At 38.5% G+C, this 576716-nt stretch overlaps 1 protein-coding gene, 1 non-coding gene and 2 pseudogenes across 3 annotated transcripts; 1 reads left to right on the top strand and 3 right to left on the bottom strand.

Annotated features, from left to right (window-relative positions):
- Positions 1-213949: 213949 nt before the first annotated feature.
- On the bottom strand, positions 213950-484767 carry SUCLG2 (succinate-CoA ligase GDP-forming subunit beta). 2 transcript variants are annotated; one of them, XM_053666541.1, is made up of 11 exons: positions 484618-484767; positions 431122-431263; positions 357757-357856; positions 356847-356937; positions 351481-351633; positions 349479-349568; positions 337486-337582; positions 328560-328721; positions 326181-326323; positions 240003-240123; positions 213950-214369 (listed from the first exon to the last, which is right to left on the bottom strand). In XM_053666541.1, exons 1-11 carry the CDS (start codon positions 484699-484701, stop codon positions 214356-214358), a joined length of 1197 nt encoding a protein of 398 aa, XP_053522516.1. In that variant the 5' UTR covers positions 484702-484767; the 3' UTR covers positions 213950-214355. The 2 variants fall into 2 exon arrangements, with proteins under 2 accessions (XP_053522516.1, XP_037001149.2); XM_037145254.2 differs by lacking the exon at positions 213950-214369 and adding an exon at positions 220786-221834.
- On the bottom strand, positions 437465-438196 carry LOC119049268 (proteasome subunit alpha type-2-like; annotated as a pseudogene).
- Positions 484768-496883: 12116 nt separating the features above from the next.
- Positions 496884-496990, bottom strand: LOC119049283 (U6 spliceosomal RNA). Its single transcript, XR_005082491.2, has one exon. It is a non-coding gene; the product is annotated as a U6 spliceosomal RNA (small nuclear RNA).
- Positions 496991-555017: 58027 nt separating this feature from the next.
- Positions 555018-555818, top strand: LOC119049271 (60S ribosomal protein L7a-like; annotated as a pseudogene).
- The last annotated feature ends 20898 nt before the right edge of the window (positions 555819-576716 follow it).

The raw sequence follows: 576716 nt of genomic DNA, 5'->3' as shown, positions 1-576716 counted from the left end.
ATAAACCCAAGGGAAGGAAGAGATGGTCTCTTTACCCACCTTGCAGATATACCAGCTGATGGGTTTGCAGGACCTTCTGGCCCTAAAAAGCACATGGCTAATGGCAGGGCCAGTGCCACATGCCAATTCCAAGGAAGGAGACTAAGGCCTAATAGTGGCTGGGAGAAAAGCTGAACTACTTGGATGACCACTTGTACAAAAACGAGAAATAGCACTGCTATAAAAAAAATGAACTTAAACAAGATTTTTTCCTCCCTGGGTCTCTTACATGTAACATTATTACTGTTTTGCTGTTAAATCCAGGTTTTTATCTTTCAATAATAACTTGATGAATATGAAATGCATTGTAAATAGAATATAAAACACTCATTACTGCCTAATCAACATAAATTAATATTAATGCAGAAATGCATCTATTCATTTACTGACAAGCTTCATGATCAAATGGCTTGGAAAATGAAGCTCTCACTATTTAAATATACCAAAGCAGAAAATCTCACCAGAAACTTGGTTACTTCTTTGTTTGGCAGTATAGTTTCTTGGCTGGTTAAGTACCAAATTATCATTGAAGATTATTGAGTAAAGACTGATTTTACCTAAAGTGGTCTAAAATTTCAGCAACTTAAGAACACAAAAATATTGACATTTTGGTACATCAGAATAGGAGTAATGGCCTCAGTAAAGAGCAGCATAACCTTCAATAGATAACATTTTATTGATATTGTTGAGTAACATGTTATTTAAATAATACTTTATTTAAGGTAGATACACTTTGCCTTCTTGCACAACCAAAATAAGGGCAGCAACAAATTTAAATACAAAAATAACCAGAACTGTTAGAAAATTGAACTGTATGGAAGTCCAACAACCAAAGAGTTAAAGAAGAAACTTTCTTTTTTTTTTTTTAAATATAAAATATATTTATTAAGTATATCCAAGGAATCCAAAATGTTAAAGATTTAATAATCAGAAGAAACTTTCATTGAGACCAGAAGGAGGGGTAGAGATGAGCAGCCAGGGTGGAAAAGACTTCCAGCAAGGTGGAGGCTGGCGGACTGGGTGAGGCGGCAGCAGGCAGAGCCAGCAGTCGTAAATTTACATGCCAATAAACTGGGAGGAACCACTGGGAAGGGAAATGGACTGCACAACCCAGGGTTCCAGCATAGGGATATAAATCCTCAAAACCTCTGATGAAAAAACCTGTGAGGGTTAGGTGGCAGGAGAAACTCCCAGCCTCACAGGAGAGTTTGTTGGAGAGACCCACAGTGTCCTAAAATGTACACAAGCCCACCTACCAGGAATCAGCACCAGAAGGGCCCAATTTGCTTGTGGGTAGTGGGGGAAGTGACTGAAAAGGGGGTGAAAGCTGAACAAGCTGCATTGTTCCTTTTCAGACCCCTCCCCCACATACAGCACCACAACACAGTGCTGTGGGTTACCCTACCCTAGCAAATACCTAAGATTTTGCTTCTTACTACATAAAAGGCTTGCCAAGACAAAAAAAAAAAGATGGCCCAAATGAAAGGACAGATCAAAGCTCCAGAAAAAATATAATGAAGGGATGAAGAGATAGTCAACCTATCAGATGCAGAGTTCAAAACACTGGTAATCAGGTTGCTTGCAGAAATGGTTGAGTATGGTCACAAAATAGAGGAAAAAGTGCAGTTCTATGAAAAGTGAAATAAAGGAACATGTACAGGGAACCGACAGTGAAGGGAAGGAAACCAGCACTCAAATCAACGGTTTGGACCAGAAAGAAGAAATAAACATTCAACCAGGACAGACTAAAGAAACAAGAATTCAAAAAAATGAAAAGTGGTTTAGGAACCTCCAGGACAACTTTAAAGGTTTCAACATCCAAATCATAGAGGTGCCAGAAAGAGAAGAGTAAGAGTAAGAAATTTAACACTTGTTTGAAAACATAATGAAGGAGAACTTCCCCAATCTGCTAAAAGAAATAGACTTTCAGGAAGTTCAGGGAGCTCAGAGAGACCCAAAGAAGTTGGACCCAAGGAAGTACACACCAAGGCACATCATTATTAAGCTACCCAATATTAAAGATAAAGAGAATCTTAAAAGCAGCAAGGGAAGAGGTAACAGTTACCTCCAAAAGAGTTTCCTTAAGACTATCAACTGACTTCTCAAAAGAAACCTTGCAGGCCAGAAGGGGCTGGAACAAAGTATTGAAAGTCATGAAAGGCAAAGACCTACATCCAAGATTATTCTATCCAACAAAGCTATCATTAGAATGGAAGGGCAGATAAAGTGCTTCCCAGATAAGGTCAAGTTAAAGGAGTTCATCATCATTAAGTCCTTATTGGATGAACTGTTAAAAGGACTTATCTAAGAAGAAGATAAAAAATATGATAGAAAAATGACAACAAACTTACAACTATCAACAACCAAACCCCCCAAAAAAACTAAAACAAAAACAAATTATGCAAATAAGTGGAACAGGAACAGATTCACAGAAATAGAGATCACATGGAGGATAATCAGTGGACGAGGGAGAGGGGAGAATGGGGAAAACGGCTCAGGGAATAAGAAGTATAAATGGTAGGTAGGAAATAGAGGTAAAGAATAGTATATGAAATATAGAAGTCAAAGAACTTACATGTATGGCCCATGGACATGAACTAAGAGTGGGAGGAATACTGGTGGGAGGGGGGATACAGAGTGGAGGGGAATAAAGGGGAGAAAAATAGAATAACTGGAACAGCATAATCAATAAAATATATTAAAATAAATAAATAAAACTTTATTTGGATTAATTCCAGGTTTCCTTTCATTATGAAACCCCAGGACATTTATTATAATGGCCCAAAAGTATGCCTAAGTATTTATTTACAAGAGTATTAATTATAGCAATATTTATGTGATGAAAATAGGAAAAAAAATTAAGATGTAAAATTGAACTTTTAAAATATATTTTTCTATGTAATGAAATTTTATGCCATCATTCAAAAAGATGTCAAGGAATACTTAGGGAAGTGGTAAAATGAAAACAACATATATTAAATTAATATGTGGTCATATGATTGAAATCTTTATACATATATGTATGTATATAATTCCACATTATATATTTATTCAGATAGATAGATAGATAGATATAGGTATCAATGTGTGTGCACAATATCAAAATTTTACCCCAAATGTCATCTGTGGATAATAGTATCATCATTAATTTGTGTCTTTATTTTTATTTTCTTCAGTTTCCATATTACTTTTTTTAATTTTTAAAATATTTTAAATTTAAACATGGTATACAAACATATTTTTGTTAGTTTCAGATGTACAAAATAGTGATTCAATATTTTTATACCTTACAATGTGATCTATTCACTAATTCTAGTATTCTTCTGTCACTGTGCAAATTTATCACAATATTATTGACTATATTCCCTTTTCATTAATCCCTTTCCCCCTTTCCTTCTGGTAACCATTCCTTTGGTTTCTGTTTCTATGAGTATATTTTTATCTTTTTTTTTTAGAATCTATACATTAGCAAAATTATACAGTATTTGTTGTTTCCTTTCTGACTTATCTCATGTAGCATAATACCCTTCAGGTTCCTAAGTGTGCATAGATAGATGAATGGATCAAGAAGTTGTGGGATATATATATATATATATATATATATATATATATATATATATATATATATAATGGAATATTAAACATCAATGAAAAAGAATAAAATTTTGCCATTTTTAACAACATGGATTGATCTAGAGGCCAGTTTCCATTTTTTTTGCAACAAATAGCATGACCCTAAAGTCTTCGCGAACTTCTAATTCATGATCCACTAAAATAAATTATACTACTAATAAAGTCTTACTTTGATATGTTTTAAAACAGTAACAGAGAGTAAATCTCAATAATTCTAAAATAATTATTTATAAAAGTAGGAACAAAAAGCTATTTTAAAACTACCAGTAGTTTTCTCCTATTGGTAGTATGTTGCTCATTTATAGACAGAAAGAGAAAGATCAGCCCTTCAGTGGGACTGTTGACTATGTAAAGGTAAAACTTCACTGGAATGGCCAGCAGTGGAATTAAGATTAGGAGGATTTAAACTGTCCTGTATGACATTTCACAAGTTTATCTTTATTCTGTGTTGAATTGTCCCTCTGAGATTTTGTGTCATTGGGAAGTGAGCACAGAACACAGAGAAGAGAAGATGAGGAAGAGAATTTTGTTTATTTTTTTTTACTGAATTGGGCCAGATTTGCCAGGATAAGTTATCTCATAGCTTTGAGGACACCAAGATTTCATGTTTTCAGATAACAATCAAAGGCATTGTTGGTGGAAGAGATGATCAGAAACTTCCCTGTAAATCCTGGCATTCCCTTTTTCAGAGCATCCAATCTACTTCAATACGTAAGTCACATAATAACTAAAATGAGGATATGGTCCTTGTCAAGGAGTATTAATGAACAGAGTTTTTAGAGGCCTGATGTTATAGAAATAGCCTGGACAATTAAGACCAACAAAAATACAGGTTTCTCTCTCCTTCCTCACCATCTGACATTATCTCCTATATCAGTTAGGAATGTATTTAGCTGCAAGTAGTAAATAGAAAACCCAACTAAGAGTGGCTTAAGCAGTGTAGACATGTATTATTTCATGGAACAACAGGGAAGCTGTGTCACTGGGTTTGCTATTCAATGATGTCCCCAAAGACCAAGTCTATTCCTTTCTTTCCATTTTGTCATCCACAATATGCTGGGTTTTTTTTCCCTTGAGATTTGTGCCTTATGATTACAAGGTGGTTGCCAGATACTGCCATTAAATTTGCACTCAAAGATAGACTTAAAGGACACTTATACTTGTTTCTTTTAGTAAGAAATAAAAAACCTTCTTAGAATTTCCTTACCACCAGCAACTTTCTATTGTGTGTCAACCTGGTTGAAAGAATGGCAAAGAAAGTTAGTATTTTATTTTTTCCAATCCCTTTAGGGAGATAGGTCACAGAGAGTGGCCTTAACATTGCCTCTCAGTCTTCTTCTTATGGCTCTCACATTTACATGACAATCTTTCTACTTCAGTTTGCTCCTTCAGTTGCTCTCCACAATGATTACAGAACGTTGCCATTTTTCCATTTTGTCTGATAGGTCCAGGCATATACACACACAAAATTTGGTAACTTGGAATCTTCAAACACAATGATGTACTCATGTTTTTGTAAAGCAGAAAGAACAAAGGGAAGACAGAACCCCTGAACTAGATAACAGCAAGAGCATTTCTTTCTGCCGTAGTGATGGAAAGATGGTAGTATGAGCCCTGCTTGATTTCTCATCTTTACCTGCTTATATTATTTACCTCAGGACACTGAGAAGGTACAGCTGCTAGAGAGAGGGTTATGGTGCTGGAAAAAATGAACACTCAAGTTTGTTCATTAGTGTCCAATTAAGAGCCTGTTTGGACTTATTTTTCCTAATTGTTTCCCCCATAAAATTTTAATGAACAGATTATTAAATATTTGTTTATGTACCATATGAATATCTGTACTTTATACATAAAATGGAAGATTTATTTATAATACCCCCTCCAACTATAAGCCAATTTTTCTCACCTGAAAATAATATTGTTCCAATGGAGAAATGCATGTCTATACCATAAACACTTTGCAGGGAGAGGGGAATGGGGGGAATTGGGGAAATATCTATACTGACACTTGGAGGATGAAAAGATTTATATGCACTGGTAGAGGAAAAGCAATACTTGCTGTGGCAATGCAGGGAGGACCCTGGAAGAGACTGTTAGATGTGTATAAGCTGATGGCACAGGTCAGATGGCCACAAAGTGAAACAATCCTCAAAGATGTGATAACTCTTAGGTAGTACACTCAGGGAGCTCAATGCTGGGATCAGGAGTATAAACAATAAAATGAAGAAGCCAGTAAAATATAACCAGAGATGCTGAAATTAAGAACAAACTGACAGTAACCAGAGGGGATGTGGGAGAAGATAATGGTGGGGAAAAATGGAAGGATTGTCAAGGAACATGTATAAAGGACACATAGACAAAGCCAAAGGTGGGTAGACTCAAGAGTGGGACGTGGGGATGGCTGGGGTTGGGGGGAAGTGGTGCGGGAAAATGGAGACAACTGTACTTGAAAATCAATAAAAAAACAATTAAAAAAGAATATAAATGGGGAATTCACTAAAAAGAAGTAAAATCTTCAAGCAATGGAGGTTTGGGTTGATAATTTCCCATTTGACCGGTCTGCTCACATTTATTTGTTACTTGTCAAAGCAACTGCTTCCAAGTTGGAAATAGAGAGACTCTACCTTCATGATCTTTACTAGTTTACACAAGAATCCTTCTAAGTTCCCATGGGACAAGAAACTTGCATGGATACACTGTGTCTGGGTAACTATCTGAGCAGCACTCGAAGACCTAAGAGCATTATAAAATATGACTGAGTCAGGAGAAAACTGCAGGAGTTATTGAAGGATAACCTCTCCCCTGAGCTTCTCCCATAAGGAAATCACCTAGAGGCTTATGCATGAAGAAAGTTGCTTTAAATTTTCTTTTCTTCCAAAAGAATCACAATTAATTTTGTTGACACAAATACAGAAGGGATTAAAAAGGAATGGCACCATGTTGGTGGAGCCCATTCTTGCCAAATACACTGGAGAAATCTACACAGACTGTTCAACCATGTGAAACAATGGTTCTAATGCTTCCAAGGTCAGTAGGACCTTTGTTAATAATAAGCTAAAGAGCTATTGCATGAATACAAATACACGAGTGCCACATTATGTATTCAATTTAACCAACATTTCAAACAAAATTATGATAAAAATGAATGTGAAACTCACAAAGATATCTTTCATTTTCTCTTTCTAGTATTTTCTCATCCCTTTAAAATAACTCCTACTTTGAGAAATACACACACACACACACACACACATACACACACAATAAGAGAATTTCAAAAGATATGCATATCTTTTAAAATAAGAATTGCAAAAGATATGCAATAAAAGTGAAACCTGTTTTGGGATGGGTCAATCAACACATGAAAACTAGATAAATTTCTTTGTGTTAGATCAATAAATAAAAAAAAAGAAAACCCAGGCAGTTTTTCCCCTCTGAATTTATTATTTTGCTCTTATAAAAAAAAAGAGATTATCCTACTGCAGCACTTTTCAACCTTTTTCATCCCCATAGTACATATAAAGTAGTCACTAAAATTCTGCAGCACACCAAAGCATATTATATTTTTTGCCAGTCTGACAAAAAATAGGTATAATTTTGATGCATTCATACCAGGCAGCTATTGTTGTGTTCACTGTTCTCATTTCTTAAATTTGACAATCTAAGGGAAAAGAGGTCAGTGTCCCTGACTAAATAGTCAAGTAGCACATGTTTTAAAAATTCTTGCAGCACACCAGTATGCCTGCCATGGCACACTGGTTGAAAATAGCTGTCTTATGGGCCTGATTTATCCTTTTTTTCTTCAGTCTGAGAAAAAAATCTGTGCAAGGACTGTGCCATTGAAAGTTCAGAGGCACCTAACTCTTCTCCAAATAGAGAAAATAATTCATTACATGAGATGCAGTATATTTTTATCCCATGATCAGAATGCAAGACTTATAAATAAGGGAACAAGTTATAATTTCTTAAACTTAAAATAGGATTTCCAAAATTCAATTTGGTGTTCTGGAAAGGATCCCAGATAAAGGATATTAGTGCAAAAACTGGAAACTCAAGTCAAATCTATAGTTTAGTTAAGAACAATATTATTGACGTTAGTGTCCTGGTTCTGATAAAAGTACTTTGGTTAGGTAAGATGTCACCATTTTACAGGAAACTAGATGAAAGTTTTTGTACTATCCTCACAACTTTTACTGTAAATCTAAAGTTATTCTAAAAAGGAATTATTTTTAAAAAGATTTTTCTCTTAGAGAATGTTCTTAGCACTTCTTTGGAGAGAACCATGTTATCTGGTCACTCTAACACATTAGGAATAATTTTGCTTTTTTTGTGGGTGGAGTAATTTAATAAATGTTTATTTTATTCAGTTCTACAAATAATATAGCAAAGTTGCTCCAGACTTAGAACTGGAAATTCTGGGCTTGGAATTGTTATGAGCTGTGAGATCCTGTCCAAGTCAATTCAACCCCTCAGTAACTCTCCCTCCCTCCTTAGACCCTCTCAGTGCTAACGTGCTTCCTCATCTTTGCAGCTTCAGTACCACTTCTTGGGGGGATTTGGGTCATAAAGGGCTTTAGAGTCAAATAATTTAAATTTCAAGTTCCCCCACTAACCAGGCCAATTACTTTGGGACAAAGTGGTTAACATTTTTGAGTTGTTTCCTCATCTGTAAAATGAATGTCAAAATGATTAAATGAGATGACATATGCAGAACACCCCCAACAGTGTCTGGCCCAAGCCAGAGATCTGCATATCTCCTCCATTGGACAGTGACTCACTTTATTATCCTAACAGCCTTATGAGGTAGGTATCATCATTATCATCATCATCATCCTATTTTAAAGGTGAGGAAATTGGGGCATAGAGAAGTTACTTGCCAAGCTCATAAAGCTGTTAAGTGGAAGGCACTGGGGGTTATGCCCACACAGTCACCTCCAGGGTGTGTAACATTAAAACATGAAGCTGTCATAGAACATGTTCTACTAAACAGACACTTAGGAACAGATACTATGCTGGCCTTCTTCACTGTGGTACTCCTGAGCTTGCTCAGTACACAGTAGGTGCTCGAATATATGTTCTGGACCAGATGAATGCACAGAAGTCCCACTAAAGACAATTGAATATCTGGCAACCCATCTCCCAGCATCCCCAGCATTGCAGTGGAAGGGAATTGATATTCACCAAGGGTCTTCTACATCCCAGGGAAGGGGTTCACCACTTGGGGTGCTCTATTAAAAACCAGGTGTATTTGTTGCAAAGGAGTTTTATTTGCTGGCAGCAAGTGAAGGAGACAGGGGAATCATATCAAAAGCTCTGCCTTCCTGGAAGAGAAGGCTTAGTCATTGCTTATATATAATATTTAGTCAATTACATGTTGAGTTCTTCTTTGCAGTGGCTACATTTATCTGGCTGAGTTCCTGTCAGCTTATCCTGTTTACAGTTGTATCTGCAAAATACTGTGCTACATTTTAATGTTTAGCAAGAAATAACATTTAGAACTGCTCAGACCTTGAAATGCTTACCCTAACAAAACCATCCTATAAACTATATGTGAATATTTTCTTGTCCTCCCTGGATAAATCAGAATACACAGAGAGAGTACTAAACTTCCCAAAGTCATGTAGCTAATCAGATGTACAGCCAGGATCAGAATCCCAGGATTCCTGCTCTCAAAGTACAGGCCTTTCCTGGAATGTGTTTGTCTTAGAAGTGGCTTTCTTTAACTTGATGCGGGGCTCTGCTTAGATACCATATCAGACAGAATTCTTGGACCTCCCCACATGCACTATACCCCATTCACTTGTTAATCCTTTCACAATGCTTTATTCTTCACTGTATTCATCATCATTTGACATCATTACATTTGTTTACCTTCTGTCCTACTACCTTATTGGTAAGTTCTCAAAGGGTAGAGAATCCCCTCTGGGTCACAGTATGCCAAGGTCTAGAACAGTACCTGATACAAAGGAGGTAATTTTTTGAAATTGCTGAGTGTAGATCCAAGATTACAGCAGAACTGGTGGAAGCTACCCTCATCCTCTACCAGGATTAAACTGAAATTAAAACTATATTATAAAACAATCATCTTAAATAACTAAATGAAGACTAGCTGAAGAGGTCTTATAGTGAAGAATTTATAGAGGAAGCCACATTAAGACTGCTCTAAACAGGTGGCTGAGGGCCAATTGAAGGCAGCATATTACATTAGCCAGCACCAGAGTTGCTACAAGAGGCCCAGAATCAACACATCCAGTGACCAGCTTCAGAGAAGCATCAGAGCAGGACAATAAGCTTCACAAGCAGCATATCTAAAGGAAGATCTTGGCAGTAACCAAAACCTGATGAGGCAAATTCCTCTTAGTGTGGCCAGCACCTGCACAGCAGTTCATTATGACATGGTTAAGGATGAGCCTCATAATTAGCCAGCTTGAGGGTTGATCCCATGTATAAACAGGCCAAAAGCAATCAAGACTCAATTACAATGGGAGGGCCCGCATTACCCACACAAGGGACATTCCTGGAGTACCCGGTTTAGGTAGTAATGGAGACTCTAGCATCTGACCCCACAGGACACCTGTTATACATGGTCACCCCATGAAGACTGGAAGTCATAGCAGATCTAATATACAGAAACAAACACAAAGAGGCAGCCAAAATGTGGAGACAATAAAACAGTCTCCATATGAAAGAACAGAAGAATACTCTAGAAAAGGAGATAAATGCAATGGAGGCAAGTAATTTATGAGATATTGAGTTTAAAGAAATGGTTATAAGGATGCTCAACAGCATAAAAAAGAACACGGAAAACAAAAAAGGACCAGTCAGAAAGGAAGAATACAATATCTGAAATGAAGAATACACTGAAAGAAATAGACAGCAGGTTAGACAAAGCAGAGGACTGATTCAATTATTTAAAAGACGTTAGAAAAAAACACCCAATAAGACAGCAGAAGAAAAAATAATTTTTAAAAATTAGGACAGATTTACAGGGCATTTGGGCCAACATGAAACATAACAGCATTCACATCATGGGGATACCAGATAGAGAGGAGAGAGAGCAAGAGATGGAGAATATATTTGAAAAAATAATTAACCAAAAACTTCTCTAACCTGGTGAAGAAAAAAGATGACAAGTCAAGGAAGTACAAAATGTCCCAAATAAGATGGATCCCAAAAGGCCCATGCCAAGCATGTCATAATTAAAATGGCAAAGGTTAAAGACAAAGAGAAAATCTTAAAAGTCACAAGAGAAAGACAATTATTTATCTACAAGGGAACTCCCATTAGACTGTCAGCTGATTTGTCAACAGAAACATTGCAGGCCAGAAGGGATTGGCATAAAATATTCATACTGAATAAAAGCAAGGAACTACAACCAAGATTATTTACCCAGGGAAGTTAACATTTAAAATTTAAAAAGAAATAGCCCTGGCTCGTGTAGCTCAGTGGATTGAGCGCGGGCCTGCGAACCAGACAATTGCAGTTCGATTTCCAGTCAGGGCACAAGCCTAGGTCGCAGGCCAGTTCCCAGCCAGGGACGCACTAGAGGCAACCATACATTGATGTTTCTCTCCCTCTCTCCTTCCCCTCTAAAGATAAATAAATAAACTTAAAAAATTTTTAAAAGAAATAAAGAGCTTTCCAGACAAATAAAAATTAAACGAGCTTTACCACCAAACCAGTATTATAAGAAATGTTAAAAGGCTGGCTTTAAGAACAAGAATAAAAAAAACCAAACAAACAAACAGAAGGACATAGTTAAAGGAATAAAATGGCAAGAAATACATATCTATCAATAATCACTTTAAATGTAAATGGCCTACATGCTCCAGTCAAATGACATAAGGTAGCTGAATGGATAAGAAAACAAGACTCATATATATACTGCCTGCAAAAGATCCATTTCAGAATGAAAGATGAGCACAGACTGAAAGAAAAGAGGGAAAATTGATTTCATGCAAATGGAAATGAAAAAAGCTGGAACAGTTATATCTGACAAAATAGATTTTAAAGCAAAGACTATATAGTAAGAGACAAAGGGAGCAATCCACAAGAGGGTCTAACCCTTGCAAAATTTATGCACCCATATTGGAGCACCTAAATGTGTAAAGCAAATTGTGATGGATGCGAAGGGAGAGATTAATGGTAATGCAATTATATATTAGGGGATTTTAACCTATCAATGACATCAATGGATAGATATTCCAGATGGAAATCAACAATGAAATGGCAGCCTTTAATGGCATACTAGATCAGATGGATTTTTTAAAAGATTTTATTTATCTATATTTAGAGAGGGGGTAAGAGAGGGAGAGAGAAAGAGAAACATCACTGTGAGAAAGAACCATCGATTGGTTACTTTTCATGTGTGCAGCAATCTGGGACTGAACCTGCAACTCAGGCATATGCCTTGGCCAGGAATCAAACCAACAACACTTTGGTCTGTGGGATGTTGCCCAACCAACTGAGCCACACTGGTCAGGGTGAGATCAGATAGATTTAGTTTATACCTTCAGAGCATTTTACCCTAAAGCAACATAATATACCTTCTTTTCCAGTGCAACAAAACTTTTTAGAATAGACTATACGTTAGATACAAAAAAAGTTTCAATAAATTTAGAAAGTATAAAATCATATCAACCATCTTCTCTGAACATAATGGCATAAAACTAGAAATTAATCACAATAAAAAAACTGAAAAACACACAGAGACATGCAGGCTAAATAACATGTTACTACACAGTGAGTGAGTTAACAATGAGATCAAGGAGGAAATCAAAAGATACCTTGAAACAAATGAAAATGAGACCACAACAATGCAAAATCTGTGGGACACAGCAAAAGCAGTCCTAAAAGGGACATTAAAATCATTACAAGCCTACATAAAGAAGCAAGAAAAAAACTCAAATAAAAAATATAATTTTACACTTAAAGAAACTTGAAAAAGAATAACAAAGCGCAAGTGAGTAGGATAAAGGAAATAATAAATCTCAGAGAAGATAAACAAAATAGTCTAAAAATCAATACAAAAGATCAATGAAATCAAAACTGGTTTTTCGAAAAGGTTAACAAGATTGACAAACCTTTAACTAGTCTCATCAAGAGAAAAGGAGAAGCAAATGAATAAAATCAGAAATGAAAGAAGAGGAGTAATACAAAATATTGTAAGAAAATATTACAAACACTATATGTCAACAAATTGAACAATCTGAACAAAACGGATTAATTCCTAAAAAACATACAACCTTCCAATACCGAATCAGGAAAAATAAAAAAACCCTGAATAGATAGATTACAACTAGTGAAATTGATGCAGTAATAAAAAAAAAGTCCCAACAAACAAAAAGTCCTGGACCAGAAGAACTAATACCTTCTCAAACTCTTTCAGAAAATTCAAGGAGAAAGAAAACTCCCAAGCTCCTTTCACGAGGTCAGCATTATCCTAATTCCAAAATCAGATAAAGATATTACAAAGAAAAAAAATTATACACCAATATCCCTAACAAACATAGATGTTAAATCCTCAACTAAATATTAGCAAACTGGATCCTGTAATACATTAAAAATATCTTACACCATGATCAAGTGGGATTTAATCTGGGATGCAAGGTTGGTGCAATATCCTCAAATCAATAAATGTAATAAACCTCAAAAACAAACTGAAAGATAAAAACCACATGACCATATCAATAGATGCAGAAAAAAGCATTTGATAAAATCCAGCACCCATATATGACAAAAAAACTCAGCAAGATGGGGACAGAGGGAAATATCTCAACATAATAAAGGTTTTATATGACAAACACAGTGACATCATACACAATGGGCAAAAACTAGAGGCATTTCTCTGAAGTATGATAACAAGACAGGGATGTCTGCTTCCACTACTCTTATTCAACATAGTACTGAAAGTCCTAACTGTAACAAACAGACGAGAAGAAATAAAAGGCATCCAAATTGGAAAGGAAGATGTAAAACTGTCTTACTTGCAGGTGAGATTATACTGTAGAGAACCATAAAGATGAGAACCACCAAAAACTCTGAGAACTTATAAATAAATTCAGTAAAGCAGCAGGATACAAAATAAATATCTAGAAATGAGTTCTTTTTTATACACCAACTATGAATTACTGTAAGAGAAGCTAAGAAAAACAATTACAAGTTCTTCAAAAAGAATAAAATACCTAAGAATAAATTTAACTAAGTATGTAAAAGACCTGTACTTGGAAAATTATAAGACACTGAAGAAAGAAATAAAAGAGGACACAAATAAGTGGAAGCATATACAGTGTTCATGGATAGAAGGAATTAACATCATTAAAATATCCATACTACCCAAAACAATCTATAGATTCAATGTAATTACTATCAAAATACCAATAGCATATTTCACATTACTAGAACAAGTATTCCGAAAATTTGTGTGGAATCACTATAGGCCCCAAATTGCAACAGAGATCCTGAAAAATAAGAACAAAATTAAAGGAATCATGATACCTGATATCAAACTACATTACAAAGCCATGTAATAATCTAAACAGCATGGTACTATCATAAAAACAGACATATAGCTCAATGGAACAGAATAGAGACTAGAGAGCTCAAAAAGTATAATCAATCAGTATTTGACAAAGGAAGCAAAAACATACAATGTAGTAAAAATAGTTTATTCAATAAATGATATTTGGAATAATCAAGATATGTGCAAAATAATGAAACTAGACCACCTTCTTACAAAATACACAAAAATAAACTCAAAATAAATGAAAGATTTATGTGTTAGACTTAAAGCATAAATAACCTAGAAGAAAACATAGGCAGTAAAATCTCAGACATTTCTTCTTTTTTGTAATATATTTTTTAAAATTTCTGTTCATTTACAGTTGTTCCAGCTTTTTCCCCATTGCTCACCCCTATTCTGTCCCCCCCATAAACTCACAGTCAATCCCCCTGCCCATTGTCCATGTCTGTGAGTTCTCCATTCATGTTCCTTCGTTTGCCCCTTCCCCTTATTTTCTCCATTATTCCCCTCTCCCCACCCACTGGTCACTATCAATTTGTTCTTTATTTCTAAGTCTCTGGTTCTATTTTGCTCATTTGTTTGTTTTGTTGATTAGGTTCCACTTATAGGTGAGATCATATGGTATTTGTCTTTCATTGCCTGGTTTATTCCACTTAGCTTAATGTTCGCAGGTTCCATCCATGCAGTCTTGAAGGGCAGAAATATTTTCACCAATACATCCCTAAGAACAGGGGATATAAAGAAAGGAAAGAAAAAATAAATGGCACTACATCAAACTAAAAAGCTTCTGCATGACTAAAGAAAACAACAAAATAGAAAGGGAAACAAATGCTTGGGAAAATATATTTGCCAATGATACCTCAGAGTAGGGTTTGATCTCCAAAACATATAAAGAACTCACACAACTCAACACTAGGAAGACAAACAATCCAATTTAAAAAAATGGGCAAAAGACCTGAACAGACTCTTTTCCCAGAAGCACATACCAAGGGCCCATAGACACATGAAAATATACTCAACATCACTAGCCATCAGAGAGATGCAAGTTAAAATCACAATGAGGTAACACTTCCCACCAGCCATAATGGCTATCATTAATAAATCAACAAACAACAAGTGGTGGTGAGGTCGTAGAGAAAAGGGAACCCTAGGACACTGTTGGTAGCAATGCAGACTGGTATAGCCACTGTGGAGAACAGTATGGAATTTTCTAAAAAAACTAAAGATGGATCTGCCATTTGACCCAGTGATCCCACTGCTGGGACTATCCCTGAGAATCTTGAATCAACAATTCAAAAGAATCTATGCACCCCAATGTTCACAGCAGCATTATTTACAATAACCAAGTGCTGGAAATTGCCTAAGTGCCCATTAGTAAATGAGTGAATCAGAAAACTGTGGTACATTTATAAGGTCGAATACTCTGCAGCAGAAAGAAAGAAGGGAGCAAGACATTTATTGTACCAATATTTTTTGATATAAACAAGAGAAAAAATAAATAAACAGAACTAGTCAAACTAAGAAGATTTTACACAGCAAAGGAAATCATCAACAAAATGAAAACACAACCCATTGAATAGAACATATTTGCCACTACCTCTGAGAAGGAGTTAATATCCAAATTTTATAAGGAACTTATAAAATTCAACACCAAAAAATCCCCAACTCAACACTAAAAACAAAACAAAATAAAATAATCCATTTAAGAAATGAGCTTAGGACCTGAATAGGTAAGTTTCCAAAGAGGACACATGAATGGCAAAAGATATGAAAAAATGCTGAATGTCACTAATCATCAAAGAAATGCAAACTAAAACCACAATGAAATATGAATCACTTCACACCTGTCATAATGGTTATCAATTCCACTTCTGGGAATTTATTCAAAGAAACTTGAAACACTAATTCAAAAGAGTATATGCATCCCTATGTTAATTGCAGTATTATTTACAATTACCAAGCTATGGAAGCAGCCCAAGTGTCCATCAGTAGATGTGTGGATAACAAAGGTGTGTTACATTTACATACTGGAGTACTACTCACCTGTAAAAAAAAAAAAAGGAAACTTACCTTTTTCAACAGCATGGAAGGACCTGGAAAGCATATTCTGTCAGTCAGAGAAAGACAAGTACCATATGATTTCACTCATGAGTGGAATCTAAGGAACAAAATAAACTAAGTAAAATAGTGACAGATTCATCGAGAACAGGCTGAAAGATTTTGGTGGGGTTTAGGAAGGAGAAACTGAGCAAAATATAGAAAAAACTCATGGACAAAACAAGAGTGTTGTTATTTCAAGGGATGGGGGAGAATATAGGGGTGATAAATGGTGATGGAGAGCTGACTTGGGGTGCTGAACACACAATACTTAGTACAGATGATGTGGTGTAGAATGTGCACCTGAAATCTATATGATTTCATTAACTAGTGCCTCCCCAATAAATTTACTAAAAAGGGGGAAATTGCAGAATAATGAATAGACATGTAAGGATTCTAGTAATAGTTTGTTATTATTCTTATTATGGTTAGTAGTATCTCCTTTTATAAGTTAGGCAAATTATTTGGAACAAAGATTTATATTATAAGATAAAACTGATGGAAAATTGAAAAAAATTGAAGCACAAATTCTAAATGGTACCATTAATGACTAGGAGACCCCACACGTGGGCTAAGGATGCACAGAACAGTAGACACCACGGAATTACCAAGCAGAGCCCCACTTTTCATTCTTCCTAAATACTTGTAAGCTCATAAATAGTACCTTGCCACTGATCATAAATTGTCTTAACTTACCTCTTGGTTTTCCATCAGGAAACAATTGGTCTTTGTTTATTTTTTATCACTTTATTTACATGTCAGATATCAAAGTGCCATTTCTTCACCACTAACCAGGGCAGGAGCTGCATTCCACCAGCTCCAGGGACTTTGAAGATGATAGGAAGGCACCTTGGCTTATAAATTATGAGTGAGCACAAGCACTTTGATGACCCAGATAACACGCTAAATTCAGCACAGTTGAGAACTCCATGGGGAGTCTGGAAGCCTAAAGTTATTATTTGAAAGCTATCTTTAAATACAGTCCACACTAGGGACAAATATGTGGAAAAGGCAGCCAGGGGTCATGGCCAAGGCCATGAAAAGGATCAGCTCCTTTGTTGGAACCCCCTTCTGAATGATAGGAGAGAAGCTAGTTCCCCGGAGGTCTCACCTTTCATCTAGTTTCAGAAGTTTCTAGTTCCAGCATGTCCAATGCAGGTGGCATAAGGAAGCCAGAGGCTTGTTGTCTAATGGCAGAGCTAATGGGCCTTGCAAACAGGTTATTTCTATAACACAACTGCAGTGTCATTTTATCCTGTTTCAGGATTCCAATGCCACCCAGGCACAGAGGCCTGCTGTCCTGAAAACACACAGCAGTACTGTTACAGAACAAGCAGGGGCCAAGGTTTGTTATGTCTGCTGCCCTCTTGGAAAGACATCTCTCAATGCCAGAAATTTGTGAAAAGGAAAGAAAATGTTTATTTAATGCTATATAGACTTAAAGTAGTGACCTCACATCTTCATGAAAATATCAAAGTCCTTTAGGATATCCACAGATGCACACAACGCTTCCTTCTCTCCCTGCCCTAATTCAGGGTACCTAACTCAGGAAACGAAGCAAAAGTCCAGGATCCAGGCTCCTGCCACCATCTGCGGTGTCACTGTCCAGGCAGGATATCTAATTAATCCAAAGCCATGTGGCACCTTCTCATGGTCTACTGCCAAGAGTTTTTTGTACCCATTTTCCAGGCAAAGTGTCTCCTGCTTCCCAGGCTACATGGCCAAAGGGAATGCCCCAAAGCCCCATGGTCCTCTTCTACCAAAGCTGCAGGGGTCTTCACTCTGGTCAAATTATGTGGATCTCTTTTTTTGACCAAGCCAAGAGGGGGTCTCCACTCTGGCAAAGCCACGTGGCACTCTCTTTTTTCTTCTTACATGGCTGTGGGGGTCCTCACTCTGGCTTAGCCTCATGGTTCTCTCCCAATGGCTACCATGTCTAGGTTTAAATACCCATGCCAATCTTCCTCTGTACCCCCATTTCTGACTCCTCCCACAATCAGTTACACCTGCCAGCATTCCTACATTATTCCAAGTTTACTGGGCTGCCATTGTGAGTCGGGGCAGGTATGGTCCCATGTCATGGAGACAATCTTCTCCAAGCTCCCACACAGGTGCTAAAAATTGGGGAACATGCCCCCAAGTTACATCTTGTGGGGGGGTTACTTCCATCCCCCTGGCTCCAAGCCTGGCCACAACTATTTAACATATCCAAGTGACCTGCCAAAAGCTATAGATATGTTAAAATGACCATGCCATGGATTAGATGCAAGGCTGTGGCTATACAAAACATCCCTGCATGTTCCTGTTCCATGTGTCCCTTCCCCCAACTCACAACTGTGGAGGAAGGGGTGAGGACATCTTATAAGTCTCTCCAATATTTCCTAGATACCTTGAGTTCTGAACCCCATTCCAAATCCCTTTTTGGGGCCCCCCTCTTGGCTGTACCCTGTATCAGTAGGCCTTCTCACATCAACATCTCTGAGGTCTTTCCACAGTTATGGTATAAAGCACTGAGTCTACCTCTCTGGCAGAATCAAGTAAGGATGTTCCTAGAGGCACATGCCTTAGGGCCATTACAATCCCTCCCACCTGAGCTGATAATCACTCCACTCACCTGTGGTCCCAACTCTAGAAGTTCAGTAGACTCAGCTGGAGAGCTCTTGGAAGCTTTAGATTCCCATGTGCCACTTTAGACCAACTGGTAAGCAGGTTGGGGGCAGTGGTATGGTGGGAGTCAGAGAATTAGAATCCATATTTTAAATACTTCCAAATGATTTTAATAGGACAACAAATGTTGGTCAAAACAAATTTCCTAAACTTTTTTTCCCCTCAACCAATCTAGGAACAAAATGTCTACAGAATTTTAGACGAACAGAATGTCTTCATATACAAACTTCCAATTATATGATGAATAAGCGCTGGAGATCTAATGTACAGCACAGTGATTATAGTTAATATTTTAACTATATTTTAATATAGTTAAGACTTCAAAGTTGCTAAGAGTTTAGATCTCAAATGATCACACCACAAAAAAGATATAGTTATTATGTGATGTAATGTCATTTTCCAATAAGTGTATCAAATTAACATGTTAATGTCAAATATATTTTCATAAAGCTAAAAAATAATTTTAAATAAGCAGAAAAACTAAACACATGAGAAAGTTTTCAATTCAAAGTGGAAATTGATACCTTGAAAAAACAATGATGACAGTAATCGGTTGGTAGATAGTCTCCATAAAGTATTTGCATAAGAAGCAACAAAACAGAGATAGCCAACCTATCAGATGCAGAGTTTGAAACATTGGTGATCAAATAATTCATCGAGTATGGCAGAAACATAAAGGAAGAAATGGAGGTCACACTAAGTGAAATAAAGAAAAATGTACAGAAAATCAACAGTGAAGGGAAGGAAGCCAGGATTAAAATCAATGATTTGGAACATAAGGAAGAAATAAACATTTGACCACAACAGAAAGAAGAAACAAGAATTTGGAAGATGGTGGTGAAATAGGTGGGAGCAGAGTCCACTTCCCCCTCTCTGTGCACAGGTGGGACACCTAGCTGTTCTTCTGAGGAACAGAGTGAACAGCCAATGGTACTTCAACATATACGAAGATTGGAGGCCAAAATTGTAGATGATATTGAAAAATCAGATGGTAAGGAGATTTCTTTGGGACAATAAGGTCCCCAGGACCAGCACAGGGACCAGTGCAGGGACTAGGGTGGCTGCAGCCCAGGCCTGGCGCCCTCCAAATCTGCTGTGAGATTCTTGGGAGAGAGCCAGGTCAATGGCTCCCTTCCCTGCCAAATAAGGTTCGAGCAGCACCAGGAGGGACCTGGGTGCTTGAAGTCACAGCAGGGGAATAAGGATGAAGTAGCAAACACACAGGGTTGGTGTACACCCACTGAGACTGTGGACACAGGCTAGAAAGAGTTGGGCCATGAAGGGCCCTGACCTGGACAGTGCCTGATCTGATTGGAGAGTTGGGCTGTGTGAGAGACTAGGTGCTTGCTTGGAGCAGCAGGCTTGAGCAAGAGGAATTTTTCAAACAGAAAAAAGAAAAAAGAGGCACTTAGCAGTTGTTTGGGGAATTCACCCCTGCAGCCACTCCAGCCTCCCCCGCTTATGCCCCAGCAGCCTCTGCTGTGGGCCACCTCTGCTGTCAGGACCATGACTGCACCCCTAACTAACCCCAGCCTTAGCGGGGGAGGGTGCCCAGCTGTACCTCCGACTCCAGAGGTGTGCCGCCAACTCAACCGCCCCCTTCTGGCAGGGGTTGCTGCCTCCGCAGCTGCACACTCAAACCCAAAACCTCGGGGACAGTGTACACCCAAACCTGCGGCCCAGCCCCAGCCCTACTCCAGCGGCAGAGGCCCAAATCCACACCTGCACCCCAAGGTTGGAGCGCGCCTGACCCTACTGCCCAAGCGAAGGCTGTGCACTCACACCTGAAGCCTTGGGGACAGTGCACAACTGAACTTTCTGCCCACGGGCTGCCCATCCTGCCCCAGCAGAGGAGGCTGAGCGCTCATGCCCACAGCCCCTGGGAACAGTGCCCACCTGACCCCAGTGCCCAGAGGCACATCATGCCCAACCCCACCAACTTCCCCCCTCAGCTTGCTGCAGCTAAGAAGACCAGCAGAACTGGTTTGGCTTGTTTAAAGGAGCAGGAGGCTTCCTTTCCCCTCCCTTGCTTTTTTATTTATTTTCTTCTTTCATTTTGAAAAATTCCTTCTTCTTTTCTTTGTTTCTTTGCTTTTTCCTTCCTTCCTTCCTTCCTTCCTTCCTTCCTTCCTTCCTTCCTTCCTCCCTCCCTCCCTCCCTCTCTCCTTCCCTCCCTCCCTCCCTTCCTTTCTTCCTTCCTACCTTTTCTTTTTTAATACCTTCTTCCTTCTTTTTATTTATTTTATTTTTAATTCCTTCTTCCTTTCTTTCCTTCGTTCCTTTTTTAATCCCTTCTTCCATTTCTTCTTTTAAAAAATTCTTTCACCCTTCCTTCCTTTCTTTTTCTTTTTTTTTTATTCCCAACAAGTGAGACAATAAAACCTGAAGCTGTGAAAGGATCAGAGTCAGACCCAAAGAGGGGTTATCCCAACAACTGAGACAGTGAGACAAATTTCACTTTCCTACTCCGAGAACTTGCAAGTTATTGTATATTTGTATTATTATTTTTCATTATTCTTACATTTTTTTATTTTATTAGAGTATTTTTATTTCTCTTATTTCTGTTTGGTATTCTTCACTTGGCTTGTTAAATTGCATTGGTTAACTGGTTTCCCTTGTTCTCTCTTTCATAGTGTATATTTTTTAAAGATTTTACTTATTTATCTTTAGAGGGGAAAGGGAGAGAAATATCAATGTATGGTTGCCTCTCGTGTGTCCCCTGCTGGGAACTGGCCTGCAACCCAGGCATGTGCCCTGACTGGGAATCAAACCATGATTCTTTAGTTTGCAGGTCTGTGCTCAATCTACTGAGCTACACCAGCCAGGGCTCATAGTGTATTTTTAATTTTCCATCTTTCACTTCACTTGCGTTCCAGCATAACACTACTCTAAGTCCTGCACTTCCTATTCTTGTTATTCAGATCACATAGATTCTGTCATATGATTGTTGCTCCATTACTATTGTAAATAATTGCTGTTCCATATAGTTGTAAATACTAACAGCACCCCTCTCAGACTTCATATCATGTCACTGTTTCTGGAACTTCAATACTGCTGTGGTCAACTCTATTCTCTCACACACTACACCTACTTTTTCATCTTTTACTCTCACTTTACCTCATAATCTGAACTCCCACAACCTCACTGCTTTCTAGATCCAACTCACAGTTCTCCCCACCTCAACAAGAGTCTTATCTCTTTTCCACCCTTTCTAAAAAGTGGATAATTCGGTGAAATATCACAGTTAACACTATACATAACCAAATGATTCCCTATCTCTTCTCCATGGGTTGGTACTTTAAATACTATAGAATACATTCCTGCTGTATTAAACCATTTTGCCTCCTTCTCCAACTGAACACAAACAAACAATAGGAAGACAAAGAAACAATCCCCAAATGAAAGGAAAGGAGGCAGCCTCAGAAAGAATGCTAAATGACTGTGGCTGGTGTAGCTCAGTGGATTGAACATGGGCCTATGAATCAAAGGGTTGTTGGTTCCATTCCCAGTCAGGGCACGTGCCTGGGTTGTGGGCCAGGTCCCTAATTGGGGATACACGAAGGAGAACCATACAATGATGTTTCTCTTCCTTTCTTTCTCCTTCCCTTCTCCTCTCTCTAAAAATAAATAAAGTCTTTAAAAAAAAGGAATGCTAAATGAAATAGGAAAAAAATAGGAAGTAAACTAGAAGGAAGTCCTGATAAGACAAGCAGCTGACCTCTTAATGGAAACGCTCTATGCTAGAAGGGAGTGGTAAGAAATATGACAAGTGATGAAAGCCAGAGGCCTGAAATCAAGACTAGTTTATCCAGCAAAGCTATCAATTAAAATAGGTCAAATAAGAAGCTTCTCATTATAGAAGCGTCAAAGACTTAGTACCCATCAGTAAATGAGTGAATAAAAAAACTATGGCACATTTACACAATGGAATGTTATGCAGCAAAGAGAAAGAAGAAGCTCCTACCCTTTCCAACAGTATGGATGGAACTGGAGAACATTATGCTACGTGAAATGAGCCAGGCAGTGAGGCACAAGTACCATATGATCTCACCTTTAATTGGAACATAATCAATAAAAGAAAAAAGCAAGCAAAATATAACAAAAGACATAGAAATTAAGAACAATTTGACAGTAACCAGAGGGGAGATGGGAGGGGAAAATGAGGGGAAGTGTTTTCAGGAACTACTATGAGGGACACATGAACAAAACCATGGGTGAAGATGGAAGCAAGGCGGGGAGGTGGGTTTGGCTGTGGGGGGGTGGTTGGGGGAAAATGAAGACAACTGTAATTGAACAACAATAAAATAATTATTTTTTAAAAAGAAGCAAGAGTTAAAAATAAAGAAGGATAGTATAAGAAGACTGTGGGACATCCTTCAGACTGTGGGACATCTGAATCCCATGGATACCAGAAGGATAATAGGAGGACCAAGAAATTGAAAACTTACTAAAAAAATAATGCAAGAAAACTTCCCTAATTTTCAAAAGGAAATTGACATACAAGTCCAGGAAACACAGAGAGTCCCAAACAATTAAACCCAAAGAGGGTACACCAAGACACATCATTTAAATTTAAATGCAAAAGTTAAAGATTAAGAAAGAATCTTAAAAGCAGCAAGGGAAAAGCAGAGTTATGTACAAAGGAGTATCCACAAGTCTACCAGCTGATTTCTCAAAAGAAACCTTGCAGGCAAGAAGGGGCTGGAAAGAAGTATTCCAAGTCTTGAAAGGGAATGGCCTACATCCAAGATTACTCTACCCAGCAAAGCTATTGTTTGTAATAGATGGGCAGATAAAGTGCCTCCCAGATAAGGTCAAGTTAAAGGAGTTTATCATCGCCAAGAACTTATTACATGAAACATTAAAGGGACTTATCTAAGAAAAGGAAGATCAAAAATACAAACAGTAAAATGACAACAAACTCATAACTGTCAACAACTGAACCTAAAAAACAAACAAACAAACAAACAAACTAAGCAAACAACTGGAGGAGGAACAGAATCATGAAATGGAGATCACTTGGAGGGTTATCAGTGTGGAAGAGGTGGGGGAAGAATGAGGGAAAAGTTACAAGGATTGAGAAGCATAAATGCCAGGTACAAAATAGACAGGGAGAAGTTAAGTATGGTATAAGAAATAAAGATGCCAAACAACTTAACATGTATGACCCATGGATATGAACTAAGGCAGGGGAGGATGCTGGTGGCAGAGGGGGGTGCAGAGTGGAGGGGAATAAAGGGAAGAAAAAATGGGACAATTGTAATAGCATAATACAATATTCTATAATAGTTTTGCTATAACTTAAAATATTAAAAAATAGAAAAAAGGCAAAAAATTACAACTACTAACAACTGAATCTAAAAAAACCCCAAAACACCTATCTAAGTAAACATCTAGAACAGGAACAGAATCATAGGAATGGGGATCATTTGGAGGGTTATCAGCTGGGAAGGGGAAGTAGAAAGATGGGGGGAAAGATGCAAGTATTAAAAAACATAATTTGTAGCTACCAAATAGACAGGGGGATGTTAAGAATGGTATAGTAAATGGTGAAGTGAAAGAACTTATGTGCATGACCCATGGGCATGAACTGATGGAGGTGGGACTGCTGCGATGAAGTAGGTTAAAAAACGGGAGTCAAAGAGGGCAAAATTGGGACAACTGTAACAGCATAATCAATAAAAAAAATATACTTAAGAAAAAATATAAAATAAGTGTTATAATACAAGGCAATTTTGAGGTCTATTAAAATTTTTGTGTTGAGGTTTAGAAGTATCACACTTTCTTTTTTTTTTATTTAGTTACTTTTCAAGTACATTTTTTTTCTCTTCCCCCCCCCCGCCCGGTCTCCCCCCTCCCTCCCATTCCCCCCCCCAGTCCTCATCTCTGTGTCTTTCATACTTGTTCCTCAAAATCCCTCCCCCTTTTTCCCCTTAAGTTCCCTTCCCTCTCCCCTCTGGTCGCTGCCCACTTGTTCTCTATTTCAGCGTCTTTGTTTTTATTCTGTTTGCTTGTTTGTTTTATTCTTTAGCTTCCTGTCAAAGGTGAGATCATATGGTATTTGTCCTTCAATGCCTGGCCTATTTCACTCAGCATAATGCTTTCCAGTTCCATCCATGTTGTTTCAAAAGGTAGTAGCTCCTTCTTTCTCTCTGCTGCATAAAATTCCATGGTGTATATGTACCACAATTTTTGGATCCATTCATTTACTGATGGGCACCTAGGTTGCTTCCAACCCTTGGCTATTGTAAATTGTGCTGCTATGAACATTGTGGTGCATAGGTTCTTTGAAATTGATGTTTTAGGATTCTTGGGGTATAATTCAGCAAATGGTGTTGGGAGAACTGGACAGCTACGTGCAAAAAAATGAAACTTGAGCACCAACTTACACCATACACCAAAATAAATTCAAGGTGGATAAAAGACTTAAATATAAGCCATGACACCATTAAAGTCCTAGAGGAGAACATTGGCAAGAAAATCTCAGATATTCCACGTATCACACTTTCTAATGTCTATGTTAACACCATAGATAACATTTTAAAAGGAATACATTTTCTTTTTTTAAAGTATACTTTTTTGATTATGCCATTACAGTTTTCCCAATTTCCCCCTTTATCTTCCCTCCAACCTGCATCCCCCAATCCTCCAGCATCCCCTCCCTTAGTTCATGTCCATGGTTTGTACATATAAGTTCTTTGAATCCTGTTTCCTATACTATTCTTCACCTCTCCCTGTCTATTTTATGCCTACCAATTATGCTTCTTATTCTCTGTACCTTCCCCCCTATTATTCCCCTCTCCCTCCCCACTGAAAACTCTTCATGTGATGTCCATTTCTCTGATTCTGTTCCCATTCTAGTTGTTTGTTTAGTATTTGTTTTCATTGTTGTTTTTTATGATTTCAGTTGTTGATAGTTTGTTGTCATTTTATTGTTCATAGTTTTTTATCTTTTTCTTAGCTAAGTCCCTTTAATATTTCATATAATAAGGGCTTGGTGATAATGAACCCCTTTAACTTGACCTTATCTGAGAAGCACTTTATCAGCCTTTTCATTCTAAATGATAGCTTTGCTGGATGGAGTAATCTTGGGTGTAGGTGTTTGCCTTTCATGACTTCAAATACTTATTTTTAGCCCCTTATTTTATGCAAGGTTTCTTATGAGAAATCAGCTGACAGCCTATGAGCACTCCTTTGGAGATAATGCTCTCCTTTTCTCTTACTGCTTTTAAGATTCTCTTTATCCTTAATCTTGGGTAGCTTAATTATGATGTGCCTTGGTATGCTCCCATTTGGGTCCAACTTCTTTGGGACTCTCTGGGCTTCCTGGACTTCCTGAAAGTCTATTTCCTTTGCCAGATTGGGGAAGTCTTTTTTTTTTTTCATTATTTGTTCAAATAAGTTTTCAATTTCTTGCTGTTGTTCTTTGCCTTCTGGCGCCCCTATAATTCAGATATTGGAATGTTTAAAGTTGTCCCAGAGGTTCCTAAGTCTTTCTTCATTTTTTTGAATTCTTGTTTCTTCTTTCTGTTCCAGCTAGATGTTTATTTCTTCCTTTTGTTCCAAATCATTTACTGGAGTCCTGGTTTCCTTCCTGTCACTGTTGGTTCACTGAATATTTTGCTTTATTTCAGTTTGGGTAGTCATTTGTTCTTTCATTTTTAGACCAAGCTCAATCAGTTCTGTGAGCATCTTGATTACCAATGTTTTGAATTCCACAGCAGGTAGGTTGGCTATCTCCTCATTACTTAGCTCATTCTCTGGAGTTCGGGTATATTTCTGTCTCAGGGCACCTGTTAATTTATAAGGGGGTGGGGCCTTAGGTATTCACCTGGGCAGGGCAACTGTCTTTGCTACTTTGTGGTGCTTCCTGTGGCAGAGGGGTCAGAGAGGGAACAATGAAATTCAATTGCTGGGCCTAACCCCACTTTTCAGCAAACTCTCATGTGACACTGGGAGATCTTCCCACTGTGGCAACCCCTGTCATAGTCCACAGTCAGCTCTTATTGTCAGTTTCCTGTTCAGCCAGCCCTGTCTTGTGGTCTACCACCTTGCCCCCGGTTCTCTCCATCTCTGCCCGTCTCCCTCGTACCAGTCTGGTTGACTTGGTTCTTTAATACCTTCCTTGTCAGGGTTCCATGTGGCTTTATTTTCTGACACTTCTGGTTGTTTATTGTTTTTAGATTGGTTATTATCCTCCTTTTGGCTGTGTGAGGAAGTGAGGGGTTTCTACCGATACCTCAATCTTGGTCTGAGCTTCAAAGGGATACAATTTCAAATAATTGCTCTAACTTCCATACATTGAAAATTCACTTTTGAATATGTTTTAACTTCTGACATAAACCTTTGTATATTCTTTATGCATATTTTCCAAGTGTCTAACTAAATTCAAATAATGCTGTCTTTCATCTTGGTGTTTTAAAATACTTCATATCCTTGGATTTCAAAGCTTGATCCGTGAATCAAAAGGTTTGTTATCATCTGGGAGTTTTTTTAGAAATATAGAATTTCAGGCACCACCGTGCCCTACTGAATCCCAATTTGCTTTTTAAGGACATGTCTAGATTATTGGTACCCTCATTAAAATTTGAGAAACACTACTCTACAATATGAGCTCTGAAGATGAAATGACTTGTTCAACCTTTGCACCTTTTTTTTTTGCCTGGAGGATCAGAATATTTCATAATTAGAACCAAGGCTATTGCAAAATTTATTATAGTCTTTGCTTTGTGTTTAGGTAAATGCAAGGACAACCAGGCAGGGTCATGAATTTGGAAAGTGTATGTAGTTTAGCTTTTCTCAATGTATTTGTAACTTAGAGACAGTGTCCTAGATAGGGGAATGGATGATCTAAAGAAATTCAATGTCCTTTAAATAAACCACAAAGTCACTAAATAGGTGAAGGTACAAATAAAAAACTCTTCTGAATTTTTTGTGAAATTGCTTAAAGCTAACCTAAATATGACAGTTCAATATTAAAACAATAGGCAAATCCTGAGTTTCAAGGGTAAGAATGAAGGTGATTGCCAGAAGTTACTTTTCTTTAGCCTAAGATTAGTCAAATGCTTTAAAAAAAAGGTCTTGTGCTTTTTTAGTAGTTGTAGAGAAATATTCAAATGAAGATGAACAAACATCTCTATAATTCATAAGGACATAATATTGACTTTCCTGTTTCCTTTACCTCCAGGCACTGATTTCAAAGAATAATTCAATTGTATTTATGACTCATAAAAACACAACATTAAAAATGCTTTGTGGATATAAAAACACTTCTTCCCAGGGGCTCAAACTGCATTGTAGACATTATCTCATTAATTGCTCCCTTAAATCTTTCTCATTGATTTCTATATTTTTGAACCCACAAGTTCATTTTTTTTGCATATGAAGGAACGAGTCCACTTCAGTTAGAATTTGAGATCTTAAGCATTTTTAAAACTGTGATTCTATATTTCACCTGACAAAGGGTTACTGCAATGACTTCAAAAAACAAAGCCCTCTAACAATAGAATATATTTATTTGTGTATGAACTAGCCAAAAGTTCTGAGGATGTCTTGGGCAGATTATATCAAGAAAGTAAATATTTGACTAATGTACCTTGGCTGTAACAGCCAGGAAAGATCTGTCAGAAGCTTACAGATGTGCAAATATCTCATTTTGAAAGGAAAACAAAATGTCAGTATGCATTATTAAATAAGCTAACTGAAAAAAATAATTCACTGATCATTAGAGACCAGTAGGGGTTCACCAAACACAAGGTCATTCCAAATCAGCTACATTCCTGATTCTGACAGAATTACTAGTTTTGTAGAAGAAGGCAATGCATACATGCTATAAAATTCAACTAATCCTGACAACTATTCTTCATGAGCACTCCCTATGTGCCAGGAAAAATGGAGGGGGAGCAGTTTATAAACATCTCATTTAGTCTTTTGAAACCTATGAGGAAGTATTATTACTAACAATTTGTGTATGAGGAAAATAGTCCACAGCCACAGGCTGTTTCCAAAAGTATTGTTTCTGTGCATCATATTGTACTATTTTGGACAAACCCAATTAGCTTGTAAAATTATATGGCCAATTGTTTTCCACCTGAGCGATGTAACACTTTATTCACAATTTCTGTTATAGTATTTCTGTTTGAAAGAAAAGATATTCAAACAGAGTAAGATGATAAGAGTAAGCAATAGCCACCATGACATGCCAGCTGACACACATTAGGATGGCTCTTACCAAAAAATCAGAAAACAACAAGTGTTAGAGGGGATGTGGAGAAATCGAACCCTTATGTACCTCTGGTGGGAATGGAAAATGGTGTATCTGCTGTGGAAAACAATACAATGGTTCCTCAGAAAATTTAAATATAGAACTACTATATGATCCAGTAATGCCATTTCTGTGTACATATCTAAAAGAATTGGAAGCAGTGCCTCAAAGAATCTGCACAGTTAAAAATGAGCAAGGCAGTTTTTTTAAGTTTATATTATGCATGATTTTTGGCATAATAAAAAAGAGCAAAGAGCAAAAGAATGAAAATTAATAGCTAGAAAAATTTAAAAAATAGTTATTGTTGGTCTCTATCAAGGTTAATATAACATAATGGAGGGATATAAAGACAAATGGTAATAGTGCTATCACTTACCAGCTGTGACTTATATGATGTCATCTTTTGATGTTACTGAGGTACAATCTTCTCATCTGTAGAAGAAATGAGTAATATCTATCTTTGCCCCTCTCCTAGGCTGTCATTAAATACAAACTAGATGTGATTTGTAAACTTGTAAATCCCGTTTGAGTATGTTTCATCCAATTCCACTGGTTTTACTCCAGTCTGTGTGCTTCTGTCTCCTATTCCTGATTCCAGCTCACATGGTTCCCTTGGATCCATGCATTCAACCGCCTCTACTTAAAAGACTCAGGGCCCTCAAAGTTGAAATGTTCCGAATTGAATTCTTTATTCTCCCCTCAGCCCTTTTCTGTTTTATGGCATCATCCCCTAATAAGCTCCTTCCCTTCAAATGCTTTTTACATCTACCAAAGTCAAAGTCCTGTCCATTTCCTTGCTCACCTTTACACCTATAATTTATTGGAGTCTCAGGTGCATTCAGGGTGGTATGGCTAGAGAGCACTAAGCTAAGTGAAATAAGCCAGGCAGTGAAAGACAAATACCATATGATCTCACTTATAAGTGGAACCAAATCAACAAAACAAACAAGCAAGCAAAGTATAACCAAAGACATTGAAATAAAGAACAAACTGACAGTAACAGGAGGCAAGTGGGAAGTGGATAATGGGGAAAAGGAGGGGAAGCGTTGTCAAAGAACATGTATAAAGGACCCATGGACAAAGCCAAAGTGGGGAAGAATTGATGGTGGGAGGATGGGTGGGGCAGAGGAAAGTGGTGGCAGGAAAATGGAAACAACTGTACTTGAGCAACAATAAAAACATTTAAAAAAATAAGTAGTTAATATCTTTATAATAGAAAAACAAAAAAACCCACAAAAATTTCTATGAGTCAAAAAAGACCCCAATCACTTCTATTTGTGCTGTGGGGCTAATTTTGTACCCCACCATATCCAGGAAGTCTTCCTTGATACCTACAAACCCACATCAGATAAGCCTACACTGTGATTTCACATATTTATTACACTACCAATTCACCTATCACAATGGGAATTACCTGTTTATCAGAATCTCTCATTAACCTGAAAGCCTAGGGGAAAGATACAAACTCTGTCCATTTCACCATTCTGTCATATAAGCCTTCTGTTGCCCTACAATGTAGCAGGTGTTGCAGTGTGAATTGTGAACAAAAGAGGCATGTTCCCTGCTCTCATGAAGACTCCCATCTAGATGGGAGGCAGAGAAAAATAAGTGAAACAAAATTTTGGAAATAGGTAAATGTTAGGGTGATAATGATCAGGATCTGGTTTAGACAGTACTGAGGGGAGGAGACCTACTTTAGACAGACAATCATCAAAAACCTTTCCGTAAAGTGTCATTTAAGCCAGAACCTGGTCATTGAGAAGGAATCGCCTATGCCTTGGGTGGGGAGGAATGTCCACATAGAAGTCTATAAAGACCTGCAATCATAAAAGGATGTTAGGGCTTTGGAGAATTAAAAACAGAAACAAACAAACAAACAAACAAAAAACCTAGTGTGAATACTATGCAGGAAAAGGAGATAGTGGGTTAGATGAAGGAGGACAGAAAGGAATGGGTCATGCTATTTACCTTATACTTGAACTGCAGGACAATAGAGATCTCTGAAATGTTTTAAATAAGGACAGAATACACATGACCCAATTTAATTCTTTAAAAAAAGAGTATGGTGACCAACTCTGAAAACCATCAGCCAAGGGAATATATGCAGGCATTTATCTTCTTTCCCTGTATGGATTACATTTCAGAGTAACCAAATAGCCCTACTTGATGAAAAAAGTTTTTTACAGAAAATTTTTAGGTATTAAATTTAGATAAAATGGTAGAATTATAAAAACACCACTTTACAACTACCAAATGAAATAACTCATCAGATTACAGTTATCAATGGACAGAATCACTAATATGAAAGGTTTTGTGGGACCTTAATTATTCAGGGAAATAAGGCATGTAGTATGAAGTATGTAAAGACTATAAAAGAAGTGTTTTTGCCAAAAAAAATGAGTTAGAAATTATTCAAACTTTTAGACTTAACATTAAACCAAATTGTTTCTAAGACAAGTCAACAGTATGGAAAAATAAAAGGAGAGAGTATGCAATAGTTATGTACCTAAGAAATACAATAACACAGGGTAATTTGCAGACCTTTCATGTCTCTTGATTCACACAAACAAGCCAAGAGTAACATTTCCTATACGAGTGGGAAAATTTCAAAATGGACCAGGTGTGAGATGATACTACAGAATTATTGTTAATTATGCAGGAAGTATAATAGCATTATGCTTATGTAAAAGCCCATATTTTTATAAATGCATAATAAAATAGATATACAATAATATAAAATGAGTTCTGTATTAAAATACTCTAAAGATCGAGTTGGGGGTAGAAGGGCAGGTACACAAAGCAAGCATATTCAAATCTTGGTAGTTTTGGAATTTAAAAAGATCAATCCAATGTGAGGAGAGGTTTAGAAGGGTTCGAGTCTAAGTAGAAAAACCACTCCTCTGGTGCACAAGAAAAAATGATGGTAACTTGGATTGAGGGGAGCAGCATGTACTTGGTCCTTAGTAAAGATTGTGTGAAATGAAGCAATGATAATGGTATACGTTTTACACATGTACACATTTTTAAACAATTGTAATAACATGGAATGTGTTCTTTTTGAAAATCACATTAACTTCAAAACAAAATTTGTTAGGAAGAGAGCTTCCAGGCTTGGGAAACCTAAAACTGTTGAGGTCATACTCTGCCTGAAGAAATCTTTTCCTATCAGACTGGAATTTGGACATTATGGGTATTTGGAATTCCTGATAAAAATTGTTGTTGCTCAGAGTCCTCAGTTGGAAATGACTACAGTGATTGTTTTCTCAAATTAGTAAACCTGAGGAAAGTCAGCCATGTAAATTAATGGCCCTGCTCTCACATTATTTACCTGCTAAGGTGTTCTCCCTGGGATATATAAGAATGAGGCTATTTCAGTGTAAGGACATGTGTATGTATCTAAGTCTCGCACAAAACTTCAATGCTATTTTCTTAAAATTTCATTACTCGACCTGATCAAAATGTAATACTCTGGGTTTGTTCTTTGTCCACTTTATTCAGTGGAGAGTTCAGCTAAGTACCCTTAGCTTCGTGTAGCCAGATCTTTGTTTAGTGGTAAGCACATCTAGTGGTTTCAAACAAACCCAAGCTGGCTAGACTGAAAGTTAAGAAAGGTGTGACCTCTCCTTCCTGGAGAGACTCTGACTTGTGTCAAACTCATTTCATGAAAGCAAACTCGGCCACTCTCCCAGAGATCAGGCTTCAGATTTTTACTTTATTGAATTGTTGATTCTCGGAAAGGTCTCCCTCTTTGCATATTGCTCTATTTTTACTTATTTATTTTTATTATTTTTTATTGCTGTGCAACTACACCAGTTACAGACCAAGTGGTAGAATACAAAAGATACCATTTTCAACCCCCAAATGAAATAACTGATTCAGATAACAATCATGCTTGGACAAAACTACTAGATGAAAGGTACTAGATGAAAGGTACTAGATGAAGCTGCTAGCCAACTAAGGGATGTTATTATTAAGGGTCAGGTTGCAGAATGCCTGTGAGGGAGAGTGGCCCAAGCCTGGAGAGAAATGGGGCCACAAGCAACATGAGGCAACTGTCTCGGGTACAGAGTGGTCCCAGGGAGTGGGGGCTGAGTGATCATCTGAGTCTCCAGAACTTGGAGAGAAAAGACAAATATTTGCATACTAATATTCACTAGGAATACTATCACCTGGCAATTCTACCCCTTAGGAATTTATTCTAATTGCATAAAGGTAGAAAGAGCCCCCAAATACCAACCATAGGAGATTTGCTTAAAAATGACATTAGACATGTACAATGGATCACTTTGCAACTACTAAAAAAGAAAATAAAGGACTATATTTACTGATTTTTAATTATGTCCATTGTATATTTAAGTGAAAAAGCATGTTAACCAGTAGTGTGCATGGTAAAGTATTTTTATACAAAATGGAATATTTTTATGTGGCACTTTTTGAAAGAATTTTTCTGCAAGGTAATAGGTGTTTATCAGGGGATATTGTTTATTGCGTTTCATATTCTCCTTTGCTTATTTGACTTTCTATTTTTCTAAAGCACATTCCTTATATACACTAGAAGAGGTGCACAATTACCTATTGTGGAAAATCTACACATTTAAAGAAGAAAGTGCATTGGAAGAGACAACAGAAAATCTATGGGGAAATAAAGAAAAAAGTGGGTTTGGAGGTCAACTCTTTTTTCTGAGATAATGAGTATACATAACAAAGTTTCCCAAACTGGTTCCATGGGATGGTCAGAAATGTTTTGGGAGGGAGTGGGGAGGAGATAATGGGAGCAGAGGAGATTAGTCTGTACTAAAATATTAGAAAAAACTGAGGACTATAAATTTAAATATAGATTTTTTCACTGCAGAATTTCTTAGAACCCTAATTATATTAAAGTTTAGAGTTGTAGAAAGTTTCAAGAGAAATAAATATTTTTTGACCATTGAACCCTTTGCTTTTTTGGGGGGGTTGTTTCTTTAATAACTCATTGAAACATAGTTTGGGGAACCCAACACCATGGAGGCTGGGGCAGAGGTCATGAGGTGAGCTCTATTTGGTGTTACCTAGTCGTGTGAAGCAAATTTCCTTTAGTTTTAGCTTCGTCATTTGTAAAATGAGGGCAGTACAGCCTAGTTTAAGATATGAGTAGGAGGCAAATAACTTCATTTGTGTAAGGCCTCTCAGTTTCTGAAGCAACTTGTTTGCATATGGCATTTAGAAAACATTGCAATGAAATATTTCTAAATGTGCCTTGGAAGCCTCTGTCACTGCTCAACATCTTTCCAGTAGCATGAAAGTAGTTGTGTACACACATACAGCCATGAGTGTGGCTGTGTTTGACACAGGCTGTATTTTGTTGACAAAAAGAGTCAGTGCCTGTAGTTTGCCAATCCAGGTAGTTCACTGAGGAAAGACACTAAGACCTTGTTTTTTGACATGGAGTTTCTGGATCTGTGTACCCTTCATGTTTCCATAGACAGAGGTTTCTTAACCAAGTTTCCTTCATTAATTGTGAAATGAATGTATTTTTCTTCTGCCACCACCTTCAAAAGCAAATAACAAGGTGGGGACTGCAACAGTGATGAAAGACAAGGGACATGTACAGTCATTTATACTTAACGAAACCAAGTTATGGTTGTTTTTCTGCCTAAAATTAGAAATGTTTGATAATTCATACTAGTAATCTGGAGGACAGCTTTAAGTACATTTACTTTTAACATCATTACTTATCATTTGTAAAGGGACAGATAGATAAAAATTGTTGTCTCAATTAATTAAAAGAAATAAGCTCCTAGAAGAAAAGAAATGTACAGAGTTTTGGAGATGCTCTTTAGTCTGTGTTATCATGTACCAATATTTTAAATGTTAGATTGAATTAATTAAATATTAGCTGTTTTGTGAAATTAGTCAAAAATATTGAATCATTTTTTAGTATCAACATACCTAAGATTTTATACTTATAAAACCTTAAGTTCAGATTCACAGCTTTTAAAAATGTATCTTCAGATCGGAGTCCCATGTCTACACCACTGCTCTTTCTAGCTCACACTTGACTTTTATGTTTGTGTGATAATAGCCAGTTCATTGAGGCACTTGGTTGAAATTTCAGATTTTGGCTGTGACAAAAGAAACAACCATTTCACATCCAACAATGTGGACATTTAAAACATATCTGACAAAAAATTGAGCTGTAGTGCTAATTCCATTATATTAACATGAATAAAATTGCTCAAATAATTTAATTTTAAGGAGTTCGACATTCATTTGGCTGTTGTATAAAGCCTGACTACCCACTCTTCTGGTCAAGGCCCTCCACAAGCAGGTGGTAGTCTTTCAAAATGTTACCCACCTCCTTCTAGGCACCTCTGTGATGCACCCATCACTGTTTCCAGACATGCCACACTGTCTCACCTTTTTGCCTTCTTCCTCTCCTTTGTGGAACTCTGAGAGCCTTTCAATTCTACCTCAAATTCTTCCCATAAGAAATCTTCATAGATGACCCCAGCCCAAAGTGATAGTTTCATCTTATGAATTCCTGAAGCATTTACTCTTGCCATGAGTCATTTCTCACATAACAGATATCACCCTTGGGTTGTTTTAAAGTATATTTTACTGATTATGCTATTACAGTTGTCCAATATTTTCTCTCCTTTATTCCCCTCAGCCCTTCACACCCACTCCCATCAGTATTCCTCCCACTCTTAGTTCATGTCCATGGGTCATATATGTAAGTACTTTGGCTTCTCCATTTCCTATACTATTCTTAACCTCCCCCTATTTTGTACCTACCATTTATGCTTCTTATTCCCTGTATATTTCCCCTCATTCTTCTCCTGAGCCCTGCACCCTGATAACTCTCCATGTAAGCTCCATTTCTGCAATTCTGTTCCTCTTCCAGTTGTTTGCTTAGTTTGTTTTGTTTCTTTTTAAAGGTTCAGTTGTTGATAGTTGTGATTTTATTGTCATTTTACTGCTCATAATTTTGTCCATCTTTTTCTTAGATAAGTCCCTTTAACATTTCATATGATAAGGGCTTGGTGATGATGAGCTCCTTTACCTTGGCCTTATCTGGGAAGCACTTTATCTGTCCTTTCATTCTAAATGATAGCTCTGCTGGATAAAGTAATCTTGGATGTAGGTCCTTGCCTTTCATGACTTTGAATACTTCTTTCCAGCCCCCTCTTGCCTATAAGATTTCTTTTGAGAAATAACCAGAATTGCCAGAAAATCATACTGTATGGAAGTACAACAACAGAGGAGTTACAAAAACATTCAATCAGACTGGCAGGAGGGGCAGAGATGGGAATCCAGGGTGGAGAAGACGCTCGGCAAGGTGGTGGCTGGAGGACAGGCCAGGCGAGATAGTGGCTGGCTGATGAGTTAGTCCCACATTTGCATGTGAGACAAACCAAGCAGACCAGGGTTCCGGCATGGGAAAAGAAAGCCTTGAAACCTCTTGTAAAACCTTATAAGGGTTGTGGTGGTGGGAGAAACTTCGAGCCTCACAGGCAAGTTTGTTGGACAGATCCACAGGGTCCTGGAGCATATAAAAAACTACCCACCTAGATAACAGCTCCAGAAGGACCCAATTTGCTTGTGGATAAAAGGAGAAGTGACTGAAAATGGGGTGAGAGCTGAGCAAGTGGCAGTGCTCCCTCTCTGACCCCATCCCACATACAGTGCCACAATGCAGTGAACTGGGTTGCCTCACCCTGGCAAATACCTAAGGCTTCCCTGCTTACTATGTAAAAGGCTAACCAAGACAAGAAAAATGACCCAAATAAAAGAAAAGATCAAATCTCTCGAAAAAATACAACTAAGCAATGGTGAGATAGCCAATCTATCCTATGTACAGTTCAAAACACTAGTAATCAGAATGCTCACAGAAATGGTTGAGTATGGTCACAAAACAGAGGAAAAAGAAAAGGGTATAAAAATGAAATAAAAGAAAATGTACATGGAACCAACAGTAACAGGAAGGGAACTGGGACTCAAACCAATGGTTTGGAGCAGAAAGAAGAAATAAACAGTCAACCAGAACAGAGTGAAGAAACAAAAATTCAAAAAATGAGGAGAGGCTTAGGAACCTCAGCGACAACTTTAAATGTTCCAATATCTGAATCATAGGGGTATTAGAAGGAGAAGAGGAAGAGCAACAAATTGATAACTTATTTGAAAAAATAATGGAGAACTTCCCCAATCTGGCAAAAGAAATAGTCTTCCAGGAAGCTCAGAGAGTCCCAAAGAAGTTGGACTCAAGGAATCACACACCAAAGCATATCATCATTAAGTTACCCAAGAAGAAAGGTAAGGAGAAAATCTTAAAAGCAGCAGGGGAAAAGTAGACAGTTACCTCTAATGGAGTTCCCATAAGACTATGAGGTGACTTCTCAAAAGAAGCCTTGCAGGAAAGAAGGTGCTGGGAAGAAGTATTCAAGCCATGAAAGGCAAGGACCTATATCCAAGATTACTCTATCCAGCAGAGCTATCATTGAGAATGGAAGGGCAGATTCCAGATAAGGTCAAGTTAAAGGAGTTCATTATCATTAAGCCTTTGTTATATGAAATGTTAAAGGGACTTATCTAAGAAAAAGATGAACAAAACTATGAGCAGTAAAATGACAACAAAGTCAAGACTATCGACAACTGAACCTAAAAAAAAAATTAAAACAATCTAAGCAAACAACTGGAAGAGGAAAAGAATCACAGAAATGGAGAACACATCCAGGGTAATCAGTAGGGAAGAGGATGGGGGGAATGGGGCAAAAGGTACAGGAAATCAGTGGCATAAATGGTACATAGAAAATAGACAGGGAGAGATAAAGAATAATATAGGAAATATAGAAGTCAAAGAACTTATATGGATGACCCATGGACATGAACTAAGGGTGAGGGAATGCAGGTGGGAGGCAATGTGCAGGACATAGGGGCATAAAGGGGGGAAATTGGACAATTGTAATAACATATCCAATAAAATATTGATGTGGACACCAGCCTGCAGGGTCTGCAGCATTATGAATGAGACAAGATATATCCACATGGACTACCGAGTCCTGTGGGAAAAAAGGGATGGCATGGTTTCTCTCAAGGGGAGAAAAAGCCATGGCCTCCACCATAGCAGGCCTTTATTTTGATTTTTTTGGCATGTTACATGATGGTCCTCATTTACTATGCACCGGTTCACTTTAGGAGGTTACCTTTTACATAAAACAAAAGAGCTGATGTTGCTAATCACATCATAGAAGAGGATATTTGCAAATGAAAAGGGAAAAGTGGTTGAACTGGTTATACTCCATACTGGGGAGTTTTAGCGTGGATTTTAGGAAGTTACAGTAAGCACTTTCTGTCTCAACTCAGGGTGAGGGAGTTTTAGCAAAAGCGAGTCTCAAAGCTGCCTAGGTACAATGCAGGCCTGATTCCCCATGGGAGAACCTATCCATGGGCATGGGTCCTGTGCCTCCCACCTTGCTTTCCACTGATAAAGCAGGTCAGACCAGGCCAGACAGTTACAATGGCAGAGTCCGGACTTGAGATTCAAAAGTCCATGTGTAAAGCTACAGAGTTTTTGGCCTTTACAATGTGACCTTGATCTTGGAGAGTTTTGGGCATGATTTAAAAAATTCACTGACCAGAAGTAAAGAAAATCATTTATTTGAGAAAATAGGCATTTTAGAAGATTTAACATATAACATTTGGTATATAAAGTGATATTTTCAAATCCTCATGACTATCAAGTATGAAGTAGCAAAAAAAGCACTCATCTTGCTGGTAGAAAAGTTGATTTCTATTTTTTCCTTTCTTCTATCCACAGGTTAACATTGAAAAAGGTTTTATGTGTAATGAAATTGTTTTTTATGTTCTTAAGCTTCTCTGGCCCTCAGTTTCACAAAATGAGAAATTAGACCAAATTATTTTGATCTCATGTTCCTTTCAGCTCAAAACTGATTTGCATGAATGTATGTAGGTCCTAAATGTATAGAAAAATATGTGCATGTATTTATTTTATTTTATTTATTTATCTTTAGAGGGGAAGGGAAGGAGAGAGGCAGAGAAATATCAATGTATGGTTGCCTCTTGTGTGTCCCCTCCTGGGAACTGGCCTGCAACCCAGGCATGTGCAACCCTGCAACCCTGACTGGGAATCGAACAGCGATACTCTGGTTTGCAGGCCCGTGCTCAATCTATTGAGCTACACCAGCCAGGGCTATGTGCATGTATTGAGTCAACATGAGGACATATTCTATACCAAGTTTTGTGTCAGCTCCTAGGGAGGGCATGCTGATCTAGGCAGACTCATTTGTGGCACCTATGTAGAACTTCCACTTATATTTAGTGACATCCTATGATTTAATCTTGCCAGAAAACTACACTTTGAAGGTTAAGAGAGAATTACAGTTTCTGCTCAGGTAGGCAAATCTATATTTAAGTACTAACATATACTCCAATAAAAATGTTTGAATTGGGTGATTTTTTTTTTAAGTACAGAGAACAAAGGACTTCACTTTGGCCCTTGGAGGCTCACCTTAACAGTTTATTTGATCAGAATTTTCCCCGAGGGACTTTGTCAACTTCCCAGAAGGTCTTTCTTGGCCCATACCTGCCTCCATGCCCACGGAACACAGACAGACTGTCAGGAGCTCAGCTTTGGAGAGCATGTTTCAACTATTAAATTATTAATTGTCTCTGTGCAAGCCTTACCTTCCCCACTCACTGCATTATTCTCAGTGTTTTAACTTTGTTCTCTTTATGTTCTTTGGGGGAAAGGACATTAAATGGAGAAATACTATATGTACCGTAGCAGAACTCACCAATTGTCTAGAAATTTGACAACTTCTATTTGTTTCTGGGCCACCTGCATTTCAGTTAGTTTAAGAAAGATAAAATTGTTAGGAAAAATTGACTTTCTGTCTTGAGGGACTCAAGCATATATTTTTCACCCCAGCTTGCACAATGTGTATTTTTTCTACCAGATGTTATAATTTTGACTACTGTTTTTTAAAAAAACAATGACATATGTTTTGTGTATTTATCATATAGCTTCTGAAAGCAAAACAGGTGTCTACAATTTCAGGTAATCTTAACTATCTTATCCATCAATTGCAAACATTACATTTGAATTCATGTTGTGATTACTTGCTTTTATTTTACATATGCATTTGTGCAGCACAAGAGAATGTTCTAGCAAGGTATAAAGCTGAACAAGTGTGGTATTTTATAGTCACATGAAACATCTAAAGCATAAATTAGACCATGATGTGATTGTGTGGTTCTCTCAAAGGCTTCAGCAAACAGCAAAATCAGTAAATGGCAACTTATTTTAGTATAGGATGCAACTTCTTGTTTTTCAATTCTGTAATCCATTTTGATGAGGAGTTAGAAATAAAAACATGCTAAAAAATTCTTTCATCAATGGTAAAATTAAAAGAAAAGCTAGGAACTGAATTGATTTCTCTTGGTTAAAAATAACTCCTTTTGGGGAAAAACATTCTATATTGCAATGTTCTGTTTACAAATGCAGTTTTCTCCCCAAAATTCATTCAGGTGACAATTTGTGGACTACTTATGAGGGAGAAAATAAAGACAGCACACTGTATTGTTGTTTAGTGTAAATAATTGGTCACAGTAGACTTTGCCTTCTTCACTTTAGCCATTCCACACCACTGCTCATCACTGCTCCTTGATAACGACTTTACTTATCCTAATTATCCAGATGGGTGCTTACCTAGTCCAGTTGATTTTTATTCATAGATTAGGACTTTTTTTCAGTTTTTATTATATTTATTGGAGTGATATTTGTTAAAAAAATCATACCTCTTGGAAATGTACAACTCTTCAAAAAATTATAATGATTGGTCTTACAGACAAGATCCAGGCGTAGGTGGAAACACTGTGCCTCCTCGCACAAACAAAATTAAGGGCAACAACAATTTAGAAACAAAAACACAAACAGAACAGACAGAAAACTGAACTCTAGAGAAGTCCGACAATCATTCATCCAGACCAGTAAGAGGGGCGGAGTCGGCAGCTGGTGGAGAGAAGTTGTGGCAGGAAAAAGCTGTGGCTAGCAGACCTGGGCATGTAGGCAGCATGGAGCTAGCAGACTCCAGGTGTGGGGAGAAAACAAGCAGACCCAGTGAGGCACACAAGGTGGCTGGCTGACCATAGTCACACATTCACATGCAGATAAACCAGGCAAAAATGGGCAGTGAGACAGACTGCACAACCCAGGGCCCCAGTGCCAGAAAATAAAGTTTAAAAGCATCCATTAAAAACACTTGTGGGGGCGGAGGTGCTGGGAGAGACTCCCAGCCTCACAGGAGAGTTCGTTGGGGAGACCCACAGGGACCTAGAATGCACACAAGCCCACCCACCCAGGAACCAGCACCAGAAGAGCACAATTTGCTTGTGGGAAGTGGCAAAAGGGACTAAAATACAAGAGAGAGCAGAGCAACTGCCATTGTTCCCAGCCCCCATCCCCACATACAGCGTCACAACCTAGTGATGTGGGTTGCCCCGCCCTGATGAACACCTAAGACTCTGCCTTTCATATGTAACAAGTGTGACCAGACCAAAACACTGTGGCTCTAATAGAAGAGCAAGTCGAAGCCCCAGAGCCAATAATTTTAAGTGACCAAGAGATAGCCAACTTATCAGATGCACAATTCAAAACACTGGTGATCAGTATGCTCACGGAACTGGTTGATTTTGGTCGCAAATTAGATGAAAAAATAAAGGCTACACTAAGTGAAATGAAGGAAAATGCACAGGAAACCAATAGTGATGGAAAGAAAACTGGGACTCAAATCAATGGAGTAGACCAGAAGGAAGAAAGAAACAACCAAAAAGAAAAGAATGAAGAAACAAGAATTCTAAAAAATGAGGAAAGGCTTAGGAATCTCCAGGACATCTTTAAATGTTTCAACATTCGAATTATAGGGGTACCAGGAGGGGAAGAATAACAACAACAAGTGGAAAATTTATTTGAACAAATAATAAAGGAGAACTTCCCCAGTCCGGCAAAGGAAATAGACTTTCAGGAAATCCAGGAAGCTCAAAGAGTCCCAAAGCAGGTGGACCCAAGAAGGAACACACCAAGGCACATCATAATTACATTAGCCAAGATGAAAATGAAGGAGAGAATCCTAGAAGCAGCAAGAGATAAGGAGACAGTCACCTACAAAAGAGTTCCCATCAGACTGTCAGCTGATTTCTCAAAAGAGACCTTGCAGGCAAGAAGGGGCTGGAAAGAAGTATTCCAAGTCATGAAATCCAAAGACCTACATTGAAGATTGCTCTATCCAGCAAAGCTTTCATTTAGAATAGAAGGGCAGATAAAGTGCTTCTCAGATAATGTCAAGTTCAAGGAGTTCATCATCACCAAGCCCTTATTATAGGAAATGTTAAAGGGACTTATCTAAGAAAAAGATGATAAAAAATATGAACAGTAAAAAGACAGCAAACTCACAGTTATTAAAAACCACACCTAAAACAAAAGCAAACCAAGCAAACAACAAGAACAGAAACAGAACCACAGAAATGAAGATCACATGGAGGGTTAGCAACAGGGGAGTGGGAGGAGGAGGAGGGGGGGAAGGTACACAGAATAAGTAGCATAGATGGTAAGTAGAAAATAGACAGGGGGGAAGGCAAGAATACTGTGAGAAATGTAGGCACTAAAGAACTTATGACACATGGACATGAACCAAATGGGGGGAATGTGGGTGGGAGGGGCTGTGCAGGGTGAGGGGAAATGAAGGGGAGAAATGGAACAACTGTAATAGCATAATTAATAAAATATATTTAAAAATAAGCTGAACAGTCACTTCTCCTGCCAGTCTAGCTGTCAGGATCATCCAGTCTAGGAGGTCTCATGCAGGAAGGCTGTTCTTAGAGTGGTGTAGTCAGAGTGACTGTGGCTTCTCAGCTGCTCAGCAACAGTTGTGGGAAGCTCTAGCTACTGGTGTTTAAGCTAAAGCCTAGTCAGTATGTGAAGAGAACTAACTTACAGGGACAGGAACATATTGCTATAAAAGTCACTCTTTCTAGAATGCTGGCCATGTTCAAGGCACTGTAGTTAAAAATTTTAAAAGCATTATCCCCCTTAAGCTTAAAAAAACTCTCAAAACATGAAGTAAAAACCATTATTATCTCCTGTTTACAAATGGGGAAGTTGATGCTTAGGGGAGTTAAATAATTTCCCAAAGGTCACACAACTAGGAGGTGGCAGAACTAAAACTTGAATCTATGCCCTGATAGTTGCCCTTGAAGACTTTCCTTTTTAGCCATGATTATAGATTAGACCCAGAAAATAATAATGATGCCCTTCATTCTGGCAACACTTGACTGCTCACTTGGTGCCTCAACCTTTTGTTGTTGTCAAAGCCATAAATGACCTTGTGAGGTGGGGAAGGCATTATGGTCACCCTCTGACAAATCAAGGGACTTCTACTTGACAGTATGGCATAGACTTAAAGAGGTTTAGCGAAAGAATTGTTTGGGTTCAAATCACAGTTATTTTACTTCCTGGCTATGTGACAGTAAAAAAATTGCTTAACATCTTTTGAGTTTCAGTACCCATACTAACAAAATGAAAATACTACAGTGCCTACTTCATAGAGTAGTTGGTAGGATTAAATGTGAAAATGTATGCTAAAACTAAAATTACTCAGTACATATTGACTACTTAATAAATGTTAGATATTAGTAGTATTTCTCCCCTACCCCCAAATAGTTAGCTAATAGGAACTTTAGAGTCAAATTAATGATTTCAATTTAATTTAATTCAATTTGGTCCACTCCAATTTCTTTCAGCTACTGATTATTGGGTATCCAGCAGGTGATTGTGCTCTCGGTATGTGTATCTTGATTCCTAGTCCTATGCATTTCTCATTACAGTCAAAATTATTCATTACTGAAACCTGCAATCTTGTGTTGAGTTGAGTAGCTCAGGGTATTAACATCTTACATATTCCTGGGATGCATTTATTGTCCTCCAATACACTTCTTTCTTCTGCTGTTTCTTTCTGCTTTGTCTTCCTCTTGAATGACTGAGACTTCCCATCTTTTCTCCTTTCTTTATCTTTGGAATCTGTGACTGAGGAGCTCAAAGGAAAATGCTTCACCCTACACATAGCCCTAAATACAAAAAAAAGTGATCCTGGTAATTTTCATTTCAAGGGGGCAGCTTTCTGAAAGCTTCAAGATGAAAAAACCTGCAAGACAGCCATCCATGTGGGAATGACATTGGGTAGCAACTAACAAGTGAGTCAGAGCCAGCTGGGTTGTGTCCCACCAATGCGAGTGACAAAACACAACTTTTAAAAATTATTGCCAAGATATACAGTATGGATTTACAGTAGCTTCCTTCTGGCTAAAAGGCTTGCATTTGGGTGCTCAAATTCATGCAAGTTTATTTAAGATGCATAATTTGTAAAGGCTACATAGCACCTCCCCTGTGTAACTATTCACTCCCCACCTGCTCAGGAGGATGAGAAGGATTGACTACATTGCACACAAGCATCATTCTTGAAATCCATCATCATCACACTTTCTGGCCTGGGCAGGGCTGCTCCTACTCACTTCTTCATTTTCTTTACTCCTTATTTTTTCCTGTGAGATATCTGTAGAAGTATGTAAGCCTGTCAGGTCAAGTCCTTACCTCCCTACACATAGTTTCAGAGTCTAAGAATAACGAGAGTATCTGAATAACAAGTTTCAGATACTCTGATAACAAGAGTATCTGCAAATCAATTTTCATCCACCACCGTTATGCCAGGAAGCAGGAATGAGCTTCCTCTGACTCTTCATTTATTGCATAAAAAAGGGGGAAGAAGATTTAAAAGGTAGTACACCCATTCAGTGCTGCTTCTAAGTACTTTGATTTGAGTTGACACAAGCAAGAAAACCATCTCCTTAGTTGCCATGAGGCTGCCCCAGATTATGTCATTCCAGTGCCTGATGATGACATAATAGTCAATATGGAGGTGATTTATGGCACTCCTGACAGTACTGATGAGAAGAAGCTATACAAATAGCTGTTTTTTGGGGGCACACTTGATTTTTTTCAGTAGGAAAATATCAGTCCCTTTAAAACAATCCATCAAACTAATCTAGAAAAAAAACATAAATTCAGGCTCTGAAAAACTCTGTATTCTGGTTCAGCCAATAGCTGTTACAATGAGCAGGTGCACAGGCTGTGGTAGTTTTCCACCTGACCATTGTATTTCAACTTAGATATAGGCCCTATCCTTGTTTCCTGGTTACACATGTAAAAGTAAAAGGTGACAATAAAGAGGTAACATTAGGTATTGTCTATGGTCAATGTTCAGTGTCCATCTATATTATTTCTCACAGTAAGTCTTAACGGTAGACTTTCTGACTTTCCCCATTTCTCTCCATGTCTTCACCTGTATGAAAATCTAAATTATATTTTCAGCAGTAACAGAAATAACACTACCAATTAAAATACTAACAATGGTCACCTTTTGTTAAGTGTTTACTAGGCACTAGACCCTGCATTTTCTCATTTCTCATTTTATTTCTTTAACCCTGACAACCCTGATGTGGGTTTCACTATCACTATCTTCATTTTTCAGGTAAGGACATTAGGAATTGAGGACGTTGAAAGACTACAGAGCTAGTAAGTTTCAGAATTTGAATGCAGGTCTGAGAGAGCCCACCTACAGAAACAAGGCTTCATTTGCAGAGAATCGATCTGAGAAAAATCTTTACCAAAGTGTTGACAGCAGGACCCATAGCAGAGGAGACACCACATCAAACACAGACTTCAGTTACTGAAAAAGATGAAACCTACGGAATTTGTTACAGCCTCATGACTACTTGTTTTACTTAATTACATCCACTAAAATCTGAATTCCAGAAGAGTGGCTCAGCAATTTTAATGCTCTTGTGGTCATCACTTGAGTGAATGGCAGGTTGACCTTTGCCAAAAGGCAGGGTTAACACCTGTGATAGGCTTCAATCTTAAAGGGATATATAATTTGTGCTGATTTTGCCTCTTTAAAGGAATTTTATCAGCCCAAGTACAGTAAAATGAAATAATCCCTGTTTTTCAGAGCCATGCAGGGCATTTTCCTCTGGCTGAATTGAACTGCTTTCCTTTACACATAGTTGCTCCTTACTGACCACTCGCAAAATGCCAGCCACTATATTGAGAAACACTGGACACATTATCTGATTTAATCCTCCAAACAGCTCTTCACAGATTCCCCTACAATGACCACCTTTGCCTGTCTTTTGGGCTTCTCACCTTTTTTTCTAAGATTTTTTAAAGTTTACAGAGGAAACTGAAGCCATGACATTATTGTGTGAGCTGAGTACATGGACTCTTCATTGCTGTCAGTATCCTGGGTCAGTTGTGGCTCTTGAAAGGAGTTCACTGAGCAATTCAATAGGAAGAAATGCTTTCAGCCAGTCTTATCTTGCAACTGGCACCCCAGCCGACTGTTGTTTCATCTGAATTAAATTACTTGGGAAACACTTGACAAATGAATTTAGTCAATCCTGTTGGGGAGCTCCCTAGTCTCAACCTCTTCTGATACAGCTGACCCATTTTCAGAATGCCTTGAGAACTTTGGGGTCATGGCCTCTAATTTAGACCTTACTTCAGTTGGTAAAACCTTCTCATTCTCTTACCTTCAGTTTTCTCGTCTGTGAAATGGGATTTTTAGAGTCACTATACAGACACTTTTGAGAGATTATTATGTGTCAGATATTGTTCTGAGTACTTGACATTTATTATCTCATTAAAATGTCACAACAATGTGTTTTATAAGTGAAGGGACAAAGGCATGGGAATTAGGTAAGTTATAAGTTTATGGCTAGTGTGTGATAGTGTTGGAATTCAAACCTACTGGGCTGATCTCAAAGCTCATCCTCATGTCAATTACCCCTGGGGTTTTCACTTGAGTGTGATGAGAATCACCAGCATGGCTGACATCCCTGTGACAGGACACTGACCATCCCAGAGTCTGCACCCACAGTCAGGGTGCAAATGTTATGATGACAATGGAGTTAGGAGTTTGCAACTAAGGTCAACAGTTTCTCAGAATCACAAAAATAAACATGGATTCAATTCAAAAGGCAGACAGGCTAGTATTTAAAGTTGTAGTTTGCCTAATACACAAAAATAGTCCTAAATGAGTTATTCTCTTACTATATTTTACCAGTAAACTTGAGCTGAAATATATATTCATGAATTTTTTGGCCTGGAATATTTCACACCTAAGCAGCAGCAAATTTGTCCTATGCCTAGTGGCCACATATTCAAAGCAGACTTATTTTTGCTTCAAGGAGGAAATAAGATTTTTGACACTGTTTCACCACTAATAACTGGGATATTAATCTAATTCATTGGGCCATCCTTTTCACTGAAATAGAGATAGTGAAATGTGTGAGGTAGAAAGACTCTGGAACACATAATTCTAACCAGTTCGTGGAATTCCACCTGTGTTTTTGTTGCCTTCTTGTTTATCTTAATGAGAAATGATATATGGAGAGAATATTAATCATGATAATAACATCAATAGCTACAATTTATTGCACCCGTATCACCCCTGTCAATATACCAAACAGTTCAACAGTTACTATTTTTCAATTAATGTTTCCACTTTATAGATGTGAGCTGTAGCTAGAAAGTGGTAGAGCTGGCATTCAAACCAGCTCTGCTTGCAATAAAAAATAATACATACTGAAAGTTTAACTCCCAAACTCATCCAAAGTGGACCAGTATTCCAGCCTTTTCTACATAGGCACTGTACATTAATCATGAAATGGTTTCATTAATCATGAAATGGATAACACTTTTGTGTTCTTCCCCAGGCAAAAACACATTGGAAACCATTTTGTTTCTTCCAGTTCAATGAGTTTAAATAACCTTTGTTAGGGGAGTGACCATTGCCTTGGTATTAGTACATAGGGGCGTTTTGCATTGCATAGTATATGCACAAATTTACTGTTTTGGAACTAGGTGGCTTTTTTCAAATGTCCATATAGGTGATTCCCAAATGTGGAGAACAATTTTTTTAATAAGAAAAAGATTTCATATCATTCTCTGTTTACAGACTTGCATAACTTCCACCATTTGGGGGAGCCCTAAGCCTCAGCCTTCTTCTTTGAGTTTCCTAGAAGCACACACTTCACTACATGGTTGTTCACTGCCCTCTCTCCTGCTAATTGCATCGGATCACATTTGACTCAGGTGGGATAGTCAGGGTTTTCTTCTGAAATTCTGAATTGTTCTAAGGCAGAAGAAAAAGTAGGAACTCAAAGATTGTCAGGTAATCTACTGACATCTACTGCTCATCTACTCATACAAAGTGGTGTGAAAAACCAGTCCACAGAAAAAGAAGTAGATGTGCAAATAAAGTAAAACTAAGAGAACTTGAAACCCCAGAGGAAGAGCAAGATGACTGTCCACTTCTACATACTGAATTCTTACTCTGCCCCAAGGTGCATTCCCAGCCTGGAGAGATACCTCAGTGTCCTTAAAATAAAGTCCTCATTCTCCTTTAAAAAACTTAATCTAGCTTAAGTAGGTTTGTGTCACTTAAACTAAATGATCCTTGACTTGGAACAACCTTAACAAATGTATGGACAGTTAACTTTGAATTAGAGCAAGCGGAATTGCCTAACATTTGCTTGAAGGGGAAAAGGTTTCTTTGCTTTTTCTTCTATTGAAGTATGTACAGTTGGAATCTTTTGCTGTTTAACATAAAGAATAAAACAAAGTTTCTGGGTTTGGGATCCCCATAACTAGACCCTGAGATAAGGTTCTGAGTGGAAGCAATTAAAAAGTGGTTCTAGAAAGTAGTGGAGGAGGAAGTGAGAGAGAAAAGTAAGGAAGGCAATAAAATGTATATTATCCAATTGTTACCCTGTGGGGAACCGAAACTTGCTCCTTCTGGGGATCTCTGGGAGTCAGTATAGATCACATGGCTCAGAGCCACCCAAGTGAGGGCATGGAGCTGAGAATCATCCCTGACTCCCTCCAGAAACTCATTGAGGGCTCCTGGAAGGGAGGGTGCCTTTACAGTCTGAAGTGATGACCAGAAAAATCCCTCCATGGAATAAATAATGACACAAGCCTGGGAAAACCTGGAAGTAGTCAGTTTTGTGGTGGCAAAAGCATGTGGACATGGGAGTTGCTCACAGCTGCTGGCTTATAGAACAATTACATAGATAAGAAAGGCTTTGAAATATGTGCTCAATAAGAATTTTGTTCTAGTCAACTTACTAGATGTGAGTGATTGAGGATGGCTAAAATTTGCTAGTTTTTAGAATTTTGTTCCTCTCTCATTCTTCATTCTCCAATAGTGTTTTTTTTTTTTTCATTAACAAGTGGGCTTGGGTCCCCCGGCCCATTTAAATGGGCCCAGATAAAGACATTTTGACCCACAGCTAGAGGTAGAGGATGTAATTCTGAGTATTCTTAGAATTTACCTTCTCTTCCAGGCCTCACAACTAGAGGAAAGGGGAACAGTTGAAGAATCACCCCCTCACAGGGTGATGGAATGTTTCAGTGGGGCCACACACCAGCCTGCCCACCTTGCTTGTTTTGTACACATGCTGAGTAGTCAATGGTGTAAGAGCCTTTCAGTAGATGCTCAAGGAATGGCAGATCTTTCTTTCCTAACTGCTCCCTTGAGGAAATATTGGAAACACTGAAAACAATCTTGAGACTTGTAGGTTAAACAGGAGAGAGAAGTGGGCATACTGGACTCCACAAATATCCCTGAGAGAGGGAGGCAGGATCACATGGGTATATGCTGTGCTGAGCAGTGGTCAAAATTCATAAGGGCCATCATGGGATCCACCCAGAGGTACTGATGCTACCTCTCTGCTGATTGGCTTACTCTTTGCTTTTCTCTGCTGCTCAATGTCCCTAGCTCCCATTAAACTCTAGTGAAAGACCCACATCTTCAGATACTCTAGACTCAGTGCCCTAACTTCTTGTCCCCATGTTTCTTTTCATACATGTGCCCACCAGCATCTGACCTGGATGCTGCTGTCTATTTAGACTGTCCTATGTGTATGCAATTTACTAGTTAATAATTAGTTTGGGGTGGCGTGGAGGCAAACACTGGTAGAAAAGAATAAAACATTATTTTTTACCCACATTTCTCATTGTATGTGGTTCAATATTCTGCAATATTAGCATGATGGGCAGGCTGCCTGCATTTGCATCTCAGCTTTGCCTGTAATGCTTATAAATGTTTGTTATATAACCTCTCTGGATCCCAGGATTAATGTTTAGTAAATATTTGCTGAATGAATGAAAAATGAATAATAGAGTGAATATCTCCTACATGTTGAGAGTTCAGGGAGTAGTAGGCCTATTTATACCATTTGTGGGGCCTGAGACAGGATAACAAATGAAGATCCCCAGTGATGGCCATCATTATCACGACAGTGAACACTTGTAGCCCACATGATGTGCCAGGTAACCATCTAAGCACTTCATATATAGCAACTCATTAAATCCTTACACAACCTTCTTTGCTCTAAGATATAGATTATCCCCATTTTACAGAAGAAGCAACTGAAGCATATTGAGTAATTTGACACAGATAACACAGAGAATGGCTGAGCCAGGATTTAACCAGGCAGCAGGCTCTAACATCTGCATGCTTAAACACTATGCAGTGCTGCTTTCTTCACAACAGGTAAGAGGGAAGGATGTGCACATTTAAAAGTTTGGGTACCTTGAAGTTGTACCTTTCATGTCACACCAGCTCTAAAATACAGTCCTAGGGCCAGAAGTGACACTTCATTATTAACTTTGTTATGAACACCTCTCTGTGTACAAATCCTTGGAGTTAAGGTGCTGCTTTGCATCTTTTTCTATCCCTCCCAACAATTTCCTCAACCTTGAAGCAAACCTAAGCTGGCAAAAAAATGAAATCAGCAGTTTGGAATGATAGCATGAGTTTTTTTTTAAAATCCTCAACCAAGAATATTTGTACTGATTTTAGAGAGAGAAGTGAGGGAGGCGGGTGACAGAGAGAGAGAGACAACTATGTGAGAGAAAACCATTCATCACTTGCCTCCCGTATGTGCCCTAACCAGGGATCAAACCCAAAACCTAGGCATGTGCCCTGAGCAGAGATCAAACCAGCAAACTTTTTGGTATATGGCTGATGCTCCAACCAACTGAGCCACCTGCCAGGGCTGAGAAGATTAATTTTTAACCATTTCTGTCACTAACTGTTAGAGCTACAAAGCCTGGGGAAATGTTGGTTGCTCACAGGCTCCTTGTATGATGCAGAGCTGTGAAATTAGTCCAGGCTGAACCAATTTCTCTCTGCCTGTCTCTCTTCCTCTTTTTATCTATCTCCCTACCCTTTCTGTTGTGAGGAGCCATTCAATATATCTTACTGCTTGACCTTGAATGAAACTGATCTGTTTTCATAATTCTGAGCTATCTTAGTCAGGAGCCAGTGAGAAAACAGAAACTTCACTGGCTAATTGAACAGGAAAATTCTAATATAAAGACTTATAAATTAGGGGAAGGTGCTTAACTACAAAATAAGTTGAGGGGCAGGTAGTAAAAGAGATTGCAATGGGCTAAGAAGCAACAGAGTGGAAGAGCAGCTTCTGCCTCTAGACTGAGGATGAGTGGGCAGTGAGGACAAGTACCCAGGTCTTCCCCCAGGACAAGACTCAGACCTCTTTGAAGAGGGTCCAGCTAGCATAGAGAGAGTTCATTGAAGGCCAAGGAACTTGCAAGAGGTTACCTTGTGTAGAAGTGGCCTGCCATTGTCAGGTTTCAGTGGACAGTGGTGAGAGCCTGTCCTGATGGCCCCACTGGAGCTGGTCCATACATATCACTCAGTTTTTACACTAAATAATAAATATCAGGAGACTGAAGCCACAAAGAGAAGTGTATTCCTGCCTCTAGAGCCTTGAAAGATTGCTCCTTTAAGTGTTCTGACAAACGCTAACATCTTGACAGTGGGGAAAGGAAACTGTCTGCAGAGTCCAGCACCAGCATCACAAAGCAGTGCAAAGAGGGGGGATTTGGAGTTGAGAGACAATAAATTGATAACTAGCACATGGGCATACATAGAGCACTCAGACCATGGACATTAGCACTAGCATATCATTATACACAATCTTCTGAGGGTGTCTATATCTATTTCAGTCTCTTTAGAAGTAATGAAGGAGCTCAACAGTTAGATAGAGTGTGCAAAAATTTATTCTTCTGGCACCATTATTTTTAAACCTTATAACTTTTGCATGTGTGTCAGTATAACTGTTGTTCTTTAGAGTTTCCCTGTCAATTCCATGAAACAAAGACTCTTTCATTCATTATTATATCCCTACTGTTTAGTACAGTGCTCTGCATACAGGAGATACTCCATTAATATTTATTTAATGAATGAATGAGTAAATGAATGCTTGGCTTATTCTGTGGCTCAGCCTGTGCTATACCCTTGAGTAGTTCAAGAAGGTTTCATGTACCCCAATTTGAAAATAAATGGATGGATGAGATTTTGGCTGACCCTGTTTAGATCCAGGAACTTGAGGCATTAGGGTACAGGACCTACTGAGTCATCAGAACAGCCACTCAACTTTCCTTAGTCAGACTACAACACCACCAGCCTGGACTGGCAAAGTGCTTCCTGCAGTATGTCTCAACTCCTGGATATTCTTTCCTCAACTCCCCTCATAGCTGTTTTTTTCCCCTCACCTTTCAGGTTGGAGCTGAAACATAATTGCTCCAGAAAGCTTCCCCTGACCATCGTATGAAAGTGGCCTCCCCTCCCACCACCACACTATTCTTTATCAAAGTGATTCTCAAACTTTGCTGCCCATTGGAGTTGCCTGAAGGCCTTTCAAAAATCCCAGTTACAATAAAATCCCAAGACAATGTGGCACTGGGCATAAGCATACATGTATTGAGACAAAGAAAGAAATGAGAGTCCAGAAATAAACTGTCAATTATATGATCAATTGATTTTAGGCCAAAGTGGAAAGAAATGTCAATGGGAAAGGTTTTTTTTTTCAATAAATGGTGCTGGGATAATTGGATATCCACATGTAAAAATGAATTTAGACTCTTACTATAAAACATACACAAAAAAATAGATAAAATGGATCAAAATTTAAATCCAAGAGCTAAAATGACAGGACTTTGAGAGAAAACATAGAAGACAATTTTTGCGATCTTAAGTTAGAATTTTTAGATATGATACCAAAAACATAATCTATAAAAGAAAAAAATGATGAATTGGATTTCATCAAAATTAAAAGCTTCTGTGTTTCAAAAGAGATTATTAAGAAAATAAAAAGATAAGCTACAGACTTGGAGAAAATATTTCAGAAGTATATGTCTGATAAAGGACCTGACATTCAGAATACATGAAGAAGTCTTGCAACTCAGTAAGGAGACAAGCAACCCAGTTATAAATAGGCAGAAGGTAGAAAGAGGCATTTCACCAAATACAATATATAAATAGCTAAAAGACACATGAAAAGGTGCTCAACATCATTAGGCACCAGGGAAATGCAAATAAAAACCACATTGAGATATCACTTTCTACCTATAAGGATGACTAAAAACACAGAGATGGTAAACTGTTGGTGGGGATATGAAGCAACTATAATCTGGCTCATGGAAATGTACAATGTACAGCCACTTTGATAAAACCGTTTGACATATTCTTCTATAAAACAGTTTGCAAAGCTAAACACAGAGTTATCATCTGACTGGCAAATATACTCTTAGGTATCCCAAAAGAAATGAAAATATATGTCCATGTAAAAACATGTATGTAAATATGTAAGGAAAAACTATTTATCAAAAACAGAGACAATTTTGATGTCAGTCACTGGTAAATGGATAGAAAAATGTATTAGTATAGCTATATAACAGAACCGATTAAGCAATAAGAGGGAATAGCACAGTGATACATGTCCATTTCAGTGATAAATGGATGAATCTCAAAAACATTATGCTAAGTGAAGAAGACCAGGCACAAAAGATCATATATTGTTTGATTTCATTTACACAAAATGGCCAGCACAGGGAAATCTATAGAGACAGGAAGTAGAAAGTGGCTGCCTGGGGGCTGAGGGTGGAAACAAGGATGGATGGCAGATTAATGCAGTGGATGTTTCTGGAATAATAGAAAATATGTTAAAACTGGATTGTGGCAATGTATTGTGGCAAAACTGTAAATATACTAAAAAACCATTAACCGTATGCTTAAATTGTAGAATAAAATAAATGGGTTTTATGATATATAAATTACACGTCAATAAAGCTCTTTAAAAAATTCCCAACGCCCATCTTGGTCAAATTAGATAAAAACTGGTGGAGTAAGATTAGGCATTAGTAATAGTTAAACTTTCTGGAGGAGCTGCCACACACAGACAGGGCTGAGAACCAGAGGTCCATCACCATGCTCCTCCAAGTGTAGTCCTGGGGGTTGGGGGCATGATATCACTTGCGAGCTGGATAGAAATGTGGAATCTCAGGCCTCTGATCTTCTGTGTCAGATTCTGCACTGAAATAAGATTCCCACATGAGGCAGATGCCCATTCAGGTCTGGGAATCGCTGCTCTAGTGCATTCCCTTTATTATTACTTTATTTGTTTTGTGAATTTCTTTACTTATTTTGTGTTGACAAGGAGAAAATTCTGAGATGTCTTGAATGCAATTACACCATGCTAGAGGGTGGAAGGAAGGGACAAGGAGGGTGAATCAGTCAACAACTGCCTGGCAAAATCAACAGAAGATTACTCATATTCCTGAGTGTATGTTAGAACTTTAACTTTCCAGTGGTTATTTCTCCAGTTATCTAGAAAGAATAGCCAGGTGCCACCACCTCCCAGGAATCTGTGTCTTGCTTATGCATAAAACTTTCCTGGCCCACAACCAATCCAAAGGAGAAAATATTTTCCCTTACAGACTCTGCACCTGTTCCACAACTAGGCCCACCTCACCTCCCACAGTCCTGCAGCTGTAGCCAGTATATCAATAATTATTTCAAAACAACTTACATCTTTCTGCCCCTTGTTTAGTGTGTAAGAAAAGCCCATCAGCTGCAGGACAGAGGACATGCTGCCTCTCTACTTGGTGCTGCTGCTGGTGGTTCAAACTGTACCCCAAATGACCTGGGCCTTTTCTGGAGACTGTGTGGCTCAATCAACTCTTTCTTTCAGAAACACTATGAAAAATTTTTAATGACCACTGGCTCTCTCCAGAATAGTTGGCACAAAAGCAAAGAGAATAGAGCAAAGAAGCAGTGTGAATAGAGCTTTAATTGAGTTTCAAGAAGGCAACATCACTGTCGGCCTTGCTCACAGCCTCCTCTCCACACCAAGCAGAATCCCTGCCACGTAGCTGGTACTATATTATCCATTTGTGGAATGAATAAATAATCACCACACTCTACTCACCTGTGTTTTCTATAGGACTACTAATATTTTCAAGACCTCGATGAAAGGTGCCCTTCACTAGCTCTCTAGGAAGAGTCAGTTTCTCCTGTTCTGTGACACTGTTGGTCCTCTGTTCATGCATCAGGGCAGTAGTGGGCACCTAATGGGTCAGTGCAGTTGTGCCAACAAAAGGTTCAGAGCTTTTCTGCACAAAAACAATACATGGAAAGTATTCTCTTACTGTATTGTACTATTATTAGAGTGGAATAACATTACTATGTGTCTACCTTATGGGGACACACTGGTGAACAAAGTCTGTATGGCACACCCTCTAAGAACTTAAACACTTTACTGAGGAAGAGATCTTAACCAAGATCTAAGACGCTGGCCATTTTTGCATGTCAAAAAGTGGCAATCTTTTCCTTCCTAAAGTTCATCCTCATAGCTTTTCTATAATTTTCTTTGTTTTTTTGTATGCTTTCCAGTGAATATCAATGCTTCCTGATAAAGCAAGCCCTGAATGCAGGCCCCCAACACACAGTCTCATGATCTAATTTGCACACCCTTCCTCCTGCATGGATGCTAACTTCTCAGTCTGGATTCTCCCAGTGTGAACACTGAGAGAGAGATTCTAGTGTCTAAAATTTGAAGGGAGCTACCAGGAAACACCAAAAGGGGAGCAAATATGACAAGAAAGGAATGAAGCATGTGATATAATGTCTGATCCAGTCATATTCGACTGTGAACAACTGGAGCTCACCTACCTAGGAAACTAGGGAAAACTACAGAACACATTTCAGGAAATAGTCCCAACTAAGGACAAAGAAGCTGACATATTTTTCATTGGCTTCTCATTTGTTACCGACTGAAGGCTGCTTTTGAACTGTTCACTCCCAGCATTTCACATTTTCCAAGAGTGTTCCCTTAGGGGGAAAAAAAAGCTAAGAATCAACGGTGCTTACAATAATAAGCAGCCTTCTATGGGTAGGGTAATGCCAAGGAAGTATTCTTTGAAAACTCCCCAGAATATTGGGAGGAAATGATAGATTCTTTACCCTGAGACCTAGGATGATGGACAGTGGGCAATCCTAATTTCTAGTTAGTGGCTTCTTGGAGGACTGAGGTATTCTAGTTAAAAAAGGTTCTGGTGAGTCACAGAGAAACTTTACGTCAGGGAGGCCTAGTCAGTAACTGGCAGCATGGAGAAAAACCTCACTGAGTTCAATGGAAATGATATTTCACTTACCTTTTCACCCACTCTGATGGACACCTATATGCCCTCTGAGGGAACATCCAGTGACCATTGGCCCTGACCCTTGTTCTTAGGCTAATGTTCTAAGTTTCTAAATATGGTTCCAAACCTTACCTGGGTGTGTGCTTATGAATGTGTAGTGTTTGGGGGACAGAGAGGTCAAAGAGGCACTTTGTGGTCCCCTTGGGAGTTTAGGACCCAGCCCACTGAGAGGCCATTACTAAGTAGAGCTGAAAGAAGTCAGCCAAGCTGTCCTCTTGTTTCAATGTGGCAATCTCTCCAGCTTAAGGCTTTGATGGCAAATCAAATATTATATTACATTATTGTACAATTTCAGCCAGAAATTTGGGTGGTATATTTTCCAAAAGTCCAAAAACGTTGTCCTGTTGGCCATCTGCCTTTGTTGCCTAATATATTGGACAATGACCAAAACATGTGTGGCCCAAGGAAACAATCCTGTCACTAGCTTATAGCACCTGAGAGACACTGTGAATACAAACCACTCAACACAGAAGAACCAACCCTGGGACTGAAGGCACATGGCTTCCAGCTTCTCTGGTGTTTATTCAGCACTTGCTAGGTGATTGTGGATCAGATTCCCTCCCCCATAACCCCCACCCCCCGCCAAAAAAACTTGCTTCTCTCCCATTCCTCACTGAGAAATACAATAATCTGGCCTTTTCTGATGTGGTTATGCAGAATTTGGAAGATATCAAAGGAAATGAATGCAATATTCTAAAGCCAATTTAATCTGATCAGGTGTGTTGTCAACAATTGGACCTTGAGTGTGAATCAGAAGGTTTGTTTTTGATTCTCACTGACTCTCCAGCTCTCCTGTGACGTTGTCTAAATTTTAGGGGACCCCATATAAGGATAATTTTTTGAAGGGAGCAAAGCAGAAGGGGCACAGCAAAAGCCAAAAGTCTGCTGCTCTCTCAGGAGCCAGCCTGGAATAGCTAAAATACATGAGCCCCAACCTCCGCACCCATTAGCCTGTGTGCTGCAAAACAATTGGCATTTAGCACAACCATGGCAACCTTTAAATTCAAACAAGCCTCTGCTCCCAGCTTCCTGCACACTTGCTTAGTTCCAGCTCTTCTCGATACTGATGTCAATTGGTGACACAACTCCTTTCCACGAGTTCCCTTATCCTCACTTCCTGGAAAATTGGTCTGTGTGCAGCTGGCGGGAAACCTATGTCAGTGAAATAGGAAGTGTGAAGGATGGTGTGAAAGCGAAGTTTTAGCTAGTCACCCTGCAGATGTGACATAGAATTCTGAGGACACAGTGCCATCCAGAACTATGTAGGCCAGGGGACTTGGTGATCCAGCAGAGCTCCTTGTGATGGTATTCCCTGGGTTGAAAGGAAGTGCTTGTGGGCTGCAAGAAACTAGACTAATGCTGTTTTTACTCTGATAAGTAAGGTATGTTAGGATTAAAAGTCTGGTCCATCCTCTCTCTTTCTTTCTTTTTCTCTTTCTTTTTCTCTTTCTTTCTTTCTTTCTTTCTTTCTTTCTTTCTTTCTTTCTTTCTTTCTTTCTTTCTTTCTTTCTTTCTTTCTTTCTTTCTTTCTTTCTTTCTTTCTTTCTTTCTTTCTTTCTTTCTTTCTTTCTTTCTTTCTTTCTTTCTTTCTTTCTTTCTTTCTTTCTTTCTTTCTTTCTTTCTTTCCTTTCTTCCTTCCTTCCTTTCTTTCTTTCTTTCCTTTCTTTCTTTCTTTCTTTCTTTCTTTCTTTCTTTCTTTCTTTCTTTCTTTCTTTCTTTCTTTCTTTCTTTCTTTCTTTCTTTCTCTCTCTCTCTCTCTCTCTCTTTCCTTCCTTCCTTCCTTCCTTCCTTCCTTCCTTCCTTCCTTCCTTCCTTCCTTCCTTTCTTTCTTTCTTTCTTTCTTTCTTTCTTTCTTTCTTTCTTTCTTTCTTTCTTTCTTCTTTCTTTTTGGTTTGGATGATTTTTATTTCTTTTCTTTTTTTTTAATTGTTGTTAAAGTATAGTTTTCTGCCTTTTCCCCCAACTGCAGCCCAAAACCTCAGCCCTTCCCATCTCCCTCCACTGTTTCCACCCCCCTTTATTATTGTCCATGTGTCCTTTATAATTGTTCCTGCAAACCCTTCACCCTTTTCCCCTGAAATTCCCTCCCCTCTCCCCTATGGTCACTGTCAGCCTAGTCTCCATTTCAGTGTCTTTGGTTATATTTTGCTTGCTTGTTTGTTTTGTTGATTAGGTACCTGTTAAAGGTGAGATCCTATAACAGCAAGTGTTAAAGAGGTTGTGGAGAAAAGGGAACCCTAGTGCACTGTTGGTGGGAATGCAGACTGGTGCAACCACTATGGAAAACAGTACCGAATTTCTTCAAAAAACTAAAAATGGAAATGGATTTTCACCCATCTCTTTTCTTGTTGTAGGAACCACTTCTACACGTACAAGAGGTAGTTGGTCACCGTCTCAGCTTCAGCCAAGGGCAGCAAGCTCAGGTGCCTCCAAGGGTCAAGGAAGGTCTAACCAATGAGTGAAATGGCGCTTTGCCACAGGGACAAGTGGGGTGTGAGGAAACCAGGAAACACATGCCTTACCAGAGGAGAGTTTCTAATCTCGTAGTTGTTGAGAGGCAGAACAGAGAGAAGGGGTGGGGAACAAGCAGTCCTTTTGAATACAATTTTTTAATACTCCAAACTTTAAGAACACACTGAGTGGGCAAACAATATCCATCCATTTGCAAGTGGTGGTCCATCGGCCACCAGCTTACAGCCCAGACTTAAGTAAATAACAGGGAGAATTCCTGACAAACTGATCCCTTGCACATAATAGCTGCTTTCGTGGATTCATCTCAGGAAATATCTTGCACTATTGGTCCCACTCATTTTTTTTACTCATTCGACAAATTTTATTAAGCACTTATTATGCCCTAGGCATAGTGTTCTCAACTAAGGGTTACAAGGGCTTTTCAGGGGTAATGCAGGGAATAAGACAAGCATTCTTATGGGGAGTTCATTTTACCTATTGGAGGATAATTCCCAAAGTCTTCTCTTTCTAGCTCAAGCAGCTTCATTTTTCCAATTCTTCCTAAAATATCAGGGTTTATCTTCATTTTCAGTTTGTTAATAACCTTCTTATATGACCAAAACAACTGTAAAGTACTAGTTATGGAACCTCATTCTGGATGTGTTACAATTCATGAATTTTGTTAAGCAATTTGCTGAAAATATGTGAATGCATTGCTGTTCAGTATACCAATCGCCCTTTTATGGTTTATCTGGGTTTTGGTGTGGGCATATATCTTCATTTCTAAGAATGCTGAGACATACAGTGCTCCGTGGACATTTTTGCATCCAGCAACTACAATCTGTTTTCATATTCATCATAACATAATGGAACATGGACATGCATCACTAAGAGCATTTGCTTTCTGTGCTTGTATTTCCAAAGGTCACAGATTTCATGCTGAAGTGCTACATAATATAAGTACTTCCAGGAGCATGTGAGGAAAATAATATTGATTGCCAGTGACTCTAATTGGCTTTATGACAATAGCCAGGGCAGTGGCTGGGAAAAGACAGCCACTGAACAGCTGTCAAATACACACAACCTGGCAGAAAGGCGCTGAATGACAGAGCCCTTCCTGCATAGAATGGACATTGAAGAGGCCCACACAGGCCCAGTAACCAGAACAATTTCCTTCTGTGTGATGATGTCCAAATCTGCTTAACTTAAAATCATTTCCATGGAGCCTATAAAACACACCACATTTGAGCTCTGGCTGGCAATAAGCTTCACTTGGAGGAGCAAAACACCAAACCTGCTAAGTCATTAGTGGAGTGTTTAGGACTGTACACAGTGATTAGGCTACAATTAAATTATTTATCCAGCATTTGGTAGGTGTATATTTTTGTAATTAGAGATAATTTGAGGAGGACCAAATGGAAATCAACAACCTCAATTTTCCAAGAATAATACGTTTTAGCAATCATACATGCATCCTCAAATGATTGTCCTATTTCTCTCCTACCTGAACATTCAACAGAAATTGGGAATATGCACTGTATCTTGATAGGTATATATTGATTATCTATTAGATTAAAAAGCATTGTCCCGTAAGAATTGTGGATGTTGGTAGTCAGTCATTGCCACTCAAGGATTGTGTGGCTAAAAGAAAACTAGGTTGAGAATTGGGAGATCAGTGTCTGAATTCTGAATCCTACTGCTTAATATTGACCAAGTAATTCACCATCAAAGTGATTTTCAGGAGTATTCAAATGCATATATAGGAGTGACTGAAAAAATATGAAGCACTATGCAAAAGTATTGAGCTACTGTCATTACGGTGGCTGCATTTCCCAGAAACAACCCCATTCTAAAATTTTTAATATGTAGTTACAACCGTCTCCCATCCTGTTCTTTCTGTTTGTTTGTGTTTGTTTTTCTACCAGAACTGTAAGATCAGTTGTCAAAGCCACTTTTACTTCTGCATCAACATTGTTTTCTCCCTCAGGTTGCCCACTACAGATAAATGGGCTAGGGGAGCCCATGGAGAAATTTTATTTGACTTGGCAATGTTTCATTGGTTTTTGTTTATTAAAGTACCTTGCTTCATAACATTTTATATATGGGGCTATTCAGATTGGTATTTTCATTTGGTATTTTGATATGAAAATTTAGATTTCCTACTTCTACTGAAAAGTGAGAAAAGCTGGCAATTTTGGCTTGGATTCCTGCAGCTGCAAAGGCTGCCCAGAGCTGTGCTCATTCCCTTGCCTGTGGCCACCTGGCCTGCCCCTCACTTCTGTCTTCTGTTCAAACTCTATAGGCATAAAAATGTCACCTCCTGCTCTTCTCTTTTTTTGTCTCAGAGACAAATGGCTCTCTAAAATACCAAAATGGATGGAAGCAAGAAAAATAAAGAGAGGCAAAGAGACTGGATAAGCAAGTTACTGGACATAATAAATAGAACAGAGTTATCAAACATCTCCAATAAGAAGCCAAAAAGTGGTCAGAAGTATGAACTAATGCAATATCAAATCATGGCTCCAGCCCTTACTGGTTTAGGAGAGTTACTTAAGCTCTCTGGGGCCTCAGTTTTTTCTCTGGAATAGGGGAATAATAATGGATCATTTTCTCTGGAATAGGGGATAATAGGGGATCATTGTTTTAGAGTTTTCTTGGATAAAATCATTTATTTAGCACTCATTATGTACCAGCACCTATTTTAGGCACTGGCAAGGTAACAATAATCCAAAAATGTCTGTAACCATGTGGTTCATATCAGATGAGTGAGTCCATGTTGACCACCTAGAACAATGTCTGGCACATAGTAAATACTCAATATGTGTTAGCCATTATTATCATTATTGACAATATGCTGTCTACTCAAAAGTAATTACTTAAATGAGGAATAGCTAATCTGTTCAAATTCGAATTACTGCCTGATAGTAGCTGCCAGAAATAGTGTGTTATGAAAGTCTGAGGCCTTGTGCAGGCTCAGCACAAAGGAGTGCAGTGATGGATTATTGATGTTTGGCATGGGCTTGATTTACATAAATGGACATTTATCTGGAGGTTTTCCATCTGTAAATTTAAGTTCTGTAAGTTTCTGCCTCTCTTGTAAATATCGACAGTCTTTCTAAGACACCTTGTTCCAATGCCAAATCATCATCTCCAAGTTATTTTCTTCTCAGCATGCAGCTCAGAGGAACAAGGTCATATTCTGCTGTTGTGGATGCAATGAGAACATGCAAAGCTTGGAGGGCTACTCACCCGGTATTAGGATAAGTCTGTTCCAATGACCAGCTGTAAAGATGAACCGCTCAGAACTACAATCTTACCTCAGGTAACTGAAATAACTGTCCAATGAGAACACATTTCAATAAAATATTTAAAGGAAAAAAATACAAGACAAACATCCAAACAAATCACATCACAAAACCCAGGAGTTAGCCACTAGCAGGCCTGGTGGCTGAAACTCTTTGTGGCAGTCCTGTACCCTCACTTACATCTCAGGTTTGATTCTCCCAAATGCCTGTTCGCACATGACTCCAGGCTATACAAAGGTGGAAAGTCATTGCAAATTTCTTCCTTCACAGGCAAATCCAAATATTCATGTTTTATAAACTCTGCAGGGGTGAAAATGAAATAAAAGCTTCCTTAACAATATTAAATGTAAACCTGCCATGCTCCTTTGAAGCTTGTACCTACTGCCTCAGCCCAGGGCTTTTCAATGTCTTCTGTCAGAACCACACATGACAGCCAAGTTCACAGGCTGCTGATAGAAGAGGCCACTAGGTAACGAAAGATAGGAATCAGGTCTGGGCCTCCAGGTTAAGGTAAGTAGCCAAGGCAACATCCCATTATCAAGCAGACACATGCAATAATATTGTGGTGAGGCACCTCTGCACAGTGGCTCAAACGTGATCCTCTGGGTCCCTCCAACCATGGATGCTAGGTGTTTGGAAATAGTCCTCTCCATGGTGCTCATTCATATTCCATTATAGTTCCAGAAGATCCTTACTGTTCCCATCCAAGTAAAACAAAACCTGTCTATACCAAGGTAGGCAGACTTTCTGAAAAATGTGACGGCAAAGTGGGTGGCCTCTTGTGTCCTCCTGTTCCCTTCATGGCACTCTGGGCTTTCTTTTCAGAGAACATTCATGGTATGTAATTTACTATTTATTTGTTTTTTTTTTATTGTTGTTCAAGTACAGTTGTCTCCATTTTTGCCCTACCACACCCACCCCACTCCACCCATCTCCACCTCCCACCCTCAAACCTAACCCCTTTTAAGCTTTGTTCATGTGTCCTTTATACATGTTCCTTGATGGCCCTTCCCCTATTATTCCTCTCCCCCCTTCTCTCAGGTAACTGTCAGTTTTTTCTTAATTTCAATGTCTCTGGTAGTATTTTGCTTGCTTGTTTGTTTTGTTGCTAAGTTTCCACTTATAGGTGAGATCATATGGTATTTCTCTCTCACTGCCTGGCTTATTTCACTTAGTATAATGCTCTCCAGTTCCATCCATGCTGTTGCAGAGGGTAGCTACTTGTTTCCAATTGATCTGTCCAAGCAGTCTATATGCATTTTGAGAACACAGACTGGATTAATATTTTTACTATTCTGTCTCCATATGTTAGTACATGGCTCAGTAAAGTTCTCTTCACAGGGCCATATAGTAACTATATATTTTTGGCTTTGTGGACGAGAAGGTCTCCTTTAGGACTGCTTGATTCTGCCATTGTAGCTTGAATCAGCCATAGCCAATATGTAGACAAATAAGCATAGCCATGTTCCATTAAAACTTTATTTACAAAAACTGGTATTTGGCTTATGCACTATAGTTTGCCATCCTCTAATATAACAGGGGACCCATGAGAGGCAACCATACATTGATATTTCTCTCCCTCTCTCCTCCCCTTCCCCTCTAAAGATAAATAAATAAAATTTTTAAAAAATAAAAAAAGTTTTATTCTAGAAAAACTTGTTTAAGGAAAACAGATCAAAACTATGAACCATAAAATGGCAATAAATATGTAATTGAATCTAAAAAACAAACTAGCAGATGAAAAGAACAGAGACAGAATCATGGATACAGAGAATGATTTGATGGTTGGGTGAAGAGGTGAGGGGAATTAAGAAGTACAAATAAATAGTTACACAACAGCCACGGGGATGTAAATTACAGCATAGGAAATTGTGTAGCTGAAGAACCTATATGCATGACCCATGAATATAAACAATGGTGTAGGGATTGCCTGAGGCAGTGGAGGCTGCTGGGTGGAGGTGAGAAAGGGAGACAAATTGGGACAACTATAATAGTATAATCAATAGAATATAATTGTAAAAAAATGAAATAAATAAAGGCCAAAGGGAGAAAGCATGCTGTCACTGCCTGCTAGATTTGAGCTTCCTTAATGACAGATAATGAAAAAGATTTTTCTCAACTGATTCTGAGTTTATACCTTGAGAATTAATATATTACCTATTGGCAAACTCAAGCTAAAATATGGCTGTTTCATTTGCTAATTTGATGAAATTACCTTTAAAGTGAAAGAAAGCTGATTTTTAAAACTTCTGAGTCTCCAGTTTTCCATCCCTAAAATAATCATGTCTATCCCACTGTTCTGTTGTGAGGGTCATATTAGATAATGTATATAAAATGCTTAGAGTAGTGCCTGGCATTAATCGATGTCCATGATGAGCACCCAGAGAATGTCAGCTAATATTCTGAAAAATGACCATCATGGTAAGAAGCTCTGAATGTCTTCATTTGGCCCTTGCCTATTCTCCACCTTCTCTGCTCCTGCCCTGAGGTCAGCCATCATGGGGCACGTCACTGGGCTTCCTTGGCTTCTCTGACTTCCAGTTTGAGAACTGGAGGCATGAAGTATTAATTTCCCTCTTTCTCCAAGCAGCATCCCTCAACAAAACAGAGAAAAAAACATTCCTTTTCGCACAGCTGCCTTGTTTGCAAACCCCTTGCTCTCTCAGGTGCATGTGTGGTAACTTCTCCCTCCTAATAATGACCATGGGTTCTGGAATATTCCTGTGGTCTTCCTGACACTGGGCCTACACCTTTGTCTTCTGTTTCCAGGGCACTGACTAATGCAGCAAACGTACATTAGGAAAGTGAATTCAAATATGAATGAGGCAGATACATTTCTAGAAACAGTAAATTGTGCTTTCTTTTGACTCACCTATGGGAGTTGGAATAACAAGGAATGTTTTTCTGTAGGCTCAGCACAAAAAGGTTACAAGGCTCTGTTTACTGGATCTTGGTTTTCTTGCTTCAGGAGTTGATTAAACCTGAGCTTGTGTTTCATGGATGAAAACAGCAGTTACTGACTAACCTAGAGATATAAGCCTTGTTGAACACAGGTATCTTGGGAAGCAGGTTGGTGATGGGAACTGTCTGGCTGACACACAGGAGTACTGTGGGGTTTGGAGAGAGCCCAGGGGCTCTCCTCCACTCTGAGGCAGTAGTTGTGGTATTGAAGGCCTGAAACATCAGACCTGTGGGGTTTGTAATAAAAACAAAGACACTGAAATAGAGAACAAGTGGGCAGCGACCAGAGGGGAGAGGGAAGGGAACTTAAGGGGAAAAAGGGGGAGGGATTTTGAGGAACAAGTATGAAAGACACAGAGATGAGGACTGGGGGGGGGGGAATGGGAGGGAGGGGGGAGACCGGGAGGGGGGGGGGGGTGGGATGGGAGAAATAGATAAAAAAAAATGTACTTGAAAAGTAACTAAATAAAATTTAATATTAAAAAAATAAATAAATAAAATGTTTTAGGTAGATCACCTTAAAAAAAAATCTCAGCAAAGAACTCCAACTCCAAGCCCTTTGCAGAAGTATCCCAGCTACCTCTTCTAATGCACATGTGAACTTGTACCATGAATCCTATAGGAGTGACTGCAATGTGCTCACATTTCGAGGCCTTAGAGCCTCCCTAGAATCTTAAGGGAGAGTAGAGCTGGCTCCTAAACCATAACTGGATATGCATAGACTACACTTCAGTGATTCTGATTTTGTGTGACTTGAGTTGGGACCTCAAACTGCATCTTTAGCATCAACCCCAGGGACACTGATGAATAGTTAAGTGAGCACAGGTGGTAATGCTAATTATCCCCGTTTTGCAAAGGAGAAAAATGGACCCTATGATAACCTAACCATTATCAGCTCAGAGTGTTGGAGTCAATACTGGTTGATCATAAAAGCTAAACAAATCACCATTTCTTTTTATTTCTTATTTGCATTTTCAGAGAAAGGTGAAGGCAGGGAAAAGGAGAGGGAGAAAAACATCAGTGTGCAAGGAAACATCAATTAGTTGCCTCTCACATGTCCCCAACTGGGGACCCAGAATGCAACCCAACATGTGCCCTAGCAGGGAATCAAATCAGTGACATTTTGGTTCACATGCTGGTACTCAATCCACTGAGCCATACCAGCCAGGGCCAGATTGCCATTTTTTGTGTGTGTGCAGGGCAGATTTATACTCATTTTAGTAGCACAGTTCTTGTTTTGTTCTGGAGAACTCTGCTCAAATCCAAATGTTTGCAAAACTCCAAGAAGGGAACAGTCTTCTACTTCTTCTTTCCCAATCAAGTAAGCTGGTATACTGTCACTAGCAAAAACCTTTCCCCTGATACTTATGAGGTCAGACTTGTTCGGGGTACTTAATCTATGAAGGTGCTGAGCAAAACCAGAAAATGTTGCTTATCTTGTGATTAGGTACCAAAGCTTAGAAAATCAAGTACAACAATCAACTTGGCTGCTCACAAAGTCAGCAAAAAAAAGTTTATACAATTAATCTTCATCATGGCAGTTTAATCACAACATTAGTGTCAGATGTACCAGGAAAGTAAATGCAAATTGTAGGTGCAAGTCAGTTTAACATATGCATCTATAGCATTTCCAGTTGCCTCTACTTATGCACTAATCATTGTTTGAGGCTTATAAATAAATAGTTACTGGTCTTCACAAAGACAGAAGTGAAAAAAACAACAACAAGATGAAAAAAACGAGGAAAAAGCAGCAGTATCACAACACCATTGGCATTATAAGTCACAGAAGTCCCAAAGTGAATGTTCAGTATTCCACAAGATAGCTTAAGCCCAGCTAAGTGGCTCATTTTTTCTTTTACCTCTTTCTCTTGCTGACAATCTCCTGGCTGTCAAACTCTGTCATTGTCAGAAAGGAGGATATTGGAGAGGACTCCAGATGAAGAATGAGGCCAGACTTGCTTCCATTCCAAATTGTACTGGGAATGGATTCACTTTCTCCTGGGAAATGTGAAGTATCCTAGCAATTTCCTTTCTGATGCTTTGGAGAAAGCAGAGACATTTTAAAGGATCTAGAAATGCAAAGATCTTGGAGTCAGGTAAAATGTTTCAGAAAATTGTATTTAGGGGGGTGTCTTCTGATGAACCCTGCCCAAAAGTTCACTTTTAACTTTACTTTGTCTTTTTGGCAGCTCTCAGATAGACAGAGGTAACAAGCTTTCTAGACTTTGCCAAATGTTCATCTTCATTATGGCAATTATTTCCTTTGAAACTTTAACAAAAATCGCAGGTCTTAATGGGCTTCAGTTTTACCATCTTTCCTTTTCAATTATTCCTTTTGTCTCCAATCAGGACGTATTTTTCACTTTTCTTATAACGCATACTTTTGAGTTTAATTATTGTACTAACAGTCTCTTTAAGTAAAATGTCTGGTTGTGGGAACTCATTATTGAGTGCTAATAACAAAACTTTAATTTTGTAATTCTTATTGTTGAAAATCTTTCTCTAAAATGTTTAACTTCCTTCCCCCTTCCTGTCACTCTCATTTCTAGAGACCAAAGAAACCTGATAAGTATCATCACACAAATATCCAAATTTACACAAAAAGAAATTAATGTAAGCAATCATGTCTGCAAAGAGGTGTGATTATATCAGGTTTCAGATACATGCAATTATGATTATCATTTTGGCACTAAGTTTAGCTCTGAGCTTCCTGGCAGGCAAAGCAAAATAAAAAATAGATCACATTTTTCTAATTAAAAGAAGCAAAATAGTTCAAAAGAAAGATAAATATTTTGAGGGCACAGGAGACACTAAAATCTAGTAATAGTGATCTTAAGGAAAAGTTTATGTGATGTATTCGTCAGGTTGGATCAATCTGGTGTCATATCATTGAACCACTGTGATTTGGGCAGAATAAAATCTGTTTCCATTTCTTCCCATCCACCCTTCCACACAAGTATTTTACTGGATTTCATTAACTTTAATCAGAGATTAAACCTATGTTGAGCTTATCTTGGATTTTAAAGGTCATTGATGGCAAATCAGTGGCTCATAGCTCTATTTTTATCTTATTTCCATCTTTTTAAAAAAAGGTTTTAAAAAGGTTTAAGCTATTTAATTGTAGGAGAGAGAAAGGGAGGAAGAAAGGGAGGGAGAGAAACATCAACTGGTTGTTTCTTGTATGCACCCAACCAGGGGCCTGGAATGCAACCTGGACATGTGCCGTGACCAGAAATAGAACTGGCAACCATGGTCCAAGGGATGATAGCTAACTCACTGTGCCACACCAGTCAGGGTGCCATCTTTTTTCTTTACAAATATTTTGGCTAGTTTGACATAGCAGTCTTCACATCATTCCGCCCCCCGCCCCAATGCTTCAAAGATCACTTAGGTGTTCCAAAATCAGTCAGAAACCCAAAGATGAGTCAAGAATGACAGTACCATACCAGTTTAAGAAGCTACAAGACTAATGCACCAAATTAAATTTTCTAGGAAACTTCAAGTCCCAAATCTTGATTTATTTGAATTTTAGATTCTGCGTCACTGAAGGAGATAATAAATTAAACTAGAATAAGGACCAGTCGATTTTTTTCAACTAAAAGCCAGATCTCAAATATTCAGTTTCATTGCCTTCAAAACTATCAAACTATCATAGAAAATAAGTATTTCAGCATCTAGACTTTTCTCTTGTGCACAAGAAAAACATAATGGTCCTTTGTTAGATTATTTGTTCTGAGTTTTAGTTTATAACCTGGTAGAATATATTTATATCTCATATAAGTGCTCTTCATTCTTCTGCAATACTAGCTCAGTAACTTAGTAACTTAGAATATCCCTGTCTTACTTGCTTTTCTTACATCTCATCTAACCTACTGCAATCTCTTTAATTTCTAAATTCTTTCTTTAAATGTTGGAGTTTAAGTTTGATGCATTGTGAAACGCAGACCTTCTCAGCTATTAGAAGTGTACAAATTTCACATTTGAATTTTAAATCATAGAAAAAACAAATACATTCATGGCAAAAGCACAAAATCTGATGCCTGAAGTTCATATTTGATTCCTGGCTCCTCAATTTTCTATGCACTAATCAAACAAACTCACATTTCAATAACTGTTTTCTTGCAGTATTTTGTAGGTTCCACAGGGGTGTCTAACTCATTTTCACTGGGGGCCACATCAGCCTCATGGTTGCCTTCAGAGGTCTGAATGTAATTTTAGGACTGTATAAATGTAACTACTCCTTAACAGTTAAGTGAGAGCTCAGCACTGTTGCCAGACAGAAACAAGGTGCAGGGCCAGGTAAAACCAGGTGGAGGGCCATATTAGGCCCATGGGCCATGTGTTTGCTACCTGTGTAGGAGATCAGTGGCATCTGTAACTTAACATTTGTGCCTCACCCAATATAGGAACACCTAAATATGTAAAGCAAATCTTCATGAACATAAAGGGAAGAAAAGATTAAAATACAGTTATAGTTGGGGATTTTAGCACCTCACTGACTTCAATGGATAGATCTTCCAGACAGAAAATCAACAAGAAGACAGCAGCCTTAAATGACACAGTAGATCAACTGGAATTAATTGATATCTTCAGAGCATTTCAGCCCAAAGCAACAGAATGTGCCTACTTTTCAAGAGCACATGAAATGTTTTCTAGGATAGACCACATGTTAGGACACAAAACAAGTCTCAGTAACTTTAAGAAGATTGAAATCATATCAAGCATCTTCTCTGACCACAATGCTGTGAAACTAGAAATCAACAATAAGAAGAACCTGAGAACATACAAAAAATGGAAGCTAAATAACATGTTATTAAACAATGAATGGGTTAACAATGAGATCAAGGAAGAAACCAACATATATCTTGAAACAAATGAAAATGAGGACACAACCATCCAAAATCTGTAGGACACTGGGAAAGCAATCCTAAGAGGGGAATTCATAGCATTACAGGGCTAACTCAAACAAACAAATAGACTAGCAAACAAAAAACTCAAATATATAATCTAACTTTACACTTAAAGTAATTTGAAAAAGAAAAACACAAAGTTTAAAGTGAATAGAAGGAAGAAAATAACAAAGATTAGAACAGAAATAAATTAAATAGAGTCTTAAAAAATGGTACAAAAGATCAATGAATCCAGGAGCAGGTTCTTTGAAAAGATAAATAAGATTGACAAACCTTTAACCAGACTTATCAAGGAAAAGAGAGAAAGGACGCAAATAAATAAAATGAGAAGTAAAAGAGGAGAAATAATAACCGACACCAAAGAAATACAAAGGATTGTAATAAAACATTACGATCAATTATTTGCCAACAAACTGGACAACCTGGATAAAATAGATACATTCATAGAAACATACAATCTTCCAAAACTAAATCAGAAAGAACCAGAAAATCTGAATAGATAGATTACAACTAATGAAATTGAAGCAGTGATTAAAAAAAAAAACAAAAACCTCCCAACGGCCAAAAGCCCTGGACCAGATGGCTTCACAGGTCAATTTTAACAAACAGTATGAGAAGAACTAATACCTCTCCTCAAAAATTTAAAAAAAAAACTCAAGAGGGAAGGATCTCAACCTCATTTTATGAGGCCAGCATTATCTTAATTCCACAACCATGTAAAGACATTACAAAGATAGAAAATTTCAGGCCAAAATGAAAATCCTTAACAAAATTTTAGCAAACCAAATACATCAGTGCATCAAAAAGATCATACACCATGATCAAGTGGAATTTATTTTAGGAATGCAAGGTGAGTACAATATTTGCAAATCAGTAAATATGGTTCACCACATAAAAAAATGAAGAATTAAAACAACATGATCACTTAAATATATGCAGAAAAACCTTTGGGTAATATACTAAACACCCATTTATGATAAAAACTCTCAGTAAGGTGGGAATGGAAGAAACCTACCTAAACATAATAAAGGCCATATATGACAAGCACACTGCCAGCATCATACTCAATGGGCAAAAGTTACAAATAGTCCCCTTAAGACTGGGAATAAGACAGGGATGTCTGATTTTACTTCTCTTATTCAACATAGTACTGGAAGTCGTAGCCACAGCAATCAGATGAGAAGAAAAAAAAAGGCATCCAAATTGAAAAGGAAGGACTAAAACTGTCTTTATTTGCAGATGACATAATACTGTACATAGAAAAACCCAAAGATTCCACCAAGAAACTACTAGAACTAATAAGTGATTTCAGCAAAGTGGCAAGATACAAAATTAATATCCAGAAATCAGTTATCTTTTTATATGCTAGTAACAAACTAACAGAAAGGGAAATTAAGAAAACAATCCCATTTGCAATTGTCTAAAAAAGAATAAAATACCTAGGAATAAATCTACCCAGTGATATAAAAGACCTGTACTCAGAAAATTATAAGACTAAAGAAAGAAGTTGAAGAAGATACAAATAAGTGGAAATACATACTGTGTTCATGGATAGGAAAAATTAACATTATTAAAATTTATATACTACAAAAGCAATCTAGAGATTAAGCTCAATTCCTAACAATATTATAATGACGTATTTCACAAAACTAGAACAAATATTTCAATAATTTATATGGAACCACAAAAGACCCTGAATAGCAACAGAAATCCTGAGGAAGAAGTACAAAGTTGAAAGAATCATGCTACCTGTTATCAAATTATACTATAAGGCCACAGTAATCAAAGCAGCATGGTACTGACATAAAAACAGACACATAGATCAATGGAACTGAATAGAGAGCCCAGAAATAAACCCACAGCTTTGTAGTCAATTATTGTTTGACAGAGGTAGCAGGCACATAAAATAGGCTAGAGATAGGTTGTTCAATAAGTGGTGTTGGGAAAATTGGACAGATACATGAAGAAAATTGAAACTAGACCACATTCTTATACCACATACAAGAAGAAATTCAAAATGAATCAAAGATTTACATCTTTGTAAAGATGTAGACCCAAGACCATAAAAATGATAGAAGAAAACATAGGCAGCAAAGCCCTGGACATTACAGAAATTTGTTATCAGATATAACTCCCCAGGAAAGGGAAATGAGAAAAAATAAACAAACTGGACTACATCAAACTAAAAATTTTTGCAAAGCAAATCATCAACAAAATAAAAAGACAACCCACGGAATGGGAGAACATATTCTCTGATACATGTAATAAGAGGTTAATGCCCAAAATTTATAAAGAACTTACAAAACTCAACACCAAAAAAATAAATAAACCAATTTAAAAATGGGCAAAGGGACCCAAATAGACACTTCTCCAAAGAGTATGATATACAGAGAGCCATTAGACATATGAAAAGATGCTTAATGTCACTAATTATCAGAGAAATGTAAATTAAAACCACAATTAGATACCATCTCACACCTGCCAGAATGGCTATCATCAATAAATTACCAAACAAGTGTTGGTGAGGAGGTAGAGAAAGGGAAATTTTTTTTGCACTGTTAATGGGAATACAGACTGGTACAGCCACTGTGGAAAGCAGTATGGAGATACATCGAAAAGTCAAAATTGGATCTGCCTTTTGACCTAGCAATCCCACTTCTGGGAATATATCTGAAGGAATCCAAACCACTAACTCTAAAGAATATAAGCACACCTATATTCATTGTGACATTATTTACAATTGCTAAGATATGGAAGCAACCTAAGAGTCCATCAATAGATGTGTGGCTAAAACAATTATGTGACATTTACACAGTGGAATTCTACTTGACTGTAAAAAAAAAAATCACCCTTTGCAACAGTGTGAATGGACATGCAGAACATTATTCTAAGTGAAATATGCCAGTCAGAGAAAGACAAATAGCATTTTATTTCCCTGATATGTGGAATCTAATGAACAAACTGAACTAACAAGCACAACAGAGATAGACTCATAGATGGACAGTAGATGACATCTTGGGGCAGGGAGGTTAGGAGGTAGAGGGATCGAGCAAAAAGGAAAGAGGACTCATGGACATGGAAAACAGTGTGGTGATTGCTGGGGGACGGGGGCATAAGGGGATTAAATATTAAAGGAAAATGCAATAAAGATTAAATTAAAAAGCAAAAAACCTTCCTTAATGGCATGGAGATTACTCAAGCAAAATACCTTGAGAGAAGTCAAGAGTTGTAGAAGTATGATGAGCCAATATTTTCCTGAACTTATTAATGAATCTGTTGGGCACATTACTTTACAGATTGAAATAAAACTGATTCCAGTTGAAACAAAATCTTCAATCTTGCTAGAAGAATTACAGAAGCAGCATGGCAAGGAAGTAAAAGAACTGGTTCAGAATGGACACTTTTGATTAACTCTGGTATCAGCTGGGTCCTCTGGGAAGTAAATGTTTACACTGAATTAGGATTACAGAACACTTGGGGGAAAGTAACATATGTGAAAGAAAAAGGGAGGAAGCCAAATTGGGCAGAGAAGATCTTCAGACCTTACATAGATCTGGCAGCCCGACGGGACTCCGCTGAGCATAGCCAGCCCTTTAGAGAAGTTTTCCTCAGGAGGACCCAGGGGTGTCCAACTTTTTGGCATCTCTGGTTCACAATGAAGAAGAGTTGTCTTGGGCCACACATTAAATACACAAACGCTAGTAAGAACAAAAATATCTCATAATGTTTTAAATAAATTTACGATTTTGTGTTGGGCCTCATGCATAGCCATCCTGGGCCCCATGTGGCCCGCGGGCCATGGGTTGGACACCCCTGCCCCTTGTAGCACTGTGCTGCTCAGTCATTGTCTGGGGCTACCCTGAAAAGAATGTGACCTTGGGTCAAATTCTAGGGTCCATTGAAGGAGGTAACAGCTGTAGGCAATCAGCTAGCTATACATCTTACAGCTGAACAAGGAGTCCTTTCTTGAAGGGGGATCTCAATTACACATCTACTGTGACTCTCACCATTCATTCCATCTCTTCCTCATTGTGGAATAGATACACTATTTAAGTTAATATAGAAGAGCCTCCAATCATGTTCTTTGAACATGGGACTTCTCATTGATGCAAGCTGCTATAAAAATGAGCAAAGAAGCATACCAGATCAAAAGCTCATTAAACATGGCCTCAAAAGGCACTAGTGATCTCTCCGAGTTACAAGTAGAATCTTTTAGAATTGAATCTATTTGTAAATAGAGGGGCTTTCTAGACATAGCCTATGGATTCAGACAACATATTAACTTATTACCAATCCATAATAATTTAAGGTAAATTAACCAAAAGATAACTGTCACCTTGGAGAAACAAGGTCAGAAAATGGAGTACATGACAGGTAAGTTACATTTATGCATAAAAGAGCTTCAAGGCAAAAACCGACAAACACAATTATAAGAAATTTGATCACATATCTATTAGATACTAGTAAATTGAGCAGACAAAATTGTTAAAATACATACAAGATTTGAGCATTAAAAGTTAATATTCATTAATTAAAAGTTTAATTTATGTTAATGTCTTTTATTAGACACTAGCCTTGTAGAAACAGCTTCAAAAGCAAAGATCAAGAGAAAAAAAACTGTAGAAAATCTGAATTATTCACCTTTTCCTTTTCTATGTGGTTTCCATTAATAATATCTATGCTGTCCTCACAGGCTTCCTGCAGCCATAGCATACACATGTCTTATTCCCCACACAACAAACACTGCCATCATCTCCATGCTGGATAAATGTGCATTCACACCAGTGTTCTCTGTCCTTGGGCAGATGTAACCACACCTGCATTACTGCTGTTGGGTCCCTTGGCCAGTGGCACAGTGAACTAGATTTATGGATACAAGTCTTGGTCTGTATGGACTTCGCACCTGCAAGTCTAATTACAAAGGAGTGTTCCAAAGGTCTTTGGGATGTAGCTATACACAATTTTCCTGAAGCTTCAAATTCTGAAGGTCCAATCCAGGTTAACTGAGCTTGTAAGTGAACTTAGCAGACAGCCCAGCTCCCACCTGTTCACTGGCTTGATTTTCTACTCATTAGAGCTTGTGGGGTCTCTCTTTTTAGGGGCCTGGGGATTGACTTATATTTTTTAATCACACATTACTACATTTTATGAAATAAAGTTCATGTTCTAGGAGTATTTCAGTGTAGGCATTTTCAAAGGTCTCATGATTTTTGGTGAGTCTGATTTCTTGTTAAAGTTTAATATAATGAATCTATGTAGAACCCTAACTCCCACATAAAGCATATGAGTTTTTTAACATTCATGAATCATTTATAAAAATAAACCAACTTTAGCTCGCAAGTCACAAAAACAAAAATAAAGAAAACCACAAAGAATTAGAGTTAGAATTTGTGTTCCACAGACTGCATTCTCTTAACAATTAAAAATAGATATCAATGACAAATATTTAACTCAAAAATTCCCCCATACATTAATAAGAATATCAGTTAGCATCCCAACGAGAAGCAGACAGTTCATTCAATTTAGGATAATCCAAAGAGGACTTAATGAAGGGAATATTTAGGAAAACCACAAGTAATAGCACAGTACTCCAGGGTTAATAAGAGAGGAATAGTTACCTTTTTAGGTCTGAAGATAAAAGATGCTGCAGAAAATAATCAGAGCTTAGAAGAAAAAATCATGTGAGGGGGCAGCCTTGAGAAGAGAAGTGACCTAAGATTGAGGGATAAGCCATCCTGAGGCCCCAAGAGGCAGCAACATTGACTCTTTTCCTAGTATATTTTATAGCTGCTTCAAATGAGCCACAGCACCCCATAGATGACACCAATTACTTAAGGCTAGAAAGCAGTGTGTCTCCTTATTGTCTTCTCAGGAGATCCAAACAGACAATGTGGAGGTGACCTGAAGTATTTTACTTGTTTCTTTTCAGTAGAATAAAAAATCCCCTTTGGTAGAAGGCATCTGGTGGGGCAGATAAGCACAGTCCAAGAGGATGGTGCCTATTCAAGTTGGCAGCTACAGTCTGTTGGGCAGCTGCTTTGGGGGCAAGCAATTGGCTTCAGGGTTTAGGGGAAATGCTTGGCTTTGGATTGTTTTCCACTATGATTTGGACAGTCCAAACTGTGATCTGAAAACTTTCCATTTTTACCCTGGAAAAATCTCCTCCAGAACTTTCCTATGGTATCAGTAAACTCAAGCTACACCATCAAACTACCACCTCCATTTCAAATATTTGGATACTTCCAGATTTGATTGAGTTCTGACTTTTAGGGCAGTCATTCATTATATAGGCCACTAAGATGCTTAAATTTACCTTCCACAGGGAACATAAAACTTGCTTTAAGATCAAAATAAACTTTTGTAATAGTCTTCTCCAAACATTCTTACACCACTGCCTCCACTCCTTGCCATCATCAGTTATACTTGGCAACTGCAGAGGTAGCCCCCATAATTCCCAGAGTATGGTAGCTTAGAACTTCGGTACTAATTCCTTTTGCATTAGTGTTTAGTAGCATAAATTCTTGACTCCTGACACCAAGAAATAATTTATTCTTGTAGCACTATACTTACATGCTTTGAGTTTAATTACCTTGTAATTTACAAGTCATGTTATTACCATGAAGTTACATGATTTTGAAAATTTATTTACAGCCTATAAAAATGACTTTGGAAAAAAAATGTTGCTAAATTGGTTCCTTATAAAAACTCTTCTGCTATTGGAAAAAATTTTAAAAATCTTACTGGAAAATGTGGGTTGCTCAAATGCCTACTCTCTTAAAAGTCAAGAATCAGAAGCTTGAGTTAAAGATGTGAGGGCACTTAAAGAGCAGTTGGGAGGTCTTTGAATGATCACATGGGCAGGCAGTATTCAGAAATAGGACCATTAAGGTAAAGGGATTAAATTAAAAATGGTTATATCTGAACCAGGAGTTTAGTCAAAGTGTGAAATATTGGTCATATTTAAGATACAAGAGTCAGAGATTTATAAATAATTAACAAGTTTTGTTAATAGAAATTCACAAAAATCTGAGATGACCTGAATATTGTACTTGGTAGACACTATTCTATCCTGTCTTCAATATATTTATATAGCCTAAGGGAATAAAGTGAGAAGTGGGGTGCTGTTGGTCTGTAGGAGGAGTCAAGACATTTCTAAACTGATTTCTACCTCTCTAGGACCCATAGCAAGAAACTTGGCTTCCCAAGAAGGGAAAGTTGCTAAAACTTAAAAATATTGATAGAACAACTTTTAGAGGGGATAAAAGTTATGTCATATATGGGCATGGTCTTCTCTTCTATTTCTTCCTGATCTCCCAAGAGATGGAAAGAGCTTAGGGCTGTTCTTACAGGGCCTAGCATTTCTCTGTCTCTCCTTAGATACCTTCTTTCCTTTATGTTAGGTAGATTTGGAAGGGAACCTAAGCCAGCTTGCTCGAGCTCCATTGCCCATTGTTGGTGGAAATTGGACATCTCATTTCATCACAATGAATCAGAGTCCTGTGTTTGAGCTTTTGGCACAGGTCAGATAAGTAGTAAAGCCATCCTCACAACCTGCTTTAACCGAGGCTTATCAGGCCTAATTATCTTTAAAGAAAGATATCTTCAATTTAGTCAAGAAAACTCATTAGAGAGGCGTAGGTAGATACACTGAGCTTCCTTACACAACAAAAAGGACAACAACAAATTTAAAAACCAGAACTGACAGAAAATTGAACTGTATAGAAGTCTGACAAGCAATAAGTTAAAGAAGAAACACTCATCCAGATGGATAGGAGGGGTGGAGATGGGCAGCCAGGACCAAGAGAAAGCATGGCAAGGCAGCACCTGGCAGACCCAGTGATGCAGCCAGCAGAACAAGAAGCCCCACATTTGCATGTGGATAAACCAGAAGGAACAATGGGGGAGCAAGACAAACCACACAATCCAGGATTCCAGCACAGGGAAATAGAGCCTCAAACCTATAACTGAAAAAACCTGCGGGTATTGTAGCTGTGAAAGAAATTCTGGACCTCACAGGAAAGTTTGTTGGAGACCCATAAGGTCCTAGAACATACACAAAACCACCCACCCAGGAATGAGCACCAGAAGGACTCAATTTGCTTGTGAGTAGTGAAGGAAGTGACTGAAAGTCCCCTGAGAGCTGAGTAGGCAGCATTATTCCCTCTCAGACCTCTCCCCCACATACAGTGCCACAACAGCACTGTGGGTTGCCCCACTTTGGTGAATGAATAACTAAGGTTCTGTCCCTTACTGCATAACAGATGCACTGAGACAAAAAAAAAATGGCCCAAGTGAAAGAACAGAACAAAGCTCCAGAAAAAATTATAACTAAGTGATGAAGAGATAGCCAACCTATCAGACACACAGTATGAAACACTGGTAATCAGGATGCTACAGTAGTGGTTGAGTATTGTCACAAAATAGAGGAAAAACTGAAGGCTATGAAATGCATAAAGGAAGATGCACAGGGAACCAGCAGTGATGTCAAGGAAACTGAGACTCAAATCCATGGTTTGGAACAGAAAGAAGGAATAAACATACAACAATGACAGAATGAAGAAACAAGAATTCAAAAAAATGAGGAGAGGTTTAGGAACCTATGGGAAACTTTAAATGTCCCAACATCTGAATCATAGGGGTGCCATAGGAAAAAGAGAAAGACCAAGAAATTGAAAACTTATTGGAACAAATAATGAAGAAGAACTTCCCCAATCTGGCAAAGGAGATAGACTTCCAGTAAGTCCAGAAAGCTCAGAGAGTACCAGAGAAGTTGGACCCAGGAATGCACACACCAAAGCACATAGTAATTGCATTACTCAAGATTAAAGACAAGGGGAGAATCTTAAAAAGAGCAAGGGAAGAGGTAACAGTTACCTACAAATGTGTTCCCATAATACTGTCAGCTGATTTCTCAAAAGAAAACTTGGAAGTGAGAAAGGGACTGAAAAGAAGTAATCCAAGTCATGAAAAGCAAGTACCTATATGCAAGATTACTGTATCCAGCTAAGGTATCATTTAGAGTGAAAGGGCAGATAAAGTGCTTCCCAGATAAGGTCAAGTTACAGGAATTCATCATCACCAAGCCCTTACTATATGAAATGTTAAAGGGACTTAGCTAAGAAAAAGAAGATAAAAATATGAATAGTAAAATGACAGTAAATTTATAACTGTCAACAACTGAACCTAAAAAAAAAAAACAAAAACAAAAGCTAAGCAAACAACTAGAACAAGAACAGATTCAGAGAAATGGAGATCATATGGAGGGTTATCAGCAGGGAAGTGGGGAGAATGGGAGAAAAGGTACAGGGAATAAGAAGCATAAATGGTCTACAAAACAGACAGAGGGATGTTAAGAATAGTATGGGAAATGGAGAAGCCAAAGGACTTATATGTATGACCCATGGATATAAACTAAAGATGGGGAATGCTTGTGTGAGGGGCAGTTTAGGGCAGAGGGAAATGAAGGGGTGGGGAATGGGACAACTGTAATAGCATAATCAATAAAATATTTTAAAACTTTTTTTTAAATTAAAAAAGCAATCTCACTAGAACTCTTTCTTGGTGTTGAGGTTCAACCACAGTGATAGCTAGTCACCCCAATCACTGATTGCTGTTCCTAAGTATCTATCTGCTGTCATGAGGACCTCCTGGGGAAAATAGGGAGCTGGCCCAAGGCAGAATTTGAATGTTCCTATGGCCCTTGGCCAGGGGAATAACATGTAGTATATTAAACACAACTTGACACCCAACAGCCATTAATTAAGGGTCCCGTGTACAGGTGGATGGTGAATTCCTTTGAAAATGTGGCTTTTTCTTCTGGATCTGTACTTACTCTCTCTCTCAGGACTTTCCCCCTTTCCTTGGCCTTTAAATACTGGCCTTTTCCTTCTTGCTACTTATTTCCCCAGCATTATTCACCACTTCTCTTTCAACTACCTATTGGCTACTCTATCTTATTTCCTCTTTATCACCCCTTGACTTCCAGCCTCTACAGCAATGATAACCCATGTTTTTTACCATCTGAACAATATCAATGAATATTGAAATAGAACATTTTATAGCCATCTGAGAGCAAAGAAAAAGAATGTGCTAATCTATTGATAAAATGAGCTCATTATCAACCAATAATTGATTATTCAACTGATATTGATCATTCCCAGACTAAAATGCCTAAAAGGGGCTTCCAAATTATAAACTTTGGCATTTTCAAATATTAAATTACCTTTAAAGAGGGAAAATTTTACTTTTAAATGGCATTGTATACTAAAAAAGTCCCTAAATGTTTACAAACTGACGTTATAAACTTAAGTATTGCCAAATAATAATTTAAAATAAATAAATCTTACACATATTGTTCTATTTACTCCTTTTCATTCCAGGAACTGCAAGCAAATCTGTACATATACTAAAAGCTGGAATCAAGAGGGCCTGGCATATTTAGCAGCTTGATGTTTTATTAAAATTAAACCAGCTTGTTTTGGTTTGGTAACTAAAGCTACAAATTCTATAATTTTGCTCTTCACTGTGGGCAAAAAAGCTTTCATGTGAATTTAGCCTGTAAGCAGCGGTTACCTAATCCTTATTAACCTTCAAGCTAGAGTTTATTTGGAGGAGGGAGGGGATAAGTTTTATACATGGCTGCATATAGATTTTACAATTGCTGCACTTCTGAAAATAAATCTTTTAAAAGTTAGATTTGTTCTGCTAAAGGAAAATTTAAATTCATTGAATCTATTTTGAAGTAATTATTACTAAGAACCTCAGATGTAGTTGCCAAAAATAAATCTAAATTTATAATGATAGAAATTATCATGGGACTGTGTCCCTCAAGGACTAAGGAGGAAGCAACCCTGCAGCAATAAACTACCCTGATAGTGAATGAGCTATGGTTTCTTCAAGTTCAGCTCCTTTTAAAGGAGATATACATGTAATCACTACATGACTATATGAGTTTGGTTAATTTATATAGGGTACTATGGGAGTACGAAGAACAAGCAAGTAATTTTGCCTAGTTGGGCTGAATGGCAGATATGAGATGATGCTCATGGTCAGTGAAAGACTTCACAGAGGAGGAGATGTTTAGGCTGAATCTTGGGATATGGATCAAATATTGTCAAGTGAAGAGCAGGGAAAAGAAACATGTGCCACATAGATCAAATGAAAGGATTGGAAACAGTCTGTACAAAATGTTTGAGTACTCTATTAGACAAATGTAGAAACATTCCCTGTTCATGGCCTGTTTTATAGAGTCTGTCACATCCACAGCTTCTGAAAGGAGATTCTATGTACCTGCAGTCTGCCCGTGCCAACTGGATCAAAGATGATACCTTATCCAATACATTGGTTGTTAAGTTACCAATCAGATGGCCCTTAGGAAATCTGAACTAGTAGATCAGAGGTACATAAACTGAAAAGTTGAAACAAGGACAGCCATGTTGAGCCATGTATGGTGACTGCATTAGGTCTTGTGCAACAAGAAGCAGAGGAAACTGGTCCAGAGATAAACAAGAACTGAAGAGACTCACAGAAAAAAAATGGTGAAAGAACACATGTTTTGTTTCCTGTCTTTAGTTAATATCGCAGGTAAACTATGATTCTTGGAATAACCCAGCCTAGGGTCTGTTTTTACAATATGAAGGACCATAAAGGAGGATGACAAAGGGGGTCAATTACCTACACTGCCCACAGAGTTGTTTTATATATAGAGGAAGTTTGCCTAATCTTGTATTGTAGCAACAAGTACCAACAAACTGAGAGCTTTTAGTAAGAAGTGTTCATTTGTCACTCATGATGCCTTTCACTGTGGAGTTTTGCACCAAGACTCCTTTGTCTGGGAGAGGCTGACAGTTGCAGCCTCCATACTGAATACCATCAGACACTGTGCAAAGAAAGAGTCCTGCCAGGTCTTGCACCAACAATTAAGTGCTCCAGTCTGGAAGGGATCCATGCTACAACCATACAAAACACATGGGCCAGAACTGATATCCATACCCACCCACCACAAGGAGAGAAACAATCTCACCATATACTCCAGTGGTGGAGAACCAGAAATATTTGACCAACAGCACTAAAGACTGAAACAAATGCTTGAAAATTATTGTATCCACACCTGCACTACTTTGAATAAGGTTCCATTCCTTAGAATGGCAATCATTAAATAAAGAGAAACTGCAGGAGAGGTGCTATGAATTTAGGTTGGAGTCGTATTAGGAAGAGTTTCCTATGTCATGTTTACAATGTTTTTTGTTGTTATTGTTGTTGTTCAATAGTAAGTTGTAATAAAGTTTAGTTAATATGAAAAGGGACCACTATAGGTTTTAACTAAGAAGTTACATGATTGGATCAAGATATTAGAAATGCCACTCTAGTTATCACATGGAAATATAGATCAAAAGATTTATTAGATGAATAATGAGCCAAAATGGAAGCTGGTTAGGAAGCTGTTGCAGTAGATAAGGTACAAGTACGTATGAATTTGACAAGAAGCCCTGTTCTTGAATATGAGCCAAACAGACTTAAAAAAAAAGATAGGCATAAGGAGTAGGGTTTATAGGAGTTGATGCAAAGGAAAGTGGGAGGCACTTGGGAGTAAGGAAGCCTGACAAATGTTTGCAGCTTGGCTAACTGAGTGTGAAGACTAGTCATTTAGATAGGAGGGTGAGGAGAAATAGTTTACAGTCTCTGTATGTCATTCATGGTTTCTGGAGAGTCTGAGACTCACATTTGACCTAATAACCTGACTATAGTCCTCTCTCCTTGAGTTTTACTTTCTGGATCAGTAGTGAGTAAACTTCAGATCTACAATTCGATTCAAATCGTGATCCTCCAGCAGTGTTTCTTATGTGTCTTGATTTCCTAAGAGCCAGGTGGATATCTTTTCTAGATTTCCATACTGCAAACCACCATTTTGAAATAAACTGAGGCACAGAATAGAGTTTATCCTCAATTTATTTCTTCAATTCATACTGATCACTAGGCCCTCAGTTACCTGTCATGAAATCGAGCTTGCAAAACTGGAAGTTTACTTTTCTGTAGATTAAGTCAAATTTTCTCTGTGTAATAAATTAGAGATGGAGTTTAATGTGCAATAGTAGCTAACTAAACAAGTTAATGCATGTAATGTAAGGCATATTGTTTTAAAAACCAATTGGATTGGATACAGTTCTTTTGGGATATGCTAATGATGCAGATTATGCATTGAAAATTAAAGGCATAAGTCATGGGATGCAACAGGTATCATATGTTTGCGCAGGAATAGACAAAAATGCATTCATGTAACATTATTGTGTCACTTTTCATAGTGCACCAATCTATGGATACTAATGAGGGTCAAAACAATGAACAGATCATGTAATGTTGTTGAATGTACATACTAAAATGTATATCTCTAATCCATGTATTTTATATATATATATTTTTCTGTTTCCAGACCTTTAGCCTCCTGTTTGTAATCTATTATTGTGATGTTACTCACATGTCATTTCTTTTTAATGTCTGTATTGATGATCAGTTGCCCAGTTCCTCTCAGAGCCACTCGGACATTTTCTCTGTTTTGCTCTGTGTCACAGGAAGTAGAATGCTGAAAACTACAATTCTGCCCTGGCTGGTGTAGCTCAGTGGATTAAGCACAGGCCAGTGAACCAAATGGTTGAGGTTCAATTCCCAGTCAGGGCACATGCCTGGGTTGCAGGCCAGGTCCCTAGCAAAGGGCCTATGAGAGGCAACCACACATTAATGTTTTTCTCCCTCCCTTTCTCCTTCCCTTCCCCCTTTCTAAAAAAATTAATAATTAAAAAACTACAATTCCCAGGCTTCTTTGTTAATGTGAGGAAATGTTGAAAGACTGGAGGGCAGCCAAGGAAATGAAGCAGCCAGAATATTTCTCTGCTCCTTGTCTGCTCAGGAGGCATCTTGTCAGTGGCTGCATTTCTTATATGTTCCCAGTTCCTGCTGGGTGCACATTCCCTCTGTGCCCCTCACTCTCTTACCTGAAAGTTTCAACTTTCATCTGACAGTCCCAGACACAGTCCCCTAGGCCAGTACCCTCTCTAAGGTCCCACTCCCTAGGGCATTCCTGACTCCTGGATTCTGATAACACCATCTCCTTTTCTGGTCCTTCCAATTATACCAATTCTAACCTTAGAAGCACCTTCTTGTATTTGTTAAACTGGGTTTGCTCACCTTTTCCTGTTTACTTTCAGCTCTTCTAACGCATCTGTAACTAGATCCTTAGATATTTTTTCAGCTTTATTATTGAGGTATATTTTATAAATAAAATGCTAGTATATTTCAATCATAACATATATAAATAAATTTTAATATATTTAAAGTGTATAGCATGATCAGCAGAAAGGATTTCCACAATAAAGTTTATTAATACCAGATCTCCATACTAAACTCCTTCTGTTGAATGCTGACAAGGATCTATGTACATATAGTTCAGGAAGATGGACTATAGCAAGTGATATCTCTTCCATGGGATAGCTAGACTTTTGAGGCTATGTCAGTGACACAGCCATGATTCTGAAGCTAGACTGTGATGGCCAGGAGAGTCTGCTTTTAGCAGGACCTTTGCTGAATGGGCATTTCAGAAGCCCCATGAAACAAGGCTTAGATGGTTCCTTTTTCTCCTTCTGCCCTAGCACCTCCACCAACTTTTTATATTTTCAAAATGCAATTCTCAAACAATATGGAAAACTCATTAACAAACTATTACCCTCATCCTTGCAATAAAATATAACTTAGGAGAAAACTTGGCTGCTTCTCTGAGAATAAAATAGAAAAAAAAAGAAAGACATTAATAGATCAACAAATTATTGAGAGATAAATCAGTGTATAAATAGCATCCTTTACAAACAATCTCTTGATGACTTTTGTAGGACTGAAAAATGAGCTTATCTGACCTCAGTTAAGTTGCCTGGCTCTGAATATATTTGATATATATATATATATTTTTTTAGACATGAGAGTAACTCATTTAACAAGAATCAAAGGGCTTAGAAAACCTGGGCAACATGAAAGCAGAATATGACAGAGGTAATGGAGCCTGAAAGTTAACCTCACAGGCCTATGAGTCTAATGAGGCCTGGGTTTTCAGCCCAGCTCATCTGCCTACTAGCTGTGTGACTTTGGGCAAACTATTTAAATGTCTGTTCCTTAATTTTCCTAACTGTAAAGTGGAGATAATAGCCCTACCTTTTCAGATAGTTGTGAAGAATTAAATGAGTAAATTTTGTAAAGTATGATCAAAGTACTGTGTCTGGTTCTTAGCAAGAGCTAAGAAAGAAAAGAGTGAAAGAAACCTGAAGACTTAGTGTATGGCTTTAAACAACTGGAATGAATAAGAATCATTGAGGGAGTTTATTCCACAGTAGAATGTTGGACCCCAACTGTGAAATTCTGATTCAAAAGGTCTGAGGGTTAATGTTAAAAGTTAACGTTAAAAATCTGAATTTTTAATAGATTCATACTCAGGAGATTTGAATGTCTACAGACCAAATATCTCACTGTGAGAAACACTATCATTTTCTTTATTCTCTGCCTATTTGCAAAATTGTCTTTGGTTCTTTTATTTCCTTTACATTAGTATTTATTTGAATTTCAAAGCTTTTTCCTTAATCCATTATCTTAATATAACAGAAAGGAAATCAGACAGAATGGACACAACTGGTAGTTAAGATCTTAATGACCATGTAGCTTTGGACAAATCACTTCATTGCTTGAAAACTTACTTTCCTTATCTAAACCTACACACTTCTCAGGGCTGCTAAAAATACTGATGGTGGAAAAGGATGTGAAGCATTGTTTAATCTAGAAGTTACTACACCAATGTAAGTTGTTTCATTATATGGAGCCTAGTTGATTACAATCTCAATGTACTGATGTATAAACATAGATGGCTTTCATTTTTCCCTGCTATGCACCATGCATCATCAAAGCTCACCTTTCTCACTACTGAGCGAGCTGTTTTAATAGCTCTCATCTCAATTCATGACTTTTCAGTCATTTTTGGTTATTTAAGCAGCCACATTTAGGTGAATACTTAGTCTTTCCCATCTTCAATCTCATATTCTAGTCAGCTCAAAGTGTTTTTCTTCCTCCACGCCCCCCCCCCAGCCAAGGGGTTTGGAATGGAAAGGGTATGTACTCCCACACTTGCATCCCATCCCAAACTCCACCCTTGTGGCTCTGCCTCAGAACAGGGAAGTGGAAAACTAGTATTTCCTTATATCCTTGTATCATGGTACCTTGTTGCACTGGCTGCTTTTGTTATTAGGGAAAACTTGAGTTAAGGGACTCCCTCTCCTTTATTCTTGCCTTGCTTGCAAGAGAAGAGTTCAGGTGAGAGACAACATGTATAATGGAAATTAGATAACAAGTTTAGTAAAATACACTTGAGCACTAAACTATAGTCAGTCACCCAGCTAGTCTGAATTCCACATGTATAGAGGAAATAAAGCTGTTAATAAGTTTATTAGTAAGTTTGTTCTATACATTTGAGCCTGAAGCTCAAGTGGGCACTCAGGTAACCTGTGTGCACTTACTACTGGGGTTCAGGGGTTGTATACTTTAGCCAGCTTCTAGGTACCCCTTCTCCTTCCTTCTCTAGACCTTGGGCTTAATATACAGTTTCAAAGGATTTTTTTTTTAGCTAGTAGAAATATTGTACACAGAATTTCAAGGGTTTCCCTCCTTTTGTGCTATCATAGTTTTGCTTATGATATTCCAAACACCTGGCAATCTTATTGTACCAGGCTCAGGACTGCTGACTCAACAAATGAGATATGTCTCCCTTTTGTTTCTAGCCTCCTGCTTTAAGTTCTTAATTAGATTGCTCCAAGCTGGGGCCCTACTTTATTTCCCCTCTGGCTGCTCATTCATGGCTGCTACCTAATACTTTCTTTGTGCTTGGTAATAACCCTTTCCTAATGTGAATTACTCAGGTGACCTTGATTAGATTGGTCTTTTTCTGTGTTAAGAAAGCTGGTAGCTCATGGTCTGAAGGGTCGTTGTATGCTTGTACATGCCTCAAAGGGCCAACTAGGTGAAGGCCTCAATCCAACTAGCTTCCATGGTTTTTATTATTCTTCACAGGATTAGCCCACATTCTCCTGGCGGTGCCATTGAGCAGGCCCTGTCTCTTTGAAACAAGCCCATTTGCCCCATACCTATGTGGTCTCTAGCATATCTGAGTCCCCCATTTTCACTTTTCTCCACCTTTGTGTGGGCATAGACTGGCTTTATCTTAGGGGCATACCACCACTCACTGCAGTAATGTCTTTAATTGCACATCAGGAGCACTAGCGTAAGCAGAGATTCTGACTGCTTGGGAGAAAACCACGTGGTGAATATGATATATCTCTTTCCTTCTTGCCAAACTTATAAGCCTTCAAAAGTAATTTTCTCACTACCACCCACCCCCCATACTTCAGCTTTAGGTAGAAAAACCAAATGAGTCCTAACCTACTCTCATTCCTCCAAAAGGTGAGAAGTGACAGTCAAGTGCAGTTCTACTAAATCAGCCTTTTCTCAGCAAATTCTGTAACAGATAACTGTCATTTGCCTGAATATGAGAGTACAGGGTATACTTTGACCTCAGATAGAGGTTATGACCAATTCCTCAAAAAGATCCACTCAATACCACACAGTACATGCTTAATGATAGTTATCAGTAGCAGCCAGAATGTTAGGTGAACACGATAACCACTGTACCATGAAAACAAGGCCAGTAGTGGTCTAATAACTATGTATGGGGCCAAGAGGGTACATGTATATTGGAGAGCCACTCTGTAAAGTACATGATTGTCTAACTGCTATGCTATACATCTGAAACTAATACAAAATAATATTGAATGTAACCTGGAATTAAAAATTTTTTAAATTATTTAAAAATAATAGCCAGAATGTTTCAGGATCCTCTACTCATGGTGCTCGGCAGTCATTAGGGTTATTCACTAATATATTTCATCTCTCCCATTGTGTACATGGTAGGAGTTTAATTCTTTGTCCTTTTCAAGTTTGATATGGTCATGTGGCTTGATATGGCTCATGAAATTGTGTCAGTTCTGAGAAGAAAACTTTAGGACTCAGTGGTCCATTCCACATTCCTGCTTCTCTTGCCATAGCAACTAACAATGGGCCCAATGGTTAGGTCTCCATCAGCCTGAATCACTGACTGAGGATAACCCTTCATGAGGACATAAAGTGTGATGTGTGGGTTTTGAACCTCTGAGAGTTTTGAATTGGCATTGCAGCATAATCTAGCCAAGGATGACTAATCCAAGGGAGTGGGTAAAAATCAAAACACATAAATAGAAATTCCCAAAGATAACTCAGCTAGTTTGGTATAATGAATGCACAGTGAATAAGCAGGGTGTCACAGATCTGCCTCATTTTAGAAAATCTGAGAATAACTGAGAACAGGGAACGCATCACATTTGGCTGCAAAGAATAGGGAACAACCCCAATGACTACTTTTATTAGCAGTGGTCAAACTTCTCACTTATTTGTAAGACTGTACCATATGGTCTCCTACTGTGAATGCTCTAGTGATCAAGGAGTGAGTGCTGGTGGTGGGGGTGTGCAGCCCCTGGGAACTTGGTATCAGTGTACTTGAACATGAATATAAAAATGATTAAATTCTTCACTGAAGGTTTGGTGTTTTGTTTTGTTTGCTTTACCTGGCAACATTTGGCAAGATTGTCAATAGGATATTTCCAAACTTTAATAACTTAGAAAGATCCTGTTAAAAAGCAATAAGGCATAAGTGTGGGGGCAACTTCTCTCGAAAGTCCCCCTGAGTGCCATGGACATGAGTGCATATAACAGAGATATGCTGTGATCTGTTTGGGGATGAGAAGTGGGCTGTGGCCAGTTTCTCAGGGGAGACAAAGGCCAGTAGCGGCCAGTTTCTCCAAGGAGAAAAAGGCCCCAAGCCCCCTGCCCCATAGCCTTTTATTGGATTGTAATACACAGGAATATAGGGCAGCAAGGATCAAACAGTAGATAACATTTCAAAGAAATCTGAGGGCTCCAGAGTCTGTCAGCAACAGAGTTTTAGGGTTTCCTGCTCGAACCCTTAACATATGAATGAAAGCACTCTTAGCAGAGCAGATTTCACAGGTTTATCAGGAAGTCTTTGTGATGCCAGATTCCCACCCCCCCCCCACGCCCGCCCCCGACAGAGGCAAGGAGCTGCACCTCTCCCCATCAGGTATTCAGGCTTAAGGGGATTAGATCCAGGAAGCACTTCTCCCAGAGAACATGGGAACTTGGGCTATGTCAAAGCAGGGGGAGGGGAGGGGGCAAGAGTCCATTGCTCCCTCTTTGTTGCAGCCTCCTAAGTCCTTCCATGAAGACCTCCCAAGTGATCGAGTCTGGCTTAGGTTGCCCCCTGCTGTGAGGGGTCTTACCAGTCATTGACTTCTGACCAAGCTTTGGGGGCAGGGAGAGGAAACTGAGGCAGCATTTGCTATCAGAGACAAGCTTTGTTTCCTGAGGCTGGCACTCCAAAGGTCATCCCTCGCTCTTAGCCACAAGGGGTTGAGATACAATTTCTAAAACCAGGCAGAGTGGTCTACAATGCATAAGAGAATGAAAATATATCCATAGATGAAAAAAATATTTGTAAAACACATATCTATTAAAGACTTGTATATCCATACACAAAGAACCTATAAAAGTCAACAATAAGAAAACAACTAAATCAATTTTAAAGGTAGGCAAAAAATCTGAACAGATACCTCATCAAAGAAGATATTTAGATGGCAAAATGGCCTATGAAAAATGTTCAGCAACATACATCATTAAGGAATTGCAAAGAAAAACAACATGGAGACAGCTCTTTACACCTAAGAGAATGGTTAAAGTTTAAAAAAAAACCTGACAATACCAAATGCTAACCAGTTTGTGTAGTAATTGGAAGTCTCATCCATTGCTGGTGGAAATGCAAAATAGTGCAGCCACTCTGGAATATAGTTTGGCAGTTTCTTGTAAAGTTACACATAGTCCTGTCATGTGATCCAGCAATCACACTCCAAGGTGTTACTTGGAGTGTTTTAGGATAAAATGGTTAACTATTAGCAGTTGTGATTGAATAAAAGAATTGTGTATGTTATGAGAAAAATATTTTGGAATCAGGTAATTTAGCTCTGCCATTTTGCAGACTGTGGACCTTGGATCAATTAATTAATTATGCTGGGTTTATATTTTAAACCTACCTTTAAGTTGGAAATAATACCATAATATTTAGAGAATTTTATAAAAATTGAATGACAGAATATATGAAAAGTCCTACACATTGTGACTGGCTCGAAAGAAATTCTGAGATGACGGTCATGAGAGTGAAGGAAGAAAAAAAATGAGAAGGAAGAAATAACAACTTCAAAGATATAAAGAGGTCCAGAATACTACAGGTCTTCCTATTCAATTACTTTCATTACTATCACCAGCAACATAAGACTCCGGGTTTGAGTAAAACCCTATCAGTTGGGGAAAATAATAGAAAAAGTACCATTTTAAAAAGTAATTTCAAATTGTATGTGAAATTTAACTGCAATTATATCGAAACTGTTTTTTTGGAGTAAATGGTGGTGGGGGAGTGAATCTATCTAATTGTGCTTTAAATAAAAAACAATGTCTGAATGTTCTCCTAAATAAACATTAAGTTTGGAGGGAAAGTTGATATTTCGCCTCAGTTTCCACCTTTAGTTTCACTTTAAAGACCTAAGAAGAGTTAAAAATCTAGTTTGAACGCATCAGAACTTGGACATACTTTTAAAAAAAATTCTACTTGATTCTTTTATAACTTTCTGATGCAAAGTACATTCCATGGAGAAGTTGAGGAGCAGGTGGCATGCCCCAGTTTCCACAGAGAGGGCTGAAAAGTTTTAATTGCCATAAATGAAGAGTCTTGTGCCCTGGATTTGCTGGAGAACCTCTATTTTAAGCAACTCCTCTTATTATTCTGTTTCAGGGACTCTATTTTTTAAAGTCCTGGTTTTTTGCCTGGATGCCAAACTATAGGAAGTCATATGATTTAGGGATGTATCAGGTCTAGTATTTAAAATGCTAGGGAAAACTTTGAAACACATTACCTCATTTAATTGAGGATAAAACTGAGGCTCTAAGAAGGTAAATAATTTGTTCCCAGCTTTTGGCCAGTACCTCATAAGCCAACATTGTATCAATATCTGTGTGACTTCACAGATCCTACTTTTAACCCCAAATTTATTTGCTGTGTTCTTCAACCCCTGTGTTCTGAATACACATGTGATTCAGTTTTTGGTATGAATCTCATTCAAAAATACAATTCAGCCCTGGCCAGTGTGGCTCAGTTGGTTGGCTGTTGTCTTGCAAACTGAAGTTTTGTTCCCAGTCAGGGCACATGCCTGGTTGCTGGTTTGGTCCTCAGTCAGAGCATGTGCAAGAGGCAACCAGAGTTTCTCTCCCACATCAATGTTTTTCTCCCTTTCTTTCTCCCTCCCTTCCTTTGTCTCTGGAATTAACAAAAGAAAAAAAATTACAATTCAGTGGGTAAAATTAATTTGAAAAGAATCCCATTTTTCCCCAAATCTATTAAGAATATTAAAGAACAGCAAATACACAGTTCAAACCCATGAAATCCTCATTTCTCTACTACCCTCATAGCATGCCTCTCCTGTAATGACCCTCAAACTACACTCCTAAATCCTTCATTCCAAGCCAAGTGCTTTCTTCTCACTCTAGTTAAGCCAATTAGTCACTAAGGCAGGCCTGACTCCTTTACCTTATCCCTCCTTCTCTCCATTTCACTCTCCATGCTAATCCACCCTGCTAACTTCATTCTTCTAACTCTGTATCTCCAAAGCCCAAAGAACCTGCTTTATGAAGCCAGAGCTTCCTTAAGGAAACTATCTTCTTTATTTTAAGAAAAAGTGTGGAGGAAAGAATCATTGAAGTTTCTCAAATTGTAAGTGCTAGTATTTATCTTTCTTCACACTTGTGAGATCTACTAATTCAGGGCCTGAATTTCTCTCATTACTGAATCTCTCGTGTACAATTTGTGGTTACTGTTCAGATTACATTCTAGGGACAAGTTTACTTTCTAACATTATATATTTGGGCTTTTGTGATAAGGCTTTGTACCTTCAGAAATTTATGAAACCACTTTCAGTCAAGGTGGAGGCACAGGTAGATACACTCTGACTCCTCACATAACCAAAAGTAGGAGGACAATAAATTTTTAAAAAATAACCAGAACTGCCAGAAAATTGAACTGTATGGAAGTCTGACAGTCAGGGAATCAAAGCAGAAATATTTACCCAAATTGGTAGGAGGGGCAGAGACAGGCAGCCAGAGGAGAGAGGACTTGCACCAAAGCAATAGCTGGAGGATTGGGGCAGGTGAGGCTGTGGATGGCAGACTGGTTGGTCCCACATTTGCTTGTGGATAAACCTAGAGGAACAACTAGGGAGCAAGATAAACCATGAAACCCAGAGTTCCAGAGAAGGGAAATAAAGCCTCAAAACCTCAGACTGTAAAAACCTGTCAGGGTTGAGGCAGTGAAAGAAATGCCCAGTCTCACAGGAGACTTCATTGGAGAGACCCACAAGGTCCTAGAACATACACAAACCACCCACCAAGAATCAGCACCAGAAGGGCCCAATTTACTTGTGGGTAGTGGGGGAAGGAACTGAAAGCCAGCCCAGAGCCAAGCAAGTGGCATTGTTCCTGCTCAGACCCCTCCCCCACATGCAGCATCGCAATGCAGCAAAATGGGTTGCCCCACCTTGGTGAACACATAAGACTCTGCCATTTACCACCTACAGGTGCACCTAACAGGTGCACAGAGACAAAAAATATGGCCCAAATGAAAGAACAAAGTTTCAAAAATAGAACTAAGCAACGAAGAGGGAACCAACCTCTCTCTTCAAAGAAAGAACACAGTTCAAAACACTGGTAATCAGGATGCTCATAGAAATGGTTCACAGGATGCTCACAAAATAAAGGAAGAAGTGAAGGCTATGAAAAGTGAAATAAAGGAAAATGTACAGGGAACCAACAGTGAAGGGAAGGAAACCAGGAGTCAGATCAATCAACAATCTGAAGCAGAAGGAAGAAATAAACATCTAACCAGGACAGAATGAAGAAACAAGAATCCAGAAAAATGAGGAGAGGCTTAGGAACCTGCAGGACAACTTTAAACTTTCCAAAATCTAAATCATAGGGGTGCAAGAAGCTGAAGAGGAAGAGCAAGAAATTGAAAACTCATTTGAAAACATAATGAAGGAGAACTTCCCTAACCTGGCAAAGGAAATGGACCTCCAGGAAGTCCAGGAAGCTCAGAGAGTCCCCAAACAAGTTGGACCCAAGGAAGCACACAGCAAGGCACATCATAATTACATTACCCAAGCTTAACCATAAGAAGAGACTCTTAAAAGCAGCAAGAGAAAAGGAAGTAATTATCTACAAAAGAGTTTCTATAAGACTCAGCTGATTTCTCAAAAGAAACCTGCAGGCAAGAAGGGGCTGGAGAGAAATATCCAAAGACATGAAATGCAAGGACATACAGCCAAGATTACTTTATCCAGCAATGCTATAGAAAGGAAAGGTAGATTAGATAAGGTCAAGTTAAAGGAGTTCATTATCACCAAGCCCTTATTATATAAAATGTTAAAGGGGTGTATCTGAGAAAAATGAAGAACAAAACTATGAACAGTAAAATGACAATATATTCACAACCATAAACAACTGAGCCTAAAAACAAAAATAAAAACAAACTAAGCAAACAAGTAGAACAGGGACAGAATCACCCAAACTGTGATCACATGGAGGATTTTAAGTGGGAATGTGGAGGGGAGAGAATGGTGGAAAAGGTACAGGGAATAAAAAGCAAAATTGGTAGGTACAAAATAGACAGGAGGAGGTTAAGAATAGTATAGGAAATGGAGATGCCAAAGAACTTATGTGTATGACTCATGGGGATGAACTAAAGGTAGAGGAAATGCTGGTGGGAGGGGTTGTGCAGGGTGGAGGAGAATAAAGGGGAGAAAAAATGGGACAACTGTAATAGCACGATCAATAAAATATATTTTAGAAAAAGAAATTTAGGAACTCCGCATTTCCAACACTTATACCTGGGGCACTGTTACATTTTTATCAGCCATTATGACAGATTATATTTTCCAAAAAATGGCTGCAATAAAATAGATTCCATATGCATACCCTTTTCACAATGTGATTCCATCAGGAGGTAGAGTTGTCCTCTCCCCTAGATCCCAAGTAGACTTTTGTAATGACCTCAACCAATAGAACACAGTGGAAGTGACAAGGCTAGAACAGAAAATGCATTGCAATTTCCACCTTTCTCTTAGGTCTCTCCCACTGGGTAAACCAGCAGCCATGCATTGTGAATGCTCATGCACCCTATAGCGAGGATCTGCAGGCTCCGACCAATAAGCACCATCTCATTAGGCAAATAAAAATCATTTGGGAAGTGGATTCTTCAGCCCATGTTTGGACTCCAGATGACTATAGCTCCAGCCAACATAAGATTGCCACTGCATGAGAAACTCAAGTGAAACTGGGATAAATAATATGGTAATATTGCTAATTAGGTCAATAAATCTGGAGTTTATTTTGTTTAGGAGTAAATGAATAAAGCAACCATTAATGCTTAATCTTACATTTGCCCCAGCATTAAGTCAATCTAGGCTAATTTTAATGTAGAATTCAGGGAAGGAAGACTTTCAAAAAGGTATGACCAGAATGGGGGAGGGGAGCAAGAAGAGAATTGAAATCATTCTCATTAGAGCCTTGAATGAACTCTGCATATTCAGGGATCATAATATCTGCAGTCTGTGACTTCCCTCCTATGTGCAAAGAAAAATCCACCCACCAACTGTGGGCAAACAGGGGATTATAGTAGGTTGCTGTTAAAGAATTCTGGAAATCCAGCAATAACCCCATGGTGACTTCAAGATCAAGGAGGTGTTGGTGTTGTATCGAGGGACATAGGCCAACCTACAGCCATCAAGCAAGTGATGTAGTATCTCTAAAAAAGGGATGCAACATGCTGTCAAGAAGGTTCAGACAGGTAATGGGAAAATGTATCATTTTCCAAATAAGCAATTTTATTAGGAGGATGGATAGAAAAGGGTATTCTGTATTTGTGGAAACAATTTCTGCTTTCCCTATTTTCCTCCTTTCTCCTGGGAACCCACTTGGTTCTTTCTTTGGCTCGTGTTCCCATTCTGCATGGCCCAGAATGTCTCATCAAACAGAGGAAAGAGAGCCTGCCAGGAATTCATTTTCTGAGATACTAACCTTCCTGTGAAACTGGGTAATTACCTCTTTTGACCAGAAGCAGCAAACAGCTATTTAGGGGAAACTCATTTTGCAATATGTTTCTGAACCAGTTTGTCCCCTTTTCTCAGCAAGAATAAAATTTAAATTTCTTCAAGCCATGAGGGCTATTATAAGAATAAATATGGCAGTAAGCAAGACATCTTAATAGATATCACTTTGGTTCTTGACACACAAAACAAAAAACCCCATATTCATTAATTTTTCTAAATCAAACCTTTCTCCATGCCCTATCACCACATTGGTGGAAAATTTTAATCCTTTTGGAGAAATGTATGAAAATAATGCTGGAATCTATGGAAGTCTAGTAAGCTTGGGAAAGGGCCTCTGATGCTCACAGACCATGTGGGTAAGAGCTAGGATGTTCATTGACTAAATTCCTATAATTCATTCAGAGCTGCTCAAGGAGCCACTCCCTTTAGGAATTCAGCTCCCATGGCCACAGCATGGAGGGCTCTCGAGATATGCACATGTACTCTCACATGCTCAGGCATGTGCACATGCTTAGGTCTGCCTGTCATAGGTGCTGTGTGAGATGGGATACTCTTTCCCCTATCATCTCAAAGAAAAGCTGCCCAGAGCTTGCTCATCAACCCTGCCCTCTACCCTTGGAAACCTATCCGTTTAACAGTGGCGTTCCAAGGTCGACGCGGAGTATACTCAGTCCCACAACAGGTAATAAGAAGGTGTCTTTTCTATAAATAAAAATGTAAAAACTATAATAATATCTTCAAGTTTGCTTTCTTTAAAAATTATCAACCAGCAAGTAATTTAAATATATTCATCTCTGCCTAGGGGCAAAAAGTCCCTTCTTAGCCTTTGATGCCACTGCCTTTTGAACAATCAAACATTAATTCCCTATGAGCCTAAGCTTTGAAACAGGCTTTCTTAACCCTCTCCTACCACAATAGAAATTTCAGTCTTTTTGATCATAAAGAGTCTGTTAATCTAGTGTCTTGGGGGGAAAAAAAAAAACAACATAAGTATAATACTCCTGGTCTCATGGAATGACAATCTAGTGGTCTGGTTAATCTGCATTGTTGTTGTTACAAAGAGCTTTCACAGTGGGCTGCCCACTTTTGGCCCTACCAAAGGTTGGGTAATGTTACAATCTGCCCTAGTTTTGATGTATGTGGAAGGAATTTCATTTAAGTGGGATGTGGCATGGCAGATATTGTGAGATTTAATCTACATAGTGGAGTGTTACTTTGTTGGGTGCCTTTCAGGGTGGGTGGGTCAGGGAAAAGTGATGGGACCTTCTGGAGTAGCATGAGCTCTCTGAGCTGCCTTCACCTGTGGTCCAGACATAGTTAATTAGACCATGCTAGGTCAGCATCCAGGGCCAAATACCTGCTGCTGCCTTAGAGGAAAACTCTTATGCCCCTTAATTTCCCTACCTGGAAAGGAGGATTAACACCCTCAAGATATGTCCTCGAGAAGATGTCTGAAGACATAATACAAAGGAATAAATGACTTCAGTAATAGAGGTTACTTATCCATTTCATAGCTTAAGGCACATAGCTTATTTCATAACTATTATTAGCTTAAGGTATCATTTAGTAGGAAGGAAAGAATAAATTTAAAGCAGTGCTACTCGGGGTGTGGCCCAGGAGTCAGCATCAGCAGCAGTAACCGGGAACTTGTAAGCAACAACATTTGTTGTTTTGACTAAATGAGATTTTGGAGCTGTTTATTACTGTAGCATATCTAGACTATCCTGACCGATGTAACTACAATTCAACATGAGGCAGAGACCAAAAATAGTACTTCAAGAAAACATGTAGCTCTAGATATTTGCATGAGAAGAAAAAAATGACATTTAATGATCTAAGCAGCTAATTAAAAGAAATCACTGCACAGACTAAGGGAACTTTTCCTTTTACTCAAGGAAAGTAAAAAGGAAATTTGTTTAATTGAAATAAAACACAGACCTTTAACTAAAGATAGCCCATTAAGTCAAAGCCACTTTTTTGAAAAGACTAGTGTAAAGTCAACAAATGTCAAACGAGGCTGATCAAGACTCAGAGAAGGCACAGATCTGAAGTGTCATTTGGAATTAAAAGAAGCTGTATTGATCAGGATAGCTAAAAAACAAGGCTCTCTGAAAAACAACTTGAATCTCAGTGGCCTGAAAATATTCTCATCAGAGTCCAGTGCAGGTCAGTTGGCTCTACTTAGTGGCTCTCCTCTGAATGGTAATTCTGATTGCAGAGTTGTTCTCACTGACATGCAGTAGGAGCAGGCAACCACCACCAGATGCAGCCAGGACCAGGATGCATTTGAACTGCCCATCTGCACTTCTAGAATTCTAGCCAAATAGTTTTCTGGGCTTGCTCTCCCTATTTCATTGATCTGCAAGTAACATGAACCTCCCTTTCATGTGCTTGAACTATTTGGACTACATGTTTTGAAAACGATGGAGTTGGAGGGTTGTATTAGAGAATAAAAGTCTCAGAATAACTTACAATGTTACCATTTTATTGGTCTTAAAAACAACCAAAATGAAATATATGTTGGTTAGAAATGTAAAGAAATGTAGTAATACTGTTTTGTAAAAAGCAGAGGAACAATAAACATGAAATTTAGAATAGTGGTTAGCTCTGGGGTTATCTACAGATGAACTCAATTGTATCAGTACTGTCCAAGTTCTTGAGTTGGATGTTGTATTCTCGATATTCATTTTGTTAGTGTATTTTACATCTCATTGAGTTACCTATTCTTTTGTATGTATTAAATACTCCCTCTTATTACCCTCAGGTTGTACTTGAATTTTTAGATCTTAGCTTCTCAGTTCCTCAGCTTTTTCACCTACGAAATGGGGATTATGAGACTAGCTTCTACTTTTCTTATTAGTACAGGATAAAAGTAAATGTATATTTTAAGATCTTAGTGCATAGGTTTCTATCCATTCCAATTGTTTTGGCTTCTCCAAAAAGAGGCAGGCTTAAGAGAGTTCAGAAAGGGAAAAAGAAATTGAGAGATGTGTTCTTGTTTCAAGTAGTTGTATGGTTAATCATCTCATAATCCTCATATGGAATAGGCTTTTCATCCTCCAATTCCACATAGTGGAGGTGAGAGACCCCAGACTTGGTCAATGTGAAAAGTCATTAAATAAGATTCTTGTATTTACATGGGAAGGAAGCTGTGGAATAAGAGAAAGGCAAGAAAGGGGGAAGGGAGAGTTTTGAGAACTGGATTAGAAGGGCTCTAAGTCCAAGAAGCTTTAATGAGCTGCAGGGGTTTGTGAACACCTGAAGCACATTTCACTTTCTAATTCTACTCACCCACCGAAGAACTGGTGATGCTTTTAAGTAAAAAAATGGGTCATATGTAGCAATGACCTGAACTCATTAACTTGTGTCCAAAGACCTGTCTCTTCACTCCCTAAAATATACTTCAGGAGTCGCAGAGAAAGAAGTAATTTTTTAATTATAAATTCAGAAAACCAGAGAACAACCCCACTGCATATTTTCCAGCTAATTCTAGCACACAGAGGTAATGAGCAATAATTGTTTTATTAAGGTAGAGCAGTTAAGTTAATATTTATTCATCTGAAACAGCCTAAGAAATGTAAATGATAAAACAAAAGACATTGCAAATTGGAGAAATAAGCAGCCAGTCCGGCTGAGTGGAGCTTTTCAAAGAATCCACAAAATGTACCCAAATGCTCTGGAGGGAAATTAAAGATAAAAAAGAAGTTATTATATTCAACAAAGGTGCTGTACCCAGACTCACCTCTCCTAGACTTTGAGGGGAAGCAGTCAGTGATAATAATTAAGAAAAACTGTACTTGTTTTCTAATAAATATTTCATGATATGACATCTGCTTCCAAGAGGAGCCATAACACGCATCAGCCACTGCATACTTAGCAGTTGTGGAATGCCAAAAACTGGCCTAATAATGCTGAGATCACACAAATTTAGAACCTAAGGCACTGGGACCTGACAGGCCATGTCAAGGGCTATGAATCTGATTTATGCAGGGAACTACAGGACTTATCTGTGTCAGCTTGTTATGCACCAGGCAGCCTGCCAGGGCTGACTCACTGGGCACCATCACCAAGAGTTCTAAAAGACACTTTGTGGCAAGAATGGCACCTGAGGAGCTTTCAGAAATAAATGGACCATGGCCCAAAAGGCCCAAATCTCCCCTTTTCCTATTCAGAGAGACCTTAAGTTTCAGATACTACAAGTACTACTTCCCGTGTCAACATTTTTTATTATAGGCAATTTTTAATCTCTGTGAGGTATGGCTTCCTTATTCATCAATTCCAAAATGAATTAAGCACCTTCTAAGAGTCATGTACTGGACACTGGGGTAACAGTCTTGACCAAAATAGACATGTTTGCCCTGGTGGAGTTCTCATTCTAGAGGGATTGATGGACTATAAACAAAGGAAATATGTAATATTTTAGGCAATGACACATGCTGAGAAAGAGCAATAAAGGAAGGGGTTTCACATTATGAATTGGGGTGTTTCAGGGCTAATAGTGTAGAAAAAGGAGCCAGGAGAATGTTGGAGACATGCCTGAAGGAAGTGAGGGAAGGAGCCATGTGGGTATGTGAGAGCAGAGAGTTCTAGGCAAAGAGAGCAGCAAGCACAAGGTTCTGAGGAGAAGATGCAGGGGTGCTGAAGAATCAGCCAGGCTGCAAGAAGGCTGGAGTCAAGGAGGACCAGGTTGCTAAGAGATGAGGTCAGAAGGCCATGGGCAGGCAGCAGATCATGTCAGTGCTCGTTGGTGTCAGAGAACTTGGGTTTTCCTCTGATGAGATGGGCAGCCATAAGAGTGTGTAGAGCAGAGACACATAATTTACCTTCTTTTTTCAATAGCATTTCCCTGGCTGTTGTATTGAGAACAGACCATCACAGGGAAAGCTCAGAAGCAGGGAGACTAGTCAAAGGCTTCAGCAATAATTCATGTGGGAGATGATGGTAGCTTGAACTAAGGAGTAGCAGTAGATCCCAGAAGTGAGGGGCCCAAACATAGAGCTGAAAGATTTTTTTTTCATGGATTGAATGTGGGAGGTCAGAATGAGAGGATTCAAGGATGACTCCAAGGCGCTTGGTCTCAGCAATTGAAAGAAGGAAGTTAACACTGAGAATGTGTAACTGAAAAAGGAGCTTGGCTTAGGTCATGTTCAGATTCCTGTTTAATATTGAGTGAGCAGTTGGGCATTTGAGTATGAAGTTCCTTGGAGTGGTCTGGGCTTGATAGATTAAGTTGGAAGTCTTTGAAACTAGATGATGTTGAAAGCCTTGAGGCCAGATGGCACTCAGGGAGTAAGTATAAATAGAAAAAGGGTGGAAAACGACCAAGGACTGACTCTCAGGGCATTTCTAATGTTTCTGTAAAATGGCAAATGATTGTATCTACAAAATGGACATCATAATATTGTACCCCCTTGAGTTGTGAGGTTTCATGAGTTAATACATACAGAAAAACAAGCACACACGCCCTAACAGGCACTGTCGATATTAAGTAAATTTAAACAAAACCAAATTATTCTGTTGGAGGCTATAATAGTTCTCATATCTAGAAGCAGAAAACAAGGTTCAAGGGCTTTAAGAGCTTCTTGCCTAGTCTTATATAGCTAAGTTTGGAGAACTCATTGTTTGAAGATGACATTAGAAAATGAAGATGGAGTGATGCAGTTATGAGCCAAGGAATGTGAGCAGCCTCTAGATACTAGGAAGGGCAAGGAAATACATCATTCCCTACAACCCTGAGAAGGAATTGAGCCCCTGCTAACGCCCTGATTTTAGGACTACTGACATCCAGAACTATAAGATAATAAATGTGCATTGTTTTTTTTTTAAAAAGATGACATTAGAACTTGATTGGTTTGACTCCAAATCAGTATTTTACCTGTATTTGCTACATGTTTCTTCCTAATGAACAAGTCGCATGCCTGGCTTCAAGGAACTTACCCTTTAATAATGGGAGAGATGAGATAAGAGCATACAAATTAAAAAGACTTAAGTGACAATGCAAAATGAGGGCAATTTCTAGAATCTGTGTCCTGGGAGCCTTTGTTGTGGGAATGCTTGGTCTCCTCCTCATGTCAAGTCAGGGCCATCTGGCCTAGTAGTCAGAGTTACCTCCTTGGTAAGGACCTCTGGATTGATTATTCATGGAGAGAGACTTAATGAAGAAAAGTCCCCTTCCCCAGCCCTTAAGCCAGCAGGAGTTCCCACCCTGATATCATTTACAACATATAGTAACCTTTGTGAACAAAATTTCTTGGTGCTCTGGACACAAGGAGGAGGATTCCTACAGGCAAATCTATTCCTTTTTCTCTGGAGAGAGTCTGGGTTTTAGAGAACAAAAGGGATTTAAAAATATATCATGATTAAATGATTTTCAAAGTCTTAAATCTTCCTCAGTTGGAACTAAAACCACACAGCAACATCAATTTGGGGTCTGTTCCCGTATTTCACATGTAATTATATATCCACATCAAGCTTTCCATTTTCCTTGTTACCTTCTGTCTACTACATGGTAGAGGTTGTAGGGCATGTATTTATTATCAATATTCTTATTTATTTAAAGTATATTTTATTGATTATGCTATTACAGTTATCCCAAATTTTCTCTCTCTTTATCCCCTCCACCCTGCAACCCGCCATCTTCCAGCAGCCCCCTTGTCCCCTCAGGTCATGTCCATGGATTGTACATATACATTATTTGGCATCTCCATTCCCTATATTATTCTTTTTTTGGCAGTGATTATGGAGAAATCAAAAACCTATAAGTAGATTTATTTTTTAATTATTTTACTGTTGTTCAAGTACAGTTGTCTGCATTTACCCTCCACAACTTCCCCCGACCCCAGCCATTCCCACCTCCTTCCCCTGATTCCACTGCCCCCTCTTGGTTTTATCCATGTGTTCTTAATAGATGTTTCTGAAAACCCTTCCTCCTTTGCCCACAATTATCCCCTCTCACCTCCCCTCTGGTTACTGTCAGTTTGTCCTTAATTTCAGTGTCTCTGGTTATATTTTGCTTGCATGTTTCTCTTGTTGGTTAGGTTTCACTTGAAGGTAAGATCATATGGTATTTGTCTTTCACCACCCGGCTTATTTCACTTAGTCGAATGCTCTACATTTCCACCCATGCTCTCTCATAGGGTAGGAGCTTTTGCTTTCTTTCTGCTGTGTAGTATTCTATTGGATAAATGTACCATAGTTTCTTGATCTATTCATTTATATTTGCCCTACACTATTCTTAACATTCCCCTGTCTATATTATGCCGACCAATTATGCTTCTTATTCCCTGTACCTTTTCCCCCATTCTCCCCATCTTGTTCCCCATTAAAAACCCTCCATGTGATCTCCGTTTCTGTGATTCTGTTCCTGTTCTAGTTGTTTGCTTAGTTTTAGTTTTTGGTTTTTTTTGGTTCAGTTGTAGATGGTTGTGAGTTTCTTGTCATTTTACTATTTATAGTTTATATTTTTCTATTTCTTAGATAAGTCCCTTTAACATTTCATATGATAAGGGCTTGGTGATGATGGATTCCTTTAACTTTACTTCATCTGGGAAGCACTTTATCTGCCCTTTCATTCTAAATGATACCTTTGCTGGATAGAGTAATCTTGGATGTAGGTTATTGCCTTTCATGACTTTAAATACTTCTTTCCAGCCCCTTCTTGCCTGTAAGGTTTCTTTTGAAAAAATCAGCTGATAGACTTATGGGAACTCCTTTGTAGGTAATTCTCACCTTTCTTCTTGCTGCTTTTAAGAGTCTCTCCTTATCATTAATCTTGGGTGACTTATTTATGATGTGCCTTGGAGTGTTTCTTCTTGGATCCAACTTCTTTGGGACACTCTGGGCTTCCTGGACTTCTTGGAAATCTATTTCTTTTGCCAGATTGTGGAAGTTCTCCTTCATTATTTGTTTAAATACATTTTCAATTTCTTGCTCTTCCTCTTCACCTTCTGGCACGCCTATGATTCAGATATTCAAAGTTTAAAGTTGTTCTGCAGGTTCCTAAGACTCTCCTCATTTTTTTGAATTTTTGTTTCTTCATTCTGTTCTTGTTGGATGTATATGTCTTCCTTTTGTTCCAAATTATTGTTTTGAGTCCTGGTTTCCTTCCCTTTACTGTTGGCTCCATGTATATTTTTCTTATTTTACTTTGTATAGCTTTCATTTCTTCCTTCATTTTGTGAACAAACTCAATCATTTCTGTGAGCATCCTGATTACGAGTGTTTTGAACTCTGCATCTGATAGGTTGTCTATCTCTTTGTTGCTTAGTTCTTTTTTTGGAGTTTTGATCTGTTTTTTCATTTGGGCCATATTTTTTTTTTGTCTCAGCATACCTGTTATGTTGTATGGGGTGGAACCTTAGGTGTTTGCTAGGGCAGGGCAATCCACTTCACTGTGATGTGGTGCTGTATGTGGGGGAGTGGTCCAAGAGGGAACAATGCCACTTGCTGGGCTCTTGGCTCACTTTATGTCACTTCTCTTGCTTCCCACAAGCAGATTGTGCCCTTTCAGGCACTGATTCCCATGTGGGTGAGTTTGTGTATATTCTTGGACCCCGCATGCCTCTCCAAAGGACTCTCTTGTGAGACTGGGAGTTTCTCCTATTTCACAACCCTCACAGCATTTTATAGTCAGAGGTTTTGAGTCTTCAGTTCCTATGCTGAAACTCTTGGTTTCTCAGTCTGTCTCAGTCCCCTTCCCCACCCCGGCTTATCTGCACATGAATGCAGGCGTGTCCAGTCTACCAGCCCCCACCTTGTCTTCATAATTTGCTGCCTTGCTGTGCATTCCATCCACCCAGTTGCCCGTCTCTGTTCCTCTTACCAGTCTGGATGAATGTTCCTTTATCTCCTTAGTTGTTGGAGTTCCATGCCATTCTATTTTCTGGCACTTCTGGTTGTTTTTGTTTTTAAATTAGTTGTTATCCTTCTTTTGGTTGTGCAAGGAAGTGAAAAATTTTTGCCTATGCCTCCATCTTGGCCTTAACCAGTATTCTCATTTTATGAAAAAGAAAACTGAAGTTCAAGAAAGTTCTCTGACTTTCTTATGGTCACATAGCTAAGAAGTGATGGAGCAAGGATTTAGATCCATGCTTTCTAATCACAGTTCACCAGAACTTACCACAGTGACTTGCAGTTGTCTATGATTCTGTGTTTCACTATTGTTGCAGAGTAAGGTACAGTTGTCCCCCCTTACCTGCAGAGGATATGTTCCAAGAATCCCCAGTGGATGACTGAACCTGTGGATAGTACCAAACCTTGTAAATGCAATGTTTTTTTCTATAAGTACATACCTTTAGTAAAATTTAATTGATAGATCAGGCATAGTAAGAGGTTAACAATAATTACTGATAATAAAATATAAAAATTATACTATACTTAATAAAAACTATGTAAATATGATTTCTCTGCCTCTCTCAAAATATGCAATGCTGGACTCACCTTTTCACTTAAAGCAAGCACTTTTGGACTTTTCTTTGGCATACCAAAACTGCCAACATTAACACTCTTGAGCTTTGGGGACATTTTAAGTAAAATAAGGGTTCTTGAACACAAGCTCTCATATAGTGACAGTGGATCTGATAACTGAGATAGCTACTAAAGTGAGCACTGGGCAGGTAGCATATAATGATGTGGAAAGGGATTTCTTCAGTTTCCAGGCAGAACAGAGCAGGATGGTACAAGATTTCAAAGTTTAACACTTATGAATTGTTTATTTTTTGGAATTTTCCATTTAATAATTTCAGCATACATTGACCAAATCAAGTATTTTATTCACATTTGCCACGTGTTTTCTTGTTAACGAATGAGTCACATGCCTGTCTTCAAGGAAATCACACTTTAATAGTGGGAGAGATGAGATAAGAGCATACAAGTTAAAAAGATTTAAGTGACAATCCAAAATGGAGGCAATTTCTAGAACCTGTGTCCTGGGGTGCCTGGATACAGCTGGTAACTGAAACCACGGAAAGTGAAACCACCCACATAAGGGGGCACACTGTAATAACAAAGCAGGGGTTTGAACAAAATCTTCTAATTCCTCTTTCCTAATATATATTCTATTGGCATCAAATTTCTCATAGTTAAGATAACTTCGAAGAAGAGCCTTGTCCTGACTGAAGTGGCTCAGTTGGTTGGGTGTCATTCTGCAAAGGGAAAGGTCACTCGTTTGATTCCCAGTCAGTGCACATGGCTGGATTGTGGGTTTGGTCCAAAGACAACTCCCCCTATTTCTCCATCCCTTCCCTGCTCTCTAAAAATAAATAAATAAAGTCTTTTTTTAAAAAGAAGAGACTTAAGTGATTAAGCATTATTAAGTAAAATAATGCTCCTGGGATGGGATTTAAGAGGGATTCACATAATCCTGAAATTTCTCTACAGTAAAAAATCTGATAAATTTGAAATTCTAGTATTTTTAAAAGGTTGGTTTGTAGTGGCTATAAACATTCCCCAACACCCAGAAACACTTATCAACATGACCCTATAGTATCTTTATCATAAGGATGAGTTAGTTTGTGAACTTTTTTTTCCACCAAATTATATCAGTTCTCAATTGGACATTATTAAATACCAATTAGATGCCTACACATGTAGTTCCTACATGTGTAATCCACCCCAAATGAAAGCTCTCAAATGTCAGCAGTTACCCATGTGCTATTTAAAACCCCAAATCCACACTGGTCCCACATTTCGTGACTGCTTCCCTCACTCTCCACGTAAACGCTCATTGTTTTCTAAATGTCCTTATGCCAACCTAAAGTATTTCTCCATTCACAGCAGCCCACTCAGAAGTTTTTACTTCAATTTCTCTTTTTAAACATCTGAAAAGTGAATGCATGTCACAGAATTTGGCAATCAGCATCTGGTTTTATATAAAGCCTACCTGATTTATTTTCCTGCTCCTGCACATAAGCACTGCTGTATAAAAACCTAGGCAAGATTACTTAGCCTGTCTCACGCACAGTTTGTTTTATGATGGAAAAACCTGCCTAGACACTGTGGAACTTGATTTTGGGGGGAGTGGGGAGTAAAAATTAATGAAGATTTGTAGCATGGGATCAACTCTGCTTTCTCTGTGTTTCCATATAGATTGAGGACAGGAAGGAAGAGCAACCTCCTCTCAACTAGTTGTTTCCTAGAACACTCTACCACTGTACAAACAGGCTAGACAGTGGCTCTGAACAGAGAAAGCTGGAGCTTTACAAAGACACAACTGAGCTATTCACTTTATGCTAACTAACCTCTGAGTCTTGGACTGTCCACTGAATGAGGCAAAGAAATAACATGGCACTGAAAATGCTGTTCCACTTGATGGTGAGTTGCTTTCCTCCTCATTTGCAGTGTAATAAGGAGAAGCATTAAAGTGACCTCTTCAGGTCCTTTTGCCTGTAGAAAAGTGATTTAGAGGATCAAGGAAGACTAGTTTTCCCTTAGCCTGTCCAATTCCCACCACCCTAGCAAGTTGAGTAATCCTGACACCCAGTGCCAACACCACTGCTATTGCTTGGCACTGTTCCTACTCTCCCCTAACCTTTATCCTGCCACTTCTCTTTCGTCCCTAAGTTCTGAGCAATCAGCAATTAAACATTATCTAGCTATTAAAACTTGAATTTATACTGGAAGAAGATTATTTATGGAATAAGAAAAACTTCAATAGACCATTAATGAAAATAGGTTTCAAAATAATAAGTAATGCATGATTTTAATTTTATAATGGAACACAAAGAATATCTAGTAGAATATGAAAACATGAACAGTATTTTTATGTTTCTCTTCTACTTTAACTAACTCTTCCTCAATTTTATGAAAGCAGCATATGTTACTTAAAATTTTCTCATTGTCAGGACATAAATATAACAGGCTTAATTGCCTACTTATTTCATATGGTAGTACATGTTAAAATAATATAAAAAGAAAGAGGATTTCATTTTCAGAGAACTTATAGGCTTGTTAGCTGGCCAGAAGACAAACAAAATGGAGATAACCAAATACTATAAAACAGACTTTTATTTTTAAATAAACTTTTTTAAATCTTAGAATGCTTTTAGATTTATAGAAAAACTGAGCAGATAGTACAGAGATTTCCCATATACTCCACATCCATTTCCCCTATTGACATCTTATGTTAATATGCCACATTAGTCATAATTGGTGAACTAATACTGATACATTACTATTACATAATCTCATACTTTATTTAGATTTCCATAGCTTTTACCTAGTGTTCTTTTCTGTTCTGGAATCCCATCTAAAGAACTACATTACCTTTACCTGTCATGTCTCCTTGGCTCCTCTGGATTGTTACAGTTTTTCAGATTTCCCTTGTTTTTGATGACTTTGACAGTTTCAGAAAGTACTGGTGAGGTATTTTATAGGATGTCCCTCATTTAGGATGTCTGATTTTTCCCTCGTGATTAACTTAGAGTTATATTTTTTTGGGGGAGGAGGAAGACCACAAAGGTAAAGGGCCACTTGCATCATATCATGCCAAGAGTATATATGATTAACAAGAACTATTATTGTTAGTGTTGATCTTGATCACTTGGTTGAGTATTGTTTGTCAGACTTCTTCATTGTGAAGTCATTACTTTCCTCCTATCCATATTCTTTGGAAGGCAGCCACTGTGTGCTTTCACTGTGTCCCACACTTAAGGAATGGGGAGTTATGCTTCACCTCCCAGGGAGCAAGGTTTATACATAAGTTATTTGAACTTATGCATGGGGCATTTCTTTCATTTTTATTTTCTCTCCATTTGTTTATGTAATCATTTATGCATACCCATATAGACTTATGGATATTTATTTTATGCTATTTTTAAATATATTTTATTGATTATGCCATTACAGTTGTTCTATTTCCCCTCCTTCATTCCCTTCCACCCTGCACACCCCCCTTTACCTCCCCCCCTTTAGTTTATGACCACATGTCTCAAGTTCTTTAGATTCTTTATTTCCCATACTATTCTTGCCCTCCCCCCTCTTGGTTATAATCCAATCCTATTCTATTTATTTTCTTGCTCAAATGTTCTCGGCTTTGGCCTTTGGTAGCTCTGTGAGTGTCCTTTGCCATATTCTCATCATTGTGGGATTGTGTTCCTGTGTGTGTTTTGTGTGCACTCCTTTATATTCTGGTACTACAAGATGCTCCAGGCTCATCTTGTATATTTCCTATCCCAGTTCTAAAATCAGCCATTTTTCTAAGGATTGCTTTTTTTCTTTGGATCCTTGGTTCTATATCTGAGCTCCAGGTGTGCTCACTGCCACTGAAGAATAATTACTTCTAGGTCATTTCAGGTGACAGAGCAAGGAATATATGTGAATGTAATAATCTATGTATATACATATTTCTATAAATATTTCTACATGCAATCATCTGCATGTATACTAAGCCAAACGTGAATTCATACAGCTATCTCTGAGTCTGATCAATTATTTATTGCATGAATCAGTCTAGTTTACTTTTCTGGCTTATTTGTCTTCCCTCACAAATAGTAAAAAACCAATAAAATAAAAATATCAGGGACTAGGTCCAAGGCATCAACATATTTTGAAACTCTCAACTCTGTCCTCATGACCCTTCCAGTGATTCTCATATGCTGCTAGAGTTGAGACCCACTGTCCTGGTCAGACTACACTAGACCTTATTCTGAAATCCTCAGTGCCTAGGACCTGATACACAGTAGGTGCTCAAAAAGTACTTGTTGCCTATATGAAGCTCAGTTTTAGGTATGAGGTGGTGTGGATATGCTGTGAGTGTGGAAAGGAAGGAAAGTGTAAATTTGAGGGTTAAGGGCAGAAGATGCTGCCTGAAAAAAGGGACAATGCAAAGAAGCTGGATAATAGAGGGGGATTGAAGCAACTGTCCTCATACACATGATCTAGATCTCTGCAAAGACCTCTGCTCAACATTTTTCTATGTACACGGAGGCAAGAGAAGAGAAATAAGACCAAACTCTTAGCAAGTATGCTTAGCTATAAGGAATAATTTCTTCTCTGTGAAGATGTAAAAATAGAGAGAAGTCTGTGAAACACTAATCTCTGTGAGTCTATTAAAAACTCCTGTAGATATTGCTACTGAATTAGGTCAGCTATGAAATGCAGTTTGAAATAAAAGTTAGAACTGTTAATAAAATGTTTTTTGGTCTTTCTTCTCCCAGGAAATAATTGATTCCTCGCCAAATTAAGACCCCACCCCATGCCAGCAGTGGGACATAAACTGTGGGTTGCATTTGTAGGTAAGATGGGTAGGTTACACCAAACCTCCTGCCAAGCTTCAGTCCTTTCTCTTTAACTCATCCTACAATGTGTCTGTGAGCCCAACAGTCACATATTCCTCTCCCATGAGATCTGAAGATTCTCCCTTCTGCAGAGTCTGCAGAGACAGACCCACTCAAACATCTGGACACTACTGACCTTAGCAGCTTCTGAGTCACTCCTTCCCTCACCCCTCAATCCATGTTGACCTTTTCTCACTTCTTTTTTAAAAAATATTTTTATTTATTTTTAGGCAGAGGGGAAGGGAGGGAGAAAGACGGGAGAAAAACATCAACATGTGGTTGCCTACTGGGGACCTGGCCCGCCACCAAGGCATGCGCCCTGATTGGGAATCAATTGATGATCCTTTGGTTCACAGGCCAGCACTCAATCCATTAAGCCACACCAGTCAGGGCTTTTCCCACTTCTTCAAACATCTCATGCTCTTGTTCACCATGAGGCTTTTGCACAAGTTGCTTCCTGCTCCTCTTTGATCTGGTTAGTGTACTTATATCCTTTTTTCCTCAGGTCCAGCATTACTTTTTCAGAGAGGGATGCCCTTTCTAAATGCAACATACCATAACTGACCCAGTTATTTACTGCTGCATAACAAACCACCCCAAAATTTAGTTGCTTAAAACAACTACCATTATTTTGCTCATGAATCTGCAATTTGGGCAAGTGTTGCTGGATGAAAACTGCTCACCTCTGTTCAACAAGGCATCAGTTTTGGATGGCAGGCGGTACTGTTATCACTGCATGGGACTTACCATGGTGACCTGTGACTGAGTTTTAAAAGCAATAGACAGGAAGTGGATGTTGTAGATCTTAAGTCTAAAAGACTGGGAACAAGGGCAGCACCACTTCTGCCATATGCTATTGGACAATAATCATAGACTCAAGGAGAGGAGAAATATGTTCCCTTCCCCCTCAGTAGGAGGAATGTCAAAGAATTTTGAGGTCTTACCTTAAAAAATTCCATGAGTTTTGTCTAAGTTTCTTTCCCATTGTCCTATGAGTATTGAGACAAAGCCTGGCACAGAAGAGTCTCCTGATTAAATGAAGAAATTCATTATTTGTGCTATTTGTCTGTGAATTAGTGAGCTTGTGTTTGGTTACAGTGATTCCTAAGCTCTGTGATTATCTGAACTTTGCCTACAAGCCAATTTGTTGTGCCAAACCAATTTTTAGGTAGCTCACACAGGAAGAAGACAATTCATTCAAGCCCACTCCTTCATTCCTGACTCACTTTCTTATAATTGTGAAATAAGACAGCAAACAAGTCACTCTAACAATTAGCAAGAGTGGCAATTATAGACGCTTGCTTGAAAAGTGTACTTTAAATTAGTTACACATGACTAAGGAAAATTATACCCACCTACCATTGACATTCAACACCACCCACAGCAGAACTCACAGCCACTGATCTAAAAACACTGCAGAAATCACCCCACCCCCTGCAAAAAGCTTGCTTGGAAAGAATCAACTCAGTTATGAATCCTGAATGAAGCCTCATTTGTTCATTCATTCATTCATTCATTCATTCTTCCCAACCCAGCTTTCTCCTCTATTCACGGGCTTGATTATAAACAGAAAACCCTTACTGAGCACTTAATAGAATAAGGAGCTATTTCAAATGTTTTCTATGTGTTAATTTGTTTAATCCTCACAGCAGCCATGAGTTCATTCCTATTTTAATCATTCCTTTTGTGGAAGATAGACAGCAAATTAGCCCCCATTATACCATTCTTGGTATTCATGCCTCTGTGTGATCCCTTGCCCTCAAGTGTTGGTGGGATCTGTGACTTTTTGTGACTTGCTTGTAACCAGTGTCACCTGGCAGAGGAGATGGGGCATGTGTGGTTGTGCTGTGGTGCAATCTCTGTGGAATCTCTCCCTCCCCCCATTCCTGGCTTTGAAGAAGTGAGCCATGAGTCCTGCAGACACAGGAAATGAATTCTGCCCACAGCCTGGGTGAGATTTGGGAGTTGGGTGTCCCCAGGCCCCAGAAGAGAATCCCATAGGATGAGCAACACAGCCTCACAGAGGACCAGCTGAGCAGTGCCTGGACTCCTGACCCATGGGGACTGGAAGATAACGAGTGTGTTTGTCAAAGCTGTAGAGCCTTTAGTTCTCTGTTATGCAGCACACTCATTTTATAGGTGAGGACAGTGGGGATATTAAACTTGTTGCCTGGGAACTCTCTAAGCTTTAAATTTGTCTTTCCACTGTTTTCCAAAGTAGTAACAAAAGCTGCCATTTTGGGGCACTTACAACAAGCCAGTAATTGTACCAGATGCTTCACATGTGACATTTCCTTCATTTCTCACAAAATGCCTGCACATAGGTGCTACTATCATCTTATTTTATAGTGAAGTAAACTGAGGTCACAGAGGCTAACTTTCCCAAACTCACATCTATTTTTATGGTGGAAGCAAGATAAGAACCAGGCCACTTGACTTTGAGCTCCTATTTACTTTTAAATCTATATGGCACAGCTTCCAGGCACAAGGCTCTGTAATGGATGGTTTGACCTGGTCACATGGGAAGGTCCAGGACTCTGACCTAGGCAGGGATCCCAAAGCTCATAGGAAACATGGCCTCTCAATTTCAGGGTACACAGCGAATGAAAACCTTAATAAAGAAGCTGCAGAGAACAAATCCACTTCAGGAATGCATAATTCTGAGGGCTCTTCAGAGACTGAAACTGGGAAGAACTTGGAGATAGCATTCCCATCAGGGACATGTTACATGGGTAGTTGCTGGAGCCAAGTGAGAGGGGCACATGAGACCTTTTGTAACCTCAGCTGCCTCCCCAACCCAGCAGGCTCAGCCCTATGAGTGTAAGTTTTGAACAATTCAGCAGGTAAATTGGACCTGCCCATAGAAACTCAATGGGCTGGGAGCACCCTGTCAATCACGAAGTGATGAAATAGACATGTAACACTGGAGCTCATCATAGCGCACTCAGACTTGCTAGGGTAGAAACTGCCATCAACTTATGGCCTGACCATTTAAAAAAACAGTGCAGGAAAGCTAAGGGAAGAGGGTCAGGTAGAAATGGTGTCTAGGGGCTGCGTATCTCATTTTAGTGTGACCTAGATTCTGTTTGTCCTCACAATATAACAAGCTCTGTGCCCAAAGATGAATGAGACATAGTCCCTGCTCTCAAGAAACTCATATTTGAGAACAAGAATTTATGGAAGTCAGAAAAACAATCAAAACATGGGAAAGCTGATGTAAGCTGGGCTAGTGATACACACAGTGCAGCAGAAACATTAACACAGAAAGACTGATTCCCAAAAGAAAGATTGGAGAATACTTTGTGGAAGGGGGCATTGGGCATGATCCTGGAAAAATGGTTAAGCCCCAAATAAATAGAAGTAAGAGAAAAGTTTGTCAGAGGAAGCATTATGTTCAGGGATATAGAGGTGATAGATACAAATATTATGCATAGAACAGCAAGACATAAATGAGGCTAGAGTGTGAGGGGCCAGGAAAGCTAGGTATTGCATCATAAAGGGAGAAAAAGTCCTGGGCCTTATTTTCTAGGATTTTGAATGTCAAAAGGAAGATAAAATAACATAAAATAAATACATCTGAAAATTATTCTGTAGAGCCCTGGCTGGTGTAGCTCAGTGGATTGAGCACGGGCCTGTGAACCAAAGATCGCAGTTTGATTCCCAATTAGGGCACATGACTGGGTTGCAGGCCAGTTCCCAGCAGGAGACACATGAGAGGCAACCATACATTGATATTTCTCTCCTTCTCTCCTTCCCTTCCCCTGTAAAGATAAATAAATAAAATATTTAAAAAATAAAATTATTCTATGGAATAGGGAGTTCTAAAATTTTTTGAAAAGGCAAGTATTTAAATTTGCCTGTCATTTAAAGAAACATTATCTCTCCCTCTTAATAGAGTACTAGGTAAAGGGCATTGTTTCTTAGAGTCTTCTAAGAAACTGATCCCATGCAATTTTCTATAAAGAGTCCTATGGTAAATAAATATTAGCAGTGGAGACATTTGTCTTGAAGATCTGAAGCTCTTGTTAGGACATCAGGACCTCTGAGAGGTCCAGCTGTGAGAAAAGCTATTCAATTGGCTCACCCAGTGTTTTCCCAAATACTTCATTACTGATTTTTTCTTTGAATAAACACATATTAATATTTCTTACAACAATAAGATGCAGGATATGCATAGTCTGTTACCTCAATTTTTACATAAAGAAGAGCTTTCTTTAGGGGTTGGGATGTGCAAGTCTTTATTAGTCCTTACAAGAGGTTTGAGAGGACCATTTCTTTTCTACATTTAATGAGTTAGTGTGGCTAAAAAGGGTGAACTGAAGATGATTCTACCAAGTGGGCTATCATCTAAGAAAATACTTTATTGAGTCCGTTTTTTTCTGCTTCAAGAAACAGAAAACTTTCAGTGTTCACCGTTGCCTCAATGCTCTGAGGCCCCCAAATGGACTTGTGTGGATACAGGTATCAGAGCATTCCACATTAATTAAGTGTCCATTAACAGGCCCAGGAGTGGTGATGCAGGCACATAAATGGGGCAAGAACAGATCTGTAAAAGCACAGACTCCATATACATCAGACCAACACTGCCAGGGGCTTCCTTGAGACCAGGAGCATGATTCAGCTGTAACATAATTCATGGCTGTTGCTTCTCTCTTCTTTTATATAAATATTTTGTGCCTCATGGAAGGATTCTTTACCACCTATGCCAGGAAACAGACCCAAAGATACAGCACAGAAAAGGAGTATAATTTGGCTATAAAAGTGTTGTAATGAGTGATTTTATATAACTGAAATGCTGCTTCCCTTACTACAGCTTCACACTCATTTTACAGCCAGTTAACATTTTTCTGAAGTTTTGTGTTGTATTCCACTCTGCCACCCCTGCAATCTTTTCTGCCTGTTTTTCTGCCAGAGCCACAAGATTAAAGCTGCTAGGTGGTCTGTGAAATCATTTTTTTTTTGCCTGGCAAATGATCTAGGGGCAACCTTAACCTCCTACCTGCTCTCCTATGTAGCAGAAGAAGCCTAGCATAACAAAACAATGTAAATATTCTTTGGATCTGTGTTATCTACAGGCATCTAGGATGAACTAAGTGAAAATATATTTTACCAACATTTTTTTGCCTTGTTCCAATGGGGCTGGGGTAGCTATTCCTATTAAGCAGGCCCTCATATTGAGATGCTCGGAGAGATGTTTAGCTCTCCAACAGGAATAATGTGGCTGCCCAGAGGAGAAGGATATGGTGAGAAAGTGCCCCAGAAGAAGAAGATAAACTGAAGAGAGTTAATGGTGTACAGTGGTTAGGCTTTGAATGTGATGAGGATTTATGGTTTCAATTAGTGCTGGAGAGCAATTTTAGAAAGTTATTAGCAGGCGACTGGTGGTCTCAAAGATGGCTCATTGGTGTATTAGTTCCAGATTAGCTGGGTCTTTAGTTGTTTACAAATACACACGGTGGATTGCACTGAATGTGTAGAAGTGACTGCAATGTTACATATTTGGAGCTCTTTAGCAGAGATGAAGGCTGGTGCTTTAGTTTCTTAGTACTCCTGTGTGAGCAAAGAAAAACTCAATTTTGCAACATTTCCTTCCATTAAGAAAAAAGTTGAGTTTCCCCACCTGTTCTAAATTTTTTTTTATGGAAAGTTTTTTTAAATTTAATTTATTTATCTTTAGAAAGGAAGGGAAGGGAAGGACAGAAGGAGAGAAATATCAATGTATGGTTGCTTCTGGTGCATCCCCTGCTGGGAACTGGCCTGCAACCCAGGCATGTACCCTGATGGGGAATCGAACCATCGTTTGGTTCGCAGGCCCATGCTCAATCCACTGAGCTACACCAGCCAGGTTCTGTTCTAAATTCTGATACACTATTTGAAATGATTCACTTCCCCTTTCAACACATTTCCTCATATTTAAATGCCTCAAATACTCTATAGTGCAGCCTCAAAAATAAATTAATTTTTAAAATCTCCCCACTGGAATGCTTTGCACTGAAAGCTATAAATCTGCATGTCAGAGTGTGTATATTTCTTTTAAAGCGTTGGGGGCAACATTCAGATGGTGCAAAAATTCTCAAACAAATTAAATGCTGGTTGTGGCATCTGCAAACACAACAAAAAATGCTCAGTCCCAGGTCAGTGAAAGTTAGACCTGGTTCCCCTTACATTGAATGCCAGAGAAACCATTCAATCACCTTGAGCCAGCATCCCTTGACGTCAACATCCCATCAAGCCCTGACTTCCCACACAGGATCACATTAGGATTCCTCATGAGAAGACAAGCCCCTGGTCCAGGGATGACGCCCTCACTAGAAGAGAAGAACAGCTATTTCTCACAACCCCATTCTGTAAGATTATTGAGGGTATGGTTCTTCAATCCCCAATTTAAATAGGTAAGAAATACCTGTTTCCTAATTTTCCCTATTTATTTATATCTTAACTAAGGATATTTTCTTATTTGAAAAACATTCATTTTAAGTAAAAATATGTACCTCCTTAAATCAGATTAAGGTACTTAAACCTTTATTCAAGGCTACTGTGTGCCCCGAAATCTGGAAGACTTATCCAATAGAAAACTGAGGAAGGGCCTGCTGACAATGACCTGTCCCACTGCACTGTGGACCTGAACCACTGAGCATTTCTCTACTTCTCTGCACTCATTCCTTTCTTATTGCCCTGTCCTTGTTTTGGGCCTCCTGTGCATAAATAAATTTAATAAATTTAGGTATTTACACAAGGTAATAGAAGCAGAGATTCCCAAGGTTTCATTTTCAGTCTTGCAAGAATCCAAAAGCAAAGAGCAGGAGGGTCTGATTCTTTGGAATGAAGGAGAAGATAAGTGAATCCAAACATGCTAATATTGTTAAAAATTTTATCCTGCCTTCAGTCTCTTGCAGGTCCAAGGAGGCAAGAGAGTCTGTTTTTCACCTTTTTCTTCCTACCCAGAACCAAGTGTCCTCTTCTTAATTTTGATCATTTTAGGCCTTGTCCAGGGAGGCAAGATTATTCTCTGAGCACATGAGACTAGAATCTGAGCACTGGAAGATGTGGACATGGTTTTGATGGTGGATGTGCAGACAGCCATGGTGCTGGCTATAGCTTTAAGAGATTCTGGCATGTACATGGACCAGGCAGAACTGACACCCATCAAGTGAGTTCTGGCTGCAGAAATAATATAGCTGTACTGGTAAATACTAGCTGAGTATCATCTCTGGAATTAAGTAGTGGCTAATTTGATTAAACTAATTAGAACAGAGTTTTATCAACAAACCAGGTAAAGTACTAAAAAAAATACTCCCCCACCTAAGTCAGAGATATCTTAACATTATAAAAAAATAAAAATTATAAACAATATAAAATAACATAAATTGTACATGTGTTTGCATATTTATGTATACACTTATACATGTTTATGCTCATTAATACAAACACATTTACATATATGTATACATGCATGTATACACACATATATCCATCCAAATAATAGGTTGACGGTGAAAATTTAGGTTCCCAATTTAGAGATTTGTCAACCACAAGAAAAGAGAGCTGGGTGATTCACCTATTCTCATCAGTCACAGCTGCAAAGCTATTATTCTGGGAGCATGAATTCTCTAGCACCTGTATAGCCTTTTCCATGAATGTAGCAGCTGAATGGGCTGCCTGCTATGGCCAGAAAAAGAGCCATTAGGCAAGGAGACCTATTGGCTTGCCACTGGAAGACACTGAGTCTACTAGCAGGGAAGTGGTGAGCACCCCAGGGCTATGGACAGACCAACATTGATAGCTACTCCAGACTAATGTCTGTCAAGCTTCACATTTAATGGGTGGAAGAAGACCCTTCCTTTCTAGTAATTCCAATTATTCTGAGAAAAATTCTGGAACATAACTCTTATAGCCTCTGGTGGGTTTCAGTGGAATGCTGTGGTGGGTCAAGGCTGGGCTGCATGACACCAGACAAATAACATGTTGAAATAAGAAAAACAGGGGAGGACAAATTCTCTTAGAAACTCAGGCATAAGGTATCAGGAGGAGGGAAGAATGGGTGCAAGGCAGAAAAATAACTCCAAATAAAGGGGATTCCTGATGTTATAAATATTGCAATACAAATACAGTCTTGTCATTGCCATCAGCCATGAGTGTGAAGTCACCAAGAACGCATCCCTCTGCCTGAGTCTCTAAAATGCCAATAGCAAGGGTTATAATGATATTTTTTGCACTGGGTTTTGAATGTAATGATTGGAGACCTAGGAAAAGAGAAATTCAGGTACAAGTGTCCTGGAAATAAACCACAGATGCAAACAGCCTCCTTGTTCTTTCATACCACAGAAGGGCAGAGGGATCATAGGAAATATTTGAGTTAGTCAATGGAAAGTTTAGGATTGTCTGTATTTATGATAAGATGATCTATTCTATATTTTGTGATACAAAGTCAAAAACATTTACAGACTTGATCTTCCTAGGAAAATAAAAATAAAAAGACAGCCCTAGAACCAATGACTGTTGGCATTGTAAAACATCTTAACCAACATAATAATTTGTCATTTCTAAGTTTGATCAGTCACAGAATGGATTATTTCATTTAAAATTCTTTTTAAGAATTCTATAATTGTAAACTTTTAAAATGTAAAATATATGCTTGTATACTAAAAATGTTATATTCTTATTACTATAAGAAGGAATCACCCTTTCTAAAAGCTCTGATTAAAAGTACTGACCCTCAGAAGATGGACACAAATGCCAACTTTTGAGTCTAGTGAAATGGCCAGGGGCCAAGTATTTCTTTGTAAGTAGAGACTTCTACTTTCCAGGACACTTAGAAAAATTTCAGTCAAGTCAGATACCTCAGTATGATATGCCAAGGTTTGCTTTGACATATTCCCTCCTGGTTTTGCTTTATGTCCAGGGCAGGGGGTGATAAAAATGTTGTTTAGCCTGAAAAGATATGTATTTGTCCTCACTGCCTTGATCACTGCTTGAGAAATGATACTGCCTGATGCAGACAGCATCACTAATCTATGAGATCTTGTGTTGTTGTGTGGTACATGTAGAGAAATACACCTCATATGTGGATGCTAACAATTTTCCATGAGTACACTGAATGTGAGGCTACTGTAGCATGTGGGATCTTTGAAGAAGCTAAACAAAGCTGAAATCTACTTTATGTCTTCTGAATTATAATATGCAGGAAACAACAGGCTATCTACCCGTAAAAATTGGCTTTGAAAACCAAGCTATTAATCTCAAGGCAAATACTTGGTTATTTTAATAATCAATGCCTTAAAAGATGGTTAAAAAGCGAATTATCAATAGTTTTAAATATAGTTGTTATATTTAATTCAACTTTAAATGAAATATTAATGTTTAAATGTAGACAAGTGAGGATACAAATGTTATTTTTTATGCTTTGTGTGTTTTTAAAGTTAATCTTTAATGTAATTTTTCCATTACCATTTAGTCCCTTATACCTCCCTGCCCCCAGCAATCACCACACTGTTGTCCATGTCCATGAGTCCTTTTGCCTTTCCGCTCAAATCCTTTACCCTCTAACTCCCTCCACCCACCCTTAGCTGTCATCCTGCTCTCCATCTATCATCAGTCTGTCCCCATCTTACTTGTTAGTTCAGCTTGTTCATTAGATTTCACATGGGAGTGAAATTATATGGTATTTGCCTTTCTCTGACTGGTTTATTTAACTTAGCATAATGTTCTCTAAGTCCATTTATGTCATCACAAAGCATACTTTTTCTTTTTTATGGCCAAGTAGTATTTCATTGTGTAAATGTCCCATAGTTGTTTTATCCACTCATCTACTGATGGACACTTGGACTGCTTCTATATCTTGGCATTTGTAAATAATGCTGCAATGAACATAGGGGTTCTTATGTTCTTTCAAATTAGTGTTTTGGGTTTTTTAAAATAAATTCCCATTAATAGGTCACTGGGTCAAAGGCAGATTCATTTTTAATTTTTTTTAAAATATTTTCTTTATTTATTTTTCGAGAGAGGGGAAGGGAAGGAGAAAGAGTGGGAGAGAAATATCAATGTGTGGTTTTCAGTCTAATTTTTGAGATATTTCCATAATGCCTTCCACAATGGCTGTATCAGTCTGTAGTCCCACCAACAGTGCAAAAAAAATTCCCCTTTCTCCACACCCTTGCCAGCACTTGTTTATTTATTGATGATAGCCATTCTGACAGGTGTGAGATGATATTTCATTGTTGTTTTAATTTGCATTTCTCGATGATTAGTGATGTTGAGTATCTTTTCATATGTCTATAGGACATCTGTATGTCCTCTTTGCAGAAGTGTCTATTCAGGTCATTTGCCCATTTTTTAATTGGGTCGTTTGGTTTGTTTGTTTGTTTTGGTGTTGAGTTTTGTCAGTTCTTTATAAATTTTGGATATTAACCCCTTATCATATGTACTGATGAATATGTATTGACAAGATTCTGTGGGTTGTCTTTCTATCTCTTTGATGATTTCCTTTGCTGTGCAAAAACTTTTTAGTTTGATGTAGACCCATTAGTTTATTTTGTCTTTAGATGCAACACAATTTCTATGAAGATTCCAATGATATATTTCACAAAACTAGAACAAATATTTCAAAAATTTATATGTAAGCACAAAAGGCCCCACACAGCAACAGTAATGCTGTGAAAGAAGTATAAATTTGGGGGAATCATGTTACCTAATAGCAAACTATCCCATAAAACCATAGTAATCAAAACAGCATGGTACTGGAATTAAAACACATACAAAGATCAATGGAACAGAATAAAGAGCCCAGAGGTAAACCCACACCTTTACAGTCAATTAATATTCAACAGAGGAAGCAAGCACATACAATGTGCTAAAAATAGTTTATTCAATAAATGGTGTTGGGAAAATTGAACAAATACATGCAGAAGAATGAAACTAGGCCACTTTCTTATGCCACACATAAGAATAAATTCAAAATGGATCAGAGACTTAAGTATTAGGCCCCAAACCATAAAAATTGTAGAAGAAAACATGGGCAGCAAAATCTTAGACATTGCTTGTAGCAATTTTTTATCAGATATATCACCCCAGGCAAGGGAAGCAAATGTTTTAATAATAGATTATTTCAGTAATGAACTCAAAAGATGGTTAATAATAAATTTGCATCAATTGGTGAAATAATCAAGGTCAAGGGAAGTATCAGAATGGTAGATACAGAGGATGTTCAGGGAACATGAGGAAAGAGTAATATGGGAAGAAAATGGTCAACATCGCATTTACATCCCTTAGTTTTGTGTCAAAGTTTCATTTAATTTTCATTATGATTAAGGTGTCCCAAAACATCTAAAAAGAAGTTAACAGAACAAATTTCTCAGTGACCTTTTAGTGAAATAACTTTTGGGTAAAAAAAATGTTTAAAGTAGAATAGATATTGAATACCAACACCAGAATGAATAATCTAAGTAGAGAGTCACAAAGTCTAGGTTCTAGATTCAGTTCTGACACTATATGAGGTCTGTTCAGAAGGTATCCAGCCATGTACTATGAAAAATAGAGACATTTATTGAAGAAGATACAAGATAACAAAAAATATTGTACAAAGGACAATGACACCTCGACCCCTTAAAGTAGGCACCTTGGGACCTTACACAGTTCTCCCAATCACCATCAGCTGCCTCATTTTATTTTTCTGAATCTCAACTAGGCCTGAAATCTCTTCCCTTTTAAAGGTCATTTTAGTTTTAGGAAATGTCAGAAGACTCAGGACACTAAATATGTGTTGTAGTGGGGCTGAGTCACCTGGGTAATTTTATGTTTTGCCAAAAAAACTCTGCACACGACATGATATATGAGCAGGCATATTGTTACGGTGAAGCTGTCAATCACCAGTTGCTCACAGCTGCAGCCTTCTGAATCATCTGAATAGTTTCCACAGAGGAATGTTCACACTTAACATAAAATTTGATGTAGATTTGTTACTTTACTCACTTAGTCATTTTGAATGTGATGGCCACAGAGTACACATGCTGACTCAATGACGTCCACTGACCCGTGGTTTAGTACAGTGAAGTCACCGTTGTTCATGCATGTGAATTCCAGTCCACTCTCCTTGGCTGCCAGGTTACACTGATGTCAAACAAACTGTTCTCATTATATTAACAATGGTTGGACTTTTTCCAGACAGACCTTGAGGTCCATCTGGTCTAATATGTAGTTTAAGCTCAGTGTTTATTTATTTTCTGTCTGGGCGATATACCCATTGTCGAAAGTAGGGTGTCGGTCTTCTACTATTATTGTATTGCTGTCTATTTTCCCCCTCAGATTTGTTAATATTTGCTTTCTATATTTAGATGCTCCCATATTGGTTGTTGCATAGATATAACTGTTATATCCTCTTAATAAATTGACCCCTTTATATAATCATATATTGACCTTCTTTAACTCTGGTTACAGTTTTTTGTTTAAAGTTTATTCTGTCTAATACAAGTATAGGTCCCCTGATCTTTTTGGTCCTCATTTGCATGGGATATCTATTTCCACTTATTCCCTTTGAGACTATGTGTGTCTTTAAAGCTGAAGTGAGTCTCTTACATAGTTAGGTCTTGGGTTATGTGTGTGTGCATATGTATATATCAGTTTGAACACTCTGTGTTTTTGATTGGAGAATTTAATCCATTTACATTTAAAGTAGCTATTCATAAATATGGACAAATCATTACTATTTATTAATTTATTTCTGAATATTTTATAGTTTCTTTGTTTTTTCTTCTCCTCTTGCTCTCTCTTGTTTGTGATTTTATGTTCTGCAATGGTATATTTTACCAATGGTATCTTTTCTCTTTATCTTTTGTGTATGTACTGTGGATTTTTGCCCTGTGGTTACCATAAGACTAACATAAAATATTATGTTAACTTTAACTTTGTTAAAGTTTAGCAATTATGTTAAGTTTAACATTTTAACTTTGCATGCAAAAGCTATAGATTTTTACACTCTCCCCCACCACCAATTTTATGGTTTTAATGTCAAAATTCACACCTTTTTGCCTTTATTCTTTAACAAATTATTATAGTTTTGGTTATTTAAAACTTCTGTCTTTTAACCTTTTTTGCTAGAATTATAACTGATTTACTCACTTTATTGTAATATCAGAGTATTCTGAATTTAACTATATATTGATCTTCATCAATGAGTTTTTTGGGGGAGGAAACTCCAGAAAAAAATGCCTGCATATATCTTTTTTCATGGGTCACTTTGCCACCTGTAGCTGCTTAAGAATATGAGGAAGTAAGTAATTTTAACTGGGAACATAGCACTGTAGCCTGCAAAAATGAGAATGTTGTTAGTAATAATAAAGGGGAGGATGGGTATTAGACAGGCAAAGAGCAATGTCTGCCATACTGTGAAAATGCTACTCTTATAGTTCAAATGGTTCAATATAGTTGATCAGCTCATGGACACATTTTATGGTTCATTGTTTTCCCTATTCTATTTTAAGGGTAGATGATGAGAGAGTGGATATTTTATGCAGATTTTCTATGGCTGCCTTAATCTGTTTCATGTTTTGTTTCCCGCATTAAACCATTACAGTATTTTAGCAGTAAAGGCTTTCCCAGCACATCATATCAGAAGATGATGTGGCCAGCCCACCCTCGGGTAGTTCTATATTAAGATTTCTGTCTGAAAATAAACCGTCAGTAAGCCATCTATATTCTCATTTCTCTGGGACTTTTAGATGATTTCTAGATATCTTAGATGTTTGAAATGGAAAAGAACAAAGTTAACTGAACTAAACTTGTCACCATCAGATATATTATCTACAAAGAGACTGTGGGACTATTGGAAAATGTACTGCTGACCATGTTAATATGTCATGAGAGTTTTATGCAGCCCTTCTCCTCTGATGCATAAAACTCTGACTCCTAAGCATAATATTCAGTGATCTCTGTAAATTGGCCTCTTCTTACTTCATCACCAGCTAGTCCTCAGCCTTGTTATTTAGCCTCAAGTAGCATGAAATTACCTGCCCTTCCTGGTAAGAATCATGTTTTTCAGTACTCTGACTTTGTTTTTGCTATGACTTCTTTCAGGAGTGTCCCTCCCCCACTTTAGAGTCAATATCTTTGATTTTGAATTTGATTCCACCAGTGTGTGTCCTTTGGCAAATTACTAAGCCTCAGTTTCTTTAGTGCAAAGTTGGTATTTATTTGTGGTGTTATATTGAGAATTAAATGATATAATTCATGCAAAGTGCTCAATACAGTGCTAGGCATTCAGTTTACAGTAGCTACTCCTGCTACTGTTATTATTGTTATTGTGCTTATTATTATTTATTGCTCTACTTTTAGAATCAGAGGTGAATTTACCAGGAAGTCAGTGAAGCTTAAATTTCAGGGCCTTATTTGCCTTGGGCCCTTCCAATGCCCTGTATCTAATTCTATATTCAGGATTTTACATTGCTGTCTTAAAGGATACACATCCAAATTCTTCACCCCATTGTATAAACTCCAGGCTCTGCAGAATTTAGACACCTTCCACCCTGGTCAGGGCCTGGTATAAAAATTTGATATTTGGGACACAGTAAATATTTACCAATGGCATTAAACTACCCAGGGCCATAACCTCTTCATCAGCTTTTCAACCAGCCTGAAGTGAAATATGCTTATCATTTTTTGTCTGTTTTTTTAAACCCTTTAGCTTTAAACTCCCAATTGCTGTCTGTCTTCTTTTTTGTGGGATTCTCTAGAAGGCAGTTCACCTATTGTTCAAAATTAATAGCATCCCTCTCCTTTTGTTCTCTTATTCCAGTTGAGGACTCACAATTGTTATAGGAGAATTCAGGAATAAAGTGTGCTATCACTGATTATTTATTGTAGAGAATTCTTATGTAACTGCAACAGCAAAGCCCTGTTTCCATGGGGACTGTCTGGGTTTTGGAAATAGCCTAAACTTCAAGCTATTATGGTATTTGCTATACTGTTATCTGACTTGTAAAACTCCTCCCTCCAAAACTTCAGCTGAATCTAACCTTTTACTCTATGTTTACACTAATAAATACTTTGTATGTTTCTGTGACTGGCTTCCAGCCTTCCAGTGTCAATGCTGACATGACAAGAAGAAAAGAACTGGGCAGGTCAACAAGGAAAAAACTCATGAGATTGGAGTAATTCTGAAGCCCGAAACAGCATTGGAAACTGCATGAGGCATTGGAATTCCAACCACAGAAAAGTCCAGTGATAATGTCTAATAAAAATGGAAAGATAATAATAGAAAAAGAATTGCAAGAAAATTGAACTCTGGGGCTAGCAAGACTCAAATAAAAGTGGAAATAATGATACAAATATCAAACTTTTCTCACTGTACAACTGATTGTTCAAGGAGGATAGTTTATAGTTTTTCTTCCCTCTTTGTCTGATTGCATTCATCCTCCAGAGTAGAAATCACACAGGTCTTCATTGAGAAACCACAGGCAACATCTCTGCCTTCAGCAATTTCCAGCTGTGACTGCTATTTTATCAGTGCTTATTCTGATTAGAATAGAGGCTGGGGAGGGAACAGCAACATTTTATCATTTTGATTTAAGAAAAAGTAGAGGATAAAGGTAAAAAGCAGTGTTTCACCATGGAAGAAGTTATTGTTTGCTTGTTTCTGAGGTTCAATTTTTTGGTCTGTAAAATGACATTAATAATATTCACCTTTGAGACTTTTGAGGGTGCAAATGAGGCAAGATATAGGGGAGACTTATTTTTATGGTACTTTCTATTCAGAAACTCTTTTTCATGGGCTCTGTATTTTTAATTAAACAGAGGATATGCCAGTGACTTCCACTTTGATGTTTTCACCTGAGACATTTGTCTCAGCTCTGGACTCAAATAGTACACATAGCTAGCACATCTCCATTTGGCTTTCTCCAAGGCACCCTAAATGCACACAAATATGCTGACCTCATCCTCTTGCCCTTAAAATCTGATCCTTTTCTAATATTCTGCATTATGAATAGCATCACCATTTACTCAAATGTCAATTTTCCAGTCTTTAGTGACTTTATTCCTCTTTGTACAGATATAAAACATTCTGCATTTAGTCTTAGGTTTCCTTATATCTATGAGGAGAGGGATATAAAAGAAAATCAGTTATTAGTTTTATGGAACACAGGTTCTTTAATATGTCTGAACCAGTGTAGCATATGGAGTTAACCAGTAAATACTGTTCCCTGAGTTGCTAACCTGTGGGGTTGGAATCAGTGCGGAGGCAAAGCATCTTGTGAGAGGAGACAAGGTATGTGAACTAGACATGCTTTTGTTTATTTCAGTTTTCCTAAAAAGGCAAAGGAAAATTTGACAAACTTTAGAGGAAGAAAAATTAGGAAAGAAAGCAGAATCAAAATGCTGTTTTCTTCCTTCAAACACACATTCCATTTATCAAAGGAAATAATATGACAAATATGCTTGGTGTTGCCTCTTAATTTTTACTCAACATGTAAAACTCAACATTACTCAAATAACATTATGCAGGCTGTTGAATATGAAACTAGTTTGAGAGAATGTTTAGCTATATTTACAATTTGATTTTATTGCTTGTATGAATATATTTCAATGTTCACAAATGCTAATGATCTCTCAATTAGTAGGATTTCTGTTGCAATTTTAATGCATGAAGTTTTTAAAAAGGGGTTGTATAAAATCACACAATTTAAGGCTTAATGGGATATTTGAGATTATCTAGTGCATCACCTTCATTTTTAAAAGAAACTGAGACCTAGTAAGAGTATGCCTTGCCCAGTTATTTAGACTTGTATATACTACAATAACAGAATACAAATTCTCCAATATGAATTACATGTTTGAATGCAAAAAAAAGTCTTAATGAATTTAAAAGATTGAAATCATATCAAGCATCTTTCCAACTACAATGGTGTGAAACTAGAAATTAACTACAAGAAGAAAACTGGAAAACTCAGGACTATGTGGAGATTAAATAACATGCTCCTGAACAACCAGTGGGTCAAAGAAGAAGTAAAAAATATTTTAAGATGAATGAAAATGGAAACACCAAACAAAAACTATGGGATGCAGCAAAAGCAGTTCTAAGAGAAAAGTTTATTATGATGAGTGCCTACATTAAGAAAAAAGAACATTTTTAAATAAACAGCCTTACTTATAACTCAAAGAACTAGAAACAAGAAAAAAGCTAGGCCCAAAGTCAGTAGAAGGAAAGAAAGAAACATCAGAGCTTAAATGAATGAAATAGAGACTGAAAAGACAACAAAAAGATTAATAGGCCCTGGCTGGCATAGCTCGGTGGATTGCGTGCCAGCCTGTGAACCAAAGGGTCACTGGTTCAATTCCTAGTCAGGGCACATGCCTGGGTTGCAGGCCAGGTCTCCAGTGGGGGCCATGTGAGAGGCGACCACACATTGATATTTCTCTCTCTTTCTCCCTCCCTTCCCCTCTCTTAAAATAAATAAATAAAATCTTTTAAAAGATTGATAAAACAATGAGGTGATTTTTTGGAAGGTGAACAAAACTAATAAATTTTTAGTTGAACTAAGAAAAAGTGAAAACTCAAATAAAATCACAAATTAAAGAGGAGAATTACAACTAATTTCACAGAAATATATAGATCTTAGGAACCTATTTTCCAATAAGCAATTACATACCAACAAATTAGAGAAACTAGAAGTGAGTAATCTTTAGAAATGTACAACCAACCAAAATTGAACAATAAGGGAATAAAAAATCTATACAGACTAATTAGTAGTAAGGGTATTGAATTAGTAATCAAAACCTCCCAACAAATAAAAATCCAGGACCAGATGGCTTCACTGATAAATTTTACTAAAATACAATAAAAATTAAGACCTATTCTCCAAGTCTTCCAAAATATAGAAGGAACACTTCCAAAACAGTTTTAAGAGGTTAGCATTATCCTGATACCAAAATCAGACAAGAATACTACAAGAAAAGAAGATTACAGGCCAATGTTCCTAATGAACATGGATGTAAAAATCCTCAACAAAATATTTGCCATCTGAATTTAACAATGTATTAAAAGGATCATCCACAATGATCAAGTGGGACTTATTTCAGGGATGCAAGGATGTTCAACATCTGCCAATCAATCGAGATACAGTACACTAACAAATTAAAAGATAAAATTCATCTGATCATCTAAATAGATGCAGAAAAATCATTTGACAAAATTCAACATCTATTTATGATAAAAATTCAACAAAGTGGCTATAAAGAGAATGTACCTAGACATAATAATGGCTGTATATAAAAAGCCCACAGCTAACATCATACTCAATGGTGAAAAGCTGAAGTTCTTTTCACAAGAAAAAAGTACCTATGTGTGGTGATGGATGTTAATTAGACTTACTACAGTGATTATTTTGCAATATAGGCATACATTGAATCATTATGTTGTACATTTGAAATAAATATATTATATTTTAATTATATATTAATTGGAAAAGAATTATATGAACAAACACTTTCTGCAAGAGTATTTGAAAGCATATATTCTTCAGACTTTTACCAGCATTGGATAATATCAAAACTTAAATTTATACTAATCTGATAGGTTAAAAAAAGTAATGTTATGTTGAGTTAGGTTCTTTGATTATGAGCAAAGTTGAATATATTGTCATATGCTTGTTAGCCATTTGCACAGGGATTAGCTGGGTTTTATAATGTCCCTTGTAAGGACCATGGAATTGCTGGTAATATTAAGATACAACTCAGTGAAGGGCTCTTTTAATGGTGCCAAATGATTATGAACTAGTTTGTAGTTTATCAGTTTTATTTGATCCAAGACTACTGAAAGTGCCAGCATGTGTCTTAGAGTATATGCCCTAAGTATAAGATACCTCAGCAAGCATTTCATAAGCACAGTGACTAGAAACTTGGGGATTTTTTTTCAGTGATGAGATCTTTTTTCTATGGTGGATTCTAGAATAGTGGTAGGATAATTTATATACTAGGGTTGATATTCTTTGAGAATTAACATGATAAACTTCTTATAGTTTTTATACTTTTTAATAAATTTTCACTCATTCTCCAGTTTAATAATATTTTTGAAGAGAGGTAACTGGTCATATATATTATCTATGGTTTAGAAGTTACCATTTAATAATATTTGCCAAAATAACAGCATTAGCAAAACAAAAGAAAACAAGAACAATATATCATTAAATAAATATGAGAAGGCAATCTGAATGAAGTATTGGGTTGGAGAGCAATCAGGTTAACAGCCTAAACAGGATAAGATCAGCTAATTGAGGGGCCCCTCCACCCAGTATGTAAAGGGTCTGTTCATCCTGCTCTCTCCTCACTCACTAAGCCACAAGCTCACGAGTCTTCTGAGAATACGGCCCAACTCTCTCCTTAGGAACTGCCTTAGGAACTCTGCCTTAGGAACTTTGCATTTGCCGTTGCTTCTCCTAGGGTCCTCAGCAAGCTTGGTTTCTCACCTTGATTCAAGTTTTTTTCTTCAAGGTTATGTCCTCTGAGATGATTACCCTCATGCCTAACACAGGTGGTCAGTTATCTTTAATAACAGGACTCTGTTGGTTTCCTTCCTGGTACTTATCAAAATTTAATTGTGATTTTTTTAAGTAAAATTAGATTGAAGATGGTGGCCGAGTAGGTGGAAGTTGAGTTCATTTGTTGTTGCCTCCAACTCAGAATCTTGTCTGATTTTCAGACAGATAACCTGAGCAATAAATGGATTCTCAACTGATATGAAGTTTTGAAGCCAAGGAGTACATAAGATCCTTCACAATAGGTGGTAAGGAGATTTTATACGTTGAAAGGAAAATACCCGATGTGTGGTGGCTCCCTCCCCTCCAAGGGCCGGAGGCCCCAGTTCTGTGTAAGGAACCATCAGACCTTATCCAGGAATGACTTGGGAAGATATATGGAGTCAGGGAGATCCAGGCTACATACACGCAGTGAGCAACACATCCACAGCTGCAGTGCCAAACACCAACTGGGAGAGTGCTGGAAAGAGAGAAAGGGACTCTATTTCCCAAGATGACCAAGGGCCACACCTGGGTCAGGTGGAGGCAAGCTGCTGCCAGCTATCACTATGAGACACTTTTGGCTTTTTGGAGAGGTGGTATGTGTGGAGAACTAGGCAGTGGCTTGGTACTGCAGTGGGAATGCCACACAAAGACTTTTTAAAAAAGGGAGCTGAAGCATGCTGGGCAAGGACCCCATGCACAGCTGCCCTGCCAGAAAAGGGACAAGATTGAAAATGAATTTGTTCCCACTGAATACAGCTGGTCAGGGAGACCAGAAAATTGCACAGCAAAGGGATTTCTGGGCCCCAGCTCAGCACAGCTAGCAAGGTGAGGCTTACATAAAATTGAGAGTTAGGTACTGTGTCTACTGTGAGGGCAGTGGGCTGGAAATTAGAGGGACAAGAGTCAAGCACCTGTGATTATTTATAGCCAAACAGAATTCCACTGCCTGGCAGACCTCAAACCCCTGGGAATGGAAGGATATACACAGCCCCCACTTCCTGCATGATTGCAAGCAATACATCCAACAGGGAAGCTCTGCAGAATAGTCAGGACAGGCTCAGAAACCCCCTGCAGGGTGCATATCTACAGGAGAAAGACAGAAAGATAAATACCAAGAAGGCTCATCTTGAACTTCTCTCTGGGTGAAAAAAATACACTAGTTCCTAAGGCCTTATTCCACTGAGGCCAGTAAAGCAGGGAAATCAGAATTTGTGCAGAAAAGGGTAATCAAGGCCCTATCCAGGCTTGGTTCCCACATAGAGCTACCATCAGCACCAAGCAGGAAAGAGCTAAATGTCTTACACAGGTTGGTCCTTCCCTTGAAATGTATAGGTAGTTCATCAGAAACTATACATTATTGGAAATAAGCTGGGACAGACCAAGACAGGTGGTGCAGGGACAGGGGAACACACCCACAATATTTCCAGGAGACTGAACAGCTCTTTCCAGGGAATCCCAAATTTCCCACCCTTCCACTTGCCACAGAAGCCTCCATTAGAGGCAGGCAAAAGTGGTACATATGGTTCTCCCAGAAGATGGATTACCCACCCCTGGACCTTAAGCTGATAAAAATCCAGAGGCAGATCCAGAAGAAGAATATAGAAGGCAAACAAACACTGCTCAGACAAATTCTACTTTATTCTTCTTCAGTAATTGTGATATATTTTCTCTCATATAGACTTTTAACATTTTTCTTTTTCTTCCATTGTATTCCAACTAATTCATTATTTTTGTCTTTTCAATTCATTTTATTTATATTTTTGTATATATTTTTAAAATTATCTATATTTCAGATCTCACATTGTACCCTTCATTGTCTTACTCCATTTTGCCTTCTTCCTGCCCTTTCTTATTTTAGTTTTAAATTTTATTTTCCCTCTTTCCATGCCTTGCTCCTATTCCTTACTCTTACCATTTCTCCTCCCTCTACACTCCCCAAATCATTTTTCTTTCCTTTAGTCAGTTCACATTCTACTTCCCTTTCTTATAATATTTTTATTTTCTTCTCACCTTTATTACTCATTGCTTGTTTGGCATGGACATTGCAGTTATTGCTTTTTCTTAATTTTTTCTCTTTGTTCACTATTTTTAAATTTCAAATCTCACATATTACTCTCCCCCATCTTACTCCGTTTTGTCTTCCTCATGCCTTTTCTTATTTGAGTGTGGAATTTTATTTTTCCCTTCTCTAGCCTGGATTCTATTCTTTACTCTTATTCTTTCTCCTCCCTCTATCCTCTTAATATCATTTTTCTTTACTGTAGACATCTCATATCCTCTTTTCTCTTTCTTATAATATTCTTATTCTCTTTCCACCTTCATTAATCTTTACTCATCTGCCATTTTTATTGACCCTGTTGTGGTTTTTCTTCAATTTTTTCCTATTGGTTCACTACTTAAAAAATTATTTCAAACCTCATATTATACTCTTCCCTTTTCTTACTCCATTTTTCCATCTACCTTCCCCTTTTTACTTTCATGTTAAAGTGTACTTTCTCTCTTTCTTCACCCTGCTTCTGTCCCCTGTTGTTATCACTTCTCCTCCTTCTTTCCTCTCAAAATCATTTTTTTACTTTAGTAATCTCATATTATTTTTCCCTGACTTTTACTCTTCTTAATCCCTTCCCACCTATATTAATCTTTGCTCATCTGCTGTTGATATTGCTGATGTGTTAAAGGGTATTTTTGCTGGCATGGGTTTGGCTTTGTGGATAGTATTGACTTGTTCTGTCAGCACTGGTACAACATAATATAAGATGTGGTAGGGGTTGTGACTCTCAATCAGCTAGTGGAAGGAGAGAACCCACCAACGAATGAGCCATCAATAATCAAAGCCCAAGGAGAACAAGAGAGAGAGCCCACATAAACTGAATGCAGGCCGTCCCTACGGCATCCAACTCAGGAGATCAAAGAGACTGCACCACTTAGTCCCACAGAACTCCTACCACAGAAGGCCATCCCACAAGGACAGGGAATCAAAGCAGACCAATCTGAGATGCAGAAACAAACAAAAAGAGTCACCTAAAATGTAACAACCCCCAATTGAAAGGAATGTAGGAATCCCCAGAAAAAGAGCTAAATGAGATAGAGGGAAGTGATCTATCAGACATAGAGTTCAAAATAATTGTTATAAAAATGCTCAAGGAGCTTGGTGATAACTACAAGAAACTTTATGGGAGCTACAAGGAACTTACTGGAAACTACAATAGCATGAAAAAGGACATGGAAACTATAAATAAGAACCTGGAGGAAATGAAGAATACAATATTTGGAGTGAAAAATACACTGGAAGGAATTAACAGCAGGCTAGATGAAGAAGAAGACCAAATCAGTGATCTGAAAGACAACATAGAAAAAAAAACAAACAAACACCCAGTCAGGGTGAAACAAAAAAAGACTCAAAAATTAAGATAGTTTAAGAGATCCGCAAGAAAACATGAAACATAACAACATTCACATACTAGGGATAACAGAAAGAGAAGAAAAGGAGCAAGGGATACAAATAAAACTGGGTGAAGGAAAATGTCATGCATTCCTTTTAAGGAAGCATAGAGGGTCCCAATAAAGATCTAGCAAGAGAGGTTCACTCCAAGACACATTGTAGTTAAAATGACAAAATTTAAAGACAAAGAGAGAATCTTATAGGCAGCAAGGGAGAAACAACTAGTAATATACAAGGGAGATCCAGTAAGGTTGGCAGCTGATTTTTCAACAGAAACACTACAAGCCAGAAGGGATAAGCACAAATATTCCAAATAATGAAAAACAAGGACCTGAAACCAAGACTACTCTATCCAGCAGAGCTCTCATTAAAAATGGAAGACAAAATAAAAAGCTTCCCAGACCACAGAAGGCTAAAGGCATATATTTTCATCAAACCAACACTACTAGAGATGCTAAAGGGACTTCTTGAAGAAGAAGGAATAAAGAGGGGGTGGGGAACACACGTCAAAGGGAAAAATGGCAATGAATAAGTATCTATCAATAATAACCGTAAATGTAAGTAGAGTAAATGTACCAATCAAAAGGCATAGGGTAGCTGGGATAAGAAAACAGGATCCTCATATATGTTGTCTTAAAGAGACCAATCTTAGAACAAAAGATCTGCACAGACTGAAAGTGGAAGTATGGAAAAAATATTCTAAGCAAATAGACATAAAAATCAGGTGTAGCAATATTTACATCAAACAAAACAGACTTTTTGTAAAACAAAGGCCTTAAAAAGAAACAAAGGAGATCACTACATAATACTTAAGGGAGTTGTCCAACAAAAGGATGTAACACATGTAAACATATAAGCATCCACCATGACAGCACTTAAGTACATAAGGAAAATCTTGAAGGACTTAAGAAGGAGATTGACTGTAATACAGTAATTACAAGAGATTCTAATACACCACTGTCAATGACAGATCGATCTTCCAAATGAAGAATCAACAAGGACATAGTGGCATTGAACAACACTCTAGATCAAATTGACTTACTTGAAGTTTGCAGAACTTTTGACCCAAAGATGCAAAGTATACATTCTTTTCAAATGCTCATGGAATTTTCAGAAATTGGACCACATGGTAAGAAACAAAACAAGCCTTAGAAAATTGATATCATATCAGGCATCTTCTCAGATCACAATAATTTGAAACTAGAAACCAACCTAAAGAAAAAAAAAACAAATTCAAATACCCTGAGGCTGAATAACATTTTATTAAATAATGAATGGTTTAATAATGACATCAAAAAAATTAAAAAGTGTCTGGAAACAAATGAAAATGAATTCACAACAACCCAAAACTTAAGGGACACAGCAAAGGTAGTCCCAAGAGGGAATTTCATAGCAATACAGGCCTAACTAAAGTATATAGAAAAATCTCAGATAAACAGTCTAACCCTACATCTAGAAGAACTAGAGTAACAACAACAATCAAAGCCCAGAGTGCATAGAAGGAAGGAAATAATCAAGTTCAGGGTAGAATTAAATAACATAGAGTCTAAAAATGTATCCAAAGAATAATGAATCCAGGAGCTGGTTCTTTGAAAATATAAACAAAATTGACAGACCTTTAACCACACTCAACAGGAAAAAATAAGACCCAAATAAATGAAATTAGAAATGAAAGAGAAGTAGTAACTGACACCATAAAAAATTAAAGATTGTAGGAAATTATTAGAATAAATATATGCTAAGAAACTGAAAAATCTATGCGAAATGGAAAAATTTCTGGAAACAGATAATCTCCCAAAACCAAATAAAAAAGAAGCAGAAAACCTGAACAGACTGAAAAAAACTAGTGAAACTGAAACAAATTCCAGGCACACAAAATCCTTGTACCAGATGAATTCACAGACAAATTTTACCAAACATTCAAAGAATAACAGCAATCTTTCACAAACAATTCCAAGAAGTTCAAGAAGAGGGAAGATTCCCAAGCTTTTTTACAAGGAGGGTATTATTCTAATTACAAAACCAGGTAAAGACACAACAAGGAAAGAAAACTACAGGCCAATATCTCTGATGAATATCGGTGATAAAATCCTGGACAAAATATTGGCAATCTGATCCAGCATTACATTGAATAGATCATACACCACAATCAATTGTGATTTACCTCAGGACTGCAAGAATGGTGTAACATTCACAAATCAATAATTGTAATACATCACATAAACAAAAGCAAAGACAAAAATCACATGATCATATCAATAGATGCTAGAAAAGCATTTGATAAAATCTAGCCCTCATTTATAATAAAAACACTCAGCAGAGTGGGAATAGAGGGAGCATACCTCAACATAATAAAGCTCACATACAAGAAACATACAGCCAACATCATACTCTATGGTCAAAAACTAAAAGCTTTCCCTTTAAGATCAGGAACAACATGAGGGTGTCTGCTTTCACCACTCTTATTCCACATAGTACTGGAAGTTCTTTTTTTTTAAACTTCGAAACTTATTTTACTTATTTCAACTTTTTGTTAGTGTTGTTCAAGTACAGTTGTCTCCATTTTCCCTTCTCCCCAGCCATTTTCACCTCCCACCCAGATCCTATACCCTTTGGCCTTCTCCATGTGTCCTTTATCCATGTTCCTGAAAACTCTCCCTGCCTTCCCCCCATTATCCCTTATCCCCTCCTCTGTGGTTACCACAATGGTCAAACAAGAAGAAGAAATAAAAGGCATCTAAATTGGAAAGGAAGAAGTAAAACTGACATTGTTCTCTGATGACATGATAGTGTACATAGAAAACCCTATAGTCTCCACAAAAAACTATTTGACCTACTAAGTGAATTCAACAAAGTAGCGAGAAACAAAGTCAATATTCAGAAACTGATGGCATTGTTGCACATCGACAGGAAATTATCATAAAGAGAAACTAAGAAAAACCCATTTATTATAGCAGCAAGAAAAATAAAGTACCTAGGAATAAATTTAACCAAGGATGTGAGACCTGTACTGAGAAAACTATAGAACACTTAAGAAAGAAACTGAAGAAGATACAAATAAATGGAAGCATATACTATGTTCATGGATTGGAAGAACTAACATCATTAAAATGCTCATACTACCCAAAGCAATTTATAGATTCAACACAATTCCTATTAAAATACCAGAGGCATTTTTCACAGATCTAGAATAAATATTCCAAAAATTTATACAAACCCAAAAAAAAAAAGATCCTGAATAGCCTCAGCAATCCTGTGAAGAAGAACAAAATAAGAGAAATGACAATACCTGATATCAAACTATATTACAAGGCCACTGTGTTGAAGACAGTCTGGTACTAGCATAAGAACAGACATATAAATCAATAAAACAGAATAGAGTTCAGAAATGAACCCATGTGTCTATGGTCAATTAATATCTGATAGAGGAGGAATGAGCTACAATGGACTAAAAACATTCTCTTCAATAAATGGTGTTGAGAGAACTGGAAGAGTATATGCAAAAATAAATGAAACTAGACCACAAACTTACACCATATACCTACCAGCATAAACTCAAAATGGATAAAAGACTTCAATATATGTAGTAATGCCATAAAAGTCCTAGAGGAAAACATAGGCAGTAAAATTTTAGATGAGTCATATAGCAATAATTTTGCTTATATATCTCCAAGGGGCAAGGGAAATAAAGGAAAAAATAAACAAATGGTACTACATCAAATTAAAATTTTCTGCATGGCTCAAGAAACCATCATCAAAATAAAAAGGGAATCCACTATATGGGAGAAAATATTTGTCAGTGACACATCAGACAAGGGTTTAACCTTCAAAATATATGAAGAACTCATATAACGACAGCAGGAGGACAAACAACCAAATTAAAAAATTGGCAAAGAAGGTGAATAGACACTTCTCCAAGGAGGACATACAAAGGGCCCATATACACATAAAGAAGTCTCAACATCATTAGCCATCATATAGTAGCAAATTAAAACCATGGTGAGATATCACCTCACACTCATCCAAATGTCTATCATTAATAAATCAACAAACAACAAGTGTTGGCAAGGAAGTGAAGAAAGGGGAACTGTTTTTGCACTGTTGGTGGCAACACAAACTGGTGCAGCCATAGTGGAAAACAGTATGGGATTTCCTCAAAACATTAAATGGAACTGCCTCATGATCCAGTGATTCCACTGCTGGGAATATACCTTAAGAAGGCTGAAATACTGGAGGAAGAAGTTGGTGGTGTGGTAGGAGGGAGAAGATTCTACTTCCCTCTACACATGGGAGAAAAACCTAGCCAATCTATGGAGAAACAGAGCAAACAGCCAACTGTATCCCAGCATATATGAAAATAGGAGGTCAAAAATGATAGTGGACATTGAAAAACCAGATAGTAAGAATGCTTCAGGACAATAAGGGCCCAGGGATCAGTGCAGGGACCAGGGAGGCTGAAGCTCGAGGACCAGTGCCAGGTGGTTCTGCCAGAGGGCTCTTGGGAGAGAGCTGGGTCAACCACTCCCTCCCCTGCCAAGCAAGGTTTTGAGCAGCACCAAGAGAGACCTAGTTGCTTGAAGTCCCAGAGATGGGAATAAGGAATAAGTGGCAAACACAGGCACTATGAGCACCCACGTGCCCAAACCCATGCAACCAGAGGTTACCTGGCCATGCCAGTGCCCACAACCCAGGGAGAGTATGCTTTGTGGAAGACCCAGAGCCTGCGCCCATAAACCTGGGGGGAGCACACACTTCACAGGATCCCTGAGTCCACAACTGTGAAAACAGGGAGAGTGCATGCTTAGGAAGGTCTGGATCCCACACTAAGGCCTTGCAGAGAAGCACCAGGCTAGCTCTGGGGAGAATATCCAGCTAGCACTGGGGAGGGTATGCGGAGGAGGCTGATTGAGTGCTGAATAGGAAGGGAGAAAAGTGATACCAATTACCCTTCACCCTGCTGCAGTCAGCAAGACAAAAACAAACAAAACAAAACAAAAAACCCAACAGTTTGGCCAGTGTCAAAGCAACAAGAGGTTTATTGTTTGTTCAATTTTTTAAGTAATTTTTTATATCTCTCAATTCCTTTTGCTTCTCTTTCCTTACTTCTTGTTTTATTCCTTCCTCCTTTCTTTCCAATTTTATCTCTTCTTCCTTCCTTCTTCTTTTTTTTATTTATTTTTTCTCTCTTTTTTTTCAAATATCCACAAGTGAGACAAAAAAAACCTGGACCTGTGAAAAGACAAGAGCTGGACCCAAAAAGGGGACATCCAAAGAGCAGAGACAGTGAGACAGATCTCACTTTGCTATTACAGAGAACCTGCAAGTTATTGCATATTTGTATTATTATTTTTAAATTATTCTTACAAGCATTTTTGTATTCCTCTTCTTTCTTTTTAGTCTTTTTTGCTTGGCTGATTAAATTGTATCATTTGACAGGTTTCCCCTGTTCTCTCTTTCATAGTGTATTGCTAATTTACTGTCCTTCACTTCACTTGTGTTCCTTTAGCACACTACTCAAGGTCCCATAGTCCCTATTCTTGTTATCCAGATCACATAGATTCTGTCATATGATTTTTGCTCCATTATTATTGTAAATAATAGCTGTTACATACAACTGTAAATACCACACAACACCCCTGCCAGATCTTAGCTCACTTCATGGTTTCCTGAACTTTATCACTGTAGTGGTTAACTCTATTCTCTCACACACTATTTACTATCCTTTACTCTCACCTTACCTTAGAATCTGATGTCCCACAATCTCACTGCTTTCTAGATCCAACTCACAATCCTTCCCTCCCCAACAAGAGCCTTATCTTTTTTCCATCCTTTCTAAGAAGTGGCTAGTTGGGAGGAAAATCATGGTTAATACTATACATAGCCAAAGGATCTCCTATCTCTTCTCTACTGGCTGCTACTGTAAATAGCATAGAATACTCTCTTGCTGTTTTAAATCATTTTGCCTTAACAACCCCCCACAACTGATCACAAAAAAGAGTAGGTGGAAGCTCTTAGAAGCAGGATACATGAAGGAGACTGCACTACTGAATCTCACAGGTATTCTACGACAGAATTTCACACCATAAACCCAGGGAGCCAGAACAAATCAGTTTAAGAAGCTGAGGCTAATAAGAAGAGAATAGCGAACAATGGGAAGACAAAAAACAATCCCCAAATGAAAGGAAAGGAGGAAGATTCAGAAAGAATGCTAAATGAAATAAAGGCAACTCAAATATGAGATATTGAGCTCAAAGTAATGGTTATCAGGAAGGTCAATGACCTCGCAATAAATTACCAAAAACTACAGGGAAATTATAACAAACTCACTGTAAACTACATCAACATGAAAAAGGAAATAGAGACTATCAACAAGGGCCAATAGAAAATGAAGAATACAATATTGAACTGAAGAACACAGTAGAAAAAATTGAAAGCAAGATCAGTGAAGCAGAAGATCAGACCAGTGAGTTGGAGGACAGAATAGAAAAAAACACCTAGAAAGAGCAAGAAAAGGAAGAGGCTCAGAAAGAATGAAGAAGGATTAAGAGAAATATGCAAGACAATATGAAACATAATAATATCCGTATAATAGGAATACCTGAAGGAGAAGAAGAAGAGCAAGGGATAGAAAACCTGTTTGAAAAAGTAATGATGGAAAACTTCCATAATTTGATGAAAGAAAAAGCCACACAAATCCAGGAAACACAGAGAGTCCCAATCAAGAGGAACCCAAAGAGGCCCACTTCAAGGCACATCATCATTAAAATGGCAAAATTCCCAGATAAAGAGAGAATCTTAAAGGCAGCCAGGCAGAAGCAGGAAGTAACATAAAAGAGGGACCCAATAAACTTAGCAGCTGACTTCTCAATGGAAACATTCTAAGCCAGAAGACAATGGCAAGAAATATTCCAAGTAATGAGAATCAGAGGCCTGCAACCAAGGCTACTTCACCCAGCAAGGTTTTCAATCAAAATAGAAGCCCAAATAAACAGCTTCTAAGACCAAAGAAGTCTAAAAGAATACACCTCCACTAAACCAGCTCTTCAAGAAATAATAAAGGGCTGCTTTAAGGAAAGGAAGGAAAAGAGAGAGAGAGGAACACAGGTATGAAAATGTCAATGAATAAGTACCTATCAATAATAACCTTAAATGTAAATGAATTAAATGCTCCAATTAAAACACACAGAATAGCTGAATGGATAAGAAAGCATAACCCACACATATGCTGCCTACAAGAGACCCATCCCAGGACAAAAGATCTACACAGACTGAAAGTGAAGGGCTGGAAACAAATTTCCCAAGCAAACAAACAGGAAAAAAAGCTGGGGTAGCAATACTCATATCAGACAATATAGACTTCAAAAAAAGGGCCATAAAGAGAGACCCAGAAGGTCACTTCATTATACTCAAGGGAAGAATCCACCAAGAAGACATTAACATCATAAATATATATGCACTAAACATAGGGGCACCCAAATATATCAAGAAAATCTTAGAGGACTTCAAGAAAGATATTGACAGCAACACAATTATAGTAGGGGATTTTAATACCCCACTGTCAAAAATACACAGAATTTCCAAACAAAATATCAACAAAGATATTGTAGCATTGAACAATGCCCTAGATGAAATTGACTTATCTGACATATATAAATCCCTTCATCCCAAAGGAGCTAAACACACATTCTTTTCAAATGCACATGGAACATTTTAAAAGATAGAGCACATGATCAGACACAAATCAAGCCTCAACAAATTCAAGAAAATTGAAATTATCCCAAGCATTTTCTCGAATCAGAAGAGACTGAAACTAGAAACCAACCTCAAGGAAAACAACTCAAAACACTCAAAATCATGGAGATTGAATAGCATGCTATTAAACAATGAATGGGTCAAGAATGAAATTAAGGAAGAAATCAAAGTTTCTGTAAACAAATGAAAATGAACTCACTACAACTCAAAATTTATGGGACACACGGAAGACAGTTCTGAGAGGGAAGTTTGTAGTGATACAGCTGGAAGCAACCTAGGTGTCCATCAATAAATGAATGGATCGAAAAACTATGGTACATTTACACAGTGGAATTCTATGCAGCAGAAAGAAGGAGCTCCTACCCTTTGTGACAGCATGGATGGAACTAGAGAGCATTATGCTAAGTGAAATAAGCCCAGAGGTGAAAGCAAATACCATATGATCTCACCTTTAACAGAAACCTAAACAATGAAATAAACAAACAAGCAAAATATAACCAAAGACACTGAAATAGAGAACAGGCTGACAGTACCCAGAGGGGAGAAGGGAGGGAATTTCAGGGAAAAAGGGAAAGGGTTTACAGGAATAAGTATAAAGGACATATGGACAAAAACTAGGGGTGGAAATGGAAGGGAGGTGGGAAGGGATAGGTGGGTTGGATGGGATGGTAGTAAAAGACAGAAAACTGTACTTGAACAATTAAAATGCAATTTAAAAAAGGAGAATGATGAAATACCAAATCAAAGGAAGTTATGCACCCCTATGTTCATAGCAGCACTATTTACAATAGCCAAGTGTTGGAAACAGCCCAACTGTCCATCAATAGACAAGGAGATTTAAAAAAACTGTGGTACATTTACACAGTGGAATATATGCATCAGAAAGAAGAAAGAAATTCTTACTTTTGCAATAGTCTGGATGGAACTGGAGACTGTTATGCTAAGTGAAATAAGCCAGTTGGTGAAATACAAATACCGTATGATCTCACTTACATGTGGAATCCAATGAACAAAATAAACTAATGAGAAAAATATAAATAGAGACATAGAAACATGGAAGAGACTGACAACTGCAGGAGGGGAATTGGAGGGAGAGTGGAATGATGAAAGAAAGGGGAAGGTATCAGTCAAAGAACACATATGAATCATTCATGGCCAAGGACCATGGAGAGGTTATTGACTATGGGAGAGAGTGGTCGGCTGGGTGGAGAGGGGCGAAGGGAGAAAATTGGCACAACTGTAATAGAATAAAATAGAATAAACATTTAAAAAATAAATAGGAGAAAGTAATTTTAATGTAAAATAATTACTTTGCTTATTTATTTATTTTATAATTTCACCCCCTTGAATATAAATTCCATGACAAATAGGATCTTGGCTATCCAGTTTTCACTGAACTTGCAAAATATTCTTGCATTGTATTTGGTCTATAAAAACATCCTCAGATATTCTGGGAATTGAGTGATGAAAATATAATACCCTGGGCACCAGTGCAATGGATTACAAAGTCATAATATTATATGACTTCAAAGTCATAATATTATATTGCTTCTATAATATTACTGAACAGAGCAAATTGGCATTAATTCATATCTCCCTAAAAAACAATTGTAATTATAACTACTATGGAGACTACATTTCAGGTTAAAATGATACTTTTTAACTGTCAGTTGTCAGAGGGGTGGGGGTTCAGGCTTTGAGTGAAAAAGGTAAAGGTATTAAGCAAAAGAAAAAAAAACAATTCATAGACATAGATAACAATAAAGGGATTACCAAAAAGGGGGAAGATAGAAGAGGGCAAAGGAGGAATAAATGGTGGTTGAAGGATACCTGACCTGGGGTGGTGAACACACAATACAGTGTACAGATGATATAGAATTGTACACCTGGAGTTTATATAATTTTATTAACCAATGTCACTCCAATAAATTCAATGAAAAATGTTTTTAAAAATATACTTGCAAGCAAGAAAAATAGAACCAAAGACATGGAAATAACGAACAAACTGACAGTGACCAGAATAGAGGGGGAGGGAGAAAATGGAGAAAAGAAGTGGAAGGGTCAAGTCAAGAAACATGTATAAAGGACCCATGGACAAAGATAATGGGGGAGGAGGGCTGAATATGCGAGGTGGAGGCTGGGTAGGGCAGGGGAGAGTAATGGGGGGAAAATGGGGACAATTGTAATTGAACAACAATAAAGAAGTATACTTACTATCAATTTAGCTTGTATTTTACCAGCGGTATAATTAGACTCACAGTATGAAAAGCTACAACAGTTTACACAGGTACTGGATTACTTAGCTAATCATTACCATGTGTCTATGAAAATGAACTAGAAGCTAGAGCATATTTTTGACTCACTTTCGTACCTAATTATATTTATACAAAAAGGCAACTCATCATATTATCCAAGAGAAGTGGATAATATATGCCAATTAACAGTATTTGCTAAAAGAATAGCATCAGCAAAATAAAATAAAACAAGAAATATGATTTCATTAAATAAAGTATATATGTAATAATATATTTATTTACATCCAAATGCATTTATTTATTTATTTATTTATTTTGGGGGGGTAATAAAATGGATAGCTTTTAATTTTTATTTTTCAATTATAGTTTACATTCAATATAATTTTATATTAGGTTCAGGTGTACAGCATTGTGGTTAGACAATCGTAGAGTTTACAAAGTGTTCCCCCTGTTATTTCCAGTACCCATCTGGCACCATACGTAGTCATCACAATAATATTGATTGTATTTGCTGTGCCATACTTTACATCCCTGTGACTGTTTTCGACTATTGAAATTAGGTGATTTCTATCATTTTGTGCTAATTTTTATTTTCTACAGTAGATGTATACTGTTTAATTAAAACAAAATGGCTGTGTTTATACTGCTGGACAACAGCCCAAATATAAGAGATGGGTCTCACTGGCAGGGCAAGCATTGCTGAGACCAGCTCTGAAAAGTAAGCCTCTTCGCACAAGAGCCAGCTCTGAGCTGAAAGGCCTGCCTGAGCAGGGGCCTGGCAACAGTGTTCTTTAGACCTGGACCCTGAACAGGTTGCAAAATGGAAGAGGAACCCCCAGAAAATGAGCTGTCCTTTCGGAGGCAGATGCTGGCCAGAAATCAGGCCCTTGACACTGAGGGCAGACATCTCAGGCTCTGGACAATGACCCCTTCCTATTCTCTTTGTGTTTGTGTCTTTGACCTTCTTTCCCCCAAGCACCCACTGGGACCAGCAGGATGACAGCATGGGAATCAGGGTGAGAGAGACTAACCCCCCTCCCCCCACCCTGAAGGAAGGTGAATCTAGTTCCAAGGACAGAGACTGGACTTCCAGTTGGCTCCTCCAGAAGCTCTTCTTCTAGGACCAACCTCCAAGGGTCTGGGTTTGCTTCAATGAGAGACAGGTTTCCTATGCAAAGTTGATGCTGCCTTCTCCTACCTTAGGATATGGGGTCTCTAGAGAGGACCAACAAGCATTTTCTCAGTATTTTATGGAGTAACCTGCTGAATGACCTTGGGTAGGCCCTTCAACCTTCTCCACCCTGAGCTCTTTCAGCCATAATAGAGAGGAAAGTTACCTGGGGATCTTGTGGTCAATAAATGAAGATTCTGGGGTAAATAATAGGTTCATCAAAGAAAGATATGGAAATGATTTAGGATACATGATGTCATCTAGAGTATTTGATTCAGAATTTGGAGAATTGGATTTTCCCAAAGCTTTTCTGACAAAAAGTTAAAGAAAGATGAAAGGTTAGAGAGTGAAATTCCAGATGTCAGCTTTCAGACCCAACTGTATCTCCAATCTCATTCTAGGCTCTCCCATCTCAGGCCCTTACACCCAAGGCCAGAGCCAATCCTCCCCTGGGGATCTCCTAGACTATAGACTTGAGGCCCTTGTTCCCTAAATGAGGAGAGTTGGAGGCAGGAGAGGATTTTTGGAGAAACAGCCAAGTGTTCTTTGACTTATAGGAGGGCTTGAGTCCTAAGAGGACATCTGGAGGTCTGCTGTCTGTCTGCTGAAGGCTCCACTAGACTCTGTCTCCTCCACCTCTGGAAATCTAACAATAAGAGAAATTAATATGGCTCCCTTCTGCACCCTTTGTCCCCAACTCAGTTTCCTTCCTGTGCTCTCTGGAGGAGGATGAGGGCTGGGGAAAAATGGATCGAGGCTAGGGAGGCTGGGCCACCACATCTGTATCCTTTTTTTTTTTTTTTGGTATATTTGATTGATTATACTATTGTGGTTCGATTTTTCTTCCCTTTATCCTCCTTCAACCTGTAGCTCTCTTCCTTTCAGCATTCCCAACCTCCTCCCACTTAGTTCATGCTTGTGGGTCATACATGTTAATTTCTTTGGCTTCTCTATATTGCATAGTATTTTTAACCTCCCCTGTCTATTTGGTACCTACCATTAATACTTCTTATTCCCTGTACCACTTTATCTGCCCTTCCATTCTAAATGATAGCCTTGCTGGATAGAGTAATCTTGGAAGAAGGTCCTTGCCTTTCATGACTGGAAATACTTCTTTCTAGTCCTTTCTTGCCTGTAAAGTTTCTTCTGAGAAATTAGTTGATAGTCTTATAGGAACTCTCTTGTAGGTGTAACTGTCTCCTTTTCTCTTGCTGCTTTTAAGATTCTCTCCTTATCATTAATCTTGGGTAACTTAATTATAATGTGCTTGAGTGTGTGCTTTCTTAACTCCAACTTGTTTGGGACTTTCTGAGCTTCCTGGACTTCCTAGAAGTCTATTTCCTTTGCCAGATTGGGGAATTTCTCTTTTATTATTTGTTCAAATAAGTTTTCAATTTCTTGCTCTTCCTCTTCTCCATATGGCACCCCTGTGATTCAGATATTGGAACGTTTAAGGTTGTCCCAGAAGTTCCTAAGCCTTTACTTGATTTTTTGATTCTTGTTTCTTCATTCTGTTCTGGTTAAACGTTTATTTCTTCTTTAGTTCCAAATCATTGATTTAGTTCCAGTTACCTTCCCTTCACTCTTGGTTCCCTGTATATTTTTCTTTATTCTTCTTTGTATAATCTTTACTTTTTCTTTTTTTTTTTTTGCATCTGTACTCAATCATTTCTGTGAACATCCTGATTACCATTGTCTTGAACTCTGCATCTGACAGGTTGTCTATCTCTTCATGGCTTACTTCTTTTTCTGGAGTTTTGATCTGTTCTTTCATTTGGGCCATATTTCTCTGTCTTGGTGCACCTGTTATGTTCTCCATGGTGGGGCTGCCCAGTTCCCTGCATTGCAGCACTATATGTGAGGGAAGAGTTAGAGAGGAAACAATGCCATTTGCTCAGCTCTGGACCAAGTTTCAGTCACTTACCCCACCACCCACAAGTAAATTACACCCCTGTGATTCTGATTCCTGTATTGGTGGGCTTGTGTACCTTCTAGGGCACTGTGGATACCTCCAAAGTACTGTCTGTGAGACTAGGTATTTCTCCCACTGCCACAACATCCAGAGGTTTTGAGGCTTTACTTCCCCCTTCTGGAGTCCTGGGTTGCACTATTTTATTTGCTCCCTAGTTGTTCCTCCTGGTTTATCCACATGTGAATATGGGAATGCCTGGTCTGCCAGGTACCAACTCGCCCACCCAATCCACTAGCCACCACCCTTTTGGCATCCTCTCTTCTTTGGCTGCGTGTCTCCATTACTCCTACAAGTCTGGATGTTTATTCTTTAACTCCTTGGTTGTTGGACTTCCATACAGTTTAGTTTTCTGGTAGTTTTGGTTGTTTTTTATTTTAAAATTGGTTGTCATCCTTCTTTTGGATGTGCAAGAAATCAAAGCATTCCTCCATCTTGGCTAGAAGTCCAAATATATTTATTTTACCAAAATTAATGTGATACATGTAGATTACTTATATTTATATAAAATATCTACATACATACAAAGAATAACTTACCTGATTCATTAAGTGCAAAAAGCCCACAGTAGCAATGGCTTATGTATAAATAGACATCACTTTTCATTAATGACACAGTCACCATATTACAACTATTCTTGTTTATTTGCCATGTCACAGGAATTTTTCAGGCTTAAATTGAAGGACTTTTTTATAATTAATAAGGAAAGGAAGTCTGTCACTTTTAAGGAAGAATTCAAATTGGAATAATAATCTCTACTTATGTGTTTCATTTCTTAACATCCTCACACTTGATAAAATAAACTACACCTCTCCTGTAAGGTTGAGAAGGTTCTTGCTCTTTAGAAAATGTCAAGAAATACTCTTTCCTGAAAAGTAAGCTCACTGTCTGGAAATTATTCCATCACGACTTCCTTGCTTTGTGCCTTCATTTGGAGGAATAAGCATGACAGGCCATTTGCATTTGCATAATTGCCCTGTTGCAATTTCTAACATCAGAGCTGGAGAGAAGAGACGAAGATGGTTATTGTCTAGGTAATATATTTCTTTTTAGGGCAAGTCTTTAGAATTCAAACAAAGGCTTCCAACAAGTTAGGCTTTAAGATAATTGCATAACACAATAATAGTCAGATACAACTTATATACCTTTCCCAAAATACCTCTACTAGAATGGATTATATATACAGCCTCACCCTTGTTGGAACAGAGAAAAGCTGAGGATACAGGAAGTGCGCATCCTTAAGAACCTGTTAGATATATTTTGGGTTTGGTCATACACCCTGGAAACATTAGGCTAACAAAATAGGAAATAGAAGAGATCTTAAAAAATCACTCATGGAATGACAGCCAGCAGAATTTGATTAATTCTACTGCCTAAGGCTAGTAGAATTGCCTATTACCACCAATTCTTCAGGATTACCTGGGCAAAGGGCACTTGATGACCAAATTTTTCATAAGCTAACCTTAGAACCTCATTATCTGCCTGTAACCCTTTCCTGTAAAAGGCTTGAGGAGAAAAGCTTCCCAGTACCTCATATTTTCCACAGTGACTGCTGTGATGTTAGTAAAAGAAGAAGCATAAGTGCCTACTTTCACATATTGGAGCACAGGTAAGAAGAAAACTTCTAACAGACAACAGGGAGGCTATGTGCTGCTGCTCTCAGAACCAGATACACTTTCCCAAATAGTCTCAACTACTCTTCAAAACTGCCTTTTCTATTCAAAGCCACTCTATTTATTTTATTGGGGAATAATGTCTTGTGTGTACAGTATTGGGCACTTGTTGGAAAATCATTCCAGTTGTGAAATAACACCCATGATGTGGTTCAAAAGTCAACCTAGAAATTTTACAGTACTACAAATAATTGAAGGTCTTCCTTGTTTTGACACCCTACTTCCCAGATCTCCTAACATGTGGCATTCCATTATATTCTGACAGGTGTGCTGACTCTTATTGATAGTAATTTAATCCTCAGTACAAATATAAGTGCAATATTTGATGAGAGAAATAGACAAGATCAATTCCCCAACATTCTTTCCAATGTACTGTCTTTGTCCTGTCCCTGTCACCACTTTAAACAAGTCTTTAGACTGTAGAGAGTCTTTGTGTTTCTCAATAAAAAGTAAAGTTAGAGAGCCTAACTTTAAATTATTGTTGCATTTCTGATAAAAAGCTGCCACATCATTTAAGTTTCAACAATTCTACAGGTTCCCACATATGAGTACATCATATTATTATTTTAACAAATAGTTTTTGAAGGAAAGTCATTTTTCTTCATGTCTACATTTCATGTTTGTATTTTCTTTCTTTTTACTGACATACCTGACAGCTTCTACAAGGCTTTGAAAAGTCATTTCATTTCAAAGGTAGGCATCACATTTCAACAGTTGATAAACCAAAGACCATGCAGAACAAGGACATCAGGCTGTCACAGAGGCAATGAGTGACAACTCTTGTTTGCCATTATGCTGGAGGAAAGAATATCACTGATTCCTCTTGTTCAGCCACTTACTTGTCAGTAAACATTAGTTTTTAGAAAATCAGTTTTGTTGGGTTTTCTCATCAATGAAGTATTTTCCCCATATCAGTAGATAATTACCTCATATATTTGGGAAAATGGAGCTCATTTTCACGATAGAGGCGGTACTTAGATGCAGATTAAGTCCAATTAGATTCACCATCTATGCTGTGAAGAAAACAATATCAAGCAACTTTTAATCTTGTGTGAAACAAAAAGATTAAACCAAGATTAGAGCATCAGCATTAGGATGAACTGCCGTGACGAGTCCTGTGATAGCAGTGCACTCTCAGAGCTGCTTCCAATGATATGTACACAAGGAATAGATTTTCCCTGATAATGCATGTAATTAGAGCACAGAACCAAATGTTCTGTTCAAATTCATGACTTGCTCGACTAATAAAGGAAGAAAAGATAAGTCCCTTGCTACTTATTTGCATGAAAATATTTCAATATAGGCTATACTTTAAAGAAATTTGTTTTTAATCTAGGTGACTAGATGACATTTAACCCTGAGCTGTATTTTGAGTTGACCTGTGAGAATTTATGCAGAATTAAGACTGTGATGCTTACAACCCAGACAGGCATTACTTTTTTTGTTGTTAATTCCTGATGATCTCATACAGTCAAGAAAAGCAGAAAATTTTTCTTTTTAAAAGGCCGCTATAGGAGAATTTGCTTTTATGAAACATAATCAGCAAGAGTTGATAAGAATCTTAGCAGGAATATATATATTTTTTAATTTAGACATTCAAGAAGTTAGATACATTGGTTCAGCAGTGATGATTCTCCACTGAGCTATATAAAGTGTATCTACCTTGTATATTGTACAAATATATTTAAGAGGCCTCTTTGTATCATCAGCTCTTCAGGGTGAATTGTGGATGACTCAGTGGGTACTTGAAAGAAAGTTTTGCATCAACTCTTGTGCTTATTTTTTCATGATAAATGTTAGTGTCGCATCCACTGGATATATGCAAGAAATTGCTCTTAAGAGTAGGTCTTTTCCTCATTTTTAAAAACAACTGGTATCAACATTTCTGTATAATGTATCATATAACTGCAGAAATCTATACCTATGGTGCAATAAAAAATAGCTAAGCATGAGACAAAAGGCAAATGTCTCATGTTGTATGGTTAACATTACTTGAAATACCAATGAGTAAGAATAACTGTTATGCACCCAGTACAGATATAAAATTTGGATGCATGCAAGTTTGTCCCATGTTACTAAAAGGCACCAAGATGCACTCAAGCACTCAAGCCAAACTGAGGAGTCACTTCTGCTTCCTCCCTTTACCTTTCCTACCAATTGCAAACCACCAACAACTTCTGTTAATTTTCCTTTCCAACACACTTGTATATCATGAAGTTGACAAACCTTTATAGCTCCATCCTGGCTCAGACTATCATCTCTGGATGCATGGTCTCCTTAAAAGGTCTTTTTTTTAATTAAAATATTTTATTTATTTATTTTTAGAGAGAGGGGAAGGGGATGAGAAAGAGTGGCAGAGAAACATCAATGTGTGGTTGCCTCTCATGTGTCCCCTAATAGGGAACTGGCCTGCAACCCAGGCATGTGCCCTGACTGGGAACTGAACCAGTGACTGTTTGCTTCACAGGCCCATGCTCAATCCACTGAGCCACACCAGCCAGGGCTAAAAAGGTCTTTAAAAAAAAAGATGCCCCTGTATCCTTGGCCTCCACTAATCCATTTTCCATAGAATTGTTGGGATAATAGTATCATATGGATCTAATTTAAAATCTTCCAGTGCTTCCCCTTGCATTTAGAATAAATTCAAAGAATCAAGCCCAGGGCCTCTGGAATCTAGCCTCTGATTTTCTGTCTAACCTCCTTTCCCAAGGATCCAAGACTATCGCCACACCCTTGAGCCATCCTCAAGAACTTCCCTATTTCAAGGCCTACTGTTCTTTCTGCCTGGGTCACTCTTCATCTTCCTTGTTTCTTTATATCAACTAAAATAGCATCTCTTTGGATTGATCTTTCTCTTGCTACATCTGGAGTAATTCTTGTCCTATTCAGCAATTTCTATTGCACTTATCAAAATTTGAAATAACTTTGTCTGTTAACCTTAAATATTGTCCATTTGCTCATGAAAAGGTCAGTGTCATGAAGGCAGGAGCAATGCCTGTCTTGGTTACTCTCATAACTACAGTGACTTCTCCATCAGTAATTGTTGTATGAATATATGAACTTATTGCAACTCTGCTTTTATAGATAGAGGTTGAAAAATGCAGAGATACAGATAAGTTCCAGAGGAAAAACTGTCCTTGGATTATTGATTTCATGTTTAGGGAGCACAGGTTTTCTCTCCTCTCCACCCTAACCTAAATGTTTAATTATGTCTAATTTTCACAACGGAAGAGTAAAAGGAATAGATATTCTCACACATTGCAATCATAAAACTCACTCAAAGTGTGTGTGTGTATATATACATATACATATACATATACATATACATATATATATGTGTGTAGATAGATAGATAGATAGATAGATAGATAGATAGATAGATAGATAGATACATAGATAGATTCCATTTGTGAGTAGGTGAGCTAGGTTTTTCTCTGGGAGTAAGCTAACCCCCTTTTGGAAGCTATGCTATCTCTCTTGGGACAGTTTGAAACAGGAAGATACTAGAGTTCTCCCCTGCAAATGCTCCCCTGAGTGTCACATTTGTTGCTAAAGAACATGCAGACTGATTACAACCAGTGAGTATTCACTGTACAAAATGAGTATAACAAGCTTATAAAAAGTGACAAGAGTTTTTGACTGACATGTGTCACAAGTCAAGCTACAATGGGAATGCTGAAGTATTCTGTAACAAAACATAAGCAAAAATGAATTTGTGAACAAAGGTATATTTTAATCATTCAAAATATTTTATAAGTCCTATTTTAACTTGAAGTACTATTTTATTATTATTGATTACTCAAAAAATTGAAAAGCAAGTAAAAATAATTGATAATCTACCACTATACTTATTAAACAGCATTTTTATCAATGGTAAACTTTTTATTACATGTAATTTGAAATTCAAATACTTATAAACATGGACATTTTGAGGGGTATAATGGAAATATTTCAGGTAAATTTTAAGTACAAAATAGCTGATTGTAAATATTTATGCCTGAAAACCATGGTTAGGAGTATAGTCTTTTATAACTAGAGATAATTTAATGGCAATTTTTATAAACATGGCTAAAATATAAGTGAATGGAATGATTTTTCCTGTGAACCAGAGACAAGTTCTATCAAATATAATTTATCCAGTCAAATATATCAGTTTATTCAGTTGTGGTAAAAGCACTGGGAAGATTCTGACCTCTGATTTTAACTTTTTACGCAGAATTTATTGCTACTTAAAATGTTCAAGAAAATTTAAAAGGTCAAAGACAAGAGCTTTACTCTAAGATTCTACCTGCTTGGTCTCTGTTGGTTCCTGCATTGCTAAAGGTTCCATTTTATTTTGGTTAATTATATCATTCTTCTAGTTAGGTAGTGGTGATTTCCTCTGACTTCTGGAATCTTTCATAAGTGGACATCAGCCCACAAACAATGGAAAAATACCAGAAATTATCGTGAAGGGGTTGAATGGGCAGAAAGGATCATTCCAAAGGAAAATATTGCCTGGCCCACATTGAAGAGATGATGTCCACCACTCAGATGTGGTGTGGCATAGTTGGGCACAGAGGCATGGTAGGTCCTCTGTGGGCCTCCCACTGGTGTTTCCCTGGCTTTGACATGCAGGTACACATGTGCATGCATGTGAATCTGTGAGTTTGTGAGTCCACACATGCATGTGCACATATTTTACCACAAGCAATATAACAGAGTAACAGCAATACTGGAAAATTCTAGACTTTTAGAGTGAATCAGAAAAGCATATCACCAAGATTATGTTTCTGGAATCAGAAAGATGCTTATAGCTTTGATTTCATCAGCTTGTCTCTCCAAAGGAGGATTTGAAAGTCATCTCATGTCTGCAGCCCAAGCAGAACAGATTTCAAAAGAACTAAGGGAAATACAGAAAGCTTTAGGACCATACTATCAGAAGGAGAATGCCTTGTGGAGGGGTCACAAAGGCACATTCATTTAAATATTAAGGGGAATACCCGTACTTAAAACTTACTCCTCACCTGAAACCATAGTTCTTCTGGTGAAGTAATAAGATCTGTTATGAGAAACTGGCTGCCTTAGCACATCTCTGGGTGGGACAAGAATTCCAGACACTTAACAGAAAACATTAAAACTCCTGGCCAAAGATTTCCAGTAGCTGCTAAGAAAAGAGGAGAAAGCGAAATATTAGAGCCTCACTGTAACTAGATATAAAGACATACATGCACATTAACATGTATACTCATACCTATATGTCCATACACACAAACATGTGTGTATGTAAACAGACACCTATAGGAATGCACACACACAGATGCTGCACAGATTCACAACATAATATGGATACCTACCAGGATGCACACACTTAAGCACACATGGAGCACATGCTCATTCACATGTTTACTTTGGGCTAAACTGGGTCATCCAGTTTAGTCCTTTTCACTCAATCATTTTGTTATGTCTGTAAGTGTTGAGAGCTGTCCTGCCTGGTTTCAGAGACTGTAACCTTATTAACTGACAAAGAGGTCCCATGGCTAAAACTGAGTGAAAAGGCCTAGGGGCCATGAGCCACTAATGAGACAGAACATTTTCTCCTGGCAGGAGCACAGCCCCTGCCTCCCTTATATCCTCCTGCTTGGCCCTGAAGGATGACTGGTTAGCCAATAACAGGTAAGACTTCTCAAGAGAAGGGCAACCTAAGACAGGCACAGATGCACAGGGCCATTAGGGAAGGATTTAGGGGTCTACAGAAAAGGGGTAGAAAGACCTTCACCTCTGGATTTTGTCATAGCCTGAGTCTTTAGTCTTTGTGTAAAAGTCTCCTAATCACTTGGCTGCTTTGCTCTCCCTGATTGACTTAGCCTGAAAACAATGCCAGAGGCAGCAGTGGCCTTGTAACTGGAAACAAGTAACAGAGACAAAAGAAGTGTCCTTGAAGCTTAGGAAAAAGAGAGCAAGCATATGTACCTTGAGGGAAGAAGAGGAAAAGTGTAGACATCAGAGAGAGAGAGAGAGAGAGAGAGAGAGAGAGAGAAAATTCTCTTCAGTTTTAAAGCATATTTCCTTTGGATATAAAATATAGGATTATTGATTTGACATTTCTTTAAACACTTAAAAAATATGTGCCACTTCCTTCTGGCTTTATTTCTGATGAGAAATTTGCTTTCATTTGAATTTGCACTTCTATAGTTAATGCATTTTTTCTGACTGCCTTCATGATTTTTCTTTGTCTTTAGTTTTAGAAAGTTTGATTATGATGTATTTTGGTTGGATATCTTTGGTTTTTCTGTTTTGAATTCACTCAGCTTCTTGAATTTATAGGTATATATCTTTTATCATATTTAGAAAGTTTTCAGCTACTTTCTTTGAATACTATCCCACCCCCATTCCCTTTCACTTCTTATCTTGATCTCCAAAGACATGAATGTTAGATTTTTTAAATATATTTTACTGATTTTGCTAATACAGTTGTCCCATTCCCCCCTTCACTCCCCTCCACCCTGCACAGCCCCTCCCACCCACATTCCCCACTTCAGTTTATGTCCATGTGTCATAAGTTCTTTGGCTTCTACATTTCCCATACTATTTTTACCGCCCCCCGTCTATTTTCTACCTACCATCTATGCTACTTATTCTCTGTACCTTTTCCCCCTCTCTCCTCCTCCTACTCCCCTGTTGCTAATCCTCCATGTGATCTCCATTTCTGTGGTTCTGTTCCTGTTCTAATTGTTTGCTTAGTTTGTTTTTGTTTTTGTTTTAGATGTGGTTGTTAATAATTGTGACTTTGATGTCATTTTACTGTACATGCTTTTTATCTTCTTTTTCTTAGATAAGTCCCTTCAACATTTCATATAAGGGATTGGTGATGAGGAACTCTTTGAACTTGACCTTATCTCAGAAGCACTTCATCTGCCCTTCCATTTTAAATGAAAGCTTTGCTGGATAGAGCAATCTTGGATGTAGGTCCTTGCCTTTCATGACTTGGACTACTTCTTTCCAGCCCCTTCTTGCCTATAAGGTTTCTTTTGAGAAGTCAGCTGACAGTCTGATGGGAACTCCTTTGTAGTTAACCCTCTCCTGTTGTCTTGTTGCTTTTAAGATTCTCTCCTTATCTTTAATCTTGGGTAACTTAATTATGATGTGCTTTGGTATGTTCCTTCTTGGGTCCAACTTCTTTGAGACCCTCTGAGCTTCCTGGACTTCCTGGAAACCTATTTTCTTTGCCAGAATAAGGAAGTTCTCCTTTATTATTAGTTCCAATAACTTTTCCACTTGTTGCTCTTCATCTTCTTCTTCTGATACCCCTATAATTCAGATGTTGGAATGTTTAAAGATGTCCTGGAGGTTTCTAAGTCTCTCCTCATTTTTCAGAATTCTTGTTTCTTCATTCTTTTCTGATTGGATGTTTCTTCTTCCTTCTGGTCCATCCCATTGATTTGAGTTCCAATTCCTTCCCATAATTATTGGTTCCCTGTACATTTTCCTTTATTTCACTTATCATAGCCTTCATTTTTTCATCTAATTTGCAACCAAATTCAACCAATTTTGTGAGCATCCTCATTACCAATGTTTTGACCTGTGCATCTGACAGGTTGGCTATCTCTCATTGCTTAGTTGTATTTTTTTCTGGAGCTTTCATCTGTTATATCATTTGGGCCATTTTTGTCCTGACATGCCTAGATTTTTTTTATGGTTCCTTATCCCTGAGATTATATATATCTATATCTATCTGTATCTATATATCTAGCTATATCTATCTTCCTATATCTATACCTATATCTATCTATCTATCTATCTATCTATCATCTATCTATCTATCTAATTTCCTCTGTGTTGGTCAAAGTGGATATTTCTATTACTCTATTTTTAAGTTCACTCATTTCTTCCTCTGCCCTTTCTTGTGTTCTTGAGTCTATTCATTCAGTTTTTTAAAAGATTTTATTTATTTTTGGAGTGAGGAGAAAAAGGATAGAAATATCATTGTGTGGTTGCTGCTCACACACCCTAAACAGGGTACCCAGCCCACAGCCCCAGCATGTTCCCTGACTTGGAATCAAACCGATGACCCTTTAGTCCACAGGCCAGCACTGGACCCACTGAGCCACACCAGTCAGGGCTTCATTCAGTTTTTAATTTTTGTTGCAGAATTTCTATTTTGTTATTTTTATATCCTTTACTTATTTACTAAGACTGCTATTTTTCACATATGTCAAATGATTTCATAAAAGCTCAATTAAGCACTTTTATGATGACAGCTTTAAATTTTCTGCCAGCAAATTTTCATATCTTGGTGATCTTGGTGTTGGTATCTATTGTCTTTTCTCATTGAAGTTAGAATCCTCCTGGTTCCTGGTATGATAACTGAGTTTTTATCAAAACTTGACATTTTGAATATCATGCTATAAGATCTGCATGTTATTTAAATCTCTGTTTTGGCAGGCTTCCTCTGGCTGCTTGACAAGAGGAGGGAGTGCCACCTCATTACTTTCAGGTGGGGGTAGAAGTTCACTCTCTTAACAGTCAGTATTGAGGGGCTTCTCACACTCAAAAGGAAAGGGAGAGGCATCTTTTTATCACCACATGAGGGTGAGCATGAAGTTTTTTCTGTAGTATGTTGTTAACATGGAGAAGCATTTTCTGAAAGTATTTTTGTTTTGTACGGCTTCCACTTTCCTTCTCCTTCAGCTAAAGAGAACAGGCTTCTGAGGGGGCAGGTTTCACTTTGTTTCATACATTGCCATATCTGTGTTTCTTGCTTCTTTTTTAAAAAAGATTTTATTTGTTTATTTTTAGAGAAAGTGGGAGGGAAGGAGAAAGACAGGGAGAAAAACATCAAAGTGTGGTTGCCTCTTGCCTGCCTTCTACTGGGAACATGGCCTGCATCCCAGGCCTGTGCCTTGACTGGTTATCGAACTGGCTCCCCTTTGGTTTGTGGGCCTGTGCTCAATCCACTGAGCTATACCACCCAGGGCTGTTGCTTACTTCTTTATCTCCAAATCTGGGATATGTGAAGCCAAAAATAAAACTCTGGGAACCCATCACCATGTTATGCTTGGTTTATTAGGTCCCTTGCTTGTTTTCCTACTTTTATTCATCTTTCAGAAACTTGTTATATTTTTTACCTATACTGTCCAACATTTTTAGCTGTACTTATTAGAAAAAAATAGAGGAAAATACAGCTATTTCATCTTTCTGGGAACAAAAATTCTCATTTGGAGAAAATTTAAAAACCCATTGTTGAAATCCACCCTGACCAGATTTGAGTGGGATATGTGATGTTTTTCTATGATCTTATAAGAGTGTCCACTTTCCTTGCCCTAAATTTCTCTCCAGTCTCTGGTGAAAGTCATTTCACTATGATTTCTTATTAAGAGATGGTGATTCTCTTGGTAGAAATCCAAACCCAGTCTTTACCTTGTGATTTTTTTGCCAAAAATTAGGAGCCCGTTACAAATTTTAAAGAGCCTTTTTTTTTGTTCTCAAATTCCTTCAAGCTTTTGCTTATCGATCAGTTAAGCTTAGTCTTAAATATTTTATGTCTGGTCTGAAATTCAATGAATCTCAGAGTGGCAAAGCCATGCTAATATTTTACAAATTCTATATTGCTAACATGACTATAGTTAATGATATTAAATATAACATATTTATGTAAATATCCAATAATAAGCACAAGTCTATGATTGATGACTTGTATATCAATAGGTTCCAACAGAAAACATCATACTCAAATTTTAAGATAATTAGAGGAGGGTTATTTTACAGAAAGTGTTTTACCAAAAAAAAAGCCTATAGAAAACTATTTCCAACAATAACATTGGGAGAATAAAGTGTTAGGCCTGCAAGGATGGAAAGAGCAGTTACTATTGCCTGGAAGGAGAGTCATGAACAGAAGCCTACTGTCAGAGCAGTTAGAGAAAATGCAGGCCAAGAGAGCATCAGAGACAGGGTCAGGGGAGAGAATAAATATCCAGACCTCTTTTTTTTCTTGTGATGCCACATACCTCTTCCCTTGAAAAATATCACATGTGACATGCCACATGGCTTTCCCAGTGGAGGAGCTTGGAAGACATGTGATATCAATAGCATTTGACATCCGTAGTTTAGATATGTGTTTTTATTTGAATCAATGGCAGAATGAGGAAATTTAATACACAACTTTTAAAAGTATAAATTAAAAAAAGCATGAGATCTCTACATATCTCTTCAGAAAACTGAATTGGAGTGGTGAGGACATTCTCATTCCCAACAGAATATTTGCTGGATTGGGCGAATAATTTGAACCAATACCTTTTCACGAGTGTATTAAAAAATCTATGCCACATTGCTGAAACTATACTATATATCATTCACATAGTTTCCATGGTAGCCCATTTTTTTCCATGTAATTGTTTCTCAATTCCCTTCCCATTTATTATCTTCAGCACTTTCTACATGGTATTTTTAGTAACTGTGCACTAAGCAGTCATCATAGAAAAAGTGGCTAAAATAACTCATGAGGCCACTGAAACAGAAACATTTTCTGCTGGTGTGATTTGTCTTCAAGCAAAGTTTTTGTCCATGAAAACATAATTTGCCTTTATGAAGACAACACTATTCATTTTAATTAATGCATTCTCTGTTAGGTAATTATTAAAAATACCAGATGAGCCAGTGTTTACAAATTCGTGTTTTTAGTGGAGGCTTTTGACTACTCCATACATCTTGTCTTCTGCCTACTTGTTCTTTTAAAATATCCTGATTTATTATGATTAAGTGAAAGTTAGGTTGGGCCATTAATTGATTGCAAATAAATTTGACTAAAACCTGCCTCCTAAAAATAACATTAGGAAAAAAAATTTGTATTGACATACTAAACAGTGACCCTCTGATATGAAATTCTACCACCTTTAAAGCTGATTATACCAAGAATTAAAACAGACAATCTTGTGTTGAATTCAGCCTACATAGTGGACTTTTTTGGACTACATAGTATTTAACAAACAAATTGGAATTAGCCACCAATATTTGGAAATAGAAAGATTTTATATTATATCAAGATTGTTCTTGATTTTAGTTAAACCTGCAAAATTTTGGCAATAGTGGTCTCATATAACCTCTTAGCAACACTGAACCTGTGATCTATAGAGAATCTTTACAGCTGCTCCATTAAGCAGGTGCTGTCTAGTTTGTACTTTCCCATCCAGTACCATTTATTTGTTCATTCAGATAGTCATTAATATACTCATTCAATAATTATTTCCTAAGTACCTACCCTGTGCCAGAAGACATTGTGCTAGATTCTGCCCTCCTAGAATGTATAGTCTAAGACTCTAAGGGAAAATAGAAAACAGTTCTATACATTTGCAATTTTATAAGAGTGCTATGATAAAAGATGTTGATAGAGGGTGCTATGAGAGCATTTGCAAGGGGGATCCTGAAGTATTGTGGGAGTAGGGGAGGGTCAGAAAGTTTTTCAGGAAGAAGTAGTTCTCAGAGCTAAGATGTGAAGGACCAGGAAAAGTTAACTGGGCCAGTATGTTCTAGAAGGAGGGACGTGTGTGTGTGTGTGTGTGTGTGGTGTGGGGGTGGTTAAGGGAGGAAGAATTGTCCAAGGCCCTGAAAGATGTAGAGAGACAGTGGCTGACACAGAATGAGGCTGAGGCAGATGTATTCAGGATCAGATCAGAAATCTTGTGAATCATTTTCAATGATTGGCCTTTGTTTTTAAGAGCAGTGGGTAGTCATTCAGGACTTTTTCAACAAGTAGCAAGAAAAAATTGTGTTTTTTATTAAATTATGTTTAATTGTTATTCTAGTGTAGTTTTTCCATTCTTCCCCCTTTGCCCTCCTCTACCCATCTCATCTCTCACTCCCACAGTCAATTCCCATACTGTTGTCCTTGTCCATGGGTCATTTATACAAAGAAAGGAAGGGATTAGACAAAGAATTGTGTTTTAAAAATAACATTCTAATTACTGGGTAGAGAGGTTTGTGTGGGAGCAATATGTACTAGAACTTACTGTATAGAAATAGGCTTCAAAATTGACGTGGATGTTAAACTGTTGAATGACACTGGAAAGGCACAAAGATATAAAAGGAGATGTTGGATTTCCTGCCCAGATCTACTCCACCCTGCTAAACACTCTGGAGGCTGACATAGGGACCCTCCACAGGCTCCTGGACCTGCTGCATTCTGATGGTTGTGCTCAGCGGATGTGTGCCACCAGCAGAAGATTAGAGGGTGGCAGAAGAGTGCCATCAGGGAATTTATTTACTGAGCTCCTCCCTGCTCTATTGTTAGTGGTTGCATTTCTGTTCCAAAGGGCAAGAGTTTTGTCAAACACAGTCTACAATTTCCTTAACTTCCTCCTATCCTTGCCTTCAAGTTTAGAGGCAGGACAGCCTTTCACTGTTGCCCAAACAAGGGTTTCATCATTCATTGTTAGTTTTCCTACCACTGCCCATATATGTCTAAAGAGTCCCTTCATTAAATTATTCTTAGTTACCCCCATTTGAGCCTGCCATTTTTTTCTTGCCAAGATCCCTAGCCTTAACCCAAATTAGGATCATTAACTGGAAACAAATCCAGCTAGGTGCTTTTTACAATTCCTAATCCTAAAAAGTTTTTACTTAAAAATGAAAAGACCAAATAAATAATAAAAATCACAATGACAAATCAAAAAGAAAAGCATTGAAGAGGCATCATTCTATATGCCATTCCTTCTGTACTGAGGTCAACAAAGCATCAGGAACAGATAAGCACAAAGAGGAGTGGATGAGAAGGGGATTGTAGCCGATGTTGTTTTGTTGTGGATGGATGCTGTGGAGGGCTACATAAATAGCTGCTTCATTTCTCTTTCTCAGTTGCTGGGAGTGTTGGTGGCTCATGGGCCTTAGCTGAGTGGCACTCAGGAACATGCCTTTACTCAAATAGAGCCTACATACAATGACTCGTTGATGGGGGCAGAGAATGGCCATGTAAATCAACTCTGAATGAGTATCCTAGCTGCAGATTGAGGTTCTGCTTTCACTGAAACATCCTCTCTCTGCCCAACCCTGTCCCCACTCCTCACAAGTTGATCCCAGGGTCACAGTGTTGCCCCCTAATAAAATTCCTACACACTAGTCTCCATTTCAGAGTGTGCTTCTTGAAGAACCTGATTTAAGATAGGTATTATGAAGCATTTTTCTGATATAAATATAAAAACCTCAAATGGTCAGAACTTCAAGGTGAGGTGCAAAAATACAAAAATACTTTTGTAAAAGTACACTCAGTGTTGATACTTTTAATATAAATTTCTATGTTTGGAACTAGAGGTAGTCAACTTATCTTTTTATGGAGAGTATTGACACATGAATCCTGTGTTAAAAATACCATGCATGTGGTAATAGAAAATACCATTATTTTAAGGCTGACTAAGGTGAATTACTGTAGGAGACCATTCTGTGAGGCCTGGGCCCAGCCCCTAGTGGCAAACATTTACTGCAAAGTAACTCCCTAAAATCCATGCTAAACCTTCCAAGGATGACTTCTGCCCTTTTCATTTGCAAATATCCTTCTTCTGTGATGTGATTAGTGGCATTGGCTCCTTTGTTTTTCGTAAAGAGTAACCACTGAAAACAACCTGTGCTTAGTAAATGAGGACCATCATGTAGTGTGCAGAGAAACCCAATAGAGTCTGGTCATGGCAAGGGCCTGAGCTTTTGGTCCCCTTGAGAGAAAAAGCTATTTTGTCCCTTTTCCTCCACTGGACTTTGTAGCTCATGTGAATGTCTCATTTTATCCATAAAGACAGGGACACTGCAGGCCAGTGTCTGCATCAAATGACCTTTTGAGAAATACGCCCATGGAGATAAATCTACCCAAAAGGGCAGACAAAGCTACCTGATATAATATGTATTTCCCCAAGGACACGTTAGTTTAGCCTTTGTTTCTTAAGCTTTTATTGATATCAGGCCCTGAGTTAAGTATTCCATGTGACTTATCTTGTGTAATCTTCAAAAAATTGAAGTAGATCTTATCATAGTCCCCACAATGCAGTAGAAGTGTACCTGCCAAACATAAGACAAGGTGGGGTCAAGACATTGAACCTCCCCAAATTCCAGCTTCCTCAGCTGAAGCTGGGCGTGAGAAATATGAGCAGAAGTATGGTAGGGACTAAATGAGAGCAATAGGCTTTTAGAATCACTTTCCAATGTAAGTTATCCTGCAAATATTACAAATGATCATCAATGGTCTGTTAATGTGGGTGTCAATAATGAGTGTGCGTGTATTTGAGGGAGAGAATTGGGATTCAACAGACCAGCAAATTAGCAACTTCATTTTACCCATGAGCAACGGGGATAGACAAACTAAATTTCTATTTCAGATTATTCATTCAACACAAACAAGATGATCATTTGCCAGTAGGAAGAAAAAAGTGGGGTATGATATCAAAAAAAAAGACAGAATCGAAAGACATTTTAAAATATGAAGCATGTTTTTTTGGCACCTCCTTCTCCTTTCTAAAGGCAGTATTGATAATTATTATCCTTATTATGCAAGGTCAAACACAATCATTTCTAGACTCTACCAAGTTACCTGGTTCCTCTGTTTCCTGCCCATCACATGTATGTTCACTTAACAATACTCTGCCCACCCTCTAAAAAGGTTATCTGATCAAAGGGCTTATAACTAATGCCAGTCCACTTCGGAGTGATAAAACACCTGTCGCAAAGTCAAGTGCAGTTTCTCAACTGCATGTCACAGTGATTGGTGGGATTCATGTCAGTTTTATAAGAAATAAAATGTTTCATTTCTATCATCTGGAGTGCTGGCTCACTGGGAAACATTTGTAACTAAAGTCATTGTTCACATGCAGGCTAAGGAAGAAGAATGTAACTTCAAATGGGAAATAAGCTGAAAACCTACCCACATAAATTTAACTTAACATTACTAACTTGGATGTATAGACCATTGTTCACAGGCCTGGGTGAGAAAGAGTAGTGTCTCAGAGCCTGAATTATAGGAGAGGGAATATTGGTTTAGGGGGCAGACTTCAAATGTAAATGTAACAGAGGAATTGGCCCTTCTCATGAGAGAAGGAGTGATAACATCTCAAGAATGATGTTTCAGGAAACTCGATGTATGCTTAAAAACTTGCATAGTGAGCTCCATAGTTTTGTCTATACTTAGACAAAAAAAAAAAAAAAAGGAATAAGCTTCTAGTGTCCTGGAAGAAACCAAATCCTGATTCATTCATTCTTTCATTTAAAACTCAATCTTTAAGCATAGGCTGACTATACAAAAAATAGAATAAGGCATAATTTTTTGTCTTCACAGACTTGGGAATCATGATATTAAGTGAAGTGGGTTCCCTTTCACTTCTCAGGACAATAGATGTTTCTTCACTTTTGGTTATATATTTCTTGTGACAGTTACAATGGTGAATAAAAAGAATTTAGGAAGGAGGGAGGAAGAAGGGAAAGAAGAGAAAGAAGAAAAGACTAAAGCAAGAAAATCAAAGGCAATTTTATGGCCACTGCTTCAGTGAAGCCAGATCTTGATCCAGAATGGAGCCCCAAAGTGATCAGACCAGTGGCTTTCTCAGCTTTTTCTTTCATCTCCCCCTCCCTTTAATAAGTGACCACAGGAACACCCTTCTCAAACATTGTATTTGGGGAGAAACTGGCTTAAGACAAGTACAATTCAGACAAAGTTCAGCTGAGTCTCAGTTCATATTCATGGATCTGGCTAATTTAAACACATACATAGGTTAACAGGTAACTGACCCAAATAGCTGTATATATGAAATCAAAGCCAGCCTCCCCTGAAATAGTTATAATTTTGTTTTATTTCATTATTCAGCATAGAGCAGTGGTCCATGTTATGAGCTGGCAAATAAGCAGGTGAAAATGTTCAACACCATAAATTATTAAGGAAATTCGAATTAAAACCCCAGTGAGATATCATTATGCCTCTATTATAATGACAAAAATTTAAAAACATTCTGACAATACCAAGTGTTGGTAAGAAAGCAAAGCAATTGAAATCCTCCTATGTTGCTGATGGGAATACAAAACAGTACAGCTGCTTTGGAAAGCAGCCTGGAGTTTCTTGTAAAGTTAAACATATATTTACCATGCAATCTAACAATTCACTCAACCCAAATATTCTTCAGTTGGTGAATGGATAAAAAATTGTAGTACATACAGTACCAAAAATACCATTTAGCAATAAAAAAGAATGAAATAGTACTCTTAACAACATAGATGACTATGAAATGAATTACACGAACTGAAATGAGTCAGACTCAAAAGGCTACATACTGGATGATTCGATTTATATGATGTTATTAGAAAGGCAAGCAATAGAGATAGAAAACATATTACTGTTTTTTTTTTGTGGTTGAAGTTGGGGAGAAGGGTTGATAACAAAGGAGGACGGGGAACTTATAGATGCTCTCACCATTCTATATCTTTATTATAGTGGTGGCTACAGCACTATATTGGCTTATTAAAAGCCACTGAGATTTACAATAAAAAATGACTCAGTTTTATTCTATGTAAAATATACTTCAATACAACAAACTTAAATTTAAAAAGTTAGGTAGCAACCATCAAAAATATTCCTGAGGATTTTGTCTATTTTTAATTGTATCTGAGCTCTAAAGATAGAGTTAATTCTTTTTAGACAAACATGATATAGAAGTTTACTTTCTTCTAGAATGATTAATATAGAGTTCACTGTTAATCACAGCCAAAAAGCACATCCAATGGAGAGCAATATATACCGCTCTTATTGAATGGAAAAAAAAGAATTGAATATGTGGATAAATTATATGAAGACCTCAAGTTGAGAGGGGTAATATGAATATAAATATAAAAGTGTGTGTCTGCTTGTGTATACTGACAACACCATTCCCTTATGAGTTTGCTCTTTAAAACCAGCAATATTTTCTTTTATTGTTTGAACTGCTACAATCATTCTCACATTTTCTCCCTTTTCCCACTCCACCCAGCCCCACCCCTTCCCCTCCTTCAGTCAAACCCCACATCCTTGTTCATGTCCAGGGGTCATTCATAAATGTTGTTTGGTTAATCCCTAAATAGTGATTCTAAAATTCTCTCATTATTGAGTTGCCAAAGGCAAGATAGTATGCCTAGATCTTATTCCAGAGAGAACAGAATGAATGTGATTAATAAAACTATCAAGAAAACAAGCAAATGTATTTAATAAGACTCAATATATAAATTAAAAGAAGCCTTTAACCACATAGCCATATTCTGTTCCAGTTAAACTAAACACATTTCCTAAACTAACTGAGTAGAAAATTAAACTATATTACAAATATATGGAAACTGGAACACACATTTCAGTAATAGGTTGTAGGAATCCGCAGTTGTGGGAATAATCACTCACATATGAAGAGTGATATAAAATAGCATTTCTAGAAGAAAAAGTAACTCTTTATATTTGTAAAACATTATATTATATATGGGTTCTATCCTTTTAAATGTATTGAGGTTTGTTATGTGGCTTAATGTATGGTCTATATTGGAGGTAAGTACTTTTTTGCTTCTGGCTTCTTTCATTAGCATAGCACTTTGGTTGGGATTCATCCATGCTTTTTCATTCAGCAGTAGTTCCCATTTTAATGCTGAAAAATACCCATTGAATAGGTATGCTACGATTGGTTTCTCCATTATCTAGCTGATGGATAGTTGGTTTGTACCCAGTTACTAAATATTATAAACAAATCTGATCCGAGCATCTGCATATAAGACTTTATGTAAAACTATTTTTTGTTTCTCTTGGGAAAATACCCAAAGAGGGATTCCTAGATCATAAAATAAGTGTATATTTAACTTTATGAAATACTGCCAAACTTTTTTTTCAAGGTGTCTGTTATTTGCATTCCCACTGGTAAATATATGAGATTTCGGTCACTAAACATTCTTGCCAACACTTGATGTTGTTAGTCATTTTAATTTGACCATTTGAGTGGATGTCATAGTATCTGACTGATTTTAATTTGAACTTCCCAAATGAATAATGATGTCAATTACCATTTCATGTACTTACTTGCCTTAAGTGTACCTTCTTCTTTGGTTAAGTGTTAAAATTGTTTTAACTGTTAAATTCTATTTTATATTCTTATTAATACAATGTAAGAGGGTTTTTTTTTTTGCATTCTAGATAAAATTATTCTACAGCATGATCGTGGTGGTTACATTACTGGATATATTTATCAAAACTTATTTGTCATTTAAAATGGAAGACTCCTGCCTTGACTGGTATAGCTCAGTGGACTGAGTGTGGGCCTGCGAACCACATGATAGCAGTTTGATTCCTAGTCAGGGCACATGCCTGGGTTGCAGGCCAGTTCCAGGCAGGGGACACATGAGAGGCAACCATACATTGATATTTCTCTCCCTCTCTCCTTCCCTTCTCCTCTAAAGATAAATAAATTAAATTAAAAAATAAAAAATAAAATGTAAGATTCCTTAATGTATGTAAATAAAACTACAATGCTGACTTTAAAAAGGAAATACTTAGAAATTACCAAGTGATTTAATAATTTGCTAGATCATAATTCTTCTAGAAAAAATGTCAATGCCAAGTGATGGTACAAACATTTTAATAGACTTGGTAAACACTAACTATTTTATCTGTTTCCTTGAGAAAGCAGATTTTATATATCGTTGCAAAGTATTCCTCCATTAGGTTGACTATTTGACATGGACACATTTGGTCAGAAATTGCCCCCAAAATACAAATCTATTTTTTGGATAAAGTCTCCTAGATTTTTAGTAGAATATATAAAGTGTAAATTATATCCATATACAAGGAGTTTTCTCCCACAGTTTAGTTCCTCAGGAACAAAAATTTTCCTTGTATTCACGTTTTTATGTTCTCTCATTAAATAGTGCTTTCTCAAAGGCTTTGTTTTGAATCTGACAAAATTAGTTCTTTAAAGAGAGAGAGAGAGAAGGAGATTTAACACAGATTAGTATTTCTCAGTTTTTCCTGGAGAAATAATCTCACCATGGCAAGACTGGATATCATTGTAAACAAGCCTTTTTAAAAAGCAATCCAGAAAGTGATTACATTATGGGAGATGGGGAACATAAACTTTCAGGAAAAACAGTGACCCTCATTTATTTGTATGCTCTAGCAAAATTAATACACCAAAGCAGAATGGACTTGAATTTTAATAATCTGACATTAGGCCTCCATGTGCAGTGATCATAATTGTTACTGTCATTAGGCAAATGCACAATGGCACTCACTGAGTCTAACTTACTGCTTCTTGTTCTGCCTCAGGAGAGAGACCCAATGGGCCCATAGGTACGTGGACCGAATCATAGGCTGCATCCAGCTCTGTGCCTCTGACTTGGAACCAAGACATCTGCTCATCAGAACTGTTGCCAGTTTCACTGTTAGTGAATCTATACTTCTCACCAGGGACACTCTGAAAAGTAAAAACATATCATTTATTTTCCAGAGAATGAACAAGAATATAGCACTATTTTAAAGGTGGTGATTTCACACACCAAAGAAGAGTGATTTTACCTGCTAAAGGCTGAATAACAGCCTGGTTGTAAAGCCAGATCTAAGGCTGCATTTCACATCTTAGATCCACCACTTAAAATCATTCACCTTTTTGTGCCTCAGTTTCTTCTTCTGTAGAACCTATCTAACCAATTGCTGCATGAGTTGAATGAGTTAGTAAATGTAAAGTGCTTAAAATAGTAGCAGACACCACAGAGGTGTCATTTATTACTTGAGGTGCACTAGGCAATATGTAGGACTATTCCATGATATGACCACTGTCTGTGAGTATACTGGAGCCAGGCCAGAACAAAGGTCACTTTCTGTACCCCACTCCAGATGGTCTGATTGTAACTGATGTTCATTCAGACATAAATTAGCACCCCTCCCTTGCCTCCTGGTATGTACTGGCTTTGAGAATAGGTTTTTTTCCTGACCTAGTCAAGCATGTAATTTCCCTTACCTGGTAGCATTCACATAGCAACACCCCACCTGGCCTTCCTATACTGTATAAATCTTTGGTACCTGCCAATTGACACTGGGATTCATTTCATATGTCATATGGAAGCTTACCTTCCTACACTTTATAATTACCAGACTGGAGTGACTAGCCTCTTTCTTTGCTATTTTCTTGCCCTCAGCTTACAGAGGTAAATTTTTAATTTAGAAGCTTTTGTCCAGGTCTGTGTGTATGAACAGGCAGGTGTCACACCCATTTTGCAGATGAGGTAACTGAGTCTTTGAAAGAGGAAATGAGTCACACAATCAGTCAGTGGCTGAGCCAGGACTAAATTCTCCAACTTCTTATTCCAGTGTTCTATCTACCTTTTCTATCACATATTCTTAAATTCAGCACAAGGAAAAATAGGCTTGTCTCATTCACCTGTAAGAAAAGCAATAATTAAGGACCCATTCACTTTCTGACTGTGACACTCTGGAAACTGTATGGAATTGCTTTGGCTATCAGAATGGAATTGCTTTGGCTATCAGAACAAGTTTTCAGAGAGCACCAGCAGTAACCATAGAGGATCAAACATTCAATTTAGTGAGGTAAAACCAAAATAAAAAAAAAAATAAGACACCATAGAAGAGGAAATATCAAAATGTATCAAACATAGTAAGCATGCTTATTATTTTGTAAAATTTTGGCTTAATTACATATGGTTCAATACCCATATACACATGTGTAGACTGTATAATATTATTTTTGACAATCATTCCTCCTTCCCCTTGCCAACATATCTCTTTGCTGAAGAATTTTTCTCCCTTCCCTGTAACCAGTGGACCTGCAGGGCCCAGGAGAGGGGATTCATTCGATGTTGGGATGGGTCAAGGGATTTACCAGTCAAAGGAATATAAGCATGTTGGGCATGCCAAGAATGTGCAGTAGCTTTCAGAGCAGTTATTCAGTTTGGCTCAGGATTTGATTCCTTACATCTTCAGAGAGCATATCTCAGGACCTGGCTACTCCTTTAGCTGAGTCCTAGAATGGCAATCTATTGGAACAGACTTGCAGAGTCACAGATTCCCAGGAGCCTGGAAGAGCACTGCAGCACAAAGCAGGACCTGCAGACACATAGCCTGCAAGTCATTGTTTGTTACCATAGCAAAACCTGGCCAAAGATGACTAAAAAAAGATGCATATGTGTATTGGGTTGATATGATAAAATGTATTTCTCACTGAGAGCTGGGGTAAAAAAATTTAAATGACATAGAATAATCATTTGGGAACTTGATTCTTTAAAATATTACTTTAGAAAATAAAAAGCTTCTGCGTGGCTAAAGAAAACAGTATTAAATTAGCAAGACAACCAACTGTATGGGAAAACATATTTGCCAATGATACCTCAGACAAAGGTTTAATCTCCAAAATATACAAAGAACTTACGCGACTCTAATCTAAGATACCCAACCCAATTAAAAAATGGGAAAAGGACTTGAACAGACACTTCTCCAAGGAGGACATACAGAACATCCAGAGTCACATGAAGAGATGCCCAATATCGTTAGCTATCAGAGAGATGCAAATTAAAACCACAATGAGATATCACTTTACACCGGTCAGGATGGCTATCATAAACAAAGCAACAAACAACAAATGTTGGAGAGGGTGTGGGGAAAAGGGGTCCTTAGTCCACTGTTGGTGGGATTGCAGACTGGTACAACCATTATGGAAAACAGTATGGAATTTTCTCAGAAAAATAAAAATCGACCTGCCTTTTGACCCAGCAATTCCACTACTAGGATTATATCCTAAGAATCCTAAAACATCAATATGAAAGAACCTATGCACCACAATGTTCATAGCAGCACAATTTACAATAGCCAAGAGTTGGAAGCAACCTAGGTGCCCATCAGTAAATGAATGGATCAAAAAAATTGTGGTACATATACACAATGGAATTCTATGCAGCAGAGAGAAAGAAGGAGCTACTACCTTTTGCAACAACATGGATGGAACTGGAAAGCATTATGCTGAGTGAAATAGGCCAGGTGCTGAAAGACAAATACCATATGATCTCACCTTTAACAGGAAGCTAAACAACAAAACAAACAAGCAAGCAGAAAAGAAAAAACAAAGACGCTGAAATAGAGAACAAGGGGACAGTGACCAGAGGGGAGAGGGAAGGGAAGTTAAGGGGAAAAAGGGAGAGGGATTTGGAGGAACAAATAGGAAGGACACAGGGATGAGAACTAAGGGGGGTGGAAATGGGAGGGAGGTGGGGAGCAAGGGGCAGGGGAGGCTGGGATGGGAGAAATAGACAAAAAAACTGTACTTGAAAAATAACTAATTAAAATTAATTTAAAAAAATAATATATTACTTTAGGAGTTCCTGCCAAGATGGAGGTGTAGGTAGAAACACTTCACTTCCTTGAACAACAAAAAGAAGTATAATGACCAATTTAAAAACAAACAACCAGAATTTCCAGAAAATCAAATTGCATGGAACTCCAACAACCAAAGAGTTAAACATTCATCCAGACCAGTAGTAGGAGCAGAGATGGGTGGCTGAGAAGGAAGGAGGTGAGGGGTGCAAGGTGGGGCTGGCTGACTGGGAAACTAAAGATTCAAAAACTCCAGCTATAAAATACTATGGGGGTTGTGAAGGCAGAAGAAACTCCCAGTCTCACAGATTTCATTGGGAAGTGGGGCTAAAATGGAGCCAGCCAGATGCATTGTTCCCTCTCTGACCCCTCCCCTGCAGGCAGAACAACAACATACTGACCTGGGTTGCCCAGCCCTGGCTAATACCTAAAGCTCTGCCCCTTGCAAGAACAGGTATGCCAAGACAAAGATATATGGTCCAAATGAAAGAACAGATCAAAACTCCAGAAAAAGAGCGAAGTGAGGAGGAGATAAACAACCTGTCTGATGCACAGTTCAAAACACTGGTAATCAGGATGCCCACAGAATGGACTGAAATTAGTCACAAAATGAAGGAAGAAATGAAGGCTATACAAAGTGAAATAAACAAAAAAATACAGGGAACCAACAGTGAAGCAAAGGAAACCAGGATTCAAAACAATTATTTGGAAGAAAAGAAAGAAATAAACATCCAACCAGAACAGAATGAAGAAACAAGAATTCAAAAAAATGAGGAGAAGCTTAGGAACCTTTGGAACAACTTTAAACATTCCAATATCTGAATCATAGAGGTGCCAGAAAGAGAAGGGAAGAGCAAGAAATTGAAAACTTATTTGAACAAATAATGAAGGAGAACTTTTCCAATCTGAAAAAGAAAATAGACTTTTAGGAAGTCCAGGGAACTCAGAGAGTCCCAAACAAGTTGGAGCTAAGGAAGCACACAGCAAGGCACATCATAATTAAATCACCCAAGATTAAAGATAAGGAGAGAATCTTAAAAGCAGCAACAGAAAAGGAGATAGTTACCTACAAAGGAGTTCCCATAAGACCATCAGCTGATTTCTCAAAGGAAACTTTGCAGGCAAGAAGGGGCTGGAAAGAAGTATTTGAAGTAATGAAAGACAAGGACCTACATTGAAGATTACTCTATCCAGCAAAGCTTTTTTTTAGAATGGAAGGGCAGATTATTTTATGAAATGTTAAAGAGTTATCTAAGAAATAGAAGATCAAAAGCTGTGAACAGTAACATGACAACAAACTTATAACTATAAACAACTGAACCTAAAAAACAAAAACAAGAAGTAAACAAACAACTAGAGCAGGAACAGAATCACAGAAATGAAAACACATGGAGGTTTATCATTGGAGAGGAGGGAGAGAATTTCCAAGGAAAGTTACAGGGAATGAAGCATAATTGATAGGCATAAAATAGTGGGAGCTTAAGAATGGTGTAGAAAATAAAGAAGCCGAAGAACTTGTATGTATAACCCATGGACATGAATTAAAATGGGGGAGAATGTTAAAGGGTGGAGGGTTGCAGGGTGGAGAGGATATAAAGGGGAGAAAAAAATTGAGACAACTGTAATAGCATAATCAATAAAATATACATAAAAACAAAAATATTAGTTTAGCTCACTTGACACATTATGTGTTTGGATCTCTCATTTATTTATGCTTCAATTTAATTTTTATCCTTTTTTTTCATTAAACAGAGTTGTTTCACCCCTTAAGATTTAGACCACTGTTTCTCAAACTATGGCATTTATAGAACAACTAATGAATTTTTGGGCATGCACAGCACCACATCAGTAAACTAAATATGTAATAATGCAGCAGCATTTACTATTTAGTGTTAACAAACTCACATCAATGAGAGAGATAGTGTTGCAATACACTAATAATATACACTAATATCATAGGCTAAGTAAAGTATAGATAGCCACTTGCATAAGAAGTAAAATTAGCTGTAGGACAAGTGCCTCACCCACTCAGTTTGTATTATACCTTTTATTTTTATAAAACCATATCCATGCCAAATATAGACCCAGGTTATGTGGAAATTTCTCATTGAAGATAGGTAGGTCAGCTCACATATGATAGTGAAGATAACAACCATATCACATATCACACTCAAATGCTGGAAGACTGAATATTTCACTTGAAGGATCACAGTAAATGGAATCCTAATCCACTCTGGCTGTCTTCAGCTCTAGAAAAGAGTTTTCTTTTCACTGTTGAAGATTTTGGATGGATTTTTAAGCATGTCCAATAGTATGTCAATGATTTCCTTCACAGATAAGTTAGAGGTAAGGGGGAGAAACACATCAAGCATTTGAAAAGAATTAAATTAGCAAAGACTGAGGTGTTTGCACCATAATTTGTTATTTTTAAGAAATCCTAATGCTTTATCTTTAATAAGTAAAAATAACATTTCCTTGAGGTGATGAGTGTGTGTATTCAAGATTCTGAACAAGTCACTGAAATCTGCCACTAGGTAAACTGTCTGAAACCATAGAAATAGTCTTTACTGACATTATCAGTGTCTTGAATAAATGTGTCTGTTAAATCTCATTTCTCATTTTAAAGTTCATCTAAGCAACATTTTCCTCAACAGCAGTGTGGAAAAGTCACTTTGAAATTGCACAGTGCTCTGTAAAGAGTTAAAATCAAATACCTTGATTAATAGTACTAGTATACATATTTCACTTTTTTTCTCAATATTAAATCAAGATCTGGAGACATAGTATTCACTACCAGTTGTTATTGGTAAAGAGGCAGTGTTGGATTGGTGATCAGGCACAACCCTGTAATTCAAGGTCCTTCCCTGATTCATGCACAGTTGGTGCTCTTACTGTGTTGATTACAACATGCAGTTCCCATTCCAACCCCTAGCTTTCAAATGACCATCAACCAAACAAACGATCTCTTCTGCAGAAGGAAGGTTCATTGGTAAAAAGAACAGAAAAATCATTACGCACCTCTTTCTCTTAGGTGTACTATGCATACGCTGAGAGACCTTAGTGTGTTATCCAATTGTAATGTAAGCACCTAACAAAGCACACAATAGTGCTTTATATTCCCAAGTATATTTCTCTTGCATTAAATGATGGTCATCAGTTTCATTCAGTAAAGGAATTGTGCTGGAAGTTCTCTTAACTCTCTCTGCAAGAATGTGTCACTAACTCTGCTGCTGTTGGCCATGAAGATGCATCTCTGTATGAAGTCTCTGTAGTGGTTGGTCTTCCCTTCTTTGTCCTTATCTATACAATGCATCAAATTCTGTACTTGACATTTTATTCTGCATTTTTTCTGAGAAAACACAAAGTGTACCAGCATGCTGTTTGAAAACAATAAAAAATATAAAATATGTCATCATTATTAAAAATCTGATAATTCAGTGAGCATTAGGCTATCTACTGATCCAATAAAACCCAGTTTGCAGTTGTTCATCACTGTACTTCTTAGACATACCTTGTTGTTTTGGCTGCCTCAGTAACCTCCTCATACATATGGGTTTGCTTGTTTTAGCAAACACAGATTCAGAATCTGTATTCAGTCCTTAGGCTTACAACTTCATTTTAAGCTGAAGAAAATAATAAAGAGTAAATAATTTTACTTTTATCATCACTACTTTTAAGCTGGAACTATTTGCAGCCATTTATTTATTTTAGTGAATTGATGGAATAATGCAACAAAATAACAGCAAAAATGCACACATAATAAATATAAAAAATGGAACCAATGCCATACATTATTTTAGCTGAAATAGAATAAAACTTACTTGGAAAAAAGCATGAAAATGCTTTTATGAGGCCACTAAATTGAACTTCACCACTGGTTGATCCCTGAATATTGGAGTTGTGACTAGTATTCTCCATTTTCCTATTCAACCTACTTTAGAAAGTCACCCAAGACATCTTCACACAATACTAATATTCACACCTCTATGATATCATTTTGTTCACTTGAAAAACTGATAAATATTAAGAGATAAATTTTCCTCTGTTAAAAAGGTCAGGTTTTGCTTTTCTTGTTAATGGTTTATATATTCTACATATTTTAATCAGTATTTTAAGCTACTGATGGATATTATGAACATTCTAATTTTTATGATCTTTAAGAGGTAATTTTTTTTAAATGAAATAAATTTAAAGTTCTACTTTTGCATGTTCCATGCCTTAGGAATCCAGGTGTACTTGTTTTTAGAGGGAAAAAGAAAAGAAACAGGCAATGTTGACAATAATCTTCTACAAAGATAAAATGCCTGTGGCAAGTAGTCATTGTACCAGCTACAATATTTCTAATGTTGATCAGTTGGTTTAATCTTTCTCAATGTTTAATAGAATGATGACTAGACCATATGGCAATGCATACTGAAATTAAAAATCTGCCATCAAATATTTTCAGCCTGAAATACTGTTGTGTGAGATATTTTAATCTGCCTCTGAAATTTGACACATTGGCATTTTTGGTATTTATATAGTTACCTGACTCAGTCAGTAATGTGTAATTTAAAATATTTATTATCATTAAAATCCCATAGGTAATAGTTAAAGTATAAACTTTGATGGCAGATTGAATTGGGTTAAAATCCTGGGTTTCTACATATAGTGTAATCTTGATCAAGTAACTAAATTTCTCTAAATCTCAATTCAGCTGTGTAAGTATAAGAACATTAACCAGTGAGCCTGTCATTTTATTTCCAACCTTTAATATATTACCTAGAATATGGTAGACATCTAATAAATACTCAAAAACTGAAATGACAAATTTTGTAATGAGGATACTCAAGTACTTTAATATCATGGATTAGATGCAAGAATGATAAAATGTGATTAAGCATGTAAATGTTAAGCACAGATCTGGAAAGTAAACATTAATAATCAGTTATAATGAGGGTGACCATATCATTCATCATACAGATATGGATGCTTCTGAGAGTGATAAGGCTGCTATTATTACCTACACAGGATGAAAAATATAATGTAGGACCATCTCTATCAAATAGATATATAAAATCATTGAGCTCTTGCTGTTATTATCAGGCCATACAGGAAATTCCTTAATTATAGGTCTTCTTTGAAAACACTTGTAATGAATAAAAAAAGAAGCACACAATGTCTAACCCAACAAATTCCCCCTGTCTACTTGCTAGAGACATTAGAGAGAAGAAACAGTTGAAATAACTTTTTCCGGATTCATATCTTCACATTTGTTTAAGGTTTTGTTAATTGACTATATATCTAATTAGATTAGACATCTCTTTCAAGATTCTTTATAACATCTCTCATGGTGATTGTTTTATTCCTTCATCTTTCATATACAGATTTCTAGCCCTGTCTTCTCTAAGTGGGAAACCTCACTTTCTAATTTAATAACAATTTACCTGTCAACCTTGACATTTCAGCTAACATTTTATCTTCTTTGGGATCTCTCTGTAATATCTTATTGCTAGTCTGCATAGGCTATTTTCTCATAGGCTCTCTAGGCTTCCTATGTGTTAACAGGGACCAAAAGACATGTGCAACAGAGAGGCAGTATAAGTCGGATTCACTGCTAGATGTCAGGGATAGAATAGCTGGGGAAAAAGTTGCATACCACTATAGAGTGCTAAAGCTTTCAGCATCTGTCAAGCACACAGCAAGAGCTACATAAATAAACATTGAACTAATATCCCTGACATCATACTAAACCAAGGGCCTCAAAGTATCATGATGAAAACTCCAAGTCCAGAACCTAGAGTCAGCAACTAAAAGGAGGAGAAAGAGGTAGGGATGATAAAACAAGAAAACAAATACTAGAATTAAAATGCTAGTGTTTTTTGTTGTTGTTGGCATAATTCACTCTTAAAAAATTAATTTTATAGAAGAATCTAACAACAACTTTAAAATATATGTTCAGTATTCCATCGTGTAAATGCACCATAGTTTTTTGATCCATTCATTAACTGATGGGCACTTAGGTTGCTTCCAGTACTTTGCTATTGTAAGTTGTGCTTCTATGAACATTAGGGTGCATAAGTTCTTTCTAATTAGTGTTTTAGGGTCCATGGGGTATAATTCCAGCAGTAGAATTGCTGCATCAAAAGGCAGGTCCATTTTTAGTTTTCTGAGGAAATTCCATACTGTTTTTCCCAGTGGCTGCATCAGTCTGCATTCCTACCCACTGTGTACTAGGGTTCCCTTTTCTCCACATCCGCTCCAACATTTGTTTGTTGATTTGTACTATACTTGAAAAACAATAAAAAATGTTGGAAAAAGAAAACAATACAATAATTAATAAATAATAATACAAGAATAAACTCTTTAGCAAACTCACAACTGTAAAAAAATAAAAGAAAATATAGGTATAAAAAGGCAATTTGTATCAGAAGATGGAGATGAGATAGCTGGGAGTGGAGTTCACTTCCCCATGCACGTAGGTGAAACACCTAGCTGATCTTCTGAGGAACAGAGTGAACAGCCAATAATATCCCAGGATATATGAAGATTAGAGACCAAAAATTGTAGAGGACATTGAAAAATCTGACAGTAAGTAGAGTGCTTCAGGACAATAAGGTCCCTGGGACCAGCACGGGGACCAGGGTGGCTGCAGCTCCAGGCCTGGCATTCCCTTTGGTCTCCGCAGAATTCTTGAGGGATAGCTGGGTCAATGGCTCTCTCCTCTGCCAAACAAGGTTTGAGCAGCACCAGGAAGAACACGGAAGCTTGAAGTCGCAGGAGGGCAATAAGGACAAAGTGATAAACATACAGGGGCTGTGTGTACCCACTGAGACTATGGATGCCAGCTGGGTACAGTTGGGCCAAGATGGACCCTGACCTGGAAAGTCCTTTGTCTGGTTGGAGAGCTGGGCTGTGTGAGAGGCCAGATGCTTGCTTAGAGTGGCAGGCTTGAGCAGGAGGAATTTTTCAAAAAAGAAAGAGAAAAATGAGGCACTCAGCAGCTGTTTGGGGAATTCTCCTGTAGAAGCCACTCTGGTCTCCTGCACCCCTACTCCTGCCCAGCCACACAATGCTCCCAAGGTGCTGCATAAGGCCCTGAGCTCACATCCAAAGCCATGGGAAGGGTGCACACCCAAACCTGTGGGACTGATGGCTACTTGTCTCACCAAACCTGCAGGCCTGGGATGGAGTGCACCTGATCCCGCTGCCCAGAGGCACCTCACATTCAACCCTTGCACCCCACTGTGCCTCAGGGGAACCAGCAGAGGAGGCAAGTACCTGCATCCACAATGGCATCCACGGCAGCAACCCTGCCCTGCAGGGTCCACTGGCTTTCTAAGAAGAAGTTGGAGACGACCTGGAGGAGGATAATTGAAGGGCTCAGGGAGTCAGCAATACCCAGAAAGACTTAACTCAGTGTGGGTACTGAACTATCCTAAAGGGACTCTGAGAATCCCTAGCATCTAGGACAACAAAGAGCAAGAAGGTGGTGTGTTAACTGCCTGTAATTGGTGCACCTCAAGGACAGTGCAACTGTTTGACTGAAGGCATAGGCTGGGGGCAGAAAGACACTGGGGGCCCAGCAGCGAACTGGAGAACTGGGCTAGAGGCTAGGCAACTTTGAAGAGTGAAGAGTGTCCTCAGAAAGGAAGAAAAGTGAAACCAATTCCCCCTTAGCCTGCTGCAGCCAGAAAGATGAGCAGAACTGGCTGGACTGGTTTGAAGGCAGCATTTTTTTTCTTTTAAGTAATTTTGTTTTCTTCTAACTTCTTCCTTTCTTTCCCTTGTTATTCCTTCTTACTTTCTTCTTCTTTCATTAATTCTCACGAGCAAGACAATAAAACCTGGAGTTGTGAAAAGACTAGAGTTGGATCCATAGAGGGCTCATCCCAACAGCTGAAACAGTGAGACACATTTCACTTTGCTACTCCAGAGAACTTGCAAGTTATTGTATATCTGTATTATTATTTTTCATTATTCTTACATCTTTTAGTTTATTAGAATTGATCTATTTCTATTCTTTCTGTTTAGTATTTTCACTTGGCTACTTAAATTGAATCGTTTGACTGGTTTCCCTTGTTCTCTCTTTCATAGTGTATTTTTAATTTTCCATCTTTCACTTCACTTGTGTTCCATTAGCACACTACTCTAGGTCCTATACTTCCTTTTCTTGTTATCCAGATCGCATAGATTCTGTCATATGAGTGTTGCTTCATTACTACTATAAATAATAGCTGTTCCATATAATTGTAAATACTACACAACACCCCTCCTAGATCTGAGCCCACTTCGCAGTTTCCTGAACTTAATTACTGTTGTGGTTAACTCTATTCTCTCACACAGTACATCTATTTTCTAACATTTACTCTCATTTTACCTCAAACCTGAATTCCCAAAATCTCACTGCTTTCTAGATCCAGCTCATAATCCTCCCCTCCCCAACAAGAGTCTTATCTTCTTTCCACACTTTCTAAAAAGTGGCTAATTGGGTGGAATATCATGGTTAACATTTTACATAGCCAAAGGATCTCCTATCTCTTCCCTATGGGTTGGTACTTTAAATACCATAAAATACACTCCTGCTGTCTTAAACCATTTTGCCTTTACCTCCAACTGATCACAAAAAAAGACTAAGTGGGAGCTGTGAACACTAGGATACCTGCTGGAAAAGGAAACCCACCAACAAAGGAACCACCAACAGATAATAACAGAAGAAGGTGAAGAAGGGAGTGGAAGCCACACTAACTCAACCCAGGTCAATCTGGAAATACAACTATGGTGTAGAAATTACTCATAACAAACAACTGAACAAAAATGAGAGAAACTTTGTACACAAGAAAGAACCAGCTCCAACACAACCTGCCCTCATGAGCACAACAAAATACAAAAGGTAGTAGACAGAGTGACCCTCAGTTAACCAGCTGGTGAAAAGGACCCACCGAAGACACACCCGTCAACAATCAAAACCCAAAGACAAACACAGAGCCAATGTAAATGACAGCCCAAGACCAGTGAGCTTGGGAAATCAAGGAGACTTTACCACTGAATGTCACAGATATTCTATCACAGAAGTTTACACCATAAACCCAGGGAGACAGAAAAGATTAATTTAAGAAGCTGAGGATAACAAGAAGAGTCTCACAAACAATGGGAAGATAAAGAAACAATCACCAAATGAAAGGGAAGGAGGAAGCCTCAGAAAGAATGCTAAAGGAAACACAATGATCAGATACTGAGTTCAAAACAATTGTTACCAGGAAGCTCAATGAGTCCACAACAAATTACCAGAAACTCAGTGCAAACTATATCAACATGAAAAAAGAAGTAGAAACTATCATCAAGGACCAAGAGGAAATGAAGAGTACAATTTCTGAACTGAAGAAAACAGTAGAAGGAATGAAAAGCAGGTTGAAAAAAAAAAACATCCAGAATGAACAAGAAAAGGAAAAGAGGCTCAGAAAGAATGAAGAGGGTTAAGGGAAATGTGGGATAATATGAAACATAATAATATCTGTATAATAGGGATACCAGAAGAAGAGCAAGGGATAGAAAACCTGTTTGAAAAAGTAATGGTGGAAAACTTTCCTAATTTGATGAGAGAAAAAAATTACACATATCTAGCAGAACTGTCTGGGCTGGTTCAGAGAGAGTCCAATCAAGAGCAACCCAAAGGGGTTCACTTTAGGACATTTCATCATTAAAATGGCAAAATTTAAAGACAAAGAGAGAATCTTAAAGGCGGCAAGGGAGAAATAGGATGTAACATACAAGGGAGCCCCAGTAATGCTAGCAGTTGACTTCTCAACAGAAATATTATAAGCCAGAAGGGAATAGCAAGAAATATTTCAAGTATTGAAAAGCAAAGGCCTGCAATGGAGACTACTCTATTCAGCAAGGCTCTCAAGTAAACTAAAATGCCATGTAAGGAGATTCCCAGACAAAAGAAGCCTCAAAGAATACATCTCCACCAAACCAGCACTGCAAGATATGCTAAATGGAGTGCTTTAAGAAGAAAAACAGTGACAGAGAAAGAGACAAAGGTACTGAGGGAATAAAATGGCAATGAATAAGTACCTATCAATAATAACCTTAAATGTAAATGGATCAAATGCTTCAATCAAAAGACACAGAGTAGCTGAATGGATAAGAAAGCATGACCCACACATAAAGCATGACCCACACATACACTGCCTAAAAGAGACATACCTTAGACAAAAGACCTACACAGACTGAAAGTGAAGGTCTGGAAACAAACATTCCATGTAAACAGACAAAAAAATGCCATGGTAGCAATACTTATATCTGATAAAATAGACTTCAAAACAAAAACCATAAAGAGAGACCCAGAAGGGCACTTCATAATACTCAAAGGAAGAATCCATCAAGAAGACAGAAACATTGTAAATAGATATGCATCCAACATAGGAGGACCCAAATACATAAGAAAAATTCGGAGGACTTCAAGAAGGATATAGACAGCAACACACTTATACTAGAGGACTTTGACACTGTACTGTCTAAAATAAATAGATCTTCCAAAAATATGAACAAGGATATTATAGCATTAAACAGTGCCTTAGATCAAATGGACTTAACTGATTATAAATATATATAAATAACACATTACAGCCAAAAATCCCCCAAAAGCAAAACACACATTCTTTTTAAGTGCACATGAAACATTTTCAAAGATAGACCACCTGATAGAACCCAAAACAAGCCTCAACAAAATCAACAAAATTGAAATCATATCAGGAATTTTCTCTGACCACAAGAAATGGAAACTAGAAATCAACCTCAAGGAAAAAAAATGACAGACTCAAATTCATGAAGATTGAATAGCATGCTATTAAACAATGAATAGGTCAAGAGTGAAATTAGGGAAGAAATCAAACAGTTTCTGAAAAAAAATGAAAATGAACTCACAACAACCCAAATCTTATGGGACACAGCTAAAGGCAGTTCTGAAAGGGAAGCTCATAGCGATACAAGCCTACCTAAAAAACACAAACATTTCAGACAAACAACCTAAACCTATGCCTACAAGAACTGGAGGAACAACAACAAAGACAACCCAGAGCAAGTAAAAGAAAGGAAGGAAGTAATCAAGATCAGAACAGAATTAAATGACATGGAGATTAAAAGCACAGTTCTAAGGATCAATAAATCCAGGATCTGGTTGTTTGAAAAAAAAAAAAACAAAATCGACAAAGCCTTTAAGTAGACTCATCAAGAAAAAAGAGAGGGCCCAAATAAACACAATCAGAAACAAAAAAGGAGAAATCACAATTGATACCACAGGCATACAAAGTATTGTAAGAAATTACTATGAAGAACTATATGCCAAGAAATTTGAAAACCTAGATGAAATGGACAAGTTTCTAGAAAAATATAAAGTTCTAAAACTGAATGAAGAAGAAAGTTTGAACAGACTGGTAACAGCTGATGAAATTGAAGCAGTAATAAAAAATCTTGCAACACGTAAGACTCCTGGACTGGATAGTTTCACAGGAGAATTTTACAAAACATTTAAGGAAGAGCTAACCCCTATCCTTCACAGATTATTAAAAAAAAATTCAAGAACTTTGAAGACTCTCAAACTCTTTTCATGAAGCCAGCATCATACTAATCCCAAAACCAGATAAAGACACAACAAAGAAAGAAAATTACAGGCAAATATTGCTGATGAACAAAGACTCTAAAATCCTCAGCGAAATATTGGGTAACCACACCTAGCAACATATTAAAAACACCATACAGTATGATCAAGTAGGATTCAACCCAGGGATACAAGGATGGTACTATATTCACAAATCAATAAACATAATACATCACATAAACAAAAGGAAAGACAAAAATCACATGACCATATCAATAGATGCAGAAAAAGCATTTGATAAGGTATAGCACCCATTTTGATTAAAAAACAGACTCAGCAAAGTGGGACTAGAGGGAGCATTCCTCAACATAATAAAGGCCTTATATGAGAGACATACAGACAACATCATATTCAATGGGCAAAAACTAAAATCTTTCCCAGTTAGATCAGGAACAAGACAAGGATGTCCTCTTTCACCACTTCTATTCAATACAGTATTGGAAGTCCTACCACAGCTATCAGAGAAGAAGAAATAAAAGGCATTTGAAGTGGAAAGGAGGAAGTAAATCTGTCATTGTTTGCAGATGACGTGATAGTGTAAATAGAAAACCCTACAGACTCCACCAAAAAACCGCTTGATCTAATAAGTGAATTTGGCAAAACAGCAGGATACAAAGTGAGTATTCAGAAATCAAAGGCATTTTTGTACACCAACAATGAAATGTCAGAAACAGAAATCAGGAAAAAAAAATCCCATTTGCTATAGCAACAAGAAAAATGAAATACCTTGGAAGAAATCCAACTAAGGAGGTAAAACACCTATACACAGAAAACTACACAGCACTGCAGAAGGAAATTAAGGAAGAGACAAATAATGGAAGCATATACCATGCTCATGATTGGAATAATTAACATCATCAAAATGTTTATATTACCCAAAGCAGTTTATAGATTCAACACAACGCCTATTAAAATGTCAATAACATATTTCACATATATAACAAGCACTTCAAAACTTTACATGGAACCACAAATGACCTGTGGCAATTTTGAAAAAGAAGAACAAAGTAGGTGGGATCACTGTACCTGACATCAAACTATATTATAAGACCATGGTAATCCAAATGGTTGGTACTGGAATAAGAACAGATTCATAGATCAGTGGAACAGAATAAAGAGCCTAGAAATAAACCCAAGTCTCTATGGTCAATTAATATTCAACAAATGAAGCAGAAGCATAAAATGGAGTAAAAATAGCCTCTTCAGAAAATAGTGTTGGGAGAGCTTCACAGCTACATGCAAAAAAAAAAAAAAAAAAGAAACCCTACCACCAACTTATACCATACACAAAAATAATCTCAAGATGTATAAAATACAAATATAAGTTGTTATACTATTAAAGTACTAGAGAAGAAGCCAGGCAGGAAAATCTCAGGTATTCCACGCAGAAATATTTTCATTGATATGTCCCTAGAACAAGGGACATAAAAGAAAGCATAAACAAATCGGACTTTATCAAAATAAAAAGATTGTGGATGGCTAAAGAAAACATTAGCGAAATTTAAAGGGAATCGATGGTATGGGAAAACATATTTGCCACTGATACCTCAGACAAGGGTTTGATCTCCAAAATATATAAAGAACTCACATGTCTCTGCACCAGGAAGACAAACAATCCAATTAAAAAATGGGCAAAGGACCTGAAAAGACACTTCTCCAAGGAGAACATACAGAGAGCCTAAAGACATATGAAAAGATGCTCAGCATCAGTAGCCATCAGGCAGATACAAATTAAAACCATAATGAGATACCACTTCACACTGTTCAGAATGGCCATCATATACAAATTGACAAACAATTAAGTGCTGATGGGGTTGTGGAGAAAAGGGAACCCTAGTGCACTGTTGGTGGGAATGCAGACTGGGGCAGTCACTATCAAGAACAGTATGGAATTTCCTCAAGAAACTAAAAATGGAATTGCCTTTCAACCCAGCATCTCTACTGCTGGGATTATACCCTAAGAATCCTGAAAGACTAATTCAAAAGAACCTATACACCCCAATGTTCATAGCAGCACAATTTACAATAGCCAAGTGATGAAAGCAGCCTAGGTGCCCATTGGTAAATGTGTGGATCAATAAAGTATAGTATATTTACACAACAAAATACTACAAAGAAGAAATAAAGAAGTCCCTACACTTTTCGACAACATGGATAGAACTGAAAAGTATTATGAAAGTACTTAGCACTTAGCACTTTAATCCAAATGGTGAAAGACAAATACCATATAATCTTACCTGTAAGTGGAACCTAATTAACAAAACAATCTGGCAAGCTAAATACAGCCAGAGACCTTGAAATGAACAATAAACTGATGGTAACCAGAGGGGAGGGGAGAGGGAAATAATGTGGGAAAGAAGGGAAAGGGACATAAATGAACATGAATGAGGGACCCATGGATGGAGCCAAGGGGGGGTGGGATTGAGGTGGGAGGTGGGCAGGGGTAGAATGTGGGACAGTGGTGGTGGGAAAATGAAGACAACTGTATTTGAACATCACTAAAAAAAGGAGGGAAAAGCCAAGGTATTTATTAGCAAAATCCTTTAGATAATTGTTAGACTAGATGAAAAATTTTATATCATGATTTAGTATAATAGTTGCATTTTGAAAAAAAAATATGTTTAGAATAGTTAAAGAAAAAATAAAGGAATAAAGAGCCATTGAAATAATAGATTATGTTACACAGACTAGGAGAGAAAAGAAACAATGATAACTAAAGAAACTGATGAAATATATCAGTAAATTTAAGAGGCAGTTTGGTTAATTAAATTGTGATAAGGTGGAGGATAGAAGTAATAAAAACTTTACATTTGTTTAAAATATTTATACTTTAATAAGTATGTAGAAAAAAAGGTTGCTAGTAAAACTAAAGAATGTACTTCTGTATGGGTTTTTTCTACCACTGTATAACAAATTATCACAAAGTTAGCTGCTTAAAATAAATACATTCAGTATTTCAGAGCTTTTGTGGGTCAGCATTCTGGGCACTGGTTAGGTGGGTCTTCTCTGCTCAGTGTCACAGGTCTGAAGTCAGTGTTTGCTAAGCTGTATCCTCATCTGGAGCTTGAGAGGGAAAGATGGAGCTTCCAAGCTCCCTCAGGTTGCTGGCAGAATTCATGTTCTGGAAGCTGAAAGACTGATATCTTGGTGTTCTCACAGTCTACTGGCTCAGGACTGGTCTCAGCTCCTGAGGGCATTCTCTGGTCCTTGCATAAGGCCCCCTTCATGATCAATTTACACAGTGACTATGTGGCTTTGCAAGGCCAGTAGAAGAATCTTTGTGACTGGTTTTGACATCTGGACACCAATTTAAATTCCTCATGTGATTAGATAAGGCCCAACCAGGATAACTTCCCTCTTGATTAGCTTAATGTTAGTTGATTAGACACCTTAATTACGCCTGAAGAATTTCTTCACCTTTGTCATCTGTGTAACTTAATGGCTGGCATGCTGTTACATCATGTTCCCCAGTCCTTCCCACACTCCAGCGGAGAAGATTATAAGGTGGATAGACCAGCAGATGGGCATCTTAACCTAGATTTTGAAAAATGTATGGCAAGCTAATAGAGATCTCAAAAATATACTCAAGAAAAATGTATGGGTGATTCATACCTTGTTATGGTAACCCTGGCAAGCTAATAGAGGTCTCAAAAATATACTCAAGAAAACTGTTGGAGTGTTAACCTAGAAATAAAAGGCCAAAGTGAAAGGCTACAAACATTTATTTGAGATCCAAGAAATTGCTATTCTAGAAGCACTGATTCAGGCCGAAACTCAAATAGTGCTCCAATTAGGAGACCAAGGGAAGGGGTATTTATGAAAAAGGGAAGGGGAACATTAACATGAATAGAAGAATGGAATTTCTCTAGGTACAGAGAAGCTAACATGGTCACGGTATTTCTAAAATATGATTTTAATTTTTAGTCCAGTACTCATAATGTCAACTTTTCTTATCTTTGCAAATAGTTGTTTTAGATACAAGACTGCTTTGGGCCCAGTCCAAAGGTTATTTTGCCCAGTTTTAACATACCCTGGGTTTGAGAAATAAGACCCGCAAGCAGTTCCTTTGGGATGGCAGCTCTGTCCCCACTTTAAAGTGACTCTGTTTATATTATTTTTATCGGGGCATCTTAGAATTATGCTTAACATGTTATGCTCTCTGACCCTGAACAACTCATACTGTTCCCAAATACAACATTTATTCACCCACCCATGGTTCCTCCACTTCTCACTCTATCATAGCATCAGCTCACAGTCCACAAATAAAAAAAAAATAAAAAGAAATATAGTAAATTTTATCAACCGAGGGAGAAATTAAAAATAAAAATATAAGTGATAAATGAAAGATACAAATAGAATTGTAGAAAGAAATAAACCAATTACCACAACAAATATAAATAATTGAAATTCATTTAAAAATATATAAAATTTCCAAATATGTAAAAAATACAAAATCCAGCTATATGTTTCTTATAATAAACAAACTTAAAAAAAAAGAAGAGGAAGAAGAAGAAGATTGCTGCAGAGTAGCTGGAAGCTCTGTCTGCTTGCTCCCAGCCCCAGACTGGTGTTACACTTAAACCAGAGCAATCAGCTAAAAAAATCCAGCTGAGTGTGAGTGAGAGCATATATGATTGAGCATGTATGTGGACAAGTGTGCAGGTGTGTGTGAGAATGTGGCCTGGGCTCTCCTGGTGGAGCAGTTGCCACTCCCACCACTGCCTAGCCTGGGCACTTCTGGCTATGCAGATTTGAGGTGGGAGCCATTTTGAGGAATTTAAAATATTATCCCCTGTCAAAAGCCTCCAGAGTGCCCACACCTGGCACCCAGACTTGTCTCTGTGCCATCTACCTCAGGCAAGGCTGCGCACCCCTCTGCTGCCAGGACCCAGGATCCAGAGACTGTGGTACTTAACTGCAGATGGAACTGTTGCCTCCCCAACCCAGGACACCATAGGAACTGAAAACGTGAAAAGGTCTGACTGAGGAGGCTGCAGATTGGCCCAGGAGCAGGAAGTGATGGGGCAGAGAGAAGCAGCAGGGGCAGGGGTGGATACAGAGGCTGCTGGGAGTGCAGCTGTGGAAACCCGAGGCAGAAACTCAATGGAGGGAGCAGTATGAGCACCCTGACACCATCCTGTGTTCTAATATTGCTTCCTTCCTTTCCCCACTTCATCAGGATGATATGAGAGTTGAAAGAAGACAGTGCATGCAGGATATAATTTATGGATTTGGAACAGAGTGAAAGGGGTGTTGGTATAGAGAGAAGCATGGGTAGGCTAGGTGGCCTCCTGTGCGTGCCCTGACTGGAGATTCGACCCACACCTAGAAGCCTTCTCAGGGCAGAGGAGGTCATGGAAGGGGCTGAGCCCCTCAGTCATCCAGACCCAGGAAAATTTCTCACCAATAAGAGGCCTTTCTGCATTTGGGGAAGACAAAATTGTTGGAGACAAACACACCATCTTTGGGTTTGTTTTTTTTTCCCTGTCCCTTAAGGGAGCAAAGCACAAGTTTGGTGTTTGTGGCCCCAGTGAAGGGAGGGTAGGGCAGCCCAGCCTGGAGTCATGTGAGGAGAGTCTGGAGTGGGAGGAAATGGGGAGACACTTGGGGAAGTGGCCGTGGGAATATTGGGACCCAGATACACCAGAGCTCCACAGCAGCCATCTTTCTTGAGAAGAGCTAGCTCCTCCCAGGGGAAAATCAATGATCTAACCCTGTGGGATATCGCTCCATCTATCCTCTGGAAAATCCCTTCACCACAACCTCTGAAAACCTGTTTGCTCCTCTCAGTATATTTTATTTTGGTCTTATTTCAGTTTTGCTATGTCTTGGTTTTGTGTTTTATTTGTTTATTTTTTTCCTGTCTTCTCTCTCATCTTGCATCTTATCCCTTGCTGAGGAAACAACAATATAAATATACTTAGGTTTTATCAGAATCTGGTTGTAGGTTGCAGCCAACCCATACACTATCCTGGAAAATAGACTGGTGCTCCCCTGTCATGGACACACCTTTCTGGCATCTGGCAGACTCAAAATCTGGGCTCAGATCTGAACCCTAATTCCTGACTGGCCTGCCAACTATTAGGGAGATAATCCTGGACAGACTCAGACTAGTGGCTTGGAGGAGAGGGAAAGAACCCACCACCTTCCTTGAAGTCTGAAAGGTACCTGCCATGGGAGATCCAGGAGTCACAGCCCATTGTTTCTTCCAGAAACCCTCTCAGGAATAGTCTGGTCTCCAACTAGTCTAAGATTGGCAGCAGGCCAGCAGGCAAAGTCTGGCAAAGGCAAATCCTGTGTAAATTTGGAACAAATGCTGACACACCCCTGGACCCAGTGCTAATAAAAGCCAGCTTTGCAAAGCAGCTTAGCCCAACCTGGGAGCAGCCAAGCCTGGAGGAATCTACCACAAACAGTAGATCACCTGGAACTTAAAAAAAAGGCAGCTGAGGGCCAGACATGGACAGCACCTGATATTGGCTTACACCAGACTCAGACATCAAAGTGGTATCCAAAGGGAGAAACCAGCAGGCAAGATCTAAACTGTGCTAAGACAAATCCACTTGGTTCTCTTTTCAATATTTTAGCTATTTTTCTTTTCATAGCTTTTAAAATTATTTTTTATCTATTTTTCTTTTATTTTTGGTGCTCTAAATTTTCTTTCATATCTCTTACTCTATTCTTATTTTTGAGTTCTCCACTGTTCCCTTCTTCTCTCCATTTATGATGTTTGTTACCTTTACTGATTCTTTTTCCCAGTTTTTCTCTTTCAATTCATTATGAGTAGTAGTTCTCCTACCCTTTGTTCTCTCACAATCACTTTTCTTTCCTTTGGTCTTTCCATATTCTGTTCCCTTTTCCCCTTTCTCGACTATTCCATTTATCATTTAACTTCTATTATTCTTTGCTCCCTCGTTGTTGATATTACTGTGGTGGGCAGGGGTTTTGCTTATCTTGGTGTTGTTTTGTGTTGTTTGGCTGGCTTTGTTCTGCCAGCACCTATACAACATCATAAAACACACGGTGGGGATTGAAGTTCTTAGCCAGCCAGAGGGAGGGGAGTTCCAATCAATGACTGAGCCAGTAATAACCAAGGCTCAAAAGAAGAAGAGACTCTACATAACCCAAACAGAGCTCATTCCTAGAGCATCCAGATCAGGAGATAAAAGAGTCTGTACTGCTGTGTCCCACAGGACTCCTAACACACAAGGCCACTCCGCAAAAAGAGACAAAGCAAATCAATCTAATACATAGAAACAAACACAAAGAGACAACTAAAATGGGAAGATAAAGAAGCAATCCCCAAACAAAAGGAAAGAAGGAATATCTAGAAAAAGCATAAAGCAAGACTGAAGCAAGTGACTTATTAGACAAAGAGTTCAAGACAATGGTTATAAGAAAGTTTAAGGAAGGAACTTAGCAAGAACTACAAAGAAATTAGTGGGATCTACCTCAGCATAAAAAAGGATATAGAAAACTTGAACAAGAACCAGTTGGAAATTAAGAATGCAATAACTGAAATGAAGAACACACTAAAAGGAATTAAGAGCATGCTGGACAAAGCAGAGGATCAATCAGTGACTTGGAAGACAAGGTAAAAAAAAAAAACACACACAGTCATCTTCCAGCAAAGATGGTGGTGTAGGTAGGTATACTCTGCCTCTATGCACAACTAAAAGAAGGGCAACACCAAATTTAAAAATAAAAAATAACCAGAACAGCCAGAAAATCAAACTGTAGGGAAGTCTGATAATCAAGGAGTTAAAGAAGAAGCATTCATCAGACTAGTAGGAAGGTCAGACAAGCAGCTGACATGGGAGGACACATGGCAAGCCAATAGCTGGAGGACCAGGTGGGCAAGATGGTGGCTGGTGGACCAGGGCAGGACAGACAGCAGCTGGTGGTCTGGGTGGTCCCAACTTGTGGGTGGATAAACTGGGAGGAACAACTGGGAAGCAAGATAGACCATGCAACCCAGGATTCCACCATAGGAAAAGAAAGCCTCAAAACCTATGGCTGTAAACACTTTTGGGGGTTGTGGCAGCGGAATAAACGCTCAGACTCACAAGAGAGTTTGTTGGAAAGACCCACAGGTTTCTAGAACATACACAAACCCACTCACCTGGGAGTCAGTTCCAGAAGAGCCCAATATACTTGTGGGTATTGAGGAAAGTGACTGAGCCAGCCAAGAGCTGAGCAAGTAGCATTGTACTCTTTCTGACCCATCCCCCACATAATCGCCATAATGCAGGGAAGCAGATGACCAACCTGGCATATACCTAAAACTCCACACATGACAACATAACACGTATGCTGTAACAAAATAATATGGCCCCAAAGAAAGAAGAGATCAAAACTCCAAAGATAGAACTAAGCAATGAAGAGATAGGCAAAAAATCAGATGCAGAGTTCAAAACACTGGTCATTAGGATGCCTACAGAAATGGCTGATTATGGCCACAAAATAGAGGAAAAAGTGAATGCCATGCAAAGTAAAATAAAGAAAAATATACATGGAATCAACACTGAAGGAAAGGAAGCTGGGACTCAAATCAATGATTTGGAGCAGAAGGAATAAATAAACATTCAACCAGAACAGAATGAAGAAACAAGAACTCAAGAAAAAGAAATGAGGAGAGGCTTAGGAACCTCCAGGGCAACTTTAAACATTCCACCATCTGAATCATAGGAGTGCCAGAAGGAGAAGAGGAACATCAAGAAATTGAAAATGTATTTGAACAATTAATGAAGAAGAACTTCCCCAATCAGGTGAAGGAAATTGACTTCCAGGAACTTCAGAGAAACCCAAACAAGTTGGTACTGAGGAAGTACACACCAAGGCACATCATAATTATATTACCTAAGATTAAAGATAAGGGGAGAATCTCAAAAGCAGCAAGAGAAAAGGAGACAGTTACCTACAAAGTAATTCTCATAAAACTATCAGCTAATTTCTCAAAAGAAACCTTGCAGCCAAGAAAGGACTGGAAAGATGTATTTGAAGTCATGAAAGGCAAGGACCTACATCCAAGATTACTCTATCCAGCAAAGCTATCATTTAGAATGGAAGGGAAGATAAAATGCTTCCCAAATAAGGTCAAGTAAAAGGAGTTTGTAATCACCAAGCCCTTATTATATGAAACGTTACAGGGACTTATGTAAGAAAATGAAGATCAAATATATAAACAATAAAATGACAACAAACTCACAACTATCAAAAACTGAACCTAAAACAAAAACCAAAAACAAACTAAGCAAACAACTAGAATAGGGAAAGAATCTCAGAAATTGAGATTACATGGGAAATTATCAGCAGGAAAGAAGAGGGGGGAGAATAGGAAAAAAATTACAGGGAATAAGAAGCATAAATGGTAGGTACAAAATAGACAAGGGGGTGTTAAAAAACAGTATATAAAATGTAGAAGCCAAAGAACTTATAGGTGTGACTCCAGCTAAGGAGGGGAATGCTGATGGGGGGGGGCATGAAGGGTTGAGGGGAATAAAGGGGAGAAAAAAATGGGACAATTGTAATGGCATAATCAATAAAATATACTTATAAATACACATTTAGAACAAAATAAAAAAAGAAAAAAATGAAGATAGTCTAAGGAGCTTTGGGAAAACATGAAACATAATATTTGCATCATAGGTGTTGCATCTGCTGTCACGAGAAACAGAGGTTCGGAGACTTTCAGAATTTTCAAGATGTTACTTTATTGGCCAAGTTTTACCTGTGCAAGGGCGAGCTCTCTGAGTGTCCCAGGACACTATGCTCAGGAGAGCTACAGATGAGAGCCGCGCCCCCGCACTTACAGCTATGTCCTTATATAGGGGTATGCAAGCAAGCTTTGAACAGAAGCAGATGTGTCTGTTAGCTATTGGCTAGCTCTAAACAGCTGATTGCCATTGGCTTATTAGGGAAATTGGTGGTTAGCCCTTTTAGGAAGTAAAAATTTCCCTGCTCCTGGTCAGCCTAACTTTAGTTCCTGGTCAGCCTAACTTTATCCGGGGCTCCTTCAGGATTGTCCCTTTTCAACATCTGTTTTGGACCTCAACATTCCCCCATTTCTTTTGGTCGTGGATCAAACCCTTGATTTCTCGTCTATGGGTAGGATTGTATAAGGTTGGGACAAAACCACTAACTTTAATAAATGCAAGGAGTTTCTTAAGAAGTAAGGATTTCTAATAACTTACTCCTATTCTCTCCCTCAAATCCTTCTATCTTCTGAAGTTTCTTCCTAATGTCTGAAGCTGCCTGAGTCACAAAGGCGATGTTAACAAGTCTCCTATTCCCCCCCCCCTTCAGGGTCTAAAGCGGTATATATCCTATAGGCCTCCATTAGCCTCTCCAGGAAAGCCGCTGGGGATTCTTCCCTCCCCTGAATGACCTCACTAACTTTACTAAAATTAGTTGGCTTCCTCGCTGCTGCCTTCAGCCCCCTAAGTAGAGCCCGGCGATACTGGAGTAGCACATCCCTTCCCCCTGCAGTGTTGGGGTCCCAGGCTGGGGGTTGTGAGGGAAGGATGTCTTCCATTTCTCTTCTCCCTGTGGCTGTGTCTCTCTCCTCCCCCATTATGGCTTTTGCTGCCTCTTGATTAATTCTCTCCCTTTCTTCTGATGTGAAAAGGGTCTGCAAAATCTGTTGACAATCATCCCAGGTGGGTTGATGGGGCCAAAAGATGGTCTCAAGGAGGGATATTAAACCCTGGGGTTTTTCAGAGAAGGGTGGATTCTGATGTTTCCAATTATAAAGATCACTAGTAGAAAAAGGAACATATATCAACCGGGGTGGTACCCGGGGTGGCGCATCAGGCCCTGGTTGCACTTCCCGGAGGGGAAAAATGGTGGCACCTTCCTGTGGAGGTAAAATGGCGGCCGTTCCCGCCAGCGCCACTCCTCCTCCTCCAACGTATTGTGCTCCCCCTCGTGTGTGCCGGGGACTGTTGGGCCCACTACTGTCCTGCCTCGTCCAGTCTGGCTTCTCCCTGCAATGATATGGCGGAGGTGCATTAACTGGGTCTAAGGGGTCGTCGGGCTGCCCGGGCAGGACTGGGTAAAGTCGAGGTCTGGCCTACGGCTGTTTTGTGGCTGGATCTTGACAAGGCCCTTGGTTCCCTCTTCACTGGCCATTTTCTGCAGCCAGGCAGATGGCTCTCCTCCCCCTCTGATTTCCCTGTATACATTGTCTAATATAACCTGGGCACTCCATGGTGATATCTACCCAGACATCAATATATACAAACTGATCAGGGTGGGGGACTCGGTAGACGGTGGCTCAAACAGCGAAGAGGACGGGCGAGTCAAAAGTGCCCTCGGTCGGCCAACCGACATCAAAGGTCGGCCATTCAAGTTCGCTCAGGGTCCGGAGGAACTCGGGGTCTGGCGGTGGCCCACCGTATCCCCTCGCTCGTCTCTGAAAGTCCGAGAAGTTGTTCAGCAAGCAATCTAGCGGAGAGCCAGGCACAGATTCTCGCTTTTGTGCACGCCCAAAAACCTCAGGGAGCTCGGAAATGAGAATGGTAACAACAAGGGTAGACACAAAGGCAAACAACAACACATACAATACACAGTCTCTCGACATAAAGCCTAACTCTGGTTCGCGGCGCAGTGCAGAGGGAAACAAAACCTGATGTGACCGGTCACACTTTCTCAGAACTGAACTGAAACCAGATCTCGAGGGCGGTGTCCCGACCCAGGGATTCCTGGGTGGACTACCGGCGCCTCCACCTACCACCTCAGGCTGCCTTGCTCCGGAGCTCAGAAACCGAAAGAGGATCCTCGCATTTACTTACTCAGCTCGAGCAGTCCTACTCATCTCCAACCAGAAACTCCCCGAGGGAAATCTTGCTGGGGCCTCCAAAATGTTGCATCCGCCCTCACGAGAAACAGAGGTTCAGAGACTTTCAGAATTTTCAAGATGTTACTTTATTGGCCAAGTTTTACCTGCGCAGGGGCGAGCTCTCTGAATGTCCGAGGACACTATGCTCAGGAGAGCTGCAGATGAGAGCCACGCCCCGGGGCTTACAGCTATGTCCTTATATAGGGGTATGCAAGCAAGCTTTGAACAGAAGCAGATGTGGCTGTTAGCTATTGGCTAGCTTTAGACAGCTGATTGCCATTGACTTATTAGGGAAATTCGAAAGGCTCTTTGTGTAGTTGGCGGTTAGCCCTTTTAGGAAGTAAAAATTTCTCTGCTCCTGGTCAGCCTAACTTTATCAGGGGCTTGTTCGGGATTGTCCCTTTTCAACATCTGTTTTGGACCTCAACAATAGGGATACCAGAAAGAGAAGAAAAGAAGCAAGTGATAGCCCTGGCTGGTGTAGCTCAGTGGATTGAGCTTGGGCCTGAGAAGCACACGATCTCGGTTTGATTCCCCGTCAGGGCACATGCCTGGGTTGCAGGCCAGTTCCCAGCAGGGGACTCACAAGAGGCAACCATACATTGATATTTCTCTCCTTCTCTCCTTCCCTTCCTCTCTAAAAAGTAAATAAATAAAATATTAAAAAAAGAAGCAAGTGATAGAAAACCTGCTTAAAAATAATGATGGAATACTTCCCTAATTTGGTTAGCGAAAAAAATCACACAAGTCCAAGAAGCACAAAGGGTTCTAATCAAGATGAACCCAAAGAGACCCACTTAGAGACACTTACAATCAAATGGCAACATTTAAAGACAAAGAGAGAATTATAAAGACAAAAAGGGAGAAACTGCTAGAAATATACAATGGTGCTCTGACAAGGTTTTCAGGTTATTTCTCAATAGAAACACTACAAGCCAGAAAGATTGGCACAAATATTCTAAGTGATGAAAAACAAGGATATACAACCAAAACTACTCTATTCAACAAGGCTTTCATTTGAAATGAAGGCAAAATAAAGAGCTTCCCAGGGAAAAGAAGGCTAAAAGTTTACATCTTCACCAAGCCAATACTGCTAGAAATGCTAAAGGAGTTGCTTGAAGAAGAAAAAATATAGAGGAACACAGATCAAAAAGGAAATATGGCAATGAACAATTACCTATCAATAGTAACATTAAATGTAAGTGGAATGAATGCTCAATTGAAAAGCATAGGATGGCTGAGTGGATAAGAAAACAGGATCCCCATATATTCTGTCTACAAGAAACCCACCTCAGAACAAAAGATCTACACATACTGCAAGTGAAGGAATAAAAAATATATTCCATATAAATGGACATAAAAAAAGCTGTGGTGGCAATATTTATCTCGGAAAAAAATAGACTTCAGAACAAAGTCCATAAAAAGAGACAAAGAAGGTTATGTCATAAGATTTAAGGGAACAGTCCAGCAAAAGGACAGAACTCTTATAAACATATATGCACACAATATAGGTACATTTAAATATATGAAGAAAATATTAGAACATTTTAAGAAAGAGATAGACAGAAATATAGTCATTGTAGGGGATTTTAACACCCCACTGTTGACAATGGATACATGTTCCAAACAAAAATATCAACAAAAATATTGCAGAATTGAATGACACTCTAGATTAAATGAACTTAATTGATATTTATAGAACATTTCACCCCAAAGAAGCAAAATACACATTCTTCTCAAATGCACATAGATCATTCCAAAGGTAGACCACATGGTAGGACACCAAAAAATCCTTAACAAATTCAAGAAAACTGAAATCATATCAAAACCTTCTTGGATCACAACAGTTTGAAATTAGAAACCAATGTCAAGATAAAAACTCAAAAACATTCAAACAGATGGAGTTTGAATAACAGGTTATTAAATAATAAATGATTTAACAATGAGATCAGAGAAGAAATCAAAAAGCATCTGGAAACAAATAAAAATGAATACACAACACCCTAAAACCCAGAGGGCACAACAAAGACAGACCTGAGGGGGAAGTTCATAGCAATACAGGCCTCCCTAAAATATATATATAGGAAAATCTCAAATAAACAACCTAATCCTGCACTGAAAAGAACCAGAGGAACAGCAACAAACAAAGCTGAAAGCAGGCAGAGGAAGGAAATAATCAAGATCAGAGCAGAATTAAATGACATAGAGACAAAAAATATTTCAAAAGATTAATAAATCCAGGAGCTGTTTTTTTTAAAGATAAACTAAATTGACAAACCATTAACCAGACCCATCAAGAAAAAAAAAAAAGAGAGAGGACCAAAATAAACAAAATCAGAAATGAAGGAGAAGAACTAACAACAGATACCACAAAAATACGAAGGATTTAATTTGTATCTCTCTGATAGCTAGTGATGTTGGCCATCTTTTCATATGTCTCTGGGCCACAATGAGATACCACTTCACACGGGTGAGAATGGCCATCATAAACAAAGCAACAAACAAGTGTAGGACACTACATGGACAAAAGGGAACCCTAGTGCACTGTTGGTGGGAGTGCAGACTGGTGCAGCCACTGGGGAAAACAGTATGGAATTTCCTCAGAAACCTAAAATTGGAACTGCCTTTTGATGTGGCCATTCCACTGCTGGAATTATACCCTAAGGACCCTAAAACACTAATTCAAAAGAACCTATGTACCCCAATGTTCATAGCAGCACAATTTACAATAGCCAAGTGCTGGAAGCAACCTACGTGCCCATCAGTAAATGAATGAATCAAAAAACTAAGGTATATTTCCACAATAGAATACTATGCAGCAAAAAGGAGATCTTACCATTTGTGACAGTATGAGTGGAAATGGAGAGCCTTATGCTAAGTGAAATAAGCCAGGCAGTGAAGGAAAAATACCATATGATCTCACCTTTAACTGAAACCTAACAAAACAAACAAGCAAGCAAGGTATAACCAGAGACATTGAAATTAAGAACAATCTAACAGTAACCAGAGGGGAGGTGGGAGGAGATAATGGGGGAAGGTGGGGAATAGTTTTCAGGAATAACATTAAAGGACACATGGAAAAAACGAAGGAGGGGCAGAATCAAGGGAGGGAGATAGGGATGGCTGCAGTGAGGGGAAGTGGTGGGGCTAAATGCAGACAACTGTATTTGAACAACAATAAAATAATTTTAAAAAATACAAAGGAGTGTTAGAAATTACTATGAATAACAAAGGAGTTATTCTTTCCTGACTATGAGTATGTCAGGAAATTGGGCAACCTGGGCGTCATGGATAAATTTCTAGCAATATATGAGCTCCCAAAACTAAATCAGGAAGAAGGAGAACACCTGAATAGACTGATAACTAGTAGTGAAATGGAAGTATCAGTTAAAAAAAAAAACTACTGATGCATGAAAGCCCTGAACCAGATGGTTTAACAGGCAAATTTTACCAAATATTAAAGAACTAACACTGATTCTTCACAAAACATTTTAAAATATTCAAGAAGAGGTAAGACTCACAAAACTCTTTTTATGAGGTCAGTATTATCCAAATCCCCAAACTAGGTAAAGAGACAACAAAGAAAGAAAATTATAGGCCAATATTGCTGATGAACATAGATACTAAAATACTCAACATACACAATGGAATTCTATGCAGCAGAAAGAAAGTAGGAGCTCCTACCCTTTGCAACAGCATGGATGGAACTGGAAAGTATTATGCTGAGTGAAATAAGCCAGGTGTTGAAAGACAAATACCATATAATCTCACCTTTAAAAGGAAGCTAAACAACAAAACAAACAAGCAAGCAAAATAAAAACAAAGACACTGAAATAGAGAACAAGGGGACAGTGACCAGAGGGGAGAGGGGAGGGAATTTCAGGAGAAAAAGGGGAAGGATTTGCAGGAACTAGGAAATGGGAGGGAGGTGGGGAGCACTGGGGGGGTGGGCTGGGATGGGAGTAAAAAACAGAAAACTGTACCTGAACAATAATTAAATAAATTTAAAAAATAAATAAAATACTCAACAGAAATACTAGCAAACCTGATCCAACAATATATTAAGAAAATCATACAGCATGATCAAGTGGGATTTATTCCAAGGATGCAAGGATGGTATAATATTCACAAGTCAATAAATGTTATACCTCACATTAACCAAAATGAAAGACAAAAATCACATGGTCATATCAATACATGTAGAAAAAACATTTGATAAAATCCAGCACCCATTTATGATAAAAAACATATTGCAAAATGGGAATAGATGGAGCATAACTCAACATCATAAAAGCCATATACAAAAAACCTACTGACAACATTACACACAATGGGCAAAAACTAAAAGCATTTCCCGTAACATCAAGAACAAGACAAAGCTGTCTGCTTTCACCACTCTTATTCATTATAATGCTGGAGGTCTTAGCCACAGCAATCAGACAAGAAAAAGAAATAAAAAGCATCCAAATTGGATAAGAGGAAGTAGAAATATAATTATTTGCAGGAAACATGATAGTGTACATAGGAAACCCTATAGTCTCCACCAAAATACTACTCGACCTCCTAAGTAAATCCAGCAAAGTGATGGGATATGATGTCAATATTTTGAAATCCATGGCATTTTTGTACACCAACAATGAACTGTGAGAAAGAAATTTTTCAAAAATTTCATTTGATGTAGCAACAAAAAGAAAAATAATGTACCTAGGATATATTTAACTAAGGAAGTAAAACACCTGTACTCAGAAAACTATAGAACACTGAAGAAAGAACTTGAGTAAGATACAAATAAATGGAAGGATATACTGTGTTCATGGATTGGAAGACTCAATATCATTAAAATGTCCATACTACCTAAAGCAATCTATAAATTTAGTGTAATTCTTATCAAAAACTAATGGCATATTTTACAAATACAGAACAAAAATTTATATGGCACCAAAAATGCCCCAAATAGCCACAACAATCTTGGGAAAGAAGAAAAAACCTGGATGCATCACAATACATGATATCAAACTATACTACAAGTCCACTGTAATCAAAATGTCTAGTACTGTCATAAACGCAGACACAGATTGAGAGAACAGAATAAGAAGTTCAGAAATAAATCCATGTCTCTATGGTCAGTTAATATTTAACAAAGGGGGAATGAACATAAAATTAAGTAAAAATAGCCTCTTCAATAAATGGTGTTGGGAGAACTGGACTGATACATGCAAAAAATGAAATTAGACCACCAACTTATATCATATACCAGAAGAAGGTCAAGATGGATAAAAGACTTAAATTTAAGTTGTGATACTATAAAAGTTCTGAAGAAAACATAAGCAGTAAAATTGCAGATATCCTACAAGGCAATATTTTTATGACATATCTCTTAAAGCAAGAGAAATAAACAAATGGAATGCCATCAAATTAAAATACTTTTGTATAGGTAAAGAAAACATCAACAAAATGAAAAGGAAACTGACTGTATGGGAGAACATATTTGCCAATGATACATTGGGCAAGGGTTTAATCACACAAAAATATAAAGAACTCACATGATGCAGCATCAGGAAGACAGACAATCCAATAAAAAAAAGGCAGAGGACCTGAATAGACATTTCTCCAAGAAGATCATAGAGATGACCCATAGACATATGTAAAAAGGTTGAACAAAACTAGTCATTAGAAAGATACAAATTAAAATCACAATGAGATAGTATTCCACACATGTCAGAATGGCTAACATCAATAAATCAACAAACAACAAGTGTTGGCTAGAAAGTGGATCTCTTTTGCACTGTTGGTGGGAAGGCAGACTGGGGCAGCCACTGTGGAAAACAGTATGGAATTTCCTCAGAAAACTAAAAATAGAATTGCCTTGTGACCCAGTGATTCCACTGCTGGGAATATACCCTAAGAATCCTGAAACACTAATTCAAAAGAACCTATTCAACCTGATGTTCATAGTAGTGCTATTTACAATAACCAAGTATTGGAAACAGTCTAAGAGCCCATCAGTAGATGAGTGGATTAAAAAACTGTGACCAAACTACACAATGGGATATTGTGTGGCAGAAAGAATGAAGAAAGAATTCACATCATTTTCAATAGCATTATGGAACTGGAGACTATTATGCTAAGTGAAATAAGCCAGTTAGTGAAAGACAAATACCATAAGATCTCCCTTATAAGAGGAATTCAATGAACAAACTGAAGTAATTAGCAAAACAGAACCAGAGACATGGAAAGAGGCAACAGACTGAAAGCTGACAGAGGAAAGAAGGTGGGGGAGGGAAATGGTAAAAGAAGGGGAAGGAGGTAGACCTAGAACACATATGAATTACCCATGGATCTGGACAACAGTGTGGGGAAGTACTCTGGGATCAGTGGGAGGGGTGGTTGAAGGAGGGAAATTGGGACAACTATAATAGAATAAACAAGAATAAGAAAACATGGAAAGTAAGGAAATTAAAATATGCTAGTAAAATGATAATTCCCCCATATCTGCAGTTATAATATAACACTAGACAAAATAGAACTTAAGTCCCAAATATTACTGAGGATAAAAAAAGAGTACTAACAATAATGACACAAGAAATAACTTCCCCAGAGATAAAATAATCACTAATTGATACACATCTAACAACATTGCTTAAACTGTATAAAGACAAATTGAAATGGGATCTTTTATTGAGATATAATTGATACATAACATTATGTAAGTTCCAGGTATAAAACACAATGATTCAGTGTTTGCATACATTGCAAAATTATCATGACAATAAATTTAGTTACCATCCATCCCCAAGAAAACTTACATTTTTTTTTACTGGTGATGAGATCTTTTAGGATTCACTCTCTTGGCAATTTTAAGGTAGGCACGATTGTATTATTGATTACAGTTACCATGCTGCACATTTCATCCCCATGACTTATTATTTTATAATTGGAAGTTTGTATCTCTAGACCTCCTTCACTAGTTTTGCCCACCGCCAAACACCATCCCTCCTAGTAAGCACTGTTCTGTCCTATCTAAATCCCCTCCCTTCTAGGGATCACTGTTCTGTTCTATGAGTTTTGTTTTGTTTTTTAGATCCCACATATAATTTAAATCATACCATACTTGTCTTTCTCTGTCTGACTTATTTCACTTAGCATAATTCCCTTAAGGTTGGTCTGTGTCATAAATGGTAAGATGTCTTTTTTTAATGGTTAAATGGGATTCTTGTGTGTGTACAGTGTGTGCATAAGTGTCTATCACATCTTTACCTGTTCATTTATGAATGGTTAATTTGGCTGTCTTCCTATCTTAGCTATTGTAAATAATGTGGCAATGAACTTAGGGATGTATATATCCTTTTGAATTAGTATTTCAATATTCATTAAATAAATACTTAGTAGTGAAATTGCTGGATCATATGCTGGTTGTATTTTTTTAAATATTTTATTTATTTATCTTTAGAGGGGAAGGGAAGGATAGAGGGAGAGAAACATCAATGTATGGTTGCCTTTTGTGCGTCCCCTGCTGGGAACTGGCCTGCAGGGAACCGGTTTGCAACCCAGGCATATGCCCTGACTGGGAATCGAACTGCGATTGTCTGGCTCGCAGGCCCGCGCTCAATCCACTGAGCTACACCAGCCAGGGCTGCTGGTTGTATTTTTAATTTTTAAGGAATCTCAGTAGTGACTGTACCAGTTTACCTTTCCACCACCAGTACATGAGGGTCCTCTTTTATCCACATCCTCACTAACAACATTTCTTTGGTTTTTGGTAATACTTATTCTAGCAGGTATGAGGTAGTATCTCATTTTGGTGGTGATTTGCATTTTCCTGATGATTAGTGATATTGAGCATCTTTTCATGTATCTACTCACCATCTGTATGTCTTCTTTGGAAAAATGTCTATTCAGGTCCTCTGTCTATTTTTTAATCGGATTGTTTATTTGTTACTGCTATTGAGTTAGATGACTTCTTTATATATTATGGAAATATATGATTTGCAAATATTTTCTTCCATTGAGTAATTTGCCTATTCATTTTCTTGATTGTTTCTTTTGCTGTGCAGCTTTTTAGTTAAATGTAGTCCCATTTATTTATTTTTCTTTTGTTTGCTTTTGGAATGACACCCAAAAAATTCATCATCAATGATGATGTTAAAGATCTTATCACCAATGTTTTTCATCTACAAGTTTTATGCTTTCAGGTATCACATTTAAGTCTTTAATTTGTTATGAGTTAAATTTGGGGTATTGCATAAGAGAGTGATCTAGTTCATTCTTTTGTTTGTGTCTGTCCAGTTTTTCCAGCACCATTTATTGAGAAGATTGTCTTTTCCCCAGTGCATATTCTTGGATCCTTTGTTGTAAATAAATTGACTATACATGCATGAGTTTACTTCTGGGACTGTTTTTCTGTTCTGTTGTTCTATGTGTCTGTTTTTATACCAATACATAGTGTTTTGATTACTATACCTTTGAAATATAGTTTAATATCAGAGATCGTTATGCTTCTGGCTTTGTTTTTCTTTCTCAAGATTGCTGTGGGTATAGTTGTCCTGATTTTCCACTTTGCCCCCTTCTACCCAGCACCTGCCACTCTCTCAGGCAATCTCCCCACCATTTTTATGTCCATGGGCCTTCCGTATTAGTTCTTTGGATACTCTATTTCCTATACTGTAATTTATACCCCCATGGCTGTTGTGTAACTACCTGTTTGTGCTTCTTAATCCCCTAACCTCTTCATTCATTCCCCCATAACCTCCTGTCTGGCAAACATCAAAACATTCTCCATATCCATGATTCTGTCTCTGTTCTTTTTGTTTGCTTAGTTTGTTTTTTAAATTCAGTTGTTGATTGGTATTTATTGCCATTTTAATGTTTCTAGTTTTGATCTTCTTTTTCTTATATAAGCCCCTCTAACATTTCATGTAATAATGGTTTGGTAATAATAAGCTCTTTTAGTTTTTTTCTTGCCTGGGAAGCTCTTTATCTGCCCTTTTATTGTAAACAATAGCTTTGCTCAATAGAGCAATTTTGGTTATAGGTCCCTGCTTTTAATGATTTTGAATATTTCTTGCCAATCCCTACTAGCCCGCAAAGTTTCTTTTGAGAAATCAGTCTAATGGGAACTCCCTCATAGATAGGTAATTGCTTTTCTCTTGCTGCTTTTAAGATTCTCTCTTTATCTTTAACCTTTGGCAATTTACTTATGATGTGTCTTGGAGTGGGCCTCTTTGCATCCATCTTGTTTGTGGCTCTCTGTGCTTCCTAGACTTCTGTGTCTATTTCTTCCACCAAATTAGGGAAGTTTTCTTTCATTATTTTTTTTCAAAAAGATTTCCAATTTCTTAATCTTTTTCTTCTTCTGGCACCCCTGTGGTGCAAATATTAGACCTCTTGCAGTTGTCCCAGAGGCTGCTTACACTATCCTCATTTATGTGGATTCTTTTTTTCTTGTTCTGATTGGTTGTTTTTGCTTCCTCATGTTCCAAATCATTGATTTGATTCTTGGCATCATCAACTCTACTTTTTTTCCCTGTAAATTATTATTTCAATTAGTGTACCCTTCATTTCTGATTGGATGTATTTTATGCTGTTGAGGTCCTCACTAAGGTCCTTGAGCATCCTTATAACCAGTGTTTTGAACTCTGCATCTGATAGATTACTTATCTCTATTTCGTTTAGTTCTTTTTCTGGAGTTTTTATCTGTTCTTTCATTTGGGTGATGCTTCTTTGTCTTTTCATTTTGGCAGCCTCTCTGTGTTTGTTTCTATGTATTAGGTAGAGCCATTATGTTTTGATAGTGTGGCCTAATGTAGTAGGTGTCCTATAGGGTCCAGTGGTACAATCTTACCTATCACCCAAGCTGGGTACTTGAGATGTTCTCTTTGTGTGTGCTGAGTACATCCTCTCCTTGTAGTTGAACCTTGATTTTTGTTGGCAGGTCAATGGGGTTACCCAGGATAGCTACAAGGACTGGCTATGACCACTGACCACCAACCTTCACCCTCCATGGAGGATTCACTATTCAGTGGCAGGGTGGTAGTACTCCAACATGGTCTGTAACTGTCCACTGGATGTGCAGGCCTTGGACTTTTCTGGGTGGTGCAGGCCTATGTCAGCCCCCACTTATGTTCTGCCTGGGACCACCCTGCATGAGCTATGGAACAATCTACAGATGACTGTCACTTGTGCTGGGCTTGGAGGTTCCCAGAAAAGCCAAGCTGTGAACCTAGGTTGGCTTCTGCTTGTGCCAGGTTTGGGATCACTTAACAAGAGGTATTGGAGTTGGGAGCTTACTGAGGCCAGCTGTTGCTTGTTTCAGAGAATTTAGGAAGTTGTGAAGCATAAGCTAAAGCCAGCCATTAATACAGCAAAGTCAGTTAACAACTTGGGTGAGCCCATAAGTTAGGTGGGGCACAGCCTTCATGGATCTCCATGTCAGGACAAACAGTGTTAGACAGATTGATGGAGTCTTAGATATAGCATCCACCTGCCAGCTTTGTGGCTTTTGGGGTGGAGGGTTCAGAAAAGGGAAAATGGCCTCTTCCCACCCTTCTGTCTCAGAGAAAGCTGTCCTCTAGCTTTCTTTCTGATGCCGGATAACTTCGGTTCCTCCCTGTATGCCACTGGTGCCTTTCAAGCAACTACTCTGGTGTTGGAACTCAGGGAGTGAGTTCCTTTAACAGGAACTGCTTGAGACTCCAGAATTTTCTTCCACTGATTCAACTCTTGCTAGCTTTTTCAGCCAGAAGTTATGGGGACTTAGCTTCCTGCACTAAAACCCTGGTATGGGGAGCCTGGTGTGAGGCTGGGACTCCTCACTCCTGAAATAGTCCTCCTGACTTTTTAACCACCAAACGTGAATGTGGGACCAACCTGTTCCAAGTATCCACCCCTTTTACCAGTCTGAGTGTTGTTTCTTTAATTCCATAGTTGTCTGACTTCCTTCAGCTCTATTTATGACATTTATGATTGATGGTTGTTCTATAGTTTAGTTGTAATTTTGATATAGTTGTACAAGGAAGTGAGTCATGTTCACCTACACTCCCATCTTGACCAGAAGTCCCATTTACTTGTCTTCTTTGGTTTCTTTCATTGATATATTATAATTTTCAGTGTACAGGCCTCTCACCTCTGTGGTTAAATTTATTCCTAGGTATTTTATTCTTTTTGATGCAATTATACATGGGGTATTCTCTTAATTTCTTTTTTTGATAGTTTGTTATTAGCGTGTAAAAATGCAACAGATTTTTGCGTATTGATTTTGTACTTGGCAACTATACTTAAATCATTTATTCATTCTAGCAGGTTTCTGGTGGAGTCTTTAGGGTTATCTATGTATAAAATCATGTCATCCACAAATAGTAATAGTTTTATTTTTTCCTTTTCCATTTGGATACATTTTATTTCTTTTTCTTGCCTAATTGCTCTGGCTAGAACTTCCAATATCATGATGGATAAAAGTAGCAAGAGTGGACCTTCTTGTCTTGAAACTAGAAAATTTTACACAACTTTATTAAAATTGGACAAACCAAGCTAACAAAAACTTAACAAGAATAGAGAAAATTTGAAAATAGAATTATGTTGGATTTAATAGCAATATATTGGATTGTGTGCCGATACATTCTTTTCATATACAAATATACCATTTATAGCAATTAACTGTATCATTTAAACATGTCAACAGACTTCAAAGTTTTTTTGTTATACAAAGCATCCTCAGAGTAATACAATTACATTAAAAATCAAGAATTACATGATAGCTAAAATGAGTGCATATTTAAAATCTCACACATTTTTTCTTGTATAATTCAAGAATCAAATGGGAAATTAGTGAAATAACTATAGATTATTTTTAAAAATCCAGTGAAAAGGCAATATAGAAAACTAATGGAATGTAGATTTAAAAATGTAAATAAATTTAAACACAGCTTTAATATCAAGAAAGACTAAATATAAAGTATTTAAACTTAAAATATAAAAATATATTTTAGAAAAAAAACAAAACAGAAAGAAAAGTAGTAAACATTAGCAAGAAATAAGATAGAAAACAAAATACAATGAGAAGAATGAACAAAACCCAGAATTGGTTCTCTGAAAACAGATAAATCTCTAGTAAGACTAATGCACAATAAGAGATGCCATAAATAAATAATAATATGAATGAATGAGACAGATATTAAAAATTTATTAATCAGGAAGTTAAGGTAATTCCATTTCCTTACTAGTGATGGAGGTAGGAGTAGACATATGATAATTCTTGTAAAAAGAACAAAACAAAAGAAAGATTTTGTTTTAAACTCTTGTAGGAGTTTTTTCTTTCATTCTAAGGACATGTCACAGACAAGGAACTTACTTTCCTTTCTGTTTTTGGATGTTGTTGTCTGAAGCAGTGATGCTTGGTTTTGTGGCAACCAAATTGGATCATGAGGACAAAGCCAAGGGAATCAGAGAAGCTCACATGAATATTGCGGAACTTCTGAACTAATCAACCTTGAAACTATCCTACCTTCAGATTATATGAGATGTTATGTGAGATAATAGATGCTTTATTGTTTAATTAGCTCATATACGAGTATTCTATGAATTGGAGCCAGAAGCATCCTAATGGATGCAGCATTTGGTAAGCAGTTTCTTAATTTCATTTTAAAATAGGGATTCAGTACGAAATCAATAGCTTTTCTTTCCAAATGGAGTGGAATAATCTGAATAGATTTATAGAAAATGAACTTCTAGGAGCCAAGAATAGACAGTTATTACAGGATGACAGCTGAACTCGCTGCCTTCTTCTCATCAAAGTACTGAATGGACAATAATCAAGATTCATAAGTAATGTTACAAAATGTCCAAAGAGAGAGGACCAATGACACATTCCCTACCTAATTAAGAAGCTGAGCAAGCTTGGCCAATCTGATCATGAGCCAAATCAATGATAAACCAGCATAAATCACAGACTGGAGCAAAATAATTGCTATTATTTTAAACCACTGAGTTTTGAGATAGTTTGTTATACAGCATCCTTGTGCAGTTGACTGAGCACTCTCCAACAGTTTCCCCTTGATCTCTACTCCAGCAATATTAGACATCTCTTTAAGAGAACGCACCATGTACCCAGAACACAGTATCCTCATACAGGCAATCACCACCCCCATCCCTTACCTTAGTTACTTCCTGTGTTGAGTATAATTACCTAGCAGTTTGAAGCTCAAATGTATCTTACTTCTTTTCCATGACTCTTCAAATACCTAAATGGAAGTACATTTCTCCCACAAATTTTCTACCTAGACACAATCTTGAAATATTCATGGGGATTGAACAGGTATATTATTGCTCTTCAATTTTTTAGTCACATTAGCAAATAGCTGAACTTAAATGTCAAAACAAATAATTCTCACAATATTCATACATTTGTGAAAGTATTTTTAATGAAAGTGTCCCAGAAAAATTAATCTTCAACAGAAAAACATGCCAGTGGTATACTTACTTGAATTTTGTTGGGTGACATGTTCTTGGAGACCAGTTACATTCCCATCCACATTTTCTGTTCCTTGCTTTAACTACGCACACAAATTCCTTCTTTTTCACAAGGGCTCTTGAAATTCGAGCCATATATTCTTATAGTGATTTTTCTTGATATATATTTAGACATACAAGATTATAGAATTGAAAATGCCATTACTCCTACTCATTGATGGAACAAGGTATTACTGGTTATTCTTTCACTGGAAGAGTATGGTATGAGAACCACATTTTTTCTGCCTCTCCCTCATTGGTTAGTAAAACAACATAATAGTCTCTTGAAATTGGTGACAAGTAGATAAAGACAGCATGAAACAGGTGAATTTTATTATCTCTACATAGAAATAGAAACAACACATAGGACTTTCTGATAAAACAGAGATTAGAGTGACTGCAATATAGCCTAGACTGTTAAGTCAGGACTCTAGGGTCCAGTTATTCAGTCTTAGACTTCTGAGATACTGAGAAAAAAAATCACTCAACAACCTCTTGGTACTTCTCTGGGCTGTACCTATAAAAGGTAATTATACTTTTCTGTTACAGAGTGCTGTATCATCGATTGTGATAGTAACTATCTTGAAGGAGTGGGTGACAGCTTAGTTAATGCATGGAGCATAAATCACGTTGAGCTTCTCACAGGAAAGGAAAACCTACATTAAATACAATGTCTAGTGGTACAGAAAGGAGAATGGAAACCGTGGATCATGAACACTGCTCAAACAAATGTCTTATAGGTGAAATAACACTGTAGCCTGTAGTTGAAAAAGAAAAATGATGCAGCTGAGGGTTGGGTTAATTTTTAAGGCTGGCTGAGAAGAGACGAGAGATTTCTGCCACAAACTTGAAATGAGCAATCGTGTGGGCCCAGGCAAGTTTAGCATAGCATATCAGGTCCAAAATAGACTGACCCCTGCCCACTTCCATCACCAGATTGACTATATTAATGGCTCAATTCTTCATAAATTCCTGTATCCATGCCTTTGGCCATGGAATTTTAAGCAACTCCCATCAAATACTAGAGTATACTTAATAGTACCTTGATTCTGAATTGGGTCATGTGACTTGCTTTGGCCAGTTGTGATGCGAACAGATGTCTAAAAAGTGCTTGCATGCTTTTGGTATTCCTCCTGCTAGTCCATAATTTTGAGGAGAATATGCACTGGCTAGAATGCTGAAGGATGAGACATGTGGATCAGAGCCATGTTGCTCATGTGTTAAAGCCAAAGTCAACCCAAATCAGTCATCAGCCAGCTGGTTGGCAGACATATAAATGAAACAAATCAATGAGAGCCAAGCCTAAATCAGACTCAGGAGCAAAATAAGTACCATTGTTTTAAACCACTGAGTTTTGAGATAGTTTGTTACACAGCATTCTTGTGTAATTCATTGAACACACTCTCCAACAGCTTCCTCTTGATCTCTACTCCAGCAACATTACACATTTCTGTAAGAGAATGTGCCATGTACCCAGCACACAGAATCCTCACACATACAATTCCCCCTAGTCCTTTACCTTAGTCTGTTCTTCAGTTGAGTATATTTATTTAAAGGTTCACAGACTGAATGTATCTTCCTTAGGCAAGCTTTTACTTCCATCCCTGGGCAAGTCAAATTTCTTTACCATATATTCATGTGACTTGATATCAGAGCACTTTTTAATGCCATCTCTGCTAGTAAGTATATTCCAATTTTTAAAATGTTTATTGCAGTTCAAGTACAGTCGTCTCCATTTCTCCCCACCAATCCTCCACATGCATCTATCCCCACCTCCCACCCTCAATATTAGCCCCTTGGGCTTTGTCCATGTGTCCTTTATACATGGTCCTTGATGACCCTTCCCCTTCTTTGTTCCCTTATTCTCTCCCCAGTCCCCTCTGAGTACTGTCAGTTTGTTCTTAACTTGATGTCTCTGGTTATATTTTGCTTGTTTGTTTTCTTGGTTAGGTTACACTTCTAGGTGAGATCATATGTATTTATCTTTAACCAACTGGCTTGTATCACTTAGCATAATGCTCTCCAGTTTCATCCATGCTGTTGTAAAAGTAGGAGTACCTTCTGATGCTCAGTATTCCATTATGTAAATGTATAGTTTTTTGATCCATTCATTTACTGATGGTCATGTAAGTTGATTCTAGCACTTGCTGTTGTAAATTGTGCTGCTACAAACATTGGGATGCACAAGCTCATTTTTGATTGGTGTTTCAGGGTTCTTAGTGTATAATCCCAGCAGTGGAATTGCCACAACAAAAGGCAGTTCCAACTTTAGGTTTCTGAGGAAATTCCATACTGTTTTCCACAGTGGCCGCACCAGTCTGTATTCCCACTAACACTACACTAGGGTTCCCTCTTCTCCACATCCTCTCCAACATGTGTGTGTTCTTTGTTGATTTGTTCATAATGGCCATTCTCACTGGTGTGAAGTGGTATCTCTTTGTGGTTTTAATTTGCAACTCTCTGGTAGCTAGTGATACTGAGCATCTTTTCATATGTCTCTGGGCCCTCTGTATGTCCTCCTTGGATAAGTGTCTGTTCAAGTCCTTTTCCCATTTTTTAATTGGCTTGCTTATCTTCTTAGAGTGGAGTCATGTAAGTTCTTTGTGTATTTTGGAGATTAAACCCTTGTCTTAGGTACCATTGGAAAATATGTTTTCCCATACAGTTGGTTCTCTTTTTATTTTAATACTGTTTTCTTTAGCCGAGCAGAAGCTTTTTATTTTGATGAGATCCCATTTGTTTATTCTTTCCTTTATGTCCCTTGCTCTAGGGGACATATCAGTAAAAATGTTGCCATGTGAAATATCTGAGAATTTCCTGCCCATGAGCTTCCATAGGACTTTAATGATGTCATGCCTTATATTTAAGTCTTTCATCCACCTTGAATTTATTTTTGTGTATTGTGTAAGTTGATGCTCGAGTTTCATTTTTTTGCATGTAGCTGTCCAGCTCTCCCAACACCACATGTTGAAGAGGCTATTTTTACTCCATTTTATGCTTCTGCCCTTTTGTCAAATATTAATTGACCATACAGACTTGGGTTTATTCCTGGACCCTCTATTCTATTCCACTGGTCTATGTGTCTGTTCTTATGCAAGTACCAGGCTGTTTTGATTACAGTGGCCTTGTATTACAGTTTGCTATCAGGTATCATGAGCCCTCCTACTTTGTTCTTCTTTCTCAAAATTGCTGCAGTTTTTTGGGGTCATTTACAGTTCTGTGTAAATTTTTGAAGTGTAAATTTGTTCTATATCTGTGAAATATATCATTGGTACTTTAATAGGGACTGTGTGGAATCCATAAATTGTTTTGGGTAGTATAGACATTTTGAGGAGGTTAACTTTTACAATACATGAACATGGTACATGATCCCATTTGTTTGTGTCTTCCTTAATTTCTTTCTTCAGTATTGTGCAGTTTTCTGAGAACAGGTATTTTACCTCCTTGGTTTGGTTTATTCCTAAGTACATTGTTTTTCTTGTGGCTATATCAAATGAAATTTTTTTCTGATTTTTGTTTCTGATATTTCATTGTTGGCGTACAAAAATGCCATTGATTCCTGAATATTGACTTTGTATCCAGCTGTTTTGCCAAATTCACTTATAAGGTTGAGTAGTTTTTTCACAGTGTCTGTAAAATTTTCTATGTACACTATCATGTCATCTGCAAACAATGACAGTATTGCCATTCTATGCATTGCCATTCATTTCAATTAGGGGAGTGTCTCTCTAAGCAGGATGGTTGTTGCAGTATGGGTTAGGTCTCAGCACCAAGATCCTGGTGGCCAGCCTCTCAGTTCCCTCCACCAATCTTCCATCCCCAGTGTCTCCTCAAGTGTCTCTAGTCCACTCTGCCCTCCCTTTGCCAAGGATCTGTATCTGTGGCTGTCTCCTTTAATTATTAATCTAGTCATTCTGCACTCAGCAATCAGGCTTAATTACCACAAAGCCAGGACAGAGTTTTCCTTTGGGATAGGGCTGTTGTTTCCCCTCAGGTTGCTGCTGCTCAGAGGGGAGTGGTTTGCCTGAGCACAATGGCTGCCACCCTTTGGGGGATGAGTCAGCACTGGGTTCCCTGCAGCTACTCTCTCCACTCTGTCCCCAAAACCTTCTGTCCCCAGTGTTTCCTCAGGCATCTGCGGCCCATTTTGCTCCTGCCTTTGTCAGAACCCTGGGTGACAGCAAATGAATTTTTTTGTGTTACCCTTTAAATGGCTCTTTGCATCTCCAGCCATCCGTCTCTGGTAGAGAACAACCCTGCCACTTTTCGCTCCTGGTTATCTGTATACTTTTTGGGCTCTGGTGCTCTAGGCTAGGGATCCTAGATTAGGATTTAGATCCCATTCTTCTCAGGGGGAGCCAAACTGCTGCTTAATGGTTCCTCTGGTACTGCAACCTGTGGGTCCCTGGACAGCCCTCTTGAGTCTCCACTCTACTCCTTACCAGTTGGGTTGTGTCAAAGCTGGTTCCACTGTCTATCTGAGGTTATAAGGCTTCTCTCTTGCTATTTTTCAGTTGTTTGTTCTGGGCAATTTCTCCACAATTTAGTTGTAATTTCAGATTCGTTCTGGTAGGACGTTAGTGTGGCTTCCACTAACTCTGCCCTCTTGCCAACCCTATACTCTAATTTTTGTGATATTGGTTTTAAGTCTGTCTCCTATACTAGATTGCAAAGTCTAAGAGTTTAAAAGATACAACTGTTTTTTTTGTTCCCCATTACGCTCTATGCAGTGGACAATACCTAATACAGTGACTAGTACCAATTTTTATTGGATAAAAAAATTTCAGCCAATGAATCTATCCTCTACCTTCTGTGGGTGATGACAGTTAACAACTTACATCTGTGTCCTTCTCCAGAGGATTGCTCTTGAATGATAGGAGCTGCCTTATCCAGAGGTACCCAAGAGGTTACCAAAGACACCCTGTTTCCCAGGGGAAGCCCATAACCCATGCAGGCATTGAAGAGCCCTGCCTGCTCTCTCTGGATGAGACAGCTTCCACCATGTGATTAATGCTCTAAAGCTCCATGGAGTCAGACTTAGGCTAGACTTATCCCAAAATCACATCTTTGTCTAGTCCCTTTCCTTGCACTATGACATTCCTCTCAGACCCCTTAGGCTTCTCTTGAGAATATGACTACAGTACCCACATGAATAAGGATTATTTTGTCAGGTTCTGCTTCTAACTAAACCCCACCAAAGACATGAGTTCAACTTGAGCAATTCTTGCTCAACCAAGAAGTAAATCTAAGATAGAACCCTGAAATGTTATATATTTGGATAAATCTTCATGTAGAGGAAAATAAGAGCTTGCTTTTCTCAAAGGATCTGGAATTTCACAGGTGTCTAATAATTCCAGGGTTGATTAGATCCTCCATGGTCATTAACACTAACTCCTTCAAATGTAAGGTTTTTGTGAGTGAATAAAATGTAGGAACATATAGCAAAATTTATTCCTTTCTGGAAATGTATGTGTCTGTCAGTGTACCATTATTCAATAATACATTTCTAAATACAGCTGTGCAGGTAGAGGGCATGTTTGATATATGACTACTAGGATTTTCATTTCACTTCTAATTGTGGGTTTTAGGTTTCAGAAAATAATTAAAGAAGAGATGATGATGACTGCAGAAAGGCCCAGAATATGATGTTATAAGAAAAATAATACAAAGTTGCACATATGACCTTAAATAGCAAAACAAATCTCTCCATCCACTTCTCCATCTAGGTATTGAAAAATAAATGAGAGCAAGCATACCAAGTTATGAGCAGTAGCAGTGAACTTATTCAAGATTTTAATTCTTTTTAAAGATGTTTAACTTTAACACATAAATAAAAGCATGACTGTATTTTTTAATGTTAAAATGAGTAATTTAGCAAAAACAAATAATAGAAAACAATGGTAATTTTCTTCCCCTAAACAAACTCAGTTCAAAATTTTTAAGAAGGGGGTCTTCCACTTCTGGAAAGATGAAGTAGATATATTTTCCTCTCAATAAGTACAACTCAAGATATTCTTGCATATGATGAATGAAACAAATATATGATAATTCTGAAAGATGAAGTAGAGATGATCCCCAAGTGACTTCAGGAAACTAGGAACAACAAGGTGGCAAGTTTCCTGGTTTTTTTTTTTTTTGGCCCCATATATTTCAGACTTGGAGCTGGAGATGCTGGCCACCTAGAAATGTCAATGGGCACAGACAAGAAAAGCCATCACAAAAGCCTGTTCTTTCTAGTCACAGAATAAGAAAAAGAGCAGCCATTAGGCTGACATAAAACATTTAATCCATCACTCCTCTGCTGCAGCAAACATCCCAGAAATAACCTATACCCCACCTGACACAAGCCAGCCAAGAGTGAGTGGGAACCTTAAGTTCCACCTTCCCCAGGCTGTAAGGAGGTATCTCAACCCTCCTGTGTCTCAGCCCAAGGAAAACTCAGAGTTGAGCAGAGAAATGTTTAAGGCACTCAAGTTTTCAGTATGTAAGATATGACATTTTGTGGCCTTGCCAGTTGTAAGAAATATTTACATCAACAGGTCAGCATCTTATTTCTAATCTAACACATGTGACTGAGCACTTACTAAGGACTTGGGAATTTAAATTGAAATCCTACTAAGTATACAAACAATCAGCATATTTAACATAATTTAAAAGTAACTTTTATTTTTTAATTTTGTTTTTATCTTTAATTTAAAGTCATTTTTATCTTTATTGGGTTTTGATCAAAAGTATTTGTATCATCAATGACTTACAAAATTTTGAATTTTTTCTTCCAACTCATTAAACTATGAGGAAGCAGAGTTGAGATTCTGTGAAAAATCCTCCAACATGACTTTTTCTTGAAAGAATCATTGCCAATTCAAGAAAGCCTTCCCAGGATTTTTCAAGCATTTTGTCACTTTTCTGGTGATTTTAGTTTCTGGATTCCATGATTCCTTCATGTCTAGCTTCTGATCATCTTGGAGGTGTTCTGGGATCTGGGATATCCATTCGACAAGCTCTTACCATTTGTTGGTCATGGCTTATCTAGGTGCTCACCAAAGGTAGTTGACTGGATGATCTCAAGGATAATTATTTTAAACTTTAATTTATTAGGTTTATGTCATTAGAATTACATAAGCTCCTGAAAACAGCTTGTCATCAAATTGAAAACACTGAAAAACAAAATGGAATCTATTAAATTTGTACAGTTTGAATGAAACAAATTTCACTAAGTTTAAAATGGATAAAAACATGGATCAAAAGCCACTTAAAAGAGATTTGTTGAATTGGGTAAATTTGTAAATAGAATAAGATCTATCAGTTTAAAAAGTAGACTTTAAAATTTATAACTTAACTACATATTAACTAATAAAGCAATTTAAATCTCTGAGAAATCTTCCCAAATGGTATGATTTTTGTCTCTGGGACCATCTGGCCAGGTTTTTCTAGTGTTTCACATTGCATCTCTTCCCCAAGTCTTATGCAGTTCCACTGAGCAGTTCTAAGCATCTAGATTGTCTGATCCTCGAATAGAGGATCTGTCTCTATTTAATCTGTTCTCTCCCAGCAGTTGCCATGTTGCTGGAGCAGAGAAACATGTTTGAGTTAAACCTAATTAACTATATTTTTCAAGCTCCATTTAAAAAGGTGGTATGGTGGGACAGTGATCATGAAGAGGTTCGTGTTCATGGTACAATGTCAAATGCTAGAATTTTAAATATCATATTTCAAAACCTGAAAAAAAATCAGAGGACCCGAATCTCATCAGTCATATCTGCAACTTGAGTGGTGACCACTTTGAACAGCATTTGGTCCTGCCCAGCACTCTCTTGTAGTTTGGAAAGAACTGTTGCCTGTCTGGAACATGCTGTTTCATATCTGCAGGAGCACATTTCCCCTATGTTTCTGAGTGGCAGGCTTGTCCTTATACTATGCTTCTTCCTAAATGGCAAGTTTGACCCCCACTAAATGCTTCAACATTGATCCACAGTTTGACATTTTTTTCCTGGAACTCACTGTGGTATAATTTCAAATATAATTTTAGATATCACACTTTAATGGTTTAGGGGAGTCCAAATAACATGAAACACATCACTAATATATCACAACTCATACTGTAGAAAAAATGATTTCTATGTACTGAACAAAACTCAGGGGATATATCTATAAAATATATACTAGTTGAAAATCACTAATTATTTCAATTTCAGACCTAACACTAAAATTAGTACTTTGCAACAATACAATGTAAATTGAATGAGGAAATTTTAAAATGTTTAAATAGATAATTTTAAAAACAAACTTTTACTTGGGTCTGTATCAACTGTGTTTTCTTTTCTTTTACAATTTAACATTCTTCCAAAAATAGAATATTATTTGTAAGAACTTACATATGGTTACAGTCTTATAGTTTTCATTGCAAATTAACTCAAGACCCTTAATGAGGACCTGTATAAATGAATTTTTATCTTTTTTAGTTGAATCACTACTAAGCAAAGTGTTCTTCGGTTTCACGGGATGTTACTAAATTCTCTTCTACTGCTATAATACTGTTTCCAGCCTTCAATTTCCTACCTCTTGCCTTTTGTCTTGTGGGTGGTTCCGTATACTGGGGAAGGCAATGAATTATCAGGAAGGTGCCTGGAATTTGGTCCCTAGAAAATGGCCCCTACCTCATGAATTGTGCAAGGCTGGAAAGGCACATTTCCACTGTAGTCAATTAGTCCAACTGCACAGAGTGAGCTTTAAGCTTTAAAATTTTGCTTCCCAAGTTATGGGGTATACTAAATAGATAATACAGTTCAAGAACACATCTTGGTAAATGTGTGCCTCCAGCATTGTTTTACATTACTCTTGACTAAAAGCAGCACAACTATATTGAATTTGGGTCCTTACAGGTTTAAGACAAAGAGCAATGGCTTTGGATTTAGGAGATAAGTTTCAATCCTGTCCAGCCATATACCAGTTGTGTGTTCTTGGTCATACTTTTACCTTCCCTGAGATAGTGTTCTCATCTGTACAACAGGAAGTATAGATTCAGAGCTGTTAATAGGATTAATGAAGGCAAGTAGGTGATGTTCCTGGCTCACAGTAAGAAGTGACTCAATGTGAGCTCCTCTGAAGAAAGGAATGCAGCCTGAGACTCACCCAATTTCAACCACAAAGTTGTGCTGTCAGATATGATAAGTACCAGCAACATGCAGCCAGTAAGTAACTGACATTAGACAGACTAAAATTCTGTTCTCCATGCTCAATAGTCACATGTGGCTAGTGGCCACATATTGGATATACTATTGCCGTCATCACAGGAAATTCTACTGCACACTGATACAGTAGACATGAGTTACCCGAGAACTGGAAGTACAGAAGTCTAAACTTTAAAACTATGTTACTTTAGCAGAGCATCTTTATCTCACTGTATTACTACTTCCTCAATGGTTAAATGCCTTTGCAGCAATGTTATAGGGACTAGGTACACTAAAATCACTTTTTTGTTTGCTTTATCATCTTCCCAGGACCCCAGGATTAAATTGTGCACAGTGCAGTCCCTAGCAAAGACCACTTTAAGGGCAACTCAAGAGGTAACAGTGCTTTGGGAATTCAATATTCATAGCCACAATCTGATACTATTCCAACACACCTGTAAGTAGTTAACAAAAACTGCATGCTAAAAAGCATGCCAAGCTATCTGCAGGTAATTCCTGTGGTTCTCATTGGCAAATGGTCTTTTGTAGACTAGTAAGTTCTTACACGGTTTAAAATGAAAAGATTAAAGATCATACTTCCTATTTATTCTTTTGTTTCACTTTAATGCTTAAATCTGTTTTTTGCTTGTTTGGAGACAATAATCTGTTACAGTCATTTGAGAGGGAATATCGAATTTTATAATTTATCATAGAAAGTATTTGGCAAACCTTTACTGTAAAGGACCAAAAAATAAATATTTTAGGGCCACAGGTCTTTATCATAACTACTTAACTCCACTGTTGTAGCATGAAAGCAACCATAGACAATATGTAAAGAAACATGCATGACTCTTTGCCAGTAAAACCATTTACTATAAGAGTCCCTCTGGCCTTAGTGTGCCAACTTCAGATGTAGGGTACATCAGAACATATCCTTCCTCATTCTTTCCCACAAAGTTTTTCACCACTTTGTATGTTTAATTTATTTTAATTTTTGAACATATATTGCATCCTTCAAATGGCCACTGACTTTTAAATGTTTAACTTATAAATATCCATAAAATATAATATTTCTTCTCATTTTTATTAAGTCCTTAAAATCCAATAAAATTCTTTGGAATAACCTATTTCCCCCCTCCAATAGCAAATTGAGAGAAAGGGGCATAGCATATAAATTATAAAAATAACTAATTAAAATGATTCATGGATCTAGTCATTTAAATTTTCCTTGGCTATTTTACTAATTCATGAATTGAATTACAACTTAAATAGAAAACCAGAATTGAGCTAAGTGCTTCAATGCGATTATTCTGTATGTGGACACTACTGTTCAAGACAAATAAATTAAGGTCAAGTATTCCAATGGGTCAAGCAGCATCGACACAAAACACCTGATGATGTGTATGCATAGTACAAGTAGACTCCAGAGAACTCGAGAGGAAATGATAAAACAGAATCACGAAATTTTAGAATTGGAGGTGTCCATATGGAAAAATTTGTTCAAGCTCATTGCCTTATGGTTGATGAGTGTGGTTGTCATCTCTTATTTTTCCATCACAGAATGCATTGTTTCTTTTTATTAGATTTCTAATTCTCTTTAGGGAACTACTCCCTCCCCGCCTTAAGCTCAGCTTTGATAGTTTGGATGATAGTTTGGATGAGGCTGGTTTCATCCTCAGGTCAACAAGTGGGTAATTAACCCACTTTGGACCCATCAAAGAGAGCCCTGTGAACTTATTACAGCCCTAAAAGAACCAGTTCAGAGAGGTTCCTGACCCAAAATTGGACATTTTAATTCTGGGATGTTTCTTAAGAATTACTAGGAGAAAAGAGCTTCCTTCCTTTACTTTCTCTTTCCTCCCTCCCACTCTCACTGTTTCTTTCTTTATTCTCTTTCTTGCTTCTCCTCTTCCTCCACTTCCTCTCCACTTTTAGAGATGTTAAGCTTGACAAAATGGTATGGCAGCCATTCTGCCACCTTGTGGAAATGGTCTGTCTGAGAATGAAACCAACACAGAAGAGCTGGTTTGAGATGCAGTTCCAAGTTTTGATGGCTTTGAGTCTCTGCATACAGCCTTAACTATAATCAGAAACATGTTTCTATAACCATAAGAGCAAAACAGTTCTCCCCCTTTTTTTCTTAAGCTCGAGTTGGGTTTTTGTCATTACAAGAGAGTCTAGATAAACGCAATAGGTTAATCAACTCACTAAGAGAACCTTGTTAAATGGGAGGGTCAGGACTTTCACATTCTCTAAATGTTATGCTGCTTCTAGGAGACTGACATGGAGACTAGCAGATCTGTTCAAATCTTGCATGTAAAGTAGATCAGGTAGAATGTGTGGACTAGTCTATAAGTTTCATGGACACAAAGTACCAAGTTTAGATAGTAACCTCATTTCACAGATATTCTTGCTTAGGACGGACCAAGTTTAAGAAAATATTGATCAGCTATAAAGGAAACAATTTTTCATATTTACATATAGCACAGATGAGACAGAGAACTGGAGGGGATGCTGGAAGATCAGCAATGTAGGACACCCTGGAGTAGGTAATACACAGAGAACTTCTGTTCCATGACCAACACCACAGCCTCCAATCCCACCGGGCCCTCAGTCAGTACAGCTGGCCTGCACACAGGTACCAGTATTCATTCTACAAATCTTTATGGAACCTATACTTGGGACAGATTTGAGCAATAAAAACTCAGATACTTGGAGCTTCCAAGAAAAAAAAAATCCTGACAACCACTTATTTGGAAAAATAAAAGGGAGTTGGTTATTTGCTTATTAATCCTCTTATAAAATGATTACATAATTTAATTCCCTTATCCTGCCCCTCCAAACTGGATTAATTAGAAACATCAACATATACATTATGTGAATGTAGGCCTTCACAGAAAGTAAAACATTCAAGTATGCTGACTTTTGCCTAATTGACTATATATATATGTATATATTAGTCAAGAATATATATATATATGTATATATGTATATATATATATATATATTCTTTTACCATACAAGTAGTCATAAAAATATCAAAAATCAAAACATACTGTTGGGAACTTCCCTGCCTGGTTTCAGGAGCTATAGCTTATCTCCCTGGCAGGAGTGCTGCTTCTGCTCCTTTTTCCGTAATTGGGCTCCCGTGCTTGGTCGGTTAGCCAATGATGGGTAAAATTCCTCAAGGGAGGATTGACCGAAGACAGGCACGATCACATGGAGGCCCCAGGGAAGGACTTGGGGGCTATAAGAAAGGGGGTGGACTCTTGCCCCTAAGCTTTGATGAAGCCTGACTCCCCTGAGTCCGTGAGAAGTCTCTGAAAATTTCTTAGCTATTTTCCTCCTCTGCCTGAGTTAAGCCCAAAATAATGACAGAGGGTGGTGCAGCCCTGTGCTGGGAATGGTAGGCTCCTGGAGATTGGCCTGAGAAAGGATATGTAAAATCCTGTGAAGCCTGCTTTGCTAAGAATGCTCTTAGTTAAATGATAAAGGGCTAGGCAGAAAATGAGTTTGTTTTCCCAAAGTTTTGCAGTCTTTTACCTGATAGACCCTAACTTAGAAGAAGCCCTAATAGTTCTTTATATGCTATCTACTGTTTACTGCCTGACAATGATTAATAAGTTGTACCTGAACTCCTGCAGGAAAAAAAAATAATAAAAGGCTGTCTAGGCAAGGGTCAGGGTGCTCTCCCCTTGAGAGAGTGGCCAGGCCAGTCTGAGGGGCTCCCCCTTTGAGGGAGTAGTAGTGCCATCCCTTTTCCTCCACAGGACTTGGTAGCCTGTGTGAATTTGTCTTGATTTTCCAGCCATAATGCCGTGGGCACTGTAGGCCAGTGCACGCATCACACACCAAGAAAGATATTGTTGATATTTTTCATTCACTGCAAAACAATTAAAAAGAACATAAGGCTGATCTACTAGTGTTTTTTATTTGCAGGGCAAATACGGAGCTATAATATGACTTTTCAACTTTTGTCCAATGTAAAATTTATGAGAACTGGTAAGAAATAAACGAAAAAGTTTGATCTGCTACACATTTGTATGTTGATAGGAAAACTGTTAATGCTGGCACTGAACCTCATTGAATGGGAGTTTATGTCTGTTGATTTAACATTATGCAGATTGAAATTACATTTTAACCTATTAGACAACTGTAATGCTTACCTGGGCTTCTGGTTTGTATATAATTTTTATTCTTCCATTGAATAATCTCCTAACAGAAATGATTACTAATAAAGCTGAGTGGAACTGGAATAATCCTGGGGCTATATAATTAATATACGAGTATAACCCCAAATTTTCTCATTTTGGAGCTATGCCTGAGACACAAAGACTAGTGTCTTAATAAAAGAAAACAATGTTTAAGGAGTAATATTGACTAAAATGAGAAATACACAGACCTTAAAACTTACAAAACAGGATTTTATTTAAATTTGTATGCAAATAAAAATTTACCAAAATATCATCATAAATCTAATTACCCTCCTCCCCACAAATGGACATTATGAAAAAAGCCATATTCTCTTAATTACACTTCTCCAGCTGATAGAGTCTGCAGGGGCTCAGAAGGACAGGGGGAGATGAAATACTGACACTCACAAAGTAATTTCATCTTGGAATGTCTTAATTAAAGAGATTTCCATAAGAATCAGCTCTCTTCAGTTTTCATATTAAAATAAAATCATCTACTTGAAAATCCAAATGAGGCTTCTGGCCTTATTTTTCATGTGAGGTAAGGAGTATATTCAATATTAAGGCAAGTGGTAGAATCCAGGTATGGAATGTCATGTGGAAGTGTGGACTTCCCGTTGTAAAATATACTTTGGAATATCCATGGATTTTTCAAACATGTGCTAAAATCAGAAACTTGGAAAAAGTGTGACGGTGTATAACACCTATTTGTTTGCATGTCTTAACTGCACCTTTCCAATACCTAATCTGCTAAATGTAGTCTTGTCTGAGGTTTTGATGGCCTGAGATCTTTTTATTAAAAAGGAGTAAATGTTCACTAAAATTGCTGTCAATGAATATAGGCCTGTTGGCCACAGACTGCTCTCCAAAGTCAGCAACACAATGCCTACTGAGCAGGTTCAGGGTGACAGAAAAGTAGAAAAACACAGGGCACTGATTTAATAGATGGTAAGTAAAATCAAATTTTTCAGGCTGTCTAGATTTTTGAGTCAAGATGACACAGATTTAAGATTTTTCATACAATAATTCTTGCTCCTTCCCATCCCATATTTTTCCCCAATGTGATAACCATTTCCTTCACAGTGAAGAGAGAGCCATCCATTTTTATGGCAAAACGGACTTCTTCCTCCAAGGGACAATACATCACTTCTTAGTCACACTGGCCACAGCCTTCTTGGCTGCATCCTCCAGGTCGACAGCTGAAGTAATGGGGAGCCCACTGTTATTGAGTATGTTCTGGGCCTCATGGACGTTGGTTCCTAGAAGAGGGGTGATGGACAGTCATTGGTGTGAAACTGCAGGTGATGCCCTAAGAAGTTTCATAAAAACTGAAATCATGGGATGCCTGGGTCTCACTAATATAATTCATTTACAACTCAGCTTCAGCTTTTTATGATGCATATATGGCTATTTAAATAAATCCAGATGACAAATTTATTTTTTCCTTTTGTTTTTTAGAGAGAAGACAAGGGAGGTTGGGAGGTTGCTTCTAGCACATACCCTGAGTGGGGACTGAACCTGCAACCTAGGCATATTCCCTGACCAGGAATTGAACCCGAGACCTTTTGGTTTGCAGAACAATGCCCAACCAAATGAACCATACTAGCCAGGGCTATTTTCCCTCTCTTTACATTTAAATGTGTGGCATTATAAAGATATTGCCTATATTTTCTCTGGCATTTAAAACATGAAAATAATGAGGTGCTTATAAGACTGTGGAAAAAAGAAAGATTAACAAAACTTGTTAACAAATTTTAAAAAGGAAAATCTTCTGAAATGGATTTATCCCTTGACTGAATCATCTGAATATGGAAAGTAAAGAAAAAGCTTTTTGTAAAAAGTGAGCGAGAGAATGGTAAATCAGGGTGTTGGGTTGTATGAGGCTATTCATTCTGTGCTTTTTCACCAGCAAAGCAATGAAATGTACCTTCTAATCAATGTCCTGACAAGAAATACTATGTAATGAGATTTATATCAAGCAGTGGTCCAACTAGAAAAGAAGATGAAAGATATGACTTCTGAGAGAGTAAGGGACATTTTTTACTGATTAAAGCTGAAGTTACTGAAAATCCACAGTCAAGTAGATGTGATGTAGTTTTGGTCCATTCAAGAAGTCATGTCCTGATGTCTTAATATAAAGGGTCTGAGTCATGGCCTGACCTGAGATCGAGGTTCAGACAATCTGCCCACCTATGGCCATGAATCCACTGCTTTGGAGACTATGACAGTCCTCAACATGCCCATTCCTGCTTCTTCCTCATTCTATATAAAAAAGGGCAGAGGCCCTAAAAAGGAGCATTGCAGTCTCTGATGGCATCTCTTAGCCATTCCTGGTGGATCTGGAGGATTTGCTGGTCAAGCTATTCCACTCAAAGGCTTGCTTCTGGGAATGACGACTTAACAGGCGAAATGTTTTTCTGTTCTTTCAGTGACCAAGCCCCTAAAATATGTAATAAAATTTGAGAGTCTAATAAAATATCACCATTTCCTGTACTTTTACCTAGTTAGTAACACACAGCCTGTTTATAAGCAAAGACTTTGAAATCTAGACCTTGGAGGACATAAGAATGCAAGAATAAAGGAGGCACAAGGTCAGCATGTTTCATACAAAAGGTAAAGGTGAGTTAAAAAGGTGCGGTGGAGTGAAAGGGTGACGTTGTGTTGATTCTGCAGGGGTCCTGAGTCCACCAAAGCAGTGGTGAAGGGGACACTTAGCACTGGGTTTTGGCTCAATGCTCACTCGCTACTGCTTGACACAGGAATCTGATGAAAGTGGTCTCTGCAAAGCAATAACTCAAAAGGCAGGAAAGTTGTTACTGAAATGTCCAGCCTCTCATCCTGGACATTTAGTTGTGCATTAGTTTGTAGTTTTGAGTAAATCATTTCACTGCTTTGAGCCTCAACTTCTTTATCTCCAGGTATAACATTATGACCATCTTCCTTATAACAACTATTCGTGAAACACTTACATATGCCCTATATAATGCTAAGTGACTTACATTCAGTCTTTCCAATGACTCTGAAAAGGGCCTACTGCCCCTGTTACAAGATGATATTACTGAGGCACAGAAAGGTTAAAGAACCTTTCTGTGGTCATACAGGTTATAGTGTTACCAGAGATAGGGATCGTACTCTAATTACATAATCCTAATTGTTCTAAAGATATTCCTGTCTGTTCTCTTGTAAAGAGAAGGTGAGAATGATGATAGTAGCATAGGCTGTGGTGAGAAGCAAAGGAAATAACACATGTGAATGCATTTTGTAAATGGAAAAGTATCTGTGGCAGACCAGGCCAGCTTCCACCATGGGGAGCTGTGGCTGGGAGGTAGCTGCCCAAGCAGTGTGCAGTACCCAGGCCCCCTTGCATCCAGATGGGGTCATATGACTGGATTCTGGCCACTGAAGTACAAAGAGAAAGAAAACACATATCCATAAAAATCTCCAATGGGACCCTGGACACTGGTTTCTCTGATTGCTGTCTGGAACATTGCCAGCCTAGATAACCTGGAAGGCACCTTTTTGAAGATGGCAATGACTCCTTCAACAGGGATAACTGATTAGGGCAGAGTACCCCACTCACTTACTTTCGTGGACCTCATAATAAATGAGAAAAAATGTTCTATTAATTCTCTGACATTTCAGCATTTCCCTTTTGTTACAGGAGCTAGCATTTACTTGAACCATATATTACTTTGTAAATGTGGTAGGTAGCTACCAAAACAATCAATCCCCACCTTCCTAGTGTTCACACCCCTGTGTAATCCTCTCCATACAACAATGGGCTGGATCCAGCTAATTGCTTCTTATGAATGAGAATGTAACTGTAGTGATGGAATGCCACTTTTGAGACTAAGTTACAAAACCCCATGATTCCGTCTTGTTCCCTCTGACTCCTATATTGTTTGACTGCTCTGTTGACTTCCTTATAGGAAACCCAGGAGGCAAGGAACTGAGGCCAGCCTCTGGCCAACAGCCAGTGAGGAATGGTGGCCTCTGTCCCACAGCAACATGAGTGCACCTGGAAGCAACCCTTACCCAGCTAAGCCTTGATGTGATTTTAGTCCTGGGAAGGATCCTGAGCTTCAGGACCCAGCCAAACCTCACCTGATTCCCCACCACAGAAACTGAGCTCATCAATGTTCCCAAGTGTTAAGCTGCTAAATTTGGGGACAATTCAGGGCAACTTGTTACTGAACTAATGCATATGTAAAGATCTATTCTTTCATTAATACAATGTCAGTGTGGGCCAGAGGACCAGACAATGGCAGGTGTTGGAACCAGGCCAGGGAATACCTACATTATTAATCCGGAGGCAAAGCCGGCACAGAGTAATGACACAGAGTGAAGCAAAAGCCTCAACTGGCCCAGAAGGTGAATAAAATGTAAATATGTAAACTTTAAAAAGATTTTATTTATTTAGTTTTAGAGATAGGGAAGGGAAGGAGAGAGGGAAACATCAATGTAGGGTTGCCTCCCACCTGCCCTTTGCTGGGAACCTTGTCCGCAACCCAGACATGTGCCCTGACTGGGAATCAAACCTGCATCCCTTTGGTTCACAGCCCATGCTCAATCCACTGAGCTATACCAGCCAAGGCATAAATATGTAAATTTTTATCTCCTTCAAAACAGGCATGGTCTAGAATTCTTTCCCCAAGGGTTCTCCAATCTGCCACGGAAGAAATCTAACCTAAAATACAAAAGGGTCTTCTCTCCTTTCCCTTCTTCAGAGCACCCTCCAATCTCAACACGTGGATTCCAAGACCTCAATGCTCACCCCAAGAGGCAGACTCACCTGCCTGATTCTCCAGGCAGCCTGCATTCTTGTCCCTAACTCTTCCTCTCCTTGGTGTGAGTCCTGATGTGAGCATGGGTCTTACTCAGGCCTGTCAAGCCGTCTGTGTAATTCGGCATGCACTGCCACTGGTTTAAATAATTTCTGGAACTAATACTTGACACACTTGTTTTGAATCTTGAATAACTCCTTACGATTTTGTATACATGTGTCATAATAATAATGTTGGCAATAATAAAAAAATCTCTGCATGTTTGTTGTTTACAACGTCCTCCCACATGACTTTATTTGACCTATACAATGATCCTATGAGTTAGGTGTTTACAAATCCATTCCTTTTTCAGCCAAGAGCACTGAGGTTTAGTGACTGGCAGGATTCAGTCTTAAAATTCTATGCTCTCCTCACTCTATTTTCATTTCCTGGGGACTCCTGTTTAAATGCCTGTTTGGCATTTAAAATTGGCAGCACTATTCCACGCATGAGATCACCTGAATTTCAATGATGCTACAAATTACTTAAGAGCAAAAATCGGGCACAATTAGAATGTCTGCTCTTTCCAACATCCCATCTGGCTAAACCTACTCTAGCCACTGTCCCTGCTGGAGGAGGGACCACAGTGTTCCCTGAGGCAGAATTGATTGTTCCCCAAACGCTGATTGCAGCTGATCTAAGGATGGTTCAAATACAGATGATGGTCATCGTCAGATTGTCCAAATAGATTTGTTCATGGACATGGGTAGTATCCATGACGAGCATAGTAGCATGAAAAGGACTTAGGAGTCACAAGCAGACAAGAGAACAGCACACCACTTATGCAGAGGGCTGTGGAGTCAGGTGAACAGATGAGGGCTGCCCTGGTGCTCCTGAGGTCTGCCTCCAACCCAATCCTTCTCTTGCATGGGGCCAGTGTCACCATGGTTCCACTCCATTCTGAGAGCTGTTTATTCATCTTCACCAGAGTTCACCTCTACATGAAGACTTTTTTGTTTCCAAAATAAATGCTCTTCCTTGCAACTTATCTAAATTAGCTTAACTAAATCTGTTAATTAAGATTCTCTCCAGCACCCAACTTAGCATCGGGTATTTCCAAGGAGAGAAAAGCAACTGGTTTAGAAATCTGTGACCCTGCAGACAGGCTGAGCCTTTGGCCTTCTACCTGGACGGTCTGTTGCCCTCTCTCTGCCTGGCTGACACTCAATGGTTCGTGAGGTACCTCTGTAAATGGCATTTCTTTGGGGAGGCTTTCTTTTCATCACTTTCCAAATCCCAAAATAGAGTAGAATATTGTAAAATGAGCTTCCAGAGTACCTTGTACTTACTGACTTCTCTCATCCACACTAAACATAAGCTTCACAAAAGGCTGACATTTTGTCAGGCCTGCTCATCAGGGCAGCTCCTGGTTGATGGAGTGAACCACCACAGATGGGCTGATGCGTGCAAAGCGAGATGGTGGAGGGGAGGGCTAGGTGGGTACTTTTCTAATCACTTTGCTGGCTCGGCATCCTCAAATAACCCTTTGTGTTAGGTTTGTGATGGAAACTTCAAATGGCCTGATGAAAAACAAGGAGGGATTGTTCTTGAGCTTTCCCAGGGCTCTCTAGGGGCTTTTGGAGGGGCCTCAGCAGCTGGCTGTGCGCAGTGTCCTTTGGTGAGGGTTCCCAGCTGCCACCAGGCCTCTGCCCAGCAGCTCCTCATGCTCCTGGTTCAGAGCCAGCTGGCAGGGCTAGGGTCAGAGGGCACACAGGGCCCTCCCTTCTCTGGCTACCCCTGCAGGACCATATCAAATATCTAATTGCTTCATAATTTCAGGATCCGTTAAAGTGAATTTTAATTATATTTGCAGTTACAGTTTAATTACAGCCTTAATTATTAAGTATATACTAAGCACACTCAGAACTACGCTATTTGAAAGGAATGTTCATATTGAAACAGAAAGCTCAGGCACAGGCTAGGAGGGGAAACAGAGCATATACAGGGGACCTGGTCAGACGAAGATCTCCCACATGAGGCAGGAGTGGTGGTGTCAGAGACAGAGGACAGAGAGAGACAGAGACCCCTAGAGAGAGAGAGAACTAGATGGAGGCAGAGGGTGAGACTGGTGATAGAGTCAAAGAGAGACTGAGACACGAGCTACACACACAGGACAGATGGACAGAAGATGAGACATACAGAGGAAGAGAGAGACATAAACAAAAAAGAGATAAGAGACAGAAGGAATAGTAGAGGAAGACTAGAGATTTAGGCAGACAAGAGAATGGAGGCAGAGGGAGGAGTAGAAGAAAAAGAAGAGAGGATGAGTGAGGGGCACAGAGCGAGAGAGAGACCCCTAAGAACCCTGAGAAGAGAGGGTCATGAGGAATAACCCAGAGAAGGACAGGCACATGAAAAGAAAGAGATGGGGCAGACAAAGAGTCAACTAGAAAGGTGAGGAAAACTGTGAGCTTTGTCAAGTGTGGTCCACAGCAGCCCTGCCCCTGCCAGTATCTCCCTCAGAGAAACGCTTGGACTCACCACCTGACCAGACAAACAATCTGTTCAGCTGGCCAAACTTCAGGGACTTTACATCAGCGAGTTGAAAACTACTCAGTTGAGTGGTAATCTACCCCACTGCATGCCCAAAACATAGCAATGCACAAAGAATCAAAGGGGAATGATTTTAAAATGAAGTCTTGCTCCGCTAGTACAGAACATCATAGAAAATAGTAATAATAATTATTAAAGTCTTAAAAATTCTCCTACTCTTCTTTCTGTTTGACCACTAACTTCCTGCCACTGGGTGGAGCAAGAGAGCTGTAAACAGAGCTGCAAGGTGAATTTATGGAGTTCATTCATTACTCTTGCGAGGGAGAGAAGATAATGGTAGTAGGAACAAATTACAGGGTTTGGTTCAAAAGGTGCACCCCACCAGGGCTTCTTATCACAGGCAGTGAGTAGAATCTGTCTTTTTAAAACTATTATTATTAATATGAAATCCGTTTTTTTTTAAAGGAGAACAATAGGTAGCACTTATTGAGTGTAGACTAGAGATACAAGAAATGTTTGTTGGATACATGAGTTAAGGGCTTCACAAATATCATATTACTTTAATCTTTGTGGCAATCCTAAAATGATGTCATTTTTTTCTCCATTTTACAGATGAGGCAGCTGAGGCAATGGGAGGCTTAGGAATTTCCCCGATGTCCCCCACAAGTCAAAGGCTGAGCCAGGACTAGCATCTGGGCTTGTGTGACTGCAAATGCACGGGACAACCATGCAGCCTGGACTCTCGGTGCAGACAGGAATCCTAGGGAGCCTCTAAGCTAAGTCTCTTCTGTTTTTACTGGAGGGAACTGAGGCCCAGAGATGTGACACAATTTGCTCAGGTCAAACAACCAGTAACCATGACAACAAGCCTGACTCTAACTCTGTGTTCCAAGTCAGGACCAGAAAACAGTGGCCTGGAGGTAAAATTGAGGGAGGATACCTTTCTACACCACCTGCAAGCTTATAATAGTTTTTACGCTTTAAAATAGTTGGAAAAAATCAGGTCAATGTTTTGTGATACGTGACAATTATGTGAAATTCAAATTTCTGTCCATCAGTAAAGTTCTGGTGGAACAGCTAAACAAGGCTGTTTCTGAGCTTCAGTGGCAGAGCTGGGTGGTTGTTAAAGGTGCCATGGCTCATGGGTCCTAAAATCTCTGACCCATTCTCAAAGCAAGTGATACTTTTGTTTGTTTTACTGAGAGAGGGGAGGTGGTGGAAGCACACCAAATTCTATAAACCAAATTCTATAAAGCAGCAGATTCCTCCTAAAATGCTCACTGTCCTTGTGCCCTTGCTCCTCCTCTGTATTGTCCTTTCAAGTGACAGTCAGATAAGAAGGGGTCCAGTTTCCGGTGACCTGTGAATTTGGACAACTGAGCACATCTGTTTTGTCTTCTTATGGTATCATCAGAAGTGGAATAATGATTGAGGATTAGAGGTAAAGCCCCTGCTGAGTTGGCAGCCCTCTATCCGCCCACACTCAAGTTATGTATAAGAGCTCAGAAAATGACAGCTAACACATGTTAATCATGTTCTAGGTGATTTGAAAGCACATTTGATCTTTACAATAACCCTATGAAGCTCACATATTTTTATTCCCATTTCACAGATGAGAGAGCTGAGATTTCAAACCTGGCTCTGTATAGACTAGCTGAGCAACCCAGGCAACTTACTGCAGTTGGGTGAGTATTTTATCAAAATGCTTATCCCTCACATTGTATAAAATTAAAGATGACAAAAGATACTCTGGGGAGCTGTACCCTCTGCACACTATTCCTTGATGACTTCTCCCATGGTAAGAAGAAACCACTGCCCCGGGTGTGAACGTGACAGTTATTCCAATGATAACAAAAAAAGTCACCATCTCCAGTGGGAGGAAGCTGATAGCCAGGTGCTTGGCTATGTTTCAAAGAATGGTGTGTATGTGCTTATGGTCACACAAGTGGGGTTTAGGACCACGTCTAACATGGATCCACTGAGGGTTTATGCTTTTACCATGTTGACTCTGAAAGCAGCAAAGGTACAGGTGCCTTAATGTTAAACAAGAAGAAAACAAGAACAGTTTACAATTCTGCACCTGCAAGGGACAGGAATGATCTTTTAAAGAAGTAACTGTTCTAAACACCGAAACATTGGCATGTGGACTTCACCTCCCTACATCCACCTCAGTCCACGTACATTTTAATTTATGGGTGATTTCAAGAATTCTCATTTGTTTGAAATGGTGGCTTTGAACCCCACTGCTGCCTAGCAAGTGGCATCACTGTACATGCTTCTGTACTTATATGGAGGAATGACTGAGTGGACCTCACTGCTGACAGTTTCTGTGAGAAGTTAGCTTCTGAGTGCTTAGTTTGCTTGCCAAATTCTTTCTTGACTCTCATGGAGTACTCCAGAGATGAGGGTGGAGGGAGGTTCAGACATAGCTACCACAGAGGAGCTTCCAGAATTCCCAGTCCTGCTGCTACCTCTTTTCTCCACCAGGCTGCAAGTGATGTCCCACTGCCTGCCATTGCGGAAAAGACCTACTACTGTGGCACAACTACACCCATTCCTTTCATATCCTCTATGCTACTTTTTGCACGACGATGGAAATTATGGGGGGAAAACCCATGAAGCCTAAAACCTGGCCATTTACAGAAAAAGTTTAGACCTTTGCTCTGTAAGATCCAAACTGCTGGCCTCGTGGTTGCAGGGCATGACAGAGGCTAAGAATCCTGCTTCATCTGGTGCCTTCCCAGCTTGCAGCCACACTTCCTACTTCTGGTATAGTGGCCCTTGTATTTCTAGGGGAGAATATTCCAAATATGCTCTTTGAATCAACAGTGGAAAATATTGCCTCCAGTGCCCCCTCTCTCCTTTCCCACAACTGTGGTGGACAGTAATGACCACTGAGCTGGAATCTGGCCTCAGAATCTTCATCAGCACTGTAGGTGGCATTGCCAATAACCTGAAAGTGGCATGAGATGAAAGTTATGTGTCCTCCCTGTCTAATATGCTCACGGAGTCTTAGGAAGCTGTGCTTCTGGACAGCCCCAAGGTGGTATTCTCGGGGAGTCATTTTAACAGGACACATCTGCCACCTGTAAAATAGTACAGATGGAACCTATCTGGGGGTCAATTCTCTGACAGCTATGTGCTCTTGCTTTTTGATGGTTGATCAAATTTAACATTCAATTTTTACATGCAAAAACTGAGGCATGGAAGCAATAAACTGACTGGTAACTCAGAAAACACCCAGTGGTGTTGTGATGATAAAAGGTGGGACTAAGATGTGGATCCCCACACCTGCCAGCTCTCAAACTCCTACTTATTCAAGTGCTCGTGCACAGCTTCTGCTCAGGGAAACAACGTTAGACTCTAGTTTTTGCAGGGATGACCACTACCTAGACCAGGGCGGGCACCTGACACAAAGGCAGCCCATGCTGCAGGCAGACTGATGACCTGCACTGTGCATTAGAGAGGGCATTTCCTTCCATGCAATGGGCCAGTCCTCAGCACAGCACTCCTGGTCTCTATCACTGCTCTGGATGGTGGCTGCTCAGTTCTGAAAGAACTGAGTACATGCAGCCAACCCCTTCCTTTGCCCTCTAATTAAAGTAGGCCGCTCACAGTGAGCCCAGGCAGTCTTTTACCCTTTATGCTTCTGCCCTGGAGGTGGGAGGTGCCTGTGACTGGGTGTGTCAAGCTGCTTGATTTCAGAGTAAGGAGCTCATATACACAATAAGGTGCACTCTGCAACCTCTTTATCAGTAATGAAGGTGATATTTCAGTCTCCTGAGTCCTTTGTCTTATTTCTCAGCAGGATTTTAACCCAGATGGAGAAGAATCTCTTTGGTCTACTCAGTCCAACAACATGCCTGGTTGGATGGGCTATGGACAACAGGAATGATGGTTTATTAGCTAAGCTTAGCAGACTGATGCTCTGTGGGATTGGGACTTCTAGGAAACACACAGGGGCCAGGCTGGCCTCAACAAGAGGCTGAAGGAAGAGGCACCAGGAAAGAACAAGAGGGTATGAGATTCAGAGTAGGGGGCTTCCCAGGTGCAATCCCATTAAAGCCTGACACTAGACTGCCTTTATACAGTATTAAGGTGGTTGGAGAACCTGGAGTCATGACATTCAAAAAAGAAAAAGAAAAAAAAGCTGCATCCTGCAAAGGCCACCTTCCTTAAGGGAAGTGTGTGTCTTGCCACCTCAGTGTGGCTTTTCCACCCTGTGCCAGAGGCTTCCCTTGTGTAAAACAGAGGGGATCGAACATGGTATAAATTTCAGTGACTCACATGAACTATCTAGGGGAAAAAATGAGAGCTCAGAGTGACAAATATAAGAGATTATTTGTCTGGAGAGATAAACATATCTGAGGATGGTTTAACTAATCTAACTAATAATTTAAGTTAGGTTGTGTGAGGCTTGGTCTAATGTTTAAGTGTGGCAAAGTTTAGGCATTCAGGAGTTTTTAATTGGCTTAGACAATGAGAGGATTTAAGACTTGATGACAGAACAAGAAATGTGTCCAAAATCTCATTTGGTTTTGATGACAACCAAAGGCACAATGACTGCTCTTCTCTCCTGGTCCCACACTTCAGTACAACGGAAACTTGCAAAATGGGCACAGCTGCATGGACAGCTGAGTGAAGTGCATGGACAGAACTGAGAGCTCTGTGGCTATGTCTTTACACCCTAACAGACCAAAGCATCATGTGGCAATGTTACTGTGTCCATGTTAAGAAGGACACTAGATTTGCACTCCTCTGGCTGTGGCTCCACTTTGTCAGAATTTCAGAAGGCAGGGATAAGGAAGTGTCCATGGAGAAGAGATACAAGAAACAAGAGTAAAAGAAACAGAATACAAAGTTTCTGCCTTAGAGACATTCACAATCTCAACAACACTGGAGAGAGATTAGGGAACATTAGAGAGATTGATTAGGATAATAAAGAAGGGGAACAGAGGGGGCTCTTATTTCTAATGGTATTTAGTAAAAGAGAATCAAAATGTCCCTCACCTGGTAGGTTTGTTGGTTAGAGCATCATCCTGATATGCTAAGTTTGTGAGTTTGATCCCTGGTCAGGGCACATATAAGAATCAACCAGTGAATGTATAAATAAGTGGAACAACAAATCTCTCTCTCTCTCTCTCTCTCATATCAAAAAAGAAAAAAACTTTTAAGTAATCAAAATGTTTATATTTCTGAAACAAACCTTTTGGTATTGGGTAGAAAAATCGAACTGAAAATATTTGACTAAGAGAAACAGGATCCAATCTCCAAATCATCTAGGCTCATTATTATTTCTTCATGAACTTACCCTGGAATCATAATAAGCACCTGAGAGAAAAGCAATTTCTTCCTCAGGCATATCTGAGGCATAGAAGTTTGCTACAAATTTAAGTAGGACAATAACAAGGAAAAGTGAATTCTAAAAAAGAAACATTCTTTGAAGAAAAAGATCTGTGATCTACAGTAGAATTGTAAGACTACCCACAAAACCCAAAGCTTTAGCTAAAACACACTCGCATATTAATACACTCAGCGTTGATAACTGTCTGTATATTTTTCAAGAATATCATGGATTGGCCTGAATTAACCATCTAGGTAATTTCTGTGTTAAGTAGGTATACACTTTAAAAAGGAAAAAACCCCAGATTATATGTTCTTTATTCATAACAGAAATAACTGTTGACAAAAGCTAATAAGCTCCCACCCCTCCCCCCAAATGTGGTTGTTTAATTTATTCAGGAGTATTTTAAATAAAAATAATGTGAGGACTCTAAGATGGCAGCGAGATAGGGAGGAGTGGGTTCCACTTCCCCCTGTGCCTGGGTGAAACACCTGGCCAATCAACTCAGGAACAAAGTGAGCAGCCAAAGTACCCTGGCATATATGAAGATAGAAGACCAAAAATTGTAGCAGATATTGAAAAATCAGACAGTAAGGAGACTGATTCAGGACAATAAGGTCCCTGGGACCAGCTTGGGGACCAGGGCAGCTGCAGCTCCAGACCTGGCACCTGCTGGGTCTGCCGCAGGGTTCTTGGGAGAGAGCCAGGTCAATGGCTCCCTCTCATGCCAAATGAGGTTTGAGCAGCACTGGGAGAGACCTGGTTGCTTGAAGTCACAGAGAAAGGAATAAGGACTAAGTGGCAAAAACACAGGGGCTGTGAGCACTCATGGAGTCTGTGGACACCAGCTGGTGAGAGTTGGGCCGCGACGGGCCCTGACCTGAATAGTCCCCTATCTACTTGGAGAGCTGGGCTGTGTGAGAGGACAGGCCCTTGTATGGAGCAGCAGGCTTGAGCAAGAGGAATTCCTCTAAAAGAAAAAGTGAAAAAAGAGACACTCGGCAGCTGTTTGGTGCATTCTGCTGCAGCAGCTCCAGCTTCCTCCCCAGCCAGACACACGGCACTCCCATGGTGGTGCAGAAAGCCCCTAGTCCACACCTGAAGCCCAGGGAGAGTGTGCACCTGAACCTGCTGGACAGGAGGCTGCTGGGGAATTGGGCTGGAGGCTGGCCTGGGATCTGGAAGGAATAAAAGCAAAATCAATCCCCCCTCAGCCTGCTGCAGCCAGGAAGACCAACAAAACTGGCTTGGCCAGTTTGAAGCCAGCAGGAGGCTTTTTTTAAAGTATTTTTATTTCTGTTTCTATTTTTTTCTTTTATCTCCTTCCTCTCTTTTCTTCTTTCTTGTTTTAGTCCTTCTTCCTTTCTGTCCCTTTTTATCTCTTCTTCCTTCTTTCTTCTTTTTTTTAATTCCCACAAGTGGGACAATAAAACCTGGAACTGTAAAAGGACCGGAGTTGGACCCAAAGAGGGGTCATCCCAACAACTGAGACAGTGAGACCGATTTCACTTTGCTACTCTAGAGAACTTGCAAGTTATTGCATATTTTTATTATTATTTCTCTCACTATTCTTACATCTTTCATTTCGTTAGTATTTTTGTATTTTTCCTCTTTCTGTTTAGTTTAATGCAGCAAGTCTCAGTGGGGCTGCAGGTGGGGGTGGCATCTCCTTGGCTCATCCTCTGTATCTGCAAGTCTCTGCCTTCACATCTGATATTACCACTTCGTCTCACCACTAAGGATGGCTATGCCCTAATGTAATACTCTCCCCTTCTCTCTAGTTCCCACTTTTGACTCTCCCAAGTCCATCTGCTGAGCCATCACCCTCCTGGCTATTCAATGTAAAACCCTTTCTCTCTCTGCACATCTATATGACAGTCCTGCCTGGGTTTTAGATTCTAACGTCATGGACTCTGACTACTAACCTGAAGTTCCCACTCTGTTCTTTTAGGCATGGAATGTTGCTGCAGAGTCATTTCTCTCTCCAGGATAGCCACCGATCTACCAGGTCCTGACTTTCGGCCTGTCATGTTAGGATCCCGGCACCAACTCCTGTGTATGGAACAGATCTGATGTCTTCTGATCATCTGCTAAATTTTCTTCTTCTTTCCACGACTCAAATCTTAGTTATTTCCACATTTGACTTGGAAGGTCTCCTTTCATAATTTTTTTTGCTAAGTCATATACCTAAATGTACTTTAATTATAGTAGTCAATACTGAGGGAGCTTAAAAAAGGGGGAATGCTAATGAAAGTGGGCTGAGCTACCGCAGGTACCCAGCTTGAGAGACACACACACCTCACAGTAGTCTGCATTCCCTTAGCATGTAGAGCACTTGCTTGGTTTTTATTTAGTTCCCTTTATAGGGCCTTCATGGATAATACTCTCTCCAGTTCCTGCATTTTATTAACTATTAGTGTCAGGAGTAGAGTTGGAGCAGGATTCTTCATCTTTCCCTTTGTTATTATGCAGAACCAATATAATTTGGGGACCTTACTGTAGGGCTGCTTGTTTCCCAGAAATCACAGTGTGAGTGTCCTTTGCATGCCCAAGCCAAGTGTGAGAGCCAGTGTCTATCCAACATTTATCACACAAGATGCTAATTCCCATAAGAGGAAGAAAAGAATACCAGCTAGGATTCCAGAAGCCTCAAAAGCTCTTCTGTTTCTCCTCCCTTAGTAAACTAGGTGCTTATTACAGGATAGGTGCTATGGTGGTGGAAGAAGAGCAGTGTCAAAGGTCACCATGGGTGTTTTTAGCCTACATAAATTTGGTAACAGTATCCTCTTTGGGATTATCTTCACTCATTACAAGTAATTCCTCATGTCACAGTGGACACTAAATTGTCAGTGGACACTGTGACGTGTCAGTACTTCTGAAGGTTCTGCAGGCTGTGCTGGTGGCTGTCTGGGAAGCCCTGAAGGTCACTGCTACTAAGACAGATTCTAGTAGGGTAAACACTTGTTAACATTTCATATGTATATTTCTTGTATTGTTATATTTTTTCTTTTTTATTTCCCCAGTTATATAGTAACTGAGATTAGTTCTTGTATTTCTATATAATCTCAGTGCCTAGAGCTCAATAACCAGAATACAGTATTTATTACATTAATTAACTAATTAAAAACACACAGGCATATATTTTGAAGTACTTAAACTTAACTTAAAAGTTAACTTTAACTTAAAAGATGAAAGTGTGATTGTCTAACAAACTTAGAAGTGTCAAAAGTTCCTGGTACCTCGAGCAGACCTCTGATATAGCCAACAGATATTATTAAAGGAGGTAATTTTGGATGTGGCATTTTGCATGTTTCAGCATGTTCATTAACCAGATACACATGATAGGCATATGTTAAATGACAGGGATCATTTCCTCCCTCTGGAATATGAAGCATGGTGTGAAAAAGAGAACTTCATCTTTGTGAAAAAAATAAAAGTGAAGAAACTTTATTTTCTAGGAATGTACTAAAAGCTAATAATTATGCACCTCTGTTGACACGCAGGTACAGGGAGGATGACAGGACACAAAGGGTACACCATGGCATGCACTCAGTTTGAGTGACAGACACTAGTTTGGAGAACTGCTCTTCTTTAAGAACACAAGAGCTGACTTATAGAATCTGAGGGTCACTGGTCACTTTAACCTTGAAAACAGCCATCAACATTCTACTCATAGTTACACCTACACTGATGAACTCACCATCAGCTCCTTGATCAATTTTCTTTTTATTGCAGCCTTGCCAATCATTTCCCTGCTATTTAAATTATTTTCATTGAAATCAGTTATGTTACATTTACATTTACAAGATTTAATCCATTCAGATATTTTAATGTCCATATTAAACTGTGCCAACTGGAGCTTCTGCTACTTTTATTTTCTTTTGTGGTCATTATTTCTATCAAGTCTACATGGTACTGCTCTGAGTTTGTGAAGCAGAGAGTCTCAGAGAGAAAACAGAGTGAGAGGAGAGAGAGACACAACGGAAGAAGCAAATAGAGAAAAGCAGGCTGCAGCTGTGCTGGAGCCTTACCCTCTCAGCACAGAGGTACATTGCTGGGTCAAAATATGCCTGGTTTTTATGTTGAAAACATCTCTCAGGAATTATGGCACCAGCACACAGCATGGGGAAGTGGATCTGTCTTAAGAATGATGCTGTAAAATCTACTCAAGGGGGGCTGCTTGATCACTGTAATCTGAAGTGTTTTTTTCTGAAGTGTCACCTGGGGACATTTTTTCATTGTTTGTTAGAGAAAGAGGAAAGGAGAGAGGAAGGAAGAGAGAGAAACATTGGTTCGTTGCTTCTCATATGAACCCAGACTGGGGTCATACGCACCTGGACTGGGTATCGAACATGCAACTTAGGTATGTGCCCTGACTTAGAATTGAACCCTCAACTTCTAGTTAGAGGATGATGCTCCAGCCAACTGAGACACACTGGCCCAGGTTAATGTGAAGTTTTTGATGATGTTAACAGGCCTGTTGCATAGTTCTCACATAGAGTGTCTGTTTTCCTTCTCTAAATCAGTGGTTCTCAAAGTATGGCCCCTGATGTACAAAGCTATTTTTATAGTAGTGATAACAACAAAATAATCATACTAAAGATAATAAAACTCTGTTGGCATTGTCACTAAGGAAGCAAAAGTGATGGTGGGTGAGACTGCTGGCGTGTTACCATGAAAGCAGAGCGGCGGCACGAACTGCACCGTCTCCCTGTTTTCACCACCACGTACTTGCCACCAAGTGCTGTCACTTTCAAGGAAGAATGTCCTTAATGAACAGTAAAAAGTATTAATTTTGCCAAAACTCAACACTTAGGTACAGGTCTTCTTCTTTTTTTAATATTTAAAATAACTTTATAAGTTGTCTTTTATTTATTTCTTTGTTTAGGTGATATTTCTTATTTTTAATTTCTTTTTCCAGAAAGGTAATTTTCTAGTTTTCTAGAAAACATTTTTTCCTTGAAGACAGTCTCCCAAAGGGCCTCATAGAGAGTTACATACAGGTTCTAACACAGATAATGCTCCCTTTTTATTATAAAATCACAAGCATGCGATTCTGTAACATAACAATGTCACACTTAAGCACACCACATGACATTTTAGGTAAAATGTTCAAACTAAAACTATAAATTATTACATCCATATTATTACCCTACTATTTACACTCAATCAAGTGTTATCTCTGCTGGACGTTGTATTTGGCTCAGTAGGCTGGGCTCTCCCACATAGCAAAAGGTCTCAGGTTCGATTCTTGGCCAGGGCACATGTCTGGGTTGCAAACTTGTACCCGACTGGGGTCCATGTGAGAGGCCTCTGATTGATGTTCCTCTCACACATCAGTCTCTCCATCTCTTTCTCCCTCCCTTCCACTCTCTCTAAAATTAAATAAATAAAATCTAAGAACAAAACAAAACAAAACAAAACAAAAAAACCCAGGTGTTTCTAATCCTCTGTGTGACCACGTGGGAAATGTACACAAAGCTGTGTGCTAAACTCATGGTTGTTCTGAGGAATAGCATTTGCTGACTGTTCAAAGAACTAAACCACCCACTTTTTCACTGAGTCCCATTCCTAGGAAGAACAACAGACTTCCCTTGGCTGTGCTGACTAAGTGATCTGGTGGACATTTTCTCAAAATGGGTGAAGTGAATCTGTCTCTTCCAGGGAAACAACTGACTGTTCTGTGGCTGATGATAAAATTTGTACATTTAAATAAAAATTAGAATTCTGGAAAACTTGCATCTACCACCTTGATAGATTTCCAGTACTTGAAACCTTCTCTGATGAGAATGGTGTGAGATGAACAAAAGTGAATTTTTTTGATTCTGTATGTTGAAATTTGTCAAACTTGAGAAGATCTGCATAATTGAAAATGTTCCACATGATCAATGCATGATCCCATAAATCACACGTGTAAAGTCTAATGTGTAAAACAAATTAACAGACTTTAGTATAACAGATTATGAAAAGGTCATTAAAATAATTTCAGATTCCATATAAAACATCTTTAATAAAAAAACTATTGCTTTATTAGCAGTACCAGAGAATATTCAAAATTATGTGAAGTGATTATTAAAAACTCCTCCCTTTTCTAAATACATAACTCTATGGAAGGCCAATTTTCTTCATGTACTTCAACCAAAACAACATATTGCAAAAGAGAAAATGAAGAAGCAAATATTAAGCTGTATCTTAAAGGAATTTACAAAACAATGTTTTTTCATAAAATATATAGCACATGTATTTATTTATAAAACATATAATATAAAAATATAAATAATAAAAGTTTAATTATTAAAATATTTTTAAAGTTTCTCTTAAAAATTATTAAATTAATCAATAAATACTGAAAGATATAATCCAAAGAAACCAAAGCTCTTTGGGTCCAGTTTTAACATGTAAGGAATGCTGAGACCACAGGGTTTTGGGAACCATTGTTCTTCCTTGATGAGTAAATTCTTGGAGCAGCATTTCTCAAAGTGTTTCTTCCAAAACACTAATTTCATGATATGATTCATAATAAAAGGGCTCTACTCTGGAATAAATTCAGAAAATTTAGAGAATCATAACATATGCCATTCTTGGAGAGCTTCGATATATATTAGCCTGTTAGATGCTCAAAGAATCACTGCTATGCTGCATTTATTTCACCTTCCTTAGTCCAGTGTTTCCTTATGTTTTGTTAGGAAGTCTGTGAGAGCAGAACACTCTGGTTACCTGACCTTGGAGAAGGGGTGGTAGAACTGTGGAAATCATTCATAACTTACCTTCAAGCCGGACCACCAGGGGCACCTTAAGTTCCAGCTCCCGGCAGGCTTTGGTGATCCCATTAGCAATGATGGCACAGTTCACAATTCCACCAAAAATATTGACGAGGATGGCTTCAACCTGAACTCAAAAACAGAAGGGTGTCCATCAAAATGCTGATAGTCAACATTCTCGATAATAAGTGGCTGAACAATAGAGACCATTCAAAAAGACTGCTTTTTAACACAGAATATGAAATATAAAACAAAAGACTTAGAAAATATTAAGAAAGTTAAAAGTTAGTAGTAAACTAATAAATATCAGTATACAACATTATTATATTAACCCATATTATCCCATCAATCATGCCTCTGAACTCAAAGTGAATTCAATCACCACTCATTTATTATACATTGTCTTCTGCTTTTTCTTATGTACTTGTCTGGAACTATTTTTTTATGAGTAGCATCATATAAAATTTCATGCACTAATGTCTTTTCTCCCCATGGTTTATGCTTAAATTTATCTGTCATGGTGCCTTGTAGAATATTTCAAAAGTAGCAACTTATTATTTGTTGTTTCATACTCACAGGCAAAGCTAGAAACTTTTCCATGCTTCTTTAATATCATTTTGATATGCAAGAGGTACACACTCAAAAGTCAGAGATAGCTTAATTTTCTTAGATAACATCCTTTTTGATAAAAAAAAAATGACAGAGATCTCCAAAAGAAAGATATACAAGTTCATACTATAAGTTAGGATATAAGGAAAGTCAAGCCACTGACTGAAATTTTTTAGAAATGTAAATTTAAACCCATCATGTTAACCTGTTTGTGCATATTCCATATTCAAAGGTGTGTGGGCAAAAAAAAATTACTTGTCTTGATTTGATAAATAGGTATAAGAAAATCCTTCATAATTAACATGAAGAACAAGATAATGAAGAGAATTCATTACGTAGATTAATTGATAACACCCACAGAAAAATGGTTATTCATCAAGCTGGAGGCATCAAAATTCCAACAATAGAATCACAATTAAATTATGTTGCACTAACTTCAGAGCACATATGAGTGCGCTGCTTGCCAGTTTAAATCCCATTATTTCAATATGCTAAGTTAACTACACAAAGCACGTGAGAAGAGTGCCTTACATTTGTTCAGCACTTAACAGTTTAGAAACTGCCGTTATATGCACCCTCATTTTTAAACAATCCTCACTGGAGGGTATGCTTACTGATTTTTAGAGAGGGAGGGAGGGAGGGGATGAGGAAGAGAGAAACATAAATTGGTTGCCTCCCGTACATGCTCCAACCAGAGATTGAAACTACAACCTAGATATGTGCTCTGACCAGGAACCAAACCCGCAACCTTTTGGTGTATTGGACTACACTCCAATCAACTGAGCCTCCTGGCCAGGGCTGAACCGTTTTTAAATTTTGATCCTTGCCAGAAAGCTATTCAGGAGGTACAGGGAAGGTGAGCCCTCTAAAGTTGAGAAAGACATTCAGAGAACTCACATGATGTGTCCCAAGGTCACAAAGCTAATATGTAGCAGTGGTGAAGCTCAAAGAAAGCTCTCCAGAACACCTATCAATTTTTCATTCATGCCAGCTGTTAGAGCTGGGATCTAGGTACACAGCACATGGACAAGGTACATACCTTGTCTTGAACACAGTTTCTTCATCTATACAATGGGAATAATAGTACCTGGTCTCTAAGTTTGTTGAAAGGACTAAATGAGAATACTGCATATATGAAGTGTTTAGTACATGCCTGTAAAGCACTTAATTAATAATTATATATGCATTTATTTCTTTTATTTTAAATTCTCATCCTCCTACCCTCCTCTTCCTTGGCAACCATCAGGTCGTTCTCTGCATCTGTGGGTCTATTACTATTATGTTTTGTTTGTTGTTGTTTTCAAAACTCCACATTTAAGTGAAGTTATATGCATTTGTCTTTGACTGATTTCACTTATCATAATACCCTCTACATCCATCCATGTTATTGCAGATGGCAAAATTTCATTCTTTTTATTTCTGAATAATATTCCATTGTATGTATATATACCTCATCATCTTCATCCACTCATGTATTGATAAGACACTTGGGTCCCTTCCAAACCTTGGCTATTGTAATAGTGCAGCACTCAACAGAGTGGTGCATGGATCTTTTCGAATTAGTGTTTTGCTTTGGATAACTACCTGGGAATGGAACTGCTGAGTCATGTGGCAGCTCTGTTTTTAATTTTTTGAAGAGTCTGCATATTGTTTTCCATAGTGGCTACAATATACATGCATTTATTTCAACAAGCAATGATGAAAGTGGTCAGGCTACCTAAACAGCAAGTAAAAATTAAGAAAACCTTTCAGTGGATTGCAGCTATGTTGTATTCAAATAGAAAAATAAACTTACTGACATTCAATAAATAGGTAATGACTTAAGAAAATAAATGAGCAATGTTTTTGAAACCAATTACAGATTGGGGCTACTCCCTAAAAAGAAATCTCTCATTACCATTCACAGCAGGCTGACTGGTAAGCAGAAGCTTGCTTTCTAATAACAGCTTTTAGATGCTGTTAGCACAGAGGCTTGTTATAGCAGCTGTTTCCAAATAGCTATGGGATGGAGAGGAACTTGCCAGGGTAATGAAAGAAGCAACATTCAAGAGCAATGCTGACTCCATGGGTCCCAGAGAGGAACTCAGGACCAGGAATGGCCAAGGCTCACTCAGGTTTGTGCAGAACCACACTCTCCAGTAAAGCTCACTCTGGCACGTGAACACCTAGGCCATGTTCCTACCAGTATGGTGTTCAAGGCTGAGTTCAGATATCAATTACTTCTCAGTGAGGTCATCCCATATCATCATCTCAGAGTGATTACTCTGTTAGTCTATTTCAAACAGTAGGATTCCTCTGTGGAGTAGCTGTATCACATACAACATGCTTACATGAATTCACCTATACAGGGAGGAGAGGGGGGCAGAAGGTGACATGATGTGTGTGGCTCTGTGATTCAATCTACTCAGTGGGGGTGCATCCTGGAAGGAGTGACAAATATGAGCTGTGGATCTGGTGTTGCCTTAGGTGGTATCAGTTCCCATGAGTCTCTTACATATTAGCATCTCATTGTGTTTAATGAATATCTGACATTAAAAATAGATACTCTTCATATGATAACCACTTCAAATGGTACTGAACCTGAGGAAAAGCCCTCTTCCAACCATGGAGTAATAATGGGCTCTGCTAGGCTTACTGAAAAGTGGACTGTCGTTCTCCAATGTAGTTTATTCACCTCTGGCCCTGCACCCACCCCTAAAATGCAACGCTCCTGTGTGGGTCACCTTTGCACTCCTCTCCAATAGGACTGTGCAGTGTTTCCATCAGCAGCTAGTGCAGTCCATGACAGAGTGTAATCATCTAATAAATAAATGTCAAGAATGAATGAATTAAATCAATTTCAACAGACATTCACTGGCAATCATCTTTGCACCAGGTACAGAGTTAAGAACTTGGGACAAGGAGATAAATAAGGTATCATTGTTGTCAAGGAATACAGACTAGTTTGAGAGCCAGACCAGGAAACCAGCAGTTACAATCCTGGTTTTAAAGATGTCTCAGAGACAAGATGAGGGCAGGGCTAGGGATACAGGCTGTTGTGACAAGAGGCTTCTTGAAGAGGTGATGTTCTAGTAGATGAAGGGAAGGAAAGAGCAAGAACTTGGGTAGAAGGGAGCAGCCACGATGAAGGCAGGACTGTCATCTAACTTGGTGCATTCAGGAACTACAGGTTGAATGAGAAGTAACCTGAGATGCTGCAGGCCAGGTGGAGTGGCAGGGGCCAGGGCCTGGGACCAGGATGAGAACTTGGCTCTTCTCACTTATTTCTCCTTTTTCCAGTGAAGTCTTTAAAGTAACCTCCCTTGAGGGACAGGGGAGGAGTGACTGGAAAGAGAGGGAATGAGGGATGGAGAGAAGCGATGTACAGGAGATATAGAGTGACCGTGTGAGGGTGGTGGGAGTGAGAGAATGAGTGAGAGCAAGAAAGAAATCAGTAAGAGAGGAAAGGAGGGAGGGAAGAAGGAGACAGAGGGAAATACAAGAGACAGAAAAGCAGGGAGAAAGGGAGAATGAAGGAAGAGAGTTGGAGTGAAACCAACAAAGCAGGATTTGTACAAGAAGAACAATAATACACATATGCACAGGCTGCTTAGCTGAGGAAGCAGGTTCTCAGGAAGCTGTGTACCACAGAGCACCAAGAGGAAACCACCACGGGGTGGGGGTTAGGAAGACCCTACTCCACCAGAGATGATTCCCTTCTCGTCCACTCTAAAGTAATTTGCTGCAGTCTACACTTTAATGAAAATCTGATTTAAGTTTCACTCTGGGCCCATTTCTATAATTAACTGCTGTAATCTGCAACCTCAAACTGAGAATGAAATTAAGACAGTTAGAAAATGAAAGCATTGTGACATCATCATTATTATTTAGCATTTATAGTGCATGTCAGATTTTCGATGTGTGCCTCATGGTCCATTCATTATCACAACTACTAATTGCCATTCCTTGACAATACCAATAGCAATTTTAATAGTCTTTTTTTTTCTTAACAAAGATAATGTTAAAAAAAGTTTGCACTTTGGTCTATGTAAGTACCCAGAGACCAGAAGATCTTTAAGTGCTTTGGCAAGGAGGCTTTCCAAATTCTCAGGTGGGAATCACAAGGGCTGCTATTTGTTGTTTCTCAAAAGTAAAGATCACCCAGTGGGGCTGTTGCAGTGCCAGGTACACTGCACACATCACAGACCCCTGGCCAGGTGGGTGGCAGCTGTAGGCAGCTGTGCAGGTGGGCACGCAGCCCAAACGCAGGCTTTTACATAGCTGTGTCTGTTTGGCTTGGCAAAATATGCACTCTAGCTGCAGATTTTAGTCAACAATTTAAAGTAAAGAATGAAACTCAAAAAAGAAAAGCAGTAACAGACTTTAATATTTAACAAACTCCTCTCAACCTGAAATAAACAAACCAATAAAAACCATGACTAAAGCCTTTTATAGGGAACATAATCATTTTCAGTATCTGATGAACATTAGGGAACCCCAGTCAAATAAATTCACACACAAAACAATTTTAGGGGACAGGAGATAATTATAGATAAGTTCCATAACTAGTGTAAGGATTTGGCCTCAAATGGCAAAGGATAATAGCACATGCATGTAGGGTAGTGGTATAAGTTGCAGGAAAATTATGTTTTTTTGCAATTATTTATAAAATTTTGTTTGAATGAATATTTTTCTGGGAAAAGTGTTCATAACCTCTAAGAAAAGATACAATTTGATAATAATCACAAAAACAACATTAGCTAATGTTTACTAGGCACTTGGTAGGTGGTAGGCAGTACCCTAATAATTTTACATGTGTTAAGTATCATACATAAGTAGTATTATGCCTGTTTCATAGATAAGGAAACTGAGGAAAATTCTGAAGAATCACTAGGGCTATAGCTTTTCCTACAGTCAAATGTCATTCAGACCTAATGAGGACCTATAATGTGTACTGTGCTTATGTTTTCTCCTCCATTACCACAGCTCTTCCATAAACACATGAGGCAGATAGTACCTATCCCATTTTACAGGTGAGAAAACTGAGTATCAGAAAGGTCAAAAACACCTCGTATGAAATCAGGCAGCCAGACTGTTGTCAGGATCAAATATTCAGGTTTTTTTCTTTTTCTTTTATTCCTTTCTTTATTTTTTGACTTTTTTATTATTGCATTTTTTTCCATTACCATTTAGTCCCCTTATACTTTCCTTCCTTCTGCAATTACTACACTGTTGTCCATGTCCTTGAGTCCTTTTTCTTTAACATTATCTGGACTACTTTTAATGAAATGCAAATACTGCCTGATTGCTCAATGAAAAGGGAGTCATTTATTCAAAACATATTTTTGTGGACCTCCTCTGTGCTGGCATTTTTTAACCATTGTCTGTGGTCAGCAGCTAAGCTGGCAAGAATGATTTTTAAGAAACAGACACAAATATTCTGTGTCTATAGCTAAAATTGCAAACTGTGATAACAGCTGCGAAAGGGAGGAAAGCCTGATTCTGAGTTCATAGGGCAGGACCCACTTTATACTGGGTGGTTAGGGAAGGCCTGTAGTAGAGAGTGACATTTAAGCGAGAACCTAAAGGACAGTCAGAAAGAGGCCAAGGAGATTAATAGAAGACCAAGGAATAAATACCTTGAGACAGGAGAATATCGCAGGCAAAAGTCTAGGGGTAGAAGAGAAGTTGGTGCAATTGGTATAGTTGAGACACTGAATAGAACCCAGTGCATTAGGAGCCTGGGGCTCGAGAAGTAAAGTGTTGGCAATTGAGACAGACCACACCAGGAGGAGCCAAATCACTCAGTCTTATGCAAGTTGGCTCTCAGCCATGAGAAGGAATTCGAGAAGTCTTTGGTTTCAAGACACCTATGAAGACTTCAGGGAGGCCAGGAAGAGAATGACATTCCAGGGAGTCCAGGAAGACAATGAATACATGTGAATCGGTATCCACATGTATTTACACTAAGTTTGTAAGATAGGTTTTATGACCTCCATTTTACAGAGAGACCAGCTCAGAGAGTTTAGGGTATCATTAAGTCATTACAGTTCAATCCCAGGTCTGTCTCACCATACCACATTCAGGGCTTTCTGGGACAGCTGGTAAAGCTCAGGGGGCCACGAACCTACACCAGGTGTTGGCAAGTTCCCTCTGTTAAGGAATAGTCAGGAAACATTTTAGGCTTTGTGGGCCAGTCTCTGTCACAGCTACTCAACTCTGATGTTGCAGCATAAAAGCAGTTGTAGACAATATATAAAGGAGTGTGTCTGTGTTGCAATAAAACTTTATTTACCAAACAAGCGATGGGCCAGATTTGGTTCATAGAGTTCAACCCCTTACATAGACAGGATTTGCTTCATGCTTACCCTCAAGGTCACTGCAACCACTACCTCAGCTACTTTGCCTCATTGACTATCTTTGACAGCACTTTCAAATTTTAAGCTTTTTCTTTGTTCAGCTATTTTCTTGCTATCACTGACACCATTAATGGACCCACCCTACAGTGATGGCTGATTAAATATATCCCTGTCAATTTTAAATCATTTCTTTGAAATAAAACCTATATCTTTAACAAATTCATAAAATAACTTAAAAGCCTTCACTTACGATGGCTAGAAAGGAACAAAGAAAAACTTCAGCAATAATCAGGCCATTTTGCAACAGTTATTACAAATGCTTAAGTACTGTTCTGCATTTAAAACATATTGTAATATATACATTAAGCACAGTAAATGAAACTACTGGGTTTGTCTCTGCTTATTCCAATTCAGCATGGGAATTAAATTCTGTTGTAGGGAGCATTGATGGTAAAAATCAAACAAACATGTTTATATTAGGCAAGACAAAGACTTTAAAATCACAAGTTATTTTAATTTTGAATGTTGTGGTTCTTATTTAAGCATATGTTTTTGTGGAACTGTTTTCCTCTTTGTTGCTGTTGTTTTTATTTTTTTCCTGCTGAATTCTAATCATGTTTTCTAATCCATTGGCAGCCAAAGAAAGAAAATAAATGGTGAAGAAAATTAGGAGCAGCTTGGATAACTGATGTGTGTGTGCCTGTCTTTAATAAAAAATACTCTGCTACATTAGAAGGGAGTCTAAATGAATTCTGTCAATAAGGATGTGATTCAGATGAGGATTTCGATGCTGGGGTTTGTTGTACTCTTACAAATAAGCTGACAGATATCTTCAATTGGGACCCAAATTGCCTTCTTCTGAAATTTGGGTGAGATACTAGCTTGCTTTCTACCTTTGGTTTGATCTTGATGTTTGAAATGATTTTGTTTTGTATGAATTTAAGCACTAGGATCCTTGGGTTAAAGCAAATGGTGTGTCCTCAACCCCCATAGCTACAAATAACATAAGAAAAATATATTTCTTGAAAAACATCCTCCCATTCTGCCTCTTAATTTCCTCCACAGAAAAATACTTTTTATGAGTTCATAATCAAGCCTTATAATCTCACAATCAAAATGAAGTATTGCAAACATTACCCTTAATACTAAACAACACTTTGGTATTTTTAATGATCAAATCAGGAATAAACCAAATCATTTTATTCCAACTTTGCAAAACTGATAGCATGGAAATGGCATCTGATGAATGAATATTTGGATGGAGGGCCAATCTTCCATTAAGCTTGACCTCGGAGAATAGACAGGGTGAACTAAGGGAAATGTAACTAATTTGTCCTTGACCTGTCTTCGCTTCTTCTTGAATTCTCACCCTGCTTATATCCTGCAATCTTCTCACTAGAATACATAAAATGGTATGGAGGTATGGAGGATTAACAATTGAGTGTTGATTTTCCTAGTGCTACAACCTTCCCTGGCAAGTAAACTGGAACTCAAAGAGCTTAACTTGTTCAAGGACATATAGTTACTAAGCAATGAAGCCAGTATTTGGATCAAGTCAGTCCAACTTTAAAGTCCATGCTCTTTCTACTCCCTCTGGTTGTCTTTATATAACCAGAGACTTCCATGATTAGTCAAGAGCCCCAACTCTACTTTGGTCCTATTTCTAAGCTTCAGAGACATGCTTCTGAGTCCTGTTCTGATGCCCAAGCATTTCTTGCTTTCAAATCTTACTGTTCAATAAAAATGGATCAGAAGTAAGATATCTTTTATATTTTTGTGGACAGGTGCACTTTAGTTCTTCACAATAAGTGTTTCCTATTAACTGGTAAAGAGTTGTCCACAGTTTGTGACCCCTAGTTAGATGGGATTATGGAGTGGTGATGATGGTGTAAGAGTAGGTCCTGGCCTTCAAAATCTAGAGTCTGCCCTGAACTTGGATAATGTCCCCACAGGGCCCCTCTCTTCACACTGATTAGACCCATTTCCACCATTTTGACATGCTGAAATTTACCCCTTTGCCACTGTTATTATTTGAAATTAAGATAAAGAAAATTCTCATGGAGAATTATGCCATTTCAGATGTCACCACTGATACAGATTTTAACTATCAGACAACGTGATGGTCCCTGGAAGATATGGTACCTGTGTGCGTGGCTGTTGGGAGTGCTGTGCTGGAACAGGGATTCATATCCTGGTTCAGTGGGAGAGAGCTGTGACGTACTAACAATGCCTGCTTGGCAGTGGAGAAAAAGAGTCAAATCTAGTGTATTATGTGTTTGTTGCCTTAATTTGGGGGTTATATAACACATGTTTTGATTAATAGAACTGAAAGATTTAGTCTGACAACACTGCCCCCTTAATGGCTTTTACAAAGAAAATATCAGACAGTAGGTAAACCCAATTCTCATCTAGTATGATCACTACAATCTCATTAGTTATGTATGTGTGAGTACATAAACACCAAAAATTTTGAATATTGACTTCCAGTATCAAACAGGACCAAAGGAACCTTCCATTACACATATTGGTTTATCTTAACAAGTTAAAAATACTACGAATACTGCACCATATAAATTATAAAACCACACTTCCTCCCAAGATTCCGTTTCCTTAAGTTAAAGCTTTCTAAAGTGTGTTCTATGAAGCATTAGGACTATGTAATGCTTCATGAACAAGTCATCTGGTCAAATTGCATGAATTCTAGCTTATGCAAACTTTAGCAGATGAGCTGTGTTCTGGCTTATAGTACCTCCTTTTCTGCAAGAGTTTAAGTGTTAAGTTTGATCCCAGAAAGCTGGTATTCGGGAGGTGCTGTATTGGGCAGTGAGGTGACAAGTTTTTCTCCCCAAAGCTGCCAATCATTTCATTATCTCAATCATATTTTAAGTCTCTGTAAAACTGGAAGGCTTTCACTGTCAAGGAGAACCATGAGTGCCTCACCGTGTCTAAGGGTGGGGCACAAATGCTTCCCTATTTGGCCAGCAGAGGCAGTGGTTACATCAGCTTTAACAGGGTTTTCGAAGATGAAAACATCCGAAGAGGGCATATTGGTCGGCACTATAACAGGAGCAGGAGACAAGGCATTAGAAAGGTCAAATAACAGAGAGGTCTGAGGAACAGCACACGCTTGTTTTATCTTTTACAGAGACATTTCCCATATCCCGTTGAAGTAAGAATTAGAGCCACTGCCAGAGTTACAAAAACCACTTAGACATTTAAAATAGTAAATGAAAGGTAATTTTGGGTGCCAATTGTTTAAAATAGTTCTCACAAACACTACTATGGTGTGTTGTTTGGCCAAGGAGCCATTCTAATCTGCAATAACTTTTTTAAAAAAGGAGGCTTTGGTCATATCCTTTCACCCGGAAGCATCAAAAGATTAAAAAGAAAAAGAGGCATACAATTCTCACTTAAGAAATGAGCTATTATTATGACTGTTAAGAAATATCTTACAAAACTGCCATTCTAGCAATTAACAGATAATTGCTTTTGGGCAGGATGCTCATTGAACATAATGCAGTATCTGTATTTTATTTGTAATGGGAGCTACAATGGTGCAGATTAAGAATATCTATTGACATTCTTTCAGAGCAGTATTTGTCCAGTCATCTCAGACTTATGCCATCGTGATGAATGTGAATATGTATACTCCATCATCATTAGTTGGAGAGTTAATATAGAGAACTCCCATAAAATTGGCAACTTGGTGAAGGATTCATTTATTAATCTATAAACAGGATGTCTATCCGTCTATTGTTGCTTTATCATAGTCTCCACGGGGTAACTGTTCCGACAGGAAAGAAAAAAATGCTTCTGTAGTGATTTCTTTGCCTTTATTCATGACTGACATCAATGAAAAAAAATTAGCTAAGCAGAGGTAGCCAAGACTTAGGACCACACATATTCACACTTCACACCACAGAGAAGTGAAGAAGATAAATTTAGTTAATAGCAAACCCACTGTTTCTGTAAATAATAAGTGTAATGTAAGATGAAAGTGGCACATAACGATTCTGGGATGCTTCATACATCTGTTCAAATAAACCTATTTCATCATTTAGTTTTTTTGAAAAACAAGAGGTTGACAAAAATTCATATCAAAACCAATGGATAAATATCTGCTTGGGAAAGTAAAAATATTAGTTTCCTGCTAAAATCTCAATAAGTTATAAGCTATTTGTTATACACTGAAGTTTATATTAAAATTATTAAGTAAAATAATTTTAAAAACACAAATATGTTTCTTCTCATAACAGGTCTCACCAGCATATTTGTGCAATTCAGTTTACTGCCAAATTTCTTGGTAAGAATAAACTTCCAATTTATTCTTTAAAATCCCACCCTTTGTTCATCCCAGTAAAATTACCTCTAACCTCAAACTTCACATCCAGAATTTTAAATTACAAAACTGTCATTGAAGATAATATTCTTTCACATCAAAATTTTAAATTTGAGTAAATTAAGCAAAATGAAAAAATTTTAAAGCATCCAAAAAGTTACCCATTAAAACATGTGTAATTCTAAAGATCAATATCACATTTGAATTAGGGCTCCTGTAAAATGCTTGGGCAGGACTGCTCCCTATTATATTTGTTAGAGTCGAGGAGGAAATAAGTTGTTTGCGCTAAGCTGTTTGCTCAACCCAAGACTGCTTGCTCAAGCCTGAGTAGAAACCGCACCCACCCCCAGGCAGGTGTTCCAGAGAGTTAGGAATTGGTCAAAACGTATAGAGGGCTTCCATGTGTCAGGAGTTGTTGTTAAGTGCTTCACACCTGAGCTCATTTATCACTAACTGCCACCTTTGCTTCTGGAAACTCGCTTCTATAAAAACCCTAAGCCTGTAAGCGTTAGGCGCGACTCTCATTTGCAGCCATTTTGGCACTGTGTCCCCAGACACCCCGAGAGTTCGCCCCTGCGCAGGTAAAACTTTGAAACTTTGGCCAATAAAACATCTTTGACTGCCTGACCGTCTCCGACCCTTCTTGCTTGTGAGAGCGGAATGTAACAATATTTAATATCAGAAGAGAGGAATCTATAGAATTTGTTTGATATCTACTAGCAGCATCAGATGTCACTGACACTAAAATATCCTCAGCTGTAGACAATATTCTAAAATTAGCACTCTAAAATGATACCATTTTCTGATGTTGCTGAAATCTGTTGTGTAGAAGTCTGAGATATTTATTTTGCTGCTCAGCAAATGTTAGAATATCTTGTCTGGAGCAAATTAAAAAGGTACACTGGCAAAGCACTCCCCATAGCCTGCTAGGAGAAATTTAACCAAACTCTTTCCACCTTAGAGTCTAAATCATTGATTGGCCAAACTCTTCCTCACCCCTGGTCGACCTTTTGTGGATCTTGGTTTTACTTAATATCAGAGTTACCAAAGGACGCCAGAATACTCTGTTCCCTGAGACGCATGTTCATCAGATAATCAAAAGGATGTCAAAGGGACCTATCAGTGCTGTAGACCGTTTGTGTGCCTCTTCAGGTCAGCTCCACCATTTCCACCTCGCCCCTCTAGGTCCTGAAAGGCTGACTCTAGGGGCTACACCCATGGGCTCCTTTTCCTGTGGGACCTTAGGGAAGCTGTGGCAGGAGGAGAGGGAAATCATACTTATGAGGGAAGGGTATTATGTTTCTCCAGGTCCCTCAGTCAGGTTGTCTTGAGTGGCTGTGTCCTGCCACAAAAGGTCTCTCTGATCATATCAAGAAAACCTTCATTATAGGCTTTTTATTCTGGTCAAGTTACCTTTTCTTCTAGCTTTTGCTTTAGGGAATCAGGAGATCCTAGGCTGTTACCGGTATAGTGGTAAGCACAGGAGAAACCCCTACCCTCACTCCCATTATCCATCTTTTTTGTAAATAAACCCTGCTCCATATACCATGAATGATGCTATGTGAGTCATCATTTCCTGGTGAGAATGATAAGATCCTCTTTTGATCAAGCCAGCTTGAATGTGGAAAAATCTATTCATCTGAAGATTGGACCTTCTAAAATTAGAAAGTTAACTTTTTTCTTTTTAGTTTTCTCCTCTTACAACATATCCACTACCATGAATTAAACAATAAAAGTAAAAATGAAAATAAAAATCTGAACATCCTCAGCTCAAGCCATTTAATGAGTATTAGCAAACATTTCCTTCTGTTTTCCAGGGGAAGATGACTAACAGCTAAGAATCTGAAAGAACCGCTCATTAACTGTCTGATCTATACCTAAAGTAAAGGCAGAAAAAGGAAAAGAAGCCCAATGCTTTATTATTTTCAGTCTTGTCCATTATAAGAGACAAACAATAGCTTGTCAGGTGAAAATAGGCTCCTCAGCACTGAAATGGCCTCATTTGGTTTATCAGCTGCAAATGAAAGCTAAGGGAGACCCATCTAGAAGGTGACTTGCAATCCTTATTATCAGCATAATGAAAGGTAGGCTCAATAAATCCTAATCCTCATGTGGCTTCCCAGTCTGTCTCAAGGAGGAAAACAAGTAACATGGAGACAAACCCAAAAAGATGGTTAATAAATAAATTTGTAGGTCTGCAGCCTTGGACAAAAGATGATGTTTAACTTCCATGAAACTCCGATGACCCAGTTGCAAGTAGCGGCCTCACATTTATCTCGAAAATCACATTATTCTGTTTTGTCAAGCAAATGAACTGTGTCATCAAGCTGTTAATAGTAAACAACAAAACATAGCCCAAGAGAGTATGTGTAGGATAGATTAACAACCAAGAAAAAAATTTTAGGAAGGAAACTCAGATTACATAAGATCCACATAGGTTTTCTGGGAAGGAAACAGTGCCTGGTGTGGCCAGGTTCGCACACATATTGCCTGAACCCACATGGTTAAGACACTTATTCCTTTTGTTAGAGCTCCCTGTTCTGGTGCCCACACCTGCACCTGCCCTTTATTATCTGAAACATTTGGATTAAAATCTCTTGGCAGAGGCCCTCCTCACCCATCCCACATAAGTCCTTCAATGTGAGTTTATTTCATGAATATGATTTTTTCTATGTCTGGAAGGATCTAAAAAGTAGTTTTAATTCTATTTAATTTCTGTTCATGTCCTACCAAAGTGGAAGCATCATGTATTGACAGACACATATTCATTAATACCATGAAGTTCCTCATTTTTATGTTTTACTTTAAGTATCATGTCCAAGTCTTCACTCCAGAAACCTTGGGATAGTTTTCTGGTTGCTCAAGATTAGCTAAGGTCATCCTCCATTTCTTGTCTGCCCTGACCAGGAGGACACTTTCCATAATATGCCCATTCCTGCCACACAGTGTGGTCAGTAAAGTTACCTGTAACAAAGTATCACTGAGCTACACTCCAAAGTTCTTGCCAGCTATCTGGGAGTACTGTAATCTCTACCCAGGCAGGTATGAGGACAGGAATTCCAGTATAGTGGTCATTTTTTAAATTCATTTGTTAAATTTATTTTTTAAGTTATTTTATTGTTATTCAATTACAATTGCCTGTGCCTACCTCCCACCACTCCCCCCACTCCAGCTCAGTGGTCTTTATAGATGCACGGCATACCTTAACAGTGCAGGTACAGAATAGATTGTCTAACTACACGGCACAGTGCTGGTCTCTAAGTGGAGATAGGTCTTGCAAACTCAATGCACTTGAGAGCCAGGCAGGAGAGTAAATTAGTAAATGAGTAACAAGAGAAAAAGAGCTGGATAAAGACAAAAGAAAATACATTGACATACTGGGAAAGACGTGTTTTCTAAAAGGACTGTAGCTACACTATCCTTCTAATTGTTGCCATGGGGATGTGAGCCTTACGTGCCCAGACCTTTTCATTTTCCAAAAGCCTGAAATCTAAATTCTGAAAAACACTGAGCTTACTGGCAAAAAGGTATTTGAGAGCTTCATCTCTCCTGTGCTTATCACTGTAGCTGCCTCAATGGCCAGAGTCTCTGCATCCTGGAAGATGCTGTCCCAATAGAACACTTCTTTCCTTCTGCTATCACCTCTATCACCAGTGTTCTGACTGTGTCCTCTCTCCCAAAGAATTTAAAAATATCTGGATGTTGTGAAATACTTTAGTGGAACAGTATTTTGCGTGTGAATGAAGGGATGTAGAGTAAAGGTATGAAGAGAGAAAAAATTAAGCAAGTCTGAAGAGGTGATCCAAGCAGGGATTCTTGGGCTAAACAAGAGGGAGTTGACAGCATGGACCCACTTGCAGTGGCCATAATGCCAGTGCTGGAAGTAGCTGCCAGCACTTTATTGGTCATGTTTAGATGCCATGCACTTTTCTAAGTTACTTAACTCTCAACTCCTGAGAAAAGCCATTCTCCCCATTCCTCAGATGGCACAGAGCACAGAGATGCCAGATGGCTTTCCAAGGTTGCACTTCTGGACAGAGTTCCCAGTCTGGCTCCACAGCAACTGTGTCCTACTGCCAACCCAACTCTCCTTCACCATAGGCGTGGGTTAGTTCCTTGGTATAGCCAGAAATATCTTTCCTCTACATATAAGTCTAACATGAAGAGACAAATCCTCCCATAAAGATGATTTCCATGGTGGTTTTATAACATGTCCACATATGCTCCTGGACCCTTTAACTGTAAGTAGAGCTTGTGGACTGGACTTAGTGGTTCACTTCAAGTGAACAGAATATGGTGGATGTGCCTGCTTGGGAGTTTTGAGATAGGTTATGAAAGGCATTTGGCCTTCTTCCTCTTTGGTCTCTCTCAGATCATTCAGTCTGGGAAGAGCCAATGCCATGTCATAAGGACACTCATGAAACCCAACAGAAGGTCCATCTAGCAAGGAACTGACACCTTTTGCCAAGGGCCATGCTGAGTGAGCCACTCTGGAGGTAGATCCTCTAGTCCCAATCAATGAAATCTTCAGGTGACTATAAAACTCAACTTTCTGATTGGCAATCTCATAAGGGACCCTGAGGCAGAACCGCCTTTTAAATAAAACTCAGGTGCCATTTATCAAATAATTAGAGGGTCAATTGACTCATTGGGTCATCAAAAGTAGAGTTTAGAGTTTGATTAACAATGTGATGAAACTGAGTTCTTTCAACTGGATATATTTAACACTAAAATATATGGCAGATCACCAAATAAACATTGATATAATTTTATTATTTATTGTCTGAATATCAGAATTATGACTATACTAATTTGTCTTATTAAAATATACTAAATGACAAGTACTAGGAACTGCCATGAAGTTATATTTTATAATAAGATAGTTTTCTTAAATTTTATATGTGGAATTATTCAACTATGATCATGATGTTATCACTTTGGAACATGTTAGCTGTTTTTTTTTTTTCTTTATGAACATGAGAATTTGATATTACATTGATAACTTATTGGTTATTAGTTATAAGCTATCAGCTATATAGCTGATAAAATTAACATCACAATTCCATCTTTAAAAATTCTAGGAAATAATATGTTTGTTAAGTATACTGATAAAAATAGGACCATCCACATTGTAGGGTAAATGAAAGAAGTCTGGCTTCCTCATCCAGGTGTCTGGGCAAGGGAAACAGTTTCCCATAACCTTGAGAATGGGCCTGATAAGCAGTGTTCTCATAGCCTTGAGACTGGGTCTGATAAATGGTTCCCGTAACACTGAGTGGGCTTGCATGTGCAGAATCACCCTGTTATACAACAGCCTGGCTTTCTGCCAGCTTTGTTTGTCTCTGGTATTTCAGGGGGGTTGGGCTTCCCACTGGACGCAGGCAGCTTGCAGTGTGCATGGCTCACCTAGCCTTGAATAAAGGCATATCAGACATTCCAGTGGCTCTGTGAATATTCTTCTGTCTGCCTGAATCCCATGAACCTGTCCAGCCTTGAATGGTTGCAAGACAATTAGTGACACTGGCAGGATTTGCACTGCATGGAAATAGAGAAACCCCTGGGTTCCCTGAAGGGATCCTGGATGGGCAGCCAGACACCAGGATGTGGTACCTGGTGGCAAGCCTCATGGCATCATGGGCCCCATCCAGGGAGTGACCTGATGTCAGTGGTGGATCAGACACAGTGAAGAAAGACCTGCAGGTGGTTGGGGAGACCCTGGAGAGGTCCAGTGCCTGTGTGGACACAGAGGTCACGGGCTAGGTGTTTCAGTTTTGAAAGCTGAGATGAAGATTGCACTTCACGGCACAGTGGAGTTCTGAGAGTCCTGAGAAGAAGTGGAAGCCCTGGAGGGTGAAGAAGAGAAGACTGCACTTCCAAACTCACCAAAGTTATGTGAACACTGAGGTGGAAAGAAAGTCTATAAGGCTTGAATCCGTGCCCTGGCAAAAAGCCTCTAAGTGGAGCTGCAGCAATCCCCCTCCAGATCGTAGTGAGCACATTCAGGGGAAAAGGTGGGGGGAACAGGAACTGAGGTCCCTGTGGGCTTGCCTAGTAATAATGCAGAAAGTAAAATTGGCACAGCCTACAGAGCCTGGGAGTAGTTTGATTTTAGGCAGCCCAGCATCTCCTTCCCCTCCCACACCCCACACAAGATGTGGAACACAGTTGCTGAGAGCAACCAGGCCCGAGGACTGCAGCCTGTCTGGAAAGCTCTGCTTTGAGCATGCTAACGTGGAAAAGGTGGGGACCCTGTGGGTTAGTGGTGTGCACTGCTGTGCCTGAGTGCCAATGCAGGCTATGCAAGGCAGTACCACCGTGGGTACTTGGCCTGGGGGCAGTGGGGCTGTTGGCAAAACTGGTCAGCCAGTGCACTGTGCCCATGTTGGGCAGCATGAGGCTTGCATTCCTAGTGGCTGAGGTGCTGCCAGGCACTGGAAGCTGGCTCTGACCCATGTTGCCCAGCTGCCTGGCTGTGCTGTTCACTTTGCCCATGGCCTTGTTGGTGGGACAGCTGCTGGAGCTGGTGGTGCCACCCCGGAGGCTGTGAATAAGCATGCTGGAGCTGGCATGAGAAGGTGAAGCAGGCACTGCAGCCATAAAATGTGCTGATAGGGAGAGTCAGTGAAGGCAGAACAGGTGGTCCGGGCATGCTGGAGCTGCAGAAAAGGTGAGAGGTGGCTTTTCCACCTTTGGAATTTAGGGGTGGATAGTAGTATGTGCATTATTCCCTGTTGCTCCCTGATGAGAGCCTGTGCCTAGTTTGTTCTGAATCCCCCTGTGGGGTGGAAGACCCCTGCTCCAGAGGAGGGGGTCAGAGAGCCCCTGGCTCAGGCTCCCATCTGGCAGAGTGATAGAAAGGGGCGACATTGCTGCCACAGTCACAGGTGAGCATGAAGCCCAGCAGTGTGGTCCCAGAAGGTGGCAATGGTGTTAGGGCAGTGGTGGGGCAACCCCAGGGGATATAGCGGCTTCTCAAGCTGGGTGAATGCAGGAGACATGCTAGACACTGCTGATAGAAAAGGTGGTTGCAACCACAAGAGCCAGAGCCTGTGGTGAGTGGGGGTTTCCAGGCACCCGTCCTGTGTAAGTGTAAGGAGGTGGCAAACCAGTGTCAGTGCAGGCCTAAACTGTCTATCAAAAACCTGGGTGTGAGACTCAAGAAGCCTATCCTGTGTGTCCAAAGGACCATATTGCTGTGCTAATCTCCAGAGAAGAGGGTAGAAATATCCTTTGGAAACTTAAATAAAGGCAGAGAAACTCATCTACAGGGGATGGGCAGGGACTGGAAGGGTGACTGCCCCCCCCAATGCATATGTATACTGTTTAGGTGTTCTCCACTCCTGAGTATATCCTGGGCCCTTCGTGGGCACATGTTAAGGTTCCTTTTGGAAATATGATGAGCATCCCCCTGGGTCCCTGTTCAGTTGCTGTCCCCATTAAGGGGATGGCAGTTAAGCAGACACTAAATAGTTTACTACTAGAATAGGCCAGAGTAGCCAGTGAACAGAACTGTGTGCCATTGTGGCTCATGGCTGCAAATGAAGCACCACCCCTGACTATTTACACAGAGAGCTGGGCAGTGTACCAAGGGCTAATAGTATGAATCTCTAATCTCTACATGGCATGCAAATAGATAGTTATGCATAGGCCATTATGGGTGACCCACAATCATTAAAAGTGGTCAAGGGATGCACTTTGCTGAAACCAAGAATGGGAAAACAGGGAAATATTCTCTTGCCTGATAGAGCAAGGGTAAACAGCCATTTGGACATGGCCTTGAGAAATAAAAGTCCCCCACATGCATTAGGTGGCTCTTATTGCCCCTTGGAGTCAAGGGGGTGGGTAGATAATTGCAAATAGTGCCCCTGCCCCGGGTGATTGGAACATGGCCCCTTATCTTAAAGGTAATATATCCAGGGCTAGCAGACCACAAAATGTGTCTTTGTGGCACCTTTGTGATTTCCCTATGGCTTGTTATGAATTCTCAATTGTCGATACAACTAGATGCCAAGCTCCAGCTGAGACTCAAAAAGTCTGGTATGCATACTCAGCAATTCCCCCTCTGCCAGCCACTGTCTTATTAGCTGACCAGAAGCTTGCTTATATATTGCCTGAGGATTATGACTTGCACTTAGTTGTGCCTATAACTGCTGTTTTTCTACCCTTAGTGGAGAATAACACCTTACAGAAGGTGTACAGAATAACACCTTAGTGGACTGGGTTCATAGCTATGCCTCAGTGGCTAGCTAACCAGTCAGCATGTTGGGTCTACACTGAACTCCCCCTGAGCATGTCTGCGGGCCTCCTATGGAGCATCTCTCCTGCTTATGTCTCAAATTGGACTTAATTACAGAACCAGTGGAGCAGTGACCATTCCTTGTAGAATGGAACCTGGACTGACATCTACATTGGAGTGAAGCAGTAGTATGACTGGCCCCAGCTGTTAGGTGGATACTCTGTATGGGATGGCTTGGGGTGGCTCACTGCTGAGGCTGTGGAGCTGGCTGGACCAGCTCCCCATTGCATTGAGAACTCCTCAGGACAAGCCCAGGTGGGCTGGGCTCTGACAGGACTTTGTCAGACTCAGACTCTGAAGCATTATGGGAAGCTGTGGAATGATGCATGAGTTGCAGTTCCCACTGGGGCACTCTGGATATGTGGTTAATATGTATGGCCTCACTTGCCTGGAAATTGGACTTGACCTTGTACCTGGGGATGGCCCTATTTGCCTATTTGCCTGCTTGAGTTTGGAAAACTCTTATAAGTCAGCCAACAAATTGGGAAGTGTTTAAAGCGCAACATCAGGTAAAGCATACTCCTCGGTGATATTATCCAATAGTTGTTCTTCTCCTCAAGCTAATTCTTTAGCCACTGAGACTGAGATAAATGGTTTTGCTTTGCATACTGCTCATAGGTTGAATACAACACGATTCCTTAAACCTGTTAAATGAGGAAGTGTATCAATTGAGAAAACCAACCTTGCAAAATCATATAGCTTTAGATATGATTACTGTATCTCAAGGTGGGGTATGTGCTCTAGTGGGGGCAGAATGCTATGTATATGTTCCTGAAGTCCATCATAATGTTAGTAAAGCATTACAGCCATTAGCTTCTGAGACCTGTGCCAATGAATGCCTGACAAGAGATCCTCTGCAGGAATGGTGGGCATCCCTAACCACTGAATGGCAGGGGTTCTTGCTGTCTTAGGAGGCAGTGCTTCTGTTTTGGTTGCTTGTTGCTGTAGCCTCTACTGCAGTGGTTGTTCACGGGTGCAGGGATTTGCCCTCCTTGCTAAGGAACCTACACAGAAGACATCCTTGCATAGATTGTATGGTGAGGAACCCAGAAGGGGTGGATTGTAGGGTAAATGGAGGCAGTCTGGCTTCCTCACCCAGGTGTCTAGGCAACTAAGGAAGTAGTTGTCATAACCTTGAGAATGGGCCTGATAAGTAGTGTTCTGTCTTGAGACTGGGTCTGATAAATGGTTTCCATAACACTGAGTGAGCTTGCATGTGCAGAATCATGCTGTTATACAATATGCGGGCTTTCTGCTGGCTTTGTCCAATAGGTAGGGGCTTCCCATTGGACACAGGCTGCTTGCAGCATGTGTGGCTCACCCACCCTTGAATAAAGGCATGTCAGATACCCCAACAGCTCCGTGAATATTCTTCCATCTGCCTGAATCCTGTGAACCTTTCTGGCCTTCAATGGTTGCAAAACACACATGAAGTTTAATCAATTTCATGATTAAATCTACTTCAAGCCCCCAACAATTCTGATTGTATTTAATATACAGATTCTTGAAAATTATTAAAATATGTCGTATAGGGTTATTCAATGTGAGTAAGGCAAGATCATCACAAAACACAACTGGGACAGGTGACTATTACAATCCAGCATAATTCAGCAAGGATAAGGAATTTATAATCAATCCCTGTGGAAAACTAACATTATTTCTTCCACTTGAAAGTGGAGCTCTTGTGAATTGAAGGGAAAAAATGATGAAGAAAGCTTTGATTTTCTGAAGAAAAAGCTTTAAAAGAAAAGAAAGATGAGTTAAGAAAGGATGAGTCATGGAAAACAGAGACAAAGAAAATTATTATCTCCAGAAAAAAATAGTACTCCCACATAATGCCTGATGTTTCACTAATGTAAGCATAAATTTTCAACATACTTGGTTTAAGTGTAAGTTTTTCCATAAATGTTTCTTTTGTCAATGTCATTAGAAATAATTTGAAGTTCTAAAATATACCTAGAAAATGCCACAGTAATCTCATTTTCAGGACCATCTTCACTGCTAGCTGCCCAGACAATGCCAAGAGTTTTGAAAAGGGGTAGAAAAAACTATACATTTTCAATGTCCTTTTGTAGGGTAAACAGAGGCAGTATGGCTTCCTTACCCAGATGTCTAGGCAACTAAGGGAAGCAGTTTCCCATAACCTTGAATGGGTCTGATAAATAGTGTTCTCATATCCTTGAGACTGGGTCTGATAAAGGGTCCCCAGAACATTGAGTGGGCTCACATGTGCAGAATCTTGCCATGTTACAGAATATATTCTGGTCCTCTGCTGGCTTTGTTTGTATTTAGTATACAAGGGGGTAGGGGCTCTCTGTTGGGGAACATGTGATTTGCAGCGTGTGTGGCTCACCTACCCTTGAATAAAGGCATATCAAGCATCCCTATGGTTCCACACATTTTTTTTTCTGTCTGCCTGAATACAGAGTGGACCTGCCAGGCTATAAGACATATTTCCTTAAACAATTTTATTCAGAACAACTTCCAAATGGTTTCTTCTCATACATGGACTAGTTCACATAAAGTTACCTACTACTACATTCATATCGTATAATACATTTCTTAATGGTGCTACACAATGCTTATAATACTTTTTACAAGAAATAAAACCAGCTTCTCCAAACTAAAAATAGAAGTAGAAATGAAAATCAGATTCACTAGTAAAGCTTCGACAATAGTTGCTAGAATCCAGAGTAGGAGATTTTTCTCTTATAAAAGGCTGAACAATTTAACACATAATCCACAGATGGGAACATTTTCCCCTCTCCTCTAGAAGAGAAAGGACCTTATGTAACGTGGACATGATGATGATATTAATGAACCGCAAAATCTTGAGGCAGACAGGACCCAAGAGGTCAGCCAAGTGCAGCTCGAAGATTTTCAAAGGCAGGGAGTTTCCTCCTCCCCAAGGTGGTGCATTCCATCATCAAACTACAATTGTTTGAAAGTCTTTCTTCAATTTTTATATTGAGGGATCTCATTTAACGTAAAACAAAATGCTATTCTTATTTCTGAGATCAAAATAGGAGGCAAGATACAAAGATAAGTAACAGGTGATTCTAATTCTGAGGAGCTAAAATTCCACTCCCTAGGTAATGATTCAGTCCTCTGACCCATAAGTAGTAGCTTTACCAGACACTATCTAGGTGATTGAATTAACTTTTTTTATTGATTATGCCATTACATTTATTCTATTTCCCCTCCTCCATTCCCCTCCACCCTGCACACCCTTCCCCCACCATTCTCCCCCCTTTAGTTCATGAACACGTGTCTCAAGTTCTTTAGATTCTATATTTCCCATACTATTCTTACCCTCCCCCTACCTATTTTCTATCTACTGTCTATGCTATTTATTTTCTGTACCTTCTCCCCTCTTCTCCTCCTCCCACTCCCCTGTTGCTAACCCTCCATGTGATCTTCATTTCTATGGTTCACTCCTGATCTAGCTGTCCTCTTAATTTGCTTTTGTTTTAGGTGTGGTTGTTAATAACCGTGAGTTTGCTGTCCTTTCACTGTTCATCTTCTTTTTCTTAGGTAAGTCCCTTTAACATTTCATATAGTAAGGGCTTGGTGATGATGAACTCCTTGAATTTGATCTTATCTGAGAAGCACTTTATCTGTCCTATTCTAAATGAAAACTTTGCTGGATAGAGCAATCTTGGTTGTAGGTCTTTGGTTTTCATGACTTGGAATACTTCTTTCCAGCCCCTTCTTGCCTGTAAGGTCTGTTTTGAGAAATCCGTTGACAGTCTGATGGGCACTCCTTTGTAGATGACTGTCCCCTTATCTCTTGCTGCTTCTAGAAGTCTCCCTTTCATTTTAATCTTGGCTAATGTGATGATGATGTGCCTTGGTGTGTTCCTTCTTGGGTCCAAGTTCTTTGGGACTCTCTGAGCTTCCTGGATTTCCTGGAAGTCTATTTCCTTTGCCAGATTGGGGAAATTCTCCTTTATTATTTGTTCAAGTAAGTGTTCTACTCGTGGGTGTTCCTCTTCCCCTTCTGGTATCCCCATAATTCAGATGTTGGAACATTTAAAGATGTCCTGGAGGTTCCTAAGCCTCTCCTCATTTTTTTGAATTCTTGTTTCTTCATCCTTTTCTGTTTGGTCATTTTTTTTCCTCTTTCTGGTCCACTCCTTTGATTTGAGTCCCAGTTTCCTTTCCATTACTATTGATTTCCTGTGCATTTCTATTCATTTCAATTAGTTTAGCCTTCATATATTCCTCTAATTTGTGACTATAATCAACCAGTTCTGTGAGCATCCTGATCACCAGTGTTTTGAACTGTGCATCTGAAAGTTTGGCTATTTCTTCATCGCTTAGACTTATTGGCTCTGGGGCTCTGAGTTGTTCTTTAGCCATGTTTTGATCTGTTCGTGCCTGTTATGTACGAGGAGAGGCACCTTGGTGTTTACCGGGGTGAGGCCACCCAGGTTGCAGGTTTGTGACGCTGTATGTGGGGGTGGGGTCCACTCCGCTCTCCCAGTCTGCCTCACTGCTTACCCCCGCCTGCTTATCCCAGCGCAAATGTGCAAGTCTGCTGCCCTGTGCCAGTTGCTGGGGCCTGCGAGATTTGTCTCAAAGCTCGCCTCTTCACTGGTTTATCTGCGTGCAAATGTGCGAACGACTGCAGTCAGCCAGCAGCGCCTCTTCCCTGGGTTCCGCCTGTAGCTAGCCCGCACCTGTGATCCGTGCTCAGGGCTGCCTGTGCACCGCCCAGATTTTTTTGCCCGACTGGATCCGCTGCTGGTTTCGCCCCTCTCACCGGTTTAGGTGAGTGGTCTGTTGTTTCCGGACTCTGTATTCGATTTTCTGTGTGGTTTGATTATGTTTATTGTTGTTAAAACTTTGTTGTTTCTAGATTTGGTTGTGCGAGGATTCAAAGTATTCCCACCTGTGCCTGCATCTTGGCGGAAGTCCTGAATTAACTTCTTTATGTCTCAATTTGTTTGTCTGTAAAATGGGGTTCATAACAGTACCTGCCTCACAGGGTTGGTGCCTGGATTAAATGAGATAATCCAACTAATACACTAAGCCTGGTACCTGGCAAATGGTATATTCTCAGGAATTGATACCTATTATTGCTAGGTACTGATTCTCAGGAATTGATACCTATTATTGCTAGGTACTGATTACCTGACAAATACATCATTCTCTCTTTACCAAACTCCTCTGAGGTATAATTTATCATCACTGTGTTTAGACACAGGAGAACTGCAGCTCAGAGGACTAGAGTAGCTTGCAAGGATCAACAGCTTGTTAGGGTTTCAACACAGGTTTGTCTTATGACAAAAGCTTTAACCGCTGCACTGAGCTGCTTCCTCGAAAAGTAAGGTGAATTCTTATCCCATGTGGCAGTGAGGATAAAACTATATTGTGTCCCAACTTTCCTCTTCTCTGACCTAAATATGATTAATGCCAAAGCCTAATCACAAGAGCTCTTTCTTTCTATCCACAGTAGAGCAAGGGGTCCTATAGGTGGAGATGGTGGCAGACTTAGAAATACGAAGCCCCCATGCCCTGCTTCCTGCTCTTCACACCTTTCCTCCCAGAGCCCCCACTCTCCTAGTTAGCAGCCACCTCTATAGAGGCCTGGCATCCCTGTACCTCCCAATGTCCTTTGTAAGACAGGTGTAGGTGGGCGAGACCTATCCTTGCACTCAGGATAATGAGGGCAATAACAGAAAGCTGCTGCCCCAAAGAGAACTGTCAGGTAGAAAATAAAGGCACATAGGTGAATGCTACAGGAAATGTATTGAGATGGCAGGGACCCTCCTAATTTTGCATCCTTTTAAATACTCATGTGTCCTCTATGCACATAAAAACAAAGTCTGCACAGCAAGCCAGGAACAGAGTCCTGTGTCATGCCTTTGGCCTTCTAGCTTCTTGTTCCTGGTGTTGCAGAAACATATAACAATCTGTCATTCTCCAGCACCAAACACTAATTGTGTGTCAGGCACTGTGCTGGTCCAGGGTCCAAGGGTCCTCTGACCTCAAGACTGTCATGAGTGGTAGCTGGCATTCTATTCAAATCAGCTACTGAATTCTTACTCATAGGAATGTGTAGAAAAATAAATTAAAATAGCTATAAATCATGTCTCTAATTTCTTAGAGAAACAACCAACTACATCTCAATTTAGAACACCAGGTCAGTAGTTATATTCTGAAAGATTTGCTACTACTTTCAATTTGACTTTGAGAATATGTATTTCTGCTTATGCAGAAGGGAGGAGCATAAGAATTTAGCTTCCAATCTACATGTGAGTCAAACCATCAAACTGTCTGCCTCTAGCTCTGAGGAATGTGGCTGAGACCAAGAACTATGACTTTAATAGAAATTATGCTGCTTTAAGCCAGGAAGGTTTTTTTTCAGATATGCTTTAGTATACCTGTTAAGGTCAAAGGAAACAAATAATTTAAACTCAAATCTTAGTAACTGTTTTTTTAAAGTCTTGATTCCTGATTTATAATGGTATGATTTGCAATTTCCTGAACAAATTAAGTTACAATAATTAAAAACCATTACTGATATAACTGAGAGAGTGGAGAATCAACAGCAGCAAAAAATGTGGTAACTGATGAAATGGAAAAAAGTTTAGAATGCAAAGATGCATGATCAGAGACCAGTCAAAAGCTGCTGACCATGCAATCATTTCACAGAAGCAGGTAATTCCTTAAGATGAGTAAGAAAAGGTGGGGGGAAACATCAAAAACTTTGAAAATGCAGGGATGGTTTGAGTGCTTCATAAAGAGAACCAGTTAGCATGTTTTAGGGAGTTCATGGAGAAACTGTAGGCACCAATAGAGGCAGAAATTCCGAATTCAAGTGATTTATCATCATCACCCAGAAACCTACTCACTTGCAAGGAATGCAGTACCTGCTTGCTATCCTAAATTCAGAAGAAAAATGGAGAAAATGCAGTGGAGTAGGAAAAGGAAAACAGAATTGGACTTGTTCCATGGAGATTTACAATTCAGTGTAAGGTCAGGCACTTGCTACAACCGCACATTTTGCATAGAACACATACAAGGCAACAGACTGAACTGACTTAAATGTGCTGACATAAAAATTGCATGTCATTTTCCTTCACAAGAGCACAATATACCATACATGGTAGTAAGTGAGGAAGAGAGTCTAGACAACATTTTCCAAAATAAATTAGACTATCCACAAATTAAAGTTTTTGATCTCCAACTTCAGGATAGGTAAGAGAATGAGTAAAAAAGAAAGTGGGAGGGATACTATTAAGCATGAATGCAGGATATGGTGAGAAACAGTGAAATATTATCACACTATTGACTTAAAGAGGTTTATGAACCACAAAGTAAAGCTACTGACCTTTCTCTGTTAATTCCTTCAGTAAGGGGAAGGAACATCAAAGGTACCACCCAGTTTACCACTGTGCTATGACAAATACATGCTAAAGAGTTCTCTTTATATTTCAAAAACAATCTTCCTTTAGGCAAGATGACACAGTAAAAACCAAACAAGCAAAGAAATACACACATACATATATGCATGTTGTATGTTCTGACTACAATAAGAAACGTGGTTATCACCTTTACTTGTTCCATTGCAGTAAACCTGGTTTTACCCTCAGGAACACATGGTTTGTCAATAACCATAACTCAGATAAACATAACATCAAGGAATACTTAACTTTTTGTTAAAGGTATGACTCTGTGCCAGGTATTACATTAAGCACATCACAGATGCTAGTCCTTCCATCCCCATGAGTGCAGGCGTTGACACCGGACAGCATGGAGGCTAAGAACTTGCCCAAGATTGTATAGTTCCTTGATGTCCAAACTGGAATTTTAATCCAGGTCTACTTAACCATAAAGTCCAAACTGCTACCCAACATGATACAATGCCAAACACATTTAGAGCCTCACTGTCTGGCCATGTTGATAGCACCCTAGACTTCAATAGTAAAGCACTACATGACCCCAGACACATGCAAAAAGAAGGCCTTTTTATATTCCCCAAAATGTTCCTTCCGGACAAAACAAGCCAAGGAGCATGCAACATTTCATTAGTACTCGGGTGGGTACTCAGAAGACTTTCATCTTCACTCTGCCCTGAATTAAGTAGGTACCTTGGAAACATCTCATCTCCTTCCATGGCCTCAGTTGCCTCATGTTTTTGGAAATCCTGGAGAAACATTCCTGTGCAAATGTACAAAATATATAATCAAGCAATATGTGCTAATCACAGTGAATGGCACCAGAGTGTTGCTTTTATTCCACTGTGATACACTTACATACACTTTTTAGCAGCACTCTATAAAGGAGACACAATACAGTAATATTCATTGGGAACATGAGAATTAGAAGCTCAATGTTTTGTCATCCACCACTATATATCTGGGTCAAATCTGGCTTTCATAGATAAAGGAATATTGAGAAAGAGAGCTGCAAATTGGAAGTTTAATTAGAATGTAAAGATACTGTGAGAACTGAACTGTTGCTTCTGGTAGTAACTGGACTGGAAAAAAGAATTAAAATGGGCTTTTAAAAAGCTTGTTTGGGTTATGTTGAGAAATTGATATTACTATGAGAAACATAGCTAATATTTAGAATTAAAGCAATAAAGATTTACACATTAATCAGTCTAAATGTATGTATAATTTCTTCAAGGTAGGAAAAAGTTTACTCAAATGAGGCAAGTAAATGCAAAACAGGAATGGGTGATTCTCAGAGTAAGCTCTAAAGCTTAAAAGAAAAAACCTTCAAATAGCCTTGAGAGCAATAAAGTATGACAGGGATATTAAAGAAAAGAGCATTTAACAAAAATTTACTAAGATCCTACAAGGTGCCTATCACTGAACTGAGAGGTGGGCACGGAGCAATCGGTGACCAGGAAGTCTTTACTGAATTTATAATCTAGAAGTGAACTTGATCTAGAGAGTGAGAAAAAAATTTCAAAGGCACAGGTCATCTAAGAATATCTCTGTATAAATGGTAAATACCCATTTAATGGTACTTCACTGCCTACTTAGGATGTTATCTGTGAGATGACCATGCACTCATTAATGTCTGTGTCTTTTATTAAAGGGTGGGCAACAGACAGAGCATCTGTAGAGTTTACACTGAATAAACTTCATCTAACAAGTAGGGTCAACAGTGAGAGCTCACAAGGACACCATCACATCAGGCTGAAGCCTCCAAAACTGAGGACAGGAGGTGGGGTAATGTGGCCTGTGCTTTTGGAGACAGATCTATTAGATTAAAGACATGAGTTTCCTTGCCCACAAATCATGTTGCATTGCCAAAATATGTTTGGCGTTCTTCTTCTCCCAGGCTCTCTCTCAATTCCAAAGGCTGGCCTTAAACAGTGTCCCTCCGAAAAGTGTAGGATAATGCTTCTGAACTGTCACTCTCTGCAAATATTTATTGCCTAGAGGTAATTAAAATAAATGCTGAAGGATACGGACTACAGTAAAAATTGACTGAGTTGAAATTTGGCTTTATTATCACGCTAGCTCTGTGGTCTTGGGTGAGTTAGGAACCTCTTCCAAGCCTCCTTTTCTTGGCTGTAAAATAGGTGATGATAATGATAACACTAATACTAATGGTTTCAGATACAAAAATCCACAAAAAGTGCCAGAGATGGTCACAAAATAAGAGCTCAGTAACTGCTGGCTATTACTAATATCACCTTCAGCACCACCATTGTCACCACTCTTGCTGCTTGATGAGTAACTCCAAATGAACAATGGATAGCGAAGTGACAACAGATTTCCTTGGCCTCCACAATTTAGCCCCTTCTTACCTAGCTGAATATCTTACCTGTCATTCAACTTTTTTCCAGCCTGAATAATCTCTTTTTCTGGCTTCCTCTGCTTGATCATCCATCTCAAAAGCCTCTCTTTTTTGCTTCCACTCTCCCAAGTATTCTGCCTACCCCAAATCTTTAACCCATAAATCACCTCTCCTTCCCCCTGACTTTTATTCAGATAATCATTTCACTCTGATTAAGAGCTCTGTTAGTTTTAACTCAATGCCATATGAGATTACTATGGTTTATGGTTTTCTAATTGACTTATGAATTCAACTTGTTTTTCCAATTACAGGGTAAAGAGTTTCCAATTCTCACTTGCTATTGACTCCTTGCACTCGACATCATTCGGGGAACACAGAATAAGAGCCAGTTACTGTCAGTGGACTGCCTTACACTGTTTTAAGTTTGTTAATTATCCCTAGAATTAATATCAGGAACCTTGGGAAGTGAAGTAAATCTTCACTGGACACTAGTACTCACTCCTTAACATTAAAGTTGCTGAGGCTTCTGGCAATCTAAGATAAAAGAAATTTAGTCTCAAATTGAGATCTATAAAATGTCACCCTAAATTCAAGAGGAGTTTAATGTACATTTGAAGAGGAATTCCAGCTCAGAAAGATCCTGCCTATGTGAAAGGAATACATATAAATAATTACGTTAAATGGAAATGAATTTAATGCTTCAATCAAAAGATAGATGGTAGCTGAAGAGATTAACAAAACAAGACCTTTACATATGCTGCCTATAGAAGACTCAATTCAGATCAAAAGACATACACAGACTGAAAGTAATGGAAAAAGATATTTCATGAAAATGGAAACAAAATTAAAATCTCAGTTAGTAATACATATACCAGTCAATGTAGATTTTAAAACAAAGGCTATAACAAGAGACAAAGAAGGATTCGAAGAAACCCAAAACACTAAATCAAAAAAGGCACATACATCCATATGTTCACTGTAGCATTATCTGCACTAGCCAAGATCTGGAAGCAGCCTAAGTGTCCATAAATAACTGAATAAAGAAGTGGTACATATATATACAATTGAATATGACTCAGCCAGAAGAAAGGATGAAATCTTTCGATCTCCAACAACATGGATGAACCTAGAGGTTATTGTGCTAACTGGAATAAGTTACACAAAGACAAATGCCAGATGGTTTCACTTAATATGTGGAATCTAAAAACCAAAAAAACAGAACAGAAACACAATCATTGATACAGAGAACATCTTGATGGTTGCCAGATGGGAGGGGGTGGGGGATTTGTGCAAAAGGCAAAGGAATTAAGTACAAATTGGTAGTTATACAGGGTCCGGCACAAGTACGGCTTGCTTGAGTGTGGTTGGTAGGGTACGTGGATGTCTTGCATGAGGTGGATGACAATTTGAACATTTCACCTAAGATGTCATATGGTGTGCTCAAGTATGATATTGTTGTTACAGAATTACATGCTTATGATTTTGCAATAAAAAGGGGGCATTACTTGTACCAGACCCTTAGCATAATTATGATGATGTAAAGTACAGCATAGAGAATATAGTCAATAATATTATAGCAACTGTGCATGACGGTAGAAGGGAAGTAGATTTACTGAGGTGATCACTTAAGCTATATGTGTCTAATCACTGGGCTGCAGATCTGAATATAATGTTGTATGTCAACTGTAATGGAAAAATGAAAGTACTAAAAAAAGAATGTAATTTATAATAAAATCTCTTCCTGCTTATTGGCCTATAATCAGTTTGAACAAGGTTTTTGTATTATCAGAAAGACACAATAGTTTTTCTCTAAATAATACTCTAATGATTAGTAATGGTTCTTCTAGTCACCTAAAACTTTTTAGTGCTCTTCTCTTTTTGGCAAAAATTATTTTTCTTTATAAGTAGTCCACCAATTCACATGTGAAACTGAATGTACTGCTGTGAGATCAGGTTTTAAAATAACTTCAAGGAGGAGAGGCCCTTGACAGGAGAGTTAACAATAGAAACCAGGTCACCAACTCAAGACCTAGACTTCCTTTATTGTTCACTGACACAAACGCTTGGTTTCAGAAGTGCATTGTTATCACTCTTTCTTAGGACAAATTGTATGCCTGAGACAAATGCAGTCAATGGACTTTTCCTACTTGGTTGGCAGGAAAATTCAGTTCAACCTTCAAGCCAAAATTAAATAGAAACAAATAAAATCATTTAGGTGTCAGCAACTGGTGGCTTGGTAGGGCATGCAGACCAAGTTTACTCTCCCTAGGTGGCACATTAAGAGTAACTGACCTTAATTATACCAGGGAGGGATGATAGATGGTCTGCTCAGACTCCCTTTGTCCCAACTGCATTTTTCACCTGTCAAAATGTGCTTTAGGCTTGACCAGTGTGTCTCAGTTTGTCAGGTATTATTCCGCAAAGTGAAGAATACTGGTTTGATTCCCCATCAGGGCAAATGCCTCGCTTGTGGATTTGTCCCCAATTGGGGCACATGTGAGAGGCAACCGACTGATGTTTCTCTCTCATGTCATTGTTTTCCCTTTCTTCCTCCCTTCCCCTGTCTCTAAAATATAAATGAAAAAAAAAGCCACTTTAAAGGAAAAAAAAGTACTCAGGCAGGGACCACATATAACAATGGGAGAAAGATCACATGGGAGGGGTAATGACCTATTTAACTATACCTTTCACAGATGACAACAAATCCTTAATCTTAAGTGTATTTTATTGATTATACTATTACAGTTTTCCCATTTTTTTCTCCCCTTTATCCCCTCTCCTCCCTACACCTCCTACCCTCCAGAATTTTCCTGACCTTAGTTCATGTCCATGGGTTGTACAAAGTTTTTCAACTTCTGTTTCTTAAACCATTCTTGAACCGCTCCCCATCTATCTTACGCCTGCCAATTATGCTTCTTATTCCCTGAATCTTCCTCCCATCTTCCCCCACCACTGATAACATTTCACGTGATCTCCATTTCTGTGATGGTTTCTGTTCTAGTTGTTTGCTTAGTTTTTTGGGTTCAAACACTGATAGTTGTGAGTTTGTTGTTATTTTACTGTTCATAATTTTTTATCTTTTCTTAGATAAATCCTTCTAACATTTCAAATAATAAGGGCTTAGTGACAGTGAACTCCTTTAACTTGAGCTTATCTGAAAAGCACTTTATCTGCCCTTCCATTCTAAATGAAAGCTGTGCTGGATAGAGTAACTTGGATGTAGGCCCTTGCCTTTCATGACTTGAAATACTTCTTTCCAGCCCCTTCTTGCCTACAAGGTTTCTCTTGAGAAATCAGCTGATAGTCTTATGGGAACTCCTTTGCAGGTAACTATCTCTTCTCTTGCTGCTTTTAAGATTCTCTCCTTAACTTCAATCTTGGGTAATTAAATAATGATGTGCCTTGGTGTGTTCCTCTTTGGATACAACTTTTTGGGACTCTCTGAGCTTCCTGGACTTCTTGAAAGTCTATTTCCTTTTCCAGATTGGGGAAGTTCTCCTTCATTATTTGTTCAAATAATTTTTTTAACTTCCTGCTCTTATTTTTCTCCTTCTGGCACCCCTATGATTTTGATGTCATAGTGCTTAAAGTAGTCCCAGAAGTTCCTAAGCCTCTCATCATTTTCTTGAATTCTTGTTTATTCATTCTGTTTTGGTTGGATGTTTATTTCTTCCTTCAGGTCCAAACTGTTGATTTGAGTCCCAGTTTCCTTACCTTCACTGTTGGTCCCCTGTATATTTTGCTTTATTTCACTTTGGGTAGCCTTCATCCTGATTACCAGTGTTTTGAACTCTGCATCAGATAGGTTGACTATGTCTTCAATGTTTTGCCTTTTTTTCCGGAGTGTTGATCTGTTATTTCATTTGGGCCATATTTCTTTGTCTTGTTGTACCTGTTATGTTCTAAGGGGGTAGGGCCTTAGGTTTTCACCAGGGAAGGACCCTCTTTGCTGCATTGTGACATTGTCTGTGGGGGAGGGGTCAGAAAAGGAACAATGCTGCTCACTTGCTCTGCTCTAGCCCCACTTTCCAACAGACTCTCTTGTGTGAGACTGAGAGTTTCACCTGCCATGGCAGTCCTCTCAGTAGTTTACAGCTAACTTTGAGTCTTTAGTTTCCCATTCAGCCAGCCCTGCCCTGCTTGTGTAGTCTGCCACCTTGCGGCTCCTACTCTCTGCTCAGCTGCCTGTCTCCCGTCTCCACTTCTCCTACCAATCTGAGTGAATGTTTCTTTAACTCCTTGGTTATCAGAATTCCATGCTGTTTCATTTTTTTGCACTTCTGGTTGTTTATTGTTTTTAGATTGGTTGTTGTCCTTCTTTTGGTTGTGCAAGCAAGTGAAGCATTTCTACCTATGCATCCATCTTGGTTGGAATCCTCAATATCACAAAATCTTTAACTTTGAATCTGGCAATATTTGATTGCTAGTCATTGTTTTGATGATTTATTTATTTAACTTGTGTCAGTAACCAAGTGTCAAGTAATTAGTTGCATGGTGTACCATACTCTGGTCCACTGTGAATGTTCCAGCAACACAACTTGATTTCTCTATTCTAAGTTTATCTGAGGGCAGAAACAGAACCTTATTTTTTCAACCCTTGCTCCTTGAAGCCCCTGCCTACAACACTAAGGTCAGAGTTTTAGTAGTTCAGTACACTTTTATTGAGTTGAATTAAATTTCAAGAAATGCCTAATGTCTCCTGAGTTCTCTATCTTCTTAAAACCCTGTGAATAGGCAAGAAATAAAGCTGATGGTGGTACTTTGTCATGCTAGACAGCTGTACTCTAACTTAGGGGGATAGTCCTGTCTATCGTCTATGTACTTATGAGAAATTGCTAAGAGCCATGTCCTTTAGTAAAAGTTCAAAATAGCACTTCTATAAATTCTACCCACATAAACATTATGTTAAACCCTTAATGAACCTCCAAGAGAAAGTACTTCATATCTCTTTCCCAAACTCTTGTTTTTGAGTTTAAAAATGTTTAGCTGTAATATTACTTTACTTTCTCATTCCATTTACCAGTTGTGAACTAATTTGATGAAACTGGTTGAAAATAACTAATTTTGTTCAGTTAAAAATTTCAGATGGGAGCCAGGATGCCTGTTAGCAATGAAGTTGGTAGAGAGGACGTGTCAGTAGAGAATATCTATTCTAGTTATAGAAGAGAAGAAAGCAGCCCAGGATTGTTATTGAGTGACCTTTCTCCCTTTTAGCCACTGTATAGGGAAGAAAGGCTATTTCTTCCTAAAGAGAATTGAGATGTGGGGCAGAAACTATGCAGTAAGGTTTAGTGAGTCTAACACATTAGCTGATTAAGCAAACTGCTCAAACATTCAGGACAGTTCTCCAGGGAATTACTAATAAATCCAGAGATTGGGTAAATTGAATTTAAGGTCTAAAGGCTAAACAAGGGTCATATTAGCCAGGGATTGTGAGGTACAGGATTTATTGAAAAGGGAACTAATTTGTAGTGAAGTACTCAGTTAAGTCTAGCTCTATAAAAAACTATAAAATAGATCTTTTAAACTATCTACTAGCTGTTTTAATAATTAGTTTAATGTCTATTCATAAAAAATATGAAGAAAAAGGCTTTCTATACCTGTGGGAAGTCTAACTGAGCAATGACAGCAAATCTAAGATGCCACCACAGATCTAGAGATTGACAAAGTACTTGGGAGACATAGATCTCAGAAGTGTTGATCATGCTTCCCCAAACTATTAAAGTGAGAGAAACAGCTACATATGAAAATTGATCAAATGAAATAAATCAGTTGAAAATCCCTCTGACAGGCAAAATAGCACACATGAACACACAAGAATAATGATCACTACCATTGTCTTACAGAATCATAAAATGGGATATAGCTAAAATAACTTTAGTTTACAATTGCACACAGGGTAGCAAAGAAAAAAAATAAAATTATTCTGAACACTTGAAATGGGAGAAGGTGGCCAGCAGTGAAATTTTATACCATTTAGAGAGAGGGGTGATGGTGGTCAAATCTGAACACAAAGAAAATGCTTTATTAGGGACTTCAGAACAAGATGGAGGTATAGGTAGATACATTTTGCCTCCTTGCACAACAAAAAGGACAACAACACATTTAAAAACAAAAAACCAAATAACCAGAACTGCCAGAAAATCAAACTGTATGGAAATCTGACACCAAGAAGTTAAAGAAGAAGCATTCATCCAGACCAGTAGGAGGGGCAGAGATGGGCTGCAGGGACAGAGAGAACTCCTGGTAAGGCAGCGACTGGCAGACTGAGTAGTTCCACATTTGCCTGTGGATAAACTGGGAGGAACAACTAGGGAGTGAGACAGTACAACCCAAGGTTCCAGCGTGGGGAAATAAAGCCTCAAATCCTCTGACTGAAAAAATCTGTGGGGGTTGCAGCACCTGAAGAAACTCCCAGCCTCACAGGAGAGTTCACTGGAGAAACCCACAGGGTCCTAGAATGTATACAAGTCCACCCACCCAGGAATCAGCAGCAGAAGTGCTCAATTTGCTTGTGGGAAGTAGGGGAAATGACTGAAAACCACGTGAGAGCCGAGCAAGTGGCACTGTTCCTTTTTGGACACCTCCCCCATTATGGCACTACAACACAGTGATGGGGGATGCCCCATCCTGGCAAATACCTAAGGCTCCACCTCTTAGTACATAATAGGTCTGCTGCTACAAAGAAATATGGCACAAATGAAAAAAGAGATCAAAACTCCAGAAAAAAATACAACTAAGGGATGAAGAGAGAACCAACATATTGGATGCACAATTCAAAGCACTGGTAATCAGAATGCTCACAGAAATGGTTGAGTATGGTCAAAAAATAGAGGAAAAAATGAAGGCTATGAAAAGTGAATTAAAGGAAAATGTACAGTGTGGGGGCAACTTTGCCCACAAGTCCCCCCATGTGCCACGGATGAAAGTAACACTACCAAGACATGATCTGCTTGGGGAGGAGAGGTGGCCAATCTCTCAGAGGAAAAAGGCCAAGAGCCCCTTCCTCAATGGTTTTCATTGGGTTGTAATACACAGGAATACAGGCAGTAAGGATCAAACGATAGATAACATTTCAAAGAAATCTGAGGACTTAGTCTGAGTCAGTGTGTTAGGAAAGGGGGTTGCAAAAACTTTGGAAGAAATACTCATTTCCTGCTCGGACCCTTATCATATGAATGAAAGCACTCCTGGCAAAGCAGGCTTCACAGGACTTTTAGGAATTCTTTCTTATGCCTGATCACCTGAATTCTGCTCTAGCTGGCAAGAGGCTACACCGCCTCCACCATCACAGGTTTTAGTCTTAAGTGGATTAGAGCCAGGAAGCGCTTTTCCCAGAGGACATGGGGACTCGGGCTATGTCAAAATAGCTGGGGGGAGAGGGTCCATCACTCCCTCATTGTTGCAGCCCCTCAAGTCCTTCCATATAGCCTTCCAAGTAATTGTATCTGGCTTAGGCTGTCCCTCCTCTGAGGAGTCTTACCTGTCACTGACTATCCCACCATGCACTGGGGGCAAGGGAGTAAGCAGAGGAAGCGTTTGCTACCAGAGACAAACTTTGTCTCCTTAGTGGTTCACATTCTGGAGGTTGCTCACTCATCCTTATCCACGGCAGGTGGGGAGGAGGGTTACAATTCCTGAAATCAGGCAGAGCAGTCCCCAGGAGTACAGGGAACCAACAGTAACAGGCAGGACACCAGGCCTCACATCAACAGTTTAAACCAGAAGGAAGGAATAAATATTCAACTAGAACAGAATGAAGAAACAAGAATTCAAAAAAATGATGAGAGGCTTAGGAATCCCTGGGACAACTTTAAACATTTCAACATCAAATCATAGGAATGACAGAAGGAGAAGACGAAGAGCAAGAAATTGAAAACTTATTTGAAAACATAATGAAGGAGAACTTCCCTAATCTGGCAAAGGAAATAAGACTTCCAGGAAGTCTAGGAAGCTCAGAGAGTCCCAAAAACATAGGGCCCAAGGAAGCACACAACAAGGCAATCATAATAACATTACCCAAAATTAAAGATAAAGAGAGAATCTTAAAAGTAGCAAGAGGAGAGGATACAGTTACCTACAATGGAGTTCCCATAAGACTATCAGCTGATTTCCCAAAAGAAAACTTATAGGCAAGATGGGGCTAGAAAGAAGTACTCGAAGTCATGAAAGGCAGGGACATACATCCAAGATTACTCTGCCCAGCAAAGCTATCATTTAGAATGAAAGGGCAGATAAAGTGCTTCCCAGATAAGGTCAAGTTAAAGGAGTTCATCATCAAGCCCTTATTATACAAAATGCTAAAGAGACTTATCTAATAAAAAGAAGATAAAAACTATAAACAGTAAAAGGACCACAAAATCACAGCTATCAACAACAAAACCTAAAAAACAAAAACAATGACAAAAATGAACTAAGAAAACAATGAGAACAGGAACAGAACCGGAGAAATGGAGATCGCGTACAGGGTTATCAGTGGAGAAGGCATGGGGGAGAACAGGGGGAATGGTAGAGAGGTACAAAATAGGCAGGGAGAGGTCAAGAATATTATAGGAAATGCAGAAGCCAAAGAACTTATATATATACAACCCATGGACATGAACTAAGGCTGGGGAATGCTGGTGGATTGGTACAAGGCAGAGAGAAATAAAGGGGATAAAAAATGGGGCAACTGTAATAGCATAATCTATGAAATATATTAAAAAATAAAACAAAGAAAATGCTTTATTTAAAAAATTATTTCCTTCTTTATGTATAGTTTTTTATATATGTACCCATGCCTACCATGTGGCAAGATGCCATACAAAGTCTTTACTTCTTTCCTCTTTCCGTTCCAAATACTGAGGAGCAGCCTGGTCAATTCCAATCTCATATGTTAAACTATTCTCAAATGTGCATTTTTCATGTGTCCCATCAGTTGTTAGGTGGGTCCATTAGAAGTAACAGATACTAATTAAATATATAAAGCCATGAATGATTTAGTACTTATGTTTGTACATGAAATATTGAAGATTCAAGGTCAACCCTATAATGGCTCACCTCACTTGCCTATCTATATATTTGCTTGAAAAGAAAACTACGGCAATTCTCTCTCCTCCACCTGGTTGGTGTAGTACAGCTGTCCTGCATCACTCTCAGCCAACTGCAAGTGCACCTGCATGAGGACCACTTCCTACGTTGTAATAACTGATAATAAAACCCAAACAATGGGTTTTCAGAATCTTTTAACAATTATTTTCCTGCTGAACAAAACATTGAGAGAATAAACTTAAAATAGTACTTCAATCCTCAGCTTCAAATGAAGAAAATATGTATTATTAACACCAGCAGTTGTTAAAGGTAGCAATGATAATAAGTTATCTCTACCACATGTTGATAATGGGTTTTTCATTATTAAAGTAACTTGCAGCCTTTATTTATAGACATCAGCTAAATCAGAGAAAATGAAAATGCAAAATTACTACACAACTCAAATTGAAGCAGCTCTTAAGACTCAGTTGGGTGAATGTACATGCATAATCTTATATATTAAAAAACCATAAACACACCTTTGAAAGGGAAGCGATTTCAGACTGTTGATGAGAATCAGGAAAACACATTGGGACAGCTGATGGAAATTGGGAGAACTGCATGAGGCCCCAAGGTGCCTACTCTGAAAGGGATGGAAGTATCATTGTCCTATGTACATTGTCCTATGTTCCTTGTATTTTGTATCTTCTTCAATAAATGCCTCAACTTTCCATATTAAAAAAAACATAAACGTTATGTTAATCCACTATTATGTCCACACATATGTGGATCTATGGTTACAGAAATAGGAAAGCTAATGATGGGATCTTTCTTTTTTAAAGGAAAATAACCCTTAAAAGCAATGTTTTTTTTTTTTTAACTAAGCAAGTACAGACAAGAGAACATTACATACTTTCCCCATTATGACTTTTTCACCTTAAATAAGCCCACTTGAGACAAATATGCATATAGCCAAGTGGAATTTACACTGAACATTTAATACAGTTCAATGGTCTCCTCCTCCTGAGGAGTGATTTTATTTTATTATTTATTTTTTTAAAATTATTTTTCAACTACAGTATTCCATCTTTTACTCCCATCCCAGTCCACCCCCCTGTACCCCCCACCTCCCTCCCCTTTCTACCCCCTTCAGTTGTTGTCCATGTGTCCTTCATACTAGTTCCTGTAGATCCTTCCCCTTTTCCCCTGAAATTCCCTCCCCTCTGCCCTCTGGTCGCTGTCCCCCTGTTCTCGATTTCAGTGTCGTTGTTTATATTTTGCTTGCTTGATTGTTTTGTTATTTAGCTTCCTGTTAAAGGTGAGATCATATGGTATTTGTCTTTCACCGCCTGGCTTATTTCACTCAGCATAATGCTTTCCAGTTCCATCCAAGCTGTTGCAAAGGGTAGGAGCTCCTTCTTTCTTTCTGCTGCATAGAATTCCATTGTGTATATGTACCATAATTTTTTGGTCCATTCATTTACTGATAGGTACCTAGGTTGCTTCTAGCTCTTGGCTATTGTAAATTGTGCTGCTATGAACATTGGGGTGCATAGGTTCTTTTGGATTGCTATTTTAGGGTTCTTAGGGGTAATTTTAGAGTGACAAAGAGAATTTTACAGTAAAGCTCTATTAATATTGTCTGAAACTTAAGTGCATGAAAAAAAACTGGTATCTCCCGAAAGTAGACTCTGAAATTGTATTTGCTGTCAAAAAGATATGTATGTTTTAGTATAGATATATTTTTGAAAACTTGGAATCCTAGAAAATTTATCACTTTGAAGACTATTCCATTTGGTTTGGCCAGTTCAGAAAATAAAATTAAATACAAAGAATGAACATTAGTTGTAAGCATCACAGAAATATATGTAATAACTAAAATCTTAACAAAATGCTTCAGGTAATTTAAAGAACAAAGGGTCTCCTCCATCACCAAATCCTATTTTTCTAAATGGAATGCTGTAGGGTAAGTGGAGGCAGTCTGGCTTCCTCGCCCAGGTGTCTGGGTAACTAAGAGGAGCAGTGTTCCCACAGCCTTGAAAGTGTCTGATAACTAGCGTTCTTGTAGCCTTGAGACTGGGTCCAATAAAGTGTTCCCATAACATGAAGGGAGCTCACATGTGCAGAATTATGATATATAATTTCTGGCATTTCGCTGGCTTTGTTCCTCTCTAGTACTTAAGCAGGTAGGGACTCCCTGCTGAGGGCAATGATGATGAGAGACACACAAGGGGACAGGTGCCATGATGGGTGCCACACTGTGGAGCAAGGTCCATGACATGAAACATGCAGATAGGCACACAGCTTGCAGCATGTGTGGCTCACCCACACATGAATAAAGGCACACTAGACAACACAACAGCTCAGTGAATATTTTTCCATCTGCACGAATACCATGAACCTGCCTGGCCTTGAAAGGTAGCAACACAAATGCCATTAGTAATAACAAATTACCAAGAAAAAAAAGAAAATCTTGCTGAAAACAGAGAAAACCTTTCTGGTCCCAAACAGACTGAAGCAACTGAATGTTGCTTCTAGCCAGCCCTTCTCTAGACATTCATGCTATGGAGACCTATAGCAGACTCCAAAGGAGAGCCCCACAGGGGATAGACTAGACTGTCACGGAGGCACCCACATGCCACAGAATGCACTGGAATGGGAGGGAAGGTAAACCAACAGTGAGAAGACCAGACCATAAAGCATTATTGAATGCCATTTACAAAATTCTACTGTCAGACAAGACCAACAACCCATGAATCTTCATCGGTAAAAGTTCAGATCTTAGGAGGGAATACACTAGATTACTATAGGACTCACACTAAATTGCTACTAAATTGTCATCAATAATATTATTGTGGAATTACATGGTGTTTTCATCTGCAAGTGCTAAGAAAAATTCACCAGTATTTTTCTATAAACATGCCATTTAGATTTTTTTGTCTGATTATAAACATATATGACCCCTATACAAATTTTAAATATTATATAATCGTTTTAAAAATATTTTATTTATTTATTTTTAGAGAGAAGGGACAGGAAGGAGAAAGAGTAAGAGAGAAACATCAATTTGTGGTTGCCTATCATGTGTCCCCTACCAGGGACCTGGCCTCCAACCCAATCATGTGCCCTCACTGGGAACCGAACCAGAAACTTCTGCTTCACAGGCCCATGCTCAATTCACTGAGCTACACCAGTCAGGGCAAATTTTAAATATTATATAATCTTAACTCAAATTATATATTTTCCTTGTAGGTACTGAATTACAAATGCACAAATTTCCAACTTTTTTCTCACTAAACAAACATTTCTCAAATGCTACATGTATTTAAACACCTACATGTACTTTGTTCCATTTTTTATCTTTTTCTTTTTAAACATTTCTCTATTGTAAAATAATACATGATCTTGATAAAAAATACAGAAAAGTAAAACAAATCACATACAATCCTAAGACTCAAAGACACAGAGTATCATTACTTTGTATATTTCTTTCTAGTATGTTTCTGGGGTGAAGAGAACATTTATGTCAGATATAGTTAAAATCGTACTTATTGTATGTAAAAACAGAGAGTGGCAGCCCCCAAGATAGAAGGCAGTCTTTTTATAACCTGATTTTCCTTTTCTATTTCATAGAAGTGAGTTACTTGGTCAAAAGTGAGTTGAGTAACCATGTAGTGGCAGCAGATTATATGAGAGCATGAAAATCAGGAGGCAGGATCAATTATTAAGGGCCATTTGGAGGCTGCCAACCACAAAAACTATTCTGTGCTAAACATCTTTTTGCATCAAAAATTTTGGTACTGTTTTCTTCAGGCAATCACAGAGACAGATTATAGGATCAAACAGTATAATAATTTTTAAGGTAACAGAGTGACAGACCACCCTTTTGTTAGAGGAATACACCCTATTTGGTAATGCAACTGATTATTTTAACACTTGCTAAATACTGCTCAGTAATAAATTATCACAGATGTTCTCCTCCATGATCATAATATCAGTCTCTGACTTGATTATATAGTCTGTTTTTATTAGGCTATATTTTAGTCACTTAAAAAGGGGGAGGCTTTTACAAAATGTGACAGTTTTAAAAATACAGATATGAATATGAAGAATTTCACACATGAGACACTTCAGCAGGATGTTAAATTCTTGAGGAATCATGATGATGTTGAAGGTGAAGAAGAAAAGGTTATGATCTTTATGATACCTCAATAGGCTACCATTATTAAGCTCTAATTAAATCTCATTTCCTAATTTATGGAAAAAGAAACTGATGCTAATATAGGGTGATGGTTTTAAGGATGTGTTCAAAGCTTCTCTGATACTCGCTTCAAGACATGGAGTTTACTTCTTCACTTGAATATGGACTAGACTCATGACTCACTTTTAGTAAACAAAGCTGTCACTTCCGAGATTAAGTTAAGGAAAGACTGTAGCTTCTGCCTTGTTGTACTCTGTTGCCACGTCATAAGCAGACATGTGGAGAGGCAGATAGGCAAGGAATTGAAGCCTCCTACAAATACCCATGGGAGTGAGCCAAAAATAAAATATTCCAAATATTTCAGAGACTGGAACCTCATGAGATCCTGAGCGAGGACACTACTAATCTGCTCATGTATTCCCAACCCTTGGAATCTGAAAGTGATAATATATGTTGTTTTAATCTACTAAATTTGGGGTATTTTGTGACATAGCAATAGATAACAATTCATAAAGTAATTTGCTCAAGGTGACACAGCTAATGTTGGCAGAGTTCAAACTGGCAACTACTTCAATATAGGGGTGGGCAAAAGTGGGTTTACTGTGACATCCTTTTGAATTAATAAAGCTATTTAATGATCATAACCTACACATCTTTTTCCATATGCTCACCTGTATACTTGTTGTTAGGGAATTTGGGGAGGACTTGAAAGGACTCTGCTCTCAATGAAGAGAAGGGAAGTAGAGGGGCAACCACACTTGTTTTCTTCTGCTCCTCCTCCTAAATCTTGTATAAAAACAAGATTTTTATTTTACTACTTTATTACTCAAGTGTATCTTGTTCTGAAATATTTGGAGTACCTGCCAAATGCAAGTCTTTTAAAAGTTCTGTTTAAGTCACAAATTTCAAATCACAATGGAACTTTCTAATACAGTGGTTCCTAAAGCATGTGCTGGACCAGCAGCCTGAGTGTTGGCCTGGAGGTCCTTGGAAAGGCGCCACCCAGGCTATGGAAATTAATCTCAAAAGTGAGGCTCAAGGATCTGGTTTCCAGCAGGCTCTCCAGCTGATTTCATGTGCACTAGACTTGGAGAAGCACTAGCTGCTCTAGATTTAAGACTTTCATGAAAGTGACTAGCAGTCCCCAACAGCTTTCTGCAAGTGTTTTCAAGTTAAGAGCAAAGGCTTGGGGTGGCCTTCAGCATAATGAAAATGTTTAAAGAGATTTAATTACTGAATGCTAACCCATGCAAATAAATGTAAAGATCTTTCCTACAGAGACTATGTGATGAATTGAGCACATTTTTTAATCAACTGCTTGGCAAGCTCTATGGATTTTCTTGTTTGTAAAACAGCTATACTAATGCTAAACATATTTATTCATGACTTGACAAGAAATATTGCCCTGTAATTAATCATTTCCAGTTCTAATTCAGATGAAATAAAAATATAAAATGTGTATCTGATTCCCGTTATAAAAGTCACATATATAATAATTAGATTTTTCTAGTATGTACATATATGCAGGTCATTTTAGGCAAGACAATGCCAGACACTCAAAGCATGTTGGTCATCAAAAAGGCATTTCGCTCAAAAACAAACATGTAACTAAGAAAATCCCTATTCATTTTAATGGTTTTTTATTGTATGATAGTTTTAGGACTATAAGACACACCTAAGTTTTAGAAGAGGAAAATAGAAAAAAAAATTTTGAAGCAAAAAATGTGGTGAAATATTTAATAATCTGTGACCCTGCTCCACTGCTGCATCCCCCCGACAGCGAGCCAGGTAAACTACATTCGGACTATAAGATGTAGCCCCATTTTCCTCCCAAATTTGGGGGAGTATGTCTTATATTCCAAAAAATAGGGTAATTAATGAAAACCATATTAATGGATAATTAATCACAGACCTCCATTAGCACTTTTCAATAAAATGCAAGTTTAAAAATAATCATGTATGTTTGAGGCAGAAAATGGCTAAAATCTAAAGATTAACATTAGTGCTTCAAACAGCTTTAACAAATCATCACTAGCAATTAGCTAAAGAAAATACATTGCATTTTGGTTTGCTAGTCTTATTTAATATGTATTTTCAAGATGTATGTTAACAGGAATTACTCTCAACTGGGTAACATGCTAAAATTCAAGGTGTATAATACTGAATTAATTTTTAAGAATAATTTTCTTACTCTCCTCCAGGATTTCTACCTCATTTCCCAAATGTATTAATAGTAGAAGTATGTTAGTACCATAAAATCTTGCAATTAAATACAAAATTCTGCCCTGGCTGGTGTAGCTCTGTGGATTGAGTACGGGCCTGTGAACCAAAGGATTGTGGTTTGATTCTAAGTCAGGGCACATGCCTGAATTACAGGCCAGTTCCCCGCAGGGGCCAGTTCCCAGCAGGGGACGCACAAGAAGCAACCATACATTGATTTTTCTCTCCCTCTCTCTTTCCCATCCCTTCTAAAGATTAATAAGTAAAATCTAAAAAATTAATAAGTAATCTTTTTAAATAAATAAATAAATACAAAATTCACCAGGAAGTTGAAGCACAACAATAAGAGGAAATGTTATTAAGTCATAACAGAAAATCAATTGTTTGAATACAGAAATATTATAATTTTATAAGTCTATAGGATTTTTTCACTATTTATTGAGTGTTGGGAGCTGTCCTCCTGGTTTCAGGGACTGTAGCCTTTTGTATAACAACTAGAGCTGAGTGAAAAGGCCTTCAGAACATGAGCCACTAAGGACACAGGACATTACCTACTGGCAGGAGCACAGCTCTGCCTCCCTCACTTCTACCTGCTTGGCCTGGGCAGATGACAGGTTAGCCACTGATGGGTAAGGCTCCTCAAAGGAGTAGGGACAACCTAAGACAGGCACTGTAGCAATGGGCCATCAGGGAAGGACTTAGGGGTCTTCAGAGAAGGGGCAGAAAGACCCTCACACCTTGGCTTTGTTCTAGCCTGAGTCCTCCCTCAGTCTTTCTTTAAAAGTCTCCTAGTCTCTTGGCTGCTTTGCTTCTCCCTACCTGACTCAACCTGGTACCTATGCCAAAGACCTTGTACTGGAACAGTACAAGCAAAAGAGTGCCTAAGCAAAAGAGCCTGAATATAATACTGGCCATTTAGCAAAAGCCAGATGAGGGCCCTTCTGAATTTTTAGAGAGAATCTATCAGGCCTATAGAAAGCATAAGCATGAGAATGTGCAGAGAGTGAACATGACTTTCATTGGGCAAAGTACCCTAAATATCAGAAAGAAACTTCAGAGTTTAGATGGGGCATTGGGAATGAATCCCTCTCAGCTAGTAGACATAGCATTTAAAGTCTACAATGCCTGGGAAACAAGGAGGATAAGCAGGCCATGGTGTTCTTAGAAACAGGGTGGTAAGACCAGAAGAAGAGGTGGGACTCTAAAGAAAAAAAAAGAGAGGCCCACTAGGTGCCAATCAATGTGCCTGTTACAAGGAGGAGAGCCACTCAGCACAACAGGCTGCATTGGTAGCCCTCGTGAGAGCCTTAGTACTGTCCCAAGGAAAGAAGGTTAACATCTACATCACAGGTGGCAGACACAAGTCCCACAGGCCAAATCCAGCCCTCCACCTTATTTTATCCAGCCTGGCACCTTGTTTTTACCCGGTAGCAGCACTGAGGTCCTTGCCCCAATTTAAGGAGTGGTTGCATTTATACAGTCCTAAAATTACATCTGGCCCTTTGGAAGCAACTGCTGATGTGGCCCCTGATGAAAATGAGTTTGACACCCCTGGCATGGACTCCAAATATGCCTTCATGGTAGTCAATGTCCATGGAGCATTGGAAGGAAAAATGGAAGAAAAGAAAATGGAAGAAAAGAAAATTCAACCTTGGGCAACAAGGATGTTAAACACACAGAGGAGATTTTACAGTTACAAGAGGGAGTGAATCTAATAGACCAAGTTGCCATAATGTACTTCTTAGAACACCAACAGGAAGGCTCTAATACAGCAAGTCGAGCAGCCATGCTTGGGGTCACCATACTTAGGGGTTTGATCTTCTGCTTGAACTTGAAAAATTTAATCCTCATCACACAGAACAAGATGAGGAATGGGACTGTGAATGGGGATTCACTAACACTGATCCCAATTCCACATGGAAGATCAACACCCATGGAATGATCTTACCTCCAATGCTGTAGTGTATCCTATCCTCGAGCACCTTCCCATAATGGGAAGGGACCCATTATGGAAGGGATGCTTTAATGGCCCTCATTAAGCCACATCTGAAAGGCCCCCATTTGCAAAAAACTGTTCAGAGGATTACCCAAGCCTGTCAGATATGTGCCAAAAACAATGCTAAGACAGAAAGCACCCTGGCAAAAAAGGGGGTACAATAAAAAGCATTATGTCCATTTGAGGACTGGCAAGTACTTTATGCAAATGCCTAAAACCAGAGGGAATTTCAACTATTTGTTAGTTTTTGTGGACACTTTTTCCAGATTGGTAGAGGCATACCCAGTAGAACTGAGAAGGTGACTGAGGTAGCGAAACTTCTACTTAAAGAGATAATTCCTAGGTTTGGACTTCCTTACAGTATTCAGAGTTACAATGGACCAACATTCTCTTTGCACGTCTCCCAGAAGATTTGATAGGCGCTGCAAATATGATGGAAACTATGTGCATCTTGGAGACCTCAGTCTATGGGAAGACAGAAAATGAATCCTACACTAACGAAGACCCTGGCAAAAATACGCCAGGAAACAAATTTCAAACGGGACCAGGCACTTCCCATAGCTTTGCTTCAGATTAGGGTAGCATCCAGAAGTGGGCTTAGCTTAAGAACTTTTGAAATAGTTTATAGGAGATGCTTCCAAATCTCATTTCTGGGAGCACACACCCTGTATTTGGAGCATGAGTAGAAAATTAAGCCATACAACATTTAAGGCAAACACTAACTATTCTGCACAAGTTTGTTCATTGCAGATCCATCTGACAAGCCATTACACCTGTTCCAGCCAGGGAACTGAGTCTTAATAAAGATCTGAAAGACTCAAGGACCTGAACAGCAGTTAGATGATCAATAGACTGGCCCCTATGATGTCCTACTGACAACACATGCTACTCTGAAGATCACAAAAATTAAGCTTTGGATCCATGACACATGAATAAAATGGGCACCACCTGGGAATTTGAACCATACCACTGTGATTGATGCTTAAAAGGAAAGCTGGACCTGCACTCTGGAGGGAGATTTAAAATTTCTCTTTTTGAAGAAGAGAGCAGGCCCCAGTGCAAAGTGACAGTGTTCTTTTACTTTATGTGTTCACAGATTTAGGAACTTTTAGCTACCAGACACTGAGTTTGAATGTGGTCCATTCCACTGTTAAAAAGAACAAGGATTGAAAGTGAGTTATGGTTATTCCTGAATAAGTAAGGTCTATGAAGGTTGCAGATAGCATGTAGAAAGTTGTAAGATATATAGAAAGCTAAAAAAAAAAAGGTTTGTGAAGGTTGTACAAGACAGAAGGGTGTGGCACTTTTTTTTTTAAAGGAAAGAAACCTCAGTGCTTAGGTTGAGTTATACTTTGCTTTCAGTTTTTTTGTTTGTTTGTTTGTTTCTTACTTTCTGATCTTTTTGGGACTTACAAACTTAACTATTTTGTTTACACTGAGAATGCTCTGTCTGTGCCATTTGGACCTCATAAAGGTCATTTGTGATACTGGTTGATGTGAGAATATGTCTCTGCCATTTAGGGATTTATACCATTTGGAACTAAGAAAGGTTGTCTGGTGCTGGGTAGAGCTGGCTGGGGAAAGAGAGCATGTCTTTTCCATGATACCAGTTGGTGAGAGGTCATGTCTCTACCAGGGGACCAGTGGATGCACTGGTAGGCAAGAGACTGTCTCTAGCATTGGAGCTTCATGCCATTTAGCACCTGAGATTGTCTGTGACCAGTCAGTGTGACAGGTTGATAAAAGACAAGAGTCTTAAGCTAGTTTTAGTCCCCCCTTATCTTTTTTTTAACTCTGTCTTTGCTTTGGATTTTTGTTTCCATTTTGAAAAGAAACTGAAGTTCCTAAGTGTTAAAATGTCATTTTAGGTTAGGAAGAAAATTAATGAAAGATAGAAGGTATGGAAACAATTTTGATGGATACTGGAAGGACAAAGATTTTGCATTTTGCTTTGTATTTTTCTCCCTCCATAATCCCTCTAGAATTTGGCATTCTTAATAAGTAATAATATATAATTTTCTTCTAATGAAGCTAATAAAACTGGTTTCAAATTATGGTCTTAATAACCAAGACATCTGACTAGAATTTCATGCCTGAAAGAGACACACCTGGGCTCTGGTTGTTAAGCAGAAAGCCTTGAGAAAGTAAGATGGACTTTGGAGGCTAAAAAAGCCCACTGGAGAAATAGCCTGGTATCTTGTTTGTGTGGTTCATGGCAGTCTTTTCACTGAAGGAACAATGGTTGCTTTCCTGAAAAATGGCAAGGAGGAACTGTAAGATACAATGGGAACTTCAAGAATTTGAGGAATACAGATACAGCAGGCAAAGTCAAATGAGAGTTGTGGAGCTCAGCTTTGCTGCCCTGAAAGGCTGTCTATGGGTCAATCTGAACATTCCTTGTGGAAGTTCCAGCAAAGAAGACTTAAAAAAAAAAAACCTACGTGTTCAGTGCTGTTCTTGCTGGTTTTTTTTTTTTTTTTTTTTGCAAATGATGAGACACAACTGAAAACTGGCAACCTTTTTTAGGCCAATGAAGATCGTGATCTTAGAGCGAGGAATCAGGTTTTAAGAAAATTCACAACGCTCAGTCATGATCATTGGACTCTAGTGCAGCTGTCCTCAAAATTTATTTTCACCTGAGAGTTGAACTAGTTTAACCAGATGATATTAAATTGTCACTGTTTAGTATCATTCCAGCAAAGGCTTTATAACTGAACATCTTCTCAAAACAGTCTTGAGGACTCAGAAAAGGTGCAGGACCCACTTTAGAAGCCCACCTGCATTGCCATCTCCTGGAACCCAGTGGTTTGACTGGACTAAATGGTTGACTTGGTAACACATGGAGCAACCTATTGATTTTATTTTAAAACTGTGTTTTTTTTCTGCCTTAATAGGTTGGACAGAAAGGGTTCACAAGTGTTAAAGGGGAGAATCTCAAGATATCACCCTAAGCCTAATTTGAGTGTAGTAGGCAGTAAGGCTTCAGACAGGTGGGCCGTGCCTTGCACACCTTCCTCCAAGGAAGCCATTTTTTTCCTTAATCATAGACACTGTAGAATTAATCCCTACCTTCGTCATTTAGTTGTTATGGGTCCGATTGTACCTTCTAACCCTCATGCCATATTTATCACCTCCAGAATACAAGTATACCAACTTGTCCAATAATGCCATGCTTTGGACATTGTGCATACCACATTCCAGGAACAACTGAACTAGACTTTGCAAAATATTTCTCTCTTGTGAGAAGGCTCCCCTCCACTCCAGACCCCCTTTGTTAAGAACCTCTGGACCAAAAGACAGGTAGCGCTGTGCTCCTTGGGAAACAGGAAATAGCTACAGAATGAGACATTTGTCCATCTGCCTTTGTAAGATTACAAGTGTCCAGAGTATTAAATGGGGGAATTCTGACAGGGGGAACTACCCTCCAGCCCCCGGAAATGTGGAGGGGTGGAGAAGTGCAGAGGAGGGCATGTGCTTGTTACTCTGGCAACTGGGCCAACACACAGGTGAAACAGAAAAAAGAGGCATGCAAGACCAGCACTAAAAACTGGGAAGGTGATTGGATGGGAGAGACATACCCTCCCACCTGTTTCTGATTTACAGAAGATTTTAGGGGAGCCTTTAAAAGGACCATGTGCAGGAATACTGCTCTCCTGAATTCTTTCCTCCTTTTCTATTAACAGGGGGCTGGAGTTCCTGGCCCTGGACCTTGGGGACTGGGTAGCCTGGGAATGTTCCCAGAGCCCCTTCCTGAGTACTCCAGGATGGGCCTAAAGTGCAGTGAGTTCTGGTAAGAGAGGAGGGGAGGAGGCTCAGATCAGCAGGTTAAGGGAGGCTCTGGTGAATAGACTCAGGGTGGTATAAGCCCAGCAAGCCCCATGCCCCTACTCCAGGCAGAAGGCCATTGTGGCTGCCACCGGCCTGTGGTCCACACCTCCACTCAGGCTGGCAAGCCCTGCCCCCTTCCCTAGGCAGGAGGCTGCGGCAGCTGCCACGGGCCTGTGGCCTATGCCTCTGGCTCAGATGGCAAGCCCCACGCCCTGGGGCAGGTGCTGCCTGCCCTCGGCCTATGCAGGCCAGCCAGCACTGGGCCCCTCCCTGAGTACTTTGGGGCCGACCTAGAGCACTGCACATACTAGGAGCAAGGCTGGTTAGAAAGGGGAAGCTGGGCAGGGAGCAGCAATATGGGCTGTCAGATACCGAGGGGCAGTGTGGAGTGACAAGTCCCACACTCATCCCCCACATGCAAAGCTGCTTTGGACTGCTGCTAAAACCACCCACCAGAGCAGCCTGCTCACTCCTACGACAGCAGGAGTGGGGGGGGTACACATCAATAAATCTTGTATAAATAAGTAAAAGGTACATTTTCTTTTCCAACAGACTCTCTCTCCAGAGTTATTGCCTATGGGCAGCAGGCAGTGGGACTATACTAGTTGGGTTACATGTTCACAACTTTGGGGGAGTGAGGAAGTGGGAAGCATGTGAGCGTGGGTAGGTCAGGAACACAGACTATAATACAACGTACAGACAGCAGATACAAGCATGATACCTTAACAGGAAACCGAGACTGCCACCATAGGAATATTAGATAGCAAATAAACTATATTCCAAATACACATATTTGTCAACAGAGAAACTCATAAAAGTTTTAGATAATTTATTTTAAAAAGTAGCTAAAGTTAAAATATTCATATACTGTCTTAGCAATATTATTTCTAAAATTTATCAGAAATACACACTAGAGTTCATAAAGACACATCGTTAATGGTGTTCACCAGGAAAAAAGAAACTATTAACAACCTCATATCTATCAAGATAAGACTTCATAAGATGTTTACTTTATGGAACATAAAAATACAGTCACGAAAAAGAATGAAAGAGTTTCACGTAGGTTAACAGAAAAAGCTCTCTAAGACTTATTATCAGGTAAAAATGCAAGCCATAGAAGAATATATGTAGGATAGGTCCACTTTCTTAAAGAACAAAATGAAATATGTGTGTGTGTGTGCAAGTAAACACATCACATCAAACAGTGGTCTAAAAAGACTTACACCTAAAGTGACTATGATTGGTTCTGGGAAACAGTATACTTTAAAATTGTTAGACTTTAAAATTCCAATATCATGTGTAAAAAATAAGTTTTTTTCCCTTTTAGTGGGTAAACTCCAGTTATTCTGCTTGTTTTTGTTGCTGTTGATTCTGGTAGAGAAAAGAACCCAGAATTCTGTTGAGATAGTAATGAATGTAAAACCCTAGCAATAGACAGATGTAAGTAACATAAAAATATCGTCTAACTTATTGAATATTTCTTGTTTTTTTTTTACAAAACATATTGTGCATTTACTTTGTAGAAGTGATATACTTTCAATGTTTTCTAAATTCTATTAAGAAATAAAAATTCTATTTAAAAAAGAAGTGACTATGACAGACATTAAAATCCAATCCACAGCCAGGCTCAGCTTAGCAAATCACTCTAATTAAGTGGCTCTTTCTTGTATCAAAAAAATACGTACACACAGACAACACACACACACACACACACACATACATACACACACACACACACACACACACACACACACACACACACACTGTTCCCTCCAGGGAATATGTCAATGTTTTTAAAAGCAAGAGAAGAATGCCACACATTCTGTTTTTATCTTGAAGCTTAGCTTTCACAGGCTTTTGAACAAAATCTGAGTGTGAAGACAGTGGCCATTACCATGTACAGGGGTTTAATCATGGCCAGAGGAAGCCAAAGACTACATCCATTCTGTAATCATATGAAGAGCACAGAGTGAATGATATAACTTCTGGACACTGAAAACTCTTCAATAACCAAACTGCTCCTATAGTAGTCATGTTCATCCCACCCGTAAATTTTTTTTGCCACACCAATGCAACATCATTTATTGAATATTTTAAAATAGAAACAGTATCACTATCAATAATAAAAAGTTGGCTGCAGGAAGCTCAGAGAGTCCCAAAGAAGTTGGACCCAAGAAGGAACACACCAAAGCACATCATCATTACATTAGCCAAGATTAAAATGAAGGAGAGAATCCTAGAAGCAGTGAGAGATAAGGGGACAGTCACCTACAAAGGAGTTCCCAACAGACTGTCAGTGTATTTCTCAAAAGAGATCTTACAGGCAAGAAGGGGCTGGAAAGAGGAATTCCAAGTCATGAAAACCAAAGACCTACAACCAAGATTGCTCTATCCAGCAAAGTTTTCATCTAAAATGGAAGGACAGATAAAGTGCTTCTCATATAAGACCAAATTCAAGGAGTTCATCATCACCAAGCCCTTATTGTATGAAATGTTAAAGGGACTTACCTAAGAAAAAGAAGATAAAAAAGATGAACAGTGAAAGGACAGCAAACTCACAGTTATCAACAACCACACCTAAAACAAAAGCAAATTAAGAGGACAGCTAGATCAGGAGTGAACCATAGAAATGAAGATTTCATGGAGGATTAGCAACAGGGGAGTGGGAGAAGGAGAAGGGGGGAGAAGGTACAGAAAATAAGTAGCATAGACAGTAGATAGAAAATAGATAGGGGGAGAGTAATAATAGTATGGGAAATATAGAATCTAAAGAACTTGAGACACGTGTTCATGAACTAAAGGGGGGGGAATGCTGGGGGTGGGGTGTGCAGGGTGGAGGGGAACAGAGGGGGGAATAGAACAAATGTAATGGCATAATCAATAAAAAAAGTTGTACTGATTACCATAAATAAAGGTAACGATAAAATAAACAGAAAAATATAGTATTTCATTGAATTCCAGTAGCTAGAATTTATATCCTGGCAGTAGCTCTGAGCCAAAGTAAAGTGTTAAAGCCACATTAGCAGAAGAGATTTCCTTGAGGTTTTCAAGAATTCAAAGAGAATTAACGAGTGAATAAACTGTCTCATTTTCCTGCAATATTGTATTATGAAAATTTTCAAGCATTCAGAGAAGTTATAAAAACTGAGCAGTTCACACCCATCATCTAGAGATCACCAACTGGCATTTGTTATATTTCCTTTTTCACACAGTTATCTTCTATCCATCCCTCTATCCAGGAGTTATGGTTATTTAATATTGTTATTTAACCATCTAGAGAGAGTTCTTTTGAGAATCCACAGAGTTCCCAAAATACAATTTTGGAAATACTGTTCTGAAAAATAACATGATGATCTAACTCTTGTCCTCCATCCTGGAAGGCTTGTTGATGTATCTGGCCCATTCCTACCTTTCCTCCTAATCTCTAAGTAGTCCCTAACATGGAAATGAACAACTTGACTGAACACACTATGTACAATTTCCATTACTGACAGCACTGAGCCTAAAGGTCTTAGCATGAGACAGAAGCCCATCCCTGCCTGGCCCTGATTCACCCATTATGTGCCATGGGAACTCTAATGGCTGGTTTTTAAAACTCCATGATGCTTCCATGTTGCTTAATAGGCCAGCAATGATTAGTTCTCTTAACAGATTTAAAATATTTGTTTCTTTTAGTAGTTTCTTTATCAAACCCTTTCTTATGTGTAGAAAAGAGATAATTTAGGTCCCCTTCAGTTCATGTAACCTGGGAATAGTCCCAAGGGTGCAGTGATGACTGAGGTAGGCAAAGGTGGGAGACAGGGAGAACGTCCAGGACAAGGAATCTTGTACAGACAGCATGTTTACGCCAGCAGTGGAAGATGAGGTTGCCTGGGGCCAGAGATACAGGCTTTGGAATCTGACTCAGGAGTTTAGAATTTAATCTGCAGAAAATGAGGATCAACTGAAGTCTGTAAACCAAAACTTAAGATAAAATGCACAAAAAGCAAGTCCTAAGAGGTGAGCTTGAGGAAGTACTGTTGTAGCTTCTATCCTTTAATTGCTTTAATTAAAACAAGTGAGAGGTAAGTAATTATAGCCCCATCTGAAATTGTTTACTTAACAAAGTGGCTAAAAAAACAGAAAAAAATTTTCCAGTTTTTAAAATAGAAATATTTTATTACACAGGAAGTATTTTGTACATTGCCTCACACACAGAGCACCCCTGTCAGTGTTGCTTCCTCACTGTTACTGTTGCGGCTGCTGCTGCTGCTGTGCATATTGAAGGAAGACAGGCTAATGATGGCCAGTGTCAGCATTTCCCAGATCTGTTCCAAGAAACTGGTATCTGCAAAGTTTACAAAATAATTTGTCATCGAGGCCACACTTTCTCCTGTCCTCTCTCAGGAGTTCATGTTGGGTGATCCACTATCTTTGAGATATTAGAAATCTGGAGAACATTGTCCTGAGGAAGCTGACTGGGCTATAGGGAAAAGACCCCAGCTCTGGGACCCTAATGTTATGCAAAGGCCAGGGGCCATCTTGAAAGGAGGAGAAAGTGTCCTCCCTGAGGAACGGTCCAGTAGAAAACTGCCTCACCAACAGTCTGCACACACATCACTGCAAGACAAACAACCAATGGAGAGTGAAATAATGTCAAGCAGGTATGGAAATAGCATGAGTTCCACAGAGGGCCAGGGAAATACATCTTTGAATGCCCAGAAATCAGTGCCATTGCTTAGGGGCCGGAGGACCATACCTTTCCTGTGCATTTGAGGCAGTTTTCTCCCCTGTGACACACTGTTTTGTCTTCCTGCACATGTCACCTCCAGATCTGGACAGCAGAGACCTGGCCTGGCTCATTCCTTCAGTGAGTACTCGGGTGGGTACTGAAAGTGATACTTTTCTAATTACGATGTCAATCATCCATCTCAGCAGTGTCCAGTTCCTCAGCTCTCTGACAGAGCAATCAGAGCACAGAAATTCATGGCTGAAGAAAGAAAGTGTGAAGTCCTCACAGGAGTGAAGTGTTACATGTGCAACCACACGCCCTGCATGGGAACAGTGTTTTTGTAGCCAGCACCCCTTTGAAATGGGGACAATCCAACTGCCAGGGGTCTATTTCCACATCTCTATCAGGGCTAGGATTTTCTCTGGACTCACTAGCCGCTGGAAACACAATCAAAAGGCCCAGGAACTGGGCTGATGTCAAAGAGTACTCTAACTGCAGTCTCAGGGGTACAGCAAACGTGCCAAATCCAAATCACAATTCATATATCCACCCTTCTGACATGCTAGGCTTCTAAGGGGAAGGTGGGTGGGCATCACACAAAAACTGTCATGAAAATTAACCAAGTTACACTCATTTGTTTTTCTTTAAACTTGCCATTGATTACCCAACATTCTACTTCACTTTTACCCTTGGGAATGAATCTGCATGTAATTTCTGAGACAATCCATAGAAAGAGAAATGAAATTGGTCATCAAGTATTTTACCTGGTATGTATAGGATGGTAAAGGTTTGTAAAGAACACCTTCAAATGCAAGGTTACAGGGTTGGGGGGCTGGGTGAAAAAGTTGAAGGGATTAAGTACAAGTTGGTAGTTACAGAACAGTAATGGGATATAAACAAACTACAGCATAGGAAATATAGTCAATTTTGTGGTAACTGTGTATGGTGCAAGTTGGATACTGGAAATATTAGGGTAATCACTATGTAAAGTATCTGACTGTCTAACCACTATACTGTACCATCAAGACCAATATAAAATAAAACTGAAAAAATAATCAAAGGAGCACGAGGTAGGTACAAAGTCCTACCATAAGATGAGTGAGTGCCACCAGGACAATATTAGAGAGATCTGACAAAACAATGGCCTGAAATACATTGTAGGGGAAAGAATGCAGGGCACCTGTGCTTTTCCCCTAAATATTAGTAGACTACTCACCATATTTTCAGGATTTCAGATGTTTAGAGAAAAAGCAAATAATCAGAAGCAGATAGTTTGGGGTTATTTAGACTAATACTAACTGGTCTCCTTTTCTCTTTCCAATGCAGACTCCCATCTTTGTCTCAAATTTCATCATTCTGGTGCATAAAGCCTTCCAGAGGCTTTCCATTTCATTTAGAATAAAATTCCAACTTCCTAAGTTGGCCTCTAAGTCACGTTCTGAGCTGGCCCCAGTCTAATTCTCACCTGCTAGTCTTCACTGGCTTTACCCCTGACACTGAGCTGTTTCCCGCCTTCAGCCTGGTTTGCTGTCCCTGCTCCTTCCACTTAGCCCGGATCATCACAGGTTAATTTCTTTAGAGCATTCGGTCTCAGCCCCCACATCACCTCCTCAGAGAGGCCCTCCCCTCTCTGGTCAAAACATCTAAAGTAACTGCTTATTCACAGTGAGGTCTTGAGAATGCACCTCATGCCTGCAGCTATACGGCACGGCTGGATGTCCTGGTACCACACTGTCCCTGGCTTGCCCAGTGGATAATCAGTTGTGGAGGGACACTACCAGCTCATTCATAGGACCCATGGGTCTTCTCTAAAGGGTGACTTTGGCTCTAGGACTCCATGACAACCTTGCCATACCTACCTCACTCTGCACACCATCCAACTTCCTTCCTTCTCCTTCACTCAGGGCCAGACCTGCATCACAGTCTGATGGACATCACAGCTTCTCTTGGCTCCTTCCCATTTTCTTCCGAAGGCACTTCCCCCACGAAAATCCTCATATCAATCCTGTTTTTCTGGAGTCTGGGACTCTGACCAACACACTCACCATCATCTTCTCCTACTGTGTTGTCTTCTTAGTACTTATCACAGACAAAAAGATCTAGGGTGGTATCCAGCAATATGCATTTTACTGAGCCTTTCTGATGGTTCTGGGACATGCTTGGATTTGAGAAAAATGACTTAATACTATATATTACTTACAGTAAGAGTGAGAATCAGGACTCAGCCTGATGAACTCCCAGTTCATTTCTCATCTCTTAATAACAAACACAATCCTTAGATTATACCTCTGCTTAAGTACTGCTTTATCAAATAAATTAAATGATGCTCAGTTTCTACACCCATTGTTTTAGAAGACAGACTTAATAAATGAACACTAATTTACGGGTAAGCTGAAGGAATTTCTAGGACAAAGATTTGATCATGGCTTACTGCCCCATCTATCTAACTGGCTCTGTAGCCTTTAAGAAGTAAAAATAAACCTCTTGATTTATACTGCTCTCTTGTGAGGGAACCTTAATTTGATGTTGCACCATCACCACCACGGGGAAGCACAAGTGCTATCAAGGTGGCATCTGGCAAGACGAAATATCCATGAAGATTGTTGCTATCGATTTCATGAGACAAAACTTGTATCTTGACCTCCTTTTATTCCCTTTGAGATTAAGTGCTATGATCTCCAGGGAGAAATGCTAAGGTTTTAGTGAATGGTGACAAGTCAGCCAAAGTACAAACAACTATGATAATGACAAAATGGCTTGCTTACAATCAGGAAACTTATGGACAGTGAGGTATGTACAGCATATTACCCAGCTGCACATCCAAGATAAAGGATAGAACATGCTTTACTGCTTATGAATGGGAGAGAACCAAAAGTTTCTTTCCCAACATAAACCTTTAACTACCTTTTCCTGAGGGGGAAATATATTAAGTCTAGCCCATTGTAACTTTAGACACAGGTCAGGATTCTGAAAAGTAGGAATACTTCATTTGTTTTTAAGAATTAAGAAAGAAAACTTTCACAATAATACAAATTCAGAGACCAGGACTTTCCTTACTAATAATGACCTCTGGCTTACAAAGACATTTGTAGAATTTCAAAATGTTCTCCACGACTTGTTTTTTCTCTTACCTCTTGAAGTCAATGTTGTAAGTACACTTAACTATGTAATTACCCCCTGAAATGTAAGTTTACTATACTAGGCAGAATCTCTTAAACTTTGTAAATCAAAATTAGAGCTCTGATATACTTCTCTAATCTCAAAAACTGAGGACTATGAAGTTTTGTGGTTTCTCGCAATATTACCAAGAGCAAAGAGTTTGGTCAAGTGTTTATCACACCTGCTTATAGTCTACAGGGAATGACCTTGCCTTCTACAACATGGAGAAAAGATGCAATGGAAAGGCCAAGGATGACAGATTTTTCAAATGGAGTTTTAGTAAAAGGACTGTGTCTTTGATAACCTAAATTGTAACTTTATGTTGAAGAAAAATAGGATAGAATGTTCTTGAAAGTGTTAAAAATTATAAAATGTTTATTCATTCAACTAATGTCTACTGAGGGCTAGATCAGCATAACAACCAGGTGTTACAGAAAATGTACAGTAACAGTATGTGTCTTGTTATATCCTTTAATACTCATAGCAAAATCAAGGAACTCTTTTTATTAATAAGTCAATTTTACTGGCAAGAAGAAAATGAATCTGAGAGGAGTTATGTCATTTGCCAGAGTCATACAGCTAGGAAAGACAGGGCTGGAATTCCAACCCAAGGTGACTTGTAAGTTGCCCAGGTTCTTAACCACCACATTGCATTGTATAAGCCTGAGCCAAGTCCCTGAAGGACAGAACGCATGCCCAAACAAAACTTTACTGGGGGAAACAGGTGGCAGATGAAATGAGTACACATGACTAACAGATTTACTCACCAGAGTTACATCAGGGGCAATTGTGTGAAATGAAAGCATGTTGGGTGGTGAAAAATTGTAGAAGATATTGGGGTAGGACAGGTAGAGAATGGTGTTTAACTTGGGGAGAGGCAAGAGACACAGCTCACATACATTTGTTTCCCGTCCTGATTGTATAGGCATGGGTAGGTAGAAGTACATTTTGAGTTGTTAGTATGTATTTCACTACTCTAGTATTACTATTTTCCATGTGGATAATTATAAACCTATTTTTGCCATCCCCTCTATTTGTCCAAGACTTTTCTCTGGAGTTATTTATTTATTTGCTCAAAAAGATATTTTCAGCACCTACTACATGCTAAGACAGTGTAAGGCATGGCTCCCGACTTCAGAAGGTCATAGTGCAGCTTTCAAGGGAGTTCAGGCAGTTTTTAAGATGGTCACACAACTGCCACCTACCACACATGCTCTTCTGCAGTGTGATGCTGCCACACTAACATTAAGAGCTGGGGTCTTAATGTTCGCTACTCCACACCCCAAATCTGGGAAGGACCATAACTGCTCTAACAGAATATTTGAAAGTGAAAATTTGCTTCCTGACTTTTGGAAGCCAGTTCCTCTACACCAGGGGTCCCCAATCCTGTTAGGAACCAGGCCACACAACAGGTGGTGAGCAGCTTCATCTGTATTTACAGCTGCTCCCCAGTGCTCACATTATTGTCTGAGTTCCACCTCCTGTCAGATTAGCAGCGGCATAAGATTCTCATAGGATTGAAAACCCCACTGTGAACTGTGCATGCAAGGCATCGACTGTATTTTTCCCATGTATAATGTGCTCCTGTGTATAATGTGCACCCACGTTTTAGTACTAATTCCCATGTATAATATGAATTATACATGGAAATTAGCACTACATATGTATAATTCACATCCCTATTTTTTCCCTGAAGAATTTGGGTAAAAAGTACACACTATACATAGCAGAATATGATAGGTTGTGTGCTCTTTATGAGAATCTAATGCCTGGTGGTCTGAGGTGGAGCTGAGGTGATGCTAGCACTGGGGAGTGGCTGCAAAGACAGATTATCATTAGCAGAGAGGTTTGACTGCACTGGGACCATAGTAAATCAACTGCTTGAAGACTCATATCAAAACCCTATCAGTGAGTGGCTAGTGACAATTAAGTGGCATCTAGTGGCAGGCTATAAAGCCATCCATCCCCACCCCCCATTTCCAGCCCATGGTAAATTTTTCTTCTACCAAACCAGTCCCTGGTGCAAAAATGGTTGGGGACCACTGCTCTACATGATCATCCTGAGATCCCCATGCTGTAAAAGGGCTCATGGAGAGATGAGACAGGATTTGGAGAGAAAGAAAGAGAGAGGCTCATGCAGAATGAGTGCCAGCCATGTGAAGGAGCCATGCTGGGTATCCAGCCACCAGAGACCACAGATGTGGGACAGAATTCAAGAACTGCTCTGCAGAGCTCAGCATCCCACAGCACCCCGAGGGCTGAGAATAAACTGCTATTTTAAAGCCACTGTATTGGCTTTGGGGTGGAAACAAAATTTAATATAAAATTAGCTTTATTACCATGTGATTAAACTAGAAGTAGAATCTAATTTGAGAAGTAGCAACAAGGCATGTATCCTAGACTCCAGAAACCCAGTCTGAGAGGTGAAAAGCTCTATGCATAATTATATTCAGGTTGTGACCTGAGAAGTGAATAGAACGAATATAAGGAACAGAAGTTTGAGGCAGAACGAACAGCCCACGCAAATCTCTGAGGATAGGGTCATGCTCATACATTCCAGAAAGAAAAGCAGACCAGTGACCAAACTAAATCAAATGGACAAAATTAGGTACAAGGTGGGCTGGCTCATCTGCAGCCCAGTAGGCCATAGTGGGCACTGGGAACCATATTTCAAATACAATGGGAGACAAGAGGAATGATGGACCTGTTGTCGCTGCGATTGTAACAGTAGCATCTCAGGGGAAGTCAGGAGGGAATCTCAGTGTCTGGGAGATTCAACTACATGGTCCCCTGAAGTAGAACTCAACCTTGATCTTTGGCCTCAGCTAGAGGGTGCTTAGCTTAAAAAATGGGCATGATGATTAGGGAATAAACTTTCTAAATTAAATTCACAACTCACACAATGAGTTTAAGTGTAAGGTGCATACATAAATCCAACCTAATCCAGAGAGCAGAATGTAGTTAAATAACACACTCAGAAAATAAAGCAAGAAGAATGGCATGGCTGGAAGAAGAAATGCAAGTGAATATTTTCCATTTTATGTGGTTTTCTCAGGCCCATGTTAGTCAAAGACATGCACAAAAGAAGCCTCTTAGATTTTTGCCTCTGCTTCAATTTTCTGTTTGTGTCAAGTCTGTAACTCCATTTTCTTCTTTCCTTTATCTGCTTTTCTCTAAATGCCTAAGTGCCTTCAATGACCACTATTTAAATAGATAGATGCCCACCGCTGTCCTCACCCTACACACCAATTGCCTGAGAAAGGGAGCAACTTTCCAAGCACAGCTGTTACAGATCCAAAACACTCCCTGCCTCTGTCAAAAAGGCAGGAAATCGTGGGAATTTAAGATACCAGAAACACTTGAGGAGATATAATATGTTGCTAACAGTGTTGAGATCTGAGTATTTTCACCTTTTTTGTTTGTGTATTGTATGAGCAATAATTATTAAAAATATAGCACTGGTATATATTAGGGTGGTAATAAAACTTGTCCAGAGCAGCCAGGGAAGTCTAAAGTCTCTCAGCCTTGACACTGAGGCTGCCACAACAGGCCCATGAGGGAAATAACGTGCTAACAGGGTATGCAAGGCCGTGTAACCTGTACTATTAGCTCAGATGAGAGCCCCAAAGTCTATGAACATAGAATGACTGTGCTGAGGGCTTCTCTAACCAAGTTAAGTAAAAGACAGAACATCATAATGGCTTTCTCTATTCCCATGCTCCAACTCCAGCACCTAAATCCAATTTTCTTAATTTTCCACTCCATTGAAGCCAGGAAACTTCACTTTCTAGTTACAGAAAAACTAGCAGAGGGAAAGACAGAGAATATGTGGTATTTATCACATGAATGGCAACAACTGTATGGTCTCTATTGGTCCTGCCTTCTCTGGGGTGAGATATAAAAGGAGATTGGGGAGAAATGATGATGAAGGAGAAAAAAACTGATCTAGCTTCAGGGGAAACTTGGGCTTTAATGACACAAACCCAATCCATGGCTCTTCTCCTCCTTAGAGCAGGTATGAGAAAAAAGCAGGGACAAGAAACATTAAAAATTTTGTTTCCATGTGTTTAGAGTGCTTGATGGCCCTGGTTTAAGACATACAAATAATAAAAATAATTCAATTGATAATATCACTAAAAAATCAAATCTAATTTCATCTCAATTACCTGTTTTGTATATCCAAGAAAATCCACAAAATGACTCCAACAGGAATATAACAAGCCCTTTTTTGGACTCCAACTTTGAGGCAATTTGAACATAGTAACATTCATCACTTTAATATATGCACAAAAATAAAGTCTAGGAAATTAACATGTTTTACCATTGACTTACACATTAAAAAAAAAGAATTGTTTAAAAAGAAATCATGTTTCCATTCTTGCTCAATACAAAGCTGTAGCAGCCACAAGTATCATATATTTAGTACCAGATTCAATCTGTAACATTTATTATAAGATATACTAGATTTTTATATTTTATCACAGAATCTCTTTACTGGGTTGCCTTATAATGAAATACCTTTGATGATAACAATTTGTTTATATCCAACTCTCACTACTGCAGTAGATTTATTTAGTTTAATTACGCAAAGACACTCTGAATACATTTGTTAATGCCTCAGCATCTATTTGTTAATCAGTTTTAATTTAACATTTGGGATTATTTAGTGAAATGCTTTGTTCAGGGAACAATGGAAGACAACCAAGTACTACTGTAAGGAGAAACAGCAAAAAGTAAAATTATTCCATGCTGAGGTGTATGGTTAAAAACACATTTAAGACATTCCCATTTACCCAAGGAGAGAAAGATACCACATCTCCAATCTCATTCATAAGTACACAGCACAAAAAGAATCAAAGATGATCATAATATGGTGGCAGCAAAAACAGGAAGCCAGCTAATAGGAAAATGACAAAAATATAAGGATGTACTTACATAATGGAACATGCTATGGCAACTAAAAATCTTGTTGCAGAAAAAATTTAATAATGTGGTAAAATGATTTCAGCATATTAAGTGGAAAAAACAGTATGATCCTAATTTTAATTTAAAATGTATATGTATTTATACAGAAAGAAAAAGAAGACACTAGAAGCAGGAAGGACAAATATGATAACATTTAAGGTATCTGGGATGATTTTATTTCATTCTGTGTGCTATTCCATATTCCAAATCTACCATAATAACCATATATTAGATTATGGAAATGAACATTTAAGAAATGAAACAAATCCCCCAAATACTTGATTATGAAATTAAAAATAAAGAACTGGGAATGTGGAAATTAATTTCTAATTCACAAAAGAGTGAATTAGAATTCACAAAAGAGTTAAAGGATATGTTTTCAACATTGTTAAAATGCCACATGTAGCAAGCTATGAGAAATTCATTAGGATTGTTGACTACAAAGTGCAAATTGTGTAAGAATATGCACCACACAGTGTATTTTGGGGGTGAGTTTTGAGTTTTGACCTAACTTAATTTTAGTAAGAAATTTTGCTTGGGAAGGACCTATGGCTGTTTTCTGTAGACAATTTCTGAGCATCAGCACTAGCAGTCTGGACTCCTCAAGGCTTGCCAAGACAGCAATAAAGCTGTGATGATGTTTAATTAAAACCATCTGCTTTAAGTAAATGAAATAAGAATTTATACTGACAATCACCTCTTGACTTATCAGGTTTGCCCTGTTCTCTAAAAGGGGCTCTGCTGGTGGCCTTAGTGATTAAAAAAAGTCAGTATCATCTTCCTGAGGTCATTTCAGAATACACTATCCATAGAAACCATGACAAATTCAGGGAAATAATTCACCTACTAAAATTTTCTAGAATTTCACTGAAGAGAAGAATTTTGCTCAGTTGAAATGTCTCAAAATAACACCCCAAAAGGAAGCTTACTTGCTATGTTCTTGCTGGTCTCATTCCATGGATTTCCATGGATATACCAAGTAGCTGACAGAGATGAGACAAGACTTATTTCACTTGGTGACTATAAAAAGTTTGGCCCTCCTTCAGAAGAACGTGCCAAATCTTCTTATTTTTGCTCAAATTTGTCTTCCTTTATATCATTTTCTTTCATATTTAGAAAGTCTCACCCAATTCTAAAATACTATTGCATACAAACTTTTAAAAGTTTTTTTTTTAAAGAAGCATCACTGAAAAATCAGATCTAAACACATACTTGACTGGCTAAATGCAGACATCCTTTACTTTACTTTTTAAAAAATTTTCCCATACAAGCATCCAGGTTGTTCACAGTTCTCACAGGCTAATACTTGGTCATTCTCCACTCCAGAATTTGTCCCTCATGAAAGCCCCACCCCAGCCTTAGGAAGAAGAGACACCAGGGTGTGGACTGCAGCCTCAGCTCTTCTGAGCTCCTGACACGGTGGTCCCACGGCCAGACATAACCTGACTCAGAACTGCTCAATCACCATAACAACAAGGCATGAACATCTAGCTTCAAATACCATCTCCTTTCTTAGTATAAAGAAATGAGAGGAGTAAAGGAGAAACTATCCTAGGGAACAATGAAGAAATAACAGGTTCTTAACATTCATGACTCTTTAACAGTCATGACTCTTGCATTAGTGCTACATAATAAGTAAAGGGCATATGTAACCAACAAAATGTCATAAGCATACTACCCTGAGTTCCCAAGTCCTGGCTGGTATCTCCAGATGTAGTATGTACATTTCATTCAAATAAAGGTGATGTAAACCCTAGCAAACTTAACACATAGACAGTTCACCAATGAAAATATTCTTTCATTTGTAAGAAAACAAAATGTTTCTTGCTATTGCAACAATGATGACAGAAACTTTCTTTGAGGTTCTCCTCCACATAACAAAAGCCATTCAGCTTGGAAGTCTTGATTAAATGTGAGTTCAGAAAATGTACCCCTAAAAGAGAAGTTCAAAGGACCATCCCCAGGGGCTGAAGGAAGTGAACCATTCAGAGAAGTTTCTGGAACTTCCCAGCTCACTGCAATTTGCCCTGTTGTATGTCTTCAATGAAAGTCAGGCCTTGCTGTCTCAAATCTTTATATTAAATGACTTGCTGAGCAAGAGGCATTCAAGTTCCATCACCAACTGTGATGAACTTGACACATGCATTTCTTCTATCTACTCTCCATAATTGACTTTTGTTCTTTTTAAAGGCCACAGAATTATGAAACTGAAATAATTTCTAGAAGGATAATTTCACTGGAGCATGAGAGAGAAAAGCTCTCTTACAACCATAGAACCTGAACACATATTCTCATTCTGTTTTGCTTTATCTCTCTGTCAGTGCAAAGCTCATTCAGTCTGTCTGCTAAATAAAATTTAAGTAAGATTCAATTTATGTGTACCTAACTTTAAAATTTTAACCTTTAATGTTTTATATGTTGATTCTGAGAAAACAAGAGCCAGGTCCATAACCACATAAGAGAGGAATCAAGTTTGCCCCATAATATCCTCCTAGCAGTATAGCCATAAAGCTAGACTATTCATTGAGTCTCATAACTCAGAGAGCATGAGTCAGGATTTCCAGAAACTGTACCAGTGAAAACTAAGAGAGAGAAAACTGAAACTCATGAATATTTTCTCAGAGGAATCTCAATGATTCCATACCCAGGAAAGCTAGGGAGAGTTGGTTCCGGCTCTGGATTCTGGTCTTGTGAAGCCAAAAGCATTTTCTTGTGATTTACTTTAAGAGTCTCTAAAGCCAAAGAACTACTTACAATGTTCCCTGAACAATTTAGGACTTTCACAATTCCTAAATCTTCGAATGCAGACCCTCCCTGATTCTACTTGAACTTTGGGGACACATTCCCAGGGTATCTGTCGCCTTCTGTGTTCTTCATTCTCCAACTGGCTGCACTGTGGAGCCACCAGGAGAGTTTAGAGAATCCCAAAGCCTCAAAATATCCATCTCCCAATACTGTAAACTTGTCTGGGGTGTACCTAGGGTTGTGGGTGTCAAAGGTCTCCCCAGTAGCTTATAATGTGCAGCCAACTATGAGAATCCAAGTCCTTATAAACCCTCCCTGTGGCTATTTTTTGTTTTGTTTTCTGCAGGCAGAGTCATCATCTTTTTATCCACAGTGTCTTCCCTAGTGCCTTCTTCACAGCATTCTTCACAATCACAGACTGAAATTAGAAAACTAGTGAGACATTTTTTTAGCATGTCTGATATTTATTAAGAAGAGCTCTTGAATTGACCCTTGTGGAAGAGAGGGAAGGAGGGCGGGTTGGCCACACGGAGAATTCCCTGCAACAAGGCTTTGGCTAATCAACAGGGAGTTCTGAAGCTGGGATGGTCCTTCAGAGTTCTGAAATGGAGTGAGATTGACAGAGTCATTATGCTCCTATGTAGACCAGTCATTGGTTTTAGGCTGCCCAGGAAGCTGGCATGAAGGTGTCTATCTCCAGAAAAGAGAGTGGAAGAGGGATGGGAGTAAGGGTCATCTGCTAGCAGCACTTCTTAAAACCAAGAGAATAAGCTCTTCAGTCCTGAAAGAGGGGATCTGGGTGGCCTGACCCCACTCACTGCACTCTCTTCTACACCAACAGAAAATGACTCATCTCCTTTGCATGCCCTGCAAGGCCCTTCACAGTTGGGCCGCTGTATGAAATGTTTCCAACCCCATCTTTCTCCAGTTCTCATTGTCTAACTCAGGTATATTACACTTCCCAGGGAATTCTTCTTTTAAAAATTTTAAAATATTTAAAATATTTTATTGACTATGCCATTACAGCTGTCCCATTCCCCCCTTCATTCCCCTCCACCCTGTACACCCCCTATCCCACCATTCCCCCCTTTAGTTTATGTCCATGTGTCACGAGTTCTTTAGATTCCATAATTGCCATACTATTCTTGCCCTCCCCCCTGTCTATTTTCTACCTACCATTATATGAAATGTTAAATGGACTTATCTAAGAAAAAGAAGATACAAATATGAACAATGAAAGGACAGCAAACTCACAGTTATTAACAACCACACCTAGAACAAAAGCAAACTAAGAGGACAACTAGATCAGGAGCAGAACCATAGAAATGAAGATCTCATGGAGGGTTAGCAACAGGGGAGTGGGAGGAGGAGAAGGGGGGAGAAGGTGCAGAGAACTAGTGAGACATTTACTTGAAGTCTGTCTGGCCCACGACTCTGTAAGCTCCATACAAACAGGAGAGTGTCTGTGTGTCCACCACACACCCATTACTAACAGGGTGGCAGAAATGTGGTACACAATGAATAATTATTTTATTGAATAAAATAAATTAAATGTACCAAATGAAAGAATAAAATAAGTAACAACAGCAGCTAACACTCATATAGTCATTATTTATGTACCAGGAATTGGTTTAAAGACTTTATAAATATAACTTATCACAAGCCAAAGACAGGTACAAAATCATGTTCATTTTAAAGCTGAGGACACTGAGGTACAGAGAGATTAGGCAAATTGCCCAAGGCTACAGTTTAGTGGAAGATCCAGGATTCAAACCCAGGCAGCCTGGCTACACAGTCCTCACCAACTGGATTATATAGTGCCTGGCCAACCTTCTCCTTTACATAAAAGACCATCACAATAACTTGCAGATAACTGCCCCTGCACTTATGGAATGACTACCAAGTGCCAAGCACTATGCTAAGCACTTAAAGTGTTGTTTCATCTAGCACATGATTTATTAATTCCGCTTTATAGATTAAGTAAGGTAGGCATAGACAGGTAAATCCACCTGCCCAGGGTCACACAGCAATGCACTGGCCAAGCTGGAACTTGGCTGAGCTCTGTCTGTCACTGATAGATAAGCTCTTAACTACCTATAATGATCTTTCTGGTTCAAGAGTTGCATATTAAAAAAATAGCTGTTTAATATGACAAGAATACACTGGCAACAAGTTCCTGGCCCTTTGTTCTCACTGTTCTCTTCATACATTCATTGGCATGGTCTTCAGTCTCATCTTATACAGCAAAGTCACATCCTACACACCTTTAATTTACATGAATCCAGCTATGCAGGCATGGAGACACTACAAGCAAGTGAGCAAGAAAGAGAATTAATAACTAAAATCCAGCAGTAACCCCACTGCCATTCCATTCCTAGAACACAAATCCCCAAGGGAGTGAGAGGGAATGAAATCCCCTTGCTCATCCTGAACGCTCACTTGATCAGCATCACACCACATGCCAGGACCCCAGTGCTTAAGGATACTAAGGTGGGTGAATAATTGATGAGGTTTTCAAAGCCAATTTTACATACATATATTTTTTAATGTAAACTTACAAACTGTCTTTAGATTAAAGTCTCCCCCTCATTTGGGCAGTGGCTGCGGTGAGCTTCAGCCACCCAGGAACTACAGAGAGAAATGATGGCCAGCTCACATCTGTTTCTGTTGGGTCCACCCTGTTCTGGAGACATGAACACTCAGTCACGTGCTATAACCTCAGAGGCAAAGAAACACCATGAGGTCTCAAATGGATGGTAAACACATGAATTAAAAGAAAAACATGCAAGTTCAATTGCCCAGTGGTGGTTAACCTAAAGATGATTTAACAGTAAGAAAGTTATATGCTGATTCTCTGACCACAGAGAATCTATAAAAGGAATTTGACAAAGAGGCATCAAGATAAAGAAACATTAAATTGTATTTTTTAAAAATAGTAATTTTTCACTCCCCATGTATACTAAAGAAAATTCAATAAAGACCTATGCCACATATCATTATGAATCAATTTTCTTGGCTAAACATAAAAGTTGATTCAACATTTCCATCTTGAAACACTCTATTATCATGACATTTGTCAAATATTGAAAGCTCTGACCACCTGCTTTTTCCCAAACAGCACAAGGTATCCAGATAACAAATGCAGGTTATACTTAGAAACAAGAATAGACAGGAGACTGAATTGCAGCAAAACACTTACAAATCAAGAGAGGGAAGAAGAGTACCAGGAGAGATTAAATGCACCGAGAACAGTAACAAGGAGGAAATCTCTTGTGAAAAGAAGCAGCTGATGGTAACTTAATCGGGACAAAAATGAGTTAGATTTACTTCAGTGATTGAGCTCAAGATAAGGTAATTTCATAAAGTTATAGAAAGTCACTTGAAATTTACACAACTGTTGTTATACTGTACTTTCAGAGGGAAGGGAAATAAGGTTCCTGGCACAGAGGTGATTCTCAGAAAAACACATTGACAAACCCAGTTGATGAATTTTACCTATTAACTAGGAGATTACCCTTAATTCTCATTTGGACTGAAAAATTACTTTAGAACTGATAAAGTACCTCTGAGTTTCAGGGAGAGATTATGATATAGAAATACAGAAATGAAATTCTTAAAATATATGAAGGTATACAGTGTATGATGAAAAAAATAAAAATAAGTTAGCAGAACTGAACCTGGGGCCATAAGGCAGCAGAAGAGAATGCTGGGGCAAATTCTCAGTTTGGTAAGAAGAGTACACGCATGGTATATTAACCATGACTTGTTGGGTTGTCAGCGATAGAACATAAATTCTATCTTAAGGGGAAAAAATGAATGGGTTCACATCAAATTTGATGGCATCCCCAAGATCACCGGGAATGGGAAAAGTATCCTCAAAGAAGGACACTACAACAGCTCACAGGAGAAGCCACAGAAAAGACTATAGCAGCGATTTTCAAATTTACGCAAATGTGAGACTCACCCAAAGGGCTTGTTAAAACATAGCCTGCTGGGCCTTACTCCAAAGTTTCTGATTTGGTAGATATGAGAGGGTGCAAGAATTTGCATTTCATGAAGGTTCCAGGTGATGCCACTCCTGCTGATCCAAGCACTTTGAGAACCAGTGAGCTCCAGAAACCAAGGCTATAGGAACGAAGCCCTATGACTGAAGGTGTCTCCATCACACACTGCTTTGCTCCTGGATCTGACCAGGGCTTTCCCCTGGTGGCAGGGATCAGTCTCCTGGGCAAAACTGTTTTAGTTCATGATCCCAGCAGCAGATGATCTTTTTCATGAGCTTCAGGAAGAGGACAGGGGAAGCCACTGACTGGACTAAGTGCCCTATGCCAGGAGTGCCCCTGAAAGCCACCTGCTGTGTCGGGGATGACCCTGAGTGTAAGGATTCGCTGTGAACAAGAGGAGAACAAGAGGATCCAAGTGAGAACACAAAGAGGGAAAGGGGGTATTGCCAAGATCACAGGGAATGGGTAAAGTATCCTTCAAGAAACTACAAAATGAGTCACTTGAAGATAAGCAACTATGTGACAATATGGTTATTGTTAAAGTTCATTGTATCAAGAGTCACCATGCACAATGAAATTCACTTGTTATATTGGCTTTTTATGTATACCATCTCACATAATCTCTGAAGGACCAACTTTGAAAAATTCCCTTATATTTTCAAAAATACAGTAATATAAATTGCTAGAAAATTGATCTTATACTTATATGTCAAGGCAATTTGCAATAAAAGTTTATAGACACTTACTCTGTTTCTGTACTTAGTACATACCTAAAACAAAGGGCCAACAGAGTGACACTTCACCACAAATGCCATGGGTCTGATACCACTCTCTGAGCATTGCTACTCTAGGTAGACTACAGTGGTCCAGGGAGCCTCTGCTACAAAGACTCAAGTCATTAAGAAAATACTTGAGCAGTGTCAAGACAAGCCTCGGGAGTGACTTCCAGCCAAGATGGAAGAATAGGTAGATATACTGTGCCTCCTCCCACAACCAAAAGAAGGTCAACAACAAATTTAAAAACAAAAAACAACCAGAACTGACAAAAAAATCGAACTGTAAGAAAGGCTGATAACCAAGGAGTTAAAGAAGAAACATTCATCCAGACCGGCAGGAGAGGATGTGCAGAGACGGTCAAGCAAACTGGAGAGGACTCGTGGCAAGGTAGCAGCATGCAGACCAACGAGGTGGCATCAGGTGGGGCAGGCAGTCTCACATTTGTCGATAAACCAGGAGGAATAACTGGGGAGAGACAGACTGTGCAACCCAAGGTTTCAAGACCTCTGACAGGAAAAACCTGTGGGGTTTGTGGCAGTGGGAGAAACTCCCAGCCTCACGGGACAGTTCATTGGAGAGAACCACAGGGTCCTAGAATGTACACAAAACCACCCACCCAGAAATCAGCACCAGGAGGCCCCAATTTGCTTGTGGGTAGTGGAAGAAGTGACTGAAAGCTGGCCTAGAGTCTAGCAAGTGGCATTATTGCCTTTTGGATGCCTCTCCGACATACAGTGCCACAACTCAGTGACATGGGTTGCACCTTCTTCATCTCCCCCAATACCTAAGGCTCCACCTCATGCTACATAACAGGCATGCCAAGACAAAAAATGCCCCAAATGATAGAACAGATCAAAGCTCCAGAAAAAACAACTAAGCAATGAAGAGGTAGCCAACCTATCAGATGCACAGTTCAAAACACTGGTACTCAGGATGTTCACACAAATGGTTTAATATGGTTGCAAAATAAGAGGAAAATGTGAAGGCTAAGAAAAGGGAAATAAAGGAAAATATACAGGGAGCCAACAGTGAAGGGAAGGAAATTGGGACTCAAATCAATCAACGGCGTGGAGCAAAAGAACTAAACATTCAGTCAGAACAGAATAAAGAAACAAGAATTCAAAAAAATTATGAGAGGCTCGGGAACCAGTGGGAAAATTTTAAACATTCCAATATCTGAATCATAGGGGTGCCAGATGGAGAAGAGGAAGAGAAAGAAATTGAAAAGTTAGTTGAAAAAATAATAAAGGAGAACAACTCCAATCTGGCAAGGGAAAGAGACTTCCAGGAAGTACAGAGAGTTCCAAACAAGTCAGATTCAAGGAAGCACACAGCAAGGTACATCATAATTACATTACCCAAGATTAAAGATAAGAAGAGAATCTTAAAAGCAGTGAGAGAAAAGTTGGAGTTCCCATAAGACTATCAGCTGATTTCTCAAAAGAAACCTTACATACAAGAAGGGGCTAGAAAGAAGTATTCAAAATCATGAAAGGCAAGGACCTACATCCAAGATTACTCTATCCAGCAAAGCTATCATTTAGAATGGAAGGGCAGATAAAGTGCTTCCCAGATAAAGTCAAGTTCTAGGAGTTCATCATCACTAAGACTTTATTATATGAAATGTTAAAGGGACTTATCTAAGAAAAAGAAGATGATCAAAAATATGAACAGTAAAATGACAACAAACTCACAACTATTAAAAACTGAGCCTAAAAATAAGGAAAAAGAACAAACTAAGCAAAAACTAGAACAGGAACAGAATCAAAGAAATGGAGATCACATGGAGGGTTATCGGTGGGGATGGGGAGTGGGGAGAATGGGGGAAGAGGTACAGGGAGTAATAGGCATAAATAGTAGGTACAAAATAGACAGGGGGAGGTTAAGTATAGTATGGGAAATGTAGAATCCAAAGAATTTATATGTATGACCCATGGACATAAAAGGTGGGGAACTGATGGTGGGAGGGGAGGCACAGGGCAGAGGTGGATAAAGGGGAGAAAAAATAGGACAATTGTAATAGCATAATCAATAAAATATATCTTAAAATAAAATGATAAAATAGAACACAAGTAAAAATATAAAAGCTTTTGCACAGCAAAAGAAACCATCAACAAAATGAAAACACAACACACTGAATGGGAGAACATATTTGCCAATGATACATTTGAAAAGGGGCTAATATCTAAAATCAATAAAGAATTATTCTAGTCAACATCAAACAACAAAAACAGAAATAACTCAATTAAAAATGGGCAAAGCACCTGAATAGACAGGTCTACTTCTGAAAAGTGGACACACATATAGATGGTCAATAAACATGAAAAGTTGGTCATCATTGCTAACCATCAGTGAAGTACAAATTAAAACCACAATGAGATATCACCTCATACCTGTCAGAATTGCTACCATCCATAAATCAACAAACAAGTGCTGGCCAGGATGTGGAGAAATTGGGACCCTACTGTAATGTTGGTGGGAATTTGGATTGGTATAGCCACTGTGGAAAATAGTATGGAGTTTCCTAAAAAAATGAAAAATTGATCTGCTGTGTGATCCACTGATTCCACTTCTGGGAATATATCTGAAAAAATTGAAATACTAATTTGAAAGAATATGCCCACCACTAGGATCCTGCAGAATTATTTACAATAGCCAAGATTTGGAGGCAGCCCGAGTACCATCAGCGGAAGAATGTTTTTAAAAGTTGTGGTATATTTACACAGCAAAATACCATTTGGACATTAAAAAAAAAGGAAATCATACCTTTTGCAACAGCATGGATAAACCTGGAGAGTTTTATGCTAAGTAAAATAAGCCAGTCAGAGAAAGACAAGTACCATATGATTTCACTTATATGTGAAATCTAATGAACGAAATAAACAAAATAGAAAGAGATTCATAGATACAGAGAACAGACTGACAGCTGTCAGAAGGGAAGGGGTTTGGGGGCTGGGTGACGAATGTGAAGGAATTAAGAAAACAAAACTCACAGACTCAGAGAACAGTATGGTGACTACCAGAGGAAAAGTGGGGTAGGGAGGTGGAAGAGGGTACAGTGGGGGTAAAGGTGAAGGAAAGAGACTTGGCTTTGGTTGGTGAACTCACAATATAATATAATACAAATGATGTATTACAGAATTGTATACTTGAAAACTATGTAATTTTATGAACCAATGTTACCCCCAAAAGTTGAATAAAAAATTCAATTTGTATTTTGAGAAATTGGTGTCAGTGTTTAATAGGCAGTGCTTTTAAGGTTGTACTTGGATATGAAAATAGAATCACATAATTTATTCTTTCAGGAAAAATTATCTTTTCATGTTTCTTTGCTTTTGTATTTTTTTACTTTTTCTTCTATCATCTCATTTGAATATCAAACACCTCTTTTTTGAAATTTGGTCAGCACTGTCAGAATTTGGATAAACTACTTGGTTCAGCTTTATGGAGAAGAAACTCCACTCATAAAATACAACTACTAATCACAGGTTCTAAAACACAGGAAAATATTAAACTATCTAAATATAGTATGAGTGGGGCATTTCACCTCCCACCTGATACCCAAATGCCAACATTCTTGAATCACAATGACACAATGAAGATTCAAAGTCACTTATATCTCCCTCTCACAAAAATGTACTATTTGGGATTAATGAGCAAGTGAAATCTAGAAAGTTAAGGGTTAAAAGCTCCAAATGATTTTCTCCTTATTGCTTATGACCCTTAGGTCTCTGGGAATTAAAGCAAACACCTAAATGTTGCTCAAAAATACTCTACTACAGTTCTAATTGAGAAAAGGGATGTGTCCAGAATGCTTACAAATAATGATTAATAGGAGAATTCACAGATAAGTGGGGAGAAAAATAATTAACTCGGATTTGTGCCAGCTGCCTCTTGGGAATGTTAACTAATATGTGTGTTCAAAGTGCTCCATATTTTAAGACCTCAGTGGTTGTAATAGAGCATCCTCAGGAGACAGTTGTGAATATGTAGATAAAATATCCACTGACATTCAGAAAGAAAATCTAATAGCAAGCAAGTTGCCATTGAAATTACTAAATTTGCAGTATAAGCTTTTCAAGTGGACAAAACTCCCTTTTTCAGGTCCATAATACAGCAAGCAAGGTTGCTTCAAACATTCTGGTAAAGCAGCAATGAGTAAAGACACAGGAAGGAGGGCAGCTCCAAACAGGAGTAGCTGTAGGACAGATTCCCTCTTCGGTGGCATGCAAATCATTGTCCACAGACCTAAACTCTAAATCATGAGATGACTGTGATATTTCTCTCACCAAGGTAAACTTATCAGCTAAACTTCAGGAGCAAACCTATCAAAAATAACAAGCCTCTGGTATTCTTAGCAACCCTCCCCCCGATTCGATTTTATTTTTCAACATAGCAAATATCATCACCCAAAACATTAGATATTTGCTTCGTATTATGTATTTAGCCACTCCTCAGCTTAACTATCTATCTTCCTCCCCCCAAAATGGCAGTTCAAAGACAGCAAGACTACTTCCCTTCCTGCTTTATCCTCAATGCCTAGAGGAATGCCGGGATCTAGACACCTACTATATTCTCATTTGGCTGTTTCCCAATGGCTTTCTGTCCAGCTCAGTCATTCTGTGATCTGGAGAACTAGTCCTGACCTCGTCGAAAGGGCTGCCCCCAAATAAGCTTGGGGAATCCACCAATAAAGTCATTCTTGCTGTGGGATGAGCCTCACCCACCTCTTGTTTGACACAATGACTTGTACCTATGGCTGAGATCCTTCCTTAGTTACCTGCCTGGTACCCCAGCCTCCTTAGAACCAAGCTTACAGGAAGCTCTGTACTCCCTATATATGATTTAAGAATGCTCCTTATGTTTGTACTCTTGCTGTGTTCTATACTAACATGTGGCTTTCAGATAGCATCCCCTCTGCACTCTCATGATTCTCCCTGTTTAACCCTACTATTACCTGCAGCTACTGTTTCTGGCTGCTGGATAGCACCTCATACCACCCTCTGCAAAGAGGTCCTTCCCTCCATTGCTTCCTTGACCCTGCAGGACAAGTCTAATTCCAGTCTCTGTATGGTCCCTCCCAGGCTGCCCTATCCCATGAAAAACACATGGCATTCACAGCTGGCCTGGGAAACAAATTGTTTCAGAAGGACAACTGTTTGAGTTACTATACTTTTCTTCCCAGCTGAGAACATTCATCTGGATTTTAATGTACATATAGAAATATAGACTGTCAATATTAATTTGTTCCAAAAATGACATTTTTAAAAAACTTGCTGTTTACTAAACCATTAGAGTGGCTAGAAATCATGAAATATATAATACTAGTTGAACAAGGCAATACCATGGGCTAAAAAAAAAAAACTTCAAGGAAAGCCTATACCTTTAGGTATTTTTACAGAATGTGGAGCATATTAATAGAATGTTTACCAAAAGGTAGAAATAAATGGGAGGGGGAAAAAGGAATTTCAAGGTAATGTTACAGAATGTAAAAAAAGAAATAAATGAATAAAGGAGACTTAAGTAGTGAGGACTCTAAATTGTAAATATTACACATAAAAGTAAACAGGGAAAAATCATCACCAAAGAGGCCTCTATTGAGGGTTATAAAGATTCAGATGATACCATTTGTAGAAGTTTCCCTGAAATATTGGAGAATATATAGAGAAACCAATGGTTCTTATGAAGTCTTTTATTAAAACAATTCAGTTGAAGAATCCTGGCAAGAAAGAGCATGGAAAAATAAAGGTTACTTTATTCTCCTACCTCCAGTAATTCTGAATCTTGACTCCTTCTCTCTCACTGACCTGACTGTATCAGAAAGGTACTAAGTCAGGAAGGGACATTGGGTCATCTCTGGGATTCTTAGGTACTTCAAAGTCCAGGCAATTAACAATGACTTTATCAGATATTAACAAACAACTCACCATTAAGCCTGAGAGAAATAAAACAAACTCAGATTAGCAGTCCATTAAGTTAGTAACTGCATAAAATCTGTTTTACAGCACAAAGCTTTTCATACTAATTCCTACTGCATTTGTTTAACTATATGGTGTTCTGCTTTAGCAAGCCTGACCTACAAAGTTCACTCACTTTTTAAGGGGGATTTTAAATACTGAGTTTCCTTAAATAACCTTCTAAATAACAAAATGCCTTTAAAACACCCCATTATCAATACTGCTACTGAAGTTGATGCTCAGGGAAACCAGCTAACAACATAAAAAGATGTTTATCATGTAACACTGAATTTTTTAAATAAAAAGGCCATCAAAGGGCATTCTAATTACACCCTTATAAACAGGTTATTCATAGATAATCCTAGGAGAAAATTTACCAAAATTATAAATAGTGGTTGTGTTATGGGAAGAAAAAGAACAATTTCTTTTTAAATCTCATATGTGTAAGTACAAAAAATAATCAATTTTTAAATACAAAGAAAACTTCCAAAAAGCATAAAGTGAAAAAATTTAAATGTGCAATGAAATTGTTCTTAACTGGAAAGTGAAAATCTAAATTAAAATTTTCTCAAGGTTTCTTCACTTAATTCATAGCTATACAGGCAATATGTCTAAAAACCTATTACTGATGTATTCTGAAGCTTCTTATATTCAAAATACCATACAAATGCAAATTATAAAAAGATTTTTTACTTCATCTGCAGGCTAAGGGTTCCTGTCTGTCCTTTCTTTAGATAAAATGAACTGTCTCTATCATGTAATCTCTAAAGAGTGGTCCACAATTATCTAGACCATTATTCGGGTAATTCTAATTATCTGGAGTTATGTTCTACAAAGCTGCCACAAGAATGAGTCAGTGAATATTGAACCATTGTGCCTAGCAGAAATAAAGGGTTAGGTTCCGGGGAGCCTCTGGTCACAAGATTTTTGTCAACTGATCAATACATAACTCTGTTTGATGTGTTTTTCTATTCAAGGTGATTATATTTAATATACATTGTTGGTTCATTAACATTGAACTTAGGGCAAATAACACTGTAAGTCATGCCTGAACAAAACTTTGGTATTTTCTCTATAAGGCACATGTACATGGGGCCATTCTTCACAGCAAAGTCAGACATGAGAAAGGACACAAACGTGGCTCCAAACAGATGGCAGCATTGACACTTGTTTGCAGTATGAGAGCTGAAGCAAGAAGGAAGAGGCTGCCCCCTCTGGTCTATGCTGGGAACAGAATGTCAAGAACTACAGTTTTCACTGCCCTGAGCACTTCCACAAATGGCTGAGAAAGCAATGTGGGCATTGATTTGGGGTTACAAATAAATTTTAGGACACAAGCAGATCTGCAAAATCAGCAAATAATGAAGATCAACTGTATTTGCAATACTGGTTGAAAACCTCACATTAGGTTACAATGAAATTCCTTCAATACTTCGAAAAACATTCTTTGGAAATGATCTACAGATCTTATTAATATTAAGATGAACATGCCACTTCAAATCACAATATTCCTCTTACTTCAAATCTGTATGTAAAGTTATTACTACAAAAAGGCTCACATTATTTTAAGTGGAAAACACTCTAAGTACCAAGTAACAGAGGACTGGTTAAATAAACTTGTAGATCCACACAAGTGAATACACTTCCGCCACTAAAGATGCACAGAACTACACAGGGACAGGCAAAAAGGTACATCAAATGTAAAAAGAGCAGACTATATACTAATGTCAATTACACTGATATTAGTGTTGCCAAAATACTATACTTATACTCTGCATTCACTTTAAAAGTGGATACATATATAACTTGACTTATTTTTATACTTGTCTGTGTCTTTTTAAAATATTTTATTTATTTATTTTTCAAGAGAGGGGAAGGGAGGAAGAAAGAGTGGGAGAGAAATATCAGTGTATGGTTGCCTTTTATGTGTCCCCTGCTGGGAACTGGCCTGCAACCTAGGCATGTGCCCTGACTGGGAATCGAACCACGATACTCTGGTTCACAGGCCTGCGCTCAATCCACTGAGCTACGCCAGCCAGGGCTATACTTGTCTATGTCTTAAGCTTCATTATTTAATAATTAGGGGAAAAAAGCGAAATTGCTTAGTAAAACACCCCAAAACAAAGACAAAAAACTATTTAGCAAACCACTATGAATCAAACCAATTTCTTCGGTATGCCCACATGGACATGTGGCTCATTTAGAACAAGACAGTCATTCCTAATTCCCAGTTCTCTGGCAGTGGGTGGGGGGCAGTGCAGAGGGAGGGAAGAGGATCCACAGTGTCTGCAATGTTCTTGGTCCACTGTGGCTCATCTCTGCAACCTACATGAGTCAAATCAGAGACCTTCACAGTTCAAAGTTGTTCAACCACTTTCTTTCTCACTGTAGTTACATTAGGAGAAAAAAAAAAAACAAACTGTAACTCTTCTAATAATGTATGCATGATTTCCAACATATAGGACATTATAATTCAAGTAGGGGTTTACTTCTTTTTAACATTTTAAAAAGGCTTCTCCATACAGAATTCTTAATTGATTATTAAGCATGTTGGGACTAATAATAAAATTTATTAAAATATCCCAAAATCTGTTAAATTCTTTAAATCGCCATGCAACACAATAAAACATGGTAAAATCTGAATTTTGAGAAGCAGAGCACATGGTAAAAACCTTATTTTTTTATTTCTGACAGTACACTATCAAGAAGCATGAAAACAGATTTAGAGTGTTGCATTAGGCATGCTTTGAAAATGTGGCAGCCATCAAACATGCTGATCATGCATACGATGAACCAAAGGCCTTTGCCAGGACCCAGCTCTGACTTGGAAATTTGGATCAGCTGAACATCAGGACAAGAGATGCAAAAATCAATATTTATGAATTGAGAACAGTAGGAAAACCACTGCAGAGAAAGGAAGAGGAATGAGGCAGGCAGACGGGCTCCCATCCTCGAGCTCATGCACAGTGTTGCCCAGGCAAGTATAGGTGATGGCCAAGGCCGGCTTACATATTCATGGGTTCAAGATCATCTTCATTCTTCCAGACTAGGCTATAAGGAAGACTATTACTATAAAGAATAGCTGCCTGAACTTTTAATCTTCTCAGCTCCATATGAAAGTAAAATTTATTTTCAAACAGGCCTGTAAGAATAGGGATTCAGGGCAGTCATTTCAAAAATAATGCTCATGCTGTGTAAAGCACTGGGTATTATATTCTAAAATAAATCCCTCAAGAATTCTATTACCTACCCCCCCAAATAAACACTCCCTTGCAGATAAGGTGTTTTAGCAAATACATGTGGTAATAAAATGAGTTTTGTTTCACGGCTTTGAAATAAGCATATATTTAAAAGAAAAAGAGGACTTTGTGTTTCTCATATTTAAATATATTTTAAAAGTATAATAATTAACAGTATGTAAGGCATTAAGCACATGTTACACCCAAAACATTTATTATAACTTATGGCAACTGCATATCCTGATACTGAAAAGAAGACATGCAGTTTTACTTACTTGCCCTCAAATTCTAAGAACTTCTTGAAGCACATATCATAGACCTGGCCTCTTCTCAAATTTATACCAAATGACATTCTGTAGTCCTTTTCAGCATGAATTTAATCCTCTCCTCATTAAATTGTGTTTTCTCCCTTGTATGAACAGAAAATCACTACAAGCTACTGAATGTTTACAACATTTCATCAATTTAAAAACAACACATGCAGTAACGTGTATCAGTGAACCTGTTTCAGACACCTTCCATTTTTGTAGAGGAGAATTTATTCCCTGCTGTTACAATAATTCTAAATCTAAGCATTAGAAATGAAAACAGAATTGGACATTCAAAACATACTACACAAATTAAAGTTTTCATGTGCTTTGGAAAACATTTGCCAAGTACTTCCACATGTACTATCTCAGCTGATCCTTAAAACAATGCTTTAGGGTGTTATTTTCATATCTACTTTAGAGATGAGGTGATGGAAGTTAAAAAATTATATCCAAATAGCTAATAAATATATGAAAAGATATTCAGCCTCACTAGTCATGAAAGAACGGCATTAAATCACAATAAGAGACAACACAAACCTACCAGAATGACTAGAATGGAAAAGACTGCCTATCAAATGCTGGTGAAGGCTTAGTGAAACTCCTAACTCCTGCACATGGCGCAGTGTAATTTGATACATCTGGAGAACTGTTCGGTGGTCTTGATTCAAGCTAAATATACGCATACCCTGTTGCACGGAAATGAAGCGACCAGACACCAAGGGATTCTGGAGTATGAGGTTTATTATTTAACATGCATGGGCCCAGAGGAGTCAGTCTCCAAATTCTGAGCCCTGAACAAAGGATTCTTGGGGAATATATAGATTAGGGGTCTTCCTGTGTACGTGACAAACATGGGGTAAAGAAGCAGAATGTGATAATCGTTCTATCAGTGGGGGTGCTAGTTCCAGTCCTACTGGCTATCCGCTCTCCAGACAGCCCCATCGCTCTCCTATTGCACCTGGGGCCTGGGCAAATAAAGGTTAAACAGAGGTTTTCCAAAGTTTCCCATATCAATCCTATGACCCAGAAATTTTAATGCCAAGTATATATCCCTCCAAAAATATGGACCAAAGGACATGATTATGTTCACAGTGACATTCATTAATAGTCAAAACTGAGAATGACACAAATGCCTATCAACAGAAGAGGATAAGAAAGTTCTGGAAGAGCCATACAACAGAATACTACATGGAAATAAGAAGGAGTGAACCACTGTGACAAAAAATGTGGATGAGTCTTACAAATAAAAGTTCAGTGAAAGATGGCAAACACAAAATAATTTAAATATATTATGTGATTCTATTTATATTAAGCTTAAAACCAGATAAGATTAATTTATACTATTAGAAGTTGGATAGTGGTTACTTTGGGGAAAAAGCTGGGTGGGAGAAGTATGGGAGTTGTGGAGCTTCCAGGGGCTTCTGGAATGGAGGTTGTCTGAGACTATTCAGGCTTCTATATAACACTACCCAGATGAGGTGGCTTAAACAACAAATTATTTCTCACAGTTCTGGAGGCTGGAAAATTCAAGATCAAGTCACCAAAAGATTCAGTGTTCGGTGAGAGCTCCCTTCCTGGTACATAGATGACCTACTTCTAGCTGTGTCCTCACATTATGAAAGTGGAGAGAAAGCTCTCTGGGGCATCTTTTATAAGGACACTAATCCCATTCATGGGAACTCTACCCTCATGATCTAATTACCTCCAAATGCCCCACCTCCTAATACCATCATATTGGGGGGGCTTCAACATGTGAATTTTGGGGAAACACAAACATTCAGTCCATACATGGAACATATCCTATTTCTTGATCTAACTGGAGAATACATAGTTGTGTCCATTTTGTGATTATTCATTAAGCTACAAAGCAAAATGATCTGTATGCTGTTTGGTATGTAGGTTATACAGTGGTACCTCTGAAGTTGCCATTACTTCTTTGCAGAACATATGATGAGTGCAGAAAAAATTTTTAAGCAGTGAATGATGAAGCATTTTCTCTCGCAGGGTGGCAGTATGACCCATACAAGTTCTAGCAAGTGCTACAAGTCCTGAGCTGTAAGCGTCAAGTGCTGAAACATTTTTTTCTCATCAAAATGCAACAAGTACAGGATTTGAAGAGTTCTGAAGCTGAGTACTGAGGTATAACTCTATATTAATAGCAGTTTATTAAGATTTTTAAATGATACTACCATATGAAATTATCACTCCTCTAGATGGGAAATATGTGTGTTTATCTTAATTCATGTAATAAAACAACTCTCTGAGGTAATAAGTACTATGATTATCTCCGCTATATAAATGAGGAAATCAAGGTACATAGAAATTAAGCCATATGGCCAAAGTCTCAGAACCAGGAAGTGGTCAAGCAGATTAGAACCCAGGCAATCTGGCACCAGAGCCCGCAAAGAATCCCTTCCTTCTTAAACTGTCATTTGGTGCTCCTGCAGCACATTTCTTCTTGGACATTCACAGGGCTTTGAAACGTGACTCTAAGTTGTATCTAAACCAGGAAGCACAGTCAAACCAAATGAGGTGGCTTTACTAATGCCAATCATACACCATTTCTCTGCAAAATTAGGCCTACAGAGGACAACAAATTTGCTTAAACTTGGCTGACAGAGTTGGGGTTACTATTGAGATTCATGTCAACCGTCCTTTCATTTTATTCATTTATGCAAAATGTTTCACATACTCCAGATGTTGTTGCAACTCATTTTCTACAGCTTTGGAATTCTAAGTTTAAAATTTGAAATAAAAGCCAAATAAGCCTAATTTAAGAAAACAAAAAACCTAAGGATAACATTCCTTATTAGTTTTGCCTTTAAATGTGCTGAAATTCTTTACAGATTACCACAAAACTCTACTTATACTTCCTAGTTTATATTACTTTTACCATATGATTTTAAGAATGCTAGTGTTTAAAATTCTGTATGTTAAAAATGATGAAGTTAAGATAAGATCTCTTCTACCACCAGCAGAACAAACTCTATTACCTTGCTCTCATCTCAAGCCCAGCTGGGAAATAAGAGAATTATAACATATATAATACACATCATGTGAGTCTAATTTAGTAAGTAACCTATCCTGAAAAGACTTTAGTTATAAGCAGTTTGGCAGAGAAATTCCATTTCACATGTATTACAAACAAATAAGCAACTGTAATTATCAAAGCACCTGTGTTAGGTCCCAGTGAAAATCAGCGTTTGGGCTAACAGTCAAGCAAACTAAATAGAAGTTCCAGCTCTATGGCTGGCATTATCAGTGGAAATATACCAATTCATAATATTTTTCTTGAATGATGACATTTATTCCTGGATCAATAGAATTAGCTTATACCTATGGCAAACAAATAGTTGTTAGTATCAGTTGATTTAAGTTTAACAACAGGCTGTTGTAATTTTGAGTTTCAGTGCATTCAACCAGACTAATCCTTGTGTCTAACAAGAAAATCAATACCTTTGAAATAATTAGGTTTGGGCTCTTGGGAATCTACTTCTGGGCAGAGAGAAGGCTCTACTTTAAATAATTACTGCCAGAACTACAACCAGTTTCCTTGCAAAAGCAAATCAATTCATCTATGCTATTTTTTAGCTTCTATTCTCTGAAATCTGTGAAACAATGCCAGAATTGAAAATGCCCCTTACATTTCTATGCTTTTTAACTAGCTTTGAAATTTCAAGATTTGGAAAATGTAGTATGAGGTCTGCATTCATTTTCCTGATATAGCATAAGAAAAACAACTCCCACATACCTTTTTCCACCTAAGATGACAGCCAATCTCGAAAAAAGTTTAAATACTGCAAGCATTTGAACATATTCCAGAAGGTGAAGTCAAAATTTTTGAAGAGATCATTTTTAAAAAGTGGCTTTGCAAGTAATTTTTCATTCTCCTCCTATATTTTTTACAAAATTAAAATTCAGGATCAGCCGCTATGATGAGATATTTTTTAAAATGCAATGCTTGTCCTGGCAGATTTAATCCCTCGATGGTTCTTGATTATTCTTAACACAAAATTTCAGTAGACATTAAAAATTCAGCATTTTCTTACAGTTGCCTGTCCTCTGGGAACTTTGTGGTTCAAGTAGTTTAAAGAGCTGTGTGTTATGTTCATGGAATTCACAGATTACAACAAGTGTGCAAATCACTGGGAGGAAAATGATTCTTCCTTTAGAAAGGAGTAAGAAGAGGAGATAAGTGAATTAATAAATAATTAGGGAACCACTGATAATGTTCCTACTTAATGAAAACAAGGTGCTCATGTAAACAGAAAAATCAGCCCCAAACACTTTTCTCGTGGCTGCATGACTTTGGACTTCCGTGACTTGGCTATTCCTCAAAAGAACTGGAGAATTAAAGATAAGCAGCTGATAATATCTCACCATTTATTCTGTGATTCAGAAGGAAAAGTCTTGGCAAAAACACACATTTACCACTACCTAAGTCATAATGGAAGACAGGCATACTATACTACTACTATAAGACAAAATTTTATACATGTAAACCCAAAAATGCTATTGCCATTATACTTATTAAGAGGAAGCTTCCAGAGTAAATTCAGATCACATTTCTTTAAAAAAATTTGTGTATTGTTTTCATTCATGATATTCTTAGTGATTAGTTCAGATTTCCTGTGTCTTCATATATATCAAGAATGAACAGAATATACCCTAGCTACTGTAGCTCAGTGGATTGAGCATGGGCCTGCGAACCAGAGGATTGTGGTTTGATTCCCAGTCAGGGCACATGCCTGGGTTGCAGGCCAGTTCCCAGCAGGGGACACATGAGATGCACCATACATTGATATTTCTCTCCCTCTCTCCTTCCCTTTCCCTCTAAAGATAAATAAATAAAATCTTTAATTTTTTTCAAAAAAAAGAATGAATGGAATATATTAGATACTCTAACAGTAACAATGACTCTCAAATAAAGTTTAAATAAAATGGTTGTGGCATATACACTATCCCACAGAACTCTCAAAAGCATTAGATGATACATTAAAAAATTTAGTCTTCTCCACATAGTAAATATTCAGTTTAACTTTGTCATCATAGACAAGTTAGTACCTACAATGGAAACAAGACATATCAGTTTTTAGATTTATTAAGTGTTTACTGAATATCGACTATGCACCCAGCATGGATATGATAGCTACATTTTAGTTAAGAGAAGATGCAAATAAAGCAACATTATTTGCTACTTAGATCATATATTACAAACTGTAACATGTAACCATCAGAGACCACAATCAAAAAGGATACAGAGGAGGCGAGGTCATTATTTTTCAGAGATATATAACAATATAATCCTATAATTTTTTTCTGTGTTCATATACTATCTTCAGCAACTTTCTCGAAACACCCAAGACCTAGCCTAAGTCATGTAAGTATAGGACTAATCGCTTCAGTGAAAATTCTCCAGATAATGTTTCATGCCAACCCACACTTCATTGTTCTGTGCACTTACACCTTTTATGTCTTGCCACCTCCAAGAACTTTTAAAGCACACACTGAGAAATAAGATCCTGAGAGCACTTATAAACCTTCCACCCAAAATGAGTTAAATCATCAGGTATTCCAATAGAATGTAAGGCAAAATTTGCATCTGGGGCTGCACCGTACATGTGTTTACTTATTAACGCCTAGCAGCAGGAACAAGGTCGCTCTAGATGGTGAGAAATCAGAACATTATGGAATCTCCCAACAAAGAGAGATTACCTTAGGATCAGCTGTAAGCAATTTGAAGGCTTCATATACTTGAGCTTCCTTTACGCCACCACCAAGATCCAAGAAGTTAGCTGGCTTCCCACCATTCAGGAAAATGATATCACAAGTAGCCATGGCCAGTCCAGCACCGTTCACTGTAAAAATGCAAATGGTATTCATGACAGAACAAATTTAGCAACATAAAATGGTGCATAAACTTTTTTCCCACTATACTGTAAAAGAGAACCCTGTCATAAAGGAGCCAATTTCTGCCCTGTTTGGAATTCTATTCAACCAGATAAGTTCACAGACTTTCAGGATAAGGAGTCAGAAAATGTGCTTACAAAGAATAACCAAAAAAGACCTAGGAATGGGGAGATAAATTTATTGAAAAGTTAAATAAATCTGAGAAATGGAAAGAAGGGAAGAGTTTAAATGAGTTATCAATTTGGGCTAGTTAGTAATAATATTGTCTATTGTATTTAATGGTAATAAAGGAGCGAGTTTTAGGTTCTGGAAAGTATGGGGTTCAAGAGAATCAGAAAAGAGAGAAAAAAGCTGTGAAAAGTAACTAGGGTCTATGAGTTAGATTCTTTTAATATCCTTTAGGAGACTTAAGTAAAAAATAGAATCCTTTTAATTTTTTGTTTGCTGAGAACACATCCCTTTGAATGTGGCAAACCTCTGGGGCTGAACCATGGGCATCTCAACTTCAACAGGATTCCACCCACTTTCACACCTATGGCAACCACCCATGTTTACATATCATCAGGATGAAGTCAAAAAACAAACAAATGACAACTCAAACAACATTCCTATCCCCCTGTTCCTTCTTCAACATAATATTAAAAATGTTCAGTAGCAACCTGATCAGTACAACTAGAATCAACATGTGCTAACATTTCAGGAGCTTTTCTTTAAAAGTCAAGTAAAGAGTTTTAACATCAAATTCTTAATTTCCATAATCAAGTTTTATTGATCAATTGCACTTCTTTTGTTTCTTATGCTTAATTATATGAAATTACTTTCCTCAGGTTAGAAAATGAAAGGAAGGGAAAGAGAAAGGGAAGGAGAAAGGCAAAGAAAGAAAAGTAAAAGAAAAGAAAATAAAAGAAAGCAAATCTGAACTCAGAAGAAACTCTCAAGGTGAAGTACCTTTCACTTTTTTTCTGACCCTTGAATTCCCCAGATAATTGAACTGTGGCTAATTTAATAATTTTTGGATCAATGAAAACAAAAAAATGGTTTATATAGGATCTTAAAGCAACTTAAAATGTGTTGGCTAAGTTGGTCAAATCATTCATACTCATACAGAGGGTAGAAAGAATCTGTATTTAATATGTTCTAAATACATCATTATAACTTTTTCCTTTCTAAATGTCTACAAATACTGAGAGCACATTAGCTTATCAAGATCAGAATGATGTGAGTAATGGGTATATCCTAGCTATTGCTCCAATACAAAGCAAGAGCTTTTGGTATTACTTGTAATTGGATGTCGTTTTCTATTTTATTGAAGGGCAAACTGTTGGATGAGGTCTGTTCTGTTCTGAATATAATAATACTATTGGTTTAATGAGCTACAAATCATTTTTATTTTATTTCCATTAAAATTAAGATATTAGTTCCCAGTCCAATAAATTGGTTCCAACATAACACAGGAGCATATAAATCTGAGTACTATATGTAGTAGGCAATAACAAAAGTTCTGTTACCTCTATAGAACCATTCTTATCTCAACTGAATAAGCCATTTTCACAAATTTAGGTGAGTATGACAAAATCAACTGTTTTACTAATAAACTGGTATACTAAACATTGTATTCTTTGGTTATCAAAGAAGCTGAATTTTGAGAATAATAATTAAAGTATATGTTCTCTTATATTTCCTCTGAGAAAGTAATTTTATCTGAACCCAAATTTCAGAATAGTTCCTACCATATTGACACTGCCTGGAGCAGCAAAGGTTCCAGTTTTTATTAAGCTAATTTTAACCAAGATACTTTAGAATAGTAGTTCTCAACTTGGGCAATATTGCCTATCAGAAAATACTCTGCAATGTTTGGAGACACTTTGGTTGTCACGAGTAGAGTGTGCTAGTGGCACTTAAAGGCCAAGGGAAACTGCTGAATACAATGCACATGACAACCTCCACAGCAAAGAATTCCCTACTTAAAATGTCAGTAGTGCCAGAGTTGAGAAACCTTGTTTAAATCAGTGACCAGTGACCAAAATAAACTTTGAGAAGAAACTTTGAATTGTATCCTAAGACTTTTGGGTACAAAAATATCTTATGTTTACTTGCTATTAGAAAATAACATGTCAGAAATCAGTACTTCCTGAACTCTGCAAAAATCCACAAATCATTCCTTTGATATAACTGATTTCTTACCAAAGCAAGCAATATTCCCATCCAGTCCTATGTACTTTAAATCATATCTGGCAGCTTCATTTTCAATGGGCTCATTTTCTGATCCGTCGTCCATAGCAAATATGTCCTTCTGTCGGAATTCTGCGTTGTCATCAAAGTTTATCTTGGCATCAAAACAGACAACTAAATTTTTTAAAAAAGGAAGATACATGAAAATCTCTTATGATCTATAACTAAGTTTGATAAGCTTGCAGGCATAGGAGAAAAATAAAAGATATTTTCACTCTATCTCATAATAAGGACAGGAAAAGCGGTGTGGCTTTCTTGACCTTAAATTTCAGAGCTACAAAGACAAATATAAAATGGTCCCTGTTCTCAAGAGACTTACATTCTAACAAGGCACACAGTAACTTACATCTGTTGGTCTCTATTCCAGAAAATAATGTAAGTTGCTATTACTCATTAAAAGCGAAGACTGCCAGGTACATAAAGCTTTGATTACCTATTCCTACTATATTTCTTATCTTTAGTAATTAACCATGATCATCACCTTTCCCTTTGATGCACAAGATGCTAGACATGAACAATTAATTTTGTTTTTGTCTTTCATCTGATGATGAAGAGTGAAGGTTTTATTTAATCTGTATCCTTATCAGCATTTCTGATGTTATAGAAAGGCAAATGGTAGCTTTGATTAAAATAATAATAATAACTGACTTGCTCTCTGGGCCTCAGTTTTATTACTAGGAAAATGGAAATAATCCCTAGAATGCTGATATACTTATTTTAGGGTCTACTAAAATAAGCACCATCATCTTGATGTGTGCAGGACATGACTCTTTTGATTCAAGTTATAAAACACTAAGAGACTAAGAGTGGTCAGATACAATGCAAGGTTTCCAGGCATCATCAGTAACGTCATCCCCACTCCCTGGTGCTGGGAGTCTCTTGACACTTTCAGTGGCCAAGGGCCCTGGAAACAGTGAAATTCACTCAGTGATAAGGATGGACTGCAGAATGCCTTCCCTAATTTATAGGAGAGCTGATCTTCCATATATACAGTCAGGGAGACAGTGCAGTGAGGTGGGGTGGTGCAACAGTTTCTGGGATCTGATCCCTTTTACTGTATCTACTTAGGGTAGAAGTTATCTATGTTGCCATTCCACCATAACTTCCTTTACTTTTCTTGGGATATTGATAGGCAGGATTGTTGGCCAAGAATTCACAGATGTTACTCTTCTCCTACAGCATCACAGATAGGCACCTAACTCTTAAAAGGGGAACAACGACCCTGGCATATTTCAATCAAAAGCAATGACTGTAGTTTGTGGATCCCATTTGTTTGCTATGGAAAGAAACTATCATTACATTATGACATCCTGGGGTTAAGGACCCTAGGGAGTGGTTTCCCCCAAGGGTCTCTCTACCATAGTCAAGTACTTTGATACTAATCTGTGCAGATCTAGTATATAGACATCTAAGAATGCTCAGCATAAATAAAAGTCCAAACCACAAATTACTTAAAGTACCACTGACTGACAAGAGAGAATCTTGCATGGAAGTTAATGTCTGCCTGCGTCCTTAGTCTTGCCACAAAATGTGCAATCACTTTACCCACATACTGTGAATACATGGAGCAAATGAGTAATTACTTTCCAGGACACTGAAATCTTAATAATGGAATCTTACAATTACCATAGGAATTGGTCAATGTTCTCCGCTTGCTACAATGGCATTTTCTCAGCAGTTAATGACCTGTGTAATAATCAATAGGAAAGCAACTTCATTCTTGGCTGTCCACTGGGTTTATAAATACATTTTAATTAATTTATTAGTAACTGTAGCTCCTCCATTACTCATTGGCAAGACTATTTGTAACTGACACCTTCGAAATGAATGGGCAAAAACTACCAAATTGACTTCCTAAGTGAAGAGTTTCAAATAAAAGAATTCTTGGTCAAGATCAATAAACTAGTAAATCAAAAAGAGGTCCAGGCTGATCTTTGCCCCTGACAAAGACTATACTTACAAGCAACTTGAGAGAGAGCATAATTAATGGGTATGCATGCAAAATTCAGATGGCAGGCCCAGCTAAATGTCTGCAAACCCAGATTTTCAAGATGCTTTCTTCCTGTGGTAATATGTATATGCCAAACACAGAAATGAGCTGACTACTTGGGGACCACCCTGCAAGAACTTTAGAGTTTAACCAGAGTTCCAAGGTGGTGACTGTGAGATGAAAAGGATACCTATCAGGAGGAGCAAAGATGTATATCTACAGGTATCATACTTGTGGGATAAAAGGTGTTATCCACAATGACTCCTTGCTCATTGTTCCTCCTACAGAGAAAACCAAGTGACATACCTAGGTCAATGTATGTGTCCAAGTACTTTGGAAAGTTAAATACCTACATAAACAGGCAGGGGACTTAGGAGTTAAGAAAAGTAATCTAAAACTGAGTTGCCATCCTCAAAGCCCAAATCTTTTGAGGGGTTGGAGTGAAGGGAATAAGAACTGTATGGGAATAAGAAGGTATATGGACACCACCAGACATGTATTTATTATACTCACTTAATATTTTAGAAGTAGTCCCAAACATACAGAGTGCTTCCTTGTTTTACTACTTCAGTTTATGATGTTATCTCCTGAAAGTTTTTCTTTGAACTTGACCATTTAATATACTCTAACATCAAAAACACCTGTCTGTATGAGTCACAAATTTGGCACCTCCTAGTCAGATAACCAATCACCTCTTTTAAGCCCAGCAGCCTTATATATAAAATAAGGAGCAGAGTATTTTGTACTGCATGGTGTTGCTGGAAAGAGAAGATATGCAAAGCACTCAGCCTCACAGACAACTGGCGCTCACAGGCCATTATCACTACCACCGCCAATCTCTACACACACAGTGCTTTCATGCGCTCAGAGCTTCCTGCTGCTGCAACCCAGGCTATATAGGACTCTCCTCTCTTCCTCTCACTTTCGATGACCTGCACTTTGTCCATTCCCTTATAATCCTAAACTTCTGCTTAGAATAAATCTAAACTAATGCCTGGGGGAATTTATATTTGTACAGGTTACAATGGTTTTTCAATAAAATGACACCTTCAGAATCCAAATATGTGTCTGAGAGTTCATGCACTTTCTTATTCCCCTCACTCCACAACCCCCCAAAAAGATTTAGGCTTTGAGGGTAGCAACTCAGTTTTGGATTACCTTTCTTAACTCCTAAGAATTTTCTCACAGAAAGAATTTTAACAGCTGGCATTTCAGGCTTTGTAATTGACACAGAAGAAAATTTTCTCCTAAAGGATGGAGATGGCTCTACTGACTCTCAAATCACACTCACCACTCCATAAGGCCAGGGTGGCTACAGATTCACATGGAACAGACCCAAGAGACAGTCAAAGTCAGGGGTGGCCAAGCATGTTGCCTCAGGTCAGCTCACTGCCTGATTCTGTGAACTGGGTTTTACTAGAAGGAAACCACATCAGTTCATTCATGTATCTCTGTGGTTCCTGTCCCACAGCACAGATGAGTAACTGCAACAGAGGTCATCCAGCCCATTACAGAAAAAGGCTGCTCATTCCTGCTAAGGCACAGTTCTGGTCACATTAGTACCATTAGTACACGCTTTAACTGAGAAAGTAGCCTTAGGTGCCATATTTCTTATGGTGAGTGAGAAACTTGGGAAAGTGCATCCTACTAGCTTGAAAACAAACAAAAAAGCATAACAAAAAATAAACAAAAGCTCGCAATTAGCACAAAAGTAGATTAATCCCTGAATACTGACTGGTTCTTACATGCTTATTTGCCCCTGTGAGACCCCTCCAAGTATGTGCTGAGAACTGGTGTGTTAAAAATGGACTGATGCTTCTTTCATCAGCACAGCAAGAAAACAAACTTGCTTGCTCAAACCTTAGCTTTTTTGTTTAATAAAACAACAAACTATGATATAATATATTTTTAGAGATGCTGAGCTTGGTTCAGACATGAAGATTTTCAATGTCACAATAATAAAACTTTAATTCTTTAGAAAATTCAACTTGAACAAAGGCCATTCTGTGTACAAAGTGGGTGAAAAACACACCTATTAATATTTATAAAACAATTTTCACCATCAAAAGCACATTGTTACATGCTTGATAGGTTATACAAATGAATTTTCTTTCTGAGCGAATATCAAAGAAAGCTGCAGCACTTATATTCACGGGGTGTTTTTGTTGTTTTGTTCTGTGGTGTGAGATTCTGTGAGCTGCTAATTCAACAACCTCCATGAAGAACATGACTGGCAGTTAGCAGCCTCTGACCCCAGAGTTTTACCGAAGAATGTGCCATGGAATTAAACAAAAGAAAACTACATTTCAGAAGGGAAATCACACACAAAAGAAACATAAAAACAGCAGGAAATAAGACTGTCATAATTAGTTTGAAAAATAATCTGTCTTCAAGCAATGTACTGCATTTGATTTGTGACAAATAACTATAATGTGCTATTGAAATGCACCTTGCCAAAGTGGCCTTAAAATGCTGATACTTTCAAAATGGTCCCACTTTCCATTAAATATTGATGTTCCAGGAGTTTTAAACTTTTTAGAACTTTTTTTAGTTGCTGTGGAAAGAGAAAATAGACATGAGGAGTGATGGGGGTTTGAGGATAGGTAGCGAACAGAAAATGTTCTTGGAAATAGAAGTCCTGTGTGTAAAGACAGAAACAGGAATGGCCACTGACAACACGGGCACTTGCTAACACAAGCAATAGGGTTGCTGTTTAGGGAAATCAATCTGAAGCAGGAAAGGGATGTGATGTTCCAGCGAACGTCAACCCAGCCTTAAGTTAGTTTTCATGGAATTGTGGCCAGATAGTCACCATTCTAAATGGGGCTTCATTCCTTTAGCTTGGTGAATGGATTTGTATTCCAACTGACAAAGATGCCTGAGAGGAGGTATTCTTAATCTGGAGACTACTGACATGTTGCATGAGACCACTCTCTGATGGGAGGTGCTATGCTATGCACTACTGGATGTTCGATAACATCCCTGGCCTCTACCCCCTAGAAACAAGTATCAACCTGCACCTCAAGCTGTGATAAAACAAAAATGGATGTTCACTAGACTTACTGTGGTTGTGTTGTATACCTGAAACTAACATAATGTTATAGGTCAATTATATCTCAATGAAAAAAATCTTTTTAGACATTGTTGAAACCAAATGTCCACCTTTTCCATTGAGAAACATTATTTTAAAGACAGGAGCCTATGGGCAAGAAGATCTGGATGAAAGTGGGAAGAAATGAAATAAGATAAAATCCCAGTGGCTTACAAAATAAGAAAATAAGTGAATGAATAAGTTGATAAATAATAAAAAAATTGTTCCTAAATTAGCCACAATTTAATGAATTAATCCTACCACTGCAATAAGATAAGCAAAGAAAATAGTTTAGTTCTCTTTGATTAATACAGTTTATTTTCATTCCAATGTTAGGTCATCCCTGTAGAAATGTTCTAACTCAGTGTCCCTTTTCCATCAAGAAACTGCCTTTCTCCTACACAATGTGAGTCCAACTGTGGCTGGTCTAGGCATGAGCATGTGACCCAAGCAGGACTGGTAAGAATACCCTGAAAGGTTGCTATGGTTCCTGGAGGAGCTTCATGAGGACTGGAGCACTCTGCTGACAAAGCACAGATTCAGAGGTGAGCAGGGCTGAAAGGACCAGAGAATCCCCAAATCCCTTCATGAATTAAGCCAGTCCACTCTTTAAGGCTTACCCTGTTATATGAGTAAAATAAGTACACCTCCCTCACTGTGAACTTTTTCACAAAAACTAGGCTGATGGAGGTTTCTATCACTAATAACCATTATAGACCTAACTGATAATCACTAAACTACTTACAACAATAGCGCCAAATCATATTCTTTGAATCAGGTTATAAATCATGTTGGAAAAAATCAGTCCTAGACAGTTCTTTCTCAATGTCAACAATGTCCCATGGGTGACCCAGCAGCACAGATATATCAAGGCTATTGCTCCCATTCAATCCAGCATCATCTTCAAATATATGACCAAGCACTTGGATTAGAAAAAAAATGTTCATCAAAATGGGCAAGCAATGGAAGACTGAAAAAATTCTCTTACAAAGATGCTCTATAATGGATAAGATTAAAGTAAAAATGTTTGGTGTGATGCCTAGCTCCTTAAACTTCTAAATTAAAAGAGTAAATTATTAAACCAAAGTTTCAATGTGAAGGCTTGTATGTTCTCCTATTACTGATCTAAATGAAAAAATTAAATATTAAGATTATCAATATTGCTAAGATATAAATGAATGCTTTCACAGCTCCTAAATAGAGGACTGCTTTAGGGGATTGTGAAAATGATGAGGATCAATTTGTACATTTGGTCATTAATCACCATTTCCTAATTGGGTTTAATTTGACTTCTGATCATTAGCGTCATAAACCAACACACTCATTTAATTGTAATTAAATTCAATAGCTGAACTTTTATGGTACAATGAACAAATTAAGAGCTATATAACTTTGCTCTTAAAAATATCACATAAGACTTACGTTTTAATGAACTGTATACATGGAATGTATTTTATGATGAATCCTTCAAAAAAGCTCAAGAATTTTTCTTTGTCTTAACAATTAAAAAGAAATCTACAGATTTTACAAGGTTTTACAAATACCCCATAGGAAAAGGCTTTCACATCCATTCCCTGCTGCCAGACCACATTCTGTGGCTGACAACTTCCCAAAAAAGTGAATGAAAATAGTATTACAGCCTAATTTTTATCCCACTCCATGGCTGAATTTCCATTTTTAAATATGAAATAACCAGGTTGCTTGTTCATACTAGTTTGAAAAGCAATATATGACCTTTAAGAATGTATATTGAACTTCTTTCTCTTTCATTTCTTGGATTTAATTATCAGCCACTCAGTGCAGCATGAATTTTGACTGATAGTCCAAACTGGAACTACTTCTAGATCAATCAGATGAAAGCAAATTAAGAGTTTAATAGGAAAAAAGAAAAAAAGGCAGGTCACTATAAGTTAGCCAGGCATATTAAAATCAACATATACAACATGGGTTCGAATCCCAGCTAATTGCTAATGTGGGAGTTAATTTTTCAGTCTTCTATAAAATGAAAACAGCACTTCTAACTGCACAGTTGCTGTAAGTAATAAAAAAGAATATAAGTAAAAGTTTACCACAGCGCTTGACACAGAGTTCAAAAATGAGTTCAAAAGTTTAAAAGACTTCTTGTCTATGATATACTAAAGATATCTCACAGCCAAATTTTAAATGTTTTAAAAATATTTATGAATAAGGTAGTTTGTTTATAAATTATTTTTATCTGGTGGTCACTTGTGTAAACCATGAAATATATTTTTGATTACTTCCTCAACATGAGCTCTCTGCCTATCCTCATTTGAAATGTTTAAAACAACAACAAAACAAATAGACAAAAAGATAAAGTCTATACCCTTCCTGGACGACTGCTATACCTCAGAAAAGGAATTACATTTTATGAATGTCAGGAACTACATTTTATCATTGTACTTGCCAGTGGATGCTTACACAAACACCAGTCACCTCACTTTGACAACCACCCTTTTGAAGAAAAGAGAAAAAAGGGGAAAAAAAAGGAACAACCATGAGGTTTAACTTAGGTCTGTGGCCAGAAATAAAGATACTGAATCTGAACCCAGACCCCTCTCTAAAACCCTGAATACTCTTCCCAAACATCATTCACACATGGGTATCTGACAGTGGTTTGGGGACAAGTGGGCAAATACAAGGTGCTAGGGCAAAGGTCTCCTGAGGGGCCTCTTCCCAGTAATCTCATGATCCCTTCTCTGACCTGGGGGCACAGTGCACTCTTTCTTATATTTGGCCATCCCTTTCATCAGGGGATCTGGGAATGGGGTAAGTGGACAGGGATATTCATTATTGTTTCCTTTGTTCTTTTGTTCAGACAGAGCTGTACCTGCAACAGACAGCTTTGAATTAAAGCATGAAAACACACACACACAAACACAAAAGCCCCATTCATGTTGGTCTACAACTTGGTTGTATTTGCAAATAACAGATCACTTTATTTACCAATCAAATTGCAAATCCCTATTTACTGACTGCCCACAACATTCCAGGTAGCATGCAAGACATTGAGGGTAAAATGTACTAAAAAAGACAAGGTTCATAGAACTGACTTTCTGGTATCACTACCTTATCTATCTTATACTCCCGATGATATGCACAAACACAAGCTTTGGGTATTGAATTAATAAATAATATTATTTAATTAATATGTTAATAACAATATTGAATTATCAAAAATTTTCTGTATGCAGAACAAAGTGCTAGTGGTAGGTGCTGAACTATAACAGTTATTTATACTCTTCAAGTACCTTATGGATAAGAAAAGCCTTCCTCACAAAAATGCCTCCTTCTGAAGTGGAAGGTCATAATCAAGTAATGTGAAGCAGTTGGATGGTGGGGCATCAGGGGCTTCACCAAGATGATATACATCCAGCAGGTGACACAAAGTGAACTTACACAGATGAGGACAAACTAAAAAGCTTCAAGTGGGTCATAAAAGCAGGCACATTCATTACACCCAAGTGCAGTGGCTCCTGTTTTCACCCAAATCTTTACCATAGTGATTGGCCTCAAAAAATAATGGGGTGCTGGAGGATGGATGTCTCTAAATAAACAAGAAGTAGCCTCCTCTGAAGCTTGGCATTTGTTTACAAACAAATTCAAGTGCTAAAATGTTCAACTACATCACGGGAGCATTTGAAACTACGGCAAAAATTAAATTACCAAAATAAATTAATGCAGAGCTGCTACTACAGTATTTTGTACAATTTAATTTATACTTTGTATAAATAATTATAATCATTTGTTTTCTCTCATTTACTTATTTATTTATTTACCTTGTCCTTCTGGAGTTTCACCAAAGGGGTTCACTTCCACCTGAGTCGCATCAATTTTCAGGAAGAGATTATATAGCTTCTTAATTTGATCTGCAGCCTAAATGTGATCAAGTGAAATGAAATTACACCAAAGCAGTAAAAGAACATTTATTCTGATGGATTAATGAAACATTACAAATAACATGCTATGTCTTTATTTTCTGTTAGGTTTTCTGAAGGGAAAAACAGAAAAGCACAATAATTGTTTTAATTTCCACTGCTATTCATCAGGAGAAATTGCTCGACTTTCCTCCAGACACCACAACAGATCATTATCGAGAAAACAAAATACTTTCAGTCTGGTCTAAAGTGCTGTTCATCTTTCTGTAAACTGTCGTGTCTGTATTAGCTGAGCTACGCCACAATGTGAGCTATGATCATTAACACAAATAAGTTTTAAGTAAAAGGTAAATATCATTTTGAGAGTTTATAATGACTAGGCTTTCCTAATTATGCTGGAATAAAAGTTATTTTATCCATCAATAATCTGTTAAACAATAATTATTGTGTCTAATGGAAACTGTTGCAAGAAAAGAAGAGGAAAGTCCTACATAGTGCAGTTAATGAACAGCACTTCACATGGAAAACAGTTTGTCTCAAAGGCATAAACCACAGAGAGCAAGAATACCCAAAGTTTCCCCGATGTTATGTCCTACCTCATTTTTCTCACTCTGCTTGAAGTTCACTCATTCACTTTCAACCAAGATTTATAAACTGCCTCTGTCCCAGCACGCTGGCATTGTGTGAACTGGGGCTCGGGTAAGAAGACATCGTGAATGAGGCATGACAGAGCCCTGGAAGGCTCACAGCTACAGTGTACACAGCCTGAGGCATCACACAGCAAGGCTGTGCAGTCACAGCTGAGTACTGGCAATCAGTCTCATTCCTGAGTCCATCTTATTTCCTAGTCATGGCTTTTGCTTTGCTGCATTTTTGCTTTTTGACCCAGCCCTATATAATTTGTCCTCAGAAATATTATTTGGATTTTTCCTATCTCTATACTGTATATCGGAGCTGAATCTTGGAGGTTTAGTTTCTAAGGCTCTTGGGCTCAGCTCTGCACATGGGAAGCAACAGTGGGAGCCAGGAAATGGGGAGAAGCAAAGCTGGGTGATTTACCCCCTTCTTTCTCCCCAAGGCAGCATCTCCTGCTCTGATTTTAGCTCCTACCAGACAGGCCCATCAGGGCTCTAGCTTCTGTATCCCAGTGTCCAGTTAACACCACGAAATCCCCTTGTTCCCCAAGCATGCAGGTAACAACCAATAACTACCTGTTGCTGTTTAGCTCTACACTGCCTGGCTGTCCATTCTGAAGCATCTGAGCTCTTACAACACCTATGTGACTATGTAACTGAATCCTCAGAATAAAATCCCACTGGGGCAAATACTGAGAGTGGTTTCTTTGTTCCACTATTGACTGAAGAGATGGAGCTGGAACTCATTATTTACTTTATGTATATTTACAAATTTCCTTACATCCTAATTTGAAACCCAGAGGACATAAATATACAAACATACATAAAGAGTAAAGCTGAATATTTCTTAATTGGGGGGGAGATAATACACGCACGACACAAAATTCCCAAGGCACATCAAAGCCTCCCTCTGAGCCTTCCTAGATTCCCTGGCCACGCAGCTCCCACTCAACTCCTATGGCAGCCACCTTACCACTCGGTGCTACCTTGAGAGATACTCTATGCATATGCAAGAATGTGTATTTTTCACTCATTTTTTATAAAGAACAAATTTGATTCTATACCTTCTTTCTTTTCTTAGTAGATTTTAAAAAGCCTTCATCAGCCACACAAATAGAGGGATCTTATTCTTTTAAGTGGCTGCATAATATCTGATTGTATTGGATGTATCACAACTCATTTAACCTGGCTCCTTAATAATGGCCATGTGGTTTCCAATTGTCTGACATTCCTTCAAATGCCACCTGCCCTATCTCTGCATGCACACCATACATGGGATTAAATACCTGCAGAATAACTTCCCAGCAGTGGAACAAAGAGGGGTGTGGGCATTTTAATAATAAAAGGTTATCAGCAATTGTATTTAGTAAAAGCTGCCACTAAATCCCCTTCTACAAATGGGGTATGTGGAGATTGCCATTCTAATCATAACCATCGGCCATCTGGATCCTGGCTGGCCTGCCAGGTGAAAATGCATTCCATTTTTAGTTTTAATTTATATTACTCATATTAGGAAATGAATTTGAGAATTATTCTCTATGCTTAAAAGACATTTATATTTCCTCTTCTGTGAATTCTCTCAATTTTCCTTTTGAGATGTTATCTTTATCTCATTAATTAATGAGGTATTGTTACATGAAAGAAATTAGCTCATTATCTTATATCAATAGCACATACTTTTCTTTTACCTTAGCTCATGATGTTGTTACTTCTGCCACATGAAAATTTAAGAATAATAAAGCCACTGTTTTCATTTATTTTATTTTTTAATATATTTCACTGATTATGGTATAATAGTTGTTCTATTTTTCTCTCCTTTATTCCCTTCTGCTTTGTACCCACCTCCCACCATCATTTCCCCACCTTAGTTCACGTCCACAGGTCATACATATAAGTTCTTTGGCTTCTCCATTTCCCATCCTATTCTTAAATCTCCCCCTGTCTGTTTTCTACCTAATATTTATGCTTCTTATTCCCTGTACCTTTTCCTCCCTCTTCCCCCTCCCCACTGGTAACCCTCCATATGATCTCCATTTCTGTTAATCTGTTCCTCTTCTAGTTTGCTTAGTTCATTTTTTTGTTTTTTATGGTTCCATTGTTAATAGCTGTGAGTCTGTTGTTATTTTACTGTTTGTATTTTTGATCTTCATCTTTTTCTTAGGTAAGTCCCCTAAACATTTCATATAAATAAGGGCTGGGTGATGATCAACTCCTTGAACTTGACCTTATCTGGGAAGCATTTTATCTGCCCTTCCAATCAAAATGGTAGGGTTTCTGAACAGAGTAATCATGGATTAGGTCCTTGTATTTCATGACTTGAAATACTTCTTTCCAGCCCCTTCTTGCCTGAAAGGTTTCTTTTGAGAAATCAGCTGATAGTCTTATCAGAACTCCTTTGCCAGTAACTGTCTCCTTTTCTCTTGCTGCTTTTAAGATTATCTCCTTATCTTTAATCTTGGGTAATGTAATTATGATGTGCCTTGGTATGTGCTTCCTTGGGTCTAACTTGTTTGGGACTCTCTGAGCTTCCTGAACTTCCTAGAAATCTATTTCCTTTGCCAGATTGGGGAAGTTTTCCTTCATTATGTTTTCAAATAACTTTTCAACGTTCTTGTTTTTTTCTTCTCCTTCTGGAACCTCCATGATTTGGATGTTGGAACATTTAAAGTTTTCCTAGAGGTTCCTAAGCCTCTGGTCATTTTTTTTTTGAATTCTTGTTCCTTCATTCTGTTCTGGTTGAATGTTTATTTCTTTTTTCTGGTCCAAACTGCTGATTTGAGTCCCAGTTTCCTTCCCTTCACTGTTGGTTCCATGTACATTTTCCTTTATTTCACTTTTCATAGAACTTCACTTTTTCCTCTATTTTGTGGACATACTCAATCATTTCTGCGAGCATCCTGATTACCAGTGTTTTGAACTCTGCATCTGGTAGGTTGACTATCTTCTCATCCCTTAGTTATATTTTTTCTGGAGCTTTGATCTGTTCTTTCATTTGGGCCATGTTTTTTCCTTTGGGCATGACTGTTACTTAGTAAGGGGTGAAGCCTTAGATATTCACCAGGGTGGGGCAACCCAGGTCTCTGGGTGACACTATTGTGGGGGAGGGGTCCAGGAGGGAACAATGCCACTTGCTCAGCTCTCTGCCACCTTTCAGTTACTTCCTCCACTACCCATAAGCAAATTGGGCCCTTCTGGTGCTGATTCCTGGGGTGGGTGGGTTTGTTTATGGACCCTGTGGATCTCTCCAAGAAACTCTACTGTGAGGCTGGGAGTTTCTCCTTCTGCCTCAACCCCCACAGATTTTTCATTCAGAGGTTTTGAGGCTTTATTTCCCCATGCTGGAACCCTGGGTTGTGTGGTCTATCTCACTTCCCAGTTTTCCCTTCTGGTTTACCCACATGTGAATGTGGGACTGCCTGGTCCTCTAGCCATTGCCTTGCCAGGAGTCTTCCTTGACCCCTGCTGTCTATCTCTGCACCTCTTACCAGTCTGGGTGAATGTTTCTTCCTTAACTCCTTGGCTGTCAGACTAGCATGCCATTTCATTTTCTGGAAATACTGGTTATTATTTCTTTAATTTTTCTGTTGTCCTTTTGGCTTTGCAAGAAGGCAAAGTATATTTATCTATGCCTCTATCTTAGTCAGAAGTCTGTCACTCTTTTATAGCTTCTGAGTTTGTGTCAGACTTTAAAAAGGCTGATACCACTTTGAGTGTCAAAACATCCTTCTATTATTTTTTCAAATACTCTTTAAAATTTCCTTTATTTGATGTTTACTTTTTAAAATTCCAAACATTTTATTTGAGCTACAGTGCAAACCTGATAAGTAGCACGCTATCGAAGGTGTTTTGACTTGTAAGGGTTTTCTAAGTCAAAAATATGCTTGCAATGTGAGCTTCCTGAGAGATGCACACTGTCCTAGACACTACAGCACCCACTATCCCCATATATATAGGGACAACACTCAATAAATACTGCTTGAAGGATTAAGAATAAGGAGAAACTACACAAGAGAACATCTGGGTGCATAAATATATAAAATCTTATCCCAGCAATTTCAAAACATTTTCTAAATACACATAAAATTTATTATCTCAATCATTTTTAAATGTATGGTTCAGCAATGTCAAATATATTTACATTTTGTGCAACCAAGCTCCAGAGCTTTTCATCCATCAAAATCAAAGCTCTGTATCCATTAAATGACTTCCCATCCCCCCTTCCCTAGTACCTGACAAGCACCAATCTATCTTCTGTCATGAATTTGACTATTCAGATACCCCATGTAAACGGAATCATACCTCTTTATCTTTTTTTGGCTGGCTAATTTCACTTAGTGCAATGTCCTCAAGGCTCAGCCGTACTCAGCACATGTTAGAATTTCCCTCCTTTTTAAGACTGAACAACCTTCCATTTTATGTCTATACCACACTTTGTTTATCCATTAATTTGTCCATGGATACCTGGTTCACTTCAAAACATCTTAAGCCTGTATCAGCCTAACTTACAAGGAAGTCTGAATTTTCTGCACATTAATGCAGTTGTAATTATATATTAAACAGCATTTGTGGGGGCAGGGGGCCTTTGCTGTTGTAATTGTTTATTCTTGTACAAATACAAGATATAAACACGTTTTGAGCAGGGCTGAAGCATGATGAAATCTTGTTGTAAAATCTGCAAGGGAAAGCCAGCCTGGCTTGGAGAGAAAACATGTCTTATTCCACAAATGATGCACTAAGAGACTATGAGGGCTGGACATAAGATGTGTCAGTCTGACCAGGTGTAAAATAGAAAATGGCAAAGCCAGTGGCAAGTGGAGGTCAGCCCTACTGTTTTTTAAATGTGTTCAAATTTAAAAAATAAACTGAACATTAATCAAAGAAATCATTCTGCTAGGTAACTTACAATCAGCCAGTTAGCTACTGCCACCTGGGTTATAACCACACTATGCAAAAATGTGTTTTCTTTCATTTTGACACCAATTAATGTTATTTTAAGGTTGTTGTTTGTGAACTTAAAGTTAAGGTTGTAACAAACAAAGAGTCAAGATGCCTAAAATAAAATATCTTTGAGGTCATATGCCTGAAACCATGAGAACTTATATCAAGTGTCTTTGAAAATGTTTTAACAAGTTAAAAATTTTTTAAATAGTTTTCTTGCATTCCAGACACTAATATCATCAACATTCACATATGGTTCTTAAAGCTGGCCAGAGGTATAAACCATACCTAAGTGTTAGTACGTTGGTTTTAACTTGGACCATTCAATGATTTTCTCAGCTTCAATCTCAGAGGCACATGTTGACAACTCCTGGTGCCAATGTTTTCAGAAATTAATAGTATAGATGGTAACTACGACACATTTGAGAAACTTGTGAGTTTTTCATCATACTCAGCTATCCCATGGACTTAGTCTTTTTCAACAAATTCTTGCTGAAGTAAATTTTTGTTAGAAACACAAGTGGCAGTTTTTGTGCCATGCGATATTTATTTTATTAAAACTTACATCACATTTTAGAGACAATGGGCATGAGTCACAGGAAAAATATAATTAAATTTACAAGATAATCATTTTATATCTTGTTCATCCATGAGTGAGGTACCTCCTCCAAATGCCTAAACCACATTATATATGAAAACTAAGTAACTTTCAAAGTCATATTGAATTGATGGGACTTCTAAGATACCATTTTTTAAAAATTTTATTTAGTTATTTTTCAAGTACAGCTTTTTGTCTATTTTTCCCATCCCAGCCTCCCCCACCCCTTGCTCCCCACCTCCCTCCCATTTCCACCCCCCTTAGTTCTCATCCCTGTGTCCTTCCTATTTGTTTCTCCAAATCCCTCCCCCTTTTTTCCCCTTAACTTCCCTTCCTTCTCCTCTCTGGTCACTACCCCCTGGTTCTCTATTTCAGTGTCTTTGTTTTTTTTTTTTTTTTTCTGCTTGCTTGTTTGTTTTGTTGTTTAGCTTCCTATTAAAGGTGAGATCATATGGTATTTGTCTTTCAGCACCTGGCCTATTTCACTCAGCATAATGCTTTCCAGTTCCATCCATGTTGTTGCAAAAGGTAGTAGCTCCTTCTTTCTCTCTGCAGCATAGAATTCCATTGTGTATATGTACCACAATCTTTTGATCCATTCATTTACTGATGGGCACCTAGGTTGCTTCCAACTCTTGGCTATTGTAAATTGTGCTGCTATGAACATTGTGGTGCATAGGTTCTTTGATACTGATGTTTTAGGATTCTTAGGATATAATTAATATTCGACAAAGGGGGCAGTGACATAAAATGGAGTAAAGATAGCCTCTTCAACAAATGGTGTTGGGAGAACTGGACAGCTACGTGCAAAAAAATGAAACTTGAGCACAGACTTACACCATACACCAAAATAAATTCAAGGTGGATAAAAGACTTAAATGTAAGTCGTGACACCATTAAAGTCCTAGAGGAGAACATTGGCAAAAAAATCTCAGATATTTCATGCAGCAACTTCTTTACTGATATGTCCCCTAGAGCAAGGAATGTAAAGGAAAGAATAAACAAATGGTATCTCATCAAAATAAAAAGCTTCTGCGTGGCTAAAGAAAACAGTATTAAATTAGCAAGACAACCAACTGTATGAGAAAACATATTTGCCAATGATACCTCAGACAAAGGTTTAATCTCCAAAATATACAAAGAACTTACACAACTCCACTCTAAGAAGACACCCAACTCAATTAAAAAAATGGGAAAAGGACTTGAACAAACACTTCTCCAAGGAGGACATACAGAACATTCAGAGACACATGAAGAGATGCTCAATATCGTTAGCTATCAGAGAGATGCAAATTAAAACTACAATGAGATACCACTTTACACCAGTCAGGATGGCTATCATAAACAAAGCAACAAACAACAAATGTTGGAGAGGTTGCGGGGAAAAGGGGTCCTTAGTTCACTGTTGGTGGGATTGCAGACTGGTACAACCATTATGGAAAACAGTATGGCATTTTCTCAGAAAAATAAAAATCGACCTGCCTAAGATACCATTTCTTTACCAAAGGATCAGCAATTGATAATCTCAATCATCATTTAAAATGCTTTTCCTTCTAAGGTGCCTCCTCCACTGGCTTTCTGGAATATTCACCAAACGCTGTAGCTTGAAGAAGCATCTTAAAGCAGAGGTCCCCAAATATGCAATTTCTTGGAGCTCCTATGCCATACATTCCACTTTCTAGTCTACAAATATAACTGGTGTCCATAGATGAATATATCCTAACATATCTACTTCTGAGATCATACCCTCTCCCCTTTGCATTCCCCCTCTCTGCAAGGATGCTGCCAGTAGGCTGACAACTGCCCACAGAGTCCCTGACCATGGTTACTCATCACTGAGTGACAGGGCGCAGCAGGGTAAGCAGCACCCACCCAGTACTCCCTCTAACTTGGTTGAGCAAGTGAAGATGTAAAGCCTTTCACGTAGTCAGCAATGAAAGAAAATATATGAATTTAAACATGCAATTAAATATCTATAATGACAATTAGCTATTAATGACCCCAAGAACTTGTATGTTCATCTTCCTTCCACAGGAAACTCACTTAAAACCTATCATGTCTGAGGCACTAGGAAAACACAATTCAGACATTTAACAGCTATAAATAACTCTTAATATTCTCCTATGATATTAGGGGTATGTGTCTTACAATGTGCTATTATTATTGCCTTCTCTAGAACTCTGTTATTTCATCTCCTACACTTTCAAACTGTGTGATTGGCATATTTGGTCCAATCCAGATTTATTCTCCTGAGGAATCTCTTTAAAGTGAACATCCTAATGTGTTATTTCACTTATTTCATGCACTTGACAGCTGTTTCTTGGGCACTTAATATATCTGCAAAGCATGTTCCTGACAAGAAAACACTGAGGAAGATTGCAAAAGTTTGTGCCATGGTGTACAATAGCATCCAGAAAAGGTGACTGCAGATGACTGAGAGCATGACAGATGTTCAAAGGGACATGGAGTACAGAGTGACTGAGTACATGTGGAGCTTACTGTAGGACTGAGCAACCACAGCACAGAGACTATGTGAGAGAGTGGCACCCAGTGACACCAATCTTGCACAAGGAGCCTCTTAATAAATAAGTAACATAGTTATGGCCTCATATTCAAGTGAAAATATCAAGCACTGTAGCCCTGACCCAGGAGTTGTCTGGCACCTGCCTTTCAACAGGTCTCTACCCTGGTACCTCTTTGCCAGTTTCAGAAATGGCAATTAGTTCCTCTAATTGTTCACTGAATGTTGACTGTATCTTCTACTGAGGTTTAGTCCTGGATCATCCTTTCCCTTTGATCTCCTGAAACTCTTCTTTCTGAGGAAACCTTTCTTCCCATCTTCAAGTGCTCTTTTAAGTTTTAAAAAGAAATTTATTGAATTTATTAGTGTGGTATTGGTTAAGAAAATTATATAAGTTTCAGGAGTGCAATTCTATAATACATTATCTGTTTATGGTATTGTATGTTCACCATCCAAAGTCAAGTCTCCTTCCATCACCATTTATCACTGCCTTTTCTGTTGCCCATATCTATGAGTTGTTTTTTTTTATTTTGTTTTGCTTAATCCCTTTACCACTGTCTTGTAGGCCCCCAACCCACTCCCATCTGAAAGCTGTCAGTCTGTTCTCTGTACCTATGAGTCTGTTTTTATTTTTTTTAAGATTTTATTTATTTATCTTTAGAGGGGAAGGGGAGGAGAGAAGAAGAGAAATATCATTGCCTCTCATCTGTCCCCTGACGGGAACTGGCCTGCAACCCAGGCATGTGCCCTGACTGGGAATCAAATCTCAATCCTTTGATTCGCAGGCCTGCACTCAATCCACTGAGCTACACCAGCCAGAGCTTGTTTCTATTTTTTTCTGTTGTTGTTCATAAGATTCCACATATGAGTGAAATCAGATGGTATTTGTCTTTTTCTGACTGGCTTATTTCACTTTGCATAATATTCTCCAGCTCCATCTCACATTGTTGCAAAAAGTAAGATTTCATTCCTTTTTGAAGCAAATGTACCACAACTTTTTTATCCACTCATCTGTTAATGGGCACCTGGGCTGCTTCCAAACCTTAGCTATTATAAACAATGCTGCAATGGACATAGGGGTGGATATATTCTTTCAAATGACTGTTTCAGGGTTTTTTGGATATATTCCAGCAGTGGAAGTGCTGGGTCATAAGGCAGTTCAATTTTTCATTTTTTGAGGAAATTCCATAGTGCTTTCCACAGTGACTACACCAGTCTGCATTCTTACCCACAGTGCAAGAGGATTCCCTTTTTCCACATACTCGCCAGGTAACAAGTGTTTGTTGATTTATGGATGACAGCCATTCTGACAGGTATGAGGTGAAATCTCATTGTGGTTTTAATTTTCATTTCTCTGATGATTAGTGATGTTGACTATCTTTTTGTGTCTATTGGCCATCTGTCTGAATAGAGAAGTGTCTATTTGGGTCCTTTGCTCATTTTTTTCTTGGTTGACTTCTATAAGGACTTCTATAAGTTCTACATGAACTTTGAATATTAACCCCTTATCACATACGTCATTGGTGAATATGTTGTCCCATTCTGAGGTCTGTCTTTTCATTTTTTTTTATTTCCTCTGATGTGCAGACTTTTTAGTTTAATGTAGTCCTATTTGTTTATTTTTTCTTTTGTTTCCCTTGCCTGAGGAGATATATCAGAAAAAATATTGCTACAAGAAATGTCTGAGATTTTACTGCCTATGTTTTCTCTTAGAATTTTTTATGGTTTTGAGTCTAACAGTCTTTAATCCATTTTCAGGGTTTTTTTTTTTTTGTGTGTGTGTGTATGGTGTAAAAAGGTGGTCTGGTTTCATTTTTTGCACCTATCTGATCAATTTTTCCAACACCATTTATTAAAGAGACTATCATTACCCCATTTTATGTTCTTGCCTCCTCTGTCAAATATTAGTTGACCATAAAGGCATGGGTTTATTTCTAGGTTCTCTATCTATTCCATTGATCTATGTCTGTTTTTATGCCAGTACCATGCTGTTTGGGTTACTATGGACTTCTAGGATAGTTTGACATCAGGTAGTGTGATTCCCACAACCTTCTTCTTTCTCAAGATTGCTGTGGTTTTTCAGTCTTTGTGGTTCCATATAAACTTCTGGAACACATGCATACTTAAAGTCTTATTCTGCTTCGCTCTACTATGATTTGTTTTACTGTTACTCTTAAACTTATAGAAAATAGAATCAATCAAAAGAAAAAGCATGGACCATAAGTAAAAAGTACAGTATCTACTGTTTTATTGGAGGAATACTATTCACCTAAATGAAAGAAAATGCTCTGTAACAATCCCGGAGACCTAGGGTTAAAAACACACATATAAGGTACACACACTTACATAGAGGATTCATTAAGTTCTTCTGATTTAGCTGTGGAACAAGGAAGCTGACTATGCAGGCATGCAGTCAGGCTCCATGGCTGGACGAAGGGCAAGTGCTAGACTGTGGTGCCCAAAACAGACTCTCCCTTAGCAATTTTGAGGTCAATTTTTCTGTCTTTGAAGTCAAGGGATATAATTACCAAATTGGCATGTTTTAAGTTGTTTTCAGTAAAAGATCACCTTCATGCCATTAACACTCATCTTAAATGGCCATTAGCTATGAAAGAATAACAGTATGTAATGTGCCCTATTAAAACAATAATAACTGACCTCTCTGAAGTACTGAATTAGCATTTTCATACATTAGTGTACTCAGTCCTCACAGCAACCCTGTCAGTTAGGATTTCATCATCCACATTTGAGAGATGATGAAATTGACATTCAGATGGGCTGAGTCACACATGTGCTGGGTTGCAGTACAGGCTTCAAACTCAGGTCAGCTTAACTCAACAGCCCGTGCTTCTAATGCCACCACTACACCACCTTTTATAATTCATGGGCTGAAGCTGCAAGCTGTGAAAATAGAGAAACTAACACACATAGCAAAGTATGTGTCTGCAGGAGACACACACACATACCCCTCACACACACATCAAGATATACACCCCACACACATACACATGCACATCAATAAATACCCTCTTTTGGAACACCAGAGAAATATTTTCATCATCATAAACAACTGTAGGAAAAGAATTATACAACAGTAAATTATCTTGTCTCCGGGTAATTGCAAACATTAGAGACAATTAAGCAAGTTCTCAAATGTTTTCTGAAACAAGTGAGGCACACTGGCCTCCAACCGTGCAGGTACCTGGTTTTTTAAAGGTCCAAGGAAGCCTAGATTTTCTGCCATCCGCTGAGCTTGGCTGTCCTTTACCCCATCGATAATGTCAATTTTCTCCTGGTAATAAACAAAATTCAGGTAGTTGAGTGAAAAGACTTACAATTTCAAAAGAAAATGCTTTCTATTTATTTGCAAATGAGTGATCAAAGTGTGGCACCTCTCCAGAGGTCTGAGTGGGGCTAGCAAAGCTGCCTGTAGGGGGCAGGCTTTAATTAGCAGACCATCTATAAAATAGCCTTTCCAAAAAGTAATTCTTCAGGGTGGCATGCTGACAAGATAATCGGATGCCAGTTTTCACTTTTAATTACTACACAGATGGCACTGATGAATATTTAGTCAGTTAATTTTTGTGACATCTTTTGGAAGGCTTCCAAAGTAAGGTTTTCTGGCCTAATATTGCTGTTAAGTTTAGAGCTTGTCACATAGATTAAATATTAGCTTATGATTTAAACACTCTAACAATGATGATAGTTATGAATACTTTAGCTCTACAAAGTACCATTCTCTCCTAGATACTGAGCACTGTTCACATATGTACATTCTTTTATGTATTTTCAAATGGAATGGTTTGTTTTAAATCACATTGATTTTGAAAATGGCTAGGCTTTACATGTATCACTCACTTTCTGAAAGTTTGCTTTGCCACTTTGTTTTTACCTCTTTTCATTAATGGAAAAAAATTTGAAAGGGATTTTCGCTTTTACAAAAAATAGCAAAAAGCAAAAAGAGTTTACCATTTGTTTTGTAGCAACCCTTACAGAGGCAGCACAGCCTGAGCAGAGAAAGGGGCCCCAAAAAGCTCCATCCCCAGAAACTACATTCATCAGCTCAGCATCCAGCTTCCCTAACTGTGAAGTGAGTCTGAGCTTCTGGGCTTCCTCTCAGTTTACTTTGTGTATCCATCAGCAAGATGTGTCCTAAGCTAAATGCTTTTTCTCTGTACACCATTTCAGCTTACAAAAGATTTCATACGAAAACTCTACTTCTGAATAGTGGGGGAACCTGTATTAGTAAGCTGGCCTATAAAGTCTAAAGTTAACTTCCAAGGTAGTTAAGTTAAATATGTAACACTGGTAAAAATAATTCTAAAACCAATCACCAAAGTTATCAGTGCTTTACACAAAGAGATTCAAGAAATAAATTTCCCATTTTTTGAAGGAAAACAAAATAGTGAATATTTCTACTACAAATTTGTAATGTGATTTTTTTGATATTAAGGACCTAAAATTAAAAACTGGAATTATAGTTCAGAAGGCCTCAGGTTTGTTGTTTTTTTGCTATTGATGAGGTAAGTTGAGAAGCACCTGATATACATCAATCACCTCACTCAATCCTCACAATTCTATGGGGTGGCAATACCCCATTTTCATTTTACTGATTCAAAAGGAAAGTTTAGAGACATTGAGAAACTTACTGGCTAGTTAGGATTTGACCTCATATATTTTTGGTTGGAAACTAATCTTAATGTCAATAAAATGAAAAAGATTTAAAGGATTGAAAGAAACAAAGAATCTGGACCTCAGAAGGTTTCTATCTTATATCAGTATTATTGAAAGACATCAAGATAATCTCTAGTTCACATCTGGTCTCCTTGGAGATTTTCTAGATCATACAAACTATTAAATGAGTAATGTTAACCAAGATGAAATGGAAATATCACAGTCTGTATCCACTGATTAATTTTTGGAGCAGGTTGGATGGAAAGGGATAAGGGAGGAAGAAGAAAAGGCAGGAAAGAAGAAAAACGGGAGGGTAGAGAAAAGCAGAGAAAAAAAAGACCTTGAATAGTGAATATCACCGTTGTACCCAACTTTCGACTGGATGACCAGTAAGAAAAAGGATGCAACATCTCACGCCTTAAATGCCAGAAGGAGATAAATCACTACATGCCTCAGACTTCACATTAAAGGTTTAACAGTTTCTGCTTCAATCACTAATGAACACAGAATTGCCAGAAATCTAAACATACCTTAAAAATAAGTTCTGGATTTGAAGTCGCCACCTCTTCAATGTCCATACCCCCCTGGGGGCTGCCCACCAGGACAGGGCCATTGCAGGATCGGTCCATCAGAATTGCAAAATAGGTTTCCCTGGAAATGTCCAAGGCTTCAGCAACCATCACCTACCACATTAGCAGGAAAGTCCAATGAATTCAGCATCAAAGTGATTTCCACTTGGAAATCTACAAAAACTTGCTACACAAATCAAACAGCTTCACTTTCAGGCTCTTTGAACCCAGTGAATTAGCTTCCAGAGATTTTTGTGATCTCTGTTCTCAGGGTACACCGTGCCCATTTTCACTCCTTAATTGATTCTGTTAATGTGTTCAAGTGACAGGTACTGGTTGGCCTCAAGGAACCTTCCCACTTTAATCATCTTTTGCTTCTTTGAGAAACCCTGAAACTTAAGAAAAACTCCAGGGAAACAGCTGTTACTTTAATTTGACACATTAACAGTATATATATATTACCACACTGATTTTCCTCAAGTTGCTCTTGGTACAAAACCAAGTCTGGTTGCTAAAGAAAGATTCTTCTTACAGTATGTCTGATAGTTCAGATTTTTGTATACTTTTGTATACTCTTGGTTCACAGTATCTATATATCAATTTTTACTTTCTTTTAAGTGACTAATATAATATTTGCTTGTTCAAAATTAATGTCCATGGCACATGAAGCACATAAAAGCAGCTGCACATATACCTGCCCACACCCAGCAGTCAGCATGGTCATGCAACCATATGGAACCTTTGTGATCATCACCAACTTGCCCTTTGCTCTGGGAGGATGTGGGCACACACATGGACCTGGATTGGGCAGGAGGCAGGTGGGATGGAAGGACGTGCTCACTGACTCAGGCAAGAGTCTTTGGCTCTGCCCACCCCTAACAACCCTATGCAGTAACCAGAGCAGGAAAAAGCACTAATCTGCAAGCATTACAGCAGCGGGATGACCCTGCACACGCAGGCACACTATGTGTACTTGAATGTCTGTCTTTTTTTCTTGCTTTTAATATTAATACTACAGCTTAGACATCTTTCCAATGACCTCTCTCTTCCTTGTGACTATGAGGTACTTATATGTCAATATTTATTTAACAATATCCCTACTGACATTTAGATGGGCTTCAATTTTTCTAAAATGCTTCAGTGAATATTTTTGTATACATATCTTCGCTCATTTGTTTGAGTACCCCTATAAATAAGGTACCTAAAAATAAAATGTCAAGGTGTTAGAATCTTCATATTCAAAATTTTGATTAAGTACTCTCAAACAGCCCTGGAGAAAGAGGCTATACCAACTTTCACTCCCCCCAAATCATAAAAGATGTCTTGCATAATTTTTATTTTTTTAAATATTTTAATTATTTATTTTTAGACTGAGGAGTAGGGAGAGAGAGGGAGAAAAACATCCATGTGTGGTTGCCCTTTGTGCGCCCCCACACTGCGGACCTGGCCTGCAACCCATGCGTGTGCCCTGACTGGGAATGGAACCAGGGACCCACCCTTTGGTTTGCAGCCCATGCTTAATCCATTGAGCCACATCCATTGAGCCAGGGCTCTTAGATAATTTTTAAAGGAAAATAAGAACTATCATAAATAATTGGTACTAGAAGTGAAAATATAAAAGCACTTACATTTCTTTTCCTAAAAGTAGTTCAATGATAGGTTTCACAAAGACAGTTACAGATTGAGTAGCGTTAGATTCTAGCTAGCCAGATGCCACAAAAACTTTAAGTTTCAAGTCACTTGAAATGAGACAAATACAAGGTGGAGCAAAAGTAGGTTTACAGATGTTCATATGGAATATAACAATTAATAAGTAATAATATAAGAATTTAACATGTTTCTTGAAGGGGGCCAGTTTGTTTTAGTCTGGCAAATGTGACTCAGCTCTTATGGAAAACCTACAGAAGTGAGGTGGTGAGCAGGAGCCAGACCTTCAAACCGAGTTTTCCCACGGGAATCAGGCCTAGAAAATGCATACAGATTGTTATGGCTTGCTCTTGCTAAAACTCCACCACCCTTGTCTAAAACAACAAATGTGTATTGTCTATCTTCAAGGTAATTTCCAAAGCCTGTGTGAATTTTCCCAAGGACAGAGCTAATAAGCTCACCACCATTCCCCTCTGCATGTTATTTTCATTTTCTTGACTGTACCTAAAATGTAGACAATAATATCCTATGTAATAGGTAACAAATCTTTCTCTGATGTAAGACCCATGGAAAACAATAAAAGCCTGTCTAGGCAAGGGTCAAGGTGTTCTCCTCTTCAGGGAGTAGCCAAGGCATTCATAGGCACTCTCCCCTTGAGAGAGTAGCCCTGACATTTCCTTTTTCTCCACAGGACTGTTGGCACCTGTGCATTTATTCTCATTGTCAGCCACCATAGGCAGACTCTGCTGGCCGGAGTCTGCCCCAGTTTTTCCTACTCACTGTAAACCTACTTTTGTTCTACCCTATGATCTAAAAAGCTATAATGTAATGAATATAGAATTCCTTTTTAAACTTTTATGGAATTATCTCCAGTTAGATATAAAACACCTTACAAGGGCTTCATACTAATTCATTTGTCATAAATGGTAGCTCATGGTAAGAAATGGTATGTAAGAAATATTTCTTGGCACATGGTGTCATGATTATCTAGAACCATCCTGATTTTAAGTTCACTTTCTAATGCAGAGCTAGTCTAGTGAATGAGAAATTTAATGACTTTCAGTAGTTATTCTTAGAAGCAACACAACATTATAACTTTTTATGATAAGTGTCATTCAAGAGTCCCATTCTTATTCTTCTATAATATAGAAAGATGTGCTCTGGCTTCCATTAAATTTCTATTTGTAAAGAGCAGCTGTTGTCTCAAACAGCTCCTGCTTGGTAGAAATAATGTATCACTCTTGAAGAAAACATCCCCAGGAAAATGATGATTTTCAACACATAATTCAAGAAATCTTATATAACAACCAATTTTTTACATTATTGTGCCATCCTATGACCCAGGATGTCAGAGTACTTTAGGAATTGTTATGGAGAGAATCAAAATGAACTCCATGAACAGAGATATATTTCAGAAAAGCTTCATCTGTGACTGACACAAATAATATCATCAATGCAGCCTTTTTGTGGTGTCCTCTGGTGTAGAAAGCTTTTTAATGTACTTTGCCCTAATTTGACCACTGAACCTGTTTTTGCTAGATACTCAAAATGTGATCTGTGGATGAGCGTAACTGCACAAACTATATGTAACATGATCGTGATTAGGTAAGATGAAAAATATACTCTCAGTTTTTGAAGTTGTCTCATGGCTGAGCAGTACCCACCCCATCCCCAAATCACAGAGCACACAATGTGCAGCACCTCCCCTCCCCTATTACTATGTCGAGGAATACACCACTAACACAGTGGCACGGCTTTAGAAAAAAATAATCCGATGTGTACAGGTGTATATATGTGTTGAAATAACCCCTGAAACAAACTTAGAAATCTAAAGTTTCTATAATATGGGGACTTCTAATTGATGTCCAAGGTTCTGTAAGTAAAAAACTGCATGTTCCTTAAAGTTGTATAAAATATTGTTACAGAAACATTTTACACAGAAAAAAAGACCAAAATAATGTATCACAATTATTTCTGGGTGGTGAGAATACAAGGGAGTTGTATTTCTAATTTTTATATTTCCATACTACTGGAATTTTTACATAGGTTAATCACTTTTGCAATTAGAAAAAACAACTACTTAAAAATAAATCACTCTAGTAGTTTCCTGGTAATGACTCAATTTATAAGAATGCACTTATTGCCAGTATTTCAGTAGGTTCCTGAAATAATTTTATACTTATCTAATGTGACTCTTCTTTGTGTATTTTTATATGCTTTTAAAAAGTGTTGCAAACTGTAATTTAAAAACCCATGTGCACATAAAAAATAACAAATTATTTAAAGCAAAAATACTAATCAGGTCCTCTGTGGAGAAATTTTGAAGAAATTTCACAGATAAAGGCCTATAACCAGATTTAAAATGAAAATAAAGGTAGTGTGCTGGGCCAAACAAAATCGAACCAAAAACACTTTTGCTTTTAAGCAGTTCTTGCATCCACCTGAGAGGCAGTGGTAAAGGGAAATAACTAGCACTGGTTGTACATGTGCTTCCTTAACATCTACAAAGACTCCGTACCAGCATGAAGGAGACAATCATGGTGCTGAGATCCCCCTCTGGCTCAGTATTCCCTGGGGAACAGGAAAGACTCTTGTGGTACAATAACCACCAGCTGTGATTTTCTTTTTGGTTATGTCAAGAATTTTCCACACAACTCTTTCTGAAGAGTAAAATCAGAATGCACTGCCTCAGTACCCCCAAGCATGGCTCAGTGGTAGAAATCGCCATCTATTGTCAACAGAGCAGACAGTTGCCACCCCCAAATGTTGGGCCCAATTCACTGCTACTATGGGGCCATCTATCCATCTGTACCTCCATGGCTGGGGGTGTGACCTGTGTAATAGTGTAGGACCCAGATTCAAAAGGATCCCACTTCTGGTCTCTTGGTTTAATGTTCTGTTGAAATTTGAACAAAGGTCCTCATGTTTTTATTTTGCAATGGGTCCTGCAAACCAGGTAACCAGGTCTGGTGCCTCGATACACTGGTGGGACACAGAAAGAATCAAGAGACAATAAGATGAGAGTTAGGTTCTGGCCTCAGCTCTGCCACTCACAAGCTCATGGCTGGCGCAGGCTACTTTGCTGTAGGCTTTATTTTCTCTGTGTGTGTGTGTGTGCATGTGTGTGTGTGTGTGTGCGCGCGCACACCCGTGCATAGGCGTGTGACCTATACAAAGTTGTGTATAGGGCACACACATACGGATGCCTCAAGGGATCTCAATGATACAACATACTCTCAGAAGTAGCACTGGCTCAAAGTGATAGTAATCTCAAAGTAAGGAATAGGTCCACTTAGATAAATAGCCATGGCAGTAACTCTGATACCCAGTACTGTGGCTGGGGCTGTGGGACAACAGGGACTACCCCTCACTGAGTGTGACACTGTCATATCAAGCCCTTTTCAGCTTTAAACAGAATGTGTCTGTGTTCCAAAAGAGAAAGCTATTGCTTCAATCACTCCTACCCACCTATACTACATGCTGAGGATAATACATTATGTTACTATTACAGAAATTTTTCATTTCTCTTCAAGTCATACCACACACTAAACAGGTTACATGAGGTTTAAAAATGAAAATAAAATGGCGCATTGCCAAAGTGCATTCAATTCTGCCAAAACTAAAGCATGATTTTCTTTTTTAACACATACACAGAAAATGACCAGAAGCATTTATATTACCTTGTTAACTTTCACACCTTCTTTTGAAGTTTGTTTCGTTGCTAGATTATATCCAATCATCTGTTTAGCCAACTGTCCCACAACTTTAGGGCTAAAAGAGAGAGAGAAAAATAAAAGAAAATCAATGTCTATGTTGAAAATTATTTTAAAGCTGAGTCCATACTACAATTCTCCGGTCCACTCAGCACGGGGTACTCCTCCATACCCAGAATCCATGGGACTTTCTGTTCATCAATACAATAAATTAGTGAAAAGAAGGAAGGAAGGGAGGGAGGGAGGAAGAAGAAAAGATTTGTGCTTACCTCTCCTATTGTTCCCCCTCACCCTCAAATAAATTACAGTCATAGTAAAGAAATAATGCTGAAATGCACAACATGTTTAGAGTTGAACAACAAAGAGTTGCTAGAGAGCAATTTTGGAAAGTACTGGCCAATAGTGGGGGAAAGCGGTGAGGGCAAGAATCACAAATAATGAATGACAAGAGAGGAGAGTGTTAGTGCTGGGAGACATGGGAGCTAAAGCTGAATAGATAGGCTCAGATGAAGGGAGACTTGGACTGCATCAGACAGGAGAGACAGCTGACGCCACTGGCAGTGGGAGCCACTGCAGGTTCTTGAGTAAGAAAGTGACATTATGGAAGCAGTACTTAATTTGTAAATGGTATCATTTCCAACATTTGAAATAAAAACTGATCACCTAGGAGAGATGCAGTGTCAAGTTTCACCAACTAGTGAAGAAAAATCCTTTTATGGGAGAAGTGGAAAACTGGGGTATTGCCAGCATCGACACTAATTGTTTCCTCTCTTTGCTAGCTCCAGCGCTGACCCTCCATTTCCCAACCCCCTCTTTCAGTGTTCCTTTTCTGTAACTGCTTAGCCCACAGACAAGGAATTTAAACCTCAGGACTTACTCTTTTGATAAATGAACACCTCCTTTCAAACCACTGCTGAAGGTACCTTTTCCTCTTCCTCCAGCTAAGATCTGGGCTTTTAAAACAATTTCTTTTGCATCTGAAAGAGAAAATTCAAAGGGGGTAGTTGATTTTTAATTATTTTTAAAGCAACAAAGAAATATTTTATTTCCTTAAGCAATAAGGAAAATGGTAATATCATATAAGAGTGGTAAAAGCCCTCTCCAACCAACTTTGAAAATAAAGGCAATAAACAACTTCAAAAGCATCAATGTGACTAAATACAAAGCCTGTTTATTGAGGACATTCAAATATTTCTACCAGTTTAATCTAATACTCCACCATCCCAAGGGAAAGCAAGGCATGTGTTCCCTCGCTTTTATGAGTGTCAGAGGATGCTAAATAAATCCAGACTGCAGCAATGGCATTCCCATGTGGCAGGGGAACCAGTCTGCCAGTCAGAGAAACTAACTAGCTGCCAGTCACCTGAGATGTCAAAGGTAAGACAAGATTACAAAAGGAAAGGTTCAAAGACAAGACACAAAGGGAGTATTTAATAACTGTATTATTGGAAACCAACAGTGTTCTCAGCAGTTGCTCTATACATTGATAGGGCTGGGTAAGGGAGGAGAAAATAGATTAAAACTAAAAGCAAACAATATTTTTTAAATCTTGGAAGAGTAACAAAACATCCCAGGGGAAAGTGGTTGTGGAATCTTCATTTCTCACTCAAGAAAAGAGTGAACTGCCTGTTCCTGACATTTGAGACCAGAATCATGAACTCAGATGTCTTTATGGGCCTGGCAGGAAAGCTGGATATGCACAGAAGCCCAACGATGGAGTCAGGGCCTCAGCAACAGCAGATCTGTCCTCCTAAACCCTCAGAAATAAAAAAAGGCAATCCCCAAATTAAATGTTTGATGAACCAAACAGTACCCATCTCAGGCTACAGCTGACATCCTCTGTGATTCCTATCTGTTTAAAATCACCTAAGTCTGACAATCTTCTCTAAGTCTCCAATAGTTTTCTGACTCTGAAGACCTAGGTTTCAATCCAGCCTTCATCCCTTACCCAGCTGCATAGCATTGAACACGTTACTTAATATTTCTGAGACTCAGTTTACTTGATTGTGAAATGATGATGAAGATTGTTCCAATAATTAAATGAGACAATACATGTAAATATTTTATTCCAAGAGTCTAAAAACACATATGATTAATGAAAAGCCACAATCAATTAGTTAACTTACTACCTTTGTATAGTGTAAAAATTCAAAAGGACTATTTCTACTTGGGCAGAGATGGAAAATATAATTTGTTAGTATCTGCAACTATTTACATAAAGTGAGAACTCCACAAATGTTGGCTAATTTCAGCTATTATTATTGATGTTGTTGTTACTCATAGGCAAAGCATGTAAAGGTTCCAACAGAGGGTTTTATCATGAAAGCAAAAGAAACAACAGAAATATTTGACACCAGGCGTTGGGTAAGATAGTCAGTCACTCCACTCGATGCAGTGAATTATTCAAATTTATTGTCTCCACTTCTTGGTCTTCCTTTCTATTGCATTTGCTTACACTAAGAAAACCAGGGTTCACCTTCTCTCAGAAGCAAACAGCTCTTTCTTTACCACATACAGTCTATACCGTCTGACAATTGTTTCTGCCTGGAAATAAATCATTATAACATCAGTCAAACCATGTCTTAGAATAAACTGGATTCCCCCAAAACTGAGAAGACAAGTTATGATGGCCACTTGTTATCAGAGACTCACCAGGAGAGGAAAAAAGCAAAAAAAAAATTGAATATTTATGCTAACACATGTAAAGAACAGCAGTACAGCAAGGACTTTAGAGTTAAACAGATCCAAGTGACCAACTCCAACTCCACCCATCACTTCCTTTTGTAGTGAAGAGAAAAAAGAAGATAGAAGACAGGTTCTGAAAGATAAAAGTAGCATGCTCATCTGTAAAGTGGTCATAATAATTTATGTTAGCATGATGTGAAAAAGTAAATGAAATATACTAGCTAAGATGCTTATCTCAACACCTGACACACTGAAAACAATAGCCAAAATATGATGATCTGTCATCATTATAATTATTTTCAGCAATTAACCAAGAGTGGCATATAGGAATATATATTGTTCAAAAATATCAGGTAGAAAAAACTCTTTTCATGTCTACTCAGATTTTTCATTGTGATCTCTTCAAATTATTTAAGAAAGTAACCAGCACTCCATTGCCTCTAGCATTATTCATGTCCTTCTCATCCCGAAGAAAAAGATGCTTTTCCTCTAAGCTTTCTAGCGACAAAACTTGAAATGCAGAAAGAATACCTAATTGGGCATTGTTAACTGGCACTACACAGGCACGATTAGATCTGCTTTAGGCACTACCAACAGGACAAAGAAACCATTGTAACCTCAGTGAAGTGTTGTTAATTCCAAGTGTCAGTATCTGACCACATGTCAAAGGTTTCATGTCACCCTTTTGGTAAAGCAACCACTTGAAACTGTATAATCAGTCAGGCATATAGAAAAAGGGGGGGAAACAACCCAAGTACATCTTCTGCGTCTTGTACTGCATGCCAAGAATAAGTTCACTGCTATCATCTCTTCTGGTCAGAACTCAAGGGCTAAATCAGTACAGCAGGTCAGGAGCTCAAAGTAAAGCAAGTTTTTCTATCTTGAGGGAAACTCACATGAAACAACTTAATTCATGTGGTTATTTACTCAAGGTACTGAAAATTAAGTAAAGTGACCAAATCCTACTGAAGAGTCACTAGTGTTTCATTCAGTATTTACCAAGTTGACTCACACTTACTATCATTACTTCCATTTTATTTAAAAACTTCATTTCTCCAAAAACTCACACAAATTTCTAGAGTATATTTTTAATGTTACCTGTCTATTCCCAAACAGAAATAAAAAAGAATATTCCATACATGAAATTCTATTTTTGTCTGAATACATAAAATGGCTTAAGTATACTTTAAGAAAACAAGGTAAAAAGAGAGGAAGGGCTAGTTGTGGGAGAGCCACCTACTCTAATAAGTTTTGCATGGAAAGAGGTTACACCTATATGTGCACTGATAACCATATTAGTGCACTTTTAGTTGGTATCATGAGGTCTGCATAGCTCTCAATTCCTTGCTATTAACAATGACTCTTGACTTCTGGCCAAGATGGTGGCATAGGTGGAAACACTGTACCTCCTCACACAACCAAATTTAAGGACAACAAAGATTTAGAAACAAAAACACAACCAAAATGGACGGAAAATTGAACTGTATGGAAGTCCGACAACAACGAATCATTCATCCAGACCAGTAAGAGGGGCAGGGTTGGCAGCTGGCAGAGAGGGGTCATGGCAGGAAAAAGTGGTGGCTGCCGGACCAACCCAGGTGCACAGGCGGTGGCTGGCAGATCCCAGGCATGGGGTGGCAACAGGCAGACCCAGTGAGGGCACAAGGTGGCTGGCTGACCAAGGTCACACATTCACATGCAGATAAACCAGGCACAGGAACAAGCAGTGAGACAGACCATGCAACCTAGGGCCCCAGCACCGGGAAATAAAGCCTAGCACCAATTGAAAAAACTTTCAGGAGTTGAGGTGCTGGGAAAGGCTCTCAGCCTCACAGGAGAGTTCGCTAGAGAGACCCACAGGGTCCTAGAATATACACAAGCCCACTCACCCAGGAACCAGCACCAGAAGGGCCTAATTTGCTTGTGGGAAGTGGCAGAGGGGACAGAAATCCAAGAGAGAGTGAAACTAATGCCATTTTTCCCTCTCTGACCCTGCCCCCAGTCACAACCCAGGGACTGCGTTGAACCGCCCTGGTGTACCTAAGCTGTCGCCCCTCATACATAATAGGCGTGAACAGACCAAAACATTATGGCTCAAGCAGAAGAACAACTCAAAGGCCCAGAGCCAATACTTCTAAGCAACAAAGAGATAGCCAACCTATCAGATGCACAGTTCAAAACACTAGTAATCAGGATGGTCATAGAACTAGTTGATTTTAGTTGCAAATTAGATGAAAAACTGAAGGCTACACTAAGTGAAATAAAAAAAAATGCACAGGAAACCAATAGTGATGGAAAAGAAACTTGGACTCAAATCAATGGAGTGGATCAGAAGGAAGAAAGAAACAACCAAAAAGAAAAGAATGAAGAAACAAGAATTCAAAAAAATGAGGAGAGGCTTAGGAACCTCCAAGACATCTTTTAAACATTCTAACATCCGAATTATGGGGGTACCAGCAGGGGAACAGGAAGAGCAACAAGTGGAAAACTTACTTGAACAAATAATAAAAGAAAACTTTCCCAATCTGGCAAAGGCAATAGATTTCCAGGAAGTTCAGGAAGCTCAGAGAGTCCAAAAAAAGGTAGACCCAAGGAGGAGCACACCAAGGCACATCATAATTACATTAGCCAAGATTAAAATGAAGAAGAGAATTCTAGAAGCAGCAAGAGATAAGGGGACGGTCACCTACAAAGGAGTTCCCATCAGACTGTCAGTGGATTTCTCAAAAAAGACCTTACAGGCAAGAAGGGGCTGGAAAGAAGTATTCCAAGTCATGAAATCCAAAGACCTACAGCCAAGATTGCTTTATCCAGCAAAGCTTTCATTTATAACGGAAGGACAGATAAAGTGCTTCTCAGATAAGGTCAAATTCAAGGAGTTCATCATCGCCAATCCCTTATTATATGAAATGTTAAAGGGACTTATCTAAGAAAAAGAACATAAGAAATATGAACAGTGAAAGGACAGCAAACTCACAGTTATTAACAACCACACCTAAAACAAAAGCAAACTAAGAGGACAGCTAAATCAGGAGCAGAGCCACAGAAATGGAGATCACATGGAGGTTTATCAACAGGGGAGTGGGAGGAGGAGAAGGGGAGAAAAGGTACAGAGAATAAGTAGCATAGACGGTGAAGAGAAAATAGACAGGGGGAGGGCAAGAGTAGTGTGGGAAATATAGAATCTAAAGAACTTGAGACACATGGTCATAAACTAAAGGGGGGAATGGTGGGGAAAGGGGTGTGCAGCATAGAGGGGAATGAAGGGGGGGAAATAGAACAAGTGTAATGGCATAATCAATAAAATATATTTAAAAAAACAATGACTCTCACATGCAGGAGCCCAAACATGCCCCACGTGCATTTTACTGTATTCCTTTTGAGCGCATTGCTGATAAGCAGCAGTGCTGACAGTCAGACTCCCACTCAGTGTGATGGGAACCCATTTGCTATCATTTATATGTATTTTAGGAGAAAACACACTAATACACTTGATATATTTACAGATATGGAAGATTCTCAAATACCATGTCAATTAAGAGAACAATATTTACAGCCATTTAGAAAGCCTAAAAACATCCCCCATTATGGTCTTGTTTAGCTGTATTATCCACATTAAAATAATGCTTTCTCAAATGTTGTCCTCTCACTTTTTACCACAACAAGTGTTATTCTAATTACAATAATACACTTTTATAGCAATTTTATAGTCTGCCAATAATCCCATGCTGAGTAATAAATGTTCTTGCAAGCATTATTAAGCCTAAAAAATTAAATTCATTAAGGGAAGTATGACATAGAATAAATAAGAAATGTCTTTAATTAGACAAGATTGGTAAAGCTGGTCCACTTTGCTTTGTAGAGATAGCATTCTAACAATAGGTATGTGCAAAACACTGTTCGCAAGACACAATTTGAAACTATAATGCAGGAGGACCATGGCAAATGTCTGAAAATGTTTATCGAGAATATTGATAAACATAAGTCATTTTTAACTATCTTTTTAAAGCAGTTTAGTGAAGAAATGAATGTGTTTTGAACTGGTTTTTATTCAGCATTGCTCTCTTCAAAAATATAATACTTTCTTAAATGCAAATATAGTGCTTTTTACACCGATATTGCAGTAAGATGGCTACCATGGTGATCATCTACTTTGAGTTGATAAAACTGGAATTATTGGGGAAACTAGGATTTCTACAGTTCACTGACTACAACAAAATGGGAATATATGTAGTTTTCAGTACAGCTGTATGGTATAATTTCTACATGATGATCACCTTTCATGAAGTTTTATAGACTCCTTAACTGAAAAGTTTAAAATGTATTTCAGATTTACCTATTATTACAAGGCAAGGAGAAGGGGAGGGTGAGGCAAGAGTCAAAGAATGACAGAAAAAAATGAACATTTGTAAAGAACATACAGTTATAGAGTGATTAGTTAGAGGTCTAAGAGCCAATTTCACAAGGGAAATTAGGTAACTTATGTGTTTTAATTATGACCTCACAGAACCCAAACTTAAAACTCTTCAGTCATTACTGTGATATCTCCTGTAGACTGAATCCAGTTTCCTGAAATTGGAAGTAGATCATTGGAAAAAGATAATACTGCAGTGACTCTTTCCTTATGCCCAATGGCATCTCTGAGACTAAAACAATTATTTCAACTTTCGTCATGTCTGACATAGGCTCATCAGTGTAGAAACAGAGAATTTCAAACTGACCGAATGTCAGAATAAACTTTTACACCATTGGTCACATACCTTGACTGAACTGGGATTACGGATCCTTGGCTCCCTATCGGACTGCTGCCCATCACAATTTAAATTGTGTAGGCCTATCGCAGTGATTCTCCTATATAAATAAAAGATGGAACAAGGGTCGTGTCTAGGTCTGGGGTTTTGTGATACGAACAGGAAGTTGTTCTGGTAGACACTATTTCACATTAAGAAAACCTCTACTGATAAGGCTTTTTACTAAAGTTTTAAATCTTAAATTTTCTATTAAATATGGTAGCAAACTAATTCCATATTATCTAAAGTGATTTCTTCCATAAAAATGCCACTTTGAACAGTTAGATTAAGAAGATAACAATATTATTTTAACACAAAACGTACTTTTCTTGAGAATTTTTTAATTTAATTATTTTTCAACTACAGTATTCTGTCTTTTACTCCAATCCCAGCCCACCCCCTATGTCCCCCACCTCCCTCCCATTTCAACCCCCTTAGTTGTTGTCCATGTGTCCTTTATACTAGTTCCTGTAAATCCTTCCCCTTTTTCCCCTGAAATTCCCTCCCCTCTGCCCTCTGGTTGCTGTCCCCCTGTTCCCTATTTCAGTGTCTTTGTTTTTATTTTGCTTGCTTGTTTGTTTTGTTGTTTAGCTTCCTGTTAAAGGTGAGATCATATGGTATTTGTCTTTCAACGCCTGGCTTATTTCACTCAGCATAATACTTTCTAGTTCCATCCAAGCTGTTGCAAAGGGTAGGAGCTCCTTCTTTCTTTTTGCTGTGTAGAATTCCATTGTGTATATGTACCATAACTTTTTGATGCATTCATTTACTGACGGGCACCTAGGCTGCTTCCAGCTCTTGGCTATTGTAAATTGTGCTGCTATGAACATTGGGGTGCATAGGTTCTTTTGGATTGCTGTTTTAGGGTTCTTAGGATATAGTCCCAGCAATGGAATTGCTGGGTCATAAGGCAGGTCCATTTTTAGTTTTCTTAGAAAATTCCATACTGTTTTCCATAATGGTTATACCAGTCTGCATTCCCACCAACAGTGAACTAGGAACCCCTTTTCCCCACAACCTCTCCATTTGTTGTTTGTTGCTTTGTTTATGATAGCCATTCTGACTGGTGTAAAGTAGTACCTCATTGTGGTTTTAATTTGCATCTCTCTGATAGCTAGCGATATTGAGCATCTCTTCATGTGTCTTTGGATCCTCTGTATGTCCTCCTTGGAGAAGTATCTGTTCAAGTCCTTTTCCCATTTTTTAATTGGGTTATTTGTCTTCTTAGAGTGGAGTTGTGTAAGTTCTTTTTATATTTTGAAGATTAAACCCTTGTCTGAGGTATCATTGGCAACTATGTTTTCCCATACAGTTGGTTGTCTTTTTATTTTAATACTATTTTCTTTAGCCATGCAGAAGCTTTTTATTTTGATGAGATCCCATTTGTTTATTCTTTCCTTTATTTTCCTTGCTCTAGGGGACATATCAGTAAAAAGGATGCTGTGTGAAATATCTGAGATTTTCTTGCCAATGTTCTCCTCTAGGATTTTAATGGTTTCACAGCTTATATTTAAGTCTTTTATCCACCTTGAATTTATTTTGGTGTATGGTGTAAGTTGATACTCAAGTTTCATTTTTTTTGCGTGTAGCTGTCCAGTTCTCCCAACACCATTTGTTGAAGAGGCTATTTTTAGTCCATTTTATGTTACTGTCCCCTTTGTTGAATATTAATTGTCTGTAGAGTTGGGTTTATTTCTGGGCTCTCTATTCTGTTCCATTGGTCTATGTGCCTGTTTTTATGCCAGTACCATGCTGTTTTGATTACAGTGGCCTTGTAATACAATTTGATAAAAACGTACTTTTGTTTTCAAGGAAAATTTTTAAAATTTAGTTCCTACAAAAATTCCTAAAGTGTGATAAGTTATTGTTTTAAGTCCACTGACCACACCACTCCAGCTTCCCCCTTTTCCTTTTCCTCCCTTTTCCTCCATGCTTCTCCCTTCTGCCATCAAGGAAGATCCTCCAGCTTCTCACAGAGGGGCTCCTCAAGAAGAGTGGCTGAGCCCCTGGTATCTCAGCTTTTTCTTCTGTAGCAGAGTCTCTATTCCAAAGGACACACATTCCCCAGGGGAAATGGGCTCATTCAGGCACAACCTCACTCTAAACCTGGAAGCCCTGTGCCCTCAGAGCCTCAGCCCAGAGATCATCTTGCAGGAGCTCTTACCTCTCAAACCAGGCCCAGCACCTGGCTAATTTCACAGCTGCAGAGGACATTCAAAATCTCCCTCACAGACTTATGACAGCTCACTCTCCCTCCAAAATGCGGCCAATATTGGTTTTATATCCAATTGTCTCCTTCAACACCATAGTTCTTACTTTGTTTTCCACCCCAGTTTCAAGCAGCATGGTATCAGACATCAGAAGTAGACACCTCCACAGAATTTCCTGGAACATTCCTTTCTTCCCCCTACCACCCCTGGGACTGGTATGTTTACTCTTGTGACAGCCTTTCCCAGGATCCAGGTCCTTTCTCTTGCCTCCCAGCATGAGGTGAACTGGCTATCATAACGCATAAACATGATTATGCTGTGTTTAGGGGGGATCTTGCTACCCTAGAAGAATTCCCAGAACACTTTACATTAAACTGAAAACAGAATAACCCTAAACAGCAGATGGCCTAGTCTTTTGCAAAGGGAGCCATTATGATGACCAACAAAACCAGCCTGAACTCAGGAACATTACAGACTCTAACAAAACACATGCCATTCACCTCTGAAGGCTCTTCCGATTCAAAGGAAAGGGAGACCTTTCCTTTGCCAGACCAACGGGGACTCACAGAGCCAGGGATTGGTTCTGTCAAAGTCAGCCACATGACTGTAGCTTTGCTCATCACACCCCTCATGCTTTCTCCCATGTGCAAGTTTCTACTGAAGAGCATACACAGTGTGATGGAGAATGAGATCACCGCATTCTCCAAATGACCAGATGAGAATGCCAGGCAAACAGTGGGCCCTCAGCATATGGTCATTCATTCATAAACATCACTTTCTTTGCCCTGTGATACCATAATCAGTGTCTGTTAGGAACTTACTATGAAATAAGATTTGTGCTAAGTCTGTTCCTTAGCCACATATCACAAATAAACAAACTGAGGCTGAGTAATCCAGTCACATTGCTAACAAGAAACAGAGTCAGAATGTTTAAGCTAGAAAGAAACTTCTAGAGACAGTATTTTAACCCCTTCATATACACCCCAACATTTCCCCCCAACATTTTATTAGAAAAATTTCCAACCCCATGAAAAAGCTGAAAAAGTAGACACTCACATAACACCCAGATTCCACCATGGCTAATGTTCCACCAAGTCTGCTTTATCACATCTCTCTCCATTCATCGCAGCTCCCCTTTTTTTTCACACATTTCAAAGTTATCACTACTCTTAAATGCTTCAACACACAACTCAGTAACTAAAGTCTGATATTTGTTTACAGTTCCTTTTTGGAGAGGGATAAAATTTACACACAGTGAATGGCCAAATCTGAAATGTGTCATTCAACAAGCTTTGACAAACACACATGGTGTCCAGCACAAATAACGCTTTTCATTACAAAATCCTAGGCATGTAATTCTATAACACACCAATATCACACTCAAGCACACCATATGACATTTTAGGTGAAATGTTCAAAATAAAACTGTAAGTTATTATACCCATATATTATCACCCTACCAACCATATTCAAGCAGGCCTTACTTCTGCCAGACCCTGTGTATCTGTATGATTCAAATCCCAATCAAGAAATATATTATTGTTTCTGAGAATACATAGCAGTGTCCTTAGTACAAAATATGTAAATAAAAAAACATTGTCAGTAGGGATCTATAGCCTCTTACCTGAATTTTCATGGAAACTAAACATAACAAATATTCAATGTGTACACCTACGCACAAAGATCAACACCTAAAACCTGGCCTACAGCAGGCACCCACCGGGCCTGCAAGTATTCAACAGTATCACAGAGGAATCAGCTCCTCCCCCACCAACTCTAAATCAAAATCCTGTTTGAAATATTCCTAAGTTAGTCAATGACATGTAAAGTACTGATTTCAGAAGGAATTTTTTTTACCATGACCAAATGTAACTTTTTGAAAATGATCATTTTTAAACATGAATTTTTATAGCAGTGGTGTTTTGTAAGTTCAGGGGAAACTATTGATAATAACTGTACCAAAGGTGTTTCCTTACATGTGTCTGTCATGAGAATTTGGTGTGACTACTCCATGTGGAACGGGGAGTAAATTCTCCTAGAGGTATCCTGCAGCCTCCAGAAAAAGCAGATGATGCTTGGACCCTGGGTCTGACTCTTAAGTGATGGAGTGATGGAAATTACAATCTTTAACCCAAAGCTCTTCTACGCTGTCAGTTGCCTGACACTTAACATTGTGGGACTCCAGACTTTTGATAAGCCTTCAGGATTTTTGAAAGAAAACCACCAGAAAGTATTTAGAAGATAAAAGCCAAAACATATTTATGTTACCAAATGTAGTACGTTACTCTCTTGAAAACTTTAGAAAACACAGACATAAATGCCTTTAAAAAGGCTGCAATGATATAAAGCCCTCATCAACAGTAGTCAATGTGGGCTTTACCTATGGGGTCTTGGGGTTGAAACAATTTTTAATTTCTTCTTTGTTGTTTTGCACATCTTATAATGACTCTTTATGTCATTTATAATCAGGGGAAATGAAACCACTTTAGAATTTAAATAAAATATGTTTATTTGACTTGGTAAGAGCAGTAACAGTATTATTGCTAAGTGGGAGAAAAAAGCTTGCAAAATATATACCATTAAATGTATGTACATGTATATGTATATAATGTATATACTAAGGATAAATTAAGAATAAAAAAACAATGTATTAACTGATTATTTGGAGGGGAGTAGAGTATGGGTAACTTTTTCTTCTTTTTTGATTGCAAAGTTGCTACAAAGATCATGTATTACTTCTGTCAGTAGTGGGGCAGGGGAATAGCAGCTATTTCTAAAATGAGCTTATTCTGCATTAGACTGTATCGGTGCCTGACATGCACACAGAACACAGCCACTGGGATCTCTGCAGCTCACCACCACCCACCAGTTCAGAGATTGTGTGACTCAGAATGGAGGGCGGGAGCAAAACCTGCCCCTTGTCAGTTCGGCAGCTGATTGTCCAGTTCAAAGCCAGCCATGGTGTTCAGACCTGGAAGCACATCTATCCATGTTTGCCAGAATTGGCTATGGGTAGGCTGAACATTCATCCCTTTGAGACTCAGGACACCATGCCTCAAGCCATGATTCCTTAAGTGACTCAGAGGTAAAGCACCCTCTCCAGGTATCCCTGAGCTCCAGTGTGAAATCAGTAACATCTCCTTTCTGTGTACATAAACATACCATCCCTCTTAAGCCCCTGCTAAAGAAGAAAAGATCATGGAAATGATTAAAGTGCAGGGGGCAAATGCAGGAGCCATGGTATGGTATGGCAGCCATGGACTAGTACTCAGGCTTTGCCCCTTAACAGTCAGCTGAGTGACCGTGACCAGAAAATAGAGCTTTGATTTTTGCATCTATAAAATAAAGCTGATAAAAACAGTGCCAAGCTTTCACAGTCACTATACATATTTTATGAGAAGAAAAAGTAAAATACTTAAATAATGTCTGGCTTATACTTACTTATACTAGTTTACACTTAATTTTGCATGATAATTTTATAAAGTAAATGGTAAATGATGGTAGTATAAAGTATAAAGTAAATGATAATAATGATGAATACTCTGTCCACTGGGGAGGATAATTTTTATGATGAATAACAAAATCTAATACTGACTTTACATCAGTGTTAAGAATACATCAACTACTCATTTTGTATTTTTTCCAATCATTCAGAAATGATGAAATATGCTCATGGTTGGACTAGAACATGTGAATTCGCATGGAGATAGAAACAGTCAGAGGCCTTCCAGAGCAGCCCACATCTACAGATGTGCAGCACCGCCCTGCCACACCCAGATGGACTCCCACTTGTGTAAGTAAACTGGGTATCTCCAGATCACAGATGGGAGCCCCTGCCATGAACACACATGCTTTCATTTCCATTTGAGCAGTTTGTTTAGTTCCAAGGCTTGCACGCGTCTTTATTTCTGTATGTCCCCTTCTTGGTATTTGTGGTTGTTTTGTGGCACAAATGGCCCTGGCCCATCCCACAGGATTCCTGACAGAGAACACGTCCTTTGACTCCATCTGGAGCTGTCAACATCAGGATTCATTGGCAAACTGAGCACATGTCTCCCCCTGCTACACTGTTGCCACTGTTGCTGGGAAGGCCCTGCGCTGAGGCAGGCTGCAGGGGAGGGAAAATAAGTTGGGAAGCAAGCTAGACTCTGAGCTTAGCTTGTGTTTGCACATCACTGGTAGGACACGTGGTTATCTGTCCAATAAGCAAAACCTTCTCAAGTACTAAATTACACCAATAAAAGATTCAGTGAACTTTAAAAGCATTACAACATTGTTAATATTGTTGTAATATATAACATAACTATATATTTCCACATAAAAATTACAATAGTAATGCCAATTATACACTGAAAACATATAAAATGGAATCAGTATATACTGTTATATTAATAAAAAATTATCTTAAACATTACAAATATATCAACTAAAATATATACAGAAAATTAATAATTAATTAATCATATGGGTTTCAGAAATTTCATCATCTGTTTATTAAGTTCTAAATCTAAATGAGGTTGAAAGTAACCTAACAACTAAGACAACACTTTTCAAATCCCATGTCATAGATGAGGTCACAACTCCAAAAAACTGAGGCCACCCTCTCAGCCAGTGTAGGAGTGCTGCTGACACACAGGTTGGGACAATTTTTAGTAGTCGTGGAAACAAATGGAGACAACCCCCCACAGTCATTCTTTTAAACTTCCACATGTCCTGTCACTTGGTCTAGAGATAAAATTCAACACTCATTGCACCTCTATAAATTTGGTAAGGCCTCCTTTATATACCTCTCTACTGCCTCATAGAATTATTTTTGTTTCCCTCTCACATGGTAGTGCTAGTTATTAGTTAGAATTAGGTTAGATGTTGAGGAACCAAAGGGTTTTTTTTTTTAATGATTGTGTTTATTTATTTTTTAGAGAGAGGGGAAGGGAGGGACAAAGGAAGAGAAACATCAATGTCTGTTTGCCTCTCTTGCATTTCATACCGGGGCCTGGCCTGCAACCCAGGACTGGGAATTGAACTGGCCTTTGGTTCACAAGCTGACACTCAATCCACTGAGCCACACCAGCCAGGACAGGACCAAAAGTTTTTAATAATAATTTTAAAACTTCAAGTAATACAGAAGTTTATTTTTCTCTCACAAAATGTCCTGAGGTGCATTAAGAACTAATGTCATGATTCCACAACCACCACAGTCAACCATCACAGTCCTCTGTCACATCACTGGCACTTCCTTACCAACGTGGCTGTCATTGCCTAGAACTAAATCATAAGTCCACAACTAGCCATGAGGGAGACTGAGAAACACAGTCTTCATTCCAGGCAGGCATAGACTTCATGAAATACTGGGGAGCTCCCAGTCCCTGAGAATAAAGGGTGTTGAGGGGAGAAAGGGAGTTGTCATGAAGGTAACTGCAGCACTCCTGGAGTCCAAGTTCACTGTCACTGAGGGAGTGAGGAGGGTGGTACTCATAGAGACACACCAGATATAACAGGGTGTGGGTTGTGGGTAGAAAGCGTAGTTGAGAAATTGGTCATCCCCCGGGTTATAAAAAATTGGCTGAGGAAATACATATATTAGGAGATAAGGAAAGCCAGGTTTCCTACTATTGGAGAAAGTATTTCCACACACAGAAAGTGGGAAGGCTAAAACAAACTCTGAGATTCAGGATTGGAATTGGAGGTACTGATATAAATACACTGTTTATTGTAATATATATAGACAAATAAATGGCAATTGATGTTATATATATGTAAATAAATGTGTATATCAGAGTAAAATGAATGCATGTATTTTATATTTTTACATATATGAATGTGTATACACATATATACATACATGTTTGTGTGCATGTATATACACCCAACTATCTCAGATGGCTTAACAGCAATTAACACCTTAACATAATGAGCACAAGCACATGCCCAGACTTTGGTTTTTAAACAGTATCACTACTGGAAAGAATAGTATCTCTTCTGAGGGAAATGGCTGATAGAGGGCTAGACCAAGAGAAGTACAAGTTGAAATAGGGACATCTTGTACAAGAAAGTCAGAAACTTCATGTCAAAAAGACTTATGAATGGATGACAATTGACTGAATAAAACAGCAATTTATAGGCCCTTGCTGATATAAATAAATAAGGCAGAAGAAAAATCTTCCTTACAGATTTGCAACTCACAAATTTGCACAAATGATGGAAATGAGAATCTCCAATTGGCAACCATCATAGAGATAAGTGAGAAGTTGTCCACAAAGGTCAAAGCTGGGTAGAAGTTAGGAGATGAACTTGATATACGGGTAATCTGAGAACAGCTCCCCACAAATTTCTAACCAATTACAAATGAAAAATGTAAAATCTAACATGGGGAAACTTGACAGACACCAATTTGACCAGTGGTGGGACAGGCCATATACTTGCTAATGTGACCAACTATGAACAGCTGCCCATGATTTTTAGGGCATTTTTACCAGGAATGCAGAACACTGGAAAGACACAGGCTGAGAAACATTCTACAGAAGGAAAGCCCTGGACAGTTTAAACAAGGTCTTTAAAGAAAGAGAAACACCAAGGAAATGTTCTAAAGTAGAGATGATTAAATAGATGTGACAATTAAATGCAACGTGTGTTTCTGACTTGGATCCTGGTTCAGGAAAGAAAAAAAAAACACACCACTAAGGAAATTGGTGGAATGTATATAGCTGCGGTCATCAACACTATTTTCTGACCTTGAGGACTGAATGGTGATGATGTGGGAAAGTTTCCTTGATTTGAGGAAATACATACCACAGTGTTTAGGGTGATGAGGCATCATATATGTAATTTGTTTTTAAATGTTTAAGAGTTGGGGAATCTAGGTGAAAGTGATATGAAGTTGTTTGTATGGGACCTAGAATTCTCCATACATTTGAAATTACTTCAAAATAAAGTACCAAACAAAACACATTCACGGCCCTATTGTTTAGGAAGAAAAAGGAGCCCTGATGTTAACAAACAGCAGGTGGTCTGTGCTTGTCAGGCCACAAATCACACTAATGTATCTGTTGTTCCCTCAACATCATTTCCTTCCCTCTGTCCATCAAAAAGATCACAATCTGCCTTATGCCCAAACCAGTCAGTTACCATAGGCAACATGTCTGGGGCCAGATAACACAGGGTTTTAACATCACAGTACCTGCACAGCATTTGAGAACTTCTGGACAAAATTCTGCCCTGAGAAATAGAAGAGTGGAAGCTGGAGAACAAAAATAATACCCAGGCAATACAGAAAAGTAAGACAGCATAAACTACAAAAGATAAAAGAGAAATGAGAGCAGGTTTCAGAGATACAGAGAGGGGGTACCTTTCACCACCACAAGGACCTTCCACCACCAGCACAAAGACCAACCTGGCCTGGTATTTGTCTAGATCAATGAGTCTCTCAACAACTGAATTCTAGACATGGCTCTTACAGATATAACTTAGGTTTAGAGGCCTGTCACTCACAGGAGAAGGAGTAGAGACTATGAAGTATCTTCTTCCTGGTTGCAAATCCATGCATCCTACCCTCAATGAGCTAATACAAGGTTACATTAATATCACAAATTGTGTAGCAATTTATAACACTATTGTTAATGTCAACTTAGATGAATAAAGACTATGTCTAATGCCCATAGTGATAATAGTTATTAATTTTTTAAATAAATATTTTTCCTTTTTTCACACTCATATTCATAGTCTATAAACATTTATTTAATTCCTGCTACTCTGTGTCTTGAACTGAACACCAAGATGAATAAAACAGCCAATGCCCTGAGTCCACAGTCTTCAGGAGACCAACATAGACTAAAAAATTTCATAAAAAGTACAGATGACATCAAATTATTCACTATTTCTAGGTTTACCAAGTAAAGTGTCAGATCTTAGGTTACTTTTTTATTTTAGCTTATTTTAGTCTATTTCAAGGTTGGGAACCTAATTGGGGAAACTGGATATATACTGGCTACAAACTTAATATTTAAATATATAGAGCCATGTGCTAGATCACTTAAATCAGTGGTTTCTGTGGTCCATGCTGAGCTGGATCAGAATCATATGCAGTACTTCGTAATAATTTAGAAATCTAGAACTAATGAATCAAAATCCCAGGAATCAGATTCAGAATTCAGTGTTCTTAAGAGTTCCTCAGTAGATTTTGATGCACAGCTAACTTTGGGAACTTCTGATTTAAATAACTGTCACTAATTCAGTAAGAGTGACCTTAGCTCACTATAACACTAGTTGGCCAAATAAAAAACAGTCCCTTAGCTGTGAAATTCACAAGACTGCTGATTAATTTATTTGAATATGATTAAACTGCTTCCCTCTACCCTAGGACTGTGGACAGCAAGAAACTGAAATGTTTGCTGCAGCATCCATTATTAATGCTATTGCTTTCCAAAGCTTGTCCCTTTGACCTCTGTTTATCCCTTCTGGTCTCCCATATGAATTTATAGTTACTTGTTATATGCAATTACATCATGCTGAGTATGAGGACACCCCACAAGCTGTTAGCTATATTAACTTAATAATAGATTTCAGGGTGTGATTTCCAATTAATTTCATTTTCCATATGCGCATGCAGCTCTGTGGGATGCTGGAATTATAGAGTAGCCATATGGTGCCTCATAAGTAACAATTAAAACTAATTTTCTATTCTTTGACACTAAAAAAAAATCATACTGTTTAAATGCCACAGAGAAAATTGAAACTTCCACTGCATCTGCAGCTCTCTGGAAAGATGTCCCACTTTTCCCTCTGTGGTCCTGAAACTTCGGCTCCAGTGTGGCAGTGGATGGCGAGGGCTGACATCCTTCCTACCTGGCTTCTGGTGTATTTGCTTTTTCATCACTGTCACCCAGCAGAATACCTTAGAACAAGTGGGAGAAAGTGCTGGTTTTTCTAGTTCACATTTGTGAGCTGGCTTGAAAGAATACTCGCCTTCTGAAATGGACAAATTCTGATAATAGAACCTTTCTACGGACCCATTTCCAAAAGGCACATCTGTGAAACAAGGATGCAGTCTGCCCATGCCACAGGGAAAACAAGCAGTCCCACTGAAACCAAGCAATGTTTTTCAAGTAGTAAATGTAAACGTACTAAGCTGGGAGAGCTGTGGGATGAGCTGCTCCCTGTGGAAATTCAGGCTCCTGTGTTAATCGAATGTGTTGTCCTTTTATACTTATCACATGGTAAAATTTGGTCAATTCCCAACAGTCCAATTTAGGTAGATTCATCAGCTGGGAAGTTAAAAAAATAAAGCAATGCATATAGAGACTCTATTCAAGATAACCAGTAAGGCAGAAAATAAAAATCCTTTCCTTATTAGCCTTTCACAATTTTCAACCCTAAATGTGTGAATTTTCTATGTGAGAACAAATATGACAGTATAGATTTACTTTAAAGAATTCCTTAACTGTTTTTGATGAAAATATGGCTAACCCTCATTACTTCATATTTTATGACAAATTCCCTCTACAATGAAGGTAAGCAAACAGGAGGAGCAGAAAAAACTAAGGGGACTGAAGCAAGAGGTCGTAGCTCTCCCCAAATTCTTACATGAAATCTGCATTTTGTTAGTTAAAAGAAATCAGAGGTAAAACTTTGGGAAACCAATATCAAAACTTTTATCAACAAAAATTATTGCTGCAAAAACTCCGAGTCTATTGCACAGGCTGAATTGGGTTCCCCCATAATTTATGGGTTGAAGTCCTATCCCCCAGTAACTCAGAATGTGACCTTATATGGAGACAGACACTGCATATATCATTAATTAAGATGAGATCATTGGTGGGCCCTAATCCAATATGACAGGAGTTGTTATAAAAATTTGGAGACAGAAACACACATAGGAGAATACCACATCACGAGGAAGGCAGAGATTGTGGTGATGCTTCTACAAACCAAGGAATGACAGAGATTGCCAGCAAATCTCCAGAAGACATGTGAAAGGCAGAGAACAAATTCTCCCTCAGTCTCAGAAGGAACCACATTGCCCACACCTTGATCTTGCACTTCTAGCCTACAGAACTGTGGGACAATAAACATGTGTTATTTTGTTAGATAGAGCAGCCTAGCAATTTATGTCATGCAGGTATAAGACATGAGAGCTGACTTTAAGCCCTGACTCTACCCTCCCTTAACTGTGACCAAACAGCTTTGCCCTAACAGCAACCTCCTCACAGCAGTATGATGAAGGTTGCATTAGATAAAATGCTGGGCAACATGGAGATAAATGACCTGACCCAGTCCTCAGAGTTGCTCAGCCTCTGGGAGTGTGGGATAACCTTGGTGATTTTCTAGGTCTTCTCTCCCATAACTCCAACATACTTGGATCACCACACAAGGTCTCCTCCCATTTAACATCTCTGGAATGACAACTCTTCTCTTCTTGCAGGTCACTAAATAGCAAAACTTTAATATTCCTATCTTTTTGCCTAATCTTGAAAAGTTGTAGATGGCAGTGGTGACTATTGACATTATTAAACAAACAAGTTTCCCCCACCCCCAGCCCCATTTCTACCACTCTTCACACTCACAAAGTGAATATAAAAACAGCACAACAAACATAAAATCAGCAATTTAAAATTAACACAGCTGTGTGCTTTGTTCATCTAGAATGCCAGGCTTCTGACCCTGCCAAATGCTTTGAGACCATGAAAATATTCCTCTTTGGTAGTTAACCTTGTTTGTTTGTTTTGTTTTGTTTTTTTCTGTTAGGAGTGACACATCCCTCTCACAGTCATTTAGTATTATATGCTGTTTGTCTTACCCCCAGAGGCTACTCGAACCTTGTTTCAATGACTCCTGAAAACTTCACTAAGCAGAAGTACGTAATGAACACTGACCCTGATGCCTTTTTGTAGGAAAGAGTTAACCACTCAACACAGAAATATTTTGCTCCATGCTTGTGAACACTGACGAGCACCAAAAAAATGAAGTGGGTTCTCGGGTATCTTTTGCTTTCTTGCATTAATTTTCAATTAAACATCACTGACATTATACAGGGCATTTCAGGCTAAACCAATTTTAACCCCATCAACAACTATGAAAAAAAAATACCCTCTTGCCTGACAAAAGAATAGCACACAGCTTAGCAGCTATAGCATCCTACCTGCTTTGCTAACTATATAGATAAAAATGAGCTGCATTATGTTCATTCATATTCTAGCAAAACTAAATGTCTGATCAAATGTTTAAAAAACAAACATCTGATCAAACACTTCCCCCTCAACATTCAATCATCATTATTCTATAATTTCTTCTCATTTTCTCCTTTTTTCCACTCTATTCCCACTCCCTCCATGACAATGATTTTAAAAAATTCCTGAAGTTTCACTTTTCAGTGGCATCTACTCAAAATTCAGATGAAATTAAATAGCTGTGTGTATCACATACATCATAGGTTTCTGTACTGCTGTCTTTATCTGTTTACAATACAGGCAGATCTACACATGACACACAACTACAAAAATAAATCTAGGGATGCCACTCTACTATTGTAACAGGGCACGGTCAGGAGGGGGTCCCTAAGAAAGGATTTGAAATGGGGTCCAGAACTCAAGGTTTCCAGGAAATATTAAGATGTCCTCATGCCCCCCCGCCAGGTGTCAGTTGGGGGAAGGGACAAATAGAGCAGGGCCATTGAGAGCTGTTTTGCATAGCAACAGTTTTGCAGCTAACCTCTGGAATGCTTATTTAACATATCTATAACCTTTAACTGGTTTCATAGATATGTCAAATAGCTGTGGCCAAGTTTTGAGCCAGGGAGTGGCTTCTACCTAGGATGTAACTGGGGGGGCAGGTCCCCTGAGTTACAGCACCTGCATGAAAGCTTGGAGTTGATTGTTTCCACACCATGGGGCCACCACACCTGCTTAGACTCAGAATGGCAGCCCAGTAAAGCTGGGAGGATATGGGAGTCCTCGCCGGTGTAACCGATTGTAGGAGGAGTCGAAATGGGGCTGCAAAGGAGGATGGGAGCAGGGATTTAAACACAGACGTGGCAGCCATTGGGGAGAGAGCCATGCAGTTTTGGGCAGAGTGAGGACCCCATCTTGTCCAGGTGAAAGAGAACCATGCGCTTTGCCAGAATGGGGACCTCTGCAGCCAGGTGAAGAAGAAAGCCACACGCTTTTGGTCAGAGTGCTGACTCCTGCAGCTCTGGTAGAAAAGGCCCACGCGGCTTTGGGATGCTCTCTTTGGCTGCATGGCCTGGGAAGCAGGAGAGACTTTGCCTAGAAAAAGGGTGAAAGAACTCTTTGCCAGCAAGTCATGAGAAGGTGCCACTGACTTTGGACTAATTGGAGATCCTGCCTGGACAGCGACACAACTGACAATGCCAGTGTCCTGGAAACACAGACATGTGTTTCTTTTCCTGAGATACGGTACCCCGAATTAGGGCAGGGGGAGGAGGAAGCACTGTGGGCACCTGTGGTTACCCTAAAGAACTTTGATTTTTATGGGGACATCGGGTCACTACTTTAAGTCTGTACAGCTTTAAATAAACCTTTCATTTTCACAAATCTATGGCACTGAGAGATGTCTTTCCTCTGGTGGCAGACAGACGAGCCCAGTAGGTATTAGCATACTGTCCTTGAGAGGGGCCCCTGTTTTCTGTAACAGTTTTTGGCGTCCCTGGGTGGGCCAAATATTGCTCCCCCTTGGACCTCTGTTTGGTACCTCTATCACAGTACATTATGGGGGGTTTCAAAGCCCAATCTGGCATTTTATTTATAATTTTTAAAATCTTCATCCAAGGATATGTTTCTATTGATTTTAGAGAGAGAGAAAAGGGAGGGGAAGAGACAGACAGAGAGAGAGAAACATCCATCAGCTGCCTCCCATATACACTCCAACCAGATATCAAACCTGCAGCCCAGGTAGTGCCCTGGCTGGGAATCAGACCTGCAACCTCTCGGTGTATGGGGTGATGCTCCAATCAACTGAGCCACCTGGCCAGGGCCAGTCTCATTTTTGAAGGTTGCTCCTATATCTACCAGTCAGTTATCCAATGTTAGACCCCAAGACTGGGCCAGATCAACATGTACTTTCCAAAAAGGTTCTGGCCCCTCTTCCTATACTTCTGCCTCCATTCCCTTTTCCATTTTGTTATGGGGAAAACAGGAACAGGTCTGTGAGGATGAAAAGCCATTACTCATTTAGAGCCACCAACTGTCCCTTCAGACCAGACACCCCAGCCCAGCTTGGGCCAGTAAGTATAGACAGACACTCTCACTGTGAACTCTTCCTTGCAATTCTAGTCATAGCAGTTTGCTATCATGAACCATTTAAAACACACTCTAAGAAACCATGTTCCCTAATTTTATTTAATAAAGTAGTATGCTGTTAATAGTCAAGAGCATAGCGAGTGACAAACTTTCTCAATACCAATTTCCTCATCTGTTAGATGAAGGTGACATTTTATAATCATGTATTGTTGGAAACTGCCCTGCTTGGTTTCAGGAGCTGTAACCCTCCACGGCTAAGGCTGAGTGAGGGACCTCCGCACTGTGAGCCACTAAGGAGACAAAGCTCATCTCCCTGGCAGGAGTGCTGCTTCTGCTTCTTCCATCTCTGGCCCCCAGCGCTTGCTCGGTTAGTCAATGACAAGTGCGACCCCTCAGAGGGGGGGCAACCTAAGCCAGACACAATCACTTGGGCGAGCCTCAAGGAAGAACTCAGGGGGGCTGCAGCAAAGAGGGGGTGATAGACCCTCACCCCCCCTGGCTTTGACAAAGCCTGAGTCCTCAGTCTGTCTGCGAGAAGTCTCCGAGAATTCCTTGGCTATCTGCCTCCTCTGCCTGACTTAAGCCTGAAAACAATGACTGAGGGTAGTATAGCCCTGTGCTGGGAAAGGTGTGTTCCCTGGGTGATCTGGCCTGAGAAAAGATATATGAAATCCTGTGAAACCTGCTTTGCTAAGAATACTCTTAGTTAAATGATAAAGGCCAAAGCAAAAAAGTTTGTTTTGAGTTTGTTTTCCCAAAGTCTTGTAGCCCTTTAGCTAATAGACCCTGACTCAGAAAAAGCCCTAATAATTCTCTGTATACTATCTACTATTTACTGCCTGATAATAATTAATAAGTTGTACCTAAACTCCTGTACCAAAAAACCAATAAAAGCCTGTCTAGGCAAGAGTCAACACACTCCCTCCTTGAAAGAGTCACTGTGCTGTCCCTTTTCCTCCACAAGACTCTGTAGTCCATGTAAATTTGTCTCAGGTCTCATCCATGATGCTGCGGGCACTAAGAGCCTGTGCATGTGTCAATGTATAAACCTCATTTCCTTAATACAACCTTTTCCCCTTTCTTTCCTTTTGATTTAAACTGGCCTCCTCCAGCACCCTGACTCACAGGCCTCTTCCCTTTCCCATTCACTCCCTTAATCACGAAGCCCTCAGGACAAATAGGCTCTGATCAGCATCAAATAACCTTAGGAATAAAACCTCAGGTTCATGACCCCAGAGACAGAGTTTCAGTCAAATTAGAGGTAATATCTAGGCCTCAATTGTGTTTAATTCAGGCTCCAGACCCAGAAAAGTGGTGAAAACCAGACAAACAATGCCAGGGCTAACATCAGGACCAGACACACTAATCAACTATTTCCTACCCTAGTGCTGACCAATCAGTAGAGACCATGACCCTAACTCCCTTAGTCACCAAGATTGATGACTTTTCCCTAATATAACCCATCCATCTCCTAGAAGCTATCAGGAGACCAAATCTTTGAGCATTAGCTCACTTGTGTGTCTGGATGAGGGCCACTTCCTAAAAACAAACCCTAACTTTCTTTGCAAAATCTGGTTAGGGTCTTATAAGCTTTGATGTGTGCAAATAAACTCATCTCATCCAATAACACTTTCACCTCATAAGATTGCTGAAGAATTAAAGAGACCTACTTTTTATAAACTGCCCTAATATAACACCTGGCACAAGGAAGTGCCCAGTAGGTGGTGCTTTGTACTCTTACTGCTATTAATACAATTCTCATTAAGGTAAAAAAGTTTATTCACAGAAACACTGGTGAGCTGTCAATGTACACACATAGAAAAATATATATATTTAGGAGAGTTCTGGCCAAGATGAAGGAGTAGGCAGAAATGCTTTGCTTCCTTGCATAACCAAAAAAAAAAGAGCTAACAACCAATTTAAAAATAATGAACAAGCAGAACTGCCAGAAAAACATTTGCTTGGAATTGCAACAACCAAGTAGTTAAAGAAACATTCACCCATACGGTGAGAGGCAGGGAGACAAGCAGCCAAGCAGAGAAGATGTGCAGTAAGGCACAACTAGCACACCACGTGGGCAATCCCACATTCATGCACAGACGAGCCCAGGGGAGCAACAGGGAGCATAACAGACCGTGAAACCCTGGGTGTCACAGCAGGAAACTAAAGACTTAAAACCCCAGGCGGTAGAAAAATCTGTGGGGGTTGTGGCAGCAGGAGAAACTTCAGCCTCAAAGGAGAGTTTGTTGGAGAGAACCACAGGGTCCTAAAATATACACAAATCTACCCACATGCAAATCAGCAGGACTGAAAGGGCACAATCTGCTTGTGGGAAGTAAGGGAAATTATGGGAAGTGGGATGAGAGCCCAGCAAGTGGCATTGCTCCCTCTTTGAAACTTCCCTCACAACACCACAATGCAGCAAGGAGGGTTGCCTGCCCTGAGGAATATCTAAGGCTCCGCCCCTTACCACAATATAGATGCAGCAAGACAAAGAAATATGGCTCAAGTGAAAGAACAGATAAAAACTCCAGAAAAAGAACTAAGTGACAAGGAGCTAGACAACCTATCTGATGCAGAGTTCAAAACACTGGTAATCAGGATGCTCACAGAACTGATTGAGTTTGGTTGCAAAATGAAGGAAGAAATGAAGTCTACATAAAGTGAAATGAAGGAAAACATACAGGGAACCAACTGTAAAGGGAAGGAAACTGGGATTCAAATCAATGGTTTGGAGCAGAAGAAAGAAATAAACATTCAACCAGAACAGAATGAAGAAACCAGAATTCAAAAAAACGAGGAGACACTTAGGAACCTCTGAGGCAACTTTAAGCATTCCAACATCCGAATCATGGGACTGCAAGAAAGACAATAGGAAGAGCAAAAAATTGAAAACTTAAGTTAAAACATAATGAAGGAGAACTTCCCAAATCTGGCAAAGAAAATAGATTTCCAGGAAGTCCAGGAAGCTCAAAGAGTCGCAAAGAAATGGGACCCAAGGAAGCACACACCAAGACATATTATAATTACATTACCTAAGATTAAAGAGGAGAGAATCTTAAAAGCAGGGAGAGAAAAGGAGACAGTTACCTGTAAAGGAGTTCCAATAAGACTATCAGCTGATTTCTCAAAAGAAACCTTACAGGCAAGAAGCAGCTGGAAAGAAGTATTCAAAGTCAAGAAAGGGAAGGGCCTACATCCATGATTACTCTATCCAGCAAAGCTATTATTTAGAATGGAAGGGCACATAAAGTACTTCCCATATAAGGTCAAGTTAAAGGAGTTCACCATCACTAGGCCATTATTATATGAAATGTTAAAAGAACTTATCTAAGAAAAAGAAGATAAAAAACTATGAACAGTAAAATAACAACAAACTCACAACTACCAATAATTGAACCTAAAAAACATAAACTAAGCAAACAACTAGAACAGAAACAGACCACAGAAATGAAGATCACGTAGAGGGTTATCAGTGGTGAGGGGGGAGAATGCAGGGGAAAAGTACAGGAAATAAGAAGCATAATAGGCATTTGGCTTGTTTGTTTTGTTGATTAGGTTCCTATTAAAGGTGAGATCCTATGGTATTTATCTTTCACCACATGGCTTATTTTTCTTAGCATAATGCTTTCCAGTTTCAAGCTGACAGTGACCAGAGGGGAGAGGGGAGGGAATTTCAACAGTGACCAGGGGAAAGGGGGAAGGGTTTTCAGGAACAGGTATAAAGGACACGTGGACAAAAACAAGGGGGGATGGAAACGAGAGGGAGGTAGGCAGGGCTGGGATGGTGGGCTGGGATGGGAGTAAAAGGCAGAAAACTGTACTTGAACAACAATTAATATAAAATAAGAAAAATTAAAAATTAAAAAAAGAAGCAAAATAGGCAGGCACAAAATAGACAAGAGGAGGTTAAGAATAGTATAGGAAATGGAGAAGCCAAAGAACTTATAAGCACAACCCACGGACATGAACTGTGGAGATAGGGGGAATACTGGAGGATGAGGGGAGGTGCAGAGAGCAGGGGGATAAAGAAGGGAAAAAGATTTGGGACAATTGTAAAAGCAATAAATCAATAAAATACACTTTAAACATATATTTATATGTTTAAAACTACAGTTTCTAAACTGTATAATTTTATATTTACATATAATTATATATTTATATTTTATTACCTTAATTTTAAGGATTAAATTAGAAAGTGAAGACATGTTCAATATAATTTATAACTTTATAATTATAATGCATATAATTTCCATTTGTATTTTTATAATCAGTTTATTCGTTCATTATTTTAAATTATAATTTATAATATAGAACAAAATAAATTGTTACACGTTTTCTCTGAAAACTCTCACCATAGCGCAAAAGGTGACTGAAAATGCCCTGGTTTCTCTCACAGTCAGGGTGAGAAATCACTGCTTTGGGGAACAGTTTTTGGAACTCTGTTGTGAACAATGAAGAAGAGGACAGTGTTCTAGAAAAAAAGCAAGCCTCTTATTCTTGTTCTGAATATGAGCAAGTCCAACCATCTGTAAAATGCTCTATTGTTCCTGAGTTTCAAGTCCGCAGCCATTTTAAAATTTCAGGTCTTTAACAAAAACAGCAGGGAGACATGGCCTGCATGCACACTTAAGTAAATATGGTACACCCATAAACCAGGAAAGTATAAACTATCAGAAAAGAATGAAGATGTTCCCTTTACATTGATCTCTAAGATATGGTTCAGTGGGAAATGAGAAAGTGCAGTTTAGAATAGACAATATGCTACCAGTCGAGCTGACCTGGCTTCATCTTAGTTCTTAAGGACCTGCATTTGAACTATTACTATTAGAAGATCTTAGAAAAAAAGTACTAATTGTCCCTGAAATAATTTTTTTTGCCATTTAAGTAATATGTATGAAGGAATAAAAAGAGGAAAACTTCAAGAATATTTTAAATTTTCCTTCTACAGAAATCAAGCATACTGCAGTAGCCATGTAATCTGACCAGCCATCATGCTTTCTTTTTGCAAACAGGAGGCTGCCTGCACCAGAACTAAACAGTCTTCAGCTTTCCTGCCTTTGGAACATGTATCTGAAGTGTTAGATTCCAGCATACAAACTCTGTGGAGTTGACTTACAGGGCTCACTGGGTTTTGGGTTTTATTCTACTAGGATTCAGTCCAATATTTATTTCATATTTGAGCCTGATTTAGGTTTTCAGCAATTTATAAAGCAGTCTACAAAAATAGGGAAGGGAATGAGTCAGGAGGTATGTTACATCAGTGAAACTGGATGGGGGCTGAATGCCAATTATAATCTCTATATTTACCAAAATGGACAAGAGTTCCAAAATGAAATCTCATTTTGTGGGTGCTTCAAACCCCTGTCTTAAATATTCACTTCCGAATCTACAGAGAACAGTTAGAGCCTGAAATTCTGGTACTCCAGCAGAAAAGTGTCCCTATTTTAAAAAACTGACCTAAGCATATACTGCTATTTGTAATCTTAGAGCAACATTTTTCCTTTTCAGTGAAAATTAAATGGAACTTGCATTATAATAGTACCTTTATTTTTCCTACTGGGTATTTTAAAATAAAGAAACATATATTAGATTTTCAAACTGTGGCATTTGAAAAATCAAAATAATGGGAAAACCTCACGGAATCAATCAAACCTTCTCTTAAAGAGAATTCTGACATGAATGCATTATTAAATATGTGCCTTATTTCAGGCACTGTGCTAGGTGCTGGGGGTACAGAGGCAAATAAAATAAACAGTGTGCTTGCCTTTATAAGGCTTATGTATTATGTCTGAGGTGAGGAGGAGTCATTCATTCCACAAATAATTCATAAACTATTTGGTGTAGTCATATATACTCTATAATAGTTCCTGATTTATGAAGACTTAGTAAGAAAAATTCTACTGAACATAGGGTTGTTTTGTTTTTATTAAGTGTAAAGTGGCATTACAGGATGCCTTGGAATATTTGTGTGAAAACCAGTTATTTTATGCTTTCAGTCTCACCCCAATTCTGTAGTCCCATATTGATTATTAAAATACAAAAATGTAACACATTTCATTGGCCACTGCCTCCAGTCCAAACCGCTTAATATCAGTGAACAAACACCCCTCACATCCATCAACATAAGAAATCCATTGCCCCTGGGAAGCCCTCCTGATCACTCAGGTAGGTTCATAAATTATTTTGCTCCCCAAGTAATTTATAAATTTCTACTACTGTGTTTATAACATTGTACTGGAGTTATTTGTCACCTGCTATAACCTGTGAGGTTTCCTGCACAGAAACCCTATCTCATTCATGACATCTCACCAGCACACTCCCTGGTGGCTGGTGCACAGCAGTCACAAAACAGGTCTACTGACTGTGTCTAGGACAGAGTGAACTATATACAAGTCAGTTGTCACTCAGTTCTCCAAGGCTCCACAAGTCACATTCACTGCTTACACTGGAAATGGTTTAAAACTCCTATCTATTTCAGATGTCTACCATATTTGAAATTACACCCACCTATTCTCATCTCTGATTTACTGAGGCACACTCAGTTCCAGTTACTGTGGCCATAACCCTGGCTCCATCAGACAGTGTCTTCCACCACCTACTGCAAAGGAATCACACTTGTCCATGGAAGACAAGATTCTGATTCAAAGACAAGCATTTGCAGAAAGATACTCATGCCCTGAATGGTGTGTCTTAGTGGTAGAGCACTGAACTGAGAACCAAAGGTTTGCAGGTGTGATTCCCTGTCAGGCACATGTGTGGGTTGAGGGCCAGATCTCCAGTAAGGGGCGTGTGAGAGGTAACCATACACAGATGTTTCCCTCTCTTTCTCCCTCCCTTCCCATCTCTAAAAATAAAATAAATAAAATCTTTTTTTTAAAAAAAGATGCTTAAGCATCAAGCAGCTAATGAGCCTTTTAATGAAACTTTTGATTCTCTGAGGATGATGAACATTCCATCTTTGATCTTATAAAGTCATGTCTTTACTTCTCAAGTTGCCAATTTAGAGTAATTTAAAGAAATCAACCTAAAAATCCCAAAGGAGAAAGTGGTTAAATAAGTTCTAATTCATCAAATGATGAACTTTAATACAAACATTAAAATTACATTTGGGGGAAAGTATTTAACTATATGGAAAAATTCTCATATACAATATTAATGTAAAAAAGCAGACTATGACAATTTTGTTGTAATAAGGCTGAACTCAATTTTGTTAAATAAGGCTGAATAAAAATAATCAATATATATATATATATTTGCACAAAGAAAATAAATATGAACTAAATTATTTCTCTGGAGACTAATTAAATAGATGAGTTTGACTTTGTTCTTTATAATTCCCTCTGTTTTTAATTTTTCTGTTATGACCATGCATTACTTATAGAAATTCTGCTTTTTTCTAAAAGTAAAAAACATATTTTCTTAACAGATTTTATAGTGGACTTTACAAAGTAACAATTTCTCTACTATCTTCCACTAATATACATGTTCTGTTTTGTAAATTGAACTACATTAATTAAAAACACATATACAAAAAGTAAATGAGCCATTATGGCTCTCTCCACAATGAATAAAATGAGCTTTTAAGAAACTTAAAAGATATAATTATCTAGGATTTTAAACATTAATGGTTACCTTTATAATTGTGGATCTCTTCCATTTTATGTTTTTAATGTCTCATAACTGCAGTGTGTTTAACCTCTGTTGGGAGGGAAAATATCAATGGAAACAAAATACTTATATATATATAAGGTAATGATGCATTTTAATATGGCAAAATGATACTTTATGTCTGTCAGGAGCTTCAAAACTAAAAAAAAAATAGTAATTTGAAAACATTCTGGCAACCTTTTTATTTAATTTGCTTTTTATTCATTCCCACTCACACTGACAACAACTTTCGTCTCTTTAATTTATGCCATTTGGAAAGAGGCTGCTTAAAGTTTACCAGAGAGATGGGGCCCAAGGTAAGTGTCTCACTTTGCCCTCTGTTAAGACTGTCAGCTTTGCTTTCTGATGTTTCTTTGCACTTGAAGAACATAAAATTGATTTTTCCCAGTTGCGCCAAACTAGAAGAGGGGCAATGTTTTATTAAAGTATTCTTCATCCCCCAGAATCAACTGCCTTCTTTATTTATATACAAAGAAAAATCTGTCTTTTTGTTCTTGAGAAAATGTTTTCAGAAACTATCCTGCTGGAAAGTTAATTCAATTGTACCCAACTCAAAATAGAGAAAAGACAGAAAAGATGATGATGGCAACCCTACTAGCTGCCTGAGCAAAGAATAAAGATGTGCATTGATTAGCTCTCTCAAGAACAGTCGGCACAAATGAAACTCCATTAAAATGTAAAACACAGGCACCTTGGAGACCAGTTTCACATGACTTTTATTGTACCTGAGAGAAAGACCATGACAGAAAAAACAAACAAACAAAACCCCTGCTGTATGAGAGTAACTGAATATTTTTCCATTTAAGAAAAATTCAGCATTGGGTTTAAAGTTGCTAAACAAAAGGGTATTCGTGTCACACACAAGGCAACTTAATAAGAAGAATCCAAAATGATCCCTCAAATGAGAAGAGAGGGGGGTATGATTTTCAATCAAATGGTAAGACCCAATCTGCTACAACTCTGCAGGAAAATCTTCAGGTAAATTTTAAAGAAGCAAAGGTAAGGAAAGGATAAAAATAAAAGACAAAAAACTAATATGATTCTTTGATCCGAGGTAAGACAGATTTCACAGCAACACAGAAAGAGACAAATGAGAAAAAAAAAATGAGAAAACAAATGCTTTCCCTCCTGGTCTTAAAGAAAACTTGTGACTTTTCCTTTTAAATAGATTGGACTTTTTTAAAAACATTTTAGATTCACTACAAAATTGATCAGAAGGCAAAAAGATTTCCCAAAAACCCCTTGCCCCAACACATGCGTAGTGTCCACCATTATCAACACACCCACCGATGCATCCTATCACCCAGAGTTCACAGATTACATTAGAGCTCACTCTTGATGATGTACATTCTATGGGTTTGAGCAAATGTGTAATGACAAATATACACCATTACAATGAGAATATACAAATATACATTTGGTATGCACCAAATGTACATACAATGGTGCACATTGTATGTACACCAGTATCATACACAGTAGTTTCACTGTCCTAAACATCCTCTGTACTCCACATATGCATCCTTCCCATCCCTTTAACCTCAAACAACCTCTGATCTTTTTCACTGTCTCCACAGTTTTGCATTTTCCAGAATGGCATACAGTTAGGATCATACAGTATGTAGCCTCTTTCACCTAGCCATACCCATTTAAATTTCCTTCATGTCTTTTTGTGGCTTGATAGCTCATTTCTTTTTTGGCTGAAATATTCTGGCTGGATGTTCCACAGTTTATTTATCCATTCACCTACTGAAGAATGTATTGGTTGCTTCCAAGTTTTGGCAATTATGAATAAAATTCCTATAAATCTGTATACATGTTTTGGGGCTTGGCATTCAATATTATTTTGAACTAGTTTCAGGTTTGACAGTCATAGACTTTATAATATGTTCCCCCCAAGTATTTCCAGTATCCACCTTGTGTGCAAGTTTTTTTTGTGCAGAAAAGAGATTTATTTTTTAAAGAAAAGCCACAAATATTTCCTAAACACTAATTTTAAATCCTTAAAATTATCTTACCCCTTTCTTCCAAAAGAGGCAAACTTTTAAAAACAAGTATTGAAAGGTCCCCAAAACAATTAGAGCTATTTGGAGAAAACATTCCTAATCCTGAGCTAAGATTATTCATGAAAAGTATATTAAGGATATACTTAGGAATAATGACCAGTTGAGCTTTTCAATTATAATCCCCAGTTCTACCTAGAATCCTAAGATTTCTAAGCTCATGAAAGCAAATGCATTAATTCTATCCTATCTTGACTCATTTATTGCATCATTTCTTACAAGATATGATGTAAGCAAAAATCTCAAAATATCCCTGATGATATTCCAGATCAAACTTATAAACTCTTAAAATTCTAGCACTCTTAGAATTTACCGTTTATTACAACTTGTATTTATTATATTCAGTTTGATTCAACCATTTGTGTAGATGACTATCTCCCCACCTTGACTGCATATATGAAGATCAGGTAGGGCTTAATATTTCTCATATTTTCTTTGACCAGGATTTGTGGGACTCAAGCTGCCACCCATGGCTGAGGGGGCAACATTGATGCCCCAATGAGCCCAGAAGGCAGGGCCACCACCCCGGGAAGCTCAGAAAATAGAGTACCACCAAAACAAAGTGGACAACCCTTGAGCCTTTAAATTTAACAGAATTTTCCCTAGGTTTTGACTTACCTGGAACCTGTGACCCTTTTTCTCACTCTGACTCTGCCTGTACAATGGGATTGTCTGTTCTGTGCCTGCCCCGGCACTGTATTTTTTAAAAAATGTTGAACTGTACATTTTTTAAAAAATTTGTTTTGAGAGGAGAAGGGAAGGAAAAAGAGAGAAAGAGAGAAACATCAATGTGTGGTTGCCTCTTGAGCACCACCACCCCACTGGGGACCTGGCCCGAAACCCAGGCATGTGCCCTGATTGGGAATCAGACCAGAGACCCCTTGGTTTGCAGGCTGGTGCTCAATCCACTGAGCCACACCAGCCAGGGCAATATTTTGGAAGGAAGTAACTTGTCTGGTTTACAAGTTCACAACTGCAGAGGAATCTGCCTCAGGATGAATTCTACCTAGAGCCTCCGTCATGGTGGTCATGGTGGACTTAGATATTCAGATGAGATCTTGAAGTTGATGCTGGAATAGGTTCATTCTTTTAGGGTTATTGGGATGCGGCAATATAGTTTGCTCACAAGAATGTGAATGTCAGGGGAGGGGAAACAAGGGGGCAGAATGTCAGGGGCTGAATCATGTCCTCCCTCTCCCAAATTCATATGTTGAAGTCCCTACCTCCAATTCCACAGAATGTAACCATATTTAGAGCTAAGGTCTTTAAAGATGTAATTATGGCTCTGGCTGGTATAGCTCAGTGGATTGAGCACAGGCCTATGAACCAAAGGTTGGCGATTCAGTTCCCAGTCAGGGCACATGCCTGCATTGCAGGCCAGTTCCCAGCAACCATACAAGAGGCAACCATACATTGATAGTTTTCTCCCTCTCTCCTTCCCTTCCCCTCTAAAGATAAATAAATAAAATCTTGAAAAAAATATAAATAAATAAATAAAGATGTGATTATGTTAAAAGGAGGTCATTAGGGTTGAACCCTAATCCATTATAATTGGTGTCCTTCTAAGAAGAGGAACCAGAGATGGATATGCATAGAGAAGAGACCATGTGAAGACACAGTGAGATGGCAGCCGCCTGCAAGTTAAGGAGAGAGGCCAAGCTAAGGATGAAGTCAAACCTGTTGACACCTTGATCTTATACTTCTAGCCTCCAGAACCATGAGAAATCAATTCTTTTTGTTTAAGCTACCCAATCTGTGGTATTTTATTATGGCAGCCCTAGCAAACCAGTCTGTCTGCAATTTACACATTACACCTGAATTGCTACTGGCTGAGGCTGCATGTCATGCTAGTTCAACTACAAGTGGACATCTGCTCCTTTTCTCAGAGACTGTGTCACAAAGTATTTGGCTACTCCTAAGGAGTGGTCTGGGTTTTGCCCTTAACTTCTGGGAAGCAATCTTAGAGAGAGTAGTTTGTTTAGGGCAAGAGTTGTTGGGGCCAGCCACATCTCATGGTTTCAGGGTAAGGGGTGACCATGCCAGAAAGACCTACCATGTGATTTAGGGTGGGGGGGTATGAGTAACACATTGGCTGACATCACCACATAGGCAATCAAACAATCATGTGAGCCCCAACAAAAATTCTGAACATTTCACTAAGGTAAACTTCCCCAGTTGGCAATACTGTGCATAATGTCTCACATCAGTCCTGAGAAGGTAATGTGTCCTGACTCTACAGGGAAATGACAAAGAAGCCTCGTGTCTGGAACCACACTAAATCCTGCCTTATGCATCTCTTCTCTTGGCTGATTTTAATCTGCATTCTTTCTCTGCAATAAACCATAACCCCGAATAGAATAGCTTCCAGTGAGTTCTGTGAGTCCTGTTAGCAAACTATGAGAACTGAGAGTGGTTTTTAGAAATCCCCAGACTTGAAGTTGGTGTCGGAAGTGGAAACAGCCTTAGAGACTTTGCCCTCTAACTTCACAGTTTGGCTAAATTGGGGAAGGGACAAAATTTCAGGTAGTACCATCTCAGAAATACTACTACTACTTAAAACATTTAACCATGATATTCTCCTCAGTGCATTACAGCACAGAATCCTAATTTGCCTGAAGGTTACAGGGGTTCTAAACTCAGAGAGATTTTGTCCCTCATGGGATAACTGATGATGTCTAGGTGCATTTTTGGTGGTTTAAACTGAGGGCTGCTCTGGCGGCTGGAGTGTAGAGGGCAAGGACACTAATAAACATCCTCCAATGCCTAGGACAGTCTCACACAACACAGAATTATCCAACCTGGGTCAAGTATATCAAATTTTAAAAACCTGCATCAGCCTGGCTGGTGTAGCTCAGTGGATTGAGCACGGGCCTGTGAACCAGAGGATCACGGTTCGATTCCCAGTCAGGGCACATGCCTGGGTTGCAGGCAGGTTCCCTGCAGGCCACTTCCCTGCAGGGGATGCACTAGAGGCAACCATACATTGATGTTTCTCTCCCTCTCTCCTTCCCATCTAAAGATAAATAAAAATTATAAAATAAAATAAATAATAAATAATTTAAAAAAAACCTGCACCACCAGAGCCTTGACAGTGTGGACACCCAGGATCTATGAAGTGGTGACACAGCACTCTAAATTCCAAGGGCGAGTGCTCAAATGCCAACTCCACAAAACTACTTCTGTTTAACATCAACCAAACTTGCAAACCTCTGACTCTCAATTTCTTTATTTGTAAAATGAAATTAATAATCTAATTTACTTCATAGGATTGTTTATGGAAGAAATAAAATCATATATTAAAATGAGTTAGCAAAGTATCTGGATTAAAGTAAGTACTGTTGAATGTTTACTGTAGATCACTCAATTTCCCCTGTATCATGAAAAGCATTAAAAACTTTTTTTGCACTGTTTGGAATACTAGTAAAAGCAAGTTCAGAGGTCAGCTGTTTTCTTGAATTGTTACAGAACTGATGACATTGGATTTCATAAATCTGTAATGCCAATAAATTAAATATTTCTTTTTATGCAAAATTCACCTACCCCACCTATGACTATTTTTCTCTTTCTTTCCACTATTAACCATAGAAACAAAGTTTTTATTACCCATGAGAGTTACTATAGAGACAATGACAGGAAAATAAACCCAGCAATCCGGAGATGACACTGTTAGGCAGTCAGCTGAGCACAAGCACCACTTGAACTCAACCACGGGGTAAGAAAAATCCCTCCCACATGACCATCTCCCAGAAAATTATAAACTGCCCCAAGTTTGAGATTATTCTGCTCACAAACCTGTGCATGTTTTATACCTGAGACCCAGTAAGGTTTAATTAGCTCTTTCTCTGTATGGGTCTTCCACCTCCCTCCATGCAAAAGTAAAGTCCTCAAACAAGAGACAGAACTTTTCCTTCTCAGGCCCCAAAACCTATCATAACACCTGACACACTGAATGTTTTAATTTACATCTCCAGTATGGATGGAAGGACAGATGAACAGATAGCCAAATGAATGAAAAAGTACAACAGCAAATGGAGGAACAAATGAAAGAATGAATAAGTGAATAATTAAAATTGTTCCCTCTTTAGCTTATAAGCAGCAGTACTACCAATTTCTGCTTGAACTTGCACAAAAGTAAAATATGAGTGTTCTTATAATGTATACACAGGACATAAATGTCCAAGAATAGAACCTGATTTACAGCCTTACTCTGAACACAGAATAAATGCACAGTTGATTCCTGCCAGTTTCGCTTTCCAGTTTCAGTTATCTATGGTCAACCATGATCCAAATCTATTAACTGGAAAATTCCAGAAGTAAACAATTCATAAGTTTTAAACTGCACACCATTCTGAGTAACATGATGAAATTTCAAGCCATCCTGCCTGGGACATGAATCAGTGTATTCATCCTGCATACACTCTGCACCCAGTAATCACTTAGTAGCCATCTCTGTTATCAGACCAACTGCTGTAACATCCCAGTGGTTGTGTTCAAGTTACCCTTATTTTACTTAGTAATGACCCCAAAGTGCAAGTGTAGTGACGCTGGCAATTCATATACAGGGGTAGGCAAAAGTAGGTTTATAGCTGTGAGTATGTGAACAGTTTATTCTTGTATTATTTTTTATTAATTATTGTGTTATTTTTCATACCAACAACTGTAAAGCTACTTTTGTCCCACCCTATATGCCAGACAGGCCAGACCTTCAGTGAAAGTGCTCCCCTTCAGTGAAAAAGTGAGCACAGTATAATAAGATAATTTGAAAGACCACATCAACATAACTTTACAGTATACTGTTAATTGTTCCATTATTATTGTTGTTAACCTCTTACTGTGCCTAATTGATAAGTTAAACTTTATCATAGGTATAAATGTATAAAAACCCCACAATATATAGGGTTCAGTACTATCTTCAGTTTTAAGCATCCACTGGGGGTCTTGGAACATATCCTACCACGGGTAAGGGAAGGTGACTGCATTCTCCCAGTTCTGACAAATGATACAACCCAGAGCAGTAAAAACGGTTTGATTCTTGCTGGGAGTAAGCTGTTCTCCATTTTGTAACACCATGTCACGTACTTCAGGTTAAAAAAGCTAAGAATACAGCAAATGTCGTACATAATGGAAAAATTCTATGTAATTGGTCTCATTGGGTTAAAATCAACGGATACATTCCTTTTTGGAGGTTCTAGGGGAGACTCTGTGTCCTTTGTCATTTAGGTTATTAAGAGAATTCAGTTCCTGAGGTTGTGCTACTGAAATCCTTATCTACCTGCTGACTGCCAGCTGAGAGCTGTTTCCAGTTGTTGAGAGGTTCTAGAGACAACACACCTTCCTTGGCTAGTGGCTGTCTGCCTCCATCCATTTTCACAGCCAGTCACAGAGGGTTAAGTCCCTATCATTCTCAAGTATTTCTTCCTTTTATCTTATCTTCCTGACCTAGCATGAAAAGGGTCTCCATTTTTAAGTACATGTATGATTAGATTGAGCCCACCTAATGATCCAGAATACCCTCCACCTCAACATTCAAGCCATAATCACATCTGCAAAATTCCTATTGTCACATAAAGAAACATCACAGGTTCTGGTGATTAGGACATGGGTATCTTGGGAGGTGAAGGGGTTCTGCCCAGCACATGGTATAAGGATAAGTGTATAATGAATGAAACATAATTGAGAGTCCAAAAATAAAACCTTATACTTACAGTCAATTGATGTTTGACAAAGGTGTCTGGCCAATTCATTAAGGAAAGTATAGTGTTCAAAAAATGACTCTGAGACAATTGCAAAAAGTGAAATTAGACCCTCACCTCACACCACATATAAAAAAAATGGACTTAAAATGGTCAATACACTTAAATATAATAGCTAAAAATAAACCTTTTGAAGTAAATACAGGATAAAATCTTTGAGACCTGGACAAGGTAAACATTTCTTAGCTATGACATCTAAAACACAGTACAAAAAAGAGAAAAAGTTGGACCTCATTAAAGTTCTAAACCTTTGCATTTCAAAAGAACTTTGAAAAATGAAATAACCAGCAACAGTCCAGGAGAAAATATTTGTAAAACATATTCACCAAAGAAATTGTCTATAAATATACAAATAACACAATTCAATAATAAGGAAACAAATATTAAAAAAAAAACAGACCAAAGGCATGGCCAAACAAGTTACCAAAGAATTCAGATGAATGGATAATATGTAAAATAGCTATAATATATGAGGTAGAAAATAACAAACGTTGGTGTGGATATACAAAAATATGAGAGCCCCTGCATTGCTAATAGGAATGTTAAACAGTGTGCAAATTTGGAAAACAGTTCAGTGGTTTCTCAAAAAGTTAATCATAGAGTTACTATATTACCCAGTAATACCAATACTAGGTATCCACCCAAGAAAAATGAGAGCATGTGTCCACACAAAGGCTGTCATGTGAATATTCATAGCAGCATTATTCATAATAACCCTAAATTGGAAATAATCTACTGTCTACTGATAAAAAGGTAGACAAAATGGAGTATTACCTTTTCAATGGAATACTACTAAGCAATGAAAAGGAACAACTCACACACACTGTCAGAAATAAACCTGAAAAACATCATGCTAAGCAACACAAGTCAGACAAAAGGCTTCCTATTATATAATTTCATTTATATGAAATGTTCAGAAAAGGCAAACTGAAAGAGAAAGAAAGTAGATTAGGGGTTGTCTAGGGCTGGGGGTAGGATTGGGCATCAGGGTTCTTATCAGGAGAAATACAACATTCTCAAGATTTATGGTGATGGTTGTACAACTCAACAAATTTATTAAAGGTCACCAAATCGTATACTTGAAATGGGTAAAATGTATGTGAAGTGTTTCTCTATAAAGCTGTTTGTAGAAAGAAAGAAAAACAACCAGGAAATCCATGACAAACATCCAAGAATGAAGCATCTGATCTAGGAAAATAATTAAAATTAGCAGTGAACTTAAGGATACAAAATACTTAATTTCATCCAAACAGATTTGAAGAAAATGAATGATAAAGTCCACTGTCTAGTGGGTTCTGAACAGTTGTTTTCTAGGTCCATGTTGAATTACACTAGAACACTGGGCTTTTCTCATCAAGCCATACTCTCTCCACAGGAAATCCAGAACACCCACAGAGGGCTTGACTCCAAATCAACTTCCATGGACATCTAAGCCCTTTGCACCCTGGTTTTCTGTGTAACTACCAAGACTGTGTGTTTACTATAACTATAAGCACAATTATTTACCAATCAACAGAGTGGCAAACACAAGACAGAACTCTGTGTCGAGACACAGGTCTCCTTGAGAAATCATAGACAAAGTCTTTCCTGCACAGCAATTTGCAGAGATGTTGTTAATTCATAACCCAGACTCTCTTTGAAGGGAAAAACAAATTAACCTATAGTATGGTTTGTATAAAGCAAAACTCAAAAATATCTCATGTGGGCCAATAAATAACCTATATAACTTTTAATAGGAAAAAAAAGGTAGAGTTCAGAAATTTTCCTGATTCATAGTTTAACCACGTTTTAAAAGTGTTTCCCATTTATAAATACGTTGAAACATTCTCTTCTTTAAACAGCAAATAGATGAATTCAGATAAATATATTTAAATTCCCAGAGCAACCTTGAGGGGCTGCAATAGTTTGGGAAAATTTCAAGAGCAACATCTGCCTGAGAAAACTGCTCTGCTATGTAAGAAGGAGATGATCTCAAGGAAAATAGAAACCTTCTCAGAGAACCTCATTAAGTATCACGTTTTCCCCAACTGTTAATCTTAGAGAATTTCAGTTGAGAGTTACTTCCACTCCGTCAAATATAAATATCTCAGACCAACTGGGTTACAGAGAAAAGCATTTTAGGTTGAGAAAACATTAAATACCACAGGTTCACTTAATTCACAGCTTAACACTTCTCACTAAAAACTGACAGCAAACTGTTCAAATAAACTTTTACTACCAATTTCAAAACAGTGATTAAAAAAATAAAAGAAAATATCTCAAAATGGATCAATGATCTCAGTGTAAACAACTTTACAGGTTGACCTGGCCCAGCTGGAAGGCATTAAGTAAAGAATTAAATTCAACTAGGGCAGTTAAGAGTGAAGTTCACTTTGTGATAATACATAAGCTATTGAAAAAATAAGTACAAATTCATAGAGGATAAAATTAAAACAAAATAATAGAAACCCCATGCTGAACTCAAAATAAACAAAATAAGTTCTGCTTCTCTGAAATGTTCCATGTCATGCTGAAGTCACAAATGAACAGTTTAAAAAAAAAAAAAAAACAAGGTATACTCTTCATTACAAAAGAACTGGGGCTCAGAGCACAGTTTGATTAGTAAGTTTAAGTAGAATCGTGAGCTAGAAAAAATTAGACTAGGAAATTAGACTAGATTAGAAAAAGTGAGAGCATTAGACTAAGTAAACAAAAACCAAGAAATGTCATGTTATGTTGGGAACTGTTCTGCCTGGTTTCAGAAATTTTAACTACCCCGCCCCCATGGCTAAGGCTGAGTGAGCAACCTCTGGACTGCGAGCCACTATGGAGACAAAACTTGTCCTTGGTAGCAAACATTGATTCTGCTTCATCCCCTGTCCCCAACACTTGGTTGGTTAGTCAGAGATGGGTAAGACCCCTCAGAGGGGGCGCAACCTAAGCCAGACACGATCACTTGGGAGGCCATCATAGAAGGACTCGAGGGGCTGCAACAAAGAGGGAGTGATGGACCCTCACCACCACCCCCCCCGCCGATGACAGCTATTCTGACATAGCCCAAGTCCCCATTTTCTTCTGGGAGAAGCACTTCCTGGCTCTAATCCACTTAAGCCTAAAACCTATGATGGGGAAGGTGGTGCAGCCCCTTGTCTGGCTAGAGCAGGATCCGGGGTGATCAGGCATAAGAAAGAGTTCCTAAAGTCCTGTGAAGCCTGCTTGGCTAAGAGTGCTTTCGTTCATATGATAAGGGTCTGAGCAGGAAATAAGTATGTCCCCCAAAGTTTCTGAAACACCCCTACCTGACAGACACTGACCCAGACTAAGCCCTCAGATTTCTTTGAAATGTTATCTACTGTTTGATCCTTGCTGCCTGACATTGATTGATGAGCTTTACCTGTATTCTTGTGTATTACAACCCAATAAAAGCCATTGAGGAAGGGGTTCTTGGTCTTTCTCCTCTGGCAGATTGACCACCTCTCCTCCCCAAGCAGATCATGTCTTGGTAGTTTCACTTTCATCTGTGGCAGACAGGGGGACTTTGCAGCAAAGTTGCCCCCACAATGTTGGAAGAAAATGTGATTTAAATATTAACTTTTCATAGCTACTAAATACTAAATAAAATATTTCTGGTTATTATAGAGACTTAAAACATGGTGGCATTGCAACCAATGGAGACCTAATAGAAATGTTTTTAAATATCCAGGACAAACATTTGACAGCCTAGAAAGCTATATTAGAGCCCACTTGTTGAGTAAATCTTTCTCTTCAAGTAATGGCAGGGATGGGAAGAAAAGACAGGAGTATCACCTATCATTAACCAGTTGAAGAGAGATCAGTGGTGGCCGATGGGTGGGGGAAGGCCAGTGCTTATTTTATATCTTCCTTTCTCTCAGTGCTTTTGTCTCTGATTTAGTCAATTAATAACACTTTAAAATCCACTTCAAAAAAACCTATGCTTTTCATTAAGATGATTACACATCACAAAATGAATAAGTAGTATAAATTTAATAATATAATCAACATATAATAATATATTTCATATCTATATAAATAATTAAAAAACCTATTTTTGTATCGAAGAGCTAAAGAAGTTGTGGCAACTAATTAAGAGTAGGGGCTTGTGTCTGCTGAAATTATCTAGTTACCTAGTAAGTATTTAGACAAAACAATAAAAATGTATGTTTTCAAAATGTCTTATATTGGATTATAGTAAATAAGAGCCAATTTTTTAAAAGGGTATGCCAAAGGTATTCTTTATTTGAGGGTGGCATCGCAGGGAAGCCAGAATGAGAGGAAGCAGGATGGCAAGGCAGCTGGGCAGCAGGAATACACAGAGCATGTGGCCAAAGAGGCCAGGGCTCCTGAGGAAAGCACAGCTGCTTGGCTGGTCGTGGAGGATGGGAGTTCTCCCCAGGAAGTTCCCCCAGCAGCCCCAGGTGGAACTGCTGTATCTGGGAACAATCCTTGAGGGAAGAAGACAGGAGCACATGGGGCAGAAAGGCAGAGCAAGAAATTTACATGCAACCATCTTTGGTCTTCTGTCTCCTTTTTCTCACTGGTCAAAGTGTGCCAAAAATTGGTGGGAAAAGCCTGAGCCTCAGAGGGTCTGGTGTAGCTCAGCTTGGGCCTCAGGAGACAAAGGGTGCCCACCCAGGCATGTGGGGGAAGCTCAAGGGAGCAGGCCATGTGAAAGGGGCCAGGAGCATCTGGCCTGCCATAAACTTAGATTCACCCAAAATAAGTTCTAAGGTTTAATAATATTTTTCCAAAGGTTAAAATGCATATTATGAAATCTTAAAATTTCCTTTCAAAAAGTAATTACAAATTTCAGTATGTTATATGCAAAATCAGAATTTATATTTAAATAAAGCTGAAAATAAAATAGATTTCACTTCCTCATCATTAAATCCTTCTAGAATAGAATTTTCAGCAAGATAAAGGGTCCAAGTTCACATTGTATAAATCATGGCAAAATGAAGCAATTATGAGATTAAGAGTATAAGAATTTAGGATGTCAAGTGGTATTAATTTAAGTGAAAAATAAGTTCTGTACACCATATTTAATTAAGGCCAGGATCTCACAAAACTTTGTTTTTCTGGGATGAAACTTGAAATTGGATGAGTTATAGACTAACACAATATTTCAGAACTACAGTTTTTATTTCTCATTATTAAAAAAACCCTTATCACTCACATTGTATATAATATAAAATTGGGGCAGGGAGGGATTCAAACAAATTTTGATAAGCTTACTGGAGCTAAATCACAAACCAAGAAAGTTCCAAAGGGGGCTCCGTGGCCCCGCTTCTCTTCCTACCTGATAGGAAAGACTGTTCTGAGAACACAGTGCTATTCTAAGTTGGATAGTACTCCCCTCAATAGACCACTTAAAGGCTCTCAAAACAAGTCAGCATGTTAGAAAAATAAATTTGACAAGGGTCTAGGAAATGGAATCCATGTCAATTGCCTACTAGATTACAATGCCATCCTCTATGTTAGGACTTTTAAAAATAGGTTTATAAGAAATACATGACATTGAGGATCAAGTACAACAGGGCCTATTATTCTGCATATTACACATATTTTAGTCACAGGTGTCTGCCAGTGTAACTTTACAACTTTAAAATATCAAGGCAGTAAAAGAGTCAGCATAAAGAAAAAAGAAAGAAAGACATAGATACAAAAATATATACAAAATAAATTAGAATATACTCTGGTAAATCTCAATACAGTAGATATTTTGTAATTTTGTCCAACCTCATATTACTTAATCCTTATTTAATTCCACCATTAGCATATGAACATTCTAAGTCATATTCTAAGACTTTAAAAAATCAAACTTCATATATAGAACACAAAGTCAATATCCCTCACTATCTTTGTTGGTTTCAGCATATTCAGCATGAGCAGGATAAAGACAGCAGGTATGAACACCTTTGGTGTGTCAGTGTCTTGCATCACAGGCAGACCCAGTCACCTGAAGCTGAGCTGAACACCAGACTTCCCTTACAGAAACACTGTGCTCCTGTTCTGTACAGTGCACTGGTTCAGACCACTCGCTCTGCAGGCAAACATACGTACTGTAGAAACCTGCTTTAAAATCCCACTGCACAGAGCTGTGCTAAGGGTTCAATGAAATGATGAATAATACAAGTGGGACATACTGCTCCTGTCACTGGGATGGGGCCCAGTCTGGAGCAGCAGCTTTCCCCCCAGGATATCAAAGGAGAGAGCACTCTTTATAATCTAAATATGAAGATTTTAGTGAAACATGTAAACCATCAGGTAATTTACTTGAGGTCACTATCTATAGTGGGTTGAATTATGGATCCCCAAGACGTGTCCACCCAGAAACTGTTAACGTGACCTTATTTGGGAAAAGGGTCTTTGTATTAAGTTAAGGTTCTTCAGATGAGTCTATCCTGGGTTGTGCAAGTGAGCCTTAAATCCAATGACATGTGTCCATATAAGAGAAAGGCACAGGGGAATTAGAAGCACAGAGAAATGGAGGTGAAGCAGTGTGAAGACAGAGGCAAAAACTTGAGGGATGTACAGAAAATGACAAAGACCACAAACTGCTGACAGCCACCAGCCACCAGGGCAGGGACCAGATCAGATCTTCCCTCAGGGCCTCCAGAAGAAACCAACCCTACAACATCATGTCAGACTTCTCCAGAATTGTGAGAGAATCCACTTCAGTGTTTTGTGATCATTTGTTATATTACAGAACTAGGAATAATAATAATGTGTCCCAGAGTACTTACCACTAAAATGTGTTCTCATTTCACTGCATGAACTCAAAGGAAGTGATGTTCAAGAAAGTATTTAATATAATGGCTGGCACATGAAAGACCCTCAATAAAAGATAGTTTTTCATCTACCTCCACCTGCTCTCATGTAGCCAGATACTTCAATGCAGGGCTCCCAAACCATCCACTTAGATAAGACTAACCACTCACCAAGAGAGGAATATATAAAGTCTTCCTGGCCAGGACAATACAGATCAGGCACTTTCCCTAACCAGAGGCAACTGTGCCATCTTTTCTTACTCATTTCTAGTCTTTTACCTCCTACAGAGCTTCTCAATTAACCACTGCTTAAATTTCTGGCTTCCTAAATGGACCCAACCTCTATACTTTCAGCTCCTGATTGTCTGAACTTCTGGATTTTGTCCACAGCTTGATTGGGCCTTGTTTTTTTTTCCTTCAAAAGCAATACAACCCCTAATTTTTCAATTATTTTACAGTTAAGAGTTTTTATTTTGTGAAATTTCATTTCATCCTTACCACCCCCTATGAGGCAGGCTATTTTATTCATATTACATAGAAATAAGGAGATTTGAGAGGTATTACAACTTTCCCAAGTCACAAAGGCACAAAAAGAAGCAGGGGTAGAACAAAAATTGTGATCATCACTCCTAAATCTGTGTTTTCTTTGGCTTTCAACTATATTATACTGACACACCATTTGCTTTTTTTTTAAAAGCCAGTAAATGTCCAATGCAAATTAACTAAATGTGAACCCTTAAAAATGAAAAAAATAAAAGTAATAAATTTTCCAGAATAGCATAAAATATGCTGGATAAAGACAAGAGACTACAGAAAACAGAGCAGACCTCAATACGTTAAGAATTTCAAGGAGGAGGGGGAAGAAGGGGAGAAAAATTGGGACAACTATAATAGCATAATCAATAAAATATAATTTTAAAAATAAATAAAAATAAAAGTGAGATTTTAAAAAAAAAGAATTTGTGTCAGAAGTCCAGCAGAACAGCACAAGGAAGCAAATGGAATCAGGCATAGAAGCAGTAACATCTAATTTTTAAAAGCAAATATTGGACAAATGCTTGTAGATGAGGATCAGAGACATTCACACAGACAACAAAATGAAATTTCTTTCACCGAAGAAGTCACTGAAGATAATATCTGTGTAGAAGTGTACATAATATTTTGTGCGCTGCCTACAATAAAAAGGAGGCTATCTATGTCCTCAATGTGCTTACAATTTAAACTCACAGGTACAGAGTTACAACAGGGAACCTACAGCTGGGTCACAAATAATATAAACACTATAGAATCATACTGCTTGCAATATTATATCTCTACCAGAATTAGTAGTAGTCTCCAAGAGACAATGAACATGCTGGTAAAAACTCAAGTGAATGACCACATGCAACTTCAGAGAAGCTGTGGGGAAACAGACACATTCCCTCTAAGAGTGATTCAGTCATCTACTTGGATTAAGTGTGTACACTGGTATAGCTTCTCACAGGCAGTGATGAGCAAAGGACTCTCAAAAGTCATGGACTAAGCCACCAGCATTTCCACGCCTATAGCACTGATTACCTAAGTAGACAAAAAATGTTCATGGCAGGGTTGTGTATAATAGAGAAAACAATGCATCCTAAATGTCTCAGAAAACAGGACTGGTCAAATAAGGTAGTGGTTCTGTGTATATTTACAGTATAGAGTTCTACTCCTTGATAAGACGGCTGTGTGATATAGGCTCCCAAGTATGAGGGGGGGGACCAAAAAAAAAAAAAACTGGACTTATCTCCTGGAGGGCTAGACAGGCTTCCTCTGCTAGGTGAGTGTTCTAGGAACCCATCTGTATCAGTGTACCAGCTGGCATTGTTGTGAGAGGCTGCTTTCAGTTTCAGAGAATTTTTCTTGAAGACTCTATCAATGCATTTGCCCTTGGCACATGATGGGTGATTTATGGGTACACCTGCCCATACAGCACTGAGTGTTGAGAAGTTTTTGACCAAAAATGGTAAGAACCCCGTGCCCCACCCTCCCTATTCACCCAATCTTGACCCAAGTGACTTTTTGTTTGTTTATTTTCTCTGATGAAAAAATGTCCTAAAAGGAAAATGTTTTGCAGATGTGGAAGAAATGAAACAAAAAAAAAGCAGAGCTAAAAGGCATCAACATCACTAAGTTCAAAAAATGTTTTGAGCAGTGGAAAAAAATGTATCTACAGGTATATTGCACCTAATGGAAAGTACTTTGAAGGTGACTGAAGTTTTAACATGTAAGGTAAATAAATACACTTATAAGCGCTTACATATAAGTCACGATGGCCATAAATCAAGCTCCCAACAGTGAAAATCACTGTGTGGAATGATTCCAGTTGATCTTTTTTTTTTTTGGTTAATTGAAAAAAGAGTAATAAATAAATTAATTAAAAGATAATGGAAGACATTCTCAAAGTGACTATCTTTATACTTTCACCCAATGTTTGCTGAGTGCCTCCTCAGAGGACTGTGAAAGACATACAAAGACTGGCCAAACCTCTGAGTCCAGAAATGAAGCCCGAGATCCTAGACCACCAGTGGAAACATTTCCTTGATTAAATATTAATATTATTCCAACTTACAGAATGAGAATATTATCCATGGGTCACAAAATTTGGAACTGGTTCATCTTCTAAAACTTACCTTTGGTCAGTTCTGAACACAATTGAGCTGAACATTATGGAATGTCAATCATAATTCCACAACTGAGTTGTCAGGAAGAAAAAATACCTACTACATTTGGAAATGTCAAGTGTAACCCAATAAATGTCAAATAAAATTGAACTGTTTGCAGGACCTTATGGGTATGTGAATGGGAAGCCTGGGCAAGACCCTCTGAAAATGAGACCTCATGTGCTCAGTTGAGTTTGTGTTCCTGAAATCTAGGATTTTCCCCCCTCCATGGCAGCCTGCACGGTAAGCCATGCTAACTTTCTCTCAAGAGTACTTTATCCTATAACTACTTGGCTGCCCAGTCACTTTTCTAATAAACAATTTTCTCACACATATCTTTGTGCAGCGATATGGGGGGGGGGCATTACTAAGGCCTATAGCCATTAACATATTCTTCAAACTGTTCCATGGAAGTCTTTTCTCAGGAGATACAGCAAACTCCAAAGATACATCCAAGTCAGTAAGGCACAAGACCAAAAGTGCTTAGGACACTGCAGTTTACATCATGTTGAATAAGATCTTGGCGACCAGATGTAAAACACAAATGTCTGTGGTCAGCCTAATATACTCTCCTCTGCCCCATTTGTTTGTCAAAAAAATTCAGAGGTCTGTCAATCAGAACTGACTTTCTCTGGACACTCATTCTTTCTCTAAGACAGGGATGTCAAACTCATTTTCACCGAGGGCCACATCAGCCTTGCAGTTGCCTTCAAAGGGTCTAATATGATTTCAACTCCTTAAAAGTTAAGGAGTAGTTACATTTATACCGTCCTAAAATTATTTCAGCCCTTTGAAGGCAACCACAAGGCTGATATGGCCCAGTGAAAATGAGTTTGACACCCCTGCTCTAAGAGATAACATGTTAAGCATTTTTAAAAGAGGAGGGCATGTGGCCCTGGCTGTTGTGGCTCAGTGGACTGAGTGCCAGCCTGGGAACCAAAGGCCACAGGTGCAATTCCCAGTTAGGGCACATGCCTGGGTTGCAGGCCAAATCCCCAGTAGCAGGTGTGTGAGAGGCAACCACACATTGATGTTTTCCTCATTCTCTTTCTCCCTCCCTTTTCCTCTCTCTGAAAATAAATAAATAAAATCTAAAAAGGAAAAAGAAAAAAAGAGGAGGGAATGTCCTAAAATTCTGGTTATGATTCTTTGTTTTAATGCAGTAAATACTGAGCACTTTTGTGTGCCAAGGTCCTTTGTGCTAGGGATGCAATGGTAAACGATGAGCCCTGAACTTTTGGAAGCTCAAAATCAAGTTAAGAATACAGACGAGAGGCTAAGACAAAACAGCATATAATGAATAACGGGCCTGAAGTGGCAGTGTCTCAAAGGGACACCTAACTTGAACATGGAAGGCCAAAGAAGTTTCTTAAAGCATTAAAATACAAAGGGAGAGGAGAATAACATGTACGGGCCCTGGCTTGGTGGCTCAATTGGTTGGAGCATTCCCCTGTACACCAAAAGGTCAGGGGTTTGGTTCCTGGTTAGGACATATGCCTAGGTTGTGGGTTATGTCCCCAGTTGGGGCATGTACAGGAGGTGATTCTCTCTCATGTCGACGTATCTCTTTCTATCTCTCCCTCTCAAAATCATTGGACATATACTCAGGTAAGGATTTTAAAATAGGAAGGAAGGGAGGGAGGGAGGGAGGGAGGGAGGGAGGGAGGAAGGAAGGAAGGAAGGAAGGAAGGAAGGAAGGAAGGAAGGAAGGAAGGAAGGAAGATAATCTGTATCCAAAGACCTAAAAGTATTGAAGAATGGGATTCAGACTTGTAAGGATATCATCAATATGGTATTTAAGATGTTGGAATAGTGAATAAATGAGTCAGCAATTAGCTTCAAAAAACTTGGAGAACTGAACATTACTTACAATACCCAAATTAGGAATCCAAATTAGGAAGTCTGCTCATCTCTCAGGTCAAATTAAACCAAATATGTCCTATGTCCTTAACACCTGATAGTAAGTACTAGGAGTGTTTGGCAATGTGTATGATATTTCATTACAACACACATATATTTGTGTGAAATGACATGCCCCACCCTAAAAGCCATACTTCTTTATAGGACACACTATGTTTCTCCCATAAGACTCTCAGTCTATTCTTTTTAATGTTCGTTTTCCTCTGTCAAACTTGCATTAACTTCAACTGTAACTAGTCTGTCTCAGAGTGGTTAAGTGGCAGTTGTTTATTTACCTGCATTGATAAAAGGGAAAATATCTTACAGCCCCCCCTTTTTTTTTTACCACTGTGTCAATCGTACATCCCACCTCCTCTTCTGTAATCTCAGACTCCATTTGAGACTAACCAGTGGTCTTGGAATGTTCAATGGACAAGAGATCAGGAATGTTACCATCACCTTCCACCATACCACCTCCCCCATGCCACTTCCAGAAGGTCCAACCAGCTCCAGATGCCTGTCATCCATGGCTCCGTCCTGATTCCAACTCACACAGGGAGCCTTTGGTCAAGCCACCACCACTGCTTGTCTTGCCTTCTTAACTGCTCTCCCTGCTTCTGCCCTTGACCCCTCTCCATGACCTGGTTTCAGCAAAGCCAGAAGATCCTTTCCAAATATCATGTTGCTGCTCTGTTCAAAACCACTGCAGAGTTTCATAAAGTAGAAACTTACCATGTAACCCAGCAATTCCATCTTAGGGATGTACTCTATTAGTTTTCTTTTGATGTAACAGATTACAACAAACTTAATGGTTTAAAAAAACACTCATTAATTTTGGCAGTGTTTATAGATCTGAGGTCTGCACAATGGGATTTGATTCTTTGGTTAGGGTCTCACCAAGCTAAAAGCAAGGTATTTGCCAGGACTGTAACACTCATTTGGGGCTCGGGATATTCTTTCAAAGCTCACTGGCTATTGGCAGAATTCAGTTCCTTAGAGCTTTTGGATTGAGGTCTTTATTCCCTGAACACACAGTAACCTTAATTATATCTGCAAAGTCCTTTTTGCCAGTAACATCACATATTCATAGGTACAACACAGGGAGGGAGGTCATGGGGCTAGAATTCTGCCTACCATAAAACTCTAGAGAAATAAAGAACATTCCACACAAAGATTTACACATAAATGTTCACAGCAGCACCAAAACAGTCAAGAATCCAAAACAACCTCAAAGTCTACAAGTTGGGAAAGAATAGATAAAATGTGCTATACCTATATAATGGAATACTCTTCAGAAACAAGAACAAACTACTAATACATTCGGCAACATGAATGAACCCTAGAAACATCACATTAAGCAAGATATGTACTTCTACTAAGAAGCCAGAAACAAGAGACTACATGTTTCATAATATAATTTACATAAAGAGAAAATCTATGGGAACAGAAAGTAAATAAATGGTTGTCTGTGGGGGTTATAATGGGATTAACAGTAAATATAGATGACAGATCTTATTGGAGTATAAAAATGTTCTAAAACTGGACTATGATGATGTTTGTATAACTTGGTATACTTATTACCAAAAGTCATTGAACTAGCCATACATTTGAAATGGGTAAATTTTATGATATGTAAAATGACTCAAATAAACTTACTTAAATACTTCAAAATTAAAATTAAATAGAAGCACTGCAAAATGGTTACTCATTTTGTGCAAATTTTAAGTCAGTGCCCCCCCATTACTTACAAAGTCCTATGGATTTGCCTCCCCCATACCCGTGACCTCATTTTCTACTGTGCTTTCTCTTTCCAATATGCCTGTTCCCAACCTATTGACCTCCTTAACAGCTTGAGTACTCCAACACACTCCAATTTATCTTGTCAACCCAATCCTTAGAATTAGCCCATCACTGCTTTAGACCCAGCTCTCTTGAACCAGTTCTGAATTCAACATGGTCCTGACCATTGGAAGACGGTGGAGAGGACGCTCAGTGCCTCCCCTGCTCCCCTTTGCTCTCTCAGAGGCTGAGGGAACATATGATAAAAAAGGACCACACTGTGAAAATCATACCAGTTGAGCATGGTAATACTTAAGAGAGCAGGCAGACAACATTCTTTGGAACAGAACTACTCCATCATCTGTCTCCAGCTGCCACTGGGTGCCACACTGAGCCACTGGAATGTAAGAGCTGACTCCACGAGGAACGCACAAATTTGCCCCGCTGAACTCCTTTCTCCCCGCAGCCACTCCATACCCTGTCCAACAAGTTCAGTTTACTTCAATTATTTCTGTGATGGAATTTCCTCAACATTTGCAAAATAATGGCAATATCTACCAACTAACATCCTAAAATAAAAAAGGAACACCTCCACTTCATCAGAATCACTGATACAATGAAATACACTGCCATGTAATTCCAAAAGAAACCATTATTTCCACTTTTTACACAAGGTTTTTTCCTTCCTTTTGTAGTGAGAATAGTGCATCCTCCCTATAACTATCAATGACTTTTCCGGAGACTGTAGCTCTTTCCTTACTCTGACTCTCTCATCCAAGTCAAGGACAGAAGCTTAGGAGTTCTAAGAACACCACCAGTTAACCTCACAAAGTTATTGTACAGTTTCTCAACCAGCCTCTACAACAACCTAGATTGCATGGGAAAGGATTCTCCTTTTGCAAATGAAATGAAAAGCTGTTATCAGTGAATAATGAGATTCACTGTTTTTTGAGAGATCAGAAACAAGCAAACTCTGCAGCAGATCCAATATGCCAATCTCAGACCTCAGGCACAAAATTAATCTACCTTCCCCAGTTGGACTGATATCCATAACTCTATGGGGGTATTTTAAATTTTATTTTAATGAATATTTTGAAGAAGATAAGGATGTCTCTGGCTCTCCTACTCTTTATTATGCTCTGTAAGATAACTTTTTCAAATGCTCTGAAACATGTTCTGGGGCTTTTTATTTTTGCTTTAAAGGCAACACATGCTAAGATGGGTACAAGTTAAAATCCCAAATCTGACATTCACTAACTCCAGAGACAAGTAACTTGCCTAAGGTTGCAAAACTAGTAAGTGACAGGAGAGGGGTCTGAACCAAGACAGTCTGCTTCCAGGATCTAGGGAATTAGCCACTATTCTAAGCCCCTCTCACTCACTATTATAATACCTTCTACCCATACCATCCACACCATCCTCCTCCTCCTCATCACTACCAGAGAGCCATATTATAGAACTAATTAAACTGTTTTTTAAATTAAGTCTTGAACTCTGAAAAGCCACACTCAGCAAATGCCACTCAATAGTCACCACATTCATTTATTTTTCTAATGCTATTCCAGTAAAGTAGAGAAGAAAATGTCACAAAGCTCATTTCGCAGATTGGGGAACTGAACTAAAAATTATCAAGTCTCCCACCATCACCTGGTGACTGAGAGGCAGAGAGGGAACTGACAAAGCTTGACTCTACTCACCCAGCATTAAGTCACCTTAAAAATATTTAAGCTTCCCAAGTGAAAATAGGTAGGACTGTTCCCAGCCACCTGATATACCTGGAAAAAACAAGGGCAGGCTGGCTTACTAAGCACATTGGAATAAATAAAGTATTAGGATATGAGTAAGGGCCTATCATAAAGAATTTATGTGTCACAGTCAGCATAATAACTGTGGCATTTCTTAGCATTCTGCATTCAGCCTAGGCAACTCAGTGACGGTAAAAGTGTCAGATGAACAGGAAAAAGAGCTGACACCTCTCGCAAGTTTGAGAATGTTCGAGAAGGACCCTACCAAAGTGTAGTGACAGCTGGGAGGGACAAGGGCAGAGTTTAAAAAGCAACTTACCACTTAATTTTTATATTTAACATTTATATTAAAAAGACAGCAAAAACAAACTGAGGTGGCTCTGAAAAACAATTCAATAAATGCATTCTTAACTGAACAGTTAATATTCTTTAAAAAAAAACTCCATCCAAAGCAAAATGAATATCAAATGGGCCACTGATGCCTACAGAACCCATTCTATCACTCACTGGCAAATACTTTTACCTATTTCAAAACAGACCAGAAAAAAACAACTTTTAAAGATTCCACCAGACCATCAGGAAGGTCCTAAAATATTCCAGAGCTTTATAGTATTTCCCTAAAAGTCTGCTCCATGCACATTTCCCAACACTTCACTAGAACAGACCTCTTAAAATTAAAAGATTATCTGTCAAATCCCATAAAAACAGATGGTCACTTGGAACAGCAGAAAACGTTATCATTTTGTTTTACAGAGCTGTTTAGTCTAGGAACAGATCTTTCATTTTCCATAACATACAATAAAGCTTGTCTAAGATTTCTAGTATTATGGATAAAAATAAAAACTTCATGCAGCTGCTTCTGTGTTACACATCTGGTAATTGTTGAGGAACCATCTTTAATAGTAAAAAAGATATTGTAATAAGTAAAACTTAAAATTAGCCTTTGTTTTCTCTTAATTATCAAGCTACTTCACAATCACTTACTATCAAAAGATTTAAAGTTGTTGAGCTATCCTAAATTGAGGTATTCTATTATGCTATTTAACACAATTAAGAATTTATTAGTAATCACTTATTAGTGAGAAAGTATACATAGCTGAATATCTGACACCACAATTGTTTCTTCCTGTTACTTCTTTCAAGGTGTTTTACAAATTCTATCAGAAATCTGACACATGGAACAATAAGTCAACATAACATTAGTGTCACACATTTGAAATGAGATTTTGATTTGTTAGTCTCCAACACATTATTTACATTACTATAAATCACATGAAGATGACATTGGCACCTAAGAATAGTTACGAAATAACCAACACTAAGAGCATGCCTCTTATGCTTAGAGCTCTCTTGGTTCTATATTTTTAGCAAAGAACATAAAACTTGATAGCTAAATATATGGCTACTTTTTTCTTCATATTACTTGCCAGGAACACCAATGTTTAACTCTTCAAAATGTCCACAAAATATATGGGCTACATTCCACTACTGTAAGAGTGGGGAAATTTGTATGGTATGGGGATTCATTTGGTACTGGCAAAATAATTAAAATTTTGACAAGCCACACAGAGTTAACTATTAGCTAATGAACTGTATCAGGAAGTTTTACTATCACTCCCCTGTTCAACATCTTCCAAAGGACCCTACTGAACACAAACCAAATCCTTTGAGCATACAACATACCAGTGACCTCTCAAACCCTTCCCTCTCTCCAACCTCACTTCCTTCCACTCCCTGACCCCCTACACCCAAGCTTCTGTCTGACCAGCTTTCTGTCTCCTGAAGTGGCCGAGCTCATGGCCAATACCTGTGTTCCACCTGCATGGAATATGCTTCCCTTAGATTCTCTTGCAACTGTTCAGCATTCACATCAGAAATGTCATTTTCACATAAAAGCCTTCCTTGACCATCAGCCCCTTCCCTACCCTTCAATCACTAGTTCTCTACCATCTTTTATTTTCTTCACAGCATTGGTAACCTTTGAACATTATTTTGTAATTGTTTACATGTTTATTTTCAATCTTCTCCCACTAGAATTTAAAGTTCTTCCCCCAAATTATCTTGTTCACAACTACAACTCCAGCACCAAGAACCTACACATAACAAATGCATACTGAATGGAGGAATTAACATTATTTTCCACCAAACTGACTAATAATATGATTGAAGTGGCCAAACAATCCATTTGGATCCAACTTGTATCTCAGATACCCCACTCACTACAGGCATTGTAATCAGACTTAATCACGGGATGGAGTGAAAAATCCGTGAAACCAAGGAGATGGGTCTATAGCCTATCCCCTTGAAGCTTCTGCCCAAATGGGCTCCAATGGGCCTCTTCCTAAAATCTGACCTTACATGGGAAAAACATGGCACCTCCTCAGTGCAGTTGGAGGCTGAAGGGCTTGCCAAAATGTAGCTGTTTGGAGATCTGGACATGAGCGACATGAGGCACCTAACCATACAGGCTGGGCCAGGTTGGGGAGAAGACAGGTAGTTGGTAACCCCTATGATGCACATCCCCATACAAAACTTCAGACAGCACCGGAATGTGGAATTCAAATCAGGACTTCAGATCTTTCTGAAGATATGTTTATCAAAGTAAAACAATTTATGCCATTTTGGATACCTGTATTTTAGTCTACTCGATAGACTGTTAGCTTGATTTATAACTCTGTATTTGGAACTTGAGCCTTTGTACTCTTGCCCCTGGTCCTGCAAATGTTGGGGTGGACCCACGTACCACTGGGATCCTTAATCAAGCCTCTTGAGTTCTGCCAGCCTGTTTTCTCACTGGAAAATAAGTAATTCCTGTCCTCCACCACCTCACATTATGTGAAGAAAAATGAGATCATAATACATAAAAATCTATAAAAAGCATACTTTAAAAATATTTGTATTTTGTTCTTCTTTACCTGCCACCCTACAGACTCTAGCAAGCAAGGACCATGATAATTTCCACTGCCAATTTCAAAGGTACAACAACTTCTGAAAATTTTTGAGCTGGGTGGCATTTTGCCTCATTTCACTTTTTTTCAGAGTATTAAGTATTCACAAAATTATTTTCCTATCCTGCAAAGTCTCATATCCTCCCAGAAAAAAATATCGAGACTGCCCAAGAGTTCAGACATTCAAAGAAGAAGAAAATGTTAAAAAATTAACTTCTAGATTTACAGTTATCTATAGTTGTAGAGCCATGCCAACTAAAAAATGCCTCTTCTACTATTTAGCACACTGACTACAGCCCAGTTTTCCAGAAAAAGTACACAACATACACCAGTGTGTGTGTTTACTGACCTCTAATTGGTGGCTAGAATGACTAGCACATGATCCATTTCAGATCTCTCAGGTTGCTGACCCATCCCAGAGAAAGGAAGATCTCAGAGATTTAATAAATCAAGAGCACAAAGAGAACACATTTTTAAAAAGCTAGGACAAATAAAGAGAAACTCAAAAACTTGAAGATGGCAGAGGGGTAAGCTGGCAAAAGGACAGTAAACATTAAAATGGACTCAGGCCAACATAGAACAAGGGAAAGTGAAATAGAATTTTGTTCAACTGAGACTCAAAAGACTGCACTTCAGATGATCAAAACCGTTTTACATGACACAATGAACACATCAAGTCGAGTAAAATGACCACTGCAGAAAAATTATAAATCGCCAAAAAATAATGAAAATCTCTATCAAAGCACCCTTTAGAGTTCATCAAGACATAAACTTTATAATTTTCTATATATGCAGACAGTTCTGTTCCATCTCTCAGGTCTACAAGTCAAGTAAATTCGACAGGAAACTTAACTGTAAATATTAACTACAATAATAATTAAAACAGCTAACATTCACTATGTGTGGTTATCTGATTACAAAAAAATGAGTAACTACAAGAATGAGGAGACTCACTGAAAATCTCTGATGCAAGAAATATTAGTCCCTTTTTGATGGGGAAACTAAGGCACAAAGGGATTAAGTACTTGCCTAAGACCCCATGCCATAAAATTAGAAGAAAAACACCTGAGTAGCTCTGGCTTATAGAGGCAGCCAACACAAAAATCCAGAGAGGTAATAGAATCAAGAACTATGAGAAACCTATCTGCCATGTCTCCCATAAATATATGCTTATTAGCACTATGTACAAGGGTGCAAAGCATAGCAAATTAAAAAAAAAAAATGAAGCCAATATGGATCCAGGCCTAGAAACTCATGGTCTTGGTGGAAAAGGAAGAACTTATTGACAGGATCCTACCCAGGGCTTTCATATACAATCTCTCATTTGATCCTCACAATATTCCTAAATTGTTATCCCCAATGGTATTAATTCAATGTTAATCCACTCAGCATCCCCTAATTGTCTGGGGAACAGGTCCTCCTTGTCATTCAAGATATTAAGCTACAAAGGTAGATAAAAAAGAATCAAAAGTATCTAATCACAATTATATACAGTGCTTGACTCCACACCTAAAAAGTGTGGAGGGGAATGACTGAACACAAAAACCATAGCTCAGATTCAGACCTATTGAAACATTCTTTCCACCACACCAGTACAGTCACTTAAGATAATACTTACACAGGCAATTTGTGTTGTAAATGTAAAATGTCTATCACAATGGGTTCATCCCCTGGCAAATTACAATAAAGATAATTGAACCCATTTTCCAATAGTCAAGGCTTTCCTGGTCACTATAGAAACAAAGTCCTTTGGTCAGCTGGGGTACCTTTGTAGGCTATTATGAAAATTCACTTATCAGTGGCAATCACTTTTCTGATACAATCTGTTTACATTACTCTAAGACTAGATCTATATACAGCAACCTTCACATTTATTCCATTGATTTCTTGGCATGGTTTCAAAGAGAAATGCCATATATTGTGAACTATCATACAGAAAGCATTTGTAAGTACTGGTTTATCTATTATAATATTATGGTAATAATTAGTACAATTTTCTATTCTACTCTATACATTATTTAGATCATCATATTCTAGCAAACTGCATAGTCACTTGGTCTAACATACTCTCAATTAATTTCTTCATCTACCACATTCCACAAATCAGTAAGTCCCATGGGCTCTACCTCAAAAGATATCCCCAAAATATATATACCCACTTCTCTCTAGTTCCTCTGATACCCTCATCATCCAAACCACCACCTTCTCTGTTAGATAATCACAGCAATAGCCTATCTCTTCCTACCTCCTGTTAATCCACTCGTCACAGGAAAATTCATAATAGGGAACAACATACCCTGCTTTGCCTCAGACTTTCTTGGTTTAGGCACTGAAAGTCCTATATCCCAGGAACCCCCTCACTTCTGGGCAACACAGGATAGTTGGTCATCTAGTCAATGGTAAACATTTTTTGTTATATAGAGATAAGATCAGGTCATTGCTTATAGTCACATAAGTCTCGGCCCTATTCTTTTCCCTTCCCTGGAGGTGCACTGTGCCCTGTGCCCTTGCAGGTTCTTCCTCTGGGTCCTCTTTGACTCTGGCTCCCACCAGCGGGATGTTAGCAGATGTGATGCAAGGAGAGGCTTGATACATGCTTGCGGTTGTGCTCTCTTCTGTTCTGGACATTTCCCCATGAAGACATGTCCCCAGGATGCCACTGCTCCAAGGAAGATGACTTTCACGTGGAGCAGACCTGGACCCAACCAGATGCCTGCTGCCATATCCAGCGAGGCCCTGAATGGGCCAATATACAAACATTTGAGCAAGAACAAACGATTCATTGATAGTTTAGCATCCAGCATTGTTGAGATGCCTAATAGATATAAATTTTATTAAAATCTTTCTGTAGCTCCCCATTCACTCAGAATAAAATCCAGAATAGCTAGGCTCACAGAGACTTCTCTTTCCTACCTCTCAAATCTTACCCCACTGCCTTTCCCTATATGCCAGTCTCACAGGTCTTTCTGTTTTTCAATTAATGAAGCTATTTCTATTTCAGGATCTTGGCCTCATCGGTCACCTCTGTCTGGAACACCTTACTCCTAATTCTCCTGAATGGCTCCTTCCATCCTAAGTGTTAACTTAAAATCACCTCCTCAGAGAAGATGCCAAAAGATGTTGAACGAATACAAAGTGATTTGGTCTGATATGAAATCATAAGCATTTTACCTACAGAAGTTAAAAGAAACAATAAAGCAATCATTCTGTCATTAATTGTATATAGTTCCATGCTACTGACCAAGTAGAAAATTTCAGCTATCTGCCTTCTTCGTGGACTTAGTGTACACAAGATACCCCTTTAAACTCTAGCCCCTGTGAAGTTAAAAGGCAATGAACAATAACAGCGGATGTGTTTCTATATCAAGAGTATTTTTGTGATGTAAACCACAACAGCCCCAGTTCCGGGTTCACTAATGGGTGCTGCCTGTACCACTGAGTGGTAGGAGAAGGAGATATACCAGGAATCCTAAGAATTTTAAGAAAATCAACCCAAGAGAAGAGACAGGATGTCAAGCAGGCTTCAAGCAGGGAGTGAGGATTAAGGGGGTCACTGCCCAGTCTACAGCGTTGGGGACTAAGTTCTGGGGAGCAAGAGGGTAAGAAGAGATGGACCAGAGTCTCTGGGTTAAGGCAAGCAAACCTATAAGCAGGGCTCTGGATGGTAGAGGCCCTTGTCCCTTGGCTTTGGGCTCAGCAGTAAAGGCCCATGACTTGGTGTTTCTGTCACTCAAAGGTGCTCCATTCTGCCTGGAATTTGTGATGCTCATTGTAGTTACTGAAGGTGTGATCTCAGAATCCATCTTATGTGGACCTCCTAGGGCCTCTTAGAAGATTTTTCTATAATCTATGAAAGAGGATGATGACATATCTCAGAAATGTCTTATGAGGACTCTTTAAGACAAGGCAGAAAAGCAGTTAACAGTGTATGTTAAACACACACCAATTCTCAAGTTAATGTTAGCTATTACATTTTTACCACCTCACAAAAGCACCAAATAATTACTGATGAGTGCTTGAGTAAGTGAAAGCCAAGCATCTGCTGAGGTGTGTTCCTCTGCTTGAAAGGGGAAAAAACCTTGGAAAGGTAAAAATCTGTCTTCTAAGACAGCAATCAAGATAGCAGATATGAACATTCCAGTCATGACAAAAACATTTCACTTTGTAAATGTGCCCATCGGCAATCTGGCTTATACATCATTCTTACAGGCTTGGTTGATAAATATCTAACCACCTTAGTCTGATGAATTCTGACTGGATACCCAAAGTTTCCCAACCTAGAAAAGCAAGGAGTGGTCAGAGGTTTACTCAAAACAATGCCCCTTGAGGAGCTGTCCACAGAATTCTCTGGGAAGGCAGCCATTTACACTCCCCTCTGACAACACAGTTCTCTCACCCACAAGACTAACTACTTAGACACACAACTAGCAAAATTATCTGAATTATAACTTCTCTCTTAAAAGCTAGTATCACCAATTATTAACCAATTATTTTGAGGGATCATTACCATGACACCCAAAAAGAAAAATGAATTAAGGCCAAGGTTTTTTTTGGGGGGGTCAGAATAAAGCCTCTACCTTAAATGTGTTACATTTAACAAAAAGACAGAAAGGAAATATAATGGGGCTTCACTCTTCCAGGAAGCCCCACCCCACATCTGACCACCAGCACCTACAATAGTATAGGTGCCCCTCCCCTCTATATGTCTATAACATCTGGCCATGCCCCTACCATCAGAATGACCACACTGCATCCTTTGAGTTACACACCAGTCTGTCTATCATGCAGTGAACATCTTGGAAGCACCAACCATTCTTAGTCATCCTTGTGCTCAACCAATCTAAGTGCCTAACTCATTTTAGGCACCCAATAACTGTTAAATTAACACCAAAATGGAAAAAAAAGATTACTTACAAGTATTTCTGAACCCACCCTGGGTTTCTTCTTAGTCCCTTCTCTTATTTCATCAAAGCATAACAAACACAACATTCTCACAAGGATGGAAAACTACTGTCCTTTTTTTTTTCTGAGAGTAAAAGAGCCAGTGTGAAAATGGTACTGAAATAAGAATATTTGGGGTACCTTTCAAATGAAATGAACACACATACAAGATGCTATAACTCAGCAATTTTCAACCTTTTTCATCTCATGGCACACATAAAACTAATTACTAAAATTCTGCAGCACACTAAAATATATATATTTTTGCTGATCTGACAAAAAAGTAAGCATAATCTTGATTCATGCATACCAGACAGCTATTGTTCTGTTGACTGTTGTCATTTTTGAATTTGACAATCTAAGGGAAAAGAGGTCAGTGTCCCCAGCTAAATAGGTAGTGTATGTTTTAAAAATTCTTGGGGCATACTGGTTAAAAATTGCCGCTATAGCTGAAAGTAGAGTTGATTGGTATAAACAGAAGAAAAAAACATTATGGACAAGGGACTTTCATTCTATGACCAGCTAGAGCTCAGAGAGAACCTGGCAGAAGGTGAAGTTCTTTGTCTATGTTGATTCATTCCTCACAATACCAGAAAACCTGACTATCCCCACATTTTGACGATGGCTGTTACATGGCATTAGGTAAGTGGACGAGCCTGAAGAGAACCCAGGACCAATTTCTGACACAAAGCTTGCAAAGGCAAAGCTGCTAGGCTGATCATGTACCATGCCCAACAAAGCCTAAAAACATGGGCCAGTGGTATTAGAGAAAAACCACTGGGTGAGTACATCAGAGAAGTCCTTCTTGCCAACTGTTAACCTAGTTGGAGATTTCCATGGGTGTTCCATGGTCCCCCAATAATGGAACCATGGGTTCCCTTATTGATTTTCTACTCTGTAACCACTTACCGAATGCAAAGATGAGTGGGAAACACCCTTAGCCCTGGAATCAAACCTCATCCTAACCCAACTGTTTTTATACCTGGCTCCCTGCCATCACCCCTAACAGTGTCAGGAAGGCCCTTTCATCTCCTGTTCATCCTTCATGATTTAATGGGAGAATATGTATAATATTCTGTCTTACTAAACAGGCTTTGTGTTAAGGACAATTGCTATCAAGGAGTCACCCTTAAAGTTACTCTTTGAGTAAGGTGATCAAATACTTTGTTATTAAAATGGAGACAATTTTGGAAAAAATGGTGATCTATTTGGGGGTTGCTATTAATAATAGTTCTTCAATAATAGATATATCTAAGTCTGTCCCAGGCAAACAAATAGAGATGGTCATCTATGCTTGCAGATACTTCTGAAAACTTTAAATGCCCGATGACTCTTGAAACCTCCAGTCCTGATTTACAGGAATACACATTATTTCTTATAAGAAAAGTACTATGTAAGAGGTCAGCCTACAAGTATATCATAAGGAATGTGCTACTTCTTTCTGGCATACAGACCACACAGGTAGGTTATCCTCTACCCCACTCCATGCACACTGACATGCAGAGCATACCATTTATCATTATAGCAAAATGCACAGCAATATAATGACAACTATACTGCTGGTGGGAATGTACTTTGGTGCAGCCACTATGGAAAAAGTATAAGGGGTTCCTCCAAAAATTAAAAATAAAACAACCAAAAGATATAGCAATCCTCCTTTCAGATATTTATCCTAAGGGAACAAAAACACTAAAAAAGATATCTACATCCTTATGTTCATTAAATCATTATTTATAATAACAAAGACATGGAAACCACCCAAATGTCCATTGACAAATGAATGTATAAAGAAAATACATTCTATATACAATGGATTTATTACTCAAGCATATAAATAAAAAGGAAATCTTGCCATCTGTAACATGGATAGACCTCGAGGGTATTGTGCTAAGTAAAAAAAAAAAAAGACAAATACTGCATAATCTCATTTATATTTGGAGTCTTAAAAAAACTTACAGAAATAGAACAGAGTAGTGGTTGCCAGAGTTGAGAGGTGGAAAGTGGGTAAAATGAATGAAGAGAATCAAAAGGTACAAATTTCCAGTTATAAAATAAATATGTCATGGTGACTATAGTTAATACTACTCCATTGTATATTTGCAAGTTTTTAAGAGAGCAGATCTTAAAAACTCTCACACATAAAATACATGTAACTATGGGTGACAGGTTTTTAACTAGACTTATTGTGGTAGCCATTTTATAATATACACATATATCTGTATCATTGAAAGTAGTATAATGCTATATGTCATACTCAAATAAATAAGTATACACGTACACATAATTACAACATCTACCCATGTTTCCTGTGGGCCAGTCACTGTATTAAGACCTATGTCACACCTCCCAAGTCCATGGTTAGATACAACTGACATCTCATCTTTTACTGATGAGGAAAAAGAGCCCTAGAAAAATTAAAACAAATCCAACAAAAGGGTGGATACAACGTCAGTCTCATCCAAGGCACACTTTCTTAAATACCTCCACAATATCTCCTAGAAGATCTCACTCAGAAGGGACAGTTAGGCTAGACCAAAATGAAAGGCAGTAATAACCACGATGATGATCCCAGCTACCCATTACTGAGACTCTGCTACACAACTCTGCTAAAACTTCTGTGTCCATAACTTCACTCTCGTGGTTCCCTAAGAAAAGAGTGTTATTATCAATTTTCAACCCAGTTACAGATGGGCAAACTGGGAATTCTAGAGGTCAAATCACTTGCCCAGGGTACAGCCAGTATGTGGAAGATACAGGATTTTAATTTAAGGCCAAGTCTATGGTGATCTCCAATGGGTAGAAGGCCCTTTGTGAAGGAAAGAACACGGAAGGAGGCAGAAAGAAATAATGTGGCCACACACTAGGAAACAGCACAACAGTGCAGTGTGTCAAGGACAGACCGGGACCATGTCATACACAGCTGGCCATGTGAATTTACCCTGAATTTGCTAAAGAAGGAAAAGTAGTAAAGAATTCTGAGCAAGAGAAAAGTCATAAAGGGATCTAAATTTTCCCATATTTACAATACATGTATGCAGGTTATTTAGAAAGAAAATATATGTTTATGTGAAGTTGTTTTTCAGTGATACATCTCCCACCTGAAGACTGGGAGCAACTTGATTTTTGCATATCAAATACTTCTAGCACTATCAAATCCTTGCTGTCATCCACATCCCATCTGCTTTCCCCCAACCCTAAAATTCTGATACTTGGCCCACATTTTAAGAAAAATAACAGACTCACAAATCCCTTAGCTTGTTCCATGTTGACTAAAAGAAAAAAATACATAATTGACATCGCTGTTTTACTCATCCAGTTTTCATGCTAAGGCATGAAAGCAGCATTTTTTTTTTATTTTCTCAATTCATCACCTGACATTTTTATAGGTAACCTAGAAAAGTCAAGTGGAGCCTCAGTACTATTTATGCACATCGGTTAACACTGCCAACTCCTGTAACAACCACCTTCGGGTAGAACATAGCAACTTAAAAGCAAAATTTCCTAGGTAATATTTATTCTGTTGCAATGTAAAGAAAACACAATTTTCACTTTCTTTCAAAATTACACAACTTTTGGTTTCATCACTGCTTTTTCCCTAGAAAATATCAACCGATGGTATAAGAGTATATAATCATTATCAAATCATCTAACAAGATGTACACTAAATATAGTTTAACATTCAGGTGTTATTGCGAAAGCACTGAGCATTTTGTTTTTATCTGCTATTGATGTTTCTAATAGTTGTTATTACATTCCTTTGACCATGGCTTGAAACATTCGCTCAGTTCAGACCAAAAGAGAAGGAAAGTAAATTGGCAAGTGCCTTGTTTATATGAGTCATATGCTATGTTTGTTTTTTTTTCATCCGAATTATTCCTTGAAGTATACGTTATTATCATCAATTTTATAGTCAGGTAAATTGTAGCTTAAGTAATCAAAGTAGAACTGGGATGAGAATTGTGTTCTTCTGACTATGTATAGTCCATGCTTGTTGTAAGCCAAGAAACAGACAAATTTCTCCCAATTCTAAATGCTACAGACTACTACTAAATCCCTTTTCTCTTCTGAAATGTGCACTGAGACAATATTCCCAGTCTCTCTTGCAGTTTGTTATGATAACCTGATGAATTTCAGCCAGTACAATGTGAGCTGATGTGATATGGTCCCTGAAAAATTCCCACATGCAACTCCATGTTCTTTTCCCCTTTTAAGTGGCTGGAATAAACACAATGCCCAGCTCATCTGCAGGAGCAATGTGTTAAAGAGGGCACAGTGGAACAATGGAAGGAGCCTGCATTTGTGAGTCACCATTTAGAGACAGACCGAGAACACTGCATTGGGCTTTTATGTGACTAAGACATAACTCTTTATTGTAGTAAGCTATGAGAATTGATAGTTTATGGTTTATAGAAGCTAGCATTACTTAACATACTAGAAAAGAAAAGAACAATCTAAGTAATTCATAATAGGAAACAACAGTTAATCTAGAGATTAAAGTACAACCATTAAAACAATATTTTCTAAAAATTTATTATTTGGGTAATGCTCATGTTATAATGTGGAATTTTAAAAGATACAGGACTGTATGAATAGTAATTTCCAAAGTTAAAAAACAAACATTCCCTAATTATATTTATGTAAATATGTACATAGAAATTAATGTTGCTGACTGAACAAATGAATACATAAAAATGGAAGAAAAGACTTCCGGCCAAGTGGAGGCATAGGTGAAAACACTGTGCCTCCTCCCACAATGAAATTTAAGGACAACAAAGATTTAGAAACAAAAATACAACCAGAACAGACAGAAAACTGAACTGTATGTAAGTCCGACAACCATTCCACCAGACCAGTAAGAGGGGCAGAGTCGGCAGCAGAAGAAGGCAATGGCTGCTAGACCCAGGAGCTCAGGTGGCATTGGGCTAGCAGACCCTGGGCTCAGGGAGGAAACAAGCAGAGCTTGCAAGGTGGTTGACTGACCAAAGTCAAACATTTGTGTGCAGATAAACTAGGCAAAAATGGGCAGCAAGACAGACTGTGCAACCCAGGGCCCCAGCAACAGGGAATAAAGCCAAAAAGCACAAATTAAAAAGGTGCCAGGAGAGATTCCCAACCTCACAGGAGAGTTCTTTGAAGAGACCCACAGGGTCCTAAAATGTACATAAGCTCACCCACCTGAGAACCAGCACCAGAAGGGCCCAATTTGCTTGTGGGAAGTGGCAGAGGGGACTGAAAACTGACAGAGAGCTGAGCAAGTGCCATTGTCCCCTCTCTGACCCTGCCTCCACATACAGCTTTGCAACCCAGTGACTGGGCTACCCTGCCCTAGTGAACACCTAAGGCTCCGCCACTCATACGTATGTAACAGGCATGACCTGACCAAAAAATTATGGCTCAAACAGAAGAACAAATCAAAGCCCCAGAGCCAATACTTCTAAGAGACCATGTGATAGCCAACCTATCAGATGCACAGTTCAAAACACTGGTGATCAGGATGCTCACAGTACTGGTTGATTTTGGTCACAAATTAGATGAAAAAATAAAGGTTACACTAAGTGAAATGAAAGAAAATGCGCAGGGAACCAATAGTGATGGAAAAGAAACTTGGACTCAAATCAATGGAGTGGACCAGAGGAAGAAAGAAACAACTAAAAAGAAAAGAATGAAGAAACAAGAATTAAAAAAAATGAGGAGAGGCTTAGGAACCTCCAAGACATCTTTTAAACATTCCAACATCTGAATTATGGGGGTACCAGCAGGGGAAGAGGAAGAGCAACAAGTGGAAAACATATTTGAGCAAATAATGAAGGAGAACTTCCCCAATCTGGCAAAGGACATAGACTTCTAGGAAATCCAGGAAGCTCAGAGTCCCAAAGAAGGGGGGCCCAAAGAGAAACACATCAAGGCACATCATAATTACATTAGCCAAGATTAAAATGAAGAAGAGAATTCTAGAAGCAGCAAGAATTAAGGGGACAGTCACCTACAAAGGAGTTCCCATCAGACTGTCAGCTGATTTCTCAAAAGAGACCTTCCAGGCAAGAAGGGGCTGGAAAGAAGTACTCCAAGTCATAAAATCCAAAGACCTACATCCAAGATTGCTCTATCGAGCAAAGCTTTTCTTTAGAATGGAAGGGCAGATAAAGCACTTCTCAGATAAGGTCAAGTTCAAGGAGTTCATCATCACCAAGCTCTTATTATATGAAATGTTAAAGGGACTTATCTAGAAAAGGAAGATAAAAAATATGAACAGTGAAAGGACAGCAAACTCACAGTTATTAACAACCACACCTAAAACAAAAGCAAACTAAGCAGCTAAAACAGGAACACAACCACAGAAATGGAGATCACATGGAGGGTTAGCAACAGGGGAGTGGGAAGAGGAGAAGAGGGGAGAAGGTACAGAGAATAAGTAGCATAGATGGTGGGGAGAAAATAGGGGGAGGGCAAGAGTAGCGTGGGAAACATAGAAGCTAAAGAATTTATGACACATGGACATGAACTAAAGGTGGGGAATGTGGGTTGGAGGAGGTGTGGAGGGGAATGAAGGGGGGTATGGGACAACTGTAATGGCATAATCAATAAAATACATTATAAAAAATAAAAATAATACTGTTTCCACCAAAAAATGGAAGAAAATACATTATATTGTCAGGTTCCCTCTGGACAATGGGATAGAAGGAAATTTTTACTTCTTTGTACTTTTCTGCATTTTTAAAAATCAAAATAATGAGCCCTGGCTGGTATAGCTCAGTGGATTGAGCACGGGCCTGGGAACCAGACAATTGAGGCTCGATTCCCATTCAGGGCACATGCCAGGGTTGCAGGCTGGTTCCCTGCAGGCCAGTTCCCAGCAGGGGACACACAAAAGGCAACCATACATTGATGTTTCTCTCCCTCTCTCCTTCCCTTCCCCTCTAAAGATAAATAAATAAAATCTTTAAAAAATCAAAATAATGAGCATATCCCTTTGAAGAGATTTGTGTATGTTTAAGATTTTTTTAAAAGGCCAATACATTCACAGACAGACAGATAATACGAGCTAATGTTTTGCCCCTCTACCCCAGGTAGGGTTTTTTTTTTTTACATTTACAGCACATCAGGCAGCCTCTAGATATTCAGAACTGCCAAATGTACACTGCAGGGGAGTCAAAGATCCCCAGGAAAAATCATTCACAGCAAAGTGCTGGAGGAGATGGTGCACACACCTTCTTTGTTCATTCACAATCAGGGAGCCTGAAAAAACAAATTAATAAATATCTCCATTAATGACAGACTGAAAAGACAAAAACTAAAAGTATGTCAGTTACCATAGCTATACAACATGTGCCAGCAGAGATCTCATGATATTCAGAACCAGTTCTTAAAGAAAAGCGTCCCTTTTAGTGTAAATGAGGGTGACATGAGATCACACTCATAAAACGCTCAGCACATGCCAGGCACATGGCTGGAGACCAAAGGTTAAATATCACCACTAGTATTTTTACTGGTTAAACTGTGAAAAGATGAATTAATCCTTGTGTTATTAGTCTGTCAAAATCCAAGCTGAGGCACTGACTTTCAAAGCACTGCTTGTTCCTAAGGACGCTGATAGGAAGCTACATTTGAAGCCTGCCAGCCCACAGCCTGCCTTGCTCACCCTTCGCTATATAGCTCTTCTGCTGCTTCTATCCGAGAACATGAGACAATTTGGGAAAAGATATTCTAACACCGAAAAATTCTAAGATGACAACCAAAGAAACTTGCTTATATTTGCAGACTCATGAAGAAGAGAAAAGAACACTATATAAAAGGGGTATTTCTTTGCAAAAAGACATACAACAGAAAATGAGAACCTCTTCATACATTTTGGGAATGTCTTTAATGTCAATTCAGGTGTTTAAGGAGAATTTCTAAGTAAAATTTAGTAAATGAAAATTTTTTGAAAAACAGTAATATTTACTGAGCATTTACTACGTCTAAGGACTTATGATAACAGTTTCTGTCTGATGATGAGTCAGGGTTGTTAGCAATAAGCAACTGAAATTGACCCTAGCTGAAATAAGCATCAAGTAAATTACAAAAAGATATTGGGAGGTTCACATAATCACCAAGGAGGTGGGAGAGTGAGGCTCAAAAAATGGGAGCAACAAAGGGGCCAGCAGCAGCCAGGAAGAGCCAGATCTTGCCACAGACACCATCGCGAGGAGGGCATATCACCATTATTTCTGATAAGCAGACCCTGCTGCAACCTCCGATGGCCTGTGTTTGCCTGACTCGTTTCTTTGCATTCCTGACCCCAGATTCAAAATAACAGACATCTGATGCAGTGGTGAAACGCAGAACCCAATGTTATCCTTGACTGTCATTACAAAACAATAATGACCATCATCTCAACAGAAAGGATATAAGATCTTTTGGCCAGATCCTAACCACATAATGTGTTATGACAATGCCACAACAATCAAGGAGGCTTGTGATGCATTTATTGTCTTGGGATTAATAGTACATGTCAATCAGCAATCAATGGGCAGTTCCCTTTTCATATAAAATTCCTTAATGGTTTAAGTAATTCTCTGGGCTTCAGGATAGGATTATATATATAGAATAAGCTATCACATTGACAAATAAAATCATGTTATAACTAAAAGTAATCCAAAGGTAAGCAAGTTTAATAAAAGCTTATCTCTATTTTAAAATACAGGTCATTGGCTCAGAGAATATTAATTTCTCTACTCATATTTCAATTTCTTTCCCAGCAGAAAATAAAACTGAACTTTTGAAATACAATCTTCTTGCTTAATCAAATGTTCAGAGTTCATAGCAACATAATGCAATAATTAACAAATTGTGGCAATTCCAAAAACTAAAAAGTGGAGGTCCTAATAAAGTTTCATATTGCTTAATGCAAATACTCTTAAGGCAGGCCTTTTGAATAATGTGAGAGACACAATCCTTCATTCATCTTTAAAGAGAATTGAAAGGAGACATCGAGATTAATTATGCATACATGCACACAGTGGGTATGCCACAATTATCTACTGATTTTATACATTAAAGTTAACCTACAGTGGAGAACACATGTAATTAATAAACCTCCTGAGAAAAATTGTAGGCAAGAAAAACAATTCCTTCTTTTAAGTGTGATTATAAAAGGTAGCTCATTCAAACTGTTATAGAAATGAATATTACCCACACATTTAAACCTTAATTCACCAAGCCAAATTAACTCTCTCAATCAGATATAAGTCAATTTTCTGTGCAAGAAAATAAGGCTGTCACTCAATCTCTTTTCATTCTGAATTGTGTTTAAGAAACAAAATATATGCATTACCCATTTTAAACAAATGCTCAGATTAACAAGTTTTTCATAACTATATGGCAAAATGTTCTATTGCCCAAAAAGATACAACAAAATGAATCATTAAGAAAATATCTGCAGATCACACAATTTCTATAAACTGCTCCACAGAAGCTGCTGCTTTTAGTTTTAATTTAACCATCTAATTAATATATATTTCCATCTTAAAAATGATGACTCACACATAAAAATCTCCCCAAAACATCATTACCAGTTAGCAAAGAGGAAAAATGCTTGGGGAGGAGATTAAATCCAATTGGGCTGGGTAGAAATCCCATCTTCATCAATTATTAGCTATAGAAACTTGGCAAGTTTTTAACTTATATTGCTTATTCCCTTGCTCTGCAAAATAAAAATGCTACAGTAACAATGGCAGGATTTGGCAACTGACTGAATATGACAGACATGAGAGGCATTAGAGATGATCTAGAGGTATCTCAGTGGGGTAAGTAGAGGGACATAGAGGAAGAGAGGGTTTAGAGCAAGCAGAGATAACCAGTTCCATTTGAGCCAGGAGAGATGGAGATACTCGTAAATGGGTGGCCAACAGACAACCAGGAATGTGGGTTCAGACACAAAGAAAGAGATCTGTAGACCCAAACAGAGATTCCTGGAAAGCATAGGTATGCCTAACATCGACAACTATTTTCAAAATATTTTATTAAATGTCATGTTATTTTAAAACTATACCCAAATATGAAATAGAAAGATAAGCATATACATTTAAATCATATATAAACTTTCTGAATTAAAATATAAATCCTATTGCATGATCAATAAGATACTGATCATTATATATCTATAACTTATCTATGAATTTGAATCCTGACATCAGTAAAGCCCCTGAAATTATGTGCTGCTGCTGCAGATGATGATGATGATGATGATAGCAATAAAATCTTATAGAGCACTTACTGCATTTTAAACATTATCCTTCTAAGTAATTTTTTTCATTAAAATATCATAATTATAAAATAGAGGTCCCATTTTAAGGACAATCAGAAAGATATATGTGTCATCTACATACACAAGATTTTAACCTTAACCTCAAATCTATTTGATAAAACCGCAACTGTGTTCTTGGTTCTTATCAATCTTGTGGTGACAAAAACATTAACACTGTGGAGTTTTGCCAGATTCTTATTTTGATTTCTCCAGGCAATCGCAGTGACATGCACACTTCCTTTCATATAATATTTACTAGCACCTCAGTTCATTGGAAGAGGAGATGGTCCAATACTATAAATTTCCCCTCTGATCAAAATCGTCTATTCAACAAGCACCAGAGGAGATCGTTCTTCTACAGTAAATGCTTACTGAGTAAGAGAAGGATTACTCATGCATTCACCAAATGAGGTCCTTGGATTCATTCTCTTAATTCCCTTTTAGTTCTAATCAATACCACAGAGAGGCCCTCCCATGGCTATATCATATAAAGGACTGTCACAGGGGTGTCATGCCATTTTCAAACTTTTATCCAGTTTCATTTTTCTTAAAAAACAGTCCTCAAAAACCAAAATGGCTTTTTCGAAAGTTTATTTTCATTTTTTAATTTCAATTTTCATTTATTTAAACTTGCTTCATTGTTTCTTCCCTCCCTTCACCCTGGACTATAAATGCCACCTTGCTAATTCCTCCAGAGTAAAATTTTCTGTCTTACAAACACAGTATACAATGCCCAACCACAAAGCAGTGACTAAATAAATGCTTATAAAACAAATTCATGACTAAGAAGCCAATTATTTCATTAAGTCCAAAGCCCCATGAAAGTCTGAAAAAGAAGTCCTCCCAGCTGTGCCTCAGGGGGTGGATCAGCTCCTGCAGAATTCCCTTAAGAAGGACCCTTGGATCTGGAACACTAATATGTCAGCACATTTAAGAAAATAATGGGGAAAACAAAAACCAAAACCAACATGAACTTTACATTTCTTTGCTCTCATTACCTAATCCCCACAGCACAGGAGTATAAAACAAAAATGATCCTTTCATGTAAAAAGATTCGAAAACTAACCTTTTCTGAATCTATAATCAAGTTACTGAGGAGCACTTATCCAAGTTTAGGGCTAATTTTACTGATTTTTTCCACCATAAAAAAGTTTTGATACCAAGTTTTGAAAAGGAAACCAATTTTCATTTCTTAAAATATTGGCTCTCTCACCTAACTAATACCAAGTAATACTAAATATAAACTGTAACTGAAAAATATAATTAAACATTATTTATCAGTTGCTCTCAATTCTACATTTAGTATCTGAAAATTAGAAATTAGTTTCTTTCCATGATGTAAGTTCTGAGGAGAAAGAGGGCTTGCTTATCTTCCGTAGCTATATCCATGGTACCTAACACAGGGTCAACAATAAATACTTATTGAAGGAAAGAGTGAATGTACATTTCAAATGATGTGACACAGGAAGGATATGGTGTATAAGCATATGAAGGAACTTTGAAAGGGAGAGAAAAGAAGAACAGCAACCAGCTGAAGCACCTCACTGCTTACTTTTAAAAACACACAGAAAATGGGAAAATTGAGCTAGGAAGCCTGCCTCTACCTCACACTCTCCAACTTGGCTGAACCCTGGGCAAGGTCGGTTAGCAGGTGCTCTATTCTTCACTTTTCACAGGCAACACCTGCTCTCCAAGGTTGCAGGCAGAACATGCACATGCAAAATCTTCTCGTGGCCAGACCTGAGCTATCCAATATGGGGGCCATCAGCCACGTGCCTGCCCAAGCACATGACATGTGGCTGGTGTGAAATGAGATGTGCTGGAGCTGTAAAGTGTAAACTGCATTTGTGAAGATTAGAGCCAAAAAAGAATGTAAAACATGCCATTGACAATTATTTTATGTTAATTATATGTTGAAATCTTATTTTGAATATATCAAGGTACACAAAATATATTATTAAAATTAATTTCTCACATTTCTTTTTAGTTTTCTTAAGGTGACTTAGAAAACTTAAAAATGTTTGTGTGACTCACATTGTATTGATGTTTCTCCCAGACAGTGCTACTCCAGACCAACTATAAGAGAGTCTGGATGCCACCAGAAGGAAAGTGCACTGAAAAACAGACAGTAGAATCTGACTCCTAATTCTTCAATCTATACCTAGAGACACTGATTAGATTTTCTACCAAGCATCAATGCAGTCTTCCTTAAAGAAATACAACACATTAGCACTGGGAGATAAACACATTAGCCTTGATTTATAGATAAGGAAACTGAGGCACTGATGTAAAGTCAGAGCTGGTAAATGGGATGGCAAAACACTGAACCAAATTCACCTTGACTTTGAAATACACATTATTCCATTTTATCTCCACAGTCACGCAAGGGGAACTTTCCCCATGTTCTTAGAGACTTAAAAAAGGATGGCAACTACCTTACCTGACTACCCTGCTGCTATTGGCTTCTCTTTGACACTCCATACCCTTCAACCATATTTCTCTGAGCCACTAAACCACAGGTAAGAACTGGGTGAAGCGTTAACAAAAACTCATGAAAATTACCATAGGGTGACATCCCATATGCTGCTCTCTCCTATAAAAAAATAGTTTACCTAATTGGGCTTTTTTGGACAGATACTGCAGAGAAGAAAAGTTCTCTATGGTATCTGTCACTGTTAGTATAACTGAAAACAATGCAGTTTTACTGGTGGGAAACAGCTGCCTGTGGATTCACTAATGTGGGCCAATGTACTTCACTTGTATGTGTAAGCTCACTTAGTTTTTCAGCAGCCTCCAGAGCCTCATTTGCAGTGTCCGCTACAAAGAATCTTTGAACTTTCACTCCATTGTCAGCCATCAGTTTCTTGCTCTGGTATTCCTGAAGGTTCAGCCACCGTCTGGAAGTTAATTGAACTGCCTAGAGAAATTGGGGGGAGAGGTAAGAACACATTAATAACCACAGAAATAACAGTCAACCTATATGGCCAGTCTTATTATAGGTACCCTCAAATGGCAATCAGCAACACAGATTTTAGATGAAAGAAAAAATGTATAAAAATGCTTCATGCTTAATTGTTTTTCTAATCAAAATGTTAAAGATAACTACATATACAAATGCATGCAACTTTTAAGAAACTATGAAAACAGTAAGATCTGCATCTAGTTAACAATAATGTATCTGTCCTGATCTCCTGGTTTTGACAGTGTATAAAAACTATTTAAAATGTCAACATTAGGGGAGGCTAGAAGGACACAAAGTGCTCTTGCAGTATTTTTACAGCTCTCTGTAAGTCTGTAAGTATTTTAAAATAAAAAGTTATTTTTTAAAAACAGTAAGGACTCTATTACATAGCATATGCCTCTGCCATCCTCACCCCAGATAAAAAAAAGTCCATAGCATTATTTCAGTACCTGTACAAACATTGTTAATAATGATAAGTAGCTCAGGAAAAAATTTTTTAACACTTTGAGGTCAATAGGCCACAGACTAATCCACTTCTTTACCATAGTTTTTAATGGAGTCTAGGTATAATTATTACATGTTTAATGAGATTATCTTTCACACACCAAAGTTGAGTTCAGGAACCTGAAAGTTTCACCATTAATTAAACTAGTTCCTAAAAACTGAAACTGGTGTATGAAAGTCATCTTGCTATGTATCAATTAGTTTTTATCTATGGAGAGAGAAGATAATCAAAGGACAGAATAACATGAACAAATAGATTCTTTGCATTTTCTCCAGTAAGATCAACAGCATTCCCTATCAAATTTATAAGTCTAATGTTTAAAAAAAGAAAAAAACAGGAAAAATAAATACACTTAGTTTAAACTCATTTCTACCCATGAGTCACGATGCAGAGGATCCACTGCTCACAGGAGCTAGGATGGCAATGCCCCTCATGCACAAAGACACCAAAACATCAATCACACAACTGACCACAGCGCTGGTGGTGGAAGGCCTCCTGACACTCTCCTCGTGGTTTCTGTCAAGAGCCTCGGTGGATGTCCAAGGCAGAAGCACAAAAACCATCAACTGAGGTCCACAGGACTTTACCAGATGAAATCATGAGCTTTTAGCACCTCTGTCTTTTAAAATGACATTTTATTCTGAAATCTCCAAGCTATGATGCATGGAGCTCTTCTGGACAATAGCCATTTCAAAGAGGCTCCAGCGCCTTGCTATTTTACAGGTTTCTAGTCAAGGACAGAGAATGTGTCTTCATAGTCTTTGTATCTTTATAAAGATGTGACAGCACTTGGAATACTCAAAAAATATCAGTTAGATATGCAAATGAATAAACCCTGCCTTTTGTCCTTTTGTCCCCTTATTCAAATAATTTTTCATTCCCAGAAACTGACCTTCTCTAAAAATAAAGTCCTTCAGACCTGAAATAAACATAATTTACACACACTTTTAAAAAATTCAAATTTTGACATGATTAAACATAAAGATATCTTTCTGTTTTATCCTTATTAATATTGGAAATGGTGTTTTCAATATTGAGATTGCCTGCATTTCTTTAGAAATAAATATACTGGGATAAAAATAAATTGCCAGGTAAGCAATGCTCACATAATATATTTGATATTGTATAACTGGATGTGATTTGTTAATCTTAATTCTATGCTTTTTAGAAGTCTTAATGGAACATTAATAATTTTAAAAACACAAAATTTCAAAAATGAACTTGTTCACTGTCTCAATAGTCTTAATAGCACATCACATAACATACCAAGGAAAACTCAAGTTTTAGGTGTTTAGTAAAAGCTCCCTAAAGAATGAAAAGTTTACACAGTAGATATGTACCATATTCTGGGACATTTTTTAAAGACAAATGGGGAAGGATCAATAGATTAAGTCTATGTTGACATGCCAATGTAAAGCAGTTAACAGAACAAGGAAAAAAATACGGTTTGTAAAGTATACTTAAAAAAGACTAAAAAGAACCACAGTGTGGTCACAGTCGATTCTGTTTCATCAGAATACTCACTGTATTAATTTTGGATATTTTAATGCAATCTGCTCCAAACTAATTGCAATTGATCCAGAGACCGGCTTCATAGACATATAATACATATTGACTGCTTCTGCATTGACTCAAATGAAAGCCTGCTTAAAGTCAGTTGCACTGAAATTGAAAACTAACACAGTGAACATGGTTCTAAAGCAATTGCTGATTCCAAGCTATAACTCCCCAAATTGATCAATAACCACCTGTGTTTGTCAACCCTAAACTTCAAAGATTAGGGTCACTGACTGAGTCTAAAACTTCATTAACTCAATTTCATTCATTAAGAATTTGTGACACATCAAGAGAGGAAAAACTTAAGTCTACTTTTGCATTTTCGGGAAGAAAAAACAAAGAGACACGTACTAAGCAAATGGATGGTGTAAAGTAAGTGGAAATGTAATCAAATGCTGAATAGTAATAACAATAATGAGAACAATTCTGCTACTGACTGAGCACTTACTATGCATTAGGCATCATGCTAAACACTCAGGTATGGAACAATCAAAACAATCATGAAAAGTTGAGCATTTTATCGTTCTCAACAGCTGTCATTAGGGCAAACCAACAAATATCCCTAATCTTTTTTCTTCCAGGCATTTTCTAGCCTTAGCTGAAGTTATATGAGGCCTGTAACTAGCTCTGGATGATACCACATTTTGCTGCATATAATGCATACCCATGTTTTTGTGGGCATTATACATGGGATTATGTGATCATTGTACCCCTGTACAATGCACATCCTTATTTTCCCTCAAAAATTTGGGCAAAAAATTATGCATTATACACAGCAAAACATGGGTAAATTGTAAATCCATATAGTATGTGACACACCTGGGCCAACACATACTAACCAACCCAACCCTCCCACTCACAGAAGTTTGCTCTCTCCTGACCTGAGGAATGGCAGTATTCAACATGGCAGTGGATGTACCAGCAGGGGCCAGAGTGAGGACTGACATGTCCCCAGATGACTCACAAGGAATGTGAGGTGAAAAATACACCTTTGTAAACTTTTAGCCAATGAGATTCTGGGGATTATTTCTTACTATCGCAGAACCTAGTCTCTCTACAGAACCTTGCCTCTCCTAACTACAAAACCATCTTACAAATTAGGAAACACAGGCTGAATCAGTGGCCCAAGATCACAGGGGACTGTCGATCAGCTTCTCTAATCAACAGTATTGATAACTGTGTAATACTGCTGGTTCCCCGTATTTGGATTCCAGCTTCAAAATCCCAGAGGTCCCCTGGTAATAAAGACAGATTGGAAAGAATAAAATCATGTTCCTATCTTCAAACGCCTACCAGGAATATAACCTTCAAGAAATGTTGACCCAACATGTGTAACAAAAAGTGTAACTGCTCCAGACTTTGGGAGGGAGGTATGAATAGGTGCTGTCCTAAGACACTGAAATGATAGAAGTCATTTTTTTCAATTCTTAAAAAGAAAGCTACCTATTAAAACACAAAACTAATATCTCAACTACAGAAGTCAGGACTTGCTCAAAAAACCCATGACCTCTGGAATGGAAGTAATGGAAGGGAGTTTAAAAATCATCTGACACAGAGCCTTTCAATTGCTCCTGCCAGGTATTTGCCTACTTGCCTTCAGCTCCCTCTTTTCCATCCAGATTCTGCTTAAACTTGAGACTCTATTCAGAGACTGGACAGGCTTTGTCTACCTCTTTTTGAATTGGGTGTGAACTCTGGCAGTGACTCCATCTCCTCTGGAGTTCCAGGTCCCTCCAGACAACACTTTCTTCCATAATTCCAGTCCCACCATCTCTTCCACCATGCTTCCTCCACCCATCAGCAGGCTCTGGCCTCATAATTCTGCGTCCTTCCATTCCTTGGGCTGGTAGAGGAGACCTCCTGTTTACCTTCCATGGGCTCTAACATCTTGACAACTCCTTGTCTTTCCTGTTAAAGTCTATTAAAATCCCAGATGCTCCACAGAGCCTGGAAGTACCCCTTCAAGGTAGAGGAGCAAAGGAAATGGCAGTGGCCAACTTAGGAAGGCAACATTGGTGACCCTGGGACTCTGCTCTGTGCAGTTTTCTAGGCAGGCATGACTCGTGCATTCAGATGCCAAGGTACATAAAGACTACTGGGATCCAACCTCTTTTCTTTCATCGTCAGGAACCTGAGGCCTAAAAATGGGATTTAATGTGCCTAGGATCCTACAATGAGCCAGAGACAGGATGAGAACTGGACAAATTACAATTTTCTTTTGCTCTTTCATACAGATTTTGGCAAAGTGATCGTATTAGGGATAGTATCATGCTCTCAAAACAGCAAGGTGGGGAGTGGGACCTGGGTTTGGTTTCTTTAGGACTTTTATACTGACCTCTCTCTCCTCTCCCTTCCATGTATCTGCAAGAGCAACCATTTCTAAGCAAGAAGAGGAAGAAAAAATGCAACTTAAAAGAAAAGCTGTGCATAAAGATTTAAGGGCCAAGGGAACAAGGGAGAAAAGGTAGAAGAAAAATGATGAAAAATGAAAGAAAGGACAAAGAGAACAAAGAGATAAAAATACAATGACTGAGAGGACAAAAATTCACCATACCAAAAAAATATCAAAGCACGAAATTAGACAGCTAAACAGAAAAAAAAATGATACAATTGAGAAACCATCCTTGGCCCCCATGGTTTTAAAATTAGAGGCACAGAGACTAGAGGTGTGGTGCTGAAATAGCACCACAGGAGGAAAAAATCAAGAAAGGGAGTCCAGAAAGTAATGTCACTGAGCTGAGTATCCCAGAAAGGGAGCATGTGTAAGCCACACCCACCCACTGGCTCTGCAGTCACAGTCTTCAGCCTGAGTTTCCACAGCAATACTGCTTCACTCAAGAAAGCAGCATCAAGGGGTATTAGAAAGAGCCACAAACCTACTATTAATTAAAAAAAAAACAGAAAATAAGATAAAAATGAAAAGCCATTCCCTCAAAAGGAATGAAGGGTTGATAATGTCACTATGAAGGTGCAGTGAACTGTTTCTCATACACCCATACTTTATTTACTTGTGCAAATAAAACACCAGTGCGAATACCTTCAAAAACAGTTTGACAGCTTTTATGACAACTACAATACCCACCCACATAGTGGGTGGTCTTGGTTCTAACCTAGCAAAATGCTCACATGTGCACTGGGGATACAGACAGAGATCTTTTGTGTAGTGTTATACATAGTAGAAGAGAAAATTAGAACAAAAAAATACTGGCTAAATAAACCACAGTATATCCAGACTATATGAGGTTTGAAAATATCTGTGTCAACACAACAGCACCCAGTATCCCTGTGTGCCCTAACATTCTCACTTCCCTTGCACTAGCATGCCAAAACTTTTGAGTAACCATATGCCACCTCCTAGAATGCTATTTGTTAGCTGAAAGGACCTGGAAACCACAAGTGGAGAGGGTGGAGTCAAGGGGTTGAATCAGCCAGGATTATTGAGTTAACACATGGAGGACCACAGCCTCAGAGTCACCTGACCCACGTTTCCATAAATGAGAAATAAATCTCTGACATGTTTACCACTGAGATCTTGGGAATGACTTGTAAAAGCATCATTGGCCAGTCTAGCCTGGTAAGTATGAACATCCCAATGCTGACTATTCTCCAAGGCACATTACTAAAAGAGATCAGCAATTCTCTTTCAATACATAAAGTAGAATAATATTTATACTTCAGACAGACATGTCCACACACCAAGCAACATTCTGTATCTTTTAAAGATAGAGCCCTGAATAAGTTCAATGTATAGGAAAAGGTCCAGATGGAGTTCATTAAGCTTAATGTCAGAAAACTTGAGGAGGGTAGACCTGGAAGATGGTAATCAAAGGAAGATTTAACCTAATCTATAGTTTTTTTAATTATGGAAAAAAATCATTTATTATTTTGTAACTACTTAAATTTTTTTACTAACTCCTAAAAACCTAGTAGTTGGATTTAACAGTTTACTATGATTTATAAATGTCATTTAAAAACATCAGTCCACTAAATCACATAAAAATAGGTATGCAAAAAGTTTACAAAACAAAACATACTTTAAACATGTTTAAGTACAGTGATTATCTGAAATTCCAGATTTTTCAGTCGCTTCATTATTATGCTATAGCAGCTAAGTAATCTTTAACTTCAGTTGGAATAAGTCTCCTAAACCGAGTTTCATTGCAGATTCCAACTTCTACATTATCTTCTGTCATTTGCCCTTCAAAACTTTCCTTTAGGGTTAATATGGCTATATGAATGGCATCTTCAAATTCTAGATCTTCATTGTATCCTTTCACAAGGGAAGTTTTCCCATTCACATAATTCTTTCCCATTGCTGTGGCTTTCCAGGCAAAGTAAGCTCCTGATGTACCTGAAATAAATATGGTCGTCCAACCACAAATTAGTAAAAAAAAATCCCAAATGGACATATGCCACCTGACTGGGTATATTCTTGCATCACAGAAGCTATTCTCTGTACCAGCTGAGCTGTGGGAATGGGTTTTGGTAAACAACATAATACTGCTGAGCTAGTTGAGCTCAGTGCACACGCTCTATAATCTGGGCCCACACCATTACATATACCGAGCCTATATGTTTGTAATTGGTTCCATTTTGTATACACTTAGGCTTATCATACAGAATGGACTTCTGTTTCTTCTCTGTTGCTAATGCCACACCATTTGTAGCATTTATTCCCACTGAAGAGACTCCACTAGCTACAGCAGCCAAAGCATATTCAATCTGGACAAGTTTACCAAACAGGCTGAATGTAGTCAAAGAAAAACTGTAACCATGCTCCACCACCTTTACCTGGAGAGTCAAAGCACTGATCATTTATTATTTGTGTAATGAAAATCGATCTACTTAAAAACAACATTGAGATGAAATACACAAAGCTAGGCTTTAACATAACGGCATAGCCTTGAGTGTCTATTAACTTCTCTGGAAAATGAAGGGCTTACGCCCTTATTTAAAGTAGCCAAGTTCTTGACATGCAGTACAAGTTGGGGCAGTGGGGACAACAGCTTGTATTCTCTGTCACACAGAACTACCTCCTATAAATTCCTGCTGTTCCATAGGAAGAGGCTCTTAAACCTCATTTTGAGCTCTCAATAGCAATGAGACAGTGGAAAACAAATAAGGAATTAGCTGTAAATTCAGAGGAAAATCTTATTATGGGCAAAAAAAGGAAAACAAATGCTCAGTGGGCTATGGATGGCCAAAGTTGGTATATGTTTGTTATAGTTCAGTTTTTCCCAATGTCATTCTGCATGCAAATTAGCACCCATAAATCTACCTTAGTCACGTTACTGAGGAAATTCTAGGTTTCAAATAAACATGTTGGTGCAGATGAAAAGACAGATCTCAATACCAGTATCATAAAATAAAAAGCCTGATTGCTTAAAACACACTGTGATGAAAAAGCAACCTCACTGTTGCCTTGTAAAAGAGATTAAGTGGAATCTTATTTTTAAGAGGAAAAATAGTGATAATGATAATAAAAAACAATAGTATATTTCTGTTTGTCTCTTAATGTGGTGATGCCAGCACATCAACTCCTCCTTCAGAAAGAAACATGGTTAAAGAAACAAATAAGTAGAAGCAACATAGTGTGTAATTAGCAGCATAAACTCAGGGAAAGGAATAAATACTGTGAGACTTCAAAGAAAGAGCAGGAATGTATGTGCTGACCCTTTGTTAAATATAATGAAAGTATTGACCTTCTTTTCACCTGTCTATAGGACAGGGAAAAGTACTAATCACTGAAGGCCTTGCTCTTCTCATCATCTGCAAGGAGCTTTTGAAGCCCCCAAGGCACCTTAGCTCATCCCTAGCTCTGGATGTCTTATACACCTCTATGCCCCTTTCTATCTATGAATCTCTCCTGAATGTAAGGTTCCCATGTGCATGAGATTAAATTTGATTTTCTTTTGTAAATCTGCCTCCTGTTGATTTGCTTATCTGGTCAGCCAAAAAGAATCAGAGAAGAGAAAGAGGAATTTTTCCCATTCCTCAAAGGTATGTTGACAAAGTCTTGTTTTTTTTCAATCAAACTGAACACTAGCTAACATGTATAAGTGCCATGAAGTTGCAGAAATTATACTCTACACTTGTCAAGCATCACCTCATTTAATTTTCACTGCAACACCATGAGGAAGAAACTGGACAAGATCCATTTTGCAGATGAGCAAATTAAGGCTTGGAGAAGTTAAGTGCCTACTGAGAGTCACAGAGCAGGTCAGAGGCAGAGCCACATTTCAATCCCAGGTATGGCTGATTCCACAGTCTATGCGGTCCAATGAGACCTTAACTGTGAATGGCATCCAAGCCCACTGAGCAGGGAAATAATGGGGCAGGAGAGTACACAAATTTCCCTGCAGGAATGTACAGAGCTGCCCTGGAAAAGAGGTTCAGGGGAGAGATGGGAAGCTCTGAATGAGAGAGGGATTCCTGGATGGGTTTCACAGAGTCAAAAGAATTAAGATTCTCACAAATACTGTCTGGTTCTTTTTATCCCAGGTTCAGCAGAAAGGCAGCCTATTTTCTAAGGAGCTAGGAAATGTAAAACTCTCTGTAGTCAGAACAAATGCACAAAGGAGAGTTCATTCCCTAACTCCAGACCTCTGCTCTGCCAACAACAAAAAAGGAAAGGAAGAAAAAAATGCATTGATAAATATTAGCATATAAATACAACAGCAAAAATAAATGTATAAAAGGCCCTGAAAATACTGAACAGCATCATTTCAAAATCCCTGCCTGTCCCCTAGTGGAGAATATGCCAGCTCAATTATGTCACAGAGGAAAATCACCCTAATTTTATACAGTGAACAGATGTGGGCAAGATTTACTGATAGATAGCAAGAAAACAAACTGAGGTAGCATAAATATATACTTGCATTTACTCCTACCAAGGCCACTGGCAGAACCTGTACATAGTTCATTTGTTTAAAGACTTTCTCCTGGGCATTCGCAATGTGGCAGCCATGGTTCTGGCTGGCATGCCAGATGTACAGATCCACTGCACAGAGAAGCTGTTACCAGGTCTATGTCCTAGGAGGGGAGGCAGGGAAGAAAGACAGGAACACACAAATAAGGAATGTAATTACAGAATGGGAGGTGCTATAAAGAAAATACAATACATGAGGAACTAGGGAGGTCAGTGACTTCCAAGGACTTCATATAGGTCTGCCAGCACTTCCAGAAGAGCCACAAAGCCAACAGAACCAGCCCAGCAGGCCCCTTCCTCACAGCTCTGGTCCCAGCTCTGCAGAACCCCCTCCATGCCCTCAGTTCCTGGAGAGCCACAGTGGCTTCCTTTGATTTCAGGGGTGGTAGCTGCTTCCTATACCTACAATCTCTACTTTAGTCACTTCTATTTTTTGCCATTCTAAGACTTCTTTAGTTCTCCAATATTTCCCTGATCAATTTTCTTGTTAAGTTATCCTTATTCAAATAATAAATGTAGTTTCTCACTACTCTTATTTCTGACTGGGTCACAAATGACAAAAGCGGGAATGCAAAGTAAACATGAATATAGAAATGTAGTTGGTGCTTCCCTGTTTCATACTTTCCTACCTGTAACATTATTTATATATATATATATGTATATATATATATATATGTGTGTGTGTGTGTGTGTGTGTGTGTGTATATATATATATATATATATATATATATATATATATATATAATGCACAGAGATAGATCCCAGCTCCATTGTGCAAACAACCGGTTTTGTTCCTGGAAAGGTGCCAGTGCTGAAGCTCTGCATGACAGAGTAGGGGCATCTACTTTGTCTCAAACTCCCATATGCACACGAAAGAAGTATTTTGATAAGCTATTGGGCTAAGTGAATGAGATACAAGAAGGACAGGAGTAAGTAGTCACAGATGGTCTCTAACTTCCAACTAAGAGAAGGGAGTTGAGTTGACTACTGGGCTTTTTGGTGCATAGACACCCACTTTGGGAACAAAGTTAAACTGCTCCATGACATAGGAGAAACTTCTTGATATAAGGAGAAAGGCCATAGGAGAAGAGACACATCTTATGAGACTGTCTGAGGAAGGCAGCACAGGAATGCCATGACTTCACATGTCCCCTCTAAAACCTTCAGCGTAATCTGGCTCACTGATGATTTGATGGAACTATGTTCTGTGGAATATCAAGAGATGCTGAGCCCCATATTGAATTATACATCGGCCAAGAGCAGATATTATGCGTGGAATTTTCTATCACCAGATAAATGTCATTTTTCTACACCAACTCTCTAATTCACTTACACACAAAGATGTCCAAAAATTCAATTCAACTCTGTTACTAACTCCGAGGGTTAGCACAGACCCTTCAGTTTCAGGATTCAGTCCCACAAGATTATTCCTACTTCAAATACCAACTGCAAATGGGGTTCTCAGTCTCCTTGTATTTCTACTCAGCTGACTATAAATTGGGCAGTTCCCATGGCCCTTCCTCAAGTTCAAAAATTCACTGGAATGACTCACAGAATTCAGGAAAGTGCTTCACAATCAACAATCTATCACCAAGTAATGGCCGCATGTACGACATGCACAGGGCAAAATACAGGATGTGAGCAGAGCTCCCAGGTCCTCCAGACAGGCCTCCCTCCCCAGGCAGTATTTGGATGTGTTCACCAATGCAGAAGCTGCCCTCATCTTCTCATTGTAGAGTTTTAATTCAGGTTCATTACATAAGAATGACTGATTAAATGATGGCCCTGGCTTATTGAACTCAATCTCCAGGTCCTCTTCTCTACCCAGAGTTAGGGTTAGCAAAGAGACTGGAAGTCCCACCTTCTAAGCAGAACAGCCTCTCCTTAGAAACTATCTAAGGACCCACCAGGAGTCAACACATTAGCACAAACTCAGATATGACTAAAATGGTTGGTTATAAATAACAAAAGGACACTCCTGTCACTCAGGAAATTCCAGGAGTTTCAGGAGCACTATGCCAAGAACCTAAGATAAAGACCAAATACATATTTGTTTATTATGCCATCTCATGTGGTAGAAAAGTCACTTACATAAGAATTACAGCAGTTTCCTATGCTGCTCTTGGCTCCTTTTCCATCCTAAAACCCTAAAAACAAATAAGGTAAATTTTGTTATATAGCCATGATGTGTACATTGTGCCTGTAAGAAAAGATTCAAAGCATTCTAAGTGTATAAGGCACCGCATCTATTTATTGTGAAGGAATGAAACCAGTTTGATGAGTACACATGAAGAATCACTCCTAATCACCCATTCTATACTATTTCGAAGAAAGACTAATACAAATTCTAATTGTTTATATGTTATTTGTAAAAAATGTAAAAGCTTAAGTCACAAATGAATTAACAATAGAACTAGAAAAATATTTAAACTATAGATTTCAGTGGGCCTGTTAGGTAGAAAGATAAAATGCTGACATCCAAAAGACATTAAACATAGAATATAAAGAATTTCCTTTCTTTAGAAAACCATCAGAATAAAAAGATATTTACATTAACATTGTAAGTATTTAGTAAGCACTTCCCGTGCAGTATAACTGGTTTAATTTCAGTTTTCTAGGAAGGCATCAAGTTAAATGTCCATTCATTAGATAAGCTTTTCTAAAACTTTTACATATTGTAACTCTGCCTGATATACAAAGATAAATAGGCAAAGACTTTGTTTTCCAGGCACTCCTAGGGGCAAGGATGATAAATGCATAGCACTGTGCCCCTAATCTGAGTTTATGACAGATATCACTAATCGATCACACCCTTTTCCCCAAAGAATGTCCTTGGGGTGAAGAATCCTCCTCCCCCCATGCTCCACATGGGTACCACTAGCAAGAATTAGAATATGAGGTAACAGAGGGATCATCTCTCTTCTTGTTTATTTATTTATTTAAAAATTTTTTAGACAGAGGGAAAAGGAGGGAGAAAGAGAGGGAGAGAAATATCAGTGTGTGGTTGCCTCTCATGTGCCCCCTACTGGGGACCTAGCCCACAACCCAGGCATATGCTCTGACTGGGAATTAAACCAGTGACCCTGTGGTTCACAGGCTGGCACTCAATCCATTGAGCCACACCAACCAGGACTCATCTCTCTTCTTATATGAGAACTAATCCCATTCATGAGGGCTCTACCATGTGGACCAGAAAAGAGATTCTGTAGAAAGTAACCTTACAGAGTGATCTGATTGTAAATTCCTGACTGGGCAGGTCATGGTGGCGGTAGTCACACCCCAGGCCTCTAACTTACTTAGTGAAAGGCTTATGTTTGACTTAATCAAGCCCTGTGCATTGTTTCTGTACATCTAGGTTAATACAGCTTTGAGAATGCCTCTTTCCAGACCCCTCCTTCTACGACAGGGGTGTCATACTCCTTTTCACCAGGGACCACGTTAGCCTCACGGTTGCCTTCAAAGGGCCAACTGTAATTTCAACAGTTACTCCTTAGCAGTTAAGGAGTAGTTACATTTATAACACCCTAAAATTGGCCCTTTGGGAACAACCACAAGGCTGATGTGGCCCCCACTGAAAATGAGTTTGACACCCCTGTTCTAAGATGTAACCATCCTCAAGAGAGCAAAACATCTCAATGATCCTGTAATTCAAGCCCTGCCTTGCTTTCTCCCACCTTCATGTAATCTTCCTTAATTCCCCTCCTTAATTCAAATGCATCAGAGAAATTTCAAAACTATTATTCTCAGGGACATTTGAGATCCTGCTCCCCCACATATGTCATCTGTTTGGCTCAAATAAATTCTTAGAAAAATTCTCTATAAGTCTTCACATTTCTTATATCAAAAACTTTCATGAATTAATTATTTCTCAAACTCTCTGTTACTGGACCCAGAATTCACATGTCCAGTGCTCTGAAAAGGTAAAACTGAAATGTCAGGGTTTGAAGCAAGAAAAGGTTTATAAAATGAGAAGGTGCCAGGCAAGAAGATGGGAGACCTAGTGGTGCCCCAAATCTATGTCATTCACTGAACCAGGTCAAAGGTTTTTAAGAAGCTGGGGGAACAGGCATGTGTGCTGGTGGGGCAAGTTGTAACTAGAGATGAAACCAGAAAAGTAGGTGGCCATACTGCTTGTCACTATTAGAACCAATAAGTAGAGACAAGGACTGAATCTTTATGGGAGCTTTATTCAGATGCTGGCAATCTGAGAAGATGGCAAGTTATGTACCCTAAAAACCCCTTTAACATCTCATCCCAAGCCAATCTTTTATAAGGGGAAAAAAAGGGTAGGTAAGGGGTATGAAAAAAGAATAATCAGATAAGAGCTGCCAATTTTCCTTGTATTTCTTTATCTACTGATCAACAATTCTTTATCTGTGCCATGCACATTTCCTCCCTGAAAAACAATGGATGGCTCAAATAGCAAGATCACTTGCAGACCCCATGGGGCTTGTTGCCCTCCCAGAGTCATGTAGATCATGTATTCCACTTCTTGGAACTACAGCTTTCCACAAGCTTTAATCACTTTAGCCTGTTAACTATAACAACAGCTAAAATCTCTAACTCCTGAGTTCCCCTATCAGAGGAACTTGGAACTTGGTCATTTATTGCAAAGGGGCATCTGCACCACATCTTCCTGGATGCTTGGCTTCTGAAAGGGTTCTACTGTTCAAGCTCAGTCATGCCTCAGTCCTTTGATTCTGTAAGGGGTTGGGGGATTTGGGTTTGGGTGCAGCTGGAGGCCAAAGTCTCTCTTCAGTGCATGCACTGGCCCTTGAAATATTGTCTGTTATCTCTGAAAAGTAACTCAGTATCTCATTAAATAGGACAGGGCCAATCTGAGCTGATTCTCTGGTTATAGGTCTACCCCCAATTATCATCACATTACGGATTAGGGCTTTGAAATATGAATTGGCAGGTAGGGAGGAGGTGTGCTCCAAAGGACCTAGAATACTAAGTCTTAATCAACTCTTCTGAACAAACGTATTATACAAAGACTTTTAATAGCCAGTTTTATCATAACACAGCTATGCCAGCCCCTTTCTGTATCATCTATGGCTACTTGGCACAGCTGCAGAGCTGAGCAGTCACAACAGAGATCATATGGCTGCAAAGCCTAAAATACGTACTAGCAGGTATACTATCTCTGAGGGAAAAGTTTGCTAACCTCTGACCTATATTTAAGAGAGGAGATAAAATCCTCGGAGTCCAGAGGAGGAAACTGCATTAATGCCCTACTAGGCCAGCAGTGAGTCCCACAGGAGCGGTACACCTGTCTAGCCAAGTGGCCTCCCAGTGGAGACATGCAAAGACTGCTCTGTTAGGTAAAAACAACCTAAGCACTTTGATGAACTTCTCTGACTCTCATCAGAAACACCCTGGGGGACTGAATGTCCTTTCTCCAATCCAGATCATGGGAAGAGGATGAAGATCTGGCCTACTTCTAGGGGAAGATGGCAAAAGGGAAAGGAGGGGAAGATTCTCATTGTGCTCTTTTACCTCCCAACCGAGATAATGCAAAATAGCCCACAGATTAAATAAGCATGTGATTCCATGACAGGTAGTAAAGATGGAAATTTTCACCCACAGCCTTTTAAATCCAAGTTGTGAGCAGATTTTCAACAGACTGCCACACACACTTGGCTTATGTGAGAACGGTTTCTTCTCTAAAATTACAGAGTGAAAGCAGCATTTGAAGCTCCTGGTTGTAAATTCCATTTTTCTGCACCATTCAATAATAATTCCAGGGCTGCGCCTTCACCTCACATTGATAGATTTTTATTATCCATATATCTTGAGAGAAGACACTAATTTCACAAATCCTCATCTACATTCAGTACCAAAAGACTGTGTCGCATTTATTGACAGAGAAGACTAAACACAATCCGTTCCCCTCACCTCATACCTCTATTGAACAGTGACAGACCCAGAAGCAGCAGCACCAGCTCTTTCCCAGACAAAACTTGCCTCCCTCAGCTTCCCAGGTAAACGGCTTTTTAAAAGTGTACTACAATGTACAGGTGTGGCTTATAAAATAAACTCTATACCCAAAGCTGACAAGAGCAGACACCTCTGAGGAAGAGCAGAGGGTGTGAAAGATGTCATTTTTACTATAATACTCTATAATCTTTTGAATTCTGTCTCAATGACATAAATTTTCTTTACAAATGAATAGTTTTCTGTAGAAAACCTCTCCTGAATCCCCAAAAAAAGGGGTTAGCAAACTACAGCCCTTGGTCATATCTGCCCTCCTGCGTATTTTGGTCAATCAAGTCTGACCACAGCCATCCATTTATATTCTGACCAGGGCTGCTTTAACTGAAAAAAACAGAGGCAAGTGACAGCAACAGAGAATGTAAGGCCCAGGAGCTTAACATATTTACTACGTGGTCCTTTACAGAAAAAAAATGTGCTGACTCCCCCAAATCTCACATTAGCAGTCCACTCCCAAGTTCAACTTTGTCACTATAGTCCATCACTGTTCCTCAGAGGATGTCTCAAAGTGCAATAATATATTTGGGTGATTTCTCAATGTCTGGCACTTCCCACTAGAGGCACAAACTAACCTGCTATGTTCACCAAAGTATCCTCATATCTAGACAGTCTTAGCATGTATGAGGCACTTTGTAAGTGCATGCTAAATACAACTGAATAATTAGATATAAAGACCACTAATAAAAAAAACTTTCAATCTAACAATGGGGCCACTGACCTGCCTTCATGGCAGATAAATAACAATGGCTCTCGTGACAATAAATTAATTGTACAAGGCCGGACTTGTCCTTGGGCTAATAGTTCAGTACTCATATTTCTAGTGATCCAGATTTCAGCCCGTATGCCCATCATTTATCTCTAAAACTCCAAAGCTGAATTTTCTCTGCTTTTAGCTATATATTATTGACAAACAGCCAAACGACCCAGTTCAAATACAAACTCTAGAGATGTACCTCAGAGCACACTTACTAAGCATGGGCTGTCAGGTGGCACACTCAAACACACAGTGAGGTGGCTGAGACCGTAGACTATGATGATAACCATAACTATTTAATGAGACATAGCCAGGAAGGGTGTTTACACCTAGTACAATGCTCTGGAAGTAACAAGGTAGGAAAAGTATTATTTTGTCCAACTGCAGATGGAAAACTAAAGCACAGAGAGAAAAAGACATTTTTCCAAAGTCACAAGTGATTGAAACCAAACTTCTGGAGCCCATGACCTTAATCACTATACTGTCAAGTTATTATTTGTCATCAATGAGATCCTCCCTTTGAAGTATACATCACAGTTCCCAGCCCAGACAGACACTCCATAAATGCTTTCATTATTATAACTACTCCATTACCATAATCATCTCAACAGTCAAGCAAAGAATCCATTTGATCGTCCACAAATTTAATAAGCATGTACAAATATATTTCATAATCCTTCATATTGAAATGTAAATCTAAGCTTGTATGATTTTGCTTTTCTGCCACTGTCAGCTCTAGAACCCACAAGTGTAAAGGCTTGAATGTACCAATACTACACTTTTAATTAATGTACTTAAGTCAGAAACCAAAAGCAAGAACAAGTGAATAAGGTAAAGTAAAAAAAAAATTGCTTAAACAACAGAAGTATATTTTCTCACAATTTTGGAAGCTGGAAGTTTGTGGTCAAGGTATCTGCAGGGTTGGTTTCCTCTGAGACTTCTCTATTTGGCTTGTAGATGGCTGTGGTGTTCACATAAACAAAATGTTTTTAAGGTTATTCAAAAGGACATGATTATGTTTTTATGGCTGTTTCAAAGACTGAGGTAAAATTTTTCTAATTTCATGCTGAATGAAGTACTTACAAGCAAAATGTAGCCATTAAATATTTCTTTTATCAATATTCATAAACATTGTAGTACACTGCAATCAGTGTCTGTATTAAAGTCATTTACACAGAGCTCAAACTTTTAAAACACAGAAAAAGCAAGTGAAGTTTACACAATTTTGAAAACCAAGTTCTAAACCAACATCCATATGGTTACTATTCCTTGACTCCTTCATTCTATATTTGATTTCCTCATATCCTATAAACTAGAAAATTATGTTAAATCCCCAAGTCCACATAAAATTAAGCAAATATCCCATAATGAAAGGCCAGGAAAATACGTATTTGTAGTAAATACCAACTACGTATATGATAGTAAAAAACAATACTTCCTATCAGTGTCAAGTTTTCCTGGCAAAAGTGAAGATAAAACTTCATTAGGCAAATAACATTCCATGGACAGCTGTTTACTGGGCTGGAGAGGAAGGAACATATTCAGAGGAATATGAATAAATCTGGATATCATTCAGTACACTTCCCTTACTTAACGGATGGAATTCTCCAACACCTTAAAATATTTTAATATCTTTACAATTTTTCTTACTTTGCCTATTTTGTCTAGAGGTTATCATTGTGTTATCTGTTAGTCCATTATAAACTACTCCAATACTGGAATAAATGTTCATTTTATAACCATACGGTTCAGAAAAGGACAAATTTCCGGATGTGGTCTAAGCAACACTGGACGGGGCAGAAACATCACATCTCCACCTGGACACCTTCCATGTATTACTTAATCCTGACACTGCAACCGCTTCCTCCTGCACCTCCATAGACCTGCATCGTCTAACCAAGATACTGCAGTCTTCGGGGTATTATTAAAATTATTTGGTACCACGATAGGAAGGGATTTCTCTTTCTTTCACCCATTCTTGACCATGACCACTACCATTACAAAGGTAACAGTTCAGAGCCTGTAGAACTCTGAGCAAATTTCAAGAATTCCAAGCCACACATAGTAAACTATGAAATCACTTATAAGCAAATTGACTATATAATCAACAATTTGCTCCCCAACATAAATAAAAACTGCAGTGTTATGTACCCACAAAAGTCGATAAACAGCCTAGGCAGACTCTAGTCAGGGGCATCAAACTCATTTTCACCAGGGGCCACATCAGCCTTGAATTTGCCTTCAAAGGGGATAATTTTGAACTTCAAAGAGTTCATACTGAGGCAGGTATCTCCAAATTATCCCCTTCAAATCCAGGGATACCGCATGTAATTTTAGGAGTGTATAAATGTAACCACTCCTTAACAGTTAAGCAAGAACTTGGCACTGCCACCAGGTAGAATCAAGGTGGAGGGCCGGATTTAGCCCAAGGGCCTTGTGTTTGCCACCTGTGCTCTAAGTCATCTGAGATAAGCTAACTAACTTCTCGCTTATTTATTATTCCTTTGAATTAGGGTTCAATCTTTGAGCCTACACTAGTATTTCTTAGCTTACTCCCTCACAAGTTCATGCCAATAAACTTGATAGAATATAGTAGCAGAAAAACATTATTGTTCAATTCTACCTTGCTCAGGAATCTACTGAAACTCAGTCCAGACAACACCTCTCCCCCAATTCAAACAGTGTTTTTGAGAGTATGTACATGAGTAGACATACCATACTAACCTAGCTTCCTCTTCCTATTGACTCCTGGTTTTACCACTTTAGAGCTATGTATTCAACCTCTCTGGCCCTTAATCACTAAATAGGGATGGTAAAGCAGGGTTATCATGACAATAAAATGATTTATTACATGTAAGTGCCTGTCATGTAGTGAGAACTCAGAAAATACTAGCTATTATCATTTATTATTAATTGTGGTTTTTACAACATGCTTCCAACACCATTCCAAAGACACAGCAACACAGCAACATGAGATAGCTGATGACATCAGACTGCAGGGAAAAATCTTCACAGTACACCACTAATTGTGCAAAAGAAGTAGGAATTGTGACAGAAATATCATCCCTAAAATCTCGTATCAAACGCTTGGCTGAAGCTCTGACCTAGTTCTAAACATTTTAGACCTCTTCCCTGTTTCATAAGCCCAACAACTGTGAAAGAAGCATATGAAACTCAGGCAACTGAACAGCGAGAAAGAGTATATTTACATTGTATCAGTCATAGCGAAAATAGCTGTGCTCAGTGAAGAGTGATTCATGGGTGACACATTCAGACTCACATTGCAAACTCTGTCTCTTGGGCAGCTGCTCAAGTCTCCATTCAGTTCTTTTTCACCTTAGCCAGACTGCTAGAGTTGGCCCTGTGCCTGTACCCTTCCGGGGATACCTTCTGATTTTGGCTAAGTTTGTACACAGAATCGAGGACTCACCCTCTCCATCTCTCTCCTTTCCAGGGTACCTCCTCACCTCCCAGCTGCAGTGGTTATCCCAAACTGTCCCAGTTCTTCAAGACAGAAAGACTATAGATTTTCTATTGAGATTTTAGACACCACTGTGGTCTGCTCTCAAGAGATAAATGGAAAATAAAAACCAGAATCTTAGAACACGCCTGTCCCTTCCAATTTTGACTCCCTTCCAGGATCTCCCTGCTTTTTTTCACTCTCCAGAAGTTCGAGTAGTTGTTTACATTTTGTGTCTATTGTATAGTCACTAGCTATGAAAAGTTCAATCTGTTAAAAGCTTACACAGCCATCCTGAAAATGGAGCCTATCTGACATATATCCCAGAGGGATTCAAGCAGACATGTTCTTTTCTATCTCAAACAGCCAGAGAACTCATTAACAGAGACAGAACTTTGAGAGTTCATACTGAGGCAGGATAGTAAGAAGCTAGTAATATTCCTTGGCAAGTGGAATAGGGAAACTGAACAGCTGATTCCAACTGGCCTTACCTGCCTCCTTCTTGCTTTCAGGACCACTCTTTTAAGCATTAAGCCCTCAAGACAATGAATTTCTGATCAGCATAAATAATTTTAGGAAGAAAGCCCCAGTCCCTTGACCCCAGACACAGAGTTTCAGCCAAAATAGAGACAACATCCAGCCCTCAGTTGTGTTTCAGCTCCAGACCCCAAAAAGCCAAATTATCCCACCAACTATACTCTTGTGAAATCAGAGAGACTCCATGGCTGACATCAGGACCAGGTGCACTGATCAACTACCCCTACCCTAGTGCCAACCAATCAGTAGAGACCACAAAACTGAGCATATATGTTCATTTTGATGAATCGGCATATTAAAGGACACACCTGGAAAGTTGATGAATATTCTACTGAGATCCTCCCCTGAGACCACCCTTAAAATTCCTGCCTTTAGAAAACTGATAAAACCCCTTAAGAACAAAGGACACAGCACACATGTGCTCTCTGAGTATGCCTGCTCCTTCCTTCTTCAGGTATGTACCTTTGCTATCTTTCTTCTAAGCTCTAAGGGTCCCCATAAGACTTACAACCAGGGAAGCAGCAGTCAGCAACAGCTTGTCCTGAGCTAATCCCCTGAACCTGTCTCCAAGGGCCCTTCTTTTGTTTCTGTAACTTGTTCTCTGAGTCTATACAGCCCAACTGACTCACTTCTTCTGGCTGGGTGACTTTCCTTCTAAAAGACCAAAGTGGATCACTGAACAGCCCACTCCATTCTTCTCTTCAAGTGTACTTTTGCTAAATAAATTTCCTCTTGCATTAGAGTTCTTGGCTCAGAATTCTTTTTTTGACAAACTCAAGAACCAAGATTCTTGAACTAGGGTTGACACCACTGATAATAATATCCTTATGTGAGAAAAGAGCTCATACCTTAAAAAAATAACTCTGGAGAAATGGGCAAAGACTGGTCAAGGAGTAAGTAGTTTGTTCTGAGATGCTCACACTAGTTGGCAGCTTGAGAGATTTGAGCACATTTGGAAAGTAACATAATACATAAAGGCTCAGTAAATGAAAGGTCTTCATCCAAATAGATAGGAAAATGAAAATCCAAGGCAGAAATTTAGCAGAAAAAAAAAGCTGATAATGTAACTTACTCAAGAAGTTGTCAAGGGGGTATATGCACATCTAGAACCAAAGACAGCCTATCAGGACCAGAGGTAGCAAAGAAAGTTGAAATGCTTCATAAAGAAAGTCTCCAAGGCTTTGTCTGGTCTCACCAAAATAATGCCATGATTGATTATTGATGTCTTCCAGAGGAAGCAAAAGGGGAAGCATAGTCCCATGTACGCACAAACCAGATCAAGAATAAGGTTATAAGCCCTAGCCAGGTGCCTCACTTGGCTAGGTTTTGTTCCATACACCAAAAGGTTATGGGTTCAATTCCTGGTCAGGGCACATACCTAGGTTGAGGGTTCAATCCCCAGTCAGGGCACATACAGAAGGCAACTGATTGATGTTTCTCTCTCACATCAATGTTTCTCTCTCTGTCCCTCTCTTTCTCCTCCCACTTCTTCTCTCTTAAAAATCAATAAACATGTCCTCAGGTGAGGATTAAAAGAAAGAAAAGAATAAGGTTATGAAACTTGAGAAGAATAAGGACAGATTCATCAACATCATCATTTTTAATAATAGTGAGTATCTTCAATATGCCAAGATGATGTCTAGAGTAATTCAAAAATAAGTGAAATTAAAAAGGGATATCAGACAGGCTAAAATAAAGAAAAAAGGGGGGGCCTTGAATCTTACTTAATAAGCCCATAGTATGTGAAATGCCTCTCATTAGATTCAGGAATATGACTCCATTGGAAACCAACCAAGAGAAAATACTTATTCAGAAGATTTCAATGAAAAATTAATAAGCACTTGGTTCCACTTTCATGCACAGACCTCAATAGTAGATTTTTAAAAACTAAAGTACCGTCTGTCTCAGAGAAATTACTCTTGTGAGTCCTTCAGAACCTAGGACATTTTAATCAATAAGGTGTAAGGGTGATTTACTGACTTACATAAATGAACAAAATACTTGCTATTCAAAATGAGTGAAGTCTGTCACTGAAATGATTAAGCGTTTCTGTAACCATACTACTAAATTAACAAAGAAAAAGCAACCAAAATCTGCCATTCATCTTGATGTCCAAGCTCCAATTAAGCAGCCACTGATCTGGATAATGGTGACTGAGGTTTTTCGAAGCTACTTGGCCTCCCTCCCGTCTGTCTTATTCAGAGACACATGACCTGCCCAAGGTAAATATAATTACAGAAGGGGATCATCTCTGCCTCTGATTTTTGGTTCATGTAGCTTTTGCCTATACCAGATTATGACTTGCTAAGGAGAATAATTAGCAGGGTAATTACGAGTATAAGTTCCACAACTGAATGAGTACCACAAAAGTGAGCATGGGATTTTATGGGGTACTGGTAACTTTCTATTTTGCTCCTAGTGAGTAATGTCTACTTTATAATTACATGTTAAATATAAACATAAACATAAATATAAATACAAATATAAATAATGTATGGAATTCTTTTCAGTATTGTGTGTTACATTTCACAATTTAAAAAAACTATAAATAAAAGTATAAGCTTTGAAGGCCCATAGCTCTGAATTCAAATCTAGACTCTATCATTTACAATTTGCATGAATTTAGGCAAACTACTTAACTTCTCTAAAGTTCACTTTTCTCTTTCATAAAATTAGAATGATAGATAATGATAATAATAGTACAGACTGCATAAGATTGCTGTCAGTGTCAAAAAGGAAATGCACTCACAGTGCTTAACCTAACACTTAGTGGGCCTATTTGGCTGGGGCTATCACAGCAAAGGCTCAGACACTGCCCCCTGCAACATTTCCCAGGTGGTGCACATCAACACACTTCCCGCTTGTAGCTATACCTGACTTTCCACCTCTTAGCTGACAATGTGCAGCTGATTAAACTGCTGTGGGGCAGCACACAGCTGAATGTAAACACAGTCCTGCTCTCTGGGCTAGAGCTCCACAGATCAGGACATGCCCTCACAGCCGAGGGATGGGCAGGCTTGGTCCATACAGAAAGCCAGCAGTGGACACTTGAACACAATTCTGGACCACTGGACATCAGTCTAATTCCAACAGGAAACCAATGAGGGGAAGTACAACTCCAACCCTTTACAGCTAGTAGTAGACAGATGTTTAAGTAGTCAGGTAGCACAGGAGAAATCATGTAGACTTTGCATGCTGTCTGACAGAGGGTTCCACTCCTAGCTGTGCTCCTGGCCCCCAACATGGCTTCAGTAGACACTGTGAGTGACTACCCAGTATGTTTTCTAAACTGTTCTGACATCTTAGCCAGTGATGGGAATTCCACCTCTTTGACAAGGGCTGGTTCAGCAACAAGCATATGACCTAATGGGCCCCGACAAGTTAGAGGATGCCTGATGGAAGGTTTAGAGGAAGAACTCCCTCCTTCCCAGGAGAATAACAAAATGAGATATCTCTATTCTTCCTTTAGATACTGTCTTGGACACAGAAATGCTAAAAAGCAAAAACAGTGCCAAAGCTTTCACAGAAGAGAGAAGCAAAGATCTTAGAATCTCAATAACATATGAGTTACTATGTCACCCAACCTCGGGCATATCGTACCTCTGGAGTCCCTGAGGTAGGTATATATGAAATAATGAATTCTTTATTTCTTAGGCTAGTTTGACTCAGGGATTTTTACTTGTAACCATAATTGTTCTAACTAAAAATGACTTCAGATTCTATGGATTTCAGTTTCCTTAACTAGAAATTGGGTTAGTAATGCTGAGCTTGCACACTGTGAAAGGTTTAGCAAATTTTTTTGAAAAATTATCTAAAGCAGCCAATGCCAATTTGGCTCAGTTGGGCGGTACATTAATCCATAATAGAAAGACTGTGGGTTCAATTCCTGGCCAGGGCACATACCTAGGTTTCCGTTTCGATCCTCAGTCTGTGTGCCTATGGGAGGCAACCAATTAATGCTTCTCTGTCATATCAAAGTTTCTCTCATAACAAAAAAAAATAACCTTGGGTGAGGATACAAAAATAAAATCATCTGAAACAATTAGGATAATGTCTGGTGCCTATTAAGTATCCAATAAATGGTCCCCACTTTTTAAAAACACACTCTTAAAATGAGTTCTCATAAAAAATAGTAAAATATTTTTCTTTACTCAAAAATTCATAAAACAGACCCTAGTGGTTTTTTCCTATACCAGAGCTAAAATGGACCCTAAAGATCACTACCTCAGTGGTTTTCAAAAATTAATGTGACATATTTTTGTTAGAATTGTGCAGTCTTGGGTTTTAACCACAGACTACATCCAAGAGACATATCAATCTGCATTTTTAACGAGTATCTCAGGTGATCCTAATGTAAGAGGTCTTAGAATCCCACTTGGACCTTTTCTACTTGACTCTCCAAACAATCTACTTACTCTGGCTTCACTCCCTCCACTTTCATGGCTACAGTCAGACCACTCTTCACCCAAAAGCCAAAGTGATCTTTTGAAAACTGGTATATAATCACGTGGCCTCTTGGCCCAAACCTTCCATTGGTGAAACTAAATGAAAATGCTTAACTGAGCAACAGAACATAAAATAACCTTCATTCCCCCTCCCCAATCCCAATTATTTATCATACAATTAAGACCCCACCATACATCCCTCAGGTTACAAGAATTCAACTTAATGAGGAATATTTTTTAATAAACCTAATTTGACTTACATGGCATTTACTTGCATTTACAAGGATCACTTTCAGTATCTCATGCCTCATGAGCAGCTGAAAACTGGGAAACGAAATATCACACAAGCATTCTTATATCTGTACATCTGATGCAAGTGGGTTTATCGTAGTTTGCTAGTTCATAGTACTGATTATAGAGCATCACTTTCATTGTTTTCATTGATTTTTTTCCTATATGCTTTAGGGGGCTTGCAGTAAAATTTCAATTAAATAAACACCGAATATCAGTGAATACTTGGCAACTAGACCATTAAGTACATTATATGTAAATCTAAAAAAAGCTGAAGGAACATAGGTAACAGATCTGGTACAGAGCAAATGATGAAAGAAAACTATCCTGTCATGTCAAGATAACTGATTTTAATTCCTGAAGAAATTGTATCCATTTTAACAAGACTTTAGTGTTGTTTATCAAAAGTTGGTATTAATTTTGGAGTTCAGTCACAAATTCACAACTTTCCTATTAAAATTAACAGTAACTAATATTATTTATTCACAAGAATTTAGAATTTGTCTTAGGATATTTTCAGGAACAAATTTCTTCCTAAGACAGAGAAAGAGGATAATGTTTGTTTGTAGAAGATGAAAAAAATGTATAATTCTTTATAGAGTCAGGGCAATGCAATCTGAAACAATGAGAACTTATTGCCCATCTAATAAACAGGAAAACTTTTTAAAAATTATATTTGATACTGCTCAAGGTACTAGAAAACATATTCACACACAATGCACATTGACTTTCTTATCTTTGAAAGGAGGCTAGTGTTTTGTAAGAAATAGAAGAGTTAATTCACACAAAGATCTTAGACTAGGATATGGAACGTAATATATATAAAAAAACTATCAATAAATAGTAGCCACTATTATTGTTATTATTAATCATCATGGGTAGGAGTATAAATTTGTATAGCATTTCTGAAAGTCAATCTGACCAAACATCTCAACATATATTTGATTTAATAAACAAAAATTTATGTTCAAGAATATTCATCATGATATTAAAACAGTGGAACATCAAAAATAATGCAAATGCCTATAAGCAAATAAAAAATAATGACATCTGTGTGAATGCAGCTTTCTTTTTGTCCATATTCTTTGGCATCAGAAATAATATTTGCAAATTTTAATGCATAGGCTCGTACTCTTGATTTGATGTCAAAAGGCAGGGAAATAACAAATTATGTAATTAGTATGACTCTAATTCTGCCTGAAAGATGCATATATATACATAATGTACATGTGTGCGAAATAATGAAAGGCCTACACTACTATCCACAGTGGCTTTCTCTAGAGCTCAGGGTATCTTTATGGTCTTTTGATATTTTTCTGTAGTTTCAGTTTTTTACAGTAAGTGCAAGCTAAATTTTCTTATTCAGAAATAAAATCAGAAAAGACATTATATTACCTGTTAAAACCAGATATCTAAAATGTCTGATGCCCATAGGTTTCCTCTAAGACTATGCCTTTACATCAGTCATTTTGTCAGCAAACTGGTACCTTGGAAATATTATTTGTCAAAAAAGGTTTTTAGCCCTTGCTGGTAATTAGACATATGCCTCAGTGGATGGAGTGCCGACCTGAGAACCAAAGGGTCGTTGGTTTGATTCCAAGTCAGGGCACATACCTGGGTTGCCAGCCAGGTCCCCAGTAAGGGCACATGAGAGGCAACTACACATTGATATTTCTTTTCCTCTTCCTCCCTCCCTTCCCCTCTCTAAATATAAATAAATACAATATTTTTAAAGGTTTTTAAAAATATTCTCAAATTCCAAACAAACTGAGGTTTCAGTATAAAACCAAGTGCTACCTGTCAAGTTAGACAACATCCTATTTTGAGATGGTTAATAAAAATTTGAACAGACTAGAGAAAGAAATGCCAGAATTGTTGGGCAAAGAGGATAAAAATATCCAGATAATGGCAAAAATGAGAGTTTTTTTTAAAAATCAAAAAGGTTTCCCTGAAATAGTTTTCATACCCAAATGAATATTTTAGAAAAGATCTGATTTTTGACTTTGCTCTTTCCCTCAAATACTTTGTTATCTTATTGAGTTTTTCATTACTTCATTTCATACCACAAAATAAATAAAAAATTTAGTAGCCACCAAGTAAATTCTGGAAACTAAATACAAAGCTAGGATTAGAACAACTACAAAAATAAGTATTAAAATATTCTACCTTCTGTGTAGCTGACCTTACATTGGAACCAAAAGCTTTTCTGACTATGCCAAGATTTATTAGCAATATTGCCATTTAGTATAATATAGTTTAATGCACTAAAAAGCAAGCTAATAACTATAAATAACATAGGCAAAAAGTGCCAACTAATGGTAAACCACAAAGCTCCCTAGCCCTGAAAATTAAGAATGGAAATTGGCCCTGGCCAAGTGCTTAGTTAGTTCGAGCAGCGGTCCCCAACTTTTTTGGCACCAGGAACCAGTTTCGTGGAAGGCCATTTTTCCAGAGACAGGGTGGGTGGGGAGAGACAAGAGGAGGAGCTCAGGGCTGGGTAGAGGGATGGAAGACAGGAGGAAGAGCTTGGGTGGTAGTGCAAGCAGTGTCTACAGACAGGGGACAAGGAGAGGGGAAGTAGGGGACTCCTGGGTTAGAGAATCCTTCTGATGCACCAAGGTTGTAAGTTGGATCCCTGGACAGGGAACGTACAAGAATCAACCAATGAATGTATAAATAAGTAGGACAACAAATAGATGTCTCTCTCTCTCTCTCTCTCAAATCAATAAATTAAAAAATATTAAAAAAAAACAAATGTTAAACCATCAACTCTTAACTTCTCCCCTACATTCTATTTCAAATCACATTGATTAAAGAGCTTCTCAGGTAAAAGGGTGAAGTAATTGGCTTTTCACATGGGTGGGGGGAGCGGGTGGAGAGGAGAGAATGGCTGGAAGCAATATTTGATTATTCTCTCAATTAAATTTTTATCAGTTATTAATGAGCACTTCTTTATTAAATGAGAAAAAAATTATTCTCTCAACTTTTCAAATTCTGATGACGTCATCCAGATACCCAAACTTTCTCCTGGACAGTTGAAAGTTACTAATTATTCATCAAAAGCAGAAAACTCCTTGCCTTAAATTAATGATAAGCTTCTATTTACCAGCAACTGGACATATGCAGTATACAGAGCCTCCATGAGCAAGATGCTGGGGATTCAGAGGTGAAAACAGACTCAGCCACTGCAGGGAGAAGTGACACTGGAAAACACAAAAATCACAACAAGTACCTTTTGGGCTATTTCTCGAAGACAACAAAAAAAGAGTTGTTACAAAGAGACATCCACACAGCACACAACAGAGCAAACATACTGTGCAGAAGCACGAGGACATCCAAATCCAGAATCTGAAGAGACCTCAGGTGGAATGTGGAACAGACACGTTGAGTCTGTGGTAGGCAGTTAGACAGACATGAGCAGAGCAAGGACAATGGGCCAGTTACAGAAGGTCACCAGGACAGAACATCTCCAGACACCTAGCAATGAGAAAAACTGGTAGAGCAAGTACTGGAGATAACTACTGGTAATTGGGACCTCACCCCTAAGGCACCCTCCTTTTCTCCCCTGGCATGTAGCTCAAATGGTAGACCCCCTACTCTTGGAGGAGACTAAGGGGCTGGAGAAAAGCCCCATTTCGCTTCCCTACATGAACAGGAGCCAACAGGACAGGCCCAACAGGTCAGCTTGAAGAAGAGTTAACCCCTCCCCATGGAGTTAACCCCTCCTCACACTCCAGGGCAGCTCTTTGGGACACCACTGGACACTTTCTTTTGAGTACTTTCTCTTTGCTTACTGAATAAACTTTCTCTCTTCAGTTCAAGTATTGGTTCTGAATTATTTTCCTAGCTAAAACCCAATTACCAAAGTCTACTTTTCACTGTTTACAAGCCCACATGCACAAAAGAAAAGAGAATGAGGCCACAGTGGGCTAGAAAAGGCAATGGGAACCTTGTCCATATACAATGTGGTACCAAGATGACACTCTAGGACATGGTGATGATCCAGAGGCTGTATCATCGGAATGAATTCTTACTTTCCAAGCTGGTGTGCTATTTAAGTTACTTAGCTTGCTATTTTAAGAAAGTACACCATATAATCCAACCCTCCAGGATGCCCATATGTAAAATGGTTTGCTAACAAAGTGTTCAACTTATTAAACAGAAAGTCAAAATTTGTTATTGTTATCATACCTAAAAAAACAACTAGTACTGGTAATACCATGGCCATAACCACAATTTATTGAACATTTAGTATATGCCCAGCACAGTTTTTACCTCTATTAAGACTTTACAACCCCCTTACTGTGTTTTCTCAATTAACATTTGAGGAAAATAAAATTCTTAGAGTTTAATTAAATTCCCTGATGAAGGGCCAGTTTTGGAACCTAGAAGTCTGCCTTTAAAAAAAAAAAGAACCTATGTTTTGTTTTTCTTTTCTTTTCCTTCCCTTTCTATTGATTACCATATTTTGGGGGCCATAAGATGCACCTAGGTTTAAGAGGAAAATAGAAAAAAATTGAAGCAAAAAATGTAGTAAAATATTTAATAACATAAATAATGTAATATTTCACCAATGTAAATGTAAACAGAACTCAACAGCAGCATTAACAACCATTATTCCTCCCAAATGGAGGGGGGTCTTACCGTCTGAAAAATATGGTGCTTTCTATTCTGTCTCCAGCTTTACTGACAAATGAAATCATAAGATAAAATATACAATGCGATGATTTGTTAAACGTACAAACTGTGAAAGGATCCCCCTATCAAGTCAATACATCCATCTCCTCATATTTATCCATTTTGTGTCTGTGTGAGAACATTTAAGTTCTATTCTCTTTGAAAAGTTCACTTATACAACACAGTATTATCAACTACACTCACCATGTTATAAATAGGTCCTCAGACTGAAACTGTACTTTTTTTTTTACCAACCTCTCCATAGTTTCTCCACCCCTAACCCCTAGGTTTGTGTTTTCAACCCACCACCCTGTACAACTGCTTCACAGTCCTAGTTGCAATATTTGTTACTAAAGCTGAATGAAAACAAAGTCTTTAAATCCCAATTTGATTCCATGTAACAGCCATACACAAATGTAAAGGATACAAAAGAAATCACAGATTTCCGTTCCCAGTGACCATAAACAAGTTTCCATTGCCCATATGGATAAAAAAAAAAGGGGGCCACATCCTGAACCTGACAAACTCAGGGGAAGCCTGCACCACTGGGCCCTACAAACTCAGAAACCTAAAATATCCACACAGGATGGTGTAAACATAAAACTTTCAAAGTAAAAGAGACTCTGTCCTGAGGGTAGTCACAACCTAGGCCTGTACAAAGGGCCATCTTTACCCTAAGTGAGTGTGTACCTCTGAAATGTCAAGGTGACCTTTTCCAGGCCTCTCAGGGCACACCCATGTCTCAGAGCAGAGACCAGAGAAACACTCATTGTTACCTTGTTCCCTGAACACCGTCTCTCTGTGCTGTTAATCTACGTGCTGCAATGTTAATTATTACCTATCCTGTACCCACCGATGTAAAAGAAGTGTGTCTCTCTGTTTTACGTTTTATCCAATCTCAGAGATTTCCATGCTTTGCTTTCCCCCACCCCCTTAATTTACCACCAGTGGATTTCATGTAACCTTCTGATGTCTCCTCCTTTGATTCTAATGTATAAAATAAGCTGCAAAACTGCCATGATGCAAAGCATTTTCTCAATCCATTGAGATTTTGCTTCCTGGCAACTGTTGTCAGTTGGGTTAAAATTAACTCATAAAAATTCTCTACAGGTTTGGATGTTTCTTAGGTTGACACCCTCCCTTCAAAAAAATTGCCTTGGCTTCTGTGTTGGGACTATATCATTTTCACCAGGGGCCACATCAGCCTCACAGTTGCCTTCGAAGGGCCAAATGTAATTTTAGGGCTGTATGAATGTAACTACTCCTTAACCTCGGGGCAAGAAGCTCAGCAACGCAGCCAGGCAGAAGCAAGGTGCTGGGCCAGATAAAACAAGGTGGAGGGATGGATTCGGCCTACGGGCCTTGTGTTTGCCACCTGTGGACTAAATCATTTCCAAAATTGTTTACAGTTCTGAGATGATGTAACCCACTGATAAAAATGATTTACTATCTATCTGTGGTATTCTTTAAAGAGTGAAGAAAAACTTGAGCTTTTATCAGTTATCTTCCTAAGAGAACCACAGAAAGAAAGCTGAGAAAAACCAACCTGTTACCAATCACCTGAAGCCATTTCAGCAATTTTTACTTGATCAACATGCTTATGAATGTTACTGAGACTATCATCAATTAGTGCCTCCCCCAGGTCCCTGTGTTCCATTACACTTCGAACTGTAGGGAGAAAGCTTCTAAAGAAAAAACACACATACCAATTTCACTAAGAGACAAAGTTTTGAGCGTAACACCTTTTTAATGCAGACGGATAACCCAGAGTCCTTGGGAATATTAAGCCCAATGTGCGATATCTCTTTCCAGAATCTCATATAGTTCTTAATGAAGAAAAGCTTAAAAACCAAGCAATGCCATGTAGAAACAAAACCCACCGAGTTTACATCAAAACCAAAATATATCCAAAGACCCAAATACATCTATGTCACTGGATTAGAAGCTGTAAGTGCCCTGGAAAGGGAGTCAGATGACAAAGGTTCAAGTTCCCACTCTGACCAAGGCAACACCACTGGCCTCCCACATTCCACTTCTGTGCAATTCAGCTGCTTTACCATGTGAGAGATGATGTCAAAGATGCCTACAAATTCTAAATTCCAGATTTTATCAGAAGAATTAAGTTTTCTAAACAAAATTAAGTCAACGCAGGAAGGATAGCCTTTGCAACCAGTGGTACTGGAGCAACTGACTATCCATGGTCAAGAAAATGAACCTCAACCTAATCTCACATCTCACATGAAAATTAACTCAAAGTGGATCATACATTTATATGTAAAACTATAACAACTTTTACAACATAACATAGGAGAAAATCTTGTGGATCTAGGGCTTCGTGAAGATTTCTTAGACATGACACACCACAAGCATGGTCCATCAAAAGAAAAAAGATAAATTGGACTTCATCAAAATTTAAAACTTGCTCTGCAAAAGATTCTTTTAAAAGGATAAGAAGATAAGCTACACATTTAAACCCAAACACACAGCAGATACACTGGAGCTCTGGACCATGTGGCTTAGAAGGAGAGTAGGAGCAGCTTGGGAGCAGAGAAAGCTGTCTTGGCCATGTGGTTTGAAAGGATACAGAAGGGACCCCACCAGCCCACCATGAGGAAGTGCCATCTGGTGGTGGATTAAGAGCAGGAGCCTAGTCAAGCATGGATCACTGAGAGAAGCTGGGAATGCTGAACTGAGACCAGGTGAATGCTGAGCAATAGACTTCTATTTCTTTTCCTGAGAGATAGTACCCCTGACTGGCCTGGTTTGGCAAAGGGAGGCAGGACTGTATGATTATGGGTGTTTTCTTGTTTCTAGAGAGAGTGGGATTTAACAGCAGAATACTACCATTATTCTAAACCTGTACAACTCATATATAAATAGTTACTTGACGTTTCATTAGACTCTGGCATTAGGAGTCATGGTTTTTCAGTGGTGGGCAATAGAACCCAGAGGAATAGAACCCACCATGGTTCTGTTTCACCATGGGATGCTGCTCAGTAATTAAGTACAACAAACAAAACATGTGACTTGGATACATATTGAGGGCTTTATGTTGAGCCAAAAAAAAAAAAAAAACCCATCTCGAAAGGTCAGATAATGGACAATTCCATTTATATAACATGATAAATCACAGAGATGGGAAACAGATTACTGGATGCCACAGGTCGAGGATGGTAGGGGGAAGGAGAGGGTGTGAGTATAAAAAAATAGAAAAATGGAGAGCTTTGTACCGATGAAATAATTCTGTGTCTTGATTGTGTTGGTGGTTACAAAAATCTACACATGTGACAAATGGCACTGAACTATACACATACATTGTAGCAGTGTCAAATTCCCAGTTTTGGTACCATACTTCTGATTACATAAGATATAACTGCTAGGAGACCTCTGTGTACTATCTTTGAAACACAAATTCAAAAGAACCTATGCACCCCAATGTTCATAGCAGCACAATTTATAACAGCCAACTGCTGGAAGCAACCTAAGTATCCATCAGTAAATGAATGGATCAAAAAATATGGTACATTTATATAATGGAATACTACACAGCAGAGAGAAAGAAGGAGCTCCTATCCTCTATGACAGCATGGATGGAACTGGAGAGCATTATGCTAAGTGAAATAAGCCAGGCAGTGAGGGACAAATACCATATAATCTCATCTTTAACTGGAACCTAATCAACAAAAAAAAGCAAGCTAAATACTACCAGAGTCACTGACATTAAGAACAAACTGACAGTAACCAGAGCAGAGTTGGGAGGGGATAATGGGGGAAGAGGGGAAGGGTTTTCAGGAACTACTATAAAGGACACATGGACAAAACCAAGGGGGAGTAAAAGCAAGGGAGGGAGGTGGGTTTGGCTGGGGTGGGGGCGAGTGGTGGTCGGTAAATGCACACAATTGTAATTGAACAATAAAATATTTTTTAAAAAATAATTTAAAAATAAAAAAATGCTTTTAAAAGCTTTCTAGGAAACTTTTTAGTGTTGAGTAAGATTAACAAGGAAACTCCATCTTGCCAATTAGAATTGAGTCATCACTGAATCTTCTGCCTCTTTCTCATTCTTGATGTTCAACCCATCAGGAAATTCTGAGTCTCCTTTCAAAATGTTTCCAGAATCTGACCACTTCTTATCATGTGTACCCAACACTCTGGTCCAAGCTATCTTCATCTGTTCTCTGGATTACTGCTGATCTCCCTGCTTACAAACACAGCCTATTCTCACAGAAAAAGGACTGATCCTTTTGGTCTCTTTAAAAGCCAAGTCTAGTCTTTTAATTTATTTAGAGCACAAACTAAAGGCCTTACAACTCCCTACAGGTTTTAAAAGATGAGCAACTTCCTCTCCTCTGCCTATGGTAATAGGTTGAATGGTGGTCCCCACCTGTGACATCCATGTCAAAGAAACTCTTACTAGTACTATGACCCCATCTAAGAAAAAAAAAATGCAGATGTGATAAGGATCTGCAGATGAGATCATCCTGGATTACCCATGTGGGCCCTAATTCTAGTGACAAATGTTCTTATGCAAGAAAAAAAGACAAGATGGTACATGGAGAAGAGGAAAAAACCAGATGAAGATAGAGCCAAAGACTGAACTATGCAGACACAAGTCAGGCCACCAGGAGCAAGGAGAGGAAGAAAGGAGTCCCCTCTAGAGCCTTCTAAGAAAGGGTCAACACCTTGACTCAAGATTTCAGATAAGAGGAAAAATTCCTGCTGTCATAAGCCACCTAGTTTGTGGTAATTTATAGCAGCTCTAGAGAAATAAAGCACTGCACATCCCACCAAGACGGTGCACAAGATGCACATCCTCTCTCTACTCACTTGTTACTTAAACATACCAGGCATATGCCCCCACCTCAGAGCCCCTGCATTTACCCTCCACCTGCCTGGAATAATCTCCCCCAAATTTCCCCATGGCTTCATATTTTTGCTCAAATCAAAGACTACTTTCCTGATGCCTCTTATGTAAAGTATAACCGCATTACTGAACCCCCAATCTCTCCCTCCTGCTTTATTCTAGCACATACTGTCATCTGTCTCTCTTTCCCCAGTAGAAAGGTGGCAGAGAGTTTTGTCTGTTTTGTCCTGTGCTACCCCTGATGCCTAAAACTGTCCCTAAATGATAGTAAGTATTTCAATATTACCAGGTGAATGAATGAGTAAAGGCGGAGGAACTAATGATGATATATATGAGGCTCGGCCTATTACAGTACTTCCCAAACTTCAGGTTAACCACATATCAACTTTCTTATTTTTTACTACAGCTCCTTACTAAAAATACAATTATTTACTTAAAATTTTTAGGCCACTATCTATATTTCATATAATTATCTACTTTAACCTCATGCTAAGCAATAATATTCATGGAATTACAGGTTTTAAATGCTAGTTACAAATTTTTTCTAACATACAATACATACCTATTAACATTTAAAATGTTCACCTGGGGATCCCTAAAATCAGTCATGGTGACACCAACTGTCTGTACAGCACCGAGAAGCAAGGGTTGGCTCTCTTCTGCCCCTGCAGTTACCATGCCCAGTGTAAATGAAGTTGCAAGGAGGCAGGAACCCTGTATATAGGGATGTTTGAAAGGAATCTCAGAAGTAACAATGCCTCCAGGTAACATTGCCCTCCAATCCCAAATGGAAAGGCACTGAACCCTCTGATCCCTCTTCACAGCCACAAAGTAACAAACCATAATGACCCATGTCTGTGTACAGCTCCACTCTGTCCACCAAGAATTCCTCACCTTCATTCTGACTCTCACTCTACAGTTCAAGACACACTAATCATCCCCATTTTATAAATGATGTGAACTGATTCCTCAAAGTCACTTGTGTGATTTTAGTCAAGGCTTTTTGAGCTCTGTGATAACAAATAAGCCCAAACATGAAACGGTTCAATACAACAAAAGTATCCTTCATCCTGAAGTTACAATCCTGGGAGGACAAACAGGTAGGGAGGGCAGGGCTCTGAAGGAGTTGCTCAGGGATCCAGGTCACACAGGCTCTGCCATCTTTACCAGAAGCCTTACAAATTACCTTGGTGATCACCATCTCTGTCAACAGAAAGACACAAGAGCATAAAGAAACCATATAGGAGTTCTTCATAAGCTAGCCTGGGCCTTTTCAAAGTCACATGAGCGTGCCCAGCTGCAGGGCAGGTGGAAAAATGCGGGACAGCCCTGTGTCCACAGAAAAGGGGAAAAGTTTTCAGATAATAGATAACAGCTCTGACATGAGTACTTTCTCCATGTTGGGACTCGTGTGCTTTTTATTAATGCATGATAGAAAAATATATATACACATATATATACACATACATATATGTATGCATATATGCATATATGCATATGCATATATGTATGCATATATATATATATCAATTACCTATCAAGCCTATAATTTTGTGGGTATTATTGTTTAAGGTGAAGCTTAAATGAAGATTTAAATTTTTAAAAATTAGTGAGTAAATTTTAAATAATTACAAAATTAATAATACTGATATGTAAATATCACAAAACCTGAGGCAAGCGTCACTGTTATTTTAACCTGGGTGAGGAAATCAAGATATTAAGGGTCAAATTGTCTAAGACATAAAGCTAGTAACTGGTTCCCATGTCACTTAAAAGTGGAGGTGACTTGCAGCAGAGGCTCTAGTACTCCACTCACACCACCTCAGATCTCTGCCTATGTGCTCTCACTCCCAACAGCCAGCCCCTGTGGCCTTCTGCGTGGGGTGCTGAAGCCAACTTACCTTTGAGCAGGAAGAACCAGAAGTGCCTGGGGATTTATATCCCTATGGGAGAGGCAATGGATGGTATATAAATGCCCCAACTACCTTGCCCCTAATGGGACATCTCTTGAAGTATAAATTCCTGACACTGTCTCCAAAGCTGTCCTGTAGAACTAAAGCAAAGTCACCCTCCTTGAGACTCAGCAGATTAACCCACTCTCTCAGACTCCTTCTTCTAGGTTCAACTTCCCCAGTACCCTTCCAGATTTTCCTGAGAACAAACACCTCTCCAAAAATTCACATTCCCAAGAGTCTTTTTCTCAGGATCTGCTACCAGGGAACACAAATTAATAAAAATCCAAGTCACTCTGGTTCAAAGCACCCCAAATGATAACCACTCACATACAACACTTGCTATATCTGCAGAACACTAACACTATTATCAACCTCTTTATGTGGCCAGTTTTAACATAAAGCACTTCATTTTTAAAAGACACCTTACATATTACCTCCACAGTTTTGCATATGTGTAAGCAGAAGACGATATACATAATTTAAACATGAAAGGATTCAATTCTTTGCTAGTCCAGGTGAAAAATCCTCAGCCAAAGATCTTAAAAGCACTTGTTGGGGACCTCACTTTACAGTTACAATATGGCTCCGGCAGCAAAGCATTTTTCTTTTTTTTTCTTTTTTTTTTTTTTAATTTTATTTAGTTATTTTTCAAGTACAGTTTTTTGTTTTAATTTAGTGGTATTGCTCTCTGGGGAAGTCTACACAACTATAGAGGTCTATACAACTACCCGCCATCTGGTTCTGCTATTAACACCTACTCTTATCCCCCTTTAAAAGGGACCCTGAACTGGGATGGGTGTGGATTCTTTCCAGCCCACCACCTTTTGGAAGTTACTCTGATGAGTATATATTGGGTTGGCCAAAAAGTTCATTTGGTTTTTCCCATAAGGTGGCTGCAGTAGAACTTTGTTGTCTTTAACTTCATTCTAAACAATTTTATTGGATTGCATTGTGACAGTTGTCGTATCAGAACACATTTAAAAAATTATTAAAGTTGGTGAATTTGTGTATCTATTTTAATATTGAAGATGGAAGAAAATGCACATTTTTGGCATATTATCCTTTATTAATCCAAGAAATGTGAAAAATGCAACAGAAACACAAAACAGATTTGTGTGCAGTGTATGGAGAAGGTGCTGTGACTGATCAAATGCATCAAAAGTGGTTGTGAAGTTTTGTGCTGGAGATTTCTCTGTGGATGATGCTCCACGGTTGGGTAGACCAGTTGAAGTTGACAGTGATCAAATCAAAATATTAATTAAAGACAATTAATGCTATACCACACACAAGGTAGCCAACATACTAAAAATATCCAAATCAATAGAGATATTGGTGAAAATTAAAATTGTATCTTTTATTTTATAGAAAAAACTAAACAGACCTTTTTACCAACCCAATAAGTTTCTCCTATTAAAGTTCTTAGGAATCTGAACAAGGCTATGTGTCAGTTCTTCACCGAAGTTAGGCTTTTAGGGCTTTGCCCCAATAGCACACCGGCACAGAAATAAAAAATTCCCCCTGACAAAATCTTAAAGTTTCAAACATATTTAACACAGTAACTTCCTCACTAGGTGTCTTATCCATATTCAATGTGGCATCTCTGTGTTGTTACCTGCTCCTGTGCACCAGCAATGGCATGTAGCCCTTGTGGAAGCAAGGTGCATAGCTGTTTGCAAAGCTGTCCATGTTCTAGTACAGCAATTTTCAACCAGTGTGCCACAGGAATTTTTACATGCAATATCTAACTATTCAGTCTGGGGCATGGACCGATTTTCCCTTAGATCAGGGGCCCCCAGCCACCAGGCAATGGACCCAGTACCAGTCCCTGACCTATTAGGAACCTGGCTTCACAGCAGAAGGTGACCAGCTAGCGAGCAAGGGAAGCTTGGCTCCCATTACTGTGGGAGCTCAGCCTCCTGCTCCCACACCCATCCATGAAAAAATAATCTTCCAGGAAACTAGTCCCTGGTGCCAAAAAGGGTGGGGGACGGCTGCCTTAGCTTTCCAAATTAAAAAATGACAACAGCCAACACAACAATTAGCCATCTGGTGTGAATGAATTAAAATCATACCTAATTTTTTTCAGATAGGCAAAAGTATATTTTCTGGTGTGCTGCAGAATTTTAGTAATTAGTTTATGTGTAACATAAGCTGAAAAAGATTAAAAATGACTGATCTAATACATAGCAAAATTCCTGGTACAACTCATGTACAACAAATTTAAACAGTTTAATGAGGACATTGAGTCTCATGGAAGTTGAGAATCCTACTTTAAAGCTAGAGTTGATTAGTGGGCCAGAAACAAGCCCAACTGAACTTCTCTCTGTGATATCTGCCAACATCTTAAACAGAGATGATTCATTCCTAAAACTCACTGTGACTCTTCCCAGAAGACTTTACATACAGCAGTATATTTGCACGTGTATATAAATCTTTACTCTCTTATGCTGGTTTCCCCCACTTTCCTTAAACTCTTAGAACTCCGTGAACAACACTGCTGGATGACTTTCACCCACTATTTGCCTATTATCATAAGTAGACCTATTTAAACTACTGCTATTACTCTTTTTCTCTTTCATTATAACACTTTGAATTGATTTCACTTTTATGGTCATTATTGTCCATTTATAATCAGCTTTGATTGCATGCTGATTATTCTTAAATTTCAACCTTATACTACTGCAGAAAATAGCACTTGGTATTACATTGTGATTACAAAACCAGGTGGATTAAATTATATAACTTTTTTTCAGGCTTTTAATACAAGTTTTAAAATGCAGGGGTTTTTGTTTAACCTTGAAGGAGCTAGAGAGTAAAGAACATAGTTAAGAACTGGGAAATAAAAGGTTTTTTTTCTTAAGCAATATGAAAAATACCAGAACTTATAAGCACAGCTCTATATTCTGATTTCTTGCAACTGTTCAAAATATTTCTAGAACTCCTATTTGGGAAGTGGTATCAAACCTGTACCCCATTCATTAGAATATTCTTCTCAACTGCAACTCTTCCTTCTTTAAACTGATTCCACTTTTAGAAATGGTCAGAATTTCTTGACCCCAACATGGTGCATAAGGTGGTAGGAAACGATGTTCTGGTTCAAAAACAACTACATACAGTATACAGCAAGATGGACTGCCCCCATGTCCCTGTGCTAGCTTTCCAAGCAGTTATAAAACACGATGTGCATCTCCAGGATAGGCTCAGATTCCAAAAGCTTCAGGTGAGAAGTTCAAGATGAGCCCAGCAACTGTACTCATTTCCTAGGGCTGCCACACAGTCCACAGGCATTCAGTTTGTTTTTTACAAACTGAAGGCAAGATCCTCAACCAGCAAAAAAGATTATGACTTGCTGAAAGCTCCAATGATATATTTTTAATTAAGGTGTGTAAATTTTTTAGATATTATACACTTAACAGGCTATAGTATAGTACAAATATAACTTTTATGTGTACTAAATTTTTTTTAATCATGTGACTTGCTTTGCTGTGACCTTTGCTTTACTGTAGTGGTCTGGACCAGAATCCCACAGTCAGTCTGAGAAAGGTATGCGTGTATTAGGAACTGGGTGACTTAAACAAAAGAAATTTATAGTCTCACAGTTCTGAAGGCTAGAAGTCTGATATCAACACGTCCTCAGGGTTGGTTCCTTCTGAGGCTGAAGGAGAGTTTGCTCTCTGCCTCTCACCTGGCTTCTGGAGGTGGCAGTCTCTACAACTCCCTGGCCTGCAGATGTGTCGCCCTATTCTGTCTTCATGTTCAGATTGTGTTCTGTCTCTGTGCATTTCTGAGCCTAAAGTTCCCCACTGTATAAGAACACCAGTCATACTGGACAGGGGCCCACCCTAATGACCTCATTTTAACTTGATCATCTCTGTAAAGACTATCACCAAATAAGGTCACATTCTAAGTAAGGTACTGGGCTTTAGGCCTTCAACATAACTTGTGAAGGGGACACATTTCAACCCATAACAAGCACAAGTGAACTGACCGATGCAAGGTGCATCTCCAGGGTTTGTTGCAGGACAGATTTTTGGCAACAGGGAAGTTGTTTAAAGTCTCTGAGCCACGGTTTCCTCCTCTTTAAAATGGGTACAGTGATGACAATTATAATGCCTACCTAATCCTCTTCAAGTGCACAGCACTCAGGATTGGCCCACTGGAATGTGCTTGGTAAATGTCAGGTGTCTACTTCTACATGTACCCAATGTCAGGTTATCCAAACAGAAACCATTAATAACCACTGTGTAGGTGAGTCCAAGAGAAACTGTACAGCTGTACTCCCAGAGAGCCCTGGGGAGCCCTCTGACTGCCAAACACCTAGACCACACGTCTCTTAAATGCAGCAATGACCTCACCTGCTCAAGCTTCCTACCAATCCACTACCTTCTGGGCCTAACGGTACACCTGTTCTGCATTTAACAAATATCCACTGGAAGAATAAATAAATATGAAAATATTCACACTAAAGGTATTTCGTAACAGACATGGTAAACAAAAAGTGTAGCCCCAACTATACACCAAACAACAGTTCTGCTCAGGTGATCATTAACATTAACTACATATTCATTGTACACCAGCATTGTACAGCAGCATTATTCACCATAGCCAGAAGGTGGAAGCAACCCAAGTGTCTACTGATGGATACATGGACAAACTGTGACAAGTATACACAAGGGAACATTATCCAGCCTGAAAAAGGAAGGTAATTCTGACATGCACTACAGCATGGACAAAACAGCAGCATGGATTGTGGGGGTTCAGAAGAAATCTCACCAAGATGTGCCTCTGTGGTATGCAGATTGCTCTGAGCTTAAGGCAATTTTAGCCTCGGGCTCAAGAAAAAACTTCTGCCCAGTAAAACCTGAATTAGGGACCTTGCCCATAACAGGAGATTATCAGAGATAACCTCTTTTGACCTACTATAGGGCATGGCAAACTTCTATTTACTAAGCATCTGCTCTTCTTACCATCCTGCAATGACCCTTTGGAACCCTCAAGGTGCATGACCTCATCCCTAGCTCAGGACGTCTTGTATGTACTCTTTGTATCTATGAACCTCTCACACATGAGGTCTGACTCTCAAATGAACACAGGGTTCCCATAAATATGTATGCATTAAACTTGATTATTTTCTCTTGCCAATCTGTCTCACATTCATCTGATTGTTAGACCAGCAGAATGAACCTGAGGACAGAGGCCAAGTTTCTTCTCACCCCACAGTTTAATGGGTATAAAGTTTCAGTTAAGAAAGAGGAAGAAGTTCTGGAGATGGTGGTGGTGATGGAACAACAATGTGAATGTACTTAATGCCAAAAAGGGTACATTTGAAATGGTTAAATCATAAATTTTATATGTATATTTTACCACAATAAAAAAGTAAATAATAAAAATTTTAAATAAAAAATATATGTATTCATATTTTTGGCACCTTTATAAGTTTGAGAAGCAAAAACAAGGTTTTGGAGAGATACAGAGCATTTGCTGGTCCAAACTTTTCATCAGAAAAGCAGTTCCTTCACCACTTCTCTCAACACCCAAAAATTCAATCACAAAAACACTGCTTTGCATTCATAATTAATTTTACTTAAAAAATTAATTACATTACGATGAGTTTACATAACAATTTTACATTGTTGTGTTGCTTATTTAAAACATCAAAGTTCCAGGAAAATAAATCTTTTCTGACCTATTACGAAAGACCCTGAAGTATGCTGGGGGAAAATGATTCATCCTGCAGCACAGAAAAAAATAGATCATTAGGAAAGGAATACTGTAACTCATGGATTACTAGAAAGATAACATTACTGATACACTGCCAATATCAGGAGAAATGAAATGCCATACTCAGGACATTTAATGGAAAATAAAATAATTTTCTCTCATCTTTATCTAAAGTTTAACCCTGTAAGTTTTCCTCCACATTAAAAGTATATTTTATATAAAACACTGTTGATGTAAGAAACATGCAAGCCTGTAAAGAACTTTTTTGAGACACAAAGCAAAGTTTATCTGTTCATTCTTTTGCATATGAAGTACTCTTCAGTGACATCCCTTGCCTGAGACTCTGCCACATTCCTTAACCACCACACAACTGCAACCAACCACTTCCCAGGTTTCCCTATTTTTAAGATTTTTATCTCACTTTATATTTAGAGAGAGAGGAAGGGAAGGAGAGAAACATCAATGTGTGGTTGCCTTTTGTGTGCCCCCAAGCGGGGACTTAGTCTGCAAACCAGGCATGTGCCCTGACTGGGAATCGAACCAGTGACTCTTGGGTTCACAGCCCATGCTCAATCCACTGAGCTATGCCAGCCAGGGCCAGAGTCCCTTCCATTTCTTACTATCAGCAAACTTAATTAGGTTACTTTGGGGTTCAGCACGAAGGGCTTCCACCAACTTGACCTGAGTGACTTGTCACAGTTGCACACAGAGATGGGCTCAACACTAATTCATCTAAAAGTCCAGGTGCTTCAGCAACAAACTTGAAATTCCATTCATTTAACTTGATGGTTTACTTTTGCAAACTGCTTAAGAAGGATTCCTGTCTGCCATCTAGATAACTCAAAATAGCCCCACAGCCTACAGGTCTGTCAGACAATATGTTACCTTCCATTCATAAAAAAATGAAGTGTAAAGAATTTTTATAAGAGTCTCTTTAGGCCCAACTTACACTTGCTGGGAAGCAAGACTTCAAATGCTCTGGAGAATAAGTCTGCAGATTATTCTATGCATCTGAATTTAATGAGGGGACCTAAGAAAGATTACATGAAGGTGGGCGAAATCAAGGTGTGGACTGGACTACAGGGCACTTAACAAGATTACGTGCTCTCTTGAGGGTAGTTATTCCTCCGCTGGGTATCAGGTCTGGCATGTCAAAAGCCTGTTAACCTAGATCAAGGGTGTCAAACTCATCTTCACCAGGGGCTACATCAGCCTTGCAATTGCCTTCAAAGGGTCGAATGTAATTTTAGTGTTCTATAAATGCAACTACTCCTTAACTAGAAGCAAGGAGCTCCGTGCTGCCACTGGATAGAAACAAGGTGCCAGGCAGGATAAAACAAGGTGGAGGGCTGGATTTGGTCAATGGGCCTTGTGTGTGCCACCAGTGTTCTAGACGTTCAAGAGCAATGAACAGGGCTGGTTTCAGAACCTTTCTTTCACTAAAAAAGCTACAGGCCTGAGGCATGATTGTCCACCATGACCTGCCCTGTTAGGGATTTATGATTTATTACAGCACCATTCTTTTTTCCACAATACACATAGTCATAAAATCAATATTATACCACTCATAAAAGCCTCACCATAAATCTATATCAAACAAAAAAGAAAGCATCCATTATACTCACAGCATGTTCTGCTACTTTTGGGTCTGGTACTCCAATCCTAAAAGTACCCTGTGACGGTGTGATTTACAATAATAAAACCACATTTGGTTTTCAACCCTGGTCTTGGTACAGAACTCCTAAAACCCTATGGATTTCATAAGTATGATAAAGATGTCTTTGTTATGTTAATGAGGCAACTTCAGAAGTCTTTAAATAAACTAAGGATGGGGGCTGGTTGCCAGGGGAACCAAACAGGGATTAGGGCAGTGGTGTCAAACTCATTTTTACAGGGGGCCACATCAACCTCCTGGTTGCCTTCAAAGGGCTGAAATAATTTTAGGACTCTACTACTTAACTGTTAATAAGTAGAAATTATATTTGGCCCTTTGAAGGCAATCATGGGGCTGATGTGGCCCCCAGTGAAAATGAGTTTGACACCCTTGGATTAGAGGGTTGGGATTTTTAGTCCCATCCCTTCATCTCAGGGGAGATGAGTGGGGCTGGAGATTCAATCACCAATGGCCAATGATTTCAAATTATGCCTATGTAATGAAGCCTCCACAAAACCCCCAGAACTACGGGGTTTGGGAAGCCTCTGGGTGGGTGACTACATGGAGATTTAGGGAGAGGGGCTGGCTGCTCAGAGAATAGATGCTCCACAACCCTCCCCACATACGTTGCCCTAGGCATCCCTTTCATCTGGCAATTCCCGAGTTACATCCTTTTATAATAAACCAGCAATCTAGTAAGTAACACGTTTCTCTGAGTTCTGTGAGCCACTCTAGCAAATTAGTCAAACCTGAGGAGGAGGGCATTATGGAAACCTGAAATCTATAGTTTGTTCATTGGTGAGAGGCACCCCAGCAACCCAAACCTGTGTGCAAAAGGATAATATAGACTGGTGAGATTTTTCTTGTTATTAGAACTATAACCTTCTCGGAGACAGAAACTGGATGATGTGTTGGAGACAAGGGACTGGACTGGGCTGTGAACAGACAAAGTCATGGACGACAGAAGTTATAAAAAGATGTGACCATAAGCAAGCACCAGTTAACAGAACAGAAAAGGCACAGAGAAGCCAATATCAAGGAAAATTTGTCTTGAATTCTAATGTGTCAGTTTCAATAAACATTTTTTCCTTCCTTAAGGTAAGTCCAAGTAGGTCTCCTCACACCCTCTTACTCAGGGACAGTAAACAACCTTCGTTACCTTTTACTATGTGGCAAAGGATAGGAGAAGTCAGCAATGGCGAGCCAGCAATGGGGACCCAGCAGGGAAATCATGGGTCCTGTCCAGGGTTCCCTTAATAAGGTCAATGTTCCTCTCCTATCCCATTACCACCATTGAGTCCATTTTACTTCCATGACTACGTACCTGTTTTCCAGGGACACACTTTGTTTCATTACAGCTGTTGTCCTGGTATAATCATTCATAGTACTTAAGTTCACACTCAGAAGTATGCCAACTTGACAATAAAATATATAATCACCCTAATTTTAGTTTAAGCCCTTATATTCTCTCATTTTATGTGGCATTGGAGGGGAAAAACTGTCAACCAATCTACGACACAAGTATACAAACACATTCAATTTTCAGAGATGTTTAAATGTAAAAAAGAATAAAGTGAGTCTTGTAATAAAATGTTAAGGAAGCATCAAAGAACACAAAGGTAATTGGTGCTGAAATTACCAATCGGTAACTTGGTAACCTGAAAGCAAGATCTGAACCCAGGTAGTCTCCAGTCCTGCTGAATGCCTATTATCCTGGCCATAATTACTAATGTGCTGAGTTGTTGCAAGTCTTTCAAATGATCTCCATTCTGTCATTCCTCCAACTCTTGCCCTACTACACGTAAAAAGAGTACTCTAGCCCTGGCTGGTGTGGCTCTGTGGATTGTGTGCCAGCCTGCAAACCAAAGGGTCACTGGTTAAATTCCCAGTCAGGGCACATGCCTGGGTTGCAGGCCAGGTCCCCGATAGAGAGTGCTCAGGAGGCAACCACATATTAATGTTTGCCTCTTTCCCCCCTTTCCCTTCTCTAAAAATAAAATAAATAAAATCTTAAAAAGAAAGAAAGAGTACTCTAAAGCACAAACTGCCCTGACACCATCTAAAACCCTTCAATGGCCTCCATTACCCTCAGACCAAACCTTAATTCCATTTCCAGACTCACAAGAGTCAGCAGAATTTTTCCCTGGCTAATGCAGCTCAGTGGATTGAGTGCTGGCCTTTGAACCAAAGGATTGTCAGTTCGATTCCCAGTCAGGGAACATGCGTGGGTTGCAGGCCAGGTCCCCAGTAGGGGGTGCATGAGAAGCAACCACACATTGATGTTTCACTCCCTCTCTTTCTCCTGCCTTTCCCCTTGCTAAAAATAAATAAATAAAATGTTTTTAAAAGGCAGAATTTTGCCCCTGCTTATGTTTCCAGCCTCACCTCTCACAGCCCCTCACCTTAAACTCCACAAGGCAGCCCTCCTGAGATTCCTCAGCACCACGGAGTCACAGCCATGGGACTAACAGCCTGGGGAGGGAAATGTGGCAAGTACATGGAGAAATACGGCCTGCTGTCACTCACAGGACCCAAGCTTGCACAGACCTACTCCTTGTGCTTTGCCATGTCTCCAATACCAATTCATCCTTTACACCAACTCCTTCCAATTTTTTAAATAAAAATAAATCTTAGAGGCAAACATTAGAAATCTATTCTTTCATGACTAGTGCCTAAGTGCTATTCATTTGGAATCATTTCTAGAAAAGGGCAAAGTCCAACCACATAATCAGCACACTGATCAAAGTCTGGACTCAGGACACCAGGAAATCCTCCTTGGACATCCTCAGGACATCCTCCATGACCATCACCCAAAGTCCCCAGGGGAAAGCAATGCACTCCCCAATTTCTCCCGAGTTCCTGCAACCCTGGAGGCAGTGCTTCGTGTTGGGCAGACAGTGAAGGCATACATCATTTGCCCTCTGGTACACGTTGTGACTACAGTCTGTCCTGTAGGTGTCCCCTGCTTTGAATTACTAATGCACATGAGGTCCAGAAGCCATCACTACTAAGTCAACACCATGACATGCAAATGTTTCTTAAATGAGAAACATCCAGGATGATGCAACCAAGCTCCCTCCCTGTGTGTTTCTCCCCACTTCCACCTTGGAACTCAACAGACCTTCATGCCATTTGTGGAGCAATGGAGATGACTGGGGCCCAAGAGGCAGGCCTTCAACTCTGTGAACTTCCAGTTCCCCAGATGTAAACTGAGAATAGCCACCTCTGTCTCACATGGTTGTTACAAGAATTAAATGAAATGAAACATATGCAAACACCAAGCCAGGGTCTAACCCTTATATGGCAGCAAACAATAAATGCTTATCAAATCTGAGGAACGCAAATGATTCTAGTTTAATAAAGTTTTTAAAATGCAAGTAAATTTACCTTCAAATCCACTGTGAGAAAAAAATCACTGTGATCCCACCATAATCATAATGCCAAATGTCATATATATCATCTTGTTTAATCTTAGTAACCATCTGTGAGAATGATTCTCTTTAAGAGAACAATTAATTGAGGTTTTGTCAAGTTCAATAATTTGCAGAGCAAGAACCAAGCGGACCAGAATTTGAACTTAGTTCTATTTGAACACAGTACTCATTCTCCTTTCCCCTCTGTTACTGTTTCCCAGACGCCAAAGCCAGGGAAGGAGGGAGATGAATGAAGGCCTGGCAAGGACAACTGCTCAGTGGTGATTAGTACACCTGAGTCAACACAAACCCAAATGACTGACGTTACCTGGAACTCAGGGGCAAAGAGATGGGAAAAGGTAAGCAATCAGTGTAACCAAATGTCAGCTCAAACAGGATCCTTTGGCAATCTACATTAATGTTTTAAAAGTATAAGTGGCTTATCAGCATAAGGCAGGTAACTAGCTGCACTGTGATTTTAAGCAAGTTACTATGTGACCCCTTGTGCCTCGTTCCCTGGCATGCAACATGAAGGCAATACCATCTCTCTTGCAGTAATACTGTACATGGGTTAAAGAAATAATGTGCAGAAACAGTTTTGCACAGGGTCTGTCACAGAGGAAAGAATACTCCCATTATTACAAAAGCCCTTTCACAACTAGACTTCTTACAGCCCCTTCCTCCCTCACTTGCCTAAATTATCTGTATCATCCCTCAACTTCTCCTGTTACTTAACTGCCTCTTCCTTCTCTATGTACCCCACTCATTCACTTAGGCCCCAAAAGCTTGCTGAATACGTAGTCAGGCCAGCAGGAGAATAGCAGTGTAAAAAAAATCTGCATTCAGAGCTTAAATTTTTACAAATGTGAGAGAAGGTGGAAGACAGGCAATAAACAAACAAACAAAAACACATAATAAACCACCAGGTAAAGTGTATACAGTGAGGGACAGAAAATATTCCTGGGGAGAGATGTGTCAGATACTTAGGGAAAGCCCTGTCTGAAGACTTACACTGAATCAGAGAGCTGAATGAAGGGAAAGAACAAGGCATGAGTTCAGAGAGAACAATGTTTCAGAGAGAAGGAACAGCAAGTGCCTAGATGCAAGAACAAGCACAGTGTCTTAGAAGACTGAGGACATAGTCTGCTTCTGCTCCTCCTGTTCCTGCTTCCCCTGTGCATCACTCACAGTGCTGCCATATGATTACTGGTTTACATGCCAATTTTGTCCCCTGACTATGAGCCCCTTGAGAGCAGGAGCTGTGTAGGTTCCTCTGTGTTCACTCAGTCATACAACACTCATTGGCTAAGTACCAGCATTCTCTTAACTTAAGCACTGGGTTTACAGTGAAGAAGTAGATAAGCATACTCTCTGCCATCAGGAGTTTACAACAAAGAGCACTGAGCACACGATAAGTATTCACAAAACATTTACTAAATAAATAATATTGGCTTGACTTTTAGTTATGTAGGTTTATGCCATGCAGAGTTCTGAAAGATCACCATTCCTCACCTCCTCCTGTTATTCACCTGCACTCTCCACAGAGAACTGTTTGCAGTGACCCCTCTAACTCCCTGTGTTCTCTCCTCAGCCTTTGCACACAGTCTACTCCACCAGGAATGCCCTCCCTGCCTTCACCTTCTTCACCAGACTAACTCCCGGTATTATTTCCCAAAATTTCATTAATGTATTAATGTTATCATTTGCTCAAACATGTACAAATCTCTTAAATGCTTCAGACAAAACATTTCCACCAAGTAACAATGAGTGATGCAACAACTGACAAGTCCAGATTGAGTAGTAAAGACAGTTGGACGAATGATCTGAAGTTACTTATGTAATTTCTTTCCCTCCTCAAAATACGAGATATTTCAGGGATTTTCTGGGCATTGTGCCTGCAGAACTGGGCCAGGGTACAAGGGCAGCAATGTTCTCACTCCTGTGGTTCTGTGAGCTCATCACCTACGCATTACAAAAATATTTAATTTACAGTAAACAAAACCAATTTCACAGAGAAGCTAACAGTTAAGGATCTTCCCCACACAGAAGGTCAATAGTTTAGCCTCTAAATGATCTGAGTTGTATTTCATTTTCTAACAGCAGAAATTGTACCTGTACTTTACTTTTAAAAAAAAAAGAAGAAAAGAAGCCTATTTTTTTCTAGGCAAGAAGGCAGATATAGGTTAAGTCACAACTTCTAATGCAGCTTCACAGCCTCGTTTAGCAGATAAGAACTTATACATGACCTTTAGTTCTTCCCTTCTAAAAGGCTGGCATCCTTCTCAAGCCTCCTGCTTCTGGAAAGCGCAGAGAGTTAAGCTGCGGCCACCCATTTTGAAGTATAGAACAGGAGCAGAGTAAGCACTTTCCTTCAACAATACACATTTCTCTCCAAGTTCCTAGACAGAAGCTCTGGGCTTTATGAAGAAGCACACTACAAGGACTCTACAGCTGGAGACCTGGGGAGCGGTGCTTCCTACAGTGTCTCCCTCTGCTCCTCTTACAACAGAACAGCTCTGTGACCTTCACCCAGCCATTATGAAAGGGGAAATGTATGAAAAGGCAACAATACCATACTTATAACTACCATTAAAACTCGGTGCCCTCAGCCAAGACATCCTCTAAGATGTGAGGGATGGAATGGGTTCATCTCATGCCCACCAAGGCTGTGTCCATTGTATTACGCTGCCATGTACCACAGCACCATGTTCTCTTCGTTATCTGGACATGGCAAAGTGGCATCTGCCAGGATTTGGGTCTGTGAGATGATGCCTAACAATGTAGATCCTTACTGGAATGCTGAATTCACTAAACTTTGCCCTGTAAAGTTTCAAAGCCAACCTAGCTAGATCCCTAGTAGAGTGTACAGCACACTAATGAAAAATGCCTACCATTGGGCAGCCAGGACTGTGATTCAGATTCAGCTATTGTTTACTAGTTGAGTAACTTTGGGCAAGTCACTAAGCCACTCTTCTAAGCTCTTAAAAACACCTTATAAGACTCTGCAAGTATTCACCTGACCTGGCTCTTGCTGACCTCTCAGATTACTACTTGCACTACCACCTTCTCCCTCTTTAACTACCTGGACTCTGAGCTCATTCCCACCCCAGGGCCTTTGCGCTTGCTGTCCTCCCTACCTAATAATACACTCTTCCCCAGAGTTTCCCCTGCTGGCTACTTTTCATTCCTCAGGTCTCAGCTCAAATATCAAAAAGTCACCTCCAGGATCTCATAAACATAATGTTGAGTTCTATGGGTGTGTGTCATATAATTTCATTCACATAAAGTACAAAGAGGAAAACCAGTGCATGACTGGTGTAAGTCAGGGGATGGGTTACCCTTTTCCGGGGGAAGGCAATGTAAGTTAGGAGCACCAGAGGGCTCCCTGGGTTACTGCTAAATGATTATTTTCTTGATCTGGATTTGGTTACCTGGGCATGTTCAGTTTGTGAACTCATCAAGCTGTGTGCTTATAATATACACATTTTTAGTATGTGTGTTATATTCAATAAAAAATTAAACCAAACAACAAAAACTACCTTGTTAAATCAGTTTTCCTTAATCTTCTAATCTATACCACTCTGCTGGCTAAACTACTTCATTTGAGATCCTGAGACCCTGCTTTGTTTTCTTCATAGCATCTATCACTGGCTGAAATCATCTTCACTATTGTTTTTGTACACATGTGTACATTATGTACATGCTAGCCCTTCCTCAGTTCCATTAAAGTGTCATGTGGCCAAGGGTCAAAGAGTCTTGCCTACCTTGTTCCCAACTTCCAAATCTCAGGGCTGGGAACAGTCCTATTCTAGCTATCAGCCAAATACAATAATATATGTAAAATAAAAAATGGCTAAAGGGGGCTCTTTAAGGATATAAAAGCAATGAAAAAATCAAAAGAGTGAATCCAAGAACACAGGAAATAAAAAATTTCAGCCCTGGCAGTTGTGGCTCAGTGGACTGAATGTCAGCCTGTGAACCAAAGGGTTGCTGGTTCAATTACCAGTCAGGGCACATGCCTGGGTTGCAGGCCAGCTCCCCAGTAGGGGGCACATGAGAGGCAACCACACATCGATGATTCCCCCTTTCTCCCTCCCTTCCCCTCTCTCTAAATAAAATCTTTTTTAAAAATCTCAATGGCATTAAGCATTAGGAATGTGTCAAATGCTAAATTTCACTACAGGGAGGGGGTAGAGTGTCACTCTATGGACACCTTCCTGAGAGTGGTTAAAGTTACTTCTCAAAGTAGACACTGAGTCTTTTATGTCTGTATGCCTAACAGTTTTACACTAGGCCTGGTACAAAACAGGTCTGAGCTAAGAATGACAACAGATTTCTGTGACACTTGGTGAGGATTCTTAAGTTTTGTGAGAAAAGTGGGTGACGTTCAATCGTAACATATGCCACAGGCAAGGGAATGCATAGGTGCGTGTCCAAGCAGATTTAGGGGAAGCATTCAAGAATTTGAAGAGTTCCTTAAAGTCAGGAGCAATACTCACCCATTTTTTTGCAAATTCCAAGACATTTTTATAAAGAAAAAAGTAAAACTGTATAGCAGTGTTGGTGACTTTAAAGATGTAATATAGTGTCTAGTGGTATGTGCACTAATGTACATGAATGCATAATGCATTTCATGAGCAAAACTACACTCACAAAGCAACAGCCTGGTATAAGGGAAACTTAAAAGTAAGCCTTTATTCTGCAATCAGCTCTGTCATAAACTTTTTCTATAACCTTGAACAAGTCACTGAACTTCTTTAGGCCTCCATTTTTCTACCTGTGAAATGCACTGATTGGGCTAGATGCTCACTAATGCCCGTTTTCTGGTTCTTGGACAATTCTGGCTTTAAAAAATTATTCTCATCTTCTAAGCCTTCTGTTTAGAAGATAATAAATCATTCATAAGTATGCAAATTAAGTTTACCAAATGCAGTTGGTCAAACAAGGGTATCTCTCCACAATCAGATTCTCTAAAGGATTGTGTTCAAACTCCCATTTCTTGGTTAGGCAAGCAAGAAGTCCTGCAGTTCAGCTAAACACCTATGTTTCTCTGTACAATTATTTCCTTTGCTTGAGTGTTCATGCCCTAGGCCCCATATTTCTCATCAATGCAAGTCCACACTCACAGTTCCACAGTTCCAACTTTTTGTCACACCTAAATAATGAGTAAGGCTTGATCACCTGGAAATATCCTCCTTACTCTATTACAACAATTAGTGATTTTATTTAGACAAAACCACCATTTCTTTTGCTATCCCACCATACTGTCAAGTGCCTATTAAAGATATTACAGTAATAAGTATTAACACCTTTTAAATTTATATTAACAAAAAGAGAGAAGTGAAGAGTCAGGAAATGAAAAGAGAAAAAAAAACCTCACAGATGTCAAAATTAGCCAAAGTTTAGAGTAACTCAAAATCGTTAGTAACTATCTCTAAGTGTTCTTAAAAACTATATATATTGTGGTTAAAATTGCATAGGTGATAACTTGCTTCTCACCAATCAGAAATGGGAAAATGGACAAATATGCTGCACTGCTGTGGCCGAGCCCCACACTGTCCTTTCTTAAAAAGGGAAGAGAGATTATCTATGGCACAGGTGGCAAATACAAGGCCCACTGGCCAAATCTGGCCCTCCACCTTGTTTTATCTGGCCCGGCACCTTGTTTCTACCCAGCAGCCAGCTCTGAGCTCTCACTTATCTGTTAAGGAGTAGTTACATTTATACAGTCCTAAAATTACACTCGGCCCTTTGAAGGCAACCATGAAGCTGTTGTGGCCCCTGGTGAAAATGAGTTTGACACCCTTGATCTATGGGCATCTATGGGCAATAAAAAGTCAAATAGTTGAGTGATTTCTCCAAGAGCCATTACCAACTCCTAACTCCACGAAGGCCTTCTGACTCTTGCCATCCCCCAAAAGTAAAACTCTACTGGAGGCCAAGTTCCAACAACAGATAATTCAGCATCCACCCGTGGCCCTCTTGGGGTTTTACTCCCTATAAACAAGGAGAAAGTGGATATGGCCAATACTCTGATGTGTTTTAGTGACGAGACTGGTTTTCACTGAAAGGCGGGAGAGGGGAGAGCACTCCCCTAGCTCGCCGACTGCAGGTCTGCAAAAGCAGGTAGGCTATAGAAAAGTCAGGCGGAGACGGGTTTCCAGGCAAGTTTACACATGGCTTAATAAAAGCGCTCAGAAGTAGAGACGTTTCAAAATCTTAACTGTAAAGCGAGTAAAAACCTCGGGACTCCAAAATGCAATGGGAGAAACTTCCTCAACTTGCACGCTGCGCCCATACCGCGCCTTCCGTGAGAGCTCGGGGACTGACGCTGGGGTGGCTGACACCTGAGTGGCTCCTAGTCTGGGGCAGTGACCTGTCGCCCCCCTCATCCCTTGGGCCCACGCCAGAGCGGAGGGTGCAAGGTTCTTCGGGGCGCCCGCGCAGCACCGCGCTGCCGCACACCAGGGCAGAAACAGGACGGGGAGACAAGAGGGCCAGGCAAGCGGGCGCCCCACCAGTGCTCTGCGTGCACCCCCTGCCGGCCCGCTCACCTGCGACCTGACAGCTAGAAGCCGGGGCCGTGGCGCCAAGACTCGCAGAACCGACTGGGCCTGCGCTGCCGCCGGGGACGCCATCTTAGACCGGATCGCCCGCGCGGGTATTGAACGGTGCGAGGTGCCGGTGGGGGAAGTGGAAGGAGGCGGCCCTGGCCGTCCGCCTCCACTAAGCTCCTCCCCTCCCACGTGCCCGCGCCCTGGGTGCAGACACGTCCCTGGGCAGCACCTGGTTCTGGGGCCAGCTGGTGGATCGATCAGGCAAGCCCTCCCTCAGTCCCTCAGTCCCCCAGCCCTGGCTCCAAGTTCCCAAGTCCACTTTTAGCTTTCAGAGGAGGGGTGTCTTTGTCACTGTGCCACCAGGAATGTGCTTGTGAACGAAAGACGATCCCGAGTCCTGTGGTCATGGGGATTCAACTGACCAACAGACAAACAACTATTACTCCTTGTAGTGAGGGATGGAGGGAGGGGCCTGGGCTGACCTCTTCAACCAAGTAACCTCCCGTCTGTTCCTGGGTCACGGAGGCTAGTCTGGAGTATGGGGACTTTTGAGCTGAGACTTGAAGTAATAGGGGAGAAGCAAATGGGTCTGGTGAAGTTGGGGGGAACCCTTCAGCCCTTCAGGGGTGTCCAACCTTTTGGGCCACACTGAAGACTTGTCCTGGGCTACACATTGAATACATTTCAATATGTAGTCACACACACACACACACACACACACACACACAAACATGTTTTAAGTAAATTTGTGATTTTATGTTGCACTGCATTCACAGCCATCCTGAGCTGCATGCAGCCAGCCAGCTGCAGGTTGGGCACCCCTGCTTACATCTTAGTAAGATTTTGTTTTAATGCAAGTATTAATTTAACGGAGTATTAATGCAAAACTATTGAAGGATTTATAGCCCTGTCATAACCATAACAACATTTGCAGGCTGCCAACTCTAAACACCAGGCATGCAATAAAAATTACTATGTCCCTGGCCAAGTAGCTACTTGGCTTGAGTGTCTTCCTGATAGCCACGGTTACAGGAGGTCAGGGTACATACATGAATCAACCAATGAATGCATAAATAAGAGGAACAAGAAATTGATGTCTACTTCTCTCCTTCTCTCTCTCTTTCTCTTTCCCCCTTCCCTCCCTCCCTTTCTCTTTCTCTCCCTCTCTCAAATCAATTTTTAAAATAACAAAGTAAAACGAACTAGCAAATATGCTTAATGCATGCCAAAAACTTTACAAATATGGGCGAATTTAGTCTCCATAGCAATATTTTCCAGTAGGTAGAAGTGTAAAATCCACATTTTGCAGAAAAGGAAACTGAGGCACACTGAGATTAAGGAACTTGCTCCTGGTCACAGATCTGATAACAAGTGGAAATGGGATTCAAACCCATTCTCTCTCTTGTCCCCACTTCATTAAGTACTATTTTAGATTTTTTAAAAAAACTTACTTGTTCTGGAGCTTGTTATCATGGGGGGAAATGGTACAATGTAGCAGAACTGGGCAACTATTGCTGCTAATTTCCTTCTTTCTTTCCCTCCCTCCTTTTTTAAATTTTAATTTTGACAAATCAAATATGTAGAAAAGTTCTAAGAATACTACCCCCAAATTCACAAATATCCTTTACCCAGATTCACCATGTATATTTTGCCATTTGCTAGTCTTGATAAAGATATATAGATTTATAGTCCATTCCTCATTTCATTACAATTTTATCTGCTAGTTTTAGCATCTGTTAGTAATTATTGCTTGAGTCCATTATTACTCTGATGGTTGCAAAATGGCGATTATTTAGTTCTATCTTTTTCTACATATTTTAGTTTAGATTCTACTCTGAGAAGAGCTTTACCTTCCCCCACATTTCTTTATTTATTCTAGTATTCATTTGTATCAGTATGGACTCATGGATTTCTTTTTATGCTGTGCCAAACCTATGCTCTTTGCTATTGCCTACACATCCTATTGATGTTTCTGGATATGGGTCATTTAATCCTCACAGAAACCCTTCAGCTGTGTCCTACTGTTATTCCTACTTTGTCAGAGAGAGAACTGGACCACAGAGAGACTATGTAACTTGCGCAGGGTCACATAGCTTGGAGTCAGACCCCAAAGCTAGAATATAACCACTTCAGTCCATACCCTCCCCTTGACATGAGTAAATCTGAGTTCCGTCGTCCATCATCACTTCTTCTGGAGTTGCCATCTAATAAGACGGAGCAGAGACTCATTAATGTTTGTATACTGAATGTTTAAACTTGGTGAGTGTTTTGAGCATGTCATCAAGAAGCAGATCACCTGTAGAATTCATCAAAGCTGTATACTCAGAAGTTACCATGGTAAGGAAGTCAGTCTTCCAGCAAAGACTAGAAGGGATCTGAAAGAAGAGTGGAGGAGTGCATTTCATGAAAAGAAAGGCGAGATTTATGACATTCTTTGGTTCAGTGTTCTAGGATGACGTTTTTCTATTAGAGGATGATTTTGGGAAGTGGCATATTGAGAGGCTTTCCAATTGCCATTCAGGTACATTTGGTAGTCTTTAATTGGTTTACTACTTATTAGTACATAACTGGGGACTTTCCGGACTGAGTAGCATTGTATGAGTTTTTCTGTTTCAGTTTGTCCTCAGGCTTGGGGCCCAAGTCTTGTGTCACCAGTTCCTCAATGTCTTCACTGTCCACATTCTCTCATTCTGCCTTCTCTGTAGCCAAGAGACTAGGATGATGGAGCAGAAAGACATTTGTATGCTATCTCCAGTGCCTCATACTTGGCCAGACTACAGGAAATGTGCAGTAACACAGGTAGGATAAGTCCCACTTACTGAGCTGCTCCAAAGAATTTTTCCTATTTTCTGAGCATTTTTTTCCAAACAGGAAGCTCTTAGAGGTCAGAGGTTCCACTACAGAGTTCTGCACTTTGCTTTACTGAGACAGGCACTGGGTTTTTGGTTAAATAGGATTGGATTCAAAAGCTACGTCTATCCCTTATAAACTTGTAGCCTGGGGAAGTACCTACTTCATAAGGTAATAGTAAATATTCAAGGAGATATTGTATGTAAGAACCTTGTGCCTAGTAGGGGTTTAACAAATGTTGTTTTTCTTCAGCTAACAGGTTCTTAATAATATTTGTTTGATAGCTAATGTGAAACACCAGAGCCACTCTGAGATGTGAGTTGTAAGGGCCCAGACACTTTGTAAGTTATCTTAATAGCACTGGTGAATTCTGGAAATGAGTAAATACCAGATGAAAGTATTAAAAGTGTTTGAAGTGGTTGCTTCCAGGAAGCTGGTAGAGGATGATGGTTAGGAAGCCTGATTTTTATTAAAGTATAATAGGCATACAATAGTAGTTTCATGTGTATAGCATAGTGACTTGACATTTATATGTATGATGAAATGATCTCTACGGTAAGTGTAGTTACCATCTGTCCCTATGCAGAGTTAGTACAATATTACTGTATTCTTCAAGCAATACATTACATACCCATGACTTACTTATTTTATAATTGGAAGTGTGTACCTCTTGACCCTTTTACCCATTTTTGCCTCAATCTCACCATTACTCCTCCCCTCTGATAACTACCAATCTGTTCTCTGTATCTATGAGTATAAGTTATGTTTTGTTTGTTTGTTTTGTTTTGTTTTAAATTCTACATGTGACTGAAAAAAGTCAGATAGGGAAAGACAAATACCATGGTCCTCACAGAAACCCTTCAGCTGTGTCCTACTGTTATTCCTACTTTGTCAGAGAGAGAACTGGACCACAGAGATTGTACGGGATGATTTGTCTTTCCCTATCTGACTTTTTTCAGTTAGCATAATACTCACTGGGTCCATCCAGGTTGTTGCAAATAGCAATATTATTTATTTTTTCAGGGCCAAGTAATGTTTCACTGTAAATATACATATGACATTTTCTTTATCCATTCATCAATTGATGTATGTTTGCATTGTTTCCATATCTTGGCTGTTGTAAATAATGCTGCATTGTACATAGAGTTGCGCATAGCTTTTCCAGAAGTAGAATTGATGTATCATATGCTACTTCTATTTTTTATTTTTTGAAGAACTTCCATACTGTTCTTCATAGAGGTTACACCAATTTACATCTCCCCAATTGTACATGAGGGTGCCCCTTTTATTTACATCCTCACAAACACTACTTGTTTCTTGTCTTTTTTGATAACAGCCATTTTAACAGGTATGAGGTGATTTTGATTTTCATTTTCCTGATAAGTAGTGATGTTGAGCATATTTCTGTGTGTCTGTTGGCCATGCAAATGTTTTCTTTGGGAAAATGTCTATTCAGATTATCTGCCCATTTAAAAATTAGATTGTTTATTATTTTGTTATTGAGTTGTATGAATTCTTTATGTAGTTTGTATAGTAATCTTTTATTTGATAAATGATTTGCAAATATCTCTTCCAATTCTTAGGATTTCTTTTGTTTTGTTGCTAATTTTGTTCACTGTGCAGAGCTTTTTGGGGGTTTGATGTAGTCCTATTTGTTTATTTTTACTTATGTTGATTTCGCCACTGGAGTCTTGTCCAAAAAAAATCACTAGAAATAATGTCTAGAAACATACTGCCTATATTTTCTTCTAAGAGTTTTATGATTTCAGGTCTTATATTCAAATCTTTAATACACTTTGAGTTAATTTTTATATTGGTATATGACAGTAATCCAGTTTTATTCTTTTCCGTGTGTCTGTCCAATTTTCCCAGCAGCATTTATTGAAAAGATTGTCCTTCTCTTATTGTATATCTTTGTCTCCTTTATCATAAATTAATTGACTATATGTGTGTTTTTATTTCTGGGCTCTCTTCTGTTCCATTGATTTCTGTTTCTCTTTTTATTCCAATACCATACTGTTTTGTTTAATGTAGATTTGTAGTATAGTTTGGAACCAAGGGATGTGGTGCCCCCAGCCTTGTTTTTTTTTTCTCAAGATTGCTTTGACCATTATATTTCTAGAGCTTTAAAAATGCAGATTCCCTAGACTCCAATATAGACCTACTGAATCAAAGTCACTTACCATGGGGTCTAGGATCTGCATATTAAAAAATCTCCAACATTTTCTTAGTTTAAAAGCTAAAAAAGCAAACAAACTAAGCCACAGAGAGGCCAACTCTCAAGAATTTTTTTGGTAAATCAAGGACAAGTTATTCTACTTTCCTCCACTGAGTTCCTAAATGTAAAAGAGAAAGCTGATAAACTGTAAATACAGGTATGACTAAATGCTGCTTTCAGAAAACCTTGACACACTGGTGCAAAATTCATTTCCTACCATGATCTAGGGCAGCTATGACATGTAGAAAAATTGGGTAAGGGTGAGTAAACAGCAACGCTATGTTTTTTTCCTTATCAAAATTGTACTGTGGACTGTTTGAACAGTGACTGTGTCCACAAGCAATAGCACTCTCAGAAGCATTCTGTACTGTTGGTATCAGACTGAAGCACAGAGGTACACATCAGATGCATCAAGTTTAAGTCTTGACTTTGCAATGTAAAAGTTCCATGACCTTGGACAAATTACTTCACAGCCTCAGTTCTTTTATCTGTGAAAAGGGGATTATAATGATACCTATTTTTCCAAGATGTGTTCTGAAGTTCTTGAGATCCCAGTGGCTGTTATCCACCATGCCCTCTTTATCTGACTAAGAAATTCTTTTCATGTTTGTTTTTTTAGTGTTTATCCCAATGTGCCTCAATTTCCCCATTAGTAAATTGAATTCCAGGTATAACAGCATCTTATATGAACTGGGAGTTAGCAATGTAACACTTCTCATAAATTTTGCATATGTTGTTAAGTTCTAAAACTCCATGATCAAACTTTGGACTTAGAACACCCTGCCTATAACTGTTTCTTAAATGAATCATTCCAAGAAGAAAAATAAACATATCAATAGGCTCATACACCTTCTCTTTCATCTCAGCAGTGCATGATAACAGTGAAATACTGTGCTCTTTTTCACACCCATACCGATTTCTCTAGCATCCGTGGTTTGCCAAGGAGGTGTGTCATGAAATCTAGCATGGGGCTAGTGCACCTAGCAGTTCCAATGGTTGTTTGTCATTACTTTTTCTTTTAAGCATGAAAACCATTGGGAAAATACAAACTCACTATAACCTGTAGAACTGAGTAGAATTTTAAAGAACTAACCCTAATTTTCATGAATAACATTTGAGTTCATGCTGGTGCATGTCAGAAATGAAAATCATTATTATGATGATGAAATAAAGGGCTCTTATGGATTTTATTCAGTTATTTTTTACTTTTTAAATTATTTTTATTGATTATTCTATTACAATTGTCCTGAGTTTTCCCCCCTTTGCCCTCCTTCACCCAGCTTCCCCCACTCCCCCAGGTAATCCTCCCACAATTGTTCATGTCCATGGGTCATGCGCATAAGCTCTTTGGCTATTCCATTTCCTATACTGTACTTTACATCCCCATGGCTATTCTGTAACTACCTATTTGTACTGCTTAATCCCCTCACCTCTTCATCCATTCCCCCCACTCCTCCCCATCTGGTAACTATCAAAACACTCTCCATATCCGTGATTCTGTCTCTGTTCTTCTTGTTTGCTCAGTTTGATTTTTAGATTCAGTTGTTGATAGATAAGTGTTCTTGCCATTTGTGTGGGACTACGAGGAGGCTAGAGGAAAAGGACAGCAACCATGTGATTCCAACTCTTTCTTGTTTTCCTTTCATTTCTTACTCTATTTCACCCTCCTTAAACTTTCTTTCCAAAGTCTCAATGCTGTTCCATCTGCCTGAAATACCCATCCCTACGGTTCACCAACCTCAGGTTTCCTCTCATCTCTTGAGTATCAGTCAGCCTCTTCAGAAAGAGTTCCTGAAAGCAAGGCTGGGTCATCTCAGTGGTTAGCACAGGGTAATACATATTAGCTTCTTACTTTAGAATTTTAAAATCTTCAACAACAAGGACTGTGTCCTCTTCAATGTTATTATTCTGTATTACAGGATAATACAGGACAATGTACTGTATTACAATACAATGCCTTAAGCAGAAATGATAAATAAAGATGGAGCTGATGCAATAATCACCCTTAATAAGAAAATTCAGAGTTATTAAGGTCTAGAAATCTGTCAGTACCACCCCAACAAGATAAGAAATTGATGCCTATGAAGGGAAATAACCTTCCCATTATCACACACTACACTTGTTCTTAGATGCCTTAGAGATCTACCTTGTGCATCTCTCTCCTGTACATTTATTTTACAATTACAGTTGACATACAATATTATGTTAGTTTTAGGTATACAATATAGTGATTAGACATTTACATAATGTTTGAAGTGATCACTGAATAAGTCTGGTACCATCCTGACACCATACCAAGTAATTACAATATTATTGACTATATTCCCCAGGCTTTTACATCCCCATATCTATTTTGTAACTACTAATATGTACTCTTTAATCTTTTTGTCTTTTTCACCCAGTCCCCCAACTCCCTCCCCTCTGGCACCCATCAATCTGTTTTCTATGATTCTCTGTTTTGTTTATTTTGTTCCTTAGATTCCACATAGAAGAGAAATGATATTTGTCTTTCTCTGTCTGATTTATTTCAGTTAGAACAATAGTCTCTGGGTCAATCAGTGCTATCACAAGCGGTAATATTTCTTTAATTTTTGTGGCTGAATAATATTCCATTGTATATATGTACCACATTTTCTTTAGCTAGTTGTCTGTTGGTGGACACTTAGATTACTTCCATATCAGGAATATTGTAAATAATGCTACAATGAACATGGAGGTGCATAGCTCTTTTCTAGTTAATATTTAAGTGTTCTGATAAATACCCAGAAGTTGAATTGTTTATCAGAAGATAGTTTTATTTTTAAATTTTTGAGAACCTTCCATATTGTTTTTCCCAGAGTTTTATATCAGTTTACAATCCCACCAACAGAGCACAAGAGTTGCTTTCTCAACATTCTCATCAACACTTGTTTCTGTCAAAGTAATATCTCATTGTAGTTTTAATTTGAATTGCCATGATGAGTAGTGATGTTGAGCATCTTTTCATATATATATTGGCCATTAGTGTGCTTTCTTGGGAGGAGTGTCTGTTCATGTCCTCTGCCAATTTTTAAATTGGATTGTTTTTTGGCCTTAAGTCATATGTGTTCCTTATATATTTTGGATTTTACCCTTTATCAGATGTGTCATTGATGAATATCTTCACCCATTCAGTAGGTTGTATTTTCACTTTGTTGATGGTATTTTTTATTTTAATATAGTCTAATTTGTTTATTTTTCTTTTGTTTCCCCCTTGCCTGGAGAGACATTTCAAAAATCTACATATAGTGCTAAGAGCAATGTCAGAGAGTTTACTGCCTATGTTTTCTTCTAGGAGTTTTATGGTTTCAGGCCTTACATTTAAGTATTTGATCCATTTTTAGTTTATTTTTTACATAGTGTAACAAAGTGATCTAGTTTCACTTTTGCATGTGTCTGTCCAGTATTCCCAACCTCATTCCTTGAACAGACTGTTCTTACCTATTGTAGATTCTTGCTTACTTTGTTATAGATTAATTGACCATATAGGTATGGGTTTATTTCTGGGTTCTCTATTGTGTTTCACTGATCTATGTGTCTGTTTTTATGCCAGTATCATGTTGTTTTGATAACTGTAGTCCTATAGTGTAGTTTGGTATTAGATAGCACTATACTTGCAACTTTGTTCTTGTGTTTTGAAATTCCCATGGCTATTGTGGGTCATTGGTGGTTCTGTGTAAATTTTAGGATTATTTGTTTTGTGAACACTGCCATTTTTTTAGGGATTGCATTTAATCTGTATTTTTCTTTGTGTATTATGGGCATTGGAACAATGTTAATTCTTCCTATCCATGAGCGTGGTGTGTGCTTCCACTTATTTGCATCTTCTTTAATATTTTTCAATGTCTTATAGATTTCTTTTTTTAACTTCTTTATTTTCGTTCAAGTACAGTTGTCTCCATTTCCCCCCACCCCAGCCATCCCCATCTTCCTCCCCTGATCCCACCCCACCCTTGGTTTTGTCCATGTGTCCTTTAGAGTAGTTCCTAAAAACCCTTCTCCCTCCCCACCCCCATTTTCCCCTCTGACCTTTCCTCTGGTTACTGTCAGTTTGTTTTTAATTTCAATGTCTCTGATTACATTTTGTTTGATTGTTTGTTTTGTTGATTAGGTTCCAGTTACAGGTGAGATCATATGGTATTTGTCTCACACCACCTGGCTTATTTCACTTAGCATAATGCTCTCCAATTCCATCCATGCTGTTGCAAAGGGTAGGAGATCCTTCCTTCTTTCTGCAGTGCAGTATTCCCTTGTGTAACAATGTCTTGTAGTTTTCTGAGTACAAGTCTTTTACTTCCTTAGTTAAATTTATTCCTAGGTATTTTATTCTTTTTCATAATATTGTAATTTCACTTTCCGATGGTTCATTGTTGGTGTATAACAATGCAACTTATATCTGAATAAGAATTTTATATTTTTACTGAATTCATTTAATCTAATCTTTTTTTGGTTGAATCTTTAGAGTTATCTATATATGTTAACTGCAAATAGTGACAGACTTACTTCTTCCTTTCTAATTTGGATGTCTTTTATCAATTTTTCTTTTTCTCTTTATTTGATTGCTGCAGCTAGGGCTTCCAATATTATGTTGATTAAAGAGGTGAAAGTGTACATAATTCTCTGTCCCTGAGCAAAAGAAAAAGGTTTCCATTTTTCACCATTGAGTATGATCTTAACTATGTGCTTGTTATGGATGGTCTCTATTATGTTAGGTATACTCCATCTACATACACTTTGCTCAGAATTTTTATTGTAAATTAATGTTAGATGTTGTCAAATGCTTTCACTGCATCAATTGGTGTGATCATATGATTTTTATGCTTCATTTTGTTTATGTGATGTGTCAGTCTGATTTTTTTGTTGATATTGTGGTCCAGGGAAAAAAATCCTACTTGTTCATTTTGCATGATCTTTTTAATCTGCTTAACAATAACCCACAACCTTTGGACCAACTAACATGATCTTTTTAATGTTTTGCTGAATTTGATTTGTTAATATTTTATTGAGAATTTTTGCATCTCTGATCATCAGGGATATTGGCCAATAATTTTTTTAGTGTATTTGTTTGGTTTTATTATCAGGACTGAGTTAATAAAACTTCATAAGTTCATGATTCAAACTTCATAAAATGAATAGGAAAGCCTTCCCTCCTCCTCAGTTTGTTGGGACAGTTTAGAAAGATAGGTACTAATTCTTCTGTGAATGTCTGAAAAAGTTCACCTGTAAAACCAGCTGGTACAAGACATTTGTTTGTTAGAAGCTTTTTTTTTTTTTTTAAGATTTCATTTATTTATCTTTAGAAGGAAGGGGAGGGGAGGGGAGGGAAGGGTACAAGACATTTGTTTGTTAGGAGATTTTTTTTTAAGATTTCATTTATTTATCTTTAGAGGGGAGGGGAGGGGAGGGGAGGGGGAGGGAGGGAAGGGAAGGGAAGGGAAGGGAAGGGAAGGGAAGGGAAGGGAAGGGAAGGGAAGGGAAGGGAAGGGAAGGGAAGGGAAGGGAAGGGAAGGGAAGGGAAGGGAAGGGAAGGGAAGGGAAGGGAAGAGGGAGACAAATATCGATGTATGGAGGGAGACAAATATCAATGTATGGTTGCCTTTTGTGGATCCCCTGCTGGGAACTGGCCTGCAACCCAGGCATGTGCCCTGACGGGGAATCAAACTGTGATCCTCTGGTTCACAGGCCCACATTCAGTCCCCTGAGCTATACCAGCCAGGGCTGTTTGTTAGGAGTTTTTAAAAATTATTAACTCAATTTAATTAGTAGTTATAGTATGTTCGGATTTACTGTTTCTTCTTCATTCAGTCTGGGAAGATTGTATGCTTCTAGAAATATATTCTTTTCTCCCAGATTGTTAAATTTGTTGGCATGTAATTGTCTACAGTATTTTCTCATAATTCTCTCTGCATTTCTATGGTGTCAGTTGTCACTTTCCTCTTTCATTTCCAATTTTACTTATTTGAATCCTGTCTTTTTTCTTCATTCTGCCTAACGTTTTATCAATTTTGTTTACCAGTTTGTTTATTTATTCCTTATCTGATGGTATGTTTATTGATTTTTAAGAGAGATAAAGGAAGAAACATAGAGAAACATCAAAGTCAGAGGGAAACATTGGTTGTTTGCCTCCTGCACATGCCCCTACCAGGGATCAAACTCCCAACCTGGGTATGTGTCCTGACCAGGGATTGAACCCACAACCTTTTTGTATATTGGACATTACTCCAACTAACTGAGCCACCCAGCCAGAAAAATTTTGGTTACCTTTCTTAAAAGAACTAGCTCTTGGTTTTAGTGTTCTTTTCTATTGATTTCTTTAACTCTATTTTGTTTATTTCCACTCTGATTTTTATTATTTCCTTCCTTCTATCCACTTTGCACTTTGTTCTTCTTTCTCTACTTCTTTTAAGTATAAGATTAGATTGTTTATTTGAGATGTTTCTTGTTTCTTGGGGATAGGCCTGAATTGCTGTAAATATCCCCCTTCTAACTGCTTTGTCTGTGTCCCATAGAGTTTGAATCATTGTGTTTTCATTTTCATTTTTCTTAGAGTATATTTTGACTTTTCCCTTGGTTTCATTGTAAACCTATTCATTGTTTAGTACCATGTTATTTAGGGTTAAATAACCCATATGGGGTTAAATGACCCATATGGGGTTATAACCCAGTATGGGTTAAAAACCCATAAACATAAAACTCCATATGTTTATGGGTTTTTTCAGTTTTCTTGTAATCGATTTCTAGTTTTATAGCACTGTGATTTGGTAAGTAGCTTGGTATGATTTCAATCTTCTTAAATTTATTGAGATTTGTTTTGTGGCCTAACATGTTGCTATTCCTAGAAAATGTTCTATGCACACCTGAAATGAATGTACATTCTTCTTCTTGCGGGTAAAACTTCCTAAGAATACCAATGAATTTTATCTGATCTAATGTATCTTTTAAGGCCACTGTTTCCTTATTGATTTTCTGTCTGAATAATCTATTAATGTCAGTGGGGTGTTAAAATTATCTATTATGACTGTGTCACTGTTGATCTCTCCCTTTATGTCTGTTAATATTTGCTTTATATATTCAGGTGCACATTGGGTGTGCATATATTTATAAGACTTATATCCTCCTGTTGGATTAATCCCTTATTATTATGTAGTGTCCTCCTTTGTCTCTATCTCTCTCTCTCTTTTTAATGGAACGCTTCATGGATTTGCATATCGTCTTTGTGCAGGGGCCATGCCAATCTTCTCTTTATCATTCCAGTTTCAGTATATGTGCTGCCAAAGCAAGCACTCTTACTTTGTTTTAAAGACTATTTTGTCTGATGTAAGTATTGCTACTCTACTTTTTTGTTTGTTTGTTTTTACTTGTGTGAAATATCTTTTCCATCCCTTGACCCTCAGTTTATGTATCTTTCAATCTGAACTGGATTTCTACTAGGCAGCATATGTCCAAGCCTTGGTTTTTCAACCATTCAATCTGTCTTTTGACTGGAGCACTTAGTCCATTTTCATTTAAAGTAATTATTGGTAGTTAAGTAGCTATAACCATTTTGTTCTTTCTTTTCTGATTGTTTTTGTAGTTCTCTATTCCTTTCTTATTGCTCTCTTTTCTTATATCTCTTGCTCTCTTCTCTTGTATGTTGATGACTTCCTATAGTGTTAGGTTTGAATTAGTTTCCCTTTATTTCTTGTATATCTTTATAAATTTTTGGTTTGTGGTTACCATGTACTTCATATAAATATGACCAATTTTATAGCAGTCTATTGTAAGATGGTTGTTCTTTAAGTTCAAACACATTCTAAAATCTCTACCATTTTTACTTATCCCCTCTACATTTATATTTTTCACTATTGTGTGTATGTATCCATTAATTTATTGTTGCAATTATGCATGATCTTCCTTTTAATGTTGTGACCCTTCTACTTGCATTTTAATAGGTTGATACTAAGTGTTTATGTTGCTTCTACTAAGTGTTTGCCTTTGTCACTAAAAACTTTTTTCTCTCCTATTTTTTTCTTACTTATAGAGTTTTTTTATCTTTTCTACTTAAAAGAATCCCTTTAACATTTTTTGGTAATACCAATTTAGTGGTGAACTCCTTTAGCTTTTTCTTGTCTGGGAAACTTTTCACCTTTGTTTCTATTCGAATTATAATTTTGGTGGTTAGAGCAGTCTTGGTGAAGGCTTTTCCATTCATCATCTTTATTGCATCTAATTTCCTTCTATCCTGAAAAGTTTTGTTGAAATACCAGCTGTCAATCTTATAGGAACTGCTTAATGTGTAACTAACTGATTTTCTACTGTTACTTCTAAAATCCTCCCTTTGTCCTTAACCTTTGAAATTTTAATTATGGTGTGTCTTGCTGAAGGCTTCTTTACATTCATATTGTTTGAGACTCTGCATATCCTTGGCTCATATGTTTTTTTACATCACCAGGCTAGGGAAGTTTTTCATTACTTTTTAAAACGGTTTTCAGTCTCTTTCTCTATTCTCCTTCTGGGACACCTATAGTGCACATGTTGGTACACTTGATATTGTCCCAAAGGTTCCTTAAACTATCCTCATTTTTAAATTTATTTTATATTTTTGGTGTTCTGGTTGTGTATTTTCGTCACTTTGTCTTCCAGATCACTGATTCAATCTTCTGCTTCATCTAATCTGCTCTTGATTCTCTATAGGGTATTCTTCATTTCTATTATTTTATTCTTCAGTTCCGACTGGTTCTTTTTTTATCCTCAGCTGAGGACTTTTTTTTTTTCATTGATTATTTTAGAAAGAGAGAAACAGTGGGGAGAAAGGGAGAGAAACATCGATTTAAGAGAGAAATATCAATCAGTTGCCTTTTGTATGCATCCCAACTAGGAACCAAACCTGCAACCTAGACATTTGCCCTGACCGGGAATCGAATCTGTCACCTTTCAGTTTATGGGGTAATGCTCTAACCAACTGAATCACACAAGTCAGAATTGACTGGTTCTTTTTTAATTTTTTTTATTTGCCTTTTCATATTATCTTTTTGTTGGAATTCTTACTAAGATCATCTGTTCTTCCTCTAAATTTATTAAGCATTCTAATGACCAGTGTTTCAAACTCTGTATCAGGTAAATTGCTTGTCCTCATTTTGTTTAGTTTTTTTTTCTATGATTTTGTCCTGTTATCTTATTTGGGACATTTTTGGGGGGTTTCCTCATTTAGGCTGCCTCCTTGTATTCATTTCTATGTACTAGGGAAATCTGCTATGTCTTATGGTCTTTGATAGAGTTGCCTTATGTGGAAGGTGTCCTGTGGGGCTTATTAGGGCAATCTCCTTGGTTACCTGAGTTGGGTCCTCAATGGGGGTCCCCTTGAAGATTGTGTGGACTGTGTGTGCCCTTCTGTTGTAGCTGGGTCTTGAGAGCTGTTGTTAATGTATGTGATTGGCCCTCAGGTTGACTGGCTGTTGAGGCTGGCTGTGACTGAAAAGGATGAACTTTTATGAAAGGGTTGACCCCTTAGAGCAACAGTTACTTTAGTGAGATTCTGCTCCCAGCTCAGTCCACTTTTTGCACATTGTTTGTGGAGCTGTTTGAGTAGGGTTCTGGTGTAATCTGAAGATGGCCAGGGGGTTTATTAGGTTTGGAGCCTCATGGGAGTGGCTTCCATGCTGGCCAAGGTGGGTCACTGTGTGTCGGTCTTGGGGCTGCCTGATAAGATCTACTAAGTGATCTTTCAGAATGCTGGGGTTGGGGTCACTTTGAGAGAGCTATCATGCACAGTTAGCCTGGCCACTGCTTGTGTGGATTTGTGTATCTTTGAGAAAGTCTGCAGCTCAAGTCTAGGGTAGTCAAAAGTTGTTTAAGGTTTACTGTCCTTTGAGTGAGTCTGTAGCATGAGCAGAGGCAGGTTGCTCAAGTTAAGGAACCACTGGAAGATGCTGGGCCAGGCAGTTCATTGGGAGGGGCATGATCTCAGAGAATCACCAGGGTGGAGTTAATGTTGTTAGCTAGGTTCATGGAAAGCTCAGATTTCATGTCCACCTGTGCTGGGCTGGCTTGGTGGGTGGAAAGCTCAACAATGAAACAATGGCTCCTGCTGGTACTTCCAGCCCTGCAGTGGCCCAGATCCTTGCCTCTCCAGCCCTCACACAAAAGTTAGTCAATTTAGTTCCTGTACTTCTTAGGTTCCTGCCCAACCTTGACCTTTGAGAGAGTGAGTTTGTGTCCTTTAAGAGTAGCACCTGGGTTTCCAAAAGTTTTTTGTCTTTCTCAGACACAATCCCCACTGGTTTTCATAGCCAGAAGTTATAGGACTCTCTTCCCCACACTGATGCTCCAGTTTGGGACTGTCATCCTCACTCCTCAGGGGGAACCTCTGCAGCTGAGATATCTCTCCTGTTTCTTAATTGTCACACCATGAATGTGGTACCTACCACTTCTATTTCCCCTTCCTCCTACCAGTCTCAATGTGGCTTCTTTTTACATCCTTAGTTATAGAACTTCTATTTGCTAGTCTTCTGGTGGTTCTCAGTGATAGTTGTTCTAAAATTTAGTTGTAATTTTAAAGTAGTTTTGGGAGAAAGTGAGCACAGAATTTATCTATTCTGCTGTTTTGAGAGGAGACCCTATTGAACACTTATAATTTAACATAAATTATACTATTAACCTCAGTCCTATTTTATAGATGTACAAATTGAGTCTTCCAGTAAAAAATAAGTTGCCTAAATAATGAATCGGAAGAAACCAATCCCTATCAATCTGAGATTAATCCTAGGCAGGCACCATCCAGTAGAACTTTTTGCAGTGATGAAAAGATTCTATATCTTTGCTGTTCACTACCATAGTCATTAACCATATATGGCTTACTGAGCTGTTGAAATATGGCTAGTGGAACTGAGAAAACTAATTTTTAATTTTATTTAATATAATAATTTATGTTTAATTTAATTTAAACATTTTATTATTGATTTTAGAGAGAAGGAAGAAAGGAGAGAGAAAGAGAAACATTGATTTGTCCTTCCACTAAGTAATGTATTCATTGCTTGATTATTTTTTTTCATTTTTATCTCTATATTTTATTTTATTTTTTAAAATTTATTTAATTATTATTCAAGTACAGTTTTCTGTTTTTTATTCCCACCCCAGCCTACCCCCCACCCAGTGATTCTTATATGTGATCTGACCAGGAATTAAACATACATTTCTGGCATATCAGACAATGCTGTAAACAGCTGAGCTATATAGCCAGAGCTAACTTATATTTAATTTTGAATAGCTGCCCATGGCTAGTGGCAACCATATTAACTAGCACAGGTCTAAGATATCTAATGTACAAAACCTTTGTACCAGCACACTATTCCCTTAATTGTGTTCCTGTCATAGTGGTTACTGAGACAAGGATTTGGGTACAGATAGCTTCTTTAAGGGGTGATCCTAGGCAGCCAGTGAGGGAGTGGGAAAGTGAGATAGGAATGGTGGGAAACTAATAAAGGCTGCATTTGTTGGCTAGAGGCAATTGAAGTTAATTTTTAGGGGATACTCTGACAGTCTGCTGTAGAAGATACCTCATAATCATCCCATTGTGGAGTGAGGAAGTGGTCATATTTATCTAACAACTCCCCAGCCTCATTGGTTGGGGACTGCTCCTGGGGCATTGAACATCAATCATCCTTACCCTCAGGCTTACAGCCTGCCTCTTCTGTGAGACAGTCACGAACATCCCTGTGGCTAGATAAAGCCTTAGGACATTGAGACACAGGTGCATGAAGGATGAACTGCTCTGCAAAGCTGCAGGTGAGTTCCAGGGAAATCAAGGGGATATGAGGTCATGTAAAAATATGTTGAGTCTCACTTTAAATTTACAGATTAGCTCATATTAGTATTTCACCTCAAATGGAAAGAAGGGCACTTGAAATTGTTAAGAAAGGTTCTGCTACTTAAACAAGAAAAAGTTCCCTAACTATAGTTGTAAACTGTGCTCTGAACTGCTTTCCTGACCACATCAGTTAGTGAATTTTGTTATGTTCAGTATCATTTCTAGCTCAGCATGAATGATCTAAATATTCCTGCCGTCTGGGTCCCTCAACAGGGCTGAAAAATAGCTGACCCTAAAATTTCTCAGTGGAGACATAAAGAGACTCAATTATTCCAGAAGGTGTTTGTTTGTTTGGCTTTTATTTGATATACAGTATATAAAAAGATTAGAAGGCAGCAAGAAAACCAGGGACAATCTACATGTATTTTTTTTAATAAAAATATATTTTACAGCAGAAGTTGAAAGAAGTGGTGCAAATAATAATTTCTCCCTCTCTGATATCAAGCTTTATTGAGCTCCCAGGAAAGCAAATGTGTAATTATGGTGAAGTCAGTTGACTGAAGGCCAAGTAAAAAATGAAGATGAGCTTTAGGAGGGAAAACACTCGATTCTGCAAAGAAAGCGGCATTAAGGATCCTAGCCACTTGATCCAGATTAGCTGCTGGTCTTTGCAGGCTTGAGCTCAAAGAATGTGGAGAACTCTGGATATTGTAGAAAAATGAATGTTACTAAAGCTCTGTTTGAGCCAATGGCTGACCGTGGAGGCTAAGGAGAGATTAGCTACCTCAAAAAGAAGATGCTTGGGCAGATTTCTTCATGTTACAAACTTCTTTAAATTTCTTCTCAAAAATTCTGTTTAAAAAAATAGAAATAACCTTGGATCAAAGCTAGAGCAAGAGTTTCTACAAGAGTGAAGCCAATAATGCCACAAGGGAAAAAAATTGAGGGAGACTAGAGTAAAATTTTTAATGGAAATATTTCAAATATATCTAGAAGCTCTTAAGGAAAAAAATGCCATAATGGACAAATGACATGCATAAAAAATTCAGAAAGGAAGAGGTAGAAATCTTTACTAAACAAGAAAAAGAAGGATTTACTTCATTGACTGTATTGAAAAAATGCAAAATAAAATATAAGATTACATATTAAAGTTTGTGCATGTTTTTAAATAAATAAAATGTTCAGTGTGTATTCAGTTGGGTTACATCCTACCGAAGTGGCAATATACACATATATGCCAAGCCTAAAAGAGTTTAAATCCTCCAATGTAACAATTTTATTTCTGAGGATTATTTTAACAAATAGTTAAATTTACAATTAAAGATTTTTATTCAAAGAAACCAATTGCAGAAATATATTTAACAGAGAAATTTTGAAAACCATGTTCTTGGTGAGTAATTCATAAAAATACACTAGAATATTGAGCAACACCAAAAATTATAAAATTTAAATTTATTAAAGAAGCAATGTGTGTACACTGTGAGATTTTTAAACTCTCTGAAGGTAATACCCACAGCACTGTTAGTGATGTCTTATATTTCCTTAATAATTTTTTAAGAAATTTTTATCTATGTAAATCTATATTTATTACTATATCCATTTCTTTTCTGTCTATACATACTATTTATCTATATCTATACTGATATCTATATATTTATGTTTACCTATCCATACATCCATCTGGCCTGCTTCTTATCTTCATAAATAAAACTTTATTAGAACTCATGCATGCTCATTTCTTTATGTATTATCTATGGCTACTTTCTAGTTACAATGGCAGAATTGAGCAGTTGCAGAGACCGTATGACTTAAAAGATGTATCTGGACCTCTACATAAAAAGTTTGCTAATTCTTGTACCTCATGCTAACTTTTTAGAACTTAAGATAATAGATTGTAATACAAATTCATATAATATAAGCTCAGTGGGTGCAAATATCTATATCTTTTGTGTTTCTTATTGTATTTTCAATGCCTAGAACAGTATCTGACACATAGTAAGTGCTCAATAAATATTTGTGAAGTGAATGAATGAAATCAGTTGCTCCTATTAATATACATTCATGTGATTTCCATGTTATTTTTAGTACTACAAATAATGCTATAGTGAGTACAGATCTTTGCTAACTTCTACAATTATATCACAAATAATATTTTTGAAAAATATTGAATGGCATGGAAACATTGATACATCAAACTTTATTTTATTTATTTATTTTTAAACAAACATAGCTCTTCTTTATCAAACTTTCCATTTGACATTATCAAATGTCTACAGAAAGATCATGCTTTATCATGAGTAAAGGCAACATTGAAGTTTACATAATGGGGAGAGTTTTTTTAGAATGTTAACTTCTGCTGATAAGTACCTCCAAATCTCACTTATTATACATTAAGTTTAAGCATGTTCAAAAACTGCACCGAAGCTTTCTGAGCAGGTTAAGCAGGCTGAAAATGATCAGTAGATTCTTCTACATATATTCCTCCTAAACTTGGCAACTTCCAGATTTCAAATAATCAGAGAGTTCTTTCACATTTCTTGGCTACACTGTGTTTTTCCCCTTACAACTGTGTGTTTCTCAATAGGGTGGACAAAAGGCTTCTTTCACAAAAATTTCAGCATACATCAGGCCATCGTCAGATAGAAAGTTGCTACACAGGTTGTTTTTTAAAAGCTTGGTACAGAAGTTTCCATAACTTACTTGTTCTGCATGAAAAAACGTGGTGTACCCAGCTTGACAGCACCATGCTTAGGGACCTGGGGTTAACCATATCTGATTCAAAAAAGATTCTTTCTTTTTTTTTCTTTCTTTCTTTCTTTCTTTCTTTCTTTCTTTCTTTCTTTCTTTCTTTCTTTCTCTTTCTTCTTTTTCTTCTTCTTCTTCTTTCTTCTTTCTTTCTTTCTTTCTTTCTTTCTTTTTCTTTTTTCTTTCTTTCTTTCTTTTTTCTTTCTTTTTTCTTTCTTTCTTTCTTTCTTTCTTTTTTTCTTTCTTTTTTTTCTTTTTTTTCTTTTTCTTTTTCTTTCTTTTTCTTCTCTTTCTTTCTTTCTTTCTTTCTTCTTCTTTCTTTCTCTTTCTTTCTTTCTTTCTTTCTTTCTTTCTTTCTTTCTTTCTTTCTTTCTTTCTTTCTTTCTTTCTTTCTTTCTTTCTTTCTTCTTTCTTTCTTTCTTTCTTTCTTTCTTTCTTTCTTTCCTAAATACTTTTGAATTTTATTGTTGTTCAAGTACAGTTATCTTCCTCTTCCCCCCCTCTCCTTGCTGGCCATCCCCCACCTTCCTCCCATTTCCACTTCCCCTTGTTTTTGTCTATGTGTCCTTTATGGTTGTTCCTGTAAATCCTTTACCCTTTGCCCCCCATTAACCTCTCCCATCACCCCTCTGGTCACTTTCAGCCTGTTCTCTATTTCAGTGTCTTTGGTTATGTTTTTCTTCTTGTTTGTTTTGTTGACCAAGTTCCAGTTAAAGGTGAGATCATATGGTATTTGTCTTTTACTCCTTGGCTTATTTTGCTTAGCATAATACTCTCCAGTTCCATCCATGCTGTTGCAAAGGGTAGGAGCTCCTTCTTTGTTTCTGTTGCATAGAATTCCATTGTGTAAATGTACCATAGTTTTTGGATCCATTCATTTACTAATGGGCTCTTACTGTACATTACTTCCAGAACTTGGCTATTGTAAATTGTGCTATTATGAACATTGGGATGCATAGGTTCTATTGGATTGGTATAGAAGCTGTTCTGTGAGGTATGGGCCCAGACAGGACCCACGCCCACAGATAGGTTTTCCCATGGGTAATCAGTCCTGCATTGTACCTGGACTGCTATGAGACTTGCTTTTGCTAAAACTCCCTCACCCTGAATTGAGGCTGAATATCTTTAAAGTAACTTCCTAAAATCCATGCTAAACCTTCCAAGGACCAGTATAACCTCTTCAACCACTTTTCCCTCTGCATTTGCAAATCCTTCTTCTGTGATGTGATTAGCAGCATCCTCTCCTTTGTTTTCTGTAAAAAGGTAACCACCTAAAGTGAATCTCTGCATAGTAAATGAGGACCATCAGGTAAGGTGCCCAGAAAAGCAACAAAAGCTTGTCAAGGCAAGGGTCAAAGTGCTATCCCCTTGAGAGTGGCTAAGGCGCTCCAAGGCTTTTTCTCCTCTTGAGAGAGAAGTTGTGCTGTCTCTTTTCCTCCAGAGGACTTGGTAGTCCATGTGAATTAGTCGTGTCTCATCCACAGTGTCATGGACCCCACAATCCAGGGTCCACATCAGATTGGTATTTCAGGGTTCTTAGGATATAATCCTAGAAGTGGAATTGCCAGACCAATAGGGAGTTCCATTTTTTAGTTTTCTGAGGAAATTCCATACTGTTTTCCATAGTGGCTGCACAAGTCTGCAATCCCAGTAACAGTGCACTAAAATTCCCTTTTCTCTACAAACTCTCCAACATTTGCTGTTGTTTATGATGGCCATTCTCATTGGTGTGAAGTGGTATCTCATTGCTGTTTTAATTTGCATCTCTCTGATAGCTAGCAATATGGAGCATCCTTTCACATGTCTCTGGGCCTTCTGTATGTCCTCCTTGGAGAAGTATTTGTTCAGGTCCTTGCTCATTTTTTAATTGGGTTGTTTGTCTTCCTAGAGTGGAGTTGTATGAGTTCTTAATATATTTTGAAGATATAACCCTTGTCTGAGATATCGTTGGCAAACATGTTTTACCATATGGGTGGTTCTCTTTTCATTTTAATGCTATTTCTTTAGCTGTGCAGAAGCTTTTTATTTTGATGCGACCTCATTTATTTATTCTTTCCCCTATGTCCCTTGCTCTAGGGGGCATATCAGTGAAAATGTAGCTGTGTGGAATATCTGAGATTTTCCTGCCCATGTTCTCCTGATGGATTTTTATGGTGTCATAACTTATATTTAAGTTTTTATCCACTTTGAATTTATTTTTATGTATTGTGTAAGTTGGTGATCAAGTTTCATGTTTTTGCATGTAGCTGTCCAGATCTCCCAACACCATTCTTTGAAGAGGATATTTTTACTTGATTTTACACTTCTGCCCCACTTGTTGAATATTAATTGAACATACAGACCTGGGTTTATTTCTGTGCTCTGTATTCTGTTCCATTGGGCCATGTGTCTGTTCTTATGCTAGTACCAGGCTGTTTTGATTACAGTGGCCTTGTAATTCAGTTTGATACCAGGTATTGTTATTTCTCCTATTTTTTTTTCTCAAAATTGCTGCAGCTATTCAGGTCATTTATGGTTCCACATAAATTTTTGAAGTGTTTGTTCTATATATGGTATTTTAATAGGTATTGCATTGAATCTATAATTTGCTTTGGGTTATTTTGATGATGTCATTTCTTCCAATCCATGAACATGGTATATGCTTCCATTTGTTTGTGTGTTTCTTAATTTCTTTCTTCAGTGTTGTATAGTTTTTTTAGTACAGGTGTTTTACCTCCTTGGTTAGGTATATTCCTAGGTTTTTTATTTTTCTTGTTGCTATAGCAAATGGAATTTATTTCCTGATTTCTGTTTCTGATATTTCATTGTTGGTATACAAAAATGCCTTTGATTTCTGAATATTGACTTTGTATCCTGCTGTTTTGCCAAATTCATGTATTAGGTCAAGCAGTTTTTTTTATGGAATCTATAAGATTTTCTATGCACACTATCGTCATCAGCCAATAATGACAGTTTTGTTTCCACTTTTCCCATTTGGATGCCCTTTATTTCATTTTGTTGTCTGATTGCTGTGGCTAGGACTTACAATATTATGTTGAATAGAGTGGTGAAAGTGGACAACCTTGTCTTGTTCCTGCTCTTAGTGGGAAAATTCTAAGTTTTTGCCCATTGAGTATGATATTGGCTCTACAGGCAACATCTCTCATATATGGCCTTTATTATATTGAAAAATGCTCCCTTTGTTTCTTATTTGCTAAGTGTTTTATACATAAATGAGTGCTGTACCTTATCAAAAGCTTTTTCCACATCTATTGATATGATCGTGTGATTTTTGTCTTTGTTTTTATTTATGTAATGCACTACATTTATTGATTTGCAAATATTGTACCATTCTTGCATCCCTGGGATGAATCCCACTTCATAATGTTGTGTGATCTATATAATGTATTGCTGGATGCAGTTTCCCAATGTTTTGTTGAAGACTTGAGTGTCATCAGCGATATTGGCATGAAGTTTTCTTTCTTTGTTGTGTCTTTATCTGGTTTGGGGATTATGATGATGCTGGCTTCATAAAAAGAGTTTGTGAGTCTTCCATCTTTTTGGATTTCTTGGAATAATTTGTGAAGGATAGGGATTAGCTCTTCCTTAAATGCTTTATAAAATTCTCCTGAGAAACCATGTGGCCAAGGGCTTTTGTGTGTTGGGAATTTTTTGATTACTGCTTCAATCTTGTCAGTTGTTATTGGCCTGTTTGGGCTTTCTGCTTCTTCTTCATTCAGTTTTGGAAGATTATGTTTTTTCTAGAAATTTGTCCATTTCACCTACATTTTTTAATTTTATGGCATATAGATCTTCATAGTAATTTCTTACAATCCTTTTTATTTCACTGGTATCATTTGTAATCCCTCCTCTTTCATTCGTGATTGTGTTTATTTGGGTCCTCTCTCTTTTTCTTGATGAGTCTGCTTAAAGCCTTGTCCATTTTGCTTATCTTTTCAAAGAACCAACTCCAGAATTCATTGATCCTTAGAATTGTGCTTTTAGTCTTTGTGTCATTTAATTCTGCTCTGATGTTTGTTATTTCCTTCCTTCTACTTGCTCTGGTCTGTCTTTGTTGTTGTTCCTCCAGTTCTTGTAGGTGTAGGGTTAGATTGTTTATTTGAAATGTTTCTATCTTTTTAAAGTAGGCCTGTATTGCTATGAACTTCCCTTTCAGGACTGCCTTCACTGTGTCCTGTGTGTTTTAGATTGCTGTAAGTTCATTTTCATTTGTTTCCAGAAACTTTTTTATTTCTTCCTTGATCTCATTCTTGACCTATTTATTGTTGAATAGCATGCTATTCAATCTCCATGAGTTTGAGTGTTTTTGATTTTTTTTCCTTGAGGTTGGTTTCTAGTTTCCATCTCTTGTGGTCAGGGAAAATGCTTGATATGATTTCAATTTTCTTGAGTTTATTGAGGTTTGCTTTGTGTTCTATTATGTGGTCTATCTTTGAAAACATTTTGTGTGTGTTTGAAAAGAATGTGCATTTTGCTTCTTGGGGTGAAAGGCTCTCTATATAACAGTTAAGTCCCTTTGATCTGGAACATAGTTCAATACCACAATATTTTTGTTGATATTTTGTTTGGAAGATCTGTCCCTTTTTAACATTGAGGTGTGAAATCCCCCACTATAATTGTGTTGCTGTGAATATCTTTCTTGAAGACCTCCAAGATTTTCTTTATGGCCTTGGCTAGTGTAGCTCAGTGGATTGAGTGCCAGACTGTGAAGCAAAGGATCGGTAGTTCCATTTTCAGTCAGAGCACATTCCTGGGTTGCAGGCCAAGGTCCCCAGTGCAGGGGTGAGTGGGAGACAACCACGCATTGATGTTTCTCTCTGTCTCTTTCTCCTTCTCTTCCCCTTTCTCTAAAAGTAAATAAATAAAATCTTTAAAAAGATTTTCTTTGTATATTTGGGTACTCCCATGTTGGGTGCATATTTATTTACAGTGTTTATGTCTTCTTGATGGATTCTTCACTTGAATATTATGAAGTGACATTCAGGGTCTCTTTTTTTGGCCTTTTTCTTGAAGTCTATTTTGTCTGATATGAGTATTGCTACCTTGGCATTTTTTGCTTTTTGTTTTCCTGTTCATTTGCTTGGGATATTAGTTTCCAGCCCCTTACTTTCAGTATGTGTAGTTCTTTAGTTCTGAGGTGGGTCTCTTGTAGGCAGCGTTATGTGTGGGTCATATTTTCTTATTCATTCAGCTATTCTGTGTCTTTCATTTGCAGTATTTAATCCATTTATGTTTAAGGTTATTATTGATAGGTACTTATTCATTGTCATTTTTTGTATCCGTGTTCCCTTCTTTCTTACTGTTTTTCTTCCTATTCTTAAAGCAGAACCTTTAGCATCTCTTGCAGAGCTGGTTTGGTCTTTTATATTTCTTTTGTCTAAGAAGCTCTTTATTTGGCCTTCCATTTTATTTTATTTTTTAATATATTTTATTGATTATGTCATTACAGTTCTATTTCCCCCTTCATTCCCCTCCCCCACCATTCCCCCCCTTTAATTTATGACCACATGTCTCAAGTTCTTTAGATTCTATATTTTCCATACTATTCTTGCCCCCCCATCTATTTTCTATCTACTGTCTATGCTACTTATTCTCTGTACCTTCTCCCCCCCTTCTCCTCCTCCCACTCCCCTGTTGCTAACCCTCCATGTGAACTTCATTTCTATGGTTCTGCTCCTGATCTTAGTTTGTTTTTGTTTTAGGTGTGGTTGTTAATAACTGTGAGTTTGCTGTCCTTTCACTGTTCATATTTTTTATCTTCTTTTTCTTAGATAAGTCCCTTTAGCATTTCATATAATAAGGGCTTGGTGATGATGAACTCCTTGAATTTGATTTTATCTGAGAAGCACTTTATCTGTCCTTCCATTCTAAATGAAAGTTTTGCTGGATAGAGCAATCTTGGTTGTAGGTCTTTGGATTTCATGACTTGGAATACCTCTTTCCAGCCCCTTCTTGCCTGGAAGGTCTCTTTTGAGAAATCTGCTGACAGTCTGATGGGAACTCCTTTGTAGGTGACTGTCCCCTTATCTCTTGCTGCTTCTAGGATTCTCTCTTTCATTTTAATCTTGGCTAATATAATGATGATGTGCCTTGGTGTGTTTCTTCTTGGGTCCAACTTCTTTGGGACTCTCTGAGCTTCCTGGATTTCTTGGAAGTCTATTTCCTTTGCCAGATTGGGGAAATTCTTTTTTATTATTTGTTCAAATAAGTTTTCCACTTGTGGGTGTTCCTCTTCCCCTTCTGGTACCCCTATAATTCAGATGTTGGAATGTTTAAAGATGTCCTGGAGGTTCCTAAGTATCTCCTCATTGTTTTTGAATTCTTGTTTCTTCCTATTTTTCTGTTTGGTCATTTTTTTCCTCTTTCTGGTCCACTCCTTTGATTTGAGTCCCAGTTTCCTTTCCATTGCTATTGGTTTCCTGTGCATTTCCATTCATTTCAATTAGTTTAGCCTTCATATGTTCCTCTAATTTGTGACTAAAATCAACCAGTTCTATGAGCATCTTGATCACCAGTGTTTTGAACTGTGCATCTGAAAGTTTAGCTATTTCTTCATCGTTTAGATTTATCAGCTCTGGAGCTCTGAGTTGTTCTTGAGCCATGTTTTGATCTGTTCTTGCCTGTTAAGTATGAGGAGGTGTTCACCAGGGCGGGGCCACCCAGGTTGCTGGTTTGTGACGCTGTATGTAGGGGCAGGGTCAGAGAGGGACAATGGCGGTCCCCTCTGCCACTTTCCACCACTGGGGCCTGCACAGTCTGTCTCACTGCTTTGCTCCTTCACCAGTTTATCTGTGCTCAGCTGTGTGTCTTTGGTCAGCCCTCAGTGAGTTCACCATCTTGTGCCCTCAGTGGGTCCGCCTGCTTCTCCACACCTGGGATCTGCCCACGGTTTCTGGATCACCTGGGTTGCTTCTCCACACCTGGGATCTGCCCACGGTTTCTGGAGCACCTGGGTTGCGCCCCTGGGTGGGTCTGGTGGATCTTTCCTGCCCGACCCTGCTCTGCTGCTGGCTCTGCCTCTCTTACCGGTTTGGCTGAAGGGTTCGTTGTTGTCAGACTTCCATGTAGTTCAATTTTCTGTGTTTTGGCTGTGTTTTTGTTGCTAAAACTTTGTTGCTTTTATACTTGGTTGTGTGAGAAGATGCAGTGCTTCCACCTATGCCTCCATCTTGGCGGAAGTCAGGCCTTGGCCTTCCATTTTAATTGAGCCTTGATGGATAGAGTAGTCTTGGTCATAGGCGTTTGATACTAGAAATTTTAAAACAGGTTAAAATTTTTGTTACTTTAGGTTGTGTTTTTAAAAAGTTGTGGGTATGTATGTGTATCTATAAGCATATATAACTCAATAACTAGGAGGTGGGATGGTGGTGATTTTGATTTTTTTATTATTTTCTGTGATTTCTAAACTTTCTATAATTAATATATATTGATATTAAGGAAAAATAAAGTCTATTTTTAATAGAAATTAAAAAATCTTTTTTATCTTGTCACTTCTCTGTCCTATTTAAAAATATTTAAAGCTTTTCAGGACTTCCGCCAAGATAGAGGCATAGGTGGAGACACCGTGCTTTCTCACACAACCAAGTTTAGAGACAATTAAATATTAGCAAGAAAAAACACAGTCAGAACACAGGAAATTGAACTTTTCAGAAGTCTGATAACAACAAATTCTTCAGCCTGACCAGTAAGAGGGGCAAAACCAGCAGCTGGCGGACTGGGGTTGCACAGGAAAACTCGGTCAGATGGATTCAGGCGCGCAGATCCCAGGCATGGGGTTGCAAAGGGCAAACCCAGTGAGCGACCCACGTATCTGGCGAGGGCGCAGGGTGGCGCGTTGACTGTGGTGGCTCACTCCTGAGCAGATAGACTGGCAATGGGCAGTGAGACAGGACCCAGCAGGCCCCAGCAGCAGAAGGTAGCAGAGAAGGCCACCATTTCCCCACTCTGACCCCGCCCTCACATACAGCCTCACAACCCAGTGACCTCGCCCTGGTGGCCCTGCCCCATTCCTAAGGCTCTGCTCCTCATACTTAACAGGTACGAACAGACCAAAAATGGCTCAAGAAGATCTCAAAGCCCCAAAGCCCATAACTCTAAGAGACGAAGAAATAGCAAAACTTTCAGATGCACAGTTCAAAACACTGGTGATCAGGATGCTCACAGAACTGGTTGATTTTAGTCACAAATTAGAGGAACATATGAAGGCTAAACTCATTGAAATGAAGGGAAATGCACAGGAAACCAATAGTGATGAAAAGGGAACTGGGTCTCAAATCAATGGAGTGGACCAGAAAGAAGGAAAAAATGACCAAACAGAAAAATAGGAAGAAACAAGAATTCAAAAAAATGAGGAGATACTTAGGAACCTCCAGGACATCTTTAAACATTCCAACATCTGAATTATAGGGGTACCAGAAGGGGAAAAGGAACAGCCACCAGTGAAAAACTTATTTGAACAAATAATGAAGGAGAATTTCCCCAATCTGGCAAAGGAAATAGACTTCCAAGAAATCCAGGAAGCTCAGAGAGTCCCAAAGAAGTTGGACCCAAGAAGAAACACACCAAGGCACATCATCATTATATTAGCCAAGATTAAAATGAAAGAGAGAATCCTAGAAGCAGCAAGAGATAAGGGGACAGTCACCTACAAAGGAGTTCCCATCAGACTGTCAGCAGATTTCTCAAAAGAGACCTTCCAGGCAAGAAGGGGCTGGAAAGAGGTATTCCAAGTCATGAAATCCGAAGACCTACAACCAAGATTGCTCTATCCAGCAAAACTTTCATTTAGAATGGAAGGACAGATAAAGTGCTTCTCAGATAAGATCAAATTCAAAGAGTTCATCATCACCAAGCCCTTATTATATGAAATGCTAAAGGGACTTATCTAAGAAAAAGAAGATAAAAAATATGAACAGTGAAAGGACAGCAAACTCACAGTTATTAACAACCACACCTGAAACAAAAACAAACTAAGAGAACAGCTAGATCAGGAGCAAAACCATAGAAATGAAGATCACATGGAGGGTTAGCAACAGAGGAGTGGGAGGAGAAGAGGGGAGAAGGTACCGAAAATAAGTAGCATAGATGGTAGGTAGAAAATAGACAGAGGGGAGGGCAAGAATAGTATGGAAAATATAGAATCTAAAGAACTTGAGACACGTGGTCATAAACTAAAGGGTGGAGTTGAATGAAGATAGGGAATAGAACAACTGTAATGGCATAATCAATAAAATAAAAATTAAGAAAAAGAAGAAAAAGGTCAAAATATTTAATGCTTTTTATTAATATAAGTTAATGTGTTAAGAAAATCTAAATATTCCACCTGGTTCTTACAGCTCCTGAGCCTCTGGTTTAAATGTACATTTTTGTCTCCAGAAAGTGTCTCCTGCATGCAACGTTGGCTCAGCCAGAAAATGCCTTATAATGTCCATGTTGGCACACTTATTCACAGCTTTTGTCTATCCAGAGTGTCATCTTTTCTGTCCCCTACCTTTCTCAGCCCTCCCCTGAACTGTTTAGCTCTTTTGAATAGCCTCACTAAAGTCCTTCCCAAAGCCACAGCCTGTGTCTGTCCTCTCACAGCACCCGCTGTCACGAGTAGCAGACCCCATGGCCTGTGGGAGATAAAGCAAGGAACCCTAAATGAATGAAGTAATGCAAACAAGGGAAGGAGGAGTGCTGGGACCCCGGTAACAACTACCTACTCCACCCAAAGACAGTCAAGTGAAAACATAAATTTTGTTTTAAAGGCAGACCAAATAAAACCAGGCTGTTGACATATCCTGCCCTTCAGTTTATACAGTCTGTTTATGTAAACTTATTGGAACCTTTGCTTAAAGTTTGTGGGGTTCAGGGACCCAGAAAGAGGGAAAGGTGGTAAGTGTCACCTGAGGCTCAAGAGTACAATGGGGTAGGTTGAGAGTGAGAATGGACCAGAGGTTCTGGAGTTAAAAGAAGGGGAAAGGGAGGTTGAAGAATGCACTAGGTGGTCTATGGTAAAAATTATGCAAAAATTAAAAAAATAAAATTCTACTGTTTTGTTTTAGGCTACATCAAAATATTTCTAGTATCAAAAATGGCTTTATTAAATAAACAAGCAAAATAACCTGTTTAATTCCCCCTATACCTGCATCAAAGTTCTACTTGTAGTAGTAAAATAAGTAATAGCTAAATTGAGCTGGATCTCTGTTACATGCAGGCACTGCATTAAGTAGGCTTTCTAGGTGTCTACCTCACTCAGGTTTCAAAATAGCCCTGTAACTTAAGCACTGATGCTGGGCCAGCCACACACTTAGAAGCAAAACATATAGGCTCTGGCTGGGTAGTTTTGTTGGTTAGAGCATCATCCTGATATGTCAAGATTGTGGGTTTGATTCCTGGTATAAGTGGACAATAAAACAGTGTTTCTCTCTCTGTCTCTGTCTTTCTCAGTCTCTATCACTACCTCTCTCCCTCTTTCTTTTTTCTCCCCTTCCTCTTTCTTTCTCTCTCTAAAATCAATTTTAAAATATATAGAAGGAAAGTGTTTTGCCCTAGGTCACTTGGCTAGGAGGTGGCAGGATGAGTTTTGAATCCAGACATTATACCCTTAATCACTGCAATGTACAGCTCAGAAAAAGTGAAATAAAAGGAACTTTGGTAGTAAGAGTGTTAATTGGGGTTTCTCGACCTCATACTATTGACCTTTGAGACTGATAATTCTTTTCTGTGGAGGCTGTCTCATGCATTGCAGGATGTTTGGCAGCATGCCTCATTTCTACTCACTAGATGCCAGTAGCGAGTAGTGGCAATCCCTAACCCTCAGTTGTGGCAATCAACAATGTTTCCACATATTTCCAAAAGTGCCTGAGATGGGATGATGCCTTAGTCGGAGCAATATTCTTTACTGGTGTACATATTGGTCCTTTAAGACAAAAGAAACCTATCTCACTTCTCAGAAAATACCACTGCACCTACTTTGGCACTTGAAATTTCTAAATTTATATTTACTACTTGTGTATGCCCAGTATCCTCAATTCAGTTTAAACTATAATATTTCAGGACCTCTACCAAACTAATCCTGCACTTAATCTGGATGTCCAAGCTCAAAGTTCTAAATCCACTTAACACAGAGGGTATACACATAAATTCTGAGAGGCTGAAGTCCTCAGATGAGAAGATGCCCAAGAATACAATTTGAAAAATTTGACCTATCTTAAAATAACCTCATAAAGTAGCGGGAGCTGAGGAGCTGGGGAGCCAAGGAACCAGGGGAAGATAACTAAAGCCTTGGTTCCGAGAACATACCAGATTCACTGGGAGGTCTGCTGCCTCCCCTAACTGCTCATGTCTATGCTGTAAAGGCTGCTTCCTGAAATCCCTTTGATTTTCCATGTCTGAGGTCATTTCTCTTCCTTTGGGAGTATGCTCAGCCAGCATGCAGGACTGGGCAGAAGTGCAGGAAGGTGAATGCCCTCAGGAATGATGCTTAAGAAATAACAAAGAGTTGGTGAATAAATACCCCTGTTCCCTCACATCTTATAGAGGGTGGGGAGTAATGCTAGAACTGTCCACTTTATCTCTCAGAGTTCCCCTAGGGGACTAAGCCCCAGTGACCTGCAGCAGTCACCTGCTCAACAAATCACCCATCATTGTCATCCTTCAGTCTGGAACCACTTCCCAAATAAACTTTTTGCACCCAGATCGTTGTCTAAGGGGAAGCTGTTGGAAAAAGCCAAATAAAGACACACATTAACTAGAAAATTGGTGACAGCCACCATCTATAGCATTTTGGGTTAAGTGCTTTATAACCATTTAATTCCTGTAATGAATGTAAAAGGTAGGTATTTTTATTCCTATTTGACTATTGAAGAAATTGAATCTTTGAAAAATTAAGAAACTTACCCAAATTCACACATTATGTGGCAAAATCATGTTTCTCCAGCTCTGAGTGACTTCCAAGTCAGTTTTATACACTGTTAAAACTCTCAGGCCAGCCACCTAGGATTTGTGGAGTGCACAATTAACACAAGCCCACGCAGTGGACCTGGGAAATGTCAATGTCTTTTTCTTATATATTTAATAGTGCCCAGAAAAGGACTGGATACATTGCAGCTCTGGGAAAAACATTAAATTGCAAAGGTTGTTTTTTTTTTGGCAGTGACTCTTTTGAAGACTGATAAGCAATTTAAAATGAGCATTAGCTCTCCTAGCTGTGTTTGCAATAGTAATATCAAAATGATATCCTATTCATATTTCTGTCTACCATTTGTTCTGGTCTCGCTGATGGTGTGCTGATGAAATTACATATTTTAGGTGAACATTCTGTTCTATGCCTCTCACTGAGGAAGAAAACTCAAAGATTTTGCAATAAATTTTAGTTTTTAATATGATATGCACACACTTCATTTTGCTTGTTTTTGAATATATGCAATTTATCAGAGCAGGTTATGTTTCTTATCCACTTTTCTTTATTCCTTTTCCATCCATATGCCAGAGAGGAGGAATTTTAATCACTGAAGGAGCATTTGTATAATAAAAGTGGTCATCGCAATTCTTTCTTTGATGAGCATGAATAAATGATCTGCAGATCCTAAATGCATTGCTCCAAATATGAGTTTCAATTTGCACAGAAGTCTCAATAAATTGTTTTGTATCTTTAAGGGCCTACAAATGCCTCATGGGATACATTGCAAAGGATTCCATTTAAAAGGAATTTTGCTTATGAGTAATATACACCGCACTTTTCTCCCCTACGTTAATGACTAATGGCAGTGAAATATGCAAGAATAGTGTTTTTCTTTTCCTTTTAATAAGAGGTCCAACATGAACTAAGTTTTCTTAGTTTTTCAGAGTTTAGCACCAACTTTTTATTTAAAGATTTAAAAGCACAATAGCAGTTGAGCTCAAAGGAGAGCTTAAATTAGTACAATAATTAACTTTACACTTAATAAGTAACACACATTGCATTTAGTTTTAATCTATTTTTGTTTTTATAATATGCCTATGATACAGGTACTCTTATTGTGTTCATTTTTAGGTAAGAAAATTGAGGCTCTGAAAGGTAACTACTGAAGACCACAAAAATATTATCCTAAATGTCAAATATGTTGTGTCTAAAACTTGGCACTTGTTCCAAAGGCATTGTGTTTTTTATGCTTCGCATTATGTGGTTGAAATGTTTTTTATAAAATGAACATTTTCTCTTTTTTGGTGTTTTGATGGTTAAGAAAAGCACAGAAGTGACATCAATATGCTAATGAGTCATTTCTGGATTGATCGTATCTGATAGCAGTGAAGAAAGACTTAAAAACATGAATTATTATGAACAGAATGAATAAATATACTTCTTTTAAAATTTAAACTGTAGAATTTTTAGCTTAAGGATGTTGTAAACCTTCAATTGTGATATCCAAAAACTTATGTGCTTTAACATCAGTAGAGTACCATTTTTGTAATTGTTTATAAATTTTCAAGATGGAGGGAAGGAAGCCAACATGCATTTTTACTTTATTGGATCTCTAACCTGTGCCAGACACATTCCAAGGTGTTATTTACAGCTTTGGGAAGCAATTCTGATATTTCATAGACATTGTACAGGCTCTGTAAGGTCAGAGCCCATAGCATTCTAATTCACAAACTGAATCTGGATTGTGGCTGGCAGTATTTCAAGACAGACCCCAATATTCCAACCCTGGGTATGTACATTCAATTTAATCTCTTCCCTTTGAGCAAGGGTGGAATTTGTGAAATTTATGGGATGTTGCTCCTGTGATTAGAATACATTATATGGCAAATATGAAGGCTTTAAATCAGTTGACTTTGAATTAATTAAAAAGGAGATTATCTGGGCAGGCCTGATTTAATCAGGTGAAAACCCTTTAAAAAAGGTTGGATTCATCCTGATGATCTTGAAAAATAAGCAGCCACGTGTGATCGCCAGTGGAGAGGGCTACCTCTAGTTTTTGAGTGCCTCTACAATCTCCAACAAGGAACTGCATTCTGGTAACAACTGCATGAGCTTGGAAGTGGACTTGAGCTCCAGGAGTAAACACGGATCAGCCAACCCTGTGAGAATCCTGAGCAGAGAACTGAGCTGGGCCAAGCTCAGACTCCTAACCCATTGGAACTAGGATATACTAAATGGGTGTTGTTTTAAACTGCCAGTGTGGTAATATTTTACATAGCATGGAAAACTAATATGGGGATATAACACTTAATTGCCAAGAAACATTTTTTCCAGTGTGTCTTATAGAACTGGTATTTCCTAAAATTAAATTAACTTTTGGAAATGCTGCATTTTTAATGACATTCTTCTTTCCTTTGGAGGAAGGATTGTGGTAAGTGCACAACATCTACTTCCAGGAATAGGCAGACCTTGTTCTTATTGAGAGAAGTAGGGAAGCATACTTCTTCAGTGGACCTTGGCTCAGTGTGAGATGTGTGTTGAAATTAATGGATTAGCAATGCCAGGCCAGGTAAGAAGGAAAATGGCCAAGTTTAACTTGTGTGATGGTTAATTTTATGTGTGAACCTGACTAGCCTATGGGGTGCTCAGAATTTGGTTAAACCTTATTTCTTGGTGTGTCTGTGGTGTAGGTACTTCTAGATGAGATTAACATTTGCATTAATAGACTGACTAAAACAGATTGCTTTCCCCAGAGTGGGTAGACCTCACCTAATCCACTGAAGGCCTAAATAGAGCAAAAGGCCAGTTAAAAAAGAACTGTTTATCCCTGCCTGATCTCTTTGAGTGGGGGGGCATCAGTTTTCCTCTTTTTTTGGCCTTGGACACAGAATCACTGGAGCTTATCCAATCAGCTCTCATTGTTCTCAGAAGCTTGAATTTAAACTGAAACTACACCATCAGTTTTCTTGTGTCTCCAACAGTCTGACTATAGATCTTGTACTTCTCAGCCTCCATAATTATATAATAATAATAATTCAATATTTGTAAATATAATGTGTATATATATATATATATGTATATATATATATCCTGTTGGTTCTAGAATAATACAGCTGTGGGTTCACAGTGGTGGGAAGCTGGGACAATGGGTGGGCTATTCGTTAATGTCTTTACATGATGACGTTTATCCTTGGGGATCATTACATTCCAAGGCACTTCCTTTCTCAACCTGACTAATTGTCATATTGAAATAATCAATGCCCCAGAGTTGATTAATGATACTTTCCATGAACACTGAAGAAGAAAATCAAAATGCCAACAATTTACTTTTGAGAAACAAGAGTGGAAAAGACCATTTTGAGTGGTCCTGATGAGGTCACCTCCATCTTGTAAAAGCCACCTTTGCCATGGTTCACACATGGGGTGTAGGAGAGAAGGGCACATCCTGGATGACTGGCAGGCTTTTGGTTTGCTAATAGGATGGCTGATTGGTGGTGGCCATCACTGAAAAGAGAGCTCACGTTCAGCAAAGAAGGGTTATTAATTAAGTTATGTTGACTTTGAGATGCTTTTGAGATATCCAAAAAAGAGATGTCAAAAGGCAATTCAATATGTGGTCATTAAAGGGCTGGAAATCTATACACACATGTGGGTCATCTGCATAAAAGTCATAATTGAAGCTGTGATCAGGGATGAGATTGTGGAGGGGGATAAAGGGAGAGATTTTAGGCTTGTTGAGGAGTTCCTATAATTAATTGTCTTGGAGAGAAGGAAGAAATGCTCCTGAAAAGGTGACAAGTTTTGTCAAAGCGTAAGAAGATAGAGTTAGAGCTCGTACTTGCAGGATAATTAGGCTTCAACTAGAAATCAGTAGGAAGGACATTCCAGCATGGAGAAAACACAACGAGCTCAATTGTTCAGACACAGTGAGCAGGGCCGATATATAAAGGAACTGGTTACACAGTGGTACTGCTGAAGCTCAGAGGGCAGGGGGACGACAAAAGTAGAGGATTGTCATATGATGAGCAGGATAGAGTATCATTGCAAAAGTCTGTTTTCATCCTGTAGATCTGTAGGTTTTACACCTGGGAGACTGTGTCAGGGCTTGGGACATCCTATGCTGCATCCTCAGCTGCAGCATCTCTGCTTTTTTTTCCCATATGTGGCTAAGCCAGTGTTTGGAGATATGAATCTAGGATATATTTCCTCTTTGTAGTTCTCTCCACTCTATAAGAGTTTTGTCTGTGTTCATTGCCCTTTTTTTTCTGTAGTGAGGGCTGAGTGTTGGAAACTGGTGAGTGCTTTTCACTTTTAAAGAATTCAATTTTAAATTTAAACAAACAAGCAAACATAAACAATGTATAAGGCACACAAAGCATGACTGTGGGCTCTAGTCAGCCAAAGTGCCACCTGTGTAGGATCCTGAACTAAACTGTGGAAGAATTGGGTAAAGAAGGTGGCAGAAAAATTAAAAGGTATAAAACTTGTAGGTATAATAAAATGTGTTTAAGCAGCAAGGGGGAGATTGCAGTTTCCTCTTCCCACTGCCTAAAATGGGGGGATTCTTTCAGATTGTTGGGGAAGGAAGGGACCAAAGTGATGGCTTAGAAAATGCCTGAATTTCTTCAATGGGAGAATATGTAGAAGGTCTCACAGCAATGGCTATGTCTGTAGACACAACCTGCAAGCATCAGTGGAAAGGGCTAGGTATTCAGACACAGTGGGGAAGTCAGCATGACAGAGGACCAGGACAGCCCCTCTGCTTCTCAGCTTCTCAGCTCTGCTTAGGATCCCAGTGCTATGACTCAACCCTGAAAATGTGGGGTTGGTTATAGGTTAGACTGAGGGTTTCTTTCCTCTTACAAAAATTAGAGGAAATCAGAAAAGTGAGACAAGTCAATATTAAGCTAAATTATTTTTAAAATAATAAAAACAAAGTATGACAAATTTTGCCTACCTGATCTGAACCTAAGATTCACATCTGTTACATGCATTCTGGAGGTCCACAGAATTGTCTGGAAATACAATGGACTTGTTTCTGTGGGTGACTCATCACCCTAGTGTGCTTGGACAGGGGTTTCTCACTCTTTCAATGCTAAATGCTAAAACTGGGCAGGTCCTGAGAAAAAAATAGCACAAATTGGCTAATTTATCACTGCCCAGCCCAACAGTAGGTTTCTGAGAAGGGAAATACGTACTAAAAGATGTGTAGGATGAGTGAGGAGAGAAAAGAGGCTCTGAGACCAGCTCATGTGGGACAACAGCTGTGATGAAACAAGAATGGGTTTGAATTAGGGAAGAGGCTTTTGGAATGCTGAGGTGGTAGGTGAGATTCAGATGGCTCTTGTGCTAAGTGGCACCACCACCAAATTTGGGGATGCAATGTCTGGTTTATTTAGTCTGGGTGACTAAATAAAACCTTAACTGTGTTGGCTGATTTAGGCAATGGCTCCTTAAAAATAAGAATTATTTTTATTATTGAGATGATCGAATGTTCTCTATTTTCAATTCTGTTAGTTTATACCTACATGTTTGGGAACACTTTTGCCATTAGGCTTTGCCACTTAGTTTTCCACCAAGGATGATTTTGCCTTCCCTGTGAAATTTGGCAATATTTAGAGACGCTGTTGGCTGTCATAGCTAAAGGATGCTACTGGCATCTGATGGGTAGAGGCCAAAGATGGGGCTGAACATCCAACAATGTGCAGGATAACTTCCACAACAGTTATCCTGCCTAAATGTCAATTATGCTGAGGTTGAGAAACCCTTGGCTATATGAAACAGCATGAGAAAAGCCACTACTGTATAGAATGTATATTCTAAGTCTGTATAATAATGCATGCTTTCATAGAAAGTATTTGTTAGATTAGATAGTGAACTTCCTTAAGTAGGTGTTTTTCACCTCTAAATTTCTAGAACCTAACACATTATAGCGGCTCAATAATTGTTCAATGAACAAATGATAAAACAATAGCTATCATTTATTGAGCTCCTACCATGTGTCAGATGCTTCTTTGATATTTCAGTAAATGTTCATAACAACTCTCAGAGTCTCTACATCTATCATTTTATTTTTTTAAAAATACGAGGACCAGAGAAGTAAATCACTTTGTAGCAAGAAAAGGAGCTAGTTGTGGAACCATTGCTCTCCCGATTCCAATGTTCACTTTACTAATAGTCACACTGCACCATCTCCCTTTAACATGGACCCAAATTGTGTTGACCATAATCAAATTTCCAATTGCTCAGAGGATGGAATAAATGCCTTTATAAGCTTCATAAACTATTGCCCCCTCCTCTTTTGTTTTATTTATTGCTACTCTCTAAACTTACTTTGCTATATGCACATTGAATTTATAAAGGACCATTTTAGTCAGAAACTCTATTATTTTTTATAGCACAAACATTTTCAGATCTGTCCCTGGAATTTGTGCATTAATACCATTATTTGGATTGTGTGTTTAATATTATTTCAGTAAATAAAAAATCCTTCCAGAGAGGCTTGATGGTAACAGTGAACAAAACTGTTCCCATTTTAAAAAACTCATTATTTTATTTTCAGGTGAAATGTAACCCAGAACATTTAAATTTTATTCCCTGATCATATTGTTCTCTCAGTAACTTTATTCAAGAGAGAATAAAAAGTTAACTGAGATGGGAAAAATTCAATAGCAATGTACAGTGAGCTCTAAAGACTCTATACTGACACTTTCCCCCTTTTGGCTGTCTGATGGTTGATTGCTTTCTGAAAGCTCTAAAACAAGAGATCAATATGCTGTAGAAGTCTGTTTTAGCATTGCAGGAATTTTTCCCATACTAGTGCACAGCAGGTGGCTAGAATAGAGTAATCCTGCAAATAATTCAGAAAAAACCTTCCACCCTTTCACCATTTGGCCCCAATTTACTTCTTCCATCTCATCTCTGTCTCCATCTACTACTCTACTGCCTCAAAACATCAAAGACCATTGATGGATGTGCCCCAAATATTCATCTTCCAAGACATTCAGATATTTTCATTTTGAGTGTTCTACTCTCCCAGGTGAAGATGCATTAATTCTTCAAAAGCAAATTCAAATACCACGTTGAATGTGAGGCTTTTCCACACCCATTTTTTTTTCTAATCGGTAATCACTCACTCACTCACCTGAAATGAGGCTCATCTGAGCTGAGATATGCTACAAATAAAATCCAGTGAAATGTGGATTAGATTTCAAAGATGTAAAATACCTGATTAATATTTTCATGTTAATTACAGATCGCAATGATAATATTTTATCATATTGAGCTAAATAAGCTATATTATTAAAATCAACTTTACCTGGTACTTTTTAGTTTTCAAAATGTCATTACTAGAAAATTTTTATTTGTACATGTGGCTTTCATTTTATTTCTGTCAGACAGTGATGTTCTGCATTTCATCCTTCCCACTTCTAAGGCCCTTCTTCCTTTAGTGGTCCCTTTTGGGGAGTTTCTATATCATTCTTGTATTTGAGGTGAAAGACCTTAATGCTGGCTTTATATGTCCCTAGTGCATTTACTTGATCCTTAGATGTCCTGAGGTGGTGTCTACAAGGTATGGCCAGGAGACACAAGGCCCTGGATTCTTGCTTCTTTTGCTTGTCTCCCCAAGTCTCTTCCTGTCTGCACTGCAAGGGCTCCCCAGTTTTACTCTTGCAAAGATCTGCTCTGACATCCTATCTGTCTCTTTCCTTAGCTTTGGACCTAATCTTTGTGGCAGATGGGATACAGCAGGGGGAGACCAGCTTCCTCCCAAGAAGCAAAATACAGTTTGATATTTTAAATTATCATTCTCTCTATACTTATTTATTGACTAAGTAAAAAATTTAAAACATTGAGTCATAGCTGGAGTTCATCTCCAGCTACGTCTTCTCATGGTCTGGAAGCATGGACAGAAACCACATTTGTCACTGTCTCTATCTTGCAATGCTATAGGAATTTTCAGAGAGTATTACGGTAAGCCTCACAAGGACCTAGGCTTTTTTGAAAACCACTCAGTGGGTAAACATTAGTTTTTCAGACCCAGAATGACTCATTGAATAAATCTAGCCATTTATAATTTCCCCAGGATTTGAAATGTCAAGCCATGAGATTTCTGAATTTCTCCTGGGAAAAGATTAAATCCTCTAGGATTGTAGGTTCAGTGTGGACTATTCCTTTCTTTCACTACTCCTCCCGTCAATAGGGTGCAGCTGCACACAACTTTTGGTATCAGCTTCTTGGATGAATCACTTTGAAAATATTGCTCAGCAAAGTCTTCATTCTATTTCATAAAGTGTCAAATGATCATCCATGGGTGTTCACCCTACCCTCTTATTCCTGACCTGAGCACCATAAACAAGCTGGTCCCCTCTTCACTGTGTTTCCCATACACACCCTCCACAAGAGTGACTGTTGTTATCTTCCTCAAATCAGTTTAAATTGTGAATTCGTTAGTTCATAACTGCCAAACCTATTTTTAATTGCAGAGCTCAAATGTTCCCCCTCTGAATTAAAATGAAATGTGCAAAATGCTGCCAACTGTTTCTCCAGTTCTTCCAAAATGGAGTCTATCCAAAATTCTAGTGAGCATTGTGATAGATCAAGCCACATTAAGACACATAAACATTTAAAATCACTTACAACTCGTTCTGTCTGGGGGTAATGTTGGTATCTCAGTCACGGAGGTTGCCAATAAGAATGAGTGTGTATCTGTTGATTGCTGTTTGTGTTCCTTTGAAGGTAAGAATGAGCTTTGCCAATTTTCGAGAGTCAGCCACTGAGGTTTCTGTCATTTGTAATCAGATGTCTGAGGCTGCTTTGTCTATGAGAAAGGACAGAGCTACTGAGAACTGTCATTAAAAATAATACTTTATCTTTTAGAGTAGCTTTATTCACAGAAAAATTGAAGGGAGAATACAGATATTTCTTATATACCCCTCATCACCACATACATGCATAGTCTCCCTCATAATCAACATCCTCAATCTGAATAATCTTCCCAAGTCCAGAGTTACACTAGGATTTACTCTTTGTTGTGTACATTCCATGGGTTTGGACAAATGTATTATGATATGCATCTATCAATATGGCATCAGACAGAGTATTTTCATTGGCGTAAAAATACTCTGTGCTCACGTATTGATCCCTTCCCTCTAGCCCTTAGCAAACACTGATCTTTTTAGTGTCTCCATAGTCTTGCCTTTTCTTGAATGCCATGTAGGTGAAGTAATATAATGTGTAGTTTTTTTCAGATTGGCTTCTTTAACTTAGTCATATGCATTTAAGATTCCTTCAGGTATTTTCATGACTTGATAGCTCATTTCATTTTAGCTCTAAAGAATATCCTATAGTCTAGATGTTTCACAGTTTAATTATCTGTTCACCTACAGAAAGACATTTTGTTTGCTTCCAAGTTTTAGTAATCATGAATAAAGCTAGTATAAGCATCTATATGTAGGTATTTGTGTGGACATAGTTTTTTTAATTAGTTGGGTAAATAAATACCAAGGAGCACAATCACTAAATCATATAGTAAAAGTATGCTTAGTTTCACAGGAAATTGTCTTCCAAAGTGGCTGCACTGCTTTGCATTCCCACCAGCAATACTGAGAGTTCCTGTCACTCCACATTCTCACTGGCAGTTGGTGTTGTCAAGTGATCCAGGTTTTAGCCATTCTGATAGCTGTGTAGTAGTATCTCAATGCTCACTAGTTCTTTTTACCTTAGACTTCCCATTTGACTGCTATGTACTTTGGCACCCTCATTTGTACGCTATGAATGACAATGCGTGTCCTGTAGGTCTGGGTGGTAAGTATAAATGAAAAATGTGAAGTGTTTGATTCACACAGGTCCTCAACAATGCAGCAGTTGTAAGAGTTCATAGTGACAGCACCCAAATGCCACACATCAAGTTGGGCCCCTATTTTGGGGGGTTTCATGAATTAAAATAATTGCATTTTTTGATGAAACTGATAGAAACTTGACCAACTTTTATCTTGTTAAGTGAAGACAACAAAGAAAAAAACAAACCAACTATCTTTTAATTTCACCATTTCATCTAAAAGAAATAAAGATTTGTAACAACAAAAACATAAAAGGAAGAACATAATCTAAGAAAATAACACTATCCTTTAAATTAAATAAATGCAGCTTTGGGAAAAAGGCTTTTTCACTTCACTATGAATGATAAAAAGCAATTCATCCAGGGCAGGCATTGGGTGAACTGTTGAATCCTCAAGAAATCCTTGAACCTCTTTCTAATATGTTTGTTTAAAACCATGTTTCTCTTCTTTGTCTGGGTTCCTCTTATTTTCTGAATGATCAATGTATCAAAGCCATATCTTTCTAAGGAAATAGGATGATGGTAAGCTTTTTTTTTCTCCCACTGAGATTGAGTTTAAATTTTCTTTTAAATGTGTCCTTGTCAGGCTGTGGGACTTTCTGATCTATTTTAAGCGCCTCCCCATCTGACTTGAAAACATGCATATGGGTGCTTGTTCTGATATTTCCATCTGTACAGATCTGCTTGTATTCTCAGATTTCGCATGCTTTATTTGACCAACCTTCATTTTTCCTCCCCAGTTTCAGAATATCACAGGTGAACTCCCTAATAATTTTTCTCATTTTTGGCTTTGTTCACTATTTCTTTAGTAATGACCATGGTCACAGGTATTCATTTCTGCTGCATATTTTGCAATTTTCTAGGCTGTGATGTCTATAAAGTTGGACATTTGGTTTAAAATATGTATCAACAGAAGAATCATGCATTCTGTAACTGTGGAAAAACATAAGGGATTGTCTCCATAAGAGTGGAAAACTTAGGAGAAGAATATCATATTGATATAGAATTAGATTGTGAATTCAAAGATTGTTTTCTTGATCATGTATAAAAAGCCTCAGTTTCAGATGGAAAAAATGTCCAAGGAGGGAAATGACCCGCCAGTGGTCACACAGAGAGCTAGACCCTGGATAAATGACTGTATATTGCAAAAGATATTAGTGATTGAGCTGTTAAAGAATGTTTACTATTCTAGAATTATTTAATTAGTATTCATTTAGAGTTTTCTATTATGTACTACCTATAGCAAGTGTGACTGTCCTGAGACTTATGGATTGAAGACTTATCAATTGCACTGAAACCAAGATCACAAATATAGACAGAGTCTGGGAGAGAAATAGCTAATTACATATAACTTTTGCATTTGCATCTGGGCACAATTTTCAGCTAGACATTAAGTACATACTGCCTATTCAGAGCAAAGGGAGCAATACCTAGTAATGGTTAAGGGTTTGAGCTTTGGAGCCAGAAAAAACAGAGTTTAGGCCTTGATTTCAAAACTTATCATTTGTATGAGTTTTACTGATTTGTTTAACCTCTTTAAGCCTTAGTTTATAATCTCTAAAGTGATAATATTTACTTCAGGAAATTTTTTTTGTCCCGGTAGTTAATACTGTGATAACAAGCAAGTAGGGTGTGTTCTCTCATTGGACTGACTAAGGTTATTTCTTGAAAGCTACTGATCTGAACAATTTTTGTATAAACAATATATTAACACAGTTTTGGAAGGTCAAAGTTAGATAATCAGTATGACTAAATTTCAGGGAGAATTGTGTAAAAAGTGTGATCACATGAATTATATACTGAAACTGTCACCAGTGAAGGGGTTCTTGCCAGCCTCCACCCAAGATAGAAATCAAGAGATGGGGGAAAATACCATATTTTGCTGTGTATAATATGCACCCACATTTTTGGCCCAAACTTTCAGGAAAAAAATATTTTGTTTTAATTTTTTAATTTAACTTTTTATTCATTTAGGTTTATAAACAAAACCACTTACCATATTCCATGGTATTAATTTGCATATAAATATTGTTACTGCTTTCTAGAGTTACACTTTTAACATATAAGTGTAAATAAAAGAATTGAAAACATTTATATAGATACAGAATTAGTACTACCCATGTATAATGTGCCCCCTTATTTTTCCCTCAAAAATTTGGGAAAAATGTGCACATTAGACACGGCAAAATATGGAAGATTCAAAAGAAGAGGTTTACTGAAAACAAAGTGGAGGAAAAGAAGATAGGGAGGGAGCTTAATGCATCAAAGGAGTGTACACTAATGGAGTATGGTTCCCTGCACTACTGCTGGGCTCTGGCTTATGCAAGGCTGGGTTTTTCATGCAGGTGCAGAGTAGATATCTTTGCTTTTTAGGTTCCTGCTGTGAGCTGGTAGTGATCACCCAGGTGCAGAGTGCAGCTTTCTGGGGAGTGTCTTATCTGAGAGAGGCTTAAAAAATAACCCAAGAGCATTCCCATATATTTAAGAGAGGCTCATCTTGTCTCAAAACTGTATAGGAAGGTTTATGGCATCATATGTACTGGCATATGATATATGATAGTATAATACAGGGATTGGCAAACTATGGCCCCTAGGACTGCTTCCTGCTTTTGTAAATAAAGTTTTAAAAAGCTATGTCCATTCATTTATATGCTATCTATAGATATGCTATTTTTGTGCTATAACAACATGGTTAAATAATTGTGACAGAGACAATACAGCCCACAAAGGCTAAAATACTTACTATCTGGACCTTTACAGAAAATGTTTGCCTGTCCCTGGTATATGACACTGATCCTTTGAGTTCATTTTCATTTTCAATGAGGAAGCAATAATGCACCAGGCAGCCTTCATTGCCTAGCATTCACTGCAGTGCCTAGCTCAGTGTTTTATGTTCATAGTAAGCAACCCAGACTTTCTGTGATGTTACTATATTTTTCTCTGTAATCTTAGAAAAAGTAATTACATAGGATAGTAAGGTGATTAAAGTACCTTCTAACATGGACATGGTAAACAGCTATTTACATCCCTAAAACCTGGTTCATAAAACTTCTATACTGGCACAAACCTTACTGGTTTAGCTCAGTGGTTCTCAGACTTAAGCAGCATTGGAATTACTTGCAGGTCTGGCAGGAAACACAGATATCTGGTCCCCATCCTCCAGATTGTTGAAGCAGAAAATTCTAAGGTCCAGCCCAAGAATTTGTACTTCTGACAAGTTCCCAGAAAATGCCAATGCTGCTGGTCCACAGACCACAGTATGAGGACAATATACATCTGACTACCTGCAAAGGTTGAATGGATTGCTATCTCTGGTAGGCCCTGCATATGTTTTCTAGTCATTTAAGTATATCCAGCTGTTGTTACAGGCCTGGCACATCTTTACTCAGTACTCGACACAAATGCATCAGATAAACGAATAAAAAAGCCACTACCTACTCTAGAATCATTAGGAACACATTAATCCTGAGAAAAGACATCCAACCTGAACCTGCTCAACAAGAGAAGTCCTGGTGAGTCCTCAGCACAAAACAGATTCCATCTTGATCACATCTGGACACCCATCTGGTTTATGTGGCCCTTGACAAACATTAAACTACTTCCTGTAACATTTCTGCTCCATGAATACTGCTTTGTGAGCCAGGCCAAAGGTCAACAAATCATTTTTTAAAGATTTTACTTATTTATTTTTAGACAGAGGGGAAGGGAGGGAGAAAGAAAGGGAGAGAAACATCAATGTGTGGTTGCCTCTCATGTGTCCCCCACTGGGGACCTGGCCCACAATGCAGGCATGTAATCAAACCAGTGACCCTTTGCTTCACAGTACCGTGCTCAATCCACTGAATCACACCAGCCAGGGCATACAAATCATGTTTTGAAGGTGAAGGTCATGAATACTTCAGGCTTTTCAGGCAAAGAGGCAAAATTGAGATTTTTATGTAGGTATTTATATAATTATTTAAAGTACAAGCATTTAAAACTATTTCTGGTTTGAGGACTGTCAAATACAGGCAGCTGGATGGATTTGCCCCACAGATTGTAGTTTGTAGACCCCTGAGTTAAATTCAGAAGATAGGAGGGAAACCATGGATAGAGAAGAGAAGGGCTGAGGTAACTAGGAGGGTCAAACCTAAGTGGAAACCCATTTGATTCTTCTACCTGGACCTCCCCTAAGGTACTGGCTTTTACTTGTTCAATGCTAAGGTGAAAACAGCACAATGTTGCCATATTCTAGGTTAACCCATCATCTCAGTTACTGGTCTAAGTGACCTGAAATAGCACATAGCTTTGATTCCGAGTGTATATGAGGAAACTGTGCTCCCGGCTTCATTGTAATAAACATAGCTGGGTGTTTGCAGCTCTTTGTAGCCTGCCTCATTCAGAAAGTTGCCAGGTGTGCCCTTAGAATCTAAGTGCATAGCCCATCTTGGCATCCGCATGTCTGGAGTGTGCTCACTCACTACTGTTCATACCTTCTATGATTCCTTTCCTCACTCACTCTACTCTGTTCCCTGGGAGCACATCATACAGCTGTAAACTTGGCTGCCAAACAGGTGGGTCAGAAGCTTGGATCCAAAACTCTGCTTTTGGTTGTGCCAGTTTCTGTGAACAATATCAAGAAACTCAAGAAAATACTACACGGAATTCCTGGTGGAGTGCTCTGAAGTGGAGTCTATGACTTTGTTATTATTGCTGTCTTTGTGCATTGGTTTCCTGAGTAAGCAGACTCTGAGACAGAGGTTAGAATGCAGGAAGTTCATTGAGTGCTGCTCTTGGCATCAATAACTGCTGGGAAGTGAAAGAAGTAGGGTTTCAGAGTAGAGTTTCTCCAGGGGCCTGAGCTGTCAGTAGTCTACCTTCCCAGCAGTGGAGGGAATGATGCATCAGTCCTGGAAGGAGTCTCTGGGAGCACACCAGAGCATCCATTACAGACCTAATAATAAATTTTCCAATTTATTTTTTCATAAACATTTCCATAAGTATTTCTAAGAGATAAGAACACATTTAAGAAAAATCCATGATGATATTAGCATACCCAAATTTATCAATAATTCAGTTTTTAATTACCTGATAAACCTCATATAATTAAATATATAATTGTATATAATTAGTTAATTACTTAATTTGAAATTTGATTCATGATTCAAGTAAGTCTATAAATTATAAATAATTGATGTATCGGAGATCCCTTTTAATCCATATGTTTTCTTTCTTGAAATGTTTGTCGACTAAATCAGGTAGACTTCTATAGTTTCTCAAATTAAATATTTATTTCTAAAAAATCCTTCACAGTTATGAAAATAATAAATATACAACACAAAATTTAGAAAATATGGAAAAATATAAAGAAGAAAAAAATGAAACTCCTTGCAGAATTAAATAAATTAGCACTGAAAATATGTTGGTACATTTCTTTATAGAAGCATTTTCTGAAACCTGTTCTCAGGATACTGCTCCCATAATATGTCCCCACACAACAAGACCAGTTTTTTTTTTTTCTATTGCTGCTGTAACAAATCTCCTCAAACATAATAGTTTTTAGCAACATCTATTTACTGTATCACAGCTCTGCTTAGAAGTCTTTCTGGTGAGAAGTTGTGGGCTTAGCTGGATACTGTGCTTTGGGTCTAACCAGGAAGAAATCAAGGTGTTGGCCAGCCTGGGCTCTTAGCTGCAGTCCTGGGGGATGGAGAGTATGTGTGTGGATCTATGTCCAGACTCAGACTGTAAGATGGAGGACTCTCTGGCTGTCGGCCAGGGATCATTCCCAGCTTTTAGAAGCCACCTCCATCCCCTAGTTTGTGACTCCATCTTCAAAGTCAGAATCACATCAGAGGACAAGTCCTCCTCATGCTTCAAATCTCCTGGATTTCTTTCTCTGCCCCATCATTACTATAACCAGCTGGAGAAAGTTCTCAGCTTTGAAGGGTTCATGTGAGTAGGTTTGAGTCATCCAGATAATTCAAAATAATCTCCCTATTTTAAGGACTAAAACTTTACTTACATCCAGAAATTACCTTTTTTTTCCAGGGAAGATAATATCTTCACAGGGACTAGAAGGTAAACAACTTTGAGTGGTCATTGTGTCTAATCTTATGATCATTTACATTTGGAGGGTGCATGTTTTCTACCTCTCTTTTGGAGATTAAAAAGTGATTAATTTTTTGGAGCCCTGCCTCAGGAGACCTTTTAAAATTTCTTTTAATCCAAAAGTCCCCAAACTTATTTGATGATAGAATTTATCTTTTTACAGATAGTACTTTTATTTTTAATTTTAATATACTTTATTGATTATGCTATTGCAGTTGTCCCACTTTTTCTCACCATTATTTCCCTCCACCCTGCACACCCCCTCCTACCATCATTCCCCCATCTTAGTTCATGTCCCTGGGTCATACATGTAAGTTCTTTGGCTTCTCCCTTTCCTATACTGTTCTTAACACCCTCCTGTCTATTTTGTCCCTACTATTTATGCTTTTTATTCCCTGTACATTTCCCCCATTCTTCCCTCACTGATAATCCTCTATGCGATCTTTATTTCTATGACTCTGTTCCCGTTCTAGTTGTTTGCTTAGTTCATTTCTGGTTTTGTTTTTTTTTCCTTAGGCTTGGTTGTTAATAGTTGTTTGTTGTCATTTTACTGTTCATGTTGAGGTCCAGAACAGATGTTGAAAAGAGACAATCCCGAACGAGCCCCGGATAAAGTTAGGCTGACCAGGAACTAAAGTTAGGCTGACCAGGAGCAGGGAAGTTTTTACTTCCTAAAAGGGCTAACCGCCAATTTCCCTAATAAGCCAATGGCAATCAGCTGTTTAGAGCTAGCCAATAGCTAACAGCCACATCTGCTTCTGTTCAAAGCTTGCTTGCATACCCCTATATAAGGACATAGCTGTAAGCCCCGGGGCACGGCTCTCATCTGCAGCTCTCCTGAGCATAGTGTCCTGGGACACTCAGAGAGCTCGCCCCTGCGCAGGTAAAACTTGGCCAATAAAGTAACATCTTGAAAATTCTGAAAGTCTCCGAACCTCTGTTTCTCGTGACTGTGGATGCAACATTCATATTTTTGATCTTCTTCTTTTTCTTAGATATGCCCCTTTTTAACATTTCATATAATAAGGGATTGGTGATAATGAACTCCTTTAACTTCACCTTATTGGTAAGCACTTTATCTGCCCTTCCATTTTAAAAGATAGGTTTGGCCCTGGCTGGTGTGGCTCAGTGGATTAAGCACCGGACTGTGAAGCAAAGGTTCTAGTTCAATTCCCAGTCAGGGCACATGCATGGTTGGTGGATTAGATCCCTAGTGGGAGGCACGCAAGAAGCAACCTCTTTTTCATGTTTCCTTCTCTTCCTCCCTCCCTTCCCCTCTCTCTAAAAATAAATACATTTTTAAAAAAATGATAATGTTGCTGGATAGAGTAATCTCGGATGTAGGTCCTTGCTTTTCATGACTTCAAATACTTCTTTCCAGCCTCTTCTTGCCTGCAAGATTTCTTTTGAGAAATCAGCTAACGGTCTTATGGGAACTCCTTTGTAGGTAACTCTCTCCTTTCCTCTTGTTGCATTTTAGATTCTCTCCTATTCTTTAATCTTGGGTAATGTAATGGTGATGTGCCTTGCTGTGTGCTTCCTTGGGTCCAATTTCTTTGGGACTCTCTGAGCTTCCTGGATTTCCTGGGAGTCTATTTCCTTTGCCAGATTTGGGAATTTCTCCTTTATTATTTGTTCAAATAAGTTTTCAATTTATTGCTCTTCCTGTTCTCCTTCTGGGACCCCGATTATTCAAATGTTGGCACTTTTAAAGTTGTCCTGGAGGTTTCTAAGCTTCTTTTTTTTTTTTTTAAATTCTTGTTTCTTCATTCTGTTCTGATTGAATGTTTATTTCTTCCTTCTGGTACAAACCACTGATGTGAGTCCCATTTCCTTCCCTTCACTGCTTGTTCCTTGTATATTTTCCTTTATTTCACTTTTCATAGCCTTCACTTTCCCCTCTATTTTGCCACCATACTCAACCATTTCTGTGAGCATCCTGATTACCAGTGTTTGAACTCTGCATCTGATAGGTTGGCTATGTCTTCATCACTTAGTTGTATTTTTTTCTGGATCTTTGATCTGTTCTTCATTTAGGCTGTATGTCTTTTGTTTCGGTGCACCTGTTACATAGTAAGGGGTGAAGCCTTAGGTATTCTCCAGTGTGGGGCAACCCAGGTCGCAGTGTCGTGGCACTATATGTGGGGGAAGGGTTTGAGAGGGGACAATGCTGCTTGTTCAGCTCTCAGCAGGCTTTCAGTCACTTCCCTCACTACCCACAAACAAATTGGGCCCTTCTGGTGCCGATTCCCTGTTAGGTGATTTTGTGTACATTCTAGGACCCTGTGGGTCTCTCCAATGAGCTCTCTTCTGAGGCGAGGAGTTTTTTCTACCACTCCAACCCCACAGATTTTTTTCAGTCAGAAGTTTTGAGGCTTTGTGGTAGAATCATGGGTTGGGCAGTTTATCTCTCTCTAGTCGTTTCTTCTCATTTATCTGCATGCAAATGTGGGACCTTGGCCTGCCAGCCACCTCCATGCTTCGAGTCCTCTCCACCCTGGTTGCCCATCTCTGCCTCTCCTACCAGTATGGATGAATATTTCTTTTTAACTCCTTGTTGTGGACTTCCATACAGTTCGATTTTCTGGCAGTTCTAGTGTTTATTTGTTTTTTAATTTGTTGTTGTTTTTCTTATGGTTGTGTGAGGAGGCAAAGTGTATCTACCTATGCCTCCATCTTGGCCAGAACTCTATACAGTACTTTTAAACATTTTGCAGAAGTGGAGTTTATGAAGAACACATTTGAGGTACAGAATTTTCCTATATTTGTATTATTTTATATCTGAGTTTGTTTTATACACTTAGGATCATATCATATATTTACTATTGTAATTCACTTTCTTGAGTTACCACAGTGCTGTTAAATATACTTCAAAACCATGGATCAGAAAATTTTTTTTGGAAAGGGTCATATGTCTTAGGCTTTGAGACTATACAGTATCTATCAAAACTACTCAGCTCTACCGTTTTAGTGTAAAAGCTGCCATAGACAGCAGTTAATATGTAATGAACAGGCATGATGACTGTGCTGAAATTAGTTATTGGGCTAATATATTTGCCAATCTCTGTCCTAAACCATTGTCTTTCAATGACCGCATAGTACTCTATTATATAAACATATGTACCAGCATTGACATTTTATAAATCTTGTTATATGTACATATATGAAGTTATGTATGTTATATACAATAGCTTAATTGTTATCATAGACAGTCAGTAGGAGTGCCTGAATCTCCCCATTGGTCAAGATGGAGCAGGGGGGCTTCTTATACTGAGCACACCAAAAACTAGAGAGATGAATGGACAGGACCTAAGCACGCCAAAAACTAGCATGATAATTGGATAGAAAATAGAGCCATCACCTCCCCCTTCCTATAAAACTGCAGCAGGTTTGAGCAGGGGTGAGGTGGTCTTTGAGAAAGGAATTCACCATTCTCCCAGGTCTCAGCAACTGAATAAACATCTTTTCTTTTGCAGCAGCACCTGGTCATGAGTCTGGCTTTTCACAAACTGGGTATAACAAATACCTAAGCCATAATCACTTTTGGGTGGGCATTCGAATTGTTTCCAGTTTGGGACTTCTATAATAATACTATTATAAGCATGATGCCTAATCATCATTACTTTATTACTACCATTTTACAATGGTTATATTGATTTTTTCGTATTGTTTCTATAACAAATGACCATCCATTTGGTAACTTAAACAACACAAATTTATTATCGTATGGTTTTTGCAGATCAGAAATCTGAAGTCTGTATAGACACAAGTCTCACTGGGCTAAAATCAAGGTGTTGGCAGGGCTGTGTTCCTTTGAGGAGGCTCCAGAGAATCTGTCTCTTGGCCTTTTCCATATTCTAGAGGCATCTGTATTTTTGGCAAGTGACTTCTCCCTGCATCTTCAAAGCCAGCAGCCCTGCATCTCTCTGGTTATTCTTCCATAGTCACATCTCTCTCTCTCTCTCTAAACCATATGAAAAATTCTTTGATTTTAAGGATTCATGTCATTAGATTGGGCCTACCCAGATGATTCAAGACATTTACCCCTGTCAGGGTTCTTAATTTAATCATATTTGTCTTTTACCAGGTAACATACTGAGAGGTTCTGAGGATGAGGGTGAGAACATCCTGGGAGTAATTATTCTGCCTATCACACTGGATCTCTGAGCCAATCAGCAAGCACTTACCCTAGTTTGTAGGAAATCTCAGCTCCTGGACTTTGCCAATTTTGTGTTTCTTTTTTTTTAAATTTTTTTATTGATTATGCTGTTACAGTTGTTCTATTCCCCCCTTCATTCCCCTCCACCCTACCCCCCCATCCCCACCATTACACCCCCTTTAGTTTATGACCATGTGTCTCAATTCCTTTAGATTCTATATTTCCCATGCTATTCTTGCCCCCCCATCTATTTTCTATCTACTGTCTATGCTACTTATTTTCTGTACCTTCTCCCCCCTTCTCCTCCTCCCACTCCCCTGTTGCTAACCCTCCTTGAGATCTTCATTTCTATGCTTCCACTCCTGATCTAGCTGTCCTTTTAGTTTGCTTTTGTTTTAGGTGTGGTTGTTAATAACTGTGAGTTTGTTGTCCTTTCACTGTTCATGTTTCTTTAACTTCTTTTTCTTAGATAAGTCCCTTTAACATTTCATATAATAAAGGCTTGGTGATGATGAACTCCTTGAATTTGATCTTATCTGAGAAGCACCTTATCTGTCCTTCCATTCTAAATGAAAGTTTTGCTGGATAGAGCAATCTTGGTTGTAGGTCTTTGGATTTCATGACTTGGAATACCTCTTTCCAGCCCCTTCTTGCCTGTAAGGTCTCTTTTGAGAAATCTGCTGACAGTCTGATGGGGACTCCTTTGTATGTGACTGTCCCCTTAGCTCTTGGTGCTTCTAGGATTCTCTCCTTCATTTTAATTTTGGCTAATGTAATGATGATGTGCCTTGGTGTGTTCCTTCTTGGGTCCAACTTCTTTGGGACTCTCTGAGCTTCCTGGATTTCTTGGAAGTCTATTTCCTTTGCTAGATTGGGGAAATTCTCCTTTATTATTTGTTCAAATAAGTTTTCCACTGGTGGCTGTGCCTTTCCCCCTTCTGGTACCCCTATAATTCGGATGTTGGAGCGCTTAAAGATGTCCTGGAGGTTCCTAAGACTCTCCTCATTTCTTTGAATTCTTGCTTCTTGACTCTTCTCTGTTTGGCCATTATTTGCTTTCTTCTGGTCCACTCCATTGATTTGAGTCCCAGTTTCCTTTTCATTGCTATTGGTGTCCTGTGCAATTCCATTCATTTCAATTAGTTTCGCCTTCATATATTTGTCTAATTTGTCGGTATAATCAACCAGTTCTGTGAGGATCCTGATGACCAGTGTTTTAAACTTTGCGTCTGAGAGTTTTGCTATTTCTTCATCGCTTAGATTTATGGGCTCTGGGGCTTTGAGATCTTGCGACATTTTTGGTCTGTTCTGGCCCTTTAAGTGTGAGAAGCGGTGCCTCGGACTCCCAGGTCGCTGGGTTGTGACGCTGTATGTGGGGGCGTGGTCAGAGCGGGGTAATGGCGAACCCCTCTGCTGTTTCTCACAGCTGGGTGAGGTTTAGCGTCTTAGGTAGTTCACCTGGGCCGGGCCACTCAGAGTCGCTGGGTTATGACGCTGTATGTGGAGGTGGGGTCAGAGCAGGGAAATGGTGGCGCCCTTCACTGCCACTTGCCGCGGGACCGGCCGGCCCCGGTCCAACCGCCCACTCCCTCGCCTGTCCACCCGCGCACAAATGCGCCACCACAGTCAACACTCAGCACCGCTCCCCCGCAGTCTCCCCCGAGGTCGCTGGCCTGGTGGCTCGCTCGGTCGCTCACTAGGTCCAACCCTGCGCCTGGATTCCCAGCGTCTGGATTCCGTGCGTCTGGATTCCGCGTCTGGATTCCGCGCCTGAGTCCGTCTGACCGAGTTTTTCTGTGCAATCCCGCTTCACCAGCCGCTGGTTTCGCCCCTTACTGGTCAGGCTGAAGAATTTGTTGTTAACGGACTTCCGAAAAGTTCGATTTTCCGTGTTCTGGCTGTGTTTTCTGTTGCTAATATTTAGTTGTCTCTAAACTTGGTTGTGTGAGAAGGCACGGCATCTCCACCTATGCCTCCATCTTGGCGGAAGTCTCTCCAATTTTGTGTTTCAATCTCTAAAACAATATTAGAAAGATCAGTAACATACTTAGTTACTTAGTTTGCTAACATGGATCAACTTCACAATAGATAACCTTGTGGTGAAGATGTATATCAAAATGTCATTTTTCCTTTTTCATTAATGAAACAAAACCCAGGCCACTTAGGTTGGTATAAGTGGCCAGCTATGTAGAGTTCTAACTGAAGGTATTCTTTGTATTGTTTATATCTTGCTCAATGCATATTCTAACAATTGTTTCTTTATAGCTCCTCTTTTTATCAGACAAGCTCTTTTGCACTTTTTGCCTTGCCATCACATATCTTTTTTCACACTATTATTTTGTGGGAGACTCATATACAGATTTCTGTTTGGTCTCTAGCATGAAAAAAGCACAGGACAGAAACACACAGCATAGGCATATCTTCCATTCTGAGACCACAGGCCTGACCAACACAATATTTTAGTCTTTTTAAAAAATTCTTGCCCAAGAATATTTTTATTAATTTTAGAAAGAGAGATGAAGAGAGAGAAACATTGATGGGTTGTCTCCTGTATGTGCCCTGACTGAGTATTAAACCCACAACCTAGGAATGTGCCTTGACCAGGAATAGAACCTGTGACATTTTGGTGTATGGGACAATGATCCAACCAAATGAGCCACCTGGCCAGGGCTATTTTAGTCTTTTTGAAGTTATTCCCAAGGTGGGGGGGGGAAGGGCAAAATTTAATATATAAGGACTATTTTCAAAAAGGTCTGCAGGATCTTTGGAACACTCTTGGTTAGAAACTCTTTTCACCCAAGATCACTCTAAAAATACAGAAGAACAAACAGAAGTGCATTCAGAAAACACTGCCTGACCTACTGGGGCAGTGAGGGATCTCACAGGAGTCTGAGATAGAGAAAATTGTGGGTGGGTGAAAAGAGGGGATGCAATGGAGTGGAACATGGAAGAAAGCCAACACTGGTTTTGGAGAATGCCAAACAAGCAATTCTTTAACTCCAGGATTCATGACCAATAGTTGGGAAGATTCTGAATGTAGATTGCAAGGCTCTGTCCACTAGACGTTCCAATTTAGCAGGTGAGAGGTAGGGACATAAAGCATAATTTAAAAAAAAACTATCACAGCCGATGCTGATACAAATATTTTAAGGATCTTATTTATATATTTATTTATTCATGTATTCACTAGAGATTTATTGAACATTTAGACAATACACCAGGAACTTCAACACAGAGATTCATAAAATACATGTTCCCAGACTTCACTCCTATCCCACCAAATGAAAACATACAGGAACAAAATTCTAGAACTCAGCATTTTGAAAAGGCTCTTTAGGTAGCCTTTGGAAACGCTGGGCTAAATGGCCCTCCACACAGACTCTTGCCCCTGAACCTCTGTACCTCCTGGATGATCTAGAGAGGGGCTAGCCAATTTGGTTGCTGGGTAGGTTCCTATTCTCCCATCCAGTAGTGACCCTTCTTTCCTCAGTGTTGTTCATTTGTGCAAACTTGAGTCAGGTGAACAAACAAACCACCCAGGTCTCTGTGGTAAGAAGAACCATGTACAGACAAGAACCAAGGTAATGTTTATAGTTATCCTACTCTATCACAGTCTGATTCTGTGGACTTGGGTAACTCACTTCTTTAGGCACTGCCTGCACCTTCACATTGTACCCACAGAAAGCCCTAAGGTTTCTAAGAAAGGTAGGAGGGACAATTATGGTATATGTAGATATATTAATTATTTACTTAGTTATGCATTTTCTCTATTGTAAGATAAACCCCACAAGGGCAAGGACTTTTTTGGTTTTGCTTCCTTCTGTATTTTCAATTTCTAGAATAGTCCTGGCCCTTAGTAGTCTCTCAGTATTTTTATAATAAATTAATCTCTGAAAATACATTGGATCTATATTAAAGTTTTACCAAAGGTTCCATTATAAAATATCAATTTTAAAACCTTGTAACTACAGGAGTATTTTCTAAGCCCAAGGCTATAGCCAGTATCCATCAGAATTACCCAAGGGCTTGAAATACAGATTCCTGAGTTGGATCCTGAAGGTATTGATTGACTTAGCCTATTTTTTATGTATTTGTGATTATTGCTATTATTGTTGTGGTTATTTTTTATTATTATAGTGGTGGCTGTTTTGGATTGCATTTTTAAAAAGCACTTGGCTGGGTGATTCCAAAGTCCCTCCTTTCTCATGTTCTAGAAGGTGATTCCCTGAGAAGAGAAATATAATGCCAAGATTTCTCTGAAGCAGCTTTGAGATCCTTTCCCTTCAAAGATTGGTTCTCTTCTCAAAGTGTTGCTTATATCACCTGAGAGAATTTTGCTTCCTTGATTTAGGGCTTGGGGGGAAAATCCCCTAAAGTAATTTTCACTGCTTTGTGATGAAAGAAAAAGGTGAGAAGAAGGAGGGGGTGCTCCACATACCTCTTGGGGTTCTGGGATTTCTCAGGGATAGTAAAAGCTTGTTTATAAAAATATCACAGGTGTACTCTTTCCCTGTGGCAGGCACCAATGGATTAGGCAATGAAGAAAGCTGACAGATTTTCTTCTTCCACAGGGTTTAGGCTCTAGTTAAGGAGACAAATATTAAAGAATGGCACACACCATTTAAATTACTGCCATGAGTCGGTGGAGCACAGAGGGTTTTTAAGGCAGTGGAACTACTCTGTGTGATACTATAAGGGCGGGTATATGTAATTATGCATTTGTCAAACCCCATAGAATATACAATACCTAGAGTGAACCTAATAATGTAAACTATGGGCTTTGAGTGATAATGGTGTGTCAGTGTAGGTTCAGTGATTGTGATGAATGTACCCTCTGAAGGGGGATATTGATAGTGGGAGAGGTTGTACTTGTGTAGGGACTTGGGGATACAAGAGCAATCTCTGGTTTTTCTGCTCCCTTCTGCTGTGAACTTAAAAAGTCTTTACAAATTTATTAAATTACTATCATATCCAATTCTTTCCTTGGGAACATAGCAGTTACAAGGAAAGAATTAAGTATTTATCATTAGTGTTTCTTGTAGTATGAACTGCATTATTTGATAGGCAAAGAGAAATCTTGAAAAAGCAAAGTTCTTTATGAAAGAATTCTTACTAATAACAGGAAAGGAATGATAGAACCCACAAATCTTCATTGTATTACCTATTTATATAAAACAGCATTTATATAATAATATTATCATAAAACAATAATTAAAGCATGCCATACTCATCAGTGAATGGAACCCTTAAAAAGAAAGTTCAGAGGGGAATTTCTCAATTAAGAGTTCAGGCCATTATATCCCTACTGTTACCTGAAATTGATTGTCTCAGGGTTCTGGAGGCTAGAAGTCTGAAATCCAGCATGGTTGCATTTCCTCCAGGAAGTCTAGGAGACAATCTATTCCTTACTTCTTTCAGTTTCTGGTTGCTCTTCTGGAGTTCCAGGGCTTGTGTACTTTTCACTCCAGTCTCTGCTTCCATCTTTACATAGCCTTTGTGGGACCATCCCCAAACTTTCTATCTCTGTCTCATTGAACACATATAATTGCAATTAGAGTCCTCCTGGATAATTTAGAATAAATTCTTAAATGTTTTAAATTAATTGTGTATTTTGCCATATAAGGTAATATTCATAAGCTCCAGGGATTAGATGTGGACACATATTTTTGGTGGGCCACCATTCATTCTGCCACATGCAGAATGTGATGGAATGTGCTACAAAGCATACAGCATCACTTACAGTGTTTTCTTGCCATGAAAATTATATCTGAGTTTAATAAAGCCTGTAGAGCTTATGATCATTTATAGGAAATACTGGGGATGTTGAAAGAAGGGAAATGACAAGGCAATGCCAAAATGTGGAACAACTGACATGATTATCCTATTAATCAATGGCATTTTAAAAGGTGAAGGAGGACTGTTCTGAAGCAAAACAGATTTAAAGAACTAACAACTGTAAGAAATTAAGAATATAATTGGTAGCCCTTTTTGGGATTCTAATTAGACCAAAGCATCTCTAAAAAGACATACTTGGATAATTGAGGGAATAGATTTTGGAGTGAGTATTAAATGATCCAAAGCACTGGAATGAATTTGCTTACCTGTGGCAATGGCATCAAAGTTTTGTCAGGCACCTCTGTATCCTGGATCCAGTTCCTCTGTCCAGTATTCATGCCAGCGATTGCTGCTGTACCCAGAGTTTTGCACATAAAACCTGAAGGCCCCCATAACTGCACCACTGGTATCTCGCTTTCTGTCTGAGCTTCTCAGTTGTCTCCTGTAGGACACCTGTGGGACTTTTTCAGCCATTCTGTGTCATTCTGAAGCACCCTGCTGCAAACTTGGAGAGCAAGAGAGTTTGGTCCTACTTCATGGAGCATCTTTGACCACAGCGTGGGAACCAGTGGATAATACTCTCCATTTGGGTCATTCAATACACAGTTTGAACCAGATTATGTAGCTCCACAGAGGATTCTCAACAAAATCAAACGCCAAGTGACCACAGGGTTAACCCTCTGATAATGCATCCTTGTCAGGGCTTTCTCTCCTTCCCTGTTTTACTCTTCATAGCCCCCATTCTTCCTTGAGGCCACTTCCCAAAATAGACATGCATGCAGTCCCTTGTTTCAGGCTATGCTTTTGGGGGGAACTTAGGCTGAGACTCCAGTTATAAAAGAAACATCATTTTTGAAGACTTGCATATTGAAGTATGTAGAGATGAAATGATATGATGCCTGGGTTTTGATTTAAATATTTCACCAAATAGAAGAAGAAAGAGGTAGATGAACCAAGTGTAATAAAATTATGATGAGTGTTGCATCTGAGTGTTGAAATATGAGAGAATATTTGTGAGTATTTTAAAATTTGTTCTAACAAAAATTTTAAAAGTTAAAATTATTACAAGTGCTGTGAGATAGAAGAACATAATATTTTGAGAGTATATACAGATTGTACACTGAGAGTGCAGGTGGAAGGTGCAAAAAGGCTTTTCTGATGAAGTAGCTTTTAAGCTGTGGTTTAAAAAACACAAAGGGAGTTTTCAGATCCTTTCTCCTAAGGCACTTAAAGCATCTTGGTGAATCTGACCACTGTTTCATGATTCCTTCTGGAATCTTAGCACACAAAACCTGCTGCCCATGTAACTTGTAAAGACTACCTTTTTTTAGCACTTACTTTTGCCAAATAGTCCATTTTCCCTGTAGATGGCAAATCATTTTTTATGAAATACAGGGTGGAACAAAAGTAGGTTTATAGTTGTGCATATGTAAAACAGTTTATTCTTGTTTTATTATTTATTAATTATTATGTTATTTTTATAGGAACAATTGTAAACCTGCTTCTGCTGCACCTTTTATATTTATTCACCTGTAGCAACCTACTGTGTCTCTGAGTGACTCTGAAACTTGATTGTTTCTTTTCTTTGTTGGGAATGGTAGGGAGGAAATAGGAGCTCTATCTTGGGGGTCCAATGTTGAATGAACTTCCTGGTGAACTGGACAGAATAACTGCTTTCATTGGCTTTTGGGGAAATCAGATTGCTTAGATCTGTTTAATGTCAATGAATTGATGCCAGGTACTCTGTGTTGTCATTTTTGTGCCATAAGTAGGCTGTGGGGAGAAGCATTTTCCTATTGGAACACATTCATCCTGTACTTTCAACAGCTGTGTCACTGACTGGGTTAGGAGAGTGCATTTTACCTATAATTTCAGCAAATAAACAGCCAACTCATTCTTTTTAATTTGCTTTGCTTTATAGTGCCACTTTTACAGTTGATTCCTTCACCGATATTAACTTTTAATTCCCAGTTCTTACTGATATATATCAATGCTGTTAGGTAATAGCACCTTGCACATTTAACTCACTTTATGTATCTCAAAAGCACTTTTATAACTATATCACATTTAGACCTCATCACAGCCTTGGGATGTTTCCTCTCTTCTTTCCTTTTTTCTTTCCTTTTATTTTCTCTTTCTTTTTTCTCTTTTATGCTATTTCCTGTCTTCCTTACCTCCCCTCCCATTTTTTCTTTTCATCCTATTGTTTCTTATCCCTTCTCTCTTTCCTTCTCTTCCCCTTCCTACCTTTTTTAATTGAATATTAGTTTGCACATTTGACAGCTTGAGTTCAATGCCCAGTTTAATCACTTCTTATCTGCGTGACCTTATTTGTTAATTTTGAGCTCTAAACTTAAATTTGCCCATTTATAAATTGAGCATAATAATAGTACACATTAGCAATGAGCTAAGTATTTATATGTGTATCAGGCTCAATCTTTGGCAGGCGGAAGATAATCAAAACTGTTTTCTATTATTGTTATTATTTATTACTCTTTTTAGGTGCAGTGACTGTGACCAATGTGATTATCAAATGCATGGGGTTTATGATGGAGCTATTGAGAAAACTGAGGTATGCAGCTAGGAAATGGCAGAGCCAGGGTTTAAGGTAAGACCTGATTGTTTTCAAGGTTAGGAGTTTTCTTCCTTACTCAGCTTAATGTTTTAGATCAAATTATCAACTGGTGGGGATTTTTTGCATTCTTAGGAAGGAGTTCTAAAATTCCCGATAACTGTATGTTATTATATCCTATAATATAATTGAAGAAATTTCTAATGACCTGTGTTCAACAAACTCAAAAAAGAGTCTGGAGGGTTTGCTAGAAATAAATGATAAAATTTTATTCAAGGGTCTTAGGGTTTGCAAAACCACAACTAAGTGTTCTGAAGAAGAGAGTAAAATATGAGTTTTTGCAGTAAAAAGTACATTCTTGAGAAGAAAAGTCCTACATTCTTAGAAGGCTCTGGATTGGTCCAAGATGGTAATCCTCTAGATAAGCAGAGGTCTGAATAATTGATGTTAGGAAGCCTGTATACATGGTCAGTTTTCCCTTGGTCTTTTAGGGAGTAAGCAGAGGGTTGTCTACAAGTCTGATGTATATCTAGGCATTGATGCAGCACTAGGAAGGTCAAAAGTTTAATTTCCCAGGATAACTAAAACAAAAATAGAATAGTTTCCTCATATCTACTTGATTTTAGTAATTTAGCAGCTTCACCATAGTAATTCCATTTTATTTCTTCTTTCTATTCCTCACCTGATATGGAGAACTTGTTACTACATAGGTTGTGTTCTTGCCTTCCAGGAGTTTCATTCCTAAGAAAGAATAGTTAAGTTGTATTTTGATCATTAAATATAATTCTATACTTGTCTTAGGTACCGGCGTATTTTACAGAAAGCTGACTCAAAATAATGTTTTTCCAAGATTATTTAACACAAGATATTTGGAGAAAAAATCCATAATTTCACCTGATTCATTATTACCTGAATGGGTTGGTGAATTTCTCTTGTCTTTAACAGGAAAAGTAAATGAGATAATTAAGAATTATACAATGTCTTGATGATTTCTTGAATAATGGTCACCATTTAGCATGATTTATAACTCAAATGGTTATAAATGGTTTTGTTCTATAGCTGTACTTCCATCTGCTGCTTTTCATCACACCTCTGGGTTATGAGGTGTATGGGTCTTTGAAATAATAGAAAAATGTATACAGGGTGGGATAAAAGTAGGCTCGCTATTGTTTATATGGAAAATAATACAATAATTAATAAATGATACCAGAATAAACTTGAGTTTTAAGTACTCAAACTGTAAACTACCTTTGCTACATCCTATATATTGGCATCTGCCCTGAGTTCCTGGCACAGATCTCCTAAAATCCTTGGAATATCCTGGGTGATAAGAATGTCTTTTGTTCCAATGAGGTGATGGCTTCAGGATGGGGGCTTCCAAAAAGAAACAATGAAGTGAATGAAAACTTCACAGTGCCAGTCTCACTCCCATCTTCTGGGAAAGGGAGAGGGGCTGGAAATTGGGTCAATCATGGCTACATGATGAGGCCTCCATACAAATCCCAATAGTAGAGGATTCAAAAAACTTCCAGGTTGGTGAACACAACCACATACTTGAGGGTGACACAGCTTATTTCTATGAGGATGGATGCTCCTGAGCTCAGGACCCATCTGGATCTCCCTCTATGCATTCATTCATGTGGTTGTCCATCTGTATCCTTTATCACATTTCTTATTTTATGAAAAACCAGTAACTGTAAGTACTTCCCTGAGTTCTGTAAGTTCTAACAAATGGTAAAACTCAAGAAGGGGGTCATGGGAACCTCCTATTCACAGTCAGTTGGTCAGAAGTGTGGGTAACAACTTAGAACTTAAGACCAGCATCTGAAGTGGGTGGTGGTCTTGTGAGACTGAACCCTGAACTTGTGGGGTCTACACTAATATCAGTTAGTATCAGAATTCAATTGAATTGTAGGACACCCTGCTAATTTCACAGAGAATTGTTTGGCGAGGGGAAACCCTCACACACCTGGTGTCCAAAGTGTTGTGAGTATGAGTAGAAGAGAGTCATATGGAGCATTTTTCCATGGCCATGTTGACACTGGTTGCAGTGTAAAATGGAGATCATATACACTAGTCAGTGTTTACTTAAACTTTTTTGCCCACATCTAGTATAACACAGAGATTAAGAATGGGGAGCTTAGAGCTATGAAGATTCAGTCCTTATACTTAACTAGCTGTGAGATCTTTCTAAGCCTCTCTTTAACATCTACAAAATCAAAAATGGAAGTGACTTTATGGTGTTATTATGAGAAAATTCACATGAAACATTTTTGATATAGTTTGGTATATATGAAGAAGTCATCATTATTCACTTGTTTATTAAATGGGTTTTGAATACTTAGTATGTACTGCTCATGGACTAAGTGCTAGAGATGCAAAGGTGAACCCTGTTTAATTTAACCTCGAGGATTTTGAAACCAGAAAAGGCACCAGAGCTTGTGCCTCCTGTCACTTGCTAAACCCAATAAGCAATGACAGGGATTGCATCTCTGGTGACTATCAACATTTTATTCAGATGGCAGAAGAGCTGAGAAGAGTGTGGGTTCAAGCCCTAAAAAAACCATCTTACATTTTCTTTCCAGGCCAACATTTTTATAGCGGGGAATAAACAAGGTGAGGTGAGGGTTTTTGAAATTCAGGAAGAATTTGAAGAAAAGAAACTGCAGTGTTCTTGTTCTGGGCAGTTAGCTGTTCCCAGGGATGGGTGGTCATTTGTCTCTCCCTGCAACACAATGGCCTGGACGCCTCCACTTGTTCCCCAGGTGGTAACCTTTAGCAGTGCTCCAGGAGGTTGGCAGTCTTTCCCAGAAGCCAGGATAGGCCTTATCTGTAGTTTCCAAAACAAAAGCTTTAACATATGCATTATTTCCTAGGCTTATAACTATTTAACTTAAACTAAAATTTTCCAACTCTTGAGTCCCCTGTCAACTTCACAAAATATTGTAAAAATATTTTTAAATAGCAAGGCAAAATTATGGTAAAAAAATGGTTTAATGGTCAACATCTCCTAATCCATGCACTTGCAGTGATAAATGCCAATTATATAGTCTGACAAGGCACTTAATTTGGCCCCTTGTGTCACTGACTTATTTCAAGTCTGACAGTTTCCTTTCCTGTTCAGTGTCTGATGCTTTCATTCATTCTGAGGAACTATCTTTTCAAAGCAACACTCTGCAAACACTGTATGTTAGAACATTATCAAATAACCTAATGCAATTAGAACAAAACGATGCTGATGTGATAAATTCCCAAACCTCTAGCCTTTGAATATAACACAGAATAATTTATAGGTGAACTCCACTGGATTTTTTAAATTAGGTTTTATGCTATTTTAGCTGAGTAGAAAATTACTCAGAGCCTCAAGGCACTAAGCAAATATAAGCAACTGAAAAAGAACAAGGAGGTAGACTGACAGTCTTATCAAAATGCGATCAAATTTTAAATTTCATGCAAACAGCAGTCACAAATTATTATGCTACCATATAATATCAAATAGATACTGGCCATAGACTGGGTTTGTTAATAATTACAAGTTCTTACTGCTGTGCGGAGATTAAACAGGAAAGGAAAAAATGGTCGTAAAACAGAGACTTGGAGGGGCATATGCCAGCTTTACTAAAAAGTTTGAGTTGAGAAATTTTGGTTTAAGGTAAATAGTTATAAGCCTAGAAAGTAATGTATACAGCAAAGCTTTTGTTTCAGAAACTAAAGATAGATAAGGCCCATCCTGGAGCTGGGAAAAATAGTCAACCTCCTGGGGCACTGCTAAAGATTACCACCTGGGGACAAGTGGAGACATCCTGGCCATTGTGTTCCAGGGAGCAGCAGAGGACCACCTGCCTCTGGGAGCAGCTAACTGCCCAGAACAAGAATGTCGCATCTCCTTTTGCTAATTGTCCCCGAACTTCAAAACCCCTCACCACATTGTTCCCTGCTATAAAAGCCTTGGCTTGGAAAGAAAATGTGAGATGGTTCTTTTGGGTGTGAACCCACCATCTTCTCAGATCACTGAACATCTGATTAAAGGCATCCATAAAGATTCAATCACTGTCATTGCTTATTGGGTTTGGTAGTGATACTTGTGTCTTTTGTGGTTTCAAAACCATATGCTTTTAGTTTCTTTATTTGAAAGAGAAAATACTGGAATAGTCTCCTGTACCTTGGATTTAAAAATCAAAACCAAAAAGGCCTGATTAATTTGTGTTGATGCCTCCGTTTCTTTTTAGTGAAAACAAAAAGACTGGTATAACCACTATGGAAAATAGTATGGATTTTCTAAGAAAACTAAAAATTAATCTGCCTTTTGACCCAGCAATTCCACTGCTAGGATTATATCCTAAGAACCCTGAAACACCAATCCAAAAGAACCTATGCACCCCAATGTTCATAGCAGCACAATTTACAATAGCCAAGAGTTAGAAGCAACATAGGTGCCCATCAATAAATGAATGGATCAAGAAACTATGGTACGTTTACATAATGGAATTCTCTGCAGCAGAAAGAAAGAAGGAGCTCCTACCTTTTGCAACAGCATGGATGGAACTGTAAAGCATTAGGCTGAGTCAAATAAGCCAGGTGGTGAAAGACAAATACCATATGATCTCACCTTTAACAGGAACCTAATCAACAAAACAAACAAAGAAGCAAAATATAACCAAAGACACTGAAATAGAAAACAGGCTGACAGTGACCAGAGGGGAGAGGGGAGGGAATTTCAGGGGAAAAGGGGAAAGATTTACAGGAATTAGTATAAAGGACACATGGACAACAACTAAAGAGAGTAGAAATGAGAGGGAGGTGGGGAGCACTGTGGGGGTGGGCTGGGATGGGAGTAAAAGGCAGAAAACTGTACTTGAACAACAATTAAAATAAAAAAAGAAGAAAAGCAAAAAAAAAAGAAATAGATATTGTATTGGCAATTCACTAGAGTCCTTTAAACTGGTGTATAGTTCCTGAATACCAGTTGCTTTGCTTGTAATAAGCAAAGTAACTGTATGGACAGCAATTCATTAACTACTGATGATAGCAGAACCAGCTCATTCAGGGAAGTCAAATTGTAATATAAATTTCTTTATGATCATAGAATTAGAATAGGGACATAGAATCTTTTTGTCACTGTTTCTTGCATACTTGAAGGCTGTTGACTTCATTTTTACTTTGGTTGGATACTTGCCTGCAAATTCTCATTTTCTATACCAACTCCATTTTGACTGACATGCATCTTTTTTTATATGCTTGTGACTTCATTTTGGTTCTAGTAGGGTTTATAGGCCTAAAAGGATTTCTGTTTCTTTTAAGTGACATTGTTTATCTCAGCTTGATCTCCTCGAAGTAAATTTGATATTGAGACTCCCCAGTAAAATCTATATTCCTTATTTCCAAACACTCCTGCCTTGTCTTAGTTAAACTCCACTTACTGACAACACCAGGTGTTGCTTAGATAATAAAGATAGCATTCATACATTTAATATTTCTGATACCTTGTTTCTGTGTAAATGTAACACATTTCTCCTAGTCCTGCAAAACACTTGCCAATTATAAAATCATCCATTTGTTTGTTCGAAGTGTCTTTAATTTTTCCCTTTCACAGCTTATTCTCATAAAAAAAACAAAGTTTAAATGAAATGTGATGAGACTTTTGAAAATGTATTCATATGATAAACTAAGTTATTCACAGAAGTGACCTATTGAGATAAGGCTTAAAGATCAAAAGCCATATGATACTGGGAACTCCCTGTGTTCACAGATAAACAGATAAGTGCTTTTTCCTCCAGTTTGCTTGAGCCTCCTTGCTTCCTACCATTATCTTGGTTTCCTAAATCTTTTCCTCTGTCTTTGGTGAATTGATTCATCTTTATTATCCAGCCAGTGTACATTTTCAGGCTCCTTTTCCAGCTATTCCCATTCTGCTAATTCTGTTTTCTGGCCCCATAGGGTGGTTTGCTTTTCACTGACCGTATCTTTCTGTGATCATACTTTGGCACTTACTATTCATTATCTCTTTGGTTTTTTGTTTGTTTGTTTGTTTGTTTGTTTGTTTTTGCTATGTGATAAAGTTCTACCCATGCTCTATAACCCATTTCTAATATTCTCTTCTCTATGAGGTTGGGCTGTGTTCCACAGGTTACTCCTGCCTTTGCTGTTTACACTGTCCTGCAGTTTTCCATCTGATTGTGTCTATCCAAGTAAACTATGAACTTCATGAGAGACAGTAATACATGTCAGTCATTTTTTTTTTAACCTGCGGATCTCAGTACAGTCCTGGCACATAATAGGTACTTCACAGATGCTTATTGCATGGAGGGCTTCTTTCGGTTGTGATCAGTACCCAGCACAAAGACAACTACCTAAGAGGCAGTGCACTGTGATTCAGCCTGCATGCTCTGTACCCTGGCTTTGGTGGGTAGTAGCCATAACAAAAGCACATCTATTTGGTAATTTATTTATCCAGCAGAACCCCTTTTTATAACTTCTACTGGGGCATGTAGTATATGCAGACTCAGTTGGATAGATGGGTAACCAAACAATTGATCAAAGTTTTCCACAATCTCCTAAAGCTATTAAAAAAACAAAACAGACTTCTGGCCAAGATGGAGGTGTAGGTGGAAACACTGTACCTCCTCGTACAACCAAATTTAAGGATAATAAAGATTTAGAAACAAAAACAACCAGAACAGACAGAACATTTAACTGTACCAAAGTCCAAAAACAATGAACCATTCATCCAGACCAATAAGAGGAGCAGAGTTGGGAGTGAAGTGAGAGGGGTCGAGGCAGGAAGAGGTTAGCAGAACTGGTGTGGGAAGAAAATAAGGCATGCAAGGCAGTTAGCTGACTGAGGACACATATTCACATGCAGATAAACCAGGCATAAATAAAGGGCAGTGAGATAGACCATGCAACCCAGGGTCCCAGTGATGGGAAATAAAGCCTAAAAGCACCTACTGCAAAAATTTCCGGGGGTTGAGGTGCTGGGAGAGGCTCCCAGCCTCACAGAAGAGTTTGTTGGAGAGACCCACAGGGTCCTTGAATGTACACAAGCCCACCCACCAAGGAACCAGCACCAGAAGGGCCCATTTTACTTGTGGGAAGTGGCAGAGGGGACTGAAAATTGAGAGAGAGTGGAACAGGTGCCATTGCTCCTTCTCTGACCCTGCTCCCACATACACCTTTATAACCCAGTGACTGGGTTGTCCCACCCTGGTGAACACCTAAGGCTCCACCCCTCCTGTGTAACAGGTGCAACCAGACTGAAACATTATGGCTCAAACAGAAGAACAAATCAAAGCCCCAGAGCCAATACTTTTAAGCAACTGAGAGATAGCCAACCTATCAGATGCACAGTTCAAAACACTACTGATCAGGATGGCCACAGAACTGGTTGATTTTGGTTGCAAATTAGATGAAAAAAAATGAAGGCTACACTAAGTGAAATGAAGGAAAAGGCACAGGGAACCAATAGTGATGGAAAGAAAGCTGGGACTCAAATCAATGAAGTGGACAAGAAGAAAGAAACAATGAAACAGAAAAGAAGGAAGAAACAAGAATTCAAAAAAATGAGGAAAGGCTTAGGAACCTCCAATACATCTTCAAACATTCCAACGTCCAAATTATAGGGGTACCAGAAGGGGAAGAGGAAGAGCAACAAGTGGCAAACTTATTTGAACAAATAATAAAGGAGAACTTCCCCAATCTGGCAAAGGACATAGACTTCCCAGAAGTTCAGAAAGCTCAGAGAGTCCCAAAGAAGGTGGACCCAAAGAGAAACACATCAAGGCACATCATCATTACATTAGCCAAGATCAAAATGAAAGAGATAATTCTAGAAGCAGATTAAAATGAAAGAGAGAATTCTAGAAGCAGCAAGAGCTAAGGGGACAGTCACCTACAAAGGAGCTCCCATCAGGCTGTCAGCAGATTTCTCAAAAGAGACCTTGCAGGCAAGAAGGGGCTGGAAAGAAGTATTCCAAGTCATGAAATCCAAAGACCTACAACCAAGATTGCTCTATCCAGCAAAGCTTTCATTTAGAATGAAAGGGCAGATAAAGTGCTTCTCAGATAAGATAAAATTCAAGGAGTTCAACATCACCAAGCCCTTATTATATGAAATGTTAAAGGGATTTATCTAAGAAAACAAGATAAAAAAGATAAACAATGAAAGGACAGCAAACTCACAGTTATTAACAACCACACTTAAAACAAAAGCAAACTAAGAGGACAGCTAGATCAGGAGCAGAGCCACAGAAATGGAGATCACATGGAGGGTTAGCAACAGGGGAGTGGGAGGAGGGGGGTGGAGAAGGTACAGAGAATAAGTAGCATAGACAGTGGGGAGAAAATAGGGGGAGGGCAAGAGTAGTGTGGGAAGTGTAGAAGCTAAGAACTTATGACACATGGACTGTTGGGAACCACTCTGCCTGGTTTCAGGAGTTGTAACTGCCCCCCACAGCTAAGGCTGAATGAGCAACCTTCAGACTTCGAGCCATTAAGGAAACAAAGCTTATCTCTGGCAGCAGTGTTGCTTCTGCTTCATCTCTTGCCACCAGCGCTTGGTCAGTTATACAGAGATGAATAAAGACCCCTCAGAGGAGGGGCAACCTAAGCCAGACACAATCACTTGGGAGGCCCTCAAGGAAGGACTTGGGAGCTGCAACAAAGAGGGAGTGATGAACCCTCACCCACTAGCTATTCTGACATAGCCTGAGTCCCCATTTCCAACTTGGAGAAGGGCTTCCTGGCTCTTATCCACTTAAGCCTAAAAACTTATGATGGGGAAGGTGGTGTAGCCCTTTGCCTGGATAGGGTGGAATCCAGGGTGATCAGGCACAAGAAAGAATTCACAAAATCCTGTGAAGCCTGCTTTGCTAAGAGTGCTTTCATCCATATGATAAGGGTCCATGCAGGAAATGAGTATGTCTCTCAAAGTTTTTGCAGCCCCCTTACCTGACAGACACTGACTCAGACTAAGCCCTCAGATTTTTTTGAAATGTTGTCTATTGTTTGATCCTCCCAGCCTGACATTGATTGATGAGCTTTACCTGTTTCCTGTATATTACAACCCAATAAAAGCCATTGAAGAAGAGGTTTTTGTTCCTTCTCCTGTGAGAGATTGACCACCTCTCCTCCCCAAGCAGATCATGTCTTGGTAGTTTCATTGTCATCCGTTGTGGTTGGGGAGACTTGCTGGCAAAGTTGCCCTCACAATGCCCTCACAATGAACTATAGGGGGAGAATGTGGGGGAAGGGGGTGTGTTGCAGACCCTGTCCAGCAGAGTCTGCCTGTTGTGGTTGACGACGAGAATCAATGCACAGGCAACAACAATCCTGTGTGGGAAAAGGGAACAGGAAGGACTACTCTCTCAAGGGGAGAGTGCCTATTATGCCTCAGCCACTCCCTCAAGAGGGGAGCACCCTGACCCTTGCCTAGACAGGCTTTTATTGTTTTTGTGGGGTCTTATATCATAGAAAGATTTATTATCTATCACCTAGAACATTATTGTCTACATTCTAGGTACAATCAAGGAAATAAAAATAACATGCAGAGGGGAATGGCTATGAACTGATTAGCTTTGTCCTTGGGAGAGCTCACACAGGCTTTAGAAGTTACCTTGAGGATAAACAACATACATTTGTTGCTTTAGACCAGGGTGAGGGAGTTTTAGCAAGAGCAAGCCATAACAGTCTGTAAGTATTTTCTAGGCCTGATTCCGATGGGAAAACTTGGTTTGAAGATCTGGCTTCTGCCTACCACTTCACCTCTGTAGGTTTTCCATACAGAGCTGAGTCACATTTGCCAGGACAAGACAAACTGGTCCCTTACAGGGGTGTAGGGTGGAAGGGAATGAAGGGGGGAAATGGGACAACTGTAATGACATAAACAATAAAATATATTAAAAATTTAAAAAAAAACCAGAAGCCAAAGGAGCTTTTTCATTGGGCTAAAACCATGTAGCCTACTTACCAAACTGACCAGATCAACACGTGATTGCTCATCTCCTTATTCCAGTCAATCTCTGACTAATTTGTGAGGGATAAGTCCTAATATCTGTATCTTAAGTTGTGCTGCTCCATGGACATCTGAATTATATTATTTTGAATGTAGGCATTTCTTATGAGGACTTTGTGTGTGCATTCTGTCATCGCTTTTCCTCCTGCAAATGAATGGTAACTTGTAAACACTGTGAAGGAATCCTGAAATGTGTCCACAAAGACTCTGTCAGCTGTTATGTAAGTGTCTGTGTTCTTACTGAGAGAGGATGGCCTCATGGTCTAGTTATATGAGTTATTACAAATAAACAAACAAACAAATAAATAAATAAATAATTTCTAGGCAAAAGTAGGCTGTTTAGGTGATTTAAAATAAATATTTTGGCTGTCTCCTTCCTCTGCCCAAGATGCCAAAGGGAAGGAAGACCAAGGGGAGGAAGGTTGTGCCAGACCCTGTCATCATGATGAAGCAAGATGCCAAAAACTTAGTGAACCCCCTGTTGGAGGAGAGGTCCAAGAATTTTGGCATCAGACAGGACATCCAGCCCAAACTGGACTCTCATCAACTTCATCAAATGGCCCTGCTGCATCTGGCTGCAGAGGCAAAAGGCCATTCTCTATAAGTGTCTGAAAGTGCTTCCTGCCATTAACCAGTTCACCCAGGCCTTGGACCACCAAACAACTACACAGTTGCTCAAGCTGGTCCACAGGTACCTATCAGAGAAAAAGCAAGGGAAGAAGGAGAGATTGCTGGCCTTGGTGAGAAAAAAGCTGTCAGCAAAGGGGATGTCTCTGACAAGAGGCCACCTGTCCTTTTAGAAGGGACTAACACTGTCACTACCCTGGTGGAGAATAAGAAGCCCCAGCTGGTAACGATGGCACAAAATATGGATCTTATCGAGCTGGCTATCTTCCTGCCTACCCTGTGCTAAAAGACAGGGGTTCCCTACTGCATCATCAAAGGGAAGGCCAGGCTGGGGCCTCTAGTCCATAGGAAGACCTGCACCACCATCACCTTTACACAGGTTAACTCAGAAGAGAAAGGAGCTGTGGCTAAGCTGGTGGAAGCTATACAGACCAATTATAGCAACAAATATAATGAGACCCAACACCAGTGGAGAGACAATTTCCTGAGTCCAAAGTTAGTGGCTCAAATTGCCAAGCTAAAAAAGGTCGAGGCTAAGGAACTGGCTACCAAGTTGGGCTAAGTGTACACTGTGGAGTTTTCTGTACATAAAAATAATAGAAATTCTCCTTCAACCATAAGTAAATAAATACATAAATATTTTAGTTCCAGTACACTAAAATGCTAAATTTTAGATTGTAACACCCCATCACATATCATATAGGAGGACCAGAGGGAATGTTGGCTGTGATCTCATGCCTTCATTTGCTCAAAAATATTTACATTTCTTCAGTGCTTAATGTTATACTCAACATGTATATAGTAGATACTTGGTGGATCTGACTGGACTTGAATTTATTCATCTGTGCATTCTTACATTAATATTTCTCATGCAGCCACATCAGGCAGGACACTGTTAAGTCCAAGGGATATATAAGTTGGTGATGAGTGCAAGTAGCCTCTGCCCTCATGATCCTCAAAATAACTGCTCTATTTAATAGTTTCCTTCCTGAATAAGAGTAGACACTACTCTTAAATATTATAGTGAATTAGTGTTTTTCCAATCTTGGTTGTACTTCAAAAGCACAGAAGATGCTTTAACTTCCTCATGTTGGGGCCCTAACCAAAACTAATTCAATCAAAATCAGTGAGAGTGGCATCTGGACACAGCTGCTTTTCAAAGCTCCTTAGGAGATTGCAAGGCACAGCCTAGACTGTGAATACTAAATGATTCCCCCCACTTTTGATATGTCACTATTATGGGATGAAGTGTGTCCCCAACTGCCTATCCCCCAAATTCATATGTTGACATCCTAATTGGCAGTACCTTAGAACGTGACCTTACTTAGAGAGATGGTCTTCAGGGAGTTAAAAGGAGATCATTACAATGGGCTCTAATCCAATATGACCAGTGTCTTATAAAAAGGGGAAATTGGACTTCCAGTCAAGATGGAAGTGTAGGTCGATATGCTTTGCTTCCTCACACAACTAGAAGAAGGACAACAATAAATTTAAAACAAAAAAAACAACCAGAACTTCCAGAAAATCGAACTGTATAGAAATGCAACAACCAAGGAGTTAAAGAAGAAACATTCATCCAGACTGGTGGGAGGGGTGGAGGTGGGTGGCTGGGGCAGACAAGATGCACAACAAGGTGGCAGACCAGGCAGTCCTATAATCATGTGTGGATAAACCTGGGGAACAACTGGGGAATGAGACAGACCATACAACCCAGGGTTCCAGTGTGGGCAAAATAAAGCCTCAGAACCACTGGCTATAAAAACCTGTGAGGGTTTCAGTAGCAGAAGAAATTTTCAGTCTCACAGGAGAGTATTTTGGAGAGAACATGGAGACCTAGGGTGTGTACAAACCCACCCATCTGGGAATCAGCACCAGAAGGGCCCGATTTGCTTGTGGGTAGCGAAGGTAGTGACTGAAAGTGGAGTGAGAGTTGAGTAAACAACATCACTTCCTCTCTAACCCCTCCCCCACATACAGTTCCACATGATGAAGCAAATTTGGGTTGCCCCTCCCTGATGAATACCTAAGGCTCTGCCCCTTACAATGTAACAGGTATGCCAATACAAAGAAATATGGCCCAAATGAAAAAACAGCAAAACTCCAAAAAAAAGAGAACTAAGTGACAAGGAGGTAGCCAACTTACCGTGTGCAGAGTTCAAAACACTAGTAATCAGAATGCTCACAGAATTGGTTGAGTACAGACACAAAACAGAGGAAGAAGTGAAGGCTATGCAAAGTGAAATAAAAGAAAATATGTAGAAAACCAAAAGTGAAGGGAAGTAAAACATGACTTAAATCAACGATTTGGACCAGAAGGAGGAAATGAACATTCAATCAGAACAAAATAAAGAAAAAAGAATTCAAAAAAAAAAAATGAGGAGTGGTGTAGGAACCTCCAGGACAACCTTAAACCTTTCAACATCTGATTTATAGGGGTACCAGAAGGAGAATAGGAGCAAGAAATTGTACACTTATTTGAAAAACTTCCCCAGTCTGGTGAAGGAAATAGTCTTCCAGGAAGTTGAGGAATCCTGGAGAGACCTAAAGAAGTTGTACCCAAGGAGGAACACAATAAGGCACAGTATAATTATGTTACCCAAGATTAAAGATAAGGAGAGAATCTTAAAAGCAGCAAGAGAAAAGGAGACAGTTACCTGCAAAGGAGTTCCCATCAGACTGATTTCTCAAAAGAAACCTTACAGGCAAAGAGGGGCTGAAAAGAAGTATTCAAAGTCGTGACAAGCAATGACCTACATCCAAGATTACTCTATCCAGAAAAGCTTTCATTTAGAATGGAGGGCAGATAAAGTGGTTCCCAGATAAGGCTAAGTTAAAGGAGTTCATCATCACCAAGTCCTTTTTACATGAAATGTTAAAGGGACTTATCTAAGAAAAACAAGGATATCAAAACTATGAATAGTAAAGTGACAACAAACTCACAACTGACCCTAAAAAACAAAAACAACTAAGAACAGGAACAGAATCACAGAAATGAAGACACGTGGAGGGTTTTCAGCAGGAAGGAGTTGGGGTGATAATGGGGGAGAAGGTACAGGGAATAGAAATGTAATTGATAGGTAAAATAGACAGGGGGGATGTTAAGAATACTACTGAAAGTGAACAAACCAAAGAACTAATATGTACAACCCATGGTCATAAACTAAGGTTGGAGGATGCTGGTGGGAGGGATGGTGCAGGGCAGAGGGGAAGAAAGGGGGGGGAATGGTATGACTATAATAGCATAATCAAATAAAATATACTTTAAAAAGGGGGAAAATTGGAGACAGACATCCCCATAAGGAAACACAATCTGAAGAGGAAGGCAGAGATTGGGTGTTGCTTTTACAAGCCTTGGTATGTCCACTATGCCAGTCAGTTACCAGAAGAGAGGCTTAGAGATGATTCTCTGTCACTACCCTCAAGAGGGAGGTCAACTTGTTGTCACCTTGACTTGGATGTGCAGCCTTTGGAACTGTGAGACAATATATTGCTGCTGCTTACACCACCCAGTCTGTGGTACTTGGTTATGGTTGCCCTAGTGATCCCCACACAGCATGGTTCATCATCTTTATAACTGCAATTTTTTGAAGAGCTACCAACATTTTTCAGTTTCCTTATATCTTCTTTCCATCCCGGAAATGGGCCAGCCTCTAAATCCACATGAGAAACGGCATCCCTGCTCTTTTCCAAGGTAGGTTATCTTTATTAATAGAGTCATACTGTTGACATATACATGACAGGCTCACCTGGAGCCAGAAACTTACAGCCTGATTCCATGATGAATCATCCATGCACAGTAGTCCCACTTGCCTAGCAAAGCTTGAGCAGACAGTTGCTGCTGCTGGCAGATCCAGAAACAACTTGGACACACTTGTTTCAGTGGCCCCTTAGGTTCTGCATCATCTATTGATTTTCTCTGACAACATTCATATCCTGCCTCTTTAAGTATTGTTTTAGAAAATGCAATTTATAGTTACTTTTGATATAAAAAGCTTAGAGATTCAGTGAAGTGCATTATTAACTGTATAATCAGCCACTGTTTCAGGTGCACAATACGAGGAGCAGCATGCTTGGCCCACTTTCCCCCTGGATTTCTGACTAGTGGTAGCACCCTCAGTTGCAGAGCTGTTCTCACAATGCAGGCTTTCCAAACTCCCAATCATTGGACCCAAATTCGAATTAACTTCCCTTTAGTGTCAGGGATTTCTGGGATGAAACGGGCTCTTTAAAGACAATACTTTAAGTCATAAATTTCTGCTTATCAGATTTGAATCCAGGCAACAGATAGCTTCCAAAGCTCACAATGATGCTAATTTTATTTTTGAGCCAAGGGTCAAAATGGCCATTACAGCAGGCTGGCTTTACTGGGGGCACAGGAAAGAGTCTGTTGCTACATCACTTGAATTATTTACAGCAAGGTTTTTTTGTGTCTGACTAACTGCATGTTAAAAAGGAAGAAAATGCTCACCACTCAACAGATAACAGACCTTCTGATTATGGTGCACAAGGGCCTACAGCACCTTTTCAGAACCTGCTTCTTGGACCTCCACTTCAGCTATCCGCCCCAAGTTCATTACCCTCCTGCATCTGACCTGATGACACCCAGCCATGGCAGCCTGATTCCACATCACAACCTTTATATTTATTGGTATAAGGCTGTTCCCTCACATTTTCCCCTTTTCTTTCTTCTCAATGTTCAGGTCTCTGATTAAATGTTACCAAAGTAGAGAAACCTTTGCGAAGGTCTTCTCCCTGCCTCTGCTCACCTTATTCATGCTCCACCCATTTCTCCTGCTTTGTTTTTTATCCAGCACTGACCTCTTTGTATGTGCAATTATCATTTATTTCAGTTTTATTTATTCATTTTTTATTGATTATGCCATTACAGTTATTCTATTCCCCCTTCATTCCCCTCCACCCTACCCCCCGTTCCCACCATTACCTCCCCTTTAGTTTATGACCATGTGTCTCAAGTTCTTTAGATTCTATATTTCTCATACTACTCTTGCCCCCCATCTATTTTCTATCTACCGTCTATGCTACTTATTTTCTGTACCTTCTCCCCCCTTCTCCTCCTCCCACTCCCCTGTTGCTAACCCTCCACGTGATCTTCATTTCTATGTTTCCACTCCTGATCTAGCTGTCCTTTTAGTTTCCTTTTGTTTTAAGTGTGGTTGTTAATAACTGTGAGTTTGCTGTCCTTTCACTGTTCATCATTTTTTAACTTCTTTTTCTTAGGTAAGTCCCTTTAACATTTCATATAATAAGGGCTTGGTGATGATGAACTCCTTGAATTTGAACTTATCTGAGAAGCACTTTATTTGTCCTTCCATTTTAAATGAAAGTTTTGCTGGATAGAGCAATCTTGGTTGTAGGTCTTCGGATTTCATGACTTGGAATACCTCTTTCCAGCCCCTTTTTGCCTGGAAGGTCTCTTTTGAGAAATCCGCTGACAGTCTGATGGGAACTCCTTTGTAGGTGACTGTCCCCTTATCTCTTGCTGCTTCTAGGATTCTCTCCTTCATTTTAATCTTGGCTAATGTAATGATGATGTGCCTTGGTGTGTTTCTTCTTGGGTCCAACTTCTTTGGGACCCAAGCTTCTTGGGTCCCAAGCTTCTCTGAGCTTCCTGGATTTCCTGGAAGTTTATTTCCTTTGCCAGATTGGGGAAATTCTCCTTCATTATTTGTTCAAATAAGTTTTCCACTGGTGGCTGTTCCTTTCCCCCTTCTGGTACCCCTATAATTCGGATGTTGGAGCATCCTGGTACCCCTATAATTCGGATGTTCGGATCCTGGAGGTACAGGACATCTTTAAAGATGTCTCCTCATTTTTTTAAATTCTTGCTTCTTCACTCTTTTCTGTTTGGCCATTATTTGCTTTCTTCTGGTCCACTCCATTGATTTGAGTCCCAGTTTCCTTTTCATCGCTATTGGTTTCCTGTGCAATTCCATTCATTTCAATTAGTTTCACCTTCATATGTTTCTCTAATTTGTGGCTATAATCAACCAGTTCTGTGAGGATCCTGATCACCAGTGTTTTAAACTGTGCGTCTGAGAGTTTTGCTATTTCTTCATTGCTTAGATTTATAGGCTCTGGGGCTTTGAGATCTTTTTGAGCCATTTTTGTTCTGTTCACGCCCGTTAAGTACGAGGAGCATGGCCTTGGACTCCCAGGTCGCTGGGTTGTGATGCTGTATGTGGAGGCGGGGTCAGAGCATGGAAATGGCGGCGCCCTCTGCTGCCATTCGGCACTGGGGCCTGCTGGGGCCCATCTCACTGCCCACTCTGTCGCCTGTCTACCTGTGCAGGAATGCGCAACCACAGTCAACCTGCTGCCCAGTTCCCTCACTGTTTCCCTGAGGTCGCTCGCTGGGTCTCTCACTAGGTCCAAACCTGCGCCTGGATTCTGCGCACCTGAGTCTGTCTGAGGGAGTTTTCCTGTGCTACCCCGCTCCGCCAGCTGCTGGTTTCGCCCCTCTTACCGGTCAGGCTGAAGAATTTGTTGTTAACAGACTTCCAAAAAGTTCAATATTCTGTGTTCTGGCTATGTTTTCTGTTGCTAAAATTTAGTTGTCTCTAAACTAGGTTGTGTGAGAAAGCACAGTGTCTCCACCTATGTTGGAGACACCTCCTCCATCTTGGCGGAAGTCTATTTCACTGTTTTTTAATAGTTGGTCTTTCCCTTCCCTATCTTTAAACACTAGAATAGAGACTCGGTAAAAAAGGGACCTTTGTTAATGCTCAACTCTGTTTTTCTAGTGCCCATGACCTGAACAGAGGTCATACTCCAGAACTAGTTGTTGGATGAATAATTAGATGAAGCAGGACTTCTTGCTGTATAAGGAACTACTCCCAAAGTAAGTAGCTGAAACCAAACCCCATTTGTACTCTTTGTCTGGATATCCTTGGTGGTCAAGTAGTTCTGTTTTCTCCTCCGCAGTGCTTGGCTGGGGTAGCTGTGTGGGCAGTGGGTGGGTCTCTCTCTCCACATATTCTTTCATGCCATATATTTTCATGTCTTCATGCATGGTGGTCTCAGGCCTGAAAATGGGGTCAGCAGAAGTGGCAAAGCTTCTTTAGGCCTAAGCTTTGGAACACTCACAAAGTCACTTTTGCCGGATTCTGCTGGTGAAAGAAAGTTATGAGGCTAGTCAAAATTGAAGTGAGTTGAGAAATAAGCATGGCTTTGGGGTAGGAAGAGTGACAAGGCAGCATTGAGGGGTCATAATTTTGATGATCTGTCAAAGTGCTAAATGATGTATTTTTGTGCAAATCTCCATCTGACCTTTATGTTGCACACTCATACCTCAGGCATTTACACTTCTACAGCCTTTTATAAAACTCCAAACACCATAAACAATCAATGGCACATTGTTTTTGCTGCTACTGTTTCATCTACAGTGCTGTGTTTAGGATGAGCTTTACTTTTATGTTCTCATCAGCAGACATGCAGGGATTCTCAAAAGCCTGAAGTACATCTATTGAAGAAAATAGAAGTGGATTCTAGAATAAATTATATTGATTTTAATTCAAACCTTTAAATTTGTGTGGGGTTTTTATTGCTTTCGCAATGGAAAAATTGATCTGAACAAGGCAGACAGAACAAAAATAGATTGCTTTTATTGAATTCATGGTGACCTGATTAAATAACATAGTTGTTACCAAAAAAATAATATTACTTCCTCTTTCATTACAGATTCTTTTTGCCTTCAAAAATTTATCGGCTTAATATAGTAAGTAAAGAAGATGATTAATTTCATTTAGCATTGTACAGAATGGTTTGGGGGCAGTGAAAAAAACACATTTCTTAGAATATTTCCTATTCTTATTATTGAAAAGCTCATTTTAATTAAGAAGTTGCTTCTCACTGTGAGTTACCTTTTATGTTGACTGGGCAACAGTCTGATGGTCAATCACACAATTCACATCAGTACTGACTTAGCTTTTTATTTCCTGAAAAATATGTTAAAATGTGAATTACTACTTAACTTAAAACAAAGCACTCAACTTTGATTTAGAAAATTTCTAGACTGCATAAGGGAATAGAGAAGAAAGTAAAAATCACCTCATCTTCTGAAATTTCATCTTGAATGTTTATAATTAAAATATAATATCTAATGTTTAATTACATTGTGAACTTTCTCTATTTGAACTTAGGAGACATAGATTTGAGTACATTTTTTTGATAATTTCTTCACTATCCAAATTGCTACCACCAAATAGGTTTTGGATAACAGAGAATCCCTGTTATCTAAATTTGTGGTGCTAGCTCCCCAAAACCGAGAATACATTAGGAGAGCATGGCATACTTGTGATCAGGTTATCTATGCTCTTTAAAGAAATTGGGATCCTACTGATCTGTGCTCTATACTGTTTGTAAGTTACTTTTTTTAAAAAATGAAAAGTATATTGTGAAGGGAAGATGCCAGCAGGGGAGCATGATTTGTCACTCTCTTAAATTCCCCACAAAAAAAAACAACAACAAAAAAACAGAAAAAATAGACAGCAAAACCAAAGCTCTCAGCGAGTATTTAGCACAAAAACATGACACCTAGTGTCTTCACAAACCCTACATGCAGGCCATAGTAGAAATGCATGTACATAAGTAGTAAACACGGTATGATAAATGCTCTGTTCTGACCACTGTTGGGGTGAGGTAGGGAGCAGGGGTTCCTGTAAAGAATTTGGCAGACCATCAAAGAGTATTTATGAAGAAAACTCACATCAGCTACTAAGGGGCAACCTTCATATCTAGAGTTCTTTATTCAGTACCACTGCCTTCTATTTTTAGTTTACTCATTCAAACATTTTTTTCTCTTGGCAAGCTTTGCTGATGGTGCTGGCTATGTGTATCTAAAATTGTGAAGTTCCGAGTTGCTATCTAATTTTGTAAGAAGAGCTACAGTTCTTTCAAGAGAAAAGATGATCTTGTTGTTCATCTACATCAAGGTGGGTAATAATGACTACTGAAATCTAATCCTTAATTAGAATTAGATTCATTGTCTCTCTCCAGCTATAGTTTTATTTTCCTTTATCTTTTCCAGCTTTGAGACATAATTGACATATACCACTGTATATGTATAAGGTGTTCAGTGTGTTGATTTGATACTTATATGTTTCAAAGTGATGACCCCCACAGCTTTTCACTACCTCCTCTACTACCTCACATAATTACCATTTCTCTTAATGTGTTAGTTGTGATAACTTGTAAGATTTACCCTCTTTACAACTTTCAAGTATATAATACAGTATTAGCTATAATCATCAAGTTGTTCATTAGGTCCCTAGAACTTAGTGTTAGAACTGGAAGTTTGTACCCCTAAGTAGCTTTATTTTTAAACAATGTTTTGCAACAAAGGACACTGTACACACAAATAAATGTGAGTTTCAGATGTTAAAATGTAGATTTAGAAGGTTGCTAAATCCATTATTATTATGCTTTTGCCCTTGATGTGCTCCAACCTAGGTTAGAGTTTAAGAAATTACAAAACAATTATAAACCTGTGTACTTTTTATATAATACAAGTAATGCATGTTAATTAAAAATAACTATAACATATTTATTAAGAAAGAAGCAGAGATTACATGTGCTTCCAACTTTTATCAAAGATTGCTATTTAATGTTTTATTATATAGTCTTCTAAACATTTTTTCTATGCAAATATATTCATTTCCCAAAATTATATCATGACGTAGAAATTTTTTTGTAACCTGGCTTTTTCTCTTTAACAATTTCAATAAAAAAATTCTCTTCTTTGTTTTAAATGGCTTTATAGCATTTAATTGTATGGATGTACCATAAAAAGTAACTGATCACCAATTATTCTTAGACATTATGATTGCAATATTTTCTTTGATAAAAATGCTATAATGAAAACAATCACATATATTTTGGCTAACTTATCCAGTTGCTTAATGAAACATATTTAATGGGTATGAAATCTATGGAATAAAAAATATGCATTTTAATGTTTTTAATCAAATTTTCCTTTAAACCCTACCATTTTATACCTTACTACTACTGTGTGGTGATACCCCATTACTCACTTATTTTGGAAATAATAGATTTTTTCTATTAATTAATTAATTAATTAATTATTTTATTTGATTGTTGTTAAAGTACAGTTTTCTGTTTTTTACTTCCATCCCAGCCCACCCACCACTTGCTCCCCACCTCCCTCCCATTTCTACCCTGCTTAGTTCTTTTCCATGTGCCCTTTATACTAGTGTCTGTAAATCCTTCCCCTTTATCCCTGGAATTCCCTCCCCTCTCCCCTCTTCTCACTGTCAACCTGTTCTCTATTTCAGTGTCTTTGGTTATATTTTGCTTGCTTGTTTGTTTTGTTCTTTAGGTTCCTGTTAAAGATGAGATCATATGGTATTTGTCTTTCACGGGCCTAGCTTATTTGACTCAGCATAATGCTTTCCAGTTCCATCCATGCTGTTGCAAAAGGTAGGAGCTCCTTCTTTCTTTCTGCTGCATAGAATTCCATTATGTAAACGTACCATAGTTTCTTGAGCCATTCATTTATTGATGGGCACCTATGTTGCTTCCAACTCTTGGCTATTGTAAATAGTGCTACTATGAACATTGTGGTGCATAGGTTCTTTTGCATCGGTGTTTTAGGATTCTTAGGATATAATCCTAGCAGTGGAATTGCTGGGTCAAAAGGTAGATCTATTTTTACTTTTCTGAGAAATTTCTATAATGTTTTCCATAGTGGTTGTACCAGTCTGCAATCCCACCAATAGTGAACTAGGGTTTTCTTTTCCCCACAACATCTCCACTACTTGTTTCTTGCTTTGTTTATGATGGTCATTCTGACCAGTATGAAGTGGTATCTCGTTGTGGTTTTACTTTACATCTCTCTGGTAGCTAGCGCTATTGACCATCTTTTCATGTGTCTCTGGATCCTCTGTATGTCCTTCTTGGAAAAGTATCTGTTCAAGTCCTTTGCCCATTTTTTAATTGGGTTACTTGTCTTCATAGAGTGGAGTTGTGTAAGTTCTTTATATATTTTGGAGATTAAACCCTTGTCTGAAGTATCATTGGCAAATATGTTTTCCCATACAGTTGGTTGTCTTTTTATTTTACTACTGTTTTCTTTAGCCACGCAGAAGCTTTTTATTTTGATGAGATTTCATTTGTTAATTCTTTCCTTTATGTCCCTTGCTCTAGGGGACATATCAAGAAAAATGTTGCTGCATGACATATCTGAGATTTTCCTGCCTATGTTCTCCTCTAGGACTTCAATGGTGTCATGGCTTATACTTAAGTCTTTTATCCACATTGAATTTATTTTGGTGTATGGTGTAGGTTGGTGCTCGAGTTTCACTTTTTGCATGTAGCTGTCCAGATCTCCCAGCACCATTTGTTGAAGAGGCTATCTTTACTCCATTTTATGTTGCTGTCCCCTTTGTCGAATATTAATTGCCTGTAGAAAATTGGGTTTATTTCTGGGTGCTCTGTTCTGTTCCATTGGTCTATATGCCTGTTTTTATGCCAGTACCAGGCTGTTTTGATTACAGTGGCCTTGTAATACAGTTTGATATCAGGTATTCTGATCCCTCCTACTTTGTTCTTCTTTCTCAAAATTGCAGCTGCTATTCTGGGTTGTTTATGGTTCCATATAAATTTTTGAAGTGTTTGTTCTATGTCTGTGAAATATGTCATTGGTACTTTAATAGGTATTGCATTGAATCTGTAAATTGCTTTGAGTAGTATGGACATTTTGATGATGTTAATTCTTCTAATCCATGAACGAGGTATATGTTTCCATTTGTTTGTGTCTTCCTTGATTTCTTTCTTCAGTGTTGTGTAGTTTTCTGAGTATAGGTCTTTACCTCCTTGGTTAGGTTTATTCCCAGATGTTTTATTTTTTTTTTAAAATTTTATTTAGTTATTTTCCAAGTACAGTATTTTTGTCTATTTTTCCCATCCCAGCCTCCCCCGCCCCTTGCTCCCCACCTCCCTCCCATTTCCACCCCCCCTTAGTTCTCGTCCCTGTGTCCTTCCTATTTGTTCCTCCAAATCCTTCCCCCCTTTTTTCCCTTAACTTCCCTTCCTTCTCCCCTCTGGTCACTATCCCCTTGTTCTCTATTTCAGTGTCTTTGTTTTTTTTTTCTGCTTGCTTGTTTGTTTTGTTGTTTAGCTTCCCGTTAAAGGTGAGATTGTATGGTATTTGTCTTTCAACACCTGGCCTATTTCACTCAGCATAATGCTTTCCAGTTCCATCCATGCTGTTGCAAAAGGTAGTAGCTCCTTCTTTCTCTCTGCTGCATAGAATTCCATTGTGTATATGTACCACAATTTTTTGATCCATTCATTTACTGATGGGCACCTAGGTTGCTTCCAACTCTTGGCTATTGTAAATTGTGCTGCTATGAACATTGTGGTGCATAGGTTCTTTGATATTGATGTTTTAGGATTCTTAGGATATAATCCTAGCAGTGGAATTGCTGGGTCAAAAGGCAGGTCGATTTTTATTTTTCTGAGAAAATTCCATACTGTTTTCCATAATGGTTGTACCAGTCTGCACTCCCACCAACAGTGAACTAAGGACCCCTTTTCCCCACAACCTCTCCAACATTTGTTGTTTGTTGCTTTGTCTATTATAGCCATCCTGATTGGTGTAAAGTGGTATCTCATTGTGGTTTTAATTTGCATCTCTCTGATAGCTAACAATATTGAGCATCTCTTCATGTGTCTCTGAATGTTCTGTATGTCCTCCTTGGAGAAGTGTTTGTTCAAGTCCTTTTCCCATTTTTTAATTGGGTTGGGTGTCTTCTTAGAGTGGAGTCATGTAAGTTCTTTGTATATTTTGGAGATTAAACCTTTGTCTGAGGTATCATTGGCAAATATGTTTTCCCATACAGTTGGTTGTCTTGCTAATTTAATACTGTTTTCTTCAGCCACACAGAAGCTTTTTATTTTGATGAGATCCCATTTGTTCATTCTTTCCTTTATATTCCTTGCTCTAGGGGACATATCAGTAAAGAAGTTGCTGCATGAAATATCTGAGATTTTCTTGCCAATGTTCTCCTCCAGGACTTTAATGGTGTCACAACTTACATTTAAGTCTTTTATCCACCTTGAATTTATTTTGGTGTATGGTGTAAGTCTGTGCTCAAGTTTCATTTTTTTGCATGTAGCTGTCCAGTTCTCCCAACACCATTTGTTGAAGAGGCTATCTTTACTCCATTTTATGTTACTGCCCCCTTTGTCGAATATTAATTGACTGTAGAGAGTTGGGTTGATTTCTGGGCTCTCTGTTCTGTTCCATTGGTCTATGTGCCTGTTTTTATGCCAGTACTAGGCTGTTTTGATTACAGTGGCCTTGTAATACAGTTTGATATCAGGTATTGTGATCCCCCCCTACTTTGTTCTTCTTTCTCAAAAGAGCAGCTGCTATTTGGGCTCATTTATGGTTCCATATAAATTTTTGAAGTGTTTGTTCTATGTCTGTGAAATATGCCATTGGTACTTTAATAGGTATTGCATTGAATCTGTATATTGCTTTGGGCAGTATGAACATTTTGATGATGTTAATTCTTCTAATCCATGAACAAGGTATATGTTTCCATTTGTGTCTTCCTTGATTTCATTCTTCAGGGCTGTGTAGTTTTCTGCATACAGGTTTTTTACCTCCTTAGTTAGGTTTATTCCCAGATATTTTATTTTTCTTTTTGCTATATCGAATGGGATTTTTTCTTTATTTCTGCTTCTGCTGATTCACTGTTGGTATACAAAAATGCCTTTGATTTCTGGATATTGACTTTGTAACCAGCTGTTTTGCCAAATTCATTTATTATGTCGAGCAGTTTTTGGATAGAGTCTATAGAATTTTTCATGTACAGTTTTTTTCCTCCTTTTTGATTTGGATGACTTTTATTTCCTTTTATGGTCTGATTGCTGTGGCTAAAACCTCCCGTACTGTATTGAATAGAAGTGGTGAAAGTGGACATCCTTGTTTTGTTCCTGATCTTAGTGGAAAAGATTTTAGTTTTTGGCCATTGAATATGATGTTGGCTGTAGGTCTCTTACGTATGGCCTTTATTATTTTGAGGAATGCTCCCTGTATTCCCACTTTGCTGAGTGTTTTTATTATAAATGGATGTTGTACCTTATCAAAAGCTTTTTCCAAATCTATTGATATGACCATGTGATTTTTGTCTCTCCTTTTGCTTATGTGATGTATTACATTTACTAATTTGTGAATATTGCATCCCTGGGATGAATCGCACTTGGTCATAGTGAATGATCTTTTTAATGTATTGTTGGATGTGATTTGCCAGTATTTTGTTGAGGATTTTAGCATCTATGTTCATCAGCCATATTGGCCTAGAGTTTTCTTTCTTTGTTGTATCTTTATCTGGTTTTAGAATTAGGATGATGCTGGCTTCATAAAAAGAGTTTGGGAGTCTTCCATCATTTTGGATTTTTTGGAACAGTCTGTGAAGAATAGGAGTTGGCTCTTCCCTAAATGCTTTGTAGAATTCTCCTGTGAAACCATCTGGTCCAGGGCTTTTTGCGTGATGGGAATTTTTGATTACTGCTTCAATTTTATCTGCTTCAATTTTATTGGTCTGTGCAGGCTTTCTGCTTCTTCTTCATTGAGTTTGGAAGATTATATTTTTCTAGAAATTTGTTCATTTCACCTAAGTTTTCAAATTTCTTTGCATACAGTTTTTCATAGTAATTTCTTACAGTCCTTCATATTTTTGTGGTGTCAGTTGTATCTCGCCTCTTTCATTTCTGATTGTGTTTATTTGGGTTCTCTTTGTTCTTTTCTTGATGATCTTACTTAAAGGCTTGTCTATTTTGTTTATCTTTTTGAAAACCAAGCTCCTGGATTCATTGATCCTTACAATTGTGCTTTTAGTCTCTATGTCATGTAATTCTGCTCTAATCTTTGTTATTTTCTTCTCTCTACTTGCTCTGGACTGTCTTTGTTGTTGTTCCTTGAGTTCTTGTAGGCATAAAGTTAGGCTGTTTGTTTGAAATGTTTCTATATTTTTTAGGTAGGCCTGTATTGCTATAAACTTCTTTCTCAGGACTGCCTTGTCTGTGTCCCATAAATTTTGGGTTGTTGTGAGTTCATTTTCATTTGTTTCCAGAAGTTAATTGATTTCTTCTCCAATTTCATTCTTGACCCATTTGTTGTTTAATAGCATGCTATTGAGTCTCCATGACTTTGGGTGTTTTGGGTTTTTTCCTTTGGGGTTGGTTTCCAGTTTTAGTCCCTTGTGGTTGAAGAAAATGCTTGGTATAATTTTAATTTTCCTGAATTTGCTGAGGCTTGTTTTGTGTCCTATCATGTGGTCTATCTCTGAAAATATTCCATGTGCATTTGAAAAGAATGTGTATTTAGCTTCTTTGGGATTAAGGGCTCTCTCTTTATATATATATTATCAGTTAAGTTTATTTCATCTAGGGCATTGTTCAGTGCAACAATAACTTTGTTGATATGTAGTTTGGAAGAAAGATATGTCCATTTTTGGCAGTGGGGTGTTAAAATCTCCTACTATAATTGTGTTGCTGTCAATATCTTTCTTGAAGTCCTCTAAGATTTTCTTGATATATTTGGGCGCTCCTATGTTGGGTACATATACATCTACAATGTTTATGTCTTCTTGGTGGATTCTTCCCTTTAGTATTATGAAGTCACCTCTTTATGGCCCTTTTTTTGAAGTCTATTTTGTCTGATAAGAGTATTGCTACCTCAGCTTTTTTTCCCCTGTCCATTTGCTTAGAAAATTTGTTTTCAGCCCTTCACTTTTAGTCTGTGTAGGTATTTGTCCTGAGTTGGGTCTCCTGCAGGCAGCATATGTGTGGGTCATGCTTTCTTATCCATTCAACTATTCTGTGTGTTTTAGTTGGAGAATTTAATCCATTTACGCTTAAGGTTATTATTGATAGGTACTTATTCATTGCCATTCTCACACCTGTGTTCCTCATGCTCTCTTTTCCTTCCTTTCCTTAAAGCAGCCCTTTATTATTTCTTGCAGAGCTGGTTTGGTGGAGGTGTACTCTTTTAGACTTCTTTCATCTTGGAAGCTGTTTATTTGGCCTTCTATTTTGACTGAAAGCCTTGCTGGGTAAAGTAGCCTTGGTTGTAGGTTTGTATGGTTTCTACTGCCTCCTTCACCTTCTTCTGTAGTTATATATTGGTGGTTTATTTGTTGTTGGGTTTTCTCTTCCAGTGGCTATCCTGGTGTTCACCACGTTCACTTACTCTCTTTTTGTGATCAGTTGGAGTGGAAGGCAAAATGGTTTAAGACAGCAAGAGAGTATTCTATGCTATTTGCAGTAGCAGCCGGAAGAGAAGGGATGGGAGATCCTTTGGCTATGTATAGTGTTAACCGCGATATTCCACCCAAATAGCCACTTTTAAGAAAGGATGGAAAGAAGATAATGCTCTTGTTGGGAAGGAAAGGCTTGTTAGTTGAATCTAGAAAGCAGTGAGGTTTTGGGAGGTCAGATTCTGAGGTAAGGTGAGAGTGAAAGATAGTAAATAGGTGTAGTGTGTGAGCAAATAGAGTTAACCACTACAGTAATAGAGTTTAGGAGACTGTGAAGTGGGCTAAGATCCGGGAGGTGTGTTGTGAAGTATTTACAGTTGTATAGAACAGCTATTATTTACAATAATATTAGAGCAACAATCATATGACAGACTCTATGTGATCTGGATAACATGAATAGGGGGTATAGACCTTTCAATAGTATGCTAAAGGAACACAAGTAACGTGAAGTATAGAAAATTAGCAATACATTGTGAAAGAGAGAACAGGGGAGATCTGTCAAATGATTCAATATAACCAGCCAAGACAAAGAAGTCTATGCAGAAAGAGGAGGAATACAAAAATACTATTAAAATATAAAAGATGTGAGAACAATGAAAAAATAATACACAAGTATGCAGCAACTTGTGGCTTCTCTGCTATAGCAAAATGAAATTTTTCTCTCTGTCTCTACTGTTTGGGTGCCCCCTCTTTTGGTCCAACTCTGGTCTTTTTGCAGTTCCAAGTTGTTTGTGTTACTTGTGGGTAAAAGAAATAAAAAAAGGCAGGAGAAGGGAGGAAGAAGGGGTAAGTTTGGAAAGAAAGGAAGAAGGAATAAAATAATAAAGAAGAGAGGAAAAGGGTATTGAAAGATAAAACAATAATAAAATTAAAAGGATAAAAGATAACTTAAAACACACACACGCAAAAAAAGAAAAAAAAATCTCTTGTTTGTTTCAAACTGGCCAAACCAGTTTTTCTGGTCTCCATGGCTGCAGCAGGCTGAGGGGCGATTGGTGTGGTCCTTCTGTGAGCACTCTCCCAAGGGCTAACCTGGCGCTTCTCCCCAGTGTCCCATGAGGGGGATCTAGGTCCTCTTTAGAGCACTTTCCCAAGAGGTCATCACTGTGGGCTGGGGTGTGGGCATGTGCACGCAGGCCAGGCTGCCTGAGTCCCACCAGTTCTCTGGGGGGGACGCTAGGCCTTCCACCCAGCCTCAGGATCACTGCCATGCTGGGCGGGGTGCTGGCCAGGCGGCTGCCACAGGAAAATCCTTCTGTTTACTTTCCAAAAAAAATTTTCCCTAAGAAATCCTGAGGCTCAGCACAGCCCAATCCCCCAGCCAGACCGGTGACTATTGGAGTCAGAGCCAGCACTGCACCTCTCAACTCTCCCAAGCTGGTAACCACAGAGTCCGTGGTGACCACAGAGTCCATGGTTGATGACAGCCCTTTCCTTATCACCCTCTCTGCAATCTCAAGCAAACAGGTCTTTCCCAGTGGTTGGTGGGGAGGGAGGGAGCTGATGACCCGCCTCTCTCCCAAGGATCCTTTGGCAGGCCCAAGGGCTCCCAAAGAATCTGAGGTAGACTCGCCCGGCGTCAAGTGCTGGCCCAGACTGCTGCCCCTCCTTGTCTCTGCTCCGGTCCCTGAGACCCTACTGTCATGCATCCATCTCCTTACCGTCTGATATTTTAGTGTCCGCTACAATTTCTAGTCTCTTATTTTCATATATGCAGGGGAACTGTTGGCTGTTTGCGTTGTTCCTCCGTAGATCGGCCAGGATTTTCTCCGATGTGTAGGGGGACATGGAATCTGCTCCCTCCTAATCCATAGCCATCTTCCTTCTCAGATTTTTTCTTATTGTTACTTAAATTTTTGCTTGATTATTAGTAACAACATATTTGTTATTTTATATTTATTGTCTACTAATAGGTCAAAGGAGGAGCTAATAGTAGATTAAAATTAGAAAGGTTAATTAAATTAGGCCATGAAGCATTTGTTGATTGGTTTAAAACCTGTTGGTTTAATATACTAATAGAGGAATGGTAAAATAAACTTTGGTTTGTCCATGTTAGAATAATATGTATTTTTGAAAAATAATTCATATTGAGCAGAAAAAATTTTAAAAGATACACTAAGTGACAAAGAGCATATTGCGAAACAACCCATACAGTAAATTATATTAATGTAAAAAATAGAACTTCAACTTTTGCAATTAAAATGTATGTATTAATTAAACATTTTTATTGTGACTTTTTAACTTATTAAATAATAAATTTATAAAAGTCTATACCACCTGTGCCGCAGTCCCCTGATTCCTTCCTTTGAGGTTATGAAATTTGTTTTTTCTTTTTAATTTTTAGTAGTATTTTAATAGATTTTAAAATAAAAATGTATGCATGTAATACACAGTGTTCTATACTTTGCTCTTTTTATTTGATGGTACAACTTTGAGACCTTGCTATATTTTGCATATGGGGATTTCCTGACTTTTCACTTATGGCTTCAGAGAATTCTGTTATATGGGTGAGTTATTTACTAATCTCCTAGTAATGGATTTTAAGTTTTCCACCAATCTTTGGCTGAACCTAAAAATGCTGCATGTATATACATATAATTTCAAAATGAAATTTTAAAATGTCTGAAAGCTTTAAAAACAATTGGGGACTATTTTTATGGAGTGGGGTTGGGAAAGGGTGCCAGAAAGAATTTTACTGTTTATTTCATGAAGTTCTATGATTGCTTAATTTTTTTCAAAGTTTTACTACTTAGAATTTTAAAATAAATTTAAAAATAATAACTATAAAAATAATGATTTAAAATCAAATTTTTTATTTTTATTTATTTTTAAAAATATTTTATTTATTCATTTAGAGAGAGTGGAAGGGAGGGAGAAAAAGAGGGAGAGAAACATCAAGGTGTGGTTGCCTTTCATATGCCCCCCCCCACTGGGGACCTGGCCCGTAACCCAGGCATGTGCCCTGACTGGGAACTGAACTTGTGACCCTTTGGTTAGCAGGCCAGCAGCACTCAGTCCACTGAGCTACACCAGCCAGGGCTAAAATCAGAATTTTTAATTGGACAGATAAATACATTTAGGAAGTTGGCACTGGAAAGAAATTCTAATGGAAAGTTATTCATTTCTAAAGAAATTTTCCTCCTACTCCTTAGGGTGGTTAAACAGATGAATACTAATTCAGAGAAAAAAAGAGTTTTGTCTTTTAGATCTTCAGTTCTGGAAAGAAATAAGCTTAGAACTTGATTCTGTTCTTTTGACTGTCAAACTCCTCAGCTGGAAGCTGGGATGACTGAAGGCTGGAGGGTAGGATTCTGCAGTTGAAGAGATTATACACTTGGAGATATTTACTGTCTATGCAACACATGGTCGAGAGGCATATTTGTAAGTTGACACATGATTCCTGTGAAAATAAAGATTAATATTTTTTAAATGATTTTTCTCATTACATGTTGACATCTAGACTTTTCACTGGATCATAATATGCTTGATGAAATTGAATATTGAACATTAAAGAGTATGAACATTTATGAAGAATGACATAATTTATTTAGTGAAACCAAGCCCAAATACATGAAAGCATGGGGGTTGAATTAATTCATTGAGGATATCAATAAATTGATAAAGCAGGGGCATTTTCATTTCAACCATAATATTTAAGCTATATTCACAGAAAAAATTAGTTATTAAAGCAGCCATATGTGTGATTAATGGGTTGGTAGTGTTACTAATTACTCATTAGAATACAAGGACTAAACTACCCCAGGACGTGAGAAATACAGTGGTTTTCAATAAAAGGTTTGGCTAAGTCCCAAAGTTTAATGAATTTGTTTTGTGCATTATAAGAACATGATTTGTATCTGGAATGAGAGGGAAATTATCTGAGGAAGGTCTAAGTTGATACTAACATGATGAAACTCTTCTTTTGTAAATGGTTATTTAATCAAAAGTGCCACTTTTAGATAAATAACCAAGCTCCCATTCCAAACATTAGAATGCATATTTTTTTTAACCTGTGGAATGTGTCATCATCTATAAACAAATGTTCCTCCATTCCCAATGGCTAATTGCAAGGACACTATTTTAGAGTGGAGGCTTATGTGGCTGTTTACTTAACCCAAATTTAAAATTCATAAATTCAATTGAGCATCAGATTAGCAACATTAATCATCATTAGAAGACAAATACTGCCTGTACAAAAGACTTTCTCATGTATTAAAAACATTTTCTCTGTCATTACCACTGAACACTATAGCAGGGGATAAGGATGGCTATAGATAGAATAAAACCTGTTGTTAAGTCATGATGAATATTCTGAAACAAAACTAAAAGTTAAAAAGCAATTTGAAAGAAGTCAGATTATTTTCTTTTTGGATACTACAACTATGTTAAAATTCTAAGTATCAACTATAATTTTCACATGGGTAACACCATTAATTTTCATGAGCTAACAATGACAAAATAAAACCCCACTCTACAAAACACTTACATAAAAATTAAGTGCTATGGGGGTAAATGCTATGAATTATAAAGGTGTTTGTTTTTGATGCTAGAAACAGAAAAGAGAGCTTTGTGTGTTAACTTTTCATCCAAAGAAAGTCAAGAGGATTCTGAATATGTTAAAGAATAACTTAGAAAACTGAAAAATTCAGTAAACATTATGAGATGTGAGAGAATATTATCTTGTGAATGATGAATGTAGTGGAATTTTTGCCTATGTAGAAAAAAGAAATTTAGGCAATTTTACAACTTCCCTGTTCAAGGGATGGAAGAGAAGAGCAGAAAGGACCCCACTATCAATAACGAATTAGGAAATAGTAGAATGATATGAGCAAATTATGGACAATTTGGATCTTCTGATATGCATAAATGTAATTCAATCTATAATTTTAAGTAAGATGATTTGGCATAACAGTCAAATGTGTAGCAAGCCTCAGTATCTTTTTTAAAAATAGCTTAGTTATAATTTTTTTCAGGGGGAGATTGACTAAAATAATTTGTCATTCTATAATGACAGTGAGTCACTTTAAAATAACAAGATTTCATTGATAATGAACACTGAAATAATTATTCTTATAGTTGGGATTGTCAACTCTTGACCTCTAAAGTGTCCACTGAGAAATCTGTTGCTTATGCAACACTATTTTTAAACCTACTGT

Source organism: Artibeus jamaicensis, unplaced genomic scaffold (genome assembly GCF_021234435.1).
Source record: "Artibeus jamaicensis isolate MK-2021 breed Jamaican fruit bat unplaced genomic scaffold, CSHL_Jam_final contig_1157, whole genome shotgun sequence".
NCBI classification, from domain to species: Eukaryota; Metazoa; Chordata; class Mammalia; order Chiroptera; family Phyllostomidae; genus Artibeus; species Artibeus jamaicensis.
Note: the sequence above shows the minus strand (reverse complement) of the source record. Positions and strands in the feature narration are given on the sequence as shown.

What these genes read in the sequence shown, in the direction of transcription:
- SUCLG2 (XM_037145254.2), bottom strand. Translation starts at nt 484,701, where the DNA reads ATGGCGTCCCCGGCGGCAGCGCAGGCCCAGTCGGTTCTGCGAGTCTTG. An exon ending in GGAGGCTGCTGAAAAACTAA is followed by an intron (nt 357,857 to 431,121) that starts GTGAGCTTACAC and finishes TTTCTCTTTCAG; the next exon opens with ATGCAAAAGAAATTGTTTTA. An exon ending in TTGGACCTTTAAAAAACCAG is followed by an intron (nt 337,583 to 349,478) that starts GTACCTGCACGG and finishes GATCACATTTAG; the next exon opens with GCTGCAGATCAAATTAAGAA.